A 427,447-nucleotide genomic window follows, 5' to 3' on the forward strand; every position below is an offset into this window, starting at 1 on the left:
ACCAATAAATATTAAATTGTTTTAGCAGGCATACCTGTAAGTATTTTGCATTAAAAATATTGACAAATTTAGGAGGAAAATTGCGAGCACAATAATCTATTTTTAATTCATTTTATTGAATTTTTAAAAACCTATTGATGATTTTCATAGCATACATTAATCTCTATTTTTTGAAGTGGTATATTTTAAGAGCTAATGAACTTTAGATACACTTTTATGTTGGCTATGGCTCAGTGAAATTCGTCCATTGCCACTCATTAATTGAAACCATTCGGTTTTGAATCTTCATTTGTTTTGTGTTTTGTTACACCCGAAGCAACTATTCAACCATTTATATGAAGTAGTTGGCCGGTTTGTCGCCAATTGCTGCAGATGGACTGAAATGCTATCAGTTTTTTTGTGGCAAAGGAAGAAGCCAGCTATTAAATGAACATGTGAAGAATTAAAAGAGGATGTCATCAGAGCCTTTATGTTTGCGGGATCGTTCGCGGTTAGGACTCATTGAATGAATTTCACATTTTCATTTTTGAGACATGTTCTTTATTATTACGTGACTGTGAGCGTTTTAAACGCGGTGAAACTTTTATTGCGGGGAAGGAATTTGGTGATGTTCAATATTAATTGTTTATCATTGTCTTTTTATAGGTAGGTAAGGAATTTCCACTTTCGCTATGTCCTTGGTGGTAAGCCAGGATTCCAACCGTCCGTTGAAGGAAGCACTTTTAGATGCATTAGAATGCATTCTATCGCCCACCCAGGAAGTCAGGAAGGCAGCAGAGGAGAGAGCAAAAGTGTTAGAAGTGACCGAAGGTATGGGTGTTACGATTGATGGCTCATCAGTACTGTTTCGGTTCAATTATATCACTTTGTTATCACTATTACTTATGCCTATAAAGTATTATATTACTGCTGTATGATTACAAAGTTCACAAATTGTTGGGGTACTGCGCTACTCCCAGAATTGCGCTTATTCTTTTGTTGCTACCATTGTGTTAGATAAGTAATGAGAAAGTGATTTAATTACTTTGCAGACTACGGAGTGCAATTATTAGAGGTTGTACTCGATCCTTCCTACAGTATAGCAGTTCGCCATTTGGCGTCTGTTTTATTTTATCAATACATTGACGACCACTGGATGCCCTCTAACATACAGATCCCAAATCCGGAAATGCAAGATGAAAAGAAGGAAAGGATCAAGCAGTTGTTGCCCCTCGGTCTTAAAGACCCGAACAGTAAGGTAATGTACAATTTGTTTATATGGATAATTTATTTTAATATTTAACTCTAGGATGTTACAATAATGCATTTAATGATAATTTGCGACACATATACCTCGATTGGAGAAGTCGTGAATCCAAATTTTTTTGAAGTAACAATATAACTGTGCAGTAGCAATTGAAGGATAATTGGTACTATTTAACATAATGATCAATTCACTATCGCTCCTCTTTCAAATAATCATTTGTACTTTTTATCAACAGTAGGAAAATAGTTTCTTATCATCATATTTATACAGAGATGATCAATATTTTTAAACTTTTTACGCAGTTAATAAGTGAATTTAATGCACATTCCATGTCACTTCCATCGATGTTTCTTCTTCTGTCAAAACAAAACTCGGCTAAAATACCTTATAGTTCCTTCTGTTAAAAGTTTTTATTTTGTATTAGATCGTTAAATTAACATGTTAATGTAAAAGATGTTTTATGCTTTTCCCCTTAGTATGTCAAGGGATTAGTGTTTGCTAAACAGCAGCGGTTCAGGAACATTTTTCATTGTGGATAATATAAATAGGTTGAATGGAAAAGGCTGAAATAGAGGAGACGTGTGGCTAGCAAGGGATGACTAGGGGTTAACCTTTGGATTTGGTAATTGTCTTAGGGACACCAGAGGAAGAATTGCATTTAGGAAAGAAGCTTTCACAAAGATGAGGGAGTTTATGACAGTGAAGATGAGTGAGGTTGTTAAGAAATTGAAATTGAAGGTACATCCTAAAATAAATGTGGTATGTTTGATAAAGAGAATGGGAAGAATAATTATATATTTTATTTATTTTGGCCATCAAAAGCCATGGAATTACTCTCTGACCTAGTCATACACCTCTCAGAAGTACAAGAGTGGTTTGAAAACCCCATGCAAAAATGAAAACTACTTAATTTTTTGGGGTAACCCTTAAATTTTGAACATATTATTCTTGTATGCTTGTACCTTTTGGTCCAATATTGCTTCAATTGGTTGATCTCTTCCAAAAAATATGATTGTCCCAACTCAGAAAAGTGTTTTTATCTCATGAAACCTCTTTGCCAGCCTTCACAGTGGAGAATGGGTAGTATTCCAAGGGAGCCAAATCTGGAGAATAATAGGATGATGAATCCTAACTGTTCAATTATGTGGCCACAGCCGCAGGGGAGTAAACTGTTGTGGCATCATTATGGGAAAAGACAGTCTTGTGGCCCAATCCTAAACATTTTTTATGCAGCAAGATTTCAAACCAACCTATAATGCTGCATAGTATGCACTTGTCATAGTTGGTCCCTTTTCTAAATAGTCGGTGAAGATAATTCTTTGATAATCCCAAACAATAGTTTTTGCTTCCATGCTAACTTAATCTTGCCAACTGAAAGAGCAGTCTTTGTCTTCTTTAGGGTAGTCTGACAACCCAGTGCTTGGGCTGTTCCTTGGTTTCAAGATTGTAGTAGTATGAAGTCTGTTCAAAAAGTTCCCAAACTTTTTTAATAGCATGCCTCCAGTTTGTTATTATTTAATCAGCTTGGAGGCAATGTCCATGGTAACTTCCCAACTTCAACCACTTTGTTGATATCAAGTTTTGTCGATTAGTTATGGCCGTTTATGTGATGAGGTGTTTGTGAAGTGCGTCAAAAAATCAAATCCATGGAATTAGCTCTTGGAAGGAGTAGTGTTGTTCGGTGAAATTCTGCATGAAACTCAGAAAATCCTCCCTGAAAACTTTTGAGTTTATTACCAAGGCTTATTGCAAGTATGCTATGAAACGTACGACATGTTATTAATGGTTTCCCTGATTCAAAAAGTGGCAGTAATCAGTGGAAGATGATGAGCATTGCGGAAGACTACCACATCGAGAAAGTAAATGTTTTTGTTCATAGAAATCAATGTTTGACTGTCAAGGAATTTGCAGAAGAGTATTATGTCTTACTTTGTTTGTGCTATGAAATCATGACTAAAAAATTGAGAATGCCTAGTTGTCACTGAATTCGTGCCTCACCTAATGATAGTAGACCAGAAAAAAACAAGAGACGAGTTGAAGTCTGTCAAGAACTGTTTGATCAAGCTGAAAAGGATGAAACCTTGTTCTCTGATCATAACAGGTCATGGGTTAATGGATATGACATTAAAACAAAAGTGTGATCTTCACAATGGATTTGTGAAACATCCCCAAAAAAGCTTGGCAAGTTTGCTCAAATGTCAAGGTAATTGCTAATGCTTTTTTCAATGCAAATGGGGTTTTGCGTGATTAATACTTAGCTTAAGGCCTGACAAATAACTTGAGGTTATGATATGCCTAAAAGTGAGAATCAGGCGAAAACGGCCTAAACTTTGGAGGAGCAGCAAGTGGTTTTTTCACAAAAACAATGCTCATTCATCTCTCAGAACTTGTGAGTTTTAGCCTAAAACATGACTGCTGTGCTTCCCTACCCACTCTACTCACCAAACCTGGCCCCAAGTGATTTTTTCCTGTTCTCCAAACTAAAAACTCTGCTCAAGGAAAAAGATTTGTCACTTCCAGAGGTGGAGAAAAATTCGATGGAGGAGCTTATGAGCATTCCAGGAGGACTGTTTCAAAAAGTGGAAACAATATTGGAATAAGTGTATACATTGGGGAGGAGGGTACTTTGAAGGATCCTGACCAATAATTTGTTTGTGAAGTATTTTTTTGTTATAAATAAAGTTAAGGAACTTTTTGAACTGACCTCGTACAGGGTTCGTCCGGAAAATAAGTGTACTGAGCTCAGGAAAAAAAATTTATTACACTTTTACATATCTTTAGCTAATATTCCTCAAAATAGGACCCTTGTGAGTCGATACACTTGTTCCAGCGGCGTTCCCATTCCTGGAACGCTCCCGCGAAGGCATCATCGGGAACCTCTCGAAGACTCGTCGTCGACCTCTTCTCTGCCCTCCACAAACATCTTGTGCCACCGAAAGATCATGTTTCTGGACATGGCTGACTCCCCGTAAGCCTGGTTAATCGTACCGACAGTTTCGGTAGACGATTTCCCAAGCTTTACCACAAAGTTGATGGAATAACGCTGCTCCAAAAACTTCGGCATCGCGTTCCGTGACGTGGGTCGAAGCGTGGAGGTTTGCGTTAACAGAGCTCCTCACTACACCACAGCACAGAGCCAACTGCCTTTTTCAGCGTCGCTTGCCAACATACCCCCCTCCAATCGCAGCCCGTCAGAGCGGTGCTGGGCACGCCTGGAGCGGCGCGCCCAGCCCAGGAGTCAGTACACTTATTTTCCGGGCGAACCCTGTACGTCCATGTTATGAGCAGAGTAATGAAGTGACACCTCATGTCCTCTAGATTTCGCTGAAACAGTTAAAATTCGATGGTAGCGTATGTAACATGAATTTGTCTTTGAATGTAAGCAATTGTGGGGTCTCATTTTGCAGATATCTTTTTACTGTGTAAATTGTGATGGCAAAATAATGTGTACCCATTCAAATGAGATGCCTACAGCATTAGCAATCTTATACACCTTAACTATTCTATCATCGAACTCAATGGACTCGATCAATGATTACTGCAGTGGTGACCTCAACAGGGTGTCCAGATTGTTTAGCTACCTTCTGCTCTTATAGCAATCGAAAAATTTTAAATCCACTGATAAAACATTTCACTTAATGGTGCAGATTCACTGTCATATTTATCAAATATCTCATTAGTCCCTGTGTGCATTTTGTCTTTCAGAAAATAATGTTTAATCAATGCATGGAATTCTCTTTCATCCATGTTTTGGAAATCATTCGACTTTCTGGTTTCCCACAAATGCTAAGCACAGGGTAATCAGCTGGTATGGGTGAAAATAATTTTGATACACTCCAGTGGTTCTTACTTTGGCGGCTTTACAGAGTTTGGCTGGAGAGTTTTCAAACTACCTTCATGTGTAGTAAAAACGTTTTTATGTAGAAATACATTCATGTACTTTGTTTCATGCTAATAGAGCAATGAGACACTTATATAAAAGATACATTTCAAAGAACCTATGTTTTTGGGTTCATACACAATGACTCAGGTTGCCTTGGGTTTACTTTTTGAGCTTTGATGTTTTACTTTTTTGTTTTTCTTATTCACTCTTATTTTAAAATAGTTTTTCATTGATATTTTTTTCCTAAGATGTTCATTTTTATAGATGGCTGGGTGTGAATGTTGCATTTACAAAATGTGTGAAATGCTCACGTGCCCACATATTGGTGGGTAATGCACTCCACTGTCTAGTCCAAAGATAAATAGCTTGAATCTTATAGAGAATGAAATTGTTTTGCTATCATATAATGGGTTTTCTTTGGGTGAGTTTTCTTTATTTGAATCATTTGTGCTGCATATGAAATTTTGCGTGTCCTGCCTCCTACAATTATCTCCAAAATGACAACATTTTAAGGATGTCCGTTGTTTTCAGAAATATTGGCCAATCTTTTTTATAGGAGAGAAATGAGTTTGACTCTCATTTTGTATATTCTGTGCATCTTGCTTTTCAGATTCGGAACTCAATAGCGCATAGTATTTTCGCAGTTGCTTGGTGTGATTGGCCCAATAATTGGCCTAATCTATTTGACACACTTTTAGTATACCTAACCAGCGGCGATGAGTATGCCGTCTATGGCTGTATCCGCGTAATTCGGGAAATGTGCCAAAATATGGAGCACAAAATAATTAGTGCTTCCCATTTGATTTTGCGAGAAATGAATGAAATTGTGAAAAGCGATCAGGTAAGGGAAGTGACTTATCTTTATCTTCTTCAGTATAAAATAATCTTTTTCAATGTAAATTTTGTGTTAACTTTCCATTATTTTGGGTAAGGGTGTAATCTCTTGTGAGAAAATTGTGTGTGAGAGTTATGGAATTTCAGTTTTCCCTATCAAAAGTGGATGTAAATGGGATTATGATTTTAATGTAAACAAAAAGATTTTGTTTAGCATCTTGAATAATGCTTGAGTAATATTTGATAAAAGGCTCTACTTTCTTCTTCACTTGGAAATTATGGATTAGCAAAAGTGTTCAATATCCATCTCATATCTAATTCATTTCTACTTCCCAGAGATTTTCATCTAAAGTACGAAGCAGGGCTGTTGAGGTTTTTGTGTTATGTGCTTCAGCAGTCTTGAATGAGGTGAAATTTCATAAAAGATCACCATTGAAAGGGGTAATAAACCAGTTGTTGCCCAGCTTTTATGAAACGTTGGTAAAAATCCTTCTCCTGCACGAGTATACTAATGTTGATATTAGAATGAAGACACAAGTAGCCAAAGGTATGTTTTAATCTAATGCATTTCTGATAAGCAATTGAGAAACACATGAGATATGATTTGTCTCAGTGTTAGTTGTGTGATATTTTTCCAAATTCAGTGATTAACCTTCTGCAGTTAACCATGAAAGACTTCAATAGTAGTTGAAATTAATGAGAATATTGTTCGCAGATAAATAGGATTAATTTGTGTGTACCTTTGTTTTGCTCACTTTTAGCTCTACTGAAACTACTAAAAGAATCACAAAAGAAGGTGATAGGGTGGCTTCCTCAGCTACTCCCGGCTGTCTGGCAAACCCTTACATCGTCCGCAATGGACTACTCATCTTCTGTAATAGCATGCATTGAAGAGGACCGCAAGTCTATAGACTCGGATGGTAAGTTGTCATCCTAAGTGTGCAAATAACTCAAAATTCCTAATGATTTATTTTTTGTATTGCATTTATTTGTATACATTCAATTTCAAATTCTCTTTACAAATAAAAAATGTGAGTCACTCAGCAGCTTAATTTATGTTATGAAAATTGTTATACAGTGAAAATTTGCTCATAAACACATACAATGTCAGAGTATGACTTGTAAGGCTGAAGTACTATTGATTTACATGAAAGAATTAAAATTAAACAGGATATTTTCTATGAAGTATTCTGACTTAACTGTAACGCATGAATGGTATAATTGGATAAATGGAAAGCTTTGCTTGGTTTGCAACATGACCATGAGAATATATTTCTGGAGAGCATTGGTTTTTTGCACTAAAAAATATTTGGATTATATCCAGACAAGTGTTTTTAAAGAGATATTTGCTCTTAACAGGCACATTTATGTGCTCCATTGATAACTCTTCCACAACATCATGAGAACTCAACTAAAGGCTGTACATTACAGTGTTATACACAATACATGTGGTTAAAATATTTAAATTAATAATAAAAAATATATATTTACAGTGTAAATCGATTAAGAAGCCCTCAAAGGAATGGGAACGAGCTCCCTTTAATTGCCCAAAACAAAAAATTCCCCCTCACTGTAGCCTATCCCAGGAACCCTCTTTTCTGCATACTTCTCAGCCCCTCTCCGTGCCTTTATTTTGAGAGTTATGCCCTTGAAATCTAAATTTGATGTCGGTAAAGTAGCATTCATCATAAAAATTAATGTTCTACCCTATAACTGCACCCTAAATTTCATCTAAAAAATACAAGTACGTGCACTTATAATGTATAAAAGTTTTTCATAAATAAACCCTGTTTTTACTTTTCTTTGCACTGGCCTCATAAAAAATTTAAATGAGGTTTGTGCCTACCCTAAGTACATAGTTATACTTTTGATTTTAACAGACGAGGCCTGAAAGCAAATGGCTGTGAATTTTTTGTATGAAATAATATTTTAAGGCTTAATTGAGAGAGAATATGTGACTGAATAATTATTTATTTATGAGGGTAGTCTCTAAAGGAAATTCTCAATTTTTTCAGTAAAAGAGAAAAAGAAATGTTTATTTTCAACAATTGAGGCATTATTTTAAAGCTCGAATTTTCCTCTTTTTTTTGACATTATCACCATTTCAGTCAATGCATTGTTGGAGGTGCTGGGACAGATTGTTTATGCCCATACATCCCTGCTTGCCATCATGTTGTGAAGGAAATATTAGATCTTATCTTGCACCTCGCCATCAATGCTGAAGCACCTCCATATAAATGTTCTCTCCACATACTACATTTGGTATTCACTGAGGACCAATTCTAGACACTAGGGTGTGTGAGTGATAATGTCTCATCCAAATCATTGAAAAAGAGCAAGGGTTTTAGGGGTGAAGTGGGAGGAGGCATTGTTTTGGATAGGGCTGATGGCCTTGTGCAACATTTCTCATCTCTGATTCATTATCATTCGTCTGAGTTGTTTAAGTATCTCACTATACCTGTCGGGATTTATTACGGTCCCAGAAGCCTTTGAGCTGACCAGCAGTATCCAGTTTCAATCGCGAAACAGTTACCATGACTTTGCTGGCAGGGCGTCCTTGTTTGAATATTTACAGCTTGCGCAAAGAGGAATGATATCTCTCCCATGATTGTTATTTGATCTCATATGTGAAGTGGTACACCCCGATTTTATTACTCATTACAAGCAATGATGATGAGGCTAAAGATAATGTCCTAGGTCTGCCCAATGACATTGACCCCAGCTGGTATGCAGTGCAATAAAATGCAATTTCTAAAGCTAATTCCTAAAATATACGGGTAGGTATTTCATCGGGCCTGGAGGATTTATTAGGCTTAATGTTTTGCAGGAAATATTTTATTCCATTGTTTGAGATTTCAATTTTGAGTATCAGTTGGCCAATTTGGTAAGCTATAGGAGACATTGGTGAAGATGTTCTGGATTAAGGAATGTAAAGAGTTAGCCTTTTCCAAACTGGTGGTTACTGTTTTGCCATAATTGTTTTTGAGTAAATTAATTGTTGACTTATTTCCCTGTACCTCTCCGACGTATAAACAAAATACTTTCAGATTTTCCATAAAATTTTCCTCTAATCTTTTCCTTTTGAGTTTCTGCATTATCTTTCATAAATTGACCAGGAAGGAACTAGGTGACTGTTGAGCAAGTGATATCAAGGAAGTGGTTCCGCATATCCTCAGTTTTTAGGTGCTTACTATCTTCCTTAAAGCTAACAAATTGACTTTGTAACATGCATTTTAGACTAAAATAGTTCCCTTCTTTTAACAACTAAATCCTTCTCTTAGGCTTATTATTTCTGACTCCATGTTGCGAAACGGGTCCAACGAATGCTACTTCATTGTGAAAATTGATATCATCGAGCTGCTTAGCTAACAAATGTATATATTTGATATCTCTTGCTTTCCAGGTGAAATAATAGGCATTGAATCTCTGATATTTAGTATATTTGACTTCATATATTATTTGGTCGAGACGCCAAAGCTTCGCAAAACTGTGGCTCATGCATTGCCGGAGCTGTTTTACTATGTCATATTTTATACTCAGGTTACTGCTGATCAGGTTAGTTTTTCTTAAATTTTATTTTGTGATTGTATTCAACTTCAGTTTTTGCATGCATAGAGATAATTTATATTAGTTATGAAACCGTAATTACAGTTTGATAGTAGTTAAGTCTGTATCATATTTATTTACCTGTAATCAGTTACTATTTTTTTGGAATCACCTGCAGGAAACTTTTTTTTACCCAGATAAGATACAGTAATTTAAAATATACTCATTCAGCCAGGGTGAATAGAAACGTAGCATTTATTTTATTTGCTGTAAAAATGTCTTTTAACTTTGCCTCATCAATGATGATATGTATTACATATTTTTATTTTACTTTCAGGCGAGTACTTGGAACACTGATCCTAATCAGTTTATAGGGGATGAATCAAGTGAGTCAAGTGAATCTTACAAGTACACCGTGAGATTAGTAGCCCAGGATCTGTTATCTGTGTGTATATTTAAATTTTTTAGTGTCTTTGTGTTATAATTTATAAGAAATCCAAGCTACTCAATTCCTTTGACAATATTTTACAGTCACTCTGTGAAAATTTCAAGATAAATTGCGTGGAAGCCCTTATACAAGCAATTTCCAAGCAATTGCAGGAAGCATCTTCAAAAAAACTAGCCGGAGATCCAAACTGGTGGAGAGTGCATGAAGCGTGTATGCTTACCCTGGGAAATTTTAGCAGCCTGGGGGACAATTTCTCAGGAGCTCCTCTTTGTGATATCCAATCTTTTATAGAAAACATTGTCATTCCTGATATGACTGCAGAACGTAAGTTTATTTTCCTGACTAAGTACCTTTTCATTCTTCTCACCATTGAATGATTTATCTTTAATTTTCTCTCTGGTTTATTAGATGCATAACTTAGAGTGGGTGTTACTCAAATACTTAATTACAGTCATCATGTTGACATTGTGTGAAAATCAGGACCTTGCTTGCATAGTTAACATATGCAAGTATAACATTTGTAGATCCATCTGACAGAAAATGATTGGGGTGTTTTCCTCCTTCTACAGGTGTTATTGTCGAATTATTACTTTATGTTCTGCTTTCTTGATTGTAATGGACTTAGTTATGTTTAAAGAAGCTGTAGGAAATGCCATCAAATTAACTTAAGCAAAGTCAACTGCTAGTGTACAAATTTCAAAGTGCAAGCATCATTTGCTTTGATCAGGATTAGATTGTTGGTTGCAGTCGGCATTGGTTGCAGGGACATGTTGGTTGCATGTGAATCAAATTTTAACTGTGAAATAGACTTAGCCTTGGCACATTGGTTTAAAAACCTTAAACATTTCAATTCTATAAACTAACTGATAGTGAAAGCCATATAAAATTATTCTTTTGGCCTTGTAGTATAAATTTAAAGAATTATCTATTTGGAAATTTGGAAATATACCATAATTCCTGGCCCTTTCTTTTTAATTCCAAATGTGCTCTAAAATCAGCCTAGATCTAAGGGGCCTTGGTTATAATTTTGGTATATGAGTGCAAGCCAATTTGCCAGAAAAATACTTGCTACTATGTATTTTTTCCCGCATCAGGGATAAAAAATGGTTGTCATTATTACAAATGTTGATAATATCACTATTGATATTATCTAAATATCAGTAAGTTGTAAGCAAAATTGTTGTCATAAAAGTAACTTGATCTTTTCCGCCTGAGACGAATTTTTTTGTAAACTCTGACCTGAAAAATCAGTGTGTCTTATGGGCTGGGAAATATGGTAAATTTCAATCATCAATAATTAAAATGTTACCAGTGATTCAAAAAGGGCTGATGTAACACCTACATTTGAAAATGGAAACAAGGAGGAACCAAGTAATTACAGACATTTCTGTGAAATCCATATCATACAAAGTCATGGAGCATATAATTCCTCTTTCGAACTTAGGCACCTTGATTGGTCCAGACTTATCGATGAACAATCAGCACCATTTCCTAAAGTGTAAATCCTGGGAGAGACCACTTGTGCTTTTTCAATGCAACATTCAGAGTGTAAAAATCATTCGCCTTGACTGGGATTCAAACTCAGATCCCTCAATATCCAGTCGAGTGCTTTAGCCAGTTAAGCTATCAAGGCATCCTCTTAAACTCTGAAATTTTGGGGATTTTGAAGGAAGAAGATGCTGTGATGAAATACCGTGCATACAATGTCACAGGCATTCGTAGTCGTGCACGATGCACCACAGTCCATGAGGCTAAAGCCAACATTTAAACACTTAGGTTGTTTATACCTTGACAAAGATTCGTGCCATTTGTTCATGATATCTTTGTGTCTATAGATAGTAATGTTCCAGTGGATGCAGTTTTTCTAGATTTAAAAAAAATTCATTAAATACATCATAGTAAACTACCCACAAAGCTAGAAGCCTATGGCATGCATAAAAATACCCTCTGCTGGATTAAAGACTTTTTGAATGGTCGCGTCCATAGGGCAATCATAGATGCTGTTAGCTCTAATGCAGTAGAAGATACTTCAGGTTTTTCCCAGGGAAGTGGTATTGGACCTCTTTTATTCCCTCTCTATGTTGGCAATATTAACTCCATGGTCAATTTCAAGATATGTTAATTTGAAGCAGTGGTCTATGGGAATGTAATCCTGAGGATAAAGTAGCATTTAGCAGGTGACCTAAATGCTAAACAACATTGGTGCATTTCTTGGCAATTAGAATTAAAATTTTAAAAATGTACAGAAATGAATTTTTGTTATAAGGGTAATTCCCTCCTGAATGTATACTGCATCATTAATACCAATATAGACATTGTAGACTCAGTAAACTACGTACTCACCTCTCCTGGGTGAAACATATGAGGGTCATTTAATAAGTAAAGAGACAAATGCTCTCATTTAAAAACATTTCAATTAATCTTTACCATGTTTTCAAAGTTGTTAGTTGGCAATATTGGAATGACCTCTGATCAACTGTTAGGTTAAGGTATGTCAGCCTTACCTCCAAATCTTCAGTTAACCATGGCAAGTCCACTAGAAGATTGCACCTTAGAAAAGCAGTGCTCTGTCATTAGAATTTTAGTCACAGAAGGTGTAAAACCAGGTGGATCCATCACTATGATCCTATGAAGAAAAGTGTGGATTGGATACACACCAGCTCTTCCATTCTCAAAAAATTCAAGGTTCTACCCTCCGTTGGTAAAGTGATGCTGTCCATTTTTGGGACTCACAGGGTCCAGTCGCAATTGCGATTCTGCGATTTTCTTGAAAATTAGCTAACTATCAATGGGAGGAGAGATCATGTCAATAAAAAGGGAGAGGTTTAGTGTAGAACAGATGTAGTTAAAATGCCACTTTTTTTAAATTTTATTATCCTGAAGTAAGGAAAAGCGTGGCGATTTTCATAGGATGAGGTTTAAAAAATCCAAAGTAATTGGATCAAGTGGTGAAAAAGTCCCCATTCCATGAACTCCTGTTTATCTAAGTGACAGTCTCCCATCTTTGAGCCAAGATATGATCCTTAAATTGTAATTTTGTGATCATATGACCCTTGAGCTTTTAGATTTTTGCCACTTTGTGTGATCCTTAATCTTCCATTATAATAAATGAGAATGTTTAACATTAAGCATTCTGTGAAAACTTCCCAGCTATATTACAGAATAAATGCTACATTGTATTTCAATGGGTAATTAAATTTAAATTTTTTAGTGAATCCTTCTTAATAGGTTTAATGCTTTCGATTTCTGCCCAACTGTAAAATGTATTCTCATAGAGTTAATTTCTTGTAAATTATTTTCGTCTGAAATTTCTCCTGAAACTTAAAGATATCATGAAATGTATATTTCTAGAGATCTTAGATTTTCAATAGGAATAGAAGTAAGTAAACATAGGCTTATATGTCAACCTTTATTTTTCAGGCCAGCCTTTTCTATTAGGTAGGTGCATCTGGTTTGGCAGTAAATATACAAGTTTCCTCTCGCATGAGCTAAACTTACACTTTATTCAGGCTACAGTCAGCGCCCTGCAATTAGGCCAACATCCCTGTGTGCGAATATCTGCAGTGAGGTAAAGTTGAACATAATGTATTAATATTTTTACATAGTGTATAGTGTATTACAGTATCATTTTTGTGTATAAAGGGTATGAATGTGGAATAAAAGAGTATTTACCCTTAAACCCAAATTACCTGCTAAAATATAAACACTCTTAAATCAATCATAGGGTAGAGTTCTAAATATGCATATATTTCCTTGAAATCATTCAATTTGATGGTTTTAATTTTGAGATTTATAACATTAAAATATGATTGCAGGCAGTAATACTACCTTGATCAAAAATTTCCCGGAATTTATTCAGAAAATTAAAAATACAAGTTTATTCATCTAAATCTATATTGTCCCCTTCAAAGTAATCCCCATCGACTGCAACACACTTATGCCAGCGCTTGATCCAATCCTCGAAACATTTTTTATATTCGGTTTTCGGTATGTCCATCAGTGCTTCCTGCGATTTTTCCATTACTTCCTCTCGGCTGCTAAAACGCGTTCCCCGTAATGGTTTTTTAACTCGATTGAACAGAAAGAAGTCACAGGGAGCCAAATCAGGTGAATTCGGTGGCTGTTGGATGGTATTTGTTGCATTTTTCGTCAAAAAATTACGAATAATGATAGCACTGTGCGACGGTGCGTTATCATGGTGCAAAATCCACGAGTTTTCTGCCCACATTTCTGGTCTCTTTCGGCGAATTGCTTCACGCAAACGTCTCATAACGCCCAAATAATACTCTTTGTTTACTGTCTGGCCTTCTGGCAAAAATTCATGATGCACTACACCGTTGTAATCCATGAAAACCGTCAGCATTGCCTTCTTTTTTGACTGAAAACGACGTGGTTTTTTTGGTCTCGGCTCATTTGGTGAATGCCATTCACTTGCCTGATGTCTGGATTGCGTGTCGTACTCATAAACCCACGTCTCGTCTCCAGTAATGATCCTTTTGATGAATGTGGGATCGGATTCAGCCTCGCAAATCATGTCTTTTGCGACGTCAACACGGTCTCTTTTTTTGCGTGAAATTGAGGTCTTTCGGCACCAACTTTGCTGCTACACGACGGAAACCCAAATCATTAACCACAATGTCTTGGGCGGATCCATAGGCAATGTTCAAGTCCTCCGCTATTTCTCTGATGGTTAATTTGCGGTTATTGACCAACATTTCTTTTACTTTATCAATTTTTTCACCGACTTTCGATGTCGATGGTCTGCCACTGCGTTCATCATCTTCGATTGACTCACGACCACTTCTGAACCGCTCGTGCCACTGGTAAACGACCGTTTTTTTTAGAGAATCGTTGCCGAAAGACTTTTCCAACATTTCCAACGTCCGTGCGCCACTAAATCCGTTTTTTACGCAAAATTTAATACAAGTTCGTTGTTGCAAATTTAAATCCATTTCTGAAATTGTAAAAAATCGCCAACACACACAGAGATAGATGTACTCTTGGCTACGTAACTTTTGCAAATGTCAAGTTATGACACTAAGATTTAAAGGGAATATCAACAACAGATGTACCAATTTAACAAAAAAAAACAGAACTCAAATCGGAACGATGGGAGCGCCACACGGTGGTTATTCCGGGAACTTTTTGATCAAGGTAGTATGTCATTTTATTATTTTATTTTATGCAGCTTGAAAATAAAATTCTAATGGAAACAATTTGAGTTATAAACAGACAATTTACATGGATGGTCCAAGCATAACAGTGTCATATTTTTAGGGAAATAACATTTATAGTCACACAAATCTTTAACTAACAATTGTGCTTTACAAGCAATCATGTTTTCTACCAAAAATATTTTTGTGTGTGCATGTTTGTATAGAGGAAGTAAAAAGGGAGTGTTAATTAAAAATGACCTTCTTGAACATTTAAAATGATTTTAGACTTTTTTGTGGATTGTACAAATAACTTAAGGCTATCAATAAAAAATTATCATACTTACTTAATGGTCAATGTGCAGATTATGGTAAAATAGAAATATTCAGTGTGTTTCAATGGGATTATTGGTATTATACCTGCTAACGTGAATTTTAGATTAACACAAGCTATACCATAAAAAAACATTTACACCTTAATCAATCCAGAGGTCGGTTTGGTAGGTGATGGTAGAGTTCACCCAGTACTATGCTCGGCGGCATGTGAAATTCATACATCAGGGTAGGGGGGCCAGTTCCTTTCCCTGTGCCGGTTATGGTTTGCCAGGAAGACCTGGTCCCCAAAAAATCACATAGCCTGCGTGGAGCTGCAGGTGCCCGGAGTGGCTTGCCCGGGAATCGAACCCGGGCCCTCCGGTCAGTAGTCCAACGCTCTACCCCCTGGACTACCGCGACTGTCACAGGCTACACAACGGTACAATAATGAATTTTCTTGCTTCTGCCCATAAAACATAACCTGACTTCTGAAATTAAAATTTGCCCCTGTTCAATTCCACATGCTACTTTTTTCCTCCCTTCATTCCATCCAGTATTCCTATCTTCTTCCTCATTTACCTAAATTTCTTCCTCAGTCACAGTTTTTAACATCCCATTTCCTATCAAAATGCTAAGCTTTTATCTTTCCTGCCTCCTTTGGATTTCTCCCGACAATCTCTCCTTCCCAACCATGCCTTTGATTTCCTTGTTAATTTTTCTTTCTTGCAATTTCCTCTTTTTTATCCTTTTTCACCCCCACATTTTTAAACCCCGCTATCAACCATTTGTCCCATCTTCATTCTCTTATTGAAGATCCTGAGAACCACTTTAGCTGGGTACAAAATCAAACTTATTGTTCTGTAGTCATCACATAAGGCTGTCCTTCCCATTTTTTTTAATAAGAACTAACACTGATTTGACAAAATCTTCTCTTTCCCATTTAGTTCTTTAAAATATTCTTTCACTTAAACCTTCTCTGGTTCAACTAAAATTTTCCTGAATTATCTTTGATTATTATCTCAGATTTTCCTTTCTTAATTCCTGACCATGTTTTGACCTTTTCTTGGTAAACTTTCCATGTCCTTGCACTGCATCTTCCACTATGCTTCCTTGGCTGTGTTTGTTTCCTGCCTCAGTTTATAATATATTTACATAGGACCCTGGAAGCCACCACTAGGGTATATGGACTGCTTTTGACACAAAATACTTATTGCCCCAATTGCAGATAGACAACATTATTCTGTTCCCTTATCATTTGTGGGAAAAATGACATCTAAATCTATCTGTTCAACGCTTAATCTCGCTAATATTATTTACAAAGTCTCTCCTACCATAGTACAATTGGACTAATGGTATATTTTCAACGTCATCGCTAAAAAGACGTAGTTCCAACTTATGCAAAAGATTTAATCTGTAATTCAACCTTCTTTTCTCAACCTAGCTCCTCCAATAATTTTAATGTGCCATTCAGTTTGACATAACAATGTTTTACAAATCTAGCTCCTCTACTCTGCAAATGATGTTGCCCAGCAATCAATCCAACTTCATGAGGATCCCATGTACAAACAGTATATTCTAAATGAGTCCTAGACTATTTAGCTGTTTGTACTTCCGTCTACCTAACCTCATGTTTACATTCTTCCATTTCCAGTAAAACCCTTGTAGGTGGGAATTAAATCTGCAACCTCTGGGTTGGCAGGTGAAAATGTTACTGTGCTACCATCAGGGCTGGCAAATATTATTATCTTCCCTCGTTGACTCTCTTCCTCTCACTTCTATATTACTCTATAGCTATCCCGTTATCCTTCCATCTCATCTCAGACATCCCTAAATTATCTTTATTTCTTCTTCCCATATCTTACTTGTTCGGCTCTCTTTTGTGCTTCTGGAGATTGTGATGGTGTGGTGGCTAAGGTACTGGCTTCCCACCCCGAGGTGGCTGATATTTTTCAGTGGTATCCCGATCCCTACTTGAGGTGCTTTGTGGAGTGCACTTTGAGTGAGTAGACCATCCGTCAGATGGAACGTTAAACTTTGGACCCCTTGGCACCTTTCATTGAGGATAGGCTAATACTGATGGCGGGTTTCCCCTCATCCTTTACTGTCCATCCATTATGGCACAAATGATCTCAGCTGTCGGTCAACTCCCCTAAAACTGCTGCTGCTACTTGAAGTGTTTTTTAAAATAGGAATATGTCCCTAAAAATGATGTTCTGTTCTCCATTGTAAAGTATGATGATTTACTTATGTAATTAAGGAAAAACAATAGAACATATTAAGGAGCTATGTGGAAGCATGTTTTCACCTTTTGATTAGTATGATCATTCACTTAAATTATAATTGTTGGTTTTAACTCTCCTTTAGTACATGTGTTGTCTTTCTGATACCATGCCATTATTTAAATTACCTGAGAGATAATAATGCAGACTTAGAATATCGTAATCTATTGTTAATTTTAAATGCAAACTATTCTATTAGGGCCATGAAAGTATTGTAGATGCCTGTTTACCTTTTTTTGTGCCCATTCAATTCTATCGAACATTTAGAGTGAGCTGCTTTTTTTTCTACAGGCAAAGTTTTCCCAGTCTTCTGCTTTGGTTTATCCCTCATGATTCATGTGTTCTGGCAAATTTGGGATATGAAAAACGTTAATGTGCGTGTTCTACAATATTGTGTGAATTCTTGTTTGCTTCTACTTCTATATTGTTCTTCTGCAAGATTTTGACCCTAAGTTTTCCCTATGATTTGCATTCTTTTTTTCTAAATGCTTTTGATGTCTGTTTTCCTGTTGAGAAAAAGTGGGTCCTATCTGTACAGACATTCTTGTTTCATGACTATGTTGTTATGCCTAAGTTTTGTGTTTGGAGATGCATTATCATGGATATTTAGAGATATTCAATATGCTTTTCCCATTATTTTCTTCTGATTTTTTTGCACTTATTTTAAGTTCATTTTCGTGAATCATTTCACTGAGGTATTTAAATTTGGGACTTGATTGCTCTGTTTTGTTTCCATATATTTTTGGGCTTCTCTGTTACATGTAATTTATTCCATATTTGCAAATGATACTTGGAAGCTGAAATTTTTGGTGTTGCCCTTTATGATTTCAATCTATTTCTGGACTGTTAAGATTTTGTCACCATTGAAGCATACTGAATTTGCAACACCTATTATGTTGAAAATTTTAACTTTTAATTTTATTGGACATTTTTTTCATTTTGCTTATATTCTGTATTTACTCTAGGGCACTTGCTGGATTCTGTCAGCACTTTGCAAAGGTGAAGAACACTCAGATGTTGCTACCATTTTTGCCTCCCCTGACTGAGCCATTATTGAACCTGGCCACTTTGTATTCATATCCTGTAATGCGTTTGGTGTTCGAGTCCCTAGGAATTATCCTTGGGGTAAGTTTCTTTTTAATTTCCCAAACCAGTCTAAGATTTTATTTTTTGGTCATGTTAATATATTGATGATAAAAATGACTCATTATTTATATTGTCCTTTTCAGATTGATCAGAATCTAGCTGCATCTGTGGAATCTAAAGTGACACCATGTACAATAACGGTATTTCTAAAGTATAACAACGGTGAGGAAAAAAATAGAAATGGGTTTTCTGCTTTTTTTAATAAGTGCATGGATGTGGTTTGGTTGTTAGCAGTTGTTTTAGCCATTAAATTTTAGAAAAGTGAGCAATGTTTTGAAAATATTGTTAATAAATGTGTATACAGCATCAATTTTGAACCATTGCTACTATTGGGCTACTGCAACCCACCTGTTATATATTACTAATATAAAAATCCATACAAGACTGCCTTACCTATTCTTTAGAAACATGAGTTCCCAAAGTAATCTTTGTCTATGTAAACTGGACTTCTGTTTTGGGGTTTTCAATGATTTGATTGAAGCACAGAGCAAGTAATTGCCACGGCTCCAAAACTGAATTTAAGGGATGAATTTAATGTTGCCATTATGATCATATTTCTCTGTAAAAAATCAATTTGTAATGATATAATGTAAAAATATAGACAAATACCTGTATGATATATTAATTGCTGTATCTTTAAGATTAAAAAAAATATTTTCCCTCTAAATCTAGTGCACATATGTGAGAAGATATGTTACTTCTAGAACCAACCCACTATATTGTTAGTAGTCAACCATTAGGTAGGATTTGGATGGATGGATACTGAACAGTGATACTCTTTGTTGCCTTTCTTAACAAAGCACAGCCACATCTAACTCTACAATAGGCCCCTCTTCAATTTCTCATACTTCCTTCGTCCCTTCATCCTGTCCTACATGGCAATCCTATTTATACCCTTCCTCGTTCGCCTAACATTTTCCCCTCTATTGCATTCTTCAACATTCCATCACCAATCAAAATTCTCTGCATCCATCTTTCCCAACTTCTTTGGATTTTTCCCAACAACCCGCCCTCCTCCTCCATGATGCCTACTACTTCATTTGTTTTCCTATGATATTGGCAACCCTGATGAATTCTCTTGTTAATGAATAGCTCTAATAGAAAATTATCTTAAGTGTCTTTTCATAGCCTAACTTTCCCAGTGTTTTCATAGTTTGGTGAATGCTCACATCTTGTAAATATTTTGTAAATACAGGTTAAAATGACATATCCTTGAGACTAATGAAGTTTATTGCTATAATTGAATGAATTGAATACTGAACAAGTTTTTTTTTGCAGATCCTATGGTTACAATGCTTGTGCAGGATATATTTAAAACTTTCTGCCTTAATCCCTTGACGGTTGAACCGTTGCAGCAGAGACTGATTCCAACCCTAGTTACCATACTAAATGCACCTGATGACAAAGTCTCCCTGGGTATTTATTATTTCATTTATATCAAATCCTCGTAGCTGTAAGAGAATATCTATGGTAGTTATAATGTTGCTTCTTTCACTATGAACAAAAATGGATCATTTCATGGATTTGTCCCCAGACTTGTCAAGAGAGGAATCATTGTTTGCTATATATTTTTCAGATTTAGATAGTTTCATATTTGCCTGTTGAAAATTAAAGCTATACTAAGTTTTTCCTGATTGGTATCCAACTTATTGTTGTGATGCCACTGCTGAAGATATAGTTGACTAACATTGACTTTTTCCTGTAACCCTTGGTCATATAGGGGTTGAATTAGAACACTTTTATCATTTGTTGACCGAACTAGTCTTAAAGTAAGGAGGCTATCTGGTAGATTATTTATATGAGGAGTTAATAGTAATGGAAGTGTAAAGGTTGGAGCCTTTGGGTAGATAATATTTTACCTTTTTCATGCCTGAAACTTGATGTAATTAATATATACTTTGTAATATTTTTCAGGTTTGGTGTCTGTTACACTAGATGTTTTACAAACGGTGGTAAGATATTCCCAGAGACCATTTAGTAGTATCCTCATCAATAATGCATTTCCTGCTGTTGTCAGTTGTGTTTTGCGAAGTGAAGAAACTTCAGTTTTGCAGGTAAGGAATTCAACTAAAATTTTGTTTGCAAAATTAGCTTAATTCAATATCAATTGAGGTATTGATGTATTATGATCTTTTGCTTTCCCTGCAAATTGCTGTGGGAAAGGCTATTTGAGTCTTCCACTGTTCCTCCATTGATAACGCCAATGTTTTGGAAAACGAGTGGTTTTCCAAAAGACTTGTGGAAGACCTGTATATCCTTTTCCACAGGTATTCTTGTAGTTCAAAAGGCATAGTGTGAGAGTATGACAAAAGCTTTGTTGAATATTTGTTTTAAAGTATGCTTGTAAGTTGAAATTATTAAAAACTATGATAAGAGAATTGTACCTTGCCCTAATGTTTTCATTTGCTATACTTTTCAGAGTGGGGGTGAGTGTTTAAGAGCCTATATTTCTGTAGGTCCCGAACAGGTGTTTAATTTTCATGATAGTGAAGGACACTCTGGTTTGTCCTTGGTGTTTCAAGTGTTGGAGCAACTACTGAACCCTTTCCATAATGACAATTCAGCACTATATGTTGGTCGGCTAGCAATCACATTGGTCAACAAAGCCGGTACATACTTGGGTGATAATTTAGACCATTTTCTGAAAGCGGTGCTGAGTAAAATGCAGTGTGCTCAAACCAACTCTGTTATTCAGGTGGGTTCTTACTTCATACAGTCCGGCACAATCCTGGAATAGGGTAGTTCAATTAGTAATAATCAGTCTATAGAGTTACTCCGAAAGTTTTATTTCGGTTTTAGGTTCTTGATACTTCTAATGACTCTCCTGAGTGCTTTTGTGTGACCATGCATGCATGGTGTAATCTGAAGAAGTAAAGAAGAGGAAGAGTATTTTGTGTCAAAATTAATTTCTCCCCACCATACACCCTAGCGGTGGCTTGCAGGGTATCATATTTGTATGTATATATAAGTCAGCCATCAAATTTTACAAACGTTTTTCATAATTAATTACGCAGACAATCACCCATAAATTTCTATGCTTTAGGATTACTTGCTGAAATATATGCAGATTCAAATTTAGCAGTGTTAGTTGGATTAAATTCGGTTACAAGATAGTAAAACTGATAGCCCATATTTTGGGGCAATGAATTGTCATCCTCAAAAATCTGGGAACAACCTGTAATCAGAAACCATATAATTACTAGTCTGCATGTGATTGGTTGCGTTGTATTGTTAAAATTCAATGCAACATTCTTAGCCTTTGAAATTAATTTTAGAGCTTATCAAAGTATATCATGCCATCAATATCACAAGCTAAAGAATGGGTTTTTATTCACATTTAATGTGTATTTTATAGTAATATAACTTTTCATATATCTATAAGTAATTTTTTCTCTCCTTATATTTTGCAGTCTCTAGTACTTGTGTACGCTTACTTAATTCACACGCAGTTAGATGCTGTATTGAATTTCTTATCAACTGTCCCGGGTCCCACTGGAGAGTCAGCTCTTCAGTTTGTGCTCACTGAATGGTGTTCACACCAACACCTCTTCGGGATATGTTATGAAGGTAAAATATGGTGAGTACAATTTATTGGATGTTAAAAATTGTTCAAATATTTTATATGATTTACTTTTATAGATAGTTCTTTCTCAATTTTTAAGACAACTCCTAATTTATAACTATTTCAGTAAAATGATTGCTATAAATACAATGAATGAGATATTATGCATGCATAGTATGGGTAGTTTAATCTATAGGTGATGGCCTTAGATGCAAATTCCATAATACCTGGTAGCATTCGCAATTAAATCCAATCTGTGCAATTATGTGGGTTCTATTTACCTGGGCAATAATAAAGTTAACCAAGGTGACTGCCTTCGATGCATTTCATGTGCCACTGAGCTTAGTGATAATTTCCCTCTACTTATAAATCCAAATTTAATGTAACTGTTGATGAATTTTCATTACGGTCATTACTTCAGTTGCCTATGTTTATTAATGCATATCATGCATGCAGATACATAAATGGTTACTCTGCATAGACGCGAGGTAAAGGAAATGATTTCTCTCTCTTCCAAATCTATGATATATGTTCAATCAGAATGGGCTTGGGATATCATTGCATTTTTGTGTTTAAAATGTTGACTGGCTTCTGCATTTCAATGAAGTGAAAATTTCCCTTGTATCTGCATTGTTGTTGAAATGCCAGGCATGTTCGAAGCTAAGGGCCATTAGGTCATTAAAACAATATATTCGTTAAAAAAAGTTTTTATTGGTGGTTTTAGTATCTGTCAAACCTACTTCACTTTTCTACATAAATCACTGTTCACTTTGAATCAATTTCATATTGCTGAAACTTTTTTAAACCCTCAGCATGCAAGTTTGCCACTTGGAAATTGAACCAGTTGACAAGAGTGGTCTTTAGTTCTTTGGGATCTTTAAACCATTGTCAACCAATATACTATTTCAAGTAAAAGAAGAGTAAATAGTTGCTCTTAGACAGATAGTCGTTCAAAAATGCTCGTCCACTCAACATTCTTTGCTATTTTTGTTTGTAAGTAAGCTTTTTTGGTACTTAAATTTTATGCAATTTGTGATATCCAAGCTTTCCTGTAAGAATAGTGTATATAGTGATGCATCCTGCGAGAGGAAATTAATCTGCCAGAGCACTAATTGTTGATCAGATCACAGTTTTTGGTCCACCTGTTGAATGATTTGATAGGTCTGAATACTGAGCCTGCAACTTCGGACTTCATCATGCACATTTGTGCTACCATTTTTGAATTTTTGAGAACATTGTTTGAGTCTTAACTTCACTCAGTACTTTAGGTTAACAATCTAGGCACAACTCCTGATAGATTTTGGTAGCTGATGATGCTTTTGTACCCAAAAATTGAGTCATAGCATGTTTTTCACAACTGGCAGGAGCAGCAATTTTTGTGAGCATTGTTTTATGACTTTGCCATCTGACAAATGACTTCAAAATCAACATAATAACTTCAGTGGCTCTGACAAAAAGTCAATAAATGGTACTGCATGTGCACATCTTTTTTCTGGCCCGCTAATATTTAAATATAAGAAAATATTCTTAAATTTTCAATATGCCTTTCGAGATAACCTGCCCAACATTTTACACTGCCTAATTTTGGTGTTGTTAGACAGTGGGGTGCTAAATCTTGTAATATAGGTCAATATTGGCACACCATGTATGAAATGAAAATTTATCCAAGTTTTCTATTTACATAATTAAGTACTTCTGCTGGTTACTCTATGATAATGTTTAAGTTTAAGAGGAGAACTTTAAGTGAATGTTACATGAGGTGTTGCAATAAATTCAGAGGAATTCTGAAGCAAGTCAGAGGGTAATGGAACTCGTGAAAGTTAAAGGTCACTCTAATTTTATTTTGCAATTTTAGCACATATTAATGGATAAACTTCTTCTTACTTCTTAAGGCAATTTAACCTTCATAACAGTTAATCTCCTAATATTAGATTTCATTTGAGTTTCCTCAATTTTTTTATAAAAAGTATCGTGAAAACTTTCGGAATAATAGATTTATATCAGATATTGCTACTATGCATCAAAATTCTTCCAAGTACATCCCTTGAGTGTCAACACACTTTTGCCAGCAGCTTTTCCATGATTCAAAGGCTCCCTGGTAGGTAAATTGCGGAAGGTCCTTGGGGATATGCATGTTAACTTCTTTGATGGCACTTAAGGTCCAATGGTGGTGTCCTTAAGGTAAGATTTCACTTTTGGGAAGAGGAAATAGTCTGCTGGTGCAAAGTCAGGACTGAAAGGGGGTGGGGAATGGTTGTGTCGCGTTGCAGGTCTTCACAAGCAGACACTTAACTCTTCTTTTGGTCACCCATCAAGACCTTTGGGACAAGTTAAGCGCAGATCTTTTGCATTGCCAAATTTTCAGCAGTAATAGTATGCACTGTCATCTTAATAATGCCAATATGATCTGTGTGGTGCTTTGTGAAGGGCACTTTGAGTGAGTACGCCGTCCGTCGGATGGGACGTTAAACTTCGGACCCCTTGGCGCCTTTCGTAAAGAGTAGGCTAATGCCGACACCGGGTTTCTCTCCATCATTCATCCTTTCCTGTCCATCTCCTATGGCGCAAATGGCCTTAGCTGTCGGTCGCCTCCCCTAAAAACTACTACTATGATCTGTGTGATCTTCATGCACTGCTTGTAGTTGTCAATCCTTGACATCAACAGTGTCCAGCGCAGGACTAATCCTCCACATTCATGGTCATCTTTGAACAGCTTGCGCCATTTAAAAACTGCAGTTTGTGACATGCTTCTATCCTTGAACACTTGGCAAATCATTCCCAACAGAATGGACATCTTAACTAGGAAAATGTGTTATCAAGGAACTTCCTTACTAGATTCCTCTGTAAAATTAATTCCCATTGTATGGGGGATGAGGATGGCTATGCGGTGGCTTCCAACCCTGCAGGCCTATGCCATCCATCAGATTGGACATAATTTTGGAGCCCTTGGTGCAGTTCGTTAAGAGTGGGCTTATGCAGATGCTGGGTTTCTCTCCACCCTTCCTGTATTCCCATATCCTACCCCTAACAGATTACTCACCTATCCTTTCTGGCACAATTGACCTCTGCTGTCGGTCACCTCCCCCATAAAATACTACTACTGCTTGGTTAACTATCACTCATTTCATCATATGGTTGAAGCCAAGAATATCTGACTGCTAATAGTGCCTGACTGCTAGTCACCAATCGTGTATTCTCCTCAAAATCCATATTTTCAGAATAATATTTAAGTAGTGTAGTGCTTAATATCTTGCCAGTGATGGATGCTCTAATGAAAAAGTACTTCAGAAGAGGTCTATTGCTTGGTGAACACCAGGGTAAACCTCTAGCTGATTTTGGGCCTGTTATATGCAGTTAAACCCCACAGGTAGTTGTTGTAAGCAGTTCTGTGGTAGGTAATGTATCATTTTATGTCCTCCTGAAACTAGGGCTAATCCTCTCTGAGGCTAAACAGCATCTCCAGAAGATGCTTCTTTTAATCTATGTGGTTCTTAGAGTAACGTTTGTACAAGTAAAGCTGAGAAACTAAAAATACCTCCTAAATGGCTGCCTGAAATAGTTGAATTCAGCATATATCAATAGTATTTTTTCAACAGAATTTCATCATTATGAGAAAAACAAATTTGTACTTTTCCACAGAGTTAGTTGCTATGCACAATGTATTTCAGTCAATCTTCAGGTACAAGTACTTGTACCGGAAGATGGTTCATTGAACTGAAACGCATTGCACGTTACAAATAAATCTGTGGAAAAGTGCAAATTTGTTTTTCTCATGATAGTATTTTTCTCCAAATAAATTAAGAGAAGTCTTGACTGAGAATGACCCTGATAAAAGAATACAGGTATAGTGGACTTGATCAGGGCATTGCATGCTAGTGTATTCCACTTAAATGTCTTTACCTTAGGCCCACATCCAAACCTATGTAAAAAAATATGATTTTAATTTTTGGAGGGATCAAAGTATGCTTTAAGTCTGTATAAAATGTGATAAATTTTCAATCTGAGCAGTGTATTTTTTGATTCTCAGAACAGTTTGAGAAAAGAGGTGGCATAGGAGAAGGAATGCCCTTACACTGGATGAGTGCTTTTAATATAGGACTTTGTTGGAGTACTCTTTACCCTCACCTATTACAACCTGCATTCTGCTTGATTACATTAGAATGTAATATGCTAGAGACATTTTAAGTCTCCCACTTGTATTGTTAGAGATCTACATCTTAAACAATATCCCACAAGCCAGCACATGAGCATATGACAGGGGACTAGGGCAATCACCACCATTATTCTGCATAGAAGTACACAATTACTACTTTCTGGAACCCTGAATCAGTTTTTGGTATAGAAATGAGAATCACGCTGTAAGTAAAGGCTGTAATGAGTGCATTTGTGGTTTAGGAGGGCATGCTTCTTCTGCCAATGTTTCCTCTTGAATTTCTACTTCATGAGTTGTGTTATTTTTTCAGAGAGGGGCACAATGAATGATACAATTTTTTAAAGTTATTGCCTCTTTTTAAAATAGGAGTTTTGGGATTTGTTACAGATTTCAAGACTCTTTTGATTGATTTGATTTCATAGCCCATTATCATACTGAAGAATTAAGACCAGTTCTGCAAGTGTGGTGGCCTTGGCTAGGGAATGACAGGAGGTTGAAATGAAATTCAATGTAAATAGACCCATGAATCATCTGTTGAACAGCTTCATAATGAACTTTAAATTGGTCGTGTTTTTCATTTTTTGGAGTCTGTTGTATTGAAATAGTAGAAAAATTTTTTCTGATAGGGTTAGTAAGCAAGAAAAATTATTCATATTTCAATTGCTTCATTAAATTCAGCAATAATGAGGTATAAGAGTAACGTCTGCAAACATTTTGAAAAAATGCTAAATCTACAACTGCTGTAGCTTTCATAGAATATCTTCAGCATCCAATACATACAACTCATTTTCATTTTCTAAGCCACCATCATTTATAGCATATAAACAAGTACACACATTAACAAACACATTTATGTATATTTGTATATGTAAATAAACATGTACACACATGCATATCTGCATAAACATACTTATTTTTTTAATTGATATTTATTAGGATTATTTATTATACTAAATTAGGTACTCTCCTGAAGGATGAAGTTCTCATTGTTAGTATATTATTATTAATATTGGTCTACTACTACCTAAGTTGTGCTATAGATGGACACAGCCTATACAAGGGTACTGCTATAATGGTCTTAAATCCAATTACTTCCTTCCTCCCTTCATTCCATCAAACATCCTTATCCTATTCCTGGCCCTTCCTCACTTGCCTAATGTTCTCACATGTATCAGTCTTCAACATCCCATTGCCAATCAATATGCTCTGCTTCCATCTTTTCCACCTTCATTGGATTTTTCCACCAATCCCCCACTCTTCCCCCACCCCAATGTGTAGCCCTTTCTCATTTGTTTTTCTCTCTTTACATTTAACCTTTTCCATCCTCGGTACCCACATTTTAAAAGCCTTTATAGGCCTTGCTTCAATGATCATGTTTCCAAACAAGATAAAACTATGCTACATATCAAAGTTTAGATGAGCTGTTTCTAACTATCCTTACTCAATATCCCTGCCATCATTTCCTTCCTCCTTAGGAAAACTTCTTTGCTCATTGCAATTTTCCTTCTTATGCCTGTTCTACTTTGACCATTCAGGTCCAAAATACTTCCAAGATAGTTTAAATATTTCACCTGCTTTATGAACTCCTACATCAATATTTAACTTGGCTTTTCTCTTTATTGAAAAATGCATAGCCTTCATTATCTTTTCATTTATTCTCATCTCATACCTATCACATAGACTTTTCTATGCGCACAGCAATGCTTATAATCCATTGGCTGACTGGCAAACTAAAGCTTGATCATCCACAAACCTATTTTTATGAAGTCCTCCAACATTTATTCCTATCTCATGCCACTTAACCATATTCTTCCCGTTAAGTAAACTTTCAATTGTTCATGCTAATGGATGCACGATGAAGCACGGATAATCAAAAAATGTGGGAAATATATTCATGATTCAATTGATGTATACAAGACTCCTTTTTCATTCCTTGCGATTAATTTGTCTATGTTTTTATCCATTTTTCAGCCATTTTTATAAGTTATAGTTTTGCAAGAATACAGAACTATCATACGGTGAATGGCAAAGTGTATTCTCCTGAGCAAGCAAAACTAATCTCATGGCCAGGGAAATAATAAAGACTGACTAAGGATGAATTTCAAAATAGGACAGCTGAAACAGATTCATATTCGTCATATAATACCAATTAAAAGACTAGTATAGGCAATTAATGACTTATTTGTTGCATAGTAAAACTGTATTTGCTCATGTTAAATGAGAATATGGAATTTTTGTGTCTAATAAGTGCAAGGAGGAACGGTAATGGGAAATTACAGGAAATACACAAATATTTAAATTAATCATTAACTTCCATTGAAATCTTTTGATAGTTTAAAACTTTTAAGTTAGCCAATATATTTCAAACTTCAAGTATATCAAAGTTTCAAAGCATTTAATTATCTTTACAATGGTAAATTAATCAAAACTTTGAGGTGCTGGGAAGAGAGTAGCAAGGACATTCCACAAAACAGGTAATCCACACGAGGATAATCAAGAGTTTATTGTAGATGTTAAAAAACCTGGATGAATTTGGATACCCCTCTTCCTAGCACTGCCCAGCCCAACTGTCCACAACTCACATTTAAGCAGTCTCTGGTATCTCCGATCCCTCCAGTCTACTCCTATTTTTGGCAATATTTTCATTAATTCTACCCTAATCGGGCCTAATGTCTTTATCATATGATTCCTCTATTTATTTCTTCCATCTCACTTAGATCCTGTTTGGTTTAAATAATAATTTTTGTGACTTATCTTTGATTATTTCCATGGATTTTCCCTTCTTACTTCCTGTCAGTGCTCTCGCCTTCATGTTCAGTGCGCTAAGTTCACTATTCCTTGGTAAACTGTCCATTTCCTGTCTCTGAATCTTCTGCTAAGCTTCTTCTGCCTAATTACTGTCCCGCTTCAGCTTTTATTTTATTCTTTGTACTTGCTTTTACCTCAAACAATGTATATTCCTCCATTATCTTCTGTTGTCTATTTTTCTAGTCGTCACAACTGTAATCCATGTTTTCCTTATCTTCTACCTATTTACTGTTCCTACAGTTTCACTGGCGACTTCTGATATCATGTTTTTTTATATGTTCATATTTCTCTTCTATTTTATGGTCTTCATTTCCTCACCCATAATCCTCTTTGCACCTTGCTGATACTAAATGTTCTGGCTAATGCATCTGCAATCCATTAATTTTACCATCTTCCCTGTGTTATTTTGTCTAATCTGACTTTAGACTTTGTTAGTAATAAATTATGGTCTAACACTGCATCTGTCTGCGCCAAGGAAACTATGAGAATTAATCACGCAGTTTGTAATTGTATGTCCAAACATTATATAACTGATAACATTCTGAATCCACAGTTATTTTCCATGTATGCCTACACATATTGTGGTGTTCAAATCAAGGGTTCATTATGATTAAACCTTGTTTCCATCTCTGCAAAATTACTGAGTCACAGTTTGGTAATCATTATTGCCACAACTACCAAAGTAATCAATTTTTAACACCCCTTTGATTCTTTCAATTCATTACTTGGAAGTCTCGTACACATTCTTTCTCACACCCAATCAAATTTCAATTTTACTGCAGAGATAGAAAATTTTGTTGTGCATATTTATTAATGTAGGCTAGGAACTTGAGGGATGAAAATGGTGATGTAGATAACAAGCTACCAAGGAATGCACTAACAAGAGTTCAATGTATTATTTCATCAGGGCCACTTCATTCAAGGCTCCTTTCAATTTACCGCAAAATTCATCTTTTACATTTTGTCTTGTCTTCACTAGTGCATAGCCAGCTACAGTGATTCTTTCTGACCCCAACCTCCCTCTAGTTTTCCGTTAGGTTGCTTTGGTAGGTTAGATTTCATCCAACACTAAACCCTAAATATCAGGTGAAATCCATGCATTAGGGTATGGAGGCCAGTTTAATTTCCTGTATGGCCTGTGGTTTCCCAGGAAGATATACAAAAAAATCGCTCATATGGTTGAAATGGTGCTCAGAAGCAACATCCAGAATCGAACCTGGACCCTCAGTTCATAGGCCAACTTCTATACCCACTAAGTGACTATGCCCTTCAGTACTCTGCCATTGTGATTCATTTCAAGGGCATCACATTCTTAGTCTCACACACACAACTTTTCTAACATGCACTTAAGTGAGCCATGAGCGTTCTGTAGCTGCCATCCTCCTAATAATTGACTACTTTGATTTTTAAATCTTTTAAATGCATAATGTGAATTCCTCTTTCTTAAGTTTCATAATTTCCATTTTAAGTAAGAAATTGAAAGGAAATTTGTGTTCATTCCCTCCTGCTGCCTTTCAAACAGCCATCATCTTTATATATTAGTAAACTGGACATAAATTTCAGCATTCTTGCAGGAACTTTCATGGTGTCGCCAATTACAATTGCCACCAGATCCACCAACTGGTTACTACTGACAGTATTTGGGACATGTGTGAGTAAAGGCTGAAAGTGCCACCAATAATTCTGACATCCTATTGATGTTATCCTAAATGAACTGACCAAACCTATTCTTCTCCTTTGGCGAGTATTCACTGCATGTTGTCTTTTCATTTTTGGCTTTTAATTTTCCCAGATTTCCTTAACTGTATTAATGTATGCTGTGCTAATGAATTAAACATGTGATGCAGTTATGTTAGCTCAGGAATGAGCATCATTTACGCGTTGAAGTAACTGAAATATGAATAATATTTCTTGCCTGCTAACCCTAGAGGGAAAATATTTTCTAACATTTTAATCTGGCAAACTGAAAAAAATGGGAAACCTTGCTGGTTTATTGTTCATAATCAACCTGATTCAGTGTCCTTTTACATTGAATGTGTCCTGTGTGTATTTAATACAATTGTCCTTTTACTTCCTTCCATTCCCCTGTCTTGGCCATCACCCTTCGCAACACTGCTCTTCTTATTTCTTCAATATGGTAATGGGCTATGAAATCAAATTAGTCAAAAGTGTCTTGAAATCCATAACAAATCCAAGAACTCCTATTTTTGATAGGATCAATACAAAATTGCATGATTCCCGATATATAGCCCTCTGAAAAAATAAGGCAATTCGTTAAGTAGTAATTCAAGAAAATAAATTGGCGGAAGAAGCATGCTATGCTCTGTACTACACATATACTAATGAAATTCATAAAGTGTGACTCTCATTTCTGTATCAAAAACTGATTCAGGGTTTTGGAAAGCAGTTTTAATGTGTACGTGCATGAAGAATTATTTTATACAACAATTTCAGAGTGTAAAAATCATTCGCCTTTACCAGAATCCTGGATTGATCGAATGATTTTTACACTCTGAAATTGTTGCATAAAATAATTCTTCATGCACGCACACATTAAAACTGCTTTCCAAAACCCTGAATAAGTTTTTGATACAGAAATCAGTCTAGGCGAATGATTTGTACAATCTGAAATTGTTGCATTGAAGTGCATATTAGCGAATGACTCCATTAAAAGTTACTGTTGCAGCATCTCCCACAGTTTCTTGGAATGTAGAATTATGGTTGTGATTGCAATGTTCCCTTGACATATGGCCTTGTACTGGCTTGTAGGGTATTGTTTAGATGTAAAATAAGTGAGAAATGGGGATTGGGATAGTGCGGTGGCTAACATACTTGCTTCTCACCTAGAGGGCCCGGGTTCGAATCCCAGTGGCGGCAGATATGTTTCGGTGGTATCCCAATGCCTACTTGAGGTGCTTTGTGAAGGGCACTTTGAGTGAGTATGCCGCCCATCAAATGGGACGTTAAGCTGCAGACCCCTTGGCGCCTTTCGTTAAGAGTAGGCTAATGCCGGCGCCGAGTTTCTCTCCACCATTCATCCTTTCCTGTCCATCCCTTGTGATGCAAATGACCTCAGCTTTTGGTTTCCTCCCCTCACTACAACTTGGTATTACTACTTTCTCATAAGTGAGAAACATTTAACCACTAGGTCATATTTCATTCCAACCCAATCAATTAGAATGTCAGATTCAGTCAGTGAGGGTAAAGCGTACTCTAACAAAGTCCCATTTGACATAAACTCATCCAGTGTAGGGTATTGCTTTTCCTGTACCAGTTGTGTTTCCCTACAATTAACTTAGGAGAAAAAAACACAATTTTATCTTTGCTTTTCTACAGAATAGACTTTACTCGTCGACTAGTTTCGTTTACACAATAAACATCATCAGGACTAGTGAACGTCAGGACTAGTCCTGATGATGTTTATTGTGTAAACGAAACTAGTCGACGAGTAAAGTCTATTCTGTAGAAAAGCAAAGATAAAATTGTGTTTTTTTCTCCTAAGTTAATAATGGAATTCTACAAAGTTAAGGCCTCAACCATTCAGTGCATTTCCCTACAATGTTCTGGGAACCAAAAATGTCACCACTCAGATGGATTTTCACATTTTTATTACATAAAACTAGGCATACATACATGTCAGGTGGTTCAAACCAAAGATTGGTCGACTGCAGCCCTCTATCCTACCCTATCTGATGCTAATTGGCTTACTTCCTGGTATTTTTAAATTTACTTTCTTCATTATTTGTCCCATGGTCTTCCTCTTGAGATTTTTCCCTCTATTTTTACTTCTATTATATTCTTCACAAATTAATTGTGCCTTAGGGTGTGGCCAATCTATCTGGTTCTTCTTTTCTCCATGGTGTCCCATAAGGCCTGGTCTTCATTTATTCTTCTGTATACTTCCTCATTTCTTATTTTAACTGTCTATTTTATCTTAAGCATCCTCCTCCAGCACCAGGTTTTGAAGGCTTCTTTAGCTGGAACTATTCTTCATTTGATGTCCGTAGTACTTCTTCCGTTCCATGCGATGGTACTTCCAAGATAGGTGAAGGAATCCAATTACTCTAATTTTTATCCTTTCAGGGTGACCACTGTATTCCGCTTCTCTCTTCCACATGCTAGGATTTTGGTCTTCGTCTTGTTTATGTGCACGTTGCATCTTTGTAGAACTTGATCCAATACTTTTAGTGGCCTTTGAAGATCCTCCTGGTTTTATGCTATCATTGCAATATCTTCGGCGAAGTGTAGCATGTTTATTTCTTCTCCATTGACCCTAATTCCGTTTAATTCAATGCCTTTTGCTTCTCTTATTGCCTCCTCCAGAATCATGTTGAGCAATGTAGGTGAGAGGTTGCATCCTTGTTTAACTCCTTCGTTAATTTTAGCCTCTATATGGCTTCCTTCTCTCATTCGCATTGTGGTTACTTGCTTCTGATAGATTGTTCTTCTGTCGTTGTAATCTATTCCAAGTTTTTCCAGCAGTCCAAACATCTTCTTCCATTCCACATTGTCAAAGGTCTTCTCCATGTCCAAAAATGCCACACACAGTTGCTTGTTCACATGTATTGTTTTTTTTATCATGATTTTCAGACAGAGTATGGCTTCCCTGGTTCCTCTGTTCTTCCTAAATCCAAATTAGGTTTCCGATAGGTTATCTTCAATTTTCCTTTCCAGTCTTCATCTTATTATTCGCCTAAGTATTTTTTATGCATGGGACACAAGACTCAAGGTTTGGTGTTCTTCACATTTCTCTGTCCTCTTCTTCTTTGGTATCGCAATCATCACACTCCTTTGAAAGTCTTTAGGAAATGATGTGTCTGTCGATTTTGTCTTCTCCAGGAGCTTTGTTTTTCTTAAGGTCTTTTACAGCTCTATCAATTTTGCTCCTCAGTATGTATGAGCCCTGGTTTTCATCACCGGTTTCAGTTTCGTCCTTGATCAGGTTTTCTTCCAGTAGCCTCGGACCTTAATAGAGTTCTTCGATGTATTGCTCCCATCTATTGTCAATATCTTCACCTTCTATCAGTATATCCCCATTTACATCCCTGATGTTGTGACTTCTCATTTTCCTTTATACGAAATGTTTCTTCGCACAGTTGGTATGCTGTGTCAGTATTCCCTTTCTTCATATTTTTGTTGATTTCCTCGCTGCTGCCTTCTGTCCGATTCTCCCTAGCCTCTTTGTATTCCTGGTTGACTTGGTTCTTAAACTTACATGTATGTATTTATATATTAGCCATATACCTAATCATGCCAAAAATGTAATCGCTATCAACAAATCATTTGCATTTTTTCCACAAATTGACCATAAAGTTCTACCTTTATATGCTGTCATTTCACATCTTTGATAATAAATCTCAGAATTATGCTTCAACTCTTACATTTCCTTTGTTTTAAAAATTACAATAATATCAAATCATCAAAATGAAAAACAACTTCCTACAAAGAGTGTCAGCATACATGAACTGGAATGGGTAACCTTTGTTGAACTGGAATGGGTAACAAGTTGTTGCTTCATACTCGGGTATTTTCCAAAGGACGTGCCTTTTATTTCCTTATTCTAGTATTTATAATTGCTAGTTAACTGATTTATAGATTTTGATATAACTCAAACTGAGATCTCTAAAATGTAGTCCTGTGGAATTCTGTTGAGTGCATCACCACCTTTCTTCCCCCACCTTCTCCCAAAATCCCTTTCAAAGTGAAGACCAAGTGCATTGTATAACTTGCTTACCCTTCTGAAATATTCTCCCAAATCCTCTCCTGATGATTAGTCTTTAAGGGTACATCCTGTGTCTCTGTCCAAGTGCTGAGGCTGTAGGCATTTGCAGCCTTTTGCAGCTATTTAGTGTGCCAAATGTTGAGCAAATTAGAAATTATCTCCACTCATACCCTTATTTTTTATAGCATGCTTGAATATAAGTAGCAACTCTGCTAGTTATCGCTTTGAAATTTTCTTAGTCAATTTAGAGTTGTTCACTACATTCAAAACTGCTGCTTCTTGTTTGTAAGTTCCTCTTTATTTGTAGGTGTGAAGCCGCAACTTCTGAAATTATGTTGTGCAACAAGAATTTATTATTTGTAGCTTCTATTATCTCTTTTGACATGATAGTATTATTCCCATGACTAGCAAATATGTCTTTATGATTATATATGATTTATTTTCAGATCAGTAAATTGTAGCAGAATTTCTCATTAGTGTCAGTACTGTATCACATTGCTGTGCAATGATCATGGGCAGGCGCAAGGGTTGGCTGACAAATGGTACCAATCACATTAAGAATTCCCTTCATTCAATTCAGCTTATTACTGTAGGGTTCGATCAGAACTTGTGAACTACTACTGATGCATGGAATATTTGGTGTTTTCCCAGTGCATAATTGCAATGAAATTTTCATAGGTTTTCTACTTGTTCAGGGGTTCAGCTGCCAATGTTTCAATGACTAACGCAATTGATGTCTTCAGGGGATTGATGTTATCATTTTTGATGCCCATATATATCCCCTGCTTGGGTTCTGGTTGTTCCTGATTGACTGTTGCTCACATTCTCTCTCCATCTCCTTACTGTGTTGATTTTGTAGAGCACAGGTTTCCACACTTGACTGAGGGCTTGTGTATTTCCCTTCAATGGATTTGTTTTCTCCTTTGACCTATGACCCAGTAGCCATTTGCTTTGCTAAAACATTTAGTGTCATCAAAGAGAACCTTATGATATTGGGTGAGGCAGTGCTCTGCAATGGCTGAAAAAAAATTAAAAAGACTTGACAGGATTTTGGCTTCTACCTGTAGTAAACTCAGATCAATCCATAGTCTTGGCAGTATACTCTTGGTGGTATGTCATCCTGATATGTTTGTATGCAGTATTTTTAGTATGGTGCTTTCTTTTTGGTAATACATACACTTCATTGTACTTGTAGTGCATTAGAAGCGTAGACCCCTAAATGAGGAAACTCGTCTCATTAGATAATAGATCATAATTTGAACCATATTTCTGCACAATGTATCAAAGTATTGAAGTAATAATGATGTAGCTGTTCATTTTAACACCTCATGCTCAGATTAGCATAATTTGATTTGCATGTTAGCAGGAGATGCTCTGAATTTTATCCCCCCAGTCCTGTAGGTTTCAGTTGAATGAACTGACTTTCCATTCCCAACCTTCTTCCCCTGCCCACTTCCAAAAATCCCTTACGAAATGCAGACCAAAAGATTTGCATAAACCCCATCCTATAACCTCTCCCAATCCCCTCTTAAATATCAGACTTAAGCAGCACATCCTGTGTTTGTGTTTAAGCACTGAGACTAGAGGAATTTAATTCCAATCTGATTTCATTGTAGTGTTTTCTGTGGTGAGTCCCGAGGTTTATGTCTATCAGGCAACAACTGCCAATACCCTCATATCAGTCACTTCTTGATAATCCTGTGCCCCGGGGGCTGTAAAATTGGTTGGTCCCCAGGAAGAAATGAGGAAGTGTGTTGGTACCTGACAAGAGCCAGTCCTCTTATGCATCAGAAAGATAATTAAAAAAGAAATAAGGCATAATTTAATATCTTTTACACTATTATTAAACTATCATGTGTAGGTGAATGAAGTTTAACTGCATATGGAAATTTTGGAAAACCTTTTGTTGCAATTTTTGCAGTTTATTCAAACACTTCTATGTCATATTGGAAAAATTGGGAAAATTAATTTTACAGCCATGTTTGTTGATGCATAGTGCTGTTAGTAAACTTCATTATATTCATAGCTCATCACCGTCTTAGGATTGGTTTGAAGCTTTTGTATATTCTTAGTATTTCACCTGAATTTTCAGTTGTAGTGTATACATTTTGAAGGGAATTGAATATTTATGACAAATTATTGTTTTGAACATTTGTACACATTTTTATAAATCCCTCCCCCTCTGAAGATGAAACATTATTAATATCAATATTATTTTGCATAATTCATTTTGAGGGTTAATTTTTGCATGCTGTTATGGATTGATCAGCAACTTTGGTACTGTTTGGCATGTAAAGCCATTGCAAAGAGCTTAGTGGGCACCTTTGTCTTTTACTCCAAATTTTATAGTTTTTAAGGTTAATTTAACTTGTATTTGTTCTTTAATATTAACAGTTAATAAAAAGTTTTTTATATTTTTATAGATTAAAAGACAGAATTAGTATATAGTCCAAAAGCATGCATTCACGACATAATTGCATCTCTGAATTTTTTATATAACCTTCATGTGTGTACTCAAGGGCACTAATTTGTACTAAGTTACTTGTTAAAATTGTCTGAATCTTTTGTTAATTCATTTTTCAGCATAACTGCCTTGAGCAAGTTATTGCTCTATGGGATCTCTTCTCAAGATGCCAGGTTGAGTGACATCCATGTGTCAGGTGATGCAGTTAGGATGCGTGAAGTAAATGGAAGTCACGCATCGGGGAGCAAAGGCTCACCAGATGATGAAAGTGCTCATGTGTGGACAGTCATACCTGTTTTTGTCAAAATTTTCAAATTATTGTTATCGTCTTTAAACACCTGCATTGGGTCAGCGAAGTTGAAACTGGAGGTGAGATAGTTTTTTCTTTATTGTGAAATTTTGTAGCTGGAGTAAAATCTTATTTTTTTCAAAATTCAAAGTTTTAATTTTAAATTTCCAAAAAAGTCAAAAATGTCAAAAAGTTTGACATTTTTGTAGACAGCATGATGTTTCATTATACCAAGTGCTTTTAAAATATTAAAAAATGAATGCATAATAACCCTGGTTGTGAATTGGCATACAATGGAGTTCCCTTTGCTAATCTGACCAGTGAAATCATTGAAAACATTCTTTGCAAAATATTGAGCATCATTTTCAATTGTTTTTTTTCTGCCAATGAAGGCCTTGAGGTTGGATTAAAGTGCACTCTCTTCCCTTTCTTTCATTGATTATGGCCAAATGGATCTGTTTTATTCTTGAGCTTGGGTGACATTCTCTTTCATTGGTACTTGCTGCCCTAAATCTCTTGTGTGTTAATGCTTTCATATTCCCCTCAAGCATTTTCCTATATAATGGATTCATTTTATACTGGACCTTATGAACATGACATTATTCTGTTTGGATTGGGAAATGATACATCTGTGATTATATTCCAGAAGTTAAAGCAGTAAAAGTAGTGTAACCCTTTTATTGGCCCTGTTTAATGATTAATCGTGCAAGATGATGAGTATTTCGAATAGAAACAAAAGTTAATTAGTTGCCATTGAAATTTTAGCAACTGAAAGTGCTCTTGAAAATCCAATTAATCGAAAGACCTTTGATTATGTTCTTCAATCAAAACTTTAATTTTTACAGGTATTTTATTAAAATTATTCAGATAAAGCAATGATGTACTCCTGAATAATAAAAAGTATTTAAACTTGCTTTAAAGCCACTAAACTACATATCAAAAATAGTTATACATTCTTCTGCCAATTTGGGAAACTGTTTGTGCCACTCGAGCAGCGAGGTAGCTCAGATTCTCGTGTGTTAAGTTTTCCTCTATTACTTGGGAATTCAAATTTTATCTTGCTTGATAATGAAAAGAACAGGTGAAAAAAGAACATTTTCAATGTGGACTAAAAAATTTTAGAATAAGGTGATTCTCTTGATGGAAACAGTGTTGATCTGGCTTTCTTTAGCTTGCAGCAAGCCTAAGGAAGTTAATAATTGAAAGGAAATAATGGACAGTGATGCCAGCCTATCTTTATCTATCAGCTTTTTATTACAATATATCATCTTTGTCTCAAAGAGTATATATGTATGTATATATATATATATATATATATATATATATATATATATATATATATATATATATATATAATATATATGCGGGTCGCAGTAGTCCAGTGGGTAGAGCGTTGGACTACTGACCGGAGGGCCCGGGTTCGATTCCCGGGCAAGGCACTCTGGGCACCTGCAGCTCCACCCAAGCTATGTGATTTTTCAGGTACCAGATCTTCCTGGGAAACCATAACCGGCACAGGGAAAGGAACTGGCCCCCCCTACCCTGATGTGTGAATTTCACATGCCGTCGGGCTTAGTACTGGGTGAACTCTACCATCACCTACCAAACCAACCTTTGGGTTGATTACTGTGTTTATGGTTTATATAGATATATATATATATATATATATATATATATATATATATATATATTTATTTATTTATTTATTTATTTATTTATTAAACCATGTTTTATCTTTTCATGTGTTGTGTAATTAGTTTGAATTCTTAATTGGCAAATTTTCTTATAGACAGTGTATTTTTAATTCTCAGATGGAAGAGGTAAAGCCAGAGGAGATAGAAGAAAGTGAAGAAACTACTTGTGACCGTGAAAGCGAAGAAGAATCATCATCTGAAGCCTCATCCTTGGATTTAGACATAGCACATGTGGAATTCTCAGGTGAAATTCTCAGCACTGTTTAACTCAACACTCTGTCCAACATCTCACTTTGTTATTAAATTAGACTGATTAATACTGTTTGATGTTGACTTTTATAGCCAGTGAGAAACAGTTTCAAATAAATTCTCTGGCACAGTCATCACATCAAAAGAGCATAATAACTCTAAAATGAATACACAATGACTTCTTCAATTGCAGCATTAATCTTTTTATTGCTTATTTCTGCCAGTGGGACTAGTAAGAAAGGGTATTTAAGTAAAATGTAAATTATTAGAAAAAATAATATTATAAAGTTTTGTTTTAGATATCAATGTCATTTTTTAAATTTTGTATATATTGAGTGATTTAATAATAGTAATTTTCTTTTACATCATTTGGAAAATGTATTTATTAGTTAAGTTGAATAATATTTTTTTGGTCTTTTTGAACGATAATATTTTGACTTTCAAAAACATATTAGACTTATAATTTTTCAAACATTATGTTTCAATTCAAGAAGTTCTCTCGGGTTTCCCACGGGGTCAGGTTGCAGTACACCGACGTTTCGAAGGCTGACTCTGCCATCGTCTTCAGGGTGAAGTTCAGAGCATAAAAAAGGCCTGGTATTTATACACTCCGCCAAGGCTCAGGTGTGCCCTGATTGGCCAGAAGCGTTAGTGTGCTCCGCTACGGCCATCGGGTGCGTTCCCCGATTAAAGAATGCACGGGAACGCACCCGATTGGCCGTAGCGGAGCACACTAACGCTTCTGGCCAATCAGGGCACACCTCAGCCTTGGCGGAGTGTATAAATACCAGGCCTTTTTTATGCTCTGAACTTCACCCTGAAGACGATGGCAGAGTCAGCCTTCGAAACGTCGGTGTACTGCAACCTGACCCGGTGGGAAACCCGAGAGAACTTCTTGAATACTATACGCCGGGAAAACCTGAGATCCTTCATTATGTTTCAAAATTGCTATTTTTAAATTAATGAAATTACCAAAACGAAATGTGAAAAAAATCATAAATATACAAGGAAAACTTGCAAATGGCATAGCTTAATGCTCGCTCTCATCATCCTCAGCAATTGTCATCACTTGATGATAACAAGTTATTTCCCAATGCTTCATCTACTATATCTTTCCAAGTCTTTTCAGTCACCATTTAATGTAACAAAAATGACCACAAAAAGAAAAACGTATGTATTTGCTTAAAATCACCCTTGATTCAAGCGCATGATCATAAGGGAGAAAGTTACCCTGAACTTCAAAGCCAAAAGAGATCCAAATGCATTATTTGCATAACATATACTATTATACATACTATCTCAAGGCAGAAAAAGAAAAAAAGCCCTATCATAAAGGGAAATGCTGGCAATATAATCCCATTGCAAAGGGCCCAAATGATTTCCTAGGACGGAAAACAAGAGAAACCAACATTTTAACAAAGTAATGCTTTCATTAGCATCGTATCGTCCATGTCTTGATTAGCTGTTTTTATCAAAAGAGATTCTTTGTAAGACATTCATAAGGTTACAGAATTGAATATTAGCCTTTCAGTGGGAGTTCGTAGTGAAAAGAACAATCAGCAAAAAAAGTGAGAATACTATGATTAGGCTGAACTTCCTCACACATGAATAGTTCAACGTCATTTCACAGTAACATTCCCACTTAATGAAAAGTAAAAAAAAATGTAATAACAAAATAAAAAAATGCTTTTGAAATAAGATGATATTTGTAAATGCTGGATTGTTCAAAATTGAAAATATTAACATCCCGTTATGTTTCTGATGGGAACTATTTAAGGTTCAATGCTTCTTGTGTGTGCATAACTTAGTTCTTCACTTAAGTGGTTGTTTGCTTAAAGTTGAAACTCCGACACTGTTGCTGTGGAATATTTGTGCAGTTTTACATGGAAGATGTAGAATTAAGTTGCATGCATCTAGCAATAAATGTTTCATTTTATCATTTTAATTCCATCATTTTGCGGTCAATTTTTTTATTGATAGGACGGCTTAATCTTTATTGCATATCCTGCCTTACTGTTAGGTCTAAATGTCAAGGGCTTGAATCTGGCTTCTTGCTTATTTGAATCCAAGTGCTTAATATATGCATTTCATTTTTTAGGAAGTGACTCTCAAATTTTGGATGAAGACGATCCAGAAGCACTCGACGATCCAATATATCATATTAATCTCTATGATTATTTGACTGACTTCTGTCATTCGTTGAAACAACAACAATGTTTTGTTTCTTTTGTGAATCATCTAACTGAAAAAGAGTGCTCAATACTATGTAAAATAGGTATTAGTGTTAAAATGGAGATACCTGAATCATCTTAAGTGAATAATCTTTATCTTAACAAATAAAGTTACATTTTTTTCATCAAAAAAATTTGTTTTATTTGCTAAAAAATATTTTCACCAGCAACATCTCAAACTTATCAAAGGAGTTAGTGCAGAATCAGGTGTTTAGTGGATTGCTGATGTAATCATGGTAAGTATTATGAACTGCACTCCTTTGTTTCTTCACTTGCACTGCTTTTATTGCGAAAGTAGTGTTTTGTTGTGTATGAATATGGAATGCAATATAAATATGGATGCTAATTCATCGATGGTAGTTTTATCTTATTTCATTAAGTTGGTTATACATGTATATGTAACATGTGTATGCATATCATTTACTTGGGATGTCAGTTGAATTTTCTATCTTACATCTCTAGGCCTGCAAGTTGATGAAAACTCCATAGAAATGTTCACTAAAAATTCACTGCAATGGCATTTAACTTTCCTTACAGTGGTAGTTCATAATTTTGATGCAGAAAACTTAATCATTTATAAGTATTGATTATACTATCCCAGATAGCTGAGCCTTTCATTTATTTTTTGTTGCAAATATTTATGTAGGAAGTGCATTGCCTCAGTAAACCAAGAGTTCTTTGATTGAAACAGTCCTTTGATAAGCATGTGTTGCATCTAAGAAGGCAAATGGATTCAGAAGAAGCCACTTTGAAATTTCCAACAGCACCTTCAAGTTTTAGAATATGCATTTCATGTAAGATCAGTCGAATATATGCTTGGGCAAAGGTGCTATTCAGGCGCTCTATATTACCTGACAGTGTGGAGAGAGTAGTGATAAATTGTGTGTGACTTACTTTTAATGTCCATTGCTGTATTCTTATCTTTTTTCTGTAGTTATTGACTGCTACTTATCCTGCAATGTCTTCTACTCCAATTTTAAATTGCTCCTTTTTTTTCTTTTATTATCTTAGAATTTGATTCTGGTGACTCCCTAGGAAACATACTCAGCATCAATGTAATTTGATTTTTAGCACTTGGTATTTCTTGTTCAAAATAAATTTTATCAGGTGTGTTTTTATGAGATGCTGCTTTCAAAATGAGTTTTGAAGAAAGAAGCATATAGGAGATGCATATTGCAGATGGGATATAATGGTTGCAAAATTCACCGGAAAATTAAATATTTTTCAAATTGAAAATTATCTTTACAAAAAGATCCCTTTCTGCTGAGTTAACCATTAATGTTTACCCTGAGTACTGGATGATTTTTATCATCTACTATATATTCAGTCAGTCTCAGCACTCAAATATTTTCTGCTGGAAGATTAGAGGTGGCAGTGAACTACTCTTTCCAGATATTCCACCAGTGTGTACATAATTCTTCTAAATTAGGTTGCTACTCTGGGTAAACTTATCAGAGCACCTAAACATTTTTTTCTTTGTCCTTTTGTCGTGCACACTCACAATATTTCAGACTCCGGAGTGAGGTGTGAATTTTAAATGATTTTACTAGCAACACCATATTTTTTGGGGCTATTTTAATTGTGCACTGGTCATTTAAAAAAATAAGAGTTCATCTAAAAATGACCGATTGTATAACCTAAATGAAATTCCCTGAAGTGAAAATTCTGCTCTTATAAAGTTTGGTTGATACTGGTGATAGATCAATGACTGACGCCTGGATAGATTTTAGAATACCTCATTCAATCATCTTTGTGAATAAAACGAACGGTAACTACAGCCATATAAATATTATGGGAAGAATCAACCCCAGCCATACTCCTACAAATGGGTAAAGGGTATGGTGAGGGAAATTAGTGAGGAAAGAAAAGAAATAATTCGAATAAAATGATATGGGGGGGGGGGGGTTGGAACAGAAAAAATAATTAAACCAAAATGTAACCAAAATGCTCTGGCTAAGGTGTACTAGATAGCATTAACCCTTGCCCTTATCAAGCACTTGTCCAGACAGGGCTTGCGAGAGAATATTCTGTGCCAATGGCCAACCAATCCCACATAATAAAATAAATGCAAATAAATCAGGCACTCTCTAACTTGGATGTACTAAACAGCATTGATCCTTGCTAGTCCCAAGCACTCACACCCTCCATGCTTGCGAGAGATTTCTATCTGTCCCAGCAGCCCACCAATCGCATGTAATAAAATAAAATAAATGCAAATTACTCATGAACTCTTTAGCTTGAATGTACTAAATAGCCTTAATCCTTGCTAGTCACAGGAACTCACACATCCAGGGCTTGCGAGAGGTTTCCTTCTGTGCCAGTGGCTTAACAATCACTCACTTTCTTGGGTATGCGTAAACCCTTTAACACTTGCAAAACACACTCACTTGGACAGGTCTACAGTGGATTCTTTTCCGACATTAGTCCTGTGACTCGCACTTGAGGGTCAATGCTATCTAGTATGCTTCTGTAGAGAAGAAGGCAAAAGAGTGCATTGGTAGTAGTTTTTATGGGAGGCAACCAACAGCTAAGGTTATTTGTGCCATTAGGGATGGGTGGTGGAGAGAAATCCGGGGTTGGCATTAGTCTGCTCCTAACGAAAGGTGCCTGGGGGTCTGCAGTTAATTGTCCCATCCAACGGATGTCATAGTCACTCAAAATGCTCTCCACAAAGCTCCTCAATTAGGGATCGGGATACTACTGAAAAATATTTGTTGTCTGCAGGGTTTGAACGCGGGCCCTCTCGGTGAGAATGTTAGCCCCCGCACCATCCCATCCCCATTTGTATTAATAAGGGCCAATTAAGATGTAGTAAAGGTACAAGAGATGATTGGAAAGACCAACCTTCATTACACATGTAGAGATGGAGAAAGATTTTGAAAATGCAGATTGAAATTAACTACAACAACATTAGATTGATATCAATTCGGTGTATGGAGCAGCTAACTGTGGCCAGATGTGGTGAAAGTGTGGTAAACGCTACTATGAAGAGAGGAGTTGGGCATAATTGCTCATAATTGCCTTTCTTCTTTAATGGTTGTATTTTCATGTCTGAATTAAATAGGAAACTAGCGAAATCAAGAAAAGATAACAGGTAACTTTGAATACATTTTCACCAGCCTGTATGGAGAAGGGGGTTGAGCAGTATAACCCCCTCTTAAAGAATAAAAACAAAGCAATAGCATGCAGGACAAGTAAGAAAGATAATCTTCAAATAACACTGGTGAAATTCAAAATGGAGCTAGTGGAATCTTTCAGCTGTATATGCTGTGTAAGGTCACTAGTGTTGGAAGAAGAAGAGGTAGTATAGTTTATTTGGAGTAAATTTTCTCTAAAAAGAATCAACTACGGACTCCCTACATATCCTGTAATACATAGCATAGATACAAAAAAGTAGTTAGTTAAAATGGGAGTTAATTTTTGTGCATGTTCTAGAAAGATGATTAGTGTAGGGCTGCAGAAGAATGATGAAGATAAAATGGGTATTTAGTTGAATGACAAGTGAAATTTTTTGAAGAGTGGATGATAAGAGAAGCCTAATGTGGGTACTTGAAAGAAGCAGGCAAAGTAAATGAAAATATCCAAAAGTGCAATAATTTTCTCGAGGTCATAAGGAGTTGAGCAGGATAGCATGGAGAGCTGCTGTGAATCAATCCTCAGGTCTATAACCTATGATGGTGCCACGCAACTACCACTGACGAATAAGAAAATAAAAGTAGAGTGAAAACCTATATATATTTATAACTCCTCTTTGATGTATTGGCTCATTATGCGTGATGTATTTGCATGAATAAGGGCATTACCACTTTCTGCAGAGTGTGTGTATATATGTACGTAAGCTCACATAGCTACTGAGAACATTCTCCATTTGTTCAATAGAGTATTACTGCTGGTAGTAGAAAGGATTCCCACTCATATTCAAGTTACTGTTTGCAGTCCTATTCTCTGTTTGCAGTTATACTTGACGGTATGCAAATGCAATTTATGACATTAGAGTTCCTATGGACCCCCTAAACATTGCTTTGATATCAGGAATCCCATTTAAAATGGTGGTCTGCACATTTGTCAAGGAAGCATCAGGCTTGGTGAACTCAGTAAAAATCAAGTTATTTAATAATATTTACTAAAGCACCCGTGAAATTGTTCAGTTTTTTTTAAATGTGAACAATATTTAAGAAAAACACTTATTTTGAATGTGATGAAACTCTTGGAGGCTTTGTGAACTGAAACACTAACTACCATATGCAGATGTTACCCTGCTCAAAAAAATGTTTCATCAATCAAAAAGTTTCAAAGTTCAATTTCACATAATCTCTAGGCCCAAATATGTAGATATCAGTTGTTTCTACAATAATCCTAGAACACATTTGTAATTATATGTCACATGTACATTGTTCCGACAACTTCTATCTCTGAATGTTCATGTACAGGATAATATTTCTATTGTGCCACAAAGCCCTTAATTTAATGAAATCAAAATATTATTTTATTCCTTATCCCATGAATAAAATTTAGCATGGCCAGAAATGGCAAATAATTCCATACAAAGTCCAAATAAGTCCATACTATGTACAGGTGAGGTCAATATTGCATGTTTAACAAAAGATGGCTCTGAAGTTTGGTTACCAATCCCTCTTTTCACTGTTTCCATATATTAAAGTAAGTTACTAAAGTTACTACAGTTATTAAAGTGCTCTTTGTCAGCCTCATTTTTATTTTTGTCTAGTATATATTTCACTCCCTCCCCGGACTACAACCTTGACGTGGTGGAAGGGCTTGTGCGTTCCGATGACCCCTAGAGCTGTGCTGGCCAGAGTAATAATAATTGTTCCTGGTAGGGTCACCCATGCCAGATAGGTCGAAGGTTAGGAGCCAGACGAAAGGTAGTCCATACAGCATCTGTTCCTCAGTGAGGCAGCTGCAATGGCGTCTGACCCCAGTGGGGCGGCCAGTAAGTGATGGTGTCACGTTAAAAACACCATTGAGGAAGGCAACTGGAAACCACCTCAATTATCATTCCCAAGAAAAACATGATGGACTATACAGATATTTTGAGTCCTGGCAACTACGGGGCTCGGCCCAATTGGCCGTGTGTCGTGCCCGGCAGCGGGGGAGGCAAGGCTTCCGCCTCCGGGATGATCAGTTTGGGTTTAGGAAGGGGAGAGGTACGCGTGATGCCATTGCAGTAATGAGATTATTAATCAAGAGGAATATAGAACACAACCAGGAGGTATTTGCCTTTTTCGTAGATTTCGAAAAAGCGTTTGATAGAGTGAATAGGGAAAAACTAATGAGTATTCTGCAGAAAATAGGAATAGATTGCAGTGAAAGGAGGCTAATCCGCAACCTGTACATGTGTCAGACTGCTCAGGTGCGAGTGGGTAACGGGGAGTCCGGTTGGGCAGTGTTAGGTAGAGGTGTAAGGCAGGGTTGCCCATTATCACTGTTGCTGTTCAACCTGTATGCAGAGGAAATGATTAAAGAGGCATGGGAAGAACTGGAGGTAGGAATGAAGGTGGGCGGGGAATTCGTAAAATCAGTTAGGTTTGCTGATGACTAAGCTTTAGTTTGTCAGTCAGCCAAGGGGCTGCAAGCATTGCTGAGTGAATTGGAAATTCAGTGCGACAGGTATGGGATGAGAATCAATATTAATAAAACAAAGCTTATGCGATTTTCTAGAAAGAAAAAGGCTAAGCTTAACATTAAAGTAGGAGGGCAAAAACTAGAGCAGGTAGAACAGTTTACGTATCTCGGTAGTGTTTTGGACCAACACGGTCAAAGTAGTAGGGACGTAAGGCAAAGAATTGCGCTAGGCAAAGAGGCTTTCACGAGGAGGAGGGAGTTGATGGCAGGGACGTTGAGTAAGGATGTTAAGAAAAGACTCGTAAAAACTTTGATATGGAGCGTAGCTATGTACGGTGCGGAAACGTGGTCATTGAAGCAGGAGGATAGATGTAGATTGGAGGCTTTTGAAATGTGGGTGTGGAGAAGAATGGAGAAGGTAAAATGGACAGAGAAGAAAACAAATGAGGAAGTACTTGGTATGGTGGGCGAAGAGAGGGGTTTGTTGGGAGAAATCCTATGGAGGCAGGAAAAGTGGATGAAGGGGGTGTTGACCGGCAGTGGGATGTTGAAGACTGTGATAGAGGGGAGAATGTTGGGCAAACGAGGAAAGGGAAGGAACAGGATAGGGATGTTGGACGGGATGAAGGGATGAAGAAAGTACTCAGAGATGAAGAGGGACCTGATATAGAGTAGGATGATGGATTTTTGGTTTTGTTAGGAATAATAAAATGTTTGTTTGGTAGTTGTGTCCATCCAAAAACCTACCTTAACCGGTAGATTACCTTAAAAACAAAATATATATATATATATATATATATATATATATATATATATATATATATATATATATATATATATTTTTTTTTTTTTTTCACTGTGATTTGTGAGAAAAATATTATGATTGGCAACAGTATTTTTTGCCACATTAATGGGTAAATGAAGGTCTGCCTGAAAAAGATTTAATTACAATATTCTTTTTGGATTGTGTTTAATTGTGAAGGTTTGATTTGCAGCACACACAAAAATATATTCTCTGAGCAAGCAGTCTGCCCTGGATTAGGGAGTAAATGGAGCTGTCTCCTCTAAAATGAATAGGAATGGAGATCATAACAACACTTTTTTTACAGCTGCCACCATCTGGTAACATAAATTTGTAAGAAGCCCTTCAATAATACAGGTAACTTTGCTGATGTACTCATGCTCTTTCCTACTTCAGAGAATGAAGGATAAATAGGTCCTGAAAATGTGTTCTAAGCTAATATAATAGTATCAGTTAAGATTGGCATAAACGGCATAATTAGCAATGCCACATCTGTTCTTATGTTTTGCTATGCGCATGAAGCCTTTTTCACCCCATGACTTTCCCCACCAATTCTTCAGTATCCATGCATCCTTATCATAGCCAACCACAAGCATTGCATGATTAACATGGCTTGAAGAACACTTTGGATCATCATATATTCCGCTGCTGTAGAAAGAGAAACAAGTTGTAATTTATTATGCAATTTTTGAGGGAGTGAACAGCTATGAAGACAATATTCCAATGCACATGCATCCATTATTTAACATCATGTTTTCTTGGATCTCTGTTTTCAAATATCTCATAAAATATAGAGAGATGGTACCAGATGATTATCAGAACTTAAAAACTACTTACCTATAGAGTTGAAATGTTTGCAGACTTGCATCTATAGATACAGCTACAGGGCCCATTGTGGCCACTGCTACTTGCAGAGCTTTCTCATCCCTTGCTGGAATAGCATTCCAGTCAGTTATGTTTGAAATAACTTTGTCTGCCTTGTATTGGCACTTAGATCCCTAGATGGATAAAATAGTAAGTTAAATTTCATAATTGGATACTTCCGAACATGTTTAAGGGCATGGAGCACTATAACCTCTATACCATTTTGCTAAATATTTTATCAGTGAAAACAGATTAATTGAAAATGATGACCTTTTAATATGCCCCATTCATATACTCATCCTGATATAAATCAGACTTCAGTTCTGAGTGATCCACACATGTACTACAGCCATTTTTATATCTAATACCGTCAGTATGTGCTGAACTTCGGAGAATCTCGGGCAATAAAGTAAGGAGCTTATCCTTCCTTATTAAAAGGGTAGGCCTTCAACATGAAGGCAAAGTGTTAAAGCTAGGGAGGAAAAAATGACAACCCACAGTACTTCTACAAACCTAATGGTTTAACTGACTCCCTTTCAACTGCTTTTCCACTCTTTTGGAAGGTATTATTTTGTCGTAAATAAATACATTGTTTCTTTCATATTATGCTTACCTCCTAGCTAACACCTAGAAAATGATTGTAGAAGCAATGTAAGAGATCAACTCACCATTACCTAATTGCTGCACTGTTTTTTTACCATCTTATCTAATTTTTTTATAAGGTGACAACACCACGAAAGAACATCCTTACCACTTGTAACATTTAATTATGAAAATATCTCTTAACTACATTAGGTTTTTTGCTTTCTGGTCTGTTGTTTTTGAGGTTTAGCTAATATTTGCTTTTTCCCCCTGTTCATGTATTTATACTTGTGCTATGATTTAATGTCAGTAATATATTCTAGAGTTTTACTTGCATTATGTGAAGTTATCGGCAATTATGAATGTGACCTCTATTAGTGAGACTATATGTATTCAGAAATTCATTCTTTAAATTTTCTGTAAGTTTTATGGTCAATGTGATGCTTACAAGAAAATGGTTATTGTAAGGAATGGGGTCTCCTACACCTGATTTGCATGGCATGTCAAAAGAGATAAAAATTTCTGATAAGGTTTTTACTTATAAGTTTCAAAACAAAAACTTACCTGCTGACTGCTTCCTTAGAAATGAGAAAACTCTTTTGTTGGCCGCGTTTATTGTTCAAATATGAGAAAGATAGACAATGCATGGTATATATTGTACATCAGGAACTAAATTTTCAAGATCATGACAGGATATTAGCATATTTGAAGAGGCAACTAGTTGACGGCTCTAATTTTGATATATGTTCATAATATAAAATGGACACCTACAGAATGGACCTCATTTCCAAAGCATCAAATTTTTTCCAAAATGATTAAATACATGGCTTGTATTAAAAGTATCGGGAAAAGTTTCTGAAAAATAGACATTTCAATTATTGCTACAATTCTGCAAAATTCTTCAAAGGTCATCCCTTGAACATCAACACAATTTTGCCAGTGCCTTTTTCACACCACATAGGCTCCCTGGTAGGCGGATTCCAGAAGGTTCTTAAGGGTACACTTGCAAGCTTCTTTGACGGCACTTAGTGTCCAATAGTGGTGTTCTTTGAGGAAGGATTTCACTTTTGGGAATAGGAAATAATCTGATGGTGCAAAGTTGGGACTGTAAAAGGGTTTGGGAATCATCACAATGCCATTGCAGACGGTCTTTGAAAGCAAACATTAGACTCTGCTTTTAGTTGTTCATCAAGACCTTGGGTACAAGTTTAGTGCAAATCTTTCGCATTACCAAATTTTCAGTGATAATAGTGTGCAGTGTCATCTTATCAATGCCAATATTATCTATGATCATGCACACACTTAACTGATGGTCTGAATTCAGCACTTCATACACATGTCAGCAAAAAACTGTTACTGATACTTTTTATACAAACCTTGTACATTGTTTCAAATGTGTTCTTGAGTGCTATGGGTTAAGAGATCAACTGCATCTGTTACCTCTTTATCGATGAGGCAACAGATGGCATCAGCTATAAGTACTCAGCTTGCTATTGTTCCCCATTGCTACAGATCGAAATAAGATTTAAATGTTCCAAGAATGTGAGTGCAACTCATACATTTTGGAATGTTTCAACATTTGAACAAAACTATAGAACAATAGAATAGTAGAAATAAATTAGTCAGCCTGGGCTACTAAAATGGTGTAGTCATAACAGTTAGTCAGCTACATGGGCATCAGAGCCAAGTGATAGAAAAATTTTCTATGGACAATTTCATTCAACTAAAACTTAGTTATCTTGCAAGTTGACAACATATGTTGGAGAGTATTTTTTGATCATGTTAAAATAAAAAATGAAGATTTTGGTTATTCATGTAGCAAACAGTTTTAGGGGTCTGCTTGTATGTATATTAGGAATTTACCAGCATCTGTCAAGTGCACTTCTTGAAACTTTGAGGGTGATACTTACAAGTAGTTGGTGTGCACTAACCCTCCCTCTAGCATGCACGGTTGAAATTTTGGAGCATTTTAAGCAATGGAACCAATTTTAGACTATTTAAATGAGGTCATCATCATCAAGATCATGATTTTTAAGATCCATCAAGGTCTTTCAAGTCAATATTTAATATTAATTGAGCATGAATAATTGCATGGCATCAAAAGCCGAACAAAGTTGTACTGCCTCGCAATTGAGGAGTTCCTCAAGAAGGAAAAATTGGAGATCCACTACAGCTTACCCCCTTGAGTTCTTTTTATCAGTAAGCCCTACAGCTCTGGCATCATTCTGTTGTATAAAATCTAAAAGTATTGATACATGAAAGTTGACAGTGTCTGTGTTTTTCTGATGCTTCTGGGCTGAACCAGTCCCCAAAGACCCCACCACAGGACACCAGCAGGGTTCCAACCAGGGTCTGTGAGGCAAATATTAATTCTGCCCCGTATCATCTGATGGCATCCATTTCCATCTGATGGTATGCATTTTGTTTTGCTGTATTGTGGAATTATCTTCAATGCCAAGAAACTTGAATGCAAAAACTCATTTTCCCATTTTGGCTCCTCCTCCATCATAATATCCACTCGCTCCCTTAAAAGGGTGGTAGTGGGTCACTAATAAGTTAGGTGGGGCCCCATTGGAATGGTATCAGACCATGGCCCCAATAACTTTCAGGGGTCTCAATAAATATTAGATGTATCAAGATTTATTTTGTTAACCTGGCCATTTCAACCTATCAAGAATATGCGGTGGAAGAAAATGCCATCCTTGTGTTAGGATAAGGTAGAGAAAGAGAGGGTAATGATTGACTAGGAAATTTTATTGGTCATTCACCTCTTCGCCTCCTCATATTAAAGCTCTCAAAGCTAACGGCATTGATGAGCTACATTAAATTTTATGCAGGTATTTGATTTGATAAAGCCTAGTCATGTTGTGAACATCATGTCATCACACCATAGAAAAGCCATTAATGCAGTAATCAACCATAAGGTCATTTTCGTAGGTAAAGGTAGAGTTCACCCAGGACTAAGCCCGACGGCAAGTGAAATTCACGCATTAAGGTAGGGGGGCCAGTTCCTTTTCCTGTGGCCCAAATATAGTGACCCAATCAAAAGTATTTTGAAAGGAATTTCAAAAATTATGAGAAAAATTCTCACAAACCATTGAAATAAACACCATGTGCATGGATTTTCTTCATTCTGTTGAAGTAAATTTGAAAAAGTGAATGCCAAAACCTTAAACAATGAACTAACTAACTTCACGCAATCTTAGCTAACAGAAACTATATTTACTCTTGTTCAACCAAGGGATTTGGGTTCGAATCCTAGTCATGGCAAATGATTTTTACTCTCTAAAATTGTTGCATTGTAATGCACATTTAGTGGATGACTTGTTGCGACATCTCCCACAGTTTCTTGAAAAATTTAATCCGTGTGCACCTCATATAAGTTTTTTGTTATACCTCGAGATCTCTTTATTCTATGTGATACTGCTCTCATTATCCATGTGGTTTGTAATGTAGTATTTCTTATATAATTTCTGGAGTTAATTGATTTTGGAGTGACTTTGACTGACTTAGTTTTCATTACCATAACTTTCTTTAAGATAACAGAGATAGTTTCCTAATTTTTCCTGATGAAATAAATTCATGATTTCCAGCCAATAACTGCTCATTGTATTTCTTTCCCACTACTCATCTATTCTTTGAAAAGCTTATTAATGTCCACATTATGTCACGTCTGCCACTTATAACAGGGAAGTTCCCAAAAACATTTTTACTACCCTACTCCACTCTATGTTGTATCTGGATTCAGGAACCTGAACTTGCTCTGCTGTAAGATGAAAAAATACTTTTTTGAATTAATTGAAAGCTGAAAAATGTTCACCAGTTGGATAATGTGATGGGGAAACTGGGAATGCTTGGAGATAGGGCACATGACTTCAAAGCAATAGAAATGAGTTGGTATGCTGCTGATAGGATTCATCCTCTTACTCCAAATGCAATTATTAAGAAGATTTTAAACAAAGATTTTAAAAGCAAAATCAAACTAAAATGCATAATCAAATGTGCTGCTAAAACATTGATTTCTCAAGTGAAGTAATAAGAAAATATGAATGAGCCTATTCTCTCAAATTATATTTTGAAGTTTTTTCTCAGAATTCGGATCAAATACTGTCATATAGAAGACCTATTCCTATTATTTTCCCACCAATTTTCTAGAGATTAAGAGTGTTTTCAAATTATTTGAACCTCCAAATCATTATATAATCTTCTTATCTTTTAATTATTATATAATCATCTTATATATATCGCAAACACCTGACCCTATAAAATCCGTGACAGATCCACTAATCATTTGATTAGTAGTTCCGTCAGGGATCACTTGATCAATTTTGTTGGTAGATCTGGAAAGTTAAATTTAATGCCTTGTTTTTGCTACCAGTTTCTTATAACTTGATAAATCTGTGTCTCATAGTTTTGAAGAGAAGTGACTGAGAGCTAAGGGTATTTGCACCATTAATGTTATTTCTACATTCTGTATTTACCTATATTGCTTAATGTTAGTCTGAAAATGAAAAACTAAAAAAACACAGGTCCAGCTAAGGAGATGAAGAAAATAATTCCCATGGATGAGCCAGTGTTAGCCCCCTTGAAGTGCACATTTACCTTTCTTGTTAATTGCAATGAGGAGTATCCAGTCCACAAGATCACGTAGCCATAAATTTCGTATGTTGTCTTGATTTCAATCCAGATGCATGTGCATCAAAGTAAATGCAAGCTACCCATGCAGAAGGTGATTCACAACTGAGGTGATTTGCACCATATGTGGGTTTTTTGGTAGACGATTTTCAGGAAATGAGGGAGGAGGTTGGATAGAAACATTATCATTAGCCTATGCATAAAAAAGGTGCCAAAGAGTCTCTATTTGATGTCCCATATGATGGGCTCCATTCGGCCCGTAGGAAAAATGGTAACATTTTGAACTCTACTCATTGTCCCAGTAAAATGAGAATTGGGACACTTAGCGCCGCATATATTTTTTCCTTACCAATTTTTTTCCACGCATTGTCCCATCCCTCGAAATAAGCAAGTGAGCCACTCATTATATTTAGCGTCTACTTGACTGGACAATCAGTTATTTAAGATATTACTTGTGAAAAAGGAGAAACGGTATTTCCCAGGTGGCTATGAGTTTTTTTTGGCGCCACCAAGCCTTCTAGTGAGATGGACTGCTGCCGAAGTCGACTATAATCACGACATCAACCGTATTTCATGCAAATAAATCCCAAATCACAGTATAAGAGATATTTTTTCTAATATATGAAACAAGATAAAATAAATTATTTCACACTCGCTGAAGTTAATTTTTTCTTAGACCTGTAAAACTGCATTTCCTCGCGGAGTTGCTCGGAAACCAATAATGCGCAACAGACGCGCGGTAGTTGTTACACTTGAGGAAATAATCTCGCGGTGTATCATAACGGCACCGGTATAGGTGATTGGCGGCTGAAGAATAACCGTGATTTTATTGGCGTAGGCATGCACGGGTGATTCCATTTTTGCTAGCTTGAGATTCAGGATGCTCCCAAATTCACTTCCTAATTCGGGCTGGTAGGTCTTACCACAAGAACTAGACCTAAGAATGTGAGGGAGCATACAGAGGCGGTGATTATGGACCTGAATTTTGTAAGGGATATTTAATAGACCGAGAATGCATGCGTACTCTTGAACTACGCGTACAAAGTCATTATATGTTCCGTTGCGTATTTATAAGTCGACTAAGCTGCGATTGGAGATCGATATAATGCGGTGGCTAGCGCACTGGCTTCCCGTCCGGGTTCGACCCCTGGAGACGGCAGATTTTTTCAATGGTATCCCAATCCCTACTTGGGGTGCTTTGTGGAGAGCATTTTGAGTGAGCACGTCGGATGGGACGTTAAACTGCGGACCCCTTGGCGCCTTTCGTTGACTAGGCTTATGCCGACGTCTGGTGTCTCTCCGCCTTTCCTCCTTTCTCATCCATCCCTGATGGTACAAACGATCCCTCAGCCGTCAGTCGCCTCCCCTGAAGCTACTACTGAAGAAACAAGAAGTCTGAATAAATCCCTTCTGAAATAAAACTATTTTAAGAGCTCTGTATCAAGGTTCCCATCCAAGGACAAAAATTCTTCTGCTATTAGGTCCACAATTTGGAATAGTTTTCTGCTTGATCCTCAATTGGCGTCACCATGCAAAAGACACGTCAATTTTTTGTAGATTAGGACAACTGTTGGCAGTCGATAAACTAGGCCTGTGTGAGAAGCGAGGTGTAGGCTTAAAAGTAGTATCTTCCTCTCATCTCATCGGTGAACGTATATATTATTATTCCAACGTATACTCTTATCCCACTTTTTGAAACAGTCCTGGACGCTTCTTCCGGAATGCTCATAAGCTCCTCCGCCGAATTTTACTCTTTCTCTGGATTGGTAGTAAATCTTTTTCCTTTGAGCGGGGGTTTTAGTTTTGGGAGCAGATAAAAGTCACATGGGGCCAGGTCTAGTGATTATGGTGGGTCATAGAGGTCACAGTGGGTGAACAGCGGTCTTGCTTTTGGCTAAAAACTCACGAATTCCGAGAGATGAATGAGTCAGCGTTTTGTAGCGGTGAAAAAATCACAAGCCGCTCCTCTTAAGTTCGGGCCGTTTTCACCTGATTCTCTCTCTTAGGCGTCTCATAACCCCCAGGTAGTACTCATAGTTCACCATCTGATCTTGAGGTAGGTATTCGTGATGCACAACTCACTTTACATCGAAAAAAACAGTCAACATAACCATGACATTCGATTGAACTTGTCGAGCTTTTATGGAGCCGGGATGTTTTACCAATCCATATAAGTGGCACATACATATATGTGTGAGGGAATAGATTACGCTTGAATTTAATATCGGAAAAAATACGGAAAAAAATTGAAAATATTAAAATGCGCTTTTTCTACAGTAAATTTAAAAAAAAGTCTGCGCTTTACTTCCACGAACGCCTTCAACGAAAAAAATTACGGCCCATTGCGGGTGTCTTGCCTTTTCCTTCTGTTCAATATTTTAGCATGGCGTTTACCATAACAAGTGTTCCTCAAAATCTTGCCATTGCCTCTCTGATATTATTTTGCTTGCTACCTAAAATCGTCCACTGGCGAAATATTTGTGGCCACACATATTGTCAAATTGATCCTACGGTCACTCACGCTGTTAGATCTTTTTGTAGTTTCCATGAAAAAGACACGTAAATGCATTGATTACCGCTGGCGCTAGTAAGAAATTAAAGTAAAACTATTACAGAATCAATATCTTGGAATTTGTAACTAAGCGAAAACTTTGATACTGTATCATTGTTGATGAATGTCCAAAGCCGAGTCTCTTTATTTTTATTTATTTGGTTCCCTTGGTATTTTTAACTACGCATTGTCTTTCTGTCTCTTCCGAGCTGTTTATTCTTCTTGTATTTCGATAATTTCAACAATTTCCACGTTATGCCATTGGTAGTGGTTCTGAAAGTAATTTTAACGAACTATGCGAAAACTAGCTCTCGTATGTCTCAATGAAACTGACGTTAGGCTCAAAGGCCGAAGAAAAGGTCCCAGATACTCAGGGTCCTAGTAAGCCGTAACTTTGCTGTTGGACAAACCTTACGATTTGCCAACGCCAAGTATTGCTTTGGATTTCAGAATAACCCTGCAGATGGATTTCCTGTGTACAGGGTTCGTCCGGAAAATAAGTGTACTGAGCTCAGGAAAAAAAATTTATTACACTTTTACATATCTTAAGCTAATATTCCTCAAAATAGGACCCTTGTGAGTCCATACACTTGTTCCAGCGGCGTTCCCATTCCTGGAACGCTCCCGCGAAGGCATCATCGGGAACCTCTCGAAGACACGTCGTCACGGCCTCTTTGACGGCGTCCAAAGTCCCGTATCGCGTTCCTTTCAAACTCCTCTTTATCTTCGGGAACAGAAAGAAGTCCGGTGGTGCCAAGTCCGGGCTGTAGGGCGGGTGTGGCAGCGTTGCCACGCCGTGCTTGGCCAAGAAGTCCGACACGACAAGCGCGGTGTGAGACGGCGCATTGTCGTGATGCAGCCGCCAGATGTTTTTGATCGCTGGCCGGACGCGGGTGACTCGTTTTCGAAGCCTGTCGAGCACTTGGACGTAAAATGCAGCATTTACAGTTTGTCGTTCAGGTACAAATTCGTAGTGGACGACTCCCCTTTTGTCAAAAAAGACAATGAGCATCGCCTTGATCCGAGATTTGCTCATGCGAGCTTTCTTTTGACGGGGTGATGATGGAGTGTGCCACTCCGCACTTTGTCTCTTCGACTCCGGGTCGTACTCAAAGATCCACGTCTCGTCACCCGAAACAACGTTCTCTAAAAAATGTGGATCATTTTTGCAGTGATCCGCAAGTTGTGTCGCGATTTCCAAACGATTGGGTCTTTGATCATCACTGAGCACTTTCGGCACCAACTTTGCACAAATTTTTCGCATCTGTAATTGCTCCCTAATAATCTCGTGCACTATTGTTTTTGGCACATTACACTGCTCTGCTATCATCCGAACACTAAGACGACGATCAGAGTTCAGTACATCGCGAACTTTTCGCACATTTTCGTCGGTGAGTGTCGTTGATGGGCGGGCGTCCAGGCCGTGGTTCGTCTTCGACCTCTTCTCTGCCCTCCACGAACATCTTGTGCCACCGAAAGATCATGTTTCTGGACATGGCTGACTCCCCGTAAGCCTGGTTAGTCATACCGACAGTTTCGGTAGACGATTTCCCAAGCTTTACCGCAAATTTGATGGAATAACGCTGCTCCAAAAACTTCGGCATCGCGTTCCGTGACGTGGGTCGAGCGTGGAGGTTCGCGTTAACAGAGCTCCTCACTACACCACAGCTCAGAGCCGACTGCCTTTTTCAGCGTCGCTTTCCAACATACCCCCCTCCAATCGCAGCCCGTCAGAGCGGTGCTGGGCGCGCCTGGAGCGGCGGGAAAAAATCAGTACACTTATTTTCCGGACGAACCATGTATGTCATTTTAAAGCTCAATTCAACACATTGCCTCTCTCTTAGCCAATATAATTAGCTAATCGCTATGTGAAGGCTTCTTTCCGTGCTATTTAAGATCAGCATATGGTAGTCCAGTTCTTAAAAAACTTACCATTTGACCCAAATAAATTTCGGTCGTCTCAGCAGTATCTATGTTTTCAAAAATATTTGAGAAAATCTTTTACAAGCGGGCCATGACCTAACGTAATACTCACAAGCTACTGAATATGGATTCGAGAAAGCTGAGTCAACATTAACAGCCTCTTTTGAGCTTTGAAGTAGTTAAAACTTAATAGAATAAACGTTAAATGACAGCATAACCCAATTGGGTGTGTTCTACGACCTTTTCAAGGCTTTTGACAGCGCTGACCGTGAGATACTTGTATTAAAAATACATTTATAGATCGTAATTCCTTAAATTGAACCACCTCTGTCCTTACAATGGGGGAAAAATGATCAAATGCTCTCAAATCAGTGATAACATCTAAGCACATGGCAAATCTGCAACACAACGTGGTATCCCTCAAAGGGTTCACTTGGCTTACTATTTATTTAAATAAATTATCCCACTGATTACACCTACATTAACAATCCCAACCTTAAACAGATGGCATTTATGTCTGGAGAGATCAAGAGATCTGGCTAAATGAAAAAAATGTACTAATAATCCCTTTAAAAAAATTTTTCATTAGTATACAGCAATCTCTTTCCCCAAAGATAGAAAGTCAATATATTTTCAATTCCGCACTGAGAGATCTCCTCCTATCTCCAGCTTACTGATAAAATTCAGCAAAAGTGCGATATTCTATTAAATTCCTGGGCCAATACTTAAATAATAATTTTGACTGGCCAACACAGTATATTTATCATGGGGAAAATGTCTGTAGAAAATTTCATCCTACGAAAACTTTATCTCTAATTCCCCCACAGTGTGTGAATAAGTTGGATGGTGAAATCTAACGATCGTTCCTAGAAAATAATTCCATGAATCCAAATTAGACGTAAATAATTCGGCATTGATGTTTGTTTCAAAAGTATGTGACACCATGACTATTTTCTAAGAAGGTAGTAAATATTTAGTTCGGTGTTCGACGAGCTGATTGAGAACAATCATGATTTTCGTTTCTCGCGGCAAAAAATTTCCGTCACACCGTGTCGTGCCATTCACACCTAGGCGGAAATATTTTTCACGTTGTCAAGTAGGATAACTCTTAAGAGTCTTTTCCGTCGAACTCAGTACTTCTTTGCGGCGGAACTTTTGATGCAGATGCATCCCCGCGGGTTGTTTACTTTCTGAATGCTTCGAATCAATATTTGTAATAGTTACCTCCACCAAAGAATTTGAAGTCATCTACATGTAATCATACAAAAAAAGTAATGTCGCGAATTTTTAACATCGACGTCGGGATAACAACAGGATGAAATCGCTGTTACCTGGCGACTTCTCGAGATGATCAACAGCTCCTCAAGGAAATCTTTTGTCTTCAGCTATTTAGGCATTGGATATGTTTCCTGTATCAATGCATATATCCTATCTCTATGGAAGAATATTTGAGCATATTGTCAAGATGCTGGTGAATAAGTTCTTGACACCTACATGTATTTTTGTTAAAGTACCTTACAATAAACGTAGGAGGTATGATTTATAAACGCAGGTATCTTTATTGAACCGGCGTGCGGCCGGGCGGGGATCTATTGCTTTCCGCGTGATTCATGATACTATTTCACTCCAATAGTACAGTGAGTCACATTATTTTTACATTTCATTCACTAATTATTACTTGAAAGTCATAAAACTGTGGCTGAGGTTCAGATGCTAAAATTTCAGAATTTTAGTAGCAATAATTTAGGATTACAATATTATGGGGCATTAATTTTCGTTTATTTTAACTATCTCGTCAAAGATGAAGTACTCGTAATTCATTCATTCTTCGTCTGACTCTTGGAGGGAAAGGACGAGCCTCACTGGACCTGTTCCGCCGCTACCTGCAGAACCCCTTGCGACGCATCTAGAATAGCCGCTTATTCCTAGCTATATATTAAGAGTAGTGATAATTAGTGCATATTTATATATGTATATATATATATATATATATATATATATATATATATATATATATATATATATGTATATACACACACATATATTCTAAATAACCTCATTTAATTTCGTTCTTGTAACATAAAGTGTTTAGCTTTATCGTTAGCTATACTATTACAAAGATGATTGTTTCCGCGAATTTAGCTTTTTTGCCGTGATAGTTGATCGTTTGCTCCAGTAATTGTATTGTAGTCCTTATATTAGATAACTATTTTACTTATATCTACTTTAGTATTTATTCCGTTTGAGTCTCTTAAATTATTACATTATCAATTTTCCTTACATAGTAACGTCTTCGCGTTTTGTTGTTACAGTAACATCGTTGTTCCAGTTGCCTTTACCCTTGCATATTATTTTTAGCGTATTTTTCTTGTGTTAGATATTCTGTTCAACTACCTTAACTTCGTGAATCAAATTCTTAGCGACCCCTTCCCCTCGGCCGGAGGAGTGGAAGGCGGCGACCAAGAGGCGTGGAGCAGCGGCGAGGTCGATTCCGGCAGAGGTGGTGGAGGTGGAGAGGTGGAGGCCGCCCCCATCCCTGTCAGCAACGGCTTCGCGGCGCCGTCCGAGTACAGCGTCGAGACGCCTGTTTGCGCAACCGAGAGCGCACCCCGATCCTCGACGTCGTCCATCCCTAGGGGTAGTCGCGCTGGGAGGGGGGGAATTTTATTGCTAGGGAGTTCCAACGTTCGGCGGTTGGTGGGCCCATTGCGGGAGAGGTCGGATAGGGACGCGACGAACCAGAGGGTTACCTCCTACTGTATGCCAGGGGGGTTAATTCCTAATGCCACGGCTGCAGCAAGGGCGGCGGTCCGGGGCACGAATTGCTCCATGCTGCGCTTGGTAGCCCATGTCGGCACCAATGATGCTTCCAGGTACGGATCCAAAAGGATTTTGGGCGCCTTTAGGGACCTAAAATCCGAAGTGGATCGTTTGCGGGAGGCATCTGGTGTGGACTTACGGTTGTCCATATGCAGCATTGTCCCGCGGACTGACTGCGGTGCTTACGTTTGGAGTCGTATTGAGTCTCTAAACGAAAGGCTGACGAAATTCTGTCGGGACATGGGGGCCGAGTTTGTGGACTTGAGACCGGCGCTCGGGTCTTGTCGCGCTCCCTTGAACCGCTCTGAGGTCCACTACATCCCTGAGATGTCGGTTCGGGTGGCTCATAGGATCTTTGAGCACTGTAGATATTTTTTAGGCAAATGCGTAGGTTAGGTAGTGAAGTAAATTTAAATTTAAAGATAAATTTCCCTGATAACGATATTATAAAGTGTAGGTCAATTAGTGGGTCTCACAATAATAGGTTGCCTAAAGAGATTTCTCGAAGTACGTACAGTGCTAATGAGACAAAAGAAAGAATCGCTTATCAGAATATAGACCGATCTTGTATTAAGACACCCAAAAGACTTATAAATAGCATCACCAGAAAGCAGACCGCAACGAACACAAAGAAGGTTCTAGACGAAGAAATAATTTCCGTAGTAGTAGTTAACTGGCGAAGTTTAAAAAATAAGTTACCGGAATTTCACCACCTCATTCATAGCACAGAGTCAGATATAATTATAGGAACTGAAAGTTAGTTAACAGATGATATCGCAGACAGCGAAATATTTCCCAAGTCCTTCACAGTTTATAGATACGATAGACAGAATAGAGCCGGAGGAGGAGTGTTTATCGCGGTTAAAAACTTTAGCGTCAGTAGAGCAGAGTTATTTCCTGATAGCTGTATAGAAAGTGTCTGGTGCTCAGTAAAAATACCCAGTGCGAAAAGAATATATGTCTGTGCGTATTATAGACCACCCCATGCTGGCGTTAACTCAATACTAGATCTAGAAAGGCAGATAAAAGTCTTTACATCCCACAACAATAAGCATAGATTAATAATCGGTGGCGATTTTAATGTTCCCATAGTAGATTGGGATTCGTACAGTTTTATAAATGGAGGTAAAGACAAGGATTTATGCGAGTCCCTCTTATTGACGTTCACCTCAAATTCCCTACATCAATAGTATCTTCACCAACAAGGGGAAAGAACATTCTTCATCTATCAGCTACTAATATACCCGAAAAGGTCTTAAATGTAGCAGTTATTGATGGCATCAGTGATCACAGGGCTGTAGACGCTAAATTTCCCCCAAGCGTCGAAAAAGTTAACAAACATAAGAGAAAAATTTATTTATTCAATAAAGCTGCCTATGATGGCTTAAAATGTGAGTTAACTGTTCACTTCTTAGATTTGACGAATTAAGCAAAACCAGGAGTGTCGAGGATACCTGGAATAATTTTCTTGCAATAACACGTTCAGCAATACAGAGATTCATACCTAGTAAATATATAAGAGAGAATGAGAAACCCCGTTGGTACAACTCTGAAGTACGGGAATCACTAAGACGGCAAAGGGTGTCAAGGCCACGTCGGTTGTACCACAGGGAAGTGTCATAGGCCCCATCTTGTTTCTTATACATAAATGACCTCAGTACCGTAGTTAATGGCAGGCTCCGTCTTTTTGCTGACGATGTGGTGATTTATGAGGACATTCAAAGTCGCGAAGACCGAGTCGCGTTAGCTCACGACCTAAATGCAATTCAGACTTGGTGCGATACATGGTAATTGGAATTAAATTTGAAAAAATGCGTAGAAATACATTTTTGGGAAAAGATTAATTCCCTCCCATTTAGTTACAAAGTGAAACAAACAGAAATCGCGAGGGTAGATTCCTTTAAATACTTGGGTGTAACAATTACTCACGATCTGTCCTGGGGAAAGCACATATGAGAAATATGCGGTCGTGATAATAAAATATAGGGATTTGTAAAAAGAGTGCTGGGTAAATGTGACGAAAAAGTGTCGGAACGATGTTTTCTTGCCCTAGTCAGGCCCCTCCTAGAGTATGCTGCCAGTATATGTGATCCTCAAGAGATAAATTTGATTTCGGAATTAGATCGAATTCAGCGGAGGGGGGCTGGATTTGTCAAAAATTGTTATGACTAACGCAGTAGCGTAACTACTTTGCTAGAAAATTTAGGCTGGGATTCCCTTAAACAGCGGCGTTTACAATATAGATTAAACTTATTAAAAATATTTAAAGATGGGTCCTTCTCCGATGACATCAAGAACATAATACGAACCCAAACGTATTACGGGCTGAGGGATCACGAATATAAGATTAGAGAGATAGACTGCAAGACTGACAGGTTTAAATGGTCATTTTTTCCAAGAACAATAAGAGACCAGAATGCTTGTAATCGAAATCTCCCACTAGTTGGCTCGACATAATAAGTATTAACCTACAAGGTAGCGACTGCGCATAGCTATACTAGTATATTTATATATTTTTTTTGCAGGTTCCCCCCACCTTTCCCTATCCATTCGAAACCGTAACCCCCTCATCCCTTACCCTTTCCTCCTGGTGCTGCACCCCCTGCCACACACCTTTTTGGGGGCTCGCAGGGTATTGATGTAGATGTAATTGAAGAGATCAAGTTCAGAGAACATTGATGTCCTTCATTTATTTGCATAATCGACACTCACAAGTTTTAACAGTAACAAGGGTGCATGGGAAAATAATATATAATGTAGAAATGCCTTGTTTTAGATTCGGCTAACTAAATGTGAACATTCGCCATTTTGTTTTTTCAATGAGATATTGCAACATCATATGGCGAACACAGTGAAAGATTTTATTGAGATTGTATTGAACTCAAACGAGATATAAATTTTTTCTCAAAAGCTGAGTATCGCACGCGCGTAACTTATATTTTTATGAGTCACTAGTCCACTCAGCCTTCTCTTATAAGCCGGGAAATATTTATGCGAATAATCGAAGGGAAGGAGTTCTCGAGTTTTTCGCCACGCGTTTTCACAAAGCTACATTCTAAATTTAGTGCTGGCAATTTAAAAGTACTCACCTTAGCTTTGTACGGATATTCTTTTGCCCCCATTAAACCATATTTTTTCACGTAGTTCATGGTATTTCTTAAGGAACCTCCCATGCATCCCCTGTTTCCTTCAGTGGTACTGCAATCCACCAACTGCTGAGCACTGTTGGGCAAGAAAATGATTTATTTAGAATAAAAGGGAATTAAACATTTTGGAAAAGCTATTATTACTACATCTTTCCATTTAACACTGATCGATTAGTTGATGTGCACAACGACGGAGTTTTAATCGCGAAACCCCATTAAAATGTTTTCGTTCAGTCTTAAAAAATATTTCTAACTTTAGGACACACTCGATCTTACGGGAAAATTATTCTTGCCAGGGGAGCGTCTTTATTTTAGATACAAATTGACAAATCATGCAAAATCGAACTCAAAGATGGTCGTATGAATGGCCTCCATTGCCCCAAAAATGAGCTCGGAAACAGAAAACAACCGGGAAAATTGGACCACATTTTGCTCCATATTCTTAATTCATTCTCACTTCATACCTTTTCAAAAGCCAAACAGAAATTGAGATTATACCATGGTAACGTGCAGGTTGACAGTCATACGGTCGTCCACCAAGCCAGTTTATTAAAGTTTAAAAGTATCATGTGGAGGCAGTTTCCCTTCTCAATTAGTTTACCACCACCCTCAGTATTCGCCCATGCCGAAGAGAGCATTTTGATATTCGACTCGTAATGTTACCCTTGGCCAAAGCCTTGAAGGGTCCTTAAAATTATATTATAAATCCACGTAGGAATATATTTAAGAATATACGTATTTTAGGTACACTTACGTACCTACTATTTGGGGAACACAGTAGTCTAGGGGTAGAGTGCTGGAATGATGAACTGAGTTGGTGGCTGAGGAATTGGACTTCTGTGGGTTCAACTTCCGGACACGTTTCTGGGCACCCTTAACTTCAACCAAGCTGTGTGATTTTTTGGGTACCAAAACTTACTGCGAAAGCATAGGTGGCACGGGGAAAGGAACTGGCCCCCTCTCCTGATGTGTGACGCTAACTCGCCTTTTTCCTTAGTATTGGGTGAGCTCTCCTTCACCTATCAAACCGACATTAGGGTTGATAACTGTGCTTTTTTACGCATTATTTGTAAGTATTCTTACATTTGACTTTAAGCCGAGGGATTGCCCAATGTTTTAATAATTAATTTTCGCTACCTCATTAGTTTTATTTCCAACTTTTTTACTATTTTGCAGTGACTTAGCATAGAAGTAAGGTAAAAGACCTTATGCTGAATAAATGACGCATGCGTTGTGTAGTGAAAACCAACGGAGGGATTTAATTTTGAAATTACTTAACCCTCATCAATTTGCTCTAAATGGGTATATCTTATGGTGTTCTGGTACGAAATAAATAAAAGCATTCGACTCGTGCCGAGGACGCTTTTTATGTACGTTTTAAGAACACAAGCGGCACAGAATACTCACACTGCACATGCATGCTTACAAACTACTATATGTTAGAAATATAAGACGAAGGTTTGCGTCTCACCATATTCAAACTAAAGGCCATAGTTTTGTTAAGTCAAACACATTGTGGAACCAAACAGTAAGCGAAGGCGAAGCTTGAGCAAGTAATAACCTTGGCATAAAAATATTACTTTCAGTCGTGAATTCCTCGGCAGAATCAAATTGAAAGGAGCCTTTCGTCGGGAAACATGGCATTCGGTGGTATGAATCTATGAAATGTATTGTTTTTTAGGGGAATTGATTGACTAATTTGTGTAGAAGAAAGCGCAATGAACCGGCTCTAATAAACGTATATATTTCAGTAAACTGCCTGACCTATTAGAAATTTATGAAATATACCTTATATTCTTTATTTGTTAGAGCTGAAAATATGGTATTGAACAATTTTCCACTCCTCATCTCGCTCCCCAGCCCGCCGCCGATTTCTTCAACCCTCCTCCCCACTCTTTCCCCTTTACCATTTCTCCTTTCCCCTGCTTCCTAACCAGAATTTTAGTCTCTCTCTGGGGAATGTGGCTGTGCAGCCACCAATATTTAAATCATATTGGGTGAGATACTTTATATTTTGTGCTTCTCTCTAAAAGGTTTCTCCGTAGTGATTAAAGCCATAATGTTTACAATCGCTTTAGTCTTGTTAAATTTTGGTCATGCCAATACTTAATGGGAATCGAGATGGTGCGGTGGCCATCGTACTTGCTTCCCACACAGAGGGCCCGGGTTCAAATCCCGGCGGTGTTGAATATTTTTCAGTGGTATCTCGATCCCTACTTGAGGTGCTTTGTGGAGGGCACTTTGAGTGAGTACGCCGTCCGTCGGATGGGACGTTAAGATGCGGACCCCTTGGCGCCTTTCGTAAAGAGTAGGCTAATGCCGACGTCGGGTTTCTCTGCACCCTTCATCCTTTCCTGCCCATCCCTAATGGCGCAAATGAGCTCAGATGTCGGTCGCCTCCCCTAAATACTACTACTACTACTGCCAATACTTCATTTAAGCTGAATAAGTTAAATTTTTGGGGATGGTTCACGAGTTAAATTTATGAAAATGAGTACTTCTTTGTCAACATAAAAATGTAGTTTAAGGCACCATCTCCGTACTGTGAACTACACTCAAGCTCTACTAAAATATGGAAAAAATGCGCTCTTTCACAGCCACTGGTAATCAAATTCGTAAATGAATTAAAGTTACTGGTACTCTGGAATTTGGAAATTCCAATCGGAGTGATGACAGTATAGTCTTTCTTTGGTGTTTCAACGGCTTGGTTCTTCTTATCTTATTACCAGTCCTTATCGGCTAATCTACGTAATTAAACTGACCCTAAAACGATCTGATCACCGCGGCTGAAGAATAATTAGATATTAGCTGTCATTAAGTAGTACTTAATGCTTGCTGATAATTTAATTATACTTTCGGCACCTTAGTGGCAATATTTTTTTAAAAAACCCTCCTGTCGTCGAAATTGGTGGCGGACCGTTTTATTGGAGACCATAAACATCACAGTTTCAGGTTTAACTTTTTGAAATGCCTTCAAGATGAGGGTAAAGAAAGAAACTTTGCAAGAAAATTTCACCTAATGATGATGCGCAGCATCTAAAACATGGCCGTGAAATGTTAAATCTTTATGTGGAAGTGCAAATTTCTTTCTTTACCCTCATCATGGAGGCCATGAGAATAGCTACTTGCCAATCGGATCCTCCAAAGTGCATATTTTGTCTGGAGACGCAAAATGGATGGGAATATAAGAGGTCGCCTATTTTAGCGGAAATGAAAATATTAATTGAAATTTATTATTATATTGCAAACTGTTTTTAGGTCCGATTCAGTTATTTTCAGAGCCTACGCCCCAATCCACCAATCGCAGGTACACTGTCTACTCACAGAATAGATAGAATTTCATACCTCCCTTTTAGAGTCTCAAGTAACATACGTATTGTAATATTTCTTTTCGAAATTTGCAATACCCCGAAGTTGTCAGCCCAATACCGTTTCTATTCCCCTGCTGGAGGGAGAAAGCCAATGAGTCCATGCAAGTCCTTACCTTAGCATTTGAAGTCTTCCCGTTTCTTTCATAATTTGTCCTTGTATTCCAGCAGCAATACTGAATGCGTAGCACGACCCGCACAACCCTTGATTCCAGGGTGGCGTAGAGAATCCCTTTTCTCTCCAGTCAACCTGTTCACAATGAGACAACAATCCTTCTCATCACGGTCCCCAAAACTGAATATCTGGCCGATTATTCTTTGTACCTAAGGCCATTTAGCGTCGAGAACATACCCTCTCGGGGGTATCGGCATGGGCAGCTCCCAGCATTTCATCTCCCACTTTTCTTCTACGGCTACGTCTTAAACGGACCATCCTCCTCATATATTGCCGGAGTGACTGCAGAAAAGACAGAACCACTTAAAAATCCACCTTTTGGATCTGGATAGCCCGAGTCTTACCAATTGAAGAGGGTTTATTACCAATTAGAGGGTTGGCTCACAGCCTTTTCGGAGTGCGGATCGTTCGTTTGCGAAACCTCAATAACATGAACTCGTCACGCTCCGTCATGAACCATTTATTGGACCAGCGCTACACCATCAAATTTTGCGTGAAACAGGGTAAAACCGGGGAAGACACTCATGACATGCTCAAGGTAGCTAATGGTGATAACCCTTTGCGTAGATTGGGTGTTTTTGAGTGGCATAAGTTGTTTCGGGATGGTAGAAACGATGTTGAAGGCTCCGAACGTTCAGGACGCCTTTCGACCTCAAAAAGTGACGAAAATCTCGCCTGAGTGAAGGATATGTTGGGCAGGGATCGCAGATTAAGTGTTTGCATGACTTCCGATGAATATGGCATTCCTAAAAGTGATGTGTATCGAGTTGTGACTGAAAACATGGGCATGAAAAACGTGTGTGCGAAGTCCTCTCGGACGAACAAAAGGAAACTCACAAGCGGATCTGCCAAGAAAAACTTGATCATTTGAGTGTGGATCAAAAATTTGTAAGCAATGCCCCACCAGGCTTCTTTCTCTTCCCCCGTCTCAAATCCGTGCTGAAAAGACGTCACCACGGCTAGGTGGAAGCGTTATAACAGACCGTGACGAAGACGCTTAGCAGCATTCTGGGCGCCACCTTCCAGAAGGCATACGAGGCGTGGTGAATCCGCTGGTAGCGGTGGGAGGACGCACAAGGGTTCTAATTTGAAGGCTTATGAGTTAATGTATCAATTCAGGCAATATTTGTTCTTGGAGCGACTCAGTCCAGCTACGTTTGGGACAGACCTAGTATTTTAGAAAATAACGACTGTGACTACTACTAGTAGTGAGAAAACTAGTAGTAAAGGAGCCATTAAAGTGTAGAGCTATTGTTTCAGGGCCTTAGTTCGCTTTTAGAAATCAAAGCCAATGAACTTAAATGTTGACCTCCCGCGAAGCGCGCAGGTACGCCCAGAAAAAAAAGAATACCAAGTAACTTGGTAAAAATAGCCGTTGGATATAAACGAGAACGCAACAGAAATCCATTGTTGGGTAAATATACATCAAATGAAACCATTTCCACAGCAGTTTGCGGCTAACAAATCAACTGATCAGAGGTGTGGACGAAAATAAGAAAAAAAAGAGCTAGAGATATTAATTTGATAAAACTAAAATAAGAATCTATGGAATCGAATTAGAAACAAATCTATGATGGCCGACGAGGAATGGGTTTTTGGAAAAGAGAAATGTTTACGTGCAGGAAGCTTAACTGCGAGCAAAATACACACAACGCATTTTTATTTAAGATTTACTGAAAAATTATGGATTATAATGAAATTCAAAATAGATCGAGGGATGTAAATTAACTGAAATAAAGGGTGGTGGTGGAAATTCTAAGGAAATGGAGACATACTATAGCATTCAACTCACAACATAGAGATGGGCAAAAATATAAGGAATGTAGTTCAAAATTATTATTACCCCAATTATTTTAAGCTACTCTCCATGATCATCGTTCGAATTAAACGGGAATGTGGGATAGTGAAAAAATTAAAGTGTTTGAGATACATACCAAGTCGGAGAGATTATTCGTCTTTAAGGTAAACGTATGATGACCATCTTCAGCCTCTTTGTTGTGCCTTTGGATGATAAGAAAATTAGCCTCCCAAAGTTTTCTTCGTATCTGTTCTAATCCAGCTAGATACGTTTTATTGAAATTTTCCTGTAAACCGCTAAAATTAGTAAACAGTAAGCAACTTAAAAGTAGAAGAACTATGCCAAAGGAACAGTTCGTCAGTTACCTTATATTTTTCCCATCGCTCATCCAGAGTCTCTCCATAACTATACAGATTAATAAACGTGCCATAAGTGGAAAATACAATTATCACAATGGAAATGAAATTCATGCTAAAGATCTAGCACAGATGCATTCATGAACGTGGGTTTACCGAATGCGACTCCCCAAGACCTTTGCGATAGAGGTGAATGATCCACCTCACTTCCTTAGAGATACTTAGTCAGCTAACTGAAACGCAAAGCTCAGGGATTCTTATTGCTGACATAGGAATCATTGCCCGAAGAAATTTTTTCGCTCATAAGAAATGAGAATAAATACGTTGACATGATGCCGCGAGGTTTAACGACTGTCATCTATCTGTCGGGGTGTAATCGGATCAAAATGAATTATGGAGCAAGTTTTAATCCAAACTCTTAGTTTTTTTCCGAAATACGACACCTCTGCTGATGTCCTTCAGAGTTGAAAATCATTCACTGCGCCACGGCCGTTCGCTCTGGCGGAGAAAGCCTGGCGATTAATGCCCTTGCGGGCTTCCTCAACATTTGATGATCGGAGGCTTGTCCCAGGCATTGTAGTCTGATTGTTTTTCCTTTGTAGACCGCTAACTGTACAAAAAGGCGACCGAAGAAAAACATTCGATACGTGTTTATGAATGTTATGGAGAAATCCAAGGAATTCGTAGGGCAAGAACTTGACCTCTTGGTTTGAATTCCGTATGACCATAACCCGAGCAACTGAAATATTTACTCGTCGCTGGCCACTCGTACATTATCTTACGGTATAGATTAATTCACCCTACTCCACAATTTCACCATGCAATCAATTATCTCGATATTCAATAGCTGCTAAATTTAATAAAAATGTATAGTGTTAAATACCCAAGGGTCCCTTCGCAATTATATCTTAAAAGTTTGGGGAAATTTGAGTTAAGGATGTGCACCTGCTTATATTTACAATGATAAGCAAATGATAAATCAATCGATAAGGCACTGAGTCATGGCCGATTGACCTTAAGGTGATCGCCTGGGGTAAAAGATTAAGGGTGACTATGTTTAATTCCAGTGTCGGCTAGCCCATTAGCCTCCTTCCACCACCTTGTATTTCGTCACTCACTTTGAACCAGAATCTCCCTCAATGATATATTCTCTCCTCCCTACCCGAGAAACGCAAGGCTTAATGGCTTGCCCGGAAGTGGCATGCAACCCTGTCCTCGCCCTTAGTAAGGACAGATGTGACTTTGAGAACAAGTCAAATTTAAGGATCGCATGGTAGAGAGACGAAGTTCTCGTCCTCGTTTTGGCCTAGATCGTCTTGCAGGGGCGAGGGGGTGGGGGGGGGGGGTGAGAAGGAGGTAAAATTTTTGAAAACATTCGGAATTTGCGTTTGACGTTAGACAAAAAAATTCTGACGATCGTCAACTGACTAATAATTTAAAATAAATTGTTTTGATCTTGATACGAGTGACAGCATATTGAGGAAAGGCGCGAAGTATGACAACATAACGTCGAAATCATGACAGATTCCGGCAGATTTCATAATCGCGGATGTTGCCAAAATTTCTGATTTCTGTAAGAGAGCGAGGGGAAACGAAATATTTCCAAACCTAACTTCAATATTTCGCTAATTAGGCCACCTTTCTTTAGCTTCTAAATTGAATTTCTATCGGTTAAATAAAACACCTACCACAACCGTTATCTTTCAACCCTGAGATTGATTTGATACGTGTGAGTAGAATGACCGCAGGCATACGCTATCAGCATGTGAAATCATGCAGCGAGGGGTGTTTTCTCTGTGGCACCTGCGGTTTCTCAGTTAACAAAGGTACACAAATAGTGCACCTTGGGTTAGTCTTTGGTAAAAATGAAGAGTCCCAATAGCAAAATTGACGATGTCCAGAACCTGGTTTTGAACCTAGAACCCTTCGGTCAATGGTCTAGTTATCTATCCGCTATGCTACGGCGCTATCCCTTTTGCTGTATAAAAAAACTAAAACTATGAAGTTATTGCATGGAAAGTGCCAATAGTTTTGTTTCATGTGACAACACTGCATTGAAATACAAAATAAAGAAACAACACACCTAGTGTGAAAGGGACAATATTTTTCTCAGCGCTAAACATAATGTTCCCTGTTATGTTTAATGGTAGTTATTCATATAATTTTGCCCTAGTATAATCAATTTGGAGTATATCACGCACATGCATTCTTCCTTAAGAGATTGTAGAACAGATAAATTGCAGCATACGCCAAAAAGATAACGACTTTCGACTTTGGCCCCATTAACTAATTTACGAACGTAAGGTCTTTTCATAAACCTCACAATTTTGAATATTTTAGTTGTGTAAAACCTCATGGCACTGAGAATTCTCTCTCATTCAATATTCCTCTAGTACATGTTAAAAGTCTTTTAAATGTGACCTGCGCCATTTTCTTTTCGTCTAAGTCCATGCATAAATAAATAGGTTACATAAAATTACTTATATGTAGCCTAGTTCAACATTGCCCTCCTTGAGTATTAGCTAATGCATATATTCAAAGGAGTGCGTTTCCCAAGGTATGCTCAGGTTACGAATATACTGAGAGAGGTAATGAAAAATTAAGATCCGAGCTGACCATGGACATATATAAGGTAAAATATCCGAAAAAATCTGCCGGAAGACATTTATTTCTTAAACTTCGTACATGTAGAGACGCGATAGCTTTCTCGGGATGGAATTGGAACTCGCGGCCTTCACGTTATGGCCGAGGAAGCGTTACTCATTGACTTTGTGGGTGGTCGCTGATTGTTCTGTGACTAGCTTGGCAACGAATGCAAGAAAAAGCCAACTATTCTAAAGCTAATGCGGCCTTATAGGATTGTAAAATTCTTGTCCGGGCCTTTGCTTCTTTTTTTAATCGCCTCTTAGGTGAGATTCAAACGTTTGTTGGTAAAATAGAACGCGTTAATTGTGGTTATTTTAGCCAGAAGTAATATTCATGAAAGGTCGAGGAAAGGCTTAACGATTATTCGATGTTACATAATTAGTGAGGTTATATTTCAGTTACAGGCTTAATGAGGTTATATTTCAATTTTGATGGAGTCGAAGATAGTAAAAATAATTCCAATGGATTTCCTATTTTTCATGAGAGCAGCTCCCGATGGCTTCATAAATTCCTTTCTCCATGCTTTCATAGATGCACCGAATACAAAGTTTAGAATAATAAAAACTGGCATTCTTCCGAAAGTACCCGTCAAACACTTGAAAATACACATTCCTTGCAAAACAATTAGGTGAGAAAACGTTTAACTTCAGAAAAAAACTGGAGAATGGTCTTGAAAAAAGAAGGATTTTGAAGATATTTCGGTGAAAATGTCTGATTTGGGAAGTTTAGAAAAAGAAAAAAGTTTAAAGGGCGTGGGACTCGAACTGTGATGATAATGCGCTGTAAACAGATGCAGTACCACTCGACCAACATGCAATAAACAATCGTAAGTGGTAAATTGACTTATAATAATATAACATTTCTATAAAAGTTCCTTTATCGAGTAGTTGCATTATTTTATTTTATTCGATAGATAGATTCATTCACCAGAGATCAAAATATAATGGCATAGGATTCGTTTAAGATTCAATCAAATCAACAGATGCATTGGATTTACATATAATCAAATTCATACTCCGATGGATGGATTTAAATCACATAATAACGGGTATTTAAGATACAAATTATTTTTAAGATTCAATGTAACAGTGAAAGCGGTTTCCAAGTTTATATACTTCAAAGTATTTTATATGGTGTAAAAATGTGAATTTTTTAATAAATTTTATTTTTATCTCAATTGTTTATGATTTGGATAAATGTTATAATTTGCCATTGATCGTTTTCGGAATATTTTAGCTTTTTAATTGTCTTATCAATAAAATGTTGACACCAATCGATTCCGGGTAATTCTCCACACTAAGCGTTTTCGATTGGCTATCGAATCGTAATGCAAATGTTTTTCACAGCTGGGTTTTCAAGATCAATGCATAAGTAACCCAGACGGAAAGAACACTTGTGGATTCGATTCTGCCGTCGAGGATTTATGTTCATGGGAGCTTAGTATTGAATGACAAAACGGTGCTAAAGTTTGGAGCTTACTGATTTGATTGTGAAAATAATAATACTGAAATGTCTAACGAGCAATCGTGTGATGACGGTTTGGCAGCCCAAGAGCGGACGATTCCAAAATATGAAGATAGATTTCTGGTTGATCGACGAAAACTGGAACTTCTTTTAGTAGGTATGAACAAATTATTTCTTTCTTCATTATTTGCATTGCTAGATTTTATTCAGTTTTCAGAAGTTCCATTGGCGTCATTTTAAAATATAAACCGATTAATTTACTCCTTTTCGGTTTAATGAAATTGCACATTATTTTAGCATCATTGTGTACACAGCTCAAACTAAGAACTGGTTTCTGAGTTATTTATAAATTAACGGCATTAGATCAACCCCCATATTCTTTTGTTAAGGCCAAGCAGTGACAGTTCAAACTCGCGAAAGATTATTTCGAAGTGCAAGTGCATTAATGTGTCTATGATAATGTGTAAAATTATTGGGTGCCAATTTAGAGCCTCCGCAGTGAAGTAAATAGTATGTTATTTTGGTAATTTTGACTCAAATTAGGAAAATAAATTATTTAAAGCTGTATATCAACTTATCTGTAGCAAATACATGTATGACAGGTTACTCACTAATATGGAAAACTCTGAAGACCGAATGACTAGTATTCAAATCAATGGCTAAAATGGGTCAGTCTTTATTCTCAATTCAGTGAGGAAAATCAGTCGCTCGCAGTATTTTCGCCCCCTTCTTCAACTCTACTTCGTTAAAATATGTTCATTATGCTTGGTCTAAACCGTGGTGACTTTAACCACAAAATTATTATTTAAAAAACGGACTTCTGTTATTCCTGGATTATAGAATCAACCTAGTAATCCGTTACAGATATATTGCAAATATTTCAATTCCTAGTAAGGACAGATGATTGTTGTGTAGTAAAGGATTATCGAGTATGAAATATTTTAAAGGTCGCCATTACGACTATTTAACTGCATGAAAATCTTTAGTTGAAGGAATAAGCCTCTGCCGAGAAGTAGATGCAAAGCGTAATATTTGGCTGCAATGTGTAACTTTCGTCAGGGGCCGCCATGAATGCGCGGCGGGTAGCCATATTGCAGGATACAGTGTTAAAGTGAGTTGCCTAAGGAGGAGGCTGTTTGCTCTCTAACGATTCCAAATTATGTTTGAACACATTTTTGAGGATTAATTTCATTGATATGTTTAAAAAAATATTATAGGTTTTTACTATTTTTATGAGAATATATGGGTCGCGGTAGTCCAGGGGGTAGAGCGTTGGTCTGCTGACCGGAGGGCCCGGGTTTGATTCCCGCAAGGCACACTCTGGGCACCTGCAGCTCCACCCAAGCTATGTGATTTTTCGGTTGCCAGATCTTCCTGGGAAACCATAACCGGCCCAGGGAAAGGATCTGGCCCCCCTACCCTGATGTGTGAATTTCACATGCCGTTGGGCTTAGTACTCGGTGAACTCAACCATCTCCTACCAAACCAACTTTCGGGTTGATTGCTGGGTTTATGGTTTTTTTATGTGACTGTATCGTTGAAAACTATTACATACTACTGCAATTGCAAGTACATTTTTACCGTGAAATAAGGAAGTAATTTATAAGTTAATGTGCTAAGTAGATATTATTTAAATGTGAGGCATTTTAAATGATTTGCCACTAATCGAGTTGAGTCTCCATGTATGACCTTTTCCATTAATTAACATTATTTTGACATTACTGGCAGTAAATCACCAACCCTACTGTTGAAGAGATTCTTTTTTTGACCAGCTTGTGAATTCACTATTCTGAAGAATTGCACAACTATAACTTGAAAATGTTTCTTGGAAAACATGCCTTAGAAAAAATGTCCTGTCATATGCTAAATAGTGGGAAGTTTTGAATGCTATTTGAGCATGTTGCATGCAGAATAGACCTTCTGGGCATTAGACGTCTGGTTCAAATAAATATGAAAAACTGCACATTTCATATTTTCCATTTTTTTCATATGATTTTTCATGACATCACATTGCTCTATCAAAAACTTGGTTAGCATGTGTGTATATTTTTGTTTCATCAAGTTTTGTAAAGCATGAAAATTCATTCAAGATTTATTAAGTTCCTAATTGGAATATAGGTAACTCTTTTGGCTTTTCATGGCATGTGCATGGGATATAGACTATCATAGATAGTTATAGTTAGTCTTTGTCCTAAAAGTTTATTTATGGTAAGTGCATACTGAAGAGAAATCCACCGCAAAAAACTATTTTTTTAAGTTTTGGGAGTTTCTTAAGCTGTCTCATTGGTGCTTAAGCTATCAGCACTTGGTACAAGTCATTGGTTGGTTGGCAAGTGGTTGTTATTGTGCCTGGATCAGGGTTATAGATTTTCCAATGTATATTAACTGTAATAATTGTTTAAAATTGTTTTATGAATTAAGAAATAAATAAAATTCACTGACTTTTTTGGAAAATGTTACCTAATGAAAGTAACAATAAAACACAGCATAAAGTTGTTTTAAAGTGAGGATAAATCATTGCAATTTATATTAAAGTATTAATTAGATCATTTGTGGTGTTAACAGAGAAACTTTTATTCACTTTTTCAGTTTTTGGGTTTAGTGATGTTATTAAATCATGCCTCTCTCATATCCATATTTTAATTTTCAGGAGCTCTTGATTCTGCTGATCAAGCAGAAGACTTCTTCAATACAGTAAGTTTATTTTGAAGTAGAAATTAATGAAAAATCTAAGATTCCATCATTTTGATCACCAGTCTTTTTGCTGTCTGTGAATACAGTCTCCCAAGTAGCATTCTGTTGAGCTGCTATTTGCCAATAAATGTAAATAGGGGCTTGGTAAAAAAAGCTGCAATGTAATGAATCCAAGGCTCAGATTAGATGAAGTAATTGATGATACCAGGCACACATTTCTGAAAGCTAAAAAGTCAATATACTACTCCCAAATTAAAATTTTTATGGCATGGAATCGAAAAAAATGTTCACCTACAGCCTGATGAATGAAGCTACATAATAGGTATTATAATAGTTAGATTTTTCAAGTAAATGTGATATAAAAGGATATACTCATTGATTCCTAGCTTTGAAGAATTAACATCTGGACACCAAACTTTAAACATTCTAGGTATCACTTAAGATTCAAATTTTCCTACTTTAAAAATTATTTTGATATGGTATTGATACAATGCTTGCTTTTTTTAGTGTCTCTTTTCAGTAGAAATATTTGCTGAAATAATTACTTTATATTGCTCCATGCATAAGTACCGCAGTTTTGTGTAGCCAATATAAAAGTCAGTTGAGTTGCACTATTATTGACATATTGGCAGTGAAGTAAAATTGTGTTTTTAATCATGGCCATTAATTTTAACACATTCCCCAAGCAAATAATTAAAGCAGCATGAGAAAGGTTGTGGTGCAAGTGAAAATTCACATAGGGGATGAATGTTCTTTAGATTTTCAAATTAATGTGTTTGTTGTCCAGTCTTCTTGAGAGAAACAACCTACAATAATCATTTTAATTTGATTTTCTCTCTGTTAATATTTCTAGATCATGGAGACAACCAATACTGTTATTGATTGGCCACGTCGCCTTAAAATAGGTGCTAAAACCAGAAAAGGTAATGAAATTTTGGACTGTTTTACCATAGGAATATTGATGTGTAATATTCAAATGTCTCTATGGTATTTCATTTGGTTAATTTAATTTATGCATAAAAATCTAGCTTATTAGTTGGTGTGAAATAATGTTTACTTTCAAAAAGGATCTTCTCTAACCAATTAAAATATGTACTTTGATTAAATTTCATCGCTGTAAAACTGTGTGGTGTACTCACATTGTGAAGGGAATTTTTCTTGATTTGTTACTGCAGTAGTAGGCCTATTGTTTCTTTAGGGAAAGAGTTAAGAGTGAGTAAATGAATTTGCAGAGATAAGAACCGCATTCCGGCATATAGTTATTGTGACTGTACATATGGTGGTTAATGGCTAGATTACACAATATTCACCCTCCACCTTACAGTCATACTTAATGACATCAGTATTTAAAAGTTTCATGGCCTCCCTATCCCTAGTCACCCTACCCCCACTTAACCAGCAATACACTTGAAGAACATTAAAATGTTGAATATTATATTGAATATTTTTCACATTGTGGTTTCAGACTCCATACATGATAGTCCATAGAGTCATTGAGTCCATACATGATATGTAATGACATCAAAGTATTTTTTTCAACCTTGAAAACTCTTACGGTGCATGCAAAAGAGAACAGAATATTGAAGCTGGATTGAGGCATTGGTGGTAATTTGTATATTTATGCAAGGGAGAATAGGGTGAAAATATTGATTTTATCTGGGAATTTAGTGCATGCAGAATGAATACATTTGCACAAAATTTCCTAGTAATCCAATTGCATGTAATGCAAATGCTCTAGCAATTACGAAGGGCACAGCTTAATTTTAAAAAAAGTTTCACTATTGGCAGCTATGGCCATTCATGGACCATTGTTATCACCTCTTCATTTCTTCAGAAATACCTCCAGCAGCAATCCAAAGATATGAAAATCACTGGTGTTGAGGTCTAGCAATTAGTGTGGGTAAGGAAGATGCTGAAATTCCAAATCCTGAATGGAATAGTTAAATGGACTGTATGGGGTTGCCAATTGTCGTACTGTTACAAAACACATTAACTCAGAGGTCCATGTTGTTTACTCCTGATGAATTATGTAACCCTATTCTTCTTTTGCAAATTTTTCCGTACTCACGTGGTGTTGCTGAAAGAGATTAGTCTCCTTTGCTTTGTCTTCTGGAATCCTTAAGACAGTTCCCTTGCCTATCAAATTCTTCCTCCCTCACACAGTCCAGCCACTTTTTCTCTTACACTTACACATCCAGTAGGTGCTCTACACCCCTCATAATTTTCCTCCATTCTCATCAAATGTCCATGCAACTTCATCCCCCTCTCTTGGACTGTCTTTAATGATTCTACTACTTTGACTGTATCTCTGCTTTGTTTCTAATGCTCTCATACCTCATTACTACACATCCATCTTAACATTTATATTTCTGTTGCATCCATTTCTATTTCATTTGATTTCTTTTCCTGTCATGTTGCTGCTCCAGGTATTAATGTTGATCTAACATCTAATATCGGCTGTGTACAGCTTTCTCTAATCTCTCCCAATGGTCCTCTTACCGCATAATATCTTTGATTTTCTTTTTTAGTTTCTCTAGCCCCATTAAACCCTTAATGATTTAGTTCTTCAGCCTATTTACTACCATTAATCTCAGGAATTTAAACTTCCCCACTTTTTGAAAATCACGCCCTAGGAGGCAACATTGATATAATGGTCATTAGCCATAAGATAGATATTCAATCTTCTTCCTACTAATCGTAAGGCCCTTGCTTTCATTGACATTCGACATGCTTCCAACTTCCTTTCCAAATCTTTCCTCACGGTACTCATAACATACCCCAATAATAGGCAAAAACCCACACCTGTTGAATTGAGAAATCTATGAACCACAGGTACTTTAAAGGCATCAAAAGGTCATGGTTAGCAGTGAAGTGGAAGGCAAGGAGGAAAGCTTGGATGACTGGATATCTACTTTTCCAATCTTGTGTTTATACATAGTAATGATTTTTGTGCAAAGTTCAATAATATTTTCTTCCTGGTTTTCAAAATGACCCCAAACTAAAATCCTTAAGAAGAAAAATATTAGAGAATAAAAATAAAAAGTAGCAAAATGAAAAGTAAAGTCATTGAAAATTAGGAATAACGTGTGAGCATGGCTGATATACATGGGAAGGCCCAGAAGTACCCGGCCTGACCTAGAGATGGCCGTAGTTGTTTAAAACATATCTCTGTATTAGGAAGTATGCAATCTATGAGACATATGATTCAAGTTTGAAGGTGCAATGTTGTTTAGTATTTGTTTGGCAGGCATGAACGATTTCAGTGAATTTGTGAAAATGGACAAAATCGGTCATCGTTATGTGATACAATACTTCTATTTGAAAAGCCTCAGCCCAACCAATATAAAAGCTGAACTGGATCCTACTCTGGGTGAGTCTGTTCGTTCGTTCACAACAGTAAAACGTTGGGTAGCAGAGTTTAAACGAGGCTGTATGAGCTGTCAATACGAGCATCGCATTGGTTGGCCAAATGAGGTGACATCTCCAGAAACGGTGAAGAAAATCCATAAAGTGATACTGGATGATTGTCGCCTGAAAGTGTGCAAGTTAGCAGACATAGTAGGCATTTGAAAAAGTGCGGTACATCGCATATTAACTGAAAATTTGGACATGAGAAAGCTGTGTGCAAGATGGGTGCCGCGTTTGCTCACACTCGAGCAAAACCAGTGTTGTGAAGACTTTTCAATCGAGTGCTGAGCAAAGTTTCACAGCAACAAGGCTGAATTTTTGTGCCATTTCATAACCATGGATGAAACATGAGTCCATTACTTCACACCCAAGCCAAAGGACAGTCAAAACAATGGATTCAAAAGGAAGAACTGCCTCCAAAGAAGGCAAAGACAATTTCACTGCAGGCAAGGTCATTGCATAGGTTTTTTGGGATGCATGTGGGATAATTTTCATTGACTATCTTGAAAAAGGAAAAACTATCAACGGCGAGTCTTGTTCAAACTTATAGCCCCCTTGGATTATTTTCTGTTCGCAAACTTGTAAAAATGGCTTGGTGGTCAAAGATTTTCCAACTGTGAACAAGTGATGTAGGCAGTTAATGGCTATTTTGAGGAGTAAGGGAGTTCTTATTATAAAACGGGTATTGAATATATTGAAAATCAATGGGAAAAGTGCATAGAGCTGAAAGGAGATTATGTTGAAAAATGTTTACATTTTTTTCCAAAATGTTTGTGTTTCCTTAATTGGGTTGGGTTCTTCTGGGGCTACCCTCATAGTATGCACATCAACAATCAGATGACATAAAGGATTTGCATTTTCTTCAGGAACAAGGACAAAATTATGGTGATAGATGTTTAAAACACAGTGAACAGAAGATCTATGCAACAGTTGTGTATTCTTGACAATGTTGATGGGTTGTTTCTAGCATGGATAAAGAAAAGCAATTGCAATAAGACACCATAAACGAGAATATCATTTGTGACAAGGGGCAAGTGATTTTCTCCTACCACATAGATCATCAATGGCTGAAAAACTATTTAAGGGGAGTCATGCTTGGTTTGATAAGGTTACCAGAGGAACCGGCATCTACGGCATTGTGAGACAAGGTCAAGCAACAAGCTTCAGCTAAAAAGGCAGCAGTGAACTTAATTAATGACTTTAAGAAACTCATCGATTCTGACGTTGACCTGCTTTAACAGGTTTTTTATTGCGAAGAGATGGGTCTCCTCTGCAAGAAGATGCCAAAGTGAACCTAGTACATATAATAGTAGAAAAGAATTCATTGCCTGGCCACAAACCAATAAAATGTCATCTAACATTATTATTTTGCACAAATGCAAGCAGTTATTTGAAATTATAACCTCCATATCTTTACCATTCAGAAACTCCAAGTGTTCTAGAAGTCTTACGACCAAAACAGCAGGCTAAATGTGATGTGAAGGTCATAGGAAGCTGTTGACTCTTACCATACATACGAGGCATCACCCTAATAAGTTAGTGGCTAAAAGTGCAAGAAATTAATTTAATGATGATTCTGAATTGCATTAATGCAATATTTTGAAGCATCAGAATAAAGAAATGTTTCTAGAGAACTTTTTACAAAAAAGGAATTAAGTACATATTATAAATAATAAACTATTTCTTTAGAATTTGTTGGCTTTAACAAATTTAGTTTGCATTACTGGTTGCTTCATTCTATGATAGAAGAAAACATGAACATAATCCATGATCCTAATTAATGTATATGTAATATTCTTTGAATAAACCTTGAACCTAAACTTATTTTTTTGACATGGAACAAAATATCATATTTTACATAAATAAATATGCAAAAAATTTCCTTCAAACAAGGGTTATGTTGTATGAGAAAGATCATGGAATGACCATACTAAAAAGAAAGACTTGTACTTTTCCACAGATTTTATTATTTGGTACAACGCGTTTCACCGACTTATGGCATCATCAGGTACCTGATGATGCCGCAAGTCAGTGAAACACATTGTACCATGTAATAAAATCTGTGGAAAAGTACAAGTCTTTCTTTTTAGTATGGATATTAAATACTTCCACGAAGTGAAGCCTGAAACAATAGAATAAAATCATGGAATGAATTATGCTTATTGTACGAGGTACCAGTGTACCCTCTTCAAGCCCACATCATCCAATGCTATTTCAGGTCATCCCTCAAATCCAAATGAATATAAATTCAGTATTGAGGCATTTTTCTGAATAAATTATGAGTAAAAACTGTGAATCCCTGTAGTGAGACTATTTATTATGCTCTGATAACTACAGAACCACAAAGTTTCAAAGGCTAGTATCTTTAATTGAAGCCTGGAAAAGAAGTAGTGATTGATGAAAACATGATTCCTTATTGTGGGTGTCTGATATATTGCCAATATATGCTGGGTAAATGACATAAATTTGGAGTCAAACTTTATAAGCTTTTCCTTCCTGAAGGCGACACTTATATTGCCAGTTTATACTCTGGTTAAAGAAAATATTCATCTGAGGAGGGATATGCACACTACATAGTAATGAGGTTTATGAATGGACTCTCATATGAATGTTGCATAGTATAATGGACAGGTTCTACCCTAGGGTTCCTGTAACTAAAGAGTTATTAAAGAAATATGCATACCTGTTTGATACAGTATGTGCAAAGATCAAACAAAAAAGGGGTGATAAATGTACAGGCCTACAAAATTTAGATGGAATAATATTTTGTGAAATGGACAGGCAAGAGGCCTGTACTCATGTTTATAACTTGTAAAACTCACAATATTAATTCGGTTGACATCAGGACAACTTTTAGAAAACCAGACACTGTTATTAGTTACAATGCTGCCAAGGAAGGTGTTGACTTATCTGACCAAATGTCTTCATACAATCCATCTTTGAGGAAGATGATAAAGTGGTATAAAAGGTAGTAATTGAGCTTATTTGTGGCACCATGTTGGTAAACTCTAGGTGTATTCACAAGAAGTGGGAAGACAGAAAAAGCTGAGTATTTTACTATTTCATGAAAGCATAATTTCTGCTTTACTTTGCCAACCAATGTTTGCTGCTTGCTACATCACAAGTATCAAAGATAAAGCAACATTATTTAAAGAGATATGAAGGTGCAACTAGAGTAATGTGCTAAAGATGTAAAGAGTGCTATAACATAACAAGCAACATAGATAGGAGACAAACAGCCATGAAAAAAACTAAAAAGGTCGTAATTTATTTATTTATTTATTTACTATGTAAAAGACAAAGAGTGATGAGCAAATTACACTTTTTAGTTTCATAGGATTGAGTTTATTAAGGTAATTATCTAAATATTTAGAAATGAATACTAAGCATAACCATTTATCTGCCAAGGGAAACTTCAATTTTCATTATCATCCAACAGCTGCTCTCAGGTATCTTATATGGATCTGAGGAGGGTGTGACCCACAGGTGGGTCATGCCCCCGAGTGTGACTGATGCCTCTAGTGGCTCTAATGTGACCCATGCTGGGGTGAACTTTTTCCTCTTTTTAAGTAGTAGTAGTAGTAGTTTTTAGGGGAGGCGACCGACAGCTAAGGTCATTTGCGCCATAGGGGATGGACAGGAAAGGATGAAGGGTGGAGAGAAACCCGGCGTCGGCATTAGCCTACTCTTTACGAAAGGCGCCAAGGGGTCCGCAGCTTAACGTCCCATCCGACGGACGCCGTACTCACTCAAAGTGCCCTCCACAAAGCACCTCAAGTAGGGATCGAGATACCTCTGAAAAATATTCAACACCGCCGGGATTTGAACCCGCGCCCTCAGGGTGGGAAGCCAGTACGTTAGCCCCCGCACCATCTCGATCCCCTTCCTCTTTTTAATTCTATGTAACCACTTACTAAAGAAGATTCATCAGTTTAATGAATAATGCTATGGCGCAAAGAATTTTTTTTTAACGGGGTATAGTTTTAGCAAAGCATTGGTTACAAGATTTAAGTATTTTGTGAGTTGCTTAACCTCAATTTGATTTGCATTCCCAACCCTGTCAACCTGGCTACATCACTAAGCCATGAATTGCATATAAGACTAATTTTAATGCCTTTTTATGAAAAAGAAAATATATTCCCTTCTAGATCCATATGTTCGAATAAGTGGGAATCCATTTGATGTGAAGCAGGCTAAAGAGAAGGTTTTGGCTGTGCTGGATCCAAAGGTATCTTATAAACTGTTTTTATAAATTTATACTTCATTACTTATATGCAACCTTCAAATTTTGAACTAAAAATTGACTACTTATTTTGAAAAATATCAAAATCTGTATTTTGCTGCCTGTGAGCCTCTTTTTCAATCCATGAAGATTTTTTTTAGACTCAGCAGATGTTTACATGTCAACAAATTTCATGCTTAGTATTTGTGATAATGATTCTTGTTGTTCTCAGTTTTTGGTATATCATACTTGGACCTTAAATCCCATCCCAAAGATTTTGACTTCCTTATCCAATGTGCATATTTTCCTACTTCTTGAGCAAAATTCATCCTTGATTCAGAATTTCATACAAGCTTAATTTGTTCTACCTTTTTGGTGTATAAATACTTTCATCATTTATGCTATGTTGTGCTATGATTTGAAAATAGTTAAACATTTCACTAAAAAAAATGTTTTCTGATTTCTTATGGTACATACTAATCACTGTTAATTTACATAGCATCTTAAACCCACTGATGCTATCATGGGCATCTTTGCTGCTTCAAACAGCGAAATGAAATATTCACTGCATTTATATGCCATTATACTAAATATAATAGCAGGTAGACAAGTATTTAAAAATATTTATTATCTAGAATTCTGCTAGCCATTTAATTTAAAACATCTAGCCTCATCTCAGTTGTGATATTGTTTACTGTGGCAGGTGTTTGTTACCTGTCTGGACAGTTATTAGTGATTAGAAGCTCAAAGTGCTTTTAAATGAGAATGATTGAGCATACACTGACAAAAAATCAAATTGTCGTAGTTGAATAATAACTGGCTGTTTAAGCATTGGCATATTTTTACTCAAACTAGTTACGTATTACTTGCATGACAGCTTATTATGCTTGGATGCAGAGGATATGGTATCATAGAGGAGAGGTGAGTTATGCAGAAGGGGTGGCAGGGAAATAAATCTCATGGTGGCGATAGTATTTTAGAGCAAAAAAGGAATATTAATGTACGGGAGTCAAATGAAAACCATAAATATTTTTTATGAATGATTTATTGGACAAAAGTTGAACACAAGTGTATCATTTTCTGATATGTTCTTATTGTTTTCCTTCACACTTCCTCCAGTGCACTGGAAGTTCATAGATACCTCTGGTAAAAAATTCTTGTGGTCATGTGCAGGGCCACTTGTGAACTGCCTGGTGCACCTCTTCATCGGAATGAAATTTCTATCCTCCCATCACCTCTTTAAGTGGTGCAAATGTGTGGTAATAACCAGTGCTAAGGTCTGGTGAGTATGGCATATGTGGAAGAGTATCAAAATGATCAGTGATGGTTGCAATAGTTGCATGGGCAGTATTGTCGAGGTCAGACATCGTCAAATTGCAAAATAACACCTGCAATCAGACGTCTACATCACTTTGATCTGATCGCTGGCCAAAGATGATTTTTCGGCATATCATAATATGAGGCACTGGTAATAGTGGTTTCCCTAGGCATGTATTGATCCAAGATAACACCTCGTTCATCCCAAAAGAGAGTCAGCATAGCCTTCCCTGTAGATGGCTATGACCCAAATTTCTTGTGCTTTGGCATTGAGGAATGGCACCATTCCTTGCCCCTCTCTTGGTTTTGGGTTTTGGTAGTTAACCCAGGTTTTATCCTTAATGATTCTCACAAGGAAGCCATCACCTGTGTCAAAATGCTGCAAAAGTTCTTCGCAGGCATAAACAGCTTGCTCTATCAGTTCTAGAGTGAGATACCATGGCACTTGTAACTCTCTCCGGCACTTTATGAAACTTGAGCACAACAGGAATAATTTTGTGCTGAATCACGACTAATATTCACATTTGTGGCTATTTTTCCATGGTCACATGGAAATTGACTATCATGATTGCTTTAGTTGTCTGGTGCCACAACATGGTGTGCCTGACCTGTGCAGGGAGTATCTGCCACAGAAGTCACACCATTTCTGTACTTTGACCAATTCCAAGAAACTGCATTAGATGCCGCAATAGTAACTTTTGACGCAGTCATCCACTAATATGCATTACAATGCAGCTATTTCACAGGGTTAAAATCATAACCTAGTCAAGGCGAATGATTTCTGTACTTACAACTTCACTAGTACACTTGCTGCAGTGATAAGTATGCATAATTATGATGGACTTTCATTCACCAATTAATTTGAATAGGTTTTGTGTTCACTGCTCAGAAAATATATGACAGAATATTGTTCTTCATTGGTGAATGTTGCAAGCAGGAAAGCCATTGTAAACTGGTTCAGTGGCAGCATTTTGCTTGTCTGCAGTATGCTGCCACTAGTTGGGCATTCTTTATAGCATTGATTACAGAGCTGCAAACTTACAGATCAATGGTTCGGGATGCCAAACATTTGATACGTTTATATGGTTTTCATTTGACTCCCCCTCATATGTTAAAGATCAATCAAATTGCTGTGGTGAAGGTACAACCTTTATAATCCCTGCCATCCCTCATGTGCCTATGCTAAGGGACTGCAGAATGAATATCCTGGTGCTAAGAGTCACAAGTAGACATTTTAATTACTAAAATGTAATATTTTTTCTTCAAGCATAGTTAAATACTGTATCCATGCTCAGTATAATGTGTTGATTAATAGCAATCAAAATTGAATCTAATTTGATACATCAAATTTCTTGTCAAATTTATCAGCAAATCAAGAGGATTATTAATATAACATTTATTTTTTAATTAATGTAAATGGAATATGCATTAGGTTATTAAATAAAATGTCTGCTTGAGTGTCATTATGCCGGGATTGCCTGACTACTGGCTAATGGCAAATCCAGTAATAAGGTGACCACTAGTATTTGCGCTGCCCTCCTCTCTGGCTTCCACTACATTTATCAGTGGCATATCTGGAGGTAGAATAGAAAGCAAAAGACATGCATGTTTAGGATCATTGTAAACAATTGCATAGAGGAATACACTTCCTTCTGCAGCAACCAATCATTAAATTATTAATTGATATAACCTTCCAGTCCCAAAATCGTACACTTCAATGTGCCATAAGCTTTCATAAGAACTGTATCTAAGGCAAAAAATATTTGAAAACATTAACTCCTTTATTTAACATTGTATGCATAAAATGTATTTCAGTTGCTAATCTTAAATTAATTTTTACATAACCCTTGTTTTATTATGATTAATTCCAATGGTCAAGTTAATATATCAATTAGTTGATGATTTTTTTTAGTTTTCTGTGGTCGGTTTGTAATTGGTTTGGCTTGATGAGTTTGTGTTCTCACCCATTGTTGATGTCATGGGATTGCCTAGCCTATGGTGTGATTGTTTTGTATGTATGTACATATTAGGTTAGGTAATAGGTGAATTATCAGAAAGGACCCTAATGTCATAAATTTGGCAATAAAAACAAAACTATTATTATAAAAGAGCTTTGAATATTGTTAATCATGAGTTTTACATACAAAGCTGTTGTTGATTCTTAAGTATCCTTATACAGCTTGAAATATTTGTCATATAATTTCAGGGGTCCCTTACCATAATGAAGATTGATATATGCTATACTGATCATTCGCATATCATTGGGAAAGGGGGGCAGACTATCCAACGAGTAAAGGAAGAGACTGGATGTCATATACATTTCCCTGACTCAAACAGAAGCAATATTAGTGAAAAGAGTAACCAGGTATCAATTGCCGGAGAGATTGAGGGAGTAGAGCAAGCACGCCAGCAGTTGAGGGTAGGTATCTATATTAAGTTGCATACTGTGCATCACTGCTTTATTAGATCATGCTTTATTAAATTTATTGCTTAAATGCTATTGTTAAACACACTAAGTACATATGGTGCTAGTCTCTCTGTTTCACACTTGTCAACCCAATAAATATACATCATTTTACTGCTATTAAGAATCTCATTTTGGCATAATTGTAGTTGCTATGGAAGATTGAAAATATCTCTCTAAAAGATTACAAAAATGTCTCCAAAGTATCGATGACCAAGACACTTTTTAATTTTGGATATTACAGATAGTCCCGTAATTTACATTGACATGCATGCCACCTTGTGAGTAAGAAATATTTCATGATTGGGTAATGAACAATAGCTTATTTATTTATATAGCTCTTTTATTTTTTATCACTCTTACAAATAATTAATCTTAATAATAAATAGAACTTACAAGGTCAATGCATAGCATTGAGATTTTTAATATGCATGACTGGTTTCTGCATTCTATGTATATGTTATACAATCTAAGTTAATTACAGTAAAAAAATAACTTGAATACAGGGGGCTAGGAGTGCTAAATTGGGCCTTAAACAATTCTTCATACTTTTTATAGTGGCTGCAAGATGCAATATATAATTTCCCTTGAAAGCAGATCTAGTTTTTTGGGAAAAAATGTACATTGTCTCTTGAGTGAGTGTATTAAAATCAATGGAAGGACTGAGGATATAGAATACAATGTGCTGCAGTCAGTACCTTGAAACATGACCTGTCCATATTTAGTATGTGAAGTCTCTGAATGTTATGATTGATAAAATGTATAATGTCTACATATAAATCTACGGTGTATGTAGTTAGAAATTTTGAAAGCAAGGTTCCTTTATATATGGTGATTCGAAAAAATTCCCTTGTGATAACATGGGTCTCTCATAATTGGAGCATGGATATGCATTATTATCAGATTTTTTTTTTAAATTTTGTAACTTCTTGCTTCTATATTGCTCTATACTGTTCTTAATTTTTATTAACCACCTAACAACTATTGTAAAGAATCACAAAATAATTCTTTATGCAGATGATACAGATTTAATACTCAACTCATTCCTGGAGTACATCGTAAATAATTCTCTAACATTCTTAGGAGATTGGTTTCTCAAAAATGAGCTTGCAATAAAGTTAAAAAATGTACTATATGCAATTTAAGCAAAAGAAAGAAGACCCCCAAATGGATCTGAATATGAAAGAGCTTCTAAATAAAGTTAGGAGTGCCAACTTTCTAAGTTTTTAATAATTCATGAATGTTTAAATTGAAATGAAAATACAAGGTTTTTAAGCAACAAACTTTCCAATATATGCTATGCCCTTAGAAACCTAGCAAACGTTTTAGATCAGGCAGTTGTAAAAACTGAGTATTATGGTAACTTTCAATATTTAGTTTGTTATGGAATCTTTTGGTGTATTGCAATGGAAGTTTATGGTTTGCTATACTTACCTACTTAGGCTTGGCAATGGTTGTTGACAAATTTTTGAAATAAATATATTCCGAAATTCTTAAAAGGGAACCATGTAGACCTCATTGAATGTATGTAAAAATTGTGCCTGTAGCATGTTTGTACATATGTAATGAATGCATGTATTTTCGAGAAAACATATGCCAATTAAAAAAATGAGAGTAAATTGGGTTATACCGCAAGACAAGGAAAAGGGATGTATGTGATGCAGCATTCCACTTCTTTATTCAAAAAGAACCCCTTTGTGCTGGCATAAAATTTTATAATAATTTACCGGCTGCCATTAAAGATGCTGCTTCTTGTCAGAAGTTTTAATCTAGATTAAGATTGTTTTTAATCAGCAATTGTTTTTTTATGATCTAAATTAATATTTTTCATCAAGGTATGACAAGCTAAATGTAAATTAATTATAACCATTGCTGAAATCTTTTTTTGTATGACACATGTTATATTTCACCATTGTAAAATAACATGATGAAATAAATTAATTTCTTATTGCAAATATTTTTCAGATGTTAACACCAGTAAAATTTAGTTTTGAACTGCCTGCTATGAGTCCACTTAATGTTTCACCGTATCCAGTGTCTCAAGCTGTTGCAATGGTTCAAGAGAGGTATGGTGTCCATGTTCTCTTGAGGAAAGGTCCTAGGCTATTTTCAAATGTTGTCATAGTGAAAGGATCTGAGGTGGAGCTTCTAAAAACTGAGACTGCAACAAGAGTGCTCATGCAAAATCTTTGTGATTCTGCTGAGGTAAGTAAAAGAGATAACTATGATTTTGATGAAACAGTTTTCTCTTTCTGCTTCTTGCAAATGAACTTAAATCAAGTTTCATTTCCATTGATATTAAAATACCATGAAAATTTTAACATTTATTAAATGTTATGCATCATATTTCCCCTATGGTTCAACATAATGTTTGCTCCGAATTTTCAAAATTTTTCTTTCGATGTATTGAGTAAAAAGGATTGATTTTTAATTTATTTGAAATTCTTATAAATCTCATTTAAAATTATATTAATGGTTTTTATGTGCCTCATGTTATAATTGTTGTCATACAAGTACTGAGTCATTTATTTGTCAAAAATTTGTTGTCTTTAGTGGCACATATGTTTGTAAGTATGAGTTCTGCCAGGTAGGCAAGGAAATCTGTGGAGGGGGAATGGTAGATTGGATTCTTTAAAGAAATATCTGAGGGTTTGTAGGCTTTCTTCATGGGTGATGGATGTGTACAAGGATATGATATCAGTAGTGATCACTAGGATGTAGGTGTTATGAGATATTGGGACGGTGTAGTAGTTAAAGTAAATAATATAAAGCCTTGATATGAGTGGGGGAGATCCATAACTATGGGTTTGAATCAATAGTCTCTTAATGTATTGATAATTAATGCTGGAAGCAATGGGTTGTCCATGATTTTTGGATTAGTGGAGACGGCAATGCTAAGCCCTCAAACTTCTCTTCTAGGTTGATTAGATATCTGAGAATAATCTTTCTTTTCTTAATTCTCCATTCTGTTCTCAACAATTCTCTCTCATTTCATAATACTTGCACCTCTGTGTCTATCACTTCCTCCATCTCATCCTCTACCTTCATCTTTCTTAGCACTGATATTCACTTCTGAAACAACACATTCAACAACTCCATCCACTTTAAACCAGTCATTCATTAGTTCTATCTCTGCTTTAGAGCAGCTGCTACCTGTCAAGTGCCAAAAAATCAATTCTCTTTTATTTACCATCCATTACCACTATATGAGGGTGGTCCCAGAAGTATCCAACCGAACAAAGAAAACACAAACATTTTGGAAAAAAGTATTTATTTTCAATATAATATCCTTTCAGCTCTATACGCTTTTCCCATTGGTTTTCAATATATTCAATACCCTTTTTATAATAAGAACTCCCTTACTCCTCAAAATAGCCATTAACTGCCTACATCACTTGTTCACAGTTGGAAAATCTTTGACCACCAAGCCATTTTTACAAGTTTGCGAACAGAAAATAATCCAAGGGGGCTATAAGTTTGAACAAGACTTGCCGTTGATAGTTTTTCCTTTTTCAAGATAGTCAATGAAAATTATCCCACATGCATCCCAAAAAACCTATGCAATGACCTTGCCTGCAGTGAAATTGTCTTTGCCTTCTTTGGAGGCAGTTCTTCCTTTTGAATCCATTGTTTTGACTGTCCTTTGGCTTGGGTGTGAAGTAATGGACTCATGTTTCATCCATGGTTATGAAATGGCACAAAAATTCAGCCTTGTTGCTGTGAAACTTTGCTCAGCACTCGATTGAAAAGTCTTCACAACACTGGTTTTGCTCGAGTGTGAGCAAACGCGGCACCCATCTTGCACACAGCTTTCTCATGTCCAAATTTTCAGTTAATATGCGAGGTACCGCACTTTTTCAAATGCCTACTATGTCTGCCAACTTGCACACTTTCAGGCGACAATCATCCAGTATCACTTTATGGATTTTCTTCACCGTTTCTGGAGATGTCACCTCATTTGGCCAACCAATGCGATGCTCGTATTGACAGCTCATACAGCCTCGTTTAAACTCTGCTACCCAACGTTTTACTGTTGTGAACGAACGAATAGACTCACCCAGAGTAGGATCCAGTTCAGCTTTTATATTGGTTGGGCTGAGGCTTTTCAAATAGAAGTATTGTATCACATAACGATGACCGATTTTGTCCATTTTCACAAATTCACTGAAATCGTTCATGCCTGCCAAACAAATACTAAACAACATTGCATCTTCAAACTTGAAACATATGCCTTATAGATCACATAATTTTAATACAGTGATATTTTTCAAACAACTACCGGCATCTGTAGGTCAGGCCGGGTATTTATGGGACCACCCTTGTATCCTCAGCAATTCCCCTTCTTTACTGAATTTTATTGAAAAACTGCCCTCAGCGCTCAGAAAATATGGGTACCAAAAATTGCTAAATAAGAATTAATTTTCGTAGTCCACTTTGGTCCTCCTTCCAAAACAAGCAATTTCAAAAATGTAAATTAATTTACCAACTTCTTTGCAGTGCTCACAGAAATCAACACACTGTGCAAGATCTTTACCCTCTCCTAAAAAAACTATTTAGCGACACCAATCCTAAAATATTATCCCTCTATCACATTCAAACTTGCTGCAAACTTGGGAAATATCCTAAAATTAAGATAGCTCCTTTCTCATCAGTCCATCTCCACCCTTGCTCTCTTCTCATCCTGCAGCCATGTACAATCTAAGTGCCATGTTTTCTCCTGTCCCATGGTCTCCTTACAAAGCTGCCTCTTCTTCCAATCTGCTGTCTATCATGCAACTTCTACCCTGCCTTTTATGCTGGTAAATGTGCCAAAACTCTGTCCCTTCTGAAGAACTACCTTTTTGCCATATATCCTCACTTAACCACTCAACTCAATTACCCCAGCCACAAACATGCCATTCCTGACCACCACCCATTTTGCAGCTACATCTTTGTCTTGCAGATCTTTCTAGTATTTCTGTATTCAATATAAAACTATGAGCCATTGATATGTTGAGTTCTCGAAAATTTTAAATTTTGCTTTCTTTTTTCAGGGTGAAGTTCCTGTACAAATGACAATGGAAATATCGCCTCATCATCATTCAATTATAAGGGGTGTAAATAGTTGCAACCTCAAAACAATAATGATGCAAACTTCCACTGTCATTATATTTCCTGATGCAACTGACCCAAATCTACCACCCATTAAAAAAAGTACAGTTATGATTAATGGAAGCATTCATAATGTATACTTGGCAAAGCAAAGACTGGTGGTAAGATATCCCAAATCATTATCTTTTACTCTAGAACCATGGCAATTTATCTACCCTTAGAACCATGGCTTATGTCAAAAATGACCAACAATTTACTTTGTTATAATTTAATAATTTGCCTAGCTGTGGTGATAATGCATGGAAAGTGGTGCAATCATTCATATTTAATTTTATTTGAGAAAAGATATCAATTTTGCATGATGCCTAAAATAGTGTAATTTTTTATTGTTTGCTCAACATAGAATGAAAAAGCATGCAATCAAATTTCATGACAAACATAAGATTATTTATGTGCCCTAGTGATGGCGTGTTATGTCAAATAAATTAAACAAATATTGGTAAAAAAAGGTGAGTGGCATTTTAATTTCTATGGTATATGGTAATCCAGAGGTAGATCATTGGATTACTAACTGAAGGGCCTGGGTTCAATACCCAGGTATGCCTCTCTGGGCACCCTCAGCTTCACCCAAGCTGTGTGATTTTTTGGGTACCAGATCTTCCTGGGAAACCATTGGCAGCACCCGGAAGGGATCTTGCCCACCTACAATGATGTATGAATTTTCACATTCCGTTGGGCTTAGTATTGTGTGAACTTCACTGACACCTACAAAACTGACTTCAGGTTGTGTATTGTATTTTGTTTTATTATCTTATTATAGTCTTACTTACATAAAATATAGGTTACTCTTAAATATCAGAAGTGCAGGACACGTGCAAAACTTTCACTGTGCAGTACCTACAAACTGGTTTATCACAGGCCTGAGACTTGATGCTTGTTTTGGTCCCTTTGTACTGTTTTCTCCCCTAGCAGCATACCTGACCCTCGTATATTTCAACTGATTTTAGATTTATGCCATCTTAGCTCGTACATTCACTGACCTGGACTGGACATATTTTTCTGAGAGTTCTTCACCAAGTTTCAATAGGAAACCCCATCTTGAGTTGTTGCTTGCATCATCAGTCTCTATAAAGCCTAATAATGTATGACTGCAGGATCTAGTATGTTATAAAATGTTAATATTGTACAGGCCCATAGGTTAGGGAATACCTAGATGTTTATTTGACAGAGTACTTTTTGGCAATTTTGTCAGCAGCTTCAACATAGTTGGTAGCTGTATAAAATTTCTCTGTGTGCAATTTTTTTCTTCCAGTCTGGAACAATTTTCACTTCTGGATGAAGATTAGTTAAAACCAAAACATTTTGGTAAGCTTTTCCCTAGTATATCGTAAGGGGAGTTTCTTTGTTTGTGAACACAACTCTGGTATGAAATTCCTCACATGCATCTTTCACACAGATGGATACTTCTCGTCAAGCCTTATTTAGATTACCTAAAGTTGGGAGAATATCTTGCCATACTCCCATCAAATGAGCAACTTTTTTAATTTTCAATATTTCAAATCTGATAAATTTCAAATCAAACCTTTTAAACCTCATGCTCTCTTGGAACGTATCACCTGGCATTATGTCCTTGCAAAATTCCCAATGATCTGACCATAAAGAGTAAAGTTCTCAACCCTTAGCTCCTACTGCTCTTCATTTATAGAGAACACTTATTGAAGCCCCAAGCAATTCATATCAACCTATTTATAAACCTATCAATTACTTCATCACATCTTAGTACTTGGTGTTGTGACTCATCTGTAGAACCTTTTATTGTGTATTGGAAAATTTTATGATTTATTATGAGAGCATTAGACATATTCATTAAAGCTTCTCCTTGCATTGGAAGATGGGCCAGGTATATCTTTCACAATATTTTGCTGGCCTGGTTTAGGCTTCATATTTCGGCATAACCATCCATTTTGCTCTATTTGGAGTTTCTTCCCCCATTCAACGATGAATTCGAGCAAGTTGGTTTGTCCTTTGATGATGATGACCCTTTCTGTATCCAACAGCTATCATTATGGCTTCTTCATCATCATCTATATGATTAGTCAATGGTAGAGGCTGCCCCCACTGCTTCCCTACCAGCATCTGCATGTTCCAAAATAAGAAAACAGAAATTAAAACAAAATAACTTACAACTGATTTGATGATGAAGCAATAAATGTTCATTGCTACTTGGCCCAAGGTACCACAAATTCCTGTTATTTGGGGTGTAAAATTTTCACAAATACCTGAAATCCGAAGAGGTCGGTATATTTAGGTTGTGTTATAAAAACGTTGGAAATTCATTGATAAATTGCTCATAAATATCCATGCATCAACCCGAAGTATAAATCAAAATTTTTCTAATTCAATCTTTTATTTCAACAAAATGAAATTACTTTTTTTAATTCTCTGAAATAATAAACTATGAAGTAATCAACCCAAAAGTCAGTTTGTTAGGTGATGGTAGAGTTCACCCAGTATTAAGCCCAAAGTCATGTGAAATTCACTCATCATGGTTTTCCTTGTGCCTGTAATTGTTTCCCAGGATGATCTGGTACCCGAAAAATAGTAATCTTGGTCGAAGCTGAGATTGCTCACAGAGGTTTCCCTAGGAATCGAACCTGGGCTCTCTGGTCAATAGTCCAATGCTCTACCCCTTGGCAACCATGACCCATCTGAAATTATATGAAATGAAAATTAGGAAGGCACATTGCCCCTACATTCTCTCTTAGGAGACAAAGCAAAAAATATCATCAAGATCAACTCATAGATACACCTGCGAAAACCCTACCATCATTGGCCAACAAACAAGTGTAATTAGAATAAATACATATCCTAAATATTTTTTGCATGCATACAAGGAACAAGTTTTACAAGGTCAACTTTTATTTGAAGGTTTAAAATAATTGGTTGATTTATCCATGCATGATTTTCTCATGGGAACTACAAATATGGGATATCGTTTAAAATGGGAGAATATTTATTTATTATCTTCTAGTTTTTTATTTTTCAATAATGAAATGAAAAGTTTAAACTTCCCTCATCTCTGTCCTCTTTTTCATAAGGAAGGGGGAATTAGGATAACCACTACAATCACATTTTGTTTTAATTAGAGCCTCCTATAAGTATTCTTAGTTGGTCAAGACTTTTTAAGCTAAATAAATCGATTATCATATATATTATTATAAATAAAGCTACTACCTATTATCATTCTTGAATACAGACCTAGTGCTGTAATTTGTCTGTTATAGGGAAAGAGCTGATAAAATACCCAACCTCCAATCAGTGTTAACTGAAGTAGTTAAACTGAAGATTGCTGTTGCTAGCCTATTATCCTCATCGGAATCCAACATTGTCCTAATGCAGTAGACCAAGAGGCAGTGATTTTTTAATCTCAATTCTTCTTTTATATTAAATTGTTGTTAAATTTCTGTTATCCTTCCATTCAAGCTGTGAGTGAAGACAGGTTTACACTGCAGTGATAGTATGTTTCTGATTATCAATCCTCCCTTGTATGACTAACAATTCATTACATTTGTAGCAGTAGTAGTAGTTTTGAGAGAGGCGACTCAGCTAAGGACATTTTCGCCATTAGGGATGGATGGGAAAGGAGGAAGGGTGGAGAGAAACCCAGCATTGGCATTAGCCTGCTCTGAACCAAGGAGACTCTTAGCACCAAGGAGTCCGCAGAGTAATGTCATGTCCCATCTGACAGATGTTGTACTCACAAGTGCTCTCCATAAAGCACCTCAAGTAGGGACAGGATACTACCAAAAATATCTGCCATCCCTAGGATTCAAACCCAGACCCTCTCAGTGGGAAGCCAATATATTAGTCAAAGCACCATCCTGAGCCCCTCATTACTTTTGTTTAATTTTTAAAAATTTGAATATGTACCTTCACTATGCGATTAGTTACATTTTGCAAATTGATTCAACATCATGGGAAGCTAAATTTAAAGTATTAACATCATCAAACTAGTTATTTAAATGCATTAGAATATCTGGGTGTATTCCTTAGTTGAACCCATAGCTGCACAAACCTTGCATTTGAAAATTTAAGGGGGTTCCAATTTTCTGGATGAATCTCTATTACGAGAATGGAATGGTTTCAGCGTAACCTGAGGAAACTCAAAATCAAGTATTCAAAATCATTGAATTATAAATCATATACTGCTGTATTCACTTGATACGTCATCACTACTAATGTAGTTTTAATTACATCAACTAATTCACGGAAGAATTGTTTTATTTTGAATCTCTGGTATGATTATCTTTTATAAAAGGTGTTGCATTAATTCCAGGGATCTCTACCCTTAGTGCTTAGGTTTGATGTGTGGGAGGAGCAGCATCTTGGAATTGAACGTTGTAATAAAATAATGCAATTGTTAGATGTCAAAATATCAGCACGTTTTAAACCCAAGTATGGTACATATTCAGTATGTGTTAAAGGCTTGGAGAGGAATGCAGGTAATTATGTAAAGATGTTTTTGTCTTTCATATGTGTATTTCGTGTATGTCCAGTAGGTAATATGGTTAAATACTTGTGAATCATTTATGAAATTTGGCGTGACATCTAGAAAATCTTTAGGAGGCATTTATGATAATTAATTGAAGATGAGTAGTTATCATAAAAGAACTTTTATTACTCTATGAATAAGGGATAAGGATGCAAATTGATCTGACTGTGGTTAAAAATATTTTTCTTGGCTGGTGAATCAATTTTCAATACAATTAACTGGTAAGATGACCTATTAACTTGCATGTTGTAGCTACTACTAAGTTATTTCAACTGCATGGTTTGTTTCATCACTCTTTAATCTATTATTGTGCAAAGTTTTTTTGTATAAATATTGAAATACAGTTTAGAGAAGTTGGAGGGGGCACAGGTTGGAATATAGTGAGTGTGTGATTGAACGGGTAGGTGAGGCTGACAGGGATCACTTCTGCCATATTTTATTCGAGAATGGTTTGATGGAGGATAAATTTTAACAGAATCATTGGGGACAATGTATTTAAGAAAATGTTGTAGGAAATTATGTGAGTTTGCAGATGGTATTTATGTTTCTGCAACACATTAGGGCAACTATTTTGATATTGTGGCGAAGATCATTTAAGAAAATATGAAAGGGAAAATGTATATTTATTATGAAGTACTGGTCACCTGCCTTTTCTTTCAAGTTTTTAACGTAAAACATGAATCTATCGGTTCTGAAAAATGTATGTCTATTTACTAATAAAGCAAACAAAATTATAATATCTGCCTTAGTGTTATAAAACTGCAGCCTTCCACTGCAAAACAATAAAGCATCGAAGTGCTTCTCTTCCTCAGTATTGATAAAAACATCAGTATAATACATGTCCATCAATGCAACAATTTCAGAGTGTAAAAATCATTTGCCTTGACTGGGATTCGAACCCAGATCCCTCAATATCCGGTCAAGTGCTTTAGCCACTTAAGCTATCGAGGCGTCCTCTTAAACTCTGAAATTTTGGGGCTTTTAAAGGAACTAGATGTTCAAGGCGAATGATTTTTACACAACATCTAATTTCTTTAAAAGCCCCAAAATTTCAGAGTTTAAGAGGACGCCTCGATAGCTTAAGTGGCTAAAGCGCTCGACCGGATATTGAGGGATCTGGGTTCGAATCCCAGTCAAGGCGAACGATTTTTACATTAGTGGATGACTCCGTTAAAAGTTACTGTTGTGGCATCTCCCGCAGTTTCTTTGGAACACGTCCATCAATTTATATAATTTTTTATTTCAGTTTTTTGTCAAAATTAAAAATTCATGGGAGGACCTGACTTCTGGGCATTTTATATCTGATTATTTGAAGGACAACATTCATGATGGTGTGAAATGGTTCTGTGAACCAACTTTCCAACTTTATTCCAGTAAAGCAAAGCATGTATATCATTAATTTTTATAGCCCTTTGTGTTTCTAGGTTTTGTCGGTTAATCTGCTTTCACATCATTCTATCATATTCATTCTAATGTGTTTAATTTTCTATGTAGTTCTACATGAGGTAGGCATAAGCAGGGGGGGAGGATGCATGTGAGATTAATGCATATTGATACTTCAGTACCCTGCAAGCCACCGCTAGTGTGTGTGACAGGGATGAATATACACCAGACTAATTTTGACACAAACATGACCCTACCTCAGTTGGACAATGTTATTCTGATCCCTCATTGTTCATGGAAAAATTACATGTTAAATATATCAGTTCTACACTTAATCTCTCTAATTGTATTGACATCTCTCCTACCGTAGTGTGATGGGGGTAGTGATATATTTTCTACATCATTGCTAAAGACATATTCTTCCAATTTATGCAAAAGATTTAATCTGCAATTGAACCTTTGCTCTGTGAGTGATGTCCAGCCTAGCTCCTCTAATAAATTGCATATGCTCCTAAGTTTATCATAAGTGTTTTACAAATCTAGCTCCTCTATGTTGCATGTCATCCAATTCTGCAACCAATCCAACTTCATAAGGATCCTATTATACTAGCAGCATATTCTAAATGAGGCCTGACCAGTTTTACATATATATATATATATATATATATATATATATATATATATATATATATATATATATATATATATATATATATATATATATATATATATATATATTTTCAAACACGAAAAAGCCACCATATGGCACATACATATTCATTCACATGAATAAGATCCGTGGTTCAAGTTCCGGTCATGGAAATATTTTTGCACTTGTTATCTGCTCAATTCCGCCTTCCCCAACCCTCCTGTGTTTGTATTTTATAGGTGTTCCTATCCCTTTTCCTTATATCTATATACATACGTGTATATGCATATATACATATATATACATATATACATATCTTCATATATACATATATACATATATATACATTCAAACATGAAATCCCACCATGTGGCGAACAAATACTCATTTATATAGAAACAGATATAAGGAAAAGGGATAGGAACACACACAAAGGACAAACACAGGAGAGGTGGGGAAGGCGGAATCCAGCAGATCACGAATGTAAAAATATTTCCAAGACCGGGATTTGAACTCTGGATCTTTCCACTTGCCGGGCGGAGGCTCTTGACCACTTGAGCTATCCAGGATTGCTTCACCTTTTCCAAACTGTGTTGGGACAGTTCTTATGAATTCTTTGCCAATGATTTTACCGCAAGGAAACAAAGCAAGTTTAATCAAAAATATTGGAAACTGCAGGACATGTTTCATTTGGTCTGGATTACATTTTCCAAACAGCTGTCATTAGGTGTCAATTGAAGCTCCCTACTACATACTTTAAAGGCGATAAAAAATTACAGATATTATGCAAATTAGGTAGATTCGAATTTAGTTGATTTTATAATTTAATTCACTACCGAAGACTATCAATTGATGGGTAGCTGTATTTTTTTGTCCTAAACCATGTGTAAAACTTGTTAACATTGAAGTAGAACTAAAAACAAAATAACACCGCTGTCACCTCATCGAAGTAACTCCTCACTAGTTAGTTTATCTTTTCATATATTTCAGGTAATTTATATAAAGCAAGACAACTGCTGTTGAATTCCAGTGAACCGGCTACTCAGGCCAAAATACCTCTGACCTATTTAGGACAGGAGACATTGCATAATTCTACAGGTAATAATAAGAATTAATTGCCAAAACCTTTGTATGGCTAAGAGTAAAATACATTCAAATGAAGTTTATTGAAGTTTCGATAGTCTAGACTTTCAGATTATTGAGATCTATTAAAGAAATAAACTGAAAGAAAACTCTAGAACTGGACCTGAATTATGGTTATCAGCTCTAAAAATTACTGTATTGTAGAAATTACTCCCTTGCCACTCTGCGTCCCACCTATCCATGGGATATCCATCCCATCCCACCTATCCATGGGATCCATCCATACTAGGATGAAGTCAAATAATGGATTCATTTCCTTCCTATCATTTATTCAGCAAGACCTGAATTTTTAATTAGATATGCTTACCAACTTAAGTTCATGGGCTAACGGACAAGTTTCTATTTAATGCATGCCATATTTTTGCTTTTTATTTCATTTTATAAACATATTTTTATAAAATCATGCTCTCTGGAAACTATTTTCCACTTATAGGTGTGTGATGCACAGTTGAAAACAATTAATTTCCTTCACTTATCAATTTTTTAATGGAAAATAATTACAAAATATAGGTACTTATGAGCGTTACCAGCGTTGTAACTGGAGGATGAGAAGACTAGAATATTTGGGAAGGAGCATAAAAATAGAAAAAAAAACTGTTAAGACATGTCCTTCAAAATTGTGTGTGTTGAAATTCAATTTCACTAAAAATATCATGGTGCTACTAGAGCTGAAAATTCTGAAGCTAGAGCTGAAACCTTTGAATTGAAGCTGTAGCCCCATTACAATAAGGCATATTTTATCAGACTATTGTAAGTATGATGCTTTGAGAGCCTAACACTGATGAAATTTTTGAAATTAATTATAATTTAGCAAATGGCTTCGCAAGAGTGGATCTAGTTTTGATATTTCTTAAAGAAATTTACTTATTACCTTGCATTCATTATTTAATCTCCTATTTATGAATCTTCTGATGGATGTGTCGGTTATGATATTTTATGTACCTATTTAGGATAGCTGATGTCAAGTTGGATATCATTTTGTTGGCCAAGTCCATCTAGTAATGCCAATAAATTGAGCTTCTTAGAGTTTTTAGGATATCAAACAGATACTTTTGGAATATGCAGATATTTTTATAATTTATGATCTTGTTGGGAAATGCAAATGCAAAATTACCAAATAGTCCAAACATGTATAAACAAAACTAGAACTTGTACCAAAAAGCCCTTCTAATTGCTAGTCAAATTCCATTGTGGGTTGAGCTGACAATAATCCTACCAGTGATTTATTTTAATTTGTGTTTCATCCAACCATTTTGGTTAGTCCTGTGCCCTAGGAAGAAGTACAATCAATTAGCCTCCAAAGGAAACAAAAGCAGGCCTTAAGGTTCTGTCAGTAAGTTTTATAGGGTCACTCCCTCGACCTCTGTTTCCTCTTTGTCTTAACTCTAGTCCCTCAGTATTGATGATGTATTGTGATCTGAGATCAGGCTCCATGAATTTGCAATGAATTATAATCATAAGACTAGGAATCTGTAAAATATCGCATGTTAAGTTTGATGATGGTGTTCTTCTTACTTCACAGAAATAGCTTTGCAAAATATTGTAGAGGAAGTTGCCCCTTCATCTGATTCATCTCTTACTCTTCATACCCTTTCTACGTTACCCAATGGATCATCAAGAGAGCCATCTTTTGTCCATACCAGCAATCAGATGACCTCAACCGTATCTCCAATTAGTAAAGAATTAGATTCAGGTGTTGTGACACTGGATTGTGAGTCAACACAGTCAGAGCCAGAGGAGCCTAAAAATCTAAGCTTTGGGAGTGGGCTGCTTCCTTTACTGCGAAATATGTGTAACCGTTCTAAATATGGTAACTGGGAAGGTAAAGTAAATAAGTTAATTTTCCATATTATGTTGATTTGTGTTTGATATTTAGTTGGAAATAAATACACTTGATTTTTTCCCCATGAAATTTTTATTCCATACCTATGTTCAATGTATATTGTCATCATCAAGTGAAAAAATTTAAAAAAATAGTTTGGATATGATGTTAACAGTTGGAAATGTACTAATATACTTGTAAATCATTTGGTTAATGATGAATTTTTTGAAATCTACGAGGGTCATCCGGAAAGTAGTACCCGTTCGTGAAATAAAGACACAAAAGTAAATATTAACAAACATAAAAAATTTTATTTGAAAGAGGATACTTTAAACTACTTCTCAACATAATCTCCAAGCAAATTAAGGCATTTGTCATAACGTGTGACAAGTTTCTGTATTCCTGCTGCATAGTCCTTCGCCGCCAGCTCATTGAGATACGCGAGGGACCCATCTTGCACAAATTTTTGCATAATGCAGATGGTGTTTAACAATTTCATGAACAATTGTTCGAGAAACATTGGGAAAATGCTCACAGATGTCATCAATTGTGACGCGCCGATCGTTCCTCACGAATTCGTCAACTGAGCTCACCAGTTGGTCTGTAATGACAGACGGTCTCCCCGAACGCTCATCGTCGTGTGTGTTCCCCCTCCCCATGTTGAAGTTGCGACACCACCGCCGAACAGACGACTCGTCCATTACATTGTCTCCATACACCTCCTTTAATTGGCGATGAATATCACATGGGCGAACGTTTCTTGCATTGAGGAATTTAATCACTGCCCTCACTTCACAACTGGCGGCGTTCTCAATTTTTTTAAACATTGTAAACAATCACAGAAACAACACAGGCAATGCTAGCGTCACGCAACTTGGCTCAGAGAAGGCAGACAAGCCACTGAAGCTATCTGACCTCGTCCAGCGGCTACTCGCGTCGTCAGCACTTCATGCGGCACGAACGGGTACTACTTTCCGGATGACCCTCGTAATTGAGGACCTTCTTTGTGAATGATTTTGTCAAGAGCTAAGTTGTTAAGCATTGGAAATTCTTCATTAAGGGATTATTTCACTATATTGGCAAGGTACCTGCGTATATAATGCTGGCTGCATTTGTATTGGGTATGGGAATGTCATAAAATACATAAGACCATTTGATAAAAAAAGTCTCAATAACTTTATGATTTTATGTTAGCCTAAAGGAAAAATGGCTCCATTAGCTGATTCAGATGTATAGCATTAGCAGATATCTGTGTATATAGTGTAGGAGAGCATTTGAATCAGCTTTATAGATTTGTTTATTGAATTGGTGACAATTATTTGTATGAGTGTCATGAAAATATCCACTCTTAAATCAATTTGAATATGGTCAGGATTAACGAGTAAATAGTCAGTAGCTGCAGGGAAACAAACTTATTCTGTCAGAAATTTTTATAGTCACAACCACCAATAGGAGAGTATAAATGATATATACATTACAGATGAATGTAGACTTAATATGAATAAACATTTCCTTTTTCTTAGGTGAAGATAACTCGCCTATGAGTAGTAGTAGGAGTTCATTAGCCAGCCCTACTGGAAGACATGTGCACTCTTCAAGATCCATTTGTTTTCAGGCCACAGATTCTGGATATGGTGAAACATGTGGTGGGTTTTTGAAAATGAATTCTATTGAACTCAATATCAATTCTTTTCATTTGTACAAAATTCTTCATTTACCTTGCTTCTAGAATCAGAATCATCAAGACCAGTGAGTGGAAGCTCCATGGTTGAAGCATGGCAACAAGAGGATAACATTAAAAGTGAATCAACTAAAAGACTACGTTATGAGAGCATGAAACCTTTGGCTGTAAAAGGTGAGTTAAGAAATAGGGACTGAGGATCCATATCTGCTTTCAAAGTGTACCAGTTAACATATGGCAAAGTGTCGCAAGGCAGGTAGAAAGTTAGCATCTGAGAGCTCCCTAGGTTGTCAATGAATTTATTGTTTAATGATATAAAGTAAACCAACTGGTGAAGAATTCTTTTTTGGTCAAAAAGAGAGTTTGGAATTCCAGAAGAGATCCTGTAAGTTGGTTTGTATAAATCTTACAAAGTGGGATGTTTGGAATGAAGTGGCAGAGTATCAGTTGTGGAAGGAAAGAGCTTAATTTTGGCCTTTTGAATGCTGTTATGGTGTATTCTGCAAACTTGTACCAGTAGAAAAAATTAAGAAACTTCAACTCAATATTTGCAAGTTAGGCATTTGAAATTATTATTTATTGCTCCTTTTAAAATTTGTATGAAATAATATGTATAATGCTTAAATGCAACACAAACCTAGGGCTTTCAGTAAACCAGGATCCCTTATGCTCCACAACAGTGCAAGATTTTTATATCCACCAGTAAATCAGTCAAATTTATTCTTACGGGGAAATGAGCCCAAACACCAATTATTTAAGAATACATTAATGCATTCAATCAAAATTGTATTAACTAAAATCTCTGACATGGCCATATTGTGTCAGCCATGGATTTTGGTATTTTTAGTCCTTGGAGTGTTTGTGAGTGAAATGGACATTTACAGTAAGCATATTTCCTTCCAGAATTGAACTCTTATTGTAAAACACTTATTAATAAAGCAATGCTTCCTATATAAATTAATGTAAAATACAATAATGCTTTCCATGCCAAAAATACTAAAATACTTGTGTATAAGTTTTATTCAGAGATAATTATGTATGCATATATATATATATATATATATATATATATATATATATATATATATATATATAATAATGTATAACACTTAGCACTAGTGGACACAGACAAAAACACAGAAACACACAAAAAAGGACTCACTATTTTTCAAATTTTCGGTGGTCGTTGCCACCTTTATCAAGGAAGAGAGGGACAGAACTGAAGGGAATACGAGGGCTGGAGCGATGGATGGAAGGGGAAGGTGGGGAGGGAATTCCGAAGGGACGGGTTTGGAGGGGCAGCGTCAGAAGGATGGGGAAAATGTAGAAGGTGATGGGGGTGGAAGGGGGATGAAAATAGATGTGCTGAAAAATGGGGGATGAAAATGATGTGCTAAGTGTTATACATTATTATTTATGTCCGTGAGACTTTCAAAAAAAAAAAAAAAAATATATATATATATATATATATATATATATATATATATATATATATATTTTTTTTTTTCTCTAGGATCTTGAACCTTCTTAATTTTTTCTTCTATTGTGGTAAGAAACTAGCTGGAATCCAAATTCTTATTGCATAAAAAAAATCACATTTAACATGCTTTTCTGGACTGTGCATTTCATTGAAGGCTTGTGGAGTTTCTTAATGGTAAACAAGCATCAATTTAATCATTAAATCACTGCCTGTATTGGTACAAAATATCAGTACGAGACGGCCATTCACTGGGTTGTGGTGGGACAATGTATTCTCCACTGTTGTTACATGAACATTTATAGGTTTGCTTTGGCATCTTCTAGAAGAGAACCATCTCATCACAAGTAAAAATCTATTGTGGCTGGTAGCCCTCAGAATCTATGAACTTCTTGAAGTCACTGAATGAAGTTCTCTGCTGCCGTAGAGTCAGAGCTTGCTGCTTCACAATGCCAAGGATGACGATCCCTCATTTTAATCTCTCAAACCACCATGTACCCTCAAATACTTCTTCTTTGACCATTGATGATTCTGGCATCTTCTTGACAAAGTGAAAATAACTTTTGCCTTCTCACAAATAATGCTATCATTAATAGCGTCACCTTGCAATTGCTTTTGGTTTATTCAAATGAGAAGCAACTGGTCCACATTGTTGTGAATACATAACTATTGCTTAGATATTCTTGTCACTCACTTTTAAGCATTTACCTCCATAAATTTGGCCATGTACTTGGGAATTGTGTAAATCACTGATGTAGGCATTGTATGTGTGCACTAAATTAGACATGCTCACCCCTTGTTCTCGATTTTCAATAATTGTACTTTGATTTCTACTGTTATACTTAAATGTATTCTCTTGTGGCTTTATTCTTGTGGCTATTTCTTCAGTGCCATGTCACTCTTTGCAAAATATAGTCACAAATAATGTCTGAACCCAGGTTTAGAAAATTGTGATCATCAGCCGCACTAAGATACCTGCGGAATGAGTGCTAAACACAGGCTGATGCAGGAGCCACACTCCAGGTTTTTCCCCTCTCCTTGTCACATGTTATATGCAACATCATTTGCTCTGCATGCCATTTTTTTACAATAGTTTTTGCTTGTAATGCAAATTACTCATTATGAGAGGTGCTCGTTAAGTGATATTCCACTGTGCATTTCTATTTGGCCAATTTAAGCACCTTTAAATAGTTAAAGTATTTCTTACCAGGGTTTGGTGTCAATCAATTATGTGACCTTACTACAAGTACTTTACTTACAGACTATAAGTTTAGTGCTTTGTGCCTTCTTCTGATCTTGAAAGTACTTCTATGCAGCATCCCAGCCATACTGCATTCCTACTTCCTTTGCAGTATGAAACCATAAAAGAAGTGTCATCTACGCCTATCAGTATTACTGAATGAGCCCAAATCAGATTCTAAATGGCTCTTAATCAGTTTTTGAAACTACTGGTAACAAGAGCATGACTTTTAGTGTCAATATGCTTGTACCATTGCAGCAGGACACCCGTTATGAGAGGAAAATTTCGGAGTGGGAACTCTTTATATAATTGTTTCATGTTTATGGTTCAAATTGCTGAATTCAGTCCTCTCATCTTTATTTTTGGGAGAGGAAAATCCGTTTTGATGAACATTCAGTGTAATATGCAGCAATGGGCTTCATTGTGGTTAATTCTAAAGCATTTGTTTCATCCCTGACAGCATGATCATTAAGTTACTAATTCAGATTGTTATCCTGGCTTGACCCTTCCCTTAGGAAGAGCTGGCTAGGATATAGCATGTTTAGTTTTTTGTATTTCCTCTGATTTTGTCAGAAAGCGGGTTGCTTAAAATTTCACAGGCATAACAGTGAAGTACTGTTGTACAGTTCTTCAGGTTTTTCCCCTTTCACGCTAAAAAAGGCAGAGCACTTGATACCAAAAGAACATTAAATTTTTCGTGTGGAAAGACTAACACCAAGTCATGAAGTGTTGAAACATAACCGGGCAAGCCTCTCTGGGCATCTGCAGCTCCACCCAAGCTATGTGATTTTTCGGGTAGCAGATCTTCCTGGGAAACCATAACCGGTGCAGGGAAAGGAACTGGCCCCCCTACCCTGATGTGTGAATTTCACATGCCATCGGGCTTAGTACTGGGTGAACTCTACCATCACCTACCAAATCTTTGGGTTGATTATTATGTTTATTTTTTTTTTATTGTCTGGTTTTGTCTAAAGCCCTGTTCAGTGATTGAATTGTACTTTTGTTACATTTATTTTCTATCCAGGGTGCCACTGATGGCCATTTGCAATAACATAGTGATAAGCATTCACCAGGGCAAGTTTTTAGACCAGAAAACATCTGAAGTATCCAACTTCCACTGGATACAGGAGTCAAACCTTTTTAAGTTCTCAGATAGCGGTAACCAAAGCAACGCATCAAGCAAGTTAGGATGATTTATTTAGGTTGTTGCCCTCAAATGAAGTGAACAAGTTTTTCATTATTCACTTTAAGGTTAAGCTATTCCACTATGCCTTGTTTTTGGCATAATCAGGATAAAAGAAGTAAAATAGGTATTTGGCTTTTAAGTATAACCTGTATATTGATGTGTGTGTGTGTGTGTATGTATATATATATATATATATATATATATAATCCCGATTGCCAATAGAAAGGGAGGAAGTGAACTTCTTTAAAATATTATGTATCATTTTCACTACATATTTTGTCCATATCCATCATATATGTTAATTTTTTCTTTTTAAATCCTCAATTATTAGTTAATGGCTAATATTTTTATTTCTATTCCCTAATTTATGATCAAATTTGTTTATAGAAAGATGAGCATGTGTAGCTTTCCAATTGTCATGGTAAGGAGAGTGATTTAACAAATCAATAATCATCAACGTAATATGAAGTTTGATGAGGCATATTAGACAGTGTCATGAAAGTATTCTATGATGTCTTAAGTCTGTCAAATAATTTCATCCATTAATTTCCATAAATCATTTCAGCTATGCAAGACCAACCAGATTCCTCAAGATTAAGAGTCCCAAATACCTTTTGGTCAGGCTTTGGCTTCAGCCACTCCATGCCAGGAAGTGTATTGAAAACATGTGGTCTTCCTCCACAAATAAGTAAACCACAGGTGATTATTAAATGAATCAGTGGAAATGAAATCTATGAAAAATTGTTTCAATGATTGTTTGATACCTCTTAGGATACAGGTGTCCAAGGTTTGGGTGAGCAATTGCATCTTCCATTGGCATACAACATTTGCCAGGCAACTGTTCCAGTGCCAACACCCTCACAGACAATGGATACAAAAACAGCATCATTCAGACTGGAAGGAGGCATTAATGATATAATTTCACTATTGGAAAATCTTGGTCTGGAAAGGTATTCATGTAGGTATCATATAATTGTGCGCAATGTTTTGAAATAAAAATATTATCTTTATTGGTCTTGAAGATATAAATATATAAGACTCACTAAAAATGGAAAAGTCAGAATACAAGAGGACAGTAGATTAAATATTAGTCTACCAGAATAAACATCCAGTGGTGGGTTCAGAAATTCATCAACTGTATAAAAGGAATTCTTCTTAAAATGCTCTTTTGATTTAGTTTAAAACTTAAAAGGCTGTCCTCATTTTCGATGGATGAAAGTAAAGTATTGAATAACAATAACATTGAACAATTTATGTACAATGGTCTATAACTCTACAAAGAAATATTATAAGGTGTTACATTTAAATCCTGTTGTTTTTCTAATGAGGTATTAGCTGAACTATTATTTAGAGTTGGAAATTACCTGGGGTAATTACTAAGAAGCTTTATGCTTGGTGTTCAGAAGTTAATGATAATTACTCTAATATCAAAATTTATAAGTGTACAAGGGATTTCTTTTTAAATTTTCAGATATATTTACATCTGAAGAATTAGACATGGACACCTTTATGACATTAGATGACAATGACTTGCGAGAACTTGGTGTTTCAACATACTCTGCAAGAGCAAAGATACTAAGGGCAATTTCAGGTTTGTACAATAATTATCTTGCTATCATTTCTAATTATGGGAATGGAAGAGGCCTGAAATATTATTTGATCAAAGCCTAAAGACAATTTTGGTTTGAACAATTAAAGTTTATTCATTGTAAGTTCAAATTTTCATCAAACACTTAGTATCCATTATTATTTTGATATTTTTAAAATTTGTATTAAAAGCAGCCTTTTTTGTATGACTTTATGACAGACTCATAGAACTTAAGGTTGAATGTCTGTAGACCCTGGCTTTATTGGGAATGATTCAATGTGTGTATGTATTAGCAGAGGGATCACATCCCCATTAGCCCAATGCATATTAAGTTCATGGCAGCACCACATGTAAGGTAAAGACTCTTCAATGGATAAGATTTATTTGGGAATTTTTTGAGGAAATACTTTCAGCTAAATATTTAGTAAATATTTTTTGGGTGAATTGGCTTGCATGCATGTGTGGAAGTTAAACCTGAATAGGTATTAACCCAGCCCATATGATGCAGGCTGAGTTTGGAGTGCATTTTGCAGTAAAAAAGTGCATCTTATGTGCCGGGAAATAAAGTATTTTTGTTTACAAGAACTGCAGACTATTTTCCCCATCATTTAAAGGTAATATATTAAATATCTCGGTATGCTCAAATAAGCTGTATGATTGGCATTTTTCACCTCTATGGGAAGTAGGATTGAGAGTACACCCTCAGTACCTATGTTAGAGGGCACTAAAAGTGTCGGGAAGCAACCCCGAACACAAACCCCAAGTCAGCAAAGGCATTAGCATCCAGACTGTCTTGTGGATCAACTGCCAGTCTGAGCTTATTACAGCCAACATGTGATCACCCAGGTGTTTGCTGTGACTATAGTCCCTAAAGGGTGGAAGGGGATCCTGGAGGGTGGGTTCTCTAGTTCCCATCCAGGTTTTGGATGCCCTGTATGGACCATGAGGCAATGCTCTTCTTTAGAAATGGATTCCATAAAAATGGGCAGCAAGGAGCCAGCCACTTCTGGTCAGTTGGCTTCCATACTGCCTTGCCAATCCAGTGGCAAGGCTGTGGTGATGTGGGTCTAGGCTCTCAAAGATATTTTCATTAACCAAATGTCTGGCAGTACACTCTTTTATCTATTTGCTCCAGCGTGTCTATTTTACGTCCCTTTTCTTTGAGGTGAAGTATGTCCAGAACTAAGTCACTGCTATGGCCCATCTCCCGTAGGTGTTTGATAAAATTGGATGCGGCAAAATTCCCATTCACGATATTTAGCTACTCTGCTGTTACTACCTGTATTCCCATTTATGTTGTGCAAGTATGCATATTTATATAAATTTTTAATTACAGGAGTGAATATTACATTGTTGTTTTAATTTCATTTTTTTGACCCTTCTACTAAATTCCTAAATGGCAACCTTAACTGATGAAGTTCTGTTTCATGTTAACAGTCCTCTGGCTTTCCATCAGTGTAGTCAAATGCTTCATTTTTCCCAGCCTCACCAGAAGAATAGCATATTTGGTGCAATGAGGAAGGTCCAAAAAAACTAAATAGAGTTCTTTGAATATATTTATGCAATTTTTCTTCACCAAATAAAAAAATGAGTTTTTTGTTGAAGAGTGACTACATGAGTACTTGAAGTTTCACAGCAATTATTAATAATCTGAGAGCTGAGTTACAGATTTATTGAATGCATTGATGTATCGTGATGGATAGGATATTGATGTATAATTCAATCACTGTTTATAGCTTCCTTTGTTTACATCAAAATTTTCATCAGCTTAAACCCAACAGTTTTTATGATGGCCAAAAATTGACTAGCTCTGTATTTATTGTTTTCAAGCTTTTTGTGTGGTTTTCTCTTATTAAATGCAATATTAATGCATTTTGGTTAATCAAAGGTAGTGTTGAGATAGATGGAGCTTATAAGTCCATATAAGTCAACTGAAATGTTGCATTTCTCTGAAATATAAAAAATAGGTTTTAGTGATTTATGTTCCTTATTTATTTTCCAGAGATGAGGAAATGCTATTTCAGTGGTGATGCTGCAACTGGTGCTGAAAGTAGATCTGGGACGGCTTCTCATTGGAATGGATATGGTTTCTGACAATGTTATAGATTTAGAAACTACTGCTATACTTAATAATTCAGTTAAATATCATATACCCAGTAGGAAAGTTTTAATAATAAAATGTATTTATGATAGATAAACACATTGTAGCAACTGAACCAAAGACATATTACATACCTTGAAAATGTTGTACTCTCAATGCTTTAATTTTTGTTAGTGTGTGCATATTTTCTTGAATTATATTACTGTTGACTGTTAACCCACTTGAAACTCTCAGGAATATTTGTTATGGTGTTAAATAATCCTTTTAAATGCATCCTAATGATTAAGTTTCTGTGTGATACCATAACTTGAGGTAATTTCAATTGAGAAGAAGGACTTGAATTTTGCATTGATCTGCCTTGACCAACGTAGTTTAAATGCCAGATATGGAACCATTATGGTATTTTTCACAAGTATATCACTAGGCAGGTGCTTATGTGCTGGAATTTTACTGTACTTTGTATATTATGTTTGTTTGTCATCTTCTCCAAAAATCTTTTGGTAACTTGACATTGGGAGTTTTGAAGGTGTTGGTTATGAATGCATGTGGTGAAAATATTAATGATGCATTGATATTGGTGAATTTAGTGCCGTTAAATGCTAAACCAGGTTTTCAAGTGTAACAATCCATGTAAGTGGTTGTGGTGATGCATAAATTTTCATTATTATTACATTGGAGTTCATCCTCCTCTGTTTAAGGACAATGAAAACTATCGAGGTTATACCCCTCATTGATTGTTTGTATTCTGGGCATTCTCAGTAGTTTTATGGCTATTCCAAGGCATTAAGCCTTAATAATTGACTCCAGTTCCCATAACAAATTTTAGCTGTTATATTTTTGTGATTGTAAGCCTCTTTCAACCTGTTAGCCAGTAGCTGATATTGTTTGGAGAATTTTTTCTTGAAAAGTTCAAGCTTCAAGTTTAATTGATGTTTGCAGTTATTGAAAATGTGAACTATAGGTATGTTGTTTATTCATGTCTTCCTATTATTGGACTGTTAATGGATTTTATAATTTCAGATCATATGTAATGTTTCTATATCAACTTTTTCCTGGTTAATTTAATTGCTGTGAATTATTTAAATAAAATGAATTGCACTTATATTCATGAATTCATAATTTACTTAAAAATTTTTCTTACTTGGAAAAACTGCAATATATTCAATAAGTGATATGGGATGAATAATAAAAATTTTATTTGTTTGATTTTATGGGAACTAAAAAATATACAATTTTGCTAATCCCTTGCAATGATTGATCTGTCAATCTCCATTTTTGAACATCCTACGAGCTGCATTTTTAAGGTAATTGAAATGTTGACAATTCTCTGGAAGACTTAGCTATTTAATCAATTGTGATTAGAATTAGCTTTTTGATCTTCTGATGCTTTAAATAATGAAACTGATACAAACCTAATTTCTTTTTAAATGGGTGTGCACTATTTAGATGGATCACCATAAATCTCACCTCAGCCAAAATTATCATTTGAGATTTTTTATGTGATTAATTATTGGTGCAACCATAATGTCAGTTCTTGAATATCCATTTATCCTGGCTTATAAGATGATTTTTTTTCACTCCGAAATATGCTCTAAAATCAGCCTGCATCTTATGGGCGAGGGTTACATGGGTATAACTTTGACCTATAATCGCAAACTGTTTCTCTGGAACTAGGCTTATGATCAAGTATTTTTCCCGCATCAGATGCAGAAAATGTTGGCCTTTATCAAAAATGTCGATAATATCACTGTTTTATGTCAGTGGTAACCAGCTAGGGTTTGGAATGTTGCTGTATTTAATGTATTGGCTTCCCACTCAGAGGGCCCAGGTTTAGATCCTGGGGTAGCAAATCTTTGTCAGTGGTATCACAATTCCTACAGGTGCTTTGTGGAGAGCACTTTGAGTGAGCACGCCATCTGTTGGATGGGATGTTAAGCTGTGGACCCTAGGCACCTTTCGATAAAAGTAGGCTATGCCAGGTCTCTTCACATTTCCTCCTCCATTCCTAAGGGTGCAAATGACCTTGGCCATTGGTCGCCTCCCCTAAGCTACCACTGCTATTGCTGCAGTAGTAAGAATCAAGAGTTTTAATATTTCATTGAAAGTGCTTCCTAACAAAATTCCCAAAGAAATTATAAATTTATTCAATGTAGAGTTTTTATCTTTCATGTGGTACTGCTGTGAACTAATATGCATTGGGCTTATGGGGATATTGCCCCTATGCTAATACGTACACACATTGTATCATACCTGATTAAGTAGTAGTCTACAGGCATTCAACCTCAAGTAGTATGAGAGTGTCACAAAGGCATAGAAAATTGTGGCTTTTAATACAAATTTTTATTTGCATCAAAAGCAATTATTATGCCGGCCCCGGTGGTAGCGGGGTAACGTCCTCTTCTGCCAACCCAGAGGTCGCTGGTTTTTCCTCCACCTAGGGCTTGGGTGTATGTAATTTTTCAAATTGTTATATCAATATTCTAAATCCGATGCAAAGGTCGAAGTGCTGTTTTCGAACTAATGCAAAATAAATAATATCCAAATAATAACACAAACTAAGTGTCGTATGAAAAGTTAACATTATGATAACCTAATAGGATCTCAAGAGAGAATACAATCATACCATTTGGCAATGAAACTTGTATTCGTGAATTATGCTCCAGAACATGGAAACAAGGCAGCTGAAAGGCATTTTGGCCCAGTGATGTTGAATATCCTGTTTTCTACGTTAAATAACGTCGATACTTGGTGCAGCGGCTTATTTTTTCATGTAGCAATTCAATTTTCTTCGTTGAAAGATACGCTAAAATCTCGGGAAAAGGTGGAATGCGTGCGCATAGTGAGAAAGTGTATGAAAAAGGAAGTTGGTGATCCCACGAAGACAAATTGGTACCCGGAATAATCGATGAAATTTTCTTTTTCTACACGAAAGTTAGATGATTAATTATTTGTGACCTCTAATGTTTCATCTACTCCTCTCACTCTCTCAAACAGTGACGACGGGGGCGAAGGAACAGGAACGGTCTTCCGCCTCCGGGCCTTCGCTCTCGGAACTAATTGAACGTGGACCCCGCCCTCCTCCAACCCCTTCGCCTCGTGTCAAACCGAAATCCACCCCTCATTCAGAAATCGCAGGCCCTCCTCGACCATTTTTCCCTTTTCGAGGCAAGAAGGGGGACGCGCTTTCTTTCCGTCATCTTTTGCTGCTTCCGCCGAGGGGCATAAGAAGCAGCTTTGTCAAGACGTCGCCAACTCGAGACTTGGGTTTTGCGGGTGATTCTGATGATGTGGAACGGAAATCATACATAGGTTTTGCGTATAAGTTGGCAGGTTGTGTGGTGAGAAGATCAGCGTCGAGATTAAGGATAAGCATTATGGTTATGTTGCAGGAATTAGGTTGTAGCGAATTGGTTCTCGAAGAGAGTAGGCTTTAGAAACTTGCAGGACTTTTGATTTTTCTTGCGACACAAAGAAAATTATCATGGCATCAGATCATATTGGTAGATTCGACCACCGGGAGGACAAAGCATATTGATTAGGCACCATATTTTTCGTAGTGCTGTGGAACATAATGGAATAAGTTTTGGTAATGTTTCCAACTCTAACACTAAAATATGCTGGTAAAATGGGGTTGTGCTTCAAGCTTGCTAGACGGGAGGGAAACGCTTGATGCCATAGGTCTCGACTATTTTCTATTGGGTCTCTGTAATACGTTTCTAGTCTGGGCCCAAGTGTCGAAACACACGTGCAAGGAGTGCTTTACGTGCATGGTACTTTTCCACAGTATTTATTAAAGTGAATTCTGCTGTTCCGCCTTAATATGCATCTTACCACGCCAAACTGCGATGGAAATTACGCTAGAGCATTTTTCGCTGAATAATAACAGTACATGGATTTGGAAGAGCGGGCTTGAGATCAGATCAGGGATCCTTGCCTTCCCCTGGCAAGATTCGGCGTCTCTTTTATTTTTATATTTATTTAACCTGCAAGCCACCGCTAGAGTGTGTGGCTGGGGGTGAATACATACAAGAATAATTTTACCAGACATACCGCGGTCGAAAAATGTTAAAAATGATCCGTTATCGTTCGTGGAAAAAATGAAATCTTAAATATATCCGTTCTACACTTAATCTCTCTAATTTGACTGACATGATCTCTCCTACCGTAGGACAGTGGGGGTAATAATACATTTTCAAAATCACGTCCTTCCAATTAATGCAAGAGCTTCAATCTGTAATTTTTAACGTTCGCTCCCTAAGTGATTTCCAGCCTATCTACTCTAATATTTTGGATATGCTGCTAAGTTTATCATAAGGACATTTTACAAATCTAGCTCCTCGACGCTGCACGCGATCCAATTCGGCAATTAATCCAGCTTCGTGAGGATCCCATATACTTGCAGCATATTCTAAATGAGACCTAACCAACGGCAGATAACATTTCTCTTTGACATTTTCATCACATTTACCTAGTATTTTTCTAATAAATCCTAATTTTTTGTTAGCGTGTCTACATATTCCCCGTTTGTGTTTCACCCGGAAAACCCGGCCCGACTATTCAAAAAGTCTTCAATCCAACCCTTGATATTTTTATCTATGCCATATGCTTTTAGATTAGCGAGTAGTTTACTATGAGGTACTTTGTCGAAGACTTTCTTCAAATAGAGAAAAATCGCGTCCACTGGAACATTGCTCTCTCCCGAAGTAAGAATACCATGGACAAAAAGCGCAATTTGTGTCTCTCGCAGGACCTACCTTTTCGGAAACCATGCTGATTTTTCATTAATAACTCCTGATTATCGAGGTGTCTCACGATCCAACTAGCAACTATATGTTCCATAACCTTGCACGAAATGGATGTGAGGGAAATAAGTCTGTAACTGCTCGGTTCCTCCTTGCCTGCGTTTTTAAATATTGGTGCTACGTTAGCCGTTTTACAATCTTTGGGAACCTTGTGATCTACCAGTGACTTCTCAAATATTATTTCTAGATACGGCGCAATTTCCGGAGCTTGATCCTTAAATATACGAGCGGGTAATTTATCGGCCCCGGAGGATTTATTGTGCTTGATATTTTTCAGCAAACGATCCATTCCATTACATGAGATTTCAATTTTGGGCATCGGTTGACCGGCACGATATGATGAACTATCGGAGGAATTCTGTGAGATATTGGCGAAGACGCTTTGAAAGAAGGAATTTAGTAAGTTAGCCTTATCCAAAATGCTGGTAACTCTTTCGTCTTTATCATTTTTGAGTGAATTAACAGTTGACTTATTTCCCTTAACTTCTCTGACGTGTGATCAAAATGCTTTTGGATTATTTCAAATTTTCCGCTAACCTTTTCCTTTTGAATTCACTTTCACTTTCCGAAATTCATTCTTGGCAATCGCCCTGGATATCTTATAATCATAAGTGATCTCATTCTTTTGGTCATTAGAGAATTCATCCCTAATATTTTTCGTCTTGGCGTGACATAGCCTTTGGCGTCGTTATGTCTTTTTAACATCCGCGTTGTACCATCTAGGTGCCGTGTTATCTTTTATAAATTTACTGGGAATAAACTCGTTGACTGCTGAGCGCGTGATCTCAAGGAAGTGATTCCACGTATCATCAGCATTTTGGTGATAACAATCTTTCTTAAAACTTTCGAATTGATTCTGTAGCACGCACTCTAGACCCTTGTAATCCCCGTCTCCAAACAAGTAAATTTTCCTTTCTTGCTTCTTATTTCAGACCCCATGTAGCGAAAACTTAGCATTTACTGCCCTGTGGTCACTAATTCTTTTTATAGTTTCTGTAGTTAAGACTTTTTTGGGAATATTCGTTGTTAACAAATCAAGAATATTATCGTTGGTGAAGTGACAAGTTTATTCAATGAGTTCGGCGTAAAAGAATTCAATGGCGATTCGCAGATATCTTTGCCTTTACCGCCCTTTTTTTTAGAAGTGTATGTGCTCCAGTCAATAGGGACATTGAAATCTCCACCGATTATAACATCGCGATCATTGTGTTGGCATAAGAAACCTTTGATTTGCTGATCTAATTCTAGTATTGAATTGTCTCTGTCGACTGGCGGTCTGTAAAATTCGCATGCATAAATTCTTTTGGATTGAGGATTTCTAATTGAGCACCAGGCGCTTTCTAAACCATTACCCGGAATAACCTCAGCCCTGCTGACGCAAGAATTTTTAAGTGCAAAAAACACCGCCCCGGATTCTATTTGTTCGGTCATTTCTGTATATAGAAAAGGATTTTAGGAAAATTTCACTGTCGGAAATATCATTGGATAACCAGCTTTCTTTCCTAATAATTATATCTGCACCTGTGCTTTGAATAAAGTGATGATATTCTGCGACTTCGTTTTTTTCAAACTTTGGCAATTTGCTACTGATACAAATAATGTTTCCTTGACATTACGGTTTTTAGAATTTGTAACGAGGATCGTCTTCTTATTAATATTGGATCCCTTAGAAAATTTTCCGTCCGATGCTATCTGATTGGTGTTAAATAAACTATCACTACCACTGAAGCTCACTTCATTTAAAGCTTCATAATTTGGCAAAGAAGACTTTTGACACCCACTTCTTGACCTCTTTGCTGTCCTACACTTTAATCTAAAAAAGCCCTGCAGTGCTCGAATATCCTACCCACTCTTTAGACATGGGTGGTAATTCTTCTTCCGATTTTTGTTCCCCATACTCTAAATTAGCTTTACTTTCATTAAAATTTATCATCCGTAATATTTATTCGCAAACCTTTCATTTCGGTGACTGCTCTTCATTTCACAGTAGAAGTTGTGCCCGGAAAAGGACGTTCAATTAAGGAATGAATAATTTGGATGGCTTCGAGCCAAGAGTAAATTTTCCTGATTTTCATATTTCGTCTCGGATTTTGTAATTGTTTTGGGGGTACCATCCAAATTTTACCGATATTAATGTCTAACGTATCCGAATCATTAAGGCGAATTACATCCGTTGCCGAAGTTTAAAAACGCAGAACTACTACCGAGCGAGTAATGACGAAATATAGCTGTAAAGGGTTATCGCATTCAGAGAGATTTGAATTCAGAATTAAAATCTAAAGGATACAATATATTTTAATGGAATAGCGGGATTAGATGGAATCCCATCATATTTAAAATCCTCGTAAAAACCCTACCACTAGTCCGTCCTACGGCCGAATCAGTAGCCTGGTCACATTTCAAGACTGGAGTTTAGCAAATAGAGCATAGTTTTTTGTGTTTTACCCGTTTAAAATGTATGGCTTTAGTTATTAAGTTAATTACAAGAGGATTGAAATGATCTTAAATATTTTATGTGATGATTACGTATTAGTGCAAAAGTATCGAAATTTCGATAATTCCCCCCCTAGAGTTAGTTCTCGAACAGAGATGATGGACAGAAATGTTTAGACTAAAGGGGTAATTCAGTTATATGTATATGTATATTTATTATTTATTTAGTTATGATTTAAAATTTTTCTTGGCAAGTAGTCCAGCAAATGAATGTATTGATTGCGAGGGAAATATACCCTTCAATCTGAAGCGAGGTAATGAATCGTTAGTCGGAGCCTGCGCTTTGAAGATTTTTCTGCGTCCCATATCCGAATCTTATTATCGGAAAATATTAATTGTGGCTCCAGCTGCGGAAATCAACGTTGGCAGTAATGATATTTCCGCCAAAAATGGTCAATCAAAAATGAAAGCATTTAACAAGTAACCGGCATTGATCAACAAAACTGGCATAACTAGGTTTTACCTTTGAACAATTCAGGGAAACTGCAGGAGATGGCGCGGGAGAGACAGTAACTTTTAACGGAGCTCTCCAGTGCGAATGATTTTTGCACGCCTATTAGTTCGATGATTTTTCTTTACGGATTTTCACGCTTTTGTTTCATTATATTACACTATTCGTTGATGCGTAAAACCCTTCTGTAGGGTAACGTCTTTCCCTCCACTAAGCTCTCCACATAATTATATTACATTTTCCACCGCGTTTCCTTAGCCATATAGTTTCTCCACTCATTTTTTTAATTTATTCTCTTCACACTCTTCTTCCAAACCACGGCTCCATTTTATTCTCCCTTCCAACCTCCTAATATACTTGTTCCATTATTCTTAATTTTCAAATTATTTTTGTGTCGACATTTTTTCACCGTTTCCATCCTCTTCCTTTCGCTTAAAAGTTTGTTAATTACCTAAGGGTATTCCTTTGTTTTTATTCCTGTTAAACCTTACCTCCCTCTTTCGCATTCTCCTGCTTCTTGTAACACATTGAATTTTAAGTTGCACTGCCATAACGGCTAAATTATGAAGAGTATCTGTAATCGCCCCAGGGAATCCAGCGAATCGTTGACACATTTCCTGAGCTTGTGACTGGCACCAATTAGTTTTCATCGCTATATTTGACTAGTGCTCACAAAAATAAAAGATTCTCACAGTGCAAAAAAAAATTTCGCTCTGTGAAACTTTCTCTTACTCCTCTCTATCAATTTCGTATTTAAACAACCAATACGTATCAATCCCCTGCCACTAGTAAGTGTTTTCTTTCAATTACATTCATTCATACTCACCTGTTTGTAGTTCACTATCCTTCTTCCAAATTTTGCGTTCAGTATGCGATTGCCTCACCTCAAGTTTACTCCTTGCCGATCTAGATGGCTCTGGAACTACATCTTGAGCGTTACTACTACTGTTACTATCTGTAATAATTATCTGCCTTAATTACTTTTATAATGAAAATTATAACATGTCTCTCTGAAGTACGGCGAGAGCTCTCAGAAATAGCATCGCCGAAGACTGCATGCAAGTATAGACTCATATAACATGCCACCGTTTTTTCAAAAGGTTGGTTCCTAAATCGTTGAAACGTCATACTTGTGATCATTTTAGAACCAGAGTTCGATTTGTTGATGGAACACTTATCCGAAAACAGCCTTATCTTTTGGTCGTTGGATCGGATTATTATACAAAAATATAACATGAAAGACAATGACAAATATCCTAGCCCTAGGTGTAGGAAAACTCACCCAGGCGGGTATCGAACCCGCAAACTCTGCGTTGGCAGACGAGGACGTTACCCCGCTACTACCGGGACCGACAAAGGTTTTTAATTTATTAGTTCCAGCACGGAGCCTCCGCCCGAATTTTTCTTGGGATTGCGATCTACCCTTTAATCATCGCTTATTATTATATACAATTATACACTTGTATGACCTTGTTTGTGTACGCCGCCTTATTTATTTTTGCCCTGACCCCTCATCTTAAGTTCCCAAAGATCTTTTCAATAACAATATAAACTGCCTCTGAATTCAAACTGACGAAATCTCATAATTTTTTTCTGATATAAATTCAATATCCTATCATAATGGCAAGTGGTGACTCACCCTATCTTTGGGAACTGATATCAGGAAAAGGGTCTGATTTAGATTTTGGTGGTGATTATGTGTCTTCCTCTTCATATGCGTTTATTTATTTATAATAGAATGGTAAAATTGATTTATTTATGTTAATAGATAAGAAATCCCTCAGGTGACGTGTAAATTGGCGGTGGTAGAAATATAATCATCATGTTAATGGATGCTCAAGGGATATACATCGATTGAATTGGAGCAAAGATGGCATACTTGCATAAGTCCATCGGACTTATACAGGTATGCCATCTTTACAATCCAATTTGGTTCAATTAAACGGGCGTTTCTTAATTAATTAAGAGTTATTGACTGACTACTTCCTACCTTTCAATTATTTCTCTTTTGCATGACGGCGGAAACCGCTAAAATTATATCAGATTTTATTTTTTTCCTATTTAAATTTCCTTAAAATGATTACTGATAGTCACTGCTCCAAGTGATTAATTTGTTTTAAATTAAAAGTTAAACTCTCTCGAGCTGTATTACATGGCCTAGAGGGAGTCAGATTGCTACCCTCGTTACACTCAGGGACTTCCATTCCTCAAGTCATGAAGTTCTCGAACTAATCAACTCAATCGTGATATTTACCAAATTAAGTCTCACTCATGAAATAATTACTTATTTAGCTCCTAACTCAATGAAATGGTTGTAGGCGCTAATTAGCTATCCCCAAAATTTCTAAATTAGCCAAACTTTTTGCATCCAATTTTAATCATGGGACTTGTATTGAATTTCATTACGGTGGATGGGGTGAGCACTGGGATACCCACCATCTTTTCAGGTAGGGACTCCGGGGTAGTTTCCCAAAATCCGTAACACGTAAAGGTTTTCAGCGATAACCAGGAAAGTAGTTTTTACCCTTTTAATATTTCATTTAATAATTGAAATAAATCTTATTAGACAAAGATGAGGTAATCAAATGAGAAATATTACGTTCCAACCGGTGAAAGTCGTGAGAGTTTTAAGCAAATTACTGCAGATTGGGAAAAGCTACACTATGGTTACTATCATGGAGGATTTATCAATCAACTATAGATTGATTTTTCCCTTCTGTCAGTCTATAATCAAAAGTTTTTGCATGCAAAGATCAAAGTGATGGAATCGGAAACTATGAGACTGGCTATCCTTGCTGAATGATAACTCTTCTATACTAAATATTACTTATTTGAAGACGCTTGACCAACAATCAGAGGTGCTTACAATGTTTGTTTATTGGTTACTTCCTTGGTGTCATTTCCTTATAATTATGTATCCTCCATTACCAAAGACCGTATTCCAAAGGTAGTTAAAAGTTTATGATGTCATCTTGATTGAAGGAGATCCGAAATATTTTGCATTTCATGGTAGCCATTCTTGTTCAGCTTCGGCATTTGCACCAGTTACCCTTCAAGCAGCTAAACCTTCCTTGAGTGTGCCTCCCAGTAAAATAAGTTTTTCCATATAAACGTTTAAAAAATGGTACCATTTTGTTTTATATGACCAAGTTTGACAATAATTTGGAAAATTAATATACTACATATATTTTGTTAAATGTGGGTCGCGGTAGTCCAGGGGGTAGAGCGTTGAATTACCGACCGGAGGACCCGGGTTCGATTCCCGGACAAGTCTCTGGGTACCTGCAGCTCCGCCCAAGCTATGTGATTTTGAGGTACCAGATCTTCCTAGGAAACCGTAACCGTCACAGGGAAAGGAACTGGCCCCCTTACCCTGATGTGTGAATATTTACACACCGTCGGGCTTAGTACTGGGTGAACTCTAAAATCACGTACCAAAGCGACATTCGGATTGATTACCGTGTTTATGGTTTTATTTATTTAAATAGTCATCTTATTATTATTAGTCATCTTATTATTAGTAGTCATCTTATTATTATTAGTCATCTTATTATTAAATAGTCTACTTACCATCTCCACAAATCCATCCGGGCTTCTCAATTAGCTTGTTAGGTTGCTGTTAGTGCTAAAGTTGATGAGAATGTTAGACCATGCTTGCCTATTTTATAACCCCTTGGGAAATCGTATTCACCTCATTTTCTAAGTTATCGTCTTGGTTTTTACGAGTTGAAAAATACAATGATCCTCATTAGTATTGTTAATTAAAATCACCTGAATATCATTCGTACTCAATTATTTGCTCTTTATGGATGCCACGAGCCACATAACAATAGTTTCAGATCAAACAAATCTTGGGGTAAACGTTTGCTCAAATACCAGTTAATTTTCGAAAACATTGTCTCAAGTTCCCTGGCCCATTTTCAGCAATTAAATTTCGGTTTCATCTACATCTGCATAATAACCTGCAAGCCGCCGTAAGCTCGTGTGACGGGGGGTGTTCTTGTATCTTCCTACTATCGATAAATCTCACAACGTTACTGACAATACTGTGTTCTAATATTTTACATGAGATCGTTGTTAAAGAAATGGTTCGGTGATTGGTTGGTTTCTCTCTTTCGCTGCCTTTAAATGAAAGTTACTGAGCCTTCTTCTATCGATTTAAAACAAACAATTTCTAAAAACAGGGCAATATCTTCAGCTAATTCCTTAAATATTCTATCGGGCATATCTTCCGGACCTGGTGCTTTGATGGCTTTGATATTACGCAGCTGATGTCATATTCCTTTCTTGGTCAGTGTTATCTCGCTCATTTTCCCAGGGTGGTTGTGGTTGCACTCGTCTGGTGCGTTTGTATCTTTATTGTAGACGCTCTGGAAAAACTTGTTTAAATATTCACCTTTTTCACGCTGTCTGTAATGATTGCGCCATTTTGCGTCTTCAAAGAATGTACAGTTGGGCGTTTACCTTGTATTTCTCTAATCGAAGACCAGAATTACTTGGGATTTTCCTCAAGATTTGCCTTCGCATAGCATTTTAGATTTGAAGGAGTGTAGGGCTTGGCGCATGATACTTTCATGCATTTTATCACCACATGTTTTAAGTTCTGTTTGTATGTATTCATATAAACTACGTCACTACTTTTGAAACTATTTTAAAATCTGATTGTAGTCTTACTTGCTTTCTTAATGCATCTGACTTCTCCGTGGTACCACCTAGGCTCTTTACCGTCCCATTTACGTTTGAATGGAATTGAATTCCTTAGCGTTTAATATTTGAAAAATATTTCCAGGTGTTCTCTGTGTCGGTTTTCAGGGATTTTGCCTTGAATTCTAGCATTTCTTTCTTTAAATATTCTGGTATTCCGTTAAAATTTGCCTTGTTGAATAAGTATATTTTACGCTTTTCTCGGTTGATTTTTACGAATTTAGTTTGTTATTCTACAAGAATAGTTTAATCAAGGATTTGAATCATTAATCTCATAGTTATGGCATGGAAGACTTTAATGCGTGGAAAAGAAGTACCAACGAAAGAGTTTCATTTTACTATGCTCATACGATATAACGCTACCTTTTGACCTCGACGGACTGGAAAACTACCCTCACACGTTTCCTAAATCCCACCTTTCACGTCTTGCGCTCTCTCAGTGGCTACGTACATTTCACTTATTTTCCGACGCCTTTCTGTTACTCTCTAGCCCCAATAATTTTTCCAATTGATTTTAATAATTCTCCCTGATTTTTTCCTTACAGCTGCATTTTTTATTCGCATCATTTACTGCGGAAAACTAAATTTTATGCAATGCATATGCAATACAATTTTCATTGATTCGATTCTAGTATTGCGTCAGCGGGAGCAGTAGTAAATTGAAAAACGTTCAGTTAGCCCGCAACTGCTTCTGATGAAGAAAAACGGAAGAAATCTTTCCACCGAGGTATTTCTTCATATTATGGGACTGGAAAAAGTTAAAGGTTTCAAAAATAGGAATAAGAAGGATGAAAAGCACGCTTCGCATCGAATTCAGCGATAAAATCGTAATTAAATTGTGAGTTGTGCGAAACCAACCGCACCAAAATACGTCTCATGTGAAATTTTTTTTGTCAACGTGCGAGTAGTACCCAAAGAAGTTTTCAATAATTTCGACAGTGCTCTAAGGTTAATCGACGTTCGTCTAGTGTCACTCCTGTCACCCTCCATTTAGCATCAGCGTAACTAGTCACATTTCTCCAGTCTTCTGACATAGCTAGGCGTAATTCATTCTTACCTTCAAGTGGTCCTCCACTTAGACTTAGGCTTCGCACGTTTTCACTACTATATTCCAAAGCATAAGTTAAACCTGTTGAGTGTTCATACTGTATGGCGAATATGTAACATATGGAACACTTCTAAGTACGTGAGACACCCAATCGAATTGTGATAGGGCAAATAATTAACACCAACATTATGTTGATAATTTTTATCATCTCTAAGAAATCACCTTTCTGGGTGAGACTCTTAGTTATAATGTGCTTCATAACGATTAGCTTTTCCATTCGCAGACCTATTTACTTGGAAAAATCACTTACCCTTCAGTGTCTGCTTATTTTTCGTCAGTGCTATCCTTGCTTATTCCGACCCTTGGCTGATATAATTACGACTTAGTCGTTATTGGCTATTATGAGTGTTGAACTATCGACCAGAAGTCTCAATAATTATAGCACAGGTCATCCTGGCCCCATGTGACATTTTCCTGTTCCCCAAACTAAAACTCCACTCAAAGGAAAAATATATGCCACCATTTCAGAGATAGAGAAAAATTCGACGGAAGCTTATGATCATTCCGGAAGAAGCGTTCCAGGGCTGTTTCAAAAAGTGGAAACACCGTTGGTATAAGTGTATCCGTTGGGGAGGAGACTACTTTGAAGGTGATTATGACCAATAGTGTGTTAGTGAAGTATTTTTTTTGTTAAAAAAGTTCGGAAAGTTTTTGAACAGGCCTTCTATTCTCAAATACACCCAATTCTTTACATTTAATGAACTATTTTTCTGTTTTAGCATAGATTTACCGTCGAGCGGCGAAGGTCTATCGGCGAGCATTGACCCTAAATAACAACGAAATGCGTCATACGACGGCTAAACCAAGGAGATCATAATAAGGGAAAGTGAAGTTGTGTCTATTGATAATTTTAGAAGAATTAGAACTTGAGCTCAGGGCCAAACAAGTGTGACTCCTTAAGTAACTAGTAAAATTACAAATTGCAGAATAGTGAAGAAAACGTAAGGAATTTACTCAAGATGTAAATTACGATTGGTCTTAGTTTGAGGCGCTGGTGTGAATGCAACAGACACGAATAAAAATGATTCTTGTTGTATAGGAAATGGTAATTCTATAGGGTTATGGATGCAATTTTTAATTATTTTAAGGAAGTAAAAATTCCTTAAATTTGAAATGGATGTAATAAAAGTTGATAACTTTAATCCCAAAATAATTCATTCAAAGCGGGCGCTTAAATTAATAAGTCAGGGATTTTCTTGAAAAAGCCGCAATAGTATTCTTATGATTAAATTTCTCTCGAATATGTACTGATTGTTTTTGAGTAAGGTCCTGAAGATATATTACAATAGAAAGATTTCAATGAGCAGAAAATAACCTATTGAATAGATTTTTGTACCGTCTCTGCTTCAGTCTCACAAAAGGTCCGCGGTTTCTCTGAGCCCTTTCACGTAATTTGCTCTACTGAAATGCAATTAGTTCTCTAAATTTGTTCTGTGTGCGTTATTCCTGTTGCAATATACATGCAAGTGTGACCTGGTTCTAATTCTCTCTCCCTCTCTCTCACACACCCTGGACACTTAATCTACTGACAAAGTCGTACAATATACCAAATATTTATGCATAAGAATGCATACAAGAGTATTTCAAGGTATTTTAAAATGTTTCTGCGGCTCGTTCATTACGTGGTAACAAGAGAACGGTGAAAAAACCCACAGAACGAAAAAACGATGGTATTCTTCGTTCGGTAGGTTTTTCGAAGATGTGAGTTCAATCGTTAACGCGTACATAATTGGTGAGTATATTACATCTTACACATATTCAAATTAACTCTTCAATATAAATATTTCAAAAGGAGCAGAAATTTTGGTACCACTGGCTCAAGGCCTTCGTTTATAATGGAGTGTATTAAAGTACTCTAGAAATTGCCAGGGCTCATTAATCCACCAATGAGGCTTTGCGAAGGACCAGCAGAATGTTTGCTAAGTGTTCTGGAGCAATAGGTCTCATTTGGATCACTTGAATATTCTCACGACAGCCATGTCAAATGTCATTCACCAACTCAATCAGTCAATAAATGACAAAAGTGGTGGTTCACGAAGGAAAGTGTGTTTTTAGGAAGCATACAATACAGGTTAAGAAAGAGTAAACCATAAAGTAATCATTTAATAAGATAGCTCAGAGTTCCAAAGTGCACAGGAAAATAGAAGATGAACTGACATTAATGGAATTAAAAATACTTCATAGCGACTTGAGAAAATTAACAGAGGGCTGGATGGAACTCGAGAGATATTCAGTCAGTGCCTTCCATCTCTGTCACCTCTTCCATTTGCACTGACATATGTATTTCTGCCTATCCGAAGTATGCGGGTCGGCAATCGGGAGTTTATATTTAACCTTCTGGCAGGTTAATTTAGTAAATATAGTATTGCGATATTCCTTCGTAGTATACAGACTCAATTAACAGCTATTGTTCCTGTCGTTTCCTTGGCAAATAAAGCATGACGCAGGAATGAAGCAAACACATTTTTACTCTTGCATCTTCTGTAAAAAATAAATTTGGAAGGGAATTAAGTAGTGTCATCACAGCTATCAACCCGAAGGCTGGTTTATGGACAACGACAGAACTCGCCTGGCACCAAGTCCTGTTCGGCATATGTTTGTGAAATTCACACATTGGGATAGGAGGGTCAGTTTCTCTTTTCCACCCTCGGTAGATTCCCGTGAAGGTCTGGAAGTCGAAAAATCACAGCTTGTATAAAACTAAATGGGCTCCGATGCATCACTCAGAATCGAAAACAGGGCCTTCGGTCAGGATTTAAGCACTCTATTGGGAACGCCGCGAAGATTCAATGCATTGTTTTGCCTGCATATCATTACGTAATGTAGCTATATAATCAAAATTAACCTGCGTAAATCCATTGGTCTCTTTGGCACGGAAGCGGTGTCATCTTGCGGTTTCGCGCAGGGTCCTTGCAACCGTGTTTTAAAAATCCTTCGTTTGCCTGCGAAGATTTTTTAAGTTCATATTTTTATAATTTTAACCAGATATTAATCATTATTGAGATGAAAAGCCAGTTATTACATCTTTGGAGTTTTTAGGAGAAATTACTCATTAATGCTTTGGGTATAACCAATGTGTATGAACAACATTATAAAATTTTTGACGTTTTTATTTTTTTATAATGTTAGTGAAAAAATAAAATAAACTAGGATGAAAGTTTCCTATTATTAAATATAATATTCCATTATTTCCGTAATGAATTTCATGAAGTAGGTTGTGTTTTAGTAACCAGGATTCGCACCCAACGTGGACAGTGCGTTTGGATTGGCTCTCTTTTCTTGTAACAATTTCTAATGGTGGCATGAATGAAGTGATTTCGGCAGACGACTATTTTTCATACTCACGGATGGTGCATTATGGCTTGTAAGTAATGACCAGGGAACATGTAAAAGTAACGTTGCAATGAAATATTTACCTTTAAAGGAGGAAGTAGTCTTGTAGAACCATGTTAGAATTTTAACGTCTCAACGTTTGTTCTGTTGGTTGCACTGCTGCTGACGTCACTGTAAATTGCAACTGTGCCGTAGTAACGGGAGGACGGTTCGTTGATTCAAGCGGCTCACAATTATCGGGTGACTTTCTTGAAGGTTTCATCAGAAGGCATCATATTAAGGTAAGATGAATAGAATTTTTAAATACTTAAACAACAATGTTGTTATAAATTATGTGTTAGAATGCAGAGGATGGATTGAGTTTAGGAGAATTTGTATTTTGAGTACGTTATGGATCTCCTTCTATATTGATGAAGTTTTGGCGGAACCCCAGTATATATGGGAATGTTTTATGGTGTTATTTTAATGGAAGAAGAGTTGTGTATTCTGGTTACTCATCAGTTAATATATCAGAAATTCTTTCCGAGTAAAAAAGGCTTTAATACTACCTGCGAGGCGTCGTGTTTTCATAGCGAAAATTTAAAGAACTACTAATCATTCTTTTGACATATATGGGAACTAGAGTGACGACGTAAATTACTTATTTTTTAAGAATTGTATTCCTTGGAAATACATGACAAATTAAGGTACAGCGCCTGATAACGATATAGTTTCTTTAAAAAAATTGGTACTACTAGAAAAATGTCTAGTGCTATTTTTTTAATTCGTATCCTTAAATTTTATATTGTTCACACGCCTAACGTTTGTATTAATAAATGGAAATATAATGTTCCAAAATTCTCGATCCATAGTAAAATTATTTTAATTTTTCAGACTTCATAGAACTTTGTTGCTTAAGATTCAGATTCATGTTCTTTCCTTGCATTATATTCGAAATAAATATTTATTTTAATACTTCTTTGTGATCTTTTTAGTAAACAACGGTGTTCGAGCATCACTTAACTCCTCGTTCGTAACCGAGCCAATTATAGATGTAAGGCGTCATTCAAGTTCTGTGATACCAGATGATATTGATAATAGCAGATTATCACATTAATTGATATTTTCTCTGTATTACTGGCCCTGCTAATTTATTGAGTTGTTAATAAAAAGTGAGTGACAAAGATAATCTATGAAAGATCACTATAATCGCTTCTAACCAGATTTGCATTTTTTCGCGACGTATAAAGTATTTTTCAAGTGTTGACGTAGCTTACCAAACGCATAATTAACCCATGAGTTTTTCTCTGAGTGAAATAAAAATGTGTTTTTATTCATCAATTACTTGTTTAGCGCATTGATTCTCTGCTGGCATGCCTACTTGGTTGGAAAAGAATTCATTTCACAGGCTGCAGTTTGGGTATTTAGTTCCTGCCTTTTAGAGCTAATTTTAAATTAATGCTTACGGAATGATTCTTATAAACTTGATTATTTTCATTTTAATCTTTTTATTTTACTCATTTAGTACTGAAAGGTTAATTTTGTAAAGAGATTTCAATGAGGGAAGCATAAAGGAGATTTATGAAAAATAATCAGGGTAAGAATTTATTTTAGGCTTGGTTCCTCTCTTTGAGTTCAACTTAACAAATATAACCTTTCAGAAAAGACCAGTACAAGAATTTTGGCATTGACGTTACCCAAAATCCGTTCTATTAAAAATCTATTGGTAAAATTACAGTAAATATTACGGGTTTCATTGTTTTAAACTTTTGTTTTTCCCTCTCATAATATGGAGCACAACAATAAGAACGTTCAACACGCCATCGTAGGAACTATGTGTACTAATACTGACCGTACAAAGGGTTTCTTTTGATCCTAACATTTCCTTTACAAACATTTATATGAAATAAAATATAATTTATCCAACTAACGAGTATGTCAGAAACTTTAATTACTCATACCCAAATACCCACAAAGACCCACTTTTCTTGTAAGTCTGTAGAGCAGAATGTAAGTCATCGTTTTTCTGTAGTGTTTCAATTGTTGAAATTCTATTTTATTTTTTTTTACTTTCGTTCTGAATTTGCCTTTGGAAAAAGTGTTGCTCAGAAGCAGACATACTACCTAAGTTGACTCATTTGCTCGTTTATTTTCTTAATTTTTGTAAATATAATTCGTCACAGTCACTTTTACATTTAATGCAATCAACAGGACAGTAGTATGTTTATTATTTTATTATTTTTTTCATAGCTTCATTTTATTATCTTCATTTCAATCGAAATAAAAGTATTTTTGGTAAGCACATTGACATCTTTTTAAAATTTGCCTACATCATTGGAAGTATTAATGTAATAATAATTATTCTAAAATAACTTGAAATGAGACATTTTTTGATGAATGTTGTGAAGAGTGTATGTATATACTAGTGATTTATGTTCACTGAATATGAATAGAATAGCAGTGTTAAGTTGGCAGGATATATCAGGAGGAATTTTCAATCCTAATGGTTCACTTCACCTTGACAATTAGTGCTGTTTGAGTGGGTTGCTATTTCAGGTATTTTTGTTGATTAGCATTGGTGGCATGTTAGCCGAAGCAGTATTAGTTGATATCAAAAGAGGTAGGTTTCTCAAAACTACCATAATGGAGATGAAATTTTATTATCTGAGGATACTATTCATTTCAGCCATATGACTTTGCAAGGAGGAATTAGCTTACATTTATAAAAATATTTACCACTTTTTGGTTTTGGAATTTTTTGTGTAAGGATGTGCTGGTTCTTTTCAAAATGTCTCATTTGTAGTAGTGTTATCAAGATGAGTGCTGAATAAATTGGTAAAGCCAAGGTCAAGGTTATGGCATAAGAGGAATAACATTAATTTGGTTTTAGTTTCTGTGAAAAGTAAGCTTTCTTGTTTGAAGTGCACCCCTGACTTCAGTAACAACAGAACAGTTAGAATAAATTAGTGTTAGGTATTCGCAATTTGATAAAGTGCAATAATGTTAAATGCAAGTAAATTGTATTAGGCTGACCTGCAGGAGCAAATGATAATAAATCTCCTAGGTTAGGTTTTGTACATCATTTTGGAAGCTTCTAGGGTTTTACCTATTTTCCTATTATTTTCTTTGATATTGGATGGTTAGGGATGCTAAGGTCAGTACACTGTCTTTGTAGTAGAATCATTCTTACTGAATTTTCTCTCCATATAAATATATGCTCATTAGGTGATAACAAGGAAGGAGGTAGATTGGATGTACATTTTGAAAGTGATCTTGAAAGAAATTATATAGTTGTGAAGAATAATGGTTAAAATATAAAGCAAAATTGTTGCTTGGCAGAAACTATAATTTTCTTTTGAATCCTGATGTTGGGAGACAATTTTGATATGCCCTGACCATATCTTTTCTAAATTTACTTAAGAATTTCAATTATTGAGAATGAAGGGAAATACTGTGGGGTAATTGAAAGTCAAATCACAAATAAGACTGTGAACAGAAACAAATACTCTCACTCTCATTTACAAGGTGAAGCCTTAAGATTTCACAGATGCATACTAAATAATCTATCAGATTTGTTTTCAAATGTATGTTTGATTTATGGTGAATAATTGTCATGGCCAGTTTCAAAGATCAATGTATTTCAGTTTTATGCAGACCTATTAATACTCTGTGCCTCTTTAAAATCTCTGCAACCCTGAACACTATGCAATGAGGTATTTAATGCTATTGGCTTAATAGCTATGTGATGACCTCATATATTTTCTTTAACCAGTGGTCTAATATTTTTGATTTTGATGCATCATCAAATTTACCCAAGGCCTCCTCTCCCCTTCATCACAACCCTCAATCTCTTAATTTGCGTGTTATGAGTAATCAGTTTCCACTTATACTATGGGCTCTTAGGACTACTTTCATTACATATTTTAACTGATATAGAATTTTTCTTTTTAACTGTTAGTGATATTGGATAGTAACTGTGGGAATCATTCTGTGGCCATGCCCAGAACAGATGTTTTTAGTGCTACTAAATGACATCTTTTAAGGTGTTTGTTTGTGTAATGAACAGATTGATAATGAACAATGATGTAAAGGTTAATTTGTTTGGCAAGAGACAATTAAAACCAAACCCAGCTACATTGTCAAATTCCGACATTAGGGAAGGGGCACCAGTTCCATTCCCGGTTTCATCTGTGATTTCTCAAGATCTTGTACCCACAAATCATATAGCTTGGGTGAGAATGAAGGTACACAGAGGCATTACCTGGAGAACGTGGGCCTATTCAGTAACATAGTTATCAATCCACCGGACTCCCACACCCCTCTCAACATGATCATTAGGTTCATAAATAACAAGAAACTATAAAGTTAATCAACTAAAATAAAAATTGAAATTTTTTCATACTCTGTCATTTTATTGAACAATTGAAGCATAGATAATCTGATGCCCCATGTTGTTGCAATATTTGGTATGTATAAATAATTAGATATGGAGCAGCTGTTAGTCCAGGAAAACTATCTAATGTATTTGTTTACAAACTGAATAATGTTGTTTTATTTTCAAAAATTGCCATATTCTGTTGTCTTTCATGTTCAAGGACAACTTCTGGCCATCAGTTTACTTGACTGGTTATGATAGAAGCTTTTTGTTGCAGTGCACACTGCATATACTAGGTTTTCTGGTAATAGTTTTCTGAGAAACACTAGAAAAAAGATAGTAGCTGAAAGTCTCTTGCAATGGCTGCTGATTTTAGCTGATAATTATGTGTAGGTCATTATATTTTTTTATAATAAAATATAGTAATAATCTTCCTATCTTGCTCATTTTCTATAAATTTATCATCATCTCTAATACACTGATGTATCTCATTTGATAGCCTTAATGGTCATCTCTTCCTTTCTTCATTTTCAGTACCAACTTTCGTTTTTTGATTTTATTTTGCTCTGGTATACTTTCATTTCCATTGGAGTTTTCTTTCCCCATTCTTATGTTGCTTTCTTATTGAAAATTTTTCTTTTGGCATCTTTACATTCTTCCATATGCTTAAAAACATTATCCACATCCAGTGCCCAAATTGTGGAAATTGTAATACCTCTATTATAATTCCTCTTGTTTTTTATGTAACCTTAATATCTTTGTCTTAATTTTATTTTAACATTCATTTACCAGCCACTAGTTCATTAATTTAGGAGGTATCCTCATTTATTTGGCTAAAGGGATGAGGCTTCAAGTGTATGTTTCTCATTTGTCATTAATCATGTCAAGTCATTTGTGTATTGGGAAAATTCTTTACACTGTTGCTTTATCTGCTAGTTCCTTGCAGACACACATAATTAAAACGTTTGCAATAAATAATTGTATAATTAATATTCACCCTTTTGATAAATTTTAAAATTATATGTATAAAAAACTGTGTAATAAAGCTTTTTAATGGGACCAAATTTGGTTTTGTAGGTGAAAATAGAGCGTCACCTAGTACTAAGTCTAAGAGTATGGAAAATCACATATCAGGATAAGGTACCAGTTTCTTTCCTAGTGCTGCCTAAAGCAACTTCTTGTAACAGTATCATCTGGCTGGGCCACTTGTATTAGTCACTTCAAGGGAAAAATTCTTATTGTTTACTTAAGATCATTCATTTACTGCTCAGTGCACTTCTTTTGTTTGGGTGTTTGAATTGGTTACAGGGACTAGGATAATTTTTGGTAGCTTATAATGAGAAATATGTTAATGTTCATTTGTCATGTGCAATTATTGAAAAAAATTGGATTAATGGCAATAAGATAAAAATACCTCATTAGAATCATGATGTACGAGTACTTCTATGGAATAGAAGTTCAAATCATTAGACTCTGTAGTCCTTAGTAAGAAACATTTATTTGCCAACGATGCAGTGGTTTACTGAGATATCCATAATCCTGAGGACACAACAGCTTTATGGGATGACTTAATGCTAGACAACCCTGGCGCAACACTCGGCAATAAAAATTAAACTTTAAAAACTCCCTCATATAAATACAAACACATATATGGGGTGGATGGAAGGAGGAGAGTACATGACATAGTGGGAAGGCTCAGACCCGGGTCCGTGTAAGCTCCCAGGACACAATAGGATTCCACTTCAAGGGATTTGGGCTTTTACTGTCTGTCCGAGGTGGGAAAGGAGGCAACAATTGACACATTGATAGAAGGAGACAACAATTGATACATTGGTATGAGTCACTAAAGAAGAAACTGTGCAGATGGGCATGTTTGACAACTAGTTAAGAGAGTGATGCACAAGGTTTGCAAGAGGCATGTTTGAGTTTTTCATTGCAATCATTTCTCCCATAATGCTGTTTTTGGCTAGTCATTAGCATGTTCCTTAGAGTTATATTTTGTCCTCGCTAGGTTCATTATATTTAGTAAACTTTTATGTCTATGAATGCATACTATTTTAATATTTTTCTTCCTCTTGCTTGTCTTCATTAATGTTCTGACTTCACCCACACTTAAAGAACCACTTTACAAGTAATTTGAAGTTCATTGAATCATTATTTTTCTTTTGCAGCTACAATTTAAATGCAAAATATATTATTCTTAAATGGTCCACTGTGTTGTATATTATCTATTATCTTTGATTAAATACATGGAAAATTTATTTGAAATTTTCATTGTCTTAGTAGTTTGCAAATTAAATAGGTGACTATTTAGAAATTTTTAGCTATTGCAGTTGATGAGATGCAAAATAAAGATTATAATTTATAGTACATAATATCTAGAATTATTATTGATTGCTGTAAGCCTTATCTTTGGCCTAGTGTAAATATTGGACTTTTTTGGCTAAAAACCAATTAAATGCATTCGCATGCACAATTGAGTTTTTAAAACAATACAATTAATTTTATTTATAAATTTGGCATATCATTCTTGCTATTCTTAATATCAATCAATCAACTAATGACTTTCATTATGTTTAAATAAATGCTAAGTTAATTTGAAGTCCCTACATAAATTAAAGTTGCCATCTTTGTTTGTAGTCAACCAAGTAGGAGTCGTGAAAATGTTCCACCACTTGGGCTAGTTATTCATTCCTTATATCTGTTTCTGTATATATGAGTATTTATTCGCCGTTTGGCGGGATTTCGTGTTTGAATGTATGTATGTATGTATATATATATATATATATATATATATATATATATATCAGTATATATATATATATATATATATATATATATATATATATATATATATATATATATATATATGTATATATATATATATATATATATATATATATATATGTATATATATATATATATATATATATATATATATATATATATATATATATATATATATATATATATATATCAGTATATATATATATCAGTATATATATATATATATATATGTATATATATATATATATATATATATATATATATATCAGTATATATATATATCAGTATATATATATATATATATCAGTATATATATATACTGATTGTAGAGGAGTGTCATAGGATTTGACTTTCTACATTATATGGTCTACGTATATCCTGGCAGGCCTAAGTTTAAAAAATCAAACTCTATCACTCCCAAATATGTGGAATGATGCCATGGAGTCATATAATAGTTCCTGGTAGAATTTTCAGCTTATTTGATAGTTACAAGTGCTAAAATTGTTTGTAATTAACTAGAAGAAATAAAAGACATTGATTTAAATATCTCAAATATTACACGATTCTAGTTGTGTATAATGTTAGAACAGTTGCTTTTTTCATTTCATATCAGTAATTTCATTTATATAATCTACGTTTTGTCTTTGTCTGGAAAAATTTCATTGTTTTATTTTCTTGATGATCCACATTATCGTCATGTGGCATACATTTTAATGTGCAATATTTCATGCTGAAATTGTGCTAAAAGGTTTATCTGCAATATTCCTTCATTTGAAACCTCTTCAATACATATTTTGCTGAAAACCTTGTTTTCTTTATTTGGTTTCAATGCAGGTTATCATGAAGTTGAATAAATGTCAACCTAGTTATTCAGGTAACTGTGAATAAATCCTTTAAGCAGTATGTTTTGATAAGGTGTATCTCACATTGACATTATTGAGTCTGTTAAAAAATTGATTTTTAAAGGTCATATTAGCTTCAGTTGATTTATTTCATTTTATTGGTATATCCATTAAAATTTTTCCATGCAGAATTTTATCTTTTACCATTATTCTACCATTGTAATTTTGTAACTTTAATACTGCAAAGATGCACCTTCCATTCAATTCACTATTGTACTGGGATATGTATTCCAGTAAAGATTGGAATGTACATTTGAGTAAAAGAGGATTAGAGGATTAATTTGGAATGTGATTTGTATGCTTTCCATTTTTGTGAAATTTTTAAATGTAGAATTTTATGAAGAATTCAGTGCACATGTGGATTTCTTCCCGGCTACTATTGAGGAAGTTCTGCTCATGTTTAGTAATACCGAATGAGTAATTTCACAGGAAATAAATTTAGTGAAAATGTTGTAATGTCAACAGTGTTTCATTAGATGAGTAATAATAATGATTTACTTTATACTTCTGTGATGGAAGTATTTTACAATGATGAATAAAAATTCTAGATTGTGCTTTTGCTCCTATGTTGACTAAAGGTGGAGTTTTTTTTCCATTGCAGTCAGAAAAAATCAAAATAAATTTCATATTCATTGTACCAGAATTAACTTGATTTTTTCATTTGTAAATTAAGTACAATACTTTCATTAGTTTTGTTTTTTAAGTACTGTGGTTCACTGTACTCCCATTGTTAAAAAAATATGTGAAACTATAACTTATTTTGGTCAAGGAGGAGTGGAATCAATTGTATACATAGTCTAGTATCCTCAATTTATGCCAGCCTACTGAGGTAACTGTGATTTATGTTGTGCTGTCATATTAACCAATCATCGCCTTCCTCACTGATTATTTTTGAAAGTGTTCACTCGTTTTAAAACTTTGAAACAGTTATTATAATCTCCTATTTAATGAGTGGTTGAAGTATATTTTAGAAATGTTTTTGAATTAATCACAGCCTTCCTGAGTTTTGCGATGCCCATGTGGATTCCGGTATTTTTGCCAAAATTGCTGGAAATAAGATTTTGTAATACTTCATGAAGACTTTGGTGACAGAGTTCCGGAAGCTGCCTCTGAATTAGATTATATTATCTGAAGTAAAGGCAACTTGGATGTCTTTTATGCACACACAAAGAGCCAGAAAAGCAATTTCTTTTAACAGGCTAGTGCCACTTGTATTTGTTGCTTCAAGGGAAAAAATCTTACTGTTTACGAAAGATTATTCATTTTTTATTCAGTGCACTTTTTTGTTTGGGTAGTTAAATTGGTAACAGGGACTAAGATATTTTTCTGTAGCTTATAATAAGAAATATTTAAAGGTTATTAGTAGTTTTAGGGGAGGCGACCGACGGCTAAGGTCATTTGCGCAATTAGGGATGGTTGGAAAGGAAGGATGGAGAGAAACCTGACATCGGAATCAGCCTATTCTTAGCGAAAGACGCCAAGGGGTCCACAGTTTAACGTCCTATCCGGCGGACGTCGTACTCCCTCAAAATGCTCTCCACAAATTACGTCGAGCAGGGATAGGGATACCACTGAAAAAATATCTGTTTTCTCTGGGATTCGAACCCGGGCTCTCTCGGTGGGAAGTCAGTACGTCGGTCACCGCATCATCCCGATCCCCTTAAATATTTATTTGTCGTGTAAAATCATTGAATAAATTTGTATCAATGGTAATGAGATAAAATTACCTCGTTATAATCATGATACATGAGTAGTTCCACGGAGTAGAACTTGAACGTTTTGTCATAAATTTGCAAATCATTTGACTGCATAGCAATTAGGAAGATGTTTATTTGCCAACGTCGCTGTGGTTTACCGAGGTATCCGAAATCCTGAGAATACAGCAGTTTTATCATATGACTTAAATGCTATACAACCCTGGCGCAAAACTTGGCATTAAGAATTAAACTTAAAAAAGTACGTATCGATGAAATGTTGGAAAAAGAGCAAGTCCCTCCCGAATGCCTACTGCATCGGGAACACCAAAATGGTATGTGTACACTCGATTGAATACTTAGGTGTTACCCTCACTCACGACCTTTCCTGGGTAATACACTTGCAGGGAATATACAAGCTAACAAAAATTAGGATTAATTAGAAGAGTACTGGGTAAATGAGATGAAAAGACTCTAAGAGAAATGTTATCTTTCGCTGATTAGGCCTCATTTAGAATATGCTGCTAGTTTATGGGATCCTCCAGAAATTGGATTTATTGCCGAATTGAATCGCATGCAGCGTAGAGGAGCTAGATTTGTATGACATTTATTTAATAAAGTTCGTAGCGTGTCCAAAATATTTGAGGAGCTAGACTAGGAATCCCTCACGGAGCGGAGGTTAAATTACAGATGAAATCTCTTGCATAAATTGGAAGGAAATCTCTTAAGCAATGATGTGCGCTGGGTCAAACCGCTTGGTAGGTAATGTTTCAAATCATTTTAGGCAACTTATGTGCAAGGTATGCGCCATACTTGTGTCCTATGGCTTTGAGAAAAATGCAATGAAGTCTTCCTTGTTACATGCATATTTCCTCAATCTGCACTCTAGTGTTTGCGTCACTGAACTTTGAATAATACATTTGCTTGAATTGATGTCCGGTGTGCCGATGACTTGGGTCGGATTTCCCCTCCTGGCTACCGACCATAAATGGAATTGTCTCGTAGTAAATCATATTAATTCGATGCAAGTTTTTATGTTTTCCCTTCGTTATAGATGGGTCCGTATGTGGGTTCATAAACACAAGGTTTGTATTGTGCATTATGGCTTAAATGACTTATCCGTAAGCATAGTTTAAAACCACGATCTCTTTTCCCAAACCTATGGGAATACAGAGAAGGATGGTGTCTCCATTTGATGCGTTGCTCTAAAACTCCTGTATTCCATGTATAACCTTTTTACCCGCGAATACTTTTGATGCCTGCTATGAAAATGACTATTGTTCTTCTTACTGGCAATGATTTCATTCATTCGGTTGTAATTGTAGTGCAAATGCATGTATGTATAGAATGTTTCGTCACCCCGATTACTACTCTGGAGCCTCAAGCTCCTGTCAGCTGTAATCAAAGTTTTAAATTACTGGGAACCCATAAATACCAAAAAATTAATGACTGTTTAATTCTTTTTATGCAAAATATTACTTTGAGAACGTGGAGGGAGAAATGAAACTGGATTTTATATAACTATAGGGTTTATTTCGTTCTGAGCTTTTTATTACGTTTCGAAGTCAACCGTCGGGCTCATTAATATGACGACGGCTATCTTTATATGTGGTGATAATTCATGGTCTAAACGGATGGGGTTAAAAAAGTGATTATTGGTGGGTGCTTTTGTATCATATAGGTCAACTTCCTGTACTCCAGCTACGATGCATTTCGAAAGCACATTGTCGTAGTCTTTAGTGACCTCTGTTCGGCATAAAAATTCGATTTCTCTTTTCTCTGACATCTCTGATGGACCGTAAGGACCCAGATTCACACAAATCCGCTGTCACTTGCCAGAGCCTGATCGAACATAGTTGAATTTGACACCTATGCCCGAAGCGGGTATTAAAATGTCACCTTTGGGTTAGTATTCCGGCTTGTTGGTACGCCACGGCGGTCAGTGTTTGAATAGAACAACCTTATTTTGTATAATACTACCTTTTGTGAAGTACAATCTTATAGTTGCCGAGCCAACACTAAATATTTACTCTAGACTTCTTATTTTGACTCGGCTGTCTTTATGTTAGTGAGACTTTTAAAGTGACGATTCGGCTCCTTTGGATATTTTATGGTGCGGAATACTTATAATTGAATCTCTCGAATTACGGAAAAATTTTAATTTAACACTCCGAGGTATTGACTTTTTGGTTTATTTATTAAAAGTACTCTGTTTCTTAATAGTGCATAGGTGATTTTTATTGTGTTGTTCCGCTATTGACTGAATTAAGGTCATTTTAGGACCTCCAGTCCCACGTGTTCTTCAATTTTGCCTGTATCCTTTTAGGAAACTGGGCATATTGATTTCCTTTTGTAATTTTAACTCTTTCCCTTGTGTATTTATTGAAGTTTTTATTGTTTATCCTGGTCGTATTTTCATTCAACGGTTTCTGATGCTGTTATCAAAGTATTGTTTACACTTCTGAATGGCTGTTGGTTTGAAGCTCACGTAAGGCATCTAACCTGCGCTTAGGAATGTCCGGGAGGAAAGACTCATTTACAATGAAATTCGCGAAAGCTGTTTCGGGCGGTTATGTCGATTATTAAAAACTTCCGTATAATATCGGTATTTCGTGAGCTTTTGACAGCCGGTTGCAGTTGTTGTCACACGGAAGGTTATCGTGATGCCCGTGAAATACTCGAGCGCTAACCGCGTAGCACCATATTAAGGGGAACTTGAGAGAGGCTTTCTTTTGTGTGGGCATTGGTGAAACTGGACAAGGAATTAATACAAAATGAAATGACTAGATAACTGTCGTAGAGGGTTTTTTCGTAGAATGTTTTGTTCGCTTGGCCATGCAGTGAAACGGGATGCAGGAGGAATTCTCAAGCAGAGACATTGCGGAAGAGTGGGTTAGGTTGGAGGCAGAAGCAATTTACGTGAGGTATGAGATTGCCTTTGATGATATTGGCGTGGGGGAAACGTAAGAAAGCCGAGGCATCTACGGAATGTTATCTTCGTCATTCTTTGGATGGAGAAAATAGCTATCCTTCGCTAACTTGGCCATATTTATAATATGCTACTTGTGTATGGGGTCCTCATAAAGTTGAATTGATTGCCAAATTAGATCGCATGCAGCGTAGAGAACTATATTTGTGAAACGTTTTTATGATAAACTGAGTGGTATATCTAAATGATATGAAGAGCTAGGTTGGGAATCACTCACCTGACGAAGGTTAGATTACAGATTAAATCTCTTGCATACATTGGAAGGGTGTCTCTTCAGTAATGATGTTGAAAATGTTTTACTTGACCCATCAGTGTGGTTGGAGGATTCAGTGAATAAAATTAGAGATATTTAAGTGTATAACAGTTCGGTCTAAGATGTCATTTTTCCCATGAACGATAAGGGATCAGAGAAACATCTGATCGCACTAGAGGGGAACAGTATTTTTATTTTTTCATTCTTAGTAGCCTAGTGTGTTGTCTTTTATCTTATCTATTGGTAGTTATTGTCCTCCTTGTGACTTGCAGCATCCTCTCGGATGCGTAGGCAAGTGTATCTCACTTAGATACCGTGGTGCATATGCCTGTAGTTGTCATGATAGTCCTTATTTGAATTATTTTACGTAACTATATATTTAAAAAAATAAGAAAAACTTAATTTTTGGTGGTGCATGCCCGATGTTATTTCAACCCTGCGGTACACCCTATTGGTAGCTTGCAGGGTACCATGTAGAATAGAAAAAAGGAAGTATGCCAATGCAAATTGATACATGAAAGCACGCAGATGTTTCAGGACAGTGTGACGGAGCTGCATTAAGAAGTTTGCATGAGGGGAGGGTGGAATGACAATGCTATCGATAGGATGGCAAATTAAGGGATTTATAGATTAAAATGTATAGCCACCGTACCAAATTTTTGTTGCATTACAAGCGATTCATGTCTTCACGTACCAGCTACGTTGAATTTACAGCGATAATACTCCATGTGGATTGTTTCAACGTTGCAGGGGCTATTTTCAAAGGCGATGGTTGGAGGTGTTTGTCTTTCCAAGATGGCCTCCAGATAGAAAGTCGTCATATGCTTGGGGGTTTAAATAGATGTAAGGGTTGCCGTGGCTGCTTTCGCATATGAGTTCCCATCGCCTAGCATAAAATAAATCTTTGAGCTAGCCGGCAAGTACATGAAAGTTAAATACAATCAATCTTTCCCCAAGTAAAAGTTATTTTTGATGAAAGCAGTGTTTGACTCTAACATTTGAATATATGTACGATCATCTTAGCTTGTTTAGGTCATATGAGTAGCTTACTAGTTTGATATTGCCATTGAATAATGTTAATGCATTTTTTTTGCGAACTGCGTTGTAAGGAACTGAATGATACATTTTGCGACCTCACAATAGCTTAGCTCTCATCAATACAGTAGTCTTGAATGCGAAGTTTCTTCTGTGGTAATCGGTATCCGTAAATCGATCGGGTAACTGTTATCATAATGAATTATTGAAGGTATTTTTCGCAAGTTGAAGGAACAAATCCAAATGGGGTTAGTGGAACAATATGAAGGAAAATACGATTGGTACTGTGTATGTCTTTCTCTTCGTGTACCTCTTTAAAACTGCGGACTTGCGAATGAATCATGAAGTATTGAAAGAATCTCTCCAGTCGATTTCTACTACAGGCTACGGTAATGGGCAGCTTTACTCTTTCCAGATACGGAGATAATTTTTCCATCGTCAACAATTCGGATTTAGGTTAAGGTTCTAATTTAAGAGACTCTTTCACCAGCTTGTGTTCTGCCCATTGTTAGACTGATCCTTTTTCGACTTTTTTCTTTTAGAACGTGTCTTTGCAAAAAAAATATTTTTCTCGGACCAATGCTCAGTGTTTCGGCTACGATAGCTCTGCTCGGAAGGGCAAGAAAAGCATAAGACGATAAAAAATATTAAGTTTATGAGGTGGAGGTTTTCTCCGAGATGTGGACGTCGGAATTAAAGCGTTGGAGCGAGGGTCCTCAAGTGCCGTGTCTTCAAATCCCATGGCCACGAAGCGCTCCCGCCCGTAAGTTAAAGGAGTGCTCGTGGTCACTCGGGATGTAGTTTTTAATGACTCATATGGAGGAATACTCGCCCGCATTTGTGTCTCTTTCTTTTGCGATTCCATCATGCTTTTATAGCATGGTATCGGATATTTTTTTTGTCATTGACATCTGAGTGCATTTATTACCGTCATAATGCCTAATCTTTTAAGCCATAGTAATGACGCCATTTCCTGACTTTGGCCCCATGACCTTTGGTATGAACGGCAAACAGGCCACCCGCCAGGTTGTACTGTATTCGCTTTTGATAAATGCTGCTATTTAGCCTTCTTAAAAATAAAAAATTGATATTTTAATAATTGATGGATAATGTTCATAGTTTTGGTAACTTGATGATTGACTACCTCCTAAGGAGAGAGGAAGTGTGAGTGAGAAGACCATTCCACGAAGCAACTTTTTCTGGGTAAATCAGGTCGATATAGTCTCGTTTTTTTCTTTTCTGGTTCAAGAAAGGTCATTGAAGTCTGAAGTCGAGCATAATACACGTAAGATGAAATAAAATTTTTACACATCACTACGACGTAAAGTATCGACCACATTAAATAAAAAATTAATTTAAAAATTGTATATTCAAATAATTTTAGGAAGGGTCAAATATTTTTTTGCTCGGGGTGGCGAGTGGAAATATCCGTAGTTCAAGTCCCAGTCAAGGAAACTTTTTTACGCTTGTGATCCGCTCGATTCCGCCTTCCCAACCATTCCTGTGTTAGCCTTTTATGTTTTCCTATCCCTTTTCCTTGTATCTATTTCCATGTGAATGGATGTGCTCGCCATTTGGCGTGTTCTCGTGTTTTAATATACTATACATGTATAGGTATGTATGTACATGTAGGGGGATATGGCGACGAAACGTCAAATATATGCGTGTCCTTTCTTTGTGTTTTGATGTTAAGGTACATTTTTATACAAGGTTATATATATTATATATGTGTGTGTGTATATATATATATATATATATATATATATATATATATATATATATGTGTGTGTCAATTCCACCTCCTCCCTCTCCCTCCTTCCCTATCTCCGCTCCCCTCTAGCCTTTCCTCTCCCTTTCCTCTCCCCAACCATTCCTCTCACCCCTCCTCCGCCTCCCGTTCTCCCCTTCCCCTGGCCCCCTTCCCTTTCTTTCGCACCCCTCACCTCTACTATTCCAGCAGTCATTACTTCTCTATCTTCCGATGAAGACGGAGTAGAATTCCGTCGAAATTATGAAGATGTGTGAGTGTTCCTTTTTTGTGTTTCTATATTGTTTGTTACTGTGTAATGTACTATTCGGCACTTCCGTGTTACGTCTACGAAAGCATATATATATATATATATATATATATATATATATATATATATAAACACAGATGTAGATTTTTAGAATATAGAGACACAAAGAAAGGACACTCACAATTTGTTATTTGACGTTTCGACAGCACGGCTGTCGTCTTCAGAATGGCGTTCTCGGGGAAGAGCGGAGAGGATGTGCGGGGGAGAGGTGAGGGAAGGAGAGGTAAAGGGACCAATATGAAATGAACAAGGGGGTGTGGGGATATGTAGGCAGCCATATGATGCATTCAGTGGGCTTGGTTCAGCCCGGGCGGTTTGAATGATTGGGCCACCCAGATATGCGCCATCTCGCGGGTTCTCACCTCTATTATACTCGCAGATTTGGAAAGGATTTCAATCACCGAAACGGAGAAGCAGTCGTCAAAAGATTAATTGTGGGAAGCGGTGTGAGTAGGGATGGGATAATTAAGAAAGGTGGGAGATTTGGTGGAATATCGGTGGTTATTCATGCGGAGGGAAAGTGCGGTCGTGCATTCGCCCACGTAGAAGGCAGGGCAGAAGTTACAGGAGAGGCGATATATAATATTTTTTGAGGTACAGGTGGCGAGTGGTTGGGAGTTGGTACTGAGTGAGGGGGAGGGTCTTAAAAGATGACAGCATTTGCAGCGTGGGCGGTTGCATGGTGCGGATAGGGGCGGGGGAGAGACGGGGGTGCTTGAAGTTGGATTTGTGGACTTGAAGATGTCTCGCAAGTTCGACGGGCGTTTAAACGAAACAGAGGGACAGTGTGGGAATAAAAGTGATGTGGACTGAGTGTTATTGATAATTGGGAAGAGGTCACGGATTAGATGTTTAATTTTGTGTGTTCCGGGGAAGAAAGTGGTGATAAGATTAGGGCATTTTGGGCGGTTTGGTTTGGGGAGGGGAGTGTATTGGGTTGACGGTTTGAGGATTTTACTATTTAGTAGTTTTTCAGGGTACCCACATTCTTATATATATATATAAGAATATATATAGTATATACATACAAATATATGTACAAACATATATATATATATATGTTTGTATGTATGTATATATATATATATATATATATATATACACACATAACACTTTTTGAAAGTCTCACGGACGTGAATAATAATGTATAACACTTAGCACTAGTGAACACAGACAAAAACAGTATATATATAATATACTATATATATATTATTAGGTAATCTACCGGTTAAGGTAGGTTTTTGGATGGACATAATTACTATTGAGATAATTTGTGACCCCTAGCAAAACACAACATCCTACTTTACATCAGGTCCCTATTCAGCTCTGAGTACTTTCTTCCTCCCTTCATCCCGTCCAACATCCCTATCCTGTTCCTTCCCTTTCCTTGTTTGCCTAACATTCTCCCCTCAATTACAGTCTTCAATATCCCGCTGCCGGTCAATACCCCCTTCAGCCACTTTTCCTGCCTCCATAGGATAGCTCCTAACAAACCCCTCTCTTCGCCCGCCATACCAAGTACTTCCTCGTTTGTTTTCTTCTCTGTCCATTTCACCTTCTCCATTCTTCTCCACACCCACATTTCAAAAGCCTCTAGTCTACGTCTATCCTCCTGCTTTAATGACCACGTTTCCGCGCCGTACATAGCTACGCTCCATATAAAAGTTTTTACGAGTCTTTTCTTAACATCCTTACTCAACGTCCCCGTCATCAACTCCCTCTTGCTTGTGAAAGCCTCTTTGCCTAGCGCAATTCTTCTCCTTACGTCCCTACTACTTTGACCGTGTTGGTCCAAAACACTACCGAGATACGTAAACTGTTCTACCTGCTCTAGTTTTTGCCCTCCTATTTTAATGTTAAGCTTAGCCTTTTTCTTTCTAGAAAATCGCATAAGCTTTGTTTTCTTAATATTGATTCTCATCCCATTGCTGTCGCACTGAATTTCCAATTCACTCAGCAATGCTTGCAACCCCTTGGCTGACTGACAAACTAAAGCATCATCATCAAACATCAGCAGTCATCAGCAAACCTAACTGATTTTATGAATTCCCCGCCCACTTTCATTCCTACCTCCAGTTCTTCCCATGCCTCTTTGATCATTTCCTTTGAATACAAGTTGAACAGCAACGGTGATAATGGGCAACCCTGCCTTACACCTCTTCCTAACACTGCCCAACCGGACTCCCCGTTACCCACTCGCACCTGAGCAGTCTGACACATGTACAGGTTGCGGGTTAGCCTCCTTTCCCTGCAATCTATTCCTATTTTCTGCAATATACTCATTAGTTTTTCCCTATTCACTCTATCAAACGCTTTTTCGAAATCTACGAAACAGGCAAATACCTCCTGGTTGTGTTCTATATTCCTCTCGATTAATAATCTCATTACTGCAATGGCATCACGCGTACCTCTCCCCTTCCTAAACCCAAACTGATCATCCCCTAAGTAATCATTTGCCCTACTCTCTATCCTTTTGCTTATGATCCTGAGAACAACTTTAGCTGCGTGGGATATCAAACTAATTGTCCTGTAGTCCTCACATGATGTAGCCTTTACCTTTTTCGGAATAGGAACTAAAACTGTTCTCACAAAATCTTCCGGCCAGATTCCTTCCTCACAAATACTACGGATATATATATATATATATATATATATATATATATATATATATATATATATATCCGTATACATATATATATATATATATATATATATCCGTATACATATATATATATATATATATATATATATATATATATATATATATATATATATATATATATCCGTATACATATATATATATGTGTGTGTATGTATGTGTATCAAAATTCTTTTTATAAAGAATTTTGGGGAGGGTTTGTTCATTTCTTCACCCCGTGATTCATCATTTTCGGAACTCTTAACACGTTTTATTCTTAGAAATATATAAGCAAAAATTGTAGACGTTCAAGACTAATTCTTATCTTGTTGCAACCAATGAGAAGGTGTATGAAGAATTTGGTTTAAAACTTTGGATGAGGGAAATGTATGTGCAAATAAAATTGTTTGGTATTTTATTCACTTATCACATGAATGATTATTTGACTGCAGTGATGAGTTGTATCAGTTTGAAAGATTAACTATTTTTTCACATTTATGTGTACTACTTTTAATTCAAACGATTGCTTTAAACGACATTTGTTTCTAGAGTTGTGATGACGTTGAGGCAACAGATTTGTCGCAGGGAAATATCATCAACCCTCCGCTTCCCCTAGATTACTTTCTCTATTGAATTCAGCCGCTGTATGTTTTTCGAAAATGCCACGGTATGTTCATTCATTTAACTCACGAAACCCGTTTTGAGAACCTTAGTTCACCCTGCTCATTAGCCTGGTCTGGGCTGGAAAACGGAAGGCCAAATTAACAAATTTTCTGTGTTTTAATTGATGGAGCGAGATGTAGGAACTAATTCAGGGGCGTAACGAAAGCCGAGTTGATAGCAAAGGACACGAAACTAATATAAAATGATACTTTGCATAGCGGAAGGACCGGAAGGCTCCCATTTATCTACAGTAGTCATTTGACAGTAGTCTAGTGACTTATGGCGTATTGGATGCGTTAATTCGATAACCACAGTGCTCGTACCTTATTTCGTGCGCGTAAAATGAAAGCAGTAATAATGGCGTGCATATATGGCTTCGTACATGTACATTTGCTTGACTCGAAGTTTTTTTCAGTGTTTCTCTCCCGACACCCACCTCTCAGTCAATGAGCATATTCAGATGCTATGACTTTCAAAAAGTAACATTTAAACACTCAGCACTCAAGTTTCGTCCCCAGGAGGAAAACATAATACATTTGTTTCGTTTCCTTGCCGACACAAACGACACTCTTCTTCAATTTCTAATGCCATCCCTGGTTTATGTTTGCCGTTCGTGGTGTACAGTCATGAATAACATCCAGAAAAGCACATTCGCTCATTTAGAAGAACTACCGACTTCAACTGAGTAGTTCTCCTCAGGCAAGAGACCCATCGGTTATCTAAAAGCAAGGAACTTATGTAGTAATGCCTGTGAGGGTTTGGTAATTTATCGCCGATTAAGTGGGGTAACTAGGACCCAGGCATGATAGCTGGAGGTAGGATTCGTGAGAAGCACATTTTTCCGTCGCCATCAAATTCTGTGCCACATTAATACTGCGGCATCTACCGTCTTTGTCTTCTTTGGGATTCATGCACCATATGACTAGAAATTTTTCTCTTTCATGTAGCGCTAAATAAGATAGTTTCCGTTGTCTGTAGTTTTAATGTGCCTTAGATTTTCTATGCAAGCCATTTGACCGTCGTATGGTAACACGTCTTGACAATTCATGTGCGTTTCCAATGTTTATTGTTTCAATCAAATAATGAAATCAGATTCATCTATTTAAGTAATCACGGCGGGCACTGGCTATGGGCATTATGGGGCTGCAACTGGCTATTAATGCAGTAGTAGATTGCCCCTTGAAAAATGGGGCAAGGGGCTGTAGAGGTGACTGCTCCGCGCTTAGTTAGCGCTCTATGAGTAAAACTTATTCCGGTCGCGCTGAAAATAAGTAACTATTGACACCTCTAGGTTAGGTCATCTCCGGGGGTTTTTGCGAGTGTCTTGGGTTAAAAAATGCAATGCAAGATGCATCATTGAATCACTTAGAGTCTACAAATGATAATTATTACACTGGCTTAAAATATTTGGAAACCGTTAATATAGTGTAAAATGGGTAGGCGATTCATTATTTGAGCTGTTTCCATTTTACGATGAGTTAGTGAATTTGATTAGTTAATGACAGTCATTTCATTGGTATGGATAATGATCCCTTTGTGATGTGCTCTATATGTTAAAGTCATTTGCGCATAACTTTTTTATTACCTAGTTCTTGAACCCACTTACGGGAATGTTCTTTGCTTGATATTTTAACTTGATTACTTAATTTTAATTTTCGATGCGTGGTCTAGTTCTCCCGGTCACTAACATTTGTTGTCGAAATACGATGATATGAGTTTTTTTGGGGGGGGGGCTACTTAAATGGTGAGTTGTCCACGTCGTGCTTTAACTGCAATTAAGTTATTTATTTTGCGTTATTTCCTGAGTGCGTCACTGCCTAAATGAGGTTGTTGATGAGACGCAATTAGGCTCGTGGAATCGGAGAGAGGTTAGTGATTCCATCCAGGAAGTCGTTTTCACAGAATTCCCTAATAGTGAGTCCTGTGAAATGGCCATTTACTCGTCACGCGTCCGATTTCCCGCACATTCTCAATCATCCCGTTTTTAGCGTTAAGCTCGAGTTTATTATGCATTTGGAAGAAAAGATCTTGTAACTGAAAAAAGAATTGCGTGCGATTGGGGAAAATTTTCGCGGAGAGTGAGGTCATTTTCGCGGGGGAGGTGGGGAAGTGGAGAGTCACCGTGATCGAACGTGACCACACGAAGCGGATGTGTCAAAATACGGAAAAGTCGCCGTGATATCATTTGTGCACGAATCCAGACGCGTGCGTGCACGCCGTAAGTGAGCGGTGACCAATGGTGTACCTTTGGCGCATCGACTGTCATTGACTGCCACTCAGTACGGCCGGCTCCCGAGGTAGTTCTTTGTCCATCCGATGGTTCACCCACCACATCTACTCTAGTTGGCCGTCGATTCGAGGGTGCGTAATTTGATTTGTCTCTCCCCTCCGCTTTGGCCGGGCGGCGAACTAATGGAAAGTTGATTTAGAGTCACATCAAGCGGAAATTAAGGACGACACCCACCTGTGTTTCCCGGTGTGGGGTCCATTACGGAGTAATTTTCGGGAGTTCACAAAAATATGTCGTGGTACTCCCAACCCCCTCTAACAATCCCACGAGAACTGCTTCCGATTTTCCGTTTATAGCGCCTGATTTTTTACTCTTGGTTATGTTGCCCACAAAACATTATTTCGGGTCCACTGCAAGTTTTCCGAGCTCTTCATCAACGCGACCATCACGGCGTGGGCGTCGATCGTTGGGGATGGTCATCCGTGGCTCATAAAGGGGACATATCGTCTCGAGACTCGGGGACTCGTATAGACTCTCGAACGCCGCAGCCCTCGCGATCCGCATTGTCTTTGCCGTAGTGTGGCGTGTGCTAGTTTAGTGAACGGTTTGCGCTTGAAAATTGTTGACTGCAGGGTTTTTTTGACCCCTTTGTTCATATTTTCTTTGACGAGATTGGATACGCAGTAATGTTCAAGCCTGTCGGTCGATATTTAAGATGACGGGGGTTTTCGGAGGACTCCCTCGTGAATTAAAAATTCTCACTCAATTCTTGATGTTACCTCACCGTCGTCTTTAGAAGGGTTTTTTGTCCATATCAACAAAAAATGAGTGAATATTTATATATATATATATATATATATATATATATATATAATGAGTGTGTGTATTTATGTGAAGAAGAAACTAACAGTTCCTCCTTCAGATGTTTTGGTCATGGAAACTTTGTATATTTTAAATAAATAAATAAATATATATATATATGTATATAAACACATACATACACACACACGAGGTCTGTCGAATAAACACGCGAACTGAGGCCATAAAACTTTATTTTGCAAAATTTAGTGTACATCGATTTTGTCCCCTTCCAAGTACTCTCCATTCGTTGCTATGCAATTATTCCATCTTTTTTCCACTGTTTAAAGCACCCTTGGAAGTCTTCGGCAGTTAGGCTTTTTAGTTTCCTCGTCGTTTCATGCTTTATTGTTTCCTAATCATCCCAGTGATGTCCCCTCATAACATGTTTGCATTTTGTGAATAGGAAAAAGTCGCAGGGGGCGAGGTCATGCGAATAAGGAGGATGATAAAGGATGGTGATTGACTTTTTTGCCAGAAACTGGCGAACAATAAATGCTGAATGTGCAGGTGCAGTGTCATGGTGAAGGATCCATCCATCGCCTTGAGTCAAATTTGGTCGTACACGACGCTCGAGATCTCTTGACCGCTTGAGAACTGAAAGATACAACTCAGCATTTTCTGTTTTTCTTTCTGGAAGAAATTCATGATGAACAACACCTTCGAAATCAAAGAAAACCAGGAGCATGACTTTGATTTTCTATCGGTTTTTTCTTGATTTTTTGGTTTGATTTAATCCATTTGAAAACGGATGTTTTCTTCTAATCATTATCAACGTAAACAGCTGTCAAAATTTCAATAATTTCTTGATAACTTTAACCGTCCTGCACCAAAAAAAATTCATGTTGCATTGTTGCTCTGTAATTTCGCCAATTTCCATTTTCGATAAGCAGTAAAAACAAGAACTACAGAAACTAACATACCTGGCACCGCGCACACAGCTCGACGATCCGCGAAACACAGACAGCTCATTGCGCCTTAGGCAACTAGCGCCACTAGGGAATGAGGTTATAGTCCGCGTCATGGCCGCCAGATTGCAACAGTTCGCGTATTCATGGGATAGATCTCGTATGTATACATGTACACGGACACATCTTGAATATATGTATGTATGCCAAAAAAAATCGAAAATCAAATATACGTACACCGCGGAAATTCAAAATTCGCATGTACGTATATGACACATATATATATATACATATATATATATATATATATATATATATATATATATATATATATATATATATATATATATCATATACGTACTTCAAAAAATTAATCAAAATGCTAATTCAAAATTCGCATGTTCGTATATGACATATATATATATATATATATATATATATATATATATATATACACATATATATACATATATATATATACATATATATATACATACATATATATATATATATATACATACATATATATACATACATATATATATACATACATATACTATAGTATATATATATCATATACGTACATGCGAATTTTGAATTTCCGCGGTGTACGGATATTTGATTTTCGATTTTTTTTGGCGTTATGTTGGTACTTATGTCCCTCACTAATGCCGAAAAGATGCTGTTTTGCTTGAACGTTTTGGCTCGTCTTCGATTTTTGCCTATCCTAAAAAATTGATCAAAGAATCTGTATCAAATTTTGGGTGAAAAACAAAATTAAGTACGCGGAAACATTCCGAATGTTGACTGTGGCATATGAAGAAGCTACCTTGGACCGAGGCAAGGTTTATCGGTGGTACGAAATATTCTCAGAGGGCCGAGAAGATGTGAACGACGAAGAGCATGCCGGACGCCCAAGCACGTCAACAACTGACGAAAACATTGACGGAGTGAAGAAAATAGTGTTGGCCAATCGTCGACTCGCCGTTAGAAAAGTTTCTGAGGACCTAAACATATCGATTGGCTCGTGCCATTCGATTTTTACCAATGATTTGGGTATGATACATGTAAATTAATCAACATAGAAATTCGTACCATAATTGATCAATTTCGACCAAAAACAGCAACGCATTAACATTGCTAATGGACTTTCGTTGGACTCTCTCCGCGACGACCCAAAATTGCTCCAGAGGCTCATAACTGGTAACGAATCATTGCTTTATGGTTATGACGCGGAAACTAAAGCTCAATCACCCCAATGGAAGCTGCAGCACGAGCCTAGACCGAAAAAAGTGCGCCATGTTCGGTCGAATTTGAAAGTTTTGCGTACAATTTTCTTTGATTGCAGGGGCGTGGTGCATCTTGAGTTCTTGCTCCAGGGTAGGTTACCTGCAAGTTATGCGCAATTTGCGCGAAGCAATCCGCCACAAACGCCCGGATTTGTGGAAGAACAAAAAATGGCTTTTGCACTATGACAAAGCCCCTGCTCACACATCGTGTTTCTTGTGCGCAAATATTTGCCCAAAAACAACACACTAATGATGCCGCAACCACCGTATTCCCCAAATCTGCCCCCCCAGTGACTTCTTCTTGTTTCCGAAACTGAAGATGCCCATGAAAGGACGACGCTACGCTACGATGGACGAGATAAAGACTGCATCGGAGGAGCTGAACAAGATCACAAAAATTGATTTTTTGAAGTGCTTCTAGGATTGAAAAAAACGTTGGCACAAGTGTACGAGAAAATATCTAATGGAGATTACTTTGAAGGGTACAAAATAGATATTCATGAATAAATAAATAATTTTTGACAAAACACTAAAATCGCGATACGTTTTGAACAGACTTCGTGTGTGTGTATGTATGTATGTATGTATGTATGTATGTGTGTATATATATATATATATATATATATATATATATATATATATGTATATATATGTGGTTTGCGGTAGTCCAGTGGGTAGAGCGTTGGACTGCTGACCGGAGGGTCCTGGGTTCGATTCCCGGGCAAGCACCTGCAGCTCCACCCAAGCTAAAGTGATTTTTCGGGTACCAGATCTTTCTGGGAAACCATAACCGGCACAGGGAAAGGAACTGGCCCCCCTACCCTGATGTGTGAATTTTCACACGCCGTATAGGGCTTAGTACTGGGTGATCTCTACCATCACCTACTAAACCGACCTTCGGGTTGATTACTGTGTTTATGGTATATATACACACACACATGCATCCATACACACACATTTAGACTCAAATCAATTGCAATGGGCAGAAAAGCATTCTAAAGACGACGATGAGGGAACGTCAATGATGAAGAGAGAATTTATTCACGAGGGAGTTCTGATTTGTTTCAACAGAGTGAGCACAAATGGCGTTAATTTCAAACCGTAAGCCCGAGATTCATGGAGCTGGCTCGTATTAAAATTTCATTTTCTAATCGAATACATTACCTTTCTGATCAACATATATGGAGGTCCTATCAGTACGCTATGGTTTATGCAGTAGTCGATTACCGCCAATGATCTGTAGAAGTTTGCTAAAATATTTAAATTTGTGTAATTTACTGATGTACTGGAATTAAGTATTTTAGTGGCTATTGGTCGTATTTCATGCAAAATAAGAGTTCAATGTCTTTAATTTGCGATTTGATCTACGTATAAGATAGACTTGGACGTAGTTTACGCAGTGCATCGGGTACTTAATTCCGTTAAAATTCTGTAACTTACATCATTAGAAGGATCTAGATGTTGACTTTCATATAAATGTTTTTAGTGTTCTCTAGGATATAGTATTTCTCAATGAAGGGAAATGATCTTAACTCTTCGATCGAACTTATATGGTAACTTCTTTGAGGAGAGTAGGGAATGAGGCAAGGCCGATAGAAATTATTTGGATTTAGTCGAAAGGCACCAACTGAAGAGACTATGAAATATTTTCCCGCTTTTAAAGTGCTACAGTTCCACGTGAATCTGGTTTAGGAATCGGACTGTCCCCGAGAACTCCCAATATTCGGTATTCGAACCCGTGGCCTTGGTGTGGGGAAACTCTAGCCTCCAACACCGTCCAATCCCTCTGGTCGTATGCAGTTTTGTTAATTTTATTGCTCACGATACGTCTATAAAATGCATTAGCCATGATTGATTAAATTGAAAAGTTTTCAAAATAACTCCCTAGAGTCTTGTGGTATTTCAACCTAAAGCAGCTTATGCAGGTCTGCATTACATTAGTATGTAAAATTTTCCATTTAATCACGGCAGAGAAGTTAAAGAGAAGGGAAGCATGGCAATAAACATTGCTTCCCTTTCGAAAGATAGAAGGCTAGAGAATACTTGCCATTGTTATTTACCTTGTACTGAGCATATGAATGAATAGACCTTGTTGATGCAATGATGCATATTGATAGGAAACCTTAAACTGCATTTATCTATTACAAAATGATAGGGTAAAAAATGACTTTCCAGTGTTCTTCAGGGTCAATGCTATTTTGTCCCTTCTATTCATATTTTGTTGAGCATTTATTTTCATTTTTACCGCATAGAGACATTCAGGGAAGAAGTAAAATGTGCTGTACCTTTTATGCTATAAATCTTAAAGTTCCAAGGTTAGACCACAGTGACCAACGTAGAACTACTCCGTTTTGTCTTCAATCGAGCCCATATCGTGGTATCTCTCCTTGTACAGGTCCACATCTGCTAAGTCTCCAATCTGCTCTCATCCTCTTTCCTCAAGGACGATTTTTGGGAAACATGCAATGCTGCGTCTTACTGCGAAATCTTACCTTGATATTTAATTAATTATTTAGTTATGGACTCTGTCATCATTTCCCTCTTTAAAATGCCTTCTTCTGCCGTCGCAGCTCCTCTTTGAGACTGTTATCGACAATGGTAGCGCAGAGAAGTGTTCACCATACCACAAAAACGGAGTGAAACTTGGGTATGGCTGAACAAGCATGAATGCCGACTAAATTAATTGGGTATGAGGAGGAGTGCTTGTGAAAGAAGTGGGAGAGAGAGGTTGAGTGATGGGAGGCAGAGAGAGAGAGAGAGAGGCGGTAGGGTGTTGTGGGAGAATGAGGATTGGTTATATCGGTAACAGGCATGTATAAAAGGAGTGTGCTACGATGGTGTGGTCATATAGAGAGGGCGGATGAAAGACGAATCAATGAACAGATATGTAAGAGAAAAGGATTTGAGAGGATGGGTTAGAACGAGAAAGTCGCTAGTAACGTGGCGTAATAGTAATCAAAGTCGAGGAGTATTGGAAATCTAAGGAACAGAATAACATGTATGAAGAAGGGTATTGATTTGATAAAGATTGAAGAAGGACTAATGTCTTTACTCTCCACCCATTTCCGTCCCAAATACCAAATGCATGAATTGATTTACTTACTTTAATTTTTTCAATCCTAAATAAGCTAAATGTGTAATCATGTGATTTATTCTGCTAGGCTTACCGCATTCTTCCTGTTTACGTTTAACAATGGCTCTTGCAATTAGTTAAGCCTGAGAGAATCATATGCTAATATACTATTAGGGTATAACAGTTAGTATTTACTGCATGACAATCTGTATCGCTGAGTTTGCTGCCTAGTGTTTCTTTTACTTTCAACCTTACTTATGACTAGGCGCGTATTTTAATAGCACACGATACGGAGCAGCCATGTTTTTGATGGATTAATGCCTGTATGTGTGTGTGTGTTTATGAAAAGAGTGAAACCCTTCCATATGCAATTGGTTCAGGTACAAATTACGAATAAATCACCTCAGTATTTTCCTCTATTTTTCAATGCTTCCTCTAAATGCAAGAAATAATATCATCTTAATTTTCCGTCATGTAAATGTTTTTTCTATTGCTATGGTGCATTTCCTTTCTCTTCCTTGGACCCAAGCTGATATTCACTCGGTGACTTTCCGTCGTCTTCAACCTTCATTTGCCAATTCATAAGAATAACTTTGGCGCGTGCGGATCAAAGATATGGGCCTATAATCCTCGAATACTATTACATTATTATTTGTTGCGATGGTGACCCAGGGTGTTGGTATTGTAGGCCTTTCTTGTAGGTTCTTCCTCGTGCTTCTAAATTGCCTATGAATGCTCATCCTTCAGTGTTTCTTTTAACAGTTGAGTGAATATTTTGATAGGTTGTCAATTCGAACTGCTTTGTAGTCGTAATTATGGAAGACGACCGGCTGATGAGAACATTTGTGCCATTAAGGTGGGGCAGCTTGGTAACTTGGTAGAACAAGAATTTTCAGGGAAGTGAGGAAGGATAGAGGGAAACTCGGGGTTAGCATTATTCGATCTTTAACGTAAAATCGTAAAGTGATCACAGTTTTAACGTTCCATCCGACGGACATCATTCTCTACTTGAAGTGCCCTCCACGTGGCACCACACGTCATCACCACGTAGCACCATCGAGGTGCCACTGAATAATTCTGCTTGACCCGGGAATCAAATCCGAATGCACAAGGTGTGATGCCTGTACATTATCCACCTCACCAAAGCGATATCCTAATCGACTCGATCTCTGGCAACAAACTCCCTTTCACCGTTAATATGGTGACTCTGAACCAAATCTAGTTATCGCTTAATGTACAAGCCAAAAACGGGCGCATGCGTCTTGGGGATTCATTTTCAATGCTGGCGTTTATTGTATGCACGTAAATACCTGCATGATATAAGCACCAAACACCTATTCGAATCGATATCTTTCGTTTTGGGCATTCGACTCTTTGTACTGCATTGCGTCTTCCTGCGAGAGAGGTCTATGGTCATTACCCACTTCAGTTGCATCTGCATTCGAAATCATTTTGCGATGGAACATTGCTCAAAGGCAAAGAGAATTATTCCCCTTGCTTGATGTATTTTCTATTTGTTAGACTTGGGCATAGAATTAGATTTTGACGTGCCTGTCGTGTATTCCGCCAGCTCTCTGGCCAATAGTCCTCATTCTGTCATCACTTTTAAATCAGCACTGATTTTAAGATGATGGGACTCGGTCATCAGTCTCTATTCTTATTGAAATTCAATTAAAATTTCACTCCAAATGAGAAATTAAGCTATGCTTTTCAACATAAACACTTAAGAACCCAGGTCTTAAAATACTTTCATTCAATTTGGTTCCAATTACACAGAAGAGAAGTAGGAACTCGCCATTTCCCCTCTGATTTCAATATTTTCATTCCCATGAATTTATACACGTATAGTGCATATTTATCGTTGAGAAAATAATAATAGTGGGTACTCCATATAGCTCTAGAGATTCGAACGTTTTAACTAATTGTTATACATCGCAATAGAAAATTTATTGATAGCTTTATATACCGGCAACGAATTTAACCACGAATTAAGTCAGCATTTTCTCCCGGACATTTAGGCCAATGCGAGCTTTTTTTTGTTCATATTTGTTCATGAAATATGTTTATCCATTAATAGGTGCAGAAAAAGAACTAAAAGAAGTTGTGCACGTCCAGGTAATTCTGTCACGTGGAGATTTCACAAAAATTTGATCTGAATTAGATTTGGAATGAAAGATAATTATTTTTAATAATATGGGTTTACCCTCTTTCGATTTACCCTCACATATGCATTGTCATGCATATAAGTTGTCCGATTTAGTAATTTTTTTATTTAAAATAGCGTATTCTTGTAGGAGGTAGTACCTAGGCAGCCTGGTTGCAGCAAAATTCTGCGTCCGTACAGATAATTTAAGCTCCCATCTTATGTCTAAATTAAGCTTCTTACGGTGGTGAATGCGGAGTGACTATAATGGGACGCGTTGAAGATTGATGATCGGCTTGGTGGGAAGTCATCCGATTGAGCGAGGATGTGTCTGCCGATTGGGGGGTGCCGGGGTGACCCCCTTGGCGGGGCGGGGAGTTTGGAGGAGCGATGGAGCGATCACGGACGAAGTGAGCCAAGTAAAGTCATTATCAGAGACGCAGTAGAGGAGGGAAACCGTTCAAAATGTGACATCCCGATTGGATTAATATTCGGCGTGGCATTTGTGCACGCCTGAAGCATCCAGGTAATCTACCACTCAGATGCATGGCATGAGATTAAAAATTAACGCCTGCCGTAGATCCCTATCGTTGCAGAAGAAGACCAATAATGGGTTGCAGATGACCTCCAACCAATCCTTACTACCATTAACAAATGTGGGTGACGACGTGGAATATATGTGGGGTAGAAAAGGAGAATTCATCCTTTTCCCAGAGCAAGAGAGAGGGGCGCTCAAATGAACATCCACCGCGTACTGCTAGTCTCACTTGGTCCATCATGAGCATCATCCACTTGGTTCATATTTCTCGGTCCACAGGTTATGGATTCCGTCAAACTCCCCGTATCGACCGGGTCAGTATTAACGGAATACGCTCCTCTCCATATCACACGGTTATAGGGCTCTTTCTTGGGTCGTTGAAAAATTGTTTTCGTGTAGATTGAAGAAAGCTCTTTCAAAAGGAATCATCAATCGTAAACAATGCATGTCGTGAAGTGTATTATTCTATATTAAAAAAGACATTCACATGCATGTATTAACGTTACGGCGATCGACTTCGTCGAATAAGGACGAGTGACGTTCTCAGCAGATGAAGAATTCTTTCGCATGCTGAACTGTAATGTTATTTTCATTTTATTTTCACAAGATATACTCCATAAATAGAATGGAATTTTTAATTTATATCCGAAAACAATTTCAATAAGTTGAATATCTTTAAGACCGAAATTATGCACTACGCTATAATTAAAATGATAATATAGGGTAAAAATAAATTATTAAAAATTATTTAATCAGAGGGCAATCAATCATCTGTTGTGGATTATTAAGAAGTACCTTTTACAGGACTTCTGAGAGTTCATACAGTTTACCTTAGAATTCTAAAGCACTTTTGAGCAACTTATTCCTTTTGCCCTTCACCGCTTTATACCACTAAGATTAAGGCGTTGTCCATATTGCATTGTCCATATTATGTCATTCCATTATCCCTCTCCCTTAACATTTTCCAATAAAAGATAACTGTTAGCGTCCTCATTCCTCCCAGTATCTTCCCTCTCCACTATTTCATTCTTCTCTGAATTTCCTTAGAGACCTTCATTTCCTCAATCGTATGGAAAACTTCTCTGTTTGTCTTTAATTGAACCCATATCGTGGTATCCCTCCTTGTACAGGTCCACATCAACCAAGTCTCCTATCTGCCTTCATCCGCTTTCCTCACGGACGATATTTGAGAAACATGCAAAGCTACGCCTTACAGCGAAATTTTAACTTGATATTTAATTAATTATTTAGTTATGGGCACTATCATCATGTCCCTCTTTGAAATGCCTTCTTCTGCCGTCGCAGCTCCTCTTTGAGACTGTTATCGACAATGGTAGCGCAGATAGGTGTTCACCGTACCACATAATCGGATTCAAACTTGGGTATAGCTGAACAAGCATGAATGCCGACTAAATTAATTGGGTATGAGGAGGACTGCTTGTGAAGAAGGTGGGAGAGAGAGGTTGAGTGATGGGAGGTAGAGAGAGAGAGGCGGTGGGGTGTTGTGAGAGAATGAGGGTTGGGTATATCGGTAAGAGGCATGTATAAAAGGAGTGTGCTACGATGGTGTGGTCATATAGAGAGGGCGGATGAAAGACGAATCAATGAACAGACATGTAAGAGAAGAGTAAAGGATTTGAGAGGATGGGTTAGAACGAGAAAGTCGCTAGTAACGTGGCGTAATAGTAATCAAAGTCGAGGAGTATTGGAAATCTAAGGAACAGAATAACATGTATGAAGAACGGTATTGATTTGTAAAAAATTAAAGGAGGACTTGTCTCTACTCTCCGCCCATTTTCGTCCCAAATACAAAATTCATAAATTGCTTTTCTTATTTGAAGTTACTTCGAAATCCGGAATCATTTTGCTTAAATGATTTTGGGATGAATATTTGAATGAGAATCTCCGAAAATAAGTTAATGGTGGTTCCTATCGCTCGTAAGTGAATGGCTCTACTACATTTTGGATTTACCAGGCACGTTATCTTTTCCATTTTGATAGTGGTCCTTAATTGTACCGGATGCTGGCCGAGAGGGATCGCATGCGGAATCCTAAAATAATAAAGCTACAGCTTTCGCCCGGCTAGAGGACGATATATTGTCTGCTGGTTCGTAGATTCATACGAGACATTTGAAAATATTGAATTGAAAGTGATAAGGTTTTGATTACATGTTGCTGAGATCTTATCAGAGGTCCAACAGGAGATTACAAAATTCCAATCCAGATTGCAAAATTCCAATCCAGATTGCAAGACAATCATTGCCGCTCCCCTGATAACAAGCGTACATAAACGAAAGTTCGAAAGTTAATTTGTCGAAAAGTTATGTGGAGATACCTAGAGCAAGTGGCGATTGCCTGCATATGGCTAAAGCAACATTAAAGTTGTTCATTGACGCCAGTGCAAAGTTTTTCTCTTTTTCTGTCGATTTCCATCTTTATTATCTCCATTCGTAGCCTGGTGAGGTATAATATCCCGTGCGCTAGAATACGAAACTATTTACAGGTTTGAGAAGTTGGAAAGAAATCTATCCCCTCTTAAATGTCGTCTTTGAAAAAAATCACAATTCTGACCGTCCATCTGTTCCTTCTATTTACTTGTGATGTACGAGGGTTGCTATTTATATTTTCAGCCTAATAATGAAAAGACAGTCATTAATTGTCGAAAATGGGTTTATTGTTTTTCGACGTATTCTCCATGATAATCAATACACTTTTGCATCTGCTTGAACCGATTTTCGTTACACTTTTTCCACTCCGATTGAGGTACCTCCAATACATGGTTTTTGAATGCATCAACGGCCTCAGGCGCCAAAAAACGTTGGCTTCGCAATTTTTTCTTGATAAACGGGAATAACAAGAAGTCATTTGGTGCTGAGTCAGGGCTGTACGGAGGATGATCCATCAAATCGACGATTTGGTCAGGCAAATGGGTAGTTGTTTCAGTCAATCTGTGAGAGCTTGCATTGTCATGATGAAGAATCATCCTTCGTTGCCGCTTCTTTTTCCGTACTTCACAAAATACTTCTGGCAAACAAATGCTCGATTGCCATTCAGAATTCACGGTTCTACGTTGTTCTAACGGTGCGGTTGCCACATGTTCAGTTATTCCGAAGAAACGCGATTATTTGCTTCGATGGGCTTCGTGCACGAATCACTTTTGTCGGATTTGGCTCGTCTTGGAAGACCCATAGAGTGGATTGATGTTTTGTATCGGGCTCATACGCATAGATCCAAGATTCGTCACGTGTAAATGTTATACACAGCTTTTGATGCGCCGCGATTGTATTTGTTGAGCATATCTTTGCACTAATTGCCTGGAGCATCTTTTTGAGCTTTTGTCAAATTATGCGGGATCCAACGCGAGCAATTTTTTTCATAGCTAAATTTTCATGCAATATCTTATTGATGTTCGTCATACTAATCCCCAAGGATGCCTCAATCTCACAATAAGTGATATGACGATCGTCCTTTAATAGTTTTTTGCACAGCATCAATGTTTTCTGGCACAACAACTGATTTTGGACGACCTTCACGACTTTCGTCGCTGAGTGAACGGCGGCCATGATGGAATTCGTTATACCACAGTGGCGAAGGTTGGGGCTTCATCGTCAAAAGTGGAAGTAAGTTGATCAATCCACTCCTGTCTTGTTAATCCACGTCGAAAATCGTAAAAAATCATCGCACGAAAGTGTTCACGACTAAACTCCATTTTTTCGCTGCGACAAAACTTTGAGTCCATTGTCTACGCTGAGTTTCAGTTCAAATAATTGTTGGAGATAATCTTAAATATTTAGAAAATAGCGCATGACTGGACCAGAAAATATAGTATGCGTGTATAAACATCGGACTGGCTCATTGATATTCTGAGGCGTTCAGCATACATTCAAAAACGAGGTGAAAATCAAAGTCTTTCATTTTATTTAGGAATACTTTTGACCAGATTATACTAAAGATGGAATAATGCATGCATGCCCCAATGCTAGATTATTGTTATTATATGTATTCCACCGTTTTTGGAAGGTTTTGGTGAACAGTCTAAACATCTCTGCGTTTCTTAGCTTCGTCCAACAAGACAGAAACTGACTACCCTGTCTACATGTACATTAAACTATTCTTAAACAGCATGCTTTCTACATCCCTTCATTTCATCCAATATGCTTAACCTTTTCTTCCCTTTACCTGTTCATAAAGGATTCGTATTTGTGTTTCTGATGTATTTTCGTTACTGGCATCGGAAATGAAATATCCTTTTCTGGCAGGACTAAACGAGAAAAGAAAGGGTTGATTCCTTAGTGAACTTTTTCCTCCTCGTAATAAATCTACCCACGAGACAGGACTAAAAGGACTGGGGTGGCGTTGTTTTTATAACAGTCAAGGCTCAAAAGTATGCAGTTTTGGCACTTTTTTACCAATGATGTAGAATTAGAAATAATAGAAAACATAAGAAGTAGACGTATTGTTCGTTCTACAGGCCATCCGATTCTAATAAAGAAGTAGTTAACTTCCTGAAAATCTAGATGGTGATACATGTGTGAAAGTAGCAAGAGTATTATTCTCGGTGACCCTACATCTATTAACTGGGATACCTATATTATTGACCTAAATTCTCGAAACCAGGAGACGTGTAATGCGCTACTCAACTTGTCTTATGGCCATTCATATGGCTAAGGGCCCTGTAATTGACGTTAATTATTTTATTTCGTATTTTTTTAATGATTCGACTTCATTGCCCGAAAAAGTCGTGTAGTTTATAGATTGGGGCTCTCAGCCGTCACAGGCATCCACTCATTAATAAGCCTAAAAGAGGAAATAGAATTTTAGATCATTTGGTGATTAGTCCCAGTGATATGATACACATTGCTGAAATTGTGGACGTTGTCATCATAAGGCTATATTTGCCAGACTATGAACAAAAATGGGTGAATAATATGGAGCTGAAACGAAAGCTCTGTCATTTTGGAAAATGTGACTTCAATGAATTCGCGGTTTAATTCCAAAGAAAGATTTCCAGGTTTTTTTTGACATTACACTTTATGAAGCTGCTGAAACAACACGGAAGTCCTGTTTAGGCATAGTACACAAAGGGTGGTTGAACAGTAAATTAGCCGAGCGTTGAGGAGACAGAGGATATTATATGGAAAGGAAAAAAACCAACCAAATCTAATAAAAAATCACCAGTGTTTAGTGATAGAGAAGTAATTCCACTAGTGGTCGTAAGCAAAAAGATTTTGCACTCTACTCTGTGCAAATTGAAGGGAAAATATTGGCATAGCTACGTCATGAAAAACAGAAGAGATTTTGGTCTTACACTAGGAAGCTACAGAGTACACGCCAAAATCTTTAAGTCGTTGGAGGGCGGAAAATGCGCAGTAGCTATTGACAGTGTAGCTAAAGATAACACCTTGGAAAGATATTTCGAATTTCTTTAAAATAAAGTTGTCTCAAAACAAAGCAAAAATCTCTTTGGCATCGATTACGAACTCGATGAATCGTACGAGTGATCGTCGTAGATCGTCAGGGATTGGTTGAACGTTTGCGGTCTATCAAAGATAGGATGGACTGGAAGGATCCCAGCAGAAGTACTGGAAGAGTTGACATCGTTAATTCCACCATTTTTAGATGACTAATTAATGAGTCCTTATCGAAAAATAAAATAGCCGAAACTTAGGAAATTGCCCACTTCACCCCATTTATGAAAACTGAAATGAACGAAGGACCCTGGTTACTACAGAACTATATCATTAACATTCCTCTCACCCTAAATCCTTGAGCAATTGTCATGCACGTCCTTGAACTCATACATTCCTCTCACGCATCGTTTCCAAAAGAGTAGATCCCTGAGAAAACCCTGGGTCATACATCTTCAGATCGGGGGATTTGGAAACCAAGTACTTAGGCACTATGTATTCTTAGACTTCTGAAGAGCGTTGGATCCAGTACCACATAATAAGGTAATTTGCTAATTGCGGTCATCTGGCATTTAAGATAGATTGGATAATTGTGTTCGCGGTATTTTTGCGATAGAAAGCAAGAATTAGTGATTGTTGTGAATAGTTTCGATTTTGTAGCGTTAGCGTCTGGCGTGGCGCACGGAAGCGTGATCGACCTTGTTTTTTCTCTGATTAATTCGCACGATATTAATTTAAATTCCGTTGCGATATCAGGTTAATCACCGATGACACGGCTGTATACCGCTTTATAAGTAATAAACCTGACTGCAAAGCTGTCTATGACGGTGTGCTAATGTTATGGCTTGGGTTCAGATTGGGGTCGCCAATTTAATATGAAAAAAATGTGCGTCAATGAAATTCTGAGAAAGGTCATTTACCCCTTACGCCTACATTGACGGTGAGGTAGAAATAAGATTGTCGAACCGATAGAAGAACCCAGGAGTCACTCTATCTTGAGATCTACAATGGGGAAAATACGTTGGAAACGTCAGCTGAGAGTGCCTGCGAAATTTTGTATATTTACTTATTTTGAATTAGGGAACACACGTAACGTTCGACTTGCAGGCAAGAGTAGGATTGCGTATGGTGAGGAGTCGTCGGTGTCGAGTGCAATCTGCGAGTGAAAGAGTTATTTATGTGGGGCCTATGGTGTTCGGTTGGAATCGATGACGGAATATATTTCTGATAGTAACAATGCGTACGAGGTAAAATATGTTGTCAATGATTATTTTAAAATCATCCTATGTGCACTTTTGTTTGTTTCTCATTAGAAGTTTTCCATTCTTTGGGCATTAAACCTTTTGGGTTTAATGAATAAGTAAACATTTTCGTAGTCATTCATATATCAAATAAGTGCAGTCACTTCCATGAAATGCGAAAGATTTGCATTTGTGTGGAAGCTATTGCATGCACCAAGTCTGGAGGGAACCCCATTCACCCCACGTTGGCTCATGGCGAAGGCTGGTTTCTCGTATGCCCCCGTATTTCCTAATCGTTCCTTGTTACCCAGCGAATCTGAATTGCTGAAATGACATCATCACTTTTTCGCTCCTCGTTCTTGAGAGCTGCTCTTCAGGGCTCCAATATGTATTTATTCTCTGTTCCTTTAGTCATTGATGTCACTCCTTCTTCGTCGGTTTCTTTAATTACAAATTGTTTTGCCAGAAATACTCCCTCATGCGCCCGCGAATGTAATGCACATTATATTTTATGCCACCCGGGATGATCTCCGTGCAAGTGGATGTTCTTTTCGCTTCTTTCATTCCTCTCTGAAATATTTCGGAAGGAGTTGGAGGTGCTCCGTTCGCAATAATATTATTGGTGCATGTTTTAAATGTCGGGGAATAATCAAAACTGATGTGGTGGAGTGGCAATTCATTTCTGTGCATTTTCTAGTCTCGCTGATAATGTATAAATACAGCGTATTAAGTAGAGTTATGCTTTGGGACTGAGGTATATTACAATCTAGAAATCTCCGATACATATGTACTTACATATATATATATATATATAAACAGACATATAATATACACATATATGTACAAACACACACATATATATATATATATATATATATATATATATATATATATATATATACACACACACACACACAGGGTTCGTCCGGAAAATAAGTGTACTGAGCTCAGGAAAAAAAATTTATTACACTTTTACATATCTTAAGCTAATATTCCTCAAAATAGGACCCTTGTGAGTCGATACACTTGTTCCAGCGGCGTTCCCATTCCTGGAACGCTCCCGCGAAGGCATCATCGGGAACCTCTCGAAGACACGTCGTCACGGTCTCTTTGACGGCGTCCAAAGTCCCGTATCGCGTTCCTTTCAAACTCCTCTTTATCTTCGGGAACAGAACAGTTCTCTAAAAAATGTGGATCATTTTTGCAGTGATCCGCAAGTTGTGTCGCGATTTCCAAACGATTGAGTCTTTGATCATCACTGAGCACTATCGGCACCAACTTTGCACAAATTTTTCGCATCTGTAATTGCTCCCTAATAATCTCGTGCACTATTGTTTTTGGCACATTACACTGCTCTGCTATCATCCGAACACTAAGACGATGATCAGAGTTCAGTACATCGCGAACTTTTCGCACATTTTCGTCGGTGAGTGTCGTTGATGGGCGTCCAGGCCGTGGTTCGTCGTCGACCTCTTCTCTGCCCTCCACGAACATCTTGTGCCACCGAAAGATCATGTTTCTGGACATGGCTGACTCCCCGTAAGCCTGGTTAATCATACCGACAGTTTCGGTAGACGATTTCCCAAGCTTTACCGCAAATTTGATGGAATAACGCTGCTCCAAAAACTTCGGCATCGCGTTCCGTGACGTGGGTCGAGCGTGGAGGTTCGCGTTAACAGAGCTCCTCACTACACCACTGCTCAGAGCCGACTGCCTTTTTCAGCGTCGCTTGCCAACATACCCCCCTCCAATCGCAGCCCGTCAGAGCGGTGCTGGGCGCGCCTGGAGCGGCGGGAAAAAATCAGTACACTTATTTTCCGGACGAACCATGTATATTATATATATATATATATATATATATATATATATATATATATATATATATATATATATATATATATCATACAAATATAAGACTTGGGATTTTCATTTTGTAAATATTTGTATCAATGTTTGTTTCCTAGATTGGCTAGCTTTTGTTAAAGAAAGCTTTTTACTCTTTTTTAAACGTTGTGTATGCATAAACTGAGAAAGTTTGAAGTTTAAAGGGAATCGGGATGGTGCTGTGGCCAGCCTACTGGCTTCCCGCTCAAAAGGCCTGGGTTTGAATCCCGGAGGTATTTTTTCAGTGGTATCCCGATCCCTACTTGAGGAGGGTACTTCGAGTGAGTACGCCGTCCATCAGATTGGACGTTAAGCTGCGGACCCATTGGCGCAAATGACCTCAGTCTGTCGCTTCCCCTAAAAACTACTACTACTTTGAAATGAAAAGGAAAATTAATTTTAAAATATATCCCATTGTTTAATAGTGATATGAATCAAGCTTGTGGCGCATGGGCTTTATTCACATTTTTGTGAGCCCTCGGAAGTACCTAATTTATTTTGGGCGGAAGGTGAAATGCATGAAATTTCAATATTTTTGCAGAACTTGAATCTTTGGAAACGTTATGTGCTCTTCTTATTCCTTGCATTATCCGATAATTAGTGTTTTCTTAATGATCGGCTCGCGACTAGTTATAGTTGTACACTAAGAGTAGGTTTTGTGCATAAACTCGTGTACTCGGTATGAGTCTGATGCGATAGTAGTTGTAATGAGTATAATGATCGTGGGAGGAAAATCTTTCCTTCCCTCAAGCATAAGTGGGCAATCAAGATGGAATAGGGACTGTGAAGAGGGATGGTGAGGTTATCGTGGGCTTTGAAATTAACCCACTCCAAGCGAAAAGCGCCAATAGGATCAGAGTTTACCATCTCAATTGATGGACGGATTACTGCTCTTAAAAACTCTCTGCACGTAACCCAAGTAGGGGCCACTGAAACTGCGCAACTGTTGGAGTCGGGCCCATACCTCCAACATGGGAAGCTATTACACAAGCCCAATCCGATCCCATTCAATCCCGACCTGCATGGACGTGCATATAGTGGTGACCTGCGTGGGCGTCTATATTGTTGCACCATTAATTATTATTAAAGTTTCAGACCGAATGTTGCGAAATTTCTTCAGCTTAAATCTCAACTTACATAACGTCGAAGAAACATATTCCATTAACTTCAAGGGAATTGTGCGATTAAATATGAGGGGAAAGTCAGGCTAGTGTATTTTGAATTTTAAAGAGACAGTTTTGCCGGTGCTTCCGAGGGCTTTGGAGGGTATTGTCGATATTTGTGAAGTTGCGTGTCATCTGGCCGAGTGTGCTCCTTTTCTCATAAAATTAGTTGAAACTCATTCGATTACAGCCATTTTTAGCTTGTCTTTAATAAATATAATGTACTAGTACTTCGATATCACTTTGTGTGTCATATTAGTTTCTTCAATTCTCTTTGAATTGAAATTATCTGAAGTCTGGTTGGAAATAATATTTGGCTAGTCAATGGAGTTTTTGAAGAACTCTTAATATCCTCGATCTAACTGGTGAATGCATTTCCCGCTACTTAGTCTAGTGGAATATAAAACACCTTTAATGATCGATGATCGCTTGACCATGGGAACCTTCTATTTGTTTGTCGTTATTGCCAATGCTCATTTTGCGACGATAAGTTCAAGGCCACCAATACATTGAAGTCCTCTTCGCGAAAAAACTGGTACTCGAGACATAATTTAAGGTCAGTCCACGACATTGTTATATCTTAACACACTCCTGGTTCTCCAAAATTTCTTCGCGTGCTCATGTTCCAGAAAATTTTCATTTTCAGGGCCAATGGATTTCAAATGGTTGAAACCGTCAAGGATTTCTGTGCAAGCATCAGTCAGGCAAAGTCACGTTCTATGCCGTCGGGAAATTTTCTTTCTCCTCAAAAAGTTAACTTAATGGGCCGAACAAAATAGATTTTATTCTTAGGAAAAAAATCTTAGTGAGCACCGATGATGGATTTGTTTCTCCTTAGCAGATAATATCTCGTGAAGTGCTGTGCATTTTAGCAGCCGAAGAATTCAAATGCTGATGTTTGTTTGTGAAAAACGAAGCACATGGAGATGTTATGGTTTGGGCATAATTGTAAAGTAATTTTTACTTTCATGTGATGCACTCGAAATTCGCCCCTCACCTTTTCCAGATTTTTTTCTTGTAGGTATTAGCGCACGCCTGTATTCAATCTGTCGAAACTGAACTTACACCACTGCTTGAAAGATGAACGTTTTAATATTAATAGTGTGCTTATAACCAAAAAGAATGTGATTAGTCAAGTAGCTTTCGCTTTTGATTTTTGTTTCTCCATCCATGCTTTTTTTCTGCACAAAAGGCTATGGTGCTCTATATAAGTTTCATAGCCATAATATTGTCTATTTAAAAAGTCTTACGTTGATTTAAAAAGTTCTATCCCGTGGAAAGATATGGTTGCAGTTGCTAGCTAGATGAAAATCATTGATTATGTATTCCATATTCTAGCGCCTAGTTCTAAAGAAATGTTTTTTGATTCATTTAATGCTAAATCTAGTTGTTAATAGACAACGGAGGAGCCTGTGTGCTCTTAAAATTTTAGCCAAAATCACGGACCAAAAAGAAGCATCTGACATTCATGCATTCTATTTAAACTGTACTGTTAAGTCACCTTGCATTTACATGTTGCTGGATGTACGTGTTATTCCATGTATGTTATTCTTTTTGATTTTTTAGCAATGAAAAATTCCTATTATGGTTTAACACATCCTTTCACATCGTTTTCTCATTTATTCTTAGAACATTTAAAGACAGCACATATGATACAGCTTGCGGTGAGTTGCATGGACGTCATGAAATACCTAACCACTTGAGACGAATGTTTTGGAAAATTCTGGCAAAAGAAATGCTTCCTTATTCGCATGTGCAATTTTTTCTTTGTCGTTCGAGTGCATTGAGAGTCATACACAAAATTGCCTCCGATTTTCGGTGCATGAATGAGCTATACAAATGCACTCGAGAGAAATTAATTTTAATACATTTTCTTCATGAAATCCACCGAAATGTTTAGTTTTGATGCTTATGAAAATGCATTCAATGAACCCTTCAAAATCAAATACAAGCAATTGTAGTCAGTAATAAGCCTTGCGACTTACGGACTATTTGGGCAAAAATTCGCATGATATTTTAAAATAGGCAGACTCGGTCAATGTGTTCTCAGTACTCTAGATGATATGCTACCATGGCTAGTCCATTCCTTTGATTTATTCAATGAATGTGAGAAATATCGATTATGGTGTTTCACGTTGTTTCATTGGGTAGGACCGAGTTCATATTCTTATTTTTGCTAATGGGAAATATGCCATAATTTTGCAGATTCAGCTATAGCAGTGTGCGTGTTCACTTTGTTAGAAGTGATGTAAGCAGAGATATGTTCATTAAATGTATATTTCGTAAAATTTCAATCATATTTTGTGTCTTGTCATAATATGTGGACGATTAATATTAGTCAAATGTGTTATGGAAGAGATCAGCGTAATTTTTGATTCATTTTCAGGGCTACATTTATTTCTTAATTGGAATTAGAAATGTAGACCGTCCGTCTTTATCATTATCATACTTATCCAGTATTATCTTGTAGGATACCCAGTATCGGAGCGACGGCGTCTGAACGCAGCACGCTGTCTGTTAACGCAGGTAAGATATGCTATAATATTATATATGCCCTGGTGTCGTGGTTTTCGATTGATTTGCGTAACCCTAGGTTCATTAATTTAACTAGGTGTGGGTAGTTCACAGAGGGCCTTTTTCTCAATAAATTCTCCCGTCTTTCTGCTAAGTCATAATATCACATCCACACAACTTGTCGAAATTCGTGGCGGAATTTTAGTATTCAACCCGCGTGGAAAAGCTTAACGATCCTTCCAATGTGGCGAAGGTGGTCGGATCCTATTGAATGACCCGCAGTCGTGCCCGCAGCGTGAGCTACGGATTCCTCCAGTCTGTCACGCGGCTTCCGCGGGTTTATCCCCCAAGCACCCAAGACAGGTCCCCAGCGTAGTACCATGGCTCCCCGCCGTGGGCGCCACGGTGGAGAGCCAACTAGATTCCGAAGAACAAAACCGAAAACACGTCCCACTTCGTGTGCCGCCATCCTGCGCACATTCTCCCCCTCCCTCCCTGGCCATTCCACTTTCCCCCTCGCTCTCCCCGTATCCTCCTCTCCTCCCCCCCCCTCCAGCCAGAACGGCCGCATTTGAGGAGTGGACAAGGAGCGTCGCGTTCCCGGCGCCCGTTTATACGTCCAATTGAATCCCGCCGTCAGTCGAAGATCTCTCTCTCTCTCTCTCGGTGCATGAGATATTATTTACTCTTCAGCCGCCCTCCACTCTCTCTCCATCCCCCCCACTCCCCAAACCTTCCTTTAAACCCCCCCCTCGGTCCCATTCGTCGCTCGAGGCAACTCGCATACACAGAGCGGCACCCTTCCACATCCCCCACCCCCTCCTGAAACGCATTCTTCCCCCCCCGTCCGCCTCGCTCCTCCCTTCGGAAAGCCCAGCCACCCTCGGCCTACACCGAGCCTTGCACGCCGAACCCCATCTTCCCTTTTACGCACACGTCCAATCCCTCTCCCCAACCTCTCACGCTCTCACATCCTGTATCCTAACCGTAGGCCTCTCGCGCGATGCACCCCTACCCTATTTCCCCTCACTCGTTGCCTTAACCGTATAACCCTAGCCCACTTTTTGCCTATTCCCCTCACTCCATTCTAACACATTATCCCCTTTCTCTACCCCCCTCTCTCTCTCTCTCGCTCTTTCTATCTCTCACACGAGTTCCCTCCCCCCATTCAACCCTGTTTCCTCAGCAACCCCCCTCCCCCCACGTGATTGCCCCTTTCCCCTGCCGCACCCTGCCTCCTCCCCCACCCTGTCACCGGAGCCCCCACGCTTCCCAAACCCTTCCCATGCTCATGCGCCCAGATCCCATGCCCCAATACTCCACCCTCTACCCTGACTCCCTCTGGCACCCTCTTTTTGCTCCCACCCCCGGTAACTCCCTCCATCTCATAACCCCCATCCCTTCTCCGAAATCCTCTTTCTCTCTCTTCTCTCTCTACTTTGTGTGCCGAATAAAACCCTCGGGAATTTCCCTCGTTGTTGTGCCATCGGCCAATCGGATGCGAGATTTCTATCTTTTCGTACGTATGTGCGTTACGATGGAAAAGTTACTGGGAGAGATATGTTCCGAAGGCGGCATCTGTTTTTATTGAAGTCCAAGTTTTAAAATTATTTTGGCTTGTTTATTGTAATTGGCTTGAATTTTTGCGACCGCTCCCAAATATTTTAATTTCTCCGATGCATTGTTTACTCTTCGTTTTGCTATTTTCATTTACTCTGCATTGCTTCCGAAAGGGACGACACTAGGGCATAGCCCTACTTCTTCCTTCATGCTCACCTTAATGGTTTCATTTTTATCAGATTAGATTAAATGAAACCTTATAACACACACCCTGTGGGTATTCTGTCGCACAAAAGGATATACATATACTATTAAGGAAAACGTTGTCGTGGCTGCTGACGGTGAATACTGAAGGGCACGGGATGCAAGCCTGAAATGCTCAACGGCTATTACTGAATCCCGATTATCCAAGCATCTCGTAGATTTTAGGGGTCTGAGTTACGGTCACATGAGTTTGCGCGGTGGTTTTGTCCAGCCCTCACCAAACATAGTTCACCCCTCACTCCGCTTTAACCTCTCCAGCCCTCCTCCCCCCGCCCGCACTCCATTCACCCCGTCTCAACTCCGCTCTCCTCCGCCACACCGCCGATTTCGCCATTCACCTCCGCAATCTGGCCCCCACCTACGCCGACCCTCCCCTCCCCACCCCGCAGCCGCCCTGCCTGGGGATCGCTTTCACCGCCACCTTGCCCACCGCGCCATTTTCAACCCTCGCCCTGCTCTCCCCCGCTCCCTATCGAACTCGACCAGCCCTTTTCACCCCTTTCCCATGCCCCAAGGCCCTCTTAGGTTTTCCTTCAATTCTCCCCATCTTCTCCTTTTCTCCCTCCCCCCCACATGGCTCTCTTCTATTATACTCTTGTCTTTCGGATGCAGCCTCCTTCCACGGACAGCGATTTTGGCGTGACTGAAAAGAGCTTACGTGTTTTAGGGAAAACTGTGTAGGAATATACACACTGCGGTTTGGGGCGTCATCCCATCGGTTAGTTGTTTAGCTCGCATGATACTTTAAGGTTCCCTCACTGCGTTGGCTGTTGGGGATAAGTCTTGCGGGAAAAGCTTTTGCCTTATCTGCAAGTTATATTTTTTGGCTGAACGTAATTTTGCAGTCACGTGGCGTGTGTTGAATGTCGGAAGGTTTAACTTAAAAATGTACCATTTCTTCGGCGGTTTAAATCGTTTGCATTGCCTATGATCTCTTGTTTACTGAATGGTGACTACGTTGGGTATTAGTCTCTGCTCATGTGTCGCTTAATTCATTTTTTAGCCATTTCTGACCCAGCATCGTGCTCCGCTTTTCAGCTACCGGATGAAAGCTCGTTTTAGTTAGGTAGTTACCTTGAATGAACCAAAAATACCTGCTACAGTTGACTATGCAACTCCTTCCAAAGTCTGGATCACGAAAGTAATTTATTCTATCCGTAGCTATTGCGTCTATCATGCCTAGTGTGGGCATTTACCGCGTGATGTTATACTTCCTTTGACATCTACCACCCTTTTGTCAACCTTTGTTGCCCTTTGCCCGCCTTCTCTCGTCCCCCACGAGTGTCTTGTAACAAAATGGACAGCCCCTCAAGGTTTATCCATTGATTAATTGCTCGTTCCATCTGCAATATGGCGCTCTCCGCCTTTTACGCATCATCACCGCATAAATTGAAATGTAGCTTATTAACCACATCGTTGGCTAATATTTTTCAACGCAGTCTATAAAAATGTCAATAAAATGGTAAAATTGACCGAATAGAAATGTCCCACTAGTCGACGGAGAGTGTGCCAGTGATCAAATGAACTGTTAAAGTCACGTGGTGAAAGTATCATCGACCCCGAGGAACGTGGTGCCGCCCACGTTGGTCATCACTCGTGCGTGAAGGGCGACCATCTATTTTTTATCCTCATGCTTTCATGACAAGGGACAGCCTTTCGACTAATCGTTAAAAGTTTGAGGGTGCATAGAGCTGGTGCCTCCTTAATTTCTTCATCTCTTAATCGGGATTTATGCGTTAACCTCCGAGTGAAAAATTGACGGGACTTAAAGCTATGGTATAGCTTGAGCGACTCAAAACTTTTACAAAACTCAGTAGCATAGTGATTCTCAGGCTTGGTTAGTTAGCCATCGCTTTGGATTCCTTCGTGAAACTTAGCGCAAGTTAAACGCTCCAGGAATTCGCCACGCGTTAATCGAATCGTTGGCGAATTTTTTGTTGATTTTGAAACTCATCGAGAGTCTTAATTCAGTGGAAATTGAATATTTCTATGACGCTAACTTCATTTGCTAGGCACTCGTTATCTCCAATCATATTACTTCCCGTGAAGCGACTCGGAACTCAGATGCGCACCTCTTTTATATCTCGTAGCTAGCAGTTTCAATCCAATATCGGCGGCAAGTTAATCCAGGCTTGGTTTTATGCAACGAGCAACGCTTCAATTAGTCAACCGTCCTGGTTCTTAGGGGATTCTATATCTTCGTATAGTGGGATTACTGGCTGTAAAGAGACTTGGCGCCCCATGGCACCTCATACTTGGAGTCATTCTGTCTTGAGTATGGTTCCTATTCTGAGGTTTTGCCTCGAAAATGGATCCTATCTATTTACCCTGTCCTTCGGGCCCTCTCACTCTCGAAGGTAATTCCCCCACCAACCACTCTCCAATCGCCTGGCACCTCTCCTCCCGCTCTCACACCCGTCCGACCCCCCTCTCCACCACCAAGCCCCTTCAACTCCACCAGACCACTTCACTATTCCTTAGTTTGGATTTTTCCCCCGGCCTTTGTATGATCGGCTCTCCCCCTCCCAATCGGCCCTCCATTAAGTGCTCCAGGTAATTAGTAGTGACCACGACGCCATAGCCTTCTCCCGTCCTACCACATCCCGCCCCCTCTCCCCGCCCTTGGGGAGAGGGGGCGGGATGTGGTAGGGTCTCCCGACCCCTCCATTTTCCGCACCCCACTCCGCTCCGCCGCTGCCTCCGTCACTCACCCCGTCACTCCCCCCCCGCGTTTGCTGCACAATGGCACAACATCCTCCCCCCCATTCCTACCCCCCTCTTCCACTCCATCGCCCACCCTCCCAAAATCCTATTCTGACTCTCTCTCGGAAAATCCATATCCGTCTTTGGGCGGCGAGGGCGCACGCGCGTCGCATGCCCACTCGGGAGAAGCGTGAGAAGGGGCAGTGCGCAATGAAACTATTATTCCTATAACTTTCTCCCACCGTCGCCGTTAGGGACGCGTTCGTTTCGTTCACGGGCATTGTTTTTTTCCTTCCAAGTTGCGAAGACGGTAATGCAACCGTAAAATTAAATGGCGTCTCACCGCGTTCCTTTCGCTTTCGCTCGGTCGTCGGACGGACCGTGGTCGGCCGTTCGACGCGGGAGGAGACGGCAATTGATGAGACTCCGTTTATTGGTGAGCGTTGGACGGGCTGTTTACCAGGGGATAGGCGGGCGACTCACTCGCGGTGGTGTCAATTTTTTTGGCCATCGCTGCCTGCCCTCGTCGTCAACGAGCGTGGGGAGTCGTCACTCGGGTTCGAATTGGCAGTTGCCGGATGCAAGCATCCTCGTGGAGTCGGTCGCGCTCTCCGATCCCTCGCGCGAACATTTACGGGTGTTATGCGGCTGCATGCAGCTGTAACGGATGTATAGTTATTCCGTTACCTTTCTCGTTAAATCCGCTTGCCTCAGGTCCGTGTTGTAAATGCAGCAAACATTATGGTGTTCATGGCTGAGTGGTAAATCTTTACTCGCGCCGTAGTGTCAAAGTTCATCGGTGAGGATGCATTTTTACCATGAGCGATGAGGATGTAATTTCTTAAGAGTGCTGGAAACACCAATCGCAATTACGATAAGTTGATCTTGGTTTAAAGGCTGAATTAAATCGGTCTACGGGTCCATTTGAGCTAGCAATCCGACCAATGCGGGGATTCGGCGAGCTCCGGAATCCAATCAGCTGTCACCTTTTCGACTTTTATTCTTTTAATGTTTAAGGAAATGATGGTCATATGGCGTTTTCGTTAAAATGACGCTATGGAAATGAGCAGGTAAATGACGGTTTAAGAAATTTAAGAGGGAAGTTTGTTTCTATGTCCTTCTGATATAATTGCATTTGCGACTGCTTTGTTGAAGGGATGTATGCCTCTTACCTGTGAGTTCACTTTTTATCCTTCTCTTAAGACACAGTGACTCTTCGTTGGGACGCAGTGTCACTCTACCCACTTGGTTCATATACCTAACCACATCTTCGTAGTGAATTCTTCTATTTCCTGGATTGGAAATGTTATTGGCTTCCAGTTTTCGAGGAGAAATCACATGTTAAAATGGCTTCCCCTTTGATTAGTGGCATTGAAATGACGTCATTATTTAAAACTTGCATAGGCGCATTTCTGCAGCAGTTGAATTGACCAAAAGAATTGTCAATGTTTTTAGATTTTATGTGGTCATTTGATATTCTAGAATTTCTTGTACAGTCACGAAATAACATTGAATTATTTATTTATTATGCGATGGGCCATGTGCGTTATCTTTCTCTTACTTACAGAATTTTCATCTGGTGAGTGAAACTCGTACGTAGGACTAAAGCAGGTACCGTATCGTAATTTATTAACGCTCGTTACTTACTTCATCAAATAAATTACTGTTTGTGAATTCAATGCGAGGGAAATGAGTAAATCAGAATATTAGTTTTCTGAAAATACATTATCCTTCTGAATCAAATTCAGCGGAGAATTCAGCGTAAAAATGAGGTCGAAAGCAACTTCGTCATTTCGTTAACCAGTGTTTGTGGTATTCTGACCGTGGCGTTTAAACCATAGGGCCGTCCATGATTTCTGTCTTGATTTTATCTATTATAATCGCGTATAGTTCTGGAAGAATGTGACATTGTACAATCCTAAAAATTACTCTGGTTTTCAAGGTCAAATAATGTGTGCTGTTTCCATAGACGCCGTTGTTTTGGCATTGCGACACCCATTTTTGGAACCACCGTTCAGTTCGGTAGTTACAGCTCCGCTCCACGTTTCAATCCCACGGTTTCCCAGCCAAGCGTCTTTATACTTCAATGCGTATTTTCTTCCAGAAGCATCTCACCTCCCCTATGCAGTAGAGCGCCCCTCTCTTCGTCCCCAGTGGTTCACCATTGATAGTGTTATGCCAATAAATTTACGGAATGAGTTGGTGACAGTCCTTCTCCTCGCAAATGCTGTGCATGCATAGTTACTAAAACTGTTCTAATATGTTGTACTGATAGAAACCGTTCATTTGAGTACATCATTGCAAAAACTTATAATTATTAAAAATTCATTTAGGCATGGGCAAAATGTTGTTTTATTTAAAAATTATGCTCTAGTCAAAATACAACAATACAGTAATTTTATTCAATTGTTGCTATGCAATTGATTTAATTAAGTTTTTTTTCCTATATGGGGAAAAAATGTGAGACTAACGCACGGTGCTGAACATTTTCACACTGTTCGCTCGTTCACATAACGTACAAATTCTTGTTTCAGAATTTTCAACAATCAGATATTCACTAAGTATCGTATGTAATCAGAACTGCCAGTAATTTGCAATAATTGTAATTATTCTTTGAATCATATTTTTCCCAGTCCTTAAGTATTCTTAAGAGAAACTCTTTATGTATTAAGTAATAAAATGTGACAAACTTATCTGGAGCGTTCTCATATTATCGATCGATTGATACATCGAGTCGTAGCACGCTTCCCAGTCACGCACTGCCCGGCTGAATTTACACGAGGCTGCATTGTTGCGGAACTAAAATACGCTTGACTGAATATACGCAGGGCAGTAATGTCGCATAGCTACTATGGCTGGTATGAACCTTCACGCCGAAACATTTTTCGCCCCTGCAGGATAGATTCTTCATTATTCTAGATTTAGAATGTTCCGAGAGGCATGGATTTTATTGAAATAACTAGTTATAATCTCGTCCTGGAAAAGGCTAAATAAAAAATTCTAAGCTAGTCATTGCCAAAGTGTTCACGTATTTGCGCGGAAAAGGTCTAAATTGTAGGAAAGATTTATAAGTCATGTCTTTCTTAATAATTTTTACGTAAATCATTTATGTAGGGTGTGCGGCCTAAGGAAATCTTCTATCATTTTACACCAATGGGAGTGAGATATATCAATTTCCATTTCGCGCAGAATTAGAAATCATTTTTGCACCATATCCGATGAGCTCCAAGCATCAGCCAAGTGGGTGAATAGAGTTCTAACCTCGCTTTATCAACTCTCTTACAATCTCAAGGGTACTCCTGATGAGGAAATGATAACAAAGAATGTGACAACATACCATATGTAATTATAATTTGTTAATCATCGCCATCATCATCATCCTAACACCCCACCGTCAGCCATCATGTTTTTGATGTTGTTAATGCATTCGAGGAATGCAAAAGAAAATGATAACATAAATGTTACAGTCGTTCCAAGTAACTACTCTATTCACTATGATAAACGAGTTGTTGAAATAATGTTTTTAATGAATGGTTTTTGTGTTCTACTTACATCAGTTCATCTGGAACGTGCCACTAGAGTCCCAGCCTCATAACACGGGTCATATTTTCTTACTCATGTTACCATTTACATGAGCGTATGTTTTCTTTTCCTTGTTAGCCATCAAGGGCCTAATTGATACCAAGAGATTTTTACATACTTGTAGAACATACAATTGCTCAATTTTTTTTCAATTTCTTCCCTCTTACCTTTCATTCCAGTTCAATAAAGGCAATCTCCATGTATGAACATTTTCTACCTTATATTTAAATATTTATAATTATAATTTAATATATCATGTGTGTAATAATGTAATTAATAAGAAAATGTCTAAATATAGTCGCTTTTAACGTTGAAAGATTTAATTTAAAATTAATGTAATATATTATCAAATATGACTGCGTAATCAGTTATTTCGTATCCTTGCTACCGGTCGTTTCGTTCTATATAGAAATATTCACCCTAACGAAAAACTAAAAGCCTTGCAAGTTGGGTTTCTTATCTCTATTTTACAGCGCAATATCGTATGATGCATTTAAAGCTACTGACAGATACGTAGAGATGTCATAGTGAAGGTCGACGAGGCTTTTTTCCATTGTTTGTAGGAACCTGGAAGTGACTACTGCAGACCCGATTGGTGCGAGTTTGACGTTGCGTGCTTGTAATGGAATGACTAGAGTGTGTCTCCCTGAGGAGAAGTTTCAATTTGCGAAAGAGCACATTTTCTTTCATCGTTCTTCATTTAAGCAAGAAAACGTGAGAAGCGTAGTGCAATCTTGCCAAACGTCATGTCGCGTGAAATCCATTCTCTCACGTAACCGCTAATTATACCTCTAAACCGCTAGCCTTTTCAGCTCCTTCAAATTGATTGGATCTCCTAAAAATTACTTATAGACACAACTTACCTCTAGTTGATATTTTTTCTCTAAATTTTGGTTCGCTCCATTTTGGTTTACTTGCTCTTCAATTTGCTTTGATATGATTTGCTATTTTGGAATGGCCATGTTTCTGTAAGTAGCCCTTAAAAGAGCTGGTTACTATTCTGCGATAGATTCAAGACTCAACTATGAACTGTGATGATTTGCATCTGTTATAAATTAAAGTCGACATTTTGACTAGAAGTGATATTATTACCTCCGGGTAGTCGCTTTTTACATCTCCCCCACCCATTATTCTTATTCGGTGACTATTTACCGAGAAAATATTTTCAAATTAATATTTTTACATCCTTAATGTATGCATTTGAGGGCTTCTGATGGAAATTACCTATTGGAGGCGGTTCACGTTTTCATGCTAATGAAATGCGCTGCAATCCGTCATCTGCTGATTTTGTGAAGGGTACTAAGCTCTGGCTGAGTTCGATGTTTCAAGTTCCTACTTGAAGCGAGACACTCGATATTGCCCAGGAATTCCTAAAAAATACGAAATACGTTAGTGTCGTTGCCTTTTATTCACTGCAGGAATGGAATCATTGATGATATCTGATCCTCAAAAGCCTTTTCTCACGAATTGCCTGGAGATTTCTAAATTTGGAGTGAACTTCCTACGGTCACACGAATCATTAGTTCTGCCTGCCTGCGTTGGCTTATCCTTGCAGAAGCAAAATACAAAAAACAAGAATTTCCATTTTTTAAATGTAATCAGATAATTTGCATTGAAGTAGTGCATGTAAAGTGACGATAAAGAAGTAATTTGCTTTTTTTAAATCTCATTTTAATTCAATGCCGAATGAAATTAGCTCCGTTACGCGTCTACATAATGGTGAATGTTTTTAAAATATGAAAGTGCTCATATGTTTGTACCGTGAAATATATCAAAGGCGTAGCTTTAATTGGACTAAGGAAACCCTTTTTCTCTTTGTATTAAGCATATACTGAGTAGATTCTGTTGGAATGGCGGCATTTTGGCACATTACAGATTACCTCCTATTCTCTGAAAAAATGTAAAAAAGTTCACGATTCATAAATTTTAATAAACATCCAACCATTTTCACTTGCCAATTGCTATTTTTAAACTCGTATTCCCAAACCTTCCTTAGAAATTCCCTTTCAATTTGAGAGAGAGAGTTGATGCCAAAGGTCGAAAAATTCCTTTTCATTCATGAAGCCCGCACCTTCCTCCTTAGCAATAATTGGTACTCCAAAATGGTCCTCCAAGTTGGCTCAAAAGACGGGTTCCATTGGTGTGTTACCGAAGTTAGCTTACCCAATTCCCCATGGGTAATTGTTCACCGTTCTAAATAATTTTCTCCAAGCGTAACGAAGGAACTCTTATGCGCTAATCCCGTGTAATTAAGAAAGGAGAATCATATTTTTTTTTCGATGCCATACAACCATTAAGCTGGCACTTCTTTGCAACACGGTGGTAAAGAACCAAAATATCCTAGGGCGAAAAACATTTAATGTAAAAATTATGTAAAGATAAAATACTTGAAAAGAGATCAGATGGATTAATAATTACGGGTGGGAAAGTATTGCTTTAGTGTTGCCTACGTAAATTTCCCATTATTTATATCGTATTCATTTAATGTGTATTTAGTGCATTAATCAGTTTATGAAATTTTTATTTATTCTTTTCATTATGTAAAACAATGTACTGACCCTACCACGGAAATTAGAATTAATATGTGCATATATATAATTTAAAAAACCATAAACACAGTCAACAACCCGAAGTTCGGTTTGTTAGGTGATGGTAGAGTTCACCCAGTACTAAGCCCGACGGCGTGTGAAATTCACACATCAGGGTAGGGGGGCCAGTTCCTTTCCCTGTGTCGGTTATGGTTTCCCAGGAAGATCTGGTACCCGAAAAATCACATAGCTTGGGTGGAGCTGCAGGTGTCCAGAGAGGCTTGCCCAGAAATCGAACCCGGGCCCTCCGGTCAGTAGTCCAACGCTCAACCCCTGGACTACCGCGACCCATATATATAATATACATTTATATATATATATATATATATATATATATATATATGTATATATATATTTATGTATATATGTATATATATATATATATATATATATGTATATATATATATATGTATATATATATATATATATATATATATATATATATATATATGTGTGTGTGTGTGTGTGTGTGGGTCGCGGTAGTCCAGTGGGTAGAGCGTTGGACTGCTGACCGGAGGGTCCCGGATTTGATTCCCGGGCAAGGCACTATGGGCAACTGCAGCTCCACCCAAGCTATGTGATTTTTCGTGTACCAGGTCTTCCTGGGAAACCATAACCGGCACAGGGAAAGGAACTGCCCCCCCTACCCTGATGTGTGAATTTCACACGCCGTCGGGCTTAGTACTGGGTGAACTCTACCATCACCTAACAAACCGACCTTCGGGTTGATTACTGTGTTAATGGTTTATATATAGATAATAATAAATTGGCATTTTTATTTATTTTTCATTAGGTATTCATTATGCCAAGTTTGAGATCTACGATTCGCACTAGATGTTTTAAATCTTGTGTTCATTGTAGGGCGTGCAACGAAGTTACAAGCTCAAGGCACGAAATATCAACCCACTCCCGCTAGTAAATAGGGTGGCTTAGAGAGGTAACGGGCTCAAGGTGAGGGGAGCGATGTAGGAGAATTGAACGGGATGACGGTTGGAAAGCGTCCTTCAGCAAACATATGGGTGCATCCTTCGCTATTTTCTGCTGAACGAAGACATCGAATGCCTAATAATAAAGTTCGACGCTCAAATACTTTCCAGATTAGCTAATAATTTTATCCTTTCATCAAATTAAATACCGTTCTAAGTTGCTTTCGGCGCGTCTAAATAATGTTTTGAATATAACTGCGGCGAAAATCAGGGATTTTGTTATCGTTGAAGGTGAAATTTTGCATTCATTTCTATTAATTATAAAAATTCAATTTAAATAAATGTCTTATGCAATGTTAACAAATTTTCTCTACATTTTGAAATGTTGTTCTCAATCCTTAGCCAAAATTTGTCAGCTCTGCTGTGTTTAGAAATGTGGCTAGGTTCGTAAATTCAAATAAATATTTTGATTTTGAAAAGTTGTGACTCCGTGCAGTTTCAGTGAGATTGTTATTTTGAAATATGACGACGGAATTATTGAATAGAGACTTTTAAACATTATCGCTATTACTTTCTCCAGTTAATAGGTAAGCCTCCGAGAAACACACTAGCAAGATTTGGTGTTTTACTATTATCGCATGACATCATTTCAGTTCCATAGTATATAGATGTCAATAAATTTAACAGGAGTCATACGGACGTTATGTACGTCAAACTGGTACTTTTGGCTTGGAAGGAACTCCAACGACCTTCTAGATTCTATTGTTAGGGCGGCTCTTAAAAAATAGTTTGCATGAATGTTTCCAGTGTACGCATTTTGTAAAACCCTCAGGTTGGGGTTGGCCATTATAAACCTCATTTAATCTTCACGTGAAGAGAAAGAAGTGCATATTAGAAAGCAAATTTCAATGACCATAGCTTAATTGAAGGAGCTGCACCGGTAGGGATGTAGTACGAGTAGTAGTAGTTTATAGGGTAGGCAATCTACAGCGACAGCTGAGGTCAAATGTGCCATTAGGGATAAGTTGGATGTTTGATAGGATGTTCAGGGAATAGGAGGAAGGGGGGGGAAGAGAAACCTAGCGTTGGCATTAGTCCACTCTAACAACGAAAGGCGCCAAGGGGTCCACAATTTATCGTCCCATCCTACGGACGTCGCACTCACTTGAAATGCTGTCCACATAACGAACAATCAAGAATGGATACCTCTAAAAACTTTTTATACCTGAGATTCAAATCCGGGCCCACGGATCGGGAAGCCAGTACAAAAGCTACTGCACCAATCCGATCCTCAACAACAATGCATATTATACAGCTTTTACATATTTACACCGTTGTAGCGTCAAATTTTTAGGTAATTTCCAGCAAAATTAACAGTGGGTATCATTTTATGCCTTAGTTGAAAAAGTATTTCTGATAATCTAGCCACTCATAATCACTTAAGATCCTTAGGGCATTCGTCCAATAGAAATTTTCCGTTTCAAATAATCCGTTTGCCTAATAGGGCCTATTCCAATGAAAATAGTTGATTTTGGTGTGAAAGTGACGTACGTGTGTCCTATCAGCAGAGCATACGAGTATAGTTCACAGTGCCCATTCCAGTGAGAAGAAACGTAAGACATTGGCGCCGGATGGTATAATGCGGCCTGAACGAGAGGAGTCTCGACGAGTTTCGACCCGCCTCCACGCCGCTCGACGCGATTACCTCGGCTTCGATAGGGTGGCATACAGGATTAGGGGCATTGAAACATTAGTTACGATTCAGATAGATGGTTGGTACTTTTGCAGAAAGGCTAACGTGAAGCCATCTCTCAAGCTACTTTGTAATGCCAAGCCTAGACTTGTGCATTGTGAAAAAATGACCAGCGGAGCTTAATGGCTGCGCCAAAGTTTTTTCCTAGAATAAAACTATCGCTTAATAATTTTATTTATCTAATCAATGTCTTACTGCACAATTCACTCTTATTTATTCCTTGTTATAATTTCATCGTATATTTTATTTTTTTAAATGTTTTTATTAATTTTGCGTTTTATTTCGCGATGTAATGTGTGACTATGAAAAATCGAAACTTAACGTTTCAAAGTCCATTGAAATAATTTGCCCAGTGTCTAAAAATTAAAAATTTTACAACTCACTACTTTAAACAAATCAATAATTGGATACATCCATAAGGGTTTATTCTAAGAAAATAATTTATTGCAAAATCTATATTAAATAGTTATTTTCCAAAATATTTCGCATGTCATATCGTCTGTAGCTCGAATAGTTGTGTCACTGGCAAGACCCATGTGTCCATATTTTACAACTCACTACTTTAAACAAATCAATAATTGGATACATCCATAAGGGTTTATTCTAAGAAAATAATTTATTGTAAAATCTATATTAAATAGTTATTTTCCAAAATATTTCGCATGTCATATCGTCTGTAGCTCGAATAGTTGTGTCACTGGCAAGACCCATGTGTCCATATTTTACAACTCACTACTTTAAACAAATCAATAATTGGATACATCCATAAGGGTTTATTCTAAGAAAATAATTTATTGCAAAATCTATATTAAATAGTTATTTTCCAAAATATTTCGCATGTCATATCGTCTGTAGCTCGAATAGTTGTGTCACTGGCACCACTGGCACTGTGTTTCCTGAGTGACGGATTTACTGCAGTGTTCCAGCGTTTCAAAAAATCCGCCAGTTCTCCTGGCCTGCGTTAAGACAGTTTTCAAGGTATAACCTTCGCTCTATGAGGTCGGCTGCTTGATCAATCTCGAGATTAGGAGGAAGGGGATATAATTTTCGATGAATATGGAGTATGGGGTAGGTTTTAGAGTACAAAATTAGCTTCTCATATGTCATATCTGAGGAGAAGGTCGACCTCTATCTATTATGAGCAGTATTTAAAATCCGGCCCATAATCCAGATCGGAGGAGGAAACGCTACAGCTAGATTTATATCAGATATAAAATTGGTTATAGCTTCACCAAAACTGCATGTTGCAGTTTTTCGGTTCAACGGTTCAGTTTCATCCAATAATATGCCGAGAAGGATATTAAAAAAAGATTTCTTTGACATTTTCATGCTATGAGTGGAATTAACATTCGGCACTCACGTTCTTACAAGATTACCATAGTTACTCCTATCTTCGTCAGCGGTAAAGTGGAACTAATTGCCACTTCTATGGCATTTTTTTTCATTGCTGGTTGTCCGTACTTGTTAGTGATGCGTATAGTCTGTTCCTTCTTTATTTGGAATGTTTCGACCACAAACAAGTTGATTGCCTCTTTGCCCTTCCCACGCCCAATCAGCGAAAGCAAATATCTCGTAATCGAAGATTTTTTCACTATGCGAAAAAGCCTCCTGTAAGTGATTCGAGTGCAATGAGTTGAATCGCGTGGAGCATTTCGTCGGATTCAACTCGCTGTGTTCAGTATTTCATTTCAAGGATTCCTTGTACGGTATGAAGGGTTCTTTAGCATCACAATCAGCCTGCTTCGAACGAAAATCTTCTGCATGTTAAAGTGAAAGGTAATGGTTAGGATGAGTTTTTTTTACTAAATCGTATGAGTAAGGTTCTCATACGCACACATCAAGAACCCTTAAATTCTTAAAGTCAGATAATGAGGGTCAAGTGCCCGTAACTACCCGAGATATTGTTAGGCATTCACTTAAAAACAAGAATATTTATTTTACCCCATAAATGCATACCCCTTATTATTTTTATCGTAATTTAGGAGTAAAGAGATTAAATTGTTTCATCAGAGAGATTAAAAAAAAGATAAAACACTTTCGCTCTGTGGGATATTTTAGTAATGCATGTAGTCGTCCAGGTCGTTAAACCTTCCATTCATAGAATAGGAAAGGCACTGACCCTCCCGTCCACAACTTTATCTATAGCAATAATTCAGTCAGCTTTATGGTGTCTGTTCCTTAGCCCATTGGCAGTTTTTCCAGAATGTTTTATAATCTGACTTTCATTCAGAAGTTTTCACTGGCCACCAGAGCTCGTATTTTTGACTCATTTTAATCCGCTTAACCTTTGTAAAGCTTCTAATTGAAGGAAAAGGGGTAGCACATATGGAGGCAAATTTAGTCAGTGAGAGCCACTCGTCCACGCAAGATGTTTGTAACCATGGTTCAGGTTACCTGGTTACAACTACGGATTTCTTTGTGTGTTCCGTATCACACGTATTGCATAGAGATTTTGAGCATGGTATGAGCGCTTTCGTGGGAGGCATATTTTTTCCTGATTAGTGATAAGTATGTTTATGCACAAATATGATGCAAATATCGACGGCTTTAGGGATGCTAATAATCTGAAATAAGTGTACGTATTGAGAGTGAATTATTCTAGTCTCATACTGAGGTCATATTTGTGGTGTTTTCGCCGTTCATTTAATCTACTCCCGCACGTGTGAAATGCTCAATGTAATGATACATTGCATTAATCCAAATTTTCGTTTTGTTTCCTGAAAATATCTATCACCTTGCACGCATTCTCCCCCCCACTATTTGTTTCCTTTAACTCACGAACTGTTTTCGGAACATTAGGTCCACGTAAATACGTATACCGAATCGTTTCAGGCAGTTGACCTTTTCATTGACGACCTATTTTATGGAATAGCTGCAATTATAAAATAGTCGACGTTGCGCTCCTCTGGCGGATTCATGAAAATGAAAAGAATGCAAATAAATTCTTTTTATGTCTAGGTGCCCACGAGCTCTTTAAAATATTGCGAAAAGACCTCGAAATAATAATCTTGAAGATAGTTATTTTACCATAGTGGAATTTGGAAGATGTTTTTGGCCCTATTCAAAGCAATTGAAAAATTGCCAACGGTTTCGTATTTTTTTTTAATTGGCCCAACAATGGAGCAACGGTTTAGGACACCTGGGAGTACTCGAACATAAAAAGAGTGGACACGTGCGTTTATTTTCTTTCTCCTAAAGACGCTCCCAGTAAGAGAAGCGAAATATCGCGAATTAAAAACAATGTATCAAGTCCTAGCAATTCCTTAAATTGTGTGGTGTTTTAGATTAGAGAATCGATGGAAATCTCAGTTTTCATTTAAGATTTTATTTTTATGTTATAGATGCGACTAGTTAGTTTCTGTCAAGGCGGTCGTAAGCTTAATTCTCAAACTTCCGCAAACGCCAAATCGTATGTGAGGCGATGGATACTGACTACACATTCAATGAAAATGCCCTTGAAATGAAATGGCATTGACTTATGCCACAGCATGTGTTAAGTCTAGCCTGCTCGAAAACCGCGGAATACTTCAAATTTAAATCAAATGAAAACACGCAAAATTCGCTCATTGCTACGCGAAGGCTAAAATATCCTGTATCTGGAGTTTTAGCCTAATTACTCTAATTAGGTTACCGCATGAAAAATGTTTATGGTATGCATCACACTTGTCATTTATTGAGAGCAAAGTGCCCCAACTCCATATTAGCTGCGATATAATGCATGGAATATCCTTTAGCTTTCAAAAATATAATTAAATCTAGTGTTTGGATTTAATTTTTTGCATTTTTACTAACCATATTTCTTCACTGCGAAACCTTTTTCTACAAGTTCCACTTTTGTAGTCAACTATTCTATGAGTTTTAAAGTATGAACCGTTCATATAATGTAAAATGTAAGTTTTCATTTTGGAACGATAGGGCACTAAATTACGATATTTTCAATTCTAAGAATGATAATTCGATTATCCTATTTATCAACCCTAGAAACTTGCCAATTCTATAAATCGTGGGGCAAGAGACAACATGTAGTTTCAGTAGCACATTCTATATCCTATCCGTTAGTACTCAGCTGCAAAGAGAGGTGATGAATGTTTCCGTACCAAAACATGGTCAATAATGCCCATGAACATGGTAGAAAACATATTAACGATTTCTTAAACCACTGGTATGCATCTAACAAGCATGAATTGTTAATTTTAACGTACAAGTAGAAATAAAATGTTCCCACTTACTAAATCCCTAGCAGTATCATTCAAATGAATAATCACTTGATCTGTTTGATTTACATGAATAAAGAGAAATGGAAGTAGCCTTGCATTGAAAGATGCATTAGAACGCTTTCGAAAGTAAACACTCAAGTCACCTCTAATAGTCTGTGCCAGGCGTTAAGTTCCAGTTGGATCAAACTGAATAACGTAGTAATTAAATATAGTGCTTGGATTTGATAATTGTATTTTTATTAACCAGGCTTGATAGCCACTGACTGAAATTTCACCAACTTACAGTTTCATCGGCGCCTTGAAAGATACAAAGTGTAGCAGAAGCTCGTGTATTTGGAATTCCTTATGGAAAGGGTCATTTGTCAGCAGTGTAAGGCGAACTGGTTGAAAGGAACCGCTCCTTTAACCCAAATGCGTGGAACCGCATGCCCTACACGCAGCAACCTTTTTGTCACAATCACTCGCTTGAATCGATGATGTCTAAATAGACAGGAAAAGGGTGTACAACGTATGTAAAGGGAAAGAGCTCCGACGTTCCATTACTCTAATGGCACTCATTACAAGCACAGGAGAAAAATAGTTGAGATGGTTAGCAAGTAGTCTTACGAGATATAAGATTCTCGTAATAAATTTACGAGGAAATAGTATATATTTCCCATTGAATTTTTGTCACAATGTTTCAAATGTGCTTGTGTAATGGTTGCTTGCATGTAACTTGTTTAAAATCGCGTGACGAGATTGCGGAAACGATTTCTTTTGCAAATGTGTGCATGTTTTTTTATATTTCGGCGATTCAGACAATTGTGGGGCAATGAAAGCATATTTGCCAAAACTAAAGATATGTAAGCTTGCACAAATGATTGCCCAATTTTTCCGTGAAAGTATCACGAATTTGTGAAAATTCTTTAATTTTTTCAGTAGATTTGTTTATTTGTTTTTTATTAACATATAAGGTTTAAGCTATAACAAATCTTATAAAAAAAAGATTTGTTATAGCTTAAATGACCCCGCCTGGAGTTAAGGGCTATGCTCGCAGTTCGGAAATTAATTTCTAGAGCTATGAATGATCTCTACCGGAAGGGCTGTGAAGTAATTTTCTGTTCTTACATCAAATGAATGAATGTACTGCACTCAGATCTCCCTTTGCACATGAATTCATGAGATATCACAGTGTTTACACAGGTAATCGAGTAATTGCATTTCTCAGAATGTTAATAACGTTTTCATTAATATGAGGAGGACCTAACGGCATAATGTGTGAACGGGATCGCTATTTGAAGGTAGAATAGTTGCTCACGCTGGCTTATTCAAAATGGGATAATCTATGAGCATATTTCGAAATCCCATGATTGGAGAATGTTTTCAATGTTTATTACTCTATATAGTTTGGAAAATTCCAAATGAGGATACTTCGATGGCATCCACTATTTATTAGCACTTACTTACAAATTGCAATGTTCGCACCAGATTTTATAGTTTGTGTTTAGGTAGCCATAAAGAACAGCTGGTTCAAAAGAAATAGTTGAATAAATGCTGACACTGCTACTTTATCCATCATAAACCAAATTCTCTGTCTAATCGCCGATTATGTGGAGACCTAGGTGGCTTACATGGCATTATTGAATGTGTTTGTCTTCTATATATATATATGATTATATCCCCGACTGATAATTAAAATTAGGTGTTTACTTTATTTAAAAAGCTCTGCTGCAAATAAAGATAAAAGGTACTGAAATAACCGATGAAATTTAAGCCAGAAATGTTTTATTGCGTAGGAATTCATCAGCATCTGCAAGCCACTCCGTCATTATTGTCTTTTATGAGAACAGTTTGTGAAAAACTTGATTATTTCAATAGGTAAGTGTGCTTGGGCGTTTTACTCAACCAAATAACACCTTAACTAGGGCATTTATTTCATTGCCATTCTTTAATCAAATCGTGCCCTGTCCGCGACGAAGTTCATTTAGCCCTATCCAGTCTCTGACGATGCTGGGATTTCATTTTTTCTCAGCTTAACGAAATCAACTCGTAGAAATAATTATGAAAGCACCATTAAAAAAAAGCTCTCTCATCCAGCTGGACTACGTGATCGTGAGGTCCGAGCTAATGAAGGTTAGCCTCCAAGGGACACCCAGCAAAGCCACTAATAAATTAAGATCAATTTGAAATACTGAACTTTTAAATTAGTGCTCGAGGAGTAGCATCATTGAGTTGATAAAAAACAACAGAAAATGTGTTCGTCTGAATTAAATATTTTTCAGACTGTAGGCCGATACCCAATGCTGAATGAAATTTAAAGAAAGATAAAACCATGAGCAATTAGTTGTCCAATATTAGAATCGGAAACAAACTAGTTTTCAGAGACAACATTTCAAGAGTTTGAGAGGACGCCTCGATAGCTTAACTGGCTAAAGCACTCGACCGGATATTGAGGGATCTTGGTTCGAATCCCAGTCAAGGCGAATCATTTTTACACTCTGAAACTGTTGCATTGAAATGCACATTAGCGGATGACTCCGTTAAAAGTCACTGTTTCGGCATTTCCCGCAGTTTCTTTGGTATTAGTTCAATGAACTGTTGTCTTGCCTGTCATTCAAAATCTGGTTCTTATCAGGTAACGCGCTTCTTCCGGTAAATATCCGCTTTAATTTAATTTCGGGACCCCATCTTAATTCCGGGAAAGTGATTAAAAATCGATTAGTATTGATCTGCAGCTCCTCAGGTAGTGTTATGTCATTTCGCCGCGTTCATTGCAAAGTATCACGTCGCATGTAATTCTATTTTACGGATGGATTACTTTTCAGCCCGTATGTTGTGATAACCGTCCGCGGTTCTGGTGTTTGGCATTATTTACGCAACTTAATTACGAGCAAGAATCTTTGAGGAAGAGATTTGGCAAATTTTGCGCTGGTTATGTATTACTAATATTATTTCCTACTTTTTTAAAAAAAGGCAGCACTCTCGTATCAATTTACGCGTCATTGGTTGGAAGTGTACTCTTTTTATGTTTTCATAAACAAATAGTATTGGATCTAATTCAATTATCACTCTTGCCACTGCTCTTTTTACACCCGTTCTTGCTCTTTCATCTTTCCCCTTTACGCCTTCTTCTTTCTAAGTGGAAATAAACGGTGGACAAACTGTCGAGGTTCAAGTTCCAAGTACAGATGAATTTGTATGAAAAGTACGTACGCTAACTGCCTCGACTTAAACTATAGCACTGTAAGAAAGCTAATTTACACTAAGGAAATCCACACTGAAGAAAAACATTCGCCAGGGTCGTGTCTCGAACCTGGACCCCACTAGTCAAAGCGGATTGACGTACCCAGTATCAATTCAATATTAATCTACGGTGAAAGAGGCTTAACTGCGCCGACTCATTGAGGAGCACTTGCTGGTATATTCTTGTTAATAACTTTTATTTTGTATGTAATTAAACTTCCCTCATACCTTCATCTAATTCTCATTTCTTTTTTGACTATTGCCATTATTTCACGGCAGCGTTAGCCTATGCATATTAGTCTAGATGTTAATAGCATTCCGAGGCAAAAAAAATGTACGCATTCGTTCGCGCAGTTACTTGCCGATCGATCCATCGCAGCGCCCGCCCACTCCACTTCCCCTGGCCCTCTTCTCCGTTATCATCGCTCTCTCGTCCCTCCGGGCCTGCCCCTATCCCGCTCTCTTTAATGTCAGTCTTAGGGTCATAAAAAGTCGCAGTGCAAGAGGCCTTGTTGTTATGCGTTGTTGGATAAGCCATCGGCCGGATGCCGGGGATTGGGTTATCATTGCGGTCAAGGCAAGTAATGCCTTATTGCGGGGTCCCGTTGTGCATAAAATTTTAGGTTTTACTAATAGAAATTAGGGGACGTGGCAGTGCAGTGGGTTCAAACGCTAGGCTACTGACCGGAGAGCCCGGGTTTGATTCCGGAGGACGCATCTGGGTACCTTCAGCTACAACAAAGCAGTGTAATTGTTATGGTACCAGAATTTCCTGGAAAACCATAGGAGGTAAAGGGAAAGGAACTGGCCCCTTACCCTGAGGTGTGAATTTCTCTCACCGGTAGGCTTAGTTTGAGGTGAGCACTATCCGCGGTTACGAAACCGATCTATTGGGGTTCATAACTGTGGTTTTATAGAAATTTCACATATTACGTATTATTGTCAGAAATGAATAAGGGTTAGGGAATGTTACGTAACTGGATTTTCTTAAGTGACAGGTGCGGATTATGTGATTCACCATAAAAGTACTAAATCCGTGCAATCGAGGAGTTTGAGCGCAGAGAAGTTCGAATCTTTAAAAATAGTTGTGATGGTTTTCAGTGCGTCTCTGCGTCGTCTGCAACCCTAGTTTGAAAATCGTTAGTTAATATAACATTTTTTAACACTATAAAAATTATGGAAATAGAAAAAGAGGAGATCTGCTGTTGAAATATAAGCTGTTTTCGTAGTTCCAAATAATTTACGATCGGATCTCGTATATAAAATTAGAGGGATAAGTACCCGAAATAATTGATATAAGGATTGCATTTTTCCAAATCATTTCCTCTCTGTCTCAAAAAACCCTCCCTCTATCCTCCAGCCAATCCATTGACCCTTGCATCCCATGCAATGCACCGTTAGAGGTTTTCGGATTTATTACATAATTTTATATCTTTGTCTCTCTCTTCGTCTGTTGCATGCTTAGACACGACTTTTTGAAATATCCATGACCAAAATATTTATCTTGAAGAAAAGTCTAGGAAGCACCTTAAGTCGAAACTCGTATTTTCGATGCGGTATGTCCTGCTCGATCAGCATCGTGGTATTTTCACCACTAATCAGCACCACTAGGTGATTTTATGCCTCAGACCCATGCAAAAAATATATAAAAATTGCATATGCCCTTCATAGCTACCAACAATCGTGAAACAGGGCAGAATATTTTCCTTTGAAGCTGCTCACCCTATCAGTTAGCTGGCGTGTTGCTTTTGGGAGTTCGAACACGATCCACGACTGGTTGGGTTTCTTTTTGGAGCCTATTGATTAAGCTTGCCATTCACGATCAGAGAGTGGTCCAAACTGACATGTGTCAAAGGGCAGTTCGCACGAATGGGAGTCGAGTCAACATCCCGGCTATCACTCGTGCGCATTGTCATCACTCAAGTGCCGTGCTCACCCTGTTCACGTTCCCCGCCGTTAATTGCGATATGGCGAGCAATTTGGAAGTTGGGTGTCGGCGGTTATCACGCTGCTCTGTTGCAGAGCTGTGCGTCATGCACTGCAGAAGGTTGAGTTCAATGGTTATCTGCCGAGGGTGAAAATGGAGCACGGTGCTAGATCACATTCCTGAAAGGAAACAAGGCGATTCCTGCTGGCCCTGCTCTTTCACGGAGCCCAGTTCGAAATGTATGCGGCCGAGACAACATCCCATGGTGGTAACAACGCTGAAGTGAAGACTATTACATATGTGAAGTGGCTAGGTTATATATATGTATTATATGTATATATAATATATATATATAATGATATGTGGGACGTGGTAGTCCAGTGGGTAGAGCATTAGACTGCTGACCATAGGGTCCTGGGTTCGATTCCCGGGCAAGTCCCTGGGCACCTGCAGCTCCATCCAAGCTTTGTGATTTTTCGGGTGCCCGATCTTCCTGCGAAATCTTAACCGGCACAGGGAAAGGAACTGGCCCCCCTTCCCTGATGCGTGTATTTCACACGCCGTCGGGCTTAGTACTGGGTGAACTCTGCCATCACCTATCAAACCGACCAAACCGATTACTGTGTTTATATATATATATATATATATATATATATATATATATATATATATATATATTTAGAAGGTAATCTACGGGTTAAGGTACGTTTTGGATGGGCACAATTGCCAAATAAATATCTTGTATCACAGCCCAACACCCTACACTGCATCCCCGTATACTTCCTTCCTTCATTCCGTACAATATTCCCTATTCAATTTCTGCGCCTTCCCTGTTTGCCTTACTTTCTCACCTCTATCACGGTATTCAGCCTCACAATGCTAATGAATAAGCTTTGCATCCAATTTTTACTTCTCTTTCTTCTATTTCTTCTTCTCCACACCCACATTTCTAAAGTCTCCAATCATCGTCTATCCTCCTGCTTCAGGGTCCATGTTTCCGCGCCATTCATAACTACCCTCCATATCAATGTTTTGGGGAGCCTTTTTTCAACTCAACGTCCCTGTAATCAACTCCTTCCTCCGTGTGGAAGCCTCTTTGCCTAGTTCATTTCTTCTCCTTACGGCCCTAATGCTTTGACCATTTTGGTCCTGAACACTTTCAAGGTACCTAAACTGTTCCACTTGCTCTAGTTTTTGCACTACTATTGTAACGTGTAACCTAGCATTTCTGTTTCTGGAAAACCACGTAACATTTGTTTTATTTTTTTCTCATCCAATATCTATCACACTGAATTTCCAATTCACTCAGCAATGCTTTCAACCCCTTGACAGAATGACAAACTAAAGCTTGGTCATCAGCAAACCTAACTGATTTTCTGAATTCACTACCGACTTTCAATACTGTCTCCATTTCTTCCCATGCCTCTTAAATCGTGTCCTCCACACGCGTACACACATACGTACACACACGTTTATGTATATATACGCATATACAGTATATATATGTCTGTTTGTATATATAAATATATATATATTTATATATATATACTACCTTGATCAAAAGGTTCCCGGAATAACCACCGTGTGGCGCTCCCATCGTTCCGATTTGAGTTCTGTTTTTTTTTGTTAAATTGGTACATCTGTTGTTGATATTTCCTTTAAATCTTAGTGTCATAACTTGACATTTGCAAAAGTTACGTAGCCAAGAGTACATCTATCTCTGTGTGTGTTGGCGATTTTTTACAATTGCAGAAATGGATTTAAATTTGCAACAACGAACTTGTATTAAATTTTGCGTAAAAAACGGATTTAGTGGCGCACGGACGTTGGAAATGTTGGAAAAGTGTTTCGGCAACGATTCTCTAAAAAAAACGGTCGTTTACCAGTGGCACGAGCGGTTCAGAAGTGGTCGTGAGTCAATCGAAGATGATGAACGCAGTGGCAGACCATCGACATCGAAAGTCGGTGAAAAAATTGATAAAGTAAAAGAAATGTTGGTCAATAACCGCAAATTAACCATCAGAGAAATAGCGGAGGACTTGAACATTGCCTATGGATCCGCCCAAGACATTGTGGTTAATGATTTGGGTTTCCGTCGTGTAGCAGCAAAGTTGGTGCCAAAAGACCTCAATTTCATGCAAAAAAGAGACCGTGTTGACGTCGCAAAAGACATGATTTGCGAGGCTGAATCCGATCCCACATTCATCAAAAGGATCATTACTGGAGACGAGACGTGGGTTTATGAGTACGACACGCAATCCAGACATCAGGCAAGTGAATGGCGTTCACCAAATGAGCCGAGACCAAAAAAACCACGTCGTTTTCAGTCAAAAAAGAAGGCAATGCTGACGGTTTTCATGGATTACAACGGTGTAGTGCATCATGAATTTTTGCCAGAAGGCCAGACAGTAAACAAAGAGTATTATTTGGGCGTTATGAGACGTTTGCGTGAAGCAATTCGCCGAAAGAGACCAGAAATGTGGGCAGAAAACTCGTGGATTTTGCACCATGATAACGCACCGTCGCACAGTGCTATCATTATTCGTAATTTTTTGACGAAAAATGCAACAAATACCATCCAACAGCCACCGAATTCACCTGATTTGGCTCCCTGTGACTTCTTTCTGTTCAATCGAGTTAAAAAACCATTACGGGGAACGCGGTTTAGCAGCCGAGAGGAAGTAATGGTAAAATCGCAGGAAGCACTGATGGACATACCGAAAACCGAATATAAAAAATGTTTCGAGGATTGGATCAAGCGCTGGCATAAGTGTGTTGCAGTCGATGGGGATTACTTTGAAGGGGACAATATAGATTTAGATGAATAAACTTGTATTTTTAATTTTCTGAATAAATTCCGGGAAATTTTTGATCAAGGTAGTATATGTGTGTGTGTGTATATATATATATATATATATATATATATATATATATATATATATATATATATATATATATATATATATATATATATATGGCGTAACGATCATCGTCATTATTTCAATCCTGGAACTGGTTTACTGCTGACCTCTATGCTACTCTATTTAATGTCAATTCCCTCAATCCCTGAAAGCTTCTCTGTTTTACGTCTTTCTTAATTTTTCCTATGTACATGTCTCTTGGTCTTCCTCGTGGAATCTTCCCTTCTATTTTTCGTTCTGTTATATTCCTAGTCAATCCATTGTGCCTCAATGTGTGTCCAATCCATCTATTTCTTTTTTGTCATCGAGTTCTCCATATGATCCTATCCTCCTCTGTTCTTCCGTGTACGAGTACTTCCTTTTTCCTGTATAAAGCGAACGGTAACTACGGCCGTATGAATATTATGGGAAGAATCAACTCCAGCCCTACTATTACAAATGGGCAAAGGGTATGATGAGGGAAATTAGAGAGAAAAAAAAGCAAAAATAAATATTTCAAATTAATTAAAAATAAAATAAAATGATATTGGGGGTTTAACCCCCTCCCTCTATACAGAGTAAAAATGATAAAAATAGGTTTAAAAAAATGATAGCCCTCGAGACTTGAGAGAGACCTTAAGTACATAAATCTTTAATTATTGAAAGTTTTTATTTATTTTATGTGAAAGATATATTGACACTGTCTCTGCTATTTATTTTCGCATAGTCGAAGACCCTTTATCCAGAAGAGGAATAAATGCGTAGGGAAATAGGACTGATTTTGCCTCTACACTATTGCATGCCACGAGGGGTTGTCGCCTACATGTACTAGCTAGTCATTTTATATATATTTTTTCAAGTACGACTACGCACTTTTAAAAAGATTGAATACAGTTGATCTACGTTTTTACCCCAATCGGAGTTCAAAAGAGCTTTGATGTCAATGTAAAATACTCTATAATGGGTATTACTATTGCATCGAACCTAAATAGGAGAATATGCATAGACTCAACGTAGACGACGTGGCCTCACCTCCAAAGGTTCGCCTACTACATGGTGAGATAATATGGTAATGGAAGAGTGAGTTAAACACCTTTTAAATTTGAGTTTTTAAAAATAATGTAGGTATTATAGAGGCTGAATTCAGTCGTCTTTTGTGTTTTAGTGTTATAGCACTTCAATTATCCAATTATAGCTTTTACCCCTCCCGATATGCAGAGGTGTTCATGGGATGATGAACACTAAACAAAAGTGTAATGTAAAACAACGAGCCTCTTACCAGCAACACAATTTCAGGCATATAATTGGAACGCAAGTGAACGTGCTTTGAAGGAATTTAACTTGACCGAGATTCGAAGCCAGTTTGGATAGCCAGGTGGAGCTGCCACGGGTAGGGAAATGTTCTGACCTGAAATCGAAGATCTGAATCAGAGTTGTGATCAAGTTAATTATTTCTTTCGTGGAAAGTTTTTCCTCACTTGCGCCCGTGCTTATGACTGCGCACAGTGTGCTTGGAGGTACTTTTCTAATAATTATTATGTAGTTAATGGTCATTCTGTTTAGGTTAATATAGCATGTAGTTCCCTGAGCAAATTAATACCTACTTAGTATATTTCTATGAACTATATTTCGCATGGACTAAATATGAGGAGAGCTATTTTCATTTCCAGTGTCCCATGAACAGTCGTCAATGGGTAACTGAGAATTATAAGTCGACTCTTTAGAAGATTAATTATTGATGACTCTGAGTTACGTAGATACTCATTCAAATTTGCATGCCCTGCAGTTTCTTGTACCCGTACGAGCAAGGTCAGAACAAATATCACGGCGCTGCAAATGATAAACAGACGCACTGGACGTGCTTTCAATAGCACTTATTAGGTATAGAGCTAGGATACAGATAAGGACACATGCGTGGACGAACGCACATGAAGCAAATTTCTACGGAAAATATATATCATCGAAGATCTGTACCCGGGACCTTTAACTTTCTCAACGAATGCTCTATCTACTTAGTAAACAGCGTGCCACTTTCAAGTTATTCGTTTTCTCTTCTATTCACGCTGTACACATTTTGTGTGCGTATCCCATTGGTGCATACATTTCGGTTTTTAATGCTTTTCACGTGGAAATATTTGAATTTGTATTCGAAGAAATCAGTTCATGACTGAGAACTGATACGCTTTACCTCTAGATGATGTAGCATGTCGAAATTTAGTCAGCTGTGCTTTTTTCGGCGGGTGAAAAACTTATATTAGTTGGCCATTAACATGACTTACAACTTGAGCATACGTTTTGTAAATGGTTGTGTTCGGGGATTTATTGGTTTCATTGTTGCGGAATACGTCAGCTCTGATTAGAGACGCAGTATCTCCTTTGAAGTTGTGTACTTATTTTTCTGCTCTTTTTAAATCTTAACAACGACTCAAACAATATGAGGACAAAATCTTTACTCGTGCTGTTCAGAGGATCAAAAGTTCTCGAGTGACCTTTCAGGTGTTTGATGATTGCTTGCTTAGATTTTTTCTTGGTTTAAGGCGTTCTACCTCAAGCCGCAGATCAGTTGACGATGAAGATGAAGGAGATGTATTTCAGAAATGTGGCTACGAATCCAACCATAAAATAGATGTATATATTAGTTTCTGAAAAGAGGTAACTTATACACGATTAGAAATGGTAACTGAGATGTGATAGACCCATTACATTAAATGACTTTCGAAAGGAATAACCACAACGTAATGTTGAATTATTGGTATCATTAGCACAATTCAGTATCATAGTTACTTCAGACACTTTGAAATGCATGCTCATGAGAATCCAAGGACATAGTCCAAAAAGTTTATATTTGCTATTGATTCGTTATGATTGGTAATTTCAACTTATCTTATATTTGTATTAATCATTGTACTAATACCATGGCCATAATCCCCGAGTTCTGTGGGAACGGTTCTCGGTATAGGATTCTCAAATAGATAGGCATCGAGGATTCGTCCTATAGTTTTGCGCCTCAAAGATTGTCAGGGTTTACTTGCAGAAAATATATGAATTTTTAATGTAGGCTACACTAAATGTTTTCAAAATTTTAAATATTTCACGATCGTCTTATTCCATTTACTATTTGCTAGTTTTCCCAAGTTCTATTCCTAGTGAATTCCACGTTTGGTCGATTTTACTTGAATTCTATCCAAGAATTTCTTGGATTTTTATGTCGAATTTTCCACTCCCTGAAAGTTTTGATTCGATACAAATGGTTTTTTTACGAATAATCTTGAATATTTTTTTAGTGTAACTATTTGTTGAGCAATTGATACTTGCGTGGGATCACGGACACCCCTAGGGGAAGATGTATTTGTGAAATTTACTCTCCTCCGAAAAACTTGACTGATCTTTAATCTTCCCTTAATCTTTCTCTTAGAGTCGTTTAAGGTTTGAATTAATAAATTGTAAGCCATCCTATTTACTCCACGCCGATCATCCTGCCAGAATCAACCAATGATATAGAACGTCTTTAATATACGATTTAACTCATCTTTACGTTATCGTTTGATGATTTATGGTGGGGACGATCTTAAAAATAATAAGGAAGCGAAGCAAGAGTGTCATAAATGAAAATTTATGATAATAATGAAGTCCATTATACATTTATCTTCGTATTTTTGACGGATAAAATGTCTATTTCTCATTCGTATTAAAATAATTTTGGCGAATTTACCCGGGTCAGCTGATATTCGTGGTATCACCCTTTGCTTCTAGCCAAAATGTTTAATTCCTTCCGCCTCAATTTCATTAGTTCTACTTCCCTTTCTCATATGGTTAGCTGCTCACGGTTGGACTATTCCTGAGTAAATGCATTTTTCATGCTGCTTCCAAATGCTTGAGGCGTTCTCCACGTAAAGCCAGTCCGAGGATAGAAGTTAAGTCCCTGCGGGTGGGACGAGCCGTACAGCAATGAGTACATTCGTTAGTTTTCGTCGTCTGTGTGCCAAAGCTCCCGGACGCAGATGAACGGAGCGTAGAGCGAGTCAGCAAGCGGATCAAATTGCTGCGCGAGATGAGGACGAGGCGTCCGAGAGCTTAGCTCTGATTGTCCGACTGCAAAATTTCACGTCGACCTCGCAGGCATGATCGCGGACAGAGGTAAAAAGAGGATACTACAGGCGAACAAAATTATATTTTGTTAACAAAGTGTATTAACATATTTCCGGAACCATAATTTTCCATTAATTTCGATAAAAATTTGTTCAAAATTTAGCTTTTAATTCAGCTAAATTTAATTTTATATAATTAATATAATTAATTTTTTTATTTAATCATATCAATTTTATATAATTAAATTTTCAAATTAATAAATAATTTTATGTAATTAAATAAAGCTAATTTAGCTTTAATTTAGCTAAAAATAGACCCTGAAAATTCTTGCTTTCCTCTCAATGGAACTGTGTGAAGTACTCCGGGAAATTCAATTTTGGCAAATGACAATTAGAACTTTCTGCATAATTAAATCTATTCGATATTAATTTGCGGAAGCCATTCGACATGAGAGAGTACTATCTAACGATTAAGAAAATTCTTTTCGAGCACTATGCTTAGTCCCGTGCTTGAAATCAATGATATGGAGAAAGAAGATGTTAAAGGTTAATATAGCTGAAAATGAGGAACCTGCCGTACTATTGCAATATTTCCTCGAGGTATCACGTACAAATCTCATTTCCATTTCCTGGTGGAGCATTTGGAAAGAATGAAGATGCCGAAAAAAATTACATAGACTGAATAATGAATCTATTTCATGAGCATGCAGTTTTTATTTACGTTGTATTTGGAATCCCACGTTCACCGGGATTGTTAATTTAGTGACCGTCTTACTATGGAATAAGATAATACACTTAAATGGATGCAATGACCTAACGTGTCATTAAATGAACTTTAGTATTGTCTCGAAATTAATAGTAGAAACTAAATATTAGAACAATCAACACGATTACATTTCATTAGGCCAATGGTTAAGAAATGAAACTAAATGTATTGTTCTTCCAGTCTACCAATGAAATGGTCCAATTCCGGTTACGGGTGAACTATATCGCTTCATTTTCATTCGTTAAAATCTACCAACAAGACCATAATTATTCAGTGAAAGGAAATAATTCCTGAGTGTAGTGCTTGTCAAAATTAAATTACCGTTCTTATATAGCCAAAAGCCGATCATCGCACTTTGAATGTTTCGATATTCACTATGTATTGCTAACTATAAATAGTGTAATAGCTTGATTTAAACCAGGAGAATTTTTAATATTTAATTACATCGTCTTATTAGTTAATGCAATATTAGTAGAGTTGAATAAAAGTGTCGCAACAGCTGAAAGCTCACCATACCCATCTATGTTGTAAACCACTCAACAATCAACACTCTGCCCCTGTTTGGTTCTATTGGAATCGACAACTTTGAAATTCACTCCTGAGTGCATATTTATGGCTGATCATCTTTTCGTTTAGTTAGCCTTCAGGGTGATGATAAGAGGCAATTGAAATTTTTACTCTTTCTCAGCCTCGCCGAAATGTTGTCGTAACGGAATGGTTTGTAATACGTATGTTTTGTATTTGCGTGTGTATTTTTCTTTACCTATCTTTCCCCCCTCTCTCTCTATATATATATATTTATTTATTTATGCATAAAATGATAGCCACCTTAGGGAAAGTGGTGGTTATCGCCACCGAAAATTCGGAATGCGTGTGAGTTTCTTTGTTTGTTTGTTTCTGTGTATTTGTTCGCTAAGGCTACATTATTACACTTCTGTGTGTGTGTGTGTGATTCCGCCTTCCCCACCTCTCATGTGTTCGTCCTTAGTGTGTTCCTATCCCTTTTCCTTATATCTGTTTCTATATAAATGAGTATTTGTTCGCCGTTTGGCGGGATTTCGTGTTTGAATGTGTATATATACATATAAATACATAAATATATATATACATAAATATATATATGTATATATATATATATATATATATATATATATATATATATATATATATATATATATATATATATATATATATATATATATATATATATATGTATATACATACATATATATGTACATATATATAAACATATATACATAAACACAGTAATCAAACCGAAGGTCGGTTTAGTAGGTGATGGCAGAGATCACCCAGACTAAGCCCTATACGGCGTGTGAAAATTCACACATCAGGGTAGCCAGTTCCTTTCCCTGTGCCGGTTATGGTTTCCCAGGAAGACCTGGTACCCGAAAAATCACATAGCTTGGGTGGAGCGGTGGGTGCCCAGAGTGCCTTGCCCGGGAATCGAACCCGGGACCCTCCGGTCAGCAGTCCAATGCTCTACCCACTGGACTACCACGACCCACATGTATATATATATATATATATATATATATATATATATATATATTTTTATACATACATATTATAACATATTATATATATATATATATATATATATATATATATATATATATATATATATATATATATATAAATACACGGAGATTTAAAGGGACTTGATGTGAAGTTGGTTGCTGGATTGTGTTTTGTTAGGAATCAAAAAATATTTATTTCATAGTTTGTCTATCCAAAACCTACCTTAACTGATATATTACCTTGTAATAATAATATATTATGTGTGTGTGTTTTTGTTTGTATTTATGTATAGGTTGTGCTTGTTCTCCTAAAATATGGTGGGTTTCGTTGAGGTATATTTCTCGTTGGAAACGTCTTGTCGCTCAGCTTGTTAAGTATAAAATCAGTAATTACCATTAGTGGGATGATTACACGGCTTGACGGGGTGGTTGGCGACTGGCAGCAATTGAGTTGGTTGCAGTGGCGTGAGCCCTGACCTCCATGTGAAGGGTTCTCTCCGCAGCTCCTCTCCCCAGCGACTAGTCTTTCCCTCTTGCCCCATCTCACGGCTTATAGCTAGATGGAGAGTTCGTATGAGGGTTGTTTTGCAGTAGTTTCAGAATGAGTGTTAATCTTTAATTAGGGCAAAGATATATTTGGTTCTTGGGCTTAAAATAAAACGAACGCTAGCATAAAAATGTATTAGTTCGTGTAAAGTTTTCATATTTTTGTATTTGTTTTTAGGTTTGCGATTAAAATAATACCTCTGTATTTAATTTGTAACCCTTCGAAAAATGCGCGAAAAAAGGCTATATTTATTTTCGTGATTCTCTCCCGTATCCTGCACACATTCTGTGATTCTAACTGTAAATGCATATTTGATGTGACTATATGTACATCTACCGACAAAGGCAAAGGTGACACCTGCATACGTATGGTTGATGGATATGTCTTGAGATGTCCTTAAACTCACTTTTGCTGCGGTTGTTAAAATGCTAATAACTGCGAAATATGTAGCGGTAGTAACTTTAATGATGTCTTATGCTGCTTCACCTACATACGAGAACATAAATATTCGCCTTGACCGGGATTCGAACCCGGCTCCCTCGACGTCCGGCCGAGTTCTTTAGCCAGTCAAGCTACCCTGGCGTCCTCTTTACACTGAATCTTGAACTAGGAATTCTCAGTGCAGTTAGTCGCCGGTTAAGACACCGAGGCGTCTTCCTGTTTTGTAAATTTATAACTAGACATCAGTGAGAGAGGACGCCTCATTAGGTTAACTAATTGAAGCACTCGGCCGGGCGTCAAGGGATCCGGGTTCGAAACTTTGTCAAGGCATTGGTTTTCACAATTGTCTAACTGTGATTGTTTTCTTAGGGCATCGAATTTTCTTGGTGATCGATAATAGTTCAAGAAAGTTGCGACATAATTGTCCAGTTTGTAAAATTTAAAGAATTCCCAACTTTTCCATTTCTATTCAGTGAGTTTTGATATACCAACTCCCGAACTGGGCTCTGTACATTTCTCCCAACAAACAGTGTTGCCTTCAGTTTTCTCCGCCTTAACATTCAATTCACGTACGTGGCTTAGGTGAGGAAAGCTCTCGTCCTCGAGCCGCAATTGCTAGAAGCCAATTTGTTCTTCTCTCCGGCCGTCCTTTTGTCGTAGCCGCACGTGGAATTGCCGTGGGTAAGTGCGGCTTGGGCTGGCGTCCGTGTCCGCCCGACAGGACTCGCCGAGGGACTCGCCTAAGAGCGTGGTAACGACTCCCCATCATTCCCTCAAACAGGGGAGAGTGCTGCTGATTTGCCGCGCGGGGAGCGAAGCACACTCACTACTGCGCTATCGATCCTCGGCGAGGGAGGCAGTATAGGGGTTTGGGCCCAGGCCGTAACGAGTGATCTCTCCCTCCCCAAAACCTCAACGTCATTGGGCGCATTCAGGAGGGAAGTAGCGGCCGGTCAAGAGATGCAGAAATGTTCCCCAAATGCGATTGCTTCTCAACTGTTGAGCTGGAGCGGACGCCAATGTTCGGAGCGGTGATTTGATTCGCTGCCTGCTTTGGTTATTGGTGCGAATTCATGTAGTCCCAAAACTCGTTGGGTTTCCCCGTTACGACTGTAGCTTTTCTGGCTCTACATGTAGAGAAACGAATGAGATAAATATGATGAAAGCAAGAGAATTTTAACAATAGCACAAGGAAAAATACTAACAAATGTTAGAGATTACTGAATAGAACGAAGAACTTAGAACTTAGTTGAGTGGAATGTGTTTTTCTGTTCCATTAAATATCTCTGCGCATTGAAAGTTGTTCAAAAAAAATATTTCAAAAGTAAAAATGAGGCGTTTCAATAAATGCTTCGAGGGATGGTGGAATTATTGGTGTCACTATTACATATGATATCAATCTGCCGTGGGTAATATGATTTTTAATAACCGATGAGTGAAGTGGAACAAAAATATGAATTGGTAAATATTCCCTAAATTTTTGAACGTTAAAAAACTACAAGTATTTTTAAGAAATCGGTGATGCGGATTTCATAATTTAAATCTTTACTCCATTTTTTGGTGATTCATACAGTAAATGTATGTTCTATAGTTATTGCGAGATAAATTTTTGAGAACGGATTAAAACCATGTACTAACGACCGAATATGGTTTTGTGGGGTTTAAAAAGTCATGCACTAGATTGACAGCACTGGACAATATAATTTATATATTTTTGGAAATCATTACACCATGTTTCAATATTAATTCACAGTTTCTGAGAAGTATTCGATAATTTAAGGACATTGAGATGGGTAAAAATAATTTGAAATATTTTGGCTAATATTTATCTAACATTAAAATGCGACGGTAAGTAACGCTATCGTGGTTGCTTTTACTTTTCATCCCTAAGATGTTTCCTTGATTTTAAAACTCAGGCAGTGTTACGGCAACGACACGCTCAGTTTTTGAAAACAGTGATACTAGCATGCGGCTAATTTTATTCCGTGCCGATCAAGTGGAGGAAACATTTTAAAAATAAATCAATGGAGAACATTTTGAGAATGGAACAAATTTTTTTGGCACAAACGAGGAATTAAATTAGTCGTCATAAAAAATGGAAGAACTCGTATGTATTTTCAAAGCAATGCTGAGCGCTTCTGTTTTGATTGTGTAAAGTTATAGGCCTACATTTGAATCTATTTTTGCGTGGCTACCCCATTTATTGGGCTAATTGATCACGGAAAGTATAATCCTTTGAAAGACATAAAGTATGTACATCTACATACACACAATAACCCTCATATCTCCGCCATATCTATATATATATATATATATATATATATATATATATATGTGTGTGTGTGTGTGTGTATACATATATATATATGTATATACATATATATACACATATATATACATATATATACACATATATATACATACATATATATATGTACATATATATATGTACATATAAACCAAACCATAAACACAGTAATCAACCCGAAGGTCGGTTTATTAGGTGATGGTAGAGTTCACCCAGTACTAAGCCCGACGGCGTGTGAAATTCACACTTCAGGGTAGGGGGGCCAGTTCCTTTCCCTGTGCCGGTTATGGTTTCCCAGGTAGATCTGGTACCCGAAAAATCACAGTTGGGGGGAGCTGCAGGTGCCCAGAGTGCCTAGCCCGGGAATCGAACCCGGGACCCTCCGGTCAGCAGTCCAACGCTCTACCCACTGGACTACCGCGACCCACATATCATATATATATATATATATATATATATGTATGTATATATACATCATATATATATATATACATATATATATATGCTTATGTATGTATACATATATATATATACATATATATATATACACACATATATATATGTATATATGTAAAATAACACCTTTATGGCGTTGACTAATGATCGATGCACACGCATTTCTATGGTTCAAAGAAAAAATGATTTATGAAAACGAAAGTAACTCATATATATATATTCATCAGATTGAGGCGAGATGTAGTGGAAGTTCGTTGTAATGACAAAAACAAAATTTGCACTTTTCCACAGATTTAAATCTGCAAAATTTGCATTTTCCACAGATTTAAATCTGTGGAAAATGCAAATTTTGTTTCCACAGATTTAAACCGGTGGGAAAGTGCATATAAGCTTATATATTTTGAAGGAGGAATTGCGAAGGGTTAATCCTAGGTTTGGATATCACTGAGTTCTACTATTACTTTACTGAGAATACACTACGGCTTTAAAAGTCAAGACTCGGAAAAGGTTGTGTCGGTTAAATGTAGATCATAAGTAATGACATTTACTGGATCTGCTACTGTGTACTATGCACTTGGAAACATTCTAAGAGGGTAAAATCTTTTACAGTAATAGTTGTCAATGAACAATGTTAATCGACACAACTCGTTTAAATTGTGGGTTCCTTGCTTAGGCGCTGATTCTCTGTATTATAGAGCTCCCAGTGTTAGTTAGCAAAGTGTGAAAATCGGTTTTCAACCGAAAAATCGGTTTTTTTCTCAGGCATATCAAATTCCAAAAAAAGAAATACATTGTTCTTCAGTTTTTTGTTTTTTTTTTGGTCAGGTAGACACCAATAAAATTTAAGAAGATCCCTTATTCAAATGCTTTTCGTACTTTTTAAAAATGTAAATGAGTTAAAATTACAATGCAACAACTTCAGAGTGTAAAAATCATTCGTCTTGACCGGGATCCCTCAATGTCCTAACTCTGTTAAAAGTTACTGTTGCGGCATCTCCCGCAGTTTCTTTTGAATTTGAGTTAAAATTAGCTGTTTTAATACGAGGACACTTTCTTCAGGCATGTCACCGATCACTGTGCGTGATTATAATTTGTGCATATAAACCTATTAATCATGAATACCAGGTTAGGAAGGAAAGACTTCTTCAAGGAGCTGATTCATTTCAGAAAACCGATTTTTTGTGCTTCAAGGATGTTATTGGGGGCGCGTTTATTTTTTCTTAGAAATAATGTAACCTAGAAATTAGGTTGCATGATGCAACTTGTATAGCATTTCAAAATTCTCTCTAATAAAATTTCTGCGAATCTTTTTGATGATTTTCCATTGATTGGTTTTCTGCCTTCAATTCCGAAATCGCGTTGATGTTATTCGCAGTGCACTGTCTATCTCCGGTTCCCAACCCTCGGAGAGTAATTGGGGCGTGTTGACTTTTCCTCTTTGAATTTTATTCATCCCGTAGTTGTGCTCCACTGCTTCCAAGCACGCTGTGTTGATGAAGTAAACAATGGATGGCGGTATTTTGTGATTCCTAGGATGACGGTCGTATGCATTTTGAAGCAGTCGAAGGACAAATAACGTTTCTTAACCAGTAACACCGGAACGAAATATTATTTATATTGTTTAAATGCAACAACACAACGAAACAAAAAATTATCGCCTCTTTGTTCATAGAATTTCTTTTTAGCTTCTGTCTATGCGTTTTCATTGACTACTGCATCCACTCTATTGGTCTTCTTTACTCTCTGTGCTAGTAGGCTTTGAAATCGGCTTAATTTACAATCTTTTGTAAATGTCTACCACCTCAGCACCCTCCGTTTATACTCCTGGCACGTCAGTCTAATTTGATTTTTGTGTCCCGGGTAGTTGGTTTGGTTCCCGAAATTAATCGCGGAAAACTTCGCTGCATAGGCTTACGTATATGGAAGAAATGTGACTACAAAATCACCTCCCTCACTGCGCGTAGACTAGTGGTAGTGTTGCCCGGGAATATGGATTTTTAGGTAAGGCAACACTAGTTTCCTCGAAGCACCTCTGCTCCTACACAATGTAGTGTCATTCCAGAATACTGGCCTTGGTCGTAGCGGCATTCGGGCTATCCATTCACCTTGCGGTGCCCTTATCTCCACATGTCTGGCTGCTGGATCGTCGAGGCAGTTCCGGACGGGCTGGCGAATACGTATCCGTCTTCGAAAATTGGCGCTGCGATTGCCTGTGTGAAAATATAGGGTCGCACCCAAAAGTGGTTGGACTGATTTTTTTACAAGAATTTTATTGACGATATACTTACATCGACTTAATAATCTTCAAAGTATGCTCCTTGAGCTGCTACACACTTTACCCTCTTTAAACAACTTGTGCCACTCATATACTGTGGAACGGCTTAAGGCAGTGTCCCCATAAGCCTGCTTGATCATATTGAGGGTCTCAGTTGCCGTCTTCACGAGTTTCGCACAAAACTTCACGGAATAACGTTGCTCTAAATTCAGATTCATTTTGTTTTTCGACGCGGACAAAAAGCTTGCTTCACTAAAAACGGTGTCCTCACTCAACGACAGCCCGCAGGCGACTGAGGTTGGTGTTGGTTCGTTTGCTAAGAGCCCCACTCCACCTTACCCTGCCAGGCAGACCCCCCTCCACCGCTCCGTTCGCGCCTGAGAAAATCAGTCCTACCACTTTTGGGTGCACCCTGTAATAACCTCAATTTGTGCTTACTTGTTTTCTTTGGACGCGTACATTGGGGATTGTAGTTTGGATGTCTGGGCGCAGAAAAAAGCGCGGCATCTCGTTTGATCAGCAATGACGCGTAGTGTATTTCACTTGAACGCTCTAAATACAATAAATGTCGTATTTGCCAATTGAGAGGCATCTATTACTTTATATCTTTTTAATCCTTTAGCGTGTCATAGATATTTGATATTCGATCGATGGTTTTAGTTGATTGATCTTGCGAGTGCTAAATAAATGACCCTTACCCTGTCCATTACTTTCATTAAACGTCCTCGCTACAACCCCTTAATCCTTCACCTGCAGTCTGTCTATTCTTTTGAATATATGCATTTGTTTGAATTGTCTATGTAGAGTGTTTTCCTGAAATGAAGTTCTAGAGTTTTACATTTGCAATGTTTACGAAGTCGACGGAAATTATATGGTACTCGAACTTATCCTTTAATATTTATGAAAAGACTACCATTGCATGAAATTATAATGAATGCATTTAAACGCAATGAACTAGACCCTGAAAATAATAGGAATATTTCTATAACAGTCCCTATCGATATGTTTGCATGCAATTATTATGAAATATCAATTGTTATGAATTTTTTTAAATTGTAATCTTAATTCGTGATTTGAATAAATGACATATCCTTCGGGCTCAGAATATATGTATAACATTTATTTTAGTGAATTTGAATTGTTTGTAATACGATTAGTTGTTATCAGGTACTTTTATATTGTCGGTACGGAAGGTATTTCGCTGAGGCGCCTCTATCATCAAGTACGAACATCTGATCATTGTGTCTATTCGTGGTCACGTTTGGTTGGTGTCGCCGTTGAAATTGTATCTAATCATATGTAATGTGCCAAAATCACTTGAAATATTATTTATTGGAATGGAATACTTAAGCTAGAAAGCCATTAGTCTATAAAAATAATGCTGTAAATTATGTCCTACGTCAATAGCGGCAGTTTAAATGGAAGCTATAAGAAAGCAGTCCCGAAAAAAGTTAGATTCCAGGGAAACATTCGCAGAAACGGGGCAAAGCCTAAAGATCCAGCCCTATTTGTTAGGCATTGGAATCATTGAAAACTAGTGCGGTAAACCTACTGCAGCTCCGCTAAGGTTCATTCGCTCTTCTTCTCGTCCCGCCCTACCCTAACGCGGACCCCGAACCCCCCCCACCCGCCCCAGCGGTCCTCTTCTTTCCCTTTCCTCCGTACCCCGCCTACCATCTCCCTCTTCCCCCGGGCAAAGCCCTCCCCCTCTAGCATGCCACGCCCCCTCTCCTCAGCATTTCCACCCGTCTCCCCGCCCTCCTCCGACGGGCACCACGGCGTAAAACTCTTGTTTGCCTTAACTCCGGCGATCCCATCTTTCAGAAATTACGTCCGCTTTGCTTTCCAGGTGAAACATTTTTCTGACAAATCAAGGCCAAAAGCTCGCGCCCAAATTGAGACACATGAAGGCCTCTGAAATACCTTATAAGCTTGGAGGGTGAGGTCCTCTCCGGTTTCACCCTGGGGGGTCCGTGTGGTCGAACCCATCCTCGGGCATGGATGATGCGCTATTACGTGGTGTAATGGATTTTCAATTTAGTGAGCGATGCTAATTGTCGCAGCCGTCGGAGCATCGTGAAAACTCAATTACTCCCGTAATGAGTCTCATTAAGCCATCTCGATACCATCTGCAGAAGTTTCGATTTTCGCGTAATCCCCTCAAGCTTGTTCATATTACTCAGGTTCACCTCGAGTCTTCGTTCCGATGGAATTTGATTATTTTTCTACCTGCCTTATCTGTGTACTGGTAATCTCTAGAAAATGCTGGATACTGTTAAATCATCATATATTTTATGTGACTACTCTAATATATTTTATCCGTACACTTAGGAACTGGTTATCTCTTTTATAAGGTCGTACGTTTGGATCACTAATTGACATTCGTCAACGAGCTTCGTGATTAAAGTTGAAAAGATTACGTGTTAGTCCGCTGGAAATGTATTCGCTGGCTAATTTAAGGGATCAAGATGTTGGTCGGAATGGCTCAGCCGTCAAGTTTGCTGGAATTAGTAAACTAATGTAAACGAGAAATTTATTATGAAGCTTAATTCTTTTTTATTTAATGTTTATGTGGGCGTATAACGAGCTACTCTGAAATTAAAGCTATATAAATTTGGTCCATCTAGAAATTGGGTTAGAATAATATTGTTTTGTAAGAATTAGTTTCTCACGAGTTGAATTTCCTGTCGAGATAATATTGCCAAGTGAACTTCGTTTCTGTCACAATATACCTACGTATGTGGCTCTGCATTCTACTATTTATGTACATGTACTCTTTCAAATTGGTTATTTTATTAATATGATATTTCTTGCTCCTCATAATTAAATTGGAACGGTGCTGGGTTAGTAGTAAAGAGATATAGATAGATCCTTCGTTTTTTTCAATTTCCTCCTGAGGAAAATTCCATTGCTGGTCCGCATTAAGTTGTGTTTACGTTTTTTATCGTACCGGATTTTAGGTAAAATTGTGAAATTTCAATTTTCCGTAGCTCCTGGATTTTTCACTCGCAAGTTTTGAAATGAGTTGAACACATGATTCAGAGATTCATATTTTCCTATTTATTCCCCAACTATCCTAATCTGTTGTAGTTGGTCGTCATGTAGTATTTTTTAATTGTATAATTCCAGTCTTCGTTCGCTTATTTGGCATAATAAGGTAGGATTATACAGGATGCGGCAACATAACTTCCTTTTTTCAAACGCAAAACGCTTTCAAAAAAAGGAAGTTATGTTGCCGCACCCTTTAGTTGATCGGGCGCTATCCTTATCTCAGTGTTGTCGTCGTAGGTAGTGCTTTTACCTACAATCTCCGACCTATCTCCTCCTAACGTCCTATCCTCCCCACGTTTTCCTCCCCATCCCCTCTCCACTTGGCCTTCACCACTCTCACCCTTTTCCTCTCCCTCTCACCCTCCTCCTCTGTCAGAGCCCCTCATTCCTTCTCTGGCCCTCCATCCCACAAACCTTACTCTCCGTGGTACCACCCTTTCTCTTCTACTCATGCAAACTCAATACAGTGACGTGATGCTCATTTGTGTTGCATGGGAATCCTGTCTTCTGTCAATCACCTCATCAGACTATCCTCGGGGCCATGGGGTCAGTTGGGAGCACCCTTGGACAGTCAGTGTCAATTGTTGGCGAGAAATTGAACTGCCTTCTCTCCAATTTAAATTCCAAATAAATCTTCACGGCACTCGTTGTGACTCGAGTACTCATGCGGCGCAAATCTAAAACTCATGCATTCTAACGCACGCTGCATTGCCAAAATAACTGCCGTTGGTGCTTTCTGAAATTTCTGCCCTCTCTTTCCCCACATCCGGATTATCTTTACGATTTCATGGAAAAGTTTGACTCTCAGGGATCTGAACATTTTGGCTCCGTGGGCAGATATTAGGCTACTGAACGGAAACAGATGAGTTATACTCGGGGTAATGACTCTGGTTGCTCCCAAACTGTGAGTTTCCGGACGTCAGAATTTTGCGGAACATTGCCATTGGCTCGGGGAAATGGGCTATTCCTCTCCTGCCCCGAATGTGTGAATTACCCGGCCTTGGTACGAAGTGAGCTGTGACCCCCCCCCCCCCGAGCTATAACCCCACCACCACCCCATCTCGTATGCATTATGGCTGTAGTATCGTATCAATTGAATCTGATCTTGCGGGATGTTAATTAATGCATAAATGTTCATACGTTTTAATTAATAAAATGATGCTCTTGCGGGCGGAGAGCTTTTTTTCCTCTTTTGTTGTAGAGTAGTTAAAAACTTTACTGGTAAGTTACATGCCCGAGAAGTTCTTTTTCTGGGAAGTATTCTTTGGGGAGTATGCAACACGAGGACGTAAATTTTCGACCCAGACCATTGCGTCGTGCCGTTTCGAGGATTAATGGCGGCGGCGTTAGCTCCTCGGCGCGCAGGACGAGATGATCTCTCGGGGTTCGTGGGAGAATAATCCCTCCCGACCACTCTCTCCTTCCCCTCCGACTCACCTTCCCATCCACCCCCTCGGAACTCGGCCCCGTGCAATCCTCCCCAAGTGTTCTTCGTCGCAGGGCACCAGTAGTCAGCTCCACTCAACAGTTCCTCGGGCTTAGGGGTTGCCTGTTTTCCACAAGTGCTCCACATCCCCTACCACCTCCTCCACTGCAACCTCTCTGTGCCCGTATGGAGTCTTATAACCGAATATTGTGATTTATTTCTGAAAGCTTTTAATTGTTTCATGGGAAACATTCTTGTCAGAGAATCTTAAAATGTGGTTTCCGTTCTTAGTTATCAAGTATTCATCACATCTAAATATACTATAAGCGTTCCAAATGTTGAAGCTGTTACATGACTACTTTAGAACTCAAGGCAGACAAGGTACTTTTACATATGGAGGTGCCGAATCGTGGTATATAGTCTTAGGCGAGTAGGGGTTATCAATCACCAAGTCGATGTATGGGAAATTTTTTGGCGTTGATTTCACACACTTTATGATTATCGTGTGTTTCAGCTGCTTTTTTTCTAAATCCACAAAATACCCCGCAAGCCACCGGAACGGCACCCAGGTCCAGTGGCCGGGTGTGTTAGGGAACCTGCCGTACATGCAGAAATATTAGTCAATGTATTCGCTTGGATATATGTCAGGTCATATACAAATACACTCGTAAACATGCACACATCCATGCCCATTTGCATGATACAAGAATTGGTTTGTTTGACTGATTCTTTTAATTTGAGTGTGTATTGAGTTAATTTATTGTTCTCGGACGCTTGGGTTAGATTTGGTTATGATTGCGTATCTTGCGAAGAAAAAGCGAGAAAACAAATCTGTTTTTGACAGTTTCCATCTCTTGTATTTTTTCCCAATGGGCGGATCTACAAAAATAATTTGGTGTCATAATAATTCCCTCTGTATCGCAAGTAAACTCAGGTGACCTTCACCTTTCTAAAAGTCTGTCTCTATGCCTTTGCAGCTAATTTTTTCCCTTGACGGAGAGTAAGGTGTTCATAGCCACAACAAGACCATGCACTTATTAACTAAGATATCAGAGCCTTAGTGAAATAACTGGTGCACTTCAACTCTACTAACTAACATGCGACTAGCAATCAACAGTGAAGACATTAAGGAACATCCAGTGTTTGTTTTGGAAAACTATAGTGCGGTAAGACAACACTCAATTACCCAACACTTAAATTCATGGCCCATATAAGCACAATTAAATCGTAAACCTAAATTTTAACGATGCCTAAGTACTGCTATATTGTTTTATGCTAGCAATTTTAAGTATTCGGTAGGAGAAACGAGACTTTTTTCTTCCGCAGTTTTCATTTTGTCAATAATAGCCATTGTTTTTCGAAGTATAAAGTCCTCAACGCGACGCGAATTAATTTTTCGTAATGAATTTCATAATTTTACAAAAATAAGGGTCTGAGAAATTATCGAGCGCAGATAATCCAGAATGTTATCAGATATTTTGGCCCTAAAACTGCCAATTTTACCATCGGACACGAGTTAAATGATTCTTAATTCAGCAAGAGCCTTACGTTTGTTAAAAAAGAATGATGAGAAATAAAAGTTTTCGACTGGGGGGTAAATTTTAATCAAAATTTAAACCTCCCCATGCGAAGGTCCAGCCAAATCTAATCCTCGGTTTGTTCTGCCTGGGCGAAGAGTAATTAAAAGGTCATCTTGGGCGATTCCGACAAAGTTTAAGTGTGTACTCTAAGAAGTGCGGTGATTTCTTAGTGTCTGAGCGTCATTCAAACACCGATAATAGAGTTCGAGTTACATATTGTTTTGTGTTACTACCAAAAAAGTATTCAACTTGAAAGTAGCTCTGCAATCCCCATTCCTTTCAAGGAAATATAGTATTTTCTTTATTAAGGAACAACGTGAAATACTCTGTAAATAAATATCGTCGTATTTGACAAAGTCCTATGTTTTTTCTGCGGTTTCGAAGTTCAGTGTTACGAAGATACTAACTTAGCAGCTATTAATTTCCCTGCGGTTTCGAAATTGAGTGTTACGAAGATACTAACTTAGCAGCTATTAATCGATACTTCGATCACGGCGAAACATCAGGAAGCAGACGTGACTCAAGTAATTCATAGTTTTACGTCCTTAAATATCCGAAACATTCCAATCTAATCATTTGTTGCGAAATTAATAACGGTGGAGGCTAATAACCGATCAGCCATCTCAAGAAACCTTCACGAAATCAGCAGGAATGATTTTTAATTCCGAACGAGTGAAATGGGCTAGTTTCCTCTGCCAACCGCTGCTCAGTCGTGAGCATCAATTATCCAGAATATCCGGGACCCGGCATGGCATAGGTCCTAGCATCGCCGGATTATGGAGGTCCCCCCCAATCTCCCCCCCCGCCCCATCCCCTCCCCATTCCTAGTTTGTGTTTCATAAAAGCAGCGTCATGCGGCGGTCCCCTCTTTCATTTCCTTCCAAGAACTCTCCTCCCCCGCCCACCATCCCCGCACCTCCTCCCGCACCGCTTTCTATTTCCTGGATTCCTTCCCTCTCTCCTTGCTGACTCATTTCCTCCTCTTTCGCATCCCGCATCCGATTGACTTCCCCTCCTTATTCATTCAGCCGGTGGCCTTTGCACCCGCACGCCCGGGGTTCGACACCCATCTTCGGCACATCACGCCTGTCTCCATTCGTTCTCTTTGCGTGCGTCCGCTGCGTGGGTTTTCGACGTTCCCCGGGGGGGGAGGAAGTGGGGAAGTAGAGGCCTGAGGTCGTCCGCGCGAGCCACGGCTGCTATTTTGCCCCCAGGACCCCCGGTCCATTTCTCAAAGCTCTGGGGCAATTTAGGAGACCACGAGAAGCAAGTCGTAGATATAGCGTAAAGCATTTGAAATCACGCCCCGCGAATTATAAATGTGATTAGTTATTGAGTACATTATGGTCGTTAGCGAGGCGCTCTATTATGTCCAGAATATGTGCACGAGAGCAAGATGTTTCTGAGGAGTGCTACGTGCGCAAATATTTCCGGTGAATTTCAATTTTTTATTCCCATCCGTAGCTCACTTCTTTCAATTTTTAAGTGCCCTTGACCTAAAAAATGAAGTTTTCCAATTTGTGGGGAATATGTAAGAGGAAACTTGTAACGATTTTGATAAATTACTTAGCAAGAGATTTGATTGAGAGTAATTTGACTGGCTACTCAACCGCGTGTTTGTGAACGGGAGGAATAACATCAATGCCTTCAAATTATAAAAATGACAATATGCTGCTTATAATATTTAAATTATATATATATACATATATATGTATATATATGTATATATATGTATATATATGTATATATATGTATATATATGTATATATATATATGTATATATATGTATATATATATGTATATATATGTATATATATGTATATATATATATGTATATATATATATACTATATATATATATATTTATATTGATATATTTATACACACATGTATATATATACACACACACTCATATATATATATTTATTTATTCGAAATAGAACGCTCTTCGGCGACCCACACATATATAAAAACACAGATAAAGCATACCATAGAAATTTAGAGAATTATGATGAAAAGGCAATATTTTTGTTTTCTGTGCAGACCGTGGTTTTTGTTCTGCGATATGGGAAGGAAGAAAAGCATGGCATGCCGTAGAGTTATTTCTTACTGTGCGTGCGCACGCACCAACGACATTATATTGTTACGGAAAGTTAATGTAATCATTGGAGGAGAGTTAGAGGCAGATAGTTGTGTTCAGAAGAAAAGAAGTTACACTCTTTCCTCGCGCTTAGTACCATAGGAACGAGAGCTTCGAAGGAGCCTTGAGCCAACGTCAACTCCCTTGGCTCACGTGGGATCTCAGACGGGCACCGGATACCTTTTCGATTATCAGCTCATTCCGCGTTAGGAAACCGCTCAGTAGACTGTCGCTCTCCGTCTTGCGAGGGAATTAGCTGGAAGACGACGGCGCCCTGGTGCACCTCCGTAATTGAACGTAGATGTGTCTGCGAGGAGTCGCCTTCCACGTGGGTGTGGCCCTAGCGCGATTCGATTGCCGGCCCCGAACGGCGACCCCCTCGCGGCCACGTCCTTCCTCCACTCCCCTCCTCTCGCCGCTCCTCCCGCTGCGCTCGCCGATCCCCCGCCCCAACATCCACTCCACACACAGCCCCCCGCGCTACTCGAGGCCCAGCCAAAGGCCTTTCACATTTTTATCATAATTGTACACATTTCCTCGGAATTACGCTAAGTGTGTTAATTAAAAAAAATAAAAATGAGTTTGTCTCGATTGTCCACAATCAAGGGCATAGTTTTCCAAGGGTGTGAGGTTGTGTAACACTCTCATTAAGGTCGCGTCTATATTTTTTTCTTACAATCCTTTTCTCCTTAGACATCTATTCAAAGTCCAATTAGTTTCTTCGTCTAACTCGTGATCATTCTCATAATGAATCATTTCGTCGCATTCATTCATTCTTCAGTATTTCATTTCCAAGATTAGTTTACTGCGGCCCTCCATTCTTCTCTATTCAGTGTTAATCCCCTCACCCCCTGATAGTCTCTCTGTTTTACGTCATTCTCAATATGTCTTACGTACTTGTCTCTTCGTCTGCTTCGTGAGATCTTCCCTTCAACTTTCCTTGTATTATGTTTCTAGCTAATGCATAGTGCCTTTAAGTGTGTCCAATCCGTCTTGGTCTTCTTTACCTAGTTCTTATATGGCTCTCAATTCATCTGCTCTTCTATATATTTTACTTCCTCATTCTTCACTTTGTCCATTTAATCTTCAGGATTCTCATGCAGCACCATGTTTTAAAGGCTTCTATTCTTCGCTGGTCCACCTTTCTAATGTTTCATATCTTTGATCACCATCTTTGAGTACCATGCTTCATACAAACCTTTGGAAGAATTGCTTACTAGTTTAATACCTCAGGTTCTTTAAACATAATATTTGCCTATCCTTAATGAATGACTTCTTAGCTTGAGCTATTCTTCACTTGAAGTCAGTCGAACTTCTTCCATCCTGAGTGATACTGCTTTCCAGGTACTCCATAGATTCCGCTTCCTATAGTTTCACTACTCGAGTTGTGATATGTATAGAGCTTCTCTCTTGAACAAACAAGGATTTTAGTTTTATTCATGTTGATAGTCATATTAAGATATATTCCCGAAGTACTTTATCCATAACAATCCGAGTTGCTTGCAGGTCCTCTCCCGTTACTGCAACTACTGCGATGTCATCTGCGAACTGTAACTTGTTGATTTCTTCGGCATTCACATTGATTCATTTGATGCCCTATTCTTGCGCTTCTTTAATATTCTCTTATAGATGTACTCGCACGTTGAATAGTTCTGACGATAGCCTAGATCCTTGTCTGACCCATTTGTTTAATTTGGCTTCTATTTCTTTTTTATTTATTTTATCTATTTATTTTTTCTTATTTTTCATTTGCATGGCTGTTACTTGATTTTTGCACATGTGGTGGATTATTTTTCTGTTATTGTCGTCGATTCCAAGCAATACTAGAGTCTCGAACATCTTGTCGCATTGGACGTTGTCGAAGTCCTCCAAGTCCACGAATGGTACGTAACACTAAGCCTCGTGCATGTGTGTCATTTCTATTGGTCAGTACCCGCAAGCTCTGTATTCTCTCTCTTTTCCTCCTCAGTTTTTCCTGAATTCAAAATGGTTTTGCGCAAGACTTTCTTCTACCATTCCTTCTATTATTCAACTAATTGTCCGTGTTAGTATTTTCGATACATGACACATCAGGCTCAATATTGTGTTTTTCACAATCATCTGTTCTTGGTTTCTTTGGTATAACCATCACCATACTCTTCTCGATCTCCTCTGGTAGTTTTCCGCTGCCATAGCTTTCTGTCACTATTCCATAGGAGGTATTCTTCGCTTTGACCCTAAATTTCTCGATTATTTCTTCACTTCTTTTGTCAACTCTAGGTGTCCAGTTGTTCTTGAGGTCTCGCACATCTCTCGAATCCGCTTCTTAGTATCTCCCGGCCCCGTTTGTCTTCTTCTTTCAGTAAATCACTTTCAAGTGGTTTGAGCTCTTGGAAGATTAATAAAAGAAGACACATTGCTTTTCCACCTAGATTTTTTTATTACGACCTAGGTTTCTTTTCAGCGTAACATCTTCAGGTCCTGAAGGTGTTAAGCTGTAACGAAACCTAGGTCGTAAAAAAATAATTCTATTTGGAAAAGCAAAGTGTCTCCTTTAATCATGAAGGGTTTCCACCATGTTACGCCTAAAACTGTGTCATCTTACTAGATATTTTCAATGCATTCATCACATCTCTTCCCAGTGCTTTCATATTCTATTAGTATCTTTCCATTAGCACCTCGGATCTTGTGGTATTTAGTTTTTCTTTCTCAGCATTGTCTCTCCACCAGTTTATCAGCTGTTTTGCCGTTCCCCTTCTTTGAGCTGTCATTGGTTTCCTCGAATTAGATTTCTATCTACTCTGTCTCTGCTATCTTACGCTCCTGTATGACTTGGCTCCGCAACTTCTATTACTACCTTAGCTTCATTCTGTGGTATTTTAGCGACATATCTTTAGCGTCGTTCTCCCCCCCCCCACCCCCGCGTTACGCGTGTGAATGCGATTTAAAGTGCCACATTGCCGTTGGAAATGTGGACGCTAGGGGACGGGCAAATAATGAGCCACGTCGATCTGTGCCTTTGCAGTCGCTGGGAAAGGGGTGAGGGAAATTTGAGGGGTAGTTGGAGGAAAGATGACTTGCCCGTCTCCCTCCCCTCGCCGCACTTCTTCGATTCTAATGCCGAGAGTAAACTAGCCTTCACCGTAGTCACGTGACGGCGAGCATCTTCTGGAAATAAGACCAGTGGAGTCGATTTCCACGCTAACCCCCCTTTTTTTTTGAAAAATTACCATTTTTTTTCGTTAATTAAATTTTCCGCGCCGATGATTTCTTCCGAGGCTCGAGAGCCGCGATAGTCCGCGAGTCCGCTCCCACGTGACCACATTAAAGCTCTCTCATGGCCTCTCTACCTTCCCTTCCCACCCTCTTCCACAGTCAAGGGTTTTTTTTTAACTTTTGGAGTGATGTAATACTTAATGTACCCACCTACCTATATTATTCACGCCCTTTCCTTACTCCACATGAAGCCTTACTCGAGGAGTGTGCGCTTCCTTTCCCGAGCGGAAGCGGGTGCTGACATTCAGTACGCATACGTTACCTACGATGACGGTACTGGAGAGAGCTCTAAGTCTTCAGCACCGGGCACGTGTGTTTTCATCCGTGAAGGATGTGGAAAGGCTCCCGTTGGACTCTCATGCTTCCGTCTTTCGGTATCTTTTATTTGAGGGCTACAGGGAATGTATTGAGGAAGTAAGTAATGTCGATGCATGAGTAATGCCCGGTCAAAACTGAGTGTTTTCGTAATTTTTCCTAGTTGACGGAGTAGGTTCAGTAGCTAGCGTAATGGTATACCTGAGGGGTTTGTCTTCCTCAATTCCATTTGCTAACCTTATTGAGTTACATTGCGAGCATTTAAAGTGAAGTGCTTTGGCCACTGGATGGGAAATGCTCAAATGCGGGCCCTCTGGCATATATCATTACCGCTGTGCTACTGCTCATGGCACACTACACGGTGTACTAATGTTAATTGCTAGTAGTGCCGATGCCGTATTTCGCGCCTTACTATGACTTGCTAACGGCAATTTATCTAATGAAAATTCCTCACCCTAAATTATAAAGCAAAAACACGGTGTCATAGGTGCCCTTGGGGATTCGAGCCGTCGATGTTTGCGACAGCCATCCACGATGCCATATGCGAGAACAGTCTGGACGATATCCGGCATTATTCAGCAGCTGATGTCATATTCAAGATTTATTTTGAGGGACGTAGCTTTCGAGATTCAGCTCTTGAGAACATCTTCTGTATCTTATTAAGCAAAGGGAATCAATCCACAGTAATCCACCCAAAGGGTGATAGGTGAGGGCAGAGATCACTCCGAACCTTGCCGCAATGCGAGTGAAATCCATGGAGCCTGGTTCGGAGACTTGAGGGGGGAGGGAAGAGAGTTCCTTTTTCTCTCCATTCAATTTTTCACAAAGTTCTGGTATTCAAATCGCAACCGCCTGGATTTTAGAAAGGGTTATCCAAAGTCATTACCTGGGACTCTCCGGTAGGTAGCTGAACGCACTTTCCTCTAGGCTACCACGCCAATGTGCGAGGAAGTCATGTTGTTGAGGAATACCGAAGTCCTTCTCGCAACGGTAGTAGGAAGTGAAAAGTTTATTAGCAGGTAAGTTAATTTATTCCTTCTGCATATACAATCTAGCCTAGTTTTAGGAGCGTTGAATAATTGCCTGACAAATGCTTCGTTTGGAATGGTTAACAAGAGTTGAGTGTTACGGTCACGCGCCGGGATATGCGTGTATTTCTGAATTCATGGGAAATAATAATACAACCTCAGGTGAAATGGAAAAGTACATTTATTCTACTTGTTTCGTTCCACTTGGAACTTAAGCTGCACGGCCACCAAGATGGTTACGGTCATTTATGCACGGAATAAGTAGCTCGTTGTAGCTAGGCGTTTAAGATGAATAAGGAATCCTAAAATATATTGTAAAGTGATGCTCGGGTAAAAAAATTGATTCGAAGTTGTCCTTATACGACTTAAAATGTTTCCTCAGATTTGAAATTCAGCATTATGTCGAAGTGAATTGTGCCTAAATAGATCCAATTATCTCTTTTTTGGGATATGCACGGGTATGCCATTTTAATTTAGAATCACCATGAAACTTTGTTTTTAATGCCAAATAAGTTTCCATGACACGAAGCAGCGTGGGATTAAAAGATGAAAATTAGGATGATCCCTATCGTACATTGACCAGTTTCCATTAGCTGTTCCTCGCGTGAGGCCATTTAAGGTAGTGCATCAGAAATTGTATTCATTCTTCTGCTTTGTTTTCTCTCAAATATAGTATTTAATGCACGTATAAGTAATCAAGTGTCTCGGGTATCCGTAGGCAGTGCATTGAGGCAGAAAAACCGTGTGCACATCTTGTTCGTGGCAACATATGTTCCGTTGTCACGCCTTGGGTATACGTCGTTTAAATGCCTCGCCCAGGCGCTGTCTGCTGGGTGGTGCGTGCCACGCCCAGGGATTTTGGCGTCCGAGGCGGACGTGAAATTTGTCGTCCTGACCTAGTCTCCTCCTCCTCCGCCTCTAGAAACTCCTCTCGCCTTCGGTCCTTTTCTTTGCATTATGTCTTCCATAACTCCTTCGATAATTCTTAATTCTTGATCTCTATACTCTCGATATTTTGTTTGCAAGTGTATCAGTCCCAGTCATTTTTGGTCTTAATATTTAAAGGGTAAATTATTGCTTTTCTACTGTCATTATTTTGACTCCGTATTGGTTTCAGAAGTGACCGGCTCTCAGTAACAAAATATAGGTGTACTTGGCGATCACAATTTCCAAAGGATTAAGTTAGAGCACTCTGTATTTGAAGGGGATATATCCGGCAAAGGCGAGGAAAACTGACAGTTAATTAAATTAACTTAATCTAGAGACATTGGATTGGTATGGTTTATGTATACATTTACCGTTTGTGATAAATTATGTATTTCAGTATCAAGTGCTGGATAGATTTTTGGTTATTTCCAAAAGGAAAAGAGAATTTACTTATTTTCTGAAAGACTGTCATTAATGCGCCAAGTTTTTTCCTCTGTTTCGTGGCGAAATTTTCATATTAATGACGGCATGTGATTTTATAAAAGGATCCTATTTTCTCAATATATTTCCGGGATCGGTGGTAAGTGGATTGATTGTTGGAGTTTGCGCCATTCATGTGCCCAATAAAGTTTCGAGTTATACAACCTGTATACTTGTATTTAAGGAAATATTCTTTCCACATTCCCGGGAAAACGGATGGGAGAAGATGATTCTATTGAAATTACTATTTAAATAAAATTTAATGAGTTAGCCTAAACATATTTCGGGGTGAAACTTCGTTAGGAGTATTTATAAGTCCTCAGCATTCGAATATCCTTCTTTTCCCGCAGGATTGGCGGAGTATTGATTAATTGTACTGGGCTTGCACTTGTGGCAAAGGTCAGAAATCAAATGGTGCGGAGCAGCTTTAAAAGCATGAAGAATGAAGCCGGTAAGAAGTGGCACTGTCTGGAGTATTTTATTACGTTACGTGACGTTTCATGACATGAACAGGTTTTCTCGTCTGTCGTGCGTCTCGCATCGAAGAGATCTGTACATAGCTCTATAGGATAGACGCGGCTCTCTCGAAGACCGTTGAAATAGTTACTCTACTCCGGAGTTTAGGTTGTTTTCATTAACGAATCTATTGAGAAAATGTTTCCGCTGCCGAGTCAGAATTTTATTTAAGGTTTCAATGGCACAAGTTTAAAATAGGTACGTCAAATATTATCATTCCCCACGTTTACCTGACGAGACGACCGTTGGGATATCCGATAACTAACCGGCGAGACTAACTGCTGGTAAGTGCAGCATTACAATTAGATTGAAATAGAATAATGGCTACAACCTAGCTTACAATACACCTCCATGGTATTTGCAATCCTCCACAAACGGCAGAGGGTGAATCCACATCCAGGCATGCACCATCAAAATTATATGCTGTTAAAATATTAGTGACCTACGGATATGATAGTCTGCATCCGTTTGTTTTCTCCTCGAGAAATATAAATTAATAATTTTTTTTAAATTAATGTGTTGTACGCGGACTGGATAGACCGATGCAATCTAACTCTCGCCCACAAAGGGAAAATTAAAGTGAGCACCCTGGATGCACCTTGTGAGCAAGTATGATAAATTAGATTTGCGAAAAGGATTTAATTTGACTACTCAAAATTCTCCTGCTGACACTATTTTTCATAGTTCATATCCTGAAAACATATTAGCGATGCCGCATAATATTTGTCAGTACTAATGATGACAGGTATACTGATTTCTGTCCGATTTGTTTTCTTTGGAAACCAATGTACTCTGTAAATTGTCAATTGTTAAAATAAGTGATTGATGACTGAAAATATTTAATATTACCGAAGGCCATTTGATAAGGAATTCTCTGTCCAAAAGATATCGATTTTTGCTACTCATGCAGTGCTGAAATATTTTTCTGAGACCTGCAGTATATAATTTTTCATCTATCCTCTGTTAACGCCATAAAAATGATTCTTAAAACCAAATTTATTTGGGCAAGAATCGTAGTAGCATTCCAAGTAATAGCACCTTAAGCCTTTATTTGGTCTTTCTGTCAGCGAAATTGCATATTATGTCAATCATAATCAGTGAAGCAGCCGTTTCTGTGTGAAGAATAATGGTTTTCCGGCGACCCTGTGCCATTGAGAGGATAGCTTTTTTATCGGAGATCTCCTGCTGTTTTACTGTATGGCGGGCGATTCACATTTTGCTTAGATCGCCGGTTTGTTCAGCGGGGAAAAATGATGGGGCGGCGTATTTGAAATGGTATCGTTGCATTGCGATGAGAACTCTAGTTTAGTAATTTACTTTGGCTGTTGTTACTCATTAGGGAAATGGAAAAGTTGGCGATGATTATTATTGTCTGTCGATGGTGACTGCGTTTGGTCAACGCGTCTCCCAAACACTGCTCGCCCGCCATCGCTTCTTGGAATGCTTCCCCCGCCGTCCGTTCATTGACCATCGCCCGTTTCCCCCCTCTCCCGTCTTCTCTGTGTTGGTCTGCTTACATGTCGACGGGTGGTGTGTGTGTAAACGTCTGCTTTCACTTCTTTTTATGAGCATCCCACCCAAGAGCATTCTCTAAGATGAGGACACGACGTTGAAATGTACCTAAATCCGCAATGGATCTATAAAATAGTCGTTAAAATGGCTGCATTATAGAGTATATGGAGGACATTTGTGGTCTCCTCCGAAATTCTTACCCTCAGGTTTCAGCCCTTACGATCTCCATTTCGTGGAGAGCTCATCTTGCGGTAGCAGGTCGTTGGCGCGTGCGAATTGACTCGAAAAGTTTAATGTAATGAATAGAACTGTAAAATAAGGTCCGACTTTGAGAATTATGCTGGAAATCATTCCTGTTTTGAACCGAAAGAGGGAGGAACCAGGGTGTTCTCATAGATTTTTCTTGTACAAGAGATTTAAAGTAAAACTTGAAAGCAAAACATTATGAAAGGAAATGCCATCTCTGTTATGGAATTAAACACCACTTCATCTCCAGCGTAGGTGGCACCTCCCGAGGGGTCGTCTTGAGATTGTCTTCCGTTGTAATTCTTTTTGGGGCATCTTTTTTTTTAGCTTTTCGAAGGGGAATTGAGAATATTTAACCACTCGAGGGCAAGTTAGTCTAATGATAAGAACGTTAGATTTCTGTCGGGAGGATCCGGGTTCGATTCCAAGTAATGCCTCTGTGCACCTTCAGTTTCAACCAGGATGTGTAAGTTTTTTGGATAACAGATCTTCCTGAGAAACCACAGGGAAAGGACCTGGCCGTCCTACCCTGATAATGTGAATTTCACATGTCGTTGCCATGGTATTAGGTAACCGCTACCTTTACCTTTCAAACCAACCCTCGTGCTGGTATTTGTGCTGTATTTTTAACTCTGTGAAATATACACATTTTCAGTTTTCAGCAAATCACCTGGCCTAGATAGTCTATAAAATATAGTCAAAAACCACATAAAAGTAAAAACTCAATAAAAGCGACCGTTGAACTCGTTAACTTCCACTTTCTACTAATGGTGAACAAAATTCTTCGACGAATCCACTGGAAACGTTAGTCTTTAAAATGTGGTTGAAATGTACGTAAAATATTTAAAAATATTATTCACAAAAACATTCCATTCGCTACAGTTTTTCAATCATTGCATTCTAAATATGATAAGCAAAGATCTATATCAAAGAAAATGATTGGCCATGGTGTCTAAAAAACTTACAAATGTGATAAGGAAAGATTTTGAAACGTATGCTAATACTTGAACTTTATTTACTCGGTGAGATTTTGTCATACTTCTAGGCTGATGGCGTTGAGGCACCAGTCATTCGGAAAAATAAAGAATAAAATTGTTTCGATGCGTCTTTTTTTAGAATGCATGGATTTACATACATCTACATCAATACCCTGCGACCCACCAAAAAGGTGTGTGGCCGGGGTGCAGCACCAGGAGAAAAGGGTAAGGGATTAAGGGGTTGGGGTTTTTCAAATGGGTGGGGGATGGTGGGGGGAGCCTACAAAAATATATATATAAATAAAACCACGCGCAGTCCCTACCTTGTAGGTTAATACTTATTGTGCCGAACTGACTCCTGGGGGATTTCGACTACAAGCATTCTTGTCTCTTATCGTTTTTGGAAAAAATGACATTTGAAACCTGTTAGTCTTGCAGTTTATCTCTCTAGTCTTATATTCGTGATCCCTCCTATATGAAGAGTATGACTTGGTATTTCACAAGAATAATACTCGTAAGGTTATTCATAAATAGCACCTCGTGATGAGTGTTTCAAAATGTAAATGCAAGAAATTATGCCGATTGGGCCACCATTGCATTCACGTACTTTCAGTTTGTTTTAGAAGAAGGCGGTTCCATTTTAGGCATACGATCTAAAAATATTGTCATTTAAGTGTTCACCTATTACAAATGGATAAAGTACAAGCTCTTCAAATTAGTTGATCGGATCAGCTTTTCCTCTCCGGTAACAATAGTTTAAAATACAATATATGATATTTATTATCCTTGCTAATAATATTTAACTGGAAGTTAAATCTTTTCTTTATTTTGCTTACGAATTTCGAGAGCCAAAGCTGAGCTTGTATTATTTCATTAAACTGCTGATTTATTTAACTTCCCTTAATGTTTTGGAGGCTCCTACCCGTCGGGTCGATACTCCCAAATTGTTCGAAAGCCTTCTGTGGTATTGGTGTTTTGTACGGCATGGGCCGTCGTCTTCCACCTCTCACGACTTCGCCGAGATTGCTGGCCCATGGAAGGCAGCTGATGCTGGCCACGACGGAAATCAGGCATCGTTATTCGGTCCCGTAGCTGCGCCGTGGGTGAACGACGATTGACGCTAAGTCTCTGGGTCAATCAATAGAAAAATCGTATGGAAATGTGATATTGCGATGTAGATTGGGACTTTGCTTTCCCATTTCTAATGCCGGCCTAAGATATCCTAAGATATTGAGGTGAGGTGAGTTAATAGCGTGAATATGTATACGCATCGTCTACATCGAAACGGAAATAATCCCATATGGATATAATCAGAATGGAGTCTAAGGATCGGGTACGGAAATGGCCAAAGCGTTGCAGATTTCAGCCCTCTACGATTACAATATGAATGTGCTTTCGCCCATTTACATCTCACTGTGGTTTTATTGCAACTTTAGCGATGCTTAACTCCGTTTATATTGCACTTAATTGTTCAAACTTCGAACTCTGCATATGTGACTCATCATGGACCGCAGATCGCGGAAATCCATCCGCAGGAGCACAGTTCTTACCATTTTGGGAAAAGTGCTATTTGCAGTGTTGTTTAATGTACAGATTTAGCCACTTGTGAAAGGAAGGCCGAGGCGAAGTACTGTAATAGCAGTCTTCAGTGTAGACCTGCTTTGAATTGAGGCGTCACGGAGTCCCTAGTTTAACGTTGCGTTTGACGGGCGGTTTATTGCGTTAGAAGCTCCCCCACAACGCGATGGACCGAAACGCCGCTCAAATATTCTGCCAACGCCTGAAATCGAGCCCGGAACGTCGGTATCGAAGGCCAATGCGGTTATCCCCGCAGACTTCCGGCCCCATAAAAACGATAACCTTCATTAGATGGTGCTTGGGTACTGGCTCGGTCTTGTGCGAGTCCGTTTCACTTTGTTTAAAATGGCACGTATTTTATTACCGTTCTAGCTAAAGACCATTTTCTTTTCGATTCTGTGTGTGGCCTGATAATAAAAAAATATTCTTATCCCATTAACACATACACTTGCAACTGATTCTAATGCATTTACGGTCGTAAAAAAACCGCCTGGATAGTTTTCATGGGAGCGGTAAATGGTTTATGCGCTCTGGAAGAGTAACTCGGAAGGCTGAAGATAAAGTTTGTTAATTCTTTCGGGCTACATAAATTCGGATGAGAAAACCTCTTAAATGAGGGCATTTGAAAAACAAACCGCGGAGAAGAGTGTATGCAGGGAGTACTCGCTTTATTACTGTCGTTTCAGTGGTCGCCAGTCCTCCTATGGCTCGGCTCTTTTGACTTTTTGATGCGTAGGGCAACGCTAACTTCTATTTGAAAGCTCGAATAGAAACCGTCTTAATTTTGTTCGAGAATCCTTTCCAGAAAAAGGTTTCTTGCATCGATGGATGGCAGGATCTGTACATGACGTTATGGCATTATTAGGAGTCTTAAGCGCTTCCCACCGGCGAGGTATTTTTTGCCAAAGGATTCAATGCCGAAGACTTGCGTCACAAATTTCCACCCCTCTAAGCCTCTTTGCGGCATATAAAGGCGCCGTCTCAGCGTACTTGTACGATATTTCGCTGCAAAATATAGTGTCAGTTGCCCGCTTATTGGTGTTAATCAATCTCTGTCCAATTATGTTTCTTTGGTATAAAACATTCAAATTTTAGCAAAGCATATGTAGATGAGAGGACGCCAGAGAGGGAGGATATCAGTGACGTCCACCAACATTCACTAATTAATTGCTTAAATATTATTATTTCATGTTACTTAAAGTCACTTAATGACACGTATCAGTTGAGGTTCCACCGAGAGCTGTAATGCTGCCGCTCTGCTGGCGAGTGAGCTGTATTATATGGCAATCACAGTAATACGAGTAATAATCGTAAATAAATTAATGAAAAACCTACCATCCCTTTGGAAGCAATTCATTTACATTTTTTTCAGTTACGCCCCTTTTAAAACAGAGGAATATATGGAATAGTAATAAAAAATTAATGCGTGTTCCCTAAGCACTCATTTACGGAACGAGTCTATGAATAAATGGATTTGTGAATGAACGGCTCTATGTAATTTAGCTTCAAAAAGTTGCAGTATGTAACTAAAACAAAATTGTGAATTTATATTTCGATGATAAAATGAATTATCCAAAGGAAATAAGTTTACAGCCAAAGACATTGCTTTCTTTCCGACGTTTCTGGTTCTTTTGACGACTTCCGTGACGCAAGACCGCACCTTCCCGAGCGAAGGCGACGTTAGGGAACCGTTTATTCTCAGGTTTCTCCGGGACTTTGGCCGGTCGATTCACGGAAAAGTGATCTTCGCGGGAAATCTAATTTAATGTGAAGAGTAAAGATTTATTTAAATAAAATGTTCCACGTAAATAAATCAACCAGCACTGCAAGCTTTAAGGATGTGATTTTAAACGAAATTCACACTCGTCTAGGTAGTCAGTGTTTTGCTAGATAATTGTTAAGCGTAATTTCATCGATTTATTTCCGGGATAATAACTGACTCCGTTTCATAAGTGGCTTGGGTACGAAAAACTTCGCTTTTTTGTTGCAGATTATGTATTCTTTCAAGTGACGAGTTCCTTTCCAAGGCTTCGGAACAAAGTAATAGTATGAGGTTTCTGTATCAAAACCGGTGATGCGTGAATCTAGTTAGAATTATCTGCTCGAGTAGTGTGCACAGATATGATTCGCCCCAGATAAGTAGCTTTTTATCATTTATTTGACGTAGGCACAGAAGGGACATCAATCTTTTACAGTTAGGTGCATCTAGTAAATCTCAAAGCTCCAGCTGCCATAAATATTTGTATGGTGCGGGAAATACCGAGGTTCTGCTCTCTGTCTGTGGTAATGGAATTGTATTATCGGCTAAAATTTGAATTCGGCGAATATCGCAAGATTTTTCTGGGAAAGCGATTTTTTTTATTTTCTTAATTCTATATGTTATTTGACTGCAGCACTTTATTTTTGCGACAGAGACTAATTTCTTCTATTGAAACATAAAAAAGTATCTATTCTAGCGCGTTGAGAAGATTACAATGACAGTGGTGGTATTGGAGTAGTAGTATTTAGGGGAGGCGATCGACAGATGAGGTCATTTGCGCCATTAGGGATGGACAGGAAAGTATGAAGGGTGGAGAGAAACCCGGCGTCGGCATTAGCCTACTATTAACGAAAGGCGCCAAGGGGTCCGCAGTTTAACGTCCCATTCGACGGACGGCGTACTCACTCAAAATGCTCTCCACGAAGCACCTCAATAGGAATCGGTGAAAAATATCTGCCATCTCCAGTATTCGAACCTTGTGCCTCTCGGTGGGAAGCCAGTGCGTTAGCCACCGCACCATTCCGATCCCCCTACGTGGAGGCATTGCACTATATAATGCCAATCATAGACAGTTAAGATGCTTTGAATTCACATAAATTAGACTTTTTTTACAGATCTTCAAGAATTGTTATATATTTTTTCCAAGCACAAGGCAATACTATGTCATGTGGTGAAAATAAATTTTAATGGTAATTTTGACGATGAGTAGTTACCTTGCGTAAAGCTCAAACGGAGCACACGCTGTTATATGAGCGCTTGTCAACCCAATTAACGATAACCATATGTCATTTATTTGAAATGTCGGGAATATCGGGAAACTTTCTCTGCTGGGCAAATGAAAATAAAATAATCCTGAAATTCATATTATTGTAGTGCGTAAGATTTTTATCATATTCTTAGCCACAAGATATAAATGTTGGTCTTTTACCGCTACATGAAGATGTATATTGGATATTAGCGCATAAAGATCAAGCTGTGTTGTGGCATTTCACGTGGTAGAATCGCTCATCAGATAATATTTTCTAAACTTTGAGCGATGGCCGATTTGAGAATGTTGAAAGGCAAATCCCTCCCCTTGATTAAAACTCTTAATTTTGAATTATCAATGGGGTGGAGCCTAAATCCTCAAATGTGCATAGCGTGTACGTTCATGAAACGAACATTTCTACGAGTTTTTGTAAAATTTGGTCATGCATTTCGTTGGATAAGGTAATCTAGAGAAATATTGTCTCGAATTCGGTGGCAAAAACATCGCGAAAATTAGAAATAATTTTTCCTCCTATTTTCAGTAAATATTATGTAATTGTGCGGTGGGTAGTAATAACGTGAAGCATGAATGAATGCACTTGGGGTATTAACTTTAATTTGGCCGTTAATAGCTCGTAGCCGACTGAACGCCTACCGTAGTTTTTCTCCTCAAAACACGACGGAGTAGCGGGTCACGTAACCATTAGGAACCGCAGTTCAAGCTGCCGTGAGTCGTGAAACCGTTGCGTCGAATTTGTTTTAGATAAAGCGGTTACAATTGCGTTGCTCCTGTTAATTTATCTCAACTACACGACAAAAATCGTTATCAAAGTGTAAACACAGAAATCTCGCTACTTATGTGTTAATATATCCGCTTAGTTGTAAAATAAGGTGTGTCACGAAATATCGAGGTGATGTGAGCGTTGAGATAGGGTCAGCAGAGCAGTACATTAACGTGAACATGAATCTGTTTGTCCATTTAAATCTGATTAAATTGACAAGCTGCGCAATTCCCATTTCTGGTGTGGATCTTTCCTTCACGGTGGCTTCGTTTTTAATGGAGACAGACAGCACTTAAATGTACTGAAAACATAAATTGCATGGGGGTAAGAGTTTTGGACAATTTGAGTTACGTTTTCTAAGAAATAACCTTGGAAAATATAAGAAAGTGGGCAACATTTTGCTGTTTTAATTTTGCGATTTACATCAGGAACTTATGATATTTGCATATTTTCAGGACCAGAATTTGCATTCTGAAGTGCTTTTAAGCTGTGAAAGCGAAATATAAATGGGTGTTTTTTTTGCAAAGAAAATTCTTATTGGAAAGAAATAATAATAGATCTAAAATTAAATAGTATTATTTATGTTACTGTGGTGGAGGGTGGTAGTTTGGTGTACTTGGTGACTTGGAGACGAGCAAGAAAAACTTGGTGGGGAAACAAGGAAGCAGTTGTCTCTAGGAGAGTATGTGGCGAGGAAAATTATTGAGTGATGCGGAATCGAAAGGGAATTTCTAGACAGAACGGGAAATGTTCTCTTAGCGAAATGAATGGGTTTTCTGGAGTTGCGTTCGCAATTAGAAACTATTCCATTCATTGTTGCGTCTAAAAGCCAATTATAAATTCTAAAGCTTAATAAGCATCCATAATAGGTAAAGGTATTCATCACCAATGCTGAAAAAATGTCCTATTCCCCCCCTCCTACGAAAACTTTATCTCCACTTTGGCCTTATTAAGAGGAATGGATTCGTTAAAAATGAGGTACATGTTCCCTCCTGCTCTTTGTTGTCGTGAAAATCTCTCTATAAGTATAGACGCGGCATTTGTTTGAGTGTGGCACGTGGAGTATTGAAAGAGTATCACATTCCGCCGTCTGGCTCAAGCACCTCTCGCAGTTGAAGTTATTTCACGAATGAATTGTAAATTGCCGAATTCTATGCGGCGAATATTGGAAAATGTAGCCATTTATCTCCGGAATATAGGACCACGGCAAGATCACGCTGAAAAAAATCTTTCGCTGCGGTATCGCTAGTGGCACGCAAGAGAGAGAGAAAGAGATTGAAGGTTACCGACCCCTGCGCTAATATATGCGCTGAATCGAGCCGATTTGCTAATACCAATCCTACATCATCTTTCTTGGGATTTCGATCTAATACTATATGTTGGAAACGAAGTGGAGTTATTTTGAAAGACTGGCATTTTTAAAGGCTCGGAAATATTTTCTTTTTCTCTGTCTCTCTGATTCTAAGGTATTGCCAGTTCCGGTAAATGCTCATTTTCACGCTGCAAAGCCTGCCAGAATCATAAATGTCGTTCACGTTTTCATTAGCGGAGTTAGATAACTGTGGATGGCTCCTCAATGAGCAGAATTTCATGAATCCATATGAATTACCATGTCGCGAATTGAATGGGCTATGGTAAACGACTGCGTGGTATATATATATATATATATATATATATATATATATATATATATATATATATATATATATATATGTATATGTATATATATATTTATTTATATATTTATTTATATATATATATATTTATATATATATATGCATATATATATATTTATATATGTGTTGGTACAGAATATTTAGAGAGCATCATTAATCTTACTGTGTTTCTTTACGGTTTGGTTTCAATGATCAGTGTGCTTAGTTGACTGCCGTCTGCGACGGAGGGCTCATATTCTTAGTCTGAGTGCAAAAATTGATGGTCAAAAGCTCAATATTAGTGTTCGTCTTAGGGAAGCTCGACTGCTTCTGCTTTAAAAGGCACGACGAAACTGAACATTCACTTTGAAGGGCAGTGTAAATAGTAAGCGTTTCCTTGCTAGACTTGAAAGTATGTATGAGGAGGCAGGTCGACGTAATACCTTACTTTGTATTAGCATCAGAAGTCCCAATTAGGTATTGTCTCCGTGGCGTCATGTGTTTGCCATTCCGTGACAGTGAAGCTTTTCGGCATTTAAATTATGTTTGGAGAAGAGGGTTGCATTGTTGTAGTTCATAAGTTATTGCATGCATCAATCGTGTCCTTTTGGTTTTCTTTTTAACTACATAGACTAGAAAAACTATTCATCGACTCATATAAAATATTATTTCACTTTTCCGTTATTTGTTCTACTTATATACTCTTCTCGTCGTACACATATGTTTCGTGTTTATTTTCATATTAAGAAATTTTGTGTATTTAATGAACATATTGATATTTAATGAACCTCACTGGCCTTGAGGTTTGAAATTTTTCCATTAGTTCACTTTGACACAGTATCGTGAGCGGTCATGTCTTACCTTTTAATTCCACGCTAACTACTGAGGATTTACGCTGTACATGTATGCATCAGAACTAATTAGTGAAGTAAAGAGGAGAAGAATGATGAATACGGATTTATTTCAATTACATACTTTTGAAATTCTCCTCACGTGATGAGTATGTGTAACTGTAAAATATGAAAATAGGCCAATTTTACTTATTCAGTAGAAAGTTCAGAATGAACGCTCGAAATTTATCTTGGCTCATGTCATAGGAATGAAAAACTTAAAATTAAAAATCAAAATTTTTTTTACAGGTATATTTTCTAATATTGTCTAAGCCTCTATTGACGTAATTTTCTGCCTTCTTTCCTCCGTGAATGCGACGTGCACATTACAAAGAGCGCCGATAACGGTAAACGATAAAAAGATTGCCGCTAATCCGTTGCCACTTTCACTCCTTCATCTTCGCTCAAAATGTTCATAGTCAAGTAACAATAGATGCGTGAAGTCCTTTCGGCGCTTATAGACTGAGGAAAAATTTATAACCCGGATAAATTTCAGCCTGTCACTACCAGTTGCAATTACGTTGAACGAATTCTTTTTTTACCCTAAAGAAATGAAGACTCATAAAATATTTTGGGGCTGAATATGGTATCACTATGAATAATTTGACATTTAATCCATATGTTCATTTTTGTAGATTTTTCATTGCACTCCGAAGGTAATAGTCTTCGGAAATTTGAACTTTTTAAGTTTTATATTAAAATTTTCCATAATCTAAATTTTCGAAAATATTAGGGGCCATAATAAATTACTGAACATACTCTGGGATGGAATGTTCCACTGGAACATACTCTTGGAAGAACTAGTGAAGCCATGAAGCAATTAATGGGAAAAAGTAACACATGAAAAGATCAACTGGGGGTGGGGGGAAGTAACAGCTTGAGAGGACTAACGACGTTGAAAACGTTAACAGAATTTTGTATGGGAATAAAATGATGGGAAAATTGATTTTCGCGACAAAAGCTGGCCGAACTCAAAAAAAACATTGACAGTTCAGTCATTAATTAAACTCTTAAATGAACGGAGTAAGTGCGATAAACTGAGGCGATTACAGGTATTTTTAGTAAAAATTGCTGACTGTTTATTTTTACCTATCGCTGCTAAGTGCACACTTGACCACGCTGATGATCAGTCTCCGCGAAAAGGATTGCTCGTCTCAAGGAACCCCCCACTCCCCAACGAACCCGAATGGCGAAGAATTGCACACTTCGCGAAATCACCAAAGGGAGAGGGACGGACGCGCGCGCGCCGCTTGTGGTTGGGGAGGAGGAGGAAAGGAGGATGAAGAGACGATTTGGAAGCCACTCCTCGCTCCCAGTGGAGCTAGAAACCGAAATACTACGACGCGTATATTGATACCCGCGTGGGAAAAAAAAAGTTTTGGTCTCGGAGCAAACAGGGGAAGGCGACCCGAATAAGGGAAAGCTCATCAAATGTCGCCGTCTCTCGCCTCCTCTTCCCACCCTCCCCGTTCCCATACACCCCGCCTCACCGATCCCATTCCGGCCGGCCCTTCGTCCTCCAACCCCACGCACCATCTCTTCCTCTTCCTCCGCCACCAACTCTCCCCCACCCCCGCTCTAACTCCCCCGCCCACTTTGCGCTCGCTCCCTCGGCCTTCCCCCGCGGCGGAGGAAGAAGGTGTGCTCGTCTGGTGCTCTTATCCCTCAGATCCGGCCCGCACGCCGAGGCGAACCCCCCTCACCTCCCCCCTCCAACCGCCCGCATCACCATCGGCGTCCCCTTCCCGTCCGTCACTAGCTCGCCCTCGATGTCATTTCCCGCCGCTGTTCAGTTCTCGTGGTCAGGGCTCTGCTCGCCTCCCCCACGCCCCCTAGTCGGTGTAGGATTAAGGGAGGTGCGGGTGAAGGGGGGATCTGGTCCGTCGAAATTTCCGGTTACTCGAGCGCACCAAGTTCCGGTGTCTGGAGTCATAAAATCGCGGCACGAGAATTGAGGCGGCTGTCATTTGAAGCCAAGGGCACGTCAAAGTGCGAGTGTGATTTGATGACGGGAGCATGTGCTTCCGATTGTTTAGTAGTGGAGAGGAAGTCAAAATTTGATTTGGGTCAGAGCTTGGGTAGCGGATTGGTAGAGTTGGATAAAAGGTTGGTTTTATTCCGACTGAATGGACAGCGATTTGTTAGCGTTCCAATTATTCGAATTTAATGTCATAAATTTTCTTTAAAATGGATTATCTGCAACGGAGCGAACTTTAATTTTGTTTCATTTTCACCAAAGCCTTTCATCCAATGTTAAAGGTTTTAATCTGTCCCTTTTCACGTAGCATGAAGTAAATATTACGTAAATAACGTCTTCCAGTAGTTGTTTGCAAATTTATAATTTATGATGGTGATCTGAAACATTTAAAAATTAAATGTTAGGCCTGTTGGCGTCTTTGCGGATATCTTTTGTTATGGCGAATTTATCTGTTCTCTTGGTAATCAACATTTGGATTTACATACTTGAACACTACTGTTGGCCGCTACTTTTTTCATTACATACATGGCAATGTTCTGTCTTGAATTTGTTTTTGCTCTTGAGGCATTGTATGCGATTTATTTTTGTTAGGCCAATAATGTACTGTAGCCTTTTAAAATATAACGTTATTCTGGTGTTATTCTTCGACACCTTGAGAGCACATTTGTTAGCAAGTCCTAAGTTTTTCCAAACTTAGCAGTACTCAAACAAGGTTAGTTTTGGCAGTTGGTTGCATTTTTAGTATTACCTTAATGTCCGGTTATATTTCTTCAATTACTTGTATACAGCGTTCCGCAAAGGGTAGTACGACCTATTATTCAGTTGGTTCCAGTGCAGATCCCCCTTGATAGCATGAGCAAAACTCATGATTTGTGACTTTCCGGTCTCAGAAAGTTCCCGGAAACATTAGGTGCTTCCGGGCAAGGAATCTTTCCCCCCTATGCCACCCATCAAAGCGAACTTATGGTTTAAATTTTTCACCTTCTTCTTATCATTCGAGTACATATACTGAATGATTTATTTTTGCCTATGGCAGTGCCCATGGTACCCAAGGTGCTTTTTGTACTTACCGAATCGCCCAATAATACCCGATTCGAATCCCGCCCAAGAGTTATTGTGCCCTGTGCATTCTTTCTATGCGTTAGTTTCAAAACTGACGATTGATCTCTTTTATTCTGTTCGGTGCGAAATTAGTTCTACTTGTGTCGGTACGCTTTTTTCCAAATTGCCAATACTCCGCGGTAAACTCAAAAACCTTTTTTTTTTTCCCTGTCCGTGTTTTAGAGTCGGTCACGATGGCCCAAAAAAGTAATAGACGCGAGACTTGGTTCATATCACATAGTTTAAAGGGAAGGTTTGGACGGACGTATATGCGGAATCAATACAAAATCCGCGACGCCAGAGAGCACAATCACGCAACCTAAAATTTGAAAAAGAAACCTTCGGGTTATAATTTGACTGCCTTGATTTATGCCCTGTGGGCTGGAAGTATTTCAAGAAGACATAATGTTTTAATGGACGGTCACCTATTGTTTTCATTATTTTGTCACGTACTGTCATGCCTCATATTCGAAAGATCATTGCGGTGCATAGATATTGTTTTGACCCGCTCGAAGCCTTAATCCATCACCATCCAAAATTGGTTAGGTAAAAATCCAATCGTTGAAATCACGGAATTTGCTATCCTTGGAATATTTGGTAGAAAGGTAATTAAGTCGGAAATCTTTACCATCTCTCGTTAACTCATTAGTGTTAAATCCTACGGTGGTACTTTAATTTCCTTGCGGATCATCCTCAGTTATTGATTCTCCTTAGAAAATTTTGTATTTTCTAAGCATACCGCTATCGGTAGCAAAGAATTAGCAAGTGTCTCCCCAATAAGAACACCAGTGGCAAGTGTTTCGGGTACAATTCACGTTTTTGTATGCTGTGAAAGCGGTATCACCCGAGCAGGATTTTTTCATTTATTTTAATGATTAGATAGTGTGTCTTCGTTTTTTATGATGATTGATGATGGCATTTATTATACCGTATGTACATGTCATTGGTTAGTTTGATAAAGTTAGCCCGTGGTAACTGCGCCAATTTCCATTCGCATTTATTGACTACTAACAATTAAAATTTTAACCACATAACTTTTGTAACTTCTTTTGACTCATATCATAAAACCGCAATCAACACGAAGATTAATTTGATAGGGAAGAGATCACTCAATACGAAGTCTGCTCAAAAACTCACGAACGTTTTTATTACAAATAATACTTACCTAACAAATTATTGGTCAGGGTCCCCTTAAAAGTGGTCTCCTCCCCAACGTTTACATTTATCCCAACGGTGTTTTCACTTTTTGAAAGTGGAAACACCGTTGGGACGTTTTTTTCGAAATACTTATAAGCTCCGTCGAATTTTTCTCCCTCTCTGGAATGGTGGAAATATTTTTTTCCTTTGGGCGGGGTTTTACGTTTAGGAGACTGGAAAAAGTCGCATAGGGCCAGGTCTGGTGAGTAGGGTGTCTAGGAAGCACAGCGTTCTTATTTTTGGCAGAAAAATCTCGATTTTTAAGAGACGAATGAGCCGGCGCGTTGTCATGGCGTGAAAACCACTCGCCGCTCCTTCAAAGTTTGGGCCTTTTTCGCCTGATTCTCTCTCATAGGCGTTTCATAAGCCACAGACTGTGCTCTGCGTTGACTGTCTGGCCTTAAGGCCTAAGGTATTCGTGATGAACAACCCCCTCTGCATCGAAAAAACAGTCACCATCACCTTGACATTCGAACGAACTTGGCGGAGACTCGATGAATCCTCAATCTTTTAGTCAGAATTTCATAGAACAAACCAATCGAGATGCCGCACCCTTCTGCAAGTTCCCTGAGATTCAAACGTCGATTTGCACGAAGGAGATCGTTCACTCTCGTCAGCTCCCACAGATTGCTTCTATGTATGCCGGGTACACCACTAAACACGCGGTACGTTACGTAGCATCCTCACCGTAAGCCTTGGTAATCAACTCAAAGTTTTCGTGAAGGATTTGCAGTTTCACGCAGAATTCCACCGAACAACGCTGCACCTTCAAAGAGCTTATTTCCGCGGATCCGATTTTTCGCCGCACTCCTTCTTATGAACGGTCGTAACTAATTAACAAAACAAGATATTGACAAAACAAGATATTAACAAAGTGGTGGAAGACAATTATTTGGCAAGTGCCCGCGGACAGAACGCCTCCAAGCGGAATAAAAAGTAACCAACCAGAGGCGAGCCATAAAAATTTTGGAAACTTCCGGAACATCTAGATCTACACAATACTCCGCAAGGGTGTGTGGCGGGGGGTATTTGGTCACCACCCGTAAAAAAGAATAAAACCACATGCAAAACCAAATCATGTTATCTCTATACAAATATTAGTTTGTTCGTGCACTCGACATACCTTAGAGAAGGTACTTAAATGCCACAAAATTTAATAACAGGATACGTCCATTCAAATCATGCTGTGGAACTGTTAAAAAGATGATCCTATTTAATAAAAAGAATTACATGCAGGAAGAAACATGCAAGAAATCGACAAATTATGACATTTCCAATTCTAATTATCTCCTGCGCGATTGCCGTGCTAACATACCGTATTACTTGGAAGCCTAACGTCAAGTGAAATTCATGCATCAAGGTAGGGCTCCAGTTTCTTTCCCCATGCTACATGTGGTTTCCATGTTAGATCTGGCACCCGGAAAGTCAAACATCTTGGATGAAACTAAGGGTGCCCAGAAGCATCAAATTCGAAATCTGACCCGGGCCCTCTGGTCAGTAGCCCAGTGCTTTACTCACCGGACCACCATGTCCCACCCTATACCATATCCAATCGAAATTAATTTAAGTCATATAATCACAGCTGCGTTCCATAGTCTAGCTACATCTCGATTATCCATCATTAAAATCGTTTTGGTTCACTGTTAGTATGTTTCATCGAATTCTCACTCCGGTGATCTCCTCTTTCGGTGTCTTATCTCTTATCTTAATTCTGCTGGCAGAAGCCTTTCAATTTCTTGATTTCCTTTCTGGTTTTATTCCGAGAATCATTTATATTACGTGTTAATTTCCTCGTTTCTCTCGCCAGTCATATGCACTGTTAAATTTTTCCTTCCACTTTACCCAGAGCATTGAATTTTTGCAATTTTACATGTTTGTTTTCACAAGTGTTTATGTAAGTTCCTTTAATGTGAATTCTGGCTATCTCGAAGCTGTTATTCCCTTTTTGGCCCACTCCCATGCGTCCCCTTTCAAGCTTTCTGTGCTATTTACTTATAACCACAGTCAATCATATGAATTTTCTCGCATCCCCGCTCCACGATGATGGAGATTTCGATTGTTTGCCTCTTCGTTTGGTGTTGATATCGTTCTCTTTTGCCAGAAGTGAGGGTTATGACCGTTCGAATCCTAAGACGAATGTGAGTTTATAAAAAGGTATGGTGTGCACATATTGTGGTGCTCTCGGCGCGTTTTTTATATCACGCATATATTTACCGGTTTTAATGAAAATGTTAAGGCATGCATTTTTATTTTTAGCTAATTTATTGTTCCTTTCAAAAAATTGTTCATCTCCCGAAGTGTCTCGGATTTTCTAAACGTAAGCAAATATGTTTAAATCCTTTTGTTACTTTATAAGAGCATGAGTAACTTATTAAAAAATTAGTGACTTGGTATTCCAGGGGTAGAGCGTTGCACTATTGACCGGGGGGCGCGGGTTCGATTCCCAGCCCGCCTCTCCGGGCATCCGAGCTGTTTGATTTTTCCGGGTACCAGAACTTCATGGAAAACGAGAGGCGGCTCAGGGAAAAGAACCCTCGCCATGATGTGTGCATTTCACACGCCGTTGGGCGAAATAAAGATAAAATAAGATAAATCAAAAGCATCCGTTCGAAGTTTGTGGCTTTATTTTGTACAATTATTTTATATGTGTGATACGTAACTCCTTTATGCGAAGGTGAAGGATTAGAACTTGGTTCCGTTTGTTTGTCTCTACGTTTGGTGTTTATAGTATATCATTGTCTTGTGCCAGAAGGGAGGGACATGACCGTGCGAATTCAAAGATGAATGTGAGATTACCAAAATGTATGGTATGCACAGAGTGCACACCCCTCGCCACCCCTTCATCCCGCCGCTCTCCCCCCCTCACAATTAGGGGCAGATGTGTCGGGGGGGGGGGGGAGGGGAGACACCGGATGGCCTCAATTTCGCCCGGACCGAGTTTCTTTCCTCTCCTCCGAAGTCACACCGGCATTCTTGCCACCGTTCCAACCTCGTCGTCTCCCTTCCCCCGATCGCATTCCCACCATCTTTCCCCCCGTCCAAACCCCCCTCATCCCCCCTTTGCGCTTTTTCGATCCCCGCCCCCGTCTCACACGCCGACCGCCCCTGCCCCCCTCTCCCTCGTGACGCACGTAGACGCCATCCCCTCCCTCCCGCCCCCGTCGGGTGGCGGCGGCGGCGCCATTGTGGGGCGGCCGGGAGGTGCGCGCGCGTGCGGGGGGCGGGATGAATGGGGCATGGGGGAGGGGGGGAAGCGGAGAGGGAAGGGGCGGGGTAGCGGCGCTGCGGTCGCCACCGTGGACTCGAGTCAGTTGACGGGAGTGCTCCGAGGATCAGTGTGCCGCGTAGACGCGCGACCGGAGAGAGTGCGAGGGTGGGAGAAAGAGAGGGTGATAGATAGAGAGAGAGAGAGAGTGGGAGAGAGAGGTGTGTTTTGGCGCGGGAGGGATTCGGCACGAGTGGTTTTTTGAGTGAGCAAGTCCATGTGAGTGAGTGATACTCCGCCGTGTGTTTCTGCCGTCGCCTCTCTTGATCCTCGGCAGTCATCGCCTCTCTGTCCGCCGCCCGTGTCGTGTGTGCCTCCTACTCTCCCCGTCTCCGGAGCCACCGCTTCCCTCCGCATCCGTCCCTCTCGTCCTCGCCAAACTAAAACTTCACGTAACTCCGTCCGCGCGGCTCGCCCCGCACTTTTCGCGCCAGCAGACGCCACCGACGCCGCCGCCGACTCGGCCGCCTCTTCGCATCCCGTCGCATCTTCCTCTCCGCGTCTCGGCCGACGTCTCCACCTTCTCCGCGCGGCTCTTCGTCGACCGACCAACCCCCTCATTACTCTCTCGTCGTTCCGAGGTAGGTGTCTCTCCCTCTCCCGTGGTGCTCCCGCCGTTGGTGTGTGCACCCCCAGGGTCGTCGACCCCTTTCACTTCAACCCGCCCCCCCCCAATTTGCATCCTCCTCGTGCATCCCTCATTAGCTTGTCCTTGCCTCACCATCTTTCTCTTGCACTTTCCCCCGTTTGTCACGAGATAGATGTCCCCCCTCTCCCCCGATACATCGATCCCCTCACCCTCCCACCACCCTACCCTCATGCCCCCGCCCCCCGGCCCTCCTCCCCCCCACCCCCGATCGATTGCCCGTGCGGCCGCCCTCGAGTAGCTCTTCCGACGAACACGTCGTCTACTGCTCTACCTCTTCCCTCACCTCCCTCACCGACGTCGTCTGCCTCTCTCCCCATCTCCTCCTCACACTCACCCCATCTCATTTTCACCAAATTTCCCTCTCTTCCGCCTCCCTCCCTCTCTCTCTACCTCCCGTGTCCCGTGGCTGCCTCCTCCGGTCGATATTTCGCCTCGCCCCCTTCGGCCCACATCCATCCTTTTCGCCGCACTGCCTCTCTCTCTCCCTCTCTTTCTCCCTCGGCCACTCCGTCCTTTCTCCTTCTCCTTTTTTTCCCTCTCCATCATCCCTTCCTAACCATCGCGCCCACCCCACCCTCCGGCCGCCTTCGACCAGCGCTCATGGGAAGCCTCAATCAAATTTCGAATAAAGTCATGCTGGATCAAAATTTGGTTGTGTGGCCGTTTCCCCGGTGGCCCCGTGGCGCGGTGCCAGTGCCTCGCGACGCGTCTCTTCGCCCTCCCTCCTCTCGGTCGTCCTCCGCTCTCACTCGCGTGTGGTCTCCGCGTGTCTCTTCGTCTTCTTGTCTTCGCGCTCTCCCCCCACCCGTCGTTTTTTCATCTCTTTCTCCACCCACCTTCTCCTTTTCTTCCTCCACCTCCTTCCCCCCACCTACCCCAATCACTCCCTCCCTTTCACTTTTTCGCACGTTGTGTACGACGGGGGTGCCGTTATTTTCATTCCACCGCCAGATCCCGAAAAGGCAAGATGTTGGTTCGGGATCTGGCCGCTTGGCTGGCTCGCGCGCTCTTCCCCGCGCGCGCGCGCTTGTGTGTGTGTGTGTCTCTCTCTCTCTCGTGTGGCCGTTTTTTTCGCCCTCCTCGTGGTGCGCGCGTGTGGGTCCCAACTCCTCTCTCTTGCCGCTTTTCCATCCGCTCTCTCTTTGCGAGCTTTCAAAACGAGCCGTGGCCGACACTATCGATCGGCCGGCCTCATCGCCCCCCCTTTCAACCACGCCCCCCTCCCACGGACCCCTTCAACCCTCACCCCATTTCCTCTAGTACCCTGCACCCTCGCCCACTCCTCCACGAAACCCTCTCTCTCCTCTTGCCGGAGCTTCCGAATGCTGCATTCGCCCATACGAATCGTTTCGCTGTCTCCATGCCCGCTCCGGCTACCGGTGCGTCCTTTTCTCTCTCATCGCTACCATCCCCTCTTCACCCTCTTCCTCACGTGTCCTGAAACTTTGCCAAAGAGAAAAGTACAACCTTCCCGCAGAATCCACGTAGAGAAAAAAAATCCGCAATGTTTCGTTGTGACGCGTGTCTCAGCCCTCTTCCTCCTCGAGCGATGAAATAATGTTGCCTCCCGCCGCTCTTTCTCAAAAAGCGACGGAAAAAAATTTTAAAAAATTTGTTTGATTCCCTGCGGTAGAAACCCTCGGGGCAACTGTGGTCGTCGGGCTATAATAGACTTTGGAAGCGAAGGCTCACAATGGTGGTCCTAAACTATTCGTTTTAAGTCTGAATTCGTATGTTGACGGCCACCTCGGCCGTTTCCGTCTTTCTGGAATTCACCTCGTAAGGGAATGGGAGTACAGAAATAATTCGATGTTGGGAAGTTGAAACTTAGTTTTTGATTTACCAGCGGGGCTGCCAAAGTGGAAATTGCTCGGAGCTTGTCCCTTTAGCTGAGAAAATAAGTCGTAAACGACCCTGCTTAGTTTTTTGGCTCAGTTATGACGTTAAGTTGGAATTAGATTCGTTCACGTTGTTCCCAGTCAAAATAATTGTATTTCTAAGGTTTTCTGTGTCGTAAGCGCGGATTTATGATAAGATTTGCCGAAAAATTTCGTTATTGTGTCCTAACAAGCCTTTGTCATTTGAACCGTGAATAAACTATTTTTCCTTGCTTTGAAGTAATGATTTTCCACTCATTACTCGGAAAATGTTTTTAAAAAATCCTCTTCAGATATCGATTTGTTGACTGTAGAAGGTGTGTTTACGCTCATATGGTTTTCAATATTTCCATAATCACCCCCTGAGATACGGGAAGAGAATTGATTTTAATATAATAAATACGAATGGATGTCTTTATATATGATTTGTTTTTATAAATGAAGGGTGATTCCTCTTCTATGTTGAACTCCTAATGATGATATGTTGCCCTTATTTGTTAATGAATTTTTGTGCTTAACTTGCATCCATTGTCGTTCAAAGTACTTATATCCGTTAATCCTAGTGTATGACATTGCAATTTACTTGTGCATTTGAGGTTATATCTCTTTGCCTTTTGAAATTAATAAGTAATTTGTAAACCATTGAAATAAAAAGTTTACACTTTACCAAGTCACACCAAAATAATTATTTCTTTTTTTCGCGCTAGAATTCGTGTAAATATTTCGTTTCGACAGGGCACTGCACTGAAAATAGGATTTGAGTTTGTGGGGAAAACAGTGGCACGTGACCACGCATAACTGGTATGCGAACGCAATTGGGAGAAAAGCGCTAGCGCTTCCATGTTGATTCGCCCAGGTGCAGCGTTGAAAGGAGAGTCCACATGCCCGTGGTTTTACAAACGTTTGATAACACTCCTTGAGTTTCGTTTCGTGATCTGGTTTGGTGCGGGGCCGTTTGACTCTTTAATTGTTATTACGTAGAGAACAGACACACCAACCTATTCCCTCTCCTCTCATCTCATGTTTTGTATCGGCGAGGTATTCAGCATCGATCAGCTTTTTTGTGAGTTGAAACAGCTCTTTTTCATTCATCTCTCCTGTGCATCGAAAAAGTGATATTCAGTGAAGGATATCAAGTGTTCTATTTACCATGTTCGATTCGAGAGGAAAACCCATCTAGCATCGGCGAATTGTTCATGCGGTAGTGTGATTGATTTGCAAAAGGTGAAGGCTGAACAAATTTCCTCTAAGACTACTTTTTACCTCAAATGCTACATCAAGCACGGCAACACGTCCATGCCCCTTGCGGAACGCTAACCCCAGACCTTCGAATTTACCAGCCACGGCAGGGCTGACACAACTATTTCTCCCAGCGAGTTTTTGGTGTTTGTTTTTTTGTGAAGCGATCCTTTATTTCTGTCTCCATGGATTTATATTTTTCATTATCTTAGAAATGTAAATTCCTTTGGCATACATTTTCTAGGTAACTGCATCAAATAATCCAATATTGTAATTATTTACATACTATTTTCTCCCCTTTAACATAGTTAAAACACAAATTCCAAGAATACACCGTGAGAGAGTCTCAATTGCGGTTAGTATTAGTCGACACCTTGGCGAAATAATCCAGAATACGACCGGAAAGGAATTATTTTTACTTCTGTGTCCTTGATTACTTCGCGTATTTCTTAAGTTTCCTGCATAGCAGAAAAAGTCTTTTCGTGTTAATTGTATCGTATATGTATATGTTTGTGTGTGTGTGTGTGTGTATATATATATATATATATATATATATATATATCGTTTGTAATTGTTGATTTTTTGGGTGATTAATAATCGCTCAGAATCATACTGTCATCATAGAAGGCGATTTACCAATTGAAGATAGCCGTGAATTAAAAGTTTAAATCTCTCACCTTCATTAATGGTTGACATAGGCTATTATTTCCCTTTATAATAAAATGTTTTGTAATCGTTTGGTTCTTCCTCATACATATTTGATGGGATATATAAATGATAAAAATGCAAAGAACTCATGTTTTTACTTATTGAGAGAGTGTAGGAAAATTTAAATGTAACGGATTATTAATGTTAGAGGGAGTATTGCTCGATTTTGCGTAGTTCTTTCTTCATGCGTTGGGTTGATGTGGCCCTTCCTCACAAAGGAATCTTCAAGTAAAGAGGATCTCCTAGTGAAAACCTTGAGGAAAATGGCTTTTTATATGGCGGCTTGTGAAATTGCGGGTGCTCCGCTTTCCGTATGAGGCTGCTATTGTTACTTTGAGAGTTATGTGACCGATGAGAGCACCGATGTGTTTCAACGTTTCTCCAGAGCGCGTAGGGTTCATGTTTCTCACAGTTTATGAAGAAACGCCTCCGAATTTTTATATCCTATGCCATTGTAACTGACCTTGATAGAGGAAAGAATGTTGGGTGAGAGAGATGGAAGGAAGACGAAATTTTTTCGTTGTGAAGGGAGGTAGAAAGTGTTTGTGGAGCAGAAAGATAGGTTATCGTTACGTTAAACGATATGGTATTTAGTTTTGTGTTATGTTGGGCTTAGAAGTGCATCAGTGGTAATTTCCTAAGAAAAATAAATACCAGGCACTACGTAAAAGTTTTTCTGGGTCCACCAACAATCTTCCTCTGGCCGATGAACTACTAATGAAACTAACAAATAGTGATACCATTGCATTTACGGATTCAGTGTGCTGTTTCCACCTACAATGCTTCTTAATTAGGTGTTAATTTTCATCTTAACTTGGCGAAGTTGGCAAATACGATATTTGTCCCAGTTTGAATATACAATAGGGGTATTCGTTTCATTGCCGCGACAGGTCACCGTTAAAATGGCCATTAACTTCACGCAATGCAATTCGCAAAATAGATGAGGGGCTTTTATTATTTTTGTTTAAGTGTTAATCGTTTGGAATTTATAATACTTGTCTTAAGGTATTCGTACCTAAATTAGTTGGATTTTACAAGAAAATATGCTTTTTTTTTTCCTTGTGTACGCCTAGTTTTTGACGGTAGACTTCTTCTTAGCAATACCCCTACGCACTCCCTTGTGGAACCTTCCCAGTTTTTCTGTGTATTAGTTAAAGGTTTTAATTTCTCAGAGGGAATGAAGATAGACACGCAGTTTTTTTAACTTACTGAATATGGTTAACCAGAACCACCGCGCCTGTGTTTGATCATAGAAAATGGTATTAAGGTATTAATGGTGGTATGGTTAGTTTCGATATTTTAGAATCTTCCCCTCTGTCACTCACCTACCACGATTTGCAGATTTCTCCTTACTTCGGTAATGACTGATAATAATCTATTCCTTAAGCTCACGGAGCGGGGTTCACCACGATGATATTAGAACATATACGGAACCGCGAATTGTGTGGACAATGTCAGTTTCAATATTGGCAAGCAGAACGAGTAATATTGTCGTTATGGTATTTATTTTCTTCCAGAAAATGTCGATCTCTTCGAGCTATAAATGAGGTTGAATGCACATTACTCTCAAAAATTCCCCATTTGTGAAACATAATTGAAATGTATGCATGCAGTTTTGGAATTCTGACTTTTCAGTCGAATAATTGTTTTTCTAAGACCAAAAAACACGAACTTATCCGTATCTCTGTATGGTCACAGGGAATAATATCATTTCTACGGAATGCAATAAGTATTCTCTTAGTATAAATCTGTTTCTTCCTATCTTGGGGATCAAATTTCGCACCGTCTGTGGGAGGACGAAGGAAATTTAATATCTCAATGACCAATCAAACTGTTCTATAAATGCTGAATATCCGCACAAACAGTAAGGTAATACCCAGAAGTATAGTGAAAACCTTTTGTTTATTTCCTACATTCCCACGTGCATTGACTTCTTAGTAGTTCGTTGTATTTTCCGGAAATCTACGCGTACCTTGAATTGTCCATGAGTTGGGAATCTTGTCCTCTGTCAGTTTTCTTCGATAAAATAATACATTTGTGGAATAATGTGAGGTAGGTTTTTGCGGGCGTCGAAAAGGTGCGACCATTGGGACATGGTGGAGAAAATGGTCCGCCCTTGGCCCAGCGAGAAGGGCATCAAATGAATCGATTCGTTGCCGTCGGATTTTTACGGTTGCGCTACTATATACTTTATAGGTGACGGCCAGCGTAAGGTAGATCAAGGAAGATCGCTTACTGTGTCAGCCAACAGACTCGTTGCCGATGTTTTCCGAAAGTAGATGTAACATTCTGGAGTAAGGCACAGTAATGTAAATGCTGGTAGATGGTCAAGAGAGCGTCGTGAGATCGTTTCCACCCTTCAAAATGAGTTGGTGAGGATTCAAAGAGAGGGGAATGTAGAGTTTTGCAGGTGGTATACTCTTCACATGCTACCTAAGTACACATCTAAAGCCTCCCTCATCGAATTTGAAAGCCATTATCAAGGAATCTAGAGCCGATATGGAGTAACGACCGAATAGGACTATAAGGAATATCTTAAACAAGACGGGGAGAAAAACTGAGGGAAATTCGGGAAATATATGTGCCAAGGAATCGAGAAAATTTCTTTAGCAAGGCATGGTTAAAATTTGCGATAGTATTTCAGCGTAAGAACTGAAAACTGTAGAGTTTCTTGTGCTTGGAGTAGGGGTGGTTGTGGAATATTTACCCTTTGAAAAGATTCCTATGCAGGAGCGGTTGGAGAGGAGGCCGAAGAGGATTTTTAAGGTATTATGGCGGTAATAGCTAATGTAGAAAGACAATCCGGATGGCAATCATTCTTAAGATGAAGTTGAAAATTGTATATTTGAGTTGGATCTATTCGGAACAATGTTATAGAAATAAAAGAAGTGTTATAGCAGCCGAACCAGGTGGCTCAAATGGATATTTTTTAAGTTCATAACCGGATGATACCACTGAATGTACTCATCTAAAATCCAATTGCGATTTCCTGGGTACCCAGTCTTGCTTCCAGCACTGGGAAATCCTTGTCTGATTAGTGAATCTCTCTGAGTATTAGGAGGTAATTTCTTTCCTCGCGTAACAAATTTGATTTGGGGTGGCGGTGGCAAGGTTTAGATGTTGAAGTGAAATTAACCTTAAACTTGAGTGAAGACTGTATAAGTCATGATGAAAGATTGCTAATTACCTATCGTTGCCTATATTGATGGAAGGAACAAAATTGGTCGATGCAGAAATCGTAAGAAAAGGTTTTACTTGCAGGAGAAACATCGGCAAAAATCACTCACTTTAAGCAGGGAATATTCGCATTGAGCAAGAAAAAGTTGATTTTTTTCGAAGTATCTTCGAAAAATAATTATCAACTGTTTTCAAACAGGATAAAGGAACTGGTTAGATCGTTGTAATTGGAAATATGGAATAGGATCTATTTATCTAAAGTGTGTATGTGATTGTGTGTGTATGATTTTTCAGAAGCAAGACGGTGGTAACAACCACAGATTCTTCCATCACCACATCCTTCAGGCACTGGTCTGGCACGAAAATGCTTTACTTCCTTTCAGAGCCCCTCAGGCGGGAAGGTTGCGCAGTGTTTTTAAGTATATAAAATATATTTTTTCCGAGGCGCACATTTGAAATTCTCCATTGCACTTAAATTTTCGCAGTAGTTACGCAAGCAACTCACTTATTCGGTGTGGTCGGATGATGCTCTTACTGAAAAACCAATTGCAATGTCAGAGCTATTCTCTGCATACCTGCCTCATCAAATTGGCCTAATTAATGAAGTTTCTCGTCGTATTTATGTATATATGGCTAGGATAGGCTGGATGAGTGGTCTAGACGCCGGCGTGACTGTTACTTGGAATCCCTTTGATTCATGGATGCCATGCCATTAGTGGGCGAATCCCTGAAAAAAATATCTCCTCTAGGCTAACTCGGTAATGGAAATAGAATCACATAAACTTTACTGTTTTTTTTTTATTTTTCTACAAATGATCCCTCTATATTATAATGGCATACACGTAAGGCCATTAATTTTGTTTTTAGTGTGACATTGGAATGCGCATGTTGACGTATCGAATATTTAAGAACTACTTCAATGAAATTGCCTTTACATTGGAGTTATTATATAGAAAATGTTTAGAGAAAGTAGCGGAAGAAGTCCATAATGGGAACGCGTATTTCACTATGCAAGCGTTTCCCTCTTTTTGCGTTTTGGTCATGTTACGAGTATGTAGAAGAGGGGAAAATGGATCCTTGTCTCTCGTTTCGTGTCCTCGATTCGGCACTCCACCCCTACATTTCGATTCCTATTTTTGACTTTCCGATGCAGTGCGGTAATTGGATTATTTCTTCGCATGATGCCGCAATTTTTTTATGATCGATAACTTTGTGAAAAACTTAATCAAGCCTTCTAATCTCCTGGGGGGGCTCTATTCCAGATTTTTTAGCTTTTTTGAGGCACACCAAATGGTATTTGTAGCAGTTTTTTTCTAACCGAGGCATTTAATCTCTTTTGCTCGAATTTTGACTCTGCAAATTTTGGAATGGATCCCCAAGTACTCGCTGGATGCTCGATGTCAGGGCCAACAAACGATAAATATCATTTTACTTCCCACAATCTTCGCTATAACTTCCAGTTATGCGTTTCCCACAAGCTAGGATCTTCAGGACAGTAACGCATTTACCGCGGTATGCTTTTTCCACCATTTATTCCATCATTCACGAATTCCCTGTAGACCACTCTAAATTATATCGTGATCTCAATGGCTCGTGATTTTGTATGCATGTCATGGTACTTTCGGATTTGTTTTTTTTTAATTAATCATTTTTGTTTATAAACATATATCCTGTTGTGTCCTTGAGGGACATTATGAATCGTACGTAAACTTACGCGTGACTGAAACTCCAGTCATATGTATTTGTAGTCCTAGCTACATGCAAATACTCTTCGAAAACTTTTCCCTATCGGAGATCTTGTGCCACAGTTCGAAGGTAAAATATGACCTTTGAGGTTTTTCCCTGGGGGATTTCATGGTTAGATGATCATTTAGTGCCGGGTGAATTACGAGTATATCAGCCAGAGACTCACAAATCTGAACCCCCCAATAAACAAAGAGTTAGTGTGTCTTGCGAAGGAGTGAGTGTAACTCAGATTCGATTCCGTGGAATCTCATAATGTGGAATATCCAGATTAGTGTCATGAAAAGGTTTGTCTTCACCAATAATTATTATATTTTCCTTCTTTGATTAGTGGGAGTTGTCCTTCGTTGGCAGTGGCGAATGTTGCGGGAGTGAACAAGGGTGGAATGGTGGGGTCTAATTTTTCAAGGGTTTCACTTCGGAAGAAGACCCTCGGAGGGTGTGTGTGAAACCCCTTCCCTTCCCCCTCAGCCACTCCCTCCGCCATTCCCTTCTTTCACTTTCCTGCATTGCTTCGTCCTTGACCTTGAATTTGCTTAAGGTGGGAGCCGCCTTAAGCTGGAAAAAAATTGTGGAGGAATCTCGAATATTTAAGGACTATTCCACTGACATTGACTTTAATTTAGGAGCTGAACTCCGAAAAACAAATCCGAAATAGGCCATCGTATGCAACTACCGACCAGCAATTACTGTACGCGTGTTTTGAAATTAGTGGTGTGGGAAGTTCATTTAGTTGAAGAGTATTGCCTCAGTGGTATGCGACGTGAAGTTTGGTCGACAGATGATGGTAACTCCGAGAGAAATTTAACGTAGGTCGCTCATTTATTTCCCCAATGCTTCCTTTCCGGACATCTCTGATGGTACGAGTGCCCATGGGATCCCGATGAGCCACTTACAAGGTTTATCATAGGGTTTCCTGGTGCGATATGAACAAGGTAGGAGAGTTGGCACACCACTCATACTCAAAGTGGCATTCGAACCCGCAACCTTTGGGTTTCCAGGCTGCCGTGTTGCCCTACTGGCTAACTAGGCCAGAATTTCATAAACCATTTGGCTATAGTACGTCAAGACCCTGAGTGAATAAATGAATATTCCTTCATTAGCTCCTTCCGTAATGCGGACCCAGGAGAAAAGGCCTATTCGGGGTGTAAAATTGGCTAGTCTTAAGCTTTTGCGCAAAGCAGTCACCAGCATGTGAATGCGTGTGTGTGTGTGTGTGTGTGTGTGTGTGTGTGTGTGTGTATATATATATATATATATATATATATATATATATATATATATATGTACATATACACACACACATATATATATATATATGTATATTTTTATATATATACGTATATATAAATGTATATATACACGCATATATATTATATACACACATACGATGCTCATTAGGGAAATATTCGTGAAATTAAAGAAAAAACTTCATAAAGGAGCTCGCAAATGTCAAAATCTTTCTGTGCCGTCCGCTATTTTCATCTGCAAGCGAGAAAATGGAACATTGCCTTTGGAGTGGTCTATGGTTCATACTCATACGTTCGTACTCTTCATACTTAAGTTTGCGCTGGCGCGTCTAAGGACTTCGCCTTTTGATGCAGATGAGGGAGCTAACCTAGAGAACTGCACGTTCATTTCAATCGGGCTTAATGGACTCGCTTCAAAGTAGTGCAGATGTGGTGGCGCGGGCCTGGGGAATGTGCTCAAAAGGGACAAGTTTCGACGTGCACCCATTTTCACTGGGCCACAATCTCCGTAGTGATTAGTGTGTTGTTCTCAGGATTCTCGTTGACATAGTTGCTGTTAGTGCGGCCAAAACTAAATATTCCATTTAAATATTTTTGCATTACTTGGGTCGTCATGCTCACAGTTTTGCACAACTATGCAAAGTCTCATTAACGATAATATATCCGTGAGCAGTTTAAGTAAATTTAAGATTCTTATAGTTTGAGAATAGAGAAATGTTTTTCGGTATCATTAAGAATTCCGGCTTTTCATATTGCCACTCGAGATGTTTTCACTGGATATTGCCGCGGGTGATAAAATTGGATCAGCGCTTTATAATGTCAGTCTCATGGTGAATGTTTATTTAGAATCTGTAATAGAAACACAACGTTAAGATTAATAAATCATTATCATAGCATGAGTTCCGTAAAAAAATAATTAAATTAAAAAATCCCGCGAGATCGTAATACTTTCTTTTTGTGGAGAGGAGAGCCAGACAGATTCTATTCGGATGCTCGGCGTCTGTTCGCGTGGCAAATTTTAGAACGGGTAATCATTGTAAAAGTAGCAAGTTTTCCTAATCGATTATAATATTTTAATTATTATATTTTAAATAAAATAAGATGAAATTCCTTACTTTCGAATTATGAAGATGTTCAAATTGTATATTAAAAGCAATTATGCGTTACGTTTTGCTTGTGGGAAATATTTAGGATTCCCAAAATTAGATTTGGTACTATTTAAAAATGTATATCCTGTGTTTTTGCGCTATTTTAATTAGAATATTTAAATTTTCATTTTCTTAATTGAACCCACCCGGTTTTTTAACGTTCAATCGCCTGCCAATCAATAATTGTCTTATCTAAAAAAATGTATATCATGAGAAATCATGTATATCATTCGTTTGAAGTAGATTTGACTGTATATTTGAAGGGAGATAATTTTTCAATTGTAATTAAGATGAATTTTTGCATTAACATATAGCATGTGTGTTAAAGTATAAAAATAAAATTATAAATGTTTGACCTATTCCTTGTTCTCACGATCAAAATAATTTTGAAGGTGAAACATTGTTTTTGTCAACTAATTCTAAATTTAAGTTAGAAGCGTTGTCCCATTTCTAAATGGTGAATTATCAAAGGTAATTAATTATTCCGTAGTAGTATCCTCATTAAAATTTTAAGGTAAAACGTTTAAAAAAGCATGGGCATGCTTTCTATGCTCATTAAATGCGCCTTTCTTTCATGATGTAGTCTGTTCGAGGAATGTGTTGTCTGAAATACAACGTAGGTGTACACTCAAGGGGAACATTAATTCAATGATTGACTAAATGAAGATAAATTTTAATACATGGCCACCGACATTAGAATCCGCTTCGATGGCGTTTTTGCTTGAGTCCGCAGTGATTTCATACACCATCATTTTCTTTTTCCAGATTCATTTTTGCAGATGAGTAATGTAAACTAATTCTGAATTTATCTCATTTTAATTTATTTATGTTTTCATCATAGGTATTTATTTTCGTTATTATGTCTTTCAATCCTTTATAGAAGGTAGAAAAAAAATAGAAGTCATGAGTCTGGGTTCTCCCCCATTTGGACTGGAAAGAGTGTGTGGAACTGTTAGATGTTTTTTAAGCTGTATGCGGGCGAAATGTCAAGAGAAGTCTTGGGTAAATGACGATTTATAATCTATTTCATTAGTTCTCTCAGCAATACGTATTCCGGAAGGAATGGCTTAAGATTGTCGAATTTTTTGTGTTAATTTAACCGCACTACTTAATTTCCAGATCCAGGTTCTCTAGTTTCTAGGAATAAATTTTTCAAACGTAAATGTAATCAGTGCACCGTATTCTTGATCGAAGCGGTTGTTTGCAGAATAATGTTGTTAATTCAAAGAGAGGTGTATTTTTTTGACTGTCGAGTGTCATGAAAAACTGGAGAAAATTTTTATCTTTGTAATCATTACCTTTTTCAAGAAAAAATAACTGTTGGCCGCAAAACTCCCACCAGCAATGACGAAAATTTACGAGGGTCATCCAGAAAGTAGTACCCGTTCGTGAAATAAAGACACAAAAGTAAATATTAACAAACATAAAAAATTTTATTTGAAAGAGGATACTTTAAACTACTTCTCAACATAATCTCCAAGCAAATTAAGGCATTTGTCATAACGTGCGACAAGTTTCTGTATTCCTGCTGCATAGTCCTTCGCCGCCAGCTCATTGAGATACGCGAGGGACCCATCTTGCACAAATTTTTGCATAATGCAGATGGTGTTTAACAATTTCATGAACAATTGTTCGAGAAACATTGGGAAAATGCTCACAGATGTCATCAATTGTGACGCGCCGATCGTTACTCACGAATTCGTCAACTGAGCTCACCAGTTGGTCTGTAATGACAGACGGTCTCCCCGAACGCTCATCGTCGTGTGTGTTCCCCCTCCCCATGTTGAAGTTGCGACACCACCGCCGAACAGACGACTCGTCCAGTACATTGTCTCCATACACCTCCTTTAATTGGCGATGAATATCACATGGGCGAACGTTTCTTGCATTGAGGAATTTAATCACTGCCCTCACTTCACAACTGGCGGCGTTCTCAATTTTTTTAAACATTGTAAACAATCACAGAAACAACACAGGCAATGCTAGCGTCACGCAACTTGGCTCAGAGAAGGCAGACAAGCCACTGAAGCTATCTGACCTCGTCCAGCGGCTACTCGCGTCGTCAGCACTTCATGCGGCACGAACGGGTACTACTTTCCGGATGTATATGTAAGCTGGTTCGCTCTCTTGAAATAATGATTTTTTTCATCATTTTCTCTTAAACTCCAAGTGTGTACCATTATACTCGTAAACGTTGATGAGTCGATGCTGTTTGTACCATCGACAGCATGGTGTCAGTTTGGGCAAAGGATTGGAAGAATGTTTGCGGAGAATCTGTCATCGGCAGATGATTGGAGGATAAAGGCATCATTCAGCTATGCGATGGAACGCTTCTTTCAGTATAGGAGCGTAAAACAAAATCTGGGTCTTCGTGTTGACTTGATTATCATACTAGTAAATTCAGTGCCGAGACACAATCATAAAGACTATTCGGCCCCCTACCAATGAACCTAATCTGAACACCATCCGGGCGAAGTATAATTTTTTTAAGAATAACTATGTGGTCTGTGGCACTGCAGGACGTATTTATTTTCTTTTGCGTGGTTCTTCTGGCGATTCTTAGGCAGAAGCTCAGGTATATTGAAATTCGCGTTGAAATACTGAAGAAATAACCTAAGTAAAAATCAAATCTCTCCCGAATAATAGATTACCAGAACTAGACGAGGAGAACACAATTGTTGTCCAATTTTCTTCGTATGATAACAGAGTGATCACCGTGGTTTTTCTACGTTGCTTTGTATTCAAGTGCGTGTTCACTTGTGCATTGAAACTAATTACGTTTGAGTCTCCAGTCATTGCCTTTCTCGAGAGTACATCATATTTTAACCTCTTTGCTCTTTAATAAGATTTTTTGGCTGATAATTAATTCTGAGTTCCGGGATGAAATTTCAACAGTTTCATTTTTATTGAGGTATGAAGAGTTTCTTTTCGAGCCCATCGTTCTCCAAAATCTTTCATTTTATGTTCGTGGGCAGCTGTCTTGTGTTCATCAAGGAAAATGGACGTCATAAGAGCGGTAGTAAAGATAGGTGTTACTTAAAGGATTTAACGATCCAGTGTATCGTGCCTAAAGTTTAGGAATATTAAGTCGGAAGTATAGCTTTAATTAATATTCTGTGATCCTCGGAGGAATCATGCTATACCGGTGTTATTTATTATATTGCGGTTGAGTAAATTTTAATTTTACTTTTGATGTGTTAGAATTCTCTTGATGATATGAGACTGGGTGTAAAACTGTGGAGCTACAGCAATCTTTTGTATGAGCGCCTCTTGAAATGCTTCCTCATCAAAATGCGCATCTACGTGCCCAACCTTTTCAACTCGGTGAAGAAGCATTGTAATGCCGCCATCGGGTCGATCGTCGGTTCGATCACAGAGCCCTATCGATCTCAGATTTCAAAATATCATGCTTGTACGCGGGCGCTCTCTCAATAGCCCGTATCCGACCCCATCTCCAACGGCATTCCTTCGGGCGGAGGGTTTCCTGAAATATCCTCCCAATGCGGTTCCCCCGGAGTCGAGCAGTCTGCTCCAACTAAGTGTCAAAAGTCCCCGTTTCCGTGAAGAGTAAACGGGCACCACCTCAAGGGGGAATTTGGCAAAAGATCGACCTCTTGGGCGGTGACCTTGAGTCGTGTCCATGTGCCATAGCAAGCAAGTTTACACGCACGCTCGCGCAGGTAGAAGACAATCTGTAAAACGCGTACTTCATCTGTGAGTTGTGAGTTCTGTGTCAAGGTGAGAGTTGAAATTGTCGGCCATTTATGTACGCGAAACGTTTTGCATTGACGTCATTTGGATTTTCAAATCCCCCGACATGACGTCTACGTTTTAGGGCACACCCGAAGGATTTGAATGCACGGGATACGCACAGAGCCCTCATTCTCAGTCTTCTCGCCTTAATTGAACGGTAAATCATCCGTAGGTGTATTGTCGGGAAGAGGCGGTTTCTGAGATCTTCAGGTTCAAGGAGTGATCTGGGTGGAGTTGAGGGGTTGCGTATTACTATTCGAGAAGTGTCCTTTCGTGACGGATTCCGGCTTCTGCTCAGGTATCATTTGCTTTCGGTGCGTCTTATTATTACCCGTGTTATAAGGAATCCGCTGATTTTGAAAGGAGAATTACGTTCGAATGATAGTGAGTCCAGAATCCATGGGAACACTAACTGGTTTACACGTTATGAAGTTACAAAAATGTTTAAAATGTCTGTTCAGTTTCACCGAAAAATGTCTTCTGTGAGATTATTCCCTTTTCTATTAATTTTAAGCGCATATTTTTATATCGTCCCTGCTCTTGATTTCCGGATAATGATTTCATTGACATAAGTTGTTAGCTGATTTTATTAAGTGTGTTGAATAAAAAGTGCTTCCTAAAATATTCACAATTAAATGAGTGTATGGCACATTAAAGTTATTCATTGCCCTCTACTTCCACTGTATGCATCTACTGCCCCCTCGTTAATGTATGTAAATATCGCGCGACAGGCAAACGAGTGTCTATATATTTCTCCACCTGTCGTATAACTTGCCTGCTACTCTGTGGCTGCGATCTACTCCGTAGTTTTAATTATTTCCTCAGTGGTTCGTATATACCAGTATTGTTTTCTTACAGATTATTATCTCATTTATGTATTAATAGGCAAATATATTTGACCTCACACATCACTCTATCACTTTTACGTTTGGTCTCAATTCCAACGGTGACCATTATTATAGTTATATTCACACCGTCAATGCCTCTTCAATACTTATTTTCGACTTCCGTACTCGAGAGAGAATCATCAGTTTGCATTCGGCTAGCCGGACTGTTTAGAAACAGATACCGCGATGGGCATGTGGAAAATTATGCATCTATGGAAATGGCATCTATATGGAAAATCAGTAAAACATTGAATGGTCAAATATTTTCGTTTGGGTGTGAAAGACCAGGAAAAGTCAGCGAGTTTAGACACAAATAAGTGGAAAACATTTTTCTATCTTCTTCGCCTTTATTTTCTGCAAAAGGATACAGTGCGACACTTGAGCGGTGTTTTATCACGGAAAGTTAAGTCGGTAAGTCATCGTCTCCCCAAATTCCAAGGAAATAACAAAAAAGACTTGCTTGCATTATGTCTAATTAGGGAATGACAAATGAAGGCGCTCCAGAGTAGTATTGTACCATTTTAAAAAACAGCAGTTATATTTCTGCAATAGATTTTGGATAATTTTGTGATTGATTGATTTTCATTTCATTTATTCCTTCTTTTCCTTAGTTTAAAGTATTACCGAGGCATCTTTTTGTGAATTAGTTTGTAGAAATTGGGCAAATGGACTGATTTCCTGTACGTTAAGAACATAACAACATCTGCTGAGCTAGTTATTACTTAGTTGATCTGCTGCTTGCCAAAGGTTGGTAGGTTTGGTACTCTAGCATGTATTTTATTAATTTCTCGGAAATTCCCCGAATGGCATGGTTAACAGTGTCAAGTTACCGTAACTGTTTTTAACCGAGTACAAATGACTAAAAATGGTATATAGTATATTCATACTTAAAACTGGAAAAAGAGTATATTACATCTATTCTGGAGTGTTTAGGTAATGTTTGTTGTAGAAGTAATTTCAATACGTTTGGTCAGATTAGCCTTTTGATTGTCATACAATGTCATATGTATATACTTGTACTATGTAGATTTAAATAAGTCGATAAGAATGAAGAGTAAAATAATACTGTAGAATAAAAAAATATTGCACTTTTCCACTGAATAAAGGATTTATTATGGCGTGCGTTTCCACTCTCGTAGCCGTCAATGGCCTTCCCGTCTTTTACCTGGTAATGGTTCAGTGAGCCGAAATGCGCGTCGTAATAAATATTTTATTTATTGGAAAATTGATAAATGTTTTATTTATTATGGATTCCTTCTGTTTCATACAGTCTGAAACCGTTAAACTTGAGTCGACCAGTAGTACTTGGATACAGTGAATTCATGGCGTATTGAAATTAAGGAAGATATGAAAAGATATGAGTTTTGGTCCTGAAAACTGGGAAAGTTTAGGAATATTTAATACAGTAATGAGTAGCCCTAGCGGTAAAGTTTTACATATTATTCGAATTCTAATACATATCATTATGTTCTGTTAATGAATGACAGATAAGGCATTTTTAATTAATAAAATATTTGTTTTGATTGCACCGTGGATAGGATCCCATGTAACTTTGTCTATTTTCGCTTACGAATGGCCAAAAACAAAGTAGGAATGTTTGCGTTTGCAATTAAATGGAATACACAATAGTTTCAACTACCAAAATAGTAAACCTGGCAAAACGGACACATACTTGCGATTACAGATGTGGCTACATAGGATATCCGGTGCATAGTTGGCACTTTAATCGGAGTATCATTTTATTTCTGCTGATGGTGTCCTCTTAATGTAAAATCGATCGTATCAGGAGTCTGTTTTCAGTCTGCAATGGTAAAAAATAATCGTAATACATGAAATATAAAGCAGTAAGGTTTTTACTACTTCTCTCATTTAAGAGAGAGAGAGATCTAAAAATGGTAGTTGCGAAAATTCATTATTCAGCGTGTCGGCATGTCTAGGTAAGGAGGCTTAAAAAGTCACACTATTCCATCCCTGCATTGCAACCTGGTAATTATGATTTTGCGGTGTAATATGACGAAAAATAAAGAATTCGCCTATGGTTGCAGTCCTTTATCCCTCTCTTGAATTGCAACCGTGACTTTAGTAAGGTGCAACCGAATTGTCAGATTCGAATGTAATATTTGTCGTAGATTCAATGTTTTATCATGTCGGTGACTTACTGCAAAAATATGTGACACGTTCTCGAGGAGAAAAAAGGACTGCGGCTCACTGTGCTCGGCACTGAATGAGAGGACCAAAACGAGGGCATTCTGAAGGGACAGGTTCCCATGACTGGCGGTCGCCGAGCGAATTCGCCCGCGAAAACAAATATCCGGAAAGCTCGGGTACCTAAGGAAATAGCACAGCCCCACAGCAATAGGCAGACAGCTCGTAAACGGACACTTGCTCTCAAGTCGTCGCGTTGCCCTCATGGTTGTGGATATTCGTGACGACGTGCTCCGCGAACATGAAATCAGTGTGTATAATGACATTACGGAAGGTATGAAAACTGTGTCACTCAATTTACAACATGTAAACCAATGAATATTGTCGAATAGAATATTGATCAATATATTGGAGCGAATTTTTCAAAAATTAATTTTGTATCTGTGCACGCAATTTGTCGAGTTTGCTGTCCCGGTAATTTTCTTTGTCTTGAAAGTTTTCGTTGGAAACATTTACATTAGCAAGACTAGCCAACGCGTAAGAATACGATTCTATCATGCACTATTCCATGTGCAGTAAAATTGAACAAAAAGGAAACGAGCTTGATTAATTACCTTCGTTGCCTACGTTTCTCAAGATACTTCGTAGTAAAATGATTGTACTCTTAAATTAGGATTGCATGCTAAGTTGGGGGGATGAATAGATCGTGAAAAGATAAATGGCACCTCATTGAAAAATAGAAATATTGATCAGTTTAGAAGGAGAATTTCCTAATCTGATGTATTCCATAACGTTATATATGCACTCAGGGTTATGCATCTGGGGATTTGTGATTGACCCATATTTTGATTAGATGATGAGTTTTGTATCGCTAATTTATTTCGATTCCTAGGGCTATTGTGAGTGAGATGTGAAAAAATTGTTATTTTAATTGGCTCCATGAAATGAATGTTCATTGTAATCTTGAGTAACTAATTGCATTTTTGCACTCTTGATCGCCCGACTGATAGGGTGCGTATTGCCGGCAATGCCCCTTGCGTTCAAATTAGATGGAACAGTGTTGTTTCCTTGAGTTAATTGGTAGCAAGTTAAGGAAGGTAGTAAACTATTAAAACTATATGAATTTAGTATTGGATTCGTGCCTATCTCGCTACCGCTGGGAATTTCGGTTTCTGCGTCGGGGAGAAACCTCTCGAACAAAGGAAAATGCTATCCAAACTGTGTACTGAATTCCCCCAGCCTCTTGCTTTGCTGTGAAACTTGACGCGTCTCTCTCCCATTCCCGCACCTGATTGTGTGCCATGCATATTTTGTGTGACCAAATTGCGTAGCCCTTGGAGCAAACGGAACTAAGTCCGTGTTCGTTGATTTGCAGGTTCCGTCTTACGAATGGTATGAAGGGTGCTTCCGCAAGGGGTCAGGATTAATACAAATGGAGGAGCAGGGTGTACCGGTTAAAGGACCTATCTCGACATCTTGTGTCAACGGTCATCATGCTGAAGCACTCCTGCAGTCTTCGTTTGTCTGTTAGCAATTGTCAAGGTAAGACCAGCGCCCTCGGTTAAACAAATACCTTGTCTAGTTGAACTAGTCTCTTGTGCTCGGTCACAATTTTTTTCGAAATGGCCCTCATAAGTCAGTCGCTGATTCCCAAGCTTCTGCGCACCTCGGCGCACCGCACTCGGGGGTGGAACGTCGTGGTTCACCAAACTTCCCGTCAAGCAAACAGCGCGGAGGGAAGCGACTTCCTCGCTTCCGCCATCCCCCTTGGATTCGCACCGCATTCCCGCGAATGGCGGGAGAGGAGCGACGGAAGTTGAAGACCCTCTCGGCTGTGTGCGCACGCCGCTTTCTCTCTCTCCCTCCCTCCCTCCTCTTCCTCCCTTGCGCATTCGCCCACTGCGTTGCGGTGCGGTGTCGTGGTATAAAATTCTGTCGAAACTTTTGAATGCAGTTTGCTAGCGGTTCTGAATAAAAATTAATACGGCTGAAGCTATAACAAGGAAATGAACGGATTTAAACACTCCCCGTCGAGGGAATTGCATTCGCGGTTATGCAAGTTCAAGTCGTGAGCGAGATCTGAGTCGCAAATACGTTTCTGCTGGATGAATATGACCCTTTCAGTATGAGAAATCGTTAGATTCTTTTTCTAATGATGCGTAATTTTTTATTCTTCAGTGCACTTACCACTAGCCGAAGGTCTAAGGTAAACCCGTTACCTGGGTCATATAAAAATGTTAGGCTTTAACTTGTAATCATTTTGTACGTAATCGTATGGCTTTGCTCTAATTTTTTGTTTAGTATTTGAAAATTCATGGTTTTCAAACGTTTTCAAGCCGTCGGAGGATTCAGCATTAATTCATGGATTATTTATTTTTCATTATTTGATTTTTTATTAGTTTTCATAATTTAGTAGTCATTGTTTGATTCATGGTTGGCATCATTAGGCAGGTTTGTAAGTCTTTGCTTACTAATTTTTATCACACAACTATAGATGGCATAGCTGCTTTCTATTCAGCAATTTCTGTTGCATCGACGCACTCAACAGAGACAACTAAACATATGTGTCTGGGAATACCTCTGTATGAAAGCATGCTGAGCCCCAAAGTTTCATCTACCCCATCACAATAATACAGGTATGTTTGCCAACGAATTGCCAAGTTGCTGTACCTGCAAATGCCACCGCTAAATATTACCCTATTCGATGGGACTTGGGTCAGAATTGAGATCTCACATGAGGGAATACATATAAGAAGAGGCAACTTATTATTTTATATCACTTGACTCATTCGGAGGTGCGGAAAGGTCCACGGTCCCACCCAGCTAACGAAACGAAGTAGTGCAGTCGGAGAGATGTTCACGCTTCAGCCGTGTAAAAATTGGAATGCCACAAAACGTTTCTCCGCTGCTGGGATTCGCATTATCTCAGCATACGAAACCTGTATAACTGCCACCTTGACCTGCCAGAAACTGTAGTTAAATGAACTATAGGCCATCGTGCATTATATTTTTGGAAGTTACTGTTTTGGGGAGATTTGCATGGTGGGCTGATATTCCACGCGACCATATTGAGGTATCCGCAATCCCATAAGGATGTCACCTTGGATTCAGGACGATGGAAAGTTACATTTTCTCATTGTTGTCTATTAAGAGATGTAGTTAAAATCGGAGAGGAAATACGAGGGTAGTCCCAGAAGTACCCTGTCTGACGTAGAAATGGCGGTAGTTCTTTGAAAAATATCACTTTATTAAAGAGTACGTAATCTATAAAGCATATGTTTCAAGTTTGAAGACGCTACGTTGTTTAGTATTTGTTTACCAGCCATCCACAATGAACGTTTTCAGTGAATTTGTGAAAATGGAGAAAATTGGTCATCGTTATGCGATACAATACTTTTATTTGAAAGGCCTCAGCCCAACCAATATAAAAGCTGACTGCATTCTACTCTGGTGGAATTTGCACCTTCGTTTGTAACAGTAAAAAATTGGGTAGGGGAGTTTAAACGAGCCCGTACGAGCTGTCAAGACGAGCATCGTATTGGTCGACCAAATGAGGTAATGATTCCAGAAGCGGTGAAGAAAATCCACAAGGTGATACCAGATGATCGTCGACTGAAAGTGCGCGAGCTAGCAGACATAGTAGGCATTTCAAAAAGTGCGGTACATCGCATATTAACTGAAAATTTGGACATGAGAAAGCTATGTGCAAGATGGGTGCCGCGTTTGCTCAGACTCGAGCAAAACCAGTGCCGTGAAGATGTTTCTATTGAGTGCTTATCAAAGTTTCACAGCAACGAAGCAGAATTTTAGTGTCGTTTCATAACTATGGATGAAACATGGGTCCATTACTTCACACCCGAGACAAAGGAACAATCAGAACAACGGATTCAAAAGGGAAAACCGCCTCCAAAGAAGGCAAAGGCCGGTTCATCTGCAGGCTAGGTCATGGCGTCGGTTTTTTGGGATTCACGGGGGATAATTTTCATCGACTTTCTTGGAAAAGGAAAAACTAACAACGGCCAGTATTATGCGAACTTATTGCAACGTTTGAGCGAAGAAATCAAGCAAAAGCGGCCGCATTTGGCTAAGAAGAAAGTGTTGTTTCATCAAGACAATGCACAAGCTCCCAAATTCGTTATTGCAATGGCCAAAATGCTTGAATTAAAGTTTGAATTGCTACCTCATGCACCCTATTCGCTATATATAGCCCCCTAGGATTATTTTCTGTTTGCAAACTTGAAAAAAATGGCTCGGTGGTCAAAGATTTTCCAACCGTGAAGAAGTGATGTCGTCAGTTAATGGCTATTTTGAGGAGCTAGGCAGTTCTTATCATAAAAAAGGTAGCGAACTTATTGACCATCGCTGGGAAAAGCGTGCAGAGCTGAAAGGAGATTATGTTGAAAAAATAAATAAATAGTTTTCCAAAATGTTTGTGCTTTCTTTGTTGGGCCGGGTACTTCTGGGATTACCCTCGTATAGGCGTGCTGTAGGCGGTGGCAGGATATCCTATCAGTGACCTTTCCCAGTGCCTCAACACTGTGTCTAGAGGATGGTGTAGCGATTGCACATCGTTCAACTGCTGCATATTTTTTAACGACTCGTTTCGACTTTTTGACGGTTTTTGTTTGAACGGTTTTCGTACGCCAAATCTCTTAAGGAATTGAGGTGCCTGTGTTGAGTAAATCATACCCAGTAGCCTCCATGCTAAGTCCCTAGAGGAACCTCAAGCGTAGATGCAACATCTCTGTTTCACTTTTTCAGTTCATCAATGCAGGTTGTAGTGAACTCCACATATTCATAGATGCCATGTTGCATATTGTTTACGGTCCAGATTTTCCTTCATGCTCGTTAAAGTTGAGTCCTTGAACACCATCATTCAATTAGGAAATCTGTAAGATCAGATTGAGTTTGTTAGGCCAATTTATTGTAAAGTTTTCTCCTTCGAGGGGGCCACTTGCCTTCCTTGTCCTTTGATGAAGTTGAGTGAAGGCTTGGGCTAACTTTGAACTCCTCTACTTGGTTATGCAATTACGTGTATCGTCAAACATGCAGGAGTTGCCTACCCCACTGGGGAAGTGATTCATCGTTCTATATTCTCTTCTCTGTTACTCACTCACGCACGTACACTATCAGCGTTGCAGCATTAAAGTTTGTTTTAGTTAATGTTTAAATGTTGCTTTACCATTCCACCCTGGATTTTTCGATTCTTGGAAATAAAGTTTCTTACGAGTCATTGCAAAAGTCGTAAATGTAAGGAATGATTAAATTGATTAAATTTGGCAGTGGCTACGTAGTTAACCTGGAGATAAGTTGCCAGTATCTAAACTGAAAGCAACTGACTGTCTTCCTCCCTCTCGCTTATGTTAGATGAATTTTTCAATTTTTTAAATGAATACATCAAGGGAACTGGTATAGCGATGACAAGCGTCGCAAGTAATGTTTTTATAGGGTAGACATCAGAAATGTGCTGTAATTCAGTGTCCGACAACTTGGATGAAAGTCAGCTAATTGGTATAAAAATAGTTGTTATTATCCGCCTAGCTTTCTGAGGTGTTAAGATACACAAACAGCTTTTCAAAAGTAACGGTAGATGATATTGTGCAGGTAAAACATAATTTTAAGTTGGTTAGCCTATTTAATACTGTAAAATTAACTTTATTTTCACAAACACACATTGTATGTGTGCGTTGGTTTCATATCATGAATATCACAGAATGAATCCCTATATCACATCTATTCAATAGTCATATTTTCAATTCGCTCAAAACAGCATATGACGCCTCTATTTTTCCTTTACCTGACTCTGAGAGAACCTGGAAAGTCCAGCATGCATCTTTTAAATTAAATCTATCCTATTGGTAGTATGTCGGAAATTACGCTTACTGTTAATTACAGTCCATTTAAATAAAATATTCTGCGAAACACGACCGTATCTTCTTCCTTGAAGACTTTTATATTTTCCAATTACGTATCGTCATGTAATAATGTCTCATTATTAGCCTTGGTTGTCAATTGAAAAATTATATTTCGTTTGTATTGTCGACGATCATGATATGCATTCATAATGAATATGTTCAAAATGTCATTTCCAAGTGGTTTCAGTCTTTCACAATTGTGTGGCTTCTTTGTATTCATGTCCGTAATGGAAAACGTTTGTTCATATGGGAAATTGGCTACAGAAAGTTTTTAAGGGTATTGCTGCGTGTACTCACCCGACAACACATTTCTTCAAATTCCGTATTGGATTGTTTTATTCACAAATTTAGCATAGCGGCCGTATATATGTTTCAAACAATATTTTCCATTATGGACACAAGAAAGTGTATCCGACCCAGAAGTCTAACTGTAAATGACGCTAGCATTAATTTTCTATGATCAGAGCTTTCCATCCTGCGAAGTGGAGTTGAATTGATGCTGGAAGAGTTGATTTGGCATGTGCCATGCTCCACTGAGATGACTTTTCGCCAGCCTAAAAGTTCAAAGCGGGATGTTCTAATGTTTTGTTTCATTAAAAATGTTTCCCTTGCTCTAAGGGAAGGCTAGTTTTGCATGTAGACAGGAAACGCCGATTTCAAATTTATTTGATGAAACCACTCGTCCTTTTTAGTCATGAAGGCTTGCCTATTTCGCGTTTTTCCATGCAGTCATCCAGGAAAATACTTAACGTCCATATTAAAATTACTCCTTAGAGAGATGTCACTCACGTAATTGTCAGGTTCCTGTGAACTTCGTGCTGCCTCTGCTGAGAGCACTCTTCACTCAGGAAGGCGACGTGACTGGAACCCTCGATAAATATCTCTTCGACCAATCAAGCATGAAAGGGCACTGATTTATTTCTAAATAATAATGTGTTGAGTCTCCTTCACGCCAAACGGTGTGTTTCAGATATAATAAAAGGCCTAATGGCATCAAGTTTGTTACGCACAACCAATAATTATGAGTCGGAAATAAAATAAAGGGTATAATTATTATTAATTATTTCGAACCGAAATACGAATTAATTACCGGGTGGTAAGATAAGGTTTTCGTTTTCTGCATCTACATTTACTTAATATGCCACAAGGGCGTGTGGCGGGGGTGTTAGGGTATTACCCGTAATTGAGAAAAGAAAAACCGCATGCAAAAGCACAACTATTGTGTGACTATGTTACGTCTTTGCTGAGAAATTCATGTTTCATCTAATGTCTCAACCTATTTTTGCTTTAGTGTTTGGCGTCTTCCACCGAGGGAGACCGCATTGTTACTGTTCAGAGGAGAGGGGAAATGTAGCTTTAAGACTTCGTTTCTGGCCATGAATGGATTCGTGAGGGCCTAGAAATATACGAAGTGAAATAGCCGTTTTTAAAACTTGGGCCTACGAAAACGATAGAACGCTACATGAGGAAGTTTTAGCTCTATTTTCTGTCGTGATCATTAATCACTTTAATGAGTAACATTTAGTCATTTAGAAAATAATTTTTATAATTGTTTACGCTCTCCGTGTGACTACACTCCCTAGTTTTCTTTATTCCGGTTGGAGAAAGTTTAAAATTATAAATACGGTCTTAATCGCATTATTTCCGAAGCTCGATTTATAGAGTCACACATTAATTGCATTTCATTTTGATGTGATGTTTAACGGCGAGTGCGTAGGCCGGCCGGCCTGCGGCTTATTTTGCTGGCAATTTGCTGCTGTCGTTTGCGGGGTTTCCCTCATCAATTTGGAGACCGAAGCCTTATCTGGTGTCGGCGTGGAAAGGTGTCAGAGAAGTTGGTGATGGGAGTTGAACTTGATCCGGCAAAAGTTATTTTTAGAATCCCCAAATGAAATAATGCCCTCGTTTATAGTGGTTGGCACAGAAATCATCTAAATATGTGGCAATGTGAGTTATTTCTACGCTCGTGGCTTAGGTATTCATCGTGAACCAACTTTAGTAAATCATTTATGAGAGTGGTCAATTCCTTCAGTGCAGCAATGCTAAGCAAACTTCCCCGCGGAGACCCCAGATTCAAATCCCGACGTTTACCTATTTTTCAGCGCTGTTCCGATCCCTTTTTGGATGCTGTAAGAACAGCGATTCCAAATGCAGTTGCAGTGAAAATCAAGCAGTAGTAGTGCATTTTTCACAGTTGATTGAAAATTTTGAGATTGCGAAACACGTGCATTTTATTGCATATGCTGAAATCATTTACCCCTGTATCCGATTTACGATCATTCAATGCATTAAATGTAAAACTTTGAGCTGCTGAGCACATTCATAAATAATGATAATTTGCGAAGGAGCACTAGTAAGCTAGGAATCTAATTCACTTTCGTAATGATTTGCAGAATTCATTTGAAACAAATCATGCCGCTCGATAACCCCTCTTTATTTGGCTGATATTTTTGGCCTTTCAACATAATTTTATTATTAAAACAATGCTCAGTGCATAACAAAATTTAGTGCAAAGAAAGCGTTTTGGTTCTAAAAATGGTAACTAGTCAGTTTGGTTATATAGTAGACTCCAACTACTTTCGGAATCCAGGGATATAGATAGATGAAATAAGGACAATTTGCACTTTTCCACAGTTTATTTAACGTACGACGCGTTTCAACTCACAGAGTCATCTGTTGAACTTATATAGATAGATGATTGAATTTTTGAGGATAAGTTTCCTACAATTGTACGATGTATTTTTTCCCCAAGAGAAATGTGGTTTGTAAAGTTTTCACCGCATAAAAGAACTGTAGTAACTGCTGTTTGGCCGTACAAGAGAATTATGATCAGGCGATTCACTGCAGTAGTCGTGTAACTCAACTAGATGTGGAGGGAAATTCATGTCACCGAATTGTTTTCCATTGCCATTCCCTGCCGTTTCTTGCTACGTAATTGTTCAACCAAAGCTTATCTCCATTGCAAATTGTTTCGTATATGTAATTGAAGTTGTTGAAACCCTACAAGGTTTTAGGATTGTCATCGTTCCCTCAGTTTGGCTTTTGCGCATCTTCCCTTTCGGAAAATTTGCCCCTGATCGGATTTTTGCGGTTTTACTTGCGTCACTGTATTGATTAATTCCTGTGACGGGTGCTCAAGCTCTCTCAAATGCTTTCGTTTGCCACCGCGTTGCACGGACAAGATTACTCCGCGAAAAACGATCTACCGTTTTCGGGATCAAACTTCATTTTGAAAGTGAGAAGTGGGCGCTATACTTAATACATAGGCAGTATTACTACATTTGTATTACTGAGTATCGACTAAGCAGTATTAATGATTTCGGCATGTGAAATGTTGAGCCTAATTAAGTGAGCTTTTCATGTTTTTTGTTTGAATAAGTGCGCATTTACGCAGTTGTTTTTCTTAGTACTGACTTTAATAAATGTTAGGGAAAGGGTATATTTTAATTACCGCTGTTAACTCGTTGAAAACTATAAATTATTTTGTGACGCATGATCAACATTTATTCTAATTTGTTTTTTGAAAACAAACCAAGTAGTAAGGTACTGAATGGGATGAGGTTTAATGGTTGCATAGTTTGATGAATATAGTTTTCAATTTACGGGAAAACATGAAAGTAGTGCATTATCAGTTCCAGGTTTCTGTGCAATTCTGAAGACTATGCGAATAAATTAATAGTTATTGGTTTTGAATGGGTGCCTTATTCGTTAAAAACTTCCATTGATGGAGTTTGAGCTTCAGTTTTTAACATGGGTGTTGCGGCTGAAAATTGGATTTATACTCCGTCTCCGGTCGAGCTGCCTCGTGAGTTTCAACTAGGATTTCAGATCAAGTGGCTTGGTCTTTAATAAGTCAGCGGAGTCTTCCGGTCATCATACCATTTCTATCTCTGGCGAGAAAAACCTTCTAGTGCAGCAGCATAAATAATGCATGGCTTTACCTGTGAAGTAAAAAATGCATGTCCTAAAAATAGACCCAGTGTATACTGGTGTTCTCAGCGTTCGCGTGACTCTCGCCCGCGGTTAATGTCATGTTTCTGAGATTGTGAAAGTAAGGTACGGCACAGTATGTGCTTCTACTCCGTTAACTATTCCACTTTTGGATCTTGACGATTACTCTCTCTCTCTTTCTAGCATTCGGCGTAAATTTTCCTCGAGGTGTGTGCCTTCATTTGGGTTGAAATATGTGGCTTGGGAGAGTTATTTCAATATCAGCATTCACTCTTTCAATTTTGATGATGTCATAGTGATAATAAGTCTATAAAACTGCCAGTACCTGATTGTCACAACTGTGGACTCATTCCTTAGGGTCTATGTTGTCCCACCACATTTTTGGCTACTAATGACATTTTTATCTGCTGTAATGATAATTTTTTCATCCGTACTCTAGTAATTGACTCGTGTTATCTCAATGCAACAATTTCAGATTGTAAAAATCATTCGCCTTGATGACTCCGGTAAAAGTTACTGCTGCGGTATCTCCCGCAGTTTCTTGGAATTCGTGTAATCTCGTTGGCATAAAAGCGCCTATCTACGATTATTCTTCTTAAACGCCTCCGTATATTACGACCCAAGGGAGCGACTCCTTGACTGGCGAATGATCAATCTTATTTATGCTTCCTTCTCAGATCTAAAGAGACATGCATTCAGTGGCTTAATTTGGCCGTAAAATTGGTCGAATGTTCATTACGCAAGCAGCACCACGATGCATTGAGCTAAGACGCAGATAGAGGTTATCAGCGCCGGAAGTATTGGAGTAGGGGAGGTCGGTGACCTTGATTGGTTAGCTCTGTGGGAGGTGGAGCGGATTACGGGCTGTGGCTTCTGGAGAGCCATTCCACACTGTAACATACCGTCCAGTCCATCGGAGCTTGAGAGCCCGTTCTCCGCAACCCTCTTCCCTGATGATCTGCTCCTGAGTGGGTGAAAGTGGACGCTTCGGTGGATAAAATCAGTAAGCCTAATACACGAAACTTGGGTAGTTCTACTATAATTGAAAGTCAGTGGGGCTGTTTTCCGATGGTCAAATCTTATCAATTTTGTGCAGAAATCAAGATAAATAATTTAGAACAGTTACTCGTGGAAGAGTTCCTTGGTACTAATTTTGCTAAATGTTATGTTACCCATGGAAACCTTGATGGATTGTTTTCTGCGTAATTACAAGGCTTGAGAATGACAGATATGAATTCGACTGACAGTGATTGTTGATTTTAAATTGGTGATGTAATACGAAAAGGTCATTTGAATGAACAACGAGTTTAGATGATAGGCTAGAAAAAAAATACGACGCTCGCATTACCAGGGTTTTCTCAGTCTGTGACCGTTTTGTCATTCTTTTGAAAGTGCGAAGTGCTCTCCTGCTCCAAAAATGTACTCGTGCTCGTGAGTATCGGATAAACCTCGAGGCACACTGAAAGCACTTCCCCCGTGTTGAGAATTTCTATAGAGGCGTTGTGTTCCTTGGACTCTGCTTCTCTGCCTTCGCTCGGACACATTCTTTCGCCCATTCTTACGAGAATTTCATTCACTTATTCTTCTACCCTGCGTCTTTAATCTCTTCTTTTACGATTTTATATTTTAATAAATATATCACTGTTTTACCTTATTAACTTTTCATACATTTTGGATTTTTTACGTCGCTTGCTTTTTCCCCCGATCTCCTGACCTTTTCCCGTTTGTATTATCCAGTCGTGGTATTTAAGCTTTCGTTCGCTCTCATTTCTTTTCCCCTAAGTGCTGTTGTCCTGGCCAGTTCTAATGCGATTAAACGAAGGCAAATACTTGCCGTGGCTACAGGCCGTTGATCATTAAGGGAATTGATGGAAATATGCATTTTTAGCGTTCGTCATTGCGACTAAGGCTTGTGGCTCTTCCTTCTCTAGTTTCAAATTTAGGATTTTGTTGGCATCGGTAGAAATTGCGATAAATGGAATTTGGGGAAGATCTCTTCGTGTTGCAAAATAAACTTCATAATTCCTGGCTCGCTCCTGATTCTTGGAGAACTGCCAGCTCAAATGCAAGCACTGGGTTGTGTATGTGATGGAGTAAGAAGGTTTATTCTTAATACTCATTTCGAGTTCAAATATTATGCAAAAGAAGTGGCTCTTCGAGTAACACCTCTGGTGCGAACTATTCAGGTCGCGTTTATGTCGGTACCACTATTTTCATCCTGCGCGCACGGGAAATGAACGCTTCCACTCTAATGTCTAGCCACGATGTCAGTATTTTGATCGTGATTTTGTCATATTTATCTTGTCTTTGATGGATTTCCGAAAAAGTTGATGTCATCCTGCCCCTCATTTTAAGGACAATTTCTCTCTGCAAGAAGAAAGATACTTGTAACTCATTAATGAAACTCGCCATGCATTACTTTTTCCTTGGTTCTCGTGCTGGGGAGAATGATATATCGTCCCGTGCGGGGAAATGTTCAACGAGCAATCGCACCAATGGCAGCAAACTTAATTCAATAGGCGAAAATGATTTCTATTCTCTGCTTCAGACATTTGAATTGTTTTCACTGAACAAGCATTATTCCATTAAGGGAAAAAGTTTTCTGCCCTGTGATATCAACTCCTTTGCGCGTCATACGCAATAAGTTGGCAATTGAATCAATTTTTATCCCCTTTCCATTCATTCTGTATGCGAGTCCCGAGCCCCGTTACGAGCTCACTTGGGGGTATTTGAGCTGAAAATGTTCTTCGCTTGCGACGAGTATCGGCCCTATATCTCCACCTAGAAATTATCTTATACACTTGTGCAAATTTGACTCTAGTCAACTAATATCGTCATTGGATTTGAGAAAATTATAAATTTAATTAATCTTATCACTGTGTTCCGTTACAAATATACCCGAGGAGCATAACTGTCTTCGTGAAGTGGATAGGTCCTCCGGTGGACGTTGTCGTATTCCATGAAGTAAGTTACACCATACACGCTGGTTGAGGGCAGAAACGGCACCGGTGGAAACAGCCGAGATGGAAGGCCTTTCAGAGCTTACTGGCTTGATACATTTATCATAAGCCTAAGCCGCTTCGTTAAAATAACTTGATTAGGAAAAAGAAAAGAATCAGCGACCTGATGATGCATTTTCCGATAATACTTATTTTAAAAAGTGCCCGATTAATTTCTTAAAATTTAGAATAAAAAACTGACAAAGTATTTAAATACTACCAGCATTCCAAAAGGTGGTCTTATTTTATGTGTTTATTTGAGTTCATTGCAATTATTGGAGGCCTTACTGTTGTTGCTCGTGAGCGATGTTTGACTGATAATTTAACCCTGCGTCGCAGACAGGTTTGAAGAAGCGAAAAATATCCTTCTCGTTAGTTAGGCCAGCCAATGTATATTTTTCATCTTCATCAGCATTAGAAAATTTCATCTCCTGTCCTTGGGATATAAAGTTCTTTTAGTTGACTCCTATTTCTCCTAATAAAAATGTATCACCTTAGTTGAAATTTCCGAATTGATATCTTGTGATTCACAGTTGTCATTGGCATTGGATTATTGCGCTCAAATTTGCAGAAACAAAGGAATGTGAATAAATGTGCCAAAAAGTGCAACGCATGGTTTCTCTCTCACTGCTGATACTACCTTCCCTAAATCCCACCATCCGTGTGTGAGAGAAACCATATTTTTCCTTCCGCAGTCGAAGGCAAGAATTTGTTTTGGGGTTTTCCCTCCAATCCATTTTCTCCTTATTTTCCTCCCTCTCCCAACTCATGGGCATACGATAATAATCACCTTCCTTGCTCGCTATTCGTTGCTACTGAACCCTTTCGAAACGTTGGTGTTTCATGTTCATATCCCCACTTCTATGGAAATTTTGAATGCCAAATGTGTAAATATATTCCATTAGCAAAGGTATTACAGCAGACAATAGTTCCCTGATTACAGTATTTTGTTGAATGAGATAACCATCCTCTCCCCTTATTCTATTTTCTCCCCCAATGGTGGTCATCAGCTTGGCCAAAATATCGCCACGTTAGAATTTGGTCTCCCACAATACTTTTATCGGTAATGTATTACAATAAATATAATCTGGAGGTATACAGCTTTCGGTGCGTAACAGCCGACACATCTTCATAATATTTTAAAAATAGATTCCGGAATCAATAAATATAGGGGCTCCTATTACCTAGATAAGCTTGTATTAGGAGAATACGGTTCAAGCTAATTCAGAAGTTTAAATCCTTCTTCTAAATCACATCGCTTTCCATTTGGAATCGCATTGTGTACCCTTGAACGATGAGTGTCTTGCAGGAATGTGAAATAGCCTTTGTATTTGATTAATATATCTGCATCCTAGCTACCAAGTATAATTATGCACGGTGGGACAATTTCTGTCCTCCAGAAGGGCATGGTAAAATAAACATGTAGGTTGAAGCAAAGTCGAAGCAATTGCCTTAAGGGATAGTGCTGAGAATCGCATTACCCACTCACTATTAGCATATGTGTTTTCCTGCAAGATTTTATACTCGGTTGTCATTTTTCTTTTACTTTTTCTTTATATTGTTCCATTTCAAGCCGTTAAAAAAGAAGTTTTCGAAAGTCACAAGTATTTGCAATAAACGATTATATTAAAGTAATAAGAGATAAATTTGTTTGAAAATCTTTTTTTTTGTGCACTCAGTATTTATCGGGAAATCTAATCCGACGCCACCAGGAATTCCGATTGAACTATCCCTCGTTTGTGGGGTGCCTCTGCCTGTCCTTCCCCTGTAAATCTCCTGAAGAAAGAAAATATTCCCTATTCCCTAGCGCCTGCTTCCATAACGGCGCCAGTTCTCTTTACACACCTTTTGGCGACTGAAACACTCTTCAAGATAATATGAATCTATTGAAGGCACATGCTGTCCTGAAAAGTGTAGTTAATACGTGCTACATTTTTACTTTTCTCTGTAGGGTGATTCAAACCCTTTTGAAATTATTTTTTAGTTTGAATTTATTCTCATATTGCAGAGGAAAGGAAATGTCTCATCATTTATATGAGGAAGTCGGGAGTTTTTTTTTCCAGTGCAATAGCCTTTTCCATGTTAACGACCGGTATTCAGTATTTTGTAGTCGCAGATTTTCCTTTGGCGTCCCAGCAGATACGACTTGGGTATATTTCCCCCGTGGCCTGAAGCTTCCCGTCCAATCCTCCCACTCCCCAAAGGATTTTAAAATCGCAGACTCCTTGGTGCGCCTTGTCGAGCACGAAGATGCTTCTCCTTTCGTCTCGCCTAGCCTCACGCATCCATTAAGTGTCCCAAACGATATCGGCCCCTAGGAACTGTGCAGTGTATGTTCGGGGATTCGTTTGATCATGGTAATTCTTAAACACATTGGCTTTTATTTGAAATAAAAGTTTTGGGCGTCCCGAAGTTAGGGTTTGGCGAAATTTGGCCGCTAGCGGCGTCAAATCGAAGTGCGTCGCGGAGACAAGGCGTGCATATTATCCATGTTTGTGTTCCTTTGTCGAGTAGCATACTACCCAAGTTTTTTTTAAAAAAGGTCTTATTTCTTGATTGATTTACCTTTTAGAAATTAAAATGGACGAGGGGACTGAACCGTGTTTACATGCCATCTACTTTTTCTGAGTTGGTATGTACTCAAAAATTGTCATAATGCGAAAATGATCTGTCGTTACTTTTGATGATGTTTCAGGATGCGAAAGTTAGTGAGGTTGTTTTTTGGGCTGCCTGTGATGACGCCTTTATTAAGCAAGGTAACTGTGAGGTAATGTCCAGTGTAATAAAATGTGACTGACTGAAATGAACTAAATACGTGTTTTAGAATGTTTCCAGTGTCTCTTTCCATGCTTTAATTGTACTTGGTGGTGTTTCCTCCGCTGTAATTACTTAATATTTCGTTATTTAAAATTAAATATGGCATAATTTTGTCGTATTTTATTATCTTGCCGTTCGTTCAACTTTCAGATTACGGATTGTGTCTATTACATATTGTCTGCCAACCGGAAAACTCGGGGATTGCGGCGGATATCTTGGTAAAATCGGTATTTGACGCATTTTGAAAGTTACTAGACTGTCATTTGGATATGTGCTCGTATTCAAGAGGCAATGCATGGCGAATGCGCCGTTTGAGGCAGTGATTCATTCTTAACTTGAAAATAAATGCCCAAATATTTCTCAGGAAACACGGCAGTAGTGGCGCAACGGGAACAAAACAATGAAAAGCGTAGTACACGTGAAGGCACTACATAACAGATTTCTTGTCGAGTTGGCCTTTAAAAGGGAGATGAAAGTTTTGCGTGGTTGGAAGAGGTTGAGAGCAGAACGATTTCTGTTTAGGATATCGGGTAGGTAAGGACTCCGGTTGAGTAGTGTTCGTTGGGAAGTTGAGACACGAAATTTGGGGAAATACGAATCACCCCAGAATTAGTAATAACTAAGCTTCGCTAGGAAATCAAAACATTATGCAAATAAGTGACGGCAGTATTTTCCGTCGTTTGCATTTCAAGCTACGGACCTTATGGAAATTGTTGCGCCTAGTTGCTATGCAGTAAACTTAACCATTATTTTTTCCATATTTACACGCATTTGACTGAAACTATGAGTTGACCTCACCCAAGGTGTGATTTTCCTATGATCATGGAGTTAGAGAGAGAAACGCTGACAAGGTTTATCCCTCGATCTTGTCCCCCCTTTGTGACATAACCTCGGAGGGCATAAGGAAATTTTAAAATTTTCCCGTGCCATACTTGTCTACTTGGCATGGAATCAAATGCTATTTGTTAATTGTAAGTGGTTTCGGGCGCTCCTTGGGATATTCGCATACTCTGTGCGTAAAGGATTATCTTTATTCGAAGGTATGCCATAACTCGCATTCAAACCATCTAGCATAACATTCTATTCAACGAATGTTAGACTCCCTTGCAATTTCGCGAGTATTTGTGCGTACATACGACGTTGAAAGTAAGTATTCCATGCCGTTTTGTTTATTTTTAGAAATCTTTTGGTATGTTTAGGAATATCAATCCCCCCTTGGGCTACTTGCTTGGGGGTCTTGGTCTACATTGTTTTAATAGTCCTCCCGTCTCTCTCTTCGCTGAATTTTACCCTCAGAACATCTCATTGGAAAGGAATGTTTTTTGGGGTGCATGTGCACATTCAACTAAAACGTCCAGAAACTTTTGCTCGGTTTCATTTTCTATTAAGGAATTTTCATATAGACACACGGTACTTGGGACCGGTATTTTCTCCCTTTTCACTAGCTTCCGAGCGGAAAGGAGAGAGAGGAGGGGATGCAGGTAAAATGAGAAAGGCTCTGAAGGGGAGGGGCAAGAGGAAACGAAGCCAGCAAATACTGTGCGTGGGTTTTGAGGACGAGTGATGAACGGCTGGGATGGACGGTGTGTAAACTCGCTGTCGATCTGTTTTTATCTTTTGCGTGCATTTCGAGCATTAAATTCGTAAATTGAGAATAGATATACTTCAATTCTATGTGGCTTACCACAGGATGAGCTGTTATTAAGTTATTTGTAAGCGACCTGGGAAACGAGACCTATTGTGGCTTACAAAGAAGTACCAAATCGAAGAGTATGCAAATGAAAAATCTCTTAATTTTTCAACAATTTGAGATCAGAAATCCCCGTTTATTTCCAATTCTTCCTTTAGCTAGTTACTGAATATGCTATTCGATTATCTCTTTCCGTAAATATTCTCAACCCTGATACACCTGACCTTGAAAACGTACTTTCCGGCGGGAGAAGTCAGGTTTAGGAGCAGTACTGAAAGATAAACGTCGGCACATATCAATGAAGTTATAATTTCATTTCCTGGACATTAATTTATTTTGAAAAAAATTATATTAACATGGTTCTGGCTGTGATATCAATTTTTCTCCCGTAATCATAATTTTTGTCCGTCTTGATTTTGTTACGTTGTCAACCGGAAAGCTTCATGTGTTGCTATGTGAAAACTTGTAGATATGAGTGCGACTTTCCTGAACTAATTTCTTAGATTTTTTTGATACTCAATTTACCCTTTATACTTATAATTATATTGAAAGTTAATGTTACTCTGAAGTACAGTCACAACTTATCCATTAAAGTACATATATCATAGGCAGAACCAAAAATGTTGCTATCCAATGCCAGGACCAAAAATTTGTTAATTTCAGCGCCAAATAAAATTTATTTTTGGGTTACAGGTATTCCGAAACTTATAATTTCGCAATGAAGGTTTTATACTCCCTCACCAAGATCTTTGAAATTTAAAAAAATGAAGCATGTAAAATGTTGAAAATAAAATTTTTCTTAGGGAAGTATATGCTATTTAACCATGTTTTTGAATCCTCAATCCGTATAGTAGTTATTCTGTGGACTGAATAAAACAGTTTCATTTGCATTCCCTTGACGGAACTCTGAAACTCTGAAATATTGTTCATCAAATCCAGGACTTTTATGTTAATAGTATTTATGTTGTCTCATTGACTCATCTCTTTATTTATTGAATGGTCTTCAGCTGCCGTTAGTGGCTCAGAGTATTTTTTTTAACGTCATGCTTGTGTTAATTATTTGTTAGTACTGAAATTTCCAGAATTGTACTCGGTACCTGCCGAATTAAAATCTCTTTGTTTCTGGAGTTTACACACAGGGCTTGATTAGGTTTGGGCAGCCTAAATCAATAAGATCCACAAGAAATACCGTTTTCATTTAACAACTGTTTCGAGGAAAATACTCACGGAATACCCCATACTTGTTCCTCTATTTCATGTGGGTGATTGCATGTTTAACTGTCTCTATCAAAAGAGGTCACTCATATATACGTTACTCGATGGTATTGTGACGATGAGCTGTTCTTATGATTTTGGCTCTTTGGTCAAGTGGCCACGAGCAGTGCCACATTTTGATTGCATTTGGAAACTGAAGCGTTTTTCTGTGTAATCACACCGATCACCGACTTTCTCTGAAGCGAGTATTGCCTGGATAAATGTTTTGAGGAAGGACGTCCGTCATGTCACTCCTCGTGGCTGAGCGAGTTTCCCCTCGGCAGTTCCTGTCAGAGGTATCGACCGATCGTGGCCAACCCGTGACGTGCAGCTGTGTTTATTTAATCAGATAAAATTTCAGGTGGGAATTCTTCCCCGTAGCAAAAGTGTAGGGCACAGTCGTGACAAAAAAGAATAAAAAAAGTAGCACATAAATTACTCAGCATCTGGGAAGGTGTATCTCAACCACATTAGAATATTCAGCCACCCTTTTGCTAAATGGTTAACTTTTTTATGATACGGCTCGTTCTCTATTCATGATAGCGTCCAACCATATCATTCATTCCTCAATTCCCCCGTGGAAATGAGAACATTTAAATTCTAACCATAGCAATAAATGTAATAGGAGGTTTATTATCGTACAAGCAATATCTTTATGATTAGCATTGTAAAGCTTGGTGGCCTGATGCCTGTTTTGTTTTAGATCTCTAATTTCTAATGCTCAGATATAATTAATGAAATTTCTTGGCTTTAACCTTTTCTATACCTTTATTTCACCGGCCTTCTCATTAAATATTTACTGTTTAATCAACCATTTCAATAACCTCTGCCCTTATTTCTCATTTACTTCTCTATTACAAAATCCCAGTACTTGATTTAAACGAGTATATTATTGTTTATCATTAAAAAAATATGTGTACATGAAGTAATCGTGTATCTAAATTTGCCTATGTAAATGAATTATGGAGTTATGAAATCAAATGTATTTGTTCATAAGAAATGTCGAATCGATTTTACATAGCTATTTAATTTCGTAATAATCCGAGATACTTTTCAGTCCATGCTTTTCGCTTTCAGTCATACTTCCAGCACAAATTCCGTTGCTTATTTTTATCTTCCCTCGGGTAAAATCCGTATCTTTTCATCCCACTTTTAAGCGTTAGCTATGCTCATTTAAATATTCTTTGACTTTTTTTAATTCCTAGGATAAAATGAATATTTTAACATTTACCGGTTGCTATATTTTTCACTTCGGCTCATTTTTAATTGCATGAAACTTGCTCCGAAATATTTAGAGCTGTTAAAGCCAAATGTAACTATTCATATTCTTCTGTTTCCTAACAAATGTAAAAATATTAATAATTTACTGTTTTCCCGTTGAAATATATGGCTCGATCGTTCATTTTCAATTCATGTGCCTGTGGTAGACATTTAATCAGACATTCTAAATCATTTTGTAGATTGGCAATATCATATTCATTATTCTTAATAACTTCTGTCGGATTGAAAAAAAAGATACGTTATACATTTAGGTTTCAAAAGATCACTAGAATCACTTCATATTCAGATCTGATATCCATTTTAGTATTTTCAGATTATCCTACACTGAACGTATTGATATCATTTTATGTGAAGAAATGGAAATTTATTTCGCTAGCCTCCCTTATCCGTGACATGAGGGAAAAGTCATTTTATTTTGTGCTTTTACCAGACCGTGTATTGTTCACTTTATAAAAATATCAGTTTGCTTTCCATCTTTACATCGACTTTTCGATTCGGGACTAGTTTTTATCCCTCAGCTTGGCGAATGGTGACCAAGAGTAATAATGGAAGAATCTCTATAGTCACCTCCGGCTTACGTATCAGTAATCTCTCAAAAATCCGTTTACTTTGTGGCACATGTAAGCCTTATATAGTGTCTAATATCAGAATTTTAAAATTATATCGTGTAACAAACTATGGGGAGATTCCGTCTAATTCTTTTAAGCAATTGCGATGTTAATTATGCATACTCTTAGAGGTTAGTGGCTGTTACGATATGTGCGTTACGTAGCCCTCGAGGTATTTAATTGTAAGATCTACGAGTATGCACTCACCCATGTTCGGTCGTCTTTCTGCCGTCATATCTTTCATATATTGCACTGGCCTCGTTGGTTACTACTGATATGAAACGTGTCGCGGGAATGTGATGGAATTTTATCAGACTCTAGGTGCAGGAGGCAGCAGGCAATCTCGGCCATCAGGCTGCCTCCTCTCTTTTATTATATATTATATTTGACAAGTAATATGTTCTTGCCTCTTTAAATGGCTAAATATTGTCGCCTAATTAATGACTTCTTCGTTTCTATTTAACATGATAGTTTTACGTATTTTTTTAGATTCTTCTACATGTTTTTCCGTTCATTTTGTACCACCATGAGCACTTAAATGTTGCATGAACTGCCATGTAGGTACAACAATTTTTGATCCTTCATGACCTTTCAGTTTGGGTTATTAGCAAGTGCTGTTAAGAGAAATTTTAAACCCTGGCTCTAAAATATTTGAGTACAATGACATATATGAACAGCTAAGCTTCCAACTTGGATTCTGATTATGTAATTAAATGTGGTGCTATTAACGTTCAAAATTATTTGGAATTATAAAAATGGAATACTGTCAATTTAAATATGAAGTCGGTATTACTGTGAAGTATATTATTTGGCAGCGCGATTTTTGAAATGCTTATCGTTGCAATATAAATTATGGACGTGATAAAAATAAAATGGCAGTCACCCGTGAAAAACCACGGTTTTCCAGAATTAAATGTGGTTAAAAAAAGAATACCCAGGAGTTGTATTAGGTTCCTCTTGTCATTACCGCTATCAGCGAAAGTGAAATTCAGGCATGCGTGCGTAGCAAATAACAGCGTTTTGCTTTGCAATAACAAAACAAAGTTACGGTTCCTCGCCTAGTAGTTGTAGTAGTAATCCTAGCCTAATAGTAGCCTTACGAGCTTTGAAGATTCAACCCATCAATGCAGTCCCTCCATTTTACTGACGAACTCACGTTGGGTTTTATCTTATGCCAACGAGACAATTGTGCGATGTGAGGAAACAAATTATGATTCCGTTTGATTAGTATTTTTTTGCTAGTTTTGTTTCTGGATCACCATCACTTGTTTGGGTTAAAGAATCATTTTGCGCGGATTTGGTTGGTTGCCCCCGGAGCATGTTCCTTCGTCAGGCGCCGCTCGTATTGTTTTTCTCTTAGAGGTTCGACATGTGTCGTGGCTTTAGTGACATCTCCGTCGACAACTGATCGACTCTCTTGGAGGGCATGGTGCACTTGGGGTTTATATTTATTTCTACGGACCTTTTCCCGCTTTCATTACGACGGCCGAACGATCAATAACGCTAACGTCACGTTTTCAGATTTAGTCGAGGCATGTACTTGTCTTCGTCTCTATGCAGTGAACCTGTTTCTGGCTTCACCTTGTGGTATCCTTTCTTTGCGTTCAAAGGTTGAGCGATGGAGTGAATAGCGAGGTCCGGTGAACAACGCTCGTGTTCAGTGAAAAATTCATTGTTATTTATTTTATCGCACGCCGTCACAGCACGGCGAAGAGTTGAAACCGTGTTTGTTTGACCCAACGTTGATTTGAAATATTGAAAGGGTGTTTCCCAAGGTAATATGCATGCCGCAGTGCCTTGTCCTTGTTTCCCCCACCTGTGTCTGGCCAAGCCCAGGCAGGAAGTCACGTGACGGACGGCAGTCCAATGAAAAGGGCATTATCGACTTTCTGTCTTTCTGGAGAAGCCGTCGGAGATGAAGGAGAACTGGAAATCAGCGAGGCGACCTATTAAATTTGGTAGTTGCACATTTCGGCTTACAATTTCTTTAAAATTGTAATCATGCTGTGATCAAATTAAAAAAATATTTTGCTGTGATTATGCCATTTTTAGGGCCTCTATTTCTAGATTATTGTTAAGCGTTTTTTACGAAGATTTATCCCGAAAGATTGCGGATTATAAAAATTATTTAAACTCTCCGGGAAAAGAGTTGGTTTAGCGAGCGCATTGAGTGATTTATTTAAACGTAGCATACCTCAATTTGGAAGACACGGTGCAATCGTTATATTGTTTTTTTTTAGTTATGAGAACTTTAAGTTCATATTGCTAATAGATACGTAATTCATTATGGCCAAGAAAATTGACGGGGTTCATTTTGATCGTTAAGTTGCCAGCGAACTTCACCGCATGTATCTTTAGTTCTCCGAAATCCTAAGGAAAATAGTAATGATAAATATTTTTTCCATCGTTTCATATCTATATTTATGTATGTATACGTAAATGAAATAAGTCCAAATGGTTATGAACAAAAAGGGTACGTGAAGTAATACCATGGGTCATTTGGCCAAGTAAATAAGATTTCAGTTGACATGAAAAGCACCAACGGCCTAATAAACATAATTCCCCAAACTGTATAAATCATGATGTACAAAGAGACCTCTCAATTTTATCACCGATTTCATTTTCTCTCCTACAAATTGTAGGTAGAGATGAATGTAGTCAATGAAGTGACTACATCAAGGGAATACCGAACACAGCTTTGAAGTCCTCGCCTAAAATGAGAAGATTGCAAAATTACTTTTACTTGCCAAAGCTTCCTCTCCATTGTCATTGATTGAGCCATGTACATACACTCTAGTGTGGATTTAGTGGTACACGAGGCAGGGATTTGAATATTCGTTGAGCTCTAATTTATGAAGACCGGCTGGGGCAAAGGTATTAAGTGAAGGGTATAAATGCCCTTTGCCCGGAAACGAATAGATTTCCGTCATGTTTCCTTCTTTACTTTTCCCTGGCATCATCCTCAAATTGATTCCGTTGAATATCTAAAGTAGGGATTAACCTACTTTATGAAAGCTCCTTTTATTCATATTGGCGTGTAGCACCTTTGTCTCGAATTCTCTTGGAAAACGTTGGGAGCTTACACTCTGGATGGAGGATTGGAGGTGGTTTCAAAAGCTAAGCTCTTTATTTCTATTTATTCATCTGCATTATGTTTCATTCCAGATTTCGCTTACAAGATTCTGTGAACTTAGAAAACGGTAATTCTACGTACAGTTAATATTTTATTTAATCTAAAATATTCCGCTCATGTGGCTAATAAATGAGTTTTCTAAGTAATTGTGATATTTGAGTTAATTTATATGAATTTGATCATATTAAAATTATTTGTACGGTTTGTCCATAACGTTGGAGAAAATCTGTATCCATGTGGATGGATAATGGTTGCTACACTCCAGTAATATTTGAGTAGGGAATGACTCTCACTTATTTTCTTTTGAAGGCGATGAGCGCCTTCTGGCTTATTTCTGATTTTTTTACTCTCCTTTAAATTAATAGAACAAGCAATTGACTAGCTTAAATTAGCGTATTTATTACAGTACGAGTTTATTTAAAAATCATTGTGATTAGATGGAGAGTTGCAGATGAGATAATTAATAAAAAGAACTATGTAATACTCGAGAGTTTCCAAGCTCTTTTTTTAAGACTGCTATTTTTTAATTCAGCTGTTAATTAGCCAGATTTTTCTATCGGATACAATCTCTTCTTTTTCTTCTTAGTTTTATTCTATTCAAAATCTCTGTGCGCTAATATTTCTCTTCATCGCGCAAAAAAATGTGGGTAGGTGAAAGAAAGAGAAAAAACAACTTTGCACTTCCACACACTTTTTTAATATAACACGACCATGGTTTCGATGCTGCGCATCATCTTCAGGTTCATCACCTGAAGATGAGGCGCAGCATCGAAACCATGGTCGTGTTATATTAAAAAAGTGTGTGGAAGTGCAAAGTTGTTTTTTCTCTTTCTTTCACCTCACCATGAAAGAATTCCACCAAGTTAAGCCTGAAACTGTTAGATTCAAAATGTGGGTAGTCCAGATTTTTGTGGGTATTCGGGTGTGCTCGAAAGGGTGATGAGATGATCGTGACCGATTATTTCCAAATAAGAGTGGCGCATAGACGAAGTGGCTCATGTTCAAATTTTGCTGCAAATTCTTGTGGGATTTTCCATGGATGCATTTGACTATCTGTGGTTATTATATATTTTTGTAGAGGACAGCATTATTTCCGGCGCCATTCCCAAGCGGATTTTAGCCACGATACAATTCTCCCATTCGCCGCAAAAGCTTCCGATTCAGTTAAGTTTTTTTATTCATTTATCGTTGAAGGATAGATTTTTCAACTATCAGCGGCTGGGAGGCTCTTTTTTTTCATCCCAAGTGTATTGAAATGCTGCTGACTTTTCTCCACTCACAGCGAAGGACGTCTCATTCCGTTTATGGCGTCGCGATAAATATAACGCCCTCCGCTCACAATTTTCCCGCTACATTTTTCCGAGGAAAATGGATAAATTAAAGCGCCAGGTCTCCTTCCACCGATCTGTCCTTTACTTGTCGTTCAGTAGTATTCATACGCCAAAATAATTGACTCTTTGATGAAAAACCTTTGAATTTGGACCTCCCTCATGTAAATGGTTGATTTTTTTTCCTTACTGCCTGAACTTGGGACAAAAAATGGGAAAGAACTATCGAGAAATATTGGTGACGGAGTAACACAGTGCACAGAAACCTACATTGTTTCACGGTTGGCGTTGACTTGGGGGTGGTGAAGGAGGTGGAGGGTGATGATGTGTTCTGCACCGCGAAGGTGGGAGGCGTATATGAAAGCCACTCGGAGGATTGTGGAAAGGGGAAGCAAGGAAAAGGATTAGGGAGGGAGGAAATGCAGCTTTAGTAGGCCGATGCAGGGGAATGTTTTCCAGGATAGGCACGTGCTGAGGCATGGAAGTGGGTTGGAGAAGATGACGTAGGAATTGAGACTCGTGTGCCATATTTCTCAAAACTGAAAGACGTATCGTGTGTCACGAAGTTGATTCTATACCTTGTGCGAAAATTGTTTTAGAATAATTTCTCAGCAACTCGCCATCCCTTCCGTTTTGCATAATGTTGCATGCCAGCAACTGCTAAATCGGTCAACGATGCTAATTTTCCGTGTAATTATTATTTTACTCTCTGAAAATCAAGTGAACATTTAAGTGTTGGTACCTCGAGTATGAAGAATTGAAATGTTGACCTCTGGATGTCATTTGAATGCTACCCTCATGCTGAACGTATAAGAAGCAGTAATTATATTTGATGGCATTTTTCAAAGATGTTTTTTTTTTCAATTTTATCAACTTCAGAGACACTCGGCATTGAAAAAAATAATCTCAGGTGAAAATGTTTCGAGAATAAATATATGCGTAATACCTTCCGTTCCGAACTTCAACCTTTTGCCTCGTTCTACAATTTTCTGCTCTTCTTTAGGTTGTGGTGCGGAGAGCGCAGTTTGCGAAGTAGCCGCTCTTCAAATGTGATTCTTTCGAAATGCACCTTTTTTACAAGGTTGTGCCCCGCCAGACCGCATACGGTTCCTGCAGCCGAATAAGCATTTCTGCAAAACTTTCCTAATGTATTCGGGGGAAAAATAATGACACCTCGTGTTGAAAGAAGTGATAAACACCAGCTCCAATGTGCTGCACACGGACGTTTACGTGAATATTCAATTCATTGAATACCTCTTATTCCCTTTCACGGCACTCGGATGCCCACGGGTGCTCTCCTAATCATGTGTGCATAAAGACAGTTACGTATTTTAGTAAATGATTGGATTTATTCCTTAGTTATCACTCTGAAAAGATTGAATTTCTCCGGTGAATTGGACTAATTTCCTTGACGTCTCGGTAAATAACCTCGTTTAATGGCGCAAATTTTACCGAAATAATGCGTTTATTTCTGCATGGCCTATGGAAATATAATTTTGTATTCAGATGGCTTCCGTGTTTATCCATTAACGTAACAGTTAATCTAATACAGCATGTAACACTTGGGAAAGGTCGTAATTCGGGAAAAAAGGAATCCATACTTCCTTCTTGTGACTCACAATTATTTTTCTTAGAGGTCTGAGCTTATTTTGCATTTTCAAGTCGTAAATTTTGAGCAATCATTTTTCCCCCATCTGTGCAAGGGAAAATACTCTCCTTAGTTGTATCCATAGGCTTTAGGTGTGTAAATAAATGTCATCAATTTTATTAATTTTTTTCCGTCAAAACCTATGCTCCATTGTTTTTTTAAAATTCTTTCCTCTGGCGCTTGTTGTGCCGTGAGTGCCGTTTTGTCTTTCCATGTTCCACCAGACTCGTTCTTTCGTGTGGATGATAATGTTTCTGTTTACAGTCCAAATGGAAAAAAGCTAATCAAATAAGAGTTAATGTAATGTATGTCACAGTTTAACATAAGAGCAGCTACTGAAAAAGGCATGGCACATTACTTTTCCACCACCAATACATTCCTGTTGGTTGGTTGGTAGTTGTAATTGAGTGTCCTATAGTACTCTCCTTAATCGAAATATCCTGTGTCCCTGCTATTTTAGGCGATTATGGTTTATTTTAGATGGAGTTTTCAGTAGAAATATTAATCCATTATTTATTTTTTTAAATTTTAGGATTCCTATATTTCTTCATGGATCTCCCTGCCTGCGTCGAGTTTGTCGGACATGTTTCATTGGCATTCTCAAGGGAAATAAATGTCTAGATCTGCGAATTAACGATTTGGAAACTCACGAGGGGAAAATAAGTGGTATTTGATTAAGGTTGAACGAGAGCGATCAATCATGGCCTCGATGGCCCGGAAAGTTGCGCCGAACTGGCTAGTTCACGTGGTATTTTATCGCTTCTAGGAGAACAGAAGGCCTAGCTTTTATTTTGTTGCACATAGATTATATTTTTCCTCCTAACTCTTACTATTTCTCTAGTGTTTGTTTGTGCAGGAGAGGTATTTGGTGTTGTCATGCTATGGAAGTTGAGGTAACTTTGCGGTGTAGTCAGTGCGACAAAGCGCACAAGACTTGGATCTGCTACCGTTGAGTGTTTGACGAGTGCACCCGTCCGACTGTCATTAATCAACCAACTCCAGAACGGGGCGCCAGAGACGCTGTTGGAATTTTATTATTTCCATTCATTTGTTAGGTTACTTTTTACTCACTGTCTTAGATGGACTGCCATTTTTACGTTCTTAATTTTGCATTTCAGTTTGTGTTTCCTGTCGTTATCGTTAGCTGTCGGCTTAGTCAAGTTTTGCAAGTCTATGTGCCATATTTCATTTTCTATGGCTTAATACCCGTAATTTAATGCTGTTTTTATAGACAACATTACATTATTGTGATACAACGGCGTTAAGGGCAAACAAGAACTTTAAGGCGGATCTGCCAAAAAAATTCGCTATAGGTGCTTTGGAGTCCTGGCTTGGAAATCTTTCCCATTTTGGGCCGCACCCTCGTCACTATAATCTCTGGTTCACCGTCCAAAGACTACTTATTGACCACAATAGAATCATCTCCTTATTCTGCTGTCACAACACACTCAATTTCTGGAATAGGCTAGTTGAAAACTCCTTTTCAACCAGCTGCACTTCGAAATGAAATAATAAGAATAGGAAGGATAGATTTTCTGTTTCAGACTCATTAAAGACTCACTTAAAAACACTCCCCGACAAGTGAGCACAAAAACTACGAGGCATACATGCATAGAGAAGTAGAAAAACAGCATTTTGAATTGAACAATGGAGAGTAATTGCAGCTAGCTGTGGTTTGACCAAATGCAGCGGCTTCTCTCATGTAGTTTACAGGATTCGGGTCGAAAAATAAAAAATTGAGGTCTCAATCACTCCTATGATTATAAAGTGTGTTTATCGAAAGAATCAATGTCTATATAATGTGCAATTCATATCGCCAAACGATCGCACTTAGTCAATTTATCGATCGCTCATGCTCTGGTCGATTATAACATGGTCGGTAATATGAGTAAGGTCATGCGCTCGTGGTGTAAACCGCTGGGAAGTCATTCTTCCGTGGCCGGTGGGCAGGCTCCAGTCGGCCGGCGTTGTGCGGCGAGAGCGGGGTGTCGTCGAGTGGGGGGGGGGGTGCGTCAGGGTACACGGGGCGATCGGCCGAGTGCACCCGCATAGGGCGGACGGACTGCAGAATCCGCTGGAGCACGCGAAAGGCAAGGCCGGCCGCCTTGTTTGGCTATTATGCATATGCCCGAGAGGGATGTTTCTGTCCACTTTCGTGCCAGTCACTACCTATGCACACCATTTAACATTGTTCGACCGTTGACTACGTAGTGGAGTAGAGCGAGATCTTTTCATCAGAATGAGAATTTAACGGTCATCCTTGAATTCACTAGAATGTATGCGTCTTTCAGGCGTGGTAAATCTGGATTATAAGGCTTTTTGCTGATAGGCGAGCCGCACTGCTTTCGCTAGAGTGCGTGTGTTTTTTGTTAGGAATACACTACGTTGTAATTTGGTGGCAAACATCATCTGATAATTGATGTCATGAAAGGCGATTACGTCTTAAAAACGTCATGGATGTTTAAAACTCGCAGGGCAGGAGAGACAAGCGGGTGCGCGCAAAAATTGTGAATTTTTCAATGAAAAACGTTATCCCTCCAGGTCGCGAAACCACGCATCCCCAGTTTTCAGCCTAGGGTTCGGAGAGCAACGAAAAGGTCATCCCATCTATGCTTCTTCGCGTTTTCATTTCTGTGGTGGTTCCCCCATACGAAATTTTTAAAACAGTTTTACGAAATTGATTAACATTTTATCACACATTTTATGGCGTACTCGGTGGTTTGACTCGCTTCAGTGGTGCTAGTGGCTGTCATTTAGTGATTGGCGCATCCGATTCCTGCATTTTCACAGCTCAGCCTACCGAAAATTTTATTCAGACGAATTGCAGTTTTCGCTTGGAAAACCTGTAGGAGTTGGGGCAATCCACAAACTCGGGAACTGCAACAACCTTAGTATTGATCCGCTGTGTTCTTTCATTCCCCCATGTGACTCGGATGTGTAAACCGCTGGTTCTCGGAACGGGGATGACGTAAAGGGGTCAATCCCCACGGGGTATTCGGTGATATTTTCTTTTTTTTTATACCGTCATACTGCCATTCCGTTCGCCGTCAACGTTTTAATCTCGTGCTCTCCTCTGGGAAAATTTACGCCTAAACCTCCTCATTCTTCATCCCTGACCTTAAATGACCTGTCTGAGACCTCCTTCGCGGTCGACCTAAGAGATGAGATCAAAGACGGGTTTCGTATGCTCTGGCCACGGAGTCCTAACCGTCAACATGAAGCAGTTTCATGGAGGTACTCCTTTGAGTCCATTCTCTGGGGAAGGTAGTAGAGAAACAAATGGTGTCCGTCATAAATGTTGAAGCTCCATGAATTCGTTTGGAAAAATACACTTCGCATCCATTCCCACCGAAAACACTTTATTTCACGAGCCAGTTTCATTGTAACGTTGTCGCGTTTCTTGCTGGAGGCTTTCGCAGGGTTTTTTTTTCTGGAAATTCAGCGTTTTCTGGGACGAGTCGCTGTGCTGGCTTTTCATTCTGGAGACGACGTTTCGGCGTCATTGCAATTTCCGGATTCGGGTGACTCGACCGGGGGCGCGCATTTACGCATGGACACGAGAATCGTTGGACCACTAAAGCGCGAACATACATTTGACTTCAGGGAGGCCAATCTCTTCTCCCAATCAGATTTGTGCAAGAATGTCTAGTCAGAGGGTATTCGTCCTCCGTTTCGTCCACTTCGGAGAAGAAGCGGTCGGTTCCATGTTCTCGTCAAAGTGCACCTGTATTCCGGTTGTTACGGGCTCCACGCAAGAAATTTATTTTTGGTCTAAAATGTTATATTCACGTAAAGGAAGCGTCATAGATTGCGAATCAGAAAGAATCATCTGTGAAAAATCGAGACTTTACTTAGTTTTTTTTTTTACTTTAAAAGCAATATAAATACTAAATAACGAATACTAAAAAACACTGCTAAACGAAGTATATCGAATAGGTAGCTCTGTGACGTCTACGTTAGCCTACCATGCAACCGCGGTAAAGCTCGTAAGGGTAGTTTGTTTTGAATCCCGCTAGTATTCTAGTTTTACTTAAATTGTATTTGAAAATGGGGAAAACTAAAGCTTTCATAAAGGCACAGTCGGATAATTTTCCAGCCGTGACCGGATCAAGTCCAGTCTATAAGATGATTGATTTTCTACTGAAGAGCCAGAGGGAAGTACATTATTCATTTGAACTTTTCCTGAACCGTAGAGAGGTTTATTCTGTCCTCTTGGCTGTTGAAAAATTGAAAAGACATTAATTTTAACCGAAAATTTGCGAAAGGCTTATCTTTCGCAAAAAGACACCGAGCATTTTGTAAAGAGACGCACCAAGCAAATGTGATTTTCGTTTTAACATCGGCCTAATTTAACACATCGCGATGATCCAGATTTTTTGATTTTGAGGATCACGAGCATTGTCATTTCCAACAGTTCCAAAACTAAATTTCCAGCATTTATTTTATATTGATAAATAATAATGGAAAAATAATTAGAATTCTTTCTCTGTTCTTAATTTTGTATTTTAAATACTATCGTGTAGGCCATATGAATACAAAAAACAAGAGACTGCAGGATGCTATTAAGAGAGATACTACTAGGTGTCTCTTCCCTTAAAATGGAAGTAAAACATGTAGATAAGAGCAACTATGATCTCTTTATCTTTGAAAATATATTGAATTCTACTTTGAAGTCTCTAAACGCCTCCCAAAAGACTTCTTGGCCGTGTCCCTATACATCTTATGATCATGAATAACCTCATTAAATTCGCCGCTAGAAACATCGTCGCAGGTGTTTTTCCTTTTATCGTGAAGTAACCTTTGGTGTCTTAATGATTCCCTTTCTTCTCCGTGGTTATTTTTTAACATCAGGCTCAAGAAGTGAGATCTGGTGCTTTCCCGGCGTATCTGCTTGATGAAGTTATCTCGGGTATTCCACCGGGTCAGGGGCTCTATCTTGGCCGACGTTTCGATGCTCGACTCGTGCATCGTCCTCAGGGAAGATGAGTGTAGGGGAAGACCCGAGAAAACTTCATCAATCAGGCTCAAAGTTCTCTTTTTAAAAGTTACAATCTTCGATAGATTCAATGAGGCCCCAGGAAAATGAAATTGAGGGTGACTGCTTCCGAAATTAACCATGCAAGCACTGACATCACATCATGTTTCTTTCGATGCGGTGGCAAAGGTTTTTGAGTTAATTTTTCATACGATTTTTGTAGGGTCAAATCAGTGCATGTGAATTACTTCTGCGTGATATTTGTTCCGATTTTTCTAAGTTATTTCGAATTGAAGAAACGAATAGAATAAAATAGCAAAAGAAAAAAAATCATGAACCCATCTTATTACGCGGTTCTCGCGCATTTTCGCGTGCGGGAATAATTGTTGCGCTTTCTCCGTCCAAGCTCTTCTGACCCAAGGACGGAAGCTACAATGAATGCCTCCGAAACGTCGTCTCAAGAACGAAGACCCAGCGGAGCGAAGCATTTCGGAAAACCTTGAATATCCCCTACATTGTTACATTCAGGTGTCACCGAAAAATATTTGCGTCCAATTACATCTGAGACTAGGTGGAGAGGAAGGGTAATAGCATTTTTAAGGAGAGAGGGTGGTGAATGTTTAATCTTTGATAATTGTTTAGTGTGTTTATATGTGTGTATAATTAACTGACAGTTCCTTCTGTCCGCAGGGGAAGGTGGTCGTGCCACCGAAAATTTTGGAATACGTGTGAGTGTCCTTTTTTATGTCTTTCTATATTTGTGTTGGCCAGCGCCATCTCGCTCCTTCGTTTGAATTAAATGTTTGTGTGTTGTTTTATATATATATATATATATATATATATATATGTGTGTGTGTGTGTGTGTGTGTGTGTGTGTGTGTGTGTGTGTGTGTGTGTGTGTGTGTGTGTTTATATATATATATATATATATATATATATATATATATATATATATGCGCACACACATGCATAATATATAAGTATTGTTCAGTTTGTTGTTGTTCGGTCTTTTTTCAAGGTTAGTTCAATCCGAGGGAAGGGAGTATGGGAATTTTCCTGATGATTCGGGGGTGGAATGTTGAACAGTGGGGAAATGAATTAGGAAAATATATTTCTGGCAATATTTGAACCTGTCACTGGTAATTTACAATTTCTGGCACTTAAAGAGGAAACAGGTTTGTTGCCCATCGTTTCACTATGTAATAAAATGTATATCATGCACAAAATTGTCATGGTAGTAAGCACTCCAAAATATGTTCTGCGGAGTGATCTGACGCCTTTTGGTTTGACGGCCAAATCTGTCAATCTCTGTTAGTCTGCTTTTTGTCTCCATCAGTTTTATCGGGAGGATGCTATTTTTCCCTTCGGTTACTATGTGAGCATAGTTTTACTGTTTTTTAAATATATGAGATATGTTTTCTTCAAATCAAATTTACATCCTCGTGCTTTTTTGTTAACAGCTAAGCGTTGTTAGTTAGCGACAGTATTTGTGTGAACAAGGTAACGTTAATGTTATAATTCATTTTTTAACTTCTCAGATATTTAAATAGGATTAATTGGTTTTGGTGATCAGATTGTTTTTGTAGCGATTCGTATGGTCTGTTATAGCTTTTTTATGACTTAATAAAGGCTTTTAATGTTATTGATATTCGAAAAACTCTCACGGATATTTATGTCTGCGTTCTAGTATTTTAAAACAATAGGAAGTGGATCAAACCTTATTTTTTCTTTGTTCTATTGTTGAATTGTAAAGTTTACTCTTAACTCCTGGTTTAGGTCACTGAAATAATACTTCATGAGATATTAAAGTCGCCGTTGCTCTCAATAATCATCATTGTGGTAGGAGAATCTTCTTGATCGTTATTTTGTCCACGTAACAGTATTCTGATCGGGTTAACAGAAATTTAGGAATATTGCTCGTTTCAATGAAAAATTAAGATTTCAGTAATGTCGTCCTAATACCTTCTACAAGTTAGCAGAAATTAGGTTAAGTTGTAGCAAATATAAAGCTGTGTGTTACTAACAAATGCTGCTATCTATCTTGACCCACATTTTGAGGCGAGCGACTATTGGATGAGAGGATTATTTGGCTGTTTCATGAGTGTATGCAATTGCTAATTGACTTTCAATTTGTGCTTTATCGCCTCAATATCTGGAAATTGCTCTAAATGCTGATGTTCAAATTTTGAGAGATCCAGTCCCGTAAAAGGTGGATGCTCTTCGCTGCGAAATTGGTCATTAGTTCCCCATAAGACCTGTGTTGTTTTTTCCATTAGGAACGAGAGCTTGAATATCTGTAATTTTCTTGGCCAAATATCTTTTTTACGGACTTCTTTAATATGTTAAGAGATGATGTTCATGATCCAAAATGAAACAACTAAATTTCTGGTCTTTTTAACTTCTTTTTTGCCGGTTGTGTTTGCAGTAACTGTTTGCGGTCATATGTTTTCACGCCATCTTCATTGTTTAAAAAATAAAATAATAAAATTTTTTCTCGCTATGACGCCTTACGAGCCGGGATATTTAGGTTCAATTTTTCAAAGAGTTAACTTATTTTTCGTATGACGTGAGAGCGGCCGGCATTTCGTAGCGATCAGCCTCCGGGTTCGTTCTCCTATATTTCCCACGCAGACGGTGTCTTCTGGCGGGGAATTTTTTGAGGGTAGACGCAATAAATGCGCAGAATTTTTGTCTTTCTCCCACAAAAGCACATCTGACCTCATGTCGAAATCCTCTTTCAATGCTTTTCATGACATACATTGTTTATGCAAATGTAGCCTACGGCGCTATATCCTTTTGTTGCACGATTTGCATCTCGAATAATTTATAAACGTTTTACACTTGATTACCTTTTCTATTGCGATTCTGGAACTTCCTATTTCAGTTGTATGGCTTCGCATTACAGTGATGAAGATTTAATAGAAGCCACTGAAACGAAATCGACCTGTGCGTCGAGGGTTTAAAGTCACTGTCATAAAGTCATTGTCAAGTTGCTTCTTCAGGTAAACTGGGGTTGATAAAATACAATATTCGTTACGAAAAGCACGTTGGCAAGTATCAATAAGGTGTTGCACGTAAAAATGTAGGGCTGATTTGTAAAGATCACACAAAATTTTTTATTTGCAACACAGGAATTAAAAAAATGAGGAACCAAATTAAAGTAAACTCAGGTTTAACTTATCCCTTCTGCAGCAGGCCATCTACATAGAGATCATGACAAATAACAGAATCCGCACCCAAAAAAAACTCTATGATGATTACGATTCACAAACCGGAGCACGAATGTAGTTATAAAAATGCATTTGTAAAACGTTAACCCGTTATAAAAGTGATTAATAAAGCAGATATTTGGTGCGGGTACGAATGTGGAGTTGAAATCCCATGGCTCTCATAGCACTGCTTTTGGAGTATTAAATGGCCATAGCATAAATGATCTCTTATTTATAATTCGTTTCCTGAGGATCTTGGCACATTCCAGGGATTCATTGGGAACTTTACTTCACATGGTTAATGTCGGCTCGTTCAGGGAAGTGAAAGTAGAATCTAGATTGGATTCTGAAAAAAAATCGCGAGAAATGATATTTTTTCTTGTCGAAATTGTGTTTTTTATAGTGATCTGCATTTTGATATATTCACGTGATTTGGAATTCCATCCTGTCCATGTAGCATTGCTCGGTTTGGTGACCAGCTCGTCCAAATACAGCATCATGATAACCTCCCCCCCCCTGCGACTAGGCACCGACCATAGCTCTCACCCGCACATCACCTTCGTCTGGTGAGATCCGCTCATAGTTACGTTAAGTATGAATTCATGCTACTCTGCTAAGTTTTGTGAGAATCTCATCGTACATTAACATGATTAATGAAAATACCGCTTGAAAAACAAACTTATTTATATTATTTGAACATATAGTCATGCGTGACAGATATAGGAGACTTAAAAAATAAAATACGGCACTCCTGTTGTCGATACTGTTAGTTTTATAAGGAAGTGTCTTAAGGAAGCTGTCAATAGATGACATTTTGGAAAAACAATTCCACCAGTTTCTCTCTTAAGCGATAAATGTTCTAAAGAAGCATCTCCGTAACTATAAAGTGGCGTGTTTATGAATCACTTCGTAAATAAATCGTAAAGAGGCCTCTAGTAAATATGTTATTTCAAGCATTCATAAAACGTCAATCCAGCGTTATTTATCTGTCGAGAGACGTGCTCTCGAAAGTAAACACTTGTGCGGCTGATTCGGAAAGCCATCTGTGACTGGAGACTCATCATCCCATAAACATCTTCTCTCTTCACTTTCAGACCCTTGGGCAGTAAAAGCTAGCGGAAAAGATTTATGGCACGGAATAACTTGAATCATATTAACCCTATAGACTTCGTATTTTCCTATCTTTTTCGCATGAAATGAGACTCATAGAGGCATCCTTGTCATTATAAATGAGGAAAACGCAATCTTTGCCAGTGGCCGTTCTCTCTCTGGGCGTGTTCAAGAGCAAAGTCTAAAAGACACCGTTTGGAATATTTAGTGGGCACCGAAAGCTCTGTCGTTAATCAACAATATTCTGGTAGAAGATTTGGTAAATAGGTAACGTGAGTTAATGGGAAGTGGGGTCAAATGAATCTGGAAACATTTTTATTTACGTTTGATTTTGTGATTTAGAAACAGTATATTTGACGATTCTCTGACGCTCAAGTCCTAACAGTGATTTCATTTTATATTGCACATTTCCTCCTACACTAGGTTAGGCTCGGAGGAAAGCGAGCCTGCAACTTTTGTCCCAATCTACGTCTTTCCTTTGGGCTGCACCATTTTTGTGGGTAAACGATCGCTGTGAAGTAAAAAATATCAAGGCATGATACGAGAGGGGAAATCAGTGGATAGTCTATTACATAGTATCGCCGTAGTTTGGGATGCTTTATTTCGGATTAATAGAAGATATATTTTCTATTATCTTGTGTTGTGGGTCGTGGTAACAAATGTGGTAACAGTCTTCCTCTCACAAATCGTGGGGAAAGGCGGTTTCCCCGGGAGGGAAGGAGCATTCTTGAGTAACATCGCAATCTCCGCTTGTGACCTCCTGGTCCTACGTGAAGGGCGTTGCGTCACCCGTTGGAAGGGATGTTCGACCGAGGACCCTCCGGCACCTGGCTTTTAACCCCGCCTCTTCCCTTCGCTCCTCCCCCGTCGTCCCGCCCGTCGGCCACTCCTGAAAAGTCCCCCGGTCGGCACGTGCTTTCCGCAGTGACTGCTATAAGCAGTCTCGAGGCGTCCGTCGTTAGGGCCGAGTGATGCGGCGTGCCGAAGGCGGGTGATGGTCGCTGGGGAGGTATGCGGCTCCGAGGCGCCCTCTCCGGCCACTGCTCTGCTCCATCGATCGCGGACAAAAGAGAAGCACACGGTCGACAATCCTACTGCAATCATGGTAGATTAAACGCTTCTTTTCCATTCATTTTCCGTTTTTTGGCAGTTAATGTTGGTTATCATGAAATTTTCGACTGGTGACCGTTTGAGGATTGACTTCATAGAATTACACGTTTCTAAGTATGAAATGAGAAAAACCGTAATTTTCACTATTAAGGCATATTCTTACGACGCGCTTCGGCATTGGAAGTCCAATATTAAAAATGTACACATGTTAAAGTTAAACATTAACAAAGTATGTCATGATAATAATAACATCAACGTAACTATGCAATATGAATTTTCTGTTCCATTTCCGCACAGCGGGTGCAACCGTTGGCAAGAGATCCTGGAAAATCCTAGAAAAGTCGGGGAATTTCACGTCAAGGCGGGTTTTTTTTATTTTAAGGCTATTCATTAATTTTTTTCGAAGGAAAGAATTAATTAAAAATGCTCTTTATGATTACGACTTAATACCCGACCGAAAGTTGCTGTGAGCTAAATTAGTATGTTTTACCCTCATACGTGTGGGAGCATTAATAAAAGAAAATTTATTTGCTGAAATCCGTTCGACGAACTTGAGAACTTTGAACGGTAGTAACTCGTTGCAACTAGGATTTTTAGTTGGACGTATCCATCTGTGCGGGATTTAAATGTTCTCCGACCAGTCGATTCCCCATTTTCTTCGCCGGCGGTGGATTGAGTATTTTACACAATCACACCAGTTTTTTCCAAAGTTCGCGATAAAAATATTCTCTTCATCTCAGGCGGCCTGCTACTTTGGGTTCCGGGTGCCTCGTCTCCAGCTCCCTCTCTCGCCATGTCCTCCAGTTTCCCTTAATTTTTGCATGTCGTCTTCCTCCTTTGGCTAAAAATATAGGCGGCATAAATATAAATATTTATATAAATAAAAATATTTCGGGCGAAATTTACCACAGCAAATGCTCTCCCTATGAACCGAAACGATATTTAGGGTAAAACAAAAGAAGGAGCCAGAGGAAAAACACGTACCTTATTTTTTCGGCGCTCTTGTATATCAAGGGTATGCCCAAGCTTGAGAGGTGCAATTTGTGGAAATTGCAGATTTTATCCAAAATTCGTTAAAATATTTTGAATCTATTTGCTTATTCGTCTGAGTTCGGCACCAGAATTTTCAACTAATTCGTTTCAACATATAACAGAAACAAATGTGCCAGGTGGTAGATTAAAAAGTTTTTTTTAGCTACGTAGGTATAAGAGCTTTAACGAGCCACTTGCACTCTCAAAGACAAACTTCCACGGGTGGTAAGCACCTCATTACCAGAGTGTAGGTTTACCAAGAGACGCCTCCACCTGTTCTGGATACAGGTCAGCAAAAATGGAAGCAGAAACATTTCATTGTTGATGAAGACTTTTCCGGCAAGCTCCATATATATTAGTATTGAATTAGTTCTTTGGGATTAGTTGCAAATAATCCCATCAAAAATGTAATCTAAAGATTGAGTTAAAATGTGATTGGATATATTAACTTTTTTTATAAAATATTTTTCTCTTGGGGGGTGGCAACCATTTTACTTTTGGGCGCGAGCTGTATCATACTCCGTAAGTAAAGGGTCGTGCCATTGATGCTTCTCATTCGAGTCTTCAACCGCCTTCTCCTCACGGTTTCACTTCAGATGTTCTAAATTAGAGAAAATAGAATGATAATTTGTTTTGAGTTATCCTTATTTCTTATCCGACACTACATTTTTCCAATTCTGATGACATCCATTCTCGTTTTAGTAGTTTGAAGCGGGCAAACAGAAGTATGAGTTGGCCCATAGGTCATTCGCTGCCCTATGAATTATGGAAAAATGGTGAAAACAGAAATAGCTGTGCAAGACATCCTGTCCTGACCCACGTCTATATATATATATATATATATATATATATATATATATATATATAGACCCGGGACCCGACCCGATATATATATATATATATATATATATATATATATATATATATATGTGTGTGTCGCGGTAGTCCAGGGAGTAGAGCGTTGGACTGTTGACCGGAGGGTCCCGGGTTCGATTCCCGGGCAAGGCACTCTGGGCACCTGCCGCTCCACCCAAGCTATGTGATTTTTCGGGTACCAGGTCTTCCTGGGAAGCCATAACCGGCGCAGGGAAAGGAACTGGCCCCCCTACTCTAATGTGTGAATTTCACATTCTGTATAGGGCTTAGTACTGGGTGAGCTCTACCATCACCTACCAAACCGACCTTCGGGTTGATTATTGTGTTTATGGTTTATATATGTATATATGTATATATTTTAATATGTTTAGTTTCTCCTAATTTAATATGCCTAACGCCTTCTCGAAATCCACAAAATGAACAAAATACGTGCTGTTATGCTTTGTATTCCTTTCTGTCCGCGGTCTCATTGCTGTATGGAATCATGACTGCCCATCCCCTTATTCAGCTGTAACTGAACTTCTTCTAAATATTCGAGCCTTCTGTCGATGATCCTGTGCAATGTATTTGCTGTGTGCGGTATTATTCATATGAGTCTACAGATGCTTTTCCGTTTTTTGAGATGACAATTAAGACTGCTGTAACGAAGTCTTATCTCTAGTCTTATTTCATTTATCGCACGAATGTGTCGATATAACTCTTCCCTCCCCTGTTCCTAAAACCTTTTTCCTACCATCTCTTTTTCCTTTTATTTTAATATATTTGCCATCTCGTATTCAAGTATGATTTAAGCTTTTCTTTGTCAGTACCTTTGTCTCGTTCAATGTCAGAACATAATTGACATAACATCTTCTTCTGTGCATTTTTAAAAAACCCATCATACTCGCATTTACTCAAAGGAAAAATCTTGGGGATACAACAATTTGATGAATTCAGCATTTTCAGGCCTTTCAATTAACAGCAATAGAGACTTTTCTGTTAATGTTTTGCACATTTTAGCGATTTTTACTTTTGTTTTGTATATTAGTTTATATTGAAACTTTCTTATCTCTTATTAGTTATTTGTAATGTACGAAGTAGAATTTATTTAAACCCAAGATTGACTCAATCGATCCTCTCCCCAATCATACCCACGTGTCGATGAATGTACAATTGACTCCTGTGTCTTTAAGGTTGATAATCAATATTTCAGCTTGCCTGGTGTCAAGCAGTATTGGTTTATATATTCGTAAAGGCACACTTGATAAATCCCTGTGCGACAGGCATTTTAAGGTGGCCTATATTTACCGCAATGCTCCTTATAAATGAAAGGTCGTTCATAAACTATCGGCTGAAGTCTCCCTATCATTAAGTGCCTTGTATAATATAAGCGATTGTTATTTTTAGGATTAGTAGTAATAGGATTTACCAATACTAGAACAGTCGATTGAAAGCAAGAATCTCCCCAAGCAGGTTCCCAGATGAACCCATGACGGGGTCCCAACCCAAGTTTCCTGGGGTTTCGGGCCGTTGGGCTGCCAACATGGCTGCAGCAGGCTGTGGCAGTTGCGCAAACACGGCGGCAAATGCGGGATTCGAATCCACGATCCTTTTTTTCGATTTAAACGCCTCCCTCTGAATATACAAATCCCGTTAGTGCAGAAGAGTTTGCGGAGGAAAAAACATCAAGGATTACATTCCCTATCATTCATTCATTATGTTTGGTGAAATCTATAAAATGTTTCTAATTCCTCATGATGTGATTTCACTAAGCTGAACCTGATACAATGAAATTGATCAAGAGAGTTGGTACCGTTCTTAAGGCCTAACTATGTAGGACACCGACAATCAAGTAACGTGTAGCTTCGCTGAATATTCTCTTCAGCGGACTATGCCTCTTTACAGTTTTACCGAGAATTGCCTTTCGTGTGTGTGTGTGTGTGTATATATATATATATATATATATATATATATATATATATATATATATATATATATATATATACACACATATACATTCATACACATACACACACACACACACACACATATATATATATATATATATATATATATGCATACATATGTATATATGCATACATATGTATATATGCATATATATATGTATATATATACAAATATATATATGTGTGTGTGTGTGTGTGGGCCTCGGTAGTCCAGAGGTAGAGCAATGAACTACTGACCGGAGGGCTCGGGTTCGATTCCTGGGCAAGCCGCTCTGGGCACCTGCAGCTCCACCCAAGCTATGTGATTTTTCGGGTACCAGATCTTCCTGGGAAACCATAACCGGCACAGGGAAAGGAACTGGCCCCCCTACACTGATGTGTGAATATCACACGCCGTCGGGCTTAGTACTGGGTGAACTCTACCATCACCTACCAAACCGACCTTCGGGTTGATTACTGTGTTTATGATAATATATATATATATATATATATATATAATATGTATATTATATATATTATATATATATTATATATATTATATATATTATATATATTATATATATTATATATATTATATATATTTATATATATATATATATATATATATATATATATATATATATATAAACATGTCCTGTAATGAATTGCATGTGAAGATGTCACATGTTGTGGTGACACCGATCGCACCGAAATAACGTTTTTACGATCTAAAAAGCTTTTCTAATTTATCTTAAGGGATAACCTTGTGAGTCCATTAATTGAAGAACTTTTTGAATTTTTGCATATATTTTATGTAGGTGAAAATAAAATGGAGAGAATGACAAAAATGAAGAAGTACTTGGAAGATTGGGTGAAGAGAGAAACCTATTGAGGGCATTCAAAGGAAGAAGAGGAAGTCACGATAGCATAATGAAAATAGTTACTGAATATATATGGAGGGGAAACATTACAGAGGTAGGCTGAGGGTGGAATATGAGATGTAGGTGATGAAAAATATTGAGTCAAGGAGGTATGAGGGAACGAAGGGATTGGTGGGAAACAGGACACTTTGGAGAACTGCCAGAAATCAACCCTCGGATTTATAACTCGTCTTAATGGTAGGGTAATAATGTGAGAAATGCCTGGGAAAAATTCCTTGTTCAAGGCCAAAAATTTCAACGTGCTGCGTAGTTGGGAATGAAATACATGTGTGGTCTGAAAAGTTTCAGGCCTCCAAAATTTCAGAAAATTTTAGAAAAAACGGCTTGTATCATTGTTAGGTCGGAAACTTTTCAGACCACTCTCGTAATATAGTCATGTGTGACCACTGAATACGAGATACTCCTTGGGGAAAAGATAGTTCCTTCATGGGTATTTTTACTGCCTATTTCAGGCCTCAAATTTATACGAGGGTCATCCGGAAAGTAGTACCCGTTCGTGCCGCATGAAGTGCTGACGACGCGAGTAGCCGCTGGACGAGGTCAGATAGCTTCAGTGGCTTGTCTGCCTTCTCTGAGCCAAGTTGCGTGACGCTAGCATTGCCTGTGTTGTTTCTGTGATTGTTTACAATGTTTAAAAAAATTGAGAACGCCGCCAGTTGTGAAGTGAGGGCAGTGATTAAATTCCTCAATGCAAGAAACGTTCGCCCATGTGATATTCATCGCCAATTAAAGGAGGTGTATGGAGACAATGTAATGGACGAGTCGTCTGTTCGGCGGTGGTGTCGCAACTTCAACATGGGGAGGGGGAACACACACGACGATGAGCGTTCGGGGAGACCGTCTGTCATTACAGACCAACTGGTGAGCTCAGTTGACGAATTCGTGAGGAACGATCGGCGCGTCACAATTGATGACATCTGTGAGCATTTTCCCAATGTTTCTCGAACAATTGTTCATGAAATTGTTAAACACCATCTGCATTATGCAAAAATTTGTGCAAGATGGGTCCCTCGCGTATCTCAATGAGCTGGCGGCGAAGGACTATGCAGCAGGAATACAGAAACTTGTCACACGTTATGACAAATGCCTTAATTTGCTTGGAGATTATGTTGAGAAGTAGTTTAAAGTATCCTCTTTCAAATAAAATTTGTTATGTTTGTTAATATTTACTTTTGTGTCTTTATTTCACGAACGGGTACTACTTTCCGGATGACCCTCGTATATCGCATTAATTTCATTTTTAATGGTGAAAGTAAATGTGAGTGAAGGCCTCATAACTGTCCAGAATGTTAAAAACATAAAAAATCCTTCTTCGAAACTGCATTTGTAAAATACTGGTCGTGGGCCATACTTGAGATTCAATTCAAAATCTTAAGCATGACGCTGATATGACGTGATCCAGCTAAAAGCGCTGAGTGTTGGCTCAATGTCTGTATTAATTAAATTTCGGAAGCACATAGAAATTGACTTTTCTTTCTTCTATAAAAGGTGCGTTAATTCTTGTGTTGTCCCTGCAATAGTGCCTCTACGGAAGACGCCCAGGCTAAGAGAAAGATAATCGTAAGAATGAGTCACGTTTATGTTGTTTAAATAGGATTATGGGATGAATGGGAAGAAATATTAGAGTGCCTTCAATTTTCACGAAGAAAGATGCTCATTTTAGGCACATCAATCGATCTTCTGCGGGAGAGGCTACTACGCGTCAAGAATTGAAAGGAACTCGGAGAAAAATCACCCCGACTCATAGATTACTGGCCCTAAATGACACAAAGCAACCGTCATCCAGTTACCACTAATTATTTGATCGGAGACCGTGGAGGGATGGGAGATCAACGCTAGATGAAAGGAATTACGAAGACGTTATTCGTACGACTGCGCTAAATATCAAATAAATGATTCAAGCCCGAAACCCCGTCTGCAGGCCAGGGCTACATTGCAGTGACTTGGGGTGGATTCAAGAATGCTCTTTCCCTCGCACAATTCACGGCCGCAACACGTAAGGAGGGGAAATGCCAAACGTATTAAACATTGTATCCCCTCAGCAGAACGTATTCCCGTCCTTTCCCAAGGCTGGCGCACAAAACACCCACGCATGCGGCGGATTGCGAGTCGTTGCGTGGATGTGGGTGAGAGATGCTGAGAATGTGAAAGCATTTAGGGGTAGGATGGAATGAAATTTCACAACGATTTCGTTTCACATAAATGGGAAATAGGAATACGCAAGTATAGCCGCAATAATGGCGCGTTCCCAAAGGATAACAGTTGAGAGTGGGACGGGGATACGTGACTGCAAAGGTGCAGGGCCGGCTTTCGGAAGAGCGGCCGGCCATCCGTAGATTCGGCGCGAGGGCCCGGTGCTCGGGAGAAGTGGGGGTGGGCGAGGGGTGCGGCGGAGGGGCACAGGGCGGTGGGGAAGGAGGAGGGGAGAGCCCACGCCTCTACCAACCCTCCTTCCCTCCGACCTCCCCCCTCGGAACCCCTCCCGCACCTCCTCGCCCTCCCGGCAGCGACGCAATCGTTCAATCGAACGGTTTTCGGGCGGGCGAGGGAAGGATTGTGAGCCCGCGGGGATCCCGGCTCGGAACGGGCGTGGCATTCCGGGAAAACCAAGCGGATTTCTAGGAGACACCTCCAACTGACGCGCCTTCCTCCACACACCCCCGCACGCTTCCTGCCCCTCCCCGCTCGTCCCCTCAACCCCCCCCCCCGCCCACTCATCTACCTCCACGCTCCCTCGCACCTCGCGACGATCGCGGGGGAGGAGGCAAGGTAGAGAGTTTGTTTTATTATTTTCCGTTCGGCGGTCTCCAGCGGGTGGCGACGGGCTCTGGTGGCTGCGCCGAGGGTGACGCGTGCCAGTGATACGGCGTGCGTCGGGTTTTTGGATGACTCGGTGATCCCCTCATATGGGTGACCAGAATTCTTGAAAGCTCTTCACGTTTGATTATCCTTTTATAGTTTCTCACGATTTAATTTCCCTTGTCCTCTTTTTTATGTAGCCATTGCCTACTGCATTGAAATTCGATTTTGTTAAAAGAAACCTTTCATTTGTTAAGGTGTCCTAAGTGTTGAGGCTAATGTAAATTTGTTGTCATATATGGTTTGTATAAAAAGTATCGGTGATATTTTTTTCCTGACGTGTACGTGAAGTGCTGACTTCAGACCGACGGTTAAGTGTGCCCGTGATCGCGGATCGTATAGGCATTGATAAGATGACAGTGCACACCATTAGCACTGAAAATTTGGCGATGCGAAAGATCTGCGCTTAACCCGTCCCGAAGGTCTTGGCGGACGACCGAAAGCAGAGTCGAGTGCCTACTTGCGAAGACCTTCTGCAAAGCGACACGACGATTCCCCAACCCCCTTACAATCCCGACTTGTCACCAGCAGACTATTTCCTATTCTCAAAAGTGAAATCCTCCCTCAAAGGACACAATCATGGGACGCAACCAAAGAAGCTAGCTCGCGTACCCTTGAGGACCTTCAGGAATCCGCCTACCAGGGAGCCTTCCGAGTCGTAGAAAAGCCGTTGACAAAAGTGTATCGACGCTGAAGGAATGTGCTTAAAAGAATTTTGAGGCATTATAGAAATATCTGAAATAAATCTATTTTTCCGATACTTTTCATGCAAACCATGTATTATTTTGTAAATTTACTGCTAAGATCCTGCTAGGTCCCAGTGCTAGAATAAGTAGAACCAATGTATGCGCCATGCGATTTCAGCCATTAAACCTCGGGCAGCAAATATATATATTTAATGCAATATTTAGACCATTAGGTAGCGTAGACCTATGACGTATTTCTTTTTTATTTTCGTGGAAGTCCTGCAGCTCCTAAACAGATTATTGGTACTGCCTTATGTCTGTTTAATGTAATTTTAAAGTTTAATGAGTCTTGTGGAAATTTCTTCGACAAAACTATTCAGAAGCATGGCTGCTAATCCATTTTCATGGAGAAGACATTTAGCCCTCATTTACATTATTTGGTGAGTCTAACTCAATTAACTCCTCCGCGACAGTAATGCCACTCAAGCTATCCTTCCCCGGCATTATGAATGCTTCTGACCCAACTACCTTTTACGTATAAGTTTCATGCTATGAGACATCCGCTACAATTAGGATCCGCCGCAGATGATAAAATAATTCAACAATATCCACTGAACCTGTGAAAATAGTCAGCATTGAACATTAAGCGCCACGCAAGTCATATACATTTAGATGTGACTCTATTGAACGTGCAAACTCTGAACTTCATTCATGCTCAATGTAAAAGTTAAGTTTCGGGTTTTCTTACGATATAGGGTGGATGTAATTTTCGCTGCTTATTTGCAAACCAAACTAGTTGCAGACTAAGAGAGATCCACCTGTAAATGAGTAGGTAAGGAATCTATTTTTCAGATTGAACTTCCACTTTACACTCTGCGTAATGGAGTTAGGAACGAGAACTTATGGTTGTACTGCAGTTGAAAGCTGCTTGAAAAGAGTCTCGTTGACAAAATTTCTTTCGCACATGGTAATAGGATTTCGGGCGCTAAGTCTATTTGATAGAGGCTAAAAAATATGGAAACTTGGGTCAAATGTGTAATCATCGTTTGACTGAGCTTACTACTCTCGGCGTCTTTCGTTTGGATAAGTCTGACCGTTGACGCTGTGTGTATTGTATTGTGTGAAATGAAATACCTTTCCCAATCTATTATATGGTGGGACAAAACTATAGACCTATCCTCTGGTTTAGATTATTCTAATTTCTACTCTAGTTCTCTCACCACAGCTTCTGGATTTCTTATCCCTATGTAGTCGTAATGGCTCCGGCTACGTCCGAGAACGGATTGTGTTTGGAATGGAGAACGCGAGCAAAAGTAATTGGAAACTTGTATGTAGTGCGTAGAATTCGACACATATCATATTCTATGGACCACCACATGTTCGAACAGCAAACTTCAAGTATGTAACGGAGGGAATTATTGATTTAGTTGATAATGTAATAGTGGGAGGTTGACAAAAAAAAGGCGGTCGACATAAACTATGTATTAATGGTTTTGGGGTAGCCCCAGGTTTGTCGCGATTGCAGATTTTGCTGGGGAAACGCAACCATCTAAGTATGCGTGCGGGATTTAACTGATTTTATTTCATCCAATCTGCCGATATGTTGTCTTAAAAATGTCCCTCGATTTCGGAACTAAACACGTCTATTGCGCCTCTCCAAAAGTCAACTTAATTCTTTCAAGGCCCGCCTCGAACTGTAGGAAGAGTCGCTGGGTATCTTAAATAGAAGGATCATCCAAGCATTAGTTGAAGCGTGCCGGGTCGAGTTATGACCTCGTCATTGCAATTTTTGAACAATTTTCTCATCTTGAAGTCTCTAAAAGTTCTAGTTCTGATTGTTTGCTTTGTTTTTTTCTTCCTTTTTTATTGAGTGCGCTGGTACACTTGCTTCTGGAGGCAATTTTTGAAAAATGCTGCATTGTCTTGCTCAAATTGTTCTACCTCCTCTACTGAAATTTTTTTTGTGTGGATTTCAGATACTTCCCGCGCGTTACAAGGGTGGGAACTATTAGAAAACAGGACCTCTCGTTTTGTTGCGTTACAGTTTTCACAACTCATTTAACGAAAAATATTTACTTCAGGGTAACACTGTTTTCTGTACGCTCTAAATCACACTTTATTCTTTATATATAATAGAATTGTAGGTTTAGGAAAGAATAGAAAAGAGAGCTTTGAAGGGTGGTCGTTTCAGGGGGATCGGGGGAGCGAGTTTGAGGAAGAGGGATTCTGGAGTGGTTCTTGGTAAGTTAATTCAAAGCAATAAATGTTAAGGTAGAGTTTGGATTACTTGCACGCAATATCGCATCGCACGGCATGAAGCTCTCGTGTGGTAAAAATAGCTTTAAAACGTTATGGCCACTAGCCGATAGCATCTGCGTTTTCGTGCATGTTCAAATGTTCAAAACTCGCATAATGAATCGGTAAAAAGTGGGATATTATTTTAGATAAGGTCGTTACTGTCCTCACCATGGTTCACTTCAAGTCCGACTCCTCCCCCCTACAAAGAGGGCACTCGATCCATTGGGGACAGTCTTTCTCTGGCAGTCTCCCCTATTAATTCCGTCGGAGGACTGCTATGTGTATGGCAATGCTTGTTAGATGGGAACAGAATTGGGCTAAACCGTCAGAATTGAGCAGACTATCACATGCCCATAACTCGTGATGTGGCCCACTGCTGGGAAAGTGTGCGCGCGAAATTTGACGCTCCCTCAACATCCCTTTCAATTTCATTTTTATAAGTGTCAGGATTTTTTTAAGCGTTTTATTTCAGCACTTTCGTGTTGGACGTTAATGTGCCTACCGTGGATGTTATGCATGACCTTTTTTATTAAATGTTAATTTTTTTTACATGGAAGGTCCGCCGAAACGGACCAAGGACCACTTACGAGGTCTTCTCAAAAAGCACAGACCTCGTACCTTGTTCTCTATCATCGATCTTTTTGCCTGTCATCAAATTAACTGCTCTGCGGAGTTTGTTTTCAATAGTAAAGGAATATAAAAAAATTAGTATAAAGTCATAAATGCTGATTGAAAATATTTTTAATATTAAATATTTAAAAGACCTATGCATATAAGACTGAGTGATCAACAGTTTCTACGATTTCTCTTTTTTTCTTTTTTTTTTCTCGAAGTTTTGCTTTCATAATCGAAAATAAAGCAGCTCTAACATTGGTAAATTTCTACTTTGAAGTTTGTATTCTTCTTGGTTTCTTTCTTGTCATTCATGATTCACCTTTCATTTTCATAATTATCGTTCTCACTTTAACGTAGACTGTGAAAGAAGGATTACAATAAATAAATTTATGAAATCCGTTAAAAGTCGATAATTCATGTTTTAACAATTATTTTTTCCCCCGCTGAATTTTTAAAAAAGTATTCCGATATTGTCACGTTGAAGTAATACGAGTAGTAATTAAAAGCAGCTGAAGTTCATGGTGGGTCCTCAGACTCGAATCTGTAATTGTCTTCGGTTTCGAAGCCGCAAATCGATTCTTACGCAATTCAGCCTGATTTTTCCCGTAGGTAATTTGGTCGCCACCACAAATAAATGTTTTTCCTCAAAAGCGTCCGTCATCCATGTCACTGTTGACGGGTCGTTGATTGGTGTTTGGTATCCTTGAATGGCGCCATGTTGACTTGTCAGTGAGGCTACCAAAGATTGGAATTTAGGAAACGAGAGGGAAGTGGCGGATTGGAAAATTGCTTGGCTTGCTTGCATTTTTATCTTTCGAAAGCAACTTTGTAGCATTATAGCATATTTTTACCTGGCAATGAAAATACATTTTGCCGCTCCAAAAAATGCACTCAAAATATTACTTTACAAATTAATTGGTCCTGAGAACAATTAAATCCTACCAGTCATTCCCCCCGGGATCAAGTTTACAATGGTATTATAACTTGTATAATACCCAAAGGGCTCTCTGACCAGTTGATAGCCAACTCGCTGCCTGGCCAACTCGAATGCCTAGATTTCATAGGTCACCTCCTGAACAGATGAGGCTCTATCTAAATGGTCTTCATCGTATTGTTTTCGCAGTGGATAGTCTTGCCAATATTTCTAGTACGCCCCTTCAGTCTATTTGATTCCAAGAAATCTATGGTTTAACCACGCTTTCGATACGTGCTATTTGAATTTTTTCAATGGACTTGAGTGTAAATTTAGTTTAAGGTGAAAATATTTGCAAAGAAATGAAAGCTCGATCGGCTGAGATTGATTAAAAGAACGGTAGACTGCCTCAAATCTGGAAATCTCATCCTCACTTTGCTTCGTTGTCTCTTATTTACAGAAATGAGATCTTCCTCTCGTATTTTACGGGTTACTTTGCAGTTCGTCCATCTCATTTGCTCTTCGTTATTGGAGATCTTAAATCGATGGGCTTTTCATAGAGATGAATTAAATCGAAGGCGTGAAACCGTAATAATGGGGAGAGAGGAAAGCGTAGGAGGCCATAGTTATTTCGGAGAATTAAGTCAATTATAAAAGTTAGATATCGAACTTAGAAGTTGCTTGGCGAACAAAGATTTCGTGGCCGAGTTTTTATCATCACCTTATCATCTGTTGCGATGGTTGCTAAAAATAAAATGGACGCGTATCAATCTTTAAGATAATGAAAAAACATACAAAATGCATTATTGAAATGATTGGTGGTATTTTATACTATAGATTACCACCCAAGTAAGAAGTGTATGCGTTGATTGTAGAACATTTCGCTTAATCAACATGTTAAGGCGTCACTAAGTGGAAATACTTCAAGATTTCAGCGAATAAATTCTGTAGAGCCTACGTTGAGAGGCGGAAATAGGTTTTTATTTATTTTGCAAGCCGGCGGAACATGAACCGCGAAATAAAAAAATCTCTCGTCGCTAGCTCTTTTCGTGTAAATTATGATTGCTAAGCTCGCTTCTCTGAGGTCGACCGGTTGACTGATGTTGACGGCTCCCTTCTTTGAAAGAACCCGATGGGTGCGTGCGGAGATTCCTCGTTGACTCATTGAAGGGGGTGGGGGGACGTTCGGGGGCGTGCAGCCGCATTAATGAGAGAGCGCGGCGGTGGGTGGGCGCGCGAGGGGACACCGGCACTCGGGTGCGGGGGCGAGGTGGGTGCGAGGTAGACAGAGGGCCGGGCTCCTCCCCCTAGCGCTCCCGCTAGGAAGCCGAAAATACGAGAGGTCGGCTCAAGCCTTGGAATTTCATAGTTTCCAACTGCTCATAAATTCCAGAAAGGAGTTGGAATGTTTAAATAGACAGAGAAAAGTTCTTTTAAAATAAAACCCTGGGATCTCTTATGCCCTCTCTCAAAGGGAAAGAATAACAAAAAATCCAGCGCTGCTGATATTTTCGAAATGTCAGTCACTTTTGCATCTGCGAATGAAAGCGTCATATTGTAGTGGTGCCGTTTCATCGTGGACTAAGTAGATTGAAACGCTTAGTAATGTGTTCCACTCTGTAATATATATTTACAAAATTATTTCAGAAGTGGCTCGTCATTTTCAGCAGACCAAATGGCGTCACGTGTCGGGGGAGGGAAAGAAGGAAGATTGGAAGGAGGAAAGGACGAGAAAAATAAGCAAAAGAATAAGAGGGGTTAGGAATGACCTATTAAGCACACAAATATTTTTGTACCTTGTTTAAATCAACTGTCGAAACCGGTCGTAGTGTGATAAAAAAGTGGAAACTACCAAGAAGTATTTTGTTACTACATAACATTTGTTTCTGACAGGTGCTTGGAAATATAACTGTTTTGTAGGTTATATAATCTCATAATTCCACATTGTAATTGCCTCCATTCTTTCTCATGAGATTCGTCTTCTCTCGGCTCAAATCAGGGAAGGTCTACGCTTAGAATGTCAATGTTAGAATTGATTAACCGTTTCCATTGGCTTTTCGGAGCACGGGGATGCACAGTTGTGACCACCCATTAAAATCCCCACTCAATTTTTCGAAGTTATGCAAAGTCAATTTGGCGAAATTACTTGTAGTGATTGACGGATCCATTACCTTATCATCTGGTGGGCGATGTCATCTTTGCATAGAGCAATCTTGTAATTACTCCGTCCTAACTGCTTCTTTGTCTCTTTACTGGAATAGTCTACTCTTGTCAAGCATAGGGCTTCCTCTTGGGGTTTCATGTAATGAAATCATTGGCGGGGTTTTCTATCCATGAGCCAATAAAATTTCTTTGGGGAAAGAAGTCGAAAATGGAAATTGGATGGAAAGAGTGCTGCGATAGGGACTGGTTTTTACTTGGTGAAGGTCTTATTTACTGGGGATGTGCCATATCTGAGCAGAGCGCGCAGTGTACTTCACACATTCAATAAATGCAAAACTTATCTTAACCGTTTCCTACATTCCACACGATACCTAGTGTTAAAACGGAAAGGTTTCCAACTAACTTTATTACAATTGGCTAAGTATTAAATTCGTATTGTCCAGAGATGGGACGATAGCACATTACTCGAATGGCTTCTAAAATTTATGCTAGGTGTTTGAATTACTTCAGCCTCTATAGAATACACCTGTGCCCTGCATCATCGTAAAGAATGACTACCCTCGTCTTTTCAGTCTTTTAACATACTATTTCCTCGCCGGCTCTTTGTACGTTTTTGTTAGTCAAAGGTTCTGCCCATATGTTCGAGACATCGATTTTCCATTGAGTTAATTCCTTTTTTTCTTCGATATTGCCACCATATTTTTCTCTTATAATACATATCCCTAGTTCGTTGAAGTGCATTCATATTTATGTATTTTTTCTGCTGTAAATACCTTATTTATCTTAATTTAGTATGGCCTCTTATGCTGTGGTAGGACACTGCCACAGACTAAATTGTGAGGAATTTCTCCATATTCCAAGGAATGGTAGAAAAAACTGCAATACCATTATTTAACAATTTATTTATCAGCCATGTAGGTTTTGCAGTTTTTTCTGCCATTTCTTGGAATTGTGTCGTAGTGCTTGCTGTATCTACCTTTCATTTTCCGACATTAGTGACTCTTATTCATAAAATAATAACCATACTACTTCTACGTTTTGATGTCCTAGTGGTAAATGTGTTTCCCTTTAGATTCTTTTTGCCACAGACCATTTTTTAGTTTTATTTTGGATCTTCTTCAAGTTGTAGTTTTTCTACACAATTTTCATATTTAGACGTCTTGTTACTAGATTTCATTTCTCTGTCACTACCACTCTGCTATTGCAAGTATATCGGCTGCAAAACTCAATATTTATTTTCTTTATAACACCAATTCCTAAAGCGTTATCTCAAATGAAAGGTGCTCCATTTTCCAAATGAAATTTGGAAATAAAAATGGTGTGCCTTATTTCTTTTATTTTTTTTATTCTTATTTACTTCCGAATCCAGATTTTATTGTAAGCGTCGGGATTTTGCAGTGGCTTTGCCAGTTCTGTAATTTTAAGAGAATTCTATGACCCTCGAAATAGGTTTCATTCCGTCCATGCCGGTAATGTCGACTGCTTTACACATTATTCCCGAATTCGATGAGTTTTTTCACTCTTTTCCATCCTTTTCACCGCGGGAAGAATATTGGCTGAACGTCTCTTTTGCTGCTTTCTTCCTAATTTAAAGTAAGTTTCCATTCTTTATCTCCGCTTTACGAGAATATATTCAAGTTGACATCTTTTGTAGCAAATTCAATGCACCATCCGATCTGTTCCAATTTTCAACATATGCTAGAGTAATTACCGGTAGTATCTCTGGGTTCTGCCACCAACCCTCTGCTTACTTTCTAACAAGTATCTATCTTTACTACATTATATGAAAGAACACTTACATTTCTGCACTTCCGACCACAGTTAGAGCCGCTAATTGTGGAAATAGGTCGCAGAAAGTGGAGGTATCCGTTTTAAAAGTAGCCGCGGTGCTAAAATTTCTTCTATAATTGGCTCAAGAAAACGTGCATTTTTAAAACTCTCCCTCTTGATATATTTAATTTGTGCTAATAAAAAGCATGAGGAACCTTATGAACTGAATCAAGGTGAAACTCAATTTATCCTGCGACGAAGAACTAATTTATCGGCCAAAAAATTGCGAACGTTGTGAGTTATTTCGTTTTTGCGTTGATGTTTTCCCAGCCCTGGTATTGAAACAGAAATAATGATGGACCACATCATATTCTAGATTTGAAAACCAGGATAGAAAAAGAAAATTTCAGTCTCAACTTCGTGTCATTCCCTTTTCGAGTGAATGACGCATTTGGAAGCTGTACGTGCTCCAGACATGACATACTCATAGACTTCGGTTTAAGTAGCTAATAAATGGTGTGACTAATGATTGGTATGAACTATAGGTGATATTAAACTCAACGTAAGCTATAAATTTACTCTGAGATATTTAAGACTTGTGCTTGCAATCATCTGAAACCGGATTTAGTTATCTTTTGTTAGTCTCCAGAAAAAGTAGGTAATGCTTCGTATGGTCACTGTAATATTCGAACTAGAATGAGTTAAGTTGCAATATTTCTTATGCATTTTCCTTTCGTCCGTGATAGCTATTTTAATGGTGTGTTTATGATCATTTTATTTACAATTTAATAATAATTGAATATTTTGGTGACCTTATAGTAACCTCCTCAAGGACCAGTGGTTTGTGCCCTTCAATGAGGCATTCCAGGTTTGTTCTCTTGCGGTTCAAGTGACTCCACGACCTCGAGAAATTCTTTCGCTTGCTGCCGGAGGTCTCCTCTTAGACGTTTAGCATGCTTGCGATTGCCCGTAAACGATTTTGACTCGGATCTTCGTTAATACCGCAAGTGTCGGCATTGCCCGAGTGAAATTATATCTAGCAGGACGTCATAGCCAATTGTGAATGGCGTGCACGTTTTTCACTTGCGTGTCGCGAAGTCCTCAGGAAACGGCCAATCAAAGGGTCTTTTAACCCCTATAACATCGCGTGCCCTGTTTGTATCGACGCTCGCACCATTCGTGGGCTTTCTTGCAGCCTATTGTATGAAGGATATGTTTCGAGCCGATTGGAAAATACCAAATAATTTTTCTCTCACAAATTGTTTGTGGGATATTAATAAAGGTCTCCGTAGGGGAAGCTGTTCGGTGGTAACACATTGGAAAAATGCCTTCTCCTGTTTAAATTGCGTAATATTTTTTCGTCGTTATTCTTGTATCAAAGAAGGTAGTCCACCGTCAAGGGAAATTGCTTAATCGCCTCAACTCACTAAGGGTCTTTTCACCGTAAGTTTAGCGTAAAGACGGTGGTGGCGTCATGGCTTTGAGGAAGAGCTCAAGAAGATCTTCGTGAGATGTCAAGCTTTGAGAATTTCGAAATCGAAGTTGTGAGACAGAAAACAAAAGACACAGATGAAGTAAATTTGAAATTAGTGACAAAAAAATCCCGTGTGACCACGCGTGTGGTGTCCAGACTATATACCGCAGTATTCTCTGTGGTAATGAGAGCGCAAGAGCCGAACTCCCATATAAAACGACCAGTTAGAGAAAAATATTCATTAATGGCATGAATTTTAAGTAAGCTAATAGTGAATACCTCTTCAATTTTAACTTATATATTTACCCAAAATCTTATCAGGTTGACTTTCATCTGAATTGAAATGAGCTGCAAAGTATGTGACATATTTTCCTCCAGGCCCCATAAGGTATTTTATTAAAGAATGGTTGATTTCTTCTTCTCCGACTATTTTAGTTGCATGTAAGAACTTAACTTATACGAACTCGTGCTTAACACTTCGCCACTACTCCCATCTATTTTTTTTGTCTTTCACCAGTTAACATTTGTTTTCTATGGTCAGATTGCTGCTGAAATCCATTAAGCCTTTCTGTGCTATCGCGCTCAGAATCATCCATCTGTGAAGAAAGATGTTTCTAACTTGTCGTCAGTTTTCTCGTCTAACTTTGCAAGTGGTTCTGAATCTATTCCGAGGTTCACTTGCCAATTCTCTTTTTTGTTTCTAAATCCATAATCTATTTGATACCGGAAAACTGGTTTCGTTCGCATGATCTCCGTATCATATTTAATCTTCCCTTAATGTGCGTATGGAACTTACAAACATGTATCCTTAAATTCGTTTTATAATAAATTATTGGGCGATGTTTTCGTATATAGTTATAGACTAGGGATTATAAGAAACGAGTGACCGCGAATACCCTGTTGAGGGTATTCCGTCACTACACCGAAGTGATGGAAATCCTTAAGTTCAGGAAGGCAATTGACATTCTTCCAGCCGTGTCTATGCTGTACTAGTTTTAAGTTCGATTGCTTCTAATTGTCTTATCGTATTATTTTTGCCGTACTGAGACTTGTTTTTAAAAGTCATTGTTTTTTTACTAGTTTGATTAGTCCTAAAACATTCGTATAAATGTAATGTGACATACTAACGCGATCCAAATGGTGGTATCCCCACGGTTTTAGCCCATCAGAAAGGTTCGTAACGTGCGGGAAATGAAACGTTGCCTATTTGCTTCCTGGCAATGGGTGCAGGTGCAAATAAAAGTCCTCGGAATGTCAAACGAGACGTTATCAATGCTCCGTGATAAACGAACAGTAGATAAAAGGTAATGATGAAAGCCTCTCCACCGTGGAATGCTTTCAATTTCGAGCCCCGCTCTCGTCTCGTCAATGCCGTCATCTCACATATCGCCCTCCGCTCCTCGTCCCGTCCTCATTCCCCCCTTTCACCCCGCGTCCGCACTCCTTCAAGAATTTTTTTTCTCACGTCAATTGACGGGATGGCTGAGGGAATCCCAGAAAATGCTGCCATTCGTCGAAATCCTATCTGTGATTTTCAAGTGTCTATCATCTGCTCTTCCATTTGCGATGGTTATATGTGTTACATTATATAGTGCACATTTTCTTCCCACGCATGAAATTCGATGAAGGAAGTTTAAAGCGAAGAGTTTTCCCAAGTATCAATTTCATGGAAAGACACAGTAAATTGTTAGAAGGGCCCAGAGCGTAACACGGCCTACAGGTACGAACAGACGCTTCCCGTGGGAGTGCTGAATTTATGGTAAGAAATCGTATTACAAAAGGCATGAAGGACTTGGCGTGTGTATTTTACTGTCAAGTGTTGCTTAATACTGCATTGAAATCCGTCTGCCCTGCTACTAAAACAGTACGGTTATTCAATCAATAATATAATAATCACTTGGTTCAACGATTAGTTTATTTATTTCTGTAGTTACTTCACCGGTTTTCATGCGCTTTCTCTTTTCCTTTGATACGAGTTCTTTTATGTTGCCCTGATTCGAAAACCGGAGCTGCATCGATTTTCCCGTGTATTTTTTCAGATTCGTTTGCTTCGCGAATTAACTAAGGGAAATATTGGTTTTTCCCTCGCGGGCACTTCAGGTTCCTCCCAAGGTGACTTTGCCTCCCGGATTGGCGATTGTGTGCTGCTTCCCTCCTCTCTCATTTCCACTCGTCCTGCAGACTCTTCGGGAGTTCAGCTTATGCACATTTAATGGGCTGTCCTCTCTAGGCAGCGAACCCTTTTTTCACGGCTACATGGGACCCCGTAGACCACTTCGACATCCTCAGGCCAAGAGAAACTTTTACAGGGGACCGGTTTATTTGATTTGTGTGCGGCTTTGAAATGAATAGCTTTTTTTACGCTTTTCCATTTCCTTTTCTTAGTTTTTTTTTCGTTTTCCGATCGCCGAATACTTAAGGGATGGTTGCGGAATATGCCGGGGAAACCTCATTAAACCTGTCCTAGAAAGAGCACCCTAATTGAAGAATTCGATTGCCGATGAGTACTCGTAGGTTTCCATTCAGGCGATCAGTGGTGGCGTTTTCATGAGTGTCGCTTAAATTCTTCATGTCGTCGTTGCGTCTACAAAACTAGTTTCGTGTGTTTTTTTCATAAAATGCGTAGGGTACAGGCAAAGATGACTATCGACGTGAGTCACGCTTTCCACAAAATATGTCCGATGTCGAAAGGCTTTCGTAGTAACCGTCCTTAGAAATTTCGTAGTAACCGAAATATAATCTGAAATTTAAACATTTATCTTCCAAAATCTGACAATTTTTCAAAATGCGAAGATTTGGTTTTGCTACCGCAATATGCGAATTCGCGTCAAGCTGGCCCGCGCTCTTATTATATAAATACATAGGATTATTGTTTTGCGTGTCGTTTATCGTGAATTTCAATTTGAAATTTTGTTAGACTGTTACCGTTAATATGAGGCTCCTGTCGCTCTAGAAGCCAAAAATTTCGGCTACGTAGAGACCATCTGAGGCCATCGGGTACCGCTAACAATCGAGAATAAGAAACTATGAATGGTAAATGTTTGAATAACGATTTAATTTTTCTGAATCCATTTGTATTGTAAAGATTTAACTAAAAAAATGAATCGAAACTAACAGAGCCGCACGTTCTATTACTGGAACGCTCAAAAAACATATTTTTAATATGTGACTATTCCTCCTATAGCATTTATCAGTGTCATCAATCATGTACGACACTTAACCGCTGGTGTCTGGTCATTCCTGCTGCGACTGAGCTCTGTCGGCCATGCAGGGCAAGTCTCAAAGAGATCGTAGGTTAGAATTCTGCCTTGGACACGGAGATTGTTTGTCGAGGATTTGCCTCTCAGGTTAGATGGTGCGGGATAGCTCCGGTCGTTGGAAGACCCAAAACTGAAATCCCTCGCCCTAATCTTCTGCTCAAATGTTGGTTTGATGAGCTTGGTCCTAAGCTCTATGGCTTGTGTGATATTCACGCATTCGGTGCGCGCTTATCTAAAAGCGGTCGAATCCCGTCTGAAGGTCTTAGGGGACTCGTTGGAGGAAATCTTATTCATCACCGCACCGTTGTTTACTCTGCCTCACTCCGTCCTCGCTCCGATGGACATGCGCCAATGAACGTAACTGTCCAGTTCCTCCCTCGGAAAATGTCAACATGTGTGTAATACTTGAGATCGATGGGTATTATTGAGGAAAGAAGTATTGTTTATATAATGTTTTCAACACCACCTCAAATGGCGCCCATGTATTTGCTGTCATAGTATGTCGAGGGCGACGTATGAACTACGATATAACCACGGTGGCATTGAACGATGGCTTGATGATGCGTTTAACAATGAAATAACTATTTATATTGCTGAGTGTCGATACCAGTGGTGGGCACAGGAGCGAGCTCCGTGGGCTTGCTCGGGAATCGAGACGTGAGGGAAAGAGGGCGAGGGGCAACAGCGAGGGAAATTACGGCGATTGTGGGGGGATATAATATGAAGCGAGGCATGGGATGTGTTTGATTCTCTCAAAGCGAGGGCTGAGCCGAATCGGCCGATTGCCCCTCTTTGATTAATAACTAATACCGTCGTGAAATCGGAATTATGTTGATTTGAAAACGTGCTCGTGTGCATTTTTCGCACCTGGGCGCATTAGTTTTCACTATTTAATTTTTATTGTTACCTTGGGATATTTGTTGGATATTTATTGTTGATGTTTATGGGAAACACAATGTTCAATATAGGTGAAAAAAATGGGAAATGGGGATATAACATTTTTTTGTAAATGGTGTCCTTATCCACAATACCATAGTTGACTCGTAAGACTTCTTTACTATTTATTAATTTTGTGACTAGTCAGTATTTCAAGAGTCCGTTTTTTATTTCACCATGTTTCATTTGACGGTATTTCAAAGTGTTTAAGAAATGGAGTAAACACACTCAAAAATGCCTGAAATTACCTGCCGATCCCGCGTCAGGGTGCCGCTAACTTCTTTTAGACTGGCTCAGTCGATCCTGGTCCGCCTCCGATCAAAATGCCTTATCCCAATCGTAGCGCACGAATACGGAAGAAGTAACATGTTCCAACCGTGAAATAGAGAACAATTTCACGTAAACATGAAAGGAAAAAATGATGATATACGTATGAATGAGTCATAAATATGACTGCCGATAAATTGTAATCAATGTCCAGTTACTAACATCTATGTACTTAATGCAATACAGCTTTGAACTGGACCGAATTTTGACGCTTTTTAAGCGTGTACCCATCGTCCCTTCTACCCTGCTTTTCCCTTTGCCTCAATTCTCCGCCCTTCTTGAATAATGCAAATAGCTTAGCTGTCGTGTACATCCTAAAAAAACTGTAGTGTGTTGGATTTCAATGTTGTTCGATGCATGCTTTAGTTAAAACCTTTCACAGCACATCGTTTCGTACGCAAGTGTGACAAATATTAATATTCAAACGATTTAAAAAACCGGAATACAATGTTTTGAGCAGTCATGGAGGCCCTAATTTGATGAACACTTAAAACTCCAATCCTGGTCAAACCATGGTCCAAGAGTTCTACTCCCCGCCGCCCTCAAGGATCCAAATGTCCATGGTTTGCTCTCGTATTGTAGTGTTCTATGGTTGTTGCCTCTTCATCCTGGGATATTGTTCACCATGGTTGCCTGAGTGCTCGACAACATTGAAGCTTCTCGGCCGTCCCGTGAATTTTATTCCTGTCATTGTCCGCCATTGTACTACTATCTCTCTCATTTCTCTACGGGAGTGGAGTATTATCTTTTTCCTGAGGAATTTTTCTCCCATCCACAGCTTGGGAATTTCTATCTCTCCGTCGTCTGATATCAACGGGCGTAATGCTTTCCGCACAGCTTCTCAAACGCATTTTTCCGTACTAATGGCCTTCTTTCTCTTCCGTCCGCATTTCCTGTCTCCGCAAAACCAGCGTCATTCTTATAAACATTCCTAATCTCCGCCTTTCAATATCCGAGCGCTCAATTCCACAGTATACCTGCCGTATTTAATTTCATGGGCTCAAGTAATTTGCTTTTCCGCAGGAAACCGTATTATTCGTTCTCTCTCTCTCTCTCTCTCTCTCTCTATATATATATATATATATATATATATATATATATATATATATATATATATATATATATATATATATATATATATAGGACGTATACTCACACGTTTTCGAATTTTCGGTGGTCAAGCCACCTTTCTCAAGGGAGAGAAGCAAGGAGTTCCTTTATTTATTGGCTAGTATATAATAATTATAAAACATAAGAAAGGCTAAGCTAAATAGGAGGGCAAAAACTGGAGTAGGTTGGAAGTCTTTTGGATCAAAATGGTCATATTGCGTTTGGCAAGGAAGCTTTCACAAGGGAGGGAGAATTGACGACCGGGGCATTGAGTAAGGATTCTAAGAAAAGGCCGGTGAAAACTTTCATATGGAACCTACTTATGTACACTCCGAAAACATGGACATTACAGCAGGATGATAGGTATAAATTGGAGGATTTCGAAAGGTAGGTGTGGAGATGGATGTACGAATCTAAGGGGGCCGAAAGGGAAACAAATATGGAAGTGCTAGAGTTAGGGAAGTAGAGAAGGTAAAGGGTAGAATAGGGAGTTGTTAGGATAAATTCTAATGTGACAGGAAAAATGGATGCAAAGCGTATTGATTGGCAGTGGAATGTTGAAGACTGTTATAGATGGGAGAATGTTAGGCAAACGAGGAAGGGTTAGGAATTGAATAAAGGTGTTGGACGAAATGGAGGGTGAAAAGAAGTTTTTGGGCTTAGTGTAGGGTAGGATGATGGGTGGTGTTCTGTTGGGAGAAAGAGACAAGATTGTAATATATATATATATATATATATATATATATATATATATATATATATATATATTACAATTAGACCAAAATTTCCATCAGCATTGGATTCAATTTCTTTAAGCTTCATATGCCTTCGAAACAAGTTTGAGAGATGTTAAAAGAAAAGATTTACAAAATTTCCCTCAAAAATGTAATTATTAAAGCGATAGATTGATATTAGAGCATTGCTGTTATAATACTCTGTATATACATACTGCTAGGAATTTAATTTTCGGGTGACTACTAAATTTATTAACTGCCAATTTACGTGTGCAACATCTGGGTGATCAATTGAACTAAATGAAGCCATATCCTTGACGAACTATGACTGTGGATCCTTACCATCTTGCTGTGGAGAGTTTTTAACTTGCCATCGTTTTGGCAATCTTAAATGGTTTGCAATGAATCAAATGTCCCCAAGGATTCAAGCAAGAGGTCGACTGTAAATGAATTACTCTTTGTTAAATGTTCAACTTTACGTAACAGAGTATTAACCATTGCGCAAAGAATTACGTTAGGTGGCTATAACTGAAAGCCTACCCTTTCACTTGCCATCTAAATGTTTTAGCGCTTGGTTAGTATATGTTTGATTAATGTTATCAATTTTTGAAACGCCATGACAAAGAACAAGGGCCACCATCAATTGATTCAATTTGCGAGTGATTCAAAGTGTCCTTGTTTTCATGACTAATTTTGAATCCCTCATCTCAGTTGAAATCAATTTCATTTTATCGTATCCAGTAGTCATGTGTCAAAAGAAATAAAAATTCCTTTGGAGGATTACCACGCTTTTATTCAGTAGAGGAGACTGACCGTGGTGACATATTAAGCAGAGTGACATTTAATCTGTGTCCGCTTTCCTAGGTACAAGGCTTAAAATATTGAGGCTCACTGAGACCGCGATGTCATTTTGAAGAATTCCCCCATTTTTGTAAATTACATTTGAGTATAACTTAATCGTTTACACAATATCTTACCTCTCGGCAAAATTGTCCGACATACAGTTTATTTTCCTGCCTTAGGAATTAATAGAAGTACATTTTTATTTAATCTAGGGATTAAAGATACTTAAAAAATACTCGATCACTGTTCCCCATTTTACTTCATGCTTTTGTTAAGGAGTAGTGCAAGCTCATTTTGTTTAAAGTAAAAACTTTTTTATTTCTCTTATAGAAAAATTAATTGCATGGCCTGGGAAGAAAATTACGGATGAGGGAGAAGAAAAGGGCTTCAAGCAAACTGTCGAATGGTTTGGCGATTTAAAGCGGAATTGGCTGCTCTCGTAGACATTTTGTTGACACGCTTTTCACCTGACGGCCAGTATAAGCCACTAGAGGATGGGATGGGAGTTAAATCGATGAAAACCGAGTTCAGATTCCGAGGGAGAGGTGAATTGCGCGCAGCAGGCAGTTGGACGCAGTGTCCAGGTGGCTACTGTTAACTGCGCCTTATTTTTAGTTGATCCTGTTCATCGACGTCAAACTAATTACGATAACTTTATCTGTGAAAAAAGATAAGCTCTTTCTTCAAATTGGTCGAAAGGATAGGGTAGATCATTGCATATTTTCCTGTGTAGATTATCGAGTAGATATATTTATCTTCTTAGACAGGAACAGGCACCGCCCATCAGATGATTGCAGTGACTGTTACGCACTTTCTTTCACACCGACGGCTCGGTTCCAATTCAATCGCTAATCAGCTTCATATTGGTATTCTGATTTCCGGATTAGCGCAACGGTAGGAAAACTTCTAGCACAGAACTTCGCACACGCAAGTACCGATACCAGGCTTGCCTCCCAAGGTGTTACCATACGATTTGTCCTACTTATCACCAATTAGCTCTTCCATGGAGACAACGAAAATCTACTCCATTGTCTGTTGCCTCTACAAAGAACTACTGCTATCTGTCAGTGGCTAATCGTAACTTTTAATAGGGGCAAAACTCATAGTAAAATTGGCACACGAGTAATTAGTTTTACTGAAAACCTAAATCCTAAGCTATGAGTTGCTACTATCGAAATCGTGATCTATTGATTCCACGAGATTCTAGGTGTCAGATAGTACGTTGATTCTTTAATATTTCTTGGGTTCAACTTTTAGTGGTAACTCTTCATTTATCACGTAGCTAAATGGCTACCGATGTTGTTCGTGTTGTGCGAGTTCTGTACGGAACGAAACCACACCCGCGTCGTCCAACTCAAAATAATTTTGATAGCCCTATTTGTGAGCAATGTTTGATATTTGTTTTTCTTATGCATATAATTTCGTTATCAACTATGGCAAACATGTCTTGTGAATGGGGACGGTTTAAATTTTTTTTGTTCCTAATGAAATTCATGTGGCATTCAAAATGGTGCATTAGCACTTTTATCATCAATACTGTGTTATTTTATAGATAAATTTGTTCATCTTCCCTGGGCTAATATAATGCATCGCTTTTGTTGTCTCCGCGGATATCTTTTATAGGACTACCCATTATGATTTCATCTTAAACTTCAACATCACTTCATTCATCCACACACATTGATGCATTAATTCATACAAAAGTAATGTGGGCGTAAGTGTGTTTGTGCAGCCGTTTGGGTACAATCAAATTAATAAATGCAGCTGTATTTCTAGGACTGAGAGAGAAGTTTCGTCCGAAATCCATTTTATCTCAGAGCTCTGCTAATCCCATCGACCTTTTTTCCGTCCCGTAAATCATCCTTTCCGTCACTCGGAGAGATACGAATCCAGAATCGAATTCCCTGGCTTATAAAGGAAGGAATTGGCCTCCAAACCTCGAATCTCAACGCCTTTCATGCAAAAACAAACCTCAAACTACGCTTATGCTCAAGGAGGCGTAAATTTCTGATTTTCGTGCTCCAGAAAGTCTCCATTGAATTAGTCTGAACCATCTTTCAGTAATGAAGAACGCAAGGTAAGTAAGAAATGGGAAAATTTATTTTCACAAAGATAATTTTCAAAAATGCTTTTGCTGGAAATTTTCGAAACTAGTCAAGAGAAGTCAGGAGCAACGAAGTAACCGGAGCAGTATTTATGGTGTGTGGGCGATTCACGAGTTCACGTTTCAACCGATTTATTTTCCAGAAAGCAAAATTTCTGGTTTTTTTTCGACTCGGAGAATGATCACTGCAAAGCTGAATTCGCTCTTGGAGGCGGAAATGATAAGAGAGTCCCCGCAGGTGTGGTAGCCGTCGTGAACTTGTTCGTTTGCGCTATCGTATTTGTGCACCACCATGACTCTTGAATCAGGAAACAAAAGTGATGAAGGCACCGTTCCGTTTCTCCAGCTTTCATTGGTGCTGTTTGCAGTGTGCTCCTTGAGTGAAAAGGATGAGCTGGCATAAGATTTTTCTTTTCTCATTTTGTAATGACGTTTGAGTGAAATAGTCTTTGGCCGAATATCGCTCTCGGGCGTTAATTATCATACCTAATTCTGTGTATGATGGTGATTCGCAGAAAAAAAAGAATCATTAAAAGGTCATAAATTCATGACTCCTTTCTATGATTTCTCCCCATTTCCTTTGACGGCCAGTTTTTTTTCTGAGGCTTTTTTATGGCAAAAAAATATTTATTTGTATATATATATATATATATATATATATATATATATATATATATATATATATATATATATATATATATATATGTGTATATATATATATATATATATGTGTATATATATATATATATATATATATGTGTATATATATATATATATATATATATATATATATATATATATATATATATATATATATATATATGGGCGTGAAATTCTGTTTAAATTTGTATGCATGTCAGATGTAACGCACAATTTTTGTTGGTTATCGATTCTATAAATTACTTGTGCTATCCTATTTGCTTTATGACTAATAACTATGATATTACGATGCGTGATTACTGCGGTATAAAATAAATAAGCTTAAGGTGTTGTTTCTTATTCTGATTTTAACAGCTCTTTAACTAGTGAGGAGTTTGAGTTAACAGAACTTAATATCCCAGTTTTGATGGTATATATGCTCCTTGACATCTTCTATATTATAAATTTATCGAGACATCATCACTGTTGCGGTTGCTTTCTTACTTTGTTACGTGGATTGTCATTACCTAATTATTTTAATAGTGTCTTACAGTATGTACTGCATGCTGTCGCTGTTGCGCGTTGCTTCCAATAGTGCGTGTTTATACTCGTATATATAGAATTTAGTTAATAAAGTAAATAAGCGGTTTCTTCATTTATGAATAAATTAGGAACATATGGCCCTCTATTACCTATAATTCTTACAGGAACGCTACAAATGACGATAAAGTTAACAAACGCCCAAGACCCAGTGGGTAGGGGAAAATTCGCCTAGGCGGAAATCGAAACCACGATCTCCAGATTTATAGGAGTTAAACATACCACCACCGAAGCGTTATTTGGTGTACTTAAGTCCTAAGTGTATTGAGCCTAGAGAAAAAAATACTAATTTTTGGTACCCCATCAATTGCCCCTACCACCAAAATCCAGAATTTAGTGTTTCACGCAAGCATATAAGTGAAGCAGAAAAGCTATATTTAACGGTGAACGAGTTATGTCAATAATGGACTCGATAAGAAGGATTATCGTTTCAGAAGATAATGAGGATATGTGGCAAACTCAAAGCAAATGATACAATTCAGTTCTGCGGGCAATATGATTTGTATTTCGTTCGCGTGAGTCGTCATGTTGATTTTAAACGAATGTAACAATGCTAAGTCCCACGCGCGAAATTTAATTTAACATTAAATAACTCTAAAAGCTATGCGGTAAACACCGATTGGTGATAAGCTACTTTAATGTATCTATTTATGACGTCACTATGACTTTGTTATAATCAGTAAGTTTGGTTTTTGTATATCCTTCTTTGGCAACAAAGTTGACATAAGTCAAAAATGGACATTGTTCTGAAGAATAAGTAAAATAATAGCACAAATGTTATTTTTGAAGTATATACTAGAGAAGTTTAAATATTTTATTAATGTGCATGGTTACAATTTAGATTCATTAAATCAAAGTATATGAATCAAATGTTACCAGGTGCATGATGATTAGTCATGACATTTTTAATAACGTAAATTTAAAAATAAATCCAATAAATAATCTTTATTTCAGTCATATGGAGCTTAGTAGAACAGAATAATTTAAATAAATTCGTTTATATTGATTGTGAATTACTGATTGTGTGACAGTAAATAGTTTTTTATCTGTATTCTTCCTCGTCGTATTGTTTGATGAAGAAATTAAAAATTAGTTCTTCATCAACTCGTAATTTTATGCTACCCATTTTTGCTACAAATATTTTGTCTTGGAAACCTTAATGTAAATTCTGTAACTTCTTGCTGGAGTTTTTATCTTCTATAGGAATATTTGATGCTGCGAGTCAAAGGGTAATTAGGTGAAACGTTTTGTAGCGCCTTTATCCGATAACTGAGTTGCACTGGCAGACTGGGACTGAATTTATGTCCTAAATTTTTTATATTCTGGTTAAGTTTTAACTTTAAATAAAAAGCTACGTCCAATAGTGGGCTATTTAGCTCCTGGTCACAGAAAATTTTAAATTATAAAGCAGTAATTTTCCGTTAGATAATGCAATTGCTTCATCTTCAAGATATTCCATGCCATAGGAGATGATTACATTGGCACTCACATGTCCTCTGTCAAGCAATAAAATGGAATTAGTTAGAAGTTTGAATGGTAACGTGAACTTTGTAGCTGAATGCCACTTCCTGAAACACCGAACAATTGAACTTGATTACTCTGATTTTTTTCGATAGGCCAAGAGAATTCGAAGGCAAAAGCCCCACAGCTAATTGATGTTTTATAGATCGGTGATTTAATCCCCTTCTTTTTCGAAAGACAAGCAGCGCCATCGGAGTCTACCAACCGCACCATTGACCTACATATCTAATCCAAGTTGAAGACTATTAAAAACAGTTCACGGAATTAAATTAAAAGTTGACAGTGTTTTACTTTTGTCACAGTTCCCTCTTATGAGCTATTCCCAACAATTTAGGGTATCACTTATTAAAATTATTTAAGGTTCACTTCATCCGTGATGAGAGTTAAAATACTCTTGTGTGAATATTTCTATCAAGGAGGTCAATTTTTCAGTCGGGTCATGATGACGTTAGTAGTCCCAAGTCCCTTGACCCCAGCTGGTCAGTGACGCCAACATGTAAACTGAGCCTCTACAATCCAGACATTAATCAGCAAGGGAAGTCGTGTACCCGTTTTTCTCTTAAGATTAGACAAGAGACCGCCTGGCTTGATGAGTGAATTTTTCCGACAGGAACATAACATCGTCACCATGACTAACCAGTCGTGTGGAATGGCGATCGAAGACCGGCGTCGCACTTCGGCGATTCACCTTGCCGCTATGGATTCGCTTCCGTCGTGTTGTACCATTCCCGTGGTGCATCCACTCCGGCTGACATTCCCCTCGCCCGTGACATCGGCTCCCTCCCAGGGGCGATGGTCACCCGAGCCACTCAAATGTGCGGGGATTCCCCAGGCGGCGTTCTTTTTCCTCCGTTGCCGGTGAGGACGGGGGTCCGCGAGGGAGGCCGCCAAGGGTGGCAGTTTTTTTGGTTATCGGTCCCCCAAGTGCTCCGCCACGGTTGAAGATCACTCACACGAGTGGCTCCCGCTTGTGTCACATCGACGGCTCAAAATACTGGGCAATACTTAAGTGACATGGTATCGTAGCCACCCCCACGCTTTCCTCTACAAATCGTCGAAAAATGATTTGTTACAGTAAATTATTTATGTATGATTTTTAATATATTCTGAGAAAATCAGTTGGGCTATGTTTATTGAAATTATTTATCCAGTTTTGAAATTATTTATTTATTTGGGATAATTTTGTGTTCATGTTTGTGAAGTGACGATTAGAAACTTAGGCGCTTTTACCTTATATAAGAGTTGGGAAAACATTTTGACCCTATAGTCCTCCGAGTGCATATATTTACGCAATGGAGCCTGATGTACATGTAATGTGGATTGTGGGTACTTCGAGGGGACCCTGTAGTCGTTTTTCCGCTGATCGAACCATTTCGTGTTGCTCCGGCGAGCCACATGTACACGCGTCAAGTGCTCTGCGGGTTTCCCCACCGCTGCTGCTCTATACCAAAGGATTTTTGTGGAATACCGTGGTATTTCCTGGAGATGATTTTCTCGAGCAGTATGATTTTTTGTAATGGTTTATCGGAGTGAAAATCCCAAATGATGTAATTTTTTCCATGAATCTTGAATTTTCCATCCCATATTGGTTTTTAATGTTATTTAGACGAGTTATCTATGGAGCTCAGCTTGCTACACTTAAACATCATTTTATATTCACATAGTGAATTGCGTCTAAAGTAAATTCAGGGATTTCAGAATTGCCGAAAAAGAGGTACGGTCCATTATTGTGTACCAAGTGAAATTTATGAACGGTGGTCTCTGAGGAGCATATCATTTATGAATTTCAGACGCGAAATTACTCGATTGTTATCGTGCTTCGTTCATTTGAAATCCAATCAGTTTTGCTACTGGAGATGGGCAGAGTAGAATTTTCTTCGCGAGACCAATTTTCTATACTTGTAGTGGAAATAGCAATACAATTGCAAATTTTTCGAATGTATCGTCTAGTTCTCAAACAGCAAGGACTTCGCAGCCCTCGATCAAGCACGAGTAAACATATTCCACATCATTCAATGTCATCGCTATTCTAGGCTAAGAATATTAAGTCTGCAATTAATATCCTGACCTTGATTTCCATTTTATTTCCTTTGAATATCTCCTCTTCAGTTGGCTCATGTTTGACTTGTGAAATATTTCCACCGACGCATTAAAACCTACCTCTCCTAATTGATTCGGACTTTTAAAGTAATTCCTATGAGTATTGCAAAAGGAAATTAAATATATTCAGAATGTTTTATTCTATTATGCAATGGAAATGTTCGTTAATGAAGAGCGGAGTTTACTGAATGATATAATTTTTTCTTTCTTTTTTCTCTGCCATTCCGTTTTTTCATATTTCGAGTTCCTTTTTCGTTCCAAAAATAATAAGGCATTAACGCGTTTCTCGTGCTGTTGGTTTTCGGCAGAGCGGTGTTATTTCTATTTCTGCATTCACGTTTCCATTGAGTCGAGTTTTCATTTTCTGCAGAGTTAAATATAAAAAAAACATTATAGAATCGTTTTTGCTTACAGATTTACCCTAAGAAATAAAATACCTGTAGGTACGTTTTTTCGTGATTGATGAATCTAACGCGTCAGCCGAAGAAACATCCCGCGTTTAGCGTGAATTCTGTATTTCTACCTACATCGTGACAAATTTGTAGTGTTGATCCGTGTTATATATAGACTGTCAGGTGAATAAAAAAATTAATTCAAGTATAAAGCTTTGAGCACTAGCTTTTGTGGGTCTCATAGGGTTTTCCGCGGAAATAAATGCATTTTAAATTAAATGATTCCATTTTAAATGAAAAATAGGTGCCTCTGACTCATATTGAACTTGACTTGATCTCCACTTAACGTTCAGCATTATTCCTATTTCATTCCTATTCCTATTTCATTCCTATTCCTATTTCATTCCTATTCCTATTTCATTCCTATTCCTATTTCATTCCTATTCCTATTTCAATCCTATTACTATTTCAATCCTATTACTATTTCATTCCTATTCCTGTTTCATTCCTATTCCTGTTTCATTCCTACACCTATTTCAATCCTTTTCCTATTTCATTCCTATTCCATTCCTATTCCTATTTCATTCCTACACATATTTCAATCCTTTTCCTATTTCATTCCTATTCCATTCCTATTCCTATTTCATTCCTACACCTATTTCAATCCTTTTCCTATTTCATTCCTTTTCCTATTTCATTCCTATTCCATTCCTATTCCTATTTCATTCATATTCCTATTTTATTCCTATACCTATTTCATTCATGGTACGTGGTCACTAGCAAGCAATTTAACGTTTTGGGTTTGTTATTTATTCCCTCCCTCTCAATCCTTATTCGATGTCTTCTTCGCTGCCTTCGTTATCCACTGCGTTGATTGTTCATTCTTCGTCCGACGACTGAGCTCATTGGGAATCCCGGCGCTTGTACCGTGGTCCCTCGAAAGAGGGATATCCAAGGCTGTCACTAACTTAGACTCGTGGATTTTTTTTGTTAAATAACAAAAATTAACAATTACCCATTCTCTCAAGGAGCTGCGAAGAAGACAATGGCTACTTTTTTCCTCTCTTCCGTAAAGATAGCTTGACCGCTGAATGGCAAAAAAAATTCTCTGCTGAAAGTAAGACGCGTTTTATGTTTTGCGAGTTTTTTCTTTAATTCTGGGGAACGGGAGATTTTGATGTCTATTGGAGCCATAATGTTTCGAGAAAAAGACTGCCGTGATGAAGTTTTCCCCTTTTTTTGCATTCCGTCTCGTCTTGCGGCCCTAACAAATGGTCACCTCAAAGAGTTTTTGATTTTTTTAGTTGTTGTTATTTAACAATGCAATAAGCTTAATTACCCGTGTTATAGTCATTTTCCAAGAACTCTGATGAATGGGGAAATGGAAATATTCTGTAGGACTTATGAAAGATTCAGCGTCTAGTCTAGAATGGAGCGCAATTGTGTTGGCTTTCAATATATGTCAATCGTTTAAATTAGTTAGATCTTAGGGAACTCATATAAATAAAGTAAACACATTGAAATGTATGTATCACTTTTGCCGTTGCTGAGATCTTTTATTTTTCACGACAGGTTAGTTAATATTTGTTTACTCAGAAAAACAGTAATTTCGTGGGGCACTATGCTGAGGGATATTTATCATTGCGAGCATTTCACTTCACCTGGGAGGGGCATGGTCTCCGATGTCGTTAGCGGACCTCGACTTGCGATTTAAGTCGAATATGATCTCCTTAACTATCGGAATACGAAATATCAAGATTTTTTCGTATTACAAAAAGTGGAAAATCTTTCATAAGCCAAAAAAGGATTAAGTTCATTCGTTTGGATATTGCAACTGTTAGCCTTCAGTAGTTAACTAGAGTTTCTGTTGATTCGGAAGAATTGATTAAGCTTTCGTTCATTTAGGATAAGGTTTTAATTTTGAAATGGTGCCACATGCAGACACACCATAAAGAAATGCTTTTTTAAGTTAAATTCAGCTATATCATATATCATCACCGTTCAAATCCATTTTTGGATATTATTTTTAGTTATTTGGTGTACAGTATTTTTTGTAGTGATTTCTAATCTCATTTTAAGATATTCAATATTTTTTTCTAATTTTTCGAATTCAGTTTTCATTGCGAAATAATTAGTAGGGCTCAATTTAATTCATCATTTTATGAATAATTCCCATGTTTTGAAGTCGTAGATCGCTAGAGATAAAAACAAATAATTTTGCAGTTGGAATCATTTGGAGCAACTTGATGAAATTCGTCATGAAAACAAAAACTGCTTTAGTTTTTCAATTTTTAAAGCATTTTGCAACTACGGTGGATTCATAGTAATTTCTTGGAAATAAGTTATTTAGGAAAAAAACGCTACATCCATTTTTTTCAGTTAAGCTTCACTCAGCGCAAATCCAATGCAACTATTTTTGACCCTGATTTAGATGACAGTTATTTGAACTCTAGTGGTGTTACGTGAATTGTTTTTGTATATGAATGGATATAAAATGGTTTAATCCCGGTGATGCGCCCAAATGTCAAATCGGTCGTAAATACAAAAATGTATTTGCTTAATATTGGTTCGATTTGGATCCCATATCTTGCCTTGACTGCATGCGTACTTCAATGACCATTCATATGGACTGTTTTATGACTTAAATATGCCTTTGAATTTAATGTGGCATTGAACTTCGAACTATATGAGTAAAGATTGTATGTGAACTTCTATAATGTTTTGGGAAATAAATTGTAGATGCTCTATCAATGCATTCTTTAGTTGTGATCTAACAATAGATGAATTGGAATCTGCCATTAAGAGTCACGATATCATGTGATGTGATGATGTTAAGACTTTACCAGGAATTATTATTTTTTATATTATTTATGAGAGACAAGAAACATGTCAGGTCTGTCAAAAAATATTCTAGTTTCCCCTTCCATTCTGCCATCCAGAGCTCGGCTTGTATTTGCAAAAGTAAACTTCGACTCTTTTGCTTGACCATCTCATAAAGTGAGTGAGTGTATCGGTTTTTTCCTTGTATACCGACGACGTGTTCCTGCGGTTAATTAGCACGTCGCTCCAATTCTCTGGGTGTCGTCGGTTGACGAACCATGGCCTATATTTAAGAGACTGTTGTGACTTGCACGTGTTTCAAGGAACGACGTATTGAGATTCTGTGGACTTAAGAGTATGCAAGCATTGCAAAATTAATGTATTCCTGTACATAACCGGGAACTTCATACCAACTCCAAAGGAAGAAACACGTACATTGTCATATCTGAGAAGGAAAATGTTTACCACATGTCAGTAAAAAGAAGTCAGTAAACTAATAAACTGTATCAAATTGGGAGGGAAATAAAAGTATTCATTAACAAGATCAAAGTAAATTAGTTATAAAAGTCACCTCAATAAAAAGTAATTACTTAAAGGGCAGATGTCACAGCTAATTTGAATGCGTAAAACTTTTTGAAAATGGAAAATAAGCCTGGCCCTGTTTGTCAGAAATTCTATTAAAGGGAAAGATTTTTAGAGGGAAGAAATTGGCGGGAGATCGTGATTGCAGTGTGGGCTGAAATTAGAAAAAAACTGTCCAAAATACGAAATTCTTTTTTTATTTTACTATCCAGGAAAATGAAAGACCTCTAACGGTCGCTCAAAAATGATTAGTGTACCTTTTACGACGTATCATTTATCCTCCGTCTTCAATTTTCTGTGAAAATTTTGAATGTTAAACTGTCCTAGAATATGTTAAAGGATTTTTTTTCAAGTAAAAACTATGAGACGTAATAAAATAGCTGTATACCTTTTTTTTGCAAAGACAGAAAAAAGTTCTCGCGATCTTATTCGCATTTTCCATGAATTGGAGAGCGAGAGAGGAAGAGAGAAGGCACGAGGTGGCCTCCAAACTGGCGAAGAAAAGAACCTTGATTACACCGATAAGAAAATGGAGATTTTGTGAGTAAATGAGCCCATTCCAATCTAGCGGAGCTATCAGAAGAGGAGACAATTTAATGATCTCCGCTTCGTTAACTCAAAGCCCGAGCAAAACTTTCCGTAGAGCAGCCGATCTACGCGGTCAAAGATGATCCAAACTCTTAGGGTGTAAGATAAGCTTAACATGCTTACGAGTATCCGGATGGTGTATCTTGGAGGAAGTTTTATGCAAAGTCTATCTGCGGCATCAAGAATCGTGAAATGGATATGAACTAATTCAAGTTCTTGCAGGAAAAAGAAAGAGTTCACGTTGGCGTTCAATCAGGTTCTGACGAGAAACATTTGGCCTTATCAACCCTAACTCATTTATCAGTTAGGAGTTCCATGGAGAAAAGATTGGAAAATATTTTGTTCGTGAGCTCCCCAGGTCCTCCTCTACAGTTATAAATTGGTCAGGGTCGACGTAGATTTCAGGAAGATGTCATGTTGCATCGATTGCCGTCAATTAAAATTCCAAAAGGTATTAATTACTGTGAGTTTCAATACGGGTCTATCTTATTAAATTTTATTTTTTCCTGCCATTTCAGAATAATATTCAAATATCGGATGAACTCGAAAGTTACTCTTTTTTTCTTTATAAAGAACTATTATTGCAAAAAAAAATCTATCCATTAACGGCGACAATTACCCTCCAAAACGGTTTTTAAGTGGTCCACCGTGTCAAACAAATCCCTTTTCTCGGAGCCTTCGCGGTGTGGAAGGAGGAAGGTCAAAGGTTGTTCTCGTGGTAATTTGTCCATTTGTAGTTTAATGTGTGGTATGTGAATACGAAGGTTAAAGAGAAATTTATTAAGGAAAAGGGTGTTATAATATACTACCCTTATTATCTGGAAAGTATCAAAGGAAATCAGTCTTTAATTTAATCCTCCCCGTCTTTTTATCAATTCGTTAATTATAAATTGGTTTATCCATAACGTATTGCTCCTAATACGATCGTAATCCTCGTATTTATGGATGTCGTTTTAACGAAGGGAAGTTGGAAGTCACTCTTGTAAAGTTTAAGAATTCCTACCAAATCAATGTGTACCTACCATAATCACAGTAGTTGAACCATGAGGCCACTCTGATTTTCGTCGTGGTAATCGGTCGCAACTTTTCCTGTCAGATTCTCTATCTCAAGGCTCTCTTGAAACAAAATACTGTGGGACGAGCCTCACCAACTGTAAACATACTTACATTTATTTTTGGATAAAACGACGTTTCCATTTTGTTATGGAAAAATATAAATATTTAAAAAATATCATTGAAAATATTAAGCATATTAAAGCATATCAGTCTTAGAGTTGGCCATAATTTTTATTCAAAAAGTTTTCTCCGACGGTTCTACAGAGGCTTAAATTTTTTGACGAGTGTTTTAACAAGTTCTGTTGCATTTTTGTCCTCGCATTGTTTAAATGCTTAAGAAATAGGATAAATAATGGTAGTAGGAAAATTCCGGCCATTTTTCCTACTTCTAATTACATATGGTACAGCATGGAAAAAATTGGAAAAAGATCATGTTTAGTTTTTTTAAAAAACTCCGGATTAAAATATCAATCTTATGGCCAATTCTTTTGGAGTTGGCGGCGGGGTCCACTCACACAAACGAGATTCCCAGGGAAAGGGAAAAAAGAGGGTAGTAATGTCGTTATTTTGCGTAGAAGTAATTTAACATGCAAATAGTGTGTTGGTCTTAAACAGACATGGAATGAACTTCATCGACGGCAATCTGGATGTGTCGTTCACTCCCGATTAGGTTCAATGGTCAGGCATGTAATCCGATTGTGGGCCTATTTTTCAGAGAACGAACATGACGAAGTCAAGTTCCCGTCATTCTGTTCCAACCAAATTCAATTTATGAGCAATGGGAGTGAAAATGATACGAAGCGAGAGGAAGGCGGGAGTTTGGAACGCACTTAGCGGGAATTTTTTGAAGCGCTGAGTGAAAGGATGGCGTTCTGCGGAAGGAATTAGTGAAGGGGAACGAGTGGATCCGCATGGGGTGGTGGGTTGGGAGTGGTGGGTTTGTGGTGGATGGAAGGGGATGAGACATCAGGATCCAAAGTGATCGAATTCCCTCCGCAGTTTCACTCCTTATTTTTCTCAGAACTACGGAGTGACACTCGCCACGGGGGACCGATGTGAACGAAAGATGAAATTGCAATTTGAATTGAATAATCATTTTCGCTTTGCCTACCGGACTCGTCAATTGTGGTTTGTGCCATTCCCGTATTTTAGCAAGGACAAGGGAATCCTAAAATTTTTGTCAAAGCTAGATAAAAGTTTCCTCTGAAAAGCAACCCACTGAAGTCAGTATTTAAACTCGTAACCTTGAAAAAAAAATTGGCAAGTGTTAATCCCAGGAGTCGCGACCCGACGAAAATTCGAGGACGGTGGTTTGCCTGTAACAGTTTTTGGTATCGTTCACTTTCCAACCAAACTTGCATAATTTGATCCGGTGTTGAGAAAATATTACTGATTTTTTCGTTCACTTTAAATTAGAGTTGTTTTTTTCCTTTCCGCCTTACATTTAAATCTGTGCTGTAATTTTAAAAAGTATTTTTTATTTATGGTGTGACCCTAGGCCCGGAGATAATGGTTTCCTCAGCTCAAAGAGTACCCTTTTTTCCCCAACGGAAATGTATTTTATGCTCTCCTTTGAAAGAATCTAATTATCATCTTAACTCGCCGTGGCAGTCAGAATCGTCATGGTTTCAATTCCTTATGCTGCTTAAATTATCAATTCTCTTGTATCCAGAAAGTGTGCATATTATTGGAACAAAGATGTTGCCCGCGTCAGGGCGGAGAGCGAGCGCACTATACGGCGCATTCAGAAACTCCTGAGCGCTGCTTTCGGACGCTTATGCAACCCAGTGGACTTCAATGTTGTCGTGGGCGACCTAATATCCAGGGGGACAATAAAATTGCCTTTTCTTGAGGAATGCACGCTGATGATTTAGTAGATGTCATTCAAGTGGCTCTTAGTCCCTGTTTTTAAAACTCGTGCTTGTATAAAATTACGTAGTTATATGCACGTTTCAACATTGACCCAATTTTCCTGTTTTATTTCCACTCTTAGTGGAAGGGAATTTATTTCATTGCAGAAGGTACGCAGTAAATTTTGCCGTATGTGATTACGTTTTTATTCAGTTCCCGAATATTTTGATTTTATCGCTAATGCGAGTAAAATCTTGAGGCATAGGCAATTATTTTTCTTAAAAAAGTGACAGAAGTTACTTTCGTGACCAACTGTTTGGCTGTTTTACTCACTCTAAATACTGGTGAATCATATCGAAAGTACTGAAATTTTTTATGATAGGAAGTAAATTTTGTTTGTAGCTATGATATTTTTGATTTTCCTCTGAAATTGGACGTCGCTCTGGTGTTTAGGCGTGATAATCATAATGTCACCTAAGAATTACTTTAAATAAACGCCTTTTGATGTGCCCTACAAATTTACTCAGCATTTATTTTATTTTCAAGTCTTTTTTGGGGAAGGATTGAGACTTGATAGTCCCTTCTTCCAAATAACCTCATTAAATTACATTGAAGACATTTACAAACACCCAAGCCATAGGTGGAGGAAAACCCACCTAGGGGAGAATCGAATCCGCGAATTCCCACCAACTTGGCTTGTGGGGTAACATCCTAGCTTCATTGTAGCCTCAGCAAGTTGTAGAAAACAAAGTGAAAATGTGTTACTGGTTTTTTTCAGTTTTCAAAATAAAAAATGCAATGAAATTAATTTATTTACCCTTTGAAGTGTTCAAATACTCTTACTTATAGAGCTTGAAAAATCAAGTCATTTGTTTCTTTCTGATTTAAACTCTTTCAAAGTGTGACATGGTTAAAATTTGTATTGAAAATCTCTTATCAAGGAAGTCATGATTTTCTGGAGGAACAGTGAAATTTTTTAAATAATCATAACTTCAACATATGGATAAATTTCATTGGCCTTCTTGGAATTTGTAATAACAGTAATTAATTTATTGCACATCTAAGTATATTAACTCGATATTTTAAACATGGCAGAACTAAATGTGAAATCACTTTATTTACTTACAGATTGTTGGGCAGTGAAGTCTTCCCAGGAGGCTGAGGGAGTGTTAGTATGGGCTGTTTATGGTAAGATGCAATCATATTCCACTACTTTTTAATTAAGTAATTTTATTTTTGATGCAATAGTCTTTAACATATTTCATACTAAAGATATTTCAGGGCCTATTTTTTTCTTAACCAGAAGTTTTCTTACTGCTTCTTTTACTGTTCTAGTAAAACTTTAGGTATGATGGTTTGAGTTATTGAATGTGATGGCTACTCGTAAAGAAAATGACTTGAATGAAAATTTATTTGAATTTGTTGATGAATAGTTGAATGTACAGTGAAGGGGGAGAAGTGTTTAATAACTGCAGACACTGTGCTGAAGAAAATCTTGGTGAAAAAGGCTAGACTTATTGAATGTGATGGTCATTCATCAGAACAGTGACTAATTGAAAATTTTATTTGAATATAATGATGGATAGTGGGTTATGAAGTGAAGAAATCAATAATAATATTTGCAAAATGTGTAGAGACCAGAACACTCTGAGACTGGAAAAAATATTCCTAGTCTAAGGGGGATTAAATGATGAGCATTGATGCATCTTAGCTTTAGGTATTTTACTTTAAATTACTCTATATTACTTTAATTTATATAAAATTTACTTTTTATTACTCAAATTTCATTGAATGACCAATACTTGATAAACATTCAGATTAAGATTAAAACCCATCAGCTATAAACTTACATTGCCGCCTACTAAATGGGGTCATTTGACCTTGTTGAATTAGATGCATTCACTTATGTTTCCAATATTATTAATAAATTATAACAAGTGTTATTTATTTCTCTATGTGAAACAAATAATTATTATTAGGGACCTTCCAAGACCTATCTGCAATAGGTATATTAAAATTATCAGTATAATTATATTAAAATCGACTATTTGAATTCATTTTATGCTCATTAAGATATTGTAAAAGCCATGTAAAATGAGTGAGCTATTGAGTATAAAGTATCATGATGTGTGTTCCAAAAACAAAATTCAATCCTATCCAAAAACTATGCAATAGAAGGAATAATACTCCAATATTAATTGTTTGATCGATTGAGCAAAGAGAAGTATATAAAGGCAAGTAGGGAGTAACAAACTTTTTCAAAGTTTGTTACTTCCTAATGAAAATAGAGACTTTTCGAACTTGGATCTGGAGGAGGATGGAGGGAATTAGATGGGAGGATAGAGTGAAGAATGAGGAGGTGTTATGAAGGATTGGAGAAGAAGGGCAATTGTTAGAGAAAATCAAGAAAAGAAAGATGAATTGGTTAGGACATTGCATGAGGAGGCTTGCTGATGACTTTGTTAGAGGGAATGAGAGAAGGGAAGAGAGGATGAGGGAGAAAGAGGTATAAGATGTTGGATATCTTCTTAAGATGGGAAGAAAGTGTGAAGAATTAGGTGACGCTAGTGACATGTAAAAAAGGCTCAGTTACATGAGTGCTCCAACAGCTCCTCCGGAGACCTAAGAGACAAAGTTCCAGTATGTCACTACCCCTGTTGTTGGTGCACTTACCCACAGTAAACATGCAAAGTGTGGTTTTGGCATTTTTATGAAAGAAACAGATGGCCTTCCTTACCATGGGGCCCTGCAGTTTGGGCCCCGTCCTTGTCCCTGCCAACCTCATCAGAAGTAGGAAGCACCTCAGCTGTCGGTCGCCTCCCCTAAATACTACTACAACTACATGGTTAATATTCATTAACTACTGAAATCAGTTTGGTTTCAAATTATGTATTCTAATTTTGCATTTTTCATGATTGATGGATTTTATGCTGGATTATATGGTAACAAACCAACAAATCAAATGAATACACTGAGCCTTGAATGAAAAACTTAAGAGACATGCCGGAGCTCATGCTAGTCTCATTCCTTTGCAGACGGAGATAGGTGGTTGTATTGCCTTTCCACTGCCAGTGGGTGGACACTCCTCCGCCCCAGGCCGTCGTGGAGGTGGCCTGCCTGCACCTGCCTCATCTTTTAGCCGTCCCCCCCCTGGGGCCGGTGCTTTATCATCCTGCCCCATCCTTGTGTACAATTGTACGTTGGACACTCCCCGCATGCCTTTCCTTGGCCCAAGGCCCAGTCCCAAAATGTCATCCAGGCTACCCTCCATGTTTTATACTGTGGAGGTTGGTGACACTAAGTTTACCATCCTAAAACGCTACCAAAACTTGAAGCCAATAGGCTCAGGAGCACAAGGAATAGTTTGTGCTGCCTATGACACCGCCACTCAGCAGAATGTAGCCATCAAAAAGCTGAGTCGACCCTTCCAGAATGTTACCCATGCAAAGAGGGCATACAGGGAGTTCAAGCTGATGAAACTTGTAAATCATAAAAATGTGAGTATATATTTGATTCTTACATTCGAATAACTTTCTTGTTCTTTTTGAATCACTGATCAGCCTCATACCCTTGTTTCGATTTTTTTATAATTCCTTTTATGTAGGTTATAGCTGTCTGATATTCAAATGGATGGATATAGTTTCTGTATTGGCAGCTCATTGCTACTTCCAAGCCATAATTAAAACCCTAAGGTTGTGTTGCGGCTTTAGAGAGACACTAGTGCAGAAAAGAAAAGTGCACAGTTGTGACTGTGAGACTGGTTCCACAATGTAGCTTTGAAGAAATAAGTCTCTTCTATCAAAGTCCACAGAAGTAATAAAAATAATAATGCAATAAAACCTAGCTCATCCACTCTAAAAGGGGCCAGGGGCATTCCCAATTAGGCAAAATCTGGATTATTTGAGGGAATGGTCATAGTAACCTCATGAAACATTTTCCCTCACTATTTTTCTATACCCATGATGGACACTAACTTAGAATGACTGAATATGATGCAGTAGAACCCCAAGTGTAAGAAGATCTTATTTAAATAGGAAATATGTAAACTTATTGAAGTAAAATACGTATCTGATTTTCCCCAAAATTTCAGTTGGAAGTTATGCATATTGAACGGTAATATCCCATTTATTTTTCTATTGCCATGCATTAGGTTGATGAAATTTTTATTTTAATAAATGAGGACTTTTCTTCGGAAAAAATGGCACCCAGTTTCTCTCACCATGTATATTCCATTTTAATGATACCGTTTGTGACTGCCACTGTTCTCTGACATACTGAAATGTTACCTTTTGTCTTTGAAATATGTTTACACTGTTGTATACAACTATATTATGCTGCTCAAATATTTTTAAATGTATCAGCTGGTGTTGTTTTGTTTAGTAGTATAATTTGGTTTTTGGCTCTTGAATCCCTGATAATAGTGATGCAGGCAGGCAGGCTTCTTCATATCAATGGTAGTCAATAGAGTTAATGTATGGAGAAGGTTAAGGCTTGTGCTGTTGGATACAAGTTTCAATGAGAAAGTGTTTTTTATATGTTTCATGATGGATCAATTTGATGGACATGAATGATTTTGAGTAGTCATTTGCCACTGGCAGTTTAAAAAACATACTTAATTTCATCCAGTGACCAAGCAGAATCCACGTATGCTATAAGATTTTAGTCCATTTTGTTGAGTGCAGTCTATCATTTTTAGATTTACAGTTTATGGGGTATGTTTTGTTCACTGTGCATGTTACTTCCAATGGCTGAGTTTTATAATGTTTGAAACTTCCATTTTAGTGTTTTTACTTTGTTTGGATTTCCCACATCAGTTAAATTTCTATAAATTGGCAGTTGTTAAATAATAGTTGTCTTTTTATAGAGGTATAGTTTGAAGATATTAATAGACATCATTGTGAATGTTTTCAATTTTTCTTTTAGATTATCGGTTTGCTGAATGCATTTACTCCTCAAAAGTCATTAGAAGAGTTCCAAGATGTTTATCTTGTAATGGAGCTTATGGATGCAAATCTTTGCCAAGTAATTCAAATGGATCTAGACCATGAGAGGATGTCTTACTTACTCTACCAAATGCTTTGTGGGATCAAACATCTTCATTCTGCTGACATCATTCATAGGGTATGTCATATTTGTATATTATGGAGCAAAATGTCATCCATAATCTTGTGCGTTTAATTTTGAATTGTTCAATATATGAATATTTACTGGATGAAATGACCATTTCATTAGAATTCATAAAGATTGTGAACTCTTGGAACAAGAACCCAAAATTTGTCTCTTTGTGAGTAGTCGATGGATGTTTTTTTTAAACTTAAGGGAATCTTTATGGTAATGTCTCTCTTTCTCTTGGCTTTTGATATGAAAATTAAAATGTTTTGAATTACTTAGTTGGGGAGGAGATACATATATATTTGAATGTCACTGTTACTATAATTATGTGTGTTGTAAATATTTTACTTTTATATCTGCTTGTTGAATCAATTTACAATCACTATTAGTAGTTAAACCATGTTCATTATGTTTAGTTCAATTTTTATAAAAGCATCCACTCTCAAACTTGTATGTTGGTATTCATCTTTTAATGCTTCACAAGTTCCATAATGCTTCCGTTTGCACAAGGAGACAAATGCTATTTCATATAATCAGATACATAAGTATATACAAGTTATAGAAGTCATGTATTAATAGTTATCATTTCTTTAGTATTCATGGTGATTACTGAATAGTATTAAGGACCTATATTTAAAGATTAATGTATCAATTATCCAAATTAAATTTTAATTTCTTCATCAAAAATCTATGCACTTTATTCATACCTTCCTGCATACTTTCTCTACTTGCTTTTAATCTAGCATGAGCATTGCTTTTGTGATACTTTCTTTCTAATGCATTTTTGTGACTTGGATAATTTATAATTTCATTTTATTGAAGAAGATAGTTGTTTTTATTACAACTGTTCACAGTTACCATTCATAAGATTGATGTAAAATATTTATGCAAAATATTACTGTTCAGATTTGGTGGGTAAATCATGAACAGTATTTTTCATAATAAAAATGCCATTAAATCTAATTTTATTTTAATTAAATTTTTATGTATTTTTTCCTAATTCATCCTAAAAATTAACAAATTTGATTTACAAAGAGTGAGAAAAATGCTATGGTCCACCCTATTTAATGCTACTGAGGTACTGAACATTAAATAAAATATTTGGAATTTTTCCATCTCTGAATAAAAGTTTTGAATGCTGAAATAAATTTTGGATGCTCGTTTAGTCGCAAAATTTACAGTTGTTTCCATGAATATTGGGTATGAAAGACATCTTCAGTGGATGGGCATTATATTTTGATAGCTGAATCAAAGCATCGCATGACAAACTGTGGTCAATTTTCAAAAAAAAAAGTTTTGCCTTCATTTCCTCTTCGTGAAGTTTTTTGTTAAATGTAGAGTCATATTGGTAAGCTATCCCTTAAAGTTTCTTGTTATTTTCAGGATTTAAAACCAAGCAACATAGTGGTTAAATCAGATTGTACGTTAAAAATTCTTGACTTTGGTCTTGCCAGAACAGCTGGAACAACCTTCATGATGACTCCGTATGTAGTCACCAGATACTATCGAGCACCAGAGGTAAGTCAATGAACTTATATTCTTATAGTTGATGGGGTGAAGTTATTTACAACAGCTCAAAACAATGAATGGTTCCTATACTTTATAATATCTGATTAACATTCATTGGAACAGTTACTTCATCTTTATTGATTGATTTCTGGGAGGGACTAAATAACCATAATCAAGCCATGGGCCGTTTGGATATTCAAGGGTTGAGGTCAACTCATTTGAAGCCCAAGGGCATGTGAAACTCACACATCAGGATCAGTGTGGGAGGATTTTCCTGCTCTTTTTTCCTCTAGTTTCCCAGAGAGATCTGGTGCCAGAAATCAAACAGGTCAACAGCTAAATGTTCTACCCACTAGGTGACCATTCCCTTTCTGGAATACATGCATTGTAAAAACTATGAAATTGTTAAAACAATTGCACAAGGAAGTGCACAGACCATAGATGTACTTCCTTACAGTGTTCATGAATGAGTTAGTTAAGCAACAATTTAACAAAAATATTATTTTATAAAAATGTGTTGTATCAGAATAAAAATCTTGTGCTACAAGAATCATAAGAGTGACATGTTAGGTGTAATCTAATCATCAATCCATCCTATTGCAAGGGAAATGGCAATAATTGACTTTACTCAATATAATTTTCATTGTGTATAATAGGGAACATATGGGATGGAAGAAATTTAAATTCTTGGCAATTAAATTTTTTATTTCTATGAAATGTGTAGAGAATTCTCATGTGCAAAGGCTTCTCTCCTCAAAAATAGGTGGTAAGGGCCAATGTTGGTAGCATTTAAATTAGAATTTGTAGAGAGAATTTTTAAATGACATTTACTTTATGGTTATAATTGTGCGTTTATGGATGTTGCACTGGATATTCATTTTTGTCATTTTGAAATTATTGAATGTTTTATTCATTTCCAGATAAAATATATTTTATCATTTTTTCATCTTTTGTCATTAATCAGAAATTACCATTATTTTTATCATACTTAATGACTTGAACTTTCATTGCATTTTCAGAAATTCACTGCAAGATATTTAATGTTAAATATTTTCTCCATGTAGTGCTAACATTATTTCTGAATGGGTTATTATTATTACTTATTAAACCACTTTTGACGTAGGTTTGCAGTGTGGAATGTTACCTGTGTTCTAATTGACTCGCTACTTTTTACATTAGGTTATACTAGGAATGGGCTACAAGGAAAATGTAGACATTTGGTCTGTTGGTTGTATAATGGGTGAGATGATCCGTGGTGGAGTCCTGTTTCCAGGCTCAGATCACATAGATCAATGGAATAAAATCATAGGTAATATGATGTTTCCTCTCATTCTTGTTGGTTATCCCTTTCTTTCAATCACACCATCTGCTTTTAAAGATTCCCTTTCTTTACTGAACACTCACAAAATGGAAATCTGTGAAGCTTAAGTACCAGCTACTTAGCAATGTACTAAATGAAAGATGTCACTTTCACATTTTGTTAACATATACCATAAAGTCAGGTACATGCTGATTGCGTGTGTCTTTCACTTGAGAAATTTTCATCTTTTCTCTAATTTTGAAAAAAAATTTATTTATTGAAAAATGTCAATCTTGAATTATGACACTATATCGCACATACATGTGTGTGTTAATTTTACTGTCAGTTCTGTCATATCTAAAATAATGGTACTTAAGTTTTGAGAACTTTCAATTCTTTGAACTTAACTATTAAGAGTGATTATAATTATGTCTGTTCATAATGATTCTTCTTGCTTGAAAATTCAGTTGCTTTTAATTTATGTTTATTATTATTTATTAAATTATTCATCATTGTTTCCAATTTAATACAATTTTTGAATTAATGAGTTGACTTTAATCAACTAATGCTTATTGCATAAATGCTAAGAATTTAGACTGAATTTATATTGCTGGCTGAATATTTGGAGTATCCATGGAACCCCTCTAGTCTGAAGTACAATACTGTATTTCCTTAAGGCAATATAATTCCTCCTATCTTGTCTTTGAACTCTGATTGCTTCATATTCTTTCATCTGGCCAATACCAATCAGGCATGTTTATTGTAACTTAAATGTATGAATTGTAGTGAAATTTGTTTGAATTGGTCACATTTCAAGAAAGTACTCTAAATGTCATGGGCTTGATATTCCATAATTGTATTTCTTCCATTAGATGTAATGTTTCTTCACGCAAAAATGGATCAAAATTAATATTGTTTCTTCTGATTTCCATAGAACAATTAGGAACACCTTCTCAGGAATTCATGAAGCGTTTACAACCTACAGTAAGGAACTATGTAGAGAACAGACCTCGGTATGCGGGATATTCCTTTGACCGCCTTTTTCCAGACGTTCTTTTTCCTTCAGACTCCTCCGAGCATAACAAACTTAAAGGTTAGTAATATAAGTTTGTTGTAATTTGTGGTGCTACACAACTGCCACAATATTTATATCCAGCTTTCAAAGATTTTGTTTAATTTATAGTAAAAATTTAGTTTTATTAAATGGAACCACTCTAAGATAGATTGTTCCTGATACGTTTAGAGAAAGACCTATTATTAGTATATTCAACACCTCTATTCTTAGAGCATATACGTAGTAATGCACAATAATATACCTAATTCATGGTTCATAGTTTGAAACTGAACCTGAATTTAACTAACATCTGCTTATTAATCTTTTGCATTGTCGTGTATGGCTGAATTTCGTTCAATCTCTTTAATTGAATTCATGAAGGATTTGTTTTTAGTTTTGACTTTTTTGATTGTGTGTTATAGGTTTTTCAAAGTTTTAATTTCCAAGATTTTATTATTCCCTGCATAGATGGAAGTTGAAGAAGCAGTTCTTGATTTAATATTTTTTATTATTAATTTGGTTCTCTTCTCAGGATACAGTTCAGGGCAATATAGAACTAACTAGCAATATGAACATTTGGCAATACGGCATTAAGGCTCATATATTTGTGTTAATAATAAGTGAATTGGTCAATAATTAAAGCTTTATTTTCATTTGATAACCACTTCAGATATGGTTACCAGATGCTAATTCCATTTTGCAATCATGTAGCCACTATAAAAAAATGAAAATACTGGGTAAAAGTCATGTTGAAATTATAATTTACAGTAAGTAGTACCTCTGAGAAGGTATTGGTGGACAAAGATGGATGACTTAGCATGGTACAATATTGAAATTTGTTGAGGTGTCATTTATTTTCATAAAGTTATGTCTCATTTATTGTTGCCTTGCGGCTGCTGCCTTCTCCCATATTAGTATAGTGAATCAATTTGTACAAATAAAATTACAATGATATTCATATGGGTACTGAAGTTCCACGCCATGTTTAGAAGTACAAGTGTATGCAATGTGAATTACTAAAATTTTTGTTGCATAGGGTTGAGTATATGCAAGTCATGATTGAAAGTTGATTTTAAGTGTTTATTTTATTCAGAGTTAAAGAATAAATGGTTGAACCATAATAATAATAATAATAATACTTTATTCATTTTAAAAATGGTACAACCATATTAAATGTTGTCAATATAAGTATTATTTAACATATAAACATACTTTCTTAAATGTGATGAAAATTGTCACAAAAGAATTCATCCAATGAGTATAGTGGGTGAGCAAGTAACCAGGTATACACCCTATTCTTGAAACTCTGGATACCATCTGATTTCAACTGAGTAGGCAGATAGTTATACAGTCGTATGTTCATATTGTGAAATGTGTTGTAAGTTAATGACAATCTACAATAAGTAGTATTTAGATTCGATTTACCTCTTGTGGAATAGTTATGGAGGTTGGATCTTAATTGGTAAGTTTCTAGATTAACTTTCACATGAATCAGAGCCTTAAAGATATACAAACAAAATACAGTCATGATTCTATACCTAATAAAAAAAGGTTTGCAGGAATCACGTGGTGGTATATTAGCAAGAGAGCGAATAGCTCTCTTTTGCAGTAGCAAAATTTGTTTAACATGAGGGGAATGACCCCATAACTCAACACCATAATTCAAATGACATTGAAAGATGGCATGGTAAAGTGTTAAACGATACTCATTTGAAATGATAAAGTTGAGCTTTCTTAACATATAAACAGCTTTACTAAGTTTATTACAGGTCTGACTGATGTGAGTCTCCCAATTAAGTTTTGTATCAATATAAATTCCTAGTATTTTAGCAGTTTCAATATCAGTTGTTTTTTATTTAAGACTGCACACAATATGCTGAGTTTTGTTAGTATTTAATTGTAAATGATTAACATCAAACCATTCCTTAGCCTGTTTTTGGGTAGCGCTAGATCGTAACTTTGCATCTTCTAGATGTTGACACTTTTGCACAAAAGTAGTGTCATCAGCATATAAAACAGATCTAGGTTTCATATTACAGGGCAAATCATTAATCATGATAATGAAAAGTACTGGGCCAAGCACAGAGCCCTGTGGTACACCACATTTTACTTTAAGAGCTGCAGACCGACAGCCATCAAGTTCAACCAATTGGTGGCGATCATCCAAATATGACTTCATTAGTTTCAGTGCAACTCCCTTAATACCATAATATTCTAGCTTTGTTAGTAATATTGAATGATTAACACAGTCGAAGGCCTTACTAAGATCACATAGTGTCACTGAGACTGATTCCTTTTCTTCAAATGCATTAATGACATAATTAACTATGGACTCTACTGCCAAAATTGTAGATTTCCCAGATCGAAAGCCATACTGGGATTTGGAAAAGAGATTATTTAACTCAAAAAAATTACATATTTGATCTTTCATAATAGCTTCAAAAATTTTACCAAAAACGGGGACTATGGAAATGGGGCGGTAGTTAGCTAAATCATCTTTATCACCTTTCTTATGGACAGGTACTGTTTTGGAATATTTTAGAGCTGTTGGAAAATCTCCTGTCTCAAAACATAAATTGACTAACATTGCTAATGGTTCCGCAATGAGCACAATAATGTCCTTTATTAGGGAGTTAGAAAGACCATAAATATCCTTACTGTTGGATTTTTTAAATTTTTTAACAGTCGATATAATATCAAGTGGAGTAACAAAATTCCATTTAAAATTTAAATTATTCGGAGGAAGATTTTGCAGCATATTACCAATATTGGCAGCATCAACTTTTCGAGAGAACAAATTGTCTTCAACAGCTTTTAAGAAAAAATTATTTACAGCATCTGGGGTGAAAGGAAGATTTTCTTTTCCATTACCATGACCAACTTCTTGATTGATTACACTCCATGCTGCCTTTTGTTTATTTTTTGCATTCAATATAAAATCCTTGTAAGCATTATTTTTTGCACACCTAACTAAATTTTAATAATCTCTTTTGTATTTCAAGTAAGCCTCTTTGTCATGCTGGCTTCCACTGGTTTTGTAAGAGTGGTAGTAACTAAGTAAATCATTTCTAAGAGCTAATAACTCCCCAGTATACCAGAGATTTTTTTTATTTTTAGTGGGGATAGAGTTTAGAATTTTTTTAGGAAAGCATTGCTCAAAAATGCCTAGGAAATTACCTAAAAAACTTGAAAAACATGTTTGTTCTACAGAGTCTGTGCAAAAACCATGCCAATCGATACAAGATAGAAGCAGTTGGAAACTCTCTAAACCTTCTATTGTTATGGGCCTCACGATTATGGTTTTACCTCTATTTGGATATATCTTTTGAGTTATTTGAGTATTAAAAGTGAATCTTATGCCTTGATGGTCAGATAGGAGATAGTCAATAACACTTATACTGTACAGTTCAGGACCATAATTGGTAATTACATTATCTAGGCAGGCAGAAAGTCGAGTAGGCTGTTTGTTTGCCCAGTATAAATTATAAGAAAGCAAAAGATTTTCAAGAACCTGACAATCACTAGTTTTTAGTGTTATGTCAATGTTGAGATCTCCACAAATTATGATATTGGCTTTCAGAGTCAAGAATAGGGATAGTACTAGTTCCAGTTGATTGCAGAAGTGTTCAAAAACACCATTAGGGGAGCGATACACAGAAGCAATGGTCAAATTCAGGTCCTTCAATATGATCGCAGATATTTCAAAGTGCAATTCCAGACAGAATTTGTCCAAGTCAATTACCTTGAAGGGCATACCTTATGGTGGGAGGTGTGGGTATACCTCATAAATGTATGCATCTGAATGTGACTAACATCCACCCACTAATGAATCAGTAAATTGGTACAATTTCCTATGGGAAACTTAAATGTTGTCACAAACATGTATTCTTCTTTCCAAAGTGGCAGTGCTTAATTTGATAAACAATCTGTGAAACAGCCACATGTTTCAAGTGAGGCAACCAAATTTACCACATATGTCCAAATATAAGTCCTTCTTTTTTGATGAAGCATTGGCTGTAAATAGTGATGTGATGGCTATTGTCGAGTGTTTTGAAAGTCAACCAAAATTCCATTGCCTATCTGGCAAAGATAATGAGCTTGGGAAATATGATGCAAGTATGTATGTACATATCATAGCAAGAAATAAAACTTTACTGCCTAAGCTAGTTTAAAATGTTACAATTCGATTATTATCTCTTTTGCATAATTACTTCTATAGTCCTATCATATCCCAAAAAAGAGCAACCACACCCCACAAAACTGTACTGTGAAGTACATGGTTTCATTTTTAGAAAATGAGTGCACCTTCCCCAAAAAGACATAAATCATTATGAATGAAGCATGTGAAGCAGATTGATGCAAAAGAATGAGCAATAATTAATATTGATATTGCATTTATATCCTGGTAATGATCAACCAGAGAACTGCATTGTCAAAAAAATTTCAGAATTTAAGACCAACACTTGCATAAAAAGACTAACATTATGAATGAAGTACATAAAGCATGTAATTGAAAATAAATATAGGACGACTAAAATAGAGAAATAAATTAAAGGCCTTGCAGCGCCCTGATGTGAACCAAAAGAGTGTTTGACTAAATCATAGACTCTGCTTCCTCGACTTCTCAAAACCTCAGTATCTAGCTGAATATTTCTGAAACCAACTCACAGCAGGCACACTGATGAATTGGAAGTACAGGTCATCATATTTGTGCATGGGAATCAAGGTATCAGTGTAGCTGTCAGAAATTAGTAACTAGTGAGCTCACATTGAAATAGGCATTACTATGCGAGCTCTGGCTGGCTCCAGTGGATGATGGAAGTTAATGCCTGATGACCTACCACCCCCTGCCACACATCCTTGCGGCAGCTTGCAGAGTATTATGTAGATGTAGATGAAGTCAATAGTTTTTCCCCGAGAAATTAAACAATGGTTGTGTTGCATCTACTGCAATTCTATGAAGAGGATATGATAAGCTTTCAGTATTTCATCGCTCCCCTATAACAGCACCAATGGGACTTGTTGGGGAGTGATCCTTTCCAGACACCAATCTTTTTTGATTTGACCAGTTCTACCCCTGTGGGAGAAAGGAAAGTAAGATCAGTTCCAACAAAAACCATGAAATGAAAATGCAAGAATTTTATGCGTGCTCAGTACCATAGCTGATGGAAGGGAGGTATTACCTTGCATAATATTTAAGAGAAAGACTGGCAAAAGATTTTTCCTCCTAGGATTTGGGTGCAGGCTCAAGAGAAAGGGTGGATGAAAGATGATTTGATGAGAGTCTGGGTGAAATTGGTTTGACAATAGAAGACAGGGGCTCTCCTCAACATGCCATCAATGCTTGTGCTCAAGTCCATTAAGGAGGCCATGTTACTGAGTATGTTAAAAAAGAATATTAGGACATGAAATTCTGGCATGGTTTTAATAATTTAAGAAATGATGAATGTGCTTCAGGTCTTTGAAAGTGTCAATAAGCAATCCTTTTAAGGACCGGTTGAAGGGTATTTATGCTGATTGAATGCTGAAAGAGGAAAAAGAATATGCTTCATCAGGAAAATATAACTATACTAATATACTAATGCTAAAAATTGTGTAGAGTAAAAGACTATTAGAAAGATTTCGAAGAAGTGATTTAATTTGGCAGTGAATCAGAAAATGATTGAATATATATAGCAGTATAAAATATATAAAATGTGCATTTAATCATAATTATTCGAATAGTATTTTGAAGCAAAATAGCGATGTGCTTCTTATAGAAAAATAGCATAAAATATTTTTTTAATGCAGATGAAGGTTTAAATTCATTAAATTTGCAAAAATTCATGTTAGTTAAGTATTCCATTAATTATTTTAGATATTCAATCAATTCCAGTAAATAGGCTAATATGAAATTCAGGTGCATAGTCTTTTTTTTATGTAAAAAGTGTTATATCCTGAAAGTAATATGATGGTGGTACACATTAAATTTTTTCCCGAAGTGGGACTTAAACCTTGGGGGGAGGAAGGATATGTGAATGCTTATACTCAGAGGTGGGCTCTAATATGGTGTATGTTCTATATTGCCTATGCCCTTGAAACATGTTTTAATGTTGAGGATGGATGACGTGATATCTTGTAAGATGGGGAGAGTATCATATGACATTCAAATCATGCTTATTTCAGGACCTGTAGCTCAGTTGTACTCACCCAATCATTCATCACCTGTGTACACATACATTGGCAAGCATTTTCCTTACAGGATCAGAGAGTTTTCATCAGTTGTTTTGGCAACTGAAGAAATAGAAGAATGTGTTCATCTTTGACTGTGAAAGCACAATTGAAAAATTTTAAAAAGGAGTAATTGTTATACCTTTGTCACACTACCAGTAACGTAATAAATATAACATAGCCTATAATACACTATTTTCAAGTGAGCTCATATATTTGCACCTCCAATAAATAGTTACATCAGTTTTTTCATGAGGAGCAGCAGAAGAGGTATTTTATTGACACAAATTTGAACCCAATAGAGGTATTAATCAATATTAACTACATATGTTAATACAGCTTAGGGTTATCACTTAGACACTGATGCCTAGGTTTCTTTTCTCCTTGATCATTTAATTTGATCCATGAAATATTGTTGTGGCATGTTATGTCATGTGGCTTTATGCAAGAGGAATAAAAATGGAGCGAAATTAGTAATTGAAGTTTGGTATTATTCTTTACAGCAAGCCAAGCTAGAGATCTACTATCAAGAATGTTAGTCATTGATCCTGAGAAGAGAATCTCAGTGGATGACGCTCTTTTACACCCATACATTAATGTGTGGTATGATGAAAGTGAAGTGAATGCAGTAAGTATACTATGATTCACTCTTAATTTTAAATTTGAAGTTCCAAACTTTGAAATCACTGTTTAATTGTATGGTATCACCTAGTACTATCTAATTTTTTTATCTTATTTTTTATTGTATCTTGCACATCAAAAAACTTTTTACAAAGTTATGGCATTGTATCCAAGTTTATTTAATTATTTGAAGAATTTAATAAGGATATTCTCTTACCAAAATCGTTAGGTTGAAAACCAGAAATTTGTTTCAAAAATCTGGCACTCCTTAGAGAGTTGACCACATATTAAAATATTAGTCTTAGCATATACTTGGTTTTTAATAGGTATCTAAACATTCTCAAATTTATTAGTTTAAATCAGTTATTCCGCATCAAATGACAAAATGACTAATTGTACATTGTGTTAACAAAATTATCAATTTTTTCAAAAAATAAGACGAACATTAGCATTAGAAGCTAAAGTAGAATGGTCAATACTGAAGTTATAAGAAAGTTAATTGAAATTTCATATAGCAGAGATAGTCTAAAGTCTTATAAAAGAAATTCATGATTTTAAATTTTATCTGATATGGTGTTAATACTTGAATTTTCTAATAATGAAAAGGTATTTTATTAACTTTTCTTGGTTTTGGTACAGATTATATCATCATAGGGATGCACTATGAAACCAAAATCTATATTGAAAAAATATTTATCCACATTCAGGAGTGTATATTGAAAAACAGTATCGCTTCTGAGTGCTTCCTAACTTAAGTTACGTACTTATAGAACATTTAGGGATATCAAAAATGATTTTATCAGTGATATATAGGGTTGTTACAAAGATACTCTCAATTAAATATTTTCCGAGAATACATGGAAGTGAAATGGAGAGAAGGGATCAGGGTAGAATGAGGAAAAGAATAGACAGATTTGATGCGAGGCAGGTGGTGTGTGGCGTTGAAGCATAGTACATATATTGCTATGCTTGGTAATTATTTGGTATTTTGTTAGATAGGCATTAGAAGTATAGCAGTTCAGTTCTTGGATCCATTAAAACCTTTTCCTTGACCCAGAGACTACTCATAATAACATGCAAAGTTGGCCATAAGTGTGGAAGCTTCACTATCACATCAGGATTCACTGCAAACTCATCTAATTTGGTACATGCCATATTTACTGACCATTGCCAGGGGAACCCTATTTTCTCCAGCCATATTGTTCCAACAATGAGTGGCTTCTCATATGCTTGACAAATTTCTTTGCACTCTTGTGATAGTGAACTTGTCTGTTTTGCCTCCTTACATTTGCCCTCCCAGCAATTTAAACAGCCACAGGTATTTAACCAAAACATGACAGAAATATATGTCTAAAACCTATGGCTTATGGCCTGATTTGAACTATGGTCGAGAAAATCAAGAGAAATGACTGTCTAACATTCACCAGCTTACCCAACAAAGTATGAATAGCTCATGTTTTAGGCAGATTTTGATTGCATATTAGTATCTTTTTCATCCTTGATTCTTCTTCAATATTTTGTACAAGTGAATGAAATAATTGAGCCTGCCTCTTGAGTAAGATTGAGATTGGCTTTACATAAAGTACAGCTCTTCATAACCCACAGTATTCCATGTACGGTAAGCTCTCGATTATCCATGCATAGATGTATGATGAAACACAGATAATCAAAAAACATGGACAATTGAAATATTTGGAAAATACAGTTGGAGAGTAAAGGATTCAATTCGAATGAATCAAAATAATGAATAACTGATCATAGCCCTTTTCCCCTTGATAATTTTTTTTTATTTTACAACCGGTTTTCGATGTAATACATCATCATCATCAGGTAACAAACAGTTCAGTTTGTTACCTAATGATGATGTAAATACATCAAAATTCGGTCATAAAGTTAAAATTTAGTCAAGTGGAAAAGTGTTACGATCAGTTATTCATTATGTTTGACTTCCACCGCAGCATGCCTGATGCTACTCAATTGGAATCAAAGTAGTTGAAAAAAACAAGTGGCTTCGATTAGGAAATGAATGAATTCTCTTTTTTCATTCCCTGTGATTAATTTATGTTTTTTAGCAATGGAAATTCCATTTTTTTATTTTCTCAGGCATGTTTATATAACATAGGACTATCATCAAGTGAATTATTATCTGTGAATTATTATCATCAGAACTTATTATCAGAAAGCTAAACCAATCTCGTTGTCAGGCAAAAACAAATGATTGACGAAGGACAAATATGGACAAAGGATTGCTGATACAGATTCATATTCATCATATGATACCAATTAAAATAATGCAGTACTCATAGTTAGTGACTTATTTGTTGCTAAGTAAAACTATATATTTGCTTTCCGTAAAAGAGGCAATGGTATTCTCGGAGCTGATGAATGTAAGGAAAATGACAATAAGGCTTTACAAAAATGTTTAAATGGAAACTTTAAATATTATTGACAGATTTTGATTTTGTGATCAAAATTAAAAACTTGTAAGAAATCAGAGGTATTTTTTAGAGGTATATCAAAGTTTCAAAGCAATAAATATCTTTACAATTGAAATGTTATGAAAATTTTAAGGCACTGGGAAGAGCAAATATTATGGATAATATTGAAATTGCATAACAGAGAGTTTACTGTGTGATCAAATCAGAATAATTCTTTCCTATTTTTTTATTAAGAAGACTTTCTTTCATCCATAGCTATTTTCCATAGCCATGGCTATGATGCTTTTGATAAGTAGTGTATTACACTCTAGGACTCAGTAAATGTGTTTCGAGAAAAATCAATTGCTCAATCCCAAAAATGTACAACTGATCACAAAAAGATGAGTTAATATTTAAATTTGAATGAATGAGAATTTTCCTTTACAAGCATCTCACCTGGGTGTTCAAGAATCAGGAAAAGTTGGAAAAGTAGGGATTATTGTAGGAACTTGGCAGATAAAAGGAAGGTCAGAGGTTATGCAGTTCATCAAGAATTTTTTTTCATTGTGGCATATGTGTTTTAAATTGGATTAATTCTTAAAAAACTGTCTTTTAATGTATCTGTGTAGTAAGTTGGCTTTAATGCTGAGAAGGAATTGAATACATCATAATCTGCATGAAGTAAACAATAATGTCCTAATTAGATTGCATGGCCTTGGGCACTGAGCATACACTGGAACATAAATTTAGACCGAAACGCATGAAAATTAAGTGCAGCATATTTTGTTATTGGTAAATTGGTGTTAGGGCTGCAGGAAATTTTCCAGTTTATAATTCAGATTGCTGTATTCAATTTACGGTATATGTTTATTCACCACTTTCATTGTACCCTGAGAAAAAGAGAAACTGATAAAATTAGTTACTTGGACTTTGATAGGAGCTTTCCATCATAAGTGATTGAGTGCTGTTGTTAACATTGAAATATTAGCCTTGAACATTTCAAGCTTCTTATTTTTCTAGCTACATAACATGGTGGTGAATACTGCAGTCATAGCATACTTAATTAGGGTTTCTTTAGAGAATAATTTACATTTCATTTGACTTCTCTAAGCATTTTGCTTTATCTTTGGCTTCCCTGTCTGATTACAAGTAAATGCAGGGATCACTAAAGTTGAATGGCATGTGTTATTAATGACAACGACATGCTCTCTTCACACACAGCATGAGTATATGCAGAGCAGGCTAAGAAGAGAAATTACGAGGTTTAACTACAACTAACCAATTACCCTCTCCTTCATGATTTTAAGTGTACTCCCTAATTTCAGTACTACTGTCTTCTGGAGGTGTTTAGTCTGCATAGCCCAAGGCTGTTTAAAAGCCAGTCAAAATTAATTTCATGTTAATCATGCTTATTACTGCTAATCTGTCACAGATGAGCTATGTACACTGGAGGTCAGCTGGGGCCAGGTCTCACAAAATTAGCAGAGTGAAACAAGGATAAAATATCACAATTATTTTTCTATTAAATCTTGAAAAGGATGAACAAGTAAATAATGGGCCCTTGCATTTGTTCTATCACAATGTGCATATGAATATGAAAAGAAAAAATCTGTTGAAAATATGATTGTATTCATAATTTAAAAACCTCCATTGGTGAATTATTATAAAATATTGAATATATTAGGTATACAATGTCAATATGAATATTATGAGCAAATTTGTAATATTCTGCAAAATATTGAATCCAAAGTCTCTGAAGCAAGTGTTTGTGTGTACTTGTTATTCAAAAATTTTCTTCAAATCTCTGATCAAACTAATTGAAAATATTAGGGTACTCCCTTCTGGGTCGCCAAATTTTTTAATTGCTGAAATTTTTTGACTCTAGGAGTGATCAATAATTAGTAAAAAATAAAGAAAATTTGCTCTGGTGGTGAATTTTATTGTGCGGTGCTGAAAATAATTGTTTCTGTATTTTTACAATTAATCATGAAATTTACTATCCTAAAGGTCATTCTAATTGAGTATCTTCTGGGTTAGTGGGATGAAAGAAAGTTTAAGGAAAGTAGACAGGTTTGATTGGGCAATGGGAAATAGATGTAAAATAGTCAAACCAGATAGTACTGAAAGTTAATCTTTGGAGTGGAAAAGGATGGACTTCCATACAGGTTTAGATTCTGGATATTAAGATATCCAATCTTTTGAAATTATTGAGTCATTTAATTTTGGCCTTCATTTTATTGTTACTGCTTAAGAATAATCTGGCGAATCAATTTTAGGGAACCTAATAGGATTATTGGAGAAGGTGAGAATATTCACTCCCTGAAAAAATGTGTGAAATATGATTCTCAGTTTTGTGATCTAGCTGCACCTATTACCAGCTATAAATATAGTTTCACATTTGAGATATAATTTGAGTTGCAATTGATTTTTAGAGGAGTTGCAGAGCACTGTGAGAAATATGGTGCAGTCAGTCAGTATATGTATTGTTGGGAAAATTTGGTTAAATTTGTTCAGAGTGATAGCATGTTTCATTTTGAAAAGATTAATTTTAAGTTTTATGTTCAATTAGCTTGATGTAATTAGTGGTTTTGTTTGCATTAGTCTGCACGTTAGGTTTAAATAAATCCTGGTAATATTTTATATCATATTTGATTTAGCTGCATTGATGCTGCATATCCACTTAACAGATTTCAATAATTGCATAAATAGAAATGTCAGTTATTTTTCCCCCTTCCATTTTCATATCTCTTTAGTTTTTTTTTAACTTCTATTGAATTCCATGTTAAAATGAAGCTGAACTTATTGAACAACACTGGGGAATAACTTTAATTTTGAGGTATATAATTTATAAAAAAACTGTATCAGATTAATGAGTGACTTTACTACTGAGGATATGTACACCATTTATTATGATTAACTTGCTTTCTTTTCGTGGTTTGGGAAATATCCAAAAAAATCAGGTCAGTATTGAAATTATAATCTACACTTCTAAGAATATTCCATCGGCCTTGCTCATAGGACATTTCAAATAAATGAATGAATAATGAAGAAATAAAATAAAAGCTTGTGTGACATGCCTGGAAGCTATTTGAATGCATAGCAATTTATTTCAACTATCATATCTATGAATTTGGTAATTCTAGGAGCAGTTACCTCAACAGTTAATAATAATGAAAAATTTTATTTTAGTAAATCAAAATCCCTATTTTTTAAACTCCAATTGAGGATAAGGCTCCCTTGTTTTTCTTCTTCATTGGCCTGAATATGAAGTGTACAACTAAAAATCCATAATTATAGCTGTAATAATAATAATAGACTTCAATTGGCCACAATAAATGGACTTCAATGGCTACAAGAAAATAGTTGAACTTCAGAAAGATGACATCTCATTCTTAATTGGCAGGTTAGAGATTACCTTGTATTCAGTAGCTAAACATTACACTACTTTGGTTTAATTCTATAAGAAAGTAGATAATTAATATACCATTTCACTTCATTATTTCATATAGGATTGTTCGGTGGTGTAACCGGTGAACATTCTTGTGCAACGTTAGGGAGATCTGGTGTCCAAAATCTGAAAAAGTTAAATTATTTTTTAACGGTGGATCTCCTCACAATATTTGATAATTATTTTCATACTTATATATGTTGAATATTTGGCATGTACTGGACTTAACTCCCTATTTGCAGATTGAAGATGCAAACTTTCATTAAAAACAATGTAGTGCTTTTTCATGCTAATGTCTTCAAATTAAACAAAGTTAATGCTTCATAAATATTATTTAAATATCCTAATAATACCAGATTTAATTTAATTAACTATATGTTGTTGTGCCAAGCATTGCATGTATAATTCCAGATATTTAATTTTTAACTAATGTGATGTTTATTGCAATAAATAGTCCTCAAAAAGAGGAAACTTTAAACTAGAGGACAATTAGCATTGTTTCCATTCCTACCGGTCTTATGAAATAAGTTCAATTTGATTATTTATAATAAAGTTATTAAATAATTTTCATCTACCTATTAATGTTTGTTTTTAATACTGAGATGCAGTATTAAAGTAAGCCTATGGTCGTTTGTTCTAATGGACAATAATGAGCTGCTAAGCTTCATTTGCAACCTTTGATGAATTTTTTACATAGTTATATTTTTAATTTTTTGTTCTAATTAGTAACCTCATTGGAAATTTCATTTTGATCAGCTTCATTGATGACTAGTCTTCCCTCTTTTTTACAGTTTTTCATCGTAATGTGAGATTTTGCTTTAATTGCATTTCTATGTCATAGTACTTGAAAAATTATAGTAATAGTTCATTAAACAAAATGGGTGATGAGGTCACCAAACCTGCTATTAAGTTGTCTAAAGTTATCTATGTTTAGTGTGATGAAAGAGTATGTGGTGCGATTGTATTGTTCATAAATCTCCAAAGCATCTGAAATTACACATATTTTATTGATTAGTTAATTTTTCAATTAAAAGAAGCATTTAATAGATGGCCTTATATACCTATGAAATGTGTATTATGTAATGAATTTTTCCTGTATCAATTACCTATTATAATTATGTGCATGATGGTAAAGTTCCTACCTACATTATGAATTTATTCTATCCATCACAGGTGAAGTTCACGCAATTTATAGATGGGAGATATTTTGAAGTAAGATGCTGGTAGAAACTAATCACCACTAAGAATCACTATTCCTATTGGAAGAGTTTGTGTGCAACTGTGGACCACATACTCCAGTGCATAGATATTATGCACAAATATTTGAAATGGTTATGCAAGTTTTTTAGCCTACAAATTTGGCATGCATGCAAGCTTGTATGTATACCATCCCTAGCATCAGTTAATGGATCTTTTTGGGCTTGAATCAAACTGTACGAATTGTGACTGATTCACTTCAAAATGCTTTGAAATAATGAATCTTGACACACCCGTAAAATTTTTTATTTTGATGAGTGTATGTTTGGATTTCCATTGATGGACCATTCTCCGCTATACTATTGAGCAGTAGGCAAGGCTGGGTCAATCCACTTCATTAAAGTGTTGGTGTATTATCTTTGGTGTGAGCCCCCTGTTTTTCCAAATGCTCTTCAGCATGTTCAATGTGTTGCACATTCTTGGTTAATTTCTAATACCCAAGTGCCTTCCACAATTCCCTTTAGAATCCAGGTAACCAACAGATGTCACTGATGGCGAGACCTGAAGAATCTTACCTTGAAGAGATCAAAGTTATTCCTCTTCATTTTTGAAAGTACCAGGACTTTTTTCCATAGTCATTGTGAAACCCATTTTTAGGCACTAGCCGTAAATGTTGCCCAGGGTTTAGTGCATGAGTTCAAATAATTCATCAGAAACCCTATGATTACAAGTAATTTTTCACCTTAAATTTTAGTCTACGGATGCCAACATTTTTCAGTCTTGCAATGTGGCTGTTGACAACAAAATTCCATGGATGATGATTAAATTCATCCCCGAGGGCAATGCCATAGTCACTTTCATTGAGATCTCTCTCAGGCTGGCCATAACAGTTTGCTGTTTTAGTATGCACCTAATCCATTCCAAATATGAGAATGGACTCTGTGCCTTTCTGGTGCCTAGCATGTTTGATTACCATTAAATGACCTTTCTCTTCAAAAATCCTTGGCTCCTTCAGCCAGTGGCCAACACCCCTTCTAGTCATTGCACTAGATTAGGGAGTGTTGTGTTGACACAGTGTCCTTTCTGGTAAGCACACTGATTCAGATGCAATCAATGTTCCTATAGAGGCCCATCTCTTCCTAATTTTTTTTATCTCTACTCTACTTAAGTCTGCTTTACCTTCATTCGGTAAAGCAGACTTATTTCTGAAATGGAATTGGCCTTGGTAAATCTGTCCTGGTTTTGTATTGAACACCACTTCAGCCTTTCTCCAGGCAGTAGGAACTTAATGTCTAGAGGAACGGCACAGTAATATACATATATAATGGGAGCTACTCCTTTTCTTCTCATAAGCGGGTGATGAACATACCCAATTGCTTCAGCAGACATGTATGCAGCAAAACCAGATATAACCCATTTATTGATATAATATGCAATTATGCAGTAGCCCAAGGCAGCTCTGCTTTAACTTGGAGGAAGGTTATCTTTCCAATCACAATGATTTACCCTTCTCCTTCTGGCCAACACTACTTGCAGAGGTATCTGAGTCTGTCCTTCCACACTTGCAAGGGTGTCCCCTCCTCTAGGCTACCATTGTCGTGGAGTATAAGTCCACAAACAATTGTTACCCTGGAATCATGGTGGGTAAATAGGTGGATGGGACTCTTGACCATGGTCATTTTGAAGTGCCTGTTTAGTAATAAACCTAAGACTTATGTTCTGAAGAAATCCTTGAGAGACAATGTTTTCTCCTCAGAAGAGGATTGACTAGTCACTTGAGGAGACTTTTGAGAACCCTTCAGTATTTTATTTGTTAGCTGATTCTATATGAGCCCCATAAGTGAATAGGGAAATAAGATCTACCAATGTAGAGTTCCACATGCACAAGCAAAACTAAATGGATCAGGTGGCCTTCTATCCAGAGATTCACCTGCTGAAAACTCATACTCTTAACTCAACAGATACATTTACAGCTATCACAGGGAACCAACATTGTAATATTTTTCATTGTTGCTTTTAGTAAATATCTAAGCTATGACTCTTCAACAAAGCATGATGAACTTGGTAAGAGACAGACTTTACATATGCTCCATTTGCCCTCTGGAATTACATATGCCAACCCCCAGCACAACTAATGGTTTATTTATTATGTTCAATTTAATTTTTCTCTGAGCTAAAAAATATGTTAGCTAATGCTGGAAAATATGGATTGAATATTAAATGTATTTTCCTATTTATTTGTAGTTCATTTCGGTAAGTAAATAATTTTGCTGTTTAAGTCATAATTTCCTTTCATTACTCATACTCCCTTCATAAGTGTGAGATTTCCCCTGATTATTCCATTGGAGAACTTCCCAAATCCCTGAGATTAAGTAGATATGTAATTTCAGTTTATTAGGGTAAATTAATTTCAAAGACATAACTGAACTATGCATAAATTAGTGAGAGGTAGTGCAGGCATCCCTTCGCTCTTCTTTCTCACTACTGCTTTAAAAACTGATTCTTTGGTTTGAAGTTTCTCTTTGACTTTTAACATTTTTTCCAGATATGCTTTCCAAATCATTATAAATTAGGTAAGAGAAGCTTAATTTTACAAAAAAAATCAAAGAAAAAAATTTTGAAGGCGCTTCAGTTCACCTTAAAGAATGGCAGTTTTTCACGTTGTGGCCAATGATTATTGATGCATTGAGCATTGAACTCATGTTTATAGTTCATAACCATTACAAACCTTTCAAATTTGTTTCCTGCATTTTTGAGTTTTGTGTCAGCAGAATAGAATGGTATGGTTCAGGATTTCTGTGTTTCCAATGTGATGTCTTTTTGTGACTTTTCATGTGTATTACCTGGTATTTATAAGCAGTAAACAAATTTGTGTACTAAATTTGAAGCATTTTCATGTGTCTTAGCACTGTTTCCTTTGTTTTCATATTTGGTATTAGAATATTCTTGTACATGCAAGATATCTGTATGCATGAGTTGAGAGGTGGGATGATTAGTAATTTTTTTCACATTGCTCATGTTCATCTAGTGCAACAAATTTATTTTTGTGAACAAGAAATTTGAAGGCTTTCATATTTTTCATTCTTCATTTCTCCTCCCTAATATAATTTTTCATTGAATATTTAGTGACATGTTTGTATGAATTCACAAGCCATAATCAGTATTTAACAAATACTTAGTGGTCATTTCATTTCTATTGAATGGGTTTATAGAATGGGTTTTTGTCATGTTTTGGTAGAAGCTGATGAGTTTGTCCTTTCAAAGAAAAAATTATTCACTTGAATCTTATGAATGACAGCTTTGCATACTCTTAATTGAAAAGTATGTACTTCTTTGTATTCATGCCTTTTTGAAAATAGTTACAATAGCATAACCTGGTTTTATTTAATTTTCATAATTGTCTCTCATGAGCCCAGGAGCATTTTCAGAATTTATATTAAATTTTTGTGGAGAAACTAAACTCATTTAATGCTGTTTTATGTAGCACTATTTTCTCAGGACCACTTTAGAGTGATAATTAAGAGCAATAAATGAGGGATGCCTGTAATACAAATTATTTTGCAAAGCTCTCTGTTTTGAAGGAAAGGTCAAGGTGAGTCAGCAGTTAAAAAGATTGATTTGACCCACCATTGTAATGCTTATTCTAATTTTTTCCACAGTGCTTATTGGAAGGAGTCAAGGTATAAAAATTTATTTCTTATTGGATGTTTTTAATATGATTTATTTTGTTAAATGAAGTGAGCTTTATGACATATAACTTTAAAATGTGTAATAATTGAACTTGGAATGACTATTTGTGAATTATCCATCTTTTTGTAGCACCAAATTTGGCTATGTAGCGATAATTGTGTTTTGGTTATTTTTGCTCCTTATTTCAGAGAATTGATAGCTTGTGGAAAGATATGTAGATATCTGTGAAATTACATAAAATTTCTGAAATATCATATTGTATCAGTTAATTGGTAGGAACATCCAAACAATTTTTGAAAGTTTTCACAATGTCTGTTTCATAAGAGAGAGTTATCATATAAAAGTCTGACTCCTACCAAAGAACTGTGGCCTTTTTAGTAAAGTGACCATATATTGAAAGGAAAAGAGGGGCATTGATGATTTCATCACTTTTTCTAATAAATTATCGTAGATCTTCATGTACTGCCAAATGAATTCGTATTATTCACTGGTACAGATGCTTGGAAAACACATATTCCTCTTTAAATTAATGTCTTTCTACTTACATTAATCTTATAATGTATATGTTACTCATTTTTGTTGGTCTATTTTATTTCAAGAGATTATGAAATCATAGAAAATAGCATGGATCTTCAGAGTAGTGGAAATGTGTCCTCATGACTCCCTCAACCTTAAACCTATTCACACATTGTGTCTTATTAAAAGATACCTATCTCATAGGCATTACAAATGCTATTAAGATTACCAAATCATTTCATTCTAAAAAAAACTTTGAATTAAAACAATGTTTAATGCCCTTTGGGATACAGAGCAAAATAGCATGAGGGTAGGCCCAGGTTGTTCCATTATAATGGCATGAGTATACAATTTAGTAGAGATTAATCTCTTACTCAGGAGAAGTAATTGCTGTCTTTTATTTCGTTGTTTCTATTTATTTTTTCCCTCTAAAGAGAAGTTAGGATTTTAGATAAGTCATGTTTAGCCCCTTTAGTATTGCCAAATATTTAGTCTAACATGCACATATGGTCACTTTACATAAATGTTTGGAAAGAGATTAGAATTTATTTTCATTAACAACACTTATTTATGAAGTTTTTTATGCATCATGGAGTTGCTCATAACTCTAATTCTATTGCCAAATATCTATAAAGATTTAACGTATTTAATGGTCAAGTATCCTCTGACAAGACTATTTAGTGCAGAATTGCTCCATTATTTATTGATAGAAGGTCATTTATTAAGCAAATCCAGGTTATTCCTGTATGCAATAGTTCTTAAAGCACCAAATTTTGTACATTGACTGTGTACAACGTTTGATGAATATCTTGGTTAAGAGCAGGTCAGATTAAAAGGTATATAATCATGAAATACTCATATCTATGTTTGTGTGTGTGTATGTAAATGTTTATATACACATATTTTAGTGAATGTGAGTGTAGCCTATGGAATTTGTGAGAGATGAGATTTGTGAGAGAGAGATGAGAAATTATGATGAATTATAATTAATTTTTAGTTAGTGGTTCCACAAATTCCTTAGCATATGTTCACAGTCTTCAAAAAGTTTGAACTTACTATATATGAGGCAGAGGTTTTTGAAATGAGCTTGGTTTTTTTTTCAAAAATGAAGTTCAGTTTTAGATCCCAAACTATATAGTGATGCTTTAACAGCTGTGGCTACATTTCTAGAAAGTTTGGACGTGTCTCTAACTTTTATGTATTAATGGGATAGTGTTCTCTCTGAGATATTACAAAAAAAAATGGGAGCCCCTAAAACTCACCATTAGAACTTGATGAAAGTGTATGAGCCAACTTTGCCGCTAAACCTGCTCCAAAAATGTGCAGGTCTTTGGAAAAGGCTTTTTTTAATTTGCAATAGGAATATAGTCCCTTAAAACACTTAACATAATGATATTATCTTCTGATGCTTAAAAGAATATGTACCAAAGAGGCCATAATGATCTGGGTAAATACGTCAACTGATTTTGAAAAAAATCCACTTCCTAAAGTTACTTTTCAATATTTTAAAATAATTAGTTTATGAAGCGGTGTTGATACTCAGATGTGTGTCAGATTTCAGCTTTCTATTACTTTTGTATGATGCTATTAGGAGACCTTTGGATTATCTGTTAAATATATTATGATAATCTCCTTCCATGCATATTTTTTCTGTATTGGATGAGGGTCTATTTTGTAATGAAATTGATTTAAACATTTTTGAACTCTAACAGTTATGTTAGAACATATTGTGGGGGTGTATGAAAATGGTGAGGATATATCATTACTAATGTGTAATTAATTTGTATTGTGATATTTTTTTCTCAACTTTGAATAGACCTAATTTAATGATGCAGGTTATGCATCACAGATTAGCAGCAGGTTATGCAGGAATGCATCACAGATTAACTGCAGCATAAAACACCTGTCAGCAAAGTAAGAATTTTTACGTAGTGTGCAGTGTTATGCATTAGCATTGGGATATTTAGCTCATTCAAAGTGCCTAATTTCATGATACCGGATGAAGGGAATTTAGTTGTGTAGTGTGCTGCTCTAGAAAATGACATTATTCGGAGAATTTTTAAGGATATTGGATAGGAAACAATGATTATGGTTGTAGCTTAAGCTTTTTGTATTCTTGTGACTCAGCTTTTTTTCAAGTCTCTTTGTGACTGTAGTGATAGTCTTAAACCATATGCAGATCAAGTACGCATGGATTTAATGCAGTCATCTCTCCATTTATTTTTCCCTTGATAAAATCATGCTAAAAAGGCATGTAAAACATAGATGCTTCTTCACGATGCTTTCAGTTTTGGAAGCTACTCCCTTTTACTGGTAGTCATTTGAACTGCCGATAATTTCAGTTGAAATTTCAATTGTGTTATTGATTCTCTTTTATATTTATGCTCATAATATTATTATCTCATTATGTCAGTTTCATAGAATTTTGTGAGATAGTGGTCAGCTGGTTTTGGAGTATTTTTTTGTTCATTAATGATTAATAAATTTTTACCTCAAAATATTATTCATGTGTCTGTAGCTAATACAATTTATACATTCATAGATAGTGATTATATATTTTTACTAAGTCTATTAGAAACTTCTGTTGTATTTTAAAATTAGCTTTGGAAATCATAAATGTATTACTTAGAGCTGATGCATGTTACATATCATGGGGAAAACCATAGATTTTTATGAAACTCTCCATGGATTTATATCATCTCTTTTACAATACTAGGTCGATTAGCCTTCCAAATATATTTATGTAGATTTTTACATTTTCATGGAATTTTTGCCTGACTTACTTGTATTTATAATTTTGCATATGTACATTATTGCATTTTTGCCCTGCAGTTTTTCAATTTAAATTGTGTATATTGAACTCCTGTGTATATGATAAACATTTTTTAACCAAGTGGTCAGTTTAAATCAGGTGGTCACATATCAACTCATTCAGCATAATTTGTTGTGATAATTAGGAATTTTTTTTACCGAAAATAAATGTCAATGCCCTGAAATATTTTAATTTGGTACATATCGTAGCTTCATGTTAAAATTTATTTGGACAATATATTGACAATAGCCTCAAGTTCTTGTCATGTTTAATAAATCAGCAGCCTTCGTTATCATGGATGCCTGGTAACAGAGTTTGTTAAGAGATATAAGCAACTAGAATATAAACATGTAGACAGTATCTTCATTTTATACTTCTAAATTTTATACTAGTGTTTAAAATGTTTTGGATGATTGTAATTCTGCCTTCTATCCAAGATATTCTAGCCAGGGCATTTATGCCATGAGAAACTAATATTTATAAAGTGAAATTCAGATGATGGTGAAGATTTTATGTAAAAACGTAATCCACAATTTTCCATACTATGATATTATTGTACTCCCCAGGGCACATAACTTAAATGTTGTAACTTCACTGGAAAATGTAAAAAAATCATCGTATGCTAATGCATTAATTTTTGTACCCACAATGATATTCTGTGAGATATATGGTACTCTAGAAGCTGTGATGTTTTCCATGGGCTTAAATGAATTCTTAGGTGGATGAGAATTGTCCTCTCTTAGAAGGTTTGGTTCACTCGTTCAGACTATGGGTTGCAAGTTTCATGTGGATTTTGCTACTTTTATTGTTTTCTGTGGATTTTGAAGTAGAAGTTATGTAGAATCAAGCTGAAAAGTGCAAAGAAAACTCAATCAACCTAATGGGATGTTCCATGTGACATTCCTTATTGGGGATGCAGTATCCAGATTGACATGAGACTTTTATAATGGCATTCATTTCTAGCCACCTATTTCAAATAAAATAAAAGTTGCCTTGATGTTTACACCTGTGGTTCCAAATTTCAAGTGAAAAATATGCATCACTGTCTTGGATAGTTGGCTTTATCACAATATGGGACAGTTTTTCATTGATGCACCTTAATCTGCAAGGAGAAGGGAGACTAGGGTATATCTTGGTCTTTTTTACTCTATCTGCAGCCTTATATTTTGTTCATAATGCTTAACTGCTTTATTATAACTGCAGTTTTTAAATTTATTTTTGTTTTCATCAATTTGTGCAAGCATTTTTCTTTTAATTATCGGAAATTTTAAAAGTTTTTCATTTAAATTTGAATCAAGCAAATCTAAATTCAATGAGATAATTGTTATTAAGTATAATAATGAAGTGTTATGTTGAACTTTTAACAGTGATAACATGCTAATGCATTTAGTGATTACTGTTAGGAGTTATTTGGTGACATTTTTATTTTATTGTCAAAAATTGAATTAATTTATGACAAAATTGCATTTCTTTGTGCCAGTTGAAGTACATAAACGTTAGCAAATAATATTCCTTCTAATCATATAGTTACCATTCTGTAGGTGTGACTATCCCTTTCATATTATGGCATTTTTGATTTCAGTGGTATTTACATATTTCAGCTCTTTATCTCAAATTTAAAAAATATTTGATATACCTTTGACAATCAATAGCATTGCTTGGCAACTTGACAAACAAAAGTTTGCATATAGAGTCATGACATAAGTTTTAAGTCATCCTGAAAAAATAGGTGGAATGGATTTGAGTCTATACATAATAAACTAGAAATGATAAGTAACTGCTTATGTTGATTTGGCTAGGATAGTGTGTACGTGTAAATTTGTGTGCTCTCTTACGACCTCCATTAAGTCCGACTCCCAACATTATGGCAGAGGAATAGACCTTGTGAAATGTATATTATTGTGAATGGTACATGCTGTTTGAAATCTAATGATAGTGGTCAAATGCTCTCTGTCTCAGATCTCTTAATCACACTGTTGGAAACTTAATTCTCCCGCAGCCTGCTCCAGGTCCATATGACCACTCTGTGGACGAGAGGGAACACACGGTGGAGCAGTGGAAGAACCTTATTTATCAGGAAGTGATGGAGTATGAGGTGACTCACAACACCCTTGGCCCTCCCGTATCCGGCCAGCAGGGGCAGGGGGGGCAGCAGCAGGTGACTCCAACCAGTGGGACTCCAGGCCCAGGGGGGGCCCCCACCAACGAAGGAATGGAAGGTGTGGCGACGGTGGAACAGAGGAGCGGGGGCCCCACAAGGCGGTAGAAGTGGCCCCGCCCCTTCCCACGGGATGGGGGCGGGCGGCGCGGATGGAGAGCTCTCTCCAGGCCGTTCCAGACCCAGCAGGGCCCGCAGCCCACCCGGCCGGCCCGCCTCTTCCCTAGTCACCGATCGGAATGGCCGGGCGGGATTCATGGTACTTCTTATGGATTCTTATGTGTCATTTGGTCGCTAAATTTTTAGTGGTTTTATTTTTGTTATGCTGGCACCATTTCATCACATGGTGAATGGAGTTGTTGTGATTTATATTGAGAGAACTTAAATGATGCTGAGACCATTAAAAGGAATCTTTTTTCACATGCAGACTTTTGTGGTGATACTTGAGCTGTGGTTCATTCTACTTTCCACTGTGAATCTCTTTTGATGTACTGGTTGCAACAATTCATCTGTGAATAGGAAGAACCTATCATATTCCTTGAATGTTTTTTTGGAATGATGATTGTTGCAAAAAAATTGGGCTCTATCAATCAATGGAAGTTATTTTTATCTAGCATTTCCAAAAAATGAATTATTTTATGCTTGCACCAGTTTTGTTGTTTCACAAAAAAATGTCCGGAAATTGTTACTAAAATTCCTATGTTTGAAGTGTTGTTAGGTTTTATTTCACGTACATGTTTTATCTGTGATCTAACAAAGGATTACCAAGGTGGCTTTCTTTGGTTGTCAAAGGGTGTTGGTTGGGTTGGGTTATAGTATCCATCCCTCATGGAAGTGGTAGGAGAGTAATTGCACCGCCTTGAGACACTCATGGCATATGGTGGCATAATATATGAAAAAAATATTTCATGAGCATTAAAATGAATGTAGCACTTTGCTGCAACATAGAGTACATAAAAGAGGAAAGTATCATGCACTTGCTGATATCCTTGTAAATATAGTAATTTTCTGTCCTTTTTGTGAATAAGTATATAAACATACATATATCCCTGTGTAACCAAAAAGTGCTGTAGAAATGAGTCTTGTGACAATTTAAATATGGAGAGGAGTGAATGAAATGTATTTTGCTTGGAAAACATTAACTAGTAAAAAAATTAAGGTTATGGTGTTACATCATAACAGTTTTGTTTATCAGGAAAGGCCATTTGACCAAAGCAAAAAAAGGAATTTAAGCTCAGAACTCATGGGTGCAATAAATAGGGAAACGAGGTGCTGGAATGTGTTTCTTTATGACCATAACATTTATTTTTTTTCTAAGTACCGAAGATGATAATTCCCTTTTTTACTTCAGAAAATGCTTTTATTTTCAAAAGAATGTAGTGATAGTTACCTATGATCACGAGCATACTCTTTCACAACCATATGTACATTAAAATGGACCCATCATATGATTCATTGTTTCTGCTGTGCATTCTACTGCACTTCTATGTAAAGTTGACACCAGAATGAAAGAGAAAGATAACATTCAGATTGAAATTACATTTTTTATCATATTGTGAATTCTTTATTCGTAGCTAGGTTTCTAGAGCAAACAGATACTTTTTAGACTTTTGATGTAAATAAGGCAATAAGACATACTTGTTTTGAGAAAAGCTGGCTATTTAGCTGAACCAATCATGTACAAACCTTAAAAAATTGCAGTGATTATTGAATATGTTTGAAAATTGGTCACTTCTTGTCCATCCTACTGACTTATCCATTAACTGTCACCATATCTTTCATTGTAGAGAAAAATTCGTAAATAAGTTTTAAGACTGATGGGAAACTACATGCATTGGGCCATCTATTGCGGAGTAAAAGCTACAAACAATTGAAACCATGTCTGTCAAGCAAAATCATGTTCTCCCAATGAGCAATTCCTGTCAAAGTATATAGTCATAGGGGTTGTTGGAATATTTTCTTCATTTTCTCCAATTGTTAATACTCAAGAACAATATGAGTTTCTATTTCCAGCTATTCTAAGTTTTTTTAATTCCACATAAAATGCCTGTTTGAATGTGGAATGTTAATATATGTATGAATGCAAATGTGCAAAATGAGAGTGTTTGTCATTCTGTGATTTCATGTATGCCTGTCTGTTGAAATGGTTTACCTGAAATGTGTGAGCATGGTTAACAGTGAGCAATTTTGTCCAAGGCATTATTTATTATCCTGCATTTACATATTGGAGAATGGTGCATTGTATAATGATGCTTATGAAGACTGTATATTATTTTTAAATCATGAAAACCCATGTTATGCTCTAGCCTGTCAGTGGAAAAGACCAGTGCAGGTCAGCGCAGTCAGTGTCTCTCTTGCCCAGTCAGTATTTGTTACCTTCTCTAAATAAAAGCTCAAGAGTGATGTGACAGTCTAGGAAAATACTTTGTTTTGGCTGGATGAAGTTTTTTAGTTATTTTATGCTAAATTTTTGTCCTTTAGAAATATTTATGAGAACAGTGTAAATTGGCTGTGAACAAAGCCTTATTAATTTTTCTTATTTGAATTTTTATTAAATTTTTGTCACCAAGTTACACTTTTCAGGTCATTAAAGTAACGGAAATCACCATTTCCAATGTCTTTTCAAAAATATTGTATTTTTTAGGTTCTTTTAATTTAATTACAGCTTTTCATTGCAGAAAGTGCAGTGTATTTAGTCTTCCAATGGAGGATATTTTGGCCATGAACTCACTGGACAGTGCATTGAAACTGGAATACGTAACAATAATCTGAAATTATCTTGAAGTGAGTCATGAACATTCAAGTCTTAACCTTGATAAGTACAAGTAATATTTTTCAAGCTGTTGTTGATAAAGGTTTTATCCAGCTAGCCAACTCTATATGCTTTAAGAGATTAAGTTTTGGTAAGCAGTTTGGATAACTTGGAAAGACACCAATAGATTGAATCTAATACGCTTTCTCATATCGGTGATTGAATGTCTGCTAGTGAGACTATTTAATGTTCAATCATAGGTTCCCAATGAACTCCCATTTTCCTTCTTGGCTCCAGTATATCTGAAGACATGCATTAGTGTGCCTTTAAAAAGAAACGATCATTTTATTTGCAATGCCAGTGGTTCGTCATCTCAGATACTCCAGAAATGGCACCAAGTATATGAGATAGAAAAAGTTCATGAATGTAGTGAGATAATGCAATCCATGAACTCAAAGACACACTTCTTAGGGTCAGAAATTTATATCTGTGGTACTCTGTGGGTATACCATTTCTGCATTACTGGTTATCTAATGCTTAGTCAAAGTATAATTCTCTGTCCTTTAGTACCATGTGTATTGTGCATTAATTCAAACTAGTTATGCCCAGACTCATAGCACCACCTTTTACACTTCATTTGATCCAACAACCCTGGAGTTTATTTGTGTTAAATCTTGAGAAAGAAGCTCTGGAGAATTTGAGCTGATGTCATTGACCAGCTGAATTGTTTGTTACACAAGGTCCAAGGATTTACCATGGTTGTTGGTATTGTGTCCGTGCAGTGTAAAGTGTATTATTTTGGTAATTACCATTATTATAACATCCTGGTGTATTATAGTTTTAAATTGATTTGTTCATGGCTCATAGTGAGTCGTAATAAATTGTTAACTTAACAACAAACTATTTACTAAGTTTTTCCCAGGGTTTTTATATGCAATAGTGGCAAACAATTGTCTCTCATTAATATTCCATCCATTAGTACATTTGCTAAGCAGAATCATCATTTACATTAAAAATCTCATGAAATAATGTAACTGGTATTATGTTTAATTCAGGGTATTTGGACTACAGACAAAGTGCCTGGATGTGGTGAGGGCTAAAATTAGTCTTTTTATCTATCCATGGCTGTATGCCTTATAGATAAAATGTTCCTTTGAAACCCTGATTAAGACCAATTTCAACCACAATGGTTTTGGCATTACAGCCCAAATGCAGGGTATCCATTTGTCTCTGGCTTAATTAAAAAATGGATTGCACTTAAACTCGACCATTATTTTTCTTGCTTCATTAGTTAGATCCTTGTTGTTTTAAAATGCCTTTCTCACATCTCAATCGCTTACTCTTGTGACTGAAAGAACTTTAAAGATAATTAGAGATCACTTCTCAAAGCCTAAAACTTCCGATTGAATATACCTTTTCCAGACACCTTCACCAGAAATTGTACAGTCATGAGCAGTTTCATATTTCTTTTCACCCAGGTACACAGGTGGAAATTTTATGAAGTGTGATGTTACATATTTTAGTGATTTTTCATAAGAAAGGGAATAAAATTTTTGTGAATTTATATACATCAAAACATCATGGTATATTATACACGGAAAGACTGGAATTACTTGGAAGTAATAGTGCTTACTAAGTCCTACATAGAACATATGATCAGCTTTAAATGCTAAAATTTAAACTCATAGTAATTTGCAATGGAAGCTTTACTTAACAAAGTTCAAGGGACCAAAAACATTTGAACTCTGTATATCAAAGGGTTTCAAACTCTTTGTAAATCAAATGATTTTCAAACGGAGTATACTTTTCAAGTGGTTGAAGTTGCTTCCAGTTGTGTGCCTATATTGTTTCAAATTTGTATAGCCCCAGGCCAAATATACCCCACGTATTCCAAGTCATATTTATGGAAATAGTTTAACATCTATAACCAATGCCTGCCTTTCCTCTCATGATGCAAGATCTATTTATATATCTAAAATAGTATGTTTACTCAGCCAGTTTACAAAACTTCTGTTTACTGGTCTAAATAAATTAATGAAATCCTCTTTTGAAATTTAGCAATGTTTTTAAAAAAATTCAGATGTCCACCATTTATAGAAAAGGGAAAATGTTATCAACTTTTCTCTCAAAAATGTAATAGAATTATTTTACAAAAGACAAAATAATCATGCTAATGAATGATTTATCACTAAGTAAAAATAAATGACATACCATCATTATAAATCTCCTTACCAGACTTACCAATTTTTTACTTAAATATTCTTTGTGTGTGCGTTACAAATTTTTTCAATCATTGTTTATGAGTTTAATGCATATATCTAGAAACTCCACTTGGCAAGCCATATAATAAGTTAACTATTTGACTAAAACTGTTTATATCATTTGATGCTAGTTTTAAAGAAAGGTAAATTAAGAATTTAACCAGCACGAAGAACAACTTCTACTGTTATTCATCTCGTATTCATTCAATCATATGGGGACCTAATAAATTAAAAAATCACTCAATTAAGAAATTGAATTGATGCTAGAAAATATCGAATTAATAGGATTAATCACTGGTAAAAAAAATGCATGTGATAAATGTAGAGTATTATGCATTGGAGCAAATAAGTCAATTAAAAATTTGTTTCATTTGGCAAAGGAAAAAAATGCTCATCCATCAGAAATTGCATGAGTGCACACCTGCGTAGTTTTGATGGCAAGAATTATGGAATTAAAGATTGGATTAGTACTGCAAAATCCATCATATTCACTAGAGCTAGCTCCAGTGACTTTATTTATTCCCAAACTGGAAAAAATGGCTCAGAAAAAAATGATTCATGTCAGGAAAGGAGGTCATCACTAGTACAGATGCCTATTTTGAAGACCTGCCAGAATCCTACTTTTTTGGATGGGTTGAAAATGTAGGAGAAATGCTGGGTAAAGTGCATCAAGCTAAATGGAGATTATGTTGATAAATAAAATAAATCTACGCAAGATATTTACCTAAGGACTCATTGAATAACCCATATAGTATAGTAGTAACTGGAAAAATACCCAGTTCTATTTTTCAGGTGTAGCCGCATTTTTGAAAAATGTAAAAACTAAATCAACAATTTATTTCTGTGATGCAAAAGTCTTCAGAAAGAAAAAAATGTGGTAGCTACATGGAAGGAATGTTGTGTCTGTGAAAAATGAATGAATATAGTGCGGTATATGAGAGTATATAGGAGGGCATCTTTTTCTGATTACAGCGTTTTCTTAACCCACATGGTGGTTCTAAATTAATGAAGTGGTGATATATTTTCAGTCTCACATCTGTGATCTCTGTATCTTATAATTAATGAGGAAATGAATGTTATGGCAAAAACCAGGATGCTGAGGTATCGATAATTCAATAGAGGAATTAAGGCATTAATTGAGACTTTCAATGATGGAAATCAGAAGAGGAAGTGAAAAAATGATTTAAAAGTATAAAGAAGAGGATCTAGAAACTTTATATGTGAATGAATATTGGAATCGAGTTTCTGTGCTAGGCAATTGCCATCATCAGGTTATTTGAATTTATGGTCCAATTAGTTATTAGTTGACGAAATTCAACACAATTTATCTTAAGAGCAAAGGCAGAGATGTTTGAAATGAGGGAAGATGCTCTAAATGCAAGAGATTAAAACATCCTTTCTTTATAAATGTGTATAGTCTTGAATAATGAAAATTTTACCTTAAATCTCTGCACTGCATTCATGATAAAATTTACACATTGGCTTGATGAGTACTAATTAGCAGCTTCTACCACTTTTTATTATGATCCTATGCCACAAAGATTAACCAGTCATTTCTGAAGGAATTACTAGCTCTGTTATCAGTTTTTTTGTAGATATCATCATTAATGAGTGCTAACAAGAGTCATCTTTCCATTCTAACCCTAAGTGCATGAATGGTAATTACCAGCTGGATAATGCATTTATCAAATTTTGAAATGTGCAAACATGATGTAAAATTAAGAGTTTGAAATTCTATTTCTTTTGGCTTACTAAATTTTTCAATCTTGGGGATTGGCTTACAATTCCTAAAAATCAAAGAAATGAACGTTATGCAAATCTTAGAGGTCATTTTACATTTCCTCCCCTCTACTTGGAGTCAGTGCCAGCACATTGGTTGGTAATTTGGTAATATATATTAAAAATCCAGGATTGTAAGTGAAAAAATCACTCTTTTTTGCTAGCACTGATTCCATTGTGCTCAGTTGACTATTTTGAAGATGTAGCAGAAGAGATTTTGTCAAAACTTTTATTCTTTAGCTGATAATTCATTCCGGGACATGGGCATGAATAATGTTTAATAGTTTTCTGCAGGTAATTTTGGAGAAAACTCTCTTGTCATTTTGTGATAGAATGTTATTTTTAGGGTGCCTATAGCTTTGAGAAGCTTGAGTGAGAAGTTTTAACCTTTGACAATCTTATTTGTAAAAATTTTACAATTCAGCCTCTTAAAGAGGATGTGATTTCAAATCCTATCCTCTCTGCTTAGTAGATATTTTTTTTTCCGTTCCCATTGATAAACCTTTAAGTCATATCACCTTGAAATGATAATGAAATTAAAGAAGAAGAATGAAACTGAAGTGCAGCTTGCCAAATAATTCCTGCATAAAGAGATCAGGTCATGAGGTACTAGCATGGAACAGTCCTTTTTGCCAGAAAGATTGTTGAATACCAATTCAAGGACTGGCTTTTCTGCGGGAGGTGCATCCAAGAGCCAGTCAGTCATCTATCTACTGTGCATTTTCCAATTTTATGTTATATTTTTCAAATTATGGACGAACTATCGTGAGTTTTGAGAGATTTTTACACAGCAATCGGCTTCCATGAATGTTTCCAATAAAGTATGAAGTGTACTTTTTCCTCACCTTGGATGCTTCCTGAAATTGTAAATGGAAGCTCTACAAATAATTTCCCTTTGCTATATGATGAAGGAACGAGGAGGGGTAGAGGATGCCTTAGACAAGGCAAGTGTTTAGTAAAAATGTAAGTGAATGGGGTGTGCTCCACGTTTAGCTGTCTTGTCATCAATTCACCTACCCTTTATGCAGTTAGTTTCTGGTGATCTGTGACAGTTTTACATTACATATTTTCCTTTTAAACCAACTAAATTTCATCTCACTACATTTTATAGTATTGCTTAATTGTATCCTTCAAATGCTTACTGGTAGACAGATCAGGAATAGGGATCAAAATGTGGTGAATTGGTTTTGTATACCTTGGCTAACCTAAAAATGGAATAAACAAAGGTCGAAAAGTTTTTTCGGATAAGCTTTTATAAGGACTACTTATTCCCATTAGAGCAAAATATGTTATTTGTTACTCTTTAAGCTCATGACAAATTTAAATATGCCCCAAATATTAAATATGCCCCTGTAAATGTCAAATACGTGGGTTGTTCAATATCTCCTAAGAGAATCCGAGAGATGACGCTCTTAATATTGGAAAAGATTTACTTTTACTAGGCCTAATCTCTCACTAGACTGCTATTAAAGTTTCAGCTATAACCATCTTGTGGTTTTATTTTCATAGTTGACTAAAGCAACACAACTGAATTTTGTTTGTTTAGAAAAATAGAAAATGATTGCGTGTGCTTATTAAACACTTCCATTCAAAAGGCCAAGTACTGAAAGAGACCAAAACTGGGTGGGATGAAGTTCATGGCACATCTACTCCTATGTTTGTGACCATTTGCAATTGGGTAAATGAGTTAAAACATGGCCATATATCCAAAAAAGATGAACATCATTAAGGATGTCCAGTGGAAGTGGTTCCCTCTAAATATGTTTGACAAAATCCACACTATTGTTATGAGTGGTCGGCAAATCAGAGTTCCTGAAGTAGTTGAGGCCCCGGGCATATCACAAGGTACAGTTTTTTCAATTTTACATGAAAAATTGAGTGCAAAAAATCTCTGCAAGAAAGGTGTTGTGGTTGCTCTCAGTGGAGAATGAACAAAATCACATGGTCGATTTGGAGGCTGGTTAGGCACTTTTCCATCACAGTCTTGACAATTTCCTGCTTTGATACATAACAGTGTACAAAACATAGATACATAAACTTCTACACTCCAGAGACAAAGGGACAGTTGAAACAGTGGGTTTCTAAGGACAATCCGGTTCCAAAGTAGGTGAAGACTGAAATCAGCCGACAAGGTGATGGCCATGGTTTGAGATGCATGCGGAATCATCTGGATCAATCACTGGTAAAAAGGCAAACAATAAATGGAGAGTATAATGCCTTGGAGCAAATAAGTCGAGTAAAAATTTGTTTCATTTGGCAAAGAAAAAAAATGCTCATCCATCAGAAAATACATAAGTGCACACCTGTGCAGTTTTGATGTCACTCAGGCAAGGGGGTCATCACAAGTACAGATGCCTATTTTAAGGGCCTTACAGAATTCTACTTTTTGGATGGCTTGAAAATGTAGGAGAAATTCTAAGTAAAGTGTATCAAGCTAAAAGGAGATTATGTTGATAAATAAAATAAATCTATGCAAAATATTTACCTAAGGACTTATTGAATAACCCATATAGTAAAGTAGTAACCGGAAAAATACCCAGTTATATTTTTCAGGTATAGCCGCATTTTTGTATAATGTAAAAATTAAATCAACAGTTTATTTCTGTGATGCAAAAATCTTCAGAAAGAAAAAATGTGGTAACTACAACAAAGGAATATGGCCTCTGTGAAAAATGAATGAATATAGTGCAGTATATGAGGCAATATGGTTTTTGTCTCATTTATGATATGTGTAACCATTCTGTAGTGCATTAACCCTCACAATTAACTAGTCACCACCGTTTATAAGGCAAGTTTCACTCATGCCCTCAATAAAGGAAATTAAGGCGGGGGTTGCAGGTGATGATTGTGGGGATCCACCCCAAATGCTTTATCATCAACATAAGCCCACAGTGCCACCAAAAAAAATCCCTGCAAAAACAACTGCAGAAGGCAATGCTGATGAATAATCAAAGAAAAACTATTAGGGGTAAAAAATAAAGGTATTTCACTGTCATAAGCAAAACTAGATCCAATTATTCCCTAAATTCTCAAAGTATGGCATGCCTATTAATGGTTTTTAAGGAGTGGAAACAATTTATGGCATTTCCCAAAGGAAAGTAAAGATGTAAAAGAAGAATTTTGAAGAATTAAAATCAATCAAGCAATAAAAAAAATTGTTCATTTTGAAATATGAGAAAGCTACACACTGCTTCAAATTTTGAATGACTGTGTACAATGTTTCATTTCACGAGAAGTGAAAACATTGTAAAATTGATTACCGCCTCTTTTGAAGTATAGAAGTGTAAAGGAGAATGAGGCTTGCTCAGAATTAATGAAGGCGAGTAATGTCCACATTGGCCACTGTTCTTCATTTATTGAAAGGAATATCCTTTTGAAAAGGTGTTTGCTGATGGAATAGCTGGAAGTTGGGAGCTAATGGAATTAAATTCTTTGCATTAAAATGCCGAAATAGTCATTGAGATGTAATGGAAAAAGGGATAATTAATTTTTACATGGAAAACCAATGGTTAGAAGTAAACAATAGGTATACACAGTTATTTCTATCAGAGCCAAGGTTGGTTGTATATTGCCCAACAATTATGGCATCTTTGTTGCATAAATCAATGAGGAAAGTGGTGAGGATGTATAGGGATAATGATGGAAAAATTGAAGAAATTTAACCTGGAGTGAATGCTGCTCAGAGTTAGTTAACCTGAGATTCCCATGATCAATGTCTATTCAAGATCCCCCTATGTGTGTTGGCAGCCCTAGAAAAGAGAGGCCATCAATGCAAACAGAAGGTACAAGAAAAAGATATTACCTTTATTCCCCCTATTATTAAATTTTGTTTATTTGTCAAACATATATATGAAAGCTTTGCATATGTATTTAAAAAGGAGTAACTACAAAGATGTGTTTTAGATTGAAGCTAATACTTTTACTCTTAAAAACTGATAGTACCAGTTTAAACATAAAATCAACATAGGATTGAGAAGAGAAGATGTAAAACTTTCTATGAATTGGATTCTCTGAACATTATAATAACCAACAAAATTTATAACCAAGTTTAAAACTCATTTATGAATATCCTTTTTTGGGTCATGTCAAACATAATGATGCTGTTTGTTTGTAGTATATGTGATAGCAAATACTTATCAAACTTTCCCAACTAGTCTTTCATTTAATCAATGAGGCAGTTTCTATCATTGCAAATTCATAGAGAGAGAAAGTTGCTAATGATGCGCGTGTGGTTTTGCCCTTTTATCTTGGGTATCGAGTAGAAAATTCCTACAGGATATGGTCACCTATATAGTGCCCCTCATGTATGTATTGTACATGAGGTGGGAGCCTAATGCATTGCAACCCTTTTCCTCACTTTTGTAACACCCAGTTGGTCCTAACAACATTTATAAAGAGTGATGCATCAGCTTCCCAGACAGGTAAGAAAAGCGAGGGGAACTTTAATAGGAAAAAAGAGTATGTTTATCAACAATGGCCATAGTATAGAAGCCAAACCCAGAGAAAGCTTCAATGATTGAAGCATCAACTGGTGAGATTAACCATCTCAATCCTCAAAAGAGGAAAATGTTTTATTTACTTTGACCTCTGAGTGCATTTTAAAATTTCTAAAAATTATTCAAGTAGGAGAGTGAATTGTGTTATTTGCTCCTTCCAAGGCCAGAAACTTCTTAAAGACCCCCGCACAGGCCATGAACCGTACTGGAAATGAGATGAGAAGTGTTTCTTGCTTGGTTTGGCATCTAGCACTGGGGTTTTCCCCCTTCGACCATGTGGTAAACATTCAATAGTAAGGCAAGAGTCTCTTTCTTTAGGGTGAAAATGTACAAGTGACCACAAAGAAGTTTCTCCCTTCAGTTGAGCATACAAACGTGTATTTGATGTTAGAAGACACTTCAATGACAGGATGTAACCAAACAGCTGCAAATATGATAACTATGGTATTGTCCGGATGCACAGCCTTCCCACAGAATGGTAAATTAGAAGGATATGAAGAAGGAACGGAGCTGGAAGTGTTTACAGAAGAAATAGCTAAATTTGCAAAATATCTCAAATTAGAATGTGAAATAGAAGACTTAGAGGATATGCTTCAATTGAGTGACAAGAGCTTATGGATATAAAGCTTATGGATATTGTATCAGTAGCAGAAGAAAAAGTGCAAGAGAAGTAAGAAGAGGAGGTAGAAAAGAAATTCACCCCAAAGGCTCTCACCAGTTTCAAAGAAATCGATTGTAATGTAGGACAATTGACATAATGAATATATCATTCAAGATGTGGTGAGTTGTTTTCATGGGATATATGAAGAAAAAAGAAGCACACTGTCCACACAAAGCTCAGCATATTCCTCATCAAGAAAACATATCCCATCACAACCCAAGACCATGGCCCTGATGATCCAAAATCTAGCACAACCAAGGATTAAAACTTTATTTTCTAACTTTCATTGATATTAATTTTTACATGATGTAATTTTATATTGTATTTTTAAACTCAAAGTACAGTATCTACAATATTATTCTACACATGCAGAAATTTTGTATGATTGCAGATTGTAGTTTTATATTTTTATGAACAGTATGAATAATAAACAAATATAAATATATAGAATGTTTGAATTTAACCTGATAGAGAAAGAGAGTTCATCAAGGCATAGAAATTACTGTATATATAGTATTTATAAGTAAAAGATAACAATTATAGAATGTGTACAATGAAAAATAAAATATGAACAAATTTTAAAGATTATTAAAATAAATTTTGAAGTTGATAAAAAGATTCAAATTTTAAAAAATACTCTTAAGAAATAGGTGTCCAACATATGACCAATCAATCATAACAAAAGTTGGTCATAAGTTTACCACAAAGTGCCATACCAAAAGGATATCAAGATTTTCTAATGATATATTTCAGAGCTCAGAGATGCTGAGTTCCATCTGTTGGGAAAGAATGATTTGTGGACTCATCTCATGACATGCAGAAAATGGGTTTGTGAGAAGTGATGTTTTAAAGTTGTGAGTCAATTTATTCCTGACACAAATAAATAATTTCACAGTATTCTCAGTATTATGCAAAATTAAACTTCCCCTTAGTTATTCAAAAATAATGCATGTTGTGTCACTTCAGTTATTGTGGAATTTTGTTTTCCTTTCTCAAAATTGTTTCTTCTCCAGTGTATTCACTGTTTTGCTGTTTCCTTTCTTAATTTTGTCATAAATTTCCTCATAGCAGCTTTATATCCACTCTTTCTTGACCTTTTTGCACTCTTGTATGACTTGGTTTCACAACATCTTATAAACATTTCCTCTGTTTTATTTCTTGGATTCTTGTATTTTTTCTTACCTTTATGAGGTCTTTTATTTGAGGTGTTATCCAAGGCCACTTAAATTTCAACACTGCCTTACTCACAAGTTGTTCATCTGCTACTTTGGTTATGATGTTCTTTATTTTCTTCCATCATCCTTCTTTGCTAGTCATGTTGATTCCTTCCAGTTTTCTATTGATGGTTACAGTGAACTTTTCTCTTGCTTGCTTTTCCTCCAATTTCTTTGTGTTCCATATGGGTTTGTGTGTTTATTCAAACGCTTTATATGTGCTTTATTAGTATTTCCTAGCACCGCCTGCGCTAAAATAATTTCCAGCACTCCCACACTTGGTTCTCTCTGACCACAGGATTCCAGTGTCCCAACACAATTAGGTTCACATTCCCTTTTATTGCTCCTAGAAGCTCTTCTAATTACTCGTATATTTTTTCTTCTGATTGGCTGGACATAGGCATAAACATGTACACATGCAGTAACATTGTATACATAAGCTCTCCCTCTAACTTTATCATTAAGATCATTTAATTAAATTTAAGCATGATTTAATTCTTCTTCCCCATCCCTTCTTTAGTGTAATGCCCACTCTTGTAATATTCAGGTCATCTCCTGAACATATTGCCCAGTATCCATCTCTCCAGAAATATCATCTCCAGCCCTCTTAATCTCACTCACTCCCAGGATTTCCATCCCCAGGCTGTCAATCTCCATCTTACCATCTTCCAGTTTCCTTCTCACTCCTATTGACCTTATCTTCCATATCACAATCCTGTATTTGTTCACTCTGACTGATTCTCCCCTCCCAGTGGTACTCACCTCAAGGTCCTATTTGTGGGCTATCTTCAGAATATATTAATGAGAGGAATGCCATCACATCATTTTTAAATGAAAAACTACAACTTCTCGGAAGACTAATGTGGTTGTTTCATGTTGCCTTCCACATCCCTGTACTGTGGCTAATTCTGTGATGTACACTCTTGCTCACAGCAGTGGCAGATGATGATTCCCACCAATAGTCTTGATCTACACCATCAGTGCCTTGTGATGAAACTGCTACCTCTTGGCATTGGTGTTGGGCAGTTTGTTCTAGGAGTCACTTTTCTCATTACATTGCTCCAGCAAAATCAGTAGATACATTTTTTCCAAAAGCTTGAAAAACTTTTGGTGCCTCTATGTATAAGAAGAATAATGAAACTAGTGGTCTTCATCTCCATAGTTGGACTCACTACCTCTGGGCTGCCTCAGGCCCAAATAACAATATCAAGTCATAATTTGTTGAATATTTTATGTGTTGGTGAATTGGACAACCTAAATGTGTGTGAAGTACCTACACATTATGTATTGATTGTTATGTTAGCATTGCTAAGCCACGAAACTCTATGAGGGTATCAGCAGGTTTGCTAACTTTCTCACACATACTGTTGAGCAATGGATTAATCAATACCAATTAATTAAAAGAGGATTAAACAAATGTGCCTATACTCTCTACTATCTGCATCATACTATCCTAGATTGCATTGACACGTAAGGTAAGAGTGCAATTTATGCAATTATTCATAGGTTAATTGATTAGGCATTAGTTAAATTGCCACCACAATATCAACAGGCATTACGTTGATTCCCACTGCTCTTCCAGTTTCAGAAAAATGAAGTGCCCACTGGGTGATACCCAGTCATTTCAAACAGCCAGGCAGTGATTATTGAACCATAACAGGATATGCTCCACTAGTACATTGAATACTACAAAAGGAGCCCTCTCAGCCTTCTCTTATTCTAGATCTCCATTTCTTGTGTTTTCATCCCAATGGTGGGCTTAATTTTACAGATACATATGAAAGTAATTATGATTTTTATATATAAACACATTATATACTAATAAATTGGCTCCTCCCTCAAAAGTTTTGATTTTACTGGGACTCTTTCAAGGTATGTTATAGTTATTTATGATGACTATCAACATTTTCATTCAAGAGGAAATTTATTGAAAAATTAAGCATTTTAGCAGGTAATGTTTACTATGGGTAGGTCGTGGTAGTCCAGGGGGTAGCATGTTGGACTGCTGACTGGAGGGGCACGGGTTCGATTCCTGGGCAAGGCACTCTGGGCATGGCACTCTGGGCACCTGCAGCTCCACCTAAGCTATGTGATTTTTTGGGTACCAGATCTTCCTGGGAAACCATAACCAGCACAGGGAAAGGAAATGGCCCCCCTACCCTGATGTGCGAATTTCACACGCCGTCGGGCTTAGTACTGGGTGAACTGTACCATCACTGACCAAACTGACCTTCGGGTTGATTACTGTGTTTATGGTTTACTATGGAAAAAGTAAATGCAATTTAAGTAAAGCATATGAAGACATGAGTTGTATTTTTAAATGGAAGTCCTCCATTATTCAAATAAGAAGCAGTCCTCTGTTTCTCAGTTTCCTCACAACTGAGCCAAGTCTTGACGTATGCAGACAGTAAAAATGAGGGATAATAAAGGAATTATTATTCAATATAAACCCATTTGAATATTTTATAATTGCATTTTGCACATGAAATATGGATGAATATTATCCTGTATGTTCATTATCTCGACACTGGATTGAATTTGTGGCATCCTAGTTCAGGGATGATAAAAATTATCTTTTAATTAGCATTGATATGCTGAATAATAAATAGTTTTCACTTGATTTTCTTGGTTTACTGCTTTTTGTTTCTTGCTCCTGGTTTGTTATGCATTGTTTTTTATGACATTGTAATTTTGTTAAGAAGAAAATTCATTATATTTATGGACAAAATTTTGGCCAATGATGATCTGAGAGTAGACCTTCGATTTTGTGATGTAGACCTTACTGTCTGCCTTACTGCCGACTGCCTGACAGGGGATTGGGATACCGCTGAAAATAATTGTTGTATCCAGGATTTGAACCTGCGCCCTCTTGGTGGGAAGCCTCTATGTTAGCCATCGCACCATCCTGATCCCCTGCTGCCAAAATACTACACATCTTTGAGGAAGTTGATAACATGGTATAAATAGGTAGTAATTGAGCTAACTTGTGGCATCATGTTTACCAATGCATGGTGTATTCAAAAGAAGTTTGGTAGGTCAAATTTACAGAGAATTTCCCATTTTGCTAAGCCATTATTTCCAATTTTTCTGAGAAAAACCAACATAATCTACAAAAATGTGAGTAAAACTGTGGCTATATTCACGCAAAAAATGTAAATAATGCTAATATTCAATTTGCAATACATGGAAGATATCCACACTAAGCTGAATGTGTTATATGACCAAATACTATGGTTAGAAGGATATACTATTTAATCTCAGCATGTTCAGTAGCATTTGTGCATGATATTTTTTTCAATGCATGAATCAAATTTTTTAAACCATTCATTTGGATGATGAAGTAGGAATTCTGACCTATTAACAGCTAAATCTCTTAATCTATATGGCCCGGACAACAGCTGGAAAATTTTAGAGCAGTAAGATTACCAGCTTGTAGTGGGTTGCTGGTGGTTCCCAAGCAATGCTCATGGGTAGAAAAGTAGCTCTGGTTCAACGTTATCCTCTTAAATTTCAGCCTTTTGATTACTACTGTGATAGAACTCTTAGAGACAAGATATTCCTTGGCCACTTACCAGACTTTTAAAGCTAAACAAAAAAGATGTATCAGTGATCCGGAGAAAGAAGAAAGCGCTATATAGGTTAGGTGCCCCTTCATCAAAATGTTATATTGGAAACAAACTTCTAGTCATTTTGAAATGCACCAGAATCCAGGGATAATCTCCTCCCATACCACAATATGGACCACAAGGAGCAAGTTGTAACTCGTTTGCATTTGGCGTTACTTATTGCCTGATCACCCTTTTTTGTTGCTTTTTAAATCAATTATATTTATATTTCTTTATTCCTGTGTATTACTGGCTGGTTCTAACATTTCTTTAAAAGCAGGAAAATATGAAACTGTCCTTGAATGGTGCACTCTGTTCCTCTATTAGAGGCCAGGCAGTACAAAATGTCATATTTAATTTTCCAAGATCTTTGAAGAACTTACAGTATTTCCAAGCTGTTTTCATTTGCAAAGTTATTAAATGGCCGCTGAATTAATTTGAATACCTCCTTATAGCATTGGAATTCAGTAAAATAGTCCTTTGCATCATAAATGTTGAAGTATTATTCAAATAATGATTATTTTAATTTTTCCATAGAAGCAATAAAAAGCCAAATCACACATTTACAATGTGAAAACAATATTGACTACAGTACCCTAGCAACTTAACTCTGGCTTATTAAAAATTAATTTAATTTAGAATAAAAATTTTATATCATGAATGTGAGTTATAACTTATCTCTGAAAAATTTAGGAGAAAGTTATTTCACTTTAACTTTTACATAGAATTTTTTCCCTTCCACTCTCAGGGAAGAGTGTGCATCCGTGTATACCCCTGCCTCCAGCGATAATGGAATGTTTTGGATGCAACAACTATTGTATGTTTTAAGTTTTGTATCCATAAATCATAGTTCTTAATTAAATCTATCAACTCACTTTGATTGGAGACCTTGGAACTAAACGGTCCTCCAATTAAGAAAGATTATAAGTGGTTGACTGAACAGAAGTTTCATGATGAAAAATTGAAAATGTTTGCTCCCTTAAAGAGTTTTTGGTTTCAAAGAGAAAATATTTTTTCATTATAATGCACTTTGTTGCTTGGGCTGTGATGATTATGCAGCCTATTTGCAGTGGAAACAAAAAAATGATTTTATTGCTTGTCTACCACTTTGCTAGATATGCTGAACATGTTTTCATATTAAATTCTCTCAGGGAAAAACTTCATTGTTTGCCAAATTAGGGACATATGTAACTGTGGACTGTGGATCAGCAATAATCCAAGCAGACATGTTATTTCCTAGCAAAGTTTATACAGTAACATTGTATTTCTGTTGGGTCTAAGTTTATCAGAATTATTTTTATTTTTTCTGAGTAAAAAGCAGAAAAAATTGCTGTAAAATGTGGAGAATAGTGGTTAATTATGAATACAGCCAACTCTAGTTTTATTTTGCTAAAGACCATCACAAGTGACTGTAAACCTTTTTCACTTAATGCATACATTAACATTTCAGTAGTTATGATCATTATATGGTATCTATATTGAAAGACACATTGATAAATATTTAAACTTTTACAACATTAAAGTTGTTGAAATTTTATTGTCTAATAATAAAAATACATTATTTTGTACATGGCCAGTTAAAATTTTAAAAACTCTTCTGCTATGCATCATTTTGGATTAATATTGTAAGAACCACATTGCTGTTTAAAAGTTTTACAATTATTAGTCATTTAAAATCTATGCTTCCACCATAGTTTTTCTATACCACATGCATATTTTAACATAATCGTTGATCATTTTACCCTATATTACCAATTTCTTTATGTTAAGTACTCTTAAATCTATTGGTGACCATATTTTAGTATCGAGGAATGAGTTATTAATTAGTTTTAATGGCAACATCTGCAGCGTTTTTTTTATGCTCAAGACATGATTGTGAACCAACATCTTCGTAGTATTTCTCCAGGTCCTTGTTCATTCTCCCGTCATCATCTCCATGAATTCTGTCAGGGAAAGACAATTGTTTTAGAAAAAATTTTATTTAATAATCACAGAGAAATAATGTCTGGACATAAGCATTTTGAGGAAATAGCAGCAAAGTTTTCAAGTAGCATTTCCAGCTTACCATCAAAATCTACAGTGCCTGATCCATCTGTGTCTATTTCTGCAATAATTCCATCCAAGTCCTCAGGACCAAGTTTGTCATCTAATGCCGCTAGGATTTCTCGTAGAGTTGCAGTGGTGATGTACCCATTTCCTGCATATATGGAAAAGACATGGTAAAACTATTTAATATCATCCTTAATAAATTAATCAGTTCTCTGCAATATCATCCTACATGTTGTTTGGAATATTATTAACAAACATTTCTCATTAAGTGTGTATGCTTTAATTACTTTACTTCTACTCGTATAAAGTTTTGTGTAATCAGCATTTGAACGTTGAAACATAGAGCCAAAATTTACTCAATAAGTGACCACTGAATGAAAAGTGTACCCCACAGTAGCTGATGGTTATTTTTTTGAATGCCAACAATCACTACATGGACAAAAACTAATTTGAGATTCATCTCATAGAGACAAGATATTCCTTGGCCCCTTCCCAAACTTTTTAAGCTAAACAGAAAAGATGCATTGGTGATCCGGAGAAAGAAGAAAGCCCTATGTAGAGCTGGTATTACTTCATCAATAATGCCATATTCCATGAAATTTTAAGTGATAGAAATTTAGGCAACATCCATTAAGATGTAAACCTCTGACTTTAATAATTTTTATCAAAATATTGGGGAAATATATATTTCCGATATATTTAGCAAATGTTACAATGTATAGGCATAGACATACATGATAATGATGGCAAACCTTTCATTTCAGCTAATCTGATATTGTAGGAAAATTGGCTTTTCTGATTTTAAGGAAGCGAAGGATCCCTGTATTGGTGCATCATGATTATCCATTGTTCTATTCACCTTAGAGGAAAAGACACTGCCGTAAGAGGGCAAGGAAAGAAGGCTTCAAAGAGGAAGGAGGAGTGGATGTAGCCTCAAAGGGAATGTTTAACCGCCTTACTGAGTGGTGAACTCACCCCTTCACTAAGAATCTCTCCCCATCCTCTTTTTTAGGTATTCCTTTTTGCCACAATGCCCATTACTCATATAATGAAGTATAGATTTATGCATGCCACCTACGCATGCGATAGAGAATCTACAGTCACGGTATCAATATCAAGCCTAGAGTACTAAGCAAGATTTGCATATAATACCCATATTTTTATGACCCACAGTTATATTTGTAAATTTAATTGAAGGAATCAATGTAAAAACTAGTTGCGATGCTAATGGTAGTATCCAATCAGCTTTATTGGAATATCAGTGAGTATAATATTGGATTTGAAAAGACTAGCATCAGGTTGACCACTATTGTGTTTAAAAGTTAAACTAAATAATATATTGATATAATGAGTAAAGTCAATGAATCTATTAATCTAGTCAGGAACTTGGCTTTTCATTTCTGTTCTCAAAACTACAGCTTAGTAGATGGGAGTAATAGGGGTATATCGGATGCTTAAAAATATCCATTAATATGATATAATAACCATGATAATTTAGATGGCTTTCAGCAAAGAGGTTGATCCATGCATGAAAAATGAAGATAACATTTGCAGTTATCTTTCCAAAATGGCGATTCAATTAGGGCAATTAGGGCTATGGCCCTAAATAATATTTTACATTCATTTGGTGGATCCTAATCAGAACATAATTTAAATTCATATTCATTGATGCATTTCAATGTGTATCCAATGGAAGAAAGGTACTCTTGCTTGTTATGTAGCTCACCTTCTCTGTCATAAAGACGGAAAGCTTCTTTCAGCTCCTCTTGCATGGCTTCAGCATCTTCTTCTTCTAAGAAATGTGAGGCAATGTTGCAGAAACAGTCAAAGTTCACTTTTCCAGTACCTGAAAATAATGGAATGACTAGGTATGGTTTGTATGTATAACGTATTTTGAGAAAACATGATTTATGTTCAGTTTGGTAGTTTCAAAATGACTGTCAATGCTGAAGTGTCCCATCAAATTTGAGAGGATTGCATAAGATTGGAGAAAGGTAAGAGGAAATGTGCAGTGCCAAGATATTGCTCCTGAGATGATTGTGAGAAAAGATGAAGCTCAATGAATGGCCTAGGATCATTCAGCCCATCTCATTTTCCCAATCTATCAAGTCACATGTCTCATTGGTCTTTGATGTTTCACCTCTCCTTTCTTTTATTACGCTACTACATACTGCATTCTGATGGGTTTTTACCATTACATTCCAATGAAATGATCAGCAATAAAAATATTCAACACAAGAAAATGAGGGAAAGACTCATGTGTCTGTTACCAGTTAGGTGATGGGCAAATCTTATTCTTTAAAAGATTCCTTTGTGAAAGAAAGTTATGAATAAAGAATTTTAAGAGAATGAGGGTCACATTTTTATACAATATCATTTGTACAGTTAACAATTCATCTTAAAATTGCTTAAATCATACAAGCAAAAGCAATTCATCTCCAAAATTTAGAGGCAGACCATTACAATAATAAAATCAATTTAAAATATATATGAAATCACTATTGGTTGATGACCACTTTCCAAGGTGACAGATTTTATTATTTTACCACCGGTCCATTATAAACCATTTATTCTGTTCTTAATTAGACATGTTTTCCCTCTATAAGGAACCAAATCTTCCTTTTCTGATCATTATTGAACAATTCTGCATCACAAAAATTTGCCATGAACTCGCATAAGGATCATTCAAAAGCCAGTAAGGTGGGAGGATAGTGGCAAGAGTGGGAATTTCAATGTCTGTGACATCAGAGATGGGAGGTAAATTGGAACAGTTCCATTGGTGAGAGACGTACTCAGAAGAGGTGAGGAAAAGACTTGATGACCGAATACTTGGAATATTTCATTCTGAGCATGGAAAGATTCCAGAATTAATGTTAAGTGCCAATGAGGAGTCTATAAAAGGGACTCCCATATGCAGCTGAGAACATCAACTAAATTTACTCCTTTATGTCCTTACACATATTGTGCACAATAATCAACCTTTGAATGTCAGAAATCAGTTTGATATTGACTCCAGATTTTGAGTAGGTTTTTTTATGCACCTGTATTTTCTCCATAAGATAGCAGATAGTTTTCTTCAAATTGCTCCAGGCTAACATTTTTTCTATACATAATCATTGTTGTCTTCTTCAGACTGCCCATTTTCAATTAGAAATACCAACCCAGAGAGAAATATAGAATGAAAATACCATAATGATGACAGGTGTGACTGAATATAGAACTTTGCCCTCATCTAGCAAAACCCTATTTTATTCCTTTGCGATTATTTTGTTGGGTTAATATTGAATGAACTGGATTTATATTTTTCCACAATACAGAGAAGAGACACTTCACATAAGTTAACTAATCAATCTATTTTATTATTTATTTTTGCCTTAATTTGAGTAAATCCATTTAAAAACTGAATGAAACTATGTCAGTTATCTCATTATAAATTTATTAAAAAGGTTATTCAATATTCTGGCATTAACATGCTATTATCAAGACGAATCAGCATCGTTATTAGACAATTTTGCGGTTTTGGGAGAGAAGACACTGACAAATCCTAGATTTTAATGCACTGTGGACTTAATCTAATTAATAGAAATTCCGCAAAGGGAAAATATTTCAGAAATCTTCATTGACTTTGAGAAAGTCAAATTTCTCACAGAATAGAGCGAAATGGAGTTCATTGCTATCACATTTATACACAGCACACTGCTTCTTGAGCAAAAGTCCGCGGCTTGTAAAATTTGATTTAAAAAATCAATACATTTTCACTCAAACGCACAGGGATTAATATTACGCTAAAAATAAAATTTTAACTAACGACTATTAATCAATTCCCAAATGCACCAGAATACTGACAAAGATCTCAAAAAACAAGTATCTAAGAATTTACTAAATTAATTTTTATCTTCAAGAAGTGTGCTTCCATTAGTCATTACAAAATGAGATTTTACCGTGATTTGAGACAAAGTCATTCTCTGACTCTTTTAGCTGAACTACTAATTTAGTTTTAATAATAATACATAATTTACTCAAGTGCAGTTTTTTTATTAATTTTAATCCGCAATTTTTTACCGCTATCGCTCCACATGGCTTATAATGCCTTTTCCCTTTTTACCCACAGTTCCTGACGGAAAATCGTTCGTCTGTGGCGACGTTGTCTTCGTCACTTTCAGGGATGTGGAAATTCTTATGAACTCTCTTCGACCATTTTTGTACACGAGAAGAAGAACACCCTCTTTTTCAGTCACATCCATCCACTCCATTTCCCTCTGATAGTTCCGTAAAAGTTTCGTTAGTGCTCGATATCGAATGATGGAAGTTTCACTAAACGTTAGTCCGGGATTCAATGGTCTTGCTTCCACAATTTTAGTCACTCTCACGTAACAGTTGGCCGAGGTCATAACACTAGCTTCATCAAATATTGAATTTTTTTCGTTTTCCGTTGATTATGGTTCCGAATATTGATTGCAGGAGATCAAACGAAGTTAGTCAGAAAGTTGGTCGAATGTGGAAGCCTCATATTATTACATATATCCTTCGGCGTTATATGACCCGTCAACCATTAAGGTCAAGCGTTGGTTCCGCTGCATGAAATACAGGGGCAAATGCCATCATTGCTCCCGTGATGCTTACGAGACTTACGAGAGCGATTCAATAAGTATCCGTGTTTGACGACAAAGGGCGTTCCTGAGGGAAGTTTATGTTATCATCGTGTGCTACAATCTATCAAACGACGATGAAACAAATTTCAGACTGATTTAAAGGTTATTTTGGATTTGGCAGCCATTCGAGTAAGACGTGTTTCGTGATTTTCGCTAAGATGCAAATATAGCAGTATCGTTCGGTAATTCGCTTTTTGTTTTTGGATGGGAAGAAATGCGAGGAGATAAAATCAAAGCTGGATGCTGTTTATGGGGACACTTCGCCATCTATGACCACAGTTAGATATTGGTTCAACGAATTTAAACGTGGGCGAACATCTGTTTTTGATGAGGAGCGACCAGGACGCCCGGCAGACGTGGTTACCGAGGTAATCATTCAAAAAGTCCACGCCATGATTCTCGCTGATCGACGAACGAAAGTGCGCGAAGTAGCAGAGGCCGTGGGTGTGTCGACCGGAACGGCAATAAATATTTTACATGGTAAGTTGGCGATGAAAAAATTGTCGGCCCGATGGGTGCCGCGATTGCTCACGGTGGACAACAAGCTGATCCGGAGTTGTCGCCGCCAAACTGCATGAACTACGTTATGAATTGCTGCCGCACCCCCCGTACTCACCCGATCTGGCTCCCTGCGACCTTTTCTTATTCCCTAACATGAAGAAATGTCTCGCGGGAAAAAATTTAGCTCAAACGAGGAAGTTATCGCCGAGACAGAGGCGTATTTTGGAGAGTTCGACAAATCCTATTTTTTGGAGGGGTTAAAAAACTGGCCGGAACTTTGGGAGAAGTGTATCTTTCTAAAAGGGGACTATGTTGAAAAGTGAAAAAAATGTTTTTGAAAAAATGATTTCTTCATTTCTAACACGGGCACTTATTTAACCGCTCTCGGAAGATTTCATATGATAAAGTAGGAGTCCTTTCTTTTCTGTGGCAAGAAGAATATTAAGCATAGGGGTAGAGGTGATAACATCCTAGATTTCCCTGTATTGACCTTTAGGAACTTACTTTTAAATTGTGCATTAAAATGTGCGTGAAATGGAACGCGACTTTACTAGCCGTCATTAGTAACTGATCGAAAACTCTTTAGAAGTATTCTGAGAAAAATTTAGGAAATGCTCTCTTCCCCCGCTACTTGGCACACTCAAAAAAGATTTTAAGAGAAAATTTTAAGTGAAGAAACTGATTAACTACTCCGAAGGTCCATTAGTGTCACATCTAATGAACGCCCAATATCGAAGGTCCTGTTCCAATGCGATCACCGGGGTTATCTTGGATAAAACTATCAGTATGTAATTTAAACATTTGAAATTAAAATAGTCCGGCTAGTTACGGTTAAAAAACTGCCGGGTGTAGCGTTGAATTGACAACTAACTGACTTGCCTTATGGATTACCTCTTTCGGTAGGGAATCCATCGTGAACATACGAGTCTAGGTGTAAACCCCCTAATTCATTCCTCCAATCATATTTCAACGGGATGAATTCGTCTCGTTTCCAAAATATTATTTTTTCTGGCGCATGTTTAAGTATCACACTTAATAGCTTAATATTGTCACCATCTATCCTATTTATTAATTTTCTCGGATTATTTGGTGGTCTCAGTAGTTTTACAAAGAATGAATCTTGGAACTTTCTTCTTATCCTTCTTTCTTCTTAATGTCTTTCACCTTAATGTTTAATTAAAAGTCTACAGGCAACATGCAATTATCTGTTAAAATGAATACCACTGTTAACACACTTGATACTGGTACACAATTTTGATTATTTTGAAAAAAAATCTGAAAAAGGAGAGTTCATTGCACAGAAAATACAAACGAGCCAATAATTGTATTCGTTTGTAAGGATTCTACACACGTTTCCCATCAGAGGTCGCGATCAAATCAAATGTGGTTCAGGTTCATTGGGAAACTGTTGTCAGCCTGAAAGCATCTTCATCATAATAGTTATGATAAATCGTTAATGTAGAGGTGAAATGAAATTGAAAAATTCCTTCTTAAACGTAACTTTACGAGTGATACCAGGATTTGTGCGGAGTCAACTTTTCATAAAGAACTGATGTATAGGTTTTATAAAAGTCGGTAGCCACGCTATTTGTCAACTATGTAATTATTTCTCAATTGATTGAACACCACTTGGGAATATTTATCATCAACTGATCATATGACGATATTTTAGTGAGAAAAATAGTCATCGTATTCATACTCCTGAATGAAGGTATTCTACTCTATCCTTCTCTTATGCCTTCAAATTATAGGCTCAGTGCAAATATTTGCAAAAACTCGAGGGAAAATGAACGTATATGTACATATTTGAGGGATCACGGAACAGTAATTCTTTTCCAAACGGTCTAAGGTCAAGAAATATTCCATTCCAAACTAAAATTTATAGAGTCTGTTTGACATTAATCCAATGCTACAGCAATGTCTCACAAAAATGATTGAATTAGCTTGCTAACTCATACAAATCTTACAAATGAATGAAAATTCTACTATTTAAGCACGAGTTTATCGTATCAAACTAAAATAATTTCGACCGAGTGGAATTTTAGCGATCTTAGAATGAATTAATTTTTATGAAAAAATTATTTGTTCGCTTTACCACAAAAGTGGGGGTTACAGAGATTACTCATACATTGTGAAATTGCAACTTCAACGTGGCAGTTTAAGGATTCATCAATAGAGATTTATTCATGAGATAAAGGCGAATATATATATATATATATATATATATATATATATATATATATATATATATATATATATATATATGCATTTTGATTTTCTTCTCATTTTAGAGAAGGAAAAAATCCAATGTCTTTCGATTTCTTCACTGCCTTAGATTTTCACGTAAAAAATAATACATCGCCACAAACGGAGATTTTCACCAAAATAGAACTTCCTTTTGGGAGCAGAGCGTTGGGCGTCGAGGGAATGACGCCCCATATCAGAGTCTCAAGGTGAAATTCCGTTATGCGTCTATTCACTTCTCATTTTAGAAGCATTGCTAAAAAAGTTGGTTGAGATAAGAACCCGCAGTTCCTGATCTAGCGGACTGGATTGAATTTGAGCCAAAATACTGTCATATTTCTTCCTGTGGAACCAATCGCTATTTTAACCACGCTTTTGGAATTCGAACACGAAGGTGAAATTCGTCCCTGCTTGCGCAATGCAGCAGTTGGTGCAATGCGCAAGGCAGAGCAAGAGAGAGAGAGAGCGAGGCCGCGTTCCCTGCCATTGATTCACGTGAAGCGTTACATTTTTATTGCGAGAAATCAATGATGCAGCAAGTTCATATGTAAATTGAGTACACAATTAATTCTCCTTGGGAGTCAAAGACTATTCCGGTCCTTCGCAATCTAGAGATAACTCATTTTTAGCAACGCGAGCAAACGCTTTATGAGTTTTCCCCTCCCCGACGAATCAAATATTCACTCGTTTAATTCTCTCCAAGTAAGATACATCCCGGCTTTTATCAGCCAATCATTCGCAATTGATGCTTCTCCCTTCGCTAGTTCAATATTAAATGTTAGGCTATCGGTATCATATTGGAATTGAATATAATTAATATATGTCAACGGGAATAAATCCCTTTAAGGACCTCTTCGAATGTGTCAGAAACTTGTCTTTGCAAATCAATACCAAAGTATCTCTCTCCAAGCCAGATTCTGGTGACGAGTTTGAATTCCGAAGCCTATTAAATACGGGAAGTGTGGGAGGGTAAGCATAACGAATACTTTAAAGCTATCGGTGAGCGAATCCCAAAGCTTATGTCAAGAGTCAGATTACGAGTCGAGGGGAGGGGGAGATGGAAGGGGAGTGAAGATTGTTGCGCTCAGTGAATGGGATTCCTTGGGAGTGCTGAGTTGGGAGGATGTGAGGGTTGGCGGTGGAGCGTAGGCCAGAAGGGAAGCTTTTGCGTCTCATCCTGCCATGTTCTCCGCCTCTGGCGAGCCGTGAGAGAATACACGGACGGCGTTGACGGGCGTGGCCGTGGCGCGGTGGTACGCGGACGGGTGGGAAGGCGATAATTGAGCGGAAGGTGTGAGATGAAGGCATCCAGGAATGGGGTGGTGCAAGTGAAGGTCAGCGGTGGCTATAACCAAGCGGGAGGGAGGATTTCCTCCACAAACATGGCGCTCTGACGCTCACGTCTGCTTAGCGCTTCACTAAATAGATGTTGAAAGGAAATCTACGACAAGTAAATTACACCATTTCCATTTACTCCCTAAATGCAATAACCCACACCAACTGAATGAAAGCCCCCTCATTCCATAGCCCATACTCACGGTCGTGTCCTCGTGGTGTCAGACGTGAAGTACAAATGCCTTGTAAGCTTCATTTTCTCACGTTGTGGTAATTGCCATATTGTGCAAAAGAAATAATCTTATTTAAGTCATCAAAAAATTATCTACTTCCTGAGACCCATGACACCTGGGTCGTAACCTTGAAAAATACTTTGGTAAGAGGCAAAAACTGGGTCGTAGAAAAACAAATCTTACTTTATTACATTTTTTGTTCATGCAACAAATGTCTTGTCATTATGTTCTCATTTGAGAGTAAAAGAATATTATCTTATAAAGATAATAACCTCTCTAGTAAGCATATAATATAAATGTAGCTATATATAGATTACACGTTAATTATAACGTCATGACAAGCACTGCTGTAGCGGAGCATAAAGGCAATAAAAGAATGGATGCGTTATTGGACGCAAAATGTTTCATTATTTCTCCCAGTTAGTTTGATTTAATGAGTTAAGTGATTAGCGAAAGCTATGGTTAGAAAACGATGATATGGAGTCAATTATTCTGATTTAGTTGGAAAGAACGAATGCCACCGGGGAAAATTATTTGATTATCAATAAAAGAAAGAATCGCTACATACCATCGGGATCTTGCTCTTCAATGAGTGCGTTCAATTCTCCGTCATCATATGCCTGTCCTATGGTGTTTAAAATTGTGCTAATTTTCAGGGTTTCGATGAAACCAGATTTTGAGGTGTCGAACATCTGGAATGCTTTCCGCATAACTGTAGGTGAACAAATATTCAGTACCATTAGTCTATCATTGAGGATTCTACGTATATTTGATCAATGAAGTAATTGTATTCCATATATAATGAATAAATTTACGAATTTCAAATAGAAATCAAAATAAAGTGTTTCTTACTTTGCATTTTCTGGTCGTCGTCTTCCTGAAAAATAAAAAATAGACACATTATCATCATTATTTATCAGATTAATCTAAATCAAAAATGAGTAAAAAATCCCCAGTATATCTCAGTTTAATACCCATTTCACTTAAGTAACTGACCAAATGCTAAGATTTCCAATTTCAAAGCTAAATACACTGTTCCCTGACATTAGTCGATATAGAAATATATGGAGGATATTTCCGAAGTTGAGTAGGTTGCGGATCACGTAAGGACGGGAAACTTGGTCGACATTGGATGTAAGATGATCCGCTATAGGCTTTGTCCTCGAACTAATTTTACGCGTCAGACAGGGATGTCACTTGAAGCTGGATGTATAAACGACGAGGATTTAATTTCCAAAATCTCTTAAGAGTACGCCGCGGATCCCTCTAAATATGAGATATTTTTGCATTACTGTCATCTCATCACATAATTCGAGCGGCGAAAATGAGGTGGCGTGTCATAAGGTTCATTTTATTCCATTTCGGCAAATCATTCTTTTATTTAATTCAAACACCAATAAGCAAATCTACTGGTAGTCACAATTAGCGGCTCGAATATAGGACCAGGTTTGCGTTTTTGAGCGCGTAACCAAGCTAAAATGATCCTGGGTTCTAATGACTTAAAATTTCAAAGTTGAAATTTGTTCAAAACATGGCTATCATAATGTTAAACGACTTGGCAGAAAATACTCAATTTTTAGAGCCATCATTTTAATGCCATCATTGACATTTACGTGACTTTTAATAGGCTATTTGTCAACGATATGAGCCCATTCGCATTATTCATTTAGTGCATCATTCATTTTAGCATGTTTGCTTCACAGATATAATTTAAATATTTAATGCAAATAAAGAAAATATTTAGCATAATATATTAGTTCCAATTATATCATTTTGGCCAATATTGGTTTTCATACTCACTTTTTAATTTAGGGGGCAAAGTCAGTAGACTTCTGAGCGAATTGCAATGAATTCATCAGCATATAAAATTTACAGTTCATATTAACCAGCGAAGTTTATATATGTATGTATTTGATTCTGAATCTAAATATCTTAAAAATATCTAGTGTTATTTTTGCCCTAGGAAAATCAGCGCATAGGTATGCTATAATGTTTACCATCTTTTTTTCTCTTGTCGGACGAGGACCTAAGTATCGTAAAATATGCAATCTGTTTTATACATAAGCTCTCCGTGTTCTTTTAAAGCCAAACATCTGTTTTTGCACCACGGAAGAAGACGTGGAAAATATAAATGTTACTTAAAAAAGACTTGGAAACCTTTGAAGCATTTGGAAATAATAGAGGTTTTACCGATGAAGGGAAGGTTCAAATGTGTGTTTGTAACCCCAAATCAGTTAACAATTTTTACTTTTAATTGATTATTTATAAGTTATCGATTCAATAAAAGTGTCCTTCACCGCATTATGCCCTTTTCTATAAATTTTTACAACCAATAAAATAAAATATTCTGAGGATTTTAAGAGCAGTATTTCATTTTGGAATAGGTATGGTAAACGAAATGTATATGTCCCTTTTCATCCAGGGGAGAAAAACAAAGGAGGCAGAAGCATTTAGAGTCAAATTGAAAAGACTTGCGATTACGCAAACTATATGTGAGTTTCGTTCAAGTTTCATTGATGAGTTGTATGTTGTGTAACTGAAATTAACGGAGTCAAAATTGATTTCGCGGAAGTTCTTCTGATCCGTAATGAAAATTGCATTCTCCAAAATGGACACAAACTCTTTACACAGTTAACCGGGCAAAAACTGCGTTTAAAGTAAATTCATTTTTTCGAAAATGTACGGAGAGCCTGTATCGGGAAAATTTTGCAGCGAAATTTCTTCCTTTGCAACATTATTAGGCACGGAAAATTTTTGGGGAAGAGTACCGAAGAAAGAAGCGTCTTGTTTGCAAGAATTATTCAATTCGTTGAAATCATTGGTAAGGCATCGTTCAGTCAATATTTTTCACGTGATTAATGCAAAATGCTTACGATTCAGCAGAGGATTGAGATATATTAATTGTATAGTAAACGGTAGCACATAAATTAACACGATATGCCAGCAAATGTATCTAAATTCGATTTTGCCTCTTCGGCTAACAATAATCTACCACTTCCTTACCATAATTCGTTAATTATTATGGGAGGATTACTCTCATCATATTTTAAATCATGTATTTTGGAGCCTTAATGTACTGCTTTTATGAAACTAATGACCAATCTTTCAGCGGTTGTTGCTAGTTCTTCAAATATGACCGGCATTCTAGCTGAGGTGCTGGCGCGAAAGCTCTGAAGCCTGCATTCTTTCCTACTTAATATCCTCTCCTCTTCTCAGCCAACCCTTCCTCCACCGTCCAACTTGCCTCCACCCTCCCCTCCCCTTTCGCTCCTTTGCTCCAACACCATCGCTTTGATTACGACACTCCTGAATGCAGAGGCGGTTTACCGTGTAGACGTGATTGAACAATCTGTATTCTCATTGTGCCAGGCCTAATAACGCGTGAAAACTCCATCTTGTGGTTATTTCGGTAGCACTTACGACCTTCGAAATTTATTTCTTCCCTTCCCGCAGATAATGTCATTTTCGCTCCAGTTCCGGGTTCCAAGTTCTTCGTATTCTGCATCCGAATAAATATTAGCTTACACACAAACTCACACTCCTATTTCCCAGTAAGAATAATGCAATTCAACTAGAATTATTTTCGTTTCATATGATATCTAAAGATATATTGTGCGACGACCTTTCTGCAAAGTACTGTCTCTGAGTTTCAAGATGCACAATGGGTGTTGTGTTATCCTCAATAAGCTCAATACTGTTTTAGAAAGCAGCGCCTGCAAAATGTTTTAAACATCTTGGGAGGTCTAAAATGTGATTCGCCATCGTATGCAAGACAGCTCTTACTTAACCTCTAAACATTATTTAACATTTGTGAGTTAATGTAGCAGGTTCCAGCGATTTTTCAATTAAGCTTAGGGTGCCAAAACGATGACGCCATGCGAGATTTTATTTTAAACTCGCTCCTTTTATTAGCGCTAATAACTCCTATGACGTAAATCTCAAGCAAATTTCACTTCGGGAACGGTCAAGGGTGCCGATGAGGATGTTACATTCATTTTATGATGTGAGTTCGCAGGTTGAAAGATTCAAACAAAGGAATTTTGGAATTTTACTCGTTCATTGGCCAGTGACGCTTCCAAATTTTGAGAGAGATATTGAAGCTGAAGCTTGCTCATTGCGCGGAATAATACTTGTTCACTGTGCGGCCCTTGGGTTATGAAGAAGAAATAAGTATTTTTTCATTATTCATCAAGAATTCCAAATTATTTCCTGAGAAAGCATTCTTTCTATTTAGGATTAGGATTTTAGGACCGGGATAGCGCTGGTTTTTGGTGTTTTAGCCACAGAATAAAATCCTTGGTGAAGATAACTTTCACCTCCCGAAGATAATCCTTTGCCATGAAGGGTACAAACATTTAAAGGACGGAATAGAGCATTTAAACATGGCCTGAAACTGACCCTGTGAATCAAAACCCACGTTAAACCTTTCAAAATGATTCTTTCCTGCATTGTGTGGGCAATTTGGGAGAGGATTTATTTATAGTGATACAGTATTTGTTAGAGAATATCGTTTTAGATTGGCCCCGTGCTTTTTGAAAATATATTAACTCCTGGAAAATTATTCTTGGTATTTAAAGGAACCTGTATATATATTTGGGCTCTGAAGAGCAAAAAATCATGTCTCATTATAATGTGACATTCGTGAATAATTAAATGACTTGTTTAATTGACGCCACTTTGGTTTATGTGCCCTATTTTACCACGCCCCTAGAAATAATACCACGCCTTCGGGGTCATAATAGTCGATCAAAATCAGGAAAGAGCTCTAATATAAAATTATTAACGGAAAAAACTGATTGCCATTTGACAGGTTCATATTTTACAAAAGGATTTATAACTCAATTAAAGTTCAAATTTGTTCATTTGTGGTCATCAATGGATAACGATCTACTTATATTATAAAGAATGCCAATTTCATGAAATAACATTTGATATTTTATTGGTATCGGATAGTTCACGAATGTAGTAGGGAATATTACTTTGCCAGCTAGCAACTCAAAGTTTTTAACATGATGATAATAGTAACCGAATTTCGGAACATATTAGCAAAATCAGGTGGATAGTTCCGTTTTTATCAACTCCTGCTCAACGATGAATATTCGGGGATCCCGCAAGAAATAATACACCGATTTGTAATTCTGTTTTGTGACACTGGGGATACGTATGCGGCATTCTAATAATGCAGTAACTTAGCGTATAAAACTCTAAGTAGGTCATTTTCAAAAACAAGCAAATAATTTTAGAGTATTTTTTCTTTCTTTTCGTCCAAAATCAAATTAATTTGAAACATTGCACTAATTGAGTCCAGACCGCACCCTGTTGTAGATAATTTGGTCCTTGGGGAGCAGCAAGTATTTAAAAATAAATTAGGCCATAAAAGAAATATTTATGTTATATTTTAATGAAGTCAAAAATATTCTCCAATGGGGGCATGAAATCCTTGTTCCCCTCCCTCCCTGGATTCGCCCTTGCAATAGTGTACCTCATAATGACATAGACACACTGTCTCAAATGTGACAATTCAATAGAAGATATATTTGGGTCTCAGATTTTCTAATTATCATTGCAACATTTGTTTAGCTTATCGTACACTTGATTTCTGTATTTAGTCTTAACATTTCAATTAACGAGCAATTAATTCTGAAAATTACGTGTGACGTTCTCCCGGATATGATTTTATTTTGCACTATGTACGTCAACAAGACATATTCAGTCAATTCTATCATTCTCTGCATTCGTAATGATTAAAAGATCCAATTTGTAAACTGTCGCTCTCTAGTATGATTGCGTACCTATTATACAAAAGGAATGCCTCCAGTTAGCAGCATTTTTTCTTTGAGAAGCACCTTCGAATAACAGTATTTCATGGGTAGATTATTTTTTTATGTTTCAGACTAGTGGAATGAAGTCGTTCGTCATAAAATTAAAATGGAGTTTGTTCTCCCTTTAAATAGATCATGGATTCTTACGACCACCGACAGCGTTCCGAAGAAATCTTTTTTTATTTTTTTTACAAATTTACATATAGGACACCAGTTGTTATTCTTATTCCTACCGGGATCCCAATAAGTCTTTGCTTCCCTTCTTGCGTCATAGAAGCTGTGCCAAATTTATTTTACACGACAATAATTCCTGAGGCGCGACTCGAACCTTTGATCTTTGGGTTGATCCTGCTTTCATCATCTAAGCCCCATGTTATCCCAACCCACTTAACGCTAATGTCACCGTGGCCATTATCTAATCCACCAATAAAAATCTTTTTTTTCCCGAATCACACGTTTATCACCTTTTGCACATTCATCGATGAAATTTCAAAATAGCTCAGAACCATTCATACATATATAGCCATTTTTATCTGAAACTATTGCCATTATGTTGCTGGAAATAAAATTATCCTGTTGGATATTTTCTGTGCTTACTGCAGCCACCACATGAAGAACAGTTAAGTAAATAAACTAAAATATGCCCAACACGCGCTTTTATTAATTATTTGATGGCTTATTTTGAACCAAAACTTCTAAAATTAGAATAGGTGTTCTTAACGGAGCTCATTCTAGAAATAAAATAACTTTCATGTTCTCAGAACCCATGATTAATTTCAAGCGCTTTCACTTTATGTTACAAGAGTTTTTAAATGTAAATTTAAACCCATTTTTTCATCAACAATATTTTCCTTTTAAAACGCATTAATGAAGTGACTGTCTGAGAGAAATGACACAAATGCGTGTCGTAAACCCATTCCAACCCTAAACTTAAATTAGCATTTTCGCGAAATTACTCTGAAATGTTTCGAATATTTTGCAAGGAGAAAATTTCTACTGCTTTAGCTTTGAATCAATTTAAGAGCATGAATTAATATACAAAATACGAGAAATGAGAAAAGATATAATCAGGCAATATAACAAGAAGAATAGTCTTTTCAAAGAAGAATAGCCTTCTCTCATTTCCATAATTAAAGACGGTAGACTGGGGACTTAGAAGAATTGGAATACCCGAATTGAATAAATTATGTCTCGCGTAAAAGATTTTCTGCAGAAACAAGTCGCCAGAGCTATAATTTCTAAGTATCGCCTTTAGGCTCCGGTCAAACAGTTTAAACAACACTTCCGCAAAACTCGAGCTTGAGGGTGCAACAGAGTGTAGGTCAATCGGTGGCCGTCTACAAATTGGAACTCAACTCCTTCGATTAAAATTCTTCCTCCTCCGCATTGCATTTGGAGGAAATAATTATTGTTAGTCTTAAGTCCCTACCCCTTGTTTAACCTAAGGTCCGAAGCGCCATCACGATGAACAAGCACCAGAAGTTCAATCATTTGGATGTTCAGTCTCTGTCCAAGTCACGTTTGCCTCGTTATCTCTCGTCATCATCTGAGCTTCCGTGAATCAGTGCAGGCTGCACAGCGAGCAGCCTGCAGCATACCACCCGAATCCAAGGTTTAGTCCCGAGCGACGTCGAAATCGTGGGGCGCGAATCGGTGGGCCTCTGAGCACTTACCATTGTGACGAGTGGACGGGTGCGGTCGCTGGCTGCAGATCCTCCGATTGCCGACGGGTAGCGAGACACGACCCGCCTCCCCGCACCGCCTCCTCCTCTTATAGGTGCGGTCCCTCAATCGACTATACGCGCCTCTGTGCTCCCGCACTCCTCGTCAGCCCCGTGCTTCTAGTCGCTGCTGCTTGCTTGCGCCGTCCGGCCAGCCGCTCCTCCGGGAAACCAGAAGGGCCGGACGACGCCCTCGACCACGGGACGGGGGGGGGCGAAGGCGGAAGGGAGGTGGGGGGTGAGGAGGTGGCCCGGGGCGGGACGGCCCCTCTCCGGTGGGGGGTGGGGAGAAGTGGAGTTGGGGGATGAAGCATTGGAGTAAGAGCTGGGAGTGAGGGGGAGAGAGGGTTCGCGGGACTCCCTCGGATTCCCGAGGGGCGGAGGGAAAACCAACCGCGGCAGAGCGTGGGATAAAACGCGTCGGAGGCGAACGTTCGGCGCTGGAGGGGTGCCGGCCGGCCCTTTCTGGAAAGGACGCTCCCCTTTTAGACGGCACCCGCCCCACTCACAAACTCCGGCACTCCCCCTCCCCCCACCCCACTGGGGCCCCTCCTGCCGTCCCCCCACCTCCCCATAGCCACTCGTCGCTCTAGCTGTTTGCAGGTAATGACCTGGCTGGCCCGAATACCAAACTGCCTATAATATGTTACTCTTGTTCGCGGTGGACTTGCCAAAGTGTGGCACGGAAGGAAAAAGATGATTTTCTCATTCGATGGCTGGCGTGAAATTGGCTACACTGCAATACCTATGGGTGGCGTTTGGATATAAACTTTTCTGGACGCTTACGAAAGTTAGCCAAAGTATGGATAAAATTAACAATCTCTGGCCCAACTTCAATACCGAATTAAGGGATAATTTCATTGGAAGAATTAGCAGAGGCAAGAATGATGACCTGAATATTCCGGAATGCTAAATATTTCCCGTTCTTCCTTCCCGAAGGAAGGAGATTTTTGGGTTGACCTTGAATTTGCACATTCATGAAATTTACGCTAACCGCAAATTAAGACAAAATAATTGTACTTTGGGGTAGAAAAAGTAAACTAAGCTTCTTTTCTGTCTTCATATTTATATATACATATATATATATATATATATATATATATATATATATATATATATATATATATATATATATATACCCGCGCGCGCACATATACACCAACTTCCCGTAGAAGAGAATTTCTAATTTCGCTCATCGGCTGGAATTTCACCCTCATTCAGTCCTATCCTCGAAGGAGAATGACTATTTGCTTTCATTTTATGGCAGCATGTGTGTAAGTCCAAATTATTGAAGGTATTTCGGGCCAGACTATCAAATTGCTGGTTTTGAAATTTCCACTACCTTTTTAAATCACATTTTGCGTTTTATCATCGCTGTACAATCATCTCAAACTATGTTTGCAGGTAATTATAATAGATAGTATTTTTTTAAACTTACACTATGTTGTAAAACTAAGCATCATCGTTTTTAAATTAATGTAAATTTCAAATTTAAGTTCAAACAAAGGAGAAATATTCTCTCAAGAAAACCTATAGCAAATTATATTCCCCTTATTCCACAATATACGGGAATATATACGATATTGAAAGGAATACGCGAAACGTCCTTTGCTGATACGCACAACCTTCTAGAATACACAACTGAAGAAGGCGGCACATGAGCGTAGAAATTCTTAAAAAATTATATGAGAGTCCTTTTCTGCGTCAATCTTGTTTAGTCAATGAGATTTCCTCCTCCATTTCTTTGTTTGGGACAGGCGATGTTTGGAAACTATAAGAGACAGAAAAAAATAAGTCATATTATGCGATCGAATACGTACATTGTGTGTGCTTCAAATTCATTGCCGATGATGAAAGTTTAGATTAATTGCAGTCTTACAAAAAAGTTAAGTAACAATTCAGAAATAAGCACAATTTTTATTAAATTACTTGACATAATTCCAGAAATCTTTGACAGCGAACGCTATTGGTTAAAATGTGGACCACTGGAATCTAGGCCCATTCTTAGGATTTACAGTTGCAATCTCTTGCCAAATGGCCCAATTGAGCTAATTAGAAAAAAGGCATTAACGTCCTCGCGAACCCTAGCCTTTGTGTCTTCAATATTGTGGAGTCAATGAGAGGATACCTTATCTTTTAGAAACCTCAGTACTGATTATGGCATAAATTGGGTCAAAGCTGCTGTCCGTGGACCATTTACGTATTCTGATGGAAAAAGGGTTGTCAACAAATGCTTATTTCAATGAATCCGGCATTGAATTAAAGCGAGCAACTACGTTGAGCATACAGCGGTTTGCAGAACTGTTGACGCAAATCCTCGTTTACGAGTTTCATAGCCATCAGCCACATTTTCAAAATGTGTGGTATTGAAGAGGTAAGGGTCAATGTCCAGAAGTTCAGCAAATGTTCTTCTTGGGATGCATCATTCCTCATCATTCTCAAAAATAATTTGTTAAAAGTCAGAATTCAACAGGGATTTAAAACATTTTTCCAAGACCTCACCTTAGAGTCAAGGAGAACATTCATCAGTAAATGCACCATTGCTTTGACAATCGAAGATCAAAACTGCATTGAATTAAATTTTAACCGTCGATAATAAACCTGATTTTAGCATATCTTAAGGCACTCTTGAACAGTCTGAATGAAGATGTCATCGTTCAGTTCCTGAAATTTTGTTTCCTTCTGTGCCCGGTTATATGAATAATGACAACGGGATACATAATATCTGCGAATGAAACTAATTGAGCATGTAAATAAAGAAAGGGAATGAATTTAGAAAGCCTGAAATGTGCATAAGCGACATGAGAAATAATAACTGTAGCAATACTAATGGAAAAGTGATACATGAACAAAAAAAACGGTCTGTTCACATTTGGAAAGATACACTAAAATGTGGAAATGTGGGGTATCTAATACCAGAGATAACCTTAAGATTGTTTCGACATAGCGAAGATTTTTCCGTGCTTATGGAAGTGCTGGAATATGCACCTCCTCATATGTTGAGAGATAATGATTTTATAAGATTCCTAGTCAAAGAACTTCAGTGGCCTTTGTCTGTAATACTGAAACGTTAAAATTTTTGTGGATTATTCGATTCCTGAGTCAAAGCTTTCAGTATAGACTGTTTCCTCCACTGCGTTTGCCCAATACACTTTTATGCTTGATGAATTTTCCATATGAACTGTGGAAGGCATCGAAAGTTTTAATTGAATACAATAATATGCATACATATATTTCGAAAACGAAGGCTCTTCATCGACGTCACAAATATACAAAAGCTTACCTAAACACAGTTACACAAAGGAAATACAGTCACGTATACTATATTTGACGTTTGACACACACACACATACATATATATATTATACATATATATATATATATATATATATATATATATATATATACATATATATATATATACACATATACATATATATATATATATATATAATGTATAACACTTAGAACTAGTGGACACAGACAAAAACACAGAAACACACAAAAAGAGTTCTGTCCCTCTCTTCCTTGATAAAGGTGGTCACGACCACCGAAAATTCGAAAAATAGTGAGTCTCTTTTTTGTGTGTTTCTGTCTGTGTCCACTAGTGCTAAGTGTTATACATTATTATTCAAGTAAAACTACAGCTCTGTTGGCAGAGTAAAATTCTGCTACAAAGCTATATTTGTGCCAAATATGAAAGTTGAGGGAATGGGCAATGTCCAAATTCATATTCTTCGACCCTTTATACAATTTTGGATCGGAGTCTATTCCCTGCATTTTCCGTCTTAGTTGGCCTGAAAGCAAGTGAGCTCTGCATGTAGGTCGACCATCAACACCTTGAGATGTTGAATCTATTCTAGATTTGGAAGAATGTGTATCACCTAGCAAGAAGCAGCAGTGGCTGTACAGTCCTCAAAATGACTTGTTTAGTAAGAGAAAAGAATCTCCAAATAGTATCTCCTAGAGCTGACGGAAAGGTGTTTATATTTGGTAACATTCTTTGCTGATGACAGCATCGTAGATAGATTAAACTTGGAGCCCTTTCTTGTAAGTGCTTTCTTTTGTAAATCAAGGACTTTTACTGATTTCAATTCTGAGAATATTTATATCTTGACCGATTTCGTTGTTTCTACATCATTATCATTGCCTGATTATGATGTAGAAACATCGAAAGCGGTTTAAATTAATTTTCTCAAAGTAGGGAACTAAAAAAATTCCTTTATTTTACCAATGTAAATATTTAAATTATAAGGAATCAGCGGGTCCGGAAATCGAACCCGGACCCTCCGGTTAGTCCAGCGCTATACCCCTGGGCTACCATACCGCCACACACACAGATATATATATATATATATATATATATATATATATTTGTATATATATATAAAATATATATATGTGTGTGTGTGCGCACATATATGTACATATATATACATACATTATATATGTACAGTATATACCTGTATATAATATAATCAGGCAAGGGCAAGGATGGGGAGAATCTGAAAGATCATTTCTCATAACCTAAAACGTTCGATAAAAAGTTAATTTCTCAATAAGGAAAATATATTCTTACGTTTTCTCCTTGAAAATTATTACGTATCTTCGGAATTCTCTCTTTTCCGGGATAAGTTTTCAAATCGGTTGATGCTGAATAAACGGATCCAGTATCCGAACGACTATTGGGAATGCAAAATAAGCTACAAAATACGGTGAAGACTACTTGAAGTTGTCCACAATCTGAGCCAGAATGGCTTACCCAAAATTGTAAAGGAAATCATACAAACCACGAATTCCATTGGACTAATACATGCAACAGATTTATGCGGATTAGGTAAAATAGAGGGGTTATAGGCAGCCAAGGATAACATGGCGATCCAAATCTGTTCCAAAATATTTACGGAATTGCTTAATAGTGTTAATGATTAATTTTACGAGGAAATCTATTTTTTTATGCAGACCATGAGGAAAAACTCATTCACTCGATTTGACGAAAGGTTGAGATAGTCAATTCCGCATTACTGAGTAATTAACTAACATTAATAGAGGTAGGTGAGGACGTTCTGAGTCTGATTTTGGCGTCTCGACTATCTTAGCTAGAAGGCTTCCGCGGCACGTGGAGTGTAGGTCGGGAATGAACGGAACCAAGGCGATTATAAGCCGTGGACCGTGAAAGAGAGACCGCCCGTTGAACGTTATTAAAATTCCGCTTCCCTCGACGACGGTGAAGTTAACCAGCGTGGCGATGCGCTGGAAATGAGAGCAGTGTATTTTTTGGCCAAAGGGTGCGAAATATTTACATTCATCATAGGAAGGGGTCCCTTGAAAGCATTTTGATCTGGAAGAGTTCAGAATATTCCGTCAATTTTCTGCATGTTTATGTATCGTTTGCATGTGCCTTCTCCTTTAGTCTTCTTTTACCTCACAATACATAAATGACCCAGTAGATTCATTATGGAAATGCATGAACCCATTCCATAGGCCCCTGGATTTGTTAAGTACATATTTTATGAAGATGGTATATGCGCCGGCTGTATGGAGATTCGATTGAAATTTTGAACTTTTAAATTAGAGTGGAAATATCTCAAATTTATTGCGCTAGCCAATAATGCGTCTTCCACTGCGAGTCCTATTTTTGACAATTTAAGCTGGATATCTATTGATGTGGATGCGGGCGGCTGCAAATACATATTTCGCCAAAATCTGTACGGTGCTGGTCGCGCGAAATAGTGTGGTCTGAACTGCAAGCACCCATTCCAAGGGTTAGTAATGAGGAAGGAATTTAAAGAATTGGCTGATCAGGGACCTTATAATCGTTGCTGTTTCATATTGTTCGCTGTCAAAAATAAACTCAAATTCTGTCGGTGACTTCATTTACATGTGTCTCTCTAATTTTTACTTTCACGTCCCGATCGGAAAATGTCATGTTGAGCTACGTGGGTTTATGCACAGGTTCAAGCATGTCCTCATTTTTGTAATAGTATTAGTTTTTTAGGGGAGGCGACTGACAGCTAAGGTCAATTTCGCTATTAAGGATGGATGGGAATGGAGGAAGAGTGGAGAGAAGCCCGGTGTCGGCATTAGCCTACTCTTAAGGAAAAGTTCCAAGGGGTCCGCAGTTTAACGTCCCGTCCGACGGATGGCGTACTCACTCATCGGGATATCACTGAAAAAAATCTGCCAGGATTCGAGCCGGGGCCCTCTCGGTGGGAAGCCAGTACGTTAGCCGTCGCACCACCCAAATCCCTCGACATTAATGTGTATGGATATAGTGTATATGAATGCATAAAAGGTCGGTGGTCTAACACTTCCTGCTACACTCTCTCGCCGCGGATTGCGGGGTATTATGTAGATGATGGAATGAGCTTGAAACATTACCAAATCCGACCTCATTTTTAAAAATTATGATGCTCAATCCGTTACTGTAGCATCGTCGCCATAAATTGTGTCCTCAAATTTTTCACAGCGCAGATTTTCACTCCCTCCCTACATCCAGCCCCTCTCCCAATCCTTACCCCCTCTACACTCCCTCAATCCTTCCCCTATCGCCTGTGCCCGCCCACGCGGGCTCGACGCACAAGACGTGGCGGTTTACAGCTCCCCCTCCACCGAGCATTCTTTGTTCCTCCCCCCGACTTTTATTTTCTTACCCAAGCAAGGATCCTCAAAGGGAGGCAGGATGTGGGATTCAGGGTCTGGGGATGGCTCCAACTCCACGGCGATGCATCCAGAGCCAGGCGGCCTTTCCATTCTACAAAAAAGAGCCACGTGCGCTAAATGACTCACTCGACGGACAGTTTACTACACTCGAAGAGTTCTTAACGCGACGGCCGCCGCAGGACGAAGGTCGAGATTGGGAAATGCAAGCGCCATCCGGGGGTTCTACGCGAGGGGCTGGGTGGGGGAAGGCAAGTGCCCCGGCTGTTTAACACGTTCCACCCGGCTGATTAATAGCACCACCCGATAACCGGTGGATGTTTACATGATAACGACTGTATGCATTTCGATTCGAAAGAAAGATAGCTTGAATAGTGGTTTTCCGAATGAAACAATGGTGGAGACGAGCATATCATTTTAACCTGTCGGAAAAGATTAAACTGCTGTGTACCTTTGCCAGCGAATTTGATGACACACTCATTATGATATCGTACTGCACCAGTGAATAACGATTCTAACAATGATGGTGCCAATGTGCGTCATTCCTCGTTGGTCCTGTACCCGTGTGCGAAAAAAACTGCTATTTTAATCTGGCTAATGTATTCGTCACACAAATCAAGGAATATAAATGCAAAAAGGTCCATTTCATTGCCTATTTCGTAAAGGCTCGTCGATAATTAATTGATTAAAAATTCTATTTCATTATCATTTTTTAAACCACCATAATTCAGCCCTAACCCTTAAGTTTATGAATAGCTGAATTATGCTCGAACAAATTTCTTAGCTGGGAGAGAAAGACAGGAAAGGAGAAAAATGATTCATTCAATGAGCATTCTCCCATCTGTCACTACCGCTTTTAATGTTATTTCCTCCCGTGTCGTGTGTGAGCTAATGTAACCATTCTTACCCTTCACAAAAGAAAATACTTTGTTCTTCCATATATATTTTACTATGCACGACCTGGGTTTTGACTTACAAAGTCATCATCATCTTTGTCAGTCGAAGCTTAGGTCGTGCATAATGAAATATATGTGTGAATGAACAAAGTATTTTCTTTTCCGATATGAATCGCTCCCACAAAGTGACGCCTCAAACCATTCTATTCTTGCCCTTCTTCCCCTCGTTAATTTACCATTTTTATCCAATCCATTCTTCCTTTGGATCTCCTCTATTGTTGAACTTCTCCCGTAGCCATCTTCAGCCACCCTTGTTTATCAATCACTTACCTCATCCTCTCCATTATCGCCTAAAACCTCGAACTACTCGAGAAAGCTCCAAATTATGTAGCTAGTTATTATTTTTCAATGCACGATATTTTTTTTTATTCCTAACACTTTACATATTTAAATTGCTAAAATAAAGGATTTTTATTGGTTCCCCACTTTGAGGATATTTAATTTAACCGGCTTCGATGTTCCTACATCATAATCAGGTAATGATGATGACGAAGAAGCGAAACGAAATCGGTCAAGATGTTCTCTGAATTGAAATCAGCAAAAATCTCTTCGTTATGAATCAGTCCTCATGCACTCTTATTCACTCTACAATATAATTTTTACCATAGGGTACAAGACTGAAGGTCATCAACATACCCTTTCAAATTCTTCATTTGCTTGGTAGGAAAGTACTATTATTTTCGTGCTTGAGGTTTCCCCCTATTCGGCTCTGTCCATCTGCAGCACATCTTCAGTTGTTTGCCACTCCATTTAGCACAATATTTAATTTTCCCGTGAATCCCGCCTCTTGAAGGCCTTCTCTTTCCTTACTCTATCCTCAACGAGCATGTTTCCGAGCGGTCCAACTCTATCATCCGCGCCAATTAACCACGTAGAGCGTAAGGATAATTGTAAAACTTCAAAATTCCGAAAAAGTAGATTATTTTTTTGGTGCTGCCAGAATGATTACGAAAGATGGTAGGGTTGATTAATGAAGTGAAAGGTGGGCATGCACCGGAAGAAATGTTACTGCTTTTATATGGAGTACATTCTATACCTTTATCCTTGTAAATGTGTGACGAGCAGTTAGGTGGTAGAAGAGACTCCATGGTCTCAATCTCTCCCCAGTATAAAAGACGACTACATACATATCTGCATTCAAAAATAATTCTAACCGTCAAATGTAGCAAAAATGGCATTGCATTAAAATGTACATCTTTTTACATTTATGAACACAAGTGATAATTAAATATGAAAGGAGTGAGTAAAGATAAGGGAGAAAGAATAAATTGGTAAAAGGGACTAAGGTTTTTGGTAAAATATAAAATGAGGCTTTTTTGACTGCAACTCTGGAAATTCGTTTGAGTGACTGGGTATTCATTCCATTTCAAGCAGTAGTAGTATTTATGGGTGGCGACCCACTGCTGAGGTCATTTGGGTGAGCTATTAGGGATGGACAGGAAACGATAAAGGGTGGAGAGAAACCCGGCGTTGGCATTAGCCTACTCGTAACGAAAGGCGCCAAGTAGCTTAACGTCCCATCCGACGGAAGGCGTACTCACTCAAAGTGCCCTCCAAAAAGTACCTCAAGTAGGGATCGGGATACTACCGAAAAATATTCGACGCCATCCATTTCAAGAGTAGGCATTCCTGTTGGAGGACCAATCTTTGGATAGTCATTTTGCCATTTGTCATTTGATTGATTTTCATTTGGATAGCCATCACTTCAGTAATAAGAATGGCATGGAACTTCACGAGCTTATATAATATCTTGCAATAATCAACTAAACAATTCAAAGCAATTTATTGTTTTATTTTATTCTTATTCAATTTTTAATAAACCATATAATTATGTCAACACGACGGCTATAATTATCACAGCGGTTATTACCATGGATTTTTGCGGCATGATTTATTGAAATTGATATGATTTATGAATTTCCTTTCCCTTTTACTCCATATGCTCATCAGGTTTTTGCATAAACGTCTATCCATAGATTTTACTCCAATCCTTGATTTACTCTATTTTTAATTCTGCCCACGGTTTATCCAATAAAACTATGGCCGCATTTGCAAGTGCAAATATACACTCTGTAGTTCCGTCCTTTAAGTAGTAATGTAATTCACTCATACTTCTCATTCTATGAAGTTTCTAACTGAATATTTGTTGGGAATTATTCAAAAGAAGAATGGCTTAATTTAACACATTCTAAAATCATTTGCCAAAATCATCATTTTCCAGTTGATTTTGTAAGTTTCATGTACTGCCGACATTTTTCATATCCTTCGGGGTGAAAACACACTGGGTAATATTTACACACGGACTAAGATTTGATCTGACTTGGCGGTTTGAATTAAATTAAATTTGCCCAGGCTCAGGGGGTTAAAGAGAAATCTTTGCTAACTTCAAAGGACATTATTTGGAGTTAAGCTAACAATTCTGGAAAAACCTATTTTTTAATTACATATATATGTATTTTATTTTGCAATTATCTAAAAATTTACTCTAATTACACCAATAAGATCCCAAACCGCACAATACTGTCATCAGGGCTAGGAATATCTTTGATGGCCGCGTTTAGTTGTATGACACTTCGTCTTTGGCAACCTATCAAATTTATGAATATTAATGGATTGATAATGAAATTTAATAAGTTTTCCATGCAACCAACACACAAATTAAAATCCGTACCTGCAGGAAAGGATTAAAAAAAATATGGTAGTATCCCTGATTATTTTTTGTCTTAATCGAATTTACGTATCACTAGAAGCCGTTCCATCAAAAGACTGAAAATACATTTTTAGGAATGATTAAATAATATAAAATAGCAGTAAGAAAAAATTCGACGAAGAACTGGGATTTCAGGAAGAAGCCCATATGGCGGCACCGATTGCTCACGGATGCTACTAAGCTTCAGCTTCTGAGTCTGGTAAAGCTCACTCCAATGATTTCGAGACGAGTTTTAAATAAGAAATAACGCTACCACGTCTTAGCATATTCCACAGAAAAATCAGTAAGTAATGCTTTGATTTTTCGAGTGAAGTTCAAAAGCCCCAATGTAACTAACCATCCTGTTTGTTTACATTACATGCTTAAGTTTTCCTCTGCGTTTCAGCCGTTGCAGTCATTCTCAGCATGTTTTCGTCGGTTGACGGGAGAGGGGTTATTTCAAATTCAGTGAACCCATTCTTATCTAGAAAAAATCGCAAATATTTAAATATTGAAATTATCCTGAACCTCTGGAATATTAAAATCGTCTGAGAAAGTTGTGACAGTGGAGAGTTTAGCGCTCCCCAATGTTAGAGATAATTTTTGCCGAAATTGTAGAATCATGGTCTCAATTATCCTATTATGATCATATTATTAGCATCCTAATTGAAATAAAATCGAAATTCAAATTGTTCTCTTGCAAAAATGGAATACGACTCTGAAGTACACAATGCGTAACGAATCAGACATGTGATGACTGTCACGTCTCACAAAACGCCCCGGGAAAAATATTCATGTCTCTCCCAGGTAGGTATTTAGGCTATTTGAAAACCTGACCAATCCTCCTCTGTACTCACCACGTTTACATGATCATTATTGTTTTATGTAGACTGGTAAATTACACCTAATTCATATTACTAGAAACTGCGGCAGATTAACTTTTTGACGGAGTCATCCGCTAATATGCATTACAATGCAACAATTGCAGAGTGTAAATATCATTCGCCTTGACCGGGATTGGAACCCGGATCTCTCGACGCCCGGCCGAGTGCTTTAGCCAGCTAAGCTATCAAGGCGTCCACTTGTACTCCGAAATATTTGAGTGGAAATGGAGTGGAGTGGCGATAATCGATCATCTCTGCCATAACTCCATTCGTAATCAGTCCTTTCATCATTCATTAGACTCATCATCCCAAAAAATATCACAGCATCGTCACATGTACATTTAGAATTTAAGAGTCAATAAAATGAATCACAATTGTTTACAAATTCTACACTAACTCCTGTATTAAAAATATAAATACAACTTCAGAGTCAATGCTTCGCTGTGTTTATTATTATTTTATACTTTCATTAGCTGTGTTACTAAGAAGCCAAACGATGTACGCAGAAAAGGAATCATCCTGTCACTGTTCCACTTACAAAAATGGATTCTCTGCGCAATAACCAAATTTTTTTATTGTTTTACTTCTACAGCGTGAATACCAGCTCGGAAAAGGACTTTCTATCTAACTCTAGAGGTCAGGGAGGTGCCTTGAATGGCTGAACAGACGTCGCCGACTCAATCACTGTCATGAATAGCGATGCCTTTTTCTCTCCCACTTCGTTGTCACAGTTAAAAAATGCTCCATCCTCTCCTCGTCAGCCCATAACTCCTCATTAGCTGTATTCAACTAGAAAAATAATTTAGATCATCACGTCGCAACACTAGCAATGGTAATGTTTATTTTACCTATCGGTAGCGTTTTATCCACGCGGCTTGATTACGAAATAACACAACACATACTATTCATTTGCCTTGTTTATTTACATATTTGTATATTTATATATTTGTCCTATTTATTTGCTTTGTTTATTTACTCCATTTTATTTTATGACTACACATTTTAGAAAATACTCTTTTACAGAGTCCAAGTCACGTCTATTTCTCACCCTCAGTTCGGTACGCCCTCGATATACTGACGCATTGTTATAAATTGCCAAAATATCGCAAAATATTGCAAGTCAAATCCACTTCAGCAAAAAGCTTTCTAAATATTATAGAAAAATGTTCAATATTTTATGAATTAATTAACACACTCAACAATCATGAAGTTCATAATTCGATGTAGATGGTACAACATAAAATTCATGAGGAGAAAATAATGAAGAACACTGTCCCTAAGCACCTTTGTTTGAAAATATTGAGCCTCATTGCTTAAGGGTTGACATTATCATTAACCGTGCAAGTCCTTAATATGAAATCTTAAAAATGATTCAGTTAAGCATTATAGTTTGTATTCTAATAATAAATATTATTCCTCACTTGTTCTCCTATTGGTCCCTTTTCTTATGCAGATGGACCCTAACCTAAGGAATACAAGCATTGATTTAAAATAAAAATAATAGCTTATTTAGACGATTGGCTACTGTATTCTAAAGAAACTGCGGGAGATGCGGATATTGAGGGATCTGGGTTCGAGTCCCAGTCAAGGCGAATGATTTTTACACTCTGAAATTGTTGCATTGTACTGTATTCTACTCTAAATTATAATATTTTATACCTTTTGCTGAAATTTGAATTGGGGTTCACAATTAACTGCGATAAAAGCAACCCAACCCCAGCCAGAGAACTAGTTTATTTAGGAAGAATTTACCCGCAAGATTATACGTACAGTGCAGTTGCTACCGGAAATGGCGAAGAACGTGCACGTGTGTTCATATAAAAATTTTCAAGGATGCAGGTTACTTCTCTTGGGTAACATATATTCTGTCTTTACCCCGATGATTTTTTATTCCTAACATCTTTAAAAGGCACATAAATTGGTGTGAGTACATTGATTTGGAAGAGAAGTTTTACGAGAGATCAGTCAACCAAAATTTTACTGTCTACAGCGATGAGACACCTTCCACTTTCGCCTTCGTCTTGCCATCATTGAACATTACCAAAGTATACTATGTGTACCACGAGTACGATAACAACCTTGTGGAAAGTATAGCCGCGCTTTTCGCATTGTTGTTAGTATTAGAAAACGTTCCGCAGTCCAAAGATACCGTACTTCAAATTTACACCGATAACTTTGCTGTGATGTGTATACCCTTCGAAAGGGCAAAGGAAAACTAATATCTTATCCTATTGTCAGGAAAATGTATGTGCACATCCTAATAAAGAGCAGAGGTATTAAGACCTTTTGGAGTTACTTTACCCTTTCAAAGGAGTGAGCTTCCGTGGAGGTATATTCTTCCGCTCCCTTTTATACGGAGGTAACGAAGATGGCCGCCGGGTTTAGTTAGATGAGTTGGGCGCGCGAGGGCCGGTCGGCTGGGTTGGCTTCGGAGGAGACGTAGCCCCAAGAAGTCTTAATGCCCCTGCTCTTTATAAATGAAGCCCTATAAAGTAAAAACTTCGTGTAGCCACAAAAAATTAGCAGAATACAGACGAGCTTGTGAAGACAAAAAGACTTAAAGGCTAAGGAACATTAGACCCCAAGCCTCTGGATCTATTCACCTTTTCCCTTCTTGCCTCCTCTCCCAACCCAACCGCCGTAATTAATACCCAATCATACTATTTTCCTGAGTAATTCAACTCTACCTTAAATATTTCGATCGGCCATTAACACAGATTGATGAATAATGAAGACTTAAGCAGGGTATAAAGCTTTACCATGTTTTTATTCTATGTTATCCACATTTGAATGTAGCATACTAGGAGAATACTAAGATTCATTTTAAATTACCAATTATTTTGATAAACCCCTAAATTAAATGAAATAAGTAGTGAAATAGTGTAACATCATGCCCGGAAATAAGACAGGATCTGCCGACCACTACGAAAAATGATCAATATAAATGTTTAAGCATCTGGTGATATTGACATTTCACAATTAGTAAAATATTTGGCTGTCTATTGAATTTACGGTGAATATTTTCAGTATTACGTACAATGAAAAACAAAGAGCTCATTCCTCAAAGACGAATTTTTATTACAACTCAGGCATTTCAAAGATAATAAAGGTATAATTTACAACTAAGCAAATCACTAACATGGAATATCAACATAAACCTCGGATAAAGCAAAAATTGGTGCAATTCAATGCAAACACCTGGATGGCGTCGACGGAAGCCAGGTATCGAAATACGATGGCAATAACTGCTGTATAATAAAGAATTTTTTTCAGCCTAAATTTTTAGCATTTTTTCATATGCAATATTAGCATAATCTTCATCATATATGATATGCAACAGAATTACAGACAATCAAAACAGAAGATGGAGTAGGATAGCGTCTTCTAGTGGAATAATGAAATAATTGTCGCACGCGCGACGAGGCAACGAGCAGTGGACGCGTGAGCATGTGAGCACAATAACGGCGGGGCCGAAGAAATTACTGGCCCTTCACCGTCGCGTCAGTTTTCACTGCGTCCAGATCCGTGTAAATCTTTGAAAAATAAACTATATTTGCTTCATCCGCAGACGTTTCCTTCCAGGCTGAGGTTTTACTAAAGCTACGGTATCTCGCATGGTAAGATATAGATTTGGCAGAGTAAATTAGGATGTAAATTCTTCGTGCGGTAAATTCTCGCAAATATGATACATCCCTCGTATATGATAAAATTTCAGGTTGAAATTCTCTTGCTCTAGCTATTTAATTGTGTAAATTACACTAATTCCAGTTTTTGTCATGAATTTGATGAATAAAAAGACAAAATAAGAGAAATAGATAACAGCACATGAACAAATATTACAGTAATGAACCCGAAAGTTAATTGAATGGTGAGGATAGAGCTCACCTTGTACTGGGCCTAATGGTGTGTGATTTCACGCATTGGGGTTGGGAGGACAGTTCCTAACCCTATGCATGACACAGAGCCACAATGAAATCACACCTAATTCATGATTCATAAGGGAAAATTTGAAATTTTCCTCGAAAAAATCGTTATTGCATGGTGTAGGTATGTATGTGTGTCATTTTACAAGTGTTGATGTGCGCGTAAATACTAACTTGTATATTAATATATAAGTGAATATTTTTGCATAAAAGACTGGTTTCCTAAAACCCTCCTCCAAACACCATTGCGGCGGTTCGCTGGGTATTGTGTACATGTAGATGAAAATAAATCTTAGCTCATTTGGAAACTGAGGAATGTGATTGAGATCTACTTCTGGAAGCTCGGGCGATTGCAAACTTGCATACCTACAAGTGTTCATGATTTTTTGGAGAGCCAAATTTAATAATTCCGCACAAGTATCCTAGGATACTTGTGCGGAATCACGGCAGCAAACATGGACGCTCAAATAGTTGCTTTACGGCCTGTGAGGACCCATCAGCTGGATCGCTCTACAAACGCCGGGCGTACTGGCAGGAGGTCAAATCTTGCGCCTATATTTCATTTATTAGCTTGATATATACATGACCACTTACAGGTTATATATGGAAATAAAACCTTTTTCAGTGATTATAGAATGTATTTAATGCCACCATATTATCAGAAAACACATTTAACAAAAGATAAACTTAAGTTTGCCAACAGTAACAAAAATACATCAGAGCCGTACAAGGCTGCATACGCTTCCGCTTGTCTCATAAAATTCATCTACATCTACATAATACCCCGCAAGTTGCCACAAGGGAGTATGGCGAGGGGTGTTAAGTCACTACCCGTAAAATAGAGCAAAACCACATGCAAGATCAACACATCTATGCAAACCTACACCCACAGTGGCGTATACATTCATGCAAAAACCCTTTCAACTTACACGCATGCAAATACATATACTATCAACTAAGAAATAATTGCACCTTAGAATGGAGTAAAAATGTATCCAAAAAAGTGCAAGTAAAAATTGAAAAGTAATTTGAAAAGGCGAAATTCCACTACCACATGGACATGCACCATACAATGATCTCCTTTCTCCAGGACACAGGTAGACTATGTGACCCAACGCTGCAGGTAACGAGAGGGTCACCCCCACAGAGAGAGACCAGGGATGAGGGATGGAAGAGGAAACATAACAACAGACAAAGCAGAGCAAGCAATACTGTAACGGGCACTGTATTATTTAATGTCACTTTAATGCGGGAAGGGTTTTGACAACAAAACACTCGAGGTTCGTGAAAGTGCATGCAATTTGGTAAAACTAGTTGTTCCCAAGACGCTGAGGGTGGCAGGAATCACACTGTAGTAGCAGTAGTAGTAGTTTTTATGGGAGGCGATCGACTGCTATGGTCATTTGCGCCCTTAGGGATGGACAGGAAAGGGTGGAGAGAAACTGGCGTCGGCATTAGCCTGCTCTTAACGAAAGGCACCAAGGGGTCCGCAGTTTAACGTTCCATCCGGCGTACTCACTCAAAGTACTCTCCACAAAGCACCTTAAGTAGGGATCGAGATACCACTTTAAAATATCTGTTGTCGATGGGATTCGAACCCGGGTCCTCAGGGGGGAATCCAGTGCGTTAATCACCGCACTATCCTGATCCCCGAATTATACTGTTAAGGGGTAAAGAATGATGGACTAATGAAAGGCACAATGAAAGTCAGATCGATCTTAGCCATCTTGCTATGGGTATGAATACTTGATACGGCATTGGCGGACCAACTCAGGTATACGTGCTTGGCGGTACGAAGATAATAGATCTAACCGACTCTCTTTGTGATATGGGCTATTACAATTGATCCGAATTTCCCCAGAGTAACATTTTTATCTCTCGTTAAAATATGAAATAATTGAGTTACTTGCATAGGACTTGAAAATGTGTAGGGGAAAATAATAACGTTTTCTTCATGTGTGGAATGTAGTGTTTTTAGCCTATATGGGTGTGGTCACCATGGAAATCCCATCCTCGATGCCGACCGATTATCCTTAATTAGACGAATGATGATTCCATTCCATCCCGGAGGAAAAGAGATCTCTATAAAACGAATTCTTTAAAGATAAACTGTATGAGGAGATGATTTCGAGACTATCCTTCATTTCGCCTTGCGGAGACAAACATTTTTTAAGACACTTGAGTAAAGCGGCAGGTAATCGTCAAATTTTCACAACGTCCCGGTCTTTGATCATTTAAAGAAAAATTCTATGGGGCAAGTCATGTGTTGGGTCATAGATATGTAATTGTTTAATAAGTTTTCACACGGCCGCTCCCAGCCACTTCCCTTTCTGCTTCGTGACCACCACGGTATAAATGAAATGCGGAAACGATTGATGGTTTTGTAGAAATCATCAATCAACATTGAAAAAGTGAGTAAGTCCTCTTCAAGGCATGTCCTGCCACTGAAGAACATTTTGAATGCCAGCACCACCCACACACACGTGCCCAGAATTCCCGTTCAAAAGCAAGATTCAATTAATTCACAGCGTGATAAAATGTGAACAAAGCGTTGGCGTATATCAATGCTCAAACGCTTCGTTTGCATTTTACCATTGTATTCGATCCTGATTTCCTTTCCATAATTCTAAATTGTGACTCTTTCGAGTGCTTGCAAGCCAAAACAAAGTAATCCATTCATCCAGATGGCTCCCTCCACCTACCCACGAGGCCGCAGCGACAGTTGACAGTGTCTAAACCAGTCAACTCTCCCGCACCGGAGAACAAGTTTCTAATGCTTCGCGAAAGATTGGTGCGGAAGAGATGCAGCCCAATGCGGACACATTAATTCATTACTGTTGCATTCTTGCAATGTACGTGAGCAGCTGCAACTTAGGAGGCGCATAAGGTATGGTCCATATTATTCTTCGCCAATAACACCAGTGAAGACACATGAGAAAAACGTCCACAACAATGTGGAGCAGCAACGTTGAAGCTCCATGCGCAGGTAGCAGTTGAGCAGGTGGAAGAACTCCTGTGCCTCCTTCATCACGATGAAACTATTGGTGAAGACCTTCCAATTAGAAATGGACACTCCTCCCAGAATCACGGGCTTATGAACGGAGGCAACGAGGAACATGGTAATCGATGACCCACTGCCGTTGATAAAGACACCATGGACGGTTGGTGGAGAGTCCTATGATTGTCATATACAATAAGGAAAAGGACAAGCAATACCCCAATTTGAATGACTGCTAGTCTAATCACTCTCATTAATCATCTCTAGTTTTATTGTTTCTCGTTTCGCTGTTTCTAGTCTCCGATTCCAGAGAAAACTTTTATTTTCTCGTTATAGCATTCAACCCCCATTCAAAGAGAGAAGTTAAATTACTTATTTTTGGTTCCTACCATGCTCATATGTTTCTCAACAGATGTGACATATTTTTTCACCACCTTTATTGTTTCCAGGAATATTTTTGCACCATTAACACTATAACCAATTGCAGTAGCAAGAATAAAGTTTAATTTTTTCAAATACTTCTAGTGATTTTCTTGAATTCATCAAAATGATATTAGCTACCATGTGCATCTGTTTTCTATAAATATATCTCATATAGATTTAGGGTAATTTAAGGTTCAACTCAGCTCTTACGCATTTACATTTAAAAATATATTAAATGGAAAAATGAATGTTTAAAACTTGGGAAAATATTCAGGATCCTCAGCATCATTTAAGGGGTTGGGGTTAGAATTACTATATCAAAGTGTGGCGTGGAAGGAAGGCAAAGTCAAAATAGGCAATCGCCGGTATACTATTACCTGTATTAGCGCAAAAAGTGTAAAACATTGGGCATCTGACTGAAGGGCCCTGATAAAATCCGGTAGGTGCCTGAACCTCTTTTTCACACAAGTGGTGAATTTATAGTTGCCAGATCTTCCTCGGATAACGTCGGTGGGGCAGGAGCAAGAACCTCGGCCCCATGCCCTGATGTGTGAATTTCAGGAACCGTAGGGCTTAGGACTTTCCAATCCTGTAGGTTGGTTGGACTGATTCGTTGGTTAAATAAGGGAGATCTGGATGTTGAGTTGGCACAAATACTCGTATTCCTTATAGCTTCTTCCAGCAGACAGGGCATACAGGGTGTAATATTACAGACTTATATTAATAATTGCTCACCAATTTACCAACTACTTGGCCAGTAATCGGCATTTATTTTTCTATAAAATATTATTTTCGTATGTATGTATACTTTATCACAACTTTTCACAAATACCTAGCTGATAACTGCTGCTTCTGAATATTTAAAAAATAGTGTAACATAATATTCAAGATAAGAATAATATTTTTGGAGGAGGAAACTAAAACATTGACCGATTGCTTTGCATTCTCAGTAACTGGTCATTTTTTACGTGTGATTGTGAAATGTTTTGCAGCGTTTAAGTAGTAGTCTCCTAATCTCGACGAGTTGTAATATTTTTCCCTGATCACCGCTCTTAAACGTTCGAAGATGCGATGTCTGTTGCCCCATCATCTAGCGGTGGCCCCCTCCAACACAAGATGGAAGAAATCTTCTGCTGCGTCGAGCTTTACTCCTCAGAGCACCTGTCCTATCCATATTTTGGTGATTCATTGAATTCGTCGCAGTGACCAGACAAGGAGTCACTTGGCAGTCCTCCAACAGAAGAGGACGCGCTTCAGAATAATAGGGCATAGGGTACCTTGAGTTGCCATGCAGCTGTTCGCCTTCGTCTTTGGTAGAGTTGGATTTTTTTTGTCAGATAGTAAAAATGTATACTGCGTAATGTAGCAGTTTTTAACATGCTCTGGAGATCTGTATTGTGTAACTGTTTGAATTAACTATTTTTACTATGGAAATAACTGGGATCCTTTTGGGAGAACCTTTGCTATTTTTTCATTTAGTGCACTACAAGATTTCGAGTTGATTTATTAATATTGATGTCGGGCATGTTTTTCTCGAAGACTTATTAATCTACCTTACTCTTACTTTGGCATTCTTTAGTCAGTTTCCTTACTTAAATTACTCATGTATGTAGAATATTCTACATGAAATTATATGAAGTGTGTTCTATGTAAGATTCAGAAGTACATAATTAGCCATCAACTGGAGCACTATCTAACGTTGGGGCTAAGGAAATGTGGGTTTTTATTCAAGCACTCGAATTAGTAGTCTAGTACTAGTCTATCGGATTCCCTCAGCTTAAACTCATGGCTACTTAATTATTTTACAGTTACTGTTTCTATTTTTATATTATATTATAATTATACTGTATTATATTGTATTGTCTCTTTTATAGGTATGTGAATTTATTTTTTTAATATCCAACTACCTATCTTCTACTAATGGCGTCCCCATATCCACATACTCTTGCTCATTAAAGTACCTGGTATATATCACAAATTAGCGTTCCTACATCGCAGTCTCGTTCCCTTTTTAATACTTTTGACCTTAAAGCTACATTTCTTAGCACTTCGGATCCGCATATGCTCCCGAAAAACAGTTAATGATGCTGTCCCTACATCTTTTAAGGTATTTGAGCCAGGTGTTGGTTTAGTTTTACCCCATCTATTGTAAAACTACTTTCTTGTCGCAACCATTCATTGTTCATCAACTATACTCTCCTAACGCATTGCCGCCTTTCACTTCACCGACCACTCCATCCCAATCCCCCCTAATTATACCAGTGTTCGTGTCCATTAACATTCCAAATCACTTCATCTGCTCCCGATCCTATCGCCGTATATATTTACTTCTTCCACTCTGCGTGTGATTCTCGATATTTACAGCTAAATTACAGTCCATTTTGCTGGATTTCCACTAAGGCTTCAGTACAAGTATTCAATCACTAACCTGCTCTATATCAATAATTCACTGCAAATTAACTATTCAACGGAAGGAAGTTTATATGACAGAATATATATTGTAATCTTCATTTGTAAATTTTGATTGCAATCCTGATTCAATAGATTTAAAATAAATTAGCAACGCGTTCCGAGACGACACGCGGAATGGAGTACGGATTTCTTTCCTCAGAAATTCTTCACCGCAAATTGTATGCGATTTATACGGAGACCCCACTCCTGACACCAAGTGGTAATGTCATTATGGTCGTTATAATCATCCTCACAGCCTGATACATGTATTTAACCCATATCTTAGTAGATAGTCTTATTATAGGCGATTAATCTGACATTTATGGTAAGGTCCAAATTAACATCATTGATGCATGTGCGGAAAAGGAGTGTCGATCAAGCTACCCTGCGGGATAACAGAGGCTGAAGAACTAACTTCATCAATTAATACAGTTTGTTTTCACTTGGAAAGTAAACTGCGAACATAACTCATTAATTCGTCATTAATTGCACATTACCGCAGATTGCAAATCATTTTATTACGTGGAATTTAACCAAACTCTAAACTAGTTCTACGTGAAAGAATACTTTCGAATATTAAGGAATAATTTATCAGTATAAAGCTTTGTCAAATATGATTTTAATGCTTATTATGTTTATCCACAGAGAAGATACAACTTTCTTAACTCTTTCAGCAACGTAAGACTAGAATGTTTTGGGTGTTCCACAAAAGATTGATAAAGAAATACATTATAATTTAGCCTTTTTTCTACAGGTATTCAGGCTCTAACAGATAAGTGGTCAACCAGCTATAAAGTCAAATATCCCTCTTTCTTCTTTGATCAACAAAAGTACAATTATTATCGCAAGGGAATAAATTAAACTACACTGCCCGCGTGAGGAAAAGCGGAATCAAGCTTCGTCTCGAGGACTCATCAGTAGTGAGATAAGTCTGTGATTGAATGGAGGCAGAAAATATGGTAAATATTTAAGGGTTATGCTCGTGTGGTCGGCACCAAATTATTAAATCTTTTGTACAATACCTACTTGATGAAGTATTATAGTGATTCACGGGGGAAGTTAATCGATCACAATGAATGCCTTAGGCGGTAAATGTAATAATGCTATTTCACGACTGTTATGTGATCGTTCTCTTTCTCTCACTGCTTAGGAGTCTCACCCTGGAAATCTATATTTACTACAGAACGGAGTTCAATTGTAGAGAGAAGAATCAAGTGGACATT

At 37.7% G+C, this 427,447-nt stretch overlaps 5 protein-coding genes across 13 annotated transcripts; 3 read left to right on the forward strand and 2 right to left on the reverse strand.

The window, feature by feature from the left end:
• Positions 1-310: 310 nt before the first annotated feature.
• Ipo9 (Importin 9) lies at positions 311-42,104 on the forward strand. The gene is made up of 19 exons (XM_071582858.1): positions 311-490; positions 646-810; positions 1,032-1,237; positions 5,740-5,970; positions 6,300-6,510; positions 6,725-6,883; positions 9,367-9,518; positions 9,847-9,954; positions 10,041-10,281; positions 13,378-13,525; positions 18,670-18,829; positions 18,934-19,012; positions 20,129-20,266; positions 20,765-20,904; positions 21,270-21,545; positions 22,261-22,427; positions 37,679-37,928; positions 39,660-39,786; positions 41,890-42,104. The coding sequence occupies exons 2-19, from the start codon at positions 672-674 to the stop codon at positions 42,102-42,104; spliced, it is 3,147 nt and encodes a 1,048-aa protein (XP_071438959.1). The 5' UTR covers positions 311-490; positions 646-671.
• Positions 42,105-48,856: 6,752 nt separating this feature from the next.
• Positions 48,857-70,739, reverse strand: LOC139685831 (procathepsin L-like). The gene is made up of 7 exons (XM_071582948.1): positions 70,635-70,739; positions 70,406-70,555; positions 68,649-68,753; positions 68,413-68,546; positions 64,872-65,004; positions 49,245-49,405; positions 48,857-49,055 (listed from the first exon to the last, which is right to left on the reverse strand). Exons 1-7 carry the CDS (start codon positions 70,737-70,739, stop codon positions 48,857-48,859), a joined length of 987 nt encoding a protein of 328 aa, XP_071439049.1.
• Positions 70,740-75,399: 4,660 nt separating this feature from the next.
• LOC139685832 (protein bicaudal C-like) lies at positions 75,400-112,746 on the forward strand. The gene is made up of 18 exons (XM_071582949.1): positions 75,400-75,403; positions 77,386-77,429; positions 78,283-78,352; positions 82,262-82,320; positions 84,277-84,384; positions 84,967-85,065; positions 88,583-88,795; positions 90,806-91,045; positions 93,874-94,092; positions 98,268-98,433; positions 101,506-101,613; positions 103,181-103,480; positions 105,004-105,126; positions 105,210-105,335; positions 109,630-109,763; positions 109,836-110,022; positions 110,536-110,655; positions 112,655-112,746. Exons 1-18 carry the CDS (start codon positions 75,400-75,402, stop codon positions 112,744-112,746), a joined length of 2,412 nt encoding a protein of 803 aa, XP_071439050.1.
• Positions 112,747-129,817: 17,071 nt separating this feature from the next.
• bsk (mitogen-activated protein kinase dJNK) lies at positions 129,818-373,929 on the forward strand. 9 transcript variants are annotated; one of them, XM_071582860.1, is made up of 13 exons: positions 129,818-129,925; positions 172,243-172,298; positions 263,204-263,370; positions 294,118-294,155; positions 339,000-339,059; positions 340,907-341,368; positions 342,795-342,992; positions 344,367-344,501; positions 345,672-345,801; positions 346,727-346,885; positions 353,560-353,684; positions 364,399-364,419; positions 369,757-373,929. In XM_071582860.1, exons 5-13 carry the CDS (start codon positions 339,057-339,059, stop codon positions 370,021-370,023), a joined length of 1,500 nt encoding a protein of 499 aa, XP_071438961.1. In that variant the 5' UTR covers positions 129,818-129,925; positions 172,243-172,298; positions 263,204-263,370; positions 294,118-294,155; positions 339,000-339,056; the 3' UTR covers positions 370,024-373,929. The 9 variants fall into 9 exon arrangements, with proteins under 9 accessions (XP_071438961.1, XP_071438960.1, XP_071438963.1 ...); XM_071582859.1 differs by lacking the exon at positions 294,118-294,155; XM_071582862.1 differs by lacking the exon at positions 263,204-263,370.
• Positions 373,930-388,177: 14,248 nt separating this feature from the next.
• On the reverse strand, positions 388,178-405,343 carry TpnC25D (Troponin C at 25D). Its single transcript, XM_071582868.1, has 6 exons — positions 405,193-405,343; positions 398,550-398,574; positions 398,266-398,409; positions 390,459-390,578; positions 388,749-388,880; positions 388,178-388,626 (listed from the first exon to the last, which is right to left on the reverse strand). Exons 1-6 carry the CDS (start codon positions 405,193-405,195, stop codon positions 388,598-388,600), a joined length of 453 nt encoding a protein of 150 aa, XP_071438969.1. The 5' UTR covers positions 405,196-405,343; the 3' UTR covers positions 388,178-388,597.
• Between the last annotated feature and the right edge of the window lie 22,104 nt (positions 405,344-427,447).

Source organism: Hetaerina americana, unplaced genomic scaffold, assembly GCF_022747635.1.
Source record: "Hetaerina americana unplaced genomic scaffold, ioHetAmer1.1.p SCAF_12, whole genome shotgun sequence".
Taxonomy (NCBI): Eukaryota; Metazoa; Arthropoda; class Insecta; order Odonata; family Calopterygidae; genus Hetaerina; species Hetaerina americana.

Bases quoted from the DNA above. Each gene is read 5' to 3' on its own strand.
- bsk (XM_071582860.1), top strand. The intron at 346,886-353,559 runs GTTAGTAATATA...TATTCTTTACAG, and splicing joins CGAGCATAACAAACTTAAAG to CAAGCCAAGCTAGAGATCTA. The intron at 364,420-369,756 runs GTATAAAAATTT...ATTCTCCCGCAG, and splicing joins GCTTATTGGAAGGAGTCAAG to CCTGCTCCAGGTCCATATGA.
- Ipo9 (XM_071582858.1), top strand. From the start codon at position 672: ATGTCCTTGGTGGTAAGCCAGGATTCCAACCGTCCGTTGAAGGAAGCA. The intron at 6,884-9,366 runs GTAAGTTGTCAT...CTTGCTTTCCAG, and splicing joins CAAGTCTATAGACTCGGATG to GTGAAATAATAGGCATTGAA. The intron at 39,787-41,889 runs GTGAAATTCTCA...TTCATTTTTTAG, and splicing joins AGCACATGTGGAATTCTCAG to GAAGTGACTCTCAAATTTTG.
- LOC139685832 (XM_071582949.1), top strand. The intron at 84,385-84,966 runs GTGAACTTTTTC...TTTATGAAAAAG, and splicing joins CTAATGTGACCCATGCTGGG to AAAATATATTCCCTTCTAGA. The intron at 105,127-105,209 runs GTGGGTTTTTGA...CCTTGCTTCTAG, and splicing joins TGGATATGGTGAAACATGTG to AATCAGAATCATCAAGACCA.
- LOC139685831 (XM_071582948.1), bottom strand. From the start codon at position 70,739: ATGAATTTCATTTCCATTGTGATAATTGTATTTTCCACTTATGGCACG. The intron at 49,406-64,871 runs GTGAGTACTTTT...TTATCCATCTAG, and splicing joins AATATCCGTACAAAGCTAAG to GGATCTAAGTGCCAATACAA. The intron at 49,056-49,244 runs GTAAGTAGTTTT...CTCTTTCTACAG, and splicing joins CAAACATTTCAACTCTATAG to CAGCGGAATATATGATGATC.
- TpnC25D (XM_071582868.1), bottom strand. The intron at 398,410-398,549 runs GTAAGAAACACT...GTTCACCTACAG, and splicing joins CGACGACCAGAAAATGCAAA to TTATGCGGAAAGCATTCCAG. The intron at 390,579-398,265 runs GTATGTAGCGAT...CATTATTTTCAG, and splicing joins TGAAGAGCAAGATCCCGATG to GTACTGGAAAAGTGAACTTT.